General features: G+C 39.6%; 18 protein-coding genes and 4 long non-coding RNA genes across 47 annotated transcripts; 11 read left to right on the top strand and 11 right to left on the bottom strand.

Moving 5' to 3' along the window:
• The first annotated feature begins 73,845 nt into the window (after positions 1–73,845).
• DLX2 (distal-less homeobox 2) lies at positions 73,846–75,274 on the top strand. Its single transcript, XM_072342182.1, has 3 exons — positions 73,846–74,236; positions 74,332–74,516; positions 74,589–75,274. Exons 1-3 carry the CDS (start codon positions 73,939–73,941, stop codon positions 74,874–74,876), a joined length of 771 nt encoding a protein of 256 aa, XP_072198283.1. The 5' UTR covers positions 73,846–73,938; the 3' UTR covers positions 74,877–75,274.
• A 3,991-nt stretch (positions 75,275–79,265) lies between these two features.
• Positions 79,266–82,900, bottom strand: DLX1 (distal-less homeobox 1). 2 transcript variants are annotated; one of them, XM_072341977.1, is made up of 3 exons: positions 81,340–82,900; positions 80,725–80,924; positions 79,266–80,446 (listed from the first exon to the last, which is right to left on the bottom strand). In XM_072341977.1, exons 1-3 carry the CDS (start codon positions 81,650–81,652, stop codon positions 80,192–80,194), a joined length of 768 nt encoding a protein of 255 aa, XP_072198078.1. In that variant the 5' UTR covers positions 81,653–82,900; the 3' UTR covers positions 79,266–80,191. The 2 variants fall into 2 exon arrangements, with proteins under 2 accessions (XP_072198078.1, XP_072198079.1); XM_072341978.1 differs by lacking the exon at positions 80,725–80,924 and having other exon boundaries at positions 80,234–80,446.
• Positions 82,901–84,074: 1,174 nt separating this feature from the next.
• On the bottom strand, positions 84,075–127,235 carry METAP1D (methionyl aminopeptidase type 1D, mitochondrial). Of its 3 annotated transcripts, none has more exons than XM_072341389.1 (10): positions 127,096–127,235; positions 103,895–104,061; positions 101,290–101,439; positions 97,820–97,968; positions 97,068–97,110; positions 93,458–93,621; positions 85,861–85,958; positions 85,386–85,433; positions 84,474–84,552; positions 84,075–84,349 (listed from the first exon to the last, which is right to left on the bottom strand). In XM_072341389.1, exons 4-10 carry the CDS (start codon positions 97,960–97,962, stop codon positions 84,271–84,273), a joined length of 654 nt encoding a protein of 217 aa, XP_072197490.1. In that variant the 5' UTR covers positions 97,963–97,968; positions 101,290–101,439; positions 103,895–104,061; positions 127,096–127,235; the 3' UTR covers positions 84,075–84,270. The 3 variants fall into 3 exon arrangements, with proteins under 3 accessions (XP_072197490.1, XP_072197492.1, XP_072197489.1); XM_072341391.1 differs by lacking the exon at positions 127,096–127,235 and adding an exon at positions 126,388–126,622; XM_072341388.1 differs by lacking the exon at positions 127,096–127,235 and adding an exon at positions 107,063–107,221.
• Positions 127,236–130,588: 3,353 nt separating this feature from the next.
• Positions 130,589–147,860, bottom strand: HAT1 (histone acetyltransferase 1). The gene is given in 14 exon segments (XM_072341387.1): positions 130,589–130,991; positions 132,984–133,100; positions 133,909–134,060; positions 136,400–136,506; positions 136,844–136,948; positions 137,449–137,570; positions 137,838–138,017; positions 142,831–142,951; positions 143,285–143,360; positions 145,901–145,972; positions 147,472–147,555; positions 147,558–147,625; positions 147,627–147,737; positions 147,739–147,860. Coding segments are annotated over 14 exon segments (1,605 nt in total). The 3' UTR covers positions 130,589–130,823.
• Positions 147,099–192,393, top strand: SLC25A12 (solute carrier family 25 member 12). 4 transcript variants are annotated; one of them, XM_072341375.1, is made up of 19 exons: positions 147,099–147,284; positions 148,319–148,372; positions 154,551–154,693; positions 158,453–158,556; positions 159,237–159,352; positions 168,664–168,803; positions 169,508–169,654; positions 170,351–170,489; positions 171,818–171,911; positions 172,529–172,613; positions 174,668–174,752; positions 175,243–175,401; positions 178,593–178,645; positions 178,835–178,915; positions 186,712–186,852; positions 188,800–188,938; positions 190,715–190,873; positions 191,066–191,156; positions 191,547–192,172. In XM_072341375.1, exons 4-19 carry the CDS (start codon positions 158,528–158,530, stop codon positions 191,734–191,736), a joined length of 1,848 nt encoding a protein of 615 aa, XP_072197476.1. In that variant the 5' UTR covers positions 147,099–147,284; positions 148,319–148,372; positions 154,551–154,693; positions 158,453–158,527; the 3' UTR covers positions 191,737–192,172. The 4 variants fall into 4 exon arrangements, with proteins under 4 accessions (XP_072197476.1, XP_072197475.1, XP_072197474.1 ...); XM_072341376.1 differs by lacking the exon at positions 147,099–147,284 and adding an exon at positions 147,821–147,870; XM_072341374.1 differs by lacking the exon at positions 158,453–158,556.
• Positions 148,463–152,771, bottom strand: LOC140254637 (uncharacterized). Of its 2 annotated transcripts, none has more exons than XR_011904274.1 (3): positions 152,699–152,771; positions 150,040–150,143; positions 148,463–148,594 (listed from the first exon to the last, which is right to left on the bottom strand). It is a non-coding gene; the product is annotated as an uncharacterized lncRNA (long non-coding RNA). The 2 variants fall into 2 exon arrangements; XR_011904275.1 differs by lacking the exon at positions 148,463–148,594 and adding an exon at positions 148,805–148,875.
• Positions 192,394–192,508: 115 nt separating the features above from the next.
• DYNC1I2 (dynein cytoplasmic 1 intermediate chain 2) lies at positions 192,509–218,840 on the bottom strand. 8 transcript variants are annotated; one of them, XM_072341381.1, is made up of 17 exons: positions 218,668–218,840; positions 217,149–217,266; positions 215,594–215,708; positions 212,712–212,802; positions 210,126–210,185; positions 209,371–209,486; positions 202,863–202,952; positions 202,458–202,620; positions 202,266–202,365; positions 201,603–201,728; positions 200,521–200,667; positions 200,136–200,249; positions 199,678–199,811; positions 198,501–198,645; positions 197,564–197,704; positions 196,442–196,567; positions 192,509–195,780 (listed from the first exon to the last, which is right to left on the bottom strand). In XM_072341381.1, the coding sequence occupies exons 2-17, from the start codon at positions 217,254–217,256 to the stop codon at positions 195,667–195,669; spliced, it is 1,890 nt and encodes a 629-aa protein (XP_072197482.1). In that variant the 5' UTR covers positions 217,257–217,266; positions 218,668–218,840; the 3' UTR covers positions 192,509–195,666. The 8 variants fall into 8 exon arrangements, with proteins under 8 accessions (XP_072197482.1, XP_072197478.1, XP_072197479.1 ...); XM_072341377.1 differs by having other exon boundaries at positions 212,712–212,856; positions 218,668–218,825; XM_072341378.1 differs by lacking the exon at positions 218,668–218,840 and adding an exon at positions 218,506–218,644 and having other exon boundaries at positions 212,712–212,856.
• A 136-nt stretch (positions 218,841–218,976) lies between these two features.
• LOC140254745 (uncharacterized) lies at positions 218,977–248,979 on the top strand. The gene is made up of 3 exons (XR_011904298.1): positions 218,977–219,118; positions 226,499–226,555; positions 248,834–248,979. It is a non-coding gene; the product is annotated as an uncharacterized lncRNA (long non-coding RNA).
• CYBRD1 (cytochrome b reductase 1) lies at positions 239,490–247,835 on the bottom strand. Of its 2 annotated transcripts, none has more exons than XM_072341716.1 (4): positions 247,606–247,835; positions 241,997–242,205; positions 240,925–241,079; positions 239,490–240,736 (listed from the first exon to the last, which is right to left on the bottom strand). In XM_072341716.1, exons 1-4 carry the CDS (start codon positions 247,808–247,810, stop codon positions 240,436–240,438), a joined length of 870 nt encoding a protein of 289 aa, XP_072197817.1. In that variant the 5' UTR covers positions 247,811–247,835; the 3' UTR covers positions 239,490–240,435. The 2 variants fall into 2 exon arrangements, with proteins under 2 accessions (XP_072197817.1, XP_072197818.1); XM_072341717.1 differs by lacking the exon at positions 247,606–247,835 and adding an exon at positions 247,433–247,596.
• A 366-nt stretch (positions 248,980–249,345) lies between the features above and the next one.
• DCAF17 (DDB1 and CUL4 associated factor 17) lies at positions 249,346–266,570 on the bottom strand. 2 transcript variants are annotated; one of them, XM_072341711.1, is made up of 14 exons: positions 266,412–266,570; positions 265,465–265,568; positions 264,559–264,649; positions 263,234–263,373; positions 262,045–262,123; positions 261,789–261,878; positions 260,142–260,249; positions 259,547–259,652; positions 256,056–256,198; positions 254,627–254,736; positions 254,130–254,217; positions 252,109–252,192; positions 250,656–250,811; positions 249,346–250,043 (listed from the first exon to the last, which is right to left on the bottom strand). In XM_072341711.1, exons 1-14 carry the CDS (start codon positions 266,556–266,558, stop codon positions 249,861–249,863), a joined length of 1,629 nt encoding a protein of 542 aa, XP_072197812.1. In that variant the 5' UTR covers positions 266,559–266,570; the 3' UTR covers positions 249,346–249,860. The 2 variants fall into 2 exon arrangements, with proteins under 2 accessions (XP_072197812.1, XP_072197813.1); XM_072341712.1 differs by lacking the exon at positions 250,656–250,811 and having other exon boundaries at positions 249,352–250,043.
• Positions 252,199–266,391, top strand: LOC140254746 (uncharacterized). Of its 2 annotated transcripts, none has more exons than XR_011904299.1 (6): positions 252,199–253,208; positions 256,115–256,189; positions 261,807–261,917; positions 262,430–262,533; positions 264,606–264,743; positions 266,354–266,391. It is a non-coding gene; the product is annotated as an uncharacterized lncRNA (long non-coding RNA). The 2 variants fall into 2 exon arrangements; XR_011904300.1 differs by lacking the exon at positions 252,199–253,208 and adding an exon at positions 253,262–253,656.
• A 384-nt stretch (positions 266,571–266,954) lies between the features above and the next one.
• On the top strand, positions 266,955–291,319 carry METTL8 (methyltransferase 8, tRNA N3-cytidine). Of its 3 annotated transcripts, none has more exons than XM_072341713.1 (12): positions 266,955–267,085; positions 267,258–267,350; positions 273,612–273,770; positions 275,249–275,340; positions 279,849–280,237; positions 280,771–280,820; positions 283,236–283,299; positions 283,630–283,769; positions 286,873–286,979; positions 287,074–287,139; positions 287,742–287,968; positions 291,071–291,319. In XM_072341713.1, the coding sequence occupies exons 2-11, from the start codon at positions 267,346–267,348 to the stop codon at positions 287,930–287,932; spliced, it is 1,263 nt and encodes a 420-aa protein (XP_072197814.1). In that variant the 5' UTR covers positions 266,955–267,085; positions 267,258–267,345; the 3' UTR covers positions 287,933–287,968; positions 291,071–291,319. The 3 variants fall into 3 exon arrangements, with proteins under 3 accessions (XP_072197814.1, XP_072197815.1, XP_072197816.1); XM_072341714.1 differs by having other exon boundaries at positions 273,663–273,770; positions 291,071–291,310; XM_072341715.1 differs by lacking the exons at positions 286,873–286,979; positions 291,071–291,319 and having other exon boundaries at positions 287,742–287,908.
• Positions 291,320–291,972: 653 nt separating this feature from the next.
• TLK1 (tousled like kinase 1) lies at positions 291,973–375,592 on the top strand. 3 transcript variants are annotated; one of them, XM_072342094.1, is made up of 24 exons: positions 291,973–292,290; positions 292,744–292,868; positions 298,740–298,899; positions 299,126–299,263; positions 339,982–340,100; positions 343,301–343,372; positions 345,480–345,555; positions 347,971–348,017; positions 348,455–348,541; positions 349,912–350,001; positions 351,342–351,434; positions 352,152–352,262; positions 353,186–353,322; positions 354,509–354,697; positions 361,191–361,257; positions 364,246–364,343; positions 365,442–365,523; positions 365,812–365,903; positions 365,988–366,077; positions 366,571–366,740; positions 368,000–368,135; positions 370,561–370,672; positions 370,974–371,081; positions 373,833–375,592. In XM_072342094.1, exons 5-24 carry the CDS (start codon positions 339,987–339,989, stop codon positions 374,007–374,009), a joined length of 2,148 nt encoding a protein of 715 aa, XP_072198195.1. In that variant the 5' UTR covers positions 291,973–292,290; positions 292,744–292,868; positions 298,740–298,899; positions 299,126–299,263; positions 339,982–339,986; the 3' UTR covers positions 374,010–375,592. The 3 variants fall into 3 exon arrangements, with proteins under 3 accessions (XP_072198195.1, XP_072198193.1, XP_072198194.1); XM_072342092.1 differs by lacking the exons at positions 291,973–292,290; positions 292,744–292,868; positions 298,740–298,899; positions 299,126–299,263 and adding an exon at positions 316,032–316,512; XM_072342093.1 differs by lacking the exons at positions 291,973–292,290; positions 292,744–292,868; positions 298,740–298,899; positions 299,126–299,263 and adding an exon at positions 316,922–316,940.
• Positions 375,593–382,748: 7,156 nt separating this feature from the next.
• Positions 382,749–388,415, top strand: LOC140254757 (uncharacterized). The gene is made up of 5 exons (XR_011904306.1): positions 382,749–383,244; positions 384,788–384,868; positions 385,402–385,585; positions 385,728–385,903; positions 386,313–388,415. It is a non-coding gene; the product is annotated as an uncharacterized lncRNA (long non-coding RNA).
• On the bottom strand, positions 387,693–401,057 carry GORASP2 (golgi reassembly stacking protein 2). Of its 2 annotated transcripts, none has more exons than XM_072341738.1 (10): positions 400,891–401,057; positions 394,647–394,727; positions 393,663–393,866; positions 393,146–393,232; positions 392,576–392,706; positions 391,862–391,994; positions 391,613–391,736; positions 391,165–391,254; positions 389,459–389,554; positions 387,693–388,749 (listed from the first exon to the last, which is right to left on the bottom strand). In XM_072341738.1, exons 1-10 carry the CDS (start codon positions 400,951–400,953, stop codon positions 388,430–388,432), a joined length of 1,329 nt encoding a protein of 442 aa, XP_072197839.1. In that variant the 5' UTR covers positions 400,954–401,057; the 3' UTR covers positions 387,693–388,429. The 2 variants fall into 2 exon arrangements, with proteins under 2 accessions (XP_072197839.1, XP_072197840.1); XM_072341739.1 differs by having other exon boundaries at positions 391,165–391,251.
• A 9,935-nt stretch (positions 401,058–410,992) lies between these two features.
• On the bottom strand, positions 410,993–416,359 carry LOC140254844 (cilia- and flagella- associated protein 210-like). Its single transcript, XM_072341918.1, has 6 exons — positions 416,043–416,359; positions 415,301–415,457; positions 413,802–413,941; positions 413,038–413,230; positions 412,378–412,542; positions 410,993–411,806 (listed from the first exon to the last, which is right to left on the bottom strand). Exons 1-6 carry the CDS (start codon positions 416,138–416,140, stop codon positions 411,726–411,728), a joined length of 834 nt encoding a protein of 277 aa, XP_072198019.1. The 5' UTR covers positions 416,141–416,359; the 3' UTR covers positions 410,993–411,725.
• On the bottom strand, positions 416,359–424,527 carry CFAP210 (cilia and flagella associated protein 210). Its single transcript, XM_072341914.1, is given in 11 exon segments — positions 416,359–417,981; positions 418,695–418,859; positions 419,311–419,503; positions 420,297–420,436; positions 420,992–421,148; positions 422,033–422,226; positions 422,318–422,491; positions 423,066–423,292; positions 423,761–423,853; positions 423,856–424,045; positions 424,048–424,527. Coding segments are annotated over 11 exon segments (2,334 nt in total). The 3' UTR covers positions 416,359–417,660.
• Positions 424,526–425,800, top strand: PHOSPHO2 (phosphatase, orphan 2). Its single transcript, XM_072341917.1, has one exon. The coding sequence runs from the start codon at positions 424,526–424,528 to the stop codon at positions 425,258–425,260; it is 735 nt and encodes a 244-aa protein (XP_072198018.1). The 3' UTR covers positions 425,261–425,800.
• Positions 425,801–429,127: 3,327 nt separating this feature from the next.
• Positions 429,128–432,833, top strand: KLHL23 (kelch like family member 23). The gene is made up of 3 exons (XM_072341915.1): positions 429,128–430,340; positions 431,761–431,913; positions 432,441–432,833. The coding sequence occupies exons 1-3, from the start codon at positions 429,128–429,130 to the stop codon at positions 432,749–432,751; spliced, it is 1,677 nt and encodes a 558-aa protein (XP_072198016.1). The 3' UTR covers positions 432,752–432,833.
• A 1,360-nt stretch (positions 432,834–434,193) lies between these two features.
• SSB (small RNA binding exonuclease protection factor La) lies at positions 434,194–442,472 on the top strand. Its single transcript, XM_072341910.1, has 12 exons — positions 434,194–434,598; positions 437,312–437,386; positions 437,815–437,918; positions 438,090–438,264; positions 438,429–438,536; positions 438,633–438,733; positions 438,949–439,020; positions 439,106–439,148; positions 439,821–439,961; positions 440,349–440,532; positions 440,700–440,822; positions 442,024–442,472. Exons 2-12 carry the CDS (start codon positions 437,321–437,323, stop codon positions 442,119–442,121), a joined length of 1,215 nt encoding a protein of 404 aa, XP_072198011.1. The 5' UTR covers positions 434,194–434,598; positions 437,312–437,320; the 3' UTR covers positions 442,122–442,472.
• Positions 442,127–445,891, bottom strand: METTL5 (methyltransferase 5, N6-adenosine). 3 transcript variants are annotated; one of them, XM_072341913.1, is made up of 8 exons: positions 445,706–445,886; positions 445,336–445,499; positions 444,732–444,846; positions 444,107–444,288; positions 443,669–443,751; positions 443,326–443,377; positions 442,659–442,708; positions 442,127–442,236 (listed from the first exon to the last, which is right to left on the bottom strand). In XM_072341913.1, exons 2-8 carry the CDS (start codon positions 445,442–445,444, stop codon positions 442,189–442,191), a joined length of 639 nt encoding a protein of 212 aa, XP_072198014.1. In that variant the 5' UTR covers positions 445,445–445,499; positions 445,706–445,886; the 3' UTR covers positions 442,127–442,188. The 3 variants fall into 3 exon arrangements, with proteins under 3 accessions (XP_072198014.1, XP_072198013.1, XP_072198012.1); XM_072341912.1 differs by lacking the exon at positions 442,127–442,236 and having other exon boundaries at positions 442,593–442,708; positions 445,336–445,495; positions 445,706–445,891; XM_072341911.1 differs by lacking the exon at positions 442,127–442,236 and having other exon boundaries at positions 442,593–442,708; positions 445,706–445,888.
• Positions 445,892–445,910: 19 nt separating this feature from the next.
• On the top strand, positions 445,911–536,912 carry UBR3 (ubiquitin protein ligase E3 component n-recognin 3). Of its 2 annotated transcripts, none has more exons than XM_072341909.1 (40): positions 445,911–446,518; positions 459,057–459,196; positions 459,592–459,750; positions 461,422–461,565; positions 462,148–462,197; positions 465,329–465,395; positions 469,062–469,192; positions 473,878–474,106; positions 474,940–475,119; positions 475,783–475,916; positions 477,808–477,894; positions 478,186–478,251; positions 478,341–478,430; positions 479,150–479,278; positions 479,363–479,415; positions 480,054–480,187; positions 480,685–480,770; positions 482,001–482,142; positions 484,737–484,833; positions 485,492–485,633; positions 487,248–487,352; positions 487,908–488,081; positions 488,276–488,305; positions 489,416–489,876; positions 491,958–492,046; positions 496,464–496,613; positions 496,986–497,119; positions 500,067–500,177; positions 501,860–502,072; positions 502,836–502,972; positions 506,285–506,370; positions 515,305–515,410; positions 520,381–520,481; positions 525,490–525,614; positions 528,603–528,710; positions 529,199–529,309; positions 530,044–530,220; positions 531,346–531,555; positions 532,699–532,838; positions 533,167–536,912. In XM_072341909.1, exons 1-40 carry the CDS (start codon positions 445,911–445,913, stop codon positions 533,282–533,284), a joined length of 5,754 nt encoding a protein of 1,917 aa, XP_072198010.1. In that variant the 3' UTR covers positions 533,285–536,912. The 2 variants fall into 2 exon arrangements, with proteins under 2 accessions (XP_072198010.1, XP_072198008.1); XM_072341907.1 differs by having other exon boundaries at positions 487,248–487,355.
• The last annotated feature ends 402 nt before the right edge of the window (positions 536,913–537,314 follow it).

Genomic DNA, 537,314 nt, shown 5'->3' with positions numbered 1-537,314 from the left:
GAACAGAAGAGCTTCTCTTCACACAAAAGACTCCAGAAAAGGGGGATAAAAAAAAAAAAAAAAATTAAAAAAAAAAAAAAAGGCAATTAGAATTAGGCTCTCACATGCTGGTATTCCAAATAATTTCTGCTGGAACAATGCTCTGCTCCCTAGGAGTTAACCCATCTACTTTCTCCAGAGCAATTACTCTGGGTAACTCCATGTATAGACTAGTCTTTGGCTCAGGACCAAAACACACTTCATCAAAAGAGCAGAAAACACACCAGAAATGTGTATCTAATGTGTAAACAAAACATGCTGTTCATTGAGACTCCAGATAGTTACTGCTAACAGGAACAGTCCCTGCAGGCTCCTCATGCCTCACTCAGCCTTAATCCCACGTTCTATTGCTGTGTAGGCACAACTGTGGCAGAAGAACTGCCCCAGGTTTAGCTGCAGGCACACAGTAGGAAGGTCCCAGACTAATTACAACAAAGCAGGCTTACTGCAGTCCCTGCATTTCACAGTCATTAGCAAAGATCCGAGAACGAGTCTTTTAAAATGGTGTTGATATCTGTACCGAGATACTCCCAGCGTGCCCTTCAGGACCACTTAAGCGTGTGTGCTTTCGATACTTGTACGGGAGCTATAGTTACTTGTTCAATAGTACTTGTGCTCAGGAACTCGTGCTGTTAGGAGTCACCAAGTACTGCTATCCCCAACCGTGCACCACAGCACCACATGAACAATTCCGGCAGGAGCTGCTGACTGCTGCCTCTCCCCACCAACACTGCCTGGACATGTTTCACTGCTTCCTTACCCACTTACCCAGAGGGAGCACATGGTTACACTAAAGTCTGCCTCAAACTACCGCAAGAAGAACGGACTGCACACAAACAGCTTGGATGGTCTCTTGTCATTTTGTACTAATTAGGTGTTCTATGTAAGGAAAGGGTTAAAAAAAAAAAAAAAAAAGACTGAAACATAAAAGTCCATTTCCTTCTCTCACTCCTCCAAAAACCCCACACTATGTGTTACAGATAACTCTCATGTATCTCAGCAATTCCTCTTCTGCACCACCTATGGGTAAAGGGGCACCAAAGCTAGCTACAGCAGCCAGTTATGCAGCCCCTCTGCTACGCATAACTTGCTCTAAGAAAGGCAATGGACAGATCAAAGCAGTTTCTTTTAATCACAAATACTTTACCATAGCCTAGTTCAAGCTGGCTGCCTATTATTGACATGCTGTTACTCAGCCAGAAGTGTTCACCTGCTGTGTCCATGTATTGAGCAAGCCTTCGTGCCAGCAATACTTTCGTGCCAGCAATACCTTCCTCCTACGTACCACTGCACAATTAATTACAAAGGATTAAAAATAAATAAAAATCTGGAAAATAGAAGAGGTGAGATGGAAAAGCTACAGCTTGGCAAGATGTTTTAGGCTTCCCCTAGGAAAGGAACAATGCATTTCTGAGCTTTTATCATTTATATGAGCAAAACACATCATGCATAAAAGAACATAGAACTTGTGGTGCTCAGCTGTGCAGTCCTAACACAGCACATTGGCTAGTCTTGAAAATTTGAAATAGGCAAACATCCCCTTCACATTACATTGTTAAAAAACACTTGATTTTATCACTGATGTCATTCCAGATGAAGATTGATAGAGGCTAAAAAGGTGAGTTACTGTGCATGCTCTCACACTACAAAGTTGTTCCATTTCCAAAACTGAAACTAGCAGTAATGGTTATTAGCCTGCACCAACCTTGTGGATGGTTCCTGCCGAACGCAGTGCACACACAGTGCAGAACCGCTCCATCCTCCACATTGTTACTGAAAGGACACATCCCAACATCTACAACAAACAGTTGAATGTTTATGCAGCTAGGCTGCCAGGTTATTCACATGGTATATCCTTACAGCCACTGCGGGTCTGTGTCAATGAGGAGGTTAGGATGAGCAAACAGCGGTGCAGGAGATAAACCACTCAGTGTCATATAAACAAAAAGCTCCAGCAGTCCAGAAAACAGAGTTGGAGTTGTTACACTGACACAGCTGTGGTTCTGAATTATAACAATCAGTCCTGAATATCATTTGTAACTAAATGAAGGTTGTCTCAATCTTTTACCACCTTTTCAGAAAGATTCTTAAAAAGCTCTTTAAAAAAATAAATACATAAATAAAATCAGATGAACTTCAGTTCCTGATTAAAGAGTTACATTTTTACAACCTGTCTTATTCTGTTCAGAGCCTGAAACAGACGTAATTCTGCCACTGTGTGCATGTTTGCAAAAGTAAGAATGTGTTGCCTCTGCAGATAAATTGTTTAGAACTAGATATATGTAGATATATCTAGTATATCTATAAGTATAGATATACTTAAAGTCATTAAGTCAGACTTTCAGCATTTAGCATCATGCTTTTAACATTATATTTATAGGTAGTACAGCAATACTTTTTAGCTGAAAGAAAAATTCCTGTCCAGATTCAGAAGTTTGGCTGACACTACAACCCATGTTACACAGCAGGTCTTTAAGCTTTTTACCAGGAGAGAATGTTTCTTCCACTCACCCCAGCTGTCAGGTGCATTCCTTTAGCAGTTTCAGAATGACCAGCCCAGGCTGTTTGGAGTGTAAACATCTCTGTAAGCATTCCAGGAGGAACCTTCAGCACATAACTAGGCAGGGATCGAAGAATGCTGGTGACAAGTGTGACCTAGACACCATATCTTGGATTGCTGGGGAAAGAATAAAAGATGTTGACTCAAAATTCCTGGTGACTGAGGCACAAAACCACAGTAATTGTGAACAGACTCCAGTATTCTAATTCACTGGTCACATACTGGGGGTATCTTAACTAGCAATGCAAGGGTAGCCTAAGCATAGACCTTTTTATACACAGCATAGGCCCCTTTGAGGAGGAAAGGGGAAGTTTTACAAACAGGGTATTCTTGGGACCTTCCTGGAAACTCTCCCCAGGAGCTTGGGAAGACAACTAAGTCTTCATGGGACATGCTTCAACTCCATCAAGAAACAAATCAAAAAAACTCCACTGTTTAGGATAAAGCATGTGTTCTTCTAGCTTACACAGACTCTGACTAAAGAACCCACAGCCTTCCCCATAACACAGCTCCCTGCAACCTTGGCAGCCTCCAAGAGCTGCAATGGGCTGGATGCACAGGGCCCAGCCCTGCACAGCATCTGCAAAACATGAGACCAGGAATTTTCACAGGAGGAATCTGATCCAGATCTCTACCTCTCCTGTCATACAAACACAGTGGTATGAAACCCCTAGCCACAAACTTGTGGAAAGCAGCTCCTTGCTGCTGTCCACACTTACTACACCTGCTGCCATCAATGGTCCTGGATCAGACCCAGCTGAGAAAGCAGCCAGCTGGGGGGCAAGGTCCAGGCAGTTTGCACAGAGGTTTTCATGATTGATAAGAACCATGTAAAATAAATACTAATTTTTTAAATTGCTGAATGTCATCAGTTAGGGATATGAAGAAATCTGTTTTTGTTCCCTTAACAAAAATTGAAGTTTTTGGATACCCATGGGCTTTAACAGTTCTGCAGCCACCTCATTCACATGCCAACCAAACTGCCTGCCACTGATTCAGCAGAAGCTGTTCAAAGCAGATTCCAATAAAGCTTTTAGACACCTGGAGGCAAAGCCAGCAAAGGCTGCTTCTCTGATGAAGGCTGGGGCTAGCAGCCTCTACTTTCCTTACTAATAGAAGTATTTTTATTTCATTTTAAATAAAATCTAACAAATGTATTCACTTTCCTCTTTAGATTAACTTCTGAAGAACAAACTGGACAAGCTAGAGCTAAGCACCATCATCTTTTCTTACTTTTTTTTTGTTGTTGTTGTTAACTTTCTTTGTATCACCATTGTAAAAATACTTTACTGAACAGTTTCTAGTTTGTATTAATCTTAGTCTTTTAAATCAATACATAACAAACTCCATCTTTGATTGTCTTAAGCCTCATTTGGTAACACGCTCACTAATACAAATTTAAATCACACAGAGGTTGAAGAGAAAGCCCAAAAATCAAGTCTGTGAATCCTGTCAGGATTTGGGCTACTGACTGAATGACAGTCAAATTGTTCTGTCTCCCCGTTTTACTTGGGTGTGAGAAGAACTTGTGTGAGCCCAGAACACACTGTAGTTCTCCTGAGCTTCCTGCTGAGCAAAGCATCCTTCTGTTTCTGGAGCTTCCCATTATTAAACAGAAACAAAGGATTCTTTAAGCTAAGTGCCAATCTACTTGCAGTGTATTTTTTACTACATGCAGAAACTATCAGATACTTTCACTTTCTTTCTAATTTAGTCCAACAAATCAAGAAGTTAGGAAAAAAATAATCAAGAAAATCTGTTATCATAGAAGAATTTTTTTAAATGCCAGTTCTTTATCCAACTACTAAATGCATAAATCCAGAGAAAGAACTGATTGTCAACATATCATGTCCAATTAACATCACTGTTTAATAATTAAACAGGAGCTGTTACACTTAAGAAGCATAAAATAGTTTGTTCACATGGAGTTGATCAGGACCAATTTCATGTTTGAACAAGCACTACTGATGTCCTCATCCAAAAAAAATGTTCCTCTGTAATTCCCATTTTATTCAGTGAAAAAAAATTGATTGCATGACACAGCTATGACCAGGCAGGCTGAGCAAGCAAATTGCAAGTCTAATCAGTTTTGTGAAGGGTTATATATGGAAGTTGCTGTGTCGGTTTCACTAGCGTCAAGTGAATGGCTCCATTGCTGCAAACAACTAAAATCAGGGCCAAGAAGGAAGAAAAGGTCATTAAGTTTGACAGTGAAAAAGTGTGTGTTGTATTGAAAAGATTTCAAATGCATGGTGTTCAACAAACCTTTGCATATTCCATTTTCTCACTATATTTTCTCCCCATTCTTCTAAGTTATGGCACAAACATAATTCCTACACAGTAACTCCTCTGATGCTTATTTTCAGACCATCATTTTCTTGTCCAATCTCTCCAGGTTAATTTTTCCACAAGAAATTTTCAAGTTCTAAAAATCAGTTTTTGAACTTTCCACTGGCAATTTCATTTAAACAAACCCAGACGTATATGGTAAGAGGAACATTTCTAAGCTGCACATTGTAGTAACTACACACATTTTCTTACCCTCTAATTAACTGTCCCTGTGCAGGGCAGTGGGAGTTCTCTGCCTGTTTGTTTACACACTTCTAACAGCAGCAGCCTCAAAGAGAACACCAGAAATGTAGCATAGCTCATTACATGCATGAGTGCTCACAGATGAGAAAATGGAGATGGTACAGTCAGAGAGAGGTTCTCTCCATTTTCACTAGGGCTGTTCCTGTGATTTCTCACATAACACCCATAGGTAGCTTTATTTGTGGGTGTGAGATTTTGGTACATACCACACAAAACATATGTTTTTAACATAAAATTATATTGACTTCTGTGAATTTCTGGCCACATTCAGTGAGATACATGTATCAATATCTATTGCCCAACTCTTTCTAAAGTCTATGAGCATCTCCAAGGTCAAAGTCCACTGTTAAGTTTAATTCTGCAACCTAACTGGCAGTTAGATCAAGGCACAATTATGACCCTTGACTGCAAATAGATGTACACTCACCCATTTTACTGTGGATCTGTTCTTCATGTTAACCAAGCAAAGAGCAGTTATTTAACAGAAATGATGTTTTTCCTGTGTAGAACAAAAAAGGGCAATCTCATAGCATTTCCATTCTTTTGTCATGAGGTATAGCAGTATTGTAGTCTCCATTTCACAATCTTAATGACAAAAGAGCGATGCAGTATCACAGAGGGAAGCTGCAGCAGAACCCACTACCAGATCCCATTTCTCAATTCTCCGTCCCTCATGTAAGAATAAATCTGAAAACCAACAAGTTCTATTTCACACAACTATCAGCTGCTGAGCTGAGGTACCAGATATGCACAGTTGACTGGCATTACCCATCATTTGGGGAATGTGCTGAATTGGAGGGGGGCAGGGGAAAAGCAACATTATGTTGTAAGCAACCACTGTAATCACTGTAATGCCCCCTCAAGATGTTCCATCTCCTCATCTTCAGGAATTTTTGCAGTGCCTTATGGGTTACTGCTGTATTTATCAATGAGGAAGAGTTTGGAGCAGAAGGATTTTTTTGGACACCACTTTATATTCACATAATATTTGAAGAGCCCAGCAGTTTGTTCTGTCCCATTACAAGCTGCAATACATTAGTTTTCAGGCCCTTCTCTGTCAGCCCTGCAGCTGACTGACCATTGCTGGAAAAAGTAACTGATCTGTCTGTATTTGGGAAACTACAACCAGATCTACCAGGTGTGCAGCTGCTAGAAAAAAATAACTAAATGTGTGCAGATGCATGTCCTGCAGACCATAAATAGCAGTCAGCAGATGCTACAAGTACTTGCTGACCAGCTGCACATGGCAGGGCAATCACCATGCAGTGGGATCAGGTTGTGGTACAAGCCTGTGCCTGTCAGCACTGACTGCAAGCCCTTGGATCCTGTGTTCCCAAGGCTGTGTGCCAAGTTTATTTCAACCTCAGGATGCCAACATGACAGCTGCTCTGGGAGGAAAGAATCAGGATATCAATCTTAGGTGGAAAAGTTTGTATCATTCTTCAATCTGTATGATATCAGAAAATAAACTATTACTGGAGACAGTCAGTTCATAGGCATGTGTAGCCACTGACCTGCATGCAGAACCAGGTGCGAATAAAGCACAGAAATTAATGCTTAAGTCAGTGAAGAAATGTAGATATGTAGGTTACGTATTGGCCATACATAGAAGCCAAAACATTGTAAAATATGAAGATAAAAATAACCTGCTGTAGATAGGACATACATTTGAAATTAGTCCCACCACATTATGTGGCCTTCATATGAAGTCACCACATTGCTTAGCAGCAATTCTGCAACTTCTCCATGACTGGTAGGTACACTTAATTTCCAATTTTGTTTTCACTGTAACAGAAGACATTCGTGTTTTACTTCAGTTTCAGTGGTATCTTGTTCAGTGTTATGATATGGAATGCTGTGTATTCATGTTTAAGCACATGCATTCCATTTTGCAATTATTGCTGCATGCACATGATCTTCAAGTGATCTGCTACCTTTAACTAGCAGGTCCTGCTCCCTATCTCCATGTAGCCTGCTGCTATTTGAGATACAAAGGAGAAAAAATGGTTTGTCACAGTCCACTGGAAGAGTTATTTTAACATACACTTCATTTATGAGGTACTTGAACTCTTTCATCTTTTGTGGATAACATCACACAAAGCACTGAAATAATTTGGATACCTAAAAGCAGTCCAACCATGGCAATATGTAGACATAGATGACATGGTGAGCCTGCATTCCAGTATGTCAAGCTAGGCCACAAAGGTACGTGTTAGGTATCTCCATCCTAGGACAGACCTGCCACAGTACATCCCTCAGAAACCTTTCCCTATTCCACTGGCCAAAGGTGCTTTGCACAAGGAGCACAGGAACACACAGGCAGCTGCAGGTCGTTGGTGTGCCTCAGATAGCATGAGACTGAGACAACTGCCACAGCCTTTGCCCCATTTCCTGACATATTACTTTATCCAAATCTTCCTCATCCTTTCTGGAACACCTGCATTCCCGCAGACTGTATACCTGTGCATCCCATAGACCCACACTGAAATTCTCATAGCAGGGCACTTGCAAGAGACATATTTTCAAACACTGCAAAATCCAGAAGTCTAAACATTGTGACTCACAGGCTCCAGAGCTCCAAAATGTAGCCAGACTGGGCTATGCCAGTGGTGTTATAGGATTGTTGCTGGAGCGCTATTTGCAGTAATATTATAATGCTATAATAACACTGAGGTAATGGAGCAGAAACTCTTGAAGACTGAAAACATTGTTCTGTCATACCAACATAAGCTAAGAGGTGTATCAGCAGGACACAAAACAGCATGAATACATTCAAAGGGAATAAACATTTCTAGTAAGACTCCATTGTAGAACAGCCATAAGACTCCTTTCAAAAGGCATTTCAGTTCTTCCTAATATTTTTTAATAGAAATAGTATCATAAATATTTTCAATACATTTGCTATCAAGCCTCTGTTATTCTAACAACATGAAACATCAGATTTTCCATTCTCAGCACTAAGAGTGTTTCTGCCCTTGAAGTTAGTAACTGGCCAAGTCTTCTGCTTTTGTTCTTCTCATTATTATTAGTAAGTCAACAGCAGCTTTTAGTACCTTGCAAAACAAGTTTCAACAAAGGTACGATGTGATTTTCCCTGTGATTAGTAGATCAAGACTGGAAAACATGCCCATACACATCCTCCACAATCAATTTGAGAGAGGGAGAGATGGGGAGAGAAGGAGAGAGAGATAGAGATGTTTACAACTTTGGTTGCACCAATCTCTCATTATCTCTTATTTTCTCTTATAATATACTGCCCAGTGTATTATAAGACCATAAATGAATGAATATTCCTTAGTCATCTTATTCATGATTTTAAAAGTTTTGTCATATGCCATCTCAATCACCTGTTTTCATACAGAAAAATTCCTCTAAAATTAGTATCTCAGATAGCAATCAGTGTATGTTCCCAAACACTTGTGGCATTTTCTGTGCTTCAGTTATTTCACTCTACCCTTTTCTGAGACAGAACTGTCAGAACACCACACACTTTTCAAGATGCAACATAGACAGAGTCATAGCAGTAGTGTAATTATGTGCTCTGTTTCATATGGTATTCCATTCATAATTCCTCATTTTCCAATTCCCTTTGTGACTGCTGCTGAACACTGAGATGACAGCAAGCTCATCATAGCAAGACTAAGATATTGACTCACCTTTGAACCTGCAGGCTTACTGTCTGCTTTAAAGAATACCGAGAAGTATGATGGCCCTTAGCAAGCACCGTATTTTTCATGTATTCACCAACACTGATCTTATTGCAAATCCTATATTGTTGTGACTTCGAAGCCAGCTTAATTTCTGTAATTCTCCTGATCAACCTATTTCAAAACATCCTCAGATTTGAGCACTTTTATACCTCTGGTACCATGGTAACAAAACTGACAGTTAAAACTCCATTTCAGGGAGCTCAGCGAATTCATACATGCACTCCCTCCATTCTCTCAAGAGCAGCAAATCTAGCTAATATTGTACAAACTTATGATGTGCTGGGCAAACAGGATGAACACAAGCACAGGAATCCACACTTTAATGCTCATAACTATGTACTCATGTACTGTTGGAACACAAGCAATTGCCAAGCCGGAGCCTAAGAGATGCAAGTTGCTATCTCTTCCTGATCCTCAGTCTTATAAAGCTTTGACCTCAGGAAGAGACACATTATGAACCCAGAAGTCACTGCCCTTCAGAACGTTGCTAATATCTTCTTCCCAGCAACATCATGCCCCAGACTACCAGCCAGGCCGCATGCCTCCTTAGTACAAATAATGCCAAATGCACCTTCTCTTTTCAAGCAGGATGCTTATGGCAACTGCCTTGCTCTTACAATTTTATTGACACCATCAAAATTTTCTTTGAAAGCAAGAGCCTTTATCCCATTAATTTCCTTGGGCCCCTGTTCATTTTTCAGCAATGACATCACCACAAAGCAACATCAGTTCTTTGAATTCTTAATATTATTTCATTGTTCAGTGTTACTGACTTCTCATCTGCTATTTCATGAGCATTTGGACCACTGGTGTGCATTTGTTTCTTCCTTATTCATAAAGCACCCCAAGAAGAGCAGTTCTAAGATGCTTTATGAAAAGATGTGAATCTTTTATGTTTAAAAAGCTGCACAACTACAGTAAGCCAACACCAAAGTGCTTCCCTTGTCTTCACAAGCCTTCATTAAAGACACATAACCTCAGGTGTTATTTATATGAATGTACATTTATAGCTATAAAATTATCTGCAGTTCCATATTATCATAACTAGGAACTGCATGGATGGCTACAGATGCTCCTGGTTGAGCAATAACCTTCCAATAGATCAACCACAAAAAAGAGGGATCTCATGCAGGCTTGTTAACCTCTGTATGAACTGGTAGGGCTCTACACCTGTGCTGTGCTTAAGACTAGACAAATATTTCATTGTACAAAAAGGCATTTAGCCATTAGCATTTCAGTCCATTGTTATCTAGACAACCACTGTTCTACTACTAATCGCAGGATGAGTTAGGACAGAAAATAAAGGTCCTTTAAATTTATCAGAAAGGTTAATTTGGAAAGAATTAAACCAGTGATAGCACTGTTTTTGAACCAGCAGGTAAATTTCTCTCCCCCTCCTTTCACTTCCCCCCTCCTCTTCCTCCTGTATAAAGCATAAACTTACACAATTCTTGTTATACAACTATTTCTTGACTATTGTTTTCTACTCATCTACATTATTTAGCTATAATAATGAGAAAATAGTTGGGAAGACAAGTGCACAATTTAGTGAAATCTAAGCCCTAGTCCTGAAGATATATAGAATATCTACATATTCTAACTTTATAGAGTACTTCTACTTCCAATAATGTTAAAGAAAGTAATCACTGAAATATAATTAGGCATATGAATGAATATGTGGAAAACAGAGGGCCTACTCAGCTGCTTAATAGAGGAACTTACTCACTTTGTAATTTAAAACATGATTGGGATGAGATCTGCAGAACCCTCACTAAGGCCCACGGATGCCTGAAAATTGACTTTAGACAAAACGTTCCAAAATGTCATTTGCAGAGAAATAATTGGACATCATGAACCACAGAAAGAATTTACTCAAAAGAACAAGCTTCAAGACAAGTAACAATAGTTTTTTTTCCTGATGAATTGGATATACTAGAGCTTTGCTTACGGGCATATTAAAATGTATAGACTATTTTGTATCTACAGTTTTACTCTTAATGGGAGGACATATTCTTTTCTGCATATTGCCCTGTTTTCCTTCTTACTTTTCTGGTAACTCAGCTTTTGAGGTGGTAGTTGCAAATACTTATCAAGTTTTACCATCTTTATTTACTGCCTAATACTACTTTCATGTTCTACTTAACCTTAGAAAATTTTATATAAAAGAATGAAACTAAAGCCATAGTTTCAGAATGATACACGTAGCTTTAGTTCTACAATATTTCAGCTCTATTATGTTAGCTATTAGGTGCTTTCATAAGCTTTGAATTTCACATGCAGTGCAGAAAAAAAAAACTCATGACTTGTCTGATTTCTGAGCCCCACCACGTGATCCGTTAAAAGAATTAGCAGAAAGAAAGATTTGTTTCATCATTATGAGCCCACCCCCATCTGACTTAGAGAATACTGGCAAGTTTTGAATGAAAATATGTGGAGAATGTGCAGTACTCTTATGAAGGATATGGCATTTCAGTGATCTAATTTAAAAACCTCACTAAATGAAACCAAGAGAACAGAAGCCCTGAGGATTCCACTGAAGCACAATGTGAAAAGGAGAGCTCCACAGCTTACCAAGAAAAGAAATCCATTCTGGCACAATTTTCAACCCACTTTCCCTGTAATTCTCAGTTTGAATGAGAAGTTGCTGTGCTACAGTATTGTTTGAGAACATACCTATTCTGTGCTAGAAAAGCAAGGGAAAGTACACTGAAATTATTCACTGGAATTTGTCACAGCCTTCAAATCTCAATAACATACAAGGAGATACTCATGATCACAAACCCATTGGAACTGACAAAAAAAAATTGTCTATAAGTGTCCAACAAAGAAGTGGGATTGTGCCATTCTTAAGGCAGCACACAAGGACTTTGTTTCTAGATATCTCAAACAGCAGCATGAAAAGGCTTTTCATTGTCCTTGCACGTACTGCAAAAGCTTGGAATATTTGTTTCTAGTTCGGTCTGCATTTTAGTGCTAGAAATATCAGAGTACCAGTTCCAGATTCCTTGGTCAGAACTGCAAGATTTCTCAGGAATCCTTAGATATTTGCTGTGTCAACAAATTGTTTAAGTTACACATCTTTTTTCACCCTCCAGAAAGTGATTTTAATATACCAGAGGAGTTTATCTCATTCCTGTCCATTTTTAGACTTACTTAAAACTCTGAAAACAAGGTAAACAAAACACACAAACCCCCACCAGTCCATAAAAAACACACTGCCAACCTCAGATCTCCGCATAAATATGCTTGAAAAAGGAATGCTCCCCAGGCTTGGCTAAGAAAACCCATGAAATAAATTAAAGTGTGACAGATGAAAAACAACATCATGACACTTACTGGCACTCTGGAGAAGGCAGAAGATAAGGTGCAGCCACTCCTTTCCCATGGTCCTCCAGTCAGAGTGGGCTTACAGCCATCACCCCTACTCACAGTCAGTGGGAGGTTCCCACACTGCTCTTTTTTCACAGCAAATTAAGAAGACAGCAGGGCTGCCAGGTGTTTTCACCTCACTTATGCCAAACCATGCCCTGTCTCTCGTGAGAAGCCTCCTTCACGCCCTGCACATAAACACTCCTTACTAAATTGCTGTTTTTTTTCCCCTCACCTATGCCTCTGAGGGCAACAAAGTCAGTCCTGTGGCCACCTAATAAGTTGCCCTGAACAGGCCAGACCTGGGGGCTGAGTAGGGACTTCTCTGCATGGCTACAGGTGCAGAAGCCAAGTAGCACTCACATTCTCCTCTCAGCCCACACCTTGGCACTGTTAGCACATGCCAACAGCATGTTGCTGGCTTTACCCCAGCCTGTGCCTTTGGGTCAGGGCACCCAGTACATGCCTCTTCCTCCAAACAGAGAGCAGCACAAAAGAAAACCAAAATGCCAATATTCTACTCCTGACCCAGTATGAGATGTGAGGGGAGCACCTCCAGGCCTGTCAGCACTACAGCTGTTCTCCACAAACCTTGTAAGGTACAGAGGACAGGAACCAGTCCAGAGGGCAACTCCATGGTCTGCAAAGTCATCATGAGAGTGGGGGATACGGGAAAGGAGAGCAGTTCAGATCAGACCCAGTAGCCTGGAGGCCTAAGAAATCAAAGTCAATTAAGACAAGCTGTTTCTCAGTTCCCACCTCCCCACTGCTGAGGGCCCTGCCTGTGGGTAAAAGGCAAGGGCAGTCTTAACACAGAAACAGCTGCTCCAGACCCCCCAGCTACAGCAGCCGGGCAACGGGAAGGAACCCGCTGCTCTGGTCAAGATCCCACAGCTGCTGCGCTGACAGGTGGGAAAGGCACGCAGGACTGTTCAGCACCAGCTGGCCATTAATTAATGCATACAGGATTGAAACCCAATGCCCCTGCCTGGGCTTCTCTGAAAGCCCAAACAGCCTTCGAAGGGAGGCTGTATCTGGCTGCCCACCCAGCCCCCAGTGGCAGCACGGGAGCTCTCAATCTGGACATATATTTCCTGTTGGTTTAGCAACTAGGTCATACAGTCACAGTCAGGTGCAGAGTTAGGCAGCCTGAGAATTTAATGAGGTGGATTTTGTTGCTGTTTAAGCATTCACACAACACAAAAAGGGACTCTCTGTCCACCAAACTGAATAAGTATGGCTTCATACCTGATATTGGCTGACCCCTTTCTGCATTTCAGGCAGAGTACCTGGCCCGTTGACTTGAAAAGCACAGGACAGCAGACCTCCTCTCTGAGTTTACCCAGACCACCTCTAAGGTCAAGCAGGAGTTTGCATAGACACAGCAGCCCAGCTACACAAACCTGCACTAAACATGCAGCTAACACATGGGACCTTGTAAACCAAGGGACTGTATCATTTGATACAAGAGATACTCTTTAAAACGATTAGAAAGAGAACACTGAGCCTTTGTAATTGTTTCACTGTTTAGAGAGCTTGGAGTTGCCTTGTTTCCTTTCAAGTGCCCAATAACTATAGATGGGAAGCAGTTGTTTCCTGCATACCAAAATGCTTCGTCATTCAGTCAAGAAGACTGCCTGAAACAGTTGTCAACATTTGTTTTCCCCTCCTCCCCAAATACAGATGCAAAACAGTCAGCCTTCTCCATCCTTTCATCCATCTTTGATGCTGATGAATTCAGTTTTGTCAGCCAGCACTCTCCTGCTCTGCAGAAAGGGACATGTCTTGAATCTAAAATCATGTAGTAGTAAAGTCACTCCCTCCTCCCTGCATGGCATTAGCAGGATATTTATGGGCCCTTCCGCAAGCTGAATAGCCTCTGAGGAGTGGCTTAGGCTACAAGGACAGAAATACCACCGGCAGGAAACTTACGTTGCACAGATGGTGTGGTGGGATGTCCAATATGACATCCAGAGGCAATGAGCCAGAGGCATTTGAGAGACCAGAGAAATGGCTCAGCTTCTTTCTTCTCAGAAACTACTGATCTCTGAGTGGTGCCTTAGCAGACACACCTGCTTTTTGCAGAAATCAAGGATGTGATGAAAACGTCTGCCAAAGTTTCTCTGAACTCCCAAGGGCATCTCACACACAACCTACCCCCATGGACGGTGAGACAGCCTCTCTGCACAGCAACTTTACATTATCACGTCGTTACTTTGTCCCCACTACTATATATAACTGCTAATTCCAGGCTTGTTCATCCATCCACACACCTTTGCCCCATGAGGAAAGCAGATATAGCCCTTGGAGCTGCAGAGAAAACCCTGAGGAAAACACAGCAGAAATTGAGTAGAGAAACCAAAGCAGCAACAGCATCTACTGGTACCACAATATACCACAAAGACCCTAGTTGCCACTTTTCCACAGGCCTCGCTTCAGATACTCTGCTTTTTATTCCTCTGCTCTCTCTACATCCTCATTATATGCAACACTCATCCAGTTGCTCCCATCTCTCATACTAAGGAAAAAAAAAATTAAGTAAAATTTTAAAATACTGGAGCTGCAGTATCTGAAATCATGCAGCCACTTGGCCATGCAAGCACAGAAAAAAAACTTAGAATTTGGATCCTAGTACACACCTTTACTAGCATAGAAAGTATAACTTGTACAAATTGATGTTTTCCAACAGCTACTGAGAACTGCTGGCAGGCATTCTGGGACAACGACAAAGATAGCAGCATTCCTTGTGTGGCCACAGGCAGCACTGTGATGGGTGCTCGGGTGACTTCAGCACACTGACAGTGACCCCACAGCAGTGTGGATGCTCACACATGAATGAACATCCAATTACTCACCCTGTGGCAAGCAGCAGTAAAAGCAAAGACTATAGCCTTGTAGGCCTACGCAACTTCCATTTCATAATGCACCATTAAACCCCCATCAAATAATGACAGCTTTGTCCCAGGGGCTGGGTCTGAGCCTTGTCTCATTTCACAGAGCCCATGGGGACCCAGCTCAGTTGCTCTGCAGGCCTCTTGCTTGCCTGCCTGGGGGCATCAGTGCCTGCCCCAGGCAGGACCTGAAGCAATGACCGTTGTGACAGAGCACTCCTGCCCCACTCCCTGTACACAGACCCTGCCGACCAGACACAGGGACTGTAGCTTTGCAACCTCAGAATTAAGTAATTCCTCCTTAAGATCTGAAATACAAGTTTTATGATTACTTAAAGCTAAGCCCTATATTGTGTTACTGAGGAACAAAACTATTCCCAGTACTCCTTCCACAACCCATGAAGTTGTATTTGAAAGACCACATCTAGGAGACTCATGGTTAAAAACATACCATCAGCAACAGCTCCATTTCCTTTTACAGACAGGTTCTTAGGACAAAAGGTATTTTCAAGGATCCTTAAGTGCCTAAACAGGCAGATAAACTCGGCAGGGGAACAGGGAAAGCACTCAATTACTCTCTAGCAAGCTAAGCTTAAAATCGAAGCTAGAGGCTCAAACACACAGGCAGTTCGTGAAGCCTGCGTTGTACCCGTTGGCATCTTTAGAATCTGCGTATACTGACGATACATTGTCTCTACAACGTTACTATGTTACACTTGAGGCCTGGATTTTTAAAAGCAAGAACCAAAAAAAAAAAAAAAAAAGGGGGGGGGGGGAAGGTTTTCCCCCTTCCTTCCTCCCCTCCCTCCCACTCAGCTTGCAGCAAGACCCGTTTTCTTCGAGATGAGACGGTACTTTGCCAACTATCATTACTAAAAGGAAAACAAACAACAATCACCTTTAGCCATGAAGTTAAATCTGAGCTTCTCAAGTTTTGCTGGGCTTCTGACTGAGACCATCTCCACATATGCAATGTCATATAGAAAAAGAAACAAGTGTAAAAGGAACACAGGAGTCATACATATGACAATTGAAAATAGAACCAGCAGCTTTTTTTTTTTTGCTTTTTTTTTTTTTTTCCCACAGATTCATCATTAAAAAGAAACACACACACACACACACACACAAAAGGCAGCTTCGTCAATACATTGTGTATTTGGTGATACATCTCACCACTTTGCAGATACTAATAATACTGTCACACTGGTTGTAGAACAAATTTGCGACTAAACAGATAAACTGCACGTTCCTACGAAGGACCCAGCAGCAAGCATTTAGGGAATGGATTCCTTGGAACTGAGCATTCATAATCCAGTGCCTACTGTGCATTCATTCCTTTCAATGGCTATGGTAATTAGGCTGTCTCACGTTATTGTGACCCACAATCTGTCTGTGGGGACACTCCAGGGGAGCTTTGGGTCCTAAATCTACTAATTTCACATTTAGAAAGACCCAGGCATTACAACAATGCCGAATTGATATGCAGAACATTCAGATAATTTTAAACACTTGAATCATTGTCCCCAGATGTAAAAAGATCAGGGCTTCCTTCAAATGCACTTTGTGCAAATTCACTGGGTGTGTCACATTACACAGAAGGGATGTTTGCTGAAATGCAACTGGGCCATGGAAGTGGTAGCTGATTAAGTGGAAAATAAGGAGCCTTAGGCACAATGACCTTTATAAACCATGCACAAAATTTAAGCTGAGATTTACAGAATATTTTTCCACACTGATAGAAAATAGCGTAATATAAGAGGGAAGTTAGTTTCTTGGATGAATAACCTTGCTATACAACTTTAGTCAGTTATCCAGCTTCTGAGTTTAGCAATATAGCACCCTTTGATCCAATCCTAACAAACACTCCAAACAGCGACAGTGCAGTGATACAATCATGTGAAATAGTTCCTTGGTGCATTAGTAGTTGCAGTTCTGGATGATAGTCTCACTCCATACAATATGTTATAGCCAGATGGTAATCTTATGGAAGCTCTGTAAACAAGCTTCCAGTTTAGGGCAGAACACCAGCACAGATCAAACAAGTAACCCACAGGTCTAATTCTGCATGAGAAATGTTTTAGGAGCTTCTGACCACCTCCTTTACTCAGCTCTAACTTAAATGCGATCTCTTAGTGAGTGCAATTCAGGCAAACTGACAGGCAAGTTCAGGAGAAGCCTGCGGCAGCTGTACTTGAAGCTATTGGTCACCCCTCCTTCACAGCCCTCCATTGGCAGCTCACATAAGCACAGCAGCACAAGGACTGGGGGAGCAAGGCCGGAAAGTACGTGCTCCTCTTTTGCCCTTCCAGAGCATGGGAATAAAGGAGGGCAGGCACCTATGGAGAGATGTCAAACTGTCATAGCAAGATTCACCAGATCTTCCAGAACCCTTATTAATGCAGTAATTTCATTTTGGGGGAGGGTAAAAAACAAAAACAAAAACAAAAAACAAAAAAACAAAAACTAAATCACTGCCACAGTGAATGCTTAAATTGCATCCTATGGGTTAGATTAAATATAAGCTATGTACAGGTTCTCCACTGAGAATTCTGAATGTATTTATCTTTTTAATTGAATCTATCCATATAAAATGATCCTCTTAAGTAGATTAGAAATCTGATGTACAGGCCCCCATGTGGTTTACCTTTAATATTTGTGCACTCAATTACCGTTTTGAAAAACAGGAATTACTCACTGAAACATAAATGCTATATTTATTCAGGATTTAGGCCTATTTTAAGATTAAGCCTGACTTAATTGTACCAAACTATCAGCAATGTTGGAGCCGGCCTACTGAAACTCATTACCATATACATCTGCCTGAAATTTGCACTCACCAATCTATGAAGAAATACTTCTTGCTTCTGCTGGCACAAGATTAGAGGATGTGTAAGGAGCCTCAGAAGCCTTTTTATCCAGATAGTCCAGTAAAGTATTTACTTTTTAACAGAAAAAGTTAAAACACAAAAGCTGCTCTAACAAAAGAGAGGTATGACAGAGGTAAAACTCTTACTTGTATCTCAAAAATTGGAAAGAATAGCAAGGAGCTACTGCATACTGTATGGATCTGGGAGCACACAGGAGGTGAAAAGTGCATCATTACTAATCTTTTCCTTGCAGGAGACTCACTGATGTCTTGACTAGGCCCACAGAATGAAGAACTGCACTGCTCTTGATCAAGGCAGAGCTGCAGAAACTGCCCATCCCCAAGCTCGAGAACAGCCCTCTCCTTACCATGTAACGCCAGTCCTTGGCTTGTCACTCCTTCCCAACTGCACTGCTCTGCTCAGCTTCCAGAGGACAGAAGAAAACTCAAGAAGACTAATGGAAATATGGCCAGATATTCTATTACTACTACCATTAATGCATTCATGCCTTAAATATCAACAGCAAGTTACATGTACATACTTGATTTCCAAATATTTCTTATCAATGTTCTTTGGTTGACCATTAGCTAAAAAAGTAGACATATGGGCACACACACTTACAAACTACCACACTACCTCTTCCTCACTCACACTGCATGTCTTAGATTCTTATTGTGGTTTCAGAAAAAGCTTTCCTAAGCATCATGTTAAAGCTCTTGCAGAAATCTCGGCCTTGACCTCGCCCAAAGTGAAAGGTGCAGCAGGAGTTCAGCAGTTTCATGTGGTTCTAACTCTGGAGCTTTGTAGATTAAATTACTTGTCTAATGAAGCCCAAGTGTTACCTTCATTTGTCAAGAGATTAAAGAACAGAGGCAGCAGCTACAAGGACAGGAAAAGATAATGCCTGAAAAAAAAACATTTGCGTCTGTCTGTCAGTAAAATACTGCTGGTAGATCTGTACTATATTTGTACTTGAAAAGAAAACTGTACCTTATAATGTTTACTAAAAGTCTGGTTGCACTTCCTATACATAATGACCCTTAATAGTAAAATCAGTATAACACTAATTAGAACAGCGAACTAATGACAATCACTGTAGGTTTCAATGCAAGAAAATTCATGCTTCCACAAAAAAAATGAAGGCCTTAGACCCTACTAGAAATGCACTCATATGTATATAGCTACACAGACTTTAGACTTCTCTAGCAAGTAGGGCAGCCAGGTTCAGGACTTGCGATAAGCACAAAAAATAATGTACTCATTTTAATCAGCTAAAAAACACCACACATCAGGTTTCTAATTTAGAATGACTCTAACATGTATTTTTCTGAGGAATTATGTACTACACTTTGCAGTTAAGTCCTGTAAAAGGAAACTTCCCTTTATAACATACAGACAATACTAACAGACAGAGTACCTTAAAGTAACAACAGAGATGTCCCGTAATAAACAATGCCATGGAACTCCTCGGTTTCATCACATAAATATTGGCAATTTTCCACAAAATGTTTATAATGTAGTTCAAAAATGAAAACATTTCATCTATTATTTGGCTTAAAATAAATAAATAAATAAATAAATAAAACAGTAAATGTATTTTGTGTTGTTAATTTCCACCTTACACAGAACGGATCTGGACAGAGAGTCCAGGTACTCAGTTATAAGGTTGTCATTATCAGGAAGGAAACATACTAAAAATGTAGAGGCCTCAAAAGGTTTTGTTTTGATTTTGAAATAGACAATCTGTCTGAAATTCTAGCCAGACACTGAAGTACAGCTGAAAAACCTCGCCTTCGGGATTTATCTTATACATAAAATAAATGTTTATTGTGGAATAGTTCTGTAAGGTATACATGAGTCATTTTTAACCACAGTGTTTCCCAGATATACACAACTGCTATGTTTATAGTGAAAATTAATTTAGTTACGTAGATAGCTCACTTAACTCAGCCCACAAAACATCTGACAGAGTAAAAGAGGTATTTGACAAGCCCTAACTGGTACTCACTCTCTAATTTTTCAGGCAATTTCTGCCTGAGAAAGAAGCCTACTTGAAACAAAATCCCCCCAGATTTGGAGGGCCAAGGGAGGGAAGCAGGTTGAGAAAAACAAAAACAAAAAACAAACAACCACAACTGTTTGCTCCAATGATCAAACCAGCATGTAGCCAAGCCCCAGCTACAGATGTGCATTTTTTTCCCCATGTAAAGCACAAATTCTGTATGACTAAACAGAGGGTCGAATCACACAGGTGCTCACTTCCAGGTATTCTCATACCATCATTACCTAATTACTCATGCACCTCAACCAACAATGCTGTCAGAGTTAGAGCCAAGCACCCTTGACTTCTTCAAAAGCCGACCCTATCTCCAAGTGCAAGGGCAGTATGACAGGTCTGTGAGAGACAGCACCTTGCACAGAAGCAGTTGCCACCAGAGCTTCAATGCACTGAAAAGGACACTGTGCAAAAACCAAAACTGAAATGTTTTGAAACAAATTTGAATGCTTTCCTATAGCTGTTAAGCTTTAAAATATATCTGGATTTCTAATGAGAACTTTGAAGCAGAAGGAAGTAGGTAACATGTTAAGACAAAGAATGGCATTGCCGCTAATGACCTTGACTGACTCTTACTGCTTAGTAAGCTAATTATATTTTAAATAAATAAATAATTTTTAAAAAACAGCAGAGGAAATTAGAATGCATGTTGTTTCTATTCCTTCCAAATAGAAACAGCAGTCGTTGTGAAGAAGGAAAGCTCCTTCAGGCTACGGGCACTGAAAATGCTATTGTATATAACAACCAAAGTCAAACAAATGTGCTAAGTTTATTTTGTGTTTTTGTTGTGTTTTTTTTAGTAACCAAAGGCTATCCACACTAGGCTATGCCATGTGCATTATAAATATGCTCTGTAAAACAGAAACCTACCCTCCATGTCAGGCACTAAAAAAACATTATACCTAAATGCACAATCACAGAATCAGAATCACAGAATGGCCCAGGTTGGAAGGGACCTCAAGGATCATGAATTGCCAACCCCCCTGCCACAGGCAGGGCCACCAACCTCCACATTTAATACTAGACAAGGCTGCCCAAGGCCCCATCCAATTTGGCCTTGAACACCTTCAGGGACAGGGCATCCACAACCTCTCTGGGCAGCCTGTTCCAGCACCAGTGAAATGAAGTGAAAGAACAGAAACCATCTCCTGATGCCCAACAAGTTTCACAGCCTTGGCACAGATAATAAAATTTCTGCAACACACAGTTTTTTCGATGAGTGTTTAAGAAACCCTCTGGAAAGAGGAGTGCTGAATGTGTGTCACCAAGCTGACATGCAGCAGACACAACTCCAACAGCTCCTACACGCTGATGACATGCTGCTAGGATAACAACGTCCTGCCACATGCAGTGACCTGACCAGAGATCCTTGTGCATTCCAGGCTCTGCCTGCCTGCTACAGTTAATGCAATATCAGGGCCAATAATTTAATTGCACAAAGACTGGGAAATTAAGAGAGTAGCAGCCCCATGCTCATGCTCAGTGCTTACTTCACAGGCATAAAATCTCATCATGGAGTGTATGCACACAAGGAGATTTACTGCTGCAAACCCAAGTAAGGTATCTGAGCAGAGCACTAATGCAGCAGCATCCTGTGCTGAACACACTAACTGGTAGGTATGTAAAACACAATAGAAGCATCTCAGTTTCTTGACGCAAGTGTAAAAGCATATATCAGTGCTCCATCTGCCATGGGCTGGCTCTAGCTGCAGTGTCTCACAGGAGTACCACCCACTGGCCTGCACTTCCCTCACGTTTTGCTGCCATGCCCAGGTCTGCAGGTCTCCTCTGTGCCCTCCAGTGAACTCACTGCAGCCTGCCTGAGTAGCACTCTGAGCACATTTTTTCTACTACAAAAATTCATCCAAGTTTGCCAAAACTGGTGACCTATACTGAAGAATTGAAAGTGACCTTTACTGTTGGAAGGCATTTTGTTTTAATAAATATAACCCCTTCATAGTGCCACATACAAAGCAGCTGGTATGTCATAAAGACAACAGTGACCAGCAAATGGAGTAGGGACAATACAGATGGGAATACCTCCTTGATTTTACATTTATGGTGATAGTGAAAGAATGTTTTATTAAGCAGTTCCCCCACCCCCCAAGAATCTTTCCCTGTGGGAACACCACTGTACAGATGCTTTGTGAAATGCTGCTTTCCTGCCAGCCCCCCACCCCCAGTCCTTTTCCAGTTCACCAGGGCTTTTATGTAGCATTACAAATCAAGGATTAGTAGTTTCAACTTTTCACTATATCCAAACAGCTTAAGCCTCTTCTCACTGACCTCAACAACACTCAGCCCCTCCTTCTTCATCCCTCCCCCTCCAGCCCCGAAGAAGTAATCAAGAAGTTTGGCTTGATACCACAACAGGGAAAATGAACATTAGTTTTAAATTCTGCTCATGTAGTCCTGCACCTCCGAATGGCATTTTCTACATTTTAACCTCTAGACATAGAAACACAGGAGAATGTGCATTAAACACTAAGAAACAAAGCTCTGAAGCAGTTGTTTTTCCTCTTAGATTTACATGTGACATATTCTGCAATCTTAAACCATTCTGTTTGTATCTCAGCTTTTGTCTCTTTAAAATAGAAATAAAGCATGTTAAAGTGTCTGATAATACTGAAAACCTGAAAGACGTTTTGAGAATATTGGGTCTAAATAGCAACCACCATTTTTTACGGAACGCAGACTGGACATCTTGGGATAAAATTTTGACTGAGTAATCACATATAAGACAGTGGCTTATGTATGTGCATTAGAGTATTTTCAAAGAAACATCATGTTTTTAAGTGTGTCACAACTATATTTAATGGAAAGCCTTCACAAGTCTTTCAGTGCTATGAGTCTTTGTAATAAAAGCATTTGGTTTTGTTTTAGACTATAATGGCTCTGCAAGAGCTGTCAGGATATATCACATCAAAAAAATCCATGCACTAAGAGAGAAGCGGCTGTCCAAAGAGGGTATACTACTTTACAGGCATTAAAATCTATTTCTTTAAAGATAGCACACATTTACGCACTTGAGTTCTGAGGCTTATCTTGATCATATTGCAGCATTGCCTTTCCAAGAGGCTTTTGTTGTGACATTTCAGCAGCAGTTCCATAAACAATACAGGTAAGCATTTAGGAACTTCTCATGTGAGTGTTCAGGTACCAGGAGCCCTGGAAAGCCCCAGAGTTTCTGCGACATCCAGCTCTGCAGGGCATTACTCTCAGCACACCCATGTCTAGCTGAGTGTTTTGTGTACAGCCTAATTGAACAGCACGTTGATAGCAAAGTCATGCACTGTCCTGGGTTCAGAAGAACTGTTAACTGACAACAGGGCCGTCCTCCATGAGGTTGCCTGAGACACCAAAAAGTGACATTTCTTAAGTGTTTACTGACCCGTTCAGTTCCTGGAGACAAAGACACATGCAAAGGTGTTTGTGTCTCAGGAACCAGCAAAGCATAACACTTACCAGGGCAAGAACTATATTTCTCCATTGTTTTCCAATACCTCATTCATTTCTGCACTGCCCTGGTTGAATTAAAAATAAAGAGATACATCCCTTATCATGCCTTATGCTTTCTTCCATACGCCAAGAAACAGGACCTTGAGTTCAGCAGAAGGCTGTCTTGATGAAGAATTAAACTACCTTTTACTTACAGAAACTGAAAAAACCTAGATGACTGTTTCTCAAGAAAGAAATTCAGCTTCTGTCTTAAAATAAATAAATAAATTTAAAAAATCTTCTAGTGAAGATTTAGTGAAGATCTAGAAGATCTTCACAATCTTCTAGTGAGAGAATATATTACAAGTAGAAGAAAAAATGCTCAAAAGAAAACAGTCCACTCAACAGTTAGAGAAGGATCCTTATTCCCTCTGAAACTAGATGAAAATTATTAGACAATAACATGCTGTATGTGGAACTGTGATCCCTTTAACTGCATCAAAAGGTAGGGCAGATAACACAGACTCACTATATTCAAAGCAAATTATACTATCAGTAAATCATAACCATTTGTCACTGCCATGTATATGTGCAGCTTGAAGTTAGAAGCCTGAAAGTAATTTGCTCACAATAAATAAATAAATAAATAAATAAATAAGGCAACTGAGTGAGGATCTCTTTACTAAAAGCAGTGTCCTGAATTAGCTGAAGCACAAACAGGGAGAGATATGGCTAATTTTATGTGGAGTGCAAGACTAATGAAGTCTGCCTTAACCAGTAAAAGATGGATGGATTTCTGGGCAAGGAGTGGAAAGGAGAAAAACATCTATTGATTTGAAATTTAAAAAACTTTAAAAAAATAATCCATCCTGTTGTGTTAGGATAACAACTTTCTGTTGTCCTATAAGTTAGTACAAAGCATTGGCAGGAATTCCCAGCTACACAGGCCATTTTTCACTCTGACATTAAAACAAGACCAAGGCTCTCTTGCAAGGAAGATGCATTACTCTGAGAGACAAGAAGAGTTTCAGTTCAATCTCTGACAGGCACACCAGTCTGTAGTATCAGAAAATGGGAAGAGACATGGCTGTGTGCTGGTCACTCCATGGGGATATTCTCAAACAAGGGGCAACAACTTAATCCCTCTGAAAGTCAAGCATGACTTTAAAGAGCTGTGACCTTTGTTCCTTCTAACTAGTAGCAGCTTGAACTCAGTTATTAAAAAAATTTAAAAAAAATAAAATGAATCACACATGCCTGGTTATTTTTTATATACAAATCTGTTACAGCACTCTAACAGCACACTCTGGGTACACTTTCTGTCCATCTACAATGTCATAATCTTGAAATAGCGTTGCTTTAAAAGCTCTTTTCTCCTCTATTGGATTCCAGCTGCACAGCTTCTGGAGTCAGCTCTCACTTCTTCATGTGAGAATCTCTTCCTTTTCAGCTAGATAGTTTCCCTTTCTCAGTTACCAGCCTGTCCAACCTGAGTGTACGTCAGCAGTTCAGTAGCACTGCTGCCGTGCATTTGTGTTTTATTTCACAGTATTTCACAGCATTTTCACTGAGTTCGTTTTAAATCTAACAGGTGTTTTGTTGTTGTTTGTTGCTTTTTTGTTTTGTTTTGTTTTTGTTGTTTTTGTATAACACCACTGAAGTGACAGTTTCAAAGGAACTTGAGTTCAAATTTCAGTTCAGAAGACATATGTCATTGCTGATCTCTTTATCAAGTGCTGTTTGTTTCAAAAATATTTAGGCATTTTAAACAAGGCCACTTACCACTCACCTTTACTGAGAACAGGAGTAACTTGTACATCCTTCTATTTATCTCAAGGCTATATTGAATTTCAGCAAGGAAGCCGTCTGGCCCATGTTTAGCTGACTATTCTTTCCCATTGTGGTACTGAAAGCTTATAACAGGATTAGTGGACCAGGACAAGAGGACAAACATAGCAGAAATATTCTATTGTCATAGTCCATTAGCTGATCAAAACTAGAAAATTATTTGCTCCCCTCCACTCATGCCCTGTGCCTGCAATTGAAGGGTAGAGTAGGCAGGGGAAGGGTAAGAAAAATGTTACTACCTTTCCTCTTAGCTTGATTTTCAGCTTCAGCTATGAAAAAATGAGCTTTTTGAACAAGATTTTAAGTGACAAGACATAGGCAAAATGCAGTTCTAGAGAGAAACTCTAAGTTTGTTTGTCCTGCCAAGACAAGTGGCTGGTAAAGTAATTTAGGGGTGCACTCCTATGGGAGACAAAAGCTGATAATCAGCAGAGTTGAAAAATGACTCAGCTGAGCAATGAGTCATCTAAGAAGGAAAGAAGAGTGTCAAAGCACAGATAAAGTGCTTTATCAGAAATGCTGGTCACAGAGTTTTTTCCTTGTTTGAAAACTATCATTTTGCTGAACATGAATTCCCAGCTTCATTGCTAGGCAATTCAGCCCTCTGATCCCAACTATCCCCGATGTACCTGTTAACACATCAAGCTTTGTGCACTGTATGTATGTGACCCCAGCCTCCCTGCTCTGCACTGGCAGCCCAGCAGCTTCTCCAGGCCTGCTCCATCACTCCTCCTGCAAGTGCTTCTGTTCCCTTCTTGTGAGAAGTCAGAAAGGTGAGCTCAGTTTACACTACCTTTACCAGCTGCTTAAAAACACATTTCCTTACCTGTAAAGCATGCAGGAGTAGTGGATGTGCATAGGTGCATGACACACAGAGGTTCTACTGCAGACTTGAGTCTACCTGAAGTTGTTTATACAGGTGTACTGCAAAAATCATCTGTTGCTTGATATAAATCACCCATTGATAAATCTACTGACACCCAGGGCTGGTGAAGTTGTCTTGTGTGAATTCCAGGTGAGACATAGCCAAACAGTGTCATAATGAAGAATCTCAGCCATTTAATAAGCATGCTAGGCACTTAACTCTCACACTAACAGCATCTAATACGGTAACTTAGAGGCAGCCTAATTAAGAAAGTAAGCTTCACAGACTTGTGTCATGACTCACACAACCATAAGAGAAAAAAAGAATCCAAGTCATAGGAGCAAATTGATTTTAGCACTGAGAAAGTTCAAGAGTGGTGAAGAAAGGAATACAGAATGGCAAGAGTGATTTTGTTCCTCAAGCACAGGAAATGGAAGAGCAGCCCTGGGAAGCCTAACAGCCTAAGACAAACCCAGCAATGCATTGATCTAGTATAGGTCTCTCAAGAAGTACTTTATGAGAACTGTGACCAAGAAGTGCCTCTTAAAAAAAACAAAAACACAGTTGTATTTTTTTAAGCCGACCTTGTGATTTGAAAGCTTGACTCATACATTTGCCAGGAACTGGCAGAGTTTCATGTGTAGGCAACAGAGCAAACACAAGTTTTGTAAGACTGCTACACTTTCTTGATACAAATGATTTAAAGTATCTAGAATAATTAATGCAGACTTGAGTTTATTTTCACAAGCACATAGAAAAGAATAGACCCTGAAATACTGTGAGTTTCATGTTATTTACCACCACTACACCTTGTTCCAAAGCACTGGTTTTCATTACTGACATAAATTGAGGCAAGGAGGTAGCTTAGCAATTCTAGAAAGACAATGAAAACAACCATTGAAAGAAACTGGCAGATTGAGTTAGCAGAGAACATTCCATCCAGAAATACCAGGTGCTTTTACAAAAATAAGGTGTGTTTTGCTAAGCAGTGCCTGAAAAGTGTTTTGCAGCCAAATGAAGCTCGAGTATCAGAAGTCCTTATTTTTTAATTAAGCACTCATTTCAATCCACAATTATGTAAAAAGCCTGAAACTAAGTGATTTTGCTGCAAGGCAAGAAGGTGAAATGGAAAGGATCTATTCATATAAGCCTAGGAGCCATGAATGAGGCAATAATTTCACCATTCGCCGCTAAACAAGGAGTTACTGTGGAACATGGAGTGCAGACTAGCTAGTTTAACAAAATGGCTTTTGATTGGAAAACCATTCCTGCACTGCACTTACAGTGGGGCATTTCCCTCCTGTTTTGATTTGTGGCCACAAGTCCTCATTTGTATGGACAAATATGACATCCCTCTATCAGATATACATAACACAGCATATATACACCAACAACTCCTAGGCAACAGCTGTAAAGTCTGACTTTATCTGCTAGTGAAGCCTTGTACTACTCTGTTATTCCTTTCACTCATTTGACAGTTCCCTCTTCATTAAAAATATCCCAGCTTGCCCCTTTTCAAGCAATCATGTGCCTTCCATTCACACAAAAAACATTTTGCAGATAATGTGATTAAACAGCTGCCTTTTAGCCAGCTAGTGCATTTCCTCAAGTATGTACACTGTTGCTTTTAATGTCCAAGCCAAGCCTCTGAACTAGTGCCTAATCTTCCTGAAATCCCTCCTACTGCAGCTGAGCCCTGTTGCGTGCACCTCTGTACTGGAGGGGATCTATCCATATTTAGGGTGCTCTTCCTGCAGAGTCCCACACAACTGGACACACGTAGAAACCAGCACAATTCTGCTTTGGGTACAGACTAACGAGAAACTCCATGGATCATACAAAAAATGCCAGAAAGAGACATGATGTTCATACTGGAGCCTTTAATGAACACAATTTTATTAAGCATGCAAGACCTAATAAGCACAAAAAGGAAATAACCAGGCACTGCTACAGCAGGAAACATGCCGGAATCCTGCCTGAACTGGAGTTGGCTGGGAAATAACCTATTGTCAGGAGCTCAGAGCTGAAATGCTCTGATAATCCTAGCTAACTTCAACAAGTTGGTACATTAGCAAAAATAATTAAAGAATAAATAAACAAGGATACTGGGTGCTTACCTCAAGGGAAGCAGCTCAGAGAGAGTCTAAATCCTAAATGTTCAAAATCCTGCAAAGTGCTGTTGTTCCACTGAAGTGGACAGAAACAGTAACATGGACATATTCATTTACAAATACATATGAATACATACATCTCTAGATGCACCTGTTTCAAATCTCACTGAGGGGTTTGTATACTTTGATGAAGGTTTGTAACTTAATTCACACAGAATAAAAATTCAGCTTAATCTTTACATCTTTTATGGCCCTCTGTCAAAATACGACATTGCAAAATTACTGAAGATGTTCTTTCATGTTTGTGAGGAATTTGAGACTGGAGAATGGAGCTAGGAATCATTTCACTGACAGTTTAGAAGCTTCACTGATCTGAACAGGTCCCATTAACAGGTCAATTAAAACTGACCAGTTACACATAATTTTCCAAGTGTCACTGGCATTCATCTGACCTGGACATGCTCTGTACTAAGAAAGCCTTTATGAAAGTGTTTCCTCTCCTGCTAAAGTGGTACTGGTACTCTGATCCCAGCTATATTGTAACCCCACATGTTGCAGCACATAGCTTCATCCAGCTTCAAGTTGGAACCCGTGGGCACTCTGCCCTCACAAGTTCCTCTTTCTTCCAGCTCCATAGAAACTGATCCATCTCCCTTCAGAATGTCATGGAACAGCCTGGGAAGCTGAACAACTACAAATGCTACAAATCTGAGACCTCCCCTACAGGAGCAGCAGCTAAACATTTTTCTAAGAGAAAGCATAGGTAGCATACCAGTAAAAGGATGCTGCTTAACCTCCCCTTCCATTTACTTTGTTATATTCTACCTCACAACCTAGTGTTCCTATTCCATCCATGCCTCTTTATACTAGATGTGTTGTTTTATATTGTGTACCATAACACTAAAAAGTTAAACACACATGCATATCTATATCCGATAATATAAGAAGAAAAATAAAAATTCCTCAGTATAGATCAGTGTGAATGTGGAAATATTTAAGTAGTAACAAAGTAGTTAAACTAAAACCATATCTGCTGAGAACTGGTGCTGCAACTGGTAGCAACCAGAAAGGATATCTTTACCATTTAAAGATCATACCACTTCCATCATTTGGACCTGAAAACTTACTGTGCGGTCTATTGGACATACAGAGAAATCCAGACGTAGATACTTATTTCCTTCATCTTCCCAGTGTGAAATCACTAGGCTCAGTGTACCAGAGCTGCATACAGAAAGCTCATTAAGTAAGTGACAGCTATAATATTAAACTGAATGGAATGATAATATAATTCAAGAAATCTAATTACTACTATGCAGGAAATTCATTTTCTAACAATGCATAGAGAAAGCTGTCTTAATCACTAAACAAAAATCCACTCCCTTATAATTTTCTTTCATTTTCAATTTCACAAAAGCAGTCCCAACCCCTCCTATACACATCAGCACTTAACTAGTCAGTCAGTCATCAGAATCAAATCACCACACCTGCTGTCTCCATTGTTATTCCTTAAATAAAAACATAAGCACAGGAGAACATGCACTGACTAGAACCCACCAGGAACATATCAAAAAAAAAAAGAAAAAAGAAAAAAAAATATTCTTGTGACTGAAATTAAATACCTTTTAAAACTGTCAGAGAAAAAGAGATCTTTCAGAGAAGAAAGAAAAATTCCTAAATTTACCAGTAGAATATGTTAATTTTGTGACAAATAAAAATCATTTGAATGTGATATTTATCTGAAATTGAAAGCTCGACTCTTAATATCTCTTTCCACTCATTATCCTTACAACAACTTGCCAAGGAAATCAATGTCATTACTCTTTCCTTAGAAATGGCAAAACTGGGAGCATCTCGATGATGTCAGATATTTGCAGATCAGCAGGAAAGCCGGGAAATCTACTCATCTCTCTCATCTCTCTGTCACTGCAGGGCCAAGCTTTGATTTCCAGCCTGACTTCTGAGCAGCAGAAAATAGCTCAAAGACCTATTTTTAAGTATTTAGTAATAATATATAAATATAAATATAAAATGTTTGTATTCCCAATTGTATTATTTTATTTATTCTCATCCCTTAAAGTCAGACACACATGGAAAAAAAGTCTAAGATGGGGAAAGGAAACATAGGAAGTATTTAATAAATTTTCTACCAGTGTACAAGTTGAGCACTTTCCATATTCTCAGCACAAATGAGAAGAATCATGAACTGTGTTCCCCCTTCTTCTTGAGCTTTAGCACTTCCTTATACATAGGTCACACCAAGGGGAAGACTCAACTGGAAAATTAGAGAATTAACACATCAATCCCTGACAATGCAGGGTGATTTTCATAGGCAGAATTTTTCTGGGCAGGTGTGCTGTAATTCTCCCAGTGCTTCTGACAAGACTGAGGAGCCCACCTCCCACACAGCAGCTCATCTCCAAATGACATAATCAGAATTTAGAAATAAGGAGGAGATGCCCTCCTGTGTAGGTAGACCAAAAGCTAAGACATGAAGGAAAGATGCACATCATTTTGGTTTTGTGGGATACATTCATCAGACAATACCTTTTTTTAGCACTCACTGCGTTACCTAACCACATTGACTAGATTTTCTAGACAGTGATAGTTTTGCACAAGGATACATCCAGCTCCGTACCAGAGTGCCAGCAGCATGCTATGCTGCAATGCAGTGAGCATCGCACCAGTGCTGCCTTATGCCACTGAGCACAGCATTTGGCACTTCAACATCAGTGGGCTGCACAGCACCTGAACACCATTTTGCACTCATAGCCAAAAGCTGTGCAGAGAAACAACATACATGACACTTTTACAGCCAGTGGCACCTCAGTTTATGAGTCACAGATACAAAACAGGCTTTTACAATCACCTAAATCTGCTATTTCATTAAGGAAATCCTTATTGTATAACTACATAAGGAATCATCTTTTCAAAGTGTACTGTGTATTTTTTTCCACATCTGAAAAGGGTATTGCCAATTAAAATATCCTAACGTCTGTATTACTGAATTCTCAGTGCTTTAATGCGAAACACAGTCACTGGGTTGGCACAAGAAAGGGGTAATTATCTTCCCAAGAAAAAAGCAACATCTAAACATTCCAGAAGTCATCCCTTCAGCCAACACAGGTTTCCTAAAAGCACTGCATATTGAAAATGGGCTTAGTTCTCTTTACTATTTCAGTACAATGCAGAAATTTGAGATAAACATAATAAAATACCTTAACCTTCCTTGTATTTACTTCTTTAGGACTCAGAGTTGGACCATCAAATGCCATCCATCTGCTGATTATAGTTATGCAACGAGTCTTTTTTGATAGTCACAGAAATGTTAATGAACTAATTCATGTGCTATAAGAGTGGTAAAGCACTTTTACAGGTTGCCTAGATATGTGGTGGAAGTCTCTTCCTTGTAGACATTCAAGGTCAGACTGGACGGGCTCTGAGCAACCTGACTGAGTTGCAGGTGTTCCTGCCCATTGCAGGGGAGTTGGACTAGGTGACCTTTAAGGTCCCTTTCAACTCAGACAATTCTAGGATTCTATAAATACCACAGCAACATTAACAGGTACTATCTAACAATGAGTAGCATGGAGGTGTCTGTCTTCATGTGATTTCTTAGAAATAGTATGCTGTAGCTAAACCCAGGACCAACTGCACCTCCCTGTGACTACTCCATCCCAGTGGTAGTGTGTTAGATCAAAGGACTGCACATGCTGATTAACTAAAAAAAGAACAGCTCTTAGAAATGCGTCAGATCTGCCAATGGATGCACAAGGGTAGTTGGATTTAGATGCATTATTTTCTTCTCATAGCCATGAAGGCTCTTACTCAAAAAACAAATCCATGTATCACTTCCTGACCCTGCTGCTGGGCAGGGTATCCTGCTACAGGGTGGAGCATTAAATTGTTCAAGAAAAACACTGGCTAGCAGCCAGTGGAAATTTCATTTTTTTATGGATCAGGCAGCTATTCTACCATGATTCATCAGCTTCAGCAGCCACTCATGATGTTTGAATATGGCATATGCCACAAAATATATTTTCTGCTAAATCTTATGAAGTATTTATTCCAATGTGTTTAGCACCTGCTTCTTAGCTAGAGGATATAGGAGGATCTAACACCAGCACACAGTTATTTCAAGGGCAATTATGAAGACAAAGGAGCTCATCTCTTCAATTACCAGCAAGTGTTACATGGGGCATTTTCCAAGTAGAAACTGGAACACTCTATGACTCCAACTCCACAATTTTATTTATCCTCAGTGTTTCTGACTGGTCTGATTTCTCCACTCAGAATCAGAAGGTCATTCTCTTATTGGATCTAGACTCCAGACATGTTTAGACAGTTGCAAGTGCCACAAAACATTGCAGTAAGTATCCTCAGAGTTCAGCAGTGGTCAATAAAATAGAAAATGTCAAGGTCTCAGGAGTTAACTTGCAAAGTTTCCGAAACCTTGAACCAGATTAACAAAGACAAATGAGGTGCTGAAATAAGGATGATACACAATACTTTGTTCACCTGACACAATGGAAAAAAGATACAAACTTCCACAAGCACTATCCTGAATGTGCAAAAAAAATTTTCCTTTGGAAATCAGGGCAAACCTGGATACTTCTTGCTCCAGATTACAATGTAGATACTTCTCATATTCCCTAATAAATACCTGCACATTAAGTGAAGAAATCACCCTCAGAATGTGAAAGAATTTTATTTACTTTTCACACCAAAAAGGAAGCACAAGAATAGAAAGTGTCACCAGCACACAGAAAGTATTCTGATATTTGCATACTTTAACACAGGTTCTTATTTTTCTTTGCTTTTAAAATTCAAATATCTCCTCTTTTATCACACATTTGTTCATTCTCTGGGGCTGGATGGGGAATTCGAGTAGAACCACAACTAGAATATATCTAGTTCTGTATTTATACACATATGCAATTTAACATTATTTTAATCCTTGTAATCTTTATAACTACATGCCACTAAATGTGCTCTCTTCGGCTGAAAGAACTTCCCTCAAGTGTAGGAAGACAGACAGGCACTACGCTGTTCTGACTGAAGTCAACAGGAGTTGCCAATCAATTTTTTTTGAAGCTGGATTAGGACTTATGTGAAAAGCTTATGTAGAGAACCACACACTGCAAAAACGTAATCCTTTACAGAAAAAGTCATTTATAAAAATCTGCCGGAGAATAAAGAAAACACATAGTTTGCTTAAGTAAGCATTCAGTGAGCTGGGTAGCTGAAAGTAAATTCTTGTGCAAAGTTTCCAGGATGAAAGGCTTGCCCTGCACTTGAATCTAGGAGCAGCAAGATGATTGACCTTACAATACTGCAGTCTCATTTCAGGAGCTGCCTTCTTTATCTCCCTTTCCCCCTTCCCTCCCCTGGAATACTGTCTAGATAGACTTGTGGTAATCTGCACAACAGAAGTACCTTTGTTACCTTCTAGTGTTAGAGAAGATATAAAAATGCCTTCTGAAGCATCTTTACGGTTAAAGCAGAAGCATCAGTTCCCAGATACTGCTGCTGAGGAAGCTAACAAGTTAAGACTGGAAAAAAAATCTCCCAAGAAAGGAAATTGCACCACCAGATTTTGTTCTGAAGCATCCCTATCAGTCCACAAAAAAAACAGCTGAGGGCTGTCAGCAGCCACAGTAAGCGACAATTCTGACACAGCTCACATGGTATTTAAATTGTGGCTAAAAAAAGACAAAAGGTAAATAAGTAAAAGAACTAGGGAGTCCCAAAGTATTGTGGTTACTATAGGAAAAAATGAGATTATACACTAAAGAAGGAAGCAAACAATCCTGAAACTTTCTTCAAATATGAATGGGAAAGTAATGGTAAGATGCAGAGAAGAGCTGCAAGAGTGGTGGGTGTGCTAGCTCCAAGACAGATCAGAGACTAAAGAGCTTTCCATCTCATGCCTTACTTATTTTTTGAATGTGGACAGGTCATTTCACTTCTCCCATAGTTTTAAAATAAATTAATTAATATATCAGTATTATGGTATTATCTCTTGTTGTGTATTTCAAAGGCACAGCAGAATGAAAGCTGAAGGGAAGGAAGCCAATGAAAGAAGTCAGGCTGACCCACTCAGTAAATTTGTAAGGTGAGGGAGATAGAAAGTTATTTGTTCCTCTGCCAAACTGGTGCAGCCAGCTCGTAGATATTAACATGCCATGTGCCTCACCAAACCCACCTGAAATGGCAACACCTCAGCGATTAGTAAACACCTCCGAACACCGTAATCAATATCTAAAGGAGAGCAATTACTAAAACAAAATTAAGTAAACCCCCAGTTCCTAAATGTTAACTGCAAAGAGAAAAAACAATTACTACAGAACATCATCTGGAAGGAGACAAGTGGTTCTCTCTGCTTGGATATCAGACTTCTTAGACAAAATAACACAGGATTTTTCCTGGAGCAAACTCCTTCCTTGGACTGAGCAAGATCACAGTACTACAGTTCATACTTAGCAAACATAGAGCATGGCTAATTCAAAATCAGGCCATCCACCCTTCTCACTGGTTAGGACCAGTGGCATGAGCCGTAAGCAGCTCATGGTGCTCTGTGTGCTGTGGGTAGCTCCCACAAGTCAAGCAGCAGTTTTTCAAGCTTTCATTACTGCCATTTCACCTTTGCTTATTAATCCTTCCCTTCTTTCAAAAGCTACTAATTTTCATGGCTTCTGTAAGGAAACATTTGAGGAAATAACAAACAGTTCCTTCTTGTCCCCAAAAACTCTGAGCTTTTCTAGAGTTGTAATATTTGGCACTTCATCTTTGAAATGTGCTTACCAACATCTGCTCAATACCTGCTAGTCTAGCCTTACCTGTAGGAGCACATTCTTAAGCTAGACCTGCTTTCACTCTGCTACAGAAGTGCCTGAGTGTATGTACATTCAAGCAAAAGACAGCCACTCAGATTTAGTGCTTCTTGTTTCAATGTCATTCTCACAGAATCAAGCTCAGCAATGGAGTTGCTCCACAGCCAAGTCACAAAGAAGTTTCTATTATATCTCAATAAATCAGCAACTTAAACTACAACTCAAATCTTTGCTAAAAATAGAAATATTTCATTTTACAAATGAACCTACATCAGCTTCTAGCAGTGGTAGCAGTAACAGCAGCACCATGCCAACTATTAATTAATCTGAACACTTCAGTAATCTCCTTCTGGTGTCAGGCTCTGAGTATTCCAAAGCTGAACAGCAATCCCCTTCACAGGGCACAAAACTGAGGTGCTGTAGCACACTTATCTTTTCAATAAGGTGCACTTATAGGTCTTGGATATTTTGCTGTTATTCTTTCTTATTTTCTCTAATGAACCTAATTATACACACTATAAATAATTTGGAAGTTTGCTGTTGCTTCCAATTTCAGTTAATTTCAAAAGCTTCAAAAGATAACAGTCAGATACTGAGGGGACATTCTGTATCACAGACCTCAGGACAGGCTGAAGCTCAGCTCCTGCTGTTGAGAGGACATTAAAGTTCTATAGTATGTCAGCCAGGTATTTAAGAATAGTCCTCTGTAGATCTCAGGTGTCAGCAGCAAGAAGGCACTAATACATAACAGCAAAACACCTTGCTTGGGCATGCTTCCAAACCCTGCTCTAAAGAGCCTGGAGAACTACTAGAGAAAACTCCATATCTGGAGCATTCCAGCAAAGTGACCCAGACACTGTTTTCCTTTGATCGCTCTCACTTCTACTGTTGTGCAAATTAGATCGCTTCAATTTGCCTTTTATCTTCTATTTAACCTGCACTAATGTGGCTGCAATGTAGATGAAGCAAAATCATAGTCTACAAGTAGATTCTAGACCACGTTGAAATATTGGTCCTAAAGCATTAGAATTTCCAAAAGACCTTCATTGTTTAGGCAAACAGTAAACACATGGAATATATTTTCTAAGATCTTAAAAACTTTTGCAGCTCGGTTTCAGAGCAGAGATTTACCATAAGCATAAAGCCCCCTGCTCTCCATCCTTTACTTTTTCTCCCACCCTCACATTCTAGACTGGTACTGCTGGTGTTATTAACGCTGCATTTAAGTTACTTTCTGGAATAAGACTGCTGTCAATGTCTCTGCAATAGCAGAGTAGGAGGAAACAAAACATTTCCTGCAGTTGCATCAGACAATCTGCAGTTCTTTTAACAAACCTTTACAGTGTGAAGTGCACAAGTACTCACCTTCATTTCCATCATGTGGAGAAGGAACAGGCTGGTGAGGGCATACACTACTTTAAATCAATAAATGCACATCTGTAGCAATCTGGTGAGAAGTAGAACTCCAGTTTGACTCTGACATGCAAAGAAAGCATTAAGGAAGTTTTACATTATAGAGATTACTGCTTTGGATTTGAGATCATTGTTAGAATAACCACAGGTTGTGTCACTAATTGGTAATGTTCCCAAGATTTGGATCTCTACAAACAATGTTGTTCTTCTGGCAAAAGCAAAAAGACGCATCATGCTTAGCTGGGCACAACACTAAGCTATCTCAAGGTGGATCATGAAATGTCACAAACCATGCCAGTTTTTAGGTCTTAATCTCTCAGCACAAGTGCATAGCAACATACACAAGTCAGCATGAACTTACAGTTAAAAAAAATAAATAAATCCCAAATAGAATATTTCCCTACAAAAACCTCCTTTTAAGAGAAAAGAAGCAGAGCACCAGGCAGATACTTTTCCATTACACTTTGTTTACTACTGCAGGATGATCAGACAGAGCAAGAATGAACATAGAATAAGAGTCTATACAACAGCAAAGACAACTTGAGCATGTTGGTGCATTTCATAGCACTCAGAACAGCATCCTTATACACAGATAGCAATGTACAACCTTTCCAGTAGCTGATCTCAAATTTCGGTAATATTATAAGCATCATTTTCTTAAATGCATATTCTCCCCATTCATTCCCTGAGCTGTAGTCTGAAATTACCAGCTCTTTAAGTAGCACAGTGAGATTTTATTACTACACAAAAATGAAGGATGAGATTAAAATCATATTTCCTGCACATTCACCATATGGTTACATTCACTGAAGAAATGCAGCCTTAGCACTCAACAGAGGTGTCTTGTACTAAGAGTTTAACAGCTTTGTTACTTGAACTAATCATAGATTCATCGTGACACCCCCTTAAAGAAGGGCATCCTCAATTCCCTCCAGTAATTTCATTCATTACATTCAGAATGCCCATTTCCCCCAAAGACAGCCTTATGTCAAGACTGGAAGGCATAATGAAATCATTATGGTTAAGATGTTAGTACCAAGGCTTGCATCAGAAACTCACATCCTTTTAAATGCATACATTGTCAGTAAAACTCCACGCTTCTGTATATGAAAGGTGAACGAAAGGCACAACGACACTAAAGAACAAAGCACCTCATTAGCTCTCTGAGCACAGCGCACTGCAGTTTGTCATTATTTAATGTATTCCTTGCATGCCCCTGGGTGGTGGATACAGCAATCTCTGAGGCTGCATCACAGATAAATACTGCTGATATCCAAGCATTGCCAGAAAAGAGTATTGCTCAATATCACTCACCTTGGACAACTCCTATAATATTAGAGGTGGGGGGCAAAAGGGGACAACAAATAAATGGAAAATGCACTACTGAGATGTAGGAATATTATCATTGAGTGTATTTATTAATAAAAGACACTTATGAGAGATCTGTCTCCGTCTCACCTAGGACCCTGATCCAGAAACCAGTGCATCCTACACTGTCATGTACCAACATGTTACAATGCAGACTTCTCATTGTTAACAGGAAGTTCAACTAAATTGAATAGGTGGATAAAATAGAAATCGGTATTGTAGTTTATGAAACATTTTAATGACCTTTGTTGAATCATAGCTGTTTCAAAAACATTAACATTCTGCCTGTTATACAAGAGGGCTTTCTGAAATGAGGCCCACAGAGCCTTTATATATGGCAGCAAAGACCTGTTGATACTGCAGCACAGTCCTCAAGGCAATACAATTTCTTGCAGGTAAGCCAGGAACAGATTCACAAAACAGACATTTGTGGATTAAAACTACTAACCAGATGTCAGATGGCTGCTGTGCATTACAGACAATTCCTCTTCCCACCCCACCTGCTACTAAGGTCTGGAAACAAAACTCTTCAAGAGTTATTCTAAATGTGATGTTGTTTGACTCACTGAAAACTGGAAACGTGAAGCTGTTCTGTTGTTCATCAGCTGCTTAGGCATTGAGCATATAGAAGAATTCACTAACATCAAAACAGGAGATGAATTTTTGGAACAGAAGCACTGGAACTAACAGCCAGACTTCCTGGGTAGCCTCAAACAAGTTTAATTCCCCTGTTCCTCAGCTGTCTGTCCAGAGCAGTACATCCCCAGCCTGTGATGGCGTGGATCCATTAGTGTCTGTCCCTATACTGACAGAACCACATGGCCAGCCTGACAGTATAATTGTCATGGTACCACCACAGCATGCCCCAGTCCTGAGTGCACGGCATTATTTGCAAACTACCTTTCTTTCAAATATCACTATAACTATTTAACCAACTAGTCCCGTTTCTACCCATTTATTCTGCTAGTTTCTACTGTTAGAGAGGCTTTTGTATGTAATCAAGCTACGAACATGTTCTGCTTTGTTTTAAATTTTGTTTAATAATTGGTTCCTAACTAGTTTTAAACAAAGAGAAGTTTCACATATGCACGGATATGTACACACAAGGAAAATGGTGTTAATTATTTTTGTCCCCCAAAGGACTGTTCAGTTATTAGGTAGTGTAGAGTTGTTGTTTTTCCCCAACAAAAGAAATGCCATAACAGAGGTAAGTATCACAAGACACAAAGAAAATTGTACTGCTAAGGCACTGAAGATGCCCACCTTGGAACTGAATTTCCTGGAAAAAAAGAGAGTGCAAGCATTTTTCCTCCCTCACACAGCCAGCATATGAATTTCTCCAGCATCTCTGAAGTCCTGAGGTCTGTGGGTTGTCCCACTCGACTTTCCAGTTGCCAGCCCAGCTTCCCCGCTGCAGAAGGCTGGCACAGCAGTGTGGCATGGGCAGCATAAGGCTGAGGGCTGCTCCATGACACAGGGCAGCAGGCAAGCCTGTGAGGACACAGTTCATTCACTTATAGTCAAATCACCCATTGCAAAAATATAAAGGATTATTTCAGGACACATTTTAAAACATCTCACTGCCATACTGGTTCTTCCCTCTCCCTCTCTTTTTCAGACTAATGGAAGGTCAGCTCCTCACGTGGGCAGTGGGAGCAATTGGCTTTTTGCTGGTTGAAGCTAATGTTTTCAAAGACATTGGTGACCCCAGAATTACCCTGGTCCTGCTCTCCTGACTGTAAAGGCACAGGAAGAGATTTTCCTAGCACCGAGCCAGAAAAACTGTTGCAAGCAGAAGTTAAACAGTCCTCTTCCTTTTGTCTTCTAAATCTCCTCTAATTAGTAAGCACAGCTAAAATAAACCTCATCCTTGTTTTGATTTTCTTATTTGTTTCTTACACAAGAAATGCATCCTTCCTGCTGATGAACCTACCCCACTCCTCTATAAATAAAATTCACTTATGTAGATAGGCAGTCCTTTGAGAGGCTTCCTCATACAACCTGTTCTAAAATTAAGACAATGAGACACAGAAGTAAAACTTCACTTACAAAGCCACTGAGGAGGAAAGGCATTTCTTTTGGTAAGAACACTGCTGAAGCCACAACTTATTTTATGTAGAGTACAACAGTTGACAAGCACAGGGCTTGTCAGCAATCTACCAAAGCAAAGATACATTTGCTGAAGTGCACCATAAGACGTTAACATTGTTCTTTCCTAAAGAAACACTGACACACAAGTATACAACACCTATTGCTGTGCTATGTAAGCAAGCTTCAATACAGAACAGCCTGGTGATTCCCAGATGCCTAGGCTATAAAGACCACAGCTGGCTCCTGTCATGACAAATGTTTGTCAAAAGATCTTAGAAGTTGGAGGAACTGCTACGGATGAGCTGAATGCACTGGTGGCCATTTCATAGTATATACAAATAATGAACTACAGTTAAGAATTAGTCCAAATCCATGCAAGTTCTTGAATTTCACTGGAATTTTTAGTATCTTCACATTTTAGTTATGTAGCTTTGATCTCAAAATTTTAATTTAACTGGGAGGGAAAAGAACTGTTAATTTCTATTAATAACTATGCACTGAAAAAAATACTCAATACATGTTCATATTCTTCCTTTCTATACAGGACTTGATGTGGAAAAAATGTGACTGTCCTAAACTTCACAGAGGAAAAAATAGCAGAAAAAATAAAATAATAATAATTTTAAAAAGAAAAAAAAAATCAGTGTAATGCACAATTTCACAGTGAAACTAAAAGAAAACAAGTGTCCCTCAGTATATGAAGTGATGATAGGTTTGCCGTGATTGTTTTTCCCCCCTGGGAGATTACGTCTCTCAAGAGATGACATCCACTTAAGGGACAATGAACCACTATTTATATAAATGTCCATCAAGAAAACTAAACAATTGCAAATATTGACTGACATACAGCAGATAAATTTGGCTTCACTGTCATTGGGATATATTGTAGACAGCTCTTGTGGAGTGGCAGATCTTTTGCATTCATACTTGACACATCACAGCCGAACATGACATTTCCATCAACAACAGAATAAGTGTTTAGTCACTTTGTTTCCCTAACAGGGACTTATGCCTTTCTAATAACATAAAGAAAAGTACTTTCCTCTCTCTCCCCCCCCCCCCCCCCCCAACAAATACTAACAGATTATTATCATACTAAAGATTACATATGTAAACAGTACAATCATATGTTAACAAAACACATTTCTTTCTACATGGAGCATCTCCAGTACATCCAGAAACACAAGTCTGCATTCTGCTATGATCATTTAAATTGGGTGAAACATCAAAAATGCATCCATAATGCACAAAAGCATTTTTCTCAGTTGCAAGATCTACTTTTGTTTGGTTTTTTGTTTGTTTGTTTTTATTAACACCACAAGTCCTTTAACTCCACTGCAAAGCAATTAGGAGTCTCAGATCTAAGTGAAGAAAGAATCCGATGTCAATTGAAACAATGCAAAACACCACAGAGAGGAGCATAACGCATCCTGCTACAGCCTCTGAGCTCATGGTTGCTCAGCCCACATTTTCACACCTCTGCAGTTTTCCTTATAGAACTGCAGCTTTATAATCCTAGTTGGTATTTGCCAGCCTCATTACACAAGGAGTGCAGTTCCCATGACTTGGGGCAGGACAGCTTAACTCTCAGTAGGATGCAGCAGAATAATACTGGGCTTTTGGAAACATCTAGTTTGTACTACTTCTGTGACCTACATATAGGTTTTGAAAAACAATCAGACAGTGAGAGGAACTGAGAAAATAAAATTAGATGCGCACTTTGCCTTGCTTCCCACTTACCCACACAGTAGCAGTTTTAGCACTGTAGTCCTAATTGTCAACATAGTCATATTCCCATCTGAGATTTAAAGGAAGAGCATGTGTGTGCACATATAACAGGAGGATGTAGCCACAGGAAACTGATAATCAAAATATTTTTCTTCTGTAATGCATTTTAGTTTGCCATCAGGACTTCACTTTGAACAAACTTCAGAAACATAAATGCTTGTTCTACTCTACTCACTTCAGCCTTTCAATCACTCCAGCAGGAGAGAAGGAAAGTTGTTGTGAAGCAGGATAATTAGGGAGTCATGCTGTAATTGTAAAGAGCACTGAGCACAAACACAACACTAAGACAAGCTGCCCAAAGCTGCTTGGGCCATGAGAAGTGATGTTAACCAAAGTAATCACTGTCAAATTGTTCTGCAAGGCTGCTGGGGAATTCTGCATGGAGAGGGATGCGTAAGCCAAAGCACATTTCCTGAAAAGGAGAACATGGGCATTCACTGACGATTTGTAGGATTTCCATCTTTTGTCTTAATATGTATTTCTAGCTTGCTGCAAGTTGGAAAGCTGAGCTCATTGTGAACATTTCAGGTCTTTCCCTATCATATCCTGAATCTCACAGTTAATTTGAAAATCAGATGGGAGTAAAGGCCAGTAACATGAGAATCACTGAAACACCTTCCAGATTGGACAAAGAGACAAGTTAGGTATGGTCTATATATAAATGCTCAGGGTGAAAGTGCAAGGAAACATGCTTTTCCCACACAGTAGATTAATAATTTGCAGTACTCATGCTTTCCTGTGTCAGCCCCTTGCAGCAGCCCCATAGGTGCTAATGCTATTGTTTAAGCTCTGCAGGAAGACTGCCAGCACTTAGCATTCACAGGAGGATGCAAGCCTGAGAGCTCCTGAACTGAACTTGGGAGCAGCACAAAGGCAGTGCTTTTCAGTTCTGGAGATCCATAGTAAAGCCTCCTCTGGCCCTCATTGGGATGGCTGTGGGCCTTGTTCTCTAGTCGCTGCACCAACTGGTCACAGAGGGGCCAATTCCTGCCCCACAGGTCTCACTCTCCAGCTGTTATTCCCTTATTTAAGCCGACAAAGTCATGTCATTTGCAAATGGAAGGAGGGGACATTAGAGGAAGGGGGTAACAGGAGAAGGGCAGATGTAAGTTTCCTGACCAGTGGCAAGCAGAAAGAGACACAGTATTGTGGCAGCAGCACAGTGTGGCTCCTGCCTGCTGGACAGTGCTGGGGACACCAGAGCACAGGACTGACTACTGCTCAGCATCCCAAGGCTGCTTCCTAGGGACATATAGGAAGAGCATTCCCCAGACACAGTGGTAATGCAGCCCCTCTTCACTGTGTTTGCCATTCTCAGATAACCATCATGCTCCTTACCCCAGGTTACAAAAACAAAAACCCACAGAGGGAAGATGCAGTCTCACTTCAGATATTTACATTTGTCCATTTTACACAAACCAAGCCATGCCACAAAGCAATTCCTTAGTCACCTAAAAATTTTTCTGTTCATTAACAAAAGCAATCAGATCTCATTTGCACAGAGCCTATGGATAAGCTATGAAAAGGTGGAAGGATCTCCAGCATTGTTTCCTCCTAATGCCCTGCTTTCACAGCCAGAAGTAACTACCTTCATGTACAGAATTTTAACCACATTTCTGTGCTTGGGTTGTAGGCTTGAAAAAACATGCCCTGTACATGTGCTAGCCTCAAGTTATCCACCAAGCTTTCACTGAACTGCTAGAATATATCTAACCAGCAGTTTCCAGAGTTTTCTCATCACAGCAGACACAAAACCCCCAGGAAAGGGGGAAGTACGTTTTAAAACAAGAAGTCCATTAAGGAGATTAGCTACTAGATCCATCTCTTCCTAAATTTTTACACCTATGAATCCGGCATCTCACTTTATCTCAGCTGTCACTATTTCAATTTCTGCATACAGAGATACCCCTACACTTCTACCATTTATTTCACTTCAGTTTTTCGTAAGTCTACATTAAAAAGAAAACAACACTAGAATGTGATCAAGCCCTAAAAGCAGTCCAGAGATAATCAGATATTTTCCCATCTTTAAGATTTTGTTTCTGTTGATTTGTTTTATTAAGAACACAGTCTTCTTCAAACTTAAAGGTCCCAAGTCTACTGGATGTAAAGAATGGTAGAGATAAGCCAGTCTGCAAAACTGTACGTAGTCTTCATTGCTTATTCACATCTTTCTTGAAAAATGGTGATCCTTTAACCTTGGAACAACATTTCTGAGGGAGCTGATTAAATTAAAAGTCTGTTTTGGTCAATGCTAAATATAGCAGAAGACCTCACAGTAACCTTTAAGTGCATACGTTCTGCCTTGCACACTGTGCTAATTAAGAAGCTGAGCATCATTCTTTCAGTTCATCTAAAATTACATTCACATGTAGGGTAAGATACTGCCAATACAATTTACAATATGATCAGCATCTCTTTAAATTTGCTTAACTAATATTTATATCTTCCAGGTCAAAAGTAATTGGGAAGCAGCCACAACTTTACTTTGCAAAATACCTTTAAAACAGAATAATAGTTTGTTCCCCCATCTTTCCCCTTTGAAAAAGAGACTTTGGGTTACAGCATTTTTTAGGTCTGATGTTTTGGGATTGTTTGTTTTTCTGAGTTTCTTGTTTGTTTGTTCCTGTCATTTATCTCCCCTCTCCACTTCCACCCCACCTCAACATACACAAGGAAGCATCTGAATAACAGCCCAGGACATCATCTCACAGAGCATGAATTGACTGGACTCTGCCTCCCACACAGGAAAGTCTAAAAAGTTTGTGCTTCTATACTTGTACTTGCTGGTCTTAGACCAGTAAAGTAATGGAGGTCAATAAAGCACTTATTCTGTCTGTTTTTAATAAGAAAGCAAAAGTTAGGAACAGTTTTTCCTGTTTTCATTTCACAGTGGATGGAATACCAGTTTCTGGTTTCTAATTGAAAGTTTGTTCTTTACTATTTAGAAAACACATTTCTTGAAAGATAACACAGATTTTAAACAGTTTGTACATAATTTTGATAAGCTCTGCTCCACTGTTAGGTTTCTGTACCTTTACATTTTTACTCCATTCTCCACTATGCCAAAAGAAACCATGCTTTACAAAAGACAAATCTGTAAATAGAAACTGAAGTGAGAGCAAAGGGAACATCATTTCACAGCAGAGCCCATCTTCCAATGCCTTAACGCAAATATCAAATGTTCCAGTCCTGAATAGATTTTCTGTTGCACTTGGTTAAACATTTTACACCCCTTCCTAGCAATGCCCCTTGCTTAGATATTTGCCTGTTCCTGTTGCCAGTTTGGGTAATTACAGAGCAGGGCTGTCAGCTTGGACTAGTTGCTGTTTAGAATGTCTTTACTCACAGTTTTTTGTTTGCTTTTGTTTTTTGATGTTTTTTAAACCTCTCGTCATTACTATGACCTTATGTTTCAAGGTGTTTTAAAACCTGTGAAGTAGCAAGAGGTCACATAGCTGGATTTGGGGATGGGGATCATGACTCAAAAGGGAGATAAAAATAGCAGATTCATTCAATAACACAGATTCCATGCAAGTAAAAGGCATTTGCAATGTTGAGTGGCCAAATGTGAGCACAACTGTGAACATGAAGCTACCATTCCATTCCATGAAGACATGTTTACCTGAGTAACCCAAACAAACAAGAAAGTACTGTGATGCCACAAAGAGCAGTCACATGGAAAACTTAAATTTTCACCAGATTTTCTCCAAAACACTAGCCACATTTCTTACTGCTGTGATATTCTTGCTAGACAAATGCCTCTAAAACCGTCTTTGGATTATGCAACTGTGGTGCTCAATTCACAAGCAGACTGCTTGTTTTAAAACCCATTTATTGAGGTCTTATTCACCATCCAACCTATAAACTTGTGAGCCCCTGAGTTACATTAAAAGAAATACCTTTTTTTCCTTAATTTACCACATCCTAAAATACTCCACAGCATCCTGAAAGCTAACATCTGACATTACACTGATTATCTCCTTGTTTTACCAGTCCAAGGGAGAGGAAGGGACTGTGTATGCATGTCTAATGTTTTCGCAAGTTTTATTACCATGAGAAAGCTATCTATCACAGTGCTAGACAGCCATAAAGTGATTTAAAAGGGAGGCAAAACCAAATGGGAAAGATCATTAATCACCCTGAAAATGACACAAAACGGATGAAGAACAAACTAATTAAGCCTTCCCAGCTTTGAAATCCTGAAATACAGAAATATATCCAGCAAGTTAACATTTACCCACTGGATAAACACTGGCTCATATTCTAGGGGTTTTCAGTGCTGGTACCCATTTCAGGCCTTAGCTAATAAGATAGCATGCTGCCATTTTTTATCCCACAGTCACATCTTTTAGCTCTAACACACATTACTATGAATATCACAAAGCACTAACTCAGGGCTATAAAGAAACGAGCATTTGGCCAAGCAACCTGAAGCACAAAATAAATGGCTACAGATTTATATGGTAACTTAGATATTACATTATTCGCTGCAATGGTCTTTCTTCCCCTCCCCAGATTGAATTAAAAGGAATTACCATACGTTATGGAATTTCTCTACAATATTCTCAAAACTACATTTCCTAAAGCCTCTTTTTCTACAGACATATCCTGAGCTTCCTAGCCCACTTATCCCCTAGCACTTCCACTACTCTGTGAAGACAGACAAGTGACATCTGGGCAGTGATGTTTTTCTGGTTGACCAGTGGGTGCAAGAATGTGTGCTTACTGACCAGCTGTCTGATGCCTGGCAGAGCCACGATGTAGTTGCCATTTCTCAGTGGGAAGCACTAACTGTGTATTTTTCCTCTGCCCAGCTGCTGATTTTTCCATGAATATCATCATATATTCCTCCAAACAGGTGTAACTAGCATCATCACTAGAAAAAAACAAAACAAACAAAAAACCCACAGTTCATATAATCTTATTTCGGAAGAAAGTGCTTCTAACCACTACTTTTCAAAAACATAGCCAAGGGTTTTGATCAAGTCCTTGGAAACATCATCTCCATCATTGGCTGCCACCAAAAAACAATCATGTTATTAAAGACAGCAAACAATATTATTTTTCTGAACAAATCCATTCTTTGCCCAGGCCTAAAGTGCTATACACAGTCTGGCTCCCACATCCCAGCACATGAAAGTTTCAGAGAAAGGATGATTAGAGGCATGGGTAAAGCCAGGCAGGTTATTATTACCCTTCAGTCTGGGAAATGATAGCTTCAGGAGCAGGTGGCAAAAAATGTTTTGTTTTTGTTTTTGTTTTTTTTAAACTGATCACATGGAAAGAAGATGGAGAAGGGGGAAAACAACTTTTAAAGTCCCCTCTGATGTAGAAGACTGAGTCCAGTAAATGAAGTCATCAGGGGCCAGTTCAGAGTAAACAAGCAGAGTAGTTTCTCACACAAATGGTGGAGATCTAAGCCAAACCATGCCCTAGAGATGCTGGAAATGGATGCTGTGGGGAAGCAAATGTGGAGGAGAGGAGTCTGATGAGTACTGCTACAGACTACATACATCAAGGACAGGAAATCCCTTTGGTTTGGTTGGGGAAAAGAAAGTGGAGGAGGGAAGCTACTGGTAGAGAGGATAGGAGGTGAGAGGTAAAGCAAGTGCCATCTATATTCATCTCCTTGCCTACAAATTACAGATCCTGTTGGCCCAGAAAGACTGTGATAGCTGTTACAGCTTCCCTAAGCTTATACTCAGAAGCTGGCTTGCAGCTCAGGACTAAATTCACTACTAGTGCTTTGTAACTCAGGTGCAGCATTGTTACTTTCCCTGAAGTTTGAAATAGCCAGTAATAGAACACATAGAATACACTGTCCTAAAACAGAATTACCAAGACCTATTCTAGCAGCATTCTCAGTTCCTGCAACGAAGCAAGGCCACAGAGCCAAAAAACAAACAAACAAACCAAAAATACCACCACCTAACAACCAAAAACCAATGAAGGAGTAGTATTGCCCAGGGACCATGTTGGACCAGGGTGTAGTCAGTAAAATGGATTAACAGTTTGGTAGTCTGGTAAGCACACAAGCTACTATTCTTCAGAAGTAGTTTTGGAAAAGGTAGAAAGCCAGGTGGAGTCATTATGTGCAATGAATCCCAGTTCTCCATACCACTGCCCAAGCAAAGCCCATTTCTGCTTCACTTCATTCATTACTTATTGGGTAATGACTATCACAGCAGCTATGATGTCTGTGCAACATTCAGGCCACAGAAAAAAAAATGAAAGTCATTACTGCAGGAAGCCATTCAAATGAGAACTTTATTGACTTTGAAGGATGTATGTGACATTTCAAAAATGTATCAGCTGTTCCATTCAAACTCCTCCTGCAAGTTACAGTGCCTGCTACGTAGCTGACATCTTTGGAACGTAAGACATCTAACTAACAACTAAGACATCACACACCCAGTAGAAGCAAATTACTGCTGTGTCTTAAAATAATAATTTTAGCTGATATAGCATGATAGACCTCTTAGGAAATAGAATTACTGGTTTGAAATTAGAAGCCAGTTGTGGGTATTGCCTTTTGAATACAGGAGGTCATTTGACTCTTATCAAGACCAATAAGGAAGTTGTTTGACTGTAGGTCAACACAATACAGAAGGATGTTGGATTTCAGACTCCACTGCAGATAAAGTGCAAGTTCACATTGCCTGGAAGAAGAAAAAAAAAAAAAAAAAAAAAAAAAAGTTTTCCTTAGTTTCTGTTATTTTTAATGCCTCCTAAATCCACAATAAAATGACTTTTCCTGAAGCATTCCTAACACCACGAGTACTGCACACCAGCTGTAAGATAAGCACCTGCTTTTCCTCTTGCTGGCGTTGCTGCATCTTACTGGGCAGTACTGTGGCACCAGCCTTTACAGGTCACACAGCCTGCTGTAATCACCTCTCATTTCACAGCCCATTGCTACACTGCACTACCTCCCTAGCACACGGGACAGTAGAGGACAACCCATACAGTTGGTCTTGCAGACAAAAGAAGAAATAGACCAGGCCTGCAAAATCAATTTCCTGGCCAAAAGCAGCAAATGTACAGCATAAATTGCTACACAATATAGAAATCAATCCTACCCACACTAATTGCAAGAACCAAATGCTATTGCTTTATACACTGCCCATATTTCTTTTCCTTGCTCCTGTACAACTATCAAGTAAGCCTGACAAGCCTCAATACTCTTTGTATGGCATTTGATTGCCAAATTAACTACTTCCCAAGCCAATGAGTCAAGATCATGCTGATGGGACAATGATGCATGCCATGCACAAAACTTTTAAGTAAAATATTATAACAAAGTTCCATGATGGACTTCCCCCACATGCATTAGCAAAATGCTCAGCAATCCTGTGACAAAAAACAGTCTATGCTGCCAGAAGATTTGTTAGATACATGCCCAAATGTGGACAAATTTGAGGGCTAGCACAGATGTCCTGGATGGCCACAAAGTCATTAGCACAGTTCTGCCTCCACCACCAGTCAGCTCTAGGAGCATTCCTGAATTAGCTGCCATGCTTGAACTGAGGGTTGCCTACCCTTTGGATGGTAGTCTATACACCACTCCTACCCCTGCTTTTCCTTTATTCACAATTAAAATAAACAATGATTTTAAAAAGATATAACAAGGACAGAGAACCTACAAGCTGACCTGAATTTTGAACATTCTCACACCCTGGCTCTCCTGTAAAAAATAGCAGGCTTGAAAAAGAACAAAGTCAGCAGCAGTAAGACTATTCCCACTGCTCCATTGGTGCACCCAGGCCTGTGGCAGGCAAACCCCACAGCAGCCTCCTCTGCTGCCCACTGCCTCCAGCCTGGCTGACCCACATCAACCTGCAAAGTTGGTCTGTTTTCTGAACTACTGCTGCAGGAGTCATTAGACATAAGCACAGCATCTGTGTCAGATCTTTGGCAGCAGCAAGACAGCTCTTCATAATGTGTTCTTGGTATAGAAATCATACCACAGTGTTCATGAATTTGAAATTATGCACTATACATATAAACAGGAAAGAATGGGTGGTTTATAAGTCATCTATCATCATAATTATAGATAGGTGATTGTATTAGGCATATATATTGCATAAAGTACCTTCATATTTTGCAACATTTGCAATTACTATTGCAGTTCTCATGCTTCAACTTTAGGAAAAAAAGTGACTAAAATTAAACACTCAAGATCAAGGCACACAGTTGACAGAACTGCCCTCACCACTAGTTGGAACAAGATGATCTTCAAGGTCCCTCCCAACTCAAGCTGTTCTATGATTCTGTGATAGTAGAGAACATTAGGAAATACATGCCTGTATCATATTCACTGTTAGGAACTGCACACCTACAAATTTCTTCTGACATACAAAATTCTCTTGTTCTTGATCAGAAAGGTAGGCATGCTCTACTTAACTAAAAACAATGTTTGTTTGGTTATTTGTTGGTTTTTTTGTTTTTTTTTTGTTTTTGTTTTTTTTTAAGGTATTTTACTGTTGTTATGCCCTATGATATTCTTTATCCATTATAAAATATACAGCTGCACACAAACAAATATTCCTAGTTTAAACTGCAGAAAGAGATCACTTGCCTGTGGCCATTTTTTACAAGTGGTTTCTGTCACATTTCTATAATAATGACATTACTTTGTGTTACTAATCACTACAGAGAGACAAATTTTCTCAGGGCCAGATGGGAGAGAGGACAAATCATTCTCAAACTCCCAAACACAGTAAGGCTGATCAAAATATTTTAACAGTCAAGTTTGCTTAATCCTAAGAAGCCCTCCAAAACATGGGCAACTTTCCTAAGATAAACTCTCCTGCTAACCTCACTATATTCAAGCCGAACATGAAACTTTAGAGAGTCTTCTTTATGTTGTAAGACCTCAGCTCTGCAGAGGACACGTTGCTCTCATGCAAGGACAAAGATATCACCCCGATGTCCAGTAGTAACTTGCCAGAAGAGTAAGACAACCTGAGGCTCTATAGCAGCAACCCAGGTCTTCCTGTTCACTCAATACACAGACCCAGTGGCAAAATACAAAATATCATAATCATTAGTTTGCATAGCAAGGCAATTCAGATGTGGATTTACAATGACCAAAAACAATGGGTTGCACACAACAAGAACAAGACAAGGAACACATGCTCATACAGTGCACTGTGCCCAAAGAACATTTATTTCATGAAACAGCACCCACCATGCCCAGGAAGCTGGTTCATTAGTACTTGTGAGTCAGGTGCCTGTTAAAAGGAATCCTGAGTCACTTCTGGACTCCAGATCATGTTCACAATATGCACAGACAGCACAGGAAATGCATTCTTAGGCCGTGAGTAAAGTAAGCGTCTTCAGCCCAAAGTCAGTATTACATTCTTTATTTTTTAAAAAAGAAAAAGAGAGCCATGCAGAGAAGAGTTCCAAACAAACTCAGCAATTCTGAATCCTCTTTCTCAAAAACAGTGCTAGTACTGTGATATTTCTCATCAAACACAGAGTAGTTTTTCTGCAAGCTGGCTAGTTAGTCAACAAATGACACTGTGCTGGCCCAGTGACCCTGGTCTTTCCTCAAAGAGTTCCAGCTAAGCAGAGCTATGGACACCTCTCATTAGTCTCTAGAAGGCATACTAAAACATTTCCAGAACTCATTCAAATAAAACAGACAGCATCATACTCTGGGTACCTGAAGGCAGAAGAAATATAAACTAATAGTCTATCAATTTACCAAGCTATTAAGGTGAAAACTCAGAACCCTCCAAATTTGATAACAATCACATCCACAGAAGAGATTCAGCATTATCATATACTATATCCTGTTACAAGGCTTCAGTCGTCATATAGTTATCACATAAAATAATAATATAATTCAAAGTTGCTAACCAGCTACCCATTCCCCAGGTTTCAGAAGACACAAGTACAGCAAACAAGTACAGCATTACCTTCAACAAAAATTATGCTCTCATCTGACTCCAGAACAGTGTACTCTCAAACTATTCTGAATTACTACAACATGCACACAGCATGTCATTTTGCACTGAGCCCTTGCAGAAACTCTCTTAGCCTGTTGCCTTACGTATGGTTGGACAAATTGATCTTAGGGGTCTTTCTGAATCTTTGCAATTCCATGATTACAAGATGAAGCCCTAATACCCAGACCAAAGCACTAGAACTGCAGACTTCCACAGACTTCCTGAGCATACTGCACCTGGAAACACAAGATAAAAGTCTTACTCACAGCAGCACAGAGCAACAACCCAGGCCAACAAGGACTTTACAACCCCTGCAGCCTGTTTTCCCCCTTAAAATAAGGAAGATAGGCTTGGGTGGGTACTCCAACCAGTTTCCACAGTAACTACCCACAGGTAATACAGGGTTTAGAGGTACTGCTACAGCAGGTAGTTGGACAACTGTGTTTGGACAGGTGCGACAACAGGCCACTGCCTGGTAGACTGCATTTAGGCACCTTACTACAAGTCAGCTGCACTACATGATGTGGGATGAGTGCTTCTGCAGAAGAGAGGAACTAGGGAGTATAGCGTCACTGCTATTCTTAGGGGACTAAAAAGGTCATTATTTAAAAAAAGAAGTCTGACTCAGAAACTAAATAAAACTATGCGGAAGTTTGACTGTGTCTTAAGCAAAAATGATAAGAAAAAGCAATTTACAGAAAGGATTCCTTACACCAATTTGCCAGTGGTAAGCTAAGTTTGGAAGAAATGCTGTAGTAACTACTTTGAATTTGATTATCCTATGGAACTATTGTTAAAGCTACATATTAATGCCTGATTATGTTATGGAGTAGCATCAGATTTCCTTACAAAGGTGCCCACTCCTCCTTTCCACCTGAGGCTGCTATACCAGGAGAAAGCAGCAGTCATCTCCCTGCTCTGCAAAACTTGCCAAATGACTTTCTCCATCCCTGAGGGGAAGACATGGCCAGCATTTGCTAACTAATAACTTTGCTGAGTAATTAAGGAAGGGTTTCCACCAATAAACTGTCAAACTGCAAGGCATAGCTTGTGGCAAATCAAGTGTTCTGTATTTCAGCCTGCAGAAAGCAGGTTGCAGAACAGAGGTTGCTTTCTGGGAATAACACTGCTCAGCAAAACTATACTGTTTTCTTCAAACAAATGATGTAGTCAAGACTTTCTCTTGCAATGTGACCACCACTTCCTTCTCTGAATCATGAAGGGAAGCCAAAAGAAAATCTCATTTAAGCTCAAACAGTAAAAATAATGAATAAAAACCTCTTAATGAGTGTTCTTCTGCAACTCTCATTAGGAGCTCATGGTATCAAATTGAGGCTTGCTATTTTGTTTTTTCAGAGGGAAAAATTTTTGTAAATATAATCCAAAGTAAATGCAAATATTCTTGTTCCCAAACTGTGGGTACCTGATGGAATATTCTGTTTGCAGGAGTTATATTAATGAAGGGATCATAATGGTTAGGATGCAGATCCTGTAGGTCCTTTGCAGTTTCACCCTAACAGTAACCTAACTATGACCCTTACCACCATCTATGACTGTGAAACTGAAATTTTAGCATTTGGCATTATTTTGGATGAGAAAAGATGAGGCATCAGTAATACAGGGCATATCCTAAAATACAGAATAAGTTATCCCTAACAATGCTTATGCTCATCAATAAATAGCTGTTCTATGACTACCTTGTGTCATCTACCCCTTGGCCTTGCATCCTCTGCATACAGAGGATGTTCTTGGAGCTAAGTGAAATTGTTGGTATGCACCAACAGAAAATTTGTAGTTTTTTTTTAACACATAAGGAGCTTAGGGCTATCTTTCCTCATGTCACTGCCTGCAATACCATGAACAAAATTTGCCTCTTTTCTTCCAAAGGTAAACAATGGACATAATGGCAGTTTGTACAAATGAAGCTCCATGGGAAATAATTGCTTTGTCTCTTCATCAGTTTCATTCATTACTGCTACTTTTGATTAGGCAGCAGACCTTAAACAAACAGAAATATATTTCATGTAAAGAGCATTATACATCTGTAATCTTTTAAGCTTCCATGGTACCCTGTGTCAACTGTATAAACAGTTTCAAAACATATTCTTGGAGTACAAGTCAACCAGTGGCTGGTAAAATTTAGCAGCCAATGTGCCACATCTTACTCCACAAACCCTTTCTGCTGTCGTTTGCTTCAGGCTGGGAAACACAAAAGGAGCACTATGTAGTTTTCTTGCTCTGTGTTTACATCCCCTCCTTGATATCTTTTGCCAACCACTGCTGGAGAAAACATCTACATAAGCCTTTTCATCCTGTGGCCATTCCCATGTTACTATTCAGCCACTCTTTCAGCACATTTACTTTTCAGCATCAAACAGAAAACACACAGCTGCTGTTCATGCCCTGTGCTGATATAAGCACAGCAGCTGTGGTCTTCTTGAAGCTCTGCAGAGAAGGACCTGGGGATCCTGGAGGATGGCAGCTTGGTGATGAGCCAGCAGTGTGTCCTGGTGACCAAGAAGGCCAGTGGGAGCCTGGGGCGCATTAAAAGGAGCGTGGCCAGCAGGACAAGGGAGGAGATCCTCCCTCTCTACCCTGCCCTGGCCAGACCTCACCTAAAGCACTGTATCCAGTTCTGGGCTCCCCAGTACAAAATAGACAAGGATCCTGTGGAGAGAGTCCAGCTGAGGGTCACAAAGATGATAAAGGGCCTGGAGCACCTCCCCTATGAGGAAAGGCTGAGTGAATTGGGTCTGCTCAGCCCTGAGAGAAGAACACTCAGAGGTGATCTTATTAATGTTTATAAATATCTTAAGTGTGGGAGTCAAAAAAGACCATCCTCTTTTTAGCTGTCTGTGGGGACAGGACAAGGGGAAACAGCCATTAACATGGGTATAGGAAGTTCCACATCAATATGCAAAGGAACTTCTTCACAATAAGGGTGACAGAGCACTGGAACAGGCCGCCCTGGGAGGCTGTGGATTCCCCCTCTCTGGAGATATCCAAGAGCCACCTGGATACTTAGCTGTGCAGCCTGCTGTAGGGAGCCAGCTTTGCAGGGGAGTTGGGCTCAATGACCTCTGGAGGTCCTTTCCAACCCCTACAAATCTGTGATTCTGTGATTCAACCGCAGCATGCTTCATCAGAAACTCTACTGCTTTCTTGAGATATAGGTCAGTTGGGAACAAGGATTCCAGCCTGGCACCAGGACAGTATAAACATGCAAGACAAAATGAGCCAGAGAGAAAGGATCTAAAGAGAGCGTGTGCAGGAAGAGGTACTTTTAACCTCTGCAAAGCAGGGTCATACATACACTCACCAAGTGAGTGGACACAGAAAGCAGGACTGCCAATGTACATCAGCCTAGCTCACAGTACTGAGCTGGCTAATCATGAAAACTGCATCAAATACAGAGGGCCAAGAATGAAAGCTGAGCTTCCTGGGAAATGAGAATGAATGATGGCTCCCTTCAAGCTTGTCCAATCCAGCTTTCCTCCAGTCACTGTCTTTTGGATGGCATCAGACATAAATGCCTGCAGAAGTCCATCTGTTGCATTGCGTAAGCTGCATCTGAATGACCTCAGTGTCCATGCCAAAGTGGTTTCTAATTCCCCTCATTAAGCCAAAACCTCTCAGCTGCATTACAGAACAGGATGATAATCACGCTGATACCAGGTCAGAGTGCTCCACTCTGAACATATAAATGGTCAAGTATAAGAAAAGAAAAGGATATGTCACATTGAGCTTTGGAGATCTGAGGCACAGAAAAAGGAAACGTGTTTGTTCAGGTGATACTAAATAGTTGACTAACTCAGCTGCAAGATTCACAGTTCATCTACCCAGATCCTTAACATCTGAGCTGGAATTCCTGCATGAAGGACGTTTCTTACAGCATTCACTGTGGATCAGTGGCATGAATCCTATGCTACCTCAACTAAATTAAGCTATGCATTATGCATTCTTTAGTTACAAAAAAAAAAAAAAAAAAAAAAAAAAAAAAAAAAAAAAAAAAGTCTGTGTTCTAAATTTTCATTTTTAAGCAAGCATAGGTAAAGAAGAATGCATTACCTTAAATGGATTATGCTAGATACCATGCTAAATAGTTTTCACTTTGTTCATACCATGCAGAGATCTAGGAAGTATCTTTTTTTCCTTTTTCTAAACCACTGTCTCAAAGAATAAACAAACACAAAGGCCATCTCTTACACAGCTGGTGGTCTATTGCTATTATCCCTACATCAGTTTCCACCTTAAGTCTGTGCAGCAATTTTATTTTGGTCCAAAGGCTGCCTTGTCACCAGTCAGCAATACTGTTCTTTTAATGATTAACTGAATTAATTAGCGACAGTCACAGCCGAAAGCTGTGGAACAAGTCACTACCACAAAGGCTGTATTTTAAACAGCGAGAGCAAACAGTTACAGTTTATGTGAACACTGGTTGAGATACGAATGAGTAAAGTGCTTACTTGCTTTTTTTTTTTTTTTTTTTTTTTTTTTTTTTTTTTTTTTAATAAAGTAAAAAAGCTTTAATTGGCTTTGCTACTTAAAAATCAGTCTTTAGGGAAGACTAAGCAGGAGATCAAAGCATACTTAAAAACCCACATAACAACCCCAAGGATAAAAATTTGCCAATATACACTCCAGCGTTTTAAGGGCACCTTGTTACTATCACGAACATAGGTCCTAAATGGAACCAGACTGCACCAAAGGCATACCAAGCATCTTTTGAAAGAAGCATAGGTAAAGCTGACTTTTTAGTATGAGATCTCTGATACATTTTTGAAAAAATAAAAAAATAAAAAAATAAATCTAAACAGGCAACACTGCTTTTCAAATCTGTTAAAGTAACAATATTCATCAGCAGCTATTTACTGACGGCCTACATCTATGTGGCACCAAACACAACAGGACTGTGGTCCCTAACTTATCCCTAGATGTTAGAGTAATAAAATTTTTAAGAAATAAATCCAATAAAAAGGAAGCAGGCTTTCCTTGACATAGAAATTTTGTACTTCTGTCTTCAAAATAGACAAAATACACATTTCCTCGAACTACCTAGAGTTCATCTGCCATTCACTCATAGACAGCACTGTGGCTACATGAGCCTCGTTTGAGCTGCAGCTCACATGCTGCTGTGTGACACAGCATTCTGCTGCTTCTGTTTCTCATTTTCTAATTCAGCACAATGAGAGTGTGAGTAAACACTCTCACCCCTAGACAGAGTGATATAGCTTTGTTCAACCAGCTGCTGGTATTACAAGTCTGGAGGTGGTATATTACTGTGCCAATAGCTTGCAGGTTGTTCTATCTAGCATATGATGAAGACAGTGTACAGCTGAAGAGCAGCTTTCCTTTCTACATTTAAGCATGCCCAACCTGCACATCTTGCATTTTCTTTCATGTTGGTGCAGGGCTGGAAATGAGCGTTTAAACCAGAACTCTGTCAATCAGTTGAGCTCCAGATACACCCCAGGCAAGTTTCCATAGGCAAGTTGGACGCTTCACTCAGGAGTCAGCTCCCAGCTTCATGCACTAACATGGTCGGTGCTGCCTGGTGCCCGCCCAGCTTCACTGGACTCCAATACACGCTTCTGGGAGCACGTTGCCCTTCAGTGAGATGTTCTTGTGGCTGATGACACTAACTGCTAATTCCCTTTTCTCTCCTCTTCATGAATAGCATCAACATGGGCATTTTCTCTCCTCATCAGTTCTCTTAAGAGGCAGCCATCCTCTAGACTGATTATCATCACTGAATACCTGGCTGTACTATTTGGTATGCCTCACACACCACCCTCCCACCTGGCAATGGTCCTGAGTACAAGCTAATTTACACCTTCAGTATAATGGCTCCCTGAGCCCAGGACAGTCTCCTTGCTGTTAAGTATTTCTTTTCTGCATGCCACTGGAAGTAACCCAGGGAGGAGTAGAGGTGCAGCAGCTCACTTGCAAAATGTTTTTGTGAGATTTAAGACCTTTTTCCTCTTTCTATAGAGTTTGCATGTGTTTCACCAAAAGAAAAAATTATCCTCAGTTTGTCACTTCATAGCCATGCAGAGTGGGATTTAGCCTTGTGTTGAAATTCTCAAGTAGCTCTTACAGTTGAAACCTGCATACCCAAATTGCAGGGGAAAACACACCCATTATTCATTGTCCCCCACCTCCTGCTGAAAAAAATTGTAACACATTTCTCAAAGTCCTATGCCTGGGGTCACACAATTGCTTCACTCTGCTTCTTGGACACACCTTATGGTTTACATAAGGCCATGTGAGCCAACTGCACACAAAAATGTACTCCTTGAGGGCAGCCAGGCTGTCTTTGCACTACAGCATTGTACCACACTACCTGAGGCACAGCTCACTAAGCATGTTTGTGCCAGTACACATATGGGTCAGAATGGCGCGAGAGGACAGCAGTAGCAATGCCTCTGATCTGCAGCAGCAGCTGAAGAAACCACCAGGCCATAGTGTGAGCCTGTGAAGACAAACCATCCAGGAGAGGAATATAGCAGGATTACACATCTCCCTCACATGACTTTACTTCCTTTAGGGATTTGCCTAAGCAGTCCCTGCAGCCAGTGGTGCCAGCAAGCAGCTGGTCAGCATGTTGCACACCACAGAGAGCCATTACCCACACCCATCCACCTTTGCCTCCTCACCACACCTCATGCAGTCATGCTGCCAGCTCATGTCTGAATCAAGCAATCCAGATGAATACATGATTGCTAGGCCAGGTTTGCCTTTTTTAACACAGGGATCCCAGCCAGCTCTGGGTATGGGAAAGTTCTTTTGCACCGCTAAGCAGTGTCTCCATCCTTGCGAGCACCCTCCCACACAGCAGATTTGTGGGGTGCAATAACAGAGATCCTCAGCTATAAGTGCAACAGGCACATTTCTTCCTGCAGAGGGAACATTTTGCCCTCTCTTAGTTGCCAGCACCCCATCCTGCTTTACCTCATCTGAGCGGCACAGACAGGGTGTGTTTCTTGTGGCTTTTACATATCGTGCTCTGACAAATAGTACAACCACCTTCTAACAATGCGAACATGAAGAACTGTTTGCAACCAGCAAGCAGACCAAATCCGTACTGTGCTCAGTTCTACACACTTTACCCTGTTCTTGCCATCACTGCAACAGGGCATCCAGCTTGTACAAAAGTTTGATCCCCCTGGGCCAGCCATTCCTCTCTGCAAACTTCAGCAGACCAAACCCTGCTCACCAAAGTTAAGAGCTGCACAAAGATGCTGCAGTGAGACAAACCAAATTCACAGAGCTGTGAGATCTGCATGAAAGTACTTCCATTTTTTAATGCCATGCAGTCAGGTACTGTTAGGAGCCACGTAAGTGTCAGTGCTTAAATAACAACTAGATACGAAATAAATAGTTTCACTTTTCAGATAAAACACAGCAAGATGTGGGATGTAAAATTGGTGGCAGTGTTAGTGACCCAGCTTTCAACCCAAAAGGTGGACTGTTACTAACTGAAATAGTTTCCCAGTTACTAGGCTCTATTAAAGGCCTACAGCAATCAGGACTGTCAGAGGCAGCAGGCTCTGGACACGGCAATTGCAACAATCCAGAAAGAATTTCAGTCATTTTCTGGTAAATATTCTCTGCCTACTGACAACATAGGGAGATACCAAATCTTAACAGGAAACCTAGCTATGCTGTCATGCTCCTTTTTTAATAATGGGAAAGAACACAATTCCTAATTAGATAAATCTTTGGCAGTGATTTCAAAGGTAAACAGTTTTCCTTTATATATATATTTTTTATTTATATATATATTTTTAAATGGTAGCATTTTAGTATGTCCTCATTACAATATGCCTATCTAACTTTCCTATTTTTTATTAAATCTTGAGCTAGTTTCTGAATTCCTTCTAATTATAGTGTATTACACAATGTGTCAGTTTTGTTTGCTACATTGTTAACTATGCTATGTATCAAAGTATCAGATAGTCACCAGGGCAGATGATCTAATGGTTCCCTTTGTTTTTTATCTTCAAAAAAAAAAAAAAAAAAAGGAAAAAAGAAAAAAAAAAGAAAAATAAAGATGAAAGGTCACTGAACTGAACTGGCTCAAACATGTTTTGCAGCACAGCCCTTCCAGCCACTGATTCTTTCAAAAGATTTTAGCCCCTAGCTCTACAGTTACGCCTTTGTTTATCACATAGGTACACTGGGACTCTCCTTGTAGCTCCGTGCAAGTCCCAGCACTGTGAGGTGGGACAAGATAGAGCCTGCCAGAGTTTGAGCCTGAGAGGCAGGAGTGGGCCTGAGCCAGTCTGTCCTGGAGTCAGCCCCAGCGTGCTCCCACGCACCACTCCCATCCCGGTGATTCAGTGCTTCACCCACTGCCACAGGAGGCTCTCTGCACAGCACTGAGGGTCCTGTCCATACTGCAGATAGACCAGAAGGAGGGTATCAGCAACTCTTTCCAGAGAGTGAAGGCTGCATTCAGTGCAGTCACAGTTCTCACTGGGGATGTAGCACTGCTCCACTTGTGGTTGGTAGGCACTAACCAGCTAACTGGTAACCAAAGGCAAGAAAGCAACCACTGCATTACTAGACCCATAGGACTTAGGGGCTCTGCTAGATTAAAAACTTAACATGAGCCATCAGTGTACACTTGCAGCCCAGTAGGCCAATAGTATTCTGAGCTGCATCAGAAGAAGGGACATGTTTGTCCCTTTCTATTCTGCCCTCATGAGGCCCCATCTGGAGTATTGCATCCAGATTTGGAGCACCTAACATAGGAAAGATGTTGAGCTTTGGGAAGGGGTCCAGAGGAGGTCTTCAAAAATGATCAGAGGGCTAGAACACCTCTCCTATGAAGACAGGCTGAAGGAGCTAGGCTTGCTCAATCTCTACAAGAGAAGGCTGTGGGGAGACCTCATTGTGGCTTTCCAATATATAAAAAGAGATCATAAACAGGAAGAAAATATATATATATATATATATATACACACACATGGGTAGATAGCAATAGGATGAAGAGGAAAGATTTTAAACTAAAGGAGTGAAGAACTAGATTAGAAGGAAATTTCTCACTGAGGGTGGTGAAATGCTGGAGCAGGCTGCCCAGAGAGTTTGTGGATGCCCCATCACTGGAGGTGCTCAAGGCCAGGCTGGACGGGGCCCTAGCCAGCCTGGTACTTGATCTATCACTTGGCAATCCTGCCTGCAGCAGGGGGGCTAGAATTGATAATCCCTGAGGTTCCTTCTGACTCAAGCTATTCTATGATTCATATTCCAGATCCGTCAGAGGTAGTGGAATACAATAAAATCAAAGCTGAGAAAAGCCAGGCATTTCCTTAGAGCTAGGAAGGAGGTGACATGCTAACAAACACACAGGATAGCAGCTTTGAGTAACCAGGGCATAGAGCCATTTCCAAGTTCTTTTCTTTCACAGCCTAGGGAAAGAGGTCAGAGTTCCCTCTCTGGCTGCACTCCACCAACCAGAACAAGTCCAAAGACACTGCACTATTTCCAGTCTGCACACTGTGCTCCCAAATGTACAGCGATGCTCCTAATTGGCCACTGATACACTAAATAGCCAAGGTTTGGCCCACAAGATCAGAAGAGAAGGTAGTTGTACTTAGTAATCACTAAAAAACACTAAGGAGCAAATTGCATTACTTGTCCAAATGCCAAGGGAGAAAGGAAATGTTTCCTAAAAACTAAATAAGGGAATTCTTCTTTAAAAATACATCCAGCATCTCTTGGCTTGACCAAGAAGTCACACTTCTCTCTGACATGCTATTTATTTCAAGTTAGCTGAGTCTCCCACTAATGCCTCATGCAGAACACATCAACACCAGGGTTCTTCCAGGCAGACCGTTGCTGGGAGATGCAGCAAAAGCGTCCAAGTTTGATTATACTTGTAATACAGAACAACCCTGTGTGCCCAGAATTTTTCTACTATGATTGTTGCTGCTCCTCAGTCTCTCCCAGGAGATCTGCTCTCTAGCAACTCTACCTTGACAAACTGCCCTCTCCTCTCTGCTTAATGTGTTCTTCCCTTACCTTGTCTTGAGGCGTAACTACCCTTCTGAAAATAAATATATAAATAAAGGAATAGCTCTGTTTAAGTAAAAACAGTCAGGCCCTATTCACTTAATAATGGCTGTTTTGACTAACATACATTGTACAATGCAGACTGTTGCATTCTTGCAACATAAGCCACTTCTCTTGACTCTTCTGCACTGCATCCATATGTGGGATGATCAGTATAATGGCCTCATTGTAATTACACAGCTTTGGCCTTGTGTTGCAAAAAAATGAAGAGAGCTTCCAGAATTGCAGAGAGATCAAAGGTTGAAAGCAGGCACTAATGGCCTAAGAGGCAGAGGTCTAAAAGTCAGCAAACTCCCTTACCCTGGAGGAGAAGTCTCTGTAACCTTGCTGCTGTTTTTGGATTACTGCTGCACATGTATTTCTTCTTAGCTGGCAGCACACATTTTGGTGGCAGATCCCCAGGTTCCCTTATTTTTCTTATTATTTTTCTTATTATTTTTTGTATAATTTTCTTATTATTTTTTCTTATTATTTTTCTTCCAAGTGGAAAAAAAACAAGAATAAAAGGAAAATAAAAAGGAAAAAGAAAAAAGAGAAAAATTAAAGAAAGAAATGAAAAAAAGAGAGAGAGGGGGGGAAAAAAAAGAAAAAAAAAAAAAGGAGAGAAAAAAACAGAAAGAAAAAGGAAAAAAAGAGAAAAAGAAAAAAGAAAGGAAGGGGGGATGTCACGGGGGGAGAAAAGAGAAAAGGAATAAAAAGAAAGAAAGAGAAGAAAAGGAAAAGGAAGAGAAAAAGTGAGATTTTCCAGTAACAACTGAAGTGTTCCCATCACACATAACTAAACATACATACTTCCACTAAATATTTTTAAGCTGTTCAAGAAATGGCAAGCCATTACTTTTTGCTGTGGAGCTTTCCTTGTAGTATTAAGGTGTTAATGTTATGTTGTCATAGGTGCTACTTGCTCTCAGTGTATCACTGAAGTGTTTGGATGAATTCACCTGTGAGCTTCCTGAATTCTGTACACCATTTTGTAAAAGATTCCTGTTTTTTCCTGATTGAATAAATTGTTTCTGAAATGTTACTGTTTAAGTTTTACGGCTGAAGTTATTATTTTACTGTTGGCTTTAGGTCAAGCCCCTGTTTTACACAGAAGTAAACACACATGCTGGCTCAATTTTGCATTTGAAGTAAATGTCACTGATATTCATAAGAATATCAAAAAGGGGAAAATGCTATTAATCCATGTAATAGAGAGTAAGCCCGATAATTTTGTAACAGGAATGTTTCTTGATTAAAGTATCTCTAAAAGCCATCATTCTCATATCACGATCAAGCACATTTTGAAAACATAAATCCAGGTAATCCACATGCACTAGCTTTAAGATTTCCTTTAAGGGATTTGGCAGATGCATCCCATATAGCTAGGGAAGAACAAGTTTAGAAATTTGCTGCTCTTTGTTGAGACTGGTGTTGGTCAAAATTGGCAGTAGCTAACAGAGAAAGTATTGGTGAAAGTACTCAGGCTCAACAGCTAACACAATATTACACCAAGGAAGACAAGGAAGAAGTCAAACATGCAGCTATCCACCCTCATACACATCAATCTCAATCTCTTTGATGACTCAGCCAGCACTTAGCACTTCATCTATGATAAGCAACGTATAATCTTACTGCACAATACTGTAGCCTGTTATTTCTATAAGTCTTCCCCTCTCAGAAGTTTTACACAACCATGAAGCAGTGTTGTGGAAAACATGCTGGCAGCAATACAAAGATCCCACTGATGTGAAAGCCAAAGCCTTTTTTATAAGCTGGGTGGTCAGGCTGCCAAGTAATGCTGTTTGTTAACACTAAACACTGTTCTTCTGTGTGTGATTGTCAAAGCTAATGCAGTGTTTGATGAAGCAATATGGAACATAACAGGCAATGTCTGAATGAAGTAAATTATGTTCTGCTAGCCTGAAAAAGGATTCCACTAAAATACAATTCCCAGTTCACCATATGCAATGCTAGGGATATGGAACAAATAGAACTGTTTGCATCTATCAAATCAAAACAATTTTCAAATCAGATAGGGTTCAGATCTCTGCCTGGAAAGCCACAAGTAGGGATCATACTGGATATCAGTGAAGGCGATAGCTCCTGGTTTAGATTTCCCATACCTCAGAAGAGGTAGTAGTATTCTTACAAGGCCTTGCAAGATCAGCCACATCCCAGACAATGCAATAGCTTTTGCAGGAAAACTCCAAGGGGGAAGAAAAGTGTGGAGAGCAGGGGAAGTCTGAATACTTCACAAGACATTTCCTCACTTGCTTTAACCAACCCCTTCATGCCCCCATTCGGGCTGCATGAGTCACTTATCCTTTCCCGGGTCGCGCCAAAAGCCCAGTGCCCTAGCAGCATGCTGCAGGGCTCTGTGCTTCAGCTCTCCCCTGCTCCTGGCCAGCAGGACTGATGCCAGTCCTATGGCTGTGCCCAGCTCACACCAGCCCACCCTAGCTACAGAGCTGGGTTAGCACCAAAATAATGCTTTTGCCCAAAAACTAGGCTGAATATGGCACAGATTGAGCATCAAAACTTTCCAAAGTTTTGTTCTTACTAAATAACTGATGCCAAAACACTGGAAACGTCCCAAGAAATGAAAAGTTTTTCAAGCTCAGGTTAAGTACTATTTCCAGAAACAAGAACCAGGAGCAGTAGATTTTTAAAGTAACATTTATAAATCTACAGTGCAGCCAAGTGGACACATTTTGAAAGTACTTACTCATTAGTCAGATTGCCATGATAGTGTTGTTTGTTCAAGGGAAGATGTCATGCTCCAGCAGAGAGAAAATACAAACACAGCAGACGTATTTTGACATTTCAGTTTCACACAAAACAAAGCTCAGGCATTGCTCTTCTCATGAGAAGAATGCACCAATGCACATAGGCATTTATAGAAGGATGTTCTTTCTCAGTACTCACGAATGCTGGAGGCAGACGAAGCCTTCAGACAATCTTCACAACAGCGTTAGTCTGCAGCGCACCCACTATTCCTGCTGCAGGTTCTCCACAGGAGTGTCTGACATCTTCACTGCCTGGTAAGACAGTGATTTACTTTCACCTTCAAATGCCATCACCAGGAAGAATGCCCAGCTTTTCAGAATCTCCCATTAAAACTGTCAAAGCTATCCACACATTTGTGAATGTACCAAGTACTGCTAGATAGCATCAAGCAGTTAACCAATATATATGATCTATTTGTTTTTAAAAAGTAAAGCTATATTTAACTGTTTCTTTAATGACTCCCATGTGTGTGCAGCCCACCCTTCAGTTAAAAACTAACAGTATGAGAACAAATGGACACAGCAATGAAAATCTAATATTAAAGGGATTTCAATAAATTGTATATGACTGATTTACACTGGTCTTGTGCTAAGGACAGAATAGCAACTGTCAGGTGAGCTGCTGTCAATAAATAAAAGAAGAAAATTCCTGAGAGGCAGCAAGAAAACAGTTTGCTTTCACACATCGCATGAAGCAAATGCTCAAACAACTGCTGGGCAGCATATCAGGCATACAGGACAGCAGTTGATTCAGCAGCTTATTTATTTACTTTCTGTGATCAATCCATTAAGCAAATTAGCCTTTGTAATATATTGGTTGAAGCTTGGTATTTCTTTGCAGAACCACCAACTACAGCACAAGGTTATTATTAAGACTGCAGTGCTCTAAGAATCTGAAGGTTATGCAAGCCAGGGATCAGCAAAGAAACACTTCCATCTTAAAGACTCTTACAAACTGCTAAATGATCTCTACACTTCTCTCCACAAAACAGCAAGGTTGCTTTTTCAGAGTTAGCATTCAAAAATATTCTTCACAAAAATGAAATTTCACAACAGTAAAGCAAGTTCTCATTTTTGCTTTACATTAACATTTATTTTTTTTTTTAATAATAATTATAAGCAAATACCTGAACTGAAAAACACATTGTTTCCTTCCCCTTCCCACTACAACTCACTGATGGCTATTTTCTCCTTCCCATTTGTCAGCAGAGCCAGACAAGTTTGAAACTTCACCATATTCTCAGTGCATCCCCAGCTCCTCTGCTAATGAAGTAAGAAATTAACATTTATAGGTGTGCTAGATGAGGACCAGCTGGATTAATACTTCCTATTTCACTTTTCCAGAGTGTGTGCAGAGGCAGCCTGGCTTCATTGCTGAAAGATGAAACTGTTATTTTCTGCTCAGCCAAGGGGTTGGTGCTTCCCTGGCAATACAGCTGTGCACGAATGTGGCTGAAAAGTGCCAGCTCATGGGAAGAAGCTGACAATATGGCAATACATAATACAATATGGCTTCCTTTATGTGCTGGCTCTGGGACATCAAGACCAGGCCAGCATGCACAGTGGCCAACAACCTGGACAGAGCAGCATTCCCCAGTGTTATTATTCATGAGTCTGGATGACAACATGGCACACACCTCTTAGGCACAGAGACAGTAGCATCCAAATCACCACTCCTGCAGTGAACTGGGAGCAGCTACACTGAGCCACAGCAGCACTGAGCTCCTGCTCAACCCAGACACACACACAGGCTAAAGAGCTGTGACAAAGAAGCTGTGTGGTAGATAGAGAGCCTGAGAGCATGTTTCCTCTTGCTACTACACTGCCTTCTGTTTTAAGCATTTACACAGCCAGGCATGCAGTATAGGACGTGGTAACTAATCTGGAGTCTCCCAGACAGGAACACCATCTCCTGCTTCATTCCCTCCAGGAACAAAGAAAAGAGAATTCATAACCCCAGGGCAGCTGGCCCCCTCATTGAAAGACTGCACTAATTAGTCCCCATTCTAGAAAAGGAAGCAAAAAGGAAGGCAGCAGCCAACAGGACATAAAAAGTATTATGAAACATGCATGTGACCCATATACTGTATAGTTCATGTCTGAAGAGCAACTGTCCCTCTTATATATGCTGTCTCACATAGCTCAAGAGCAACTGTTCACAGTTCAATTAGTGCACAAAACTCCCTCGCTTGCAAGCTGGCCTTTCCCTTTGTATTTAGCAAAGCAATTACTCTTCCATAACTAAAATCCATACAACAGGGTTCTCAATTAGCAGCAGTACAGGTTCCTTGCAAACATGGACCATGAGCCACTTTCCCAGCATGCAGGGAACTTGTGCACACTGTAATGCAGCTCTGTCCTTTCAGTTCCAGAAGCACTGCAAAGACTTCTCTACTTGGTGGTCAGCTTTCATTGCCAGACCACATCAGATAGCATAATAATTGAGAGAGTGGGTCTGAGTCCAGATTTGCACATTTGAACCCCACTGTTTACAACTCTACTGTACTTTAGTATTTCATGCAAAGCATGAGAGCATTCTGATGTCAGTGAGCCCGCTGTCTGAGCAGCAGTGGCAGCAGTAGCATGAATCTAGTCCAGTAGGAATCTTGTGTGTACTATAGTAGCTGACAGCATATGCTGCCTTCCATAAAAAAAAACTTTTCATACTGGTCATGAAAATCATAGACACAAAAAGACACATAATTTCCACATGAAATGCCAAGCAGACGCAGCTTGTTGGAAAACACTAGTCCCTCTCCAAGTCCTTTCAGTACCAATTATAAAGATTTGGGTAGCATGTCCTCACAAAGACAGGCAGAGTTTGCATGCTAACTCAGTGCTGCACTCTGAACTTACTGGTTGAGCAGTCCCTCTTAAGACAACACACTCACTTTCACCAACTCCTAGGGAATCACTTCTAAATGAAATGTCAGTCATCTGTTGTCTGCAGTGTAATCTCTGTAGTTATTTAGACAGGTCTGGTGACAGAGCTACATAAAACAGGATACAAATCCAGCTCTGGAATCTGCCATGTCAACAAGACCACAGAATGCTGCAAGTATGGCACCAGTCAGTTCAGTAACAAAAGGCAAGTTGCCTCAGATACAAAAGTATAATTCACAGCTCCTGCACCAGAAAAGTGACAACTGAACTCGTCAAGTCTCTCGGGGAAAAAGCAGTTCTTCTACAAGCTGAAGAACCAAAATGCATGTACAGGAAGTATGAACATGGACATACTTTGTGATGTACCAGGCATACAAAGGGCAGCTGCATGAGTTTTCAGGCGGAACAGGCTACCCAAAACGTTGTTGTTCAGATATTAGCTGACTTCACAGATCTGGCTGTGATCTTCAGAGATGCTGGAAAACCAAAGCAACTGGATGGATATATTTGCTGTAGCTATAAGAAATTCCTAAGAAAAACATCACTACCACACCCTGCATATAACAGTGTGGTCTTGGACTTGGGAGCATTTTCACACGCAATCCCAACCCTAACAATGAGCTCATTATGCTCTACACTTGCACAGCATCAGCCACCATCTGGTCTTCTCACATGGCCCATACAGCATTTCAGGGCACATCTGTTATTTGGAAGTCAGGATGCACATTTTATCATTGTAGCTATTATATGCATAAGTTTCCTGTATGGACACATTAATTTTGCAGAATGTCTTCCTTTAGCTTAAAGCAAACTCCTCCCACAGTTAGTTGCCTTAAACTAACCTTAAACTAACTAGTTCCCAAACCATTGCCTCTATTTTCATACCGTAGTTTGTTCACAGCTACCTGCCTACCTGCCTCTAAACAAGCTATTAGAAAAGCACAGCCCCTCACTTTCCTAGTCAACATGTAATGGCTTCTGTAAAAGCAGAAAATTGCCTTTCTAAGTCCCTTTCTTGTTCTGATTGGAGGGACCAAACTGCATTCACATGGAATGAACACGTTGCCTCAAAAAAATCAAGATTTGTTCTTTCCCTGTCTTTGGAATTTAAAGGAGAACTCAGACAAAAAGCAAGTGAGGCAACCAACATGTTCCCCTTTTACTTTCTCCAGCTATTAGACCAGGTGTTAATTGATTTATCAATAAGAACTGGGAATATAAAAATGAATGCTAAACCTCCAGTGTAAAAAGCATCACATTGTTACTTAAGTGTCCAACTTGGTACTAAGCAATGAATGCCCTATCACATGTATTAGCATGGAACAGTGGAGACATCCTGTGGCCACATACTTAATTTACAGTTGAATGTTGCCATTACTATTTTTAATCGATTTTTCAACCAGTTCTGAGAATTGGATGCAAAGTCACTTAATAATGCAAGAAAGCCTGATGGCAATTGTATTTTCTTAGCCAACTTCCAATCTACCACCCCATGCAATCACTTAGTAGCAGTTGCTGTGCTCTACCTCTGCAGTCAATGCTTTCTCATGTCAATGCCCTTTCTCATTCTGGGCTATATGCTTCCAAGTCAATTAAAATAATAATAATAACAACAACAATGAGAAAAAAAATAATAAAAGAATGGTTAGGGAGCTTGAGATAGTCTACATGGCAAGCACGCATAAAAGTGAAAAACAACATTTGAATTTCATTGACTTAGATTTATAGCAGTGTTCACAATAGGTATGTCATTCCTAGATACTGGCATTCTGCCAAGGGGAAAAATACTATCAGGTGAGATATGGATGAAATGCATGTGTAAAGCACCTGACAATGGAGTAAGCTAAACAGCCACAAGAATCAAAAAGCCGGAAACGCGAATCTGAGCAGTGCTCCTTTCGTCCCCTTCCCTCCAAGGGAGAAACAATTTCAGGATAGATGTGTGTGCAGAATAGGAGGCTGAGTGCTCCTCATGGACAACTCACAGACTAACCCCCCCTCTGTTTTCATACTTTCAGCTACACAGTTTGAGGAAAGGGTCCCCCAACCAACTCATGGGACAACCATGGTTCTGTAAGCCAAGACCACCTTGACTTACACACTCCTGACCATGTTGACTTGATCACTTTTTAAAACAACAACAACAAAAGAAAGAAAATCTATTTAATTTTGAGGGCAATATTTTTTTGTGGTTTGTATGTGTGTATTTTCTCACCATAGGAAAGAAAAGTGCTTTAAGTTTTTATCTTTGAGCCATTCACCAGTTCTACCTAAACTGCTTAAGAAAGCTGGGGCAGACAGTGTCAAATCCCAGACCATGTGCTCAGGTGTTCCCACGAGGACCTCTACAGTTTGCCCACTATTTTAGTCCATTTAGTGTGTCACTCCAAATGCAAGTGCAGTACTTGCCTCAGGTGTGCCTAATCCACTCGGGAGGTACGTTGCTGAGCAGATCTCCCTTAAAGAACAGCGAACATTCTGTTCTACCAAGCAGTATATTCATGTTTGCCATCAGGGACAGACCTTGTTATTTGCCAGTCAGAGGCGGCATTAGCTCAAGAAATGGGCTGCAGCAGAAACTGCACTCCACACCTCAAACAGTCCACTGGCACTACAGTTCAGAACTCACCCAAGCACACCAAGTGAAGAAGCATTTCTCAGCTCCAAATAGCAGTGCCCATTAAATTGAACCTTGAAATAATCACACAAAACCAAAGCAGTTTAGGTTATTCTCCATGTTGAACACTTTGCTTAAACTCTGCTCAGACTGCAGATGTACGTAAGTTGCAAGCAAGGCAGAAAAATCTTTTTGCTACTACCTGTGACAAGTGGAATTCACAATGACACAAATGATCGACACAGCCTACATCTGCTCCCACAAAACACGCCTCTCATCTTCCCTCACACTTGTCATCTACAGCAGTGTTAGAAACTACTTAGTGATTCACATTGAGAGTGTTTTTCCTGCATGCTCTTACTAAAGATTTTTGCCATCTAAATATTCACACATAAAACACTTTGAACAAAGATTTACCTGTGAGTTGAGCCTGAATTTGCTTAAATCCACTAGAAAGTGAGCTTCAGACTGAAGAGCCTGAGAAACATTGCTGTATAACACTACAGAAAATACCATTTTATAGCCATTCTACCAAATCCCTTCTTACAGAGAAAAGCAGACTGTTTTATCAGTGCTATTACTTGTGATACAGTTGGCTATGAAAAAAGAATTTATGGAAACAGGAGGGCTGGTCCAAGCAGACAGAAGTACCACACTTCAGCACCAGGTAGGATTTCACAGCCATAAAAGAGGTAGGAGGCACTGCCCAGGAGCATTGCCTCATTCCCAAACCTGTGTGTGGGGATCACTGCACCAATGTCTTCATGTTCCACACACACACAGGACTTCCCAGTTTCCCCCCAACATGCACAAGCAAGCAGACCTATGAATATGATGATTACAGACACTCACCCCAATGGAGGCTGTGCATCTCCCCACCATGGAACAAGGAAACAAACATATGTGCTAAATAACACTGGGATAATGAAGTACTAAAAATCACAGGCTGTGTTCCAGCATGCAAAGGCTTCTGCTGAAGAAAGGTGTTGAGCAGCCAGTGAATCTCCACTTAGACAAGACAGCCTAACAAACAACTCTGAAAGGATTGTGCAGAGCCTGCTATCATGCTTGTATAGGCTATTCACAACAAGGGACAAAGAATTGGCAACCTGGGGAGCCAGGCAAGGGGTCATATCCTTCCCAGAAGAGTCTGTGATTTTTGGAATGAAGTAATCTGATTCACAGACAGATGAGACGATAAACAGTTTTTGGAGAGGAAAATGATAACGCTGGATTCTGAAACTAAGCACAGCGGGTAGCAAGCTTCCAGATGGGTGTTGAAAAGACTCATTCAGTTTCCTGAAAGCTGATAAGCTTAATTCCTCAGACTTGGAATTTTACCTGTTAACCATTACCATTACTTGGGAGCAACACCAGATCTCACAGATACAATGCTAACAAGAGCTCCCTCTGCAGCTCTCCATGGCATGAGAAGTGACCCTTCTGTTACCAAGACATGTGCTCAGGACTGGCCAGGCACTGTGTTACCATAAGTTCACCAGAAAGCATTTCATACAGCCACAAAAGAAACCTGTACTCACTGATGTGCCATTGTAGCTGAGAGTACTGTCCAATTACTTAAGTTTAACATCACCAAAAAAACAGTCTCATTTCCCAGGATTCATCACATTCATGCATAAATAAGTGAAATAAATTGTTCAGGGAGATGTAGATCATAACGGATCAAATGATAATAACAATTACAGGCGATTAAAAACTAATCTCTTTTAATGCTGAGTGTGGTTCCTTCCAAGTCAAACGTGAGAGAAAACACTGATGGGGCAGCTTGCTCTTCTGATCCCAGGTTAAATATTTAAAGACTGAGAACATCAGACTTTAAGCATTTTCACTTTTCTCAGATGAAGTTTGCTTTAGGAAAAGAACCACAACAGTAATAATTAATAAATATAGCACATACCAGGCAGGAGTTGCTGCAGACGTTCTGTGAGTCATATAAAATTGCCCTGCAAAAAATGAAAATTAAAATAAACAAACAAACAAAATGAACACATATGGATCATCTGGAGAGGTGACTTTGAAGAGCAATGGTACTTTTGTGTGTTGCACACAGATCGCTTGGTGTATCTGACTAACAGTGCCCACAGCGCTACCTTCTACATGGGGATACTTCCAACCAGAGAAGCCAACACCAACGAAGCCAGCCCACACGTTTGGCAGCCTCTGGTGATGAGAGACGCACTCAAACTTGATGCAAATAAAGCTTTGAATGCTTCCCTTTCCTGCACGGAAAAGGCAGCACCTACGTGCCGTGTGCTGAACTCTGTGCTGCCCAAGCACCAGCAACACGTCATCCATCGCACCAGAACCAAGCAGGACTGTCGGGCACTAACAGCACGCACCCAGAACGCACCTCACGCCCCACGTCCCTTCCAACTACATCTGGGAAACTTTCTTAGTTCCCAAAACAGAGACCAAAACTGCGGCGAAGAGCTCCACGTGAGAGCAGAGAGGCACGTAACCACGGGCCGGTCCGTGCCGCTGCTTTCCCGCAGCCCTCGCAGCGCCGAGGCAGAGCGCCGCGTGCTGCAGACCCGTGACCCCTTCCTGCCTCCTGCCGCCCGACGGTCCAGCGCCGGCACGGCCTGATAGCCGCGTCCTTCCCGAGACAAACCGTCTGGAACAACAGCAGCGAGCGTTAAGTAACTGAGGGACAATGAAAGCGGCTCTACGGGACGGCTCGTGCGGACATCTGCAGAAGCGGCACCCGGCGCTCGCTTCCGTGCAGCTGCCGCCCCGCGCGGGGACAGGCGGGGACGGGCGGCAGCTGCCCCGCGTCGGGCGGCCCCAGGGCGAGCTCGCGCAGCTCCGCGGGAAGCGGCGCGCTCGGGGGGGCCCTCCCGGCGCCGCGGCCCTGCCGGCCCCGCTCCCGCAGCTGCACAAAACGCGTTTCTTCGCCGAGCGCCCCGCCGCGCCCCCGTGACGGCCGCCGTCCCCCCCGCCCCGCTCCCGGCCACCCGCCGCCGGTCGGTCCCTCTCACCTCCGCCCGTCGGGAGAGCCGCAGCCGGATCCCGTAGAGAAGCAGCCCCGCGGGGCCGCCCGTCCCGTGTGGGGAGCGCGAGCGGAGACCGTTTGGGCACGCGGCGGGAGAGCGAAGGGGCGCGCGAGGAAAGGGGCGCGCGCGGGGCTGCACGGGCGGCGCTCGGGCGGAGGGAGCAAAGCGCCACGCGCGGCGCCGGGGGGCGGCCGAGGCCGGGGCCGGGCCTCTCGCCCCGACGGCGGGGCCGCGCGAGGGCGCCGGTTCCGCAGCTGCCGTACGGGACACGGCCTGGGGAAGGCCGTCAGCCACCGGGGCGTGCAGGAGGGAGTCCCAGGGGAGCCGCATCTCTGCGATGCTGTACCCTGGGATCGCCCCGTCGGTGCTCGCCGGCGACATGACGGTACAGTAGAGTAGGGCAGGGCAGAGTAGGGCAGTGCAGTGCAGGGCAGGGCAGTGCAGTGCAGGGCTCCGTGCTCCGACGGGGCGGCCGGAGCGGCCCCCAAGTCTCTCCCGTCTCGCGCCCCGCCGGGCCACGGAGATGCGGCGCGGGCGGGCTCCCCATTGGCCGTTGCTAGGTGACGTGCGCCGCGCCCACGTGACCGGAGTTAAATGCCGCCTCGGCGGCCCGCGGTGCCGCAGAGCCCGTCCCGCTGGCGGCGGCGGGAGCGCGGTGCCCGCCCGGCTCGGCCCGGCGGCGCAGCGCAGTTCGGGGGCAGCGGGATGGCGCCGCGACCCTGAGCGCCGCGCCCGGCGGGGAGGGTGCGGGACGGGGTTGCCCCGGGCGGGCGGGGGTCGAGGGATGACCGGCGTCCTGCCGAGCCCGGCGCCGGACATGCACTCCAGCCAGCTCTCGGCCGGCGGCTACCAGCAGCACAGCCTGCACAAGCCGCAGGAGTCCCCCACGCTGCCCGTTTCCACCGCCACCGACAGCAGCTACTACGCCAACCGGCCGCCCTACGGCCCGCCGGGGCCCTGCCCCTACGCGCCCGGCGCCGCCCCCTTCCCCGCCAAGCCGGGCTACGACCCGGGCTACGCGGCCGCGTACGGCTCCTACGGGCCCTACGGCGCCGGAGCCTCGCCGGCCGCCAACGACTCCGGTACGTCGCGGACAGGGGCCGGGGGGAGGTGGGCCGCCGTCGGGGCGGGCGGGGAGCGAGCGCGGCTCCTCACGGCGCCGCTTTCCGCCGAGCAGAGAAGGAGGAGTGCGAGCCCGAGGTGCGGATCGTCAACGGGAAGCCCAAGAAGGTCCGCAAGCCGCGCACCATCTACTCCAGCTTCCAGCTGGCGGCCCTGCAGCGCCGCTTCCAGAAGACGCAGTACCTGGCGCTGCCCGAGCGCGCCGAGCTGGCCGCCTCCCTCGGCCTCACCCAGACCCAGGTAGGGCTCGCCCGCCCGGCGCCGCTCGGCCCGACGGGGCGGCCGCGGGGCGCTGACGCCGCTCTCCCGCAGGTCAAGATCTGGTTCCAGAACCGCCGCTCCAAGTTCAAGAAGATGTGGAAGAGCGGCGAGCTGCCCGCCTCGCCGCCCCCGCGCCGCAGCGCCTCGCCGCCGCCCCCTGCCTCGCCGCCCGCGTGGGACTTCGCTCCTCACCCGCGCTCGGGGGGAGGCCCCGCCAGCCCCGGCCCCGCCGCGGCCTTCCTCGGCAGCTACTCGTGGTACCCGCACGGCCCCGCGCCGCCCGCCTCCCCCCTCCCTCAGCACCATCACGGCGGCGGTGGAGGCGGCGGCATCTTCTAGGGGACCGCGAGTCATTTCCCTTTTTATTTTTTTAAAGTCTATAGGTGCCTTTGCGGAAGACCTCATTGTGATGTTGGGGACTGAACACAACAGTAATAATAAAACGGTTAAAAAAAAAAAAAAAAAAAAAAGATAATTTTTATACGTAGGTTTAAAGCCGGAGCGTCCCGCCGCCCCGTTGCCCCCCGCGGCCGTGCACGGGAGTCTCTCTCCGGTGCCCCCGGGAGGGATCGAGCCCCGACGGAGCCCCCTCGGCACGTGGCTGCCAGCGCGGAGCTGAGAGCCGTGACACGAAACAAACAAACAAAGGGTATTTTGGTTATTTATTATGGAAAACTTCAGCTCTCTTTCGTGTTTCTTTTAGAGCAAGCAGAGATTATTTAAATAAATTATTGTTTCCACTGTGCCCGCTCTCCGTTTCTTTGGGGACGGGGGTGGTCTGGGGCGTCAGTCGGGGCCCGATGCTAACGTGGGGCAGATCCGCCTCCACATCTCATCGCCACCGCACGAACGGCCTCGGGGTTCCGTCCCCATCCCGTTCCCGGCTCCCGCCCGCTCAGCGCTCTCCTCCCGCAGCCCCGCGGTGCGGCTCTGAGTCGTTCCTCGCGGCACGGGCAGCGCGACGCCCCCCCGCCCGCTGGGACCGCGCACACCGCGCTCGGAGCGTCCCCGGCCGTGCGGCGCTCTGCTGGGAGCCTCGGGGAGGGCCCTTAGGGGTGTGAGCTCAGGGGGGCGGAGGAGCAGGAGAAAGGAGGGGGAGAGGGACGGCTGCGAGGGAGGGGAGAGCGGGAGAAACAAAGGGGCCGCTGTCCGGGAACGCTCCCGCGGGTGGCGGCGTGCAGGGAGGGAAGCGGCGGGAACCGGGCGGAGAGACCCCCCGGGACCCGGACCCGAATGGCGGGGATCACCCCGGTGACGGGCGGTGTTACACCGCGCGGTGGGAGGGCGGCGTGGGACTGGCAGAGCGGCCGGGGCCGCCTCCCTGCCCCGCGCTCTTCAGTTCCGTTCTCGGCCGCCAGCTCCGCCTGCGGCCGGGGCCGCCGTCGGGGGCCGGGAGACGCGCAGCGCTCCGCGGGAGTGGGGCATCCCGCGTTCCAACCTCCGCTCGTCCCTTCTCCCTCTCCCCACTCCACCACTTTGCCCTTTGTCGAGCAGCCCCCCGAGCACCCCCCGCACCCGGCTCGGAGCCCTCACGGGCCGGAGGTGTCCCTCGCACCCGCGTCCTTCGGCCGGAGGACACGGGGCGGGCTGCGCGGGGAAGCGGGGCCGCAGAGAACGGGACGAAGCGCCCCGTGCGGTCCCGCCGCGCCGCCCCGGGAAGGGTCCGTGGGACTCTTGGCGGCACCGCCCTCCCACCTCCCCCACCCCCCGCCGTCGGTCCCCTTCGAGGGGCTGCGGGTGTCGGCGGCGCTCGGCGGGTGGGCGCCGCGCTCGTGTGCCCCGGTGAAGAGCAGAGCCCGAGAAATTCAATTAGAGCGGCTCTGGCGAAAGGAGTTATTTGAGGCATGAATGTCTCCCCTAAAGCCGCAGCAATCATGTGGCATTAGGCACTTCCGGAATCCTATAGCCAACTTGAAAAATCCCAGACCCCTTTTTTCCCTAATTTTTGCTCTGATCTGTAATTTTATCCACATTTGCACCAGTTTGAGCATTCTGGCTCTCCCATCTGAAAGCCTGCAATTACTATATAATTCTTCGCAATTTCACATGTCCTAATATGGACTGTAATTTTTGCGCAAGACAATTTCCTGCTATTTCAAGCATCAACATTGTCAAAGTTGTATGTACATAATAAATGGGAATATCAATGCATAGTTTTTAGCATAACATCTTGACTCCTCGATAATTATATCCGTTCGGAGCCTACGCAGAATTAGCCTGAATTGCATGGTAACTGCCGCTGCTTTAAAATTTTTAAAAATTACTCATAATTTTCCCAAAGATTACCAAGATCTCGAGTGCACAATGTCATCAGCGTAATGAAGAGTAAACATTTATGCTAATAATCTGCAATTTTTTTCATCAGCTATAAAGACAGAGGCTATATAGCAGAAAATTTCAGTCATATTCTGCGAGAGCGGAGCCGCTAAAAGGCTCCGCGCCCGGAGCGCGTTCCGCTCCGCGGATCTCAGCCCACGCCGCGCTCCCAGGACTCCATCTCGGCCCTCGGCCGCTCCTTCCCCCCCTTCTCTCCCTCCGCAGCCCTCCGCCCGGCTCTCCCCTCCGCACCCCGCCGCCCGACCCGCGCTCGGCCGCCCGCCGGTGCCGCGGAGCGCCGCGCCCGGAGCTCGGAGAGCCGCAGCCCCGGGGCCAGGTGAGTGCGCGCGGCGCGGCGCGGGGACTCCGCCGCGGAAGGGCCGGGACCGAGCGGGGCTCCGAAGCGGGTTCGGGGGCTGCGCTCCCCGCCGCGCTCGGGGGCTGCGGGGCCGCGAAGCGCCCGGGCGGTGCCGCGGGGGGCGGGGGGAGGAGGGCGGCGGACACCGAGCCGTTCCCCCTGGGAGTCGCGGGGAGAGCTCGGGGCCGCTTTCCCTCCTCTTCTGCAGAGGGGTGCGGGGCTCGGACCCTCCGACCGTTCGCGGTTTCAGGGCCGCCCTGCGCTTTGCCGTCGGACTGACACCGCGGGCACTCGCGGGGCTTCGCGGAGACGCGAAGGGATTTATTATTATTATTATTTTTCTTTTCGCGTGGAAGATCTGAAAGAGGTATCCGTTGTTTGGCAGCGCCGCTCAGTCCGTCTTCATTACTTCAACATTGTGCATTTGCTAATTTGGAAGCCCCTTCCCATTGACAGCGCTGCTCCATACACCTGCAAGCAATTTGCAGCGCCGAATTGCGGGATGGCAGCTCGCACCTACCGCTTTTTTTTTTTTTTTTTCTTTTTTTCTTTTTTCTTTTTTTTTTTTTTTTTCCTTTCGCTTTTCTCAATGCGCAGCAAATTTGGCTTTCAGTGCGTTATCTCTTTTGTTAATGCAAAAAGATTCCCTGGGCGAAAAAATTGCTCATAATTACCAGAGAGATGGGGAAACTGCATTAGAATAAATAAACCTGAAATTACTGTAATTATGTTGTGTTTGATGGGCTCGGCTTGTAATCAAGAAGAGAATACAGTGAAATGATGCTGACCCTCTTGGGTTTGCAGCTGTACGCGCACTTTGGGGTCTTTTTTCGCAGCAAAGAGTCATTTTGATCATCATTAAGCTGTGTGGAACCTATTTCCCGAGTGTTCCAAAATGAGGGGCGCTTTTTTTTTTTTTCCTTTTCTTTTTTCTTTTTTTCCTTTTCTTTTTTCTTTTTTTTTTTTTTCTTTTTCTTTTTCTTTTCCCCCGACGAGAGAAAAAAGAGAAAAAACACATCCCCAAATTACGCTCCGCCACTCGCAGCCCCATCCGCGGGGCTGGGCGCGCGGGGCGACGGCCGTTAAAGGGACAATGGTGGAAACCGGGGCTTAATCATTGTAATGAGATATTGTCTCAATAGAAGCACCTTCGGATCATTCCGAGTTTAATTAATATCCTCATTATGAATATCTCCGAATCAGATATGTGACGAACCCCTCGTCAGAGACGAGGCAGAATTAATGAGGCCCGAGTTGAGATTCGCGTCTCTCTGCGTACAATGAGAATAGACTCTGTACTCGGGACCGCCTCGCTTGGGCTCCCCATTTCTGCGCTTGTGCCGTACACGCGGCGTTGGGCCGGCGCCCGGCGGACCCCCTCGCGCCGTTCCGGCCCCTCTCGGAGCGCTCCGCGGCCACGGGCTTCTGCCGCAGCTCCCGGTCCCGGTGCGCGGCGCTCGGGGGAAGGGCTCTTGGAGCCGGGCAGGGCCGCGCCTCGTGTGCGCTCTGTGAGTGGGCACGAGGCCGAAGCCCCGAAGTCCCGAAGCTCGGAGCAGCCCGTGGAGCGCTCTGTGGGCACCCGTCGGGCCCACGTTGTGCGAACGGAGCCCTTTCGGGCCGGCCAGCGAGACATGGACCACGCGGAGCTCTTTTTCCAAACCATAATTTTACTGTCTCAAAGAAACTTTATAACTTATGTACAAACGTTTGTGTGTTTGTTTTTTTTTTTTTGTTTGTTTGTTTTCGTTTTTCTTTTCCTTCCCCAAATACAAAGCAATAAGTTAACATTCTCAATATAAAACTAAACTTTGACATATAGACACGAAACACAGCTGAGCTCAGGTATCACATCTTCCGAGGGTCACAAGAAAATGGCAAATCTCCGTACACAAAGCGTCATGTCGTACAGCCACACGAAACGGAAAACAGAGTTTAAAAAGAAAAAGAAAAGAAAAAAAAAGAAAAAAGAAAAGAAAAAGAAAAGGAAGAAATAAGAAAAAGAAAAAAAAAAAAGAAAAGAGAAAGAAAAAAGAAAAGCTAAATTTTGTGCAACATGTTTACAGAACAATAAGGATTAAGAATCAAATATGTACAGCGGGAGCTCCCGCGCACCGGGACGGGCCCCGCGCTGCGCAGCGAGGGGTGCGCGGTCCCCCCGCAGCCTCCGTGCCGCGTCCGCACAGCGCTTCGCGGAGCCGCTCCGGGGCGGGGGGCGGTGCGCGGCCGTCCTTTGTTCGGCGCGGGGCGGTGCGCGGCGCTGGGGCCGGGGATCTCCACAGCAGCGAAGTAGAAAAGCGACGGGAAAAGTTACAAAGCGCGTCTTCCCGTGCGACGTTTCGGTTTTGTTTTTTGTTTTTGTTTTTTTGTTTTTTTTTTCTTTTTTCTTTTTTCTTTTTCTTTTTTTTTTTCTTTTTTTTTTTTCTTTTTTGACGGGGAAACGGCACCGGGCGCTTTTGTCGGAACTGCGCGCTCCGCGGCCGGCCGCACCCGGAGCTCCTCAGCGGTAATTCGGTCAATAAATAAAATCCCTTTCTTCCCCTTCGACAACGACAAAAAATATACAGATGGACGGGGAAAGAGACGGGAAACGCAGAGGGGAAGAAGCTCGGGACGCTGTACGGCCGCCGTCCCGCACCGCCGGGCCGCATCCGTGACCCCAATCCCACACGCACACAGACAGAGGGGCGGCCCCGATTGTCCCCCGGCCGCGCTCCGTCAGCTGCCGCCGGCGGGGACGCGCCGCGTCGCATCTGTGCCCGGAGCGGGAGGGCCCGGCCGGCTGCTGGCGCGTCTTTGTCCTCTTCTCCTTCCTCCTCCTCTCGGTTTTGTTTTTTGTTTTTCCTTTCTTTTTTTTATTTTTTTTTCCTTTCCTTTTATTTTACTTTTTTTTTCTTTTTTTTTTTTCTTTTTTTTCTGTCCGTGATAATTTGATTATTATTTTTTTTTTTTCGGCTCGCGGCGGGGCAAAACGTGCTCGTGCTCACATAAGCTGCGGCTGCTGCATAGCTTCTTGGTGGGCCGAGGGGTACCACGACGTGTAGCTGGGGATGTAGGTGCCGGCGCTGCCCGAGGACGCCTTCCCGGAGGCGGAGGAGGTGTTCCACACGGCGGGCACCGGGGGAGAGCCGCCGGACAGGGCCCGGCCGTTACTCAGGGCGCCGCTCTCCAGTGCCGCCCCTCCCTGCTTCATCAGCTTCTTGAATTTGGAACGCTTGTTCTGGAACCAGATCTTCACCTGCAACGACAGCGCGGCCCGGCTCAGCGCGGCCCGGATGGGTCCTCACCCCCTCCCCGCCCTCCCCGACGGCCCCCGGCCGCCTTCGCCCCGAGGTCCCCCCCTCGCCCCGGCCTCCCCCGCGCAGCGTCCCGCTCCCTCCGGCCTCGCCCTCCCCGCCTCCCGCAGCCCGGCCGGGACCGGCCCCGCGGACGGGACGAGCGCTCCGCTCCGCGCGGCTTCGGTACGCGTGGCTCCGCCGGGCCGGTCCCGGGTGCCCAGGGCGCGGAGGGCCGTACCTGAGTCTGGGTGAGTCCCAGAGAGGCCGCGAGCTCGGCTCTCTCGGGCAGGGCCAGGTACTGGGTTTGCTGGAACCTCCTGTTCAGAGCCTGCAGCTGCAAACTGGAATAAATAGTCCTGGGTTTGCGGATTTTTTTCCCTTTCCCATTAAAGCGAACTTCCCCTCCTTCTACCACAGTGCTTTTCTCCGATTCGGCCCCTACAACCACAAACGGTGCACAGTAAATAACAGTGATAGCAGCGAGACAACAGCAGTAACGGCGACGGCGACGGTAACGGCGCAGCGCTCACGGCGACGGGGCGGCGGAGCGCCGCAGCTCCAACAAAGGCTCCGCGCGGCGGTGGCAGCCCCGGCTCCATCCCAGCAAAGTTTGCTATTTTTACCGGCTGCAGTCGAGGTTTAATTACCCTTAATTGCGTACATTGTTTATAGCGCTACGCAATAAATAATGACGGGGACCGCTCCGCGCGCAGCTGGGCTGGGTCCGCTCCGCTCGGCGCCCGCTCCCCGCGGCCCCGGCCCCGCCCGGCTCACACACAGCGCTCCGCGATGCCGCCTCGCTCCCCCCCCGGCGGATCTGCTTCGCTCCGCGCCCCCCGCCCCCGGCACCTACCTGTCTCCTCCAGCCGGGGCTGGGCCAGGCCGGAGCTGTTGGGGTAGGGCTGCACTGAACTGATGTAGGGGTTGCCGGAGTGGCTGCTCACCGAGTTCACATAGGGGTAGCCCAGCGGTCGGGAGAAGGACGAAGCTGTGCTGTACGCGCTGTCGGGCTGCGAGTGGCCCGCGGAGTGTAAACAGTGCATGGAATAGTGTCCGTGGGACATGGGAGAAGGAGACATTTGCTGGCCGGGCGGCCCGAACTCCATAAAGACGGCCTTCCCCGAGACGGGGCTGTTTAGACTCTCAGGCATGGTGGTCATGGTCATTTCTCGCCGCTGGGTCTGTGTGTGTGCTCTCTCTTCAGCGTGCCTTTTGGGGGTCTGTTGTGTTTCTCAGGACGGGAAAGAACCCAATTTAAGCGGAACAGGGTTTTCACTTTCCATTCATAAGAAAATGGAGTTTGTCTCTTTGAAAAGTCTGAGCGTGATGCCGCTCATCTACACAAACTCGCCTAAAAGCTTTGACTCAGCCGAGCCGATGAATATTCATGAGCCGGCGGAGCTGATTGGTTCCCCGTCTTGCATAATCGCTTTGGATTGGTCCGAGCCGCTCGGGGCTCGCCCGGACCCCGGTGAGCGCGGAGATCCGCGCCGGCAGCGCCGCGCCTCCCGGCCGCACGCCCCGACGGCACCGCTGGACGGCCGGGAGCTGCCGCGGCCGAGGCCGGGACCGGGAGGCATCGCCCCTGGCCCAGAGAGGAGCGCGGGGACGGCCCCGAGGTGCTCCGGAGCCGCTCCGGCCGCGGGCAGAGCCGCGCACGCCGCGCCGTGCCCGCTCCCCGCCGGGGTCCCGCCCGCCCTCGGGCCGCGCCCGCCCGAGCACCGCTCCTAGCGCGGGGGGGAGGTGGGGGAGACAGGAGCCCAGCGCGGGGGAACGCGGCTCGCCCCGCTCGGCCCGACGCGCGATTGAGCTGAGCACGCAAACTTCCGCGTGCGTGAGCAGGGAGCGAGGTGGGACTTGGGAGATCCTCCCCAGAAAGCCCGCGATGAATCCCAAATTACTTTGTTGGATAATTAGAAAGTGTCGGTAATTATTTCTTTCATAATTCAGCGGTGTGACTGTAACAGGAAAATGATCCCGCGAAAGTTCACACGTGCAGATGTATTCGTTACCGACTCATTTGATTAAATGCTAGTCTCAAGTGCTCGGCTCCCAGCTGAAGGCGGCCCCATTAGCATAACACTGATGTTTAATTTTCATACGCATAATTAGCCGTATATTGAACGCTAATAGCAACACGCGGCCTCCCAGCGCCGAGCACCGGGGCTGCGAGCCGGCCCGGCTGAACCTCCCCGCGCTCCGGGGCCGTCGGGGCGCGCAGTGAGCGGGGCTCGGGTCCCCGCGGTCAGACACAGCCGGGCAAAGGGAGGCCCCGAGGAACGCTCCGTTCCCAGTGCACACGGTCGTGCCGAGGGCTGCGGTGTCCGTCAGCGGGGCAGGGCGGAAGCGGGGCCCGTGTCACAGCCCCGGCTCTGCTGGCGCTGGCTTCGCAGATCTGACACGAACGTGCCCTAATCTCTGCTCTTTTTTTTTTTTTTTTTTTTTTTTTTTTTTTTTTTCCCATTAGTCTCTCTGTCGGTTTTAATTGCCCATTTCCTAACGCCTCTTTTACTTCGTCCCCCCTCATTTGTTTTGTTTTGTTTTGTTTTGTTTTGCATGCGATGCGTACGGTTCATTCCCACCACCTCGCTGCGGACCGGTGCCCGGGGGCAGCAGCGCGGCCCCACGCGGACCCCCCCGGCCATGTAAGTGACCGCCCGGGCCGGGGCCGCGGATCCGCGCTGCGGGGGAGGCGGGATGGGAACGGATTGGGACGGGACCGACGTGACGGACGGGACGGTGCAGCGGCGGCATCGGGGGAGGCGGGCACGGTGGCCTTCGCCTTCCCGGGCAGAGAGCACGAGGTGGAATCTCGGTGCGACTGCGAAACGTGTTGGATGCATCGTTTATTTGTACAGGTTTTAAGGTCTTCCAAACTAATCTAAGAGGCGATCGAGCTGAAAGGCTGCCCTGTGGTATTGGGAACGGGATGGGGGCTGGTCCTGCTTCTTAAAAAGATGCTGTTAGAAACAATTAGAGCTGACAGCTCGCCGTACTCTAGTGAAAACAAACGGTTCAGGGAGCAAGAACCAGCGGCCGCCCCGCCCGGCCTGCCCCAGCAGCGGCTCCGCACCTCCGCCCGGGACTCCCTCGCCGCGCGGCCGCTCCGTCGGGCCGATTCCGAGAGGCGCAGAGCAAACCCTCCCCCCGGGCCGAACCCCTCCGTCTGTGACAAGAGCTCCCAGCTCGGAGTGCCCCGTTATGCACCGTGCGCGGCGCGGAGCTGCAGTTATCCGTCTCCAGAATAGTGCGCTCCGCGTCTCGTTTTTAATCCTTTCTCGTGCGGCGTAGAGAGAAACGGGCCGGGGAAGGAACGGGATTGCCGCTGCAGAACCGCAGGGAACGGGCCGCAGCCTGCGTCCCCTCCCGCCCCCCCGCCACGCCCGCAAACTTTTCGTCTCGGCAGAAGTTCCAGCCCCGTTCATCAGGGGCGCTGAGGGCAGAGCGGCCGCGCTTTCCCTGCGACGGGATCCCCGTGCTGCTCCACCGAGGAGCGCGGCCGCGTCCTCCGCGTGTCCCGCACGGCACTCTGCCCCTCTCCACCACAGCCGGACCCTTCCCCCAGCGGGCTGAGGCTGAGCCGCTGCTGCCAGAAAGCAAGAGGCTTTTATTCAACACTCACCGGGTACCGCGCAGAGCACCGCGCCGGAGCGAGCTCCCGGGCCCCATCCTGTGTCCCCTCAGACGGCACTCAGTGCCCCCAGAACCACCCGGAGCTCAGCACCGTCCCTGCGGAGCCGGGGACGCCCAAAACACAGCGAGCCCTTCACTCCCCGCTGCGTCCTTAGGCTTCTCCCGGCACCTTAGAGAGGATTTCTGCTCCCTCCGAGGTAATGACGACGGTGTGCTCGAACTGTGCTGATCTGCAACGCACAGCGAGCAGTTAGCGGGGGGGCAGCGCGGCCCCAACACGCCTGTAGGACTCACCCGAGGGTTTCGGCTGCCAGTGCTCAGCTCCGCCGCTCGGGAAACAACAAAATCGGGCACCTTTTATTGTCTACCGAAATTGCGGTCCATTTGTCCTTCAGAATCTTAAATTCGGGGGAGCCCTCCATTATTATTGGCTCTGGAACAAGAAAAAAAACGCCAGAAGTGAGCAGCGCTGCTGCGGGCGGGGGGGGGGCCCGGCGGCAGCTCTCACCCGAGCTCCGAACCACGCTGCCCCACCGGGGCCGCACCGGGAAAAGATGCAGCACTGCAGTGTGGGGAAGGTGCCCGCGCCGCTTTTGTAACAGCAGGGAATTTCGTTCGAGCTTTCATTAAAACTCCGTGGTAGTAATCAGAACACCAAACGCGCTTATAAGCAGCAGATAGTTCAACATATCTGATTTAAAACAAACAAACAGCAACAACAACAAAAAAAAGCAACACACAAAAACCCCAAACAATACAAGAACCCAACAAAAGCAGACTTAAAATGTTCAATTCAACTACCAAAACAACGATTTTCTGTTTCGGCTCTAATTGCAGCGCTGGGAGGAAGGGCAACCGGCACTGCACTGTGCGCGCTCGCGTTGTGGGGCGGCTCTCACGAACCTCGAGCCGCCGGCCCGGCCCGGAGCAGCCCAGCCGGCAGCGGGACATGGCCGCGCTCTGCGGTCTGCGCACGGCCACAGCCGCCGGCCGCAGCCGCACTGCCAAAACGACGCGTCAGGTCCGCCACTTAATAAGATTTACGTTCAGATTTTTCCTTCCCAAATTCGTGCCAGCCGGGAGCTGTGTCGCACTACTGATCCCTCAGTGCATTTTGTAGAATAACATTTGAATCTGTTTCCCAGGGGCCAGTGTCGCCGCTGTCCCCGTTGCTGAAGGGACATTTCTCTACTCAAAGAAACGGCACGGAGCTGGGTTGTTGTGTGTGCGCTTTTTTAAAGACAAACATAGAATACATTCACTAACCTATTGTGAACGCCATTCCCTCCTCCATTAACAAATCACTGTCATTGGCTAGAAAAGAAAATAAAAACGCTTTTATAGTTGTCTCTTTTCACCTTCTCTTTTTTTTTTCTTTTTTTTTTTTTTTTCCCCCCTTTTTCTTTTTTTCTTCTTTTTTTTGGTAGCAGCGCCCAGCACTCTGTTTCAGAACCCGTTCTGGCTCACAGGTGCCGCGCACACCGGCCCGGACCAAAGACCTGATCCAAGTGTCCGTTTTCATTGTCCCCGCGGCCCGCCCCGCCGCCCTCCGCCCCCACCAGGGCTTTCCCACTCCCGCCGCCGTTTTTTCCCCCAGCCCCGACGGCTCCTCGGATCCCGGGACACGTCCGGGAGGATCACCCGCGGAGATTCCCCCTGGGCTCGGATTGCACCTCCGCTGCCGGAGCCCTCTCCGGGAGGGCAACGGGAGGAGAAGGTGCCCAGGTCGGGGGCCGCTTACCGTGGTGCCACACCTCCGGGTGCCCGTGGAAGTACGACCCGATGCCGTGGCCGACGAAGAAGGGGCACACCTGGAAGCCATCCTGCTGTGCCACAGTGCTGCAGGGCAAAGAGGACACGGTTAGTGAGCGCAGCCCGACCCCACCACGTCTGTACCACCACCAGCAGCACCCAGTGCAGGGCCGCTGCTGGTTCTGAAAGAGAGCAGTCATCGCATAACCATCGTTAGGTTTCAGAGTGAACGGGCCCACCAGGGCAGAGCACAGTGCAGTGCAGTCCCAGCTGCCTGCAGAGCCCTGCTGCGTGCACCTGTGGCCTGCATTAGTGGGGATGGAAACATCGAGCTGTTCCCTTCCAAAATACTGCAAACATCCAGTACCAAAATGTACTGCAACTCCAGAAAATCAGTTCATGCTTTAACAAACAATGTATTTCTACTGAACCTGTCAGCAGTCTCCAAACCAAATCATCATAATTACAGCACTTCAGTTCTGCTGGGAAGATCTGTCTGGTCCTTCACAGACTCTCAAAAAGAGCATCTTCCAGAGTGACAGATGTCCTGTCCGCAGGAACAGAGCGTGACCCCCCAGGCCTCTTCCATGTCAGAAAACAAAAATACCACCCTGATGTCCAAAGCTGGGGACCCAGAGGTCTGGCAGTGCCCTGTGGTGCAGGCTAGGCTCTGCCAGCAGGCCTCTCCACAGCACCGACCCAGACAGCTCAGCCAGCAGAGCCAGCCTTATCCTAAAAGGAGATCTGGGGCACTTGAGGAGGAGCGCAAGTGACAGGGGAGCTGCTCCCGAGGACCATCCCACAGCATACCCAGAGCGAACAGGAGCACGGGAGTGGGACAGGAGGCACTCTGTCTGAAAAGATTTTGTCTACAAACCTAAAAGCTAAAAACCTAAAAACCTAAAAGATTTTGTCTACAAACCTTTGTTCATTTAAGATTAAGGTGGGCCCTTCACATTTCAGGTTTGCTTGTAGTGGCAGCTGAACAAATGTGCCTGCTGCCTCAATGCCATTACATTTCTATCTGAAGACTGGAAATTCATGTTTAGCTGTCCTAAAATTCCTAATTTCTAGCAAAGAGGGATACTAATCTGGTTAGAAATTGGGCTTCAATTTGTGGCATCCAAGGTCCAGAGCTTGATGTTATATATTGGTGATATGGAAAAAAAACAAAAAAACAAAAAAACAAACATGATGGTTTCTGCTTTGAGAGGTCCCAGCATTGCGGGAAGTCCATGCCTCCCACTGTGCAAGCCGGCCTGGGTCACAGCTGGGGCTAGCTGTGACACTGCTGAGGGCCAAAGAAGATCAGAGAGGAATCACAAAGTCCGACTACTCAAAAACATACACAAAATGAAATAGAAGGTCTCCGGTGACCCAGCCTACAGCAATGCAGATAATGGTTCCCAGACGGGGGAAGCGATTCCCTTAAGAGAGATGGGAGGCCTGACAAGCACCACACTGTGAGCTGTACCTTCTCCTTCACAGGGCTTCACAGAGTGCAAATGGCCCCACCAGCCGCTTTGAGGCTGTGCCCCATGCCCAGCCCTGCTGAGCAAGGGCACCTGGGGCACTGGTGTGGCAGTGTTCCCTCCTCTTGCACAGAAAGAAGTGGTTCTTGTGCACGGCAGTGGTGAATTCTGCCACTTCCTTGCCCAAGCGATTATAAACATCAGTACTTGGGTGGCTGGGATCAAAACAGGGGATGCTGCAATCAAGACAGGAGATGTGGAGCTCACAAGCCATGAGACCTGCACTGACAGGCATCTGCGCTCCCCTGCCTTCCCACTGGAACTTGTCTACAAGACAACTTGGTGTTCTTTACTTAAAAATGAAGTGTGACCAATGAACATGACATGACACACAGAAAATCTGTGGAGAAAATAAGCTACAGATATACGACTTGATCACATTCAGTCCAGTTCGTGCTTCAGAAGCTCTGTATGGGGAATTTCAAAGCACTCCACAACTACCGGCTTCACTTCAGAGTACTGAGAAAGCCCACTGTCACATCCACACGGGCACTGTGAAACCCATGCTCCCATCATGAATGCGGCTGCCAGCCCTGCTGCAGCCTGCTAGGGCTGTTCTATCAGCACCGGTGTGCTGCTCGCACAGGGAGGGCTGAGTGAACTGCCAGCCTCGGCCATCCCCCTGCCCACCAGCATCCGGGGCTGCATTACCTGGCTAAGAAGCCTGGATGGTACAGAACGGGGCATTCTGCCCCCCTTTGCCATTTGCAGCTGACAGGAGCTCAGTGTTTTGGCCTGGCTGTCTCACTCAGGATCTGCCATCAGTGGCCTTTCTCTCCAGCTCTCCCTGGAGGGCAGCCCCAGAGGATTACAGGCCCTGCGCTGTGTAGACACAGCTGGAGTGGCATCGGCTGCAGGTGGGACAGGAAAGCAGGAGAGAGGCAGGGCTGAGGGGAAGGAGAGTGGCAGAGTGGGGCTGAGGCACGGGGCTGCCTCCCCTCAGCCAGGGCACGGTCCAGTCCTGCCAGTGCCAGATAGCATGGACACACTGTGTTGGCAGCACAAAAGAAACATAGGGATTCTTCACAACAACCGTTGTTAAAAATACCCATTGATAATATTCACCATTATGCATTTTATTCTTGGAGCCATGTAGCACGCTTGGGCAGAGGTGAATTGGTCAGGATTAAAAGCATAATCATTTAATGAGCCCAGTACTTGATTTCATGTTTTGCTGCCGAGCAGTACAGCCCAGCGGCTGCAGTCGAGTAGCTGCAGGGCTGCCCCTCTGCGGCAGGTGGCAAAACGCCCGTGCTGGGATGGAACAGCAGTAGCCAAGCTCGAAGGGGAAGGTCAGTGAGGGCAGCTCATGGGCAGAGCCCTCGTGTGCTGCCATTGTGCTCCTGAGGGGACAGCAGAGCTGGGCATCAGCTCCTTCTCTACCAGACAGCATCTACCTAACCCCTGCAAGAGGAGGGATGAGTGCGGAGACATTCTGCAGCCCAACAAACTGCAACAGTGCAGCAACAGGCATGGCCACATTTCCGTGAGCTCTCCCTAGGGCTCTGCCCACCCTGAAAGGAGTTTTTGGGTGTATGGGGCAAATCTCTCCCACTGAGAGGCTGAAAAGCAAGTTGTCAGGATTTCATTATAGGGCTGGTCCTGTGCCTCCCACAGAGCCCCAGCAAGCATCCAGGAGTAAATAGGCATCCCAGCTCCACAGCAAACAACATCCACTCTCTCAGGACTGGGACTCTCATTCTGGGACCAAAACATCCCAAACCTACACTGTCTTTTCTTTCTACTGGCTTCTGTTCCTTTTTCTGCAAGTCAGGTCTGGTCTGCTACTCTAAGCCCTCACTAAGGAAACAAAGCAAATCAAACTCTGCTTTGGGCCTGGCCAGCATCCTGCACTGCAACCTGGGCTGAGCATCGCGGGGAAACCATTCACAGCTACAGGCATTTCTCCCAGTGCCTGCACCTCTCCCCAGAGCCAGAACTTCACCACCTGCAGCCTCGCAGAGCAGCATGACCAACCCTACACACAGAACAGCCTGTCCCACAGCAGCGGGCAGTGATCCTGCCTGGGAGACACTGGGAGATAACAGATCCGCGGGCACTGCTTTCTTATTTAGGGACATGCATGCACATATCTTTTTTAAAGTTAAAAGTAATCAGGCTTTTCTTACACATGTTGTTAGCAAAGTGCCCACCAATGGGCATCATTGCTTTCTTCCTTTTTTTTTTCTAAATCTTGAAATCAGTATCAGCCTAAATTAGATTTGCACATGGTAAAAGATGTTTACTTTCAATAGAACCATATTAACTAATTTGAGAAAATAACAAACTTTGACTGGAAAAATATTATAGTATTTTTCACTTAAATGGTAAACCTAGACTGAGGGAACTCACAAGTTCAGGGATTCCCCATAATGACAATAAATGTTGAGGTATAATTAGTAATATTTTTGAAAGCCAACAATTGTTTCTTGAAAGAAAGGTACATTTTAGTTTCAAACTGGAACACAAATTACTGTATTTTTCTTACAATAGTGTTGAACTTTTATTTGAGGTTCTCTGTTTCTGAAAGCAGACATGATGGATTGAAATAAAAGATAATTTATTGCAATGCTTACTTTCAAGTGCAGAGAGAAGCAGTGTAATTGTAATTTACTGTAGCTGTCAAGGAAAATCTATCACAGATGACATTAAAATGACTTATTTTGCCTGAGCCACTTATTGTTTAAATGTGCATAATCTGATAGAAACAGATTTTCTTTAAAATCTGCTTTATATTGTTCTAAATTAATATCAAAACATATACTTAGGAGTTAAACACTTTAAACCATTTATTAATACTTTCCTCACTACTGTTTTTTCCTAGGAGTTGGAAATTGGTTCATTTAACAATATCACGTTTGTGTTTTCTAGCTCCATACACCCACAACAGTTCCACATATCTAAGCTCAGTGGCTAAAAAGTAGACAGACTTCAAACCGGGTTTGTTTCTGTCTGAAAGAGAAATGCCACCAGTGGTAGAAGGAATACAGGGCCTAATTCTGTTCCCACTGGGGCTGACTGAGAGTTTTGCCACCATCTTCACTAGGAACATGTTAGCAAAGATTCCAATTCTTCCTGCTGGATTAACTCCTGAATCCATGTAACCTTGTTTTTGCAACTCCTAGGTGATGCGACACGGAACTGCTGCCTATGAAACACTGCTTCAGCTACTGAGTTTCTACAACAAAAAATATGTTATGATGCAAGCTGATTTCTGTAATACAATTGCTTCTAAACCATTTATAGGAAGCAAATAATCTGATTTTTGGTGCCTAAGATACATTCTTGAGCACCCTTACAGAAAATATGGATGAAAGACACCTAGACAAATCTCCATTCCAATGGGCCTAAACGTTCTCAGGTGTTCACAGTCTCTAAGACACCCAAAAAAGAAGAATTTGATAGATGGATACAAACGCAGAAAGCCGAGTAACCAGAAACACACAGCTTCACCCAGCGTCTTTCGGCAGAGGCGCTGTTAAAGGGGTTCTGAACAAACCAGCACATTTAAATCATCCACACTGCAAAATCTTGAAAAATAGAGTTAACGATCTGTTATTTCTTATGTAGGATTGGACATTTACTGGCTTTGATTCATCTGCTTTTAGAGGGAGCACTGACGATTATATTTACACTCTGCAAGTAAACTGACCTCCGTAACAGCACAGTAAAAATTCAATGTCACATTCAATTCTGTTCTTTTTTTCTTAATCATTCTTTTTTTTTTTTTTTTTTTTTTCTTCTTTTCTTCTTTCTTTTTTTTTAAATACAGCTAGAATTAATGTAGTGAATCTGTAATGAAATGCATTATCCTGCATGGAGATTTATCAGATTTTCCAATTGAATGCCATGCTTTGCTCACACTAGCTGGAGTTCACCTGCATGTTGGTGTGGCGTGTGGCTCCTTTTTGTAAAGAGTTAAGTTGAACACAAAAAAAGGGAACAAAGGTCAGCACCCAGCCGCCACTTGAATGTGAGATTTTTCTTTTTATTCCCCTTGATGTATACTAGGCTCTGTGTTATTAGTCTTAATGATGGAAAATTGTAGTGTTGATACAAATCTTTTTTTCAAAGTAGTAGGCGGGAGCTCCATTTGTTAGTAAGTTTTTTTGTGACTAAAAGCCATGGACAGTACATTTATGTAGCAGTAAAAGGCCTAGATGCTCTTTCCATAGCAGAGCTAATTATTCCTACTGTGACCTTACTGATCTACCCTGTTCCTAGTACATCTCATCTGCACGCCTGTTCCTCTGTGTAGATGGTGTCAGAGAATATGAAAAACCCTATAATGAAACCATTTTCATGATGGAGAAAGGCTACTGGAGTTGCACTTGCTACAAAGAGGCTCAATTATATGAGTAATTGTGATAATTTTCTACATTCATAGCCTTCAATGGGGAAAAAAGAATGAGAGCCACAAAGGAAAATTACTTTAACAAGAAAGTACAGAGAGTAAAAATGGAAGAAGAGACAAAAAGGGGGAAAAAATAACCAGAAAAAAAAAAAAAGTTTAAAAAATAGATCTGGAGGGAGGAATAGCAAGACAGGGAGAACAACAGAAATGCTCAAAAAGCCTATGTGCAGCTGTGTTGCACAATTAAATTGAATTTTTTTTTCTGCAGTTGATGAATGTGACTACTGCAAATGTGCCTCTGTAGTTAGCTATCATTTGTTGTTCCGTGACAGGAAAAGGATAATTACCTCTCAGAGAGAATCAAAGGCTGACATGCCCTTTAGACACAGCCATGAATGCAGAGCTCGATAGAATGCTTGAATAAGAATCTAGTGTTCTGTGCCCCCTTCTACTCAAGAATAAATTTTGTTAAAATGCAAGAGCACCACCAGTAAATTTGTTGAACCCTAGGTGTTCAAAAATATGAGGTGCATCTATCGACTCATCCCATTTGCAAAAATAAAACTACATTTTGAATTCACTTCTATTATATTCATGGACAGTAAGATAGTGAGATATGCATTAAATTTCTTTTCCCAGTAGGGGTCTGATTCAACATTTCCTATGAAAGAACAGAAAGACACTATCCTTTTTCTCCAGGCTAGTTAGCCTATAATTTAAAACTGTCAAAAACACAATTTTATACAAAGTCTTCAATAAAAGCTTCTCAGATATAACCCAAAGAGGTTTTACTAAAGTTTGATTCAGACTCTGTTACAATATTTTTAAAGCTATAAACACATCTGACTGATATTTTGCCGTTTGCTTTTTTCCTTAAAGTATCTGAAGATTTACAAAGAAAAATAAAGCAGCATCCTTTCAAGGTGACTAAGCCTTGCAGCTTTTAAGTAATCGCAACATATTCAATAGGATGCCAGGACCATTAACAGCCCAATGAAGTATTGCTTAATGAAATGTATAAAATATGTGTCTTTTTAATTAATTAATTTATTTATTTGCAAACATTTTAAAATGATCTATAGGCACCTAAAAAAATTGAGCACAATTTTATTCTAAACTGCTAGAAGAAGAGTCACGAGTGATGGCTAGAACAGATACAAAACAGGGATAAATCTCTTAATGTGAGCTTTCTTCCTTATGACGTTACTATGTGCTGCTCTTTGTAAGATAAGAAGCTCTCGAGTTAAATATTTTTGTGCTTTTTAAACAAAGAGACTTATTTATGTTGACTAACTCCTTTGTTCATTAATGCTATACAATGAAAACAATGGCTTCTAACTTTCTTACATCATTAGACAGATGAGATATAGTTTCACAAACAATTAAAAAAAAAAAAAAAACAACCAAAAACCCCACCACAGATTACATCTGTTAATATAAGTCTACCTTATGAATATCTTTGATTCTTTCCACAGTTATCTTTGCTGAGCCTGGTGTAACTCACTTAAAAAATAAATAAATAAAAAAATAAAAATCCCCCTTACCCAAGGAACAACATTATAGCTTGGCAGTTCACATACTGATATCAGACTGAAATGATGGTTTTGAATCATAAAACATGTCATCAGCTTTATACCAAACCTCCAATAACCTTTGTCCCACTTGCCAGCCCTCCCTTTACTTGTCAATATAAGGCTTACCTGATTGTGTTTCCGATTACAGAGAAGGGAGCCCCTGGTCTGCAAGCTGCAATTGCTTCATCTCTACATTTCCTGGCAACCTCCACTAACTTTTGACCAGATTTATCCACACTGCCCACCAAAAAGGTTTCAGAAGTGTCACCATGGTAGCCATTGTAATACACCTAAACACATGCAGAAATGTAAAGACAGTTTCTTGTTTTGCATCCAGAAACAGATCATCTAAACTAAATCTGTTCTTTCTAGGAATGAGCTACATTTTGCAACAGATAGGTCACCGATAGGCTGCATGTGCGAGAATGAGACTGGAAAAGCAAAACATCAGAGGGAGGAAAAAAAAAAAGCAAAAAAAAAAAAAAAGCAAGCATGAAAGACTGCAAGGTGCATAAGGGCTGCCAATTAAAAACTCGACAAATGCAGAAGTTGTGCATGACCGCCTAGCAGAGCACAGGAGGACACATGGATGATGGGTGCTGCTCAGCTATGGGACGGGAGCATGCCAGAAGCTAGGAGGGGGCCATGGGGTCACTCGGGGCCAAGGGGGTCCCTGGGATGGGATGGGGAGAGCTGCCAGCCCATCAGCAGTGGTTGGGAGACCTATCCCCATGTCCCCACACCAGTATGGTGGGGTTCTGCACAGGCAGAAGGCGCAGCAACCTATTGTACTAATGACCTGCTGACTTTCTGTTTGGTTGTTTGTTTGTTTGACATTTCATAGACTCAGACCTCAGCTCTCCTGAAGTCCCCTCTCAGGCAGAGTTCTGCAGCACAGTGTGGAAAGGGGTTCTGCAGCTCTGCAGTACAGCGGGAGGGACACAACTGTGGGAGCAAGCCAAATTTCCCTACCAAAAGACAAATTGTAATGCAGCACAGTTTTGATCTTCTAAAACATTTTTTTCCCCAAACAGTGGACAACTATCCTCCTGGGACTAATGACTCACCAAGACTGAAGCACTGAACTTTTGCCACTTGCAGGCTATTTGTGAAAGACACAGACTCACATTCCTTTTGGTCAATTGCAAATAGAAAAAAAAATAAATTGGCTACAGACGGTTTATCTCAGGGCCAGGTTTGTGTTGGGGGGAGATGTAAAGAAAATGCAGGCAGCTGCCGGCACACAGCACTGCACAGGACAGTGAATGGCAGCGAGGATCCAACTTTGTAGCCCTCCCGGCGCACACCTCCCTCTGCCAGCTGGAGCTGCTGCTAGATGTGCTTTTACAATTTAATGCCTGCTGGAGAGGTTTCACTCCAGCCAGTTCATACGTAAGCCAAATGAGTTCAGTTGTAGCTCTAGCAAGTACGGTGCTTAAAAACCAAACAAAAACATTACACTTCATCATCCCGGAGAAATGAATACAGACCTAAAACACTGCAGAGCTTAAAAATAATTGCATTTACAGCTGGCTATCAACTGCAATTATGTATTTTTAACATTAATAAACTACAACCACAGCAACTGTAACATACTAATTCCTTAAAAGTCAATGAAAGATTTGAGTTGTAAGAAGCTTTACCTGCCAATAGCTGGCTGGAAATTGTGCAGTGCTGACAGTTCACTGATGCATAATGCTTTTGTTTCTACACTTAAATACATTCTAAAGGCTACATGATGAAGCCAATAAAATTTGTATTTCACCTATGAAATTCTACCATCTTAATTGTGCAAAAATAGATTTTTTTTCTTCAAATAATTTGTATGTCGTGCAAAGTGTTTATAGTTAATAACCAGAATATTATTTAATCATTTTATAGAACCTGTATGCAATTATAAACAATTTGTTGTGGCATATTTACTTTGATTTTTACACCGTTCCCCTGTGAAACATCCCAATTTTGCTCATTAAAAATAAATTAAAAGATCAATTAGCAACACTGCAAAGTAATATTTCTTTCTTAAATTGTTTGGAACCGAACAGTTCTCAAACACAGCACAGTTTGGTTTCATACGGTATAAAATGTTTTCAAAGACAATTAGCAATTCCTGCCCTTGTGGGAATCTTCACAATCATGGGAAGTTTGAGTTTTATTTTGTTTTTTGAGGGTAAACAGAACACAGTAAGAATATATTTTCCAAAAGACCACTAATATTTGGTTGTACATCTGTTGTAAAGCAGGGTGGAAAAGATGCATACCCCGCATTAATATAAAAATATCTGGGTTAGTATATCATGGAAAGGATCTGTGATATGAATCTGAACAGTTGTGTTTCTTTCTAAATCTAAGGAGTTGTTATTATTATCCTGACAGATGAAATAACAGTAACAAAACTACCAAATGGACCTGAATGAATTATGAAGAAATGAGACGTTAAATCCTTGGCTGTTGTGAGCTGACTTGGTCTAGTAAAATGAGCAATGCTACACCAGTTCACCACAGTACAAAATTAGGACCAAAACATAATGTGAAAATGAAAGATCACACTGTGTGAAGCTGGCAGTCAGAATTCTACAATTAGAAAGTATGGAGATGGAGAAGAAATGACAAGGAAAAAAATCCCCAGAACAACACAGTTCTGGATCTGACGTGTACATGGGAAAAGGTCAGTGACCCTTAATGTTCATAGGAAAAGTGATTTAAAAGCTGGAATCTCATGCTCGGAGGTAAGTACAACTGAGATTTCTTCCCTTCTACTGGTATGAAATTTGGGCCCAAGAAAAACAGTATTAAGTTATCAAGAGTTTTTTAATGATTAAAAAAATCTCACTCCTATGGTGCTCCTTTGTATGTCACATATTGCAAAATAAAGGCAGAATTCAAAAGACATCTGCGTCCATATTAAAAATAAACACCACTTTGGGAAAGTAAAAACGTGCAGCGAAAAGACAAAAAGCTTCTGCAAGACACAAATACAGTGCGCTGCCTATATGAAACGAGAATTAAGTTCCAGTTTCCGTATTTTCCTGCTCCCACAAAAATCCAGACGGTGTTTATTTAAGTAGCTGTAATTGACCATTCTCTGGAAATATTAAGTCACGGTTATATCACACTATTTCTGTTTCTGTGCAAAAGGTTCAGGGCTTTTATACTAGAAATGGAACACAACACTACCTTCGGGGATTTTAATAAATGTAGGGAACACTGCTAGCAAAAGAGTTGCTGTCCAAATAGACTGACATACACAGGCCAATGTAGCCTCTAATGACAGAGTAAGATAATGACAGGCCCCACTCAAAATCAGCAGGAAGAGGAAGATCAATCTTGGCAGAGTGAAGGAAAAATGCTGGCTTTCTTCATGTTAGCTCATCTCATACATATCTATCTTCAGCTGCTGCCCAGTACTGCGGTGCTCTGCATTAACTACACAGTGGATCAATAACAATTACACCTTCTCAGAAACATGACACATAGCAGGATTGGGTTGACATTTCACTTAGGCCAACATTGATCTCAGTGCATCTGATTCCAGTCCTAAATTCAAGTCAGGCCTGGGTCTAGCTGGAATAAACACACAGTTAAAAACAAAAAAGGAAACCAGCTGCTTGTGCCTTGCCTTAGAAGTAAACAGCACATCCATCTGTGCGCTCCCCATCTCCCATCCACTATTCTTCCTGTTGCTACCAGGAACTCTAAAGTTGATCAAAGACTATTTTTTATATGAATTACTCACCGTGACATCAATGTTGATAATATCTCCATCCTCAAGAGGTCGACTGAAACAAAAACAGAAAGGAGAAAAATAACGGTGACAGACGGTTCCCAACAAAGGGAACATAAGAATAAACACCTAATGACACATACATAAAATCAGAGGGTAGAGATTTTGTGACGGAGGAAGGCAGAGGAAAACAGAATAACCATTTTTAACATTCATCTCTGACTACTTTGAGAACAAGTGTAGCTGAATATAAAATAATGAGAAACAACTAGCAGGAAAATATATCAACATCTGAAAAATCCACTATTATGTTTATTCTTTTTCTCTCACTAGGGTTTGTATTTTACTTTGTGAGTAGTTGAATGTGTTGCAAATGATGATAATAAAAGAACACATAGACTCAAATATATTTATTCCTTACCCTACACTTATTTCACTGGAGAAAAAAAATCAGAATTGTTCTCTGTACTGTTTTTTATTTATTTATTTTTATTTACCACGCACTGAACTCTAAAGGCACTATGCTGTTTCGTTTTGTTTTTTTTTCCCCAATATCTGGACAAATAGGATAACATTACTGCTGTTCTCCTTCAAATACACTTCTATAGCATCTATCAGCATTATGCAGTAAGATGATGCGCATCTGCAATACATCTACATGCGACATACAGTTAAGCTGAAATATGTTCAGTATTAAACAATTTATTAATTTCAGTTCAATATTTTCATTCCTGGTAGTAAAATATATATTACTGGGGAAATACCTGTCAGGAATACCATGACATACCACGTTGTTTACCGAAGTACAAACAGATTTTGGAAAACCTCCATAGCCCAGAGGTGAAGGGTAGGCATTCTGTCTGATTATTTCATGATGAACAATGGAATCTATTTCTTCAGTTGTCATGCCAACCTGAAATATCAAAAATAACATTCGGTTAAAAAAGCAAAGCTAGCTTCTCGTATTTACTGAACGTGATTGCAGCCAAACATTTCAATGAAATCTTGGGTGTTTCAAATTCACTGCTCTGATACAAGACATGAAACTCTGATACACTTTAGTGACATACTGGACTATTTTTTAAAGAGTACAAGGTTTTAGACCGAGGACGCAGTAGAAACAAGCACTCAAAGGCTCTTAAAAAACCTAAAATATGCTCTACTTCCTTCCAGTCCCTTTTTCCACATTTCCTCTCAGAGACACCAATTTTCCATGGCATCTGGTTTCAGTAGCTGCTACAGAAATGGTTTTCATGCTTCCAGTCCTTTGAAACATACTACTTTCCTCTTTTATTTGTAAAATAAAGGATATTAATTCTTTTTAACTGTCTAGTCCATATAATATTATGCACTTGCACATTTTATGAAATAGTTCTGAGCATTCCTTCATGTTGTAAAAGACCTAAATATTAGAGTTCATATATTGTATTTTACTTCAAATTGCCACAGGTTGGATGGCCACACTGAATCTACATGTACTTATCCATCATTTTTTGGATTGTTCACTTTTATGCTTGATGCTTTCTAGATTCATCTTTTACTCATGATTTTACATACTAAAAAACAACAACTCATAAATCATTTAGCTATTTTCTGGGAACCTGTGGAATGGAAAACAAACATGCTTAAAATACCATTCTTCTAGATTTTCTTTTGGATCAACTCTGTCTTGAAATGGTTAGAGCTGAAATTTGAGATTTGGTAGGGAAACCTCCCTCCTTAAGAAGAAGTGCCTTTGAGGGTTCCTGTGCAAATTGATTTTGATTTGAATGAGTTTTGAGCCTTTGAAAATCATACCTCATATGCACATGCTACAGCAGCTATGATTTCTGAGGACATTTTACTAACACATGGAACGCAGGTAGGCTGCAATGCAGAAGACATACATTGCCGTATGCTGAAATATACAGCAATCACATACAGAGAATACAACGGAGTACACTTGTGTCTTCTGCTGAGGATAAAACTGTGTCTATTTGCTCAGCTTGCATCTTGCTCAGCATGGAAGCATGGCTGGGTAGATGAAGAGTGATGGCAACATCCAGGATGCAATTTGGGGCTTCCGTGCAGCTTCCCTGCTCTGCAGCAGCTTCTTCACACTGTCTGAGCCCAGTGCTGCAGCCAGCAGTTCTGGTTCCATGCAGGTTTGTTGCTCCTGCCTTCGCTTACCCATATACCACCTGCAGCAAAAAGGCAGATGGAATCACAGTGCACCACATTAGGTGCTGTCCCTACCCATGGAATTCAGTGCAGATTCTGGATGCCCAGTGGACAATGTTGTGCTGCCTGCACGGGAGACTTAGGTGCTATAAAAAGTTCTGCTATTAGTAGTACCTGTTTTACTTGACGAGGCACCTACAGTGCACCACAGCCCTTACAGGTGACCAGGCAATATGACTATTTAAAAAAAAATAAAAAAAATCCATGTAATAGAACATGCTGTTCTATTCTCAAATCTCTTCCTCAAACCTAGGAAGTGCTATCATATATAACGCCACATGTTATTTTGAAGTCTAATGGGAAGCAAACGGCAACAGCAAAAACACATGCTCAGCCCAAGGTGCCTCTGTATCCAAATGTTGTGATGCCACTGTTGTCACACTGGGGACAAGTGGGCAGATCAAGGTGTGGACACAAGCCTGTGTGGAGGGTTGTGTGCAAGGCAGGTTCAGCAGGACAGCAGAAACAGGTGGAGAGATGGGGCTCTTCAGATAAAACAGTAATGCAGTCTCCTTTACAAGGGCAACCTAAAAGACCTTAGTTTGCTTTGTCCAGGTCCCTGAAAGCTGTAGTAGCTCTACTCACCGTATGACGGGAATGGACTCAAGGAAAGGCAGGAAGCAGCTTAAATTAAAGAGCAGGGCTGGCATGAGAACATCTAGATGGGTACAAGCTGGTTGCACAGACACGCTCCTTGCTGTTGAACTGAGGACCTGGGACATGATTTCATTCAGAGCAGCCTTGGAGAAATGCTTGTAGTACAAAGCAGAGCTGGCCTGGGCAGTGTCTCTGCTCTGAGTGCCACTTCCCTCCCTTTCAGCCCATCCCAGCTCCTGGTCATTGTTCCTCTCAAACCTTCTTCTCTCCTAGGATTGTCATGCGTATGTAGAAGCTTCTTGCTATTACATACTGTTTGCAGTATCAACTTCATAATAAACTATATTGTGCTCCCAATGAATGCATTTTATGCACAACAAAAAACGTGTATGACAAAACAGTATTACTGAAAATCTACTCTCATTCATAATTCCCACATTGCACTCTTGAGGTAGAGTCCTATTTCTTCAGATATGTGTATGTTCCCTAACTTTACAGAAGCAAGTTTTAATGTATAAGGAAATAACTGCATCAGGAAATAACTGCACGTAAAATGTTAAACCTGCATATTCGTAAAATAAAGCCTCCGGCAGTTTTGTTACTGGCCACCCCAGCTTCAGAACTAAATCTCTAGGACAGTGCAAGAAGAACAGAAAGAAAACTGCATGGTAAACTGATATATTTATCTCTTTTTAAGTGAATGACATAGATGGAGACTCTAAGTCAATCTCTGTATCTCATGGCTACTTGGCCTATCTTACCCTATTCAGTATGCTATTACATGAAATATCAAGGTAAGGTGAAAAATCACTCCATCTGTCAAAACTTGCAGCAGGCTCCTCCCAGCATAGTTATTCTTGAGAGGTATCTCAAAAAGCATACTGTACAAACATTACTGGAAACCTTGAGGCTTTATTACCAATGCACTCTGGAAAATAGTGTGGAGCGTGGCAGCTGTTTTTTCCAGCAGCAGTTCAAAGACTTGTGCTGTGCCAACCCTGTGGGACAGCAGAGGTTGAAGGATGAAAGGGAAGGGAGGCAGCAGCCTGGCCCCTTGGCCTTGCACACACACAAAGTCAAAGAGCAGAATATGTGAGGACCACAAAATTACAGGAAAAAAAAGGTATCACGGGCCTTCTGAGAAACTCATTTGATTTGGCACAATCCAAACAGAAGGAAGATTACAGAGACTGCACTCGAGCCAGCAGCTCAGACTGCATAGATTTAAAACATAGAAATAAGCAAGTAGGTACATCAGGAAGTGAATCAGAAATTAATAAGTCCTTTCTTCAGTGTCTGTGTTAAAGTTGGATGCACAATAAGGACAGCCAAAAAAAAAAAAAGAGACATAGGGAATAAAAAGCAAGTGAAAGCATAAAAGACATTCAAGCTGTTTGGGGACTTACGTAATCATTACCTTTAAGCCCTTTCCAGCCAGAAGCAGGACACGACGGGCCAATTGACAAGCCTGACGAAGCCCTTGAATCTGATCTTCATTCTTAATTTCTATGTCGTCTCCCCAGTCTGGTACAATGCCTGTCGTCACATAGTCTGGCTTCTTTATGTGCTTGGAGAAAAAGGATTGAAAATGAAGATCAGAAAACTGAGCATGACAATGGGATCATTTTCTCAGATACTGCCTCCTGCTTCATGGCAGCTTGCCCTTTCTGTCGTAGTATCGACCTTCCTAAGCCATCAGGGCAAACCCTCAAGGCTGCCTCAGTATTGCTTCCACTGCCCTTTTGAACTTAACATTGCCTGGTACTACTGACTTGTGCAGTCTGTTAACCTCCCTGTGCTGAAATCCTGAGGACTGCAGCCCACTTTTAGCACAGTCTCAAGTTTTAAAACTGTGAGAGAAAGACTTAGAACCTTTTATTTTCTTCTTCAGAGAGTGGTACATCGTACAGAAAAAGCATCTGAACGCTGCAATGACCTGGACAATGCAATTAGATCCTTAGTTTCTTGCTCACACAAAACTTGTGCTAATTTTCAGGAGACTGGTTGTTTCTTTTTTGTGTGTTTTTTGTTGTTGTTCTTGTTTGTTTGTTTTAAGCCTAGAACTCTAGGATTTAACTTATTTTAGTGTTTTCACTTTTTAATCTGGTTCTCAAACTACATGCAAACTTGTCCATCTACAATACTATGTGAGGATATCCCAATTTCTGTGAGGCAGAAATTGTAATAAACTTTTTTTTTCTGTTTGCATAGAAAGCTCTCGGTCTTCACAGAGGTAAAATTTAATTTCTGATTATTTTATTTTATTTTATTTTGAATCCACAATAATTTCACAACAAGATAACACCACACAGTGAGAAAAATGCACTTGGTTTCCACAGGCTCTGGTGATCTCACCAGTGGGGTGGGAGAGGTCTTCACCCACTAGAGTTGGGCTTTGCATCAGTTCACAAAACACAGAATCAGGCTGGCAGGGCAGGAGGCAAAATGACCAGTTTGGCTGAATACAAGACCACACAACATCCCAGTGTGGGGGTAAAGAAGAGCAGTGTAACCTATTCACTCCAGCAGGACTTCAAATAAGAAGGCCATTGTTGTTTCTACTGGTATTTCATCACTTTTTCTCTGGCTGAGTATAACTGTATCTTTACCGAATTCACATCAACAGAATTTCAAATGTGTATTTCATTTGAGATAAATGGCATATCAGCCTTTACAACATCCTGTTGAAACGTATACCATGAAACTTAAAAGGAAAAATTACATTTGCTGCATTACCCACTGCATACACTACAGCACCTCCACTACCTCCTTGGAAGGCACACTTTCTAACTGCTGAGACCTGAACCTGTTGACCCGTGAAATTTGCTAAAGGAAAAATCCAAAGCAGCATATGTATAAACATCTACACCTACAGTTTCACAACAAAATACTGGGGAAAAAGCAAATGTCATCTCAACCTGGTTTCTGACATACTCTGTGGCAAGTGATAACTTTATCCTCAAGTTTTCAGAGTTGAAAAATTTAGACTAATTTCAAACTGTGTAAGCACAGTGATCTGCGAAGAATACTTTTTAGTATGACTCTATATTTCTTCTTCTTTATCCTAAAAGAAGTAAGTGATGCAGTTTTTCACCCTTTGAAAACATATAAAGCATAAAACCATATGCTTCTCCCTGCACACAGAGCTTCCATAGCTCCTTAGGTGTCAGAGCCCTACATTCAGCATCCCCATCTGCTTTCCTAAATAACACTTTTTTTTTTTTATTTCTTGCCCATGGAAATATTTTGCACTTTGCACAAGAAATCTATAATCATGCAGAAAGTACTAACACTCATCCAGAAAAGCACTGCTTAGGAAGGACAATTTTTTGGCTGAATGAAAAATGCTTTGAATAAAAGAGATAGTTGAGCTGCATGCTGTAAATAAAGAAAAAAAGAAAAAAAAAAAAAAAAGGAAACCAGAAGTGGAACACATGTTAAAATTAAATGAGAAAACCTCTTTTGGCCCCAAAATAAATAAAGACAAAAATATATGTTGGAAGAAAAATAATATCTAGAGAGAGTCAAGATTAATTTGGAAGGAACAGTGGGGCTGTAGGGCAGCTACTAGCAGGTATTGTGTGCTCTCATCCTGAACCTGATTCAGCAATTAACAAAATGTTCAGGTAGATATAAACATTTTTATAATTAGCTTACTAGAGATGTATACAGAAAAGGACTCAGATGTTCATGAATGATTCCTAATGATTTTTAGTAGGACTGTCTATAGTTGTCCAAAAGGAGAACCTGGACTAGAAGCATTAAGTGCTGACAGACGACTATAGCATTCCATGTTTACATGAATGTAACTTAACGAGCCCCAGGTTTAAACTCTCTAATAACTACATATATCACTCTGTTTAATGTGGTAGGGAGCTGAAAACTTCTCTCACTAGCGCTGTTATTTCAAATACTAGACTGCGTCATAGGACTGTATCCAAACCTTTGAATGCACTTGATCAGCTGTGCAGTCAACTCCCACACTGACTGAAAAACAGATTAGATAATGACAATTGCAGTACCTCGGGAACTGGATGAGCTGGAGAAGCCGTTGCTGGCCAAACTACGCTATAAACAGCATTTCTTTGTCCCTGAAAAAAGAAGCATCTCCGTTGTTGATTGCTTGATTGCCTGTGCAGGTAGACACGATTGCATGAAGAAAAAATTCTGAGGCAGTCAGTCACGGAACCTGTTAGCAGATAAGTTGGAAATGGTTAACTTCTACTATCATGTTACAAATTGTAAAATGTGAAAAAAGAAAGGCACCATGTAACATGAACTGCAGAATTTGTGTGGTAGCCAAGAAATTCAAATCTTGTACCATTACACTATTAACATCAAGAAGCACTGAGAACAAAAAAAAAAAATAAATAAAAAAATCACAATGCATTCCGTCAGAGCTTTATAAAATATTATTATAATATATAGTATTATTATCTGTTTTGGTTTAATGCATTAAAATGTATCATAGTGAAATTCCTCACAGCCAGGATTGACACCCAAACTGTTTGTAGCAGTTTGTACAGCTAGAAGCTGCACTGTGCAAAGCCTGGGGAAAGGGTAAACAGCGGATAAACTGCAAGAAATTAAAGAGAGAGAGAGAAAAAAAATCCACATTGATTTCAGACATTTTCATCCAAAAATTCTCAACGAACTCATCACACATTTGAGCTCTCATCATTTGCCTCAAGATTCAATGTTTGGGTTCAGTCTTAGCCACCTCCTGCCTTAGCAGGAAGAGAACAAAACATGAATGATTTTTAGTCTTGGTCAAGGGCAATTGAGGCCACTGAGGCCTGTAACTGCCTTAGAGTATTTGAATGAGATTTCCCCTAGTTCACATGGGAAGTTGGGATGGCAGTTCCTGAGTAATCATTGCTCTCACTCACTTTTTGGGCAATGATACATTTTGCCAACAAAAATAGGCATGAAGGCCCAACTGTTGTCAGAAAGACAACAGAAACATAGTAAAGCATCACAAAAGATGACATTAACATCAAGACAGCAAAGTACACTAAATTTGAGAGGATTATTTACTGCCAAATTAAGCACTAGAAAACATTGTTTATTTCCTTTGCTAAAAAGTTCTATTATCTAAACTGCAGTTTCTTTTTTTTTTTTTTTCCCCATGACGAAACCACTCATGTAATAGTTAAATTGCCTTTGAAAGAAGTCATACGTGTATAAATAAAAAAGTAACTTTCCATGGCAAGTAACCAGTATGAATAACTAATACTCAGTGAAAAGAAAGCACTTTTGTTTAAGGAGAGGTTACCTGAACAGCTTTACATCACAGAAATGAAGAAATTTGTCTACTGCATATTTTTAACTATGTAAAATTTTTTTTTTTTTTTTTTCCAGGAGTTTTTTCAGTATCTTGTCTATTTACTGTGCATTCCTTCCTTTGGCTACACTTACCTTGTCCAGATGTCATATCTCTTCCCATGAACATCTGGCTTTATATATAGCCCTTTTACATCACCCCAGATACACAGAGGAGTTGAACTACAAACTTCTTGGGCCCCAAGATAATGAATGAAAAAGGTTTGCTTTAGGCTCGTTCCTGCGTGTCTCTGTACACTGGACAGTGCTAAACTTAGTTAACAATATCTGAATTTGTGTAACACCTGAAAAGCTGTAGAGAATTTTACTCAATGCAAGATTTTTGCTGTTTTAAACTGTTCTAAGTAATGAGGCAGAGTTGGAGGATGAGGTTCAGATCCCGCTTTCAGCATAATCTGGGTACCCTACTGACAGCCCCCTGCTTCCTGAGGGGACAGAGTACCTCTGTGGAAGTGAAGCTGCCCCATTAATAGGGAGCTGGCTTGGACTGATGTTCTGTAAGTTATCATCTCACCTCTAGCCTCATCTCTTACTACTTCCCCAGCACTCCCTTCACAAGGAAAAAATCTTGTCCAAATGAAAAACAAAACCCTGCAGAGTGCAGAAGTTCATACAAAGAGCCCGAAGCATCCTACAACTCCTTTGAACAGCTTGCATGCATTTTGGGAAGCTGAAAACACAGAATCTGCAGAGGTGACAACTTCTGGGTCTTCAGAGGCAGCATGTTACAAAGTGCAGCAGGAGAACCTCGCTCTCACCACAGCTGATGGCACTGCCCCACAGCTCTGCACCCATTATAGATAAAGGCACCGAAACCCACACACATGCCTGTGGGCAGCTGAAGTCCACATGGTCACCAATAGCCTAGGTTGTATTTCCAGTGCTGCCTTTTCACTGCTACACCACTGGGCATCTGTCCGGCTGGGAACATTGCTCACTGGCAAAATAAAGGTGTGTGCCTGTAAGTTATTAGTCATCGGAGCTCCGAATGTCCCAAATCAACACATCAATCTGATCCAGATCTGTGGGTTTAGGTCTATCAGCCATCCCATGTTCAGAAGGGATACCTTCTTATTGGGAATAATTTTTTTCCTCTCTGTTCCCCCAAAGCCACACCATGAGCCTTGTCACAAGTAACAGGATAATGAGGTACCGCGGTCTGTTGTTATCCCACTAACTGCTCATTATCAACCAGACGCGCACAAAAATACCCACCGCTCGAACAGGTGAAATGCGACAACCAAATAAATATCACCACAGTACGATCTGTCTCCTAGAGCACATCACAAGAGTTACAAACACTGAATAACTAAACCTTTGTTTGGAACAATACAAAATTATAAGAGAAAACATTCTCCTTCAAAGTAAAAATAAAATGGCATTAAAATATAACGACATTACTGTTTCATAATGAAAATCTGGCCTCCATCCACTTCCTTCCATAAGAAGGCCTTCCTCATGTCTCCACAGCTCCTTTTATTTTCAGGCTCCCATATTCACAGCTAATTTGATATAGCAACACCATCAATCACTGAGACAGCAGCAACTGGCCGTGTGCTCCGCATCACCCCAACTGCTGTGCTGCTGCCGGCCCCTCCACCCCAAGCAGCTCCTGGCATCCTCTGATGGACTTCTCCTGCACCGATGCCTGAGCACATCCTTTTTGTGAAGCTTTCTCTGTGCATTAATTGCTGTGAGATGGTTCATAAAGGCAGGATTTAGGCAGCTCCCAGCAGAACTGCAGGCATCAGAAAGCTGGGCAGCCTGGAACACTGCAGCACAGGCAGGATGAGAGCTGCCATCTGTGTCTGCCTTTTCTCCCCCAGCAGCAAGGTTGCGTCACTTACCACGAATAACAGAATATATTTACTATCAACTGCAATAATGAGAATTATTATCGGTGTTCCTGAAATCACATCAGCAGAGATGATGCTCCGTGCGCAGAAAATTACAGACAACTGCTCCCCCGGCTCCGTGGTGAATCCCACTGTGCAGGCTGTGTGAGTGCCTGCTGCTGGATTCCTCTGCGCACCTCAGACTTTAATTTGTATTAATCATATAAATACGTGCTGCGAGCTTTCGTGAATTACCAGATGGATTTATCTTTTGTGGAAATCACATTTTCTTTTCCTTTCAAATGAGTCAGCCAAAGGGGCTGAATACAGAATTCAAGTGTGATGATGGGTGGGAGCATTTTAAGTGACTGATTTTGCAGCACAAATGTGCCCTATATTTATTAGCCTTTTACTCTAGGTCTATTTTAATTGTTATCTGCTGCACTGTATAATGAAATGCTCCCATTTCACCCTCAGAGCAGAGAGTTTTTTATGTGCATCTCTATTAATGACCCTTAATTAAGTTGATTTTAGTCATTTAAATGTGATTTTCCTCTGGTCAAGAAGTATTTTTAAAGGGAGATGCTGGAAATGAACCCACGGTTAAGCGCTTCTCTAACACCTCTTCCCCAACAGTACCAGCAATCCCTCTGCTACATTTTCAACAAGGTGGGGAGAAGCCATGCTAAAAAAACTGTTTGTCCGTATGAACCATCGAATGAGGCTGCTAGTAAACAGTTTTTTGGTATTTATGAAAGATTTCAGGTTTCCCAACCATCAGCAACAACATTACCAAAGGCTAAACTTCATGACACTTGGACGCTACAACAAACACATGGGCACACAGCAAAAGGGAAAAGAACTAAAATTAGAACATATGAAATATCGCCATAAAGCCTGTCCTAACATCTACAGAAGCACAGTAGCAAAATCATTTAGATTTACAAGAATTTCCCATTAAACTGATTTAGGAAATAAAGCAACTTGAAAGCAAATTTTGTCTAGGATATATAAACACTGGGAACAGCAGGTAACTAATTTTTAAATATGTGATTTAATGTAGTTTATCATTAACAGAAAAAAACCCACCAACAAAAAACAACAAATTATAATAACCATGCAGATTTTCTGAGTATACAGGATTTTATCCTCAAATACCAAGAAATTTTTAATCTGGCTTGTCAGGACATCTATTATATCAATCATACCATTTTGCTTTTCATTTTTTTTTGAATCTTTAAAGCTTGCAGCAAAGTGTTAGAAAACATGATAGGTGGTAACACATGAAATCCAATCTATGCAACTAGATAAGGTTTGATACAGCTTTTTATCTTTAGTTAAAAAATGCTCAAATTTTTAAATTTGAACTAATGGTTGTGTCTTGATAGACCTTTATTTGTAGTTGTAATTACAACCGTCTTAATAAAACACTGACTTTGTAATCCCAGTATTGCAGAGGTAAATGTAAGCTTCAAAAACAGACTGAAAGATTAAAGGTTCTCTCCAACTCTGTGTAACCTGCATAACAGAAGAGCTGCTCACATTTCACAAGCAATAACCTGCGCATTTGCTAAGATAGAAAAAAAAATGTGAAAGAAAGAAGAAAAAAAGAACAACATAGGGAAATGCCTCAGGCACAAGTTGAAACTGATTGGGCAAAGTAGAAGGACAAGAGCCCTTGAAATTAAACAAAAGCAAATTCATTCTGTTGACAGATGTTGATTACATCAAAGCCACAAAATAAGATTTTTCTTTTCCTTTTTTTGTTTTTCCCCCCCTTTTTTTGCAACTAATACCTCTGCATTCTCCATACATTAAGGATATAACATGTCTTAATCAACACAATTCAACACATAACAGTTGCTACATTTGGCAAAAGTATATTGTAATGAGGCCTTAACGATAGGCTTCTCTAAACAAGAGTGTATTCACATGGTCATGTCTGCGCACCCGTGCTGGTCACGCCACCATCAGCCCCTTACTTCCAGGGGTTAACTGCTCTGGCAGCCAAATAAAATACAGAGAGAGCTGTGTAATTATGGAGACAGTCAAAGGGCAGACTCTATTTTGAAATCTATTTGCACAGACAAGGTCTTCCAATTTCGCTTACAGGAAACAAGCTGGTAAAGGGGTCTCCTCCTCTCCAGATGCTTTCCACACTTTTTTCCCACATCAGGAAATCATGGACATGGACACCATGCAGCACTGTTTCCTGGATTACAGGACTATGTCATTACACAGAAAAGAGCAAAGCCACGCTCGTGAGAAATATTTCCTCCTAATTGCCCATATTAGGGGAAAGCAAAACCTACTAGGACTACTGAAAATGTGACCAGCAGCAATTTGTAAACAGGACGCAGCCATTGTGATGGCACTGGAAAAGAGAAAACAGAAACAAAATGGTAAAAACATTCTGGTTTTAATAGTGTGACTAGGGAAATGAAATATTCATTAGGGTAGACGTGACTTCAGTTACAACAGCAACACACTGGTAAAAACCTTGACAGCAACACACTTATGACTGTACCCTGACAAGCCAAAATCAGGACCAGCATGTTTCAAAATCTGTATTCAGACTGGCATTGTTCAATTTAATTATTACAGTCAGTCAGATACTGATGACAGAAGTTGTTTGGTTAGGGAACCAAGGGGTTGCTGGTCTCATTGCCCCACAAGCCCCGCTCCCTGTTCCCCAGGCCTCCTGCAGCCTGTCAGGTCCTCAGCACCAGCAGCATTCCTGGCTGATAAAAGTGTTGCCTTTACTTCACAGAGAGAAGAGCCTAGTAATTTGTTTGCCATATACTAATACAAATAAATGTTTTAATTGGTTGGAAATTTACAGACTCCGTGGAAATGCATTCTTGTTTGGCTTTTCCTTATTATTACTCACTGTAGTCTGGCACGCTAAGATGATGAATCAGATCCTTCTGAATAATGCAGTTCTTCTAAATTATTATTCAATCAAACCTATGGCCAACAAAATAGCTGTTCTGCAAGTTGGTAAACTGGGAAGCCACAGAGAATCAGAACCTCTTCTATTTACAGGAAGGATGACAGCCTAAGGGTACTTCATCCCAATAATAACAACATTCAAGTAATAGTGTCCAGGTCATGACAAGCTGTGACCCTCCCGTAGCTCCGCCAGGAAGTTGGCTTGGTGCCACCTTCTATCAGCAGCAACCCAGAGTACAACTTTAACAAACAAGGCCAAAAGGAAAAATTAATTTTATATCCTCCAAAACCCCTTCAACCAATTCCCTGAGCTCTTGTGTATACAAACACGCACACAGTCACACCGAGGCAGTGACTGAGCACAATTCTGATGTCATTAAACAGCACTCTCATTTTATTATGGGGCTTAAAAAATGCAGAGTAGCATCTAGCTGTATCTGAATTATATTTATGCATATACCAAAGGAAATTAATCGCCTATTACTTGAAATGTGACTGGAATGGAATGCTTAACTTTGGAAACAGGGCACTGTAGCTCTCCTGCGCAATCTTCTCTCCCTGTGCTGTTTCTACTGAATCTTCCCTCTCCAACAGTGTAACACAAACAGAAAATAAACAGAAAGTGCTGCCTAGAATACCTCAGCAAATGAGTCAGATTGAAAAGCTGGACAAAGCAATATTAAGAGTTTCACACAGTTAATACCAGGGGAATTTAGGCTCCAAATTACAATGTCTGGTGAATTTCAACTTCTGTCACTAGCAGGAGAAACATTCCTCTTCTGTTACTACATTCCTATATTAAATAAATTAATTTATCATAAAGTCAGTAAATCAGAATGAGAAACATATCTGCTCAAGTCTGCATGTTAAAAACACCTCTCAAACACCTTCTATCTGTCTTTGGGTTCTGCAAAACATCAGAGGAATTACTTATGCTCGGCAGGTTAGTTATTGCACTCCCCACTTTGATGCCGTAGGGGAGTAACAGCTATTGGAACAAGTTAGTCAGTCTAAAAATAGCAGCCATTTCAGATTAAAAGAATAAGCCAGTCCAATAGCCCTCACACACACACGTACAACATAGGATCTTGTCGTTAATAATCACCAAATCCTACAGGTATAAAATCTGCTCCGGTGCTCTGGGAAACAAGATTCAGCTGGTATGCTTATGTGCTGCACTCATGCAGCATTAAATATTGCTTGCAGCAAGTTAATAATAAATCCTACCTTAATATTTTACTTTTCCATCAGAAATCGGAAAAATATGTCTGAACCACAGCAAAAACTGTTTTTTACAAACCCTTTCAGTGGGTGAGCAGGGCTGCTGAAAAATACATAATATTTGCTCAGAAAACATAGGACTGCTCTCAAACTCAGGATTTTCTGCATAGGTTGAGGTACATGGAGAAAACTGATGGTTAGCAAGGTTTTCTCCATGCAGAATACAAGACTCCTTGCAATAAACAACAGCTGCCCAATCTCTAAAGGATACAAGATAATACCTGCTTATTATTCAAGAATTATCTCAAAATGAGAAGAAAAAAAAAAAAAAAAAAAGAGAGCATATATCATAAGCAATTTAGGAAGGAACATCTTAATAAAATACATTACTACTCATTTGGTAAAAATAACAGTGTTTCTTGCCTTTTGCTGAATTTTGTTACTTGCATTACCCTGTTTCCACTTGAAGATGGAAGTTTTATTAGGACACTGAGTGTTGTACTAGAAAAAAGATGCACTTGTTCTTTGCTGGAATGGACAGTAAGGTTGGAGCACTACATCCTGTTCACTGCACTTCAAAATATACAAGCAAGTAGTTGTAAGAGCTGACAGCTGCCCCAACTGCACTGCTGTGGTGTTTGAGGAAACATGCTTTGATTTTTCCCCAAGAAGATGCTCTGCACAAGGGAGATGCTCCAATCAAGAGCTTGCTGCAGATAACTTCTAGCATCCTTGTTAAAGCATTTATTTTTAAACCTGTCAGTCATCAGGATGTGCTTTTAATGCATAGCTTGAAAGCTTATTCATAAATATGTGACACTGGGCCACTGAATGAATTATAATGATAGGATTATGGATCAAATTTGGAAGAGTATAACGTCTGAGAGCTGTTTTAATTTTTTTTTAAATACCTTTCACTTATCTCCTTGCTTAACATTTACAAAGACCTCTTTCTTATCATAAAAGTCCCTGTTTAACAAACAGCGATACAGAAAGAAGCTGTTTACCTTTTCAGAAGTACCAACATACATCACTTATGACAAAAAAAACAAGCACTCCATAAGAAATGCTCAATCACTGTCAATCATATGCACTAAAATATACATAAACCAAAGCATGTGGTGTGAACTATATTGGATTCAAACTGAACACAGAACTACAACTATAACAAACACGAAACAAATAATTACAAGTGACTCATAGGCCTATTTACACATCTCACAAAACCACTGGAAAGGTGGGTAACCATAGAAACCTGACAGCCTAAATTCAGTGTTTTAAAATTTGTATTTAGTTTAAAATGCTGAAAATGATGTCTCTATTTGATAAAATTCATATTTCAAAGGCTTCAGCTTTTGTTTTGATACTTAAATGCTTAAAATTATTTCCTCTGTTACAAACAATTTGCCTTTTGGATTTGGTTTTATTCAAGTGAAGATTACAATTTACTCTTTGTAACGTAAGATGTCAATACATTTGAATACTGCAAATTAATATTTCTAACACTTCTTTAATGGCTGAAATTAAATAATGATACCAAACAGTGCTGAACTCATTATTAAATGTTTTGCATACAGACTTTCCTGAGCCGCACACTAGCAAAAATAATAATAAAAAAAAAGATTACTCAAATTAACTGTTAAAGCTGAAATGCTAATAGCCTTTTCAACTTATAGCTCTTTTCCACTGACAATTACAATTTGCATGGCTTAAAACTTAATACTATGATTAGTACTACTGTCCTATATTTTACTTCATAATCTAAATGAGTAAAATATTATTTTTGTAGTTCACTGGCTCTTATACTTAGGCTGTAATGTTCAGTGTGTATTTCATTATGCAGATGAGCAATGGATGTCGTTTAACGTGATTTAAATGGGTCAACAGTATTTTCCTATTCACATTAATCATCCAGACAGCCACACACACACAAAAAAAAAAAAAAAGAAAAAAAAAAAGAAAAAAAGAAAAAAAGGACGCCTTGCAAAGGAATCTCCCTCTTCCCAACACAACCCTTCCCAGCAGCAGAGCTGCAGGGCTGAGGGAGCAGGGGCTGGGTGCTGGCCTCCTGATGGGGAGGCTGCCAGGCCCTGTAGGGTGCAGCTGGACATCCCTGTGCCAAGAATGATCCTCGTCTCACACAGCTCAGTGGGAGCCACGTGCTGACAAACAGAGCTGATCAGCATCAGCAGAACTCATTCTTGGCATGGGGACAGGCGGCCGCACTGCACACCCAGGCAGCCTGCCTGCTGACGTGGTGCTGGCAGCAAGGTATCCCTGCCTAAAGGCCGTTGTCAGGAAACTCCTGATGAAGGCATCGCAGACAGACCTGGCCACTTGTTGCCAGTAGATCTTCATCAGCATTACTGCATGGTGAGGTAGACCACAGGGCTGGGCAGGCAGCAACGCCAGAAAGCCTGAGCAAGCCCTGGGGAGCCAAAAAGCAGACCTAGCCAAGCAGAAAGCTTGAGATACAGAAACCTTGTGCTTCCTTGGTGATTCCTTCAACAGATACAGGCAAACCTCAGGGACAGCAATTTGGATGTGCTGACACTGTGCTCTTAGCAGCCTGGGGAATGCAGCCAGTCTGAATCAGGATGGCAGTGGTCTCCCCCACAGACACTGAGCTTTTATAAGCTTTATGTCAGACACAAAAAAGCTTTCTTCTGTGGTAGGGAAAGGGTAATAAGGTGTTTTGCATTTCCCACATAGTGGTTTCAAAGTGCGTTTTCTGGCTCCAGACACAACATGGCTCCTCCTGCACAGCACTGCTGCAGCCCAGGCCCCTCCCGTCCCAAGACACCAGCTATCCTTCCCAGCATGGGCAGGATGGCTTGCAGTTCTCTATGGTGCCACTCTTATTCTCTGCACAAACACTGGGATGTGTCCGCAATTGTCTGTCAGGAACAACAGGGAAATGGTCCAAGGAAACATCTGAAAAAACGTGCACAATTTTTTACAGAGTGAGGAGGAGGGGGCTGCAGCACCCTGGGCACACTGGCCCGTTGTGTTCTTTTGCCTGCCCCTGTCTTTAGTAGTTTGCAGCCACCGCTCTCCCAGACACACCTTCATTGCCTTTCCTCTTCCAGTTTGTGGATGGAGACAAATAGAAGGACCTGAGCTTCAGCTTTTAACATACACTAGTTGGCACACAACGAAGTACAAGGCTCAACTAGGCTCAACTACTTGGATTTCCCCCATACCTCATTTGCCATGCTCATGTTCCTAGACTAATGAATGTTCAACTGGGATCTAATAAATAGCTGAGTACAGCAGGCACCTTAACTGAGAAAGAGCTAAGGCATCCATTTGCACCAGCTTGGTGTCTGATTTACAGTAAATTAAACAATAATCACCACCGCAATGACTAAAGGTTCAGTTTCAACCATGACCTTTCCTATGTCTTGGGAAGATGAAGAATATCAGCACATTTCACAAGAGTGACAGTGTACATGAAAATCCAGATCTGACACACTCACTCCCTACACCCATCTAATGTAATGCAGAAGCAGTTAAGATGGATGACATCAATCATCTTTGAATTCCCAAAGCATGTCTTCAGGAGGGGTCCCAACGCTGATCCTTGGCCCCCTCGCCCTCCAGTGAACAAATGTCACATTCAGATCCCAAGAGCCAGGCAGTAAGGAAGGACTTCTGGGGTTTCACAACTACCCCATACCATACCATCAACACCCCAGCTACTGCTGCAAGAGACTTCCTGGAAGACCTACAAACAATACTTGCCTTGTCAGAACAAAGACAATTAAACACCAACTACAGCACCTAGTTAATCCCTTAAAACTGGATTATGAAGTCCAGCTGTACTTTAAGCAATGCTTCTCACCTCCAAAACCTTCACTGTGCTCCCATTCACTTCTGCTGCTACAACTTCACAGTAACAGCTACCACAAAAACCTCTGTTCTATCAGGTGTCCTGATGATGGACAAAGCAAGACCTATGACTGCTACTTTCCACACAAGCAAACTTAAATGAATTTCAAAACTGTCTTCATCTCTATTTGCTCTCTGTACATTTTACTGAACTATTCCACCATTTGAATTTCTAGAACAGATCAAGTAAGCAGTGAGTCTTTTCAAGAGATTAAGTTTCCAAATCCATTTCTGAACTGAAAAGGATTTGCTCAGATAGTAAATCTCTAAGCAGCAGTAAATGTTTTGCCTTCCCCAAGATGAAGATAATCAAACTTGCCAGCAAAATACGACTGGCATTTCTTCAGAGCAAGCTACTTTGTCTGCAAAGCTGGGCAGCGATCCACAGAAGTCTCTATGGGGACATCCCACTCAGCCAGTTACTAACTCACAAATTCAACTCAGAACTCCTAGATCCTCTTGCGTGATTTGACAAACGCTCACAACAACTCTCCTTCTGTTGTTGCTGTTGTAATAGGTTTGTGGTTTAAACATACAGCTTTGCAACAGCATTGCCCTGGAGATGCAGACCAATGTGGGCAGCAATCTGAGCCCACAGCTGGATCTCCCACTTGCTTGGACAAGACTCAGCTGCTTGCAATTAAAGAAGCTGCAGAACCCACTTCACTTTTATATATATTTGTTCAGAGCTTTGTTAGGATAGAAAACTTCAGAGGCAGAACTGACTGATCAGGTACAATCTGTAAAGACATTAATTGCATGAAAAAAGATTTTGCAAATTTTTCAAATTGATTAAAAAAAAAAAAAAAAAAGACTTATTTCACCCTTAAGTTAAAAGACAGGGGCACATATAACCTTAACACAGCTGAAACAGAAGGCTGCTTAGCTGCCCATCTGCCATGAGAGACACAGGCATGTACTGTATTGCATGGCGTGCATGGCGAAGTCAGAAGAAGGAAATAAAACCCAGGCTACTAGCAGAGCCGCACATGTGGCAAGCAGTACCCATCAGTGCTAGAAAGGAAGGTCAGCGATCCTGATAGATGCATTGACAGCATATGCCCATCTTGAGAGTGCTTTACTAGAAACACTGATCTGCAAGTGGAAATTCTGATGTCTCAATTTCAATAGTGCAATTACAGCTGAAATCACAACCTTTCAAATTAAAATTCAGGCCAGGCCAGTGAAGTTGTTCATTAAAACTCTACCCAGATGTGTTTTGTGGCGCATTACAAATTACTCTGAAAGCTGGACAGACAGCATCAAAGCCTCATCTCCAGAACTAGTGCTGGTGCTCTTGCAGCAGTCCGTCTGCTGGCATACTTTGGTGCAACACCTGGATAAGTTCCAGGTGAGGAGCTTTGGTGCTACAGCATATAAAGGATGCGATAACAGAAGCTATGTATATTGGCAGAATAGCACCTGAGACATGTACTGGAGGAGGTATCAATTCTTTCTGGCTCTCAAATCATCCTCAAATCAGCAAACTCAGGAAAGTACATGCTAAGACTCTGCCATATACTGAAATCATGAAAAAGTAAAATTAATTTCAATTAAAATTAATTTCAAATGACCTGCACAGCCTATTGCAAAATTATATAAATATGAATCAATTCTATGGTTCTGATCACAATTTAATTAATATCTGGGGTCCTGAATCCCACTCAGTGAGCAAATAGACACAGTGAAGACAGTTCTGATGCGTTTGCTACCACTGCAGTGGCACGGTCAGCAAAAGAGGTGTGCATCTGCTCCAGTTATGCCTGTTCACACCAGAATGAAGTTAGGAGCTCACTATTGCTTTTTTCCAACTCCAGTCAGAAAATCTGAGACTGAACAGCTGGATTTATGTGAGAAAAATAACTTCTTTGTCATTTTCTTTCAGTGTGATGTCAAGTGTGTTGGTTTTCATAATTCTAAATAAATACATAATGCAGGACCTAATTTAACTTCATGTACAGCTGAACATGAAACAGATAACCTGATAACATCTGATATGCTGTAAGTGCTAGTGTATAAGTTTAGATAACGTTCATTACCACAGTAGTCCTTCATGATTCAAAATACGCTTGATCTAAAACTGAACCATCACTTTAAACAGTGATTTTAAGTATAAATACATGAAAGTAAACATCCTTAAAATGTGAAAGTTGGAGACTTTACACAGCTGGTTATTTATCTTCTAAACCAGAGAGTGAACAGTATGACTTTCAAACACCCTCATGAAAGTTTTCTCAGGCTGCATACTACAGTGTAAAGCTGCCAAAAGACCTCTGAGGAGCTCTGAAGAGCCCTTTATTACCCTCAGGCTTCCTTCCATGCAGCATAGCAGCTCAACCAACACTTGCTTTCCAACCTTTTCTTCTTTTTTTCAAAAATTAAAACATATAGGGAAAGACATCTACTGATTTGGAAAGGACAACGGCTCTAAAAGAAAAACTCCCCAGGGAATCAGCTATTTAATGAGATAAGCTTTCCAGACTTTGTTTCTGGTATAAAATGTCATAAAATATTTCCAGGTTATTTTCCATTTACATAGTATGTTAATATGAACTATCTAAAAAGAACTATCTAAAAACTAACATCAAATTTCCTCTGCCCAGTAACCTCTGTAGTACTGGGTTATCATGTGATCGTGCCCTTTGCAAACAAATGGTTTAGTATGCAAACACTACCTTCAATGATTTCCCTTATATTCTTCTCCAAATATCCTTTTTTTATGCCCCTACTGAAAAGATTTTAAGTTAAAAAAAAAAAAGTTTCTTATGAATGTGTCCTAGTGGTTACAGCCACTCAGACAGAAGCGTAAGAAAGGACAGAAGGAACATCTAGTAAAATGAAAGAACGGATAAGATGCTGGCACTTGGCAAACAAAACCTGGGCCATACAGATAGGTTAAGATATGACTGAAAGAGAAGAAATCCTTACCAGATAACGACTTGAAAAGTTTGGAAAAGGCTCCTTTCAAAAAGATCTTCCAAATGTTTTTGTTCATTGTGGAACACAGAAGACAAGTGGTATGACTTGAACTACCAAACACAAAATAAGTGACTTTTCTTTAATGGAAACTAGAGCTTGACTTCATACAGTGCCTTTCATACTTAGTGTGTTATAAATTGCTTTAAATACTAGCAAGCAAACAGCCATTATGCACTCAAGAGCTCATACATAATTATACTTAACATTTTTACAGAGCTTTTCATCTTCAAAGTGCTTTACAAACAACTCATTAATCTCAACCAATGCACCTGCAAGGTAGGTAAATACCTGTATTGTAGGTGGAGAGACTCGCTGAGTGCAGCGGCTCATCCAAGAAGGTGCACCACCAAACTGTTTGCTCCCACCACAGTCATCAGCCTGGGGACAGTGAAGTCCCACACATGTCAGGGTGGAACTCACCACCCAACAGCAAGCTGGCAAAGCATCAGCCTCTCCCTTCACAAACTGCTGCACGTTCGCTGGAGTGTGAGGATTCTGGACAAGGCTAACTATAGAAATGTGAAGTCTGTGACCTCCAGATACAGCCGCAATGCAAGAAAACAACTTTAGCTTCAGTCCTCAGGTAATCCTTAATTATCCAAAACTTTGAATGAATGATGTCAAGCAAGGCCAATAACTTTCTCCCTTGCTGGAGATTGGAAAAAGATTCTTAATAAGATTATAATGCATGATTATGGCTACACTTTCTGATGCATAAAAAGATCTGATGTGATTTTTTAAACTGCTTTTTAAAAAAATATCAGAAACAGCAGAAATGTCAAACCTCGAGCAGAGAAGCCTGAGAGATGTGAACTGTAATACAATACATGCACTGTGCTGCAGCAGATCTTCTCTTCCCCTACCACAGAAACAGAATCACTGCATTTTTAGTGAAGACATCTTTATCTCAGATGCTTGTGAGCTACTAGATTTAATAGAACAGATAAGGATTCTCAGATTTGTTTTATCTGCACATTTGTGATGCCAGAGCTCTGTAAGTTCTCTTGTTACTGTAGTTCCTCCCAGGGTAAATAGGTCATGTTCAGAAAAATAGAGTTCACAAATCTTACAACGATAGAAAAAGAAGAATTAGCTGAAAGCCAGGTTTTCCACACACTTTCTTAGCATACCAGGAAAATAATTCTCTCTATGAGTAATGGTGTATAATAGTTAGATAGGTAACTCTGAGCAGCAAAAGATAAATAAACAAGGCAGAATTGTATGTATCAGGAAGAATAATTAACATGTTCTGCCTGTTTCTCCAGTCAATCTGGTCAAAAAGTCTGAAATAGGAAGAAGCAACTTTTAATAACTCTTCTCATACATACATATATATGTATATATGTATATATATATATAAAATTTTACAAAAGAAAAAGCAAGATAAAACATATCATAAACATAAAACAATGAGGGAATAAGTCTAGACAATTAAGAAATGACAAGTTTCCCCCCACATTTGAAATTATAAAGATTATAATTATAAGATTATAAACATTCATATATATTTTAAAGCAGGACAGGCATATGCCAACCTCAAGATAAAAAAACAAACAAACAACAAACAAGGACAACACCAAAGAGAAATTTGCAAGTCCTGATAAGGATAGAGGCATATAAGAGCAAAGTAAAACCAAAATATACAGGAAATGCAATTGAATTTAATTAGATTGACAACTAACACTCATTCTGTGATCATAAAAAAATAAAATAAAAATAATTCCACAAACGTTTTCTAAATAAAGGAATTCCAACTGCTGCTAAAATCATACGCAGTGTTAACAGAATGTAGGTCTTCTAACAGAATGAAACAGATTAAAGGAGATACATGGAAGAACAAAATCAATATACATTGTACTCACTCTGCACTGAAAGCACAGAAATGGCTATGTAATAAGAAACCAACACAGAGTAACACTAAGGCTGCAACATTTTTATTTTGTTTAACAACTTGTTGCTTTAGTTCTAAATAGCAATCAAGAGATGCCAAAGCAACCTCTTCACTATCTGTACTCTTAGCTGCTTCTGTTTCCATTCTATTTTAAAAAGAACCTATTCTTCTAGCCATCAACAAACTAGAGCCAGACCTTGCTGGTGGTGAGGTACATTGCCCATCAGCATAAGGTGCAGCTATGTTAAAACAGCAGAGAAAATAAAAGCAGGGAGCAGCATCTGAAGGCAGCTTTCTTCCAGTACCCCGGGAATCCTGGCACTACCAGGCTTGGGTTCCCGAGCAGAGGGGATAAGGTGCATCAGCTACAGCAGCTTGCCCACACCTGAATCCAGGTAGATCGCTTCTCTAAACATGAAATATCAGCACCACAAGGTAATGGCAGTGGACCTCCAGAAACATGTAGCTAAAAACTAGAACGTTAAATTGAAACACTGTAGTCAAACTGTCTCTTCCTGCAAGATGAGTAACTATAAGCCAGAGAGTGCACAAAGTACAGACCCCTCCTTTTATACTTTCACATCCTTTTTCCACATATGTAATATGAAAGTTAGATCCAGCACAGAGGAATATCTTCAAAAAACCCCACAACAAAACATAACAAACAACTTACATAAAAAATACTTAGGAAAGAAACCACCACAACAAAGCATACAGCTTGAAAAGATACAAAATCAAGAAGATCAAGAATGTATCAAGAATCAACAAACCCCACAATTGTACTGTAACTTACCCCCTCTCCCATTTGATTACATGGAAAAAAAAAGTTCCAATTACATTTTAATGCTAATAAATATAGCTAGGCCAACAGCACTGGGATGTGGGGTTCAGAAGCACTGCAAGCCACCACCCCAACCTGACGTGTAGAACAAGATGTACCAGAGTGCCTCACCAGATGCAAATTTCCAAGTGCTATCAAACTGTGCTGGTTTGGGAGTGGGCAAGAGGGAAGGAGGAAAAATTACATGATCCCAAATGGCAATTGAGATTACTGCAACTTGGAGTCTTACAGGCAGTTTTAGTACAGAGGCCTTTTTACAGAGTGTGTATACAACCAGTCTCTACTCTGAAATTATAGTCTGCAGCAGGACAGGAGAATTGCCTGTGAACATTGCTAAAAATTCCTACACTTCCACTTACATTTGCTCATGATTCACAACTGTCAAACTAGAGCATCATATCTAGTATGTCCAAATATGACAGAAGGGAAAAACAGCTTAGATTTCATGACACAGATCTCTGCTGCACTTTTAGCTGCAAATCCAAAACTAGGAGCAGCTGATTTGATTTCAGCAGAAGCCCAAACTTCAGAGTAAGAAACAAAAACACCATGTCATGGTATTAGGGTGATTCAGCCACTGAAAAGGACTTGCTTTTTGTTGTAACCTCAACCCTACCATCTGTATACATTGAAAATCATACAAGAAATAATGGAAAACATGTCAGGATGGAGAAGTTCAGTTTTCCCTACAGATCTGGAAACGACTTATAACAGAATTTTAGAACTTTCTAGCTATGAGATGTCATTTTCAAGTACATCTTACATTAATCTTCTAGTTTACTAAAGGAAATTCAGTGCAAAATTAGACTGCAAGGAATATATTACCTTATCTAGAAAGCCCACTCATATATGTCCACTTTGAAATGATGTGTTAACCTCACCTGATGTGCTTAGAAATAGCAAGTGTTAGCACAGGTTTCAGACTCCCTTTAATTCTTCTGATGCCATATTTCTACAAGATGCTTTGCAAATTACTCCCTTGTAGCTACATTTTCTCCATCCATCAACTGCTGTTAACAATTTCAGTCCCTATTGTCTCCTGTGGCTACCTGGGTGAGATCTGGCAGGCACAACCTGTTCTACTATATGGTCAGGTAACATCTCATCCTGTCACTTTGGTTAGAGGAACTACATGCACTAAAATACACTGTCATTCACAATCTCACATCCAGAATATAGCAAGTTCAGTTCTTCATTCTTACTCTTCAAATGCTACATACTGCATTAAACAAGCTCAGGAACCAGCCGAGATCTATCACACAGCATACCACCCTTCCTTCAGGGACCATAGCCAACGACAGAGCTGGGCATCAGTTTCACTGCAAACTACCACACCAGGGCACCCAGTTTGCACAGACTAGAGCTATGAAATGGAGAAAGGGGCTCCTTTCTGTCTAGGGAATGGTGACTTTTAAGAGAAGAGACTGCAAAATGGAAAAGTATACACACAAAAATGTAACAGTTCAGTTTTGCCAGAAGGATTATAGCTGGGTTTACCTCACATTTTCTGGCATCTAAAATGGACCCTGGGGAGGTGGTCAAAGCCACACAGCCTCCAGCATGGCAGCCAGCCCGCTGCTTGGTGAGGACACCTGCTAAGGAGCCTCCTTCCTAGGAACACAGCCTTGGCTGATGTCAATGGAGAGAACAAAGCTAATGGAGAAACCGTGCCCCACAAATGTCCCCCAGCTAGAAGGAATACATCCCCTCAGAACAAAGGCTCTGCATGCTGCCAACAACACATTATCTCTCAGCTGACAGAAGACAACAATTAAACACTTTATTGAAAGGGGAATATTTTTTCTCTCATGCCTCAAACCATGAAAGTGTATCCCCCAGAGTTACTCATTGCTGTGCTGTTGAAATGGGAATAATTCCTCGTCTGCCTGACGGTTTGCAAGACAGGGATGGAACTACCTCTGGATCGTTTGAAGATGTTAAAAGTGCACTGCGATCAAATGGTTTGAACTTCCACTGTGCATTATTTGCAGCTGATAATGCTAATGCTAAATTCTGGAGACACAAGTCTGCCTACAAATTAATGGAAAATGTGAATTAATGTTTGCTTCCAGCTAATTGCCCAGCTCACATATTGCACAGTGCAGCCAAGCATCATTTGATCTTAAACTCTCTGACAAAAGTTTTCAATCACTTTTCCCATCTGCCAAAAAACCTTTGGACTTATAGGACATACCCATTATCAGCCTGAAATACCAGGAAATGCTTCCCCTAGGACCGATATCTATGTGATACAATTTTATCTTATTATTATTTTTTAAAGCATTAGATGGCTTTAAAAAAATTTGGAAGTTTCTACATGTGAGGATCAAAAGTTCTTAATTTTTGAGGTGCGCATTTCTAAGATGAACAATGATAAAGATACAGGTGAAAAGATGCTCTTAGTATTTGACTATCAACAGTGCTAAGAAATTCTAATGGTTCATTCTTAACATGAGAATAGTCTTCTACATGCTGAGTTTATGGTCACACTCAGCAAAGAGCAAGCAACATCTGAAATAAATAAAAAAGTAACCCCCATTTCAAAGCACATTATCAAAAAGATGGAAACAGACTGGTTCCCCAGGGCAGCTCAGAAACTGCTCCCAGAGCAGGAAGATCCCTCTACCCTTGTAGGTGGTGGAAACTACAGAGGTTTTGGACAGATATTCTCAGTGAAGGAACAGTTTTGATCTTGATCACGTTTCCAAAATCAAAAAGACAAGAAAGAGAGATGTGAAGATATTTCCAGCAGGTACTTCATTTACCTATCTAATTAAGCACCTCCCAGCAGCTGGCTCTGGCACATTTCTGTATGCTAGTATGCAGAGTTCACCATAAAATGATATTCTGAAAGCTGACTGCCTGCTTTATTATCTTACATGTCAAGATCTAATGCCTAATCACAGAGAAAAAAACTATATAAAATCACACACACACATATATATATATATATACACACACACTTCATCTGAAGGACATAAAATGATTGCTTCATATTGCCTCAGTGATTTACCAATATCTTTTTTCCATTAATCTAGTCCCTGCCAGGTCTTCCCTAATGTTTCTAACTGCTGCAATACTTCAGAATAGACTCATGAGCAACCTTGCTGGAGGTTTTCATTCCTTTTCTTTGAAATACTCTGTTTTACTTAGACTAGCTCTGATGGATACACGACACTCAAGGACGTGTTACTACCAGACCTGCAAACAGACCTGATCTACACACCAAAAAAATGCTTTGTAACACACAAAATACTGCTAATAAATAAAGGTCTCTAATGAGACTCTGCACTTCTAGGCAAACTTGGAAGCATGAGGCTTCAAAACCATAGAGCTACAGTCTTAACCCAGCTATGCCTTCCCCCCTCCCCTTAATTTTGGAAAAGATTTATAAAGATGTATTATTCACACACTTCCTCTCTGTGTTGCTTAACTTAACTTGATGAAGTCTGGCAGCAATACACATCACAGATTGTTAAGGAATACTCATTCATTGGTAGAGATAGGGGAGCAAGGTAAGAAAACTGTAATACCAGTATTTAACAGTAAGAGACTTGTTTAACTAGGCATTCTTCTCATCAGCTATTTTCCTGTGGCTCCGAGTCCTGAAACTTCATTACCAGAAAGTAGGGGCTTCTACTCTACCATAATTTACTTGCCTAAAATTAATAGATCAATAAAGGATTATTATGCCTGAAATCATCTAAGTTGCATTTGGAGACATGCAGTTCTTTGATGTTGTCTTCTTGATTTTATTACCAATGAACATCACAGATGCAATTATTGCAATACCTGAAACTGTCATAATATGTAATTAGAGCATTTACAAGATGATAAAACATCATACAACCAGTATTATTTATAAGTACAAACCATGAAAGTCTAGCATGCCATCACTGGCAGTTCTGGCTGCTTCTTAGTTAGCTTTTACGAAATAATAAATACAGCTAGTGTTCCCGTGCATCACCTGTAAAATCCTTCACAAACACTGTACAAAATGAGTGGCAGCTAAATCCAGAGCACTCTGAAATGCAGGGCTGGAACCTACAGAATCTCAGAGGTTTGTGTAAACTACCCACACACTTAAAAAGCTGTACAGCTTCTCCTTGGGTTGACAGTATTGCAGTTCTGCCTCTAGCAAGACAGAAAATAATCAAGTAAATTCTCTGATGCATCTAACGAAAAAAATAACCTTTCTACCTGTTTGCAAGCATAATCATTCAACTTCTTCAAACACAATGAATACATATTTTTTGATAGCCTAATTCCTTCCAGTATACGGAGAAAGTATTTAACCAACACAGAAATTTTCAAGACCTCTGCTTTTCAAATGCGCTTATCTAGTAACAGTTCCATAATAGTGAAAACTTTCATCATTCATAGAAACATAACACCAGAAGTATGAAGAGATATCACATAAGAGGCTATCAAAAAGTAATTTTCCTTCAATTTAGGTAGAATAGATTCCCTTCTGCGGACTGAAATCTAATTAAAATTACTTCTGTCTTTCAGTATTTGCAAATTAAATTACACTGAGCTGTCCAATTCAGGGAAAATTGGATTCAGTTTAATCAGTCTTGTCTGAACTATGACATTTTTGCTTGTTCAACTTCTGGAAACATATCTACCAGGGGAAGTGAATAAAGTTTGACATCTGAAGGGAGAGCATGAAGGCTTAACAAATTTAAATGGCTTGGGGGATTTTAACTGAATGATAGACATGGGGTTTTTGGGCATGGAGGGGTGGAGGCAGTTGTTCCAGTCACACGTGGCTGCACAACACCCAGAACAAAGTTTGCAGACGTACCATCGCAGAAGCAAGAAATCAAGAATGAAGCTGCACTCTAAATTTCACTTCATTTGAGATTTAAAACAAAAAAATAGCCAATGCTGTATGTTACACATACTAACAAGTGATTCAGTTTCCAAAAGGCACATGCATAGGCACAGAGGATTTGACTGGTGTCTAAACTAAAACAAATAGGAGGCTCAGAAAGCCAGCGCTCAGCTGAAGCCTGGGTTCCAAGGATCTGAGTAAAATGGCATTTCCCACACTATGGACGTGAGCCATCATCAACAAAAAAACAACTGATGTGGCTCTTCTGCCATGCATGATGTAGGATTAATTGGCCTTCCAAAGGCTGCTCAAGTCTCTTCGGACAGAACAGAAAATAAAAGTACGGTAGAAGATCAGGATGATTACAGTGAAAAAGGGCTGTTATGTCAGTTGCATTGCAGTGTTGTGCCTGCAGTTTAACGTGCAAGATAAAATTAACATGGAATCAGTCTGCTCTCTATTACTAGTATAATTATTAAAGATACGAACAAAACCTATATTTAATCACACACAAAGCCTAGAGGGAAGCTCGGCTTTCCCCTCATACAGCGCCAGGCCCCGCGCCGCGGTGCTGCCGACGACCGTGAGGGAGTTCCACCTCCCGCGGGGCCCCCAGTCCCGTAGTCCTCGGGCTGGCGGAGCCGCTCCGCGGCCGCTGCCCCCTCCCCTTCCCGCCGAGGGAACGAGGCTGCGTTTCCCCCCGACCCGTGGCGGCGCACACTCACCTCCGCCCCGCAGCGCGTTGACAGCTCTGGGCGCCGCCATCTTGGCCACGCGGGGCGAGATCACGTGGCCGCGGGAGGCGGCCCGGTGCGTCCCGTCCGCCTCACGCCGCGGCCGTCGGTCCGTGACCGTCGCGCTCGTGTCGCCCGAAGCGAGTCCCGTCCGCGGCGCACGGCAGGTACGTGACGGGCCGTCCCCGCACCTCAGCGCTTGCCGCTGCCCTTGGGGTGAGGGCGAAGCGGGCGGCAGCCGTCAGGGCGCAGCTCGGCGGGCCGGGCCGGCAGCGCCCCCTTCCCGCCCTCCTGCTGCCGGTCCGCGCCGCGCCTCGCGCCTACGACCGCATCGGCTGCGGGACGACGCTTATGGCAGCGGGGCGGGCTGCAGCGCTGCGGCCTTGTTTGGCGAGCGCCGCAGTTAGGCGCGCTTTTTTGAACCCGGTGCTTTCCCACTCCGCTGTAGTAAAACAGCGTCTGTGCAGAAAGTTACGAGTTGCTCTTTCTGAACTTATGTTGCCTCTGCAGAATCTGGAGGGTGGGGCTTGGACTCAAACTCGCGTATTTCGTGTTATTTCCTCTGCGCGGCCAAATTTGGTCTGTTCGAAAAAGATCAGAAAGAGCAGAGCCGCCCGCGGGCGCTGATGGCATTTTATATCTTTATAGTTAGAAAAAATACCGCGGTGGAAAGGGACAATAAAAACATTAAACGCTCACCTGTGTCCTGGGCTCCCAGTAGAAAACTGCAAAGGGAGGGACCTTCAGAAAGAGAACCTTCCTCTGCGGCCGTCAGCCCTTAAATGGGGTCTAAGCGAGGCGCAGCCAGGCTGCACTGCTTCCAGTCACACAGCTGAATCGCCTTCACCTGTGCTCCCAGGGCTGACTCATGCTTGCCTCAGGTGATCAATCAGTGGCTCAGGCCGTGACTCAACAGCTCCCGTACAATGCAGTATTATCTTTCACAAGTTTGAACTTCATCAAACACCATTTTGTGTTATTTTTCATCTTGGTAAGGTTTTAGAATTGCAGATACCCAACCGCTGGTTCTATGAGCATGAAGTTCAGTGTAACGCAATCACGTGCTGTCACTGTTTGGAGTACATAATTACACATTGCTGGAATGAGTGTACTTCTCTGTGCCTCAGAGAACGGCGTACCTCACATGAAAGTAGTCACGGGTGAGAAGCAGTTCTCTATTCTATCATTTTTTCCTGAGGTGCTGCTAAAGGAGAAAAGCAGAATGGTCTAGGTGAACCTATTATCACCTGTCTTACTCAGGTCAATAAATATTTCCTATTCAGGGAAATTGAATGCCACCGAGAAAGAAAATAAAGTGAACATTTGGCTTTTGTCTGTTGCTATAAGACCGTAATTCCATATTGTAATGGCCTTAAAACTTGTTGATGGCATAAGAAAATGTGAGAACTGGAGACAGTATTAGAAACACATGGCTGACAGCTTTGTAATTAGCTTGTCCTTAAGTAGCAGGTTACTTCCCAAATACTTGTAGATACGTGTTAGCAGTTAGATTTCCCAGTTCCTTCTGCAGATCAGAAACCAAGAGGGGATCAATTACAGGAAGGCTGTTTTATGTTCCAAGAGAGCAACTATTCTGTAATGTTTATAATCTCTAGATGAATCTGAAACCTTAACAGTCATTATTCAGAAGTCTTTAATTTGTGGTTAGGTGAGGATTATCTCCTTTTTCTATTATAATGAACAGATTTAATCAGGAAATTTGTATTAACGAACCAAAGATGACTATCTCAGAAAAAAGAGAGATACTCTATATCCTAATACGGTATGCCCAAAGAGTCACTGACTGCTGCTTTCAAGTGCTGTTACCAAACAGAACCAAATGTACGCAACTGTCTTTTGTTGCTGTTTGGCAAATCCTCTGAGATGTTGAAGATGACCAGTGGTGATTTGAGTTGCCCTCTGCTTTGTGTTGAGATGCAGCTCTGGAGACATCCAAGTGAAACGTTTTAGCAGATAGAACCCATGGTTTGATTCAAATCTTTGTGGTCATTGAAGGAAGAACTAGCAATGTAAAATTAATACGAGGATCGATGGTGTAGGGAGTAATGTTCACAATGACTATTAGTTCATTTTTTTTTTTCTTGAGACTGAAATATCTACAACAGATACTTGCTTATCAAATTTTAATATTTTACCATGCTGTTTGTTGGCTTCAAGTTCAAATTATCCTAGCAAGCAATGTTTCACAAAGCAGTAGCACTAGAGAATAGTATTTTTTCAATTTGAAAGCTGAGATTCCAAGCTTCTAGGTAATAGGCTTATAAAAATAACATGTTTCTAGCTTTAACAGTTTGATACTGATGAAATCAGGTCTGAACTGACACTGCAAGAAAAGGTAAAATGGCAAAATATACAACGTAAGATTTTCAAGCCTTCTGTTGTCTGACAGCTATACAATATGATAAAGGACAAGCATAAAGAGCAACAAAGTCTCAGGGAGAGACAAAAAGGAATTGAAGAAATGATCTATATAAACAGACGTTATGGGTTGCTTACCCTTCTGCTAACATTGCAGAGAGAGACAATAGGTCAGTCTTGAATTGCCTAAACTGCCAGATAGCAACTTTGTGTGTTTGTTCATAGGAGGCATGGACATTTACTGCCTAAAGGTACTGCTTCAGCTGTATGGACCTTTATTCACACTACTGTAGTAGTTAAATTGTCTTTCAAACCTTGCAACTTCAAGTAGCTTGCTTCATCAGTTCTGAAACTATGGGGATTTTCACAGAATCACTGAATTGTAGCGGTTGGAAAGGACCTCCAGAGATGATCGAATCCAGCCTCTCTGCAAAGCTGGCCCCCTACAGCATGCTGCACAGGTAAGCATCCAGCTGGGTCTTAAATATCTCCAGAGGAGAATCCATCACCTCCCTGGGCAGCCTGTTCCAGTGTTCCCATTGTTGAATTTTGTTGCCTTTCTTTAGATTACTAGTTGTTGAGCTAGAAGTTGTTTCCTGGTTTCTGAAGTCAGTAAGATTTATCAAAAATACATGAAGAGTTTGACCCAGGTTTCCAAACATAATCTTTTTGTAGTACTTAATTTATCTCTTAGGATAGAAAGCTTGATGAACCAATCAATGCTATTTGTGTGGGCGAGAGTTGCTCGAAATCATTCTGTATCTCTGCTCTTTGAATGTGTTATATTTATGGGTGATGCATAGTTTTCTCCTGCCATAGGAATGACAATAGGGCAGTAGGTTTGTGGGAGGTGAAAGGAGCAGAGTTATGAACACCTTCTTAGTTGTGGTTACATCCCCCAAAAGTCTGCTGATTCTGTGTTCTCTTGAGGATTAGTAAGAGAAGAGAGAGATGCAAGCTGTGTATCAGTATAATGACACAGAAATACAAAATTCACCAGGACGTCTGAGTCCTAGATAGAACCAGAAGGTAAAAAACAGAAACTTAGTCAGTGCTGGGTTGTGAAGTAGTTTGAGCGGCTGGTTTTAGGGAAGGAAGGGCAGAACGACCACATAAAGACGTTAAAAGAGTTACCCAACATGGGAGAAGAGAAATGAATACCTCTTGGCTTTGCTTTGGCTAGACCCTAGTAAGGCCTTGCATACATGCAGCTGGCAGAAGGGCATGGGAATCACTTCTAGGAGGATGTCAAACGTACAAAAGAACATTCTGAAACAATACCTAGCGGTTTCAAAATTAAGGCATTTTGCAAAGAAATATGTTAATCTAATTTGATGATAACTGCTGGCCCAGAATGCTTCACTGTTGTTCTGCAAGCCAAGCATCTGCAGGCATCTGTCCCAGTGTGAAACCTGAGTTGGCCACTAGAGTAAAAATGCATCTCCTGACTACATTAGCAGGGAGCACTGTTGGAATATTGGGCATTGAATTAAAGCACTGTCATGTCCCCTCTTCCTAAATGTATTTACTATCCTTCCCTGTTCTGTTTTAGCCAGTTATGAAACCCTCCATTTTTGCAGAGGAAACAAACTGTGAACTTAGAAGTTAACTTCTCAGGTAATATATATCTATTAGTAGTTGTTCTAAGTATCTGTGAGTGTGTAACAACTCAAAAGAAGCTCAGTAGCTACTTGAGGTAAGAAACAGCTGCAATATAAATATATACATTCATGTATTAACTTGCTATTCAGTTACCTATTAAGACCTGAAGCAAAACAGTAAGATTAAAAATTCAAACAATTTATGTGTTTTTGTGTCTGAGAATCTACAGTTTATTTCAGCAGTAAGTGCTCCCAAACTTGAAGAACAACATTTGAAATCTACAACACAAAAATAGAAAATATTCAAAATGCACAGAAACACAATTCACCCTTAATGTGATTAAAACGTCACAAGGTTTTCTTTTGTTTTTGCAGCTAAGTGGCAATTAAGGATGTGCTTCATAACACTGTGTAGAAATCTGTAGGTTTCCTGTACAGGTCAGATCCTCATGCTTGCGCAAGTCGTTCTAGGACTCTTCGGTAATCTGAAACGAGCTGTTGGAAGCTCTCTTCTAACTGTTCGTGCTGCATGTTCAGGTCTATTTGGTTCAATTGATTTGTCAACTCCTCTGGTCTTAAGCACCTTCTCATCTTGGCAAGTTCTCTCTGCTTTTTCTAAGCAATTAAATAAAAAGTAATTTGAATGTAGCGAACAATGAAGAGTACAGTATTTTTACCAAACTTATTCCATTTCAATATCTAGGTTTTTAAGAAGTCCCAAGTCCTTTAAAAAAAATAAACAAACCCAAAAAAACACTAAGACTGTTTAAACAGGAAATCTCTTGTGTTAAAGCTCCACAGTTTCTGTATTACCAATTATCTGGCAAACTGAAAACTCATTCCAAATTGTTTCTGTATTTCTGCAACAGTTAGTCAGGAGGTAGCTCTAAGATACAGAACCACTAATAGTGGAAGATATTAAGAATTTACAATTCTTCTGCACCTGTACAATGCAACTCAATGAGTGCTTTATAAAGCAGCAGTATTTACATGACACAAGCATTAAGAATGTTGTAATATCGCCAGTTCTTTATAAAATGTTGCTTTCTCCTCCAAATTACTACATATTGGGAGTTGAGCTGCAGTTCTGACACGGTTTTTTATTCTATTTTTCTTTTTTTAAAACAGGATCATAACAAGATTTTTTTGGTGAAACTGTTAGAAATCATCACGTAAGCCATTCAGTAGGCACAACAACCATAAACAAGACGGCCATATTTTAGAACATGAAACATAAAGCCTAAAAATAAAAATAAAAGATCAGGGAGAGGGTGCTGGCTGTTCTGATCATTCTTTGCAAGAGAACTATAGTTGAAAAAGTGGAATATTTAAATCAGTAGAACATTCTAGAAGTTTAAAAGATAAATGTATATCCAGCAGTACAATATCTCTAAAGTTTTTACTCTTAATGTATTACATGCAAAGACTACAGTGAAAACAATTATTAGAAGCACTAGATCTGAAACCCCTTATGAAATCTGAGATTTCCTCCACATATTAAGCTGAATTACACACTGAGGACACGTGACAGTCCTGTTAGATGAAAAATCATGGCCTTAGTTGTAGTGGACAGTGAGTGAAATTTAGTAAATGAGACAAGACACTCTCGAAAGAGAATAGAAAGTGTTTTGATTAGGATCCTGTCACTCAGCATGACATGGTGTTATCTCCAGATCAGCCAAGTGTTTAATGCAGTGCTGAGTTCTCATTTCTGCTAACAGACCCCCTAAGTCCAACACGAGTATAATCAAAGTTCTGCTATTTTGGTATAACAGGATAAGTGCTGCTTTTGCAAGCTAATCAAGATACTTCTGATACTTTGTGAAACTTTTCCAACCAGGTTTTGGGTTGCTCGGTGATTACTTAATTGCGGAGTAGCTAACATGCTAGTTACAGCAATAAACTTAGGCTTGTGTTTTTTTTCAATCAATCCAGAAATGTCATTAGCAACTAGGAGATACATATATACTCACACACTATACACCCTCCCCTCCCCCCCCCCAAATCTTAGAGGATCAGTTAATGCAACATGTAGCAACTAGATTCTCAAAAGCATACTCAGCAGGAAATGAAAAAGTAACTCTGCACTAAGTTGGGTATTTGATTCAAATTCACTGTTGAAATTACATCCCATCTACAGGGAGTACTGTATTGACATGGCTAAATTACTGCTACCAAGCTGCTCTGTTAGACCTAGTTAATGAGCAGAACTGGAAACTAAACTATACCTACTTTTCTAGAGTAAATATATAGCACTTAACCCTCACCTCTAACTTTGTATTTAAGATACTCTCAATCTTTCCAAGAAAGCGACTTTCCTCCCCTCTCCCCTCCCTTTGCTCTAACCAGATTTAATGCCACTTGTAGCTAGGTACTGTAAGGCTAATAACTTTCTGCTGGAATTGAGCAAGTAACAGGAGTCAAACAAGATCTTTGGTACCGCCATGAATGAATGTTCTCTGCATCTGTGTATGTCAGCTGAATGCTGCATAACTAATAGTAGTTGATTGGCAACATAATTAGCATCAACTACGTTTATGGAAATGGAAGTAAAATCAGGTATAATTAGCCTTGAAATAAGTATTAAATGATACATAAGTCATATACCTTATAGGGGCCAATCAGCCTTCTTTTAACATCCAACCGGTAGCTTCTGGATTGTTCTGCATCACCCATATCTGTTGCACGCAATCGGAGGATTTCATAAACTCTCCTTGTGTGTTGCTAATGAACAGAAAGGAGAATAAAGAACATGCCTCAGTAAAGAGCTCGTCCAGCAGTAGTACTACAGTATTCCTCCACTTTGAATAACTCCTCAGCTTATCAGGAATCAGTCAGATACTGACAAAGCCTCAACCAGCCTCATCCTCCTTACCAGTGGGTTAAATGAATAAATGTTCTTGTTTATTAATTTATTACAATACAGATAGTGTATAAACTCTCAGAATGTTGCAGTGTCTATGGAGGTGCTTCAAGGACCTGCTGTAAATGAACAGCAGAAAGTCCAGAAGCCAGAGTCCAAAAGTAATCCAAAGAACTGAAGTACTGGAACTAGAGTACCTCCTGTACTGATTTTAATAATCTTCACATACTTACTGCTTTTTATGAGGTCCTCTGGAAATGCTAAGTATGAGAATGAAACAATATTTAAATGTTTCTGTTTACTAGTAAGATAACAAATGAATCAGTATATGGAAAATCAAAGTGATTCTGGAACGTCAGTGTTACTACTTCAGTGTTCTGTGTTCTCAGAACAACTGTGGCTATTTATATAGATATATATGAAGAGATGGAAACTGATACTTAAAATTGGAATATTTCAAGTTCTGTTACATCAACAGCATCAGATGGGAAAAAAAAAACAAACAAAAAACTTAAAATCTTAAGCAATTTCTTCCCTTTCAGATACATTGTAGAGATCTGTTGAAATATACCACCAGACGTAAACTCCAAGACTCCACCCCTACATTTGGACTGCTGTTATATTAGCTTGATAAGAATAGGTCCAACTACCACTGTTCCGATTTAATACCTTATTTATTTTCAGCTTCTGTTGAGCTTCTGTTACCATTTCTTGGCTGAAGCCTTGCATTAACTTTCCTGGGGAAAAGCAAAGCAAGTCTTGACAGAGCTTTACAAGAACAAAGTCTCTGAGCTTTATGTAGTTTTCAGATGGATCTTCAGCTAGGAAAAAAAATAAAAGAGTGCGTAGTTAATATAAGCATTATTTCTTTCTTCATTTCTGGTAAGCAATTACAGGAATTGTGTAGGACAAAACCAGACATAACATCCATCATATATAAATAGGTGCGCTTAATTATAAGTACTGCTATCAAATTTTAGATGTATGACAATATAAGTTGAAGTGTGCTGTGTACAGTATTATACACATTTCCAAGAGACAAGTTCAATCCAATTCAAAGAATAAACTTACATGTTCCCTCTATTATATAAGAGAGGAGAGCATTAGAACTACTGTAAGACAAACTAATTATGTGGAAAAAGATTGAAGCAAAAGCTGAAAGCAATTTGGAGTTACTTCTGTCTTGCTTGAAACAGTAGCACTGCTATCAAAACTGTAGCTATATAAAAAACAAAGTCAAGAACTAGCTTCAGTGATGGTCCTATTTGCAACTTTGTTCCCACCTATGAGCTACAGAGAAGGAAAACGCTACAGTGCTGCAAATGTAGTTAATCACTACTTCATAATTTGGACAGGTTTACTACCAGTGAGTACCAGAGTCACCTTCTACCCTACCTTAATTTTTCTATGGGCTAGCAACGTGAAATTTATTGTTGAACAGCTTAAATCCCAGCTGTGCTTTTTTGTTCATTTTCTCCCCCTTTCCCTCAAGATGAGGACTATTTTATGTAGTTGACATTTGTGGTTTAAAAATGATCTAAAGCCGATACTTTACTAAGAGGAACAAATAGCATGTAAGTTTTGGTCCTAATATATACAGCACTGCAAAACCAGCAATTTGTTTTTCGGGTTGCAGATTGCTTAGGACCATTGCATCAGTTAAAAAGATTTGCACATGAGTGGAATAATCGTGTATGGCAGAACTTACAGCACTTATTCTGCAAAAGAGTTGAAGAGGCTGTACTGAGATTCATTTATTCTGTTCCTTTTCATTCAAATTAGTTAGAAGAAAGATAAGGCAGTTTCTTTATGGTAAGCATTACCAACATATATTTCACTTGTGTCAACCAGGATGACAATTTACAGTTGGGACAAATATCCATTGCAAATGTGAAAGTCTGAAATATTTTATTTTTTTAGGCATTAAGTTTCTTTGAGTGAAATTCTGATCATTCTGAAAAGAGGAAAGGCTTTACTTAACAACTTTAGAGGATGTATGTTTTGTCCATTATCAAGGTTGCCAAGCCTTACTTTCTATCAAAGGGACAATAAATTATCTCGCAGAAGTGTAAGATTACATAACTTTAGAGCCCTGTAAAATACTGCAAGCTTCCTCCTGCTTCCTCCTTAATCCAAAAAGAAATTAAAAGTTACTCTAGTGCAAATTCGCTGCTTGCTACAAATCTGCATTAAAGCCACTGAGCCATGAATGTGTCATATGATTTATTTAGTACTATATTTAAGACTGTTTATTCTCAGCTATAAAAGCTACGTAAAGCTTTGTAGTATTAATGGGAAACAAAGATAAAAATCACACAATGAATAAGACTTCCTACTGCACATAAAGGAAGTTATGCTTCTTTAGGTTTCTATGAATTGGATTAAAATTACAAGGTAGATTACCCTGTGTTAGGATTATCCTGCAGTGATACCATGAAGAAAGCAAGTGTTGTAATGCATTTTAATTAGTTTTTTGGAGGGTAAAGGAATAGGAATGGGATTCTTGTTTTCTTTTGAGATGAGGTCTTAGATGACCTTAGGTTAGTCAATTCATGTGTTTAAACTGTATTTCTTCCTATATTGGACTTTAAACTACAGGACAGGTGTCATGATTCTTAGCACTTTTAATGCTATATTTTTAGATGTGTATATCCTCCCTTTCTCTTCCCCCATTCTTTCATTAAATTTTCACTTTAATGTATTTGTGGACACACCTCTAACATGACAAGTGCATTCAGCCAGTAACACAACTCCTGTGCAGATTTTTGTCTGTAGACTTTTGGCTCACATACATGTTAATATACTATTTTAGATTTTGAGTTTTGGCTAATAGGAATAAGTTGAACAAGGAATTTGACAAAGCTTGATCTCCTGGCAAACTCAGCTGTGTATCTCACAATAAAATGGCTAATTAGCTGGTAATCCGTGCATGCTAGGGATTGAATTTTCCTGGTGTGCTGTTCTTTAAGTAGAGGATTTAAGGAGCTACATTATATACAGTTCTTCTGTAAAATAGGGCACTGTTAATCCTGAACTGAGCTGAAGCTAAACCTTCAAAAGGCCATTTAATTCTAACAAGTGAACATGAAAGCCGGTTTGTGGGCTAGCAGTCTCTGAATGTGAACAAACAGGTGAAATGGGTTAGAAATTTAACATATACCTGTTATATCAAGTACTGTAGGAGAAGACATATAGTATCTATGAACTGTTTCAAGAAGCTGAGCACCATGGCCTTCTCCTTGGAACGGTGGCAAGATCAGCATCTGGCTACAGACAAAGGAATGTATTGATATTTCAGTTCAAATGCATGCTTTTGCAAACGCTGTAATATAAAGGCATAAAACCTAGGTTTTTCTTAAAATACATGCATCAGTGTTAATGTTAAAACATAATTCTTACAGAGTCTTAGAACTGCTAAATATTCAAAGCTTGTTTGTGATTCCCTCTGCTTCAAGAAGGGAACAATGAAATAAATCAGTGCGTAGCCAGCTAATAATGGGGATTTTTTTAAAACAAATCAACACCATTATAAACAAGTATTGGGAACTTCAGCAGTTCCCTCTTCTGAAATAAAAGGCAAGGCACGAGTTACACCGCCAATTACCTTACACGTGGCCGGGTTTTGTCTGGGTACACATAGTAATTATAGACTGTCATGTAGCCTACGGTCGCAAAGAGCGTAGCTCCATCCTTATTATACTTCTCAAATCTGCAGATAAAACAGAAAGCCAAGCAGGTCAATTACAGTCGCGCTCCCATGCAGTGTCCATTTTCTTTTCCATTCTCCAACTGAATTTTCAGTGTCAGCAAGCTACTCTGTGAGGGCCCAATGGGTACACCTGCTATGTTCTGAATGTACAATTCACTTAATTGGTGTGCAGCAACTTGGATAAATCAGACCTCTTTACAGCACTTCAGTGCACTTGCCTATTATAAAGATGAATAGGTGGCAAGTAAAAGAAAACACAGGCAAAGCTCATTTTACTGTTTAAGCCTACATTCAGGGCTCTAACGGACAACAGCATTTAATTCAGCTCTATTCTCAAGGTTTCCCAAAGTATAATGGAGGAAAACTCAAGCCTGATAAACAATGGTTTTTCTTTCCTGGGAAAAATATCATTATACTGCTCCAATAATTGGCCAGCCACAATTAAAATGCAGGCTTTGTGGAGGTAATAAGGTCCACTGTTGCTTTAGAACTGTACTTACACTATAAAGTAGTTCCATCTTTCATCATCTACATCAATAAAGCTAGCAGTTTCAATAAACCACATCAAGAATGTCTGAAGCCTTTCATGATATTCTCGAAAGCCTGGACACGTCATGTCAGCCTAGGGAAAAAGCCAGGAGAAGTCAGGTGAAACCTATCACAGATGCAAAAGGGAAAAAGAAAATAAAATCTGCAAAACCTCATTACGTTTCCCCCCCCACCCCCCCCCACAAAAAAGAAAAAGCATGCTTCCAATCAATAAATTGGTCAAACAGTAATATTTATATATATGTAGCATTATATATATATATAAATATAATGTTACAGAAGATGCCTCGCTGCAAAATAAACTTCAATTTGCTTAAGAAGTTTTGCTTATTTTTCATACCTTGTATATCTGATATGTAATGTCTTCACCAGCTTCCTCATTATGAACAGAATATGTGTGTAGCAGCATTCCAAAGGGCTTAAAGTTGACCTCCTTTTCCAACAGAGAGACAAAGTCGTCTGTGTTTGTACAAAAGCCAGGAGGAATAATTTCTCTAATTTTACTTTCAACATCATCTGCCTGGGGAATACAAAACAGGGCGGGATCAGCAGAAGATTAAAAAGACAGCATCAAAGTTATCATTTTACTATTAGAGATGAATATGAAAAGGAATGCTGTGGCCTATCAGTAACTTCAAATAAAAAAGACAAATATTCCTGTCGTTCAGTTGTGACCTCCAAGCAGATAAAGATAACTGAAGAGATACAGAAGGGTCAGTCCAGCCACTGTCCACATTCAAAAGCTAGTAGCTGCAACATGAGTAAGTTCCCGAACATTTTTATGTTTAGTGGCTGTTACGTTTGTCTAAGCAAAAATCGAAGAGGGCCGACAACTCTTCTAATGAAAACTCAGTGTCACAATGGCAGGACAAGGAAGGAAGCTGTGAATTCAGTCCAGCACAAGAAACAATATTCTTGTTTTCCTGGTTTGTTGGATGAATCATTAGTTTCTGAAAAACGCCATAAAACTGGTAGCTCAGGCTTTTCATCCAGCAAACCTCTGTGACCATGCTGCACATGGCCTTGTACAACTGGGGTTCCCAAACAAGAAGCTTAAGAGGTATTAGGTGGTACAGAACTGAGTGGAAGAAAAAAGGAACAAAGACTGAAAATGGTAGCTCCCAAACAAGAAAGTGACAGCTAGCACACTCTTGCATTCTTATGTCTCTGTGCTTGAAATGCTTGCTTGTAGTATATCAGCTGTGAGCTCTAATGAGAAACTCAGAGGACAAACGTTCTGCACCCTAATCAAAGAATGTTTTTAAAACAAAGCTGGCAAAGTAAAAATACAATTTAGAAATATGTTTAATAAATCTGACACGTAAAATCTAACTTAGCAGAGAGGGAAGAAATATTCCAACACCAAAATTAAATTCAAAATTACTCTTTTCAGTTAATCAAACTGAAAGTTACAGACTATCAGCTGAGCAGACTTTATAATCCTTTTCAGACCCCAAAAAGACCACTTGATTGAATACATGTACTACTTCTTTTTAACCATGAATATTTGATGAAGTTTCACAATAATGTATTACTGCTTCTCACCAGGCAATAAAACTTAATGAATTGGTCTCAACTTAACAAAACGGTGCTCCTCAATACAACCCCTAAAAGCCTGACATTACATTCAACAAAATGAGCTTACATTCAATTCAAACTTTCCTTTGGACAATGAATCCAGGTTTTTACTTAATGGAGTTTGCAGTGAGTTCAGCTGTAATGTTTGTATTGTATCTATTTCCACAAGGACTGACACAAGAACACTTTGTGTTAACTTACTAAGCAGCTCTTTCACACCGTTTACATGCATGATGGGTATTAGTTTGAAACCAAGACCCTCGCTACTTAGCATTCAAAACAGGGAAATTAAGACGCTTAGAACAAAATACACTACAAAAGGCTAATACAACATGCTACTAATTCCTGTCCTTTCAACCATCCTCCCTTAAGTAGAAGCAATGCACCTGCAAATGAATAGCACTTCATCATTCAGTTACATTTTTAGCATAGAGAAAGATGGATGTGGTTCAGCACAAACAAGTTTTACTCTTAATGGTTTGGTACTACCAACATTTATATTTATATTTGTAGAGAGCACTATAAAGCAATTCAGATATAGCTCTATAAGACTTGGTATAACAACGCAGTGAAAATGTGTACAGCCTTTACATCCATTTCGTTCTCAAAACAAAGGACCTTTTCTGTTCATCTTCGAGCAATGCTAGCTTAACGCATTTTCTTTACATTTCCTAATTTAACTGCATTACAGAAAATTAGCCATGCTTTACTGAGTTATATACATTAACAAGACTGAGTATTTGTAAGGAGCACAGCATTTCAGAAATGCTCTTCTTTTTTTCAGACTTCAAGTATATTTACACAGATCTTAATTCTTCCCTGGTGATAAAGTCATAGGAAACCACAGCTAGTGACTTTCATTTCACACATCTGCGGAAGATATGTAAAATAATCCACGATTAAAACAAGTCTTCCAAGCATCAGTTCAACAACAGATTACGTGGATACCTAAAAACAGTGAACATATAAGATGAAGTATATAATATAATTAAAAAAAAAAACACCTCCCCTCGTATTTTTAAGATTTTTCACCTTACAGCAACAGAAGACAAACTTTCACCTACTGAAAATACATAAGATAGCGTATTTCAGTTCTTTATGGCCACAACTTGCTGCCTCTCTAAGTTTCTACGTGAATTTCTTTGATGTTGGTGAGATGGCATAAGGTACTTGCTTATCAGTATCTTACCAGTTTGCAAGAGTTTACACAGAAAAAAATCTGTTCAGAAAATGCAATCAAGTTGACTACTGCAGCAGTGTTAAACAGGCAAATAATGAGTGCAGAATCACGAATGAAGCCAACCAAGACTTGAGCTTATAGATTATGCAGGTATTATCTTCAATGTATTACCTTCATAAGGAAATCACGTGAGATGAAGATAGGGAATACAGTAAGGACTTGTAACTTAACTTGTTTCACAGTAGGACTAGTTGAGCCATCGGGATCTCTTTGTAATTATACTAATAGACAGTTATCACATTTGTGTATATTTTCATACTATTTCAAAGTGGTTTCACTTAAAAATAATTACAGAAATATATTTGAAAGCAGAATTTCTCTACCAATTATGAATATTAACTCCAGTGAGGAGTAATGGGATGATCTGTAGTGTTAAAGTACAACCAATTTTAAAACTGCACTTTCATTAACTTGTGCTAAAGCAAATATATCAGATCAGCTGCAAAGCATGATAACACATAGATAGTTAGAGACTGGTTAGTGAAATACTTTCCCTCACTCCATCGTGGAAACTCGAAGAAAAGGAAACTACTTCAACAGCTGCAAAACTGAAAGCAGCTAGCCATTCAGAGGTCAGTGCTATTCAGATTTATACCAGAAGAAAGCAACCTCTCTTCAGATATTTAAAAGAATTGACGCCACCCAATGGATAAATTCTATTTTCATTAAATCAAGTGCCAAACAAGAACATACATCTGTTCAAAATACGATCAGACTTTGCTGAGCCTACCTCACTAGTGTGGCACAGAAGCTTCTTTAGAGAAAACATATTAAGGTGCATAAATATGCCTGGTACTCTGGCTGCTGACACTTCAAGATCTTCATCTGTTACCTCATGTCTAAGAGACCTTGGAAGAACAGCTAATGCTATGGGAGCAAATGGCCTGCATAGGATCTTAGATACAAAATGCCAGAGTATGAATAACTATAAACATCATTAAAACTCAATTCTCACTTGTAACCAGTTTGTTCAAAGAAGAGACTTATGTCCTTTCCTGAACACCATCTATTTACAGCACAAAGACTATGTTTCATGCACAGTATCTATAGTTAATGCATCAATACGATTAACTCAAATGAGCTAAGCAATGAAACAGTTAATTTAGATAAGTAAATAGTAATATGCATTTCAATTAACACCCTGCTTATTTTTATCTCTGCAAATATGTTAATATTTTAAGGCAGTTAAACAGCAAATATGAATGTCAGAACAATACTGGCTGCTGTATCTTTTTTTCCCCTATAGTGGTTCAGATATAGTCACATGAGCAGCTTATTAGGACACATAGTCTGTTAGTGATATCAAGGCAAGGACAGTGAAAGTCCTCCAGCCTCAGCCTGCAGATTAGAAACTATCCCAAGCGAATATCCTTTTTTGTACCTGTCTCAGTGCATTAAGCAACTGAAAAATAATTCAACAGAGGCAACACTGAACTTGAAAGAAAGTAAGATTCTGAGCAATGGGAATAGTTGCAGTGTGAGCTTAGCGCATGAGAGACCTCATTTACCCTGTTTATACTTCAAGAAAAGTGGCTTTATTTGTACAGAAAATAGACAGCATGTCAATACAAATGTGTTGCGGTGTGGTCTCCCACTGTGACGTGATTTTAAAATTATGTTGGTGAAAGGCTGGAAGGAGAGATGGTCTGTTTGATTTTAATATGGTTACTACTTAACCAAATGACTTTCCTTTTTTCTTCATTACTAAAAGCCTTTTAAAGATTGAAGAACAAGACCTTTCACTCCTAAGGTAGGCTGCCCTAGCCTCAAAAGTATTTCAGACACGTCCAGACACTTCACCTGTTGAACTAACTATATCCTAACGCAGATTCAGAGCACAGAAACAAAAACCTGTCAAACTAATTTAACAGTCATTTCAATTTTTCTTTAGAAAGCCTTTTCCTTGAAAGCATTTAAGAAAGCTCTGATGAACTTGAAATACAAACTTTAAATCATGAAGTTGTTAAATCTTGAAGAGAATATAAATCATGAAGTTGTTTAATCTTGAAGAGAATAGCCTTCTTGGGCAAAGTAATTTGAAGTCAGTGCAAATGTACAACCACTTTACACTACAGAATATTGTGAAGATTCACCAATCACCTTATTAACAACTCTTGTCAAAATAAATCATTTTTTCCTTCCCTATAACTAAGTAAATCTCAGATGATATTCAATTATGATATTCAATTTTCTTAATGCACCAGGATCCACTCCAAAAAATTCATTTTTCTTTCTTAATGTGGTCTCTTAAATACAAATTAAACCAGTAGCTCTCCCAGAGACAGCTAGCATGAAAATAGACTTTTTTGTTTGTTTGGTGTGATTGCAATGGCAGTATCAGAGTCAAAGGAAAGAACAATGAGAAACATACTGATAACATACCGTTTTTTTCAGGTTAGCGTAATAGGAAGCTTTGTTTTTAATGTAACACCTATTTGGAAGGGCAATAACTAACCCTAGAAGTTTTGTCCCCATTAAGCATTCCCAGTAAGTACAAGTCTGGCTCTGTCTTTACCTCCACACAGTCAAACTTCTCATTAACTTTAGACGTATATTCAATGCGGAAGAGAGTTGACAGGTTACCAGCGATGTAGTATAAGAGAATCTTCAGTCCCTTGTAGCCAAAGGCAACTTCACTGAGGAAGGAAAAAAGCACAGTCAGATCTCTGAGTTTCATTGCAAAATACTCAAAACACGGTACTTAAGATTTTAAATCTATATCTTCTTTCCCAGTGAGGTATACTAAACCTTTTAACAGTGAAAGAGAATCAAGCTGGGTGAATACTATGTAGAAAGAGAGCTCCAGAAGCTAGGATTCACAGCCATTATTTAACTATACAGGCACTTTACAATAGTTTGGTAGCATTATTACGTTTAAAAAAACAAAAACAAACACAAAAAAACCTCAAGCAATTAGGAAATAACAATCCCTTCAAGTTCTATGAATTTGACTGAATAATTTAACTTACTCATCACCAAAGACTTGATGGCTATACTCTGGATTAAAAGTTGTGTTGTCATCCTCCAAATCCTCGGGAAAGCGAACTGAGAAGAAAAATGAGCATGACCGGGTCATCAGCTTTGGTTTGTTCATACAGGGATTCTATGCTAGATGTCCATGCATTCTTTCACTATGAGCAATTTCAGTTATGAACCTGTTAGGCTGGCACAAAAACAAAATAAAGACATCCTGTACAAATTGGATGCATGTTATTTTCTCAAATCAAATCAGTAAGCACAACAAAACCGGGAAATTGACACAGATGTATATGATTTCATATGTACATTTTGAATGTGACTTTCACTCCACGGTGAACACTAAGGACACAGCCCAGCTGGATATTCTTACAGTAAGCAAGACCAATCATGTAATCAAAGCTTCCTTCTCATCTTGTCATCTTCTCTCATATGCAGTTCAGAACACACAGAACGCTTCATTGTAGGGAGTCTTCACAGAATGATGAACAGCAAAATGTTTATGAGCATTAATATTCGCATTACAATTTTGGAAAATTGGCATGGATACATACAAATCTACACTGATACAACATCAGTATTTCTACCAGTATTACTAAGGTAACCAGTAATTCTTCTCACACAACTTTTATTTTTCTTCAAACCTTGGTATTAGAGGTCTTTGCTGGCAACGTGAAAACATCTGCTCAAGTAGCATCTACTCACACTCAGTAATGTAGCAAACAAGTATTTTATTCCTGCTGACAGAGTTAACAGCAGCTACTGAACAGTAACTGCAACTGAAGTTCTTCTATCACAAAATTTATGATTAGTGAGTGAAATCAGAAGTTAAAGTAGGATTTTCTAGGATGACCTATAGAATACTGTAATACTCAATTCCAATCCTCTGCATTTGTAGTTAAAATAACTACCTAAAATTGGAAGGGATGTAGCTCTTCGCACAGGCATTAAAGTGATTGTTCAGCCCCATTAACGAGGCATAGGTAGCTCAAGAAAACAGTTACATACTAATTTTGAATGAGTTACAAGTGCATGCAATACTGTAGGTGTTAACAGTGCTATTAAATGTTCTTTTTTAATTAAAAAAAAGAGAGACTATGAAACTACAGTTTCATTGCTGTTTTACTCCAGTAAAACTGGAGACAAGTAAAAAGGATTTTCCATCAATAGGAGTTATTCAGAGAGAAAAGTGAACGAAGCGTTTCTTAATAACAGGATGAAACTCAGCCCTCTCAAAAACAATGATTGATAGTTTTTGTCTTCTTCAGCTTGATTCAGAGAACGACCCAGTTGAAGCAAAGTAGCAAGAGTAAAAACAACAAAAAAAACAAACCAGAAAAAAAAGGAAAACAGAGTAATCCTGAAACATCACCAAGGAACAAATTAGGACTCAGAAGAATACAGCTCGTGTCCACATTTATACTCCTGTGCTCATGGGAAAGGCATGTTTTTTTGTTTTTAATGGCATTAAATTTTATTTTTTTCTAACATTGTTTGTATGTGGAACATTTACGCTCTCACAAAGAAAAAAGTAAACTGAAGATCTTAGGTGACACGAGGCAATGGGAACAAGTGAAAAGCATCTCCTAAAACGGATACAGAATGATTCCTCATTTCTCAACAAAATTTACTCAGGTATATTCTATTACTTCTCATCCTTTCCTTTGGTTTTAGGGAGACAGAAGAGGAAAGTCAAAACATTATATATATAGATTATATATAAATAGTTGCAGAATGAGTATTTGAACTATTGTTCAAATGGAAGAGAAATGCTTCACAGGTTAGCAGCTCAAAGGCTTAAGTATTTTGGTTAGAATGACGTTTTGTCTCACAAGCCAATTGTGCATTTAAAAGTCTACTAAGTTTTGCAGAACAAACTGTTAATAGTAGTTCTTAAGAGTGCTTAAAGGTTAATTATTTTTACTTTCTTAATAAGTAACGCTGTTTGTACTGCTCAAGGAAACAAAATGCTGAAGGTCTGGAAAGATTAAAAAACACAGATGTATTACCTATTCTCTGATTAATTAACAATACAAGTAAGTTTCAGATATAAGTAAGACAGAATTCCGCTTGTATTCTGGATATGGTATTAAGTAAGTTAGCTATTTAAAACAATAAACAGTTCTGAAAAATAGAAAGTAGTAGTTTTTCTACACAGATTTTAAAGACTTTGTTGAAAATAGCTTGTGTTGTTTAGAGGTTGAGGGAAAGGTGGAAAAAACAAACCAAAAAACACTTCCCAGTTTTACTTATTGTGTTTATCATTTCCTCAGAAGAGCGACGATGCATACTTAGGAGTACATAGTAACAAAAGTTCTAGAGAAGAAACTAAGAGAACATAGTTAATAACTCAAGAACAAGGTGACGTAATCCCAATGCAGTTTAGTGACATGTTAATAGATTGCTGATGTTATTACACAGGTACAAGCCTGAGTTTCTGTAGCTGTACTTTACTGTACTATTCTCACTAAAATTACACTATGCATTCCTATTCTTGTGTTTGTATATTTATAAGTGCATATTATAAGCGAAGGAGATTTAATTACAAGGACTTTATTAAATAGATATTAAAATATTCCAAACACGTAATATTTAAAAATTGGCATTACCTAATTTTAGCTGTATTGCTTCATTTGTGTTACATTTGTATTCAGCCAGCTTCTTCTCCATAGGAGTAAGTCCTAAAGAAAAAGATTTTGGAAAGAGTTCAGATATGTACAGCCTGGGTCAGTGTAATTCAATGAAAGCATTAAGAAAAAGGTTCTCAAGAGCAGAAGGAACAACTTCATAATGCTGACTTCATTTCAAAACACACTACTCTTCCTGCAATTTCTGGTTTGTCATTCTGCTTACTTTTTAAGTAAATCTGTTTTCTCACTATGAAGTGCTTTCCAAAATATAGGCAGATGCTGCGTTTGAATGAGGGTTAAGGCACTTCAGGAGATCTTGAACTGTGGCAGGAATGCTACCAATGATACCAATATTTAGCTATGACCTTCTTTCCAGAGTGGATGAGGAAGGAAATTACAGCTAGCCTGTTTCACAAAGTCTAATCCAGCGCACAAAAGGCGTGTCATTTATCATGGCATTTTTCAAGTATGTTAAACCCACCCTGTCTCCCTATTCCAGCAGCACTGTCGGAAGTTCTTCCTCCCATTTCAAGTTATTCGGGGTAAGGTTACGCCAAAAGCGTTCTCAATAACCCGGCGGGCACAGAGCCGCACACGGCGTGCAAACACAGCTCAGCTGCAGAGCCGACCGACGGCAGCGGCCGCCCAGCCCACAGCCTGATACGCGGGGCCCGAGAGGGCCGCGGCCAGCCGCCGCCGCACTTCAGCCCTCAGCTCCTGCTCTGCTGCGGGGGGCGAGGCCATCAAAGGGCCCCTGCTCCCGTTCGTGGCCCGGCACAGACTCGGGCCCGGTCGAGGGGAGGAGCACCGTCCGCGCCCCGAGCGACCGCTCCCCTTAACAGGAGACCGACAACGACTCCCACACCTCCGCGGCTGCAGGCGGGCCGCCAACCGGCCGGCCCCGGCCTAGAACTCACCCGCCATTTCCCAGCGGCGGCGGCCGAGTCACCCGGGCAGAACGAATCAAGCCGCGCGCCCACTCGACGGAAGTGAGAATACGCGCACACGCTTCCGCTTCCGCCCGCGCAAAGGCGTCCGAAAACGGACAGCTGAGGCTCGGCACCCAGTGCGCATGCTCAGCTGCGTGCCGACGAGCGCGCAGTCCCGGCGCGAGCCCTTAGGAAGTGCCTTCGAGCAGCGGCTCATTTGCATAGCCCCGCCCTCAGCGAGCGGACGCGGAGCGGGGCCGCTTTGATGCGGCTGGCGCGCGAACAGCGCCGCTTCAGCCTCACACCTGCCGCCGTGCCGGGGCGGGCTGAGGGGGCCCGGGGCTCATTCGCCCGTGCTAAAGCGTTAGTGGCTTCGCCTCAGAGTCCACCCCCTGCGGAGCGCAGCAGCGGGGCGGCCGGCGCTCGCAGAGCAGGCAGGTTTCTTCAAACTCCTTTCTGCGAGCTCGCGTGTGGCGCACGACGCCGAGCTGCCCTCGGGCGGTCTGCATTGCCTGGCGGCCCACAGGGCTCCGCTCTGCTTTACGGTCAAACGAGCCGCTCCGACCCTCACGGCCGCGAGGCGCCGTACGGCCTCGTGCCCGGCCGCTCCCTCGCCCTTACCCCGCCGTGCTGAGGGCCGAGGCCGAAGCCCCCTCCTGTTTTCCTGGGCCGCGACGGACCCCGCCGGGAGTGCCCCGCTCACCGCGCGGGTCGTGCGCGAGCGCCTCTCGCCCTGAGGCGGCGGCCCCTCACACCGTCAGGCGGAGGCGGCTGGGCGTCCGCTGCAGCCCGCCGCGTCCCGGCCGGCACCGGTCGCTCCGCTGCGGGATCTCGAGTTGCTTTGCCGCCGCCCGCCGGAACGGTACGCCCGCCGCCGAGGGGAGCCCCGGGCGGGGCAGGGCGGGGCCGGGCGCTGCCTCCCACGGCGCTGCGCCGAGGCGGCGGCGCTGCGGCGGCGCGGCGGGTGGGTAGAGGCGCGCGGCTCCTCCTCCCGCTCGCCGGCGCAGCATGGCGGTCAAGGTGACTCCTCCGTCGTCGGGCGCAGGAGGAGGCGGGCGACCGCTCTGCCTGCCCGCGGGGCCCCGAGGGATGCGGGAGGAAGCCGGCGGTGGGGGGCCTGGGGGCGGCTGCGGGGAAGGGGCAGCGCGGTCGGCCCTGCCTCCGCCCGCCGAGGAGAAGCGGCACGGGCCGAGGCCGTTACTTGGCGCTTGCGGGAGGGAACGGTCGGGGCCCGGCGCTCCGCATCCCGAGGGACGGGCGCGGTGCGGGATCCCGCGCGCTGGGACAGCTGTCAGCGGCACGCGGGTGACCGGAGAGGCGGCGGTGACCCGGAATGTTGTGTTTGAGTCCGCTTATCGGTTAGATAAGAGAGCCGATACCGCTGCCCTTATCGGCACTAATTGCCTTTTTGTTCCTGAGTTGTATCTGTAGCTCAGCTGGTGAAGCATTAATTTACTTTTATTCGCAGGTGCCTTCGACCAAAAGAGCAGATCCTGCCGAACTACGAAGTATCTTTTTGCAGGTAAACAGACCTGTCTGATGCTCTTTGACTGTCAGACTTGTGCTTTCAGCTGTTTGTCACAGCACTGTGTGTTGGGCATGGGACAAAATTGGGGACAGAAGCTGATGTTGCACGCAGGGTAGTGAGCTTTCAGGCACTGAGGGGGAGCCGTTGCTGTGCAGATAGTGGTTAGCCGTCCCTCACCATAGCCTTAAAGCATTTTCTGAAGTCTTGTCTAAATTCCTGTAACAGAAATGATTGCAACTGTAACCAAGTATGGTTATTTTAAGAATACTCTTCTGCATGATCCTGAAGTCTATGGCTGTGTGACTTGTCTGTAAGGTTCATCCGTGATCCTCCTGCAAATGGATGAACTATTGGCAAAGTTTTTAGAATTCTGAATAATTATTATTAAGATCAATGTATTTCACAGTACTACCTTTTATGTAGGGAATTAGAATTACTCTATTTGAATAAAGGCGTTAAGTTTTATTCACTCCTCTTAGTTACAACGGACGGTCAACCTAAAAAGAAAAACCAATCAATCCTAAAACTTCTGAGAAGGTTTGAAATAGATGGCTAGAGTAGTAGCAGCTGTTTTAGGTCCTTAGCTGGGTTACTGATTTTTCTAAAATCACAGTGTCTCTTTTCTTTCCTGTTGAATATTATGCTCTATATTCAAGAAATTTTACTCTGTAAAAAAGGAAATAATATATAAACATTACTACTGTGTTCAGTTTTTTGGGTGAAAGATATTTAGGCCCTGGAACGTGTCCAGAGTAGGACAGTGAAACAGTGAAAGGTCTAGAGCATAAGTGTATGGGGAACAGCTGAGGGAATGGATTGTTCAGTCTGGAGAAGAGGAGGCTCAGGGGAAACCTTGTCACTCCCTACAGTGACCTGAAAGGAGGTTGTTGTGAGGTGGGGGTTCTTTTCCCAGCTAACAGCAATAGGAGCAGAGGGAATGGCCTTAAGTTGTGCCAGGGGAGTCTCAGGTTGGATATTAGGAAAGTCAGAAAGAGTAGTGAGACATTGGAACAGGCAGCCCAGGCAGGCAGCAGAGTCACCATCCCTGGAGCTATTCAAGAGGAAAGTAGATGTGACACTTGGAAATGTGGGTTAGTGGTCATGGTGGCAATTGGTTGATAGTTGGTCTAGATTATTTCAGTGGTCTTTTCCAGCTTTAATGACTTCATGATTCTTTAAATAACAAGATCTGTTATGGCATAGCTTTTGGTCATACCTTATTATCTAATTAGTAGATAAGAGACCTTTTTGCTCAAGAGAGACGTTATGTTTCAACCATCGTTTGGTGGGATCTTTGCTTCTGTAGAACAGATTATTCTCATAATGCTGTTTGAGTGCTAAAATTTAGAATTTTGTAGTCAAACCACAAGAGCCCAAACATTAGTTTCAAGTTAAAGTTACTCTATCATAGATACAGTTATTGTTGATAAGACATTTAGGGTTTTTTTTTTAATACACAAATTGTATAAAAATGTGTGCTTCTGGAACATCACATTGCTCTTTTAGTAAACTTTTTCAAAGAAGACAATTCTGCATGCTGGATTGCAATAAAAAACAAAAAAACAAACAAAAAAACCAACAAGAATTATGATGTGAAAATACTCTATTCAACTTGGATAAGTAGACTCAGTATGAATCTTCTAGTCAATAGATGTACTTACTTCAGGAAACAAGTATTTGAAGTCCTTGGTGTTGGTGATACATGAAAAAGTCGAGAGGAGCTTAATCTTGAAGTTGTTGATATGACAATGTCTGTTTTATCGACCTAAAAAGCAAAGAGTCAATAGGCTGATGCCCTGAGGAATCAAAAGTGCAAAAGCTCTCATTTCCCCTTGAGTACCTGAGGATTGTCATTAAAAAAAGACAAGTGAGTCAGACACAAAGTTGCATAGGAAGAGTTTGTATATTTCTGGGGGAGAGGAGCTATAGAATTGATTCTAATTGGTTATTATTTTCTTACTTTCATAGATAATAAGCAAACTTAGTTGCCTACTTTAACAAAATCTGAAAAGAATCCAGTCTTTCTAAGAATCAGTTGTAGAATCTGGTTATGAAATGCTGTTAGTGTTGCACGCTTCATGGGTCAGATACGTTGTGCTCTTTCCTGAGGGTGCAGGCCTGTTCTGTCAGCTTCAGTTAAAGGGCGTGCATTCCTTCTAAATTTGGCTTCCCTTGGAAATGATTGCAAGGGAAGATGGGAACTCTGGGTCCCTTCGTCATCAACCTTAATCTTAGAGAGTGTACTTAAATTTCCTCCTGTTCATACATATCCTCCAATAAGATAATGCCAACTCCTCTGCCAGAGTTTAAGGTATATCTTACTGGATGTTTGACTTCTACCTTTCTCTTAGAATTTCTGAAGCTTACTGTTTATTTTATTTTAAACCATTAAAAAAATGTAAAGCTGTACTTGTATGAGCTAGATGTCATGCTATTATTTCTGTATAATCCATTCCCCAGCTGTCGAATGCAGTTAAAATGCCATGTGCATACACCATCAAATAAATTACCTCTTAGGTGTTTGGTAACCACTGACTTCAGTGATAACCATAACATTAGAAAATCAGACCAGTGAAGGATCAAAGTCTTACATCAAATGACAGTTAACAGATATATTAGCAAGCCTTCATTCTTTTTCCTTAAGCAAGATCTTGTCAACCCTGAGGAAAGATTGCTGAATTGTTCTCCATCTGCTGAGTGTAAATGAAACCTGTTCAGCAAAGTGAATCCCCCTGTAGCGCAAGTGGCAGAAGTGCTGCTCTGCTACACAGAGGGCTCAAATCCCGGGAGTTGGACTCGATGATCTCTAAGGTCCCTTCCAACTCGCACGATACTATGATACTATGATGATGAAAGTGGAGAAATAAGCACGATAACATTTTCATATGGGAAACCTTCCCCCAACCTCCCTTAAAAATGTCCTGAAAACTAACCCATTTTTCAAACTGTGCATCACTGCTAGAAGCGTGGTGATACCTCATGCTGTGTGGTATAAATAGAGTTTTGGTGTTTGTATTTTGTGATGAGGTTTACAGAAAGGTCATGCAAATTCTCTGTGTGCCTGAGGCACTCTGTAAACGTACAGTAAGATTTTTTCTTTTTAATAAAGTGTAACCTAATTCAAGCCCGAGGAAAGGAAAAAATTAATCAGCATGTCATATTTTATATGCAAATTAAAGTTAACAATTACCTTGTCCAACTGCAAAGGATATGTAAGCTGTGTGGTGCAAGCGTCACTTGAGGACAGATTTTGTCAATACGTGCCAAAAGGGAATAGCCTAGCTACTTTGTCAGGCCTTCATTTATTGGCTTGTGGCCAGGCTCTTTCAAAATACCATGACCTTCTCATATGGAGCTGAATGTATCTATTAAAAATGTTGAGACTAAAATAATTAAAGGACAGAATTTCCCGTACATCTAACTAACAATTCATTGTGCATGATATACTTAGAAAAGTTTGTGCCTGAATTTTAGAAGGCAGTGGCATTTAGATTTATTATCTTTGTTGCACCCTCAATTGTCATGCAGTTGAATTCTGGTGTCCTTAAGGATGTGTTCAATGCTCATCATATTCTGTGATCCTTCATTTATAAAGCTTCATACAGATTATATGTGTACTGCAGCAAAGATGTGCTTCATAATGCATTTTTCAGTCATATCAGTATGAGGCTGATAAGAGAACCTTTCCATGCTGTTACAGTCAAGCCACACTTTCATCACATCATCATGTGGGCAGCAGCGCTGAGCTGCAGGATTCCTGTCCATTGCTCTGGGTTCCTGTTCCATGGAAATCATCCGCATTAATGATGGATGATTGAAATCATTTACTGTAGTCTTACAAAAAATCTGTTATCACAACTATATGGTGTAGTAAAGATGAGGAGTTGTGAGAAGCTAAGGGAGATACCTGAGGGGATGTTGATGCTCTGTGCTGAAAGAGCATCCTGACAGAACATAGTAAAAGGAGTGTAAGAGAGAAGTGATTTCTTTTATCCTAACTGAATATTACAGCTTAACAGGTATGTTGTATAGGTGGCACTGCTACTGTTATCATTCCTATGGATTCCTGGAAAGGGCCTATGTTACTCTTTCACAAAAATCTATCTCATCTGACTCAAGATAAAACAGTACATAGTGGAAATGTTACAAGTAATTATAGGCAAGGCCTGTAGATTGAAGTTGAGATTTCCTCACATAAATATTGCACTATAGCACAGGGGAATGGAGCAGTGTACAGTAGTTAATTTTACAGAGGTGTACAGTTGTAATTATACAAAGTAAAGTAGATGGATAGCCAGAGGTTATATAGGAAAGACTCACCAATGTTGAGGCTCATGGTCAAGATGCTCACCAATGTTAAGGCAGATCACTGCAGAAACTCCATACAGAGACAATCTCCAGAAAGAAATGCTGCTTTAGTGGTGGTCAGCCCTTAAATGAGATCTAGGAGAGGTGGAGTCAAGCTCTACCCCTTCCAGGAGCACAGCAGAATTACCTTCACCTGTGCTCCCACAGCTGACCCATCACTTGCCTCAAATGGTTAATCAGAGGTTCAGGCTGTGATTAACAGTTTCCCATACAAGCAGACATTGTCCTTTCTGCAGGGAACTCTTAGGTTGACATCTTTCAATGGTTGGAGCCTAGGAATGTGTACTGCATTTGTACAAATGAATTGAAAGCCAGGACTTCTGTTTCACATCAATATTCTCATGAAACAGCTGTGAAATTTTGTAACTTATTCCTTCTCAGAAGGAGCACGTTTCTATGTGTATGTGTAAGATTTGCATTCTGTCTATGAGTGGACTGACTGTACAGGAGAAGATGAAATTAAAGCTATTGAATAAGCTTGTTTACAGGTTTTTGAGCAAATATACTTAGTAAAATTCAGTCATCAAAATGGATTGGGTCGCAGTAGGTTAGTGAACTAGAAATTTGTTATGAGCTACTTTTCTGTGTTCCAGCATGTAGACATAGTTTAATCTTACAGTCTGAAAACAAGTATGTATCTAAGTTTATTGTTATATCATAAATAGAAAAAAATTTTTGCAGCTGTACTGCCATCTTGAATTAATTTTTATAGGTGATCATGACTTCAAATATCATACGCTATTTAATGTTTAGTGATGACAACAGATAGTGAGAATGTAAGTCATCAAGTAAGACTGGATAGCAAGCAAATAAGCCTTATGTTCTTCTGGATCAAAGCACATAAAAAGAGAGGTGACAGTATTGATTACCTACAAGAATAGCTAATTACTATTTGATTCTGGTAACTCAGTAGTGGGCCTGATTTGTAAAATGTATTTGTGATTGCTTCTGCCCCTACCTTCTCATGTTCTTTACTGAACATGGCTATTATCCAGCCTAACTGAACAGTTAAGGTTTGTGGAATTTATGCTGAAAAGTTCACTTTATGCTAAAACTGATAACAGCTGGTGATTATTTCAGACAGTAAAGTAGTCAAAATACAGATGAGTAGCTGTTGTCTTGGTGTACAAGTAATAAAGACATGTTTGATTATTTTATTATTGATTAGGATTATTAATATTTTAAAAAATTATGTAATTTTTCATCTTGTGTGTGCTTTTGACTTGAAATTCATTAGTAAAATCAATTCCCACCATCAAATTAAAACATTTCAGTTGACCTTTTAGATCGTTAGTGTGCATGAGAATTTTTTATTTAAGTGAGAAATGCCAAACCTTTTCATTTCTGGACAAACAGCAATCTGAAAAATAATTTCTTACAAAGGGAGAAAACAGGTAGTTTGATAAGTATGTACAGTAACTGTGAGTGATTAGGATCAGTTAATTAGAAGATGTCTTGTACTAGAAACTTTTGAGAAGACTTTTGTGCTGTGTTTTCACAGTGCAAATGTAAAGCTGTAGTTTAAATACGTACAATTACCTGAGCATTTATGAAAATGCATGATCGTCTTTTTTTTAGAAGATATTGATCCTGATGTGGATACATTATTCCACAGGGATAATACGGCCAACTAGTATTACAACACTATTGCATATTTTAACCGTATCCTTTAATTTCAGAGCAGTTGTATTTAGCTGCAGTATTTGAGTGATATTCAATAAAGAGGTTTATTTGGTAATTGCTGATAATTAATATCTAAGTGGATTAATTTTTATGTGGCTTTGTTTTCTTGTTATCTCTCTAGTATGCCAGCGTTGAGAAAGATGGAGAGCGTTACATGACCCCTGAAGATTTTGTGCAGAAATACCTAGGACTTTATACAGATCCATGTTACAATCCTAAAACAGTACAGCTGTTGGCCGGAGTGGCTGATCAAACTAAAGATGGGTGAGAATTTTGTTTTCCATTAGAAGCCTGTAATGCATTGGTAAATGAGTATTTCTTTGGTAATTTCATCTTCTAAAGTGCATTATTGATTTTATTATTCTTCAAGCCCAATTAGATAAGTTTTGTTTTTCTCCTCAAGTGCAGTAGTCTACATTTGTGGAACTTGAGGAAAAATAGACCATGATTAACAGTGTAGAGTTCACTTTTAAAGGAGATTTGGCAATTACTGCAAATGCAGAGGAAGATATACTGCAAATAAGTTTCATGCAGTGTGACTGCTTTGCAGAAGTTATTGTCTGTGTACTCACATCCACGACTAGATGACTCCTTAGTACACACAATTAAACATGGAAATGTGGAAAAGGAGCACAATTCATATCAAACAACTGGGGTCTCACCACATAAAGCTTTTTTGGCATTGCTTATAGGTGATACTACTTGCTTTTAGACTTCTTCCTGAAACTAAGATATTAAATGTCCATTCCAGTGAGGTAGTGCTCTCTAACCTATTTGACTTCAAAGAAGAATTTTCTTTTGCTGTGTGCAAGCATGGCCATTTTTTAAGTGAAGAGATCAAGACAAATCAGAGGTCAAAACTGCAGAAAGAAGTGGGTGCATTATAGACAAGAGATAGAAAGTTGCAGTTAAAATAGAATGTGTAAATATTCAATTGGAAGTCCCTTAACTTCCTTGGTTTTATGGGTCTGAACCTGACCCTTGACATTGCTTAAATGTTTTTGTTTTCCTTTATTTTAAGAACTTTTTATTAGTTTGCACAGCATCCTTGCACAGTGTCTGTGCTTTACAAACAGAATTTTATATGCTGCATACATTTTATAGTAAGTGACGAGTATGGAATCTGCTGTTTGACGTAATGTTACATGATAGCTTCCAAAAATAAATTTGCAGCATTTTGATAATAAATGAAATATGTACATACATATATATGTCTGATAAATCCGAATAACTTGTCTCACTGCTTGTAATACATGGCACCAGTTTGTTGTGTTGTTTCAATTTTAAACTGCACAATTTGAAAATGCACAGATGGAAAATGTACACATCTGTTGAAATAATAGTCTGTCTAGTGACTGCTAAATTAACATGTTGAGTACCTTGTTTCTCTGAAAGCTGTTGATTGTCTTTTAGGGTGTTCCTTTCTTCACAAAATGTTATATAAAAGGATCTTTCTTACAGTAAGAAGTCAGTAATTTGTTTTATTGCTACAACAAAACTCAACAATGAGACATCATTTTTTTTTTCTTGTTGTTCTCTCTGTGAATATAAGCTTTTCTTAGTTCTTTTTTAGTCTGGGTAATGTTGGAAGTGAGGTAATCAGATATGGGTAAGTGTGCTCCATCTACTTCTGTATGGAAACACTGAACGTATACCTGTTGATACTTGTCTGAAATGTATTCTCTTAAGTGTTTTAATTTGTATTTCTCTACTCATTAATTCACATGAGGAGTGCTATACCTATGTTGTCACTGGTTTACTTATTTCTGCATTTATATTACTCCTTTTAGAGCTAGCTGTAATATGCCAAAATCCTGCATCATCAGTACAGAGAATTTAATCTGCAGCATTAATAAATATTGTAGTCATCTGCTGAATTCCGGTAATACATCACATCTTTCCAAGGTCTTAGAAGTTAATTTATAAAGTCTAAAGAAGTATCACCAGTCTTACTCCATGCAGACATTTGTAAATCAAAAGACAGCCCAAGGTCACACAGCAAGTAATTGAGAAGCTTTGGTCCCGTTGTGAAATTTCATTCCTGTATCTGTTTTCAAAATCTACCAGGCTTGCTTGGTGAGGTCTAAATTAGAGTTGTCTGTTATATGTTAAATGCAGTGGAATTTCACTGATGCTGCTATTAAGCATTCCTGTATCACAGAATTGCTATTGTATTGCTGGCACTACTTTTTAAAATTAGGGTTAGGGTACATATTCTTTATTAATAATGGACTCATATATAAGTATGTGTCAAAACCACCTTCTCAGTTACATAAGTCCTATCTGATATCGTAGATACTCAAGTTTTAAAATACAAAAAAGTTGTTCTGCCTCCAAACCAGTAAAATTTCAATAGTCATTTCATATTCTACATTTTAATTGCTGGTTTCTGGCTACTCTGCCTGTCAGCATATCATTCTTAGAGATTGGAAGTGTGTTCTTCAGTGAACTCCTGAAGAAAGAACCAATGTTTCAGTTAATCTACAGTCACAGCAAGGTTATGTTATGTCCAGAAGCTGTGTTGTGTGGGTAAAGAGCAAAACGTTGTAGTAGGAAACAAGGAAAGGCAGAATAACTGTAAACATGTGGCTTACTTGGTGTGCTTTTGAAGAGTGACAGTACAGAAGAAATAATAGGAATGGAATTTTTTAAAATGGTACCAATAAAATGAGAGATGAGTGATTTGATATTGTTATGGACTCTTTAATAGAGCAGGTTCACAAAATGATGCTTGAATAGTGTTTGGATGGGAAGTTCCTTTGTTCCATTTAATCTAGCTTTTGTTATTTTCACCCTGATAACGATGGATTGCTGGAAATATTCCTGCTTTTAGACATTGCAAGCTGAATATATAGAAAAGAAGTTGGATGTGTCTATCTCCTTTTGCTGTAGGCACTGTTAAAGGGAGCCCTCTGGAGAATGATTTCTTTCAGGCTCAGGCTTCTACAAGAATGATTTCTATATGGATCATCACTTGATTTTGTCTGTTATAAATTTTCCTGGTTAGGAATTAACATTAGATTTGTGTTTGTATGTGAATGTGTTTGTAAATAAGAATATTCCCAATTATCTTGAAGAATATTCAATTTTTTTTATACTAGACCTTTATCTAACAGGCTCATCCTTTGCATGAAGTTGACTTTGCATCTGGAGACTTATGAGAAATTAATAATGTAGTTCTATATTTTCCATGTCTTAATTTGTTCCAAAGTCGTATTTATTTCTGTATTTTCTGTATACTGCATATATGCATGTATGTTAAAGTACATGGTCTTGTTTAAAGTATCTCAACTCTACTTTGCATATACTTTGACAGAGAAGGACTATGTAAACTAATGAATTGTTTGATTTTTTTCCCCCTAAGAGGATTTTATACGTGTTTAACAATAAACAATCTATGTATAAATAATTACAAGCTAATGATTTTCTATGAAAATTACTAAATGTACTATCAAATCTCCTATAGAGTTCCTCTTATAAATTCGTATCAATTTTGTACTTTTAATGAAAGAGATACCTACTTGTATCTACTTGTTTTAACAGCATCTAATGAAGTAGTAAATTTTTATTTAATTTTTAAGATGTTGAAAATTCTTATTCCCACTGATAATTTATTCAGTGTTAAAATAAATCATAGATATCCTGTCACTTATTGCTGTCCTCAAGAGCCTAAAACTGAGTGGAAAATTCTCATCAATCTAGCTGTGTTTTTAAAACTAGGGATTTTGCTTGCACTATTTTAAAGGCCATGGTATATGACCACACTATGTATCCCTACGGATACACAGTGCAGTTTTGTTCTTTTGTGCCATCAGGATCGTTTATCTTCTGACTTGAGGCTTGTTTTGCTGTAGCTTTTCTTATATAGGATCCCATCTATTTTTTTTTTTTTTTTTTTTTTTCTACTTGTCACAATAAACTAAGTTTCTCTAGAGGAATTATTTGTGATTGTCATATTATCTGTGCATCCATTCAAGTCTGAGTTTGTATGTGTTGAAAATGAGGACTTTGGTTTGTATGCAGCGTTCCAGAGATGTCGTGAGAGCCCTGTCTGGTGATACTGCTGCTTCCTCATCTCGACTAAAAACAGGTCTCCTGATGCATCCCGAGTTGCATTTTTCTATATGGTGAATGTCTCACATACACAGCTCATTGTCTTGTGATAGAATGTTACACTCAAATCCTTAGCTTCCTTGGTCATGTCTTAACTATCCAAACGTTCTTATTGTTTCTTTCTCTCTCGTCCTTTCTTTGCTTTATATGACCTCAAAGTTCATGTGATTTCTGAGGTGCAATTTTTTTTTTTTTAAATATATACATAGTAAAGTATAACTTTATTATGAGTATGTTGCTTTAAGAATATATATATTGTATAGTACCTTCCTATACTTCCATTAAATGCTTTTCTTTCTCATGAGAAATATAAAAATTAGTAACATAATGACAGACCTTTGAATTTCATACTGGTAGAACTTTTGTGGGTTTCTTATATATCAAGTACTGTCTGCTTAAATTTATGTGTTAGTAAATAGTAGGTACTCAGTGAGAATTGAATTATGTTTTGTTGTTGATGGATATGAAGAATTCCAGTCCTCTTCTGGTACAAGAAAGTGAGCCACATAAAGCTTAAGTAACTGCTCAAATATAACAAACACCTCTTTATTTCTAGTGTAGAGTCTTACTTTTTGAGTATTAGAATTTAATTTTATTAATTGGATCAGAATTTTTAGAGCATCAAACACAAAATGTCATTGATATTGTGTGTAATCTATCGAAATCTTCATAACTTCTGTATTTTCCTTTGTAGGTTGATTTCCTTTCAAGAATTTTTGGCATTTGAATCTGTTTTGTGCACGCCAGATGCAATATTCATTGTTGCTTTTCAGTTATTTGACAAGAGTGGAAATGGAGAAGTAACATTTGGTAAGAATGTCTAAAGAAAAACAAGTTAAGAAAGTGATAATGGTATAAATGCAAAAATAGCTCATCACAGCTAGAAACACATTTTGTGTAGAGTTTTACTCATTTCCTTAAACAGTTTGCATGAGTAATTTTTTTTCTTCCAAGTTTTACAAGCTTGAGAAATGCGTTGTAAAAATATATTTTGCTCTATCTTTTTGAATCAAGATTTTTCATCTTCTTGGAAGTACTTAATTCAGATGCTATTTTGTTCAGAATCATCCTAAGTGAAAGTCTTATGTGTCATGAATTTTGATCTCCTTCCTTTTGAAGAGATTTTAAAATTTGTTTGGATTCTCCTCATCTCTTTGAAGAATTGTCATTAAATATGGTAAGGGTTCAAAATAAAAATGGAGGAGATCTAATCTTTTGAGTTCTTAGTCTAATACTCCAGTTGAGCAGCAAGTCTTAATTTAATATAATGAATGTAACTTCTAACTGGATAATGTATTAGTAAATAATTAGGAAGAAATAAGGGTCTTTAAGTTTCTTTTTTTTTTTTTTTTTTTTTTTTTTTTTTTTCTCTTTTTCCTCTCAACATATATTAGTAATTGAACAAAATGATTGAGGCTAACAATTCCACTTTACCATGTCACTTAATAACACTGCAGTTTAAGGAGGACTAAGTTTTGTTTTTAAAAACTTTGTACTTTTATGAAAATTAGATAAATAAATGCTAAGAATTTTAATAAAGTTGTATGAAAATTACATGTTATTTCTATCCATAAGAGTGAACTGCTCAATAAAGAACATACCTACTGTGCTTGGATTTGTAACCACTTGCTGTTTGTACTACTTCGTTTTTATGGAATCTCTTTCAACTTTGAAAAGAAGTTGAAACAAATAATGCATGTGTCTTTGTATGGAAACAAACTGCTCGAGTCATGGCATCTATTAAGTTACATGATTAACTGAATTGTCAAATACTAATCAATTTGGACACACGACATCTTGGATTAAACTAAGGTGAAGTCAGTAAATATAGTCATTAGAAAGCAGACAAACTCACAATTGGTGTGACTATGTTAATGATGGTGTCTCTAATGATCTCACTAAATGGGGATATGTACTTTGTAGCTGATACAAACACACTTGAAATAGTTGGTTCTGTCAAACAACAGAAAACAATTTAGGTGGTAGACAGATTTCTCAATCAGACTGAATTATTACTTTCATTGTTCCATTATTATCTTAAAGCTAAAAGAACGATGCAAACAAGAGAAACTGTAGCAATTGCACATTCTTTTCTCCATGCTTTTCTCATATAACATATACCTTGAATAGCAAACTTGCTAGTGAGTTTAAGATTTACTATTGATCTCTTGTTTTAGCAAAATAAATTCTGTTGCAATTATGGCTGCATTTAATTATAAGTTGTAACGTATCAAAAGTACTTACTTTTGTAGCTCACTCTTCTGCTTTTTATTTGCATTTTATATGTTGTTGGTAAAATGGGCTACTTATTTTTACTTTGTAGGAGTATTATGCAAATTAATGTATGTAGGAAAAACACAAATAATGATAAATGACATTCGGTAATGCTGCAGTTTATAAATTGATCTCGTCTCCTTTAGAGACTGTTTCTTAATCGTGACCTGCCCTCTTTCATTTTCACACCAAATCAGCAGGAAGGTACAGAGTTTAGTTTCACGTGAAAACAGGAGAATATATAAAATTAGGATTTTCCCAGGTCTTTGGAGGAAGGTGGTCCAGGTGAAACATGACACTTGCACCACTCATTTTCTTCAAGGAATGTTTCCCAGTGGCTGAGAAGAAAGGAAAGACTTTATCTCTTCAGTTAGTAGATTTTGCATTTCATGCAGAAGTCTGAATAAGTAAGGATAATTATAGATAAATATTACTACACCGTGAAATGTAACATACTCACTGTATACATCTCTATAAGTTAAAAATTCTACATATTAACATCTGAAAGTCATAGCAAAATATTAGAAATATACTGTAATTCAGTTTAGCCAATTAGTGTGAAAATTACTATTAGAGAAGTCGTATTAGCAGGTAATTTATCCAGTCTACAGATAAATGATGTTGATTATGGGAACAAACATGAGTCAAGATTTTCTACCTCAGATGCAATGCTTTGGGAATGTGATTGTACTGATCCAGAAGCTAATTCAAATTTGTATGTCCTTCTATAACTGAGATGGGTTTATTGAAGTTTTTCCTCATTGTGCTTTTAGAACAAGAAGTGGAAATGTTAGAGAGTGGAACACAGGGTTGGGATGGGTCTGTTAAGTCAGTGACTTGAACCAACACTGGCCTTGTTGGACATGAGTTAATGTTGATGTTTTTAAATTGGGCTTAAACCACAACAATAGAGGAAAGCCATGCTGGCTCCAGTCCCACATTAGAAGCTACTTCTGCACCCAAGCTGACTGTATCCCCAAGTCATTTCAGTATGACTATATGGCATTTTCAAAAATTATCCTAATCTACTCATGCTTTTCACTTATCTGGTGGGAGTTAAGTGTTTATTGATTATTTAGACTTGGATGTATGTTTTTAAGTTGTTCAAGGGAGATTCCCATTTGCTTCTAGAACTTAGTTACTGACATGAACTCAGACCGTACATCAACACTTATTGCAGTTCTCTTTACCCTTGCTCTGTGATTTGTCTCTGCAAAAGTCTGCCTTCCAATACTCCAGTGGGGATCCATTATGTAATATGCATTACAAAATAGCCTCTGTGTTTTGACTTGAGAAATAGAAAAGGGCAAATAATTATGTATTCTTTAGAAAATGTTAGGTAGAAATACGTGTCAGCTATGCTGCACTAATCAATGTCTTTGTCAGTGCAATATTGTATTAATTCAATTCAAACTGCTGAATTGAGATGCTTTCTGTGTGCTAATTTTGATGCTTGGATGTCTTCTACTTTCTTATTGCCTTGGAATATTTCTCCAGGAGTTTTTTGACATCCTGAAATCTGTGACTAACTGCCACAGATGTGTCGGTAGTATGTTTTGTAGTTAAGGTTTGTTGCAAGAAAATTGAATTAGACCTACTTCATATGAGCAGACTGGTTGCACAGTGTTTTCAGTATTTTTTACATATTTCAGTGACACTGGTCAACTTATTGGCTTGCTGAATGGAAGGTGATAAAAGAACTATTTTAATAACCCATGGTGGTATAATTGAAATTGACTTTTTAATCATGAAGAAATAGGGAAAAAAGTCACGATTAAAAGTTTTCATGTAGTCATGAAAGATTCCTAGGTTAATATTTTATGGGAAATGTGTTGCTGATGATCCCTTACGGTATTGCTTTGATCATAAAATATTTAAAAGATGACAGCTAAGGCAGATAAAGTGTTAATTTTTTTCAACGTATTATCTTTCTAGTTTTGGGTTTCTGCCTGTGGCCAGAAAAGAAGAATCATTCTGTTGTTTTCTTCATGGGATGTAACCGACCAAGATACTTAACATGAGTGAAATATTTAAAAGCAGACCATGAAGTTAGTGCTATTCCACTAAGGAAGACCTGTAAAGGACTTTTGATCTGAATTTATGTTAGAGGAAATCTTCACATTAAATCTGTTCAAGTTACGTGGAGATGTTCTGTACTGAAATGGATGGTACTTGCTGCAATTAAAGACAAGTCTGACCATCTCAGAAATTTCTCCCCCAAAATGCTTTTTCTAACTAGAAATAAAAGAATTCTTTATATTTTGTCCCTTGGACAAACCATACATTGATCGGAACTGTATGACTTCTAATTGGAATATACAATTTTCATGATTTTTGCAGAGTAGAGTCACTTCATTCAGAAACTGGATAAACTGGAGCATTTCGGAGATCATTTTTTATTTAAATACCTGTGCTGATGTGGATGGATAGATAGAGCTAAAGCAGTGAGATTTGGGAACAATTTTACTTCCATCATGATTATTCCATATTCAGAGTTGTAAAATTATTTTTTTGAAAACTGGAAAGTATTTATGAAACCAAATACGAGGCTTTAAAAAATATCCTGCAGCCCAACATATTATTAAAAATATTATGTGGAGTATAATGGCTCTTCTTTGAAGAAACGGGGAGTAAAGGGACTGGATAACTATTAATGAAACTTTGTAAAAATTACAATGCTGATGAATTGAAATAAGTATCAATATAATGAAATTGCTTCAGGAGTTGAGTGTACTGTGCTACTGAAATCTCATCCATCTATTTTCTTAAAATAATCATTTGCCAACAAATTTTAATCTGGGAAAGAAAGATTCAGATTTGCTTTAAACAGGACATGGTAGACATGAAGAAGGTGAGTGAGAAGAATAAGAGAAAGGAGTTGAATGTACACTGTCATAAGTCTCTGTTTTGAGTGCTATTTTTTCAGGAAAGATACATCGCTCCTGGTACTTACTCTACCACTTCCAAAAGAGCTGCTAGATTGTCCCCAAATCCTACCATTTTCAATCTTAAGGGTTTGGCTCTGTGAAATATTATTTGCAGCCAAAAAGGCTGGTAATTTTTAAAAGTGTAGACAGAAAGATCACATGGCTGTGTATGTGAGGATGTAAGAAAAACACCGTGTTCTTACTAAGTGTGCAGTGATATAAAGCTGCAATTGATTTCTGTTTGCCATACATTAGTTTCCTGTTCTAAAGCTGCCTTTAGCTTATTTCATTCTACCTGTGTAGGATACAATGATGTGTTTCTTTTCTCTGTGGTGTCTTTTCGTTTGTTTGTTTATTTGGATTTTTTATGATATTTCCTGGTTTAAACCACAGTTTTAAACACTTTGGAGCAGTGTTTAATGGGAGACTTCCTTATTTTTTATAATAACAAAGGACTTATGAACACAAGGAGATCTCAAACGTTCTCCATAGTATTAAGTTCAAAATCAGAGTTCAGCAAGAGGGAACTGAAAATGAGAACTGTACATTAACATTATATATATAGACAATTCGTTATTATGGCTGTCATTAATCTTGATCAGAATTACTGTTGTAATCTTTTAAAATAATGGTAGAAATGCAAGGCAACTATTTCTAGTTTAGTTTTCTCATTTTTCTTGCCACTTGTCTTTTTCACTGCATTCATATTTGGATCACTGTTAATGCACATCTGCTGCAAAGCTTGTAATAGAAGTCCTTTTATCTGTGATTTTTTTACACTGAAAATGAAAAGTCATGAAATTTGCTGTTAGTAGAAATAGTGAAAAATAGCAGCATAGAAAACATTAAATGCACAGTGCACACTGAGGCTGAAATTCATACAAATGAGGCCATAGGTGACTGAGGAGATGTTTAAAAACACCGTAATCAACTAACTTCTGGCATATTTATGCTAGTGCTTAAAAGTATCTCATTTATGTGTGTGTGTCTAATGAGCATTAAGAACACTGTCTCAGTTGTGAGAGGGAATGGCAAAAATGCTGTTTGCATTGGAATTTTGAGATTTTCACTCTGAATTTTGGAGACTTCTCAGTAAAAATCATTAATTGATAACACCTCATGATGTACTTGAGGAAGCAAACTCATCCCCACCGTGAATGGGACCAAAAAATGTTATTCAGAGAGCATGAACTGTAGCAGTATTCTCTGTGCATTTAGATGTGTGATGCTCTGTTCAGTTGTGTTGGTGTTGTGTTATGGTCTTTATCTCAACCTAATCAACAGAATCTCTTGGTGTTTATATTTTAGAGTAATCTTTCTCCTTCTCTGAAATTCACTCTTGCCTAAGAATGTGTTTTTCTTATATCATCTTTCTGAGCCTGCAAGGTAATGGTATTGATGGGAACTGAGCCAGTCATGTGTATGCTGCCTGCAGATAGCTGCTTCAGGCATCTATAATTTGCTTAAAATGATTGGGTGGGGAAATTCTGAGGCAATCTTGAGAGAATGCATGTTGCCTTGGAGGTAATGTACTAGCGCACTAGAGTAGTGGGTTTATTGTTCCTGGGGCTGATAGTAATTTGACTGTGTTATCAGGAAACTGACTCAAATGCCTGTATGAGAAGAAAATGCTTTGCCGTAAGCTCAAAAATAAAGTTATCTGCTCAGTGAGAAAGCATTCCACTGCAGAAAGGTGAGGAGAGTATAGGAGAAGACATTAGTAAATGAGCAACATGCGTTGACAGGGACAGTGAGTGCGTTCTGTACAATGTCGTATTAAAATGAAAGGGGCTAAAATAATTTGTTTTTTTGCCCCCTGCAAATTAGCTGTGCTGGGAATTGGAAGGATTTGTAGTTTATCTTAATTTAGAAGCATTAGTGGGTTTTGACTGAAAAATAAAAAAAAAAAAAAAAAAAAAAAAAAAAAGAAGAAAAAGCAATAGCTATATCTTAATGTTATCTAGATATTTTCTTTGTTATCATTGCTTTGTAGTCTGCAAAAACATAGTTAAAAATCAGATATTTGAACATAATTGAAAGTGGTGAAAGTGTGGGTCATGATCACATTGTGTATAATCCCTGAAGTGTGATTGTCTGTTTGTAGCTTTTCTCCTCATAGAGTTGTTATTAATAGTGGTGACTATTTACTTTGAAATGTTAGAAAAGCCAACAGAATTGGATTAAAGGAGGTGTTCTTGATATGAAGAAAGCATTGCTTCCTTGGGTATAAAAGTAGTAAATCTTAGTGGTTAATTTGAGATGTTTGAGAATCCTGAACAGCTTTGGAAAATTTTATTTAGAGTTTCAATAGTTTTAATTCTGTCAGTTATTTACAACTGATTTATTTATAACTGATACATGCTTTTGATCCTGCTACTCAAATGTTTCATAAGCAAAGGTAACGTGAGGATAAGCATGAGATACAGTCCATGTATTTAAACTCACATTGCCATAACAACATGTACACGTTGCTGATTGTCAGTTATTGTTAACTGCTGAAAGGTGGATAAGGTGTCTCAGTTTTCAGAGAAGCCACAGTATAATCTGGATACCATTTTTTAAAGCTTGCTGGCTGCTGCTGAGATTCTTATGTGCCAATGTACTCAATTATTGAATATAGATTTATTAATCTATTTACCAGTGTTATTTTTATGTGGTGAAGAATCTCAGCCTGTGATATTTTGATGAGTAATTATAAAGGTTTTTGGAAGGAAAACCAATAGCGTTGAAAGCTAACCCTCAATTAAATGCTGGAGGGAGAGTAATGGAAAGACTAGCTGTTTCAGTCTCATTAAAAATCATTGGAAGTTTTGTCTGTGTGAACACATATGAATATTTTCATATAGGAAAAAAAAAAAAGAGACTTTTTTTTTTTTTTTTTTTTTTTTTTTTTTCCTAACCATCCTCTACCATTGTGAAATAATTGCTGGAAACTGGTGTTAAATAATACAATTTACATTTTCTGGCTGCCTCAGCGTGTTTCCCTTAGTGATTACTAGAAGACTTTATAAAGGCAGTCAATTTTACAGATGTTTAGTCTTTAGCAGATACCATGCTTATACACTAGAAGCCAAGCCAATAAATCCATTTTAGAGACCAGTCTTATGCTCCCCTTACAGTTCAGTGCCATTTTGCAGGTTTAACCATGAGTTACATCAATCTTATTTGTAGTACATGAAAACTCAAGTCAGTTTGGTCAGAAGCCGCAGTCAATTTAACTTTACCTCTCCTGGTTTCTGTAGCAGTGGCGAGTAAATCTACTACAGACAAAACTTTCAAAGGAAATGTGGCAAAATAATATAATTCAGTGGTACGAATGTGATGCTTTATCTTATTTTCTTAGCCCTCACTTAGCGTATCAGTGAATAGATATGAATGGGCAATTGAAAGTTGTCAGGTTTTTAAAGTTTCCTGCTTACCTGAACACCTCATTTAGCCTTGCTTGCATTGGAAACTGGTTTAAATTGCAGTTCTTCAACTATCGTCAGTGTTTGACCTTTAGGTAAGGGCTAAATTACAGTTAAATCACTCAATAGTCGTAGTCTGCCCTTTAAATAGGTAATCTCAAACTATCTGTGAAGCAAGTGATCCAGGCAAAGAATCCTACTGTGTGTTCTCATTCTGAAACATATTTGTTCTAAAGATTTCCTTTCCTGACTGAAAGTATAAAACCAATAGAGTGATTTGCCCACTACTACAGTAGATACAGATCTGAAAGAGTGAATGAATCAAGCAGTCCTTTAACACAGAGAAAGCAACACACTGCAAGTAAATCTGTCTTGACAGAAGGATAAAATGGCATTAAAGTTTTTCTGATTACATTTTGTCTTTTGACAGATCTGTTTCAAAGTAGTAGTTCAACAGTACGCCCTTAATATGTCTGATTAACAGATAAACCGATGGAGTATTGAGCAAATAATCTAAACTTATAAAAAAACAGAGGTGTTTTCAGCTAAAATGATGTGTGTTCTGTTTTAAATTTGGGCTATATGCCACATTTTATTTTGGCAGTTAGCAGGTTTGAGATTGGTGAATGAAAGCTAACAATCAATCCAGGTACTTTGAGGTAGAGTTTGAAAAGAGTTCACATGGCATGGATGGACATCCAGCTGCACTGTTTATTTGTTCAGATAATCTGCACAAAACCTACACTTGTATTGCAGCGTGGCGATGTTGCGTATGAATAAATGAAACATTTTTTTATTTAAATGAGGCTTTTGACTTTGGATATGCTAGGCACTGATATTTCAGTTGTACATATACATATAGAGAACTCCATATCTTGAAAGGAGAGCTTTGTTTTTCTTCATTTGTATGAGGACATCTCTGTCTTCACTTGTCTTAAAACATTTTAATAACAGAGACTACCAATTATGTTTTATAGGATTCGATTTTTTTGATAAGTCCTAATCAAAAGCTTTTAATAAGGTGCTTTCTGCTGAGCTAATAATATGTCTTAGATGGCATTTCTTATACCTATCTTCAACAGACATGTTCAGACTGTATGATTGTAATAATCAAGTTTCAATCAAACTATACTTAGTATGACAGATATCCTTTGAGATTGCAGTCCAGGTATGCGTGCCCTTAATAAAGTGTTTAGTTTGACTCCTGGCAGAGATGGAGAACCGCTATTGATTTTTTGTATCAGAATGTAAATTAGCTCTTATTTGTCATGTACAAGGGAAAAGGAAGACTGGCTGCTTAATTAAAGCAAAACACTCCAAAGTTTTATGCAATAATACAGTAAGTATTACACTGGATAGCAAATGTGTTCTTATGCAAGTCTGTAAAGGCTCAGTTAGTAATTGTAATGGCTAGTAACTATTCCCAACAAAACACTTTTTAAACAGCTCCTTAAAGCTTAATTTATACATTTCCTGGTATGTTTGTATTTACTGTACCTTCCTTTCCTTAAAGCAAATGTCAAAGAAGTATTTGAACAAACTACTGTTCATCATCAAATCCCCTTCAACTGGGACTGTGAATTCATCCGGCTGCATTTTGGACATAACAGAAAGAAGCATCTTAACTATACAGAGTTCACTCAGTTTCTTCAGGTTAGTTGTTAACCTTCTTTCAAAGTACAGCTGAAATCAATTTTTATCTCTAGAAGTAAATTAGTATCACTATACATTTTGATCTTAGCCTGGTAGTAGCCACAATTCTCTGATACTAATCCTAGCAGCAACGAACTGTTACTTTTCTATGTGAGTTCATTAAGGAGTGCTTACTTATTGTCCTTTAGCTTGAATATCATCCTATAAATATGTGGGATTAAATATTCTTTTTATGAAATTAACTGATTGTTGAAACCTTGTGCAGATACAACATTGAGTGAGCAGTCTCCTTTTTCTGTTGTAGGAATTTAATACAGAAACTAACCTCAACCTGAGATTATGTCCTTAATATAACCAGTTCTTGTTAACCATGTAACCCCAATCACTTTTAATCTTGGACTCTGAATCTTTAAGATCAATATCCATATTTTTTTAGCAGTTGAGTGATTAATAAAGGAATGTGTAGCAGCCAGCCTTAAGTATGCCAATATTGCTATTCAAATTATTTAGTAAAAGTGAATATTTCCTTTCAATTGAAGAGATTGAATAGGGGCTGTTCTATGATGGAGGAAGGAATCTGTGCATGGAATGAATTGATACTCAGAATTCTTATTTTATTTGGACTGACCTTAAACTAAGTCAAAATTTTGTGAACAGTGGGTTACAGAATTTGCTAAAACACTATTTCTGAATATTAATCGTAGGAGCTGCAGTCAGAACATGCAAGACAAGCCTTTGCTTTGAAGGACAAAAATAAAAGTGGCATGATTACTGGGCTGGACTTCAGTGATGTCATGGTTACCCTTCGCTCCCATATGCTGTCACCAATTGTGGAAGAAAATTTAGTTTCAGTAAGTGTGTAGAAAAACGTCTCGAGTTCAGGGTTTAATAGCTGTGAAGTTTTAAAACATTAGTGCTTCTATCCCACTTTTTCTTTTCCTATCTGTTTATTACCTTTGCAGTGCTAGAAATTATTACCTTTGTAGTAGAGTTGGCAGGATGAAACATGGCAACGCTTCTCAGTTATGTGGTAGAAAATATTGCAGTCTGGTTTACAGGCTTAAAGTGCAATTGCATGCAGTTTGAGTTAGTCTGCTGTGCTTTTGCCTAAAGCAGAGCAAGCTATATTTTACCCAGAAAGAATATAAATTTGAGGCTAAAGCATCTGATTTTTAGATTTCCATATAGAACAGACTAGAATGGGTGTAGACTCCTTACAGTTTTGCCCTTTTATGCACTCTTACATTGTTTCCAGTTCAGTGTTTGGAAAATAAGCATGTAGAGTTAGAATGGTTACAGCTGTGACTGGCAAGATCTGCAGGTAGTGTTTATAAGGTAAAGGATAACTTTATTACAGTTTATGCCAAAAAATATCCCATTTAATGGCTCTACTGTTGAATTTGTATTAAAAGGGGCGTAAAATTACAGAAGTAGAAAGATATCTTTAATTCTTTCCTTACTTGCCCAAATGAACATATCTGTAATTTGTAATAAGATGTTGGATAAAAGGACTTGAGGCACTTAGCGACATCATTTAATTTTTACAGGTAGCTGGTGGAACTGTTTCACATCAGGTCAGCTTCTCCTACTTCAATGCATTTAATGCCCTTTTGAATAACATGGATCTTGTTAGGAAGATATACAGTAATATAGCAGGTACAAGAAAAGATGTTGAAGTCACAAAAGGTAAAGTATATTTCCTACTTTTTATTAATGTTTTAGTTCTGTCCAATCTGTATGCTGATGTTGCATACAGGGTAAGGCAAGTCAGAGGCTGCATAGTATGCAACATCAGCAATATTGTAGAAATATTTTAAGGGTTATTTTCATCCTTGTTGGTTAGTAATGATTTTCAGGTAGCTCACTAAGAAGAAGAATTGGAACTCTGGCAGAAACATTGCTGGTCATATTAGTTTGTGTGGATATCTGCAAAACAATATTTCATTGGGGATGTTACCAGTCCTTGAAAGAGGTATATTATTGCTTTGAGATTGGAGGTGCCAAGGAAATACAAAATCAATAATCTCCATATTGCTTAAGCTCTAGTTATTTTATCTGCAATTAAATCTTTTCTAGAAAAATGGTAATATTTACTAATTTCTTTTGCTGGCCTGAGTGTTTTTATGTAGTTTATGTTGACATATAGAACATAGTTAATCTCTGTAAGGTAGAAATCAGTCTTGCTGCAAGCATCAGTGGATTTATTTTGTAAAGATTCTATGACAGATTTTATCACTGACTTTATTATCTGCATGAACAGGACCAGCCAAGTCTATGTGTGGTAAAAAGCATGCAGGGTTTTTTCTCTTTTCTTTTCTTTCTTTTTTTCTTTTTTTTTTTTTTTTTTTTCTTCTTTTTCTTTTATGTTTGCTTTATGTTCATATGCTGAGCATACTTTTCATCCCTAAAGAAAAGCATAAAATACCTGTCCTTGTTCCTTAGATAGTACTAACAAATTAGCTGGCATTTTTTTTTATCCTTGATGTAAATGCATAGACACGTCTTGTCTGGATTTGTGTTGTGAAAAAAAGCTACTGTATTATCATTGCTAAAACTTGCTTATTGTAGTTTGCCAATTATGTCATGTATGTGCAGTGTAATTTGGATAGATGAACACATAAGTTTGGGGTCACTGAGAGGTAACAGAGAAAAGAAACATGGACATGATGGTGATAAATGTGTTACTTGCCCTTAAAGCTATGGATAATGGATAAACATTCTGTTCATTTTGCAGAACTTGAGAAAAAAAATTCATACATTTTTTGTGTGTTGTTATTAACCTTGCTGGTCTGGTATGAGAATTTGTTTGAATCGTACTTGCTCTATGTTTCAAAGATCTCTTTCAAGACAGATGTCTTCCTAAAGTTATCCTTTCCTTTTACATTATGGATTTTGCTTCTTTATGATAGTTTTCATTCTTTTGTGATATTTACGTTACTTGCTAGAGTTGTCCATAAAGATGAAATTTGACAAATAACACAATTGCTTTATTTCTCCTTCCCTTTTAAATCCAGAGGAGTTTACCCAGTCTGCAATCCGATTTGGACAAGTTACACCGTTGGAAATAGATATTCTTTACCAACTTACAGGTTTATACAGTGTTACTGGGTAACTTATGATAATTAATTTTATCATTTTACAACCATATTGTTGTTTTCTGTGCAAAATCTCCTCATCTTAATTTTAAAATCTGTGTGTTTTGTTGTATTTCATTACAATTTATTCACCATTGCTGGTGTGTGCAGGTATTTTTAAAGTAAACTCTGTATATAAAGCACCATTGTTAATTGTTGTATCACAGATTTAAATATAAAATAGCAAAATTACATTATGGTAATCCCAGAAGTCTATAATTGTCCATTATTCTTAACTTTATTGATGTTTTATGTAGTTGTTTGCATGTGAACTCTGGGGGAGGGATACCTAGAAATGGTTTAAGGTGTGAATTACATCCTTTATTACTAGTAATCAATAACTCTCTTCTGAATAACCTGAGATCCCTTGACAGCTACAAGAAGGGAGTGCCCTTCTAACTCCAAGAATTCTTTATTGCAATATAGCAGAACTCTTAGGCATGCATTTAAATACAAGTAGTTTTTTGTTTTGTTATTGTTTTTGTTTTTTTAACTCAAGATGTATTCTGTGAGATGAGGCTAGGAATACTGCATTGAATATGTTTGATGTTTTAACTAACAGTAATTCACTTCCCTCTGCCTTGTGTTAAGGCGCTTAACTTTGGCAGATATTGAGAGAGTAGCACCACTGGCTGAGGGTGCATTACCTTACAACCTGGCAGAACTTCAGAGGCAGGTAGGTAGAAGTGGTATGTACAATCAAAATTGCTGAAATTAAGTAAGTGTACACATACATGAAAAGTAAAAAGAAAAAAAATCTCTTTAAACAGATTCCTAACAAATGGGTTATGTTGTATGTGCATTGCTATAAAGATAGAATTAGGATAGTATTTAGTAAGCAATTCACCAGTGCAACCTTGGGTTCACCCCTCCCTAACCACATTTAAGGGCTGACAGCCAAAAGAGAAGCATCTTTACTTGGAAAGGGACAAGCTATTCCTTCTTTGTTACTGAGTTGTGACCACAGCCTTTCTTGGGTGATCAGAAACTAGTTAAAAGGCAACTATATCTACTGGCCCCCCTGTTGTTACAATAAGTTTGTTTTTTTCCACTTCACTTTTTATACACGTTACAATGAAGTTCCTTTAAGCGATTGTATCCACTGGAATATCTAGGATCTGTATCAATGATAGGAAAATCGTAAGTTAGTTCAACTGTTATGGTTGAAAAATTCTCCTAAGTGGAATAAAACAAATCTTCATTATGTAAATGTTGCACTTTTTATTATTTTGTCAGGAGGATTTAGTCATTCAGTTGTGTTTCAAACAAACTGGTCTGAAACAGTGTCTGATTTGTTTATGATGTTGCTACTCTGTTGTCCCTGGGGAATTAGATGAGGTGAAAAAAGCGCTCAAAAACCTGCTTGATGTTATTAGTCTTCCTAGTCCGGTGATAGGAAAAGGGCAAAAGATGATAGATTTGGGTTAGTTGTAAGGAGAAACTTCTTTATTCATGGGGTAGTGAGGCCCTGGCACAGCTGCCCAGAAGAGCTTTGGGCACCCCATCCCTGGAGGTGCTCAAGGCCAGGCAACCAGGGGGCAACCAGCCTGCAGCAGGGCGTGGGACTGAGTGGGTTGCAAGGTCCCTTCCAAACCCATCCATTCTGTGTATTCCAAAAGACAAGAAGGGTGAAATGAGTTGATGCAGGAATGTGTATGCTATGTTTGTCCGGACTAATGAGAAGTATTTTTGCTGAAGTTTCGTAATTGTATTCGTAACTGCCATCTTTGGTTTTAATCAGTGTTTTCTGTAGCAGTCAGCTTTCTGAGACTATTATGAAACAAAATACTGAGCCTATTTTATTTACACCTCAGAATTACCTTTGTAGCTTAACGCTGTTATAAAATGAGCTCACTGAAAAAAAGCTTTACTAATCACTAGAACTCTTTTAATGCTCTTGGAGTAATACAGTGTGCATGAAACAAAGGAGGCTGCTTTTGGGAGATGGGCTTTGTTATCTGCTTTAGTGCAGATTTTAACTTCTAGTATTTTGACCACCTATTACATACATAGTATAAATTCTTTTCTAACACCCTTAGTTATGTTTGGAAGAAAACTTGCCATACTTTACTGTGCAAGTTTCTGAATCTTTACGTATCAGCTTATCTTTATTGCCTTATATGTAATAAACATCACATAATGTGATTTTGAACCTCTGCAAATATTTTGTGTAGTCTTGGTTTTTATTTAAAACACCAGCATGATTATAATAATGATGTAATTGAAGTGAGTGAGGTCATCGCTGTGTCTGCAAATCATCAACTGCCTGAAAAAGCTTTGTGGGGAATGCTCTGGGGAATAATTGACATTTTTTGCTTGTTTTGAAGGTAGTAAATGTCATGTTTATTCTATGTAGTAATGTGTATATATAATCTTAGCATCTGTCATCAGAGTATACATTTTATCTGTGAGATATTGAATTTTATTTAAGCTAACAAGGGGTCTTCATCCCTTGGAAGTCTGATGGCAATAGAATGAGAAGTTGATCTGTATTTCTATCTACTTTATCTTGAGCATAGATTGATGATTAGTTGTTTTTTTCTTTTTTTTTGGCAATACTAGGAAAATGTAAGAATATGGATATAAGGAGTATTTGACAAATGTGCTTTGTTCAGTGGACATTTGGAATCTTTCTTTAACTTCATAAAAGCAGATTTATAGTGTCTTTGTTCTCCCAGCAAGGTTTTGAAACGTTGTTTGTTTTTTTTTCTCTTTTATTTCCTTACACAGCAATCGTTTGGAGAGCTGGGCAGGCCTATCTGGCTCCAGATAGCTGAGTCAGCCTACAGGTTCACTTTGGGCTCAATTGCTGGAGGTGAGTGATTTGTCTGGGTTTCAGGCCTGGGTTAGCAGTCTTTCTTGCCAGACTTTTTGGGACCATCTAAGGTGCACGTTCTTGGCTATGTAGATGAGGCATTGGAGGGTGCAGCCACTTCTGGTTGTGCCACTATATCTTCCTATATCCCTTCTATTATAGTACCCTTTTAGGAACAACTGAAACTCTACTCCCTTGAGGGACACGTTTGCTTATTTATTTTATATAATCTAATTACTTATTGCTTCTTTTTCTGATTGTTTTTCTTTGTTCTGTATACCTTGTACTGTTTAATACATAATAAATCTGTTCTCCTGTAAAATTTTTCTAGATTTTCAGTATTGTTCTTTCTTACTTCCAACATACCAGAGCTCGTACCGGCTTGTATATATTTGTGTGTTTAAATTACTGTTAAAGAAATTCACCATAGTATTTATGTACTTCACCAACAGAGAAGTTGCAAACTAATGCTCCGAATGTTTCCTCACAGCTGTTGGTGCTACAGCAGTGTATCCCATAGACCTGGTGAAAACTCGTATGCAGAATCAGCGCTCCACTGGTTCAGTCGTAGGAGAGTTGATGTATAAAAACAGCTTCGACTGCTTTAAAAAGGTTTTGCGTTTTGAAGGCTTTTTTGGTCTTTACAGAGGTAAGTGAATAAAATGTATATATCGGCTTGAGGATTTTCTCCTTTTTTTTTTTTTATTTTTTTATATATATATTTTTTAATACCTCAAGAACATGTTTTATTGGAAAATGTGAAACTTGATATAATTTACATTTTTGCTTCTGTCTCATAGAGCTGAATATTTAACTTCCTTTGAGCACTGTTCATCATAATTGCTGGGAAAAAAACGAGGCCTTCTGTTGTTACTGATTGGCTTTTTGGTGCACAGATTTGTTTAAAGTCCTAATCTCTGTGGTGTGAGTGTTGTGGACAAGAATATCTCACAAACTGAGGTTTGTGATTTTTGGCTGGGGGCAAACATGAGGAATGGATTTTAGCCTGTGAAGAGTAAATATCTGTTTTATAGCAAATATTTTTTATTAAAAGAGAGAAAGTAGTCATTCTGAAAGGTACCTGTTAAACTGGATGCCAGATTGCTCATTCCTTGTACCTCTGCAGGCATTGGGACTACTGTGAGCAAGAAATTGCAGCCTGCAATTTATGTATCACTTTGTTCCAAAATACAGGTTAAGAATTCAAAGCAACTTCTTATCAGTTGCACCAGTTAGATAGAAAGTTATCTTGCTTATTTTTTTAGCTTAGGAGAAGGTTATGGAAGCATTTGGATCATATCAACGAGATAACTTATTTAAAGGGTACGTACATTAGTCAGTCTTCTGATATTTATATCTAGTTGAATTATCCATGTTTAATTGTTTTTTGTTTTTTTTTTTCTTTTTCATGCAATGAAACACAATTTTCCTAACAATCAGTACTTTTGAAAAATATTTATTTTATTTTCTAATGTGATGGTTACAGACTTGGTTTTCTTATATTACAATGTGTTCTGCCCATGAGGATGCTGGTCCTTGCTAGTGTTTGTAAAGAACAGTATCTGAGAAGTATGTGCATGTGAAAGACTCTTACTGAGTAGCTTCCTGTGATCTTACAGGATTTTGCAGTGACAAATAAAGAGAGGAATAAATAACTCAAAATGTTAATGAAATAGCTGTGAACTCAGTATTTTATTTTATTTTTTTTCTAGTAAATTTCTTCCATTTTTGTTTCCAGATCTTTCATTAAAACCAATACGCCTTGAGGTTACATTTATGACTCTATTTTAGACTTTGTGATTTCTGCAGTTCTTTTTATAGTACTGTTTTCTTTCTCAGCCCCTCACCTCAGCATGATTTTGCACAGTCGCTTCTAAAGCTACTCACTTTTTATTTTTGTTTTCTAACTTTTGGCAAATGCTTTCCATAGATGAGTTAAAAACTCTGCTTCACACTTGAGGGGGAAGGAGTGCATGTTGAAGGAGAGTCATGTCAACTTGTTAAACTTATAACGAATATGTTTAGTAATTGTCTTTAAGATTGTTTAGCATGAGAGGTTTGTGTAGCTGTTCTGAAAATGTTATCTTCAATGGTCAGCATGTACTCAGATGATCTGCAGATGAGTATTAAACAGAAATGGCAGAAATATTGCCAGAGTTGACTGTAACTGGAATCTTATATTTCTGAATGGGATTATCCTAAATTGTTTTCTAATATATAACGATACAATACTTCAGTTTGAAAAATAGACTTGAATGGATATTGCTAAGTTCGTATTTTTAAGTAAAAACTTCTAATTTTTCATCAGGAAAACTATGATGCTTATGCAACCTGACATCCAACTAATTATGAAGTATTTTCTAAGCTCTCCTGCTAGACTGTGCTGGTTCTCTAGAATACAGAGTGTGTGTGTGTCTGGGGTGTTTGGCTGCATATAAAGGAGGAGACACAGTGTGGGGAATTGTCTTGTGTTGTTTTGTCTGGTAGTTTTCTTTTTTTTTTTTCCCCCGAAGTACAAGCACTTCAGAGCTGGGTTTTCTTTTTGTGGTGGATCAGAGATTCAGGCTGGGAGGGCAATATTTCTTTTTGTTATTGTCAGCCTTTCTTTGTGTTTAATAACTACCTTTCCTCTGCATAGTAAGTCTGTACATCACACAGAGGGTACTGTGTTGGGAGAAAACACTGCACTGCATATATTAAGTGCTGCACTTTCTAATTCGGTACCTTTGCTCTGAGCTTCTTTTTAGGGAAATACTATAAAAAATTTACAGACTTAAGTACTTTGGGGAATTTTGAAGATTCTTTTATGGATCCCTGTCATTATTTTCACTTAAGAGAGAGTGGAAAGCTGCATCACCATAGTTTTGTTGATGTCATTTGACATTTGATATTATTAGTATGGGTTTCTTTATTTGTTAATTGGCAAGCATCTCTAACAAATTGATATTCTCTAAGTGTGGAAATGAGCACTTCTAATAAAAATAAGCCCTTTAAGTTTTATGATTTTATACATAATACCAGGATTACTATGGAGAAAATGAATTGAAAGATAACAGCTGCTATAATCTATGTTAGGAAGTTGAGACTGCCACCTATTGATTTTCTTTTCTTAAACCAATTAGTTCCTTGCAAGGTGTATGTACTTATATCAAAAGGCTGTTCATTTTGGTAGTAGATGTTTTCCAGGGGCGTGAGTCTTTCAAAAATGGTTTTCTGTCAACTGATAATTCCTCTTGACTAGATTAATAATAATAATAATAAATAATAAAATAATTAACTGTAAGAGAGTTTAAAGAAGTTAATGTTGGACTCAACTAATGAGAATCCTTTGCATCATTAGTTGACTGGAGCCTTGAGAAATGTCAGGTTGGTGGTAGAGGGTAGTTAATAATTTATCTTAGTTGTGTGTATCTCTCCTAATTAATCTCCTGTTTTAAGATTTATGGGAAAATCATATTAAGGGGCTAAAAAACTCTAATAAATTCAAATTAATTCTTATGTAAATAAATAGGCATGTGATGAGGTACATAATCTAGTCTTCTACCTTTTTGTTTGTTTCTGTATAGCAACTGTATCAAACTTGATTTGGTTGTGGAAGGTGGCTACATTCACACTTTTCATTCCATTTTCAACAGAGATCTTATTGTAAAATCCTATAGGTATGAATATCCAATGCTCTAGCAGCCGCACATACATAAATGCCATCCACCTCCTAGGGTAACTGCCATCCACTTCAAAGGAAACCCCATATGCAGAAAGACATTTCTGTAGAGCTCTTATAAAATAGTAGTTTCTTTATTAGGAAGATAATGTTGCCTTATGATGTCTTTGTTTCTATAGGCTTGTTACCACAGCTGATAGGTGTTGCTCCAGAAAAGGCTATTAAGCTAACTGTACGTATCTTTTTTTTTTTCCTGACATCTTTTTGTTTGTTAACAAACACAGGATTTGTTTCCTAAAATGTGTGAAAGATGACCACTTACAAGCACTCTAAATAAATATGGTTGCAGATGTACTTGATATAGGTTAGTTAAGAGGAAGGATACCTTTGAATCGTGTGTAACATATTGTATCTTCATTAGGTTAATGACTTTGTCAGAGACAAATTTACTAAGAAAGATGGTTCCATTCCACTCCCTGCAGAGATCCTTGCTGGAGGCTGTGTAAGTATCTACCCGGTACTCTTCATTGCTAGGAAAAATTGATTCTCGCTAATGTGCAGTACAGTTGGAATGACAGTAATATGTGTGCTTCGCTGACCTGAACAGAACTATTTTTTTTTTCCTCATTTACAAGAGCTGGGAAAGCACTTTTTCTCTTTGGGAAAGCTGCATAATTCTGGGTTCCCTTGGAATTATGTGCTTTAACAACTTTGGCCTAGAGCTTTCAGTTTAAATGGTGTTTGAATTCACAGAAGATTCTGTGTGACTACATTCTGTACTTCTGCTTGGGATGATGTTTGTGGTTAATGTGGAGAAAGATCATTAGTCCTCATGAATGGATTATAGGAATCATGTTTGCTTCTGGGGAAAAAAAAAAAAGACAAAAAAACCCAACTGTTTGTTCATGAAGTTTTCAAAAGGAAAAAAAATACACTCTTTATCCATGTGTGATTCATTTGTTTGTTTGTGAAAACGTGAGAAAACTGAATGATGTAGTCTTATCTTTCAGATTACAAGTTTGAGTGAATTTGCTGTTTAAGTTACTTCATATAAAACGTAGCTACATTGCTGCAGATGCTAACTACATCCCTCGTGTAAATATAGTTAAAAACAAACAATGTTTTCATTGAGATGGAGGATTCTAATTCAGCGGATCTCCAAGCAAGCTGTAAATGATTGAAATTGGTATTAATGATAGGGTTTTTTTTTTTGTTTTTGTACATTGGCTAATTTCATTTGTGGGATTCACCAAGAGCTGTTAACCCTGTAAAATGTTTAAGGCTTCATTTAGTTTTCTTTTGTAGCAGGGAACACTAATAACTTCCAGTTGAGTAGGCTGACAAGCTGGTAAAAAACCTCCTCAGCTTACAACAAACCTGGGGCAGAAAGGTTGTTGACCTCTGCAAACTTTTAATTCAAAGAAGCAGCCCTGAAGGGAGGCTGCTTATAGTTCTGCCTGATTGAATTTGGCAGCCTGGTACATGCTTGAGTCTTCACCTGTCAGTGTACAAAGTTTATTTTCTGAGAAATGTGAGAAAGCAGCTGTGATGTATAGCAAGCAAAAGACTAACCTTTCTTCTGGAAAGTGCATACAGATCATTTATAACAGAACTCATTAGTATTCTTCTCTCTGTTAAGGTTAAATTCACAGTTTAAACCAAGTTACTCAGTTACTATTTTTACATTGTTTTATACTAAAATGATAATATTAATTGTGATCTCCTTTTAGGATGTTTTCTGCTTTTTGATAGGTACTCCTTTAAAATACATTTTTATTGTCTTACTGTAGTGAACATACAAAAATAAGGGAGAATTTTTAGTTTCAGATAAGCTGTCCAGACACAACCCTTTGTACAAGCTGATTGTTGTAGCTGATATTATCTTCCAAAAGTATCACAGAACTGCAGGGGCTGGAAGGGGACCTCAACAGACTGAGTCCAACCCCTGCTAAAGCAGATGCCCTAGAGTAGGTCACACAGGTAGGCTTCCAGATGAGTCTTGAATATCTCCACAGATGGAGACTCCACAACCTCCCTGAGCAGCCTGTTCTAGTTCTCCATCACCCTTACCATAAAGAAATTCTTCTGCAGTTTGTATGGAACTTTCCAAGTTCAAATTTTAGGCCACTGCTCCTTGTCATATTGCTGTGTATCACCAAGAAGAGCCAGGCCTTGTCCGTTTGCCTCCCACAAACACAGATCAGGTCCCTCCCCGTCTTTTCTCCAGGCTCAACACACCCAGGTTACTCAGTTTTTCCTCATATGGGAGATGATCCAGGTCCTTCATTATCTTTGTGGCCCTCTGCTGGACTCAAAGTAGACAGGAATACTTGCTTGTTCCAATTGGGAGGATCTTAGATAAAGTTGGCCTCTGTAGGGCAGATGCTGGCCACAGTGTAGCAACCTCAGAGTTGTTTTAATTTCTTTGTAGCCTTGTTTGGATTATCCAATAATGTTACCAGCTGGTGACTTTCCTATCTGCACTGATTTTTTTTTTAATGTCATTTTAGCTATTTCACTTCTTCTAAATACTCAAATCATTATTACCAAGCACATAAAGTTTATTCTAAATGTCCGAAAGCTTTTTTTTTCCCCATGTTGACTTGCTTGGAAGTAGTGTTGATCTTCTCATTTACTGTATTCATTGTGTTCTGCCTTTTAACAAAATGTTATGAGATAACCAATAGTTACATCCAAGGAACTGCCACAAGCAACCTTAATCCCTTTCAATGTGTTGGGGCAGACAAGCGTTCTCTTCTTGAGATATTACTTCTCTTCCTCATCTTTCCACAATTCTATTCCTTCTCTTTCTGTCAGCCCCAAATTATGGGTTACTATGGCACTGTTTGCCTTTTATCTATCCCAGAATTGTTTTCATCATCTGCATTTAGGTAGCTTGTGGCTTCTTAAAAATGTCTTGAGAAATATTAATAAATCAACGGACTCTCAAGTAGATAGGAAGATAGGATATGTTGTTACGTTGATAGTACATCGTAAAAAGAATACATTCAAAATATGCTTTTCACCCCATCGTAATATCAGAAGAAACAGATTATACCTATGTGTAGCTCTTGGAAATGTTCTTCTTACCACCTCTGACCCTCACTTGTCTGTGTTTAGCACTGACTCTTCTCCTAATTGACAGCAATAATGCTCCTTTTCATCATTTCTATGTGTAATGGATGGGTAAGCTGGTTTTTAGGTGTTTTGTTTAGGGCAGAAGCCTTCCACACCATTGGAACCCTACCTTCTCGCAAACAGTGCAGAAATGCATTGTGTGCACTGCTGTCCATAGCCTGGAATCAACAAAATTGTGGGGAGGAGGCAGAAGCAGCAATAGAAGTAGTGCAGCAGACCTTGCACATTCTCCTCTCTGGATGGCACTGCTGTATCAAAGTCTATGTATGGTATTGTAATCCTGTGAGACCCACAAACAGGGACAGTTAAAACCTGTGATGTTAGGATGGTAGTGGTTCCAGGCAACCTGTGTGCGGCAGTCAGCATCGTCAGCTCTGTGAGAAGTGCTGTATCATCCCACAAAGGGGCAACCAACAGAATCAGGAACTGCATTAAAGATATTATATTTTTCTCAACTGCTGTAAGATTTTGGAATAAACTCCTATCCTCAGTAAAAAGACAAATCTCATAGCTGTTACCAGAGACATCCACCAAAGCACTGGCCTATTTGTACGGTCAGTTGCCTGCCAGTCTTCCTTCCTTACTGCAGGGCAGAGACCTCCCGCAGTCAGCAAGTGCCCTGTGTTTCTTGAAACGTACCTGCTAGCCTCTGGGCAATGTAAATGCCATTGGGGAGTGCAGGGTCTGCTCTGTCAAAGCCCAAATATTCCCAGCTGCTCTCAAGTTGTGGCTGTATTGGAAGTCTGCAAAACAACTGCATGGGGCAGCTCAGTTACATCGGTCAGGTCATACCTGTCAAGGAAAGGGTTCTGGTCATTGATGGATGAAACTGATATCCCATCTTCCTACCTTTCTGAGAGTTTGCTGGTTTGTTAATCAGCAGCAGCACTATCCACACTTCCACATGTTCAGATAAAACAATTTATTTCCTTACTGTTACTGTAATTAATTGAATTTTATTGTAATTTGGTGATTAGCATTTCTGCCTCTGGAGTTTTCAGCTACCATTAGGTAGTAGGGAGAATGTGTTAGGCTTTAGTGAAACAGAAAACTCATACCTAATGTGAACAGTGCTACTCAAAGGAACTCACCTACATGATATATGTTAGGTAGGTGCTGTAGGGTAACTTTTCATCCTCAGCTGAATCATATAAGTTGACATCAAATGTTGTGTAAGTGATTCATAAGTACTGTCATGGTAGATGAAAATGCTGTAATTTTGATCTAGGAACTAAATTTTTCCATCAATGGAGTGTGCAGGGGGCTTAGCATTTTAAGTGGATGAATTCCATTTCATGTGAAAGACATTTTCAATTCGTGCTGCAGGATGGTGGGTGCCAGAAGGAAAGGGTCTAAGAACTCCTCTTGAAGGTATAGGCAGTGCATATGTTGGTGATTAGGAGTGGGAGATGTGTGTATTTGCCTATATGTATACGAAGAGGTCCCAGAATTTACTTGTCAGGATACTGCTCTTCAAAGTCTTGAAGATAGATACCGTATATCTTTTCATATACTTTAGACAGGTAAAGTTAAGAGAAGAATTAAATGTTGCTGCTTTGCTTTGCTTTCTGTTGCAGACGTTTAAACTTATGAAGAAATGTACTGTTTAGTGAAAGAGACAATAAACTTGCTGTGGGTGCATGAGCAATGAAAGTTTGGCCTTGAGAAAGAAGTGTAAGTTCTTTTGATGTGTTTGAAGTAGGCTGTTTTAAGTAGCATCTTATTTTAGCTGCTTCTATGGGGTATGGTTGTGGTCCAGGATGTGGTGGTTTCAGAAAGGAAGGAAGGAAGGGCTCAAAATAGGCCTCTCCCCCTTTGTAGCATATGCCTCTGGGTGGAATTGGAAAGGGCAAGAGGTCTCATGTTGCAGGGTCATTTGTGTATTTCCTTCAGCCTTTGGCATGTCATGAGGCGTTTGCTCTGGGATCTCAAACTACATCTTTTCTCTCATAACCTTTGCTGTCAGATTTAGTTCCTTTATTTGCTCCTTGTAGAGTTATTTTACATGACATTAAGGTTAAGTAGAAGCTTTTATTACTGGTATTTTTGATGTGTATGAATAACCTCCATTCAGAAACAAATTTGTCAACCTTTTTTAAAGTGTCTGTTATAATTTATGTGCGAAGGAAGATTTTCTGGGGGAGGAAATCTAGATTTAGTGCACCTTCTGTGAAAGAAATTCCAGGACTGTAGTGTGTACCTCTGTGTGTGTATATGTGCGCACGTGTATTTAAAAAACATAGCTGACAGCTGAAATAAGGTACTTTGAGAAAGAATGATGGTGATTGCCAATGATTTGCACAGAAGCACGGAGATTTGTATTGCAACTCTGCACACTGCCAGTTTGTTTTTCTTTGGAGATCTCTTCTGCATCCCCTTCTGAGGCACTTCCTTTGCTGCTGGGAAACCCAGGCAGTGCCTTCCTTCCACCTCATTCTTCATCAGAAAACAAAACCAACGGCCCTCCCATTCAGTTCTTCAAAAGCACACAGTGAACAAGTGAGTTTTCTTGTGTTACATGTTACCTGTACATATAATGTGATAGGACATCATTTGTTCACAAAGCTGAATTCGATGTAGATCTTTATGTGAATTGAGTTATTCTTGTGCATAAAAGTTTGCTCCAGATGTAACTGTATGAAAGGGTGAGGCTTTTGCAGGAGCCTGTATTGCTGATAGGCAGCGTTTCACCGAGTGTCTTAGTTGCTACTGCTCTTTTTAAGAAACTGGGTGTATAAACAGTATTCAGAACAATTAAAGAGCTTCTAAGAGGTTTTCTACTGATAATACAAGTTGGGGTTTTTCTTTTGTTCTATTTTACTCAGTCATCTGCTTACTAAGTCATTTTACCACTAATATTGTTATATGCACTTCTCTATTAGCAGCATAAAATTGGTAACACTTTAGTACTGCTGCTAAATTATGAAAAAGTTCTGTTTAGAGTCTTATCTGTTCATTTGTGCATCAGAGCTGGGCTGAGAGCAGCAGAGGGAGGTAGTTGTGCACCTAGGGGAGGAGGAGGCTAATTGCAGGAAGATTGAATTCAGTGCAGAAAATAGAAATGTTTATGAATTGGCCTATTTGTGTTTCTTTGGTGGGTGTTAGGCAAATAGGAAGAGTTATTTTGGCTGCTCTGCGGGATGTGCTCATTTACAACAGATTAAAAATAAAAAATAATAAAAAATTGAATTTCATGTATGTAAACAAATAATGCATATTAAATATGCCTATTTAGCAGATAAATTTTATGATGCACTGTATTATGTAGTAAGAGTGTTCTGATTAATGTTTTATTCAGAGTATAAAAAAAAATGTAGGGAAACTATAAACACTGGAAATTGTTTTTCTGTTTAATGCAATATGGGAAAAAAAAATTGGTTGCTGTTTAACAGAATTTGCCAGGTGAGAATTATATAAGTTCTGTTTATTCTGAAACTTTTCCAAGCAGGACAGGTGTTTCTTCTTACATGCATAGGGCTGTACTAACTGGAAAGGAAAAGGTAACATGGGTAGTAAGTAAGGTCTGAAGAACAGTTTTGGATGTGAGTGGTGCCAGGGAACTGGGAAAAGTTTATGCATTAAGTCTGGGAAACGGAGAAGGTGGGGCCAGTTTGTCCAATCTAGGAATTCCCAACGGTCTTCCAGACAGCTTCAGTAAAGATAATCAGTCAAAAGCAGAGGTTGATAGGCCACTGTTTGGGTCAAGGATTTCAGATGTCTGTACTGACTGAGGTGTCTTTCTCTTGGTCAGTGAGGATTTTGAGACCCCTGTCAGACAGCCACTACTGGAGTGCTCAGAATGTTCCTTGTTTTCTGTAAGATCTATTGAGGTCCTTTTCTCAAATCTAAAATAAGTTTCCAACTTGTAAGATGTGCTCCCAGGATAACCTCAGTTTTGCCTGTTGCTAGAGAGGAGGCGATGTGCTATAGCAGAGACATAACAAAAAGGATTAGTGTTAATTAGTTCTGAATCAATTAGGAAACACCAGGAGGTGGGACTGTGAGCTGACCAGTGATTTTTATTTTTATCTTTTTTCTGCACACATCCTCAGTTTTACAAAGAGAGTTTCTTTCCTGGGCAACCTAGAAGTGGGGAAAAAAGCAGCTTTAATTACAGATGTTCTGCGTCTTTTTGTTCAGTCAAGTGTGATGGGTTGACTGAATAGATCAAGACTACGAGGGGCTTTCAGATTGGGGAAGAAGTACTTTTTGAAGTTGGTTGTATTCAGGTGGCTGCATGTCATACATTTTACAAAACTGTTTTTAAATGGTCAAAGACGGTTCAGAATGAAGGGAAGAAGAAAGGTTAGTAAAATTCAGCTGTTTTGTGCTGAACCTCACACTTTTCCAGAAGTAAACAGTAGTACCTACAGTGTACTGAAGAGAAGCCTAATTGTGCCATGTTAAATAGGTGCTCCTGAAACAAAACTGTCAGATGGAAACTGAAACGAACTTCTTTGGAAGTCATTGGTTGAAGTGCAGAATTTGAAGGTGCTCTGCAACTCTTCTTCTAGGAAGAAGGAAGCAAGGCAGTCCTTCAGCCCTGCTACCAGGACATTTCCAGCACATGGAATGCCGTGCTCAGCTCAGAGGAAGATAGGGCTCCTGTTTGTGTCTAGTATCTATCATATTTTGAAATGTTACTCTTCCTATTCAAAATTTGTTTTGTTTCCAATTAGGAGAATTACAGTCTACTAAACAAAACTCCAAACACCTTTTCTAATTATTTAAAATTACTCCATTAAATGCAAATTTACTTTTTAAAAAGCATCACCGCTAAATGCTAATAGCATGTCTACTCATTGGTGATGGATTACTATTAAATAAACATAAGGTCTTCTTAGTAAGCGTTTGATGCCCTAGCAGTACAAGTCTAATCATTGTTGTTGAGTAGTGTTTAGTGCACTAGCTGATAGACGTTTGTGCAGTCTCATGACTTGTAGAAAGTGATGTGACGGAGAATTGCAGAGGCAAACTAATTCAGTCCACTTCAGTGGAATATTAACAGATAAATGTAAGAATTTACTCTCACTTGTGGGTTTTTATTTGAGAATATGAGCCAGTGCAGTGAGAGGTGAAGGCACTCTGCACCTTGCAAAGTCAGCCTGTCACCACATGCCCCAGTAATGCGATTCGCTTTCTTTTTCTTTGGGTTTGCAGGCAGGAGCTTCCCAGGTCATCTTCACTAATCCACTGGAGATTGTTAAGATTCGGCTGCAGGTGGCGGGAGAAATTACTACAGGACCCAGAGTCAGTGCCCTCTCTGTTATGAAGGATTTAGGCCTTCTTGGTCTCTATAAGGTATGTGTTTCTGCTCTGAGTGGCTTCATTATAGCTCTGCTAACGCATTTTATGCTAAACTTTTACAGTGTTGAAACAAAGTCTGTGTTAAAAACAAAGAAACCTTTTGAATTTAGAACCAATTTCTTCCTGCAGGGCAGCCCCACAGTGGAAAACTGAAGAAAACCCACTTCTATATTAATGGCAGTGGGATACATAAAAGTACTCCCCCATTCTGTCCTCTGGGCTTTTATACCGAGCTACAGGGAGTCCTGCATTGCAGACCTGCTGGCTTCTAGTGCCGATAATTTCATTTGGTGGGGTTTTGTGAAAAGTTTCTATACCTTTCCTGCGTGTTTTTCTTACATTTATTTTGAATCTCTGTTATCTCTATTGTTATCTTTGCAGCAGGATATTCTCTTTGTCTTAATAATTTGATGGCAGCAAAACAGTGGTGTAGTTTAGTAGGATTCAGATTTTTAAGAAGTTAAATGGTGGGATTTGTCAATAACAAATTCCACTTTAAAAAAAGCCCATACTGTACTTCAGCAGAGTGCCAGTCAACAGATTCCTTCCCTGCAGGTACACTTACTACCATCATTACAGATCAGATGTAATGGAGCAGAAGCTATTAGTTTTCTTAAACAAGGAACGGTATTTCTTGCTGTATCTTCTGCCAGCGCGAGGGGTAATACGTAAATTCAGCACTTGCATTATCTGTGCACTTACAAAACATTGCTTTACCTGATTTGCCATAGACCTGTGATAATAGTATAGAAATGTGCAAATTTGTTTCTGAAGCTGAAGCTTTTGCTTGGAATTCAATAAATCAGATTAACAACCGTTAGATTTCCCAAAGATCACAGATGTTTTGGTACACGGGACAAAGTTACCATTTCTCTTTGCAGCAATTCAACAATTGAGCTTACTAAAAATTCTGCCGTTCTTTAGAATTGCATTATCTTTTGTGAGTAACTGCACAAATGCATAAACTGTATGTGTGGAAATGACTGAAGGCACGAGATTCTCTGTACTTGATGTCCTACTTCAGCCACACAGGGTTTGTTACAGGTGCTGTCTGTTCCACTACATCTCACCGCAGAGGGGGACAGATCTCAAGCTGGGCCCATTGTATGGAGGCTGCTGCCTGGAGTATGGGGTACCAGAGTTTGGAAAGGATGTTGTTTTTGTAACATGCGTGCTTTCAGGATATATGGATGAGATTGGTTGGTTAAGCTTTGTACTGAAGGAGTTATTTTTTAGTTAGCAAAAGACTGATGACTGAAGTTGCTACAAGAAAAATACTAAATATGTTTTGTTAGGAGCATTGCACTGCTTTTACAGCATGCAAACTTCTTTTAAGGCACCGTTTCATGCCAGGAGCTGCTTCTTACATTGTTATCATAGCCCTATAGGTTTGCCTCCCGGTAACTTCTCATTGAAAGCCTCCCGTTCTGCAGTGGTTTCCCTTTTTGGTAGACATTTGGTTCAGCTTCTTCAATCAGCTACGTGATCATCTGTGCAGAGCAGTATGAGGTGTTATAAACCTAGATGGTATTTTAGTGATGGTTTTGTGTTTGATGGAAAGAATTGACATGCAAGGACTTGTCTCACTGCTTCTTTGCTTGTGGTCATTTTGAGAAAGACATCAGGACAGACCTTGTTGCATTCTCTGTCATGTTTGGACACATCACATATAAAAGGTACTTCTCCTAGGTACTGATGTCAGAATTGTTGCTGCATAGTGCTTAATAAACCTAGATAAGAACCTTGAATCATCCTTACTCTAGAAGCCTGCTTTAGTTTTTTGTTTGAGTTCAATTCTACATCTTCTGTTTCCTGAATTAGTTTATTTTCTGTGTTGTTTACCTGGTAGATCAAGAGAGCTGATGCTTCCTGGGCTCTGGATATCAATTTTAACCTTATTTACAGAATGTATTTTTATTACGTCTCTTTTCTGCATGACAGGGTGCCAAAGCATGTTTCCTCAGAGACATTCCCTTTTCTGCCATCTACTTTCCTGTTTATGCTCATAGCAAGCTGATGCTCGCTGATGAACATGGCCATGTGGGAGGGCTTAATCTCCTTGCAGCTGGAGCCATTGCAGGTAATTTTTTTTTCTTTTAGTAAGTAATATTTAATATTCATTCGGTAGCCCCATATAAAGGAAGGGTATGGTACTATTGTGTCTGATTTAATCTAAATTTGATCACTGTTATCCTTAGTGGGAGGCGATGTAATTTTGATGAGAGCTAATTACATTTGCATAATGTGGATAAACAGTGTAATGCAGCTCAGCAACTTGTAGTCAAATTTGATCTGTCTGTCTCAATGGGGTTTTACTTGTTACTGTGCTCTCTGAGTTGAAGGCTAATTTGAATCTTTGATGAACATAAAATGAGCTACCATAAGAGCTAAGAAGAAAATGACTTACTTGGGTTTGGATTCCTGAATAACTGAGAGGAAACTTAGTTCAAAGGCAATTGCCAAAAAACTTCTTGTAAAGAAGCTGAGGCTGAAGAATCATACTGTGAAATGTAAAATATTTTAAAGGGTTCTCAAAAATGTTCAATATAAACAGAATGAGTGATAGTGATGGTAAGTTCATCTTTTAGTTTAGTGTCTTTTAGTTTTAGTTCAGTTAGTAAGTTCTATTCATCTTTTAGTTTGTTTGCAAACTTCACAGCTTCTCCTTGCTCAGCTGGTATTTCTGGATCATTCAGATACTAAGTAATGATCTCTATTAAAAATGTGTTTAAATCTCATAGGCCAGGTTTCTGTAGCTTTACAGGGTTCTGCCTTTCCAAATGGAAAGGCATTTCAAACTCCTGAGTGCTTCATCTATTCCTGCATGCGCAGCAGGGAAGAGCACACTTTGAACTTACCTGCTTGCAAGGGAAAATCTATGTATGGTTGCTATTACTGTATGCTTTGTGGGCTTAACTACATTGTTGCCATTCACTTTAACATCTTCTCAGTTATCAGTGACACTTGTGAGTGTATGATCCCCTATCAGAATTAGTGACTTATTACACCTTTATTTCAATATTCAATAGTGAAAGTTCAAATTAAAATTAATTGCAAAATTCCAACTCAGTCAGAAAACTGTTGTTCTTTTGGAGAGGCTAAATTTTTTACAGTATTCAGAAGTATTCAGAAATACCTTAAATAACACAGGTTTTTACTGTGGAGTACGTTTCTGACAACTGTGTCCTTTCCTTTGACTTGGAAAGCTGCGAATGGTGCCTTGGAAGTGGCTCTTCCATTGCAGTTGGCTAATACTGTGCTGCTGAGACAAACTAAGCTTATAAAGCACCTTCCTTGTACCAACTCTCCATGGCTTGCCTAATTGCAAGCAGCATCTATTCTCCTACAAAACAGCCCAAACAGCAGTAAGGAAATAATTCTTTAGAACAGGTATTTTAAGCAGTAATTTCCTTGCTAACACCTTTAACACGTGGATGGTTCAGACTTAAGTTCCCAGGTGAATTGTCTGTATAATTTGCAAAATGTTTTGTAGACTATGCAAATACTTTGAGGAGGCAGGGCTGAGTTTTGTCATAGATCTCCTTTCTGATTTCATAGATAACATACATGTGAGTTTAAAAATGCTTCATCTACCTGATGGGATGTTGAGAAAATCACTGTTAATGTTTCACCTGTTATTATTTTCTTTACTCTCAGCTATACCCTTTAAGCTTGGAAGAAATGGAAGGATAATACCAACAGTTATATTACCTTCAAGTATAAGAACTTGCATTTTTAGTAACATCCAGTTCTTGTGGAAAAAAATATTCAAGTTTGCCGTTGTATCTTTCAGTTAGAAGAGTTTCATCTTTTACAAGAATCTCTGTGCAAATTAAATGTGGTTTTCTTCTAAAAGGTGTGCCTGCTGCTTCTTTGGTAACCCCTGCTGATGTCATCAAGACAAGACTGCAAGTGGCAGCTCGCGCTGGTCAGACAACATACAGTGGAGTTATTGACTGTTTTGGAAAGATTCTAAGGGAAGAAGGCCCTTCGGCTTTTTGGAAGGGAGCCGCAGGTGAGAAATGCATACTGAATATCATGACTGACCCCACTTGTCCGAATTAGTACCTGCTGCTGTTCCAGAGCAGTATTTAAAAGATCTGATTCCAAGCAATGTAACTTCAACAAATATTTTGTTACAAAATGCTCAGCTTCTCTCCTAAGAAACTCCCTTTTGTTTGACACTGTAACTTGCAATATTCTACAGCTCGCGTGTTCAGATCTTCGCCCCAGTTCGGTGTTACTTTGGTCACTTACGAACTTCTGCAGAGGTGGTTTTATGTTGATTTTGGAGGCCTGTAAGTCAAACATTTACTTTTTAACTTGCAATAAATATCTGCTAATATAGTTCAAGAATAATCTTTTTCAAGCATGGGACCACTTAAACCTGGTGGTATAAACTACATACATGCATACTTAGTTATAGTATGAGCCAAACAAGCCCCCCATCCTTCGGTAATTAATAGAGTGGAGCTTAATTACATGCTACTTCTAAAAAGGTGAAGAGACTAAAAGTAAAATAATCAATATGTATTTTAATACATTACCTAAAATTTGTCTTTCCATTGAGCACGATATTTTGTCCTTCTTATCTGTCTCAGTTGCCCGTTAAGCAGTGCTATGAATCACCCCCACCCAACTATTCTTAAACAGTGGACAAGCTCTTTTCATTTTCTTCCTTCGAACAGCAAACCTTCTGGATCAGAACCCCCACCGAAAACTCGAATTTCAGATCTTCCTCCGGCTAATCCTGAACACATCGGCGGATACAGACTTGCTGCAGCCACATTTGCCGGTATAGAAAATAAATTTGGTTTGTATCTTCCCAAGTTTCGGTCTTCTGACACTGTCTCTGCTCCACCAAAAAGTAGCAGCTGAATCCCAAAGAGACATTTCAGCCTCTGGAAGTGATGCAGTGCTAGAAATCCATGAGAACAGTACTGTATTTTTTTCCAGTCAGCTGCATGTTGTTCTAGCTGAACTGAGATTGCAGATCAAATTACTCCTTTCTAATACTGATATATACACATTTATCTGTTTCTGAACTAGTTGTTGCACACAAACTGACTGAAGCTTTGGGTCTATGCCTTGTTTTTAACCAGTGGCATGAATGTGTAAGCCTAAGCTCTGCCTCGCACAGCTTGCATTTAATGTTACTGTACATATTGTACATCTTTGTACAGAGACATCATGGCATCTCTACACATACATTTATATAATGGATATTGCAGTTCAAAATAGTTTGAAATGTACAGAACGTTTTGAAGGCTTTTTGTTAAGACTCACGTGACAATAAAATATTTAAAACCAGTTCACTTCTTTGTGGCTATAGAGAAGTTGTCCAATATGATTTTTCTTCTCTGCAGATTTCAGACTAAAGGTTAAGGATTAGACGCAGCCCTTTAATGAAGGTATGGTGCAGTATATAGCCTCTGCAGGAATGCCATTTACTCTGCCCTAGTTACAGCAAACATATTAAGACGCAAGTTGTTGGCTTGTAAGTATAAAAGAACACAGTACTTAGATGAGCACATGCAGTGTGTTTTATTTTACAGCACTATTTTGCAACAAAGAATTCTCCCGAAGCACGTGATAATACTAATTCTGTAATAGATCTTGCCTCTATGGTAGCATATTTAAAATAAGAAATATTTGTCTGTTATTAAGACTCATGATATTTTTTTTAAACAGGGTTGATTATTTGGAGTGTTTGCCTTTGAGCAGCAAATTGCACTAAAGTAGTGCGATAGCTCTGGTACTACCACATTCCAGGGCATAGTACACGGGAACTAGGGACAGCTGTGGCCAACTCTTACTGCTGAAATGCACGTCTGGGCAGATCTACATGGTCTCGGACACCAACCTTTTAAGTGTTTGACAAATTAATATTGAATATTACTTAGTTCTGAGGTCTTTCTTAAGCGAAGTGACATCAGCTGTGCTTTTGATAGTGGAGAATGAAGTAAGAAACACCACCCCACCTGCCAAGCAGTTAGTATCTGATTTCGACCACTGTGTGTGAAATAAAGGAATGCATAACTGTCCCTATTAACAAAATTCCTTCATCTTCCACCCAGGAAGCTTCTAAAACTGTAGCAAAATAGAACTGTAGTCTACCTACCCAAGTGCCCAAATGCACAAAGTTTCACAGCAGGAGGACAAAGAACTCCAGAATGGAGAACTTGCTGTAACAGAAACTGAAGGCATTCACTATATTTCTAGATAGTTTTTACCACTGACAGACAAAGTGACAATGACTTATCTGTACTTTGTTATAGAAAGGCCAAAAAAACCCCACCAAACTCCAAACAACAACAAAACTCTTCTATTATGCAGAACTGACTTTCTAGACTGAGAATAAATTCCAGTTGAGTAGAATACACAGTAAAAGAGAAGCTTGAACTCTTCTGGTTTATTTTTAAACTTAGGATACAGAGAAAAATGTCTGCTAATGTAACTTTTAAATCCAAAACGACAGAGGAAATGGTGTACGTTTCTACAGTCCTAAAGGAAAAGAAGTTACACCACCATAAATGCAGGAAGAAGGTAAGTGGGCTTCCAGCTTCTCTTGTTAAAGTATGTCCACCTCCGGTCTTTAGTTTTACAGTTTCTTTCAGGATTAAACATCCTGGGAAACAGTGGGCCCCACCGGTAACAACTTGCTCAGCCAGTCGCCACTATGGAGAGTTTTAGTTGGCTTGCGAAAAAGCAGTTGCCTATAAACTGAACTTCAGTTCTAGCTTGTAATGAAGATACAGCATCTCTTCCACACTGAATAATATTTAGTGAGCTATACATTATAGTACACTGGGATCAGCTGTTTGATCTCTATGCTGCAACATGTATACAGCCCTATTAAGTGTTGTTTTTTTTTTTTTTAACTGTTTAAAAAAGTTACCTATTTGTGCAGTTCTGTGGATAGAGGCCTCCTGGGAACACTCTTTCCTTTATCTGTATATTTTGTTCTGCTTAGAGATACGGACGTGTAGTACCCACTGGCATTTAATCTCAGTCACAGCTTGTTGACTGACTGGATCAGCCCTGGAAGGCTTTCCAGTGTGAGAACTCTCACAGCTCTAAAACTGGACAGCGTGGCTCCCAGGATGGTCATTTATAGTAAGCGGCACCACTGTTGGTCTCTTAACTTTGCAAAGAGGGTTTTAAAACTTGCTTTGATCTGCATGTAACCATTTTCTGAGTAAGGAACACAAGCAGAAACACAGAAATATTGTTAAGTTACAGAAAGGTTAAAACTATATCTGTATGATCTATATGTATGTTTCAAGTCTGAAGGAAACATTACTAAAGGAGATGTGACAGTATTGAGGGAAGGAGGAAAACCTTCTGTTTGTAAGAATTATTGTGCCTAAGGGGTAGAAAATCACCACATGATGTGCCTGTTTTCTATGTAGTTCACGTATTTCTCAACCAAACAGCTGCTGTTGTAATACTGAAACAAAGATACAAGGCAAATTTCAAACTGAACAGCTTGACTCTGTACTGGCAATAAAGGGTGGACTTCTGACAAGCCAACACTGGGGAAGCCTACAGCCATTTCCCTTTCAAACCCACAGAAGAGAACCTCTTTAAGACAGCACTGCTGCTGCTAGCATCTCTGTGAACTGCTTGGAATGGAACTGAGAAACAAGAAGATAAACTCCAAAACTTAAGAATGAGAGAAACTAAACTTGCGTAGTTCTAACTTGGATTAAGAATCCTAAGCTAACAAAAATAACAAGGGGTAGGGCAGGATGTTTGATGGGAAGGTTTACAATATCCTAGGAGAGATATATTAAAAAAGTACAGCCTCTAACAGAGATTGTAACATTCCATTGCCCAGTTGTTGAGAGGTTTCTGATTCAAAAGAAACGTTAAAAAGCAACAAGAAAATTTTTCTTTATCTTCATATGGACAATCAGTAGCAAGTTTGATGCTGCGGAAATCAATTCAAAATGTAGCTCACCATGCTTTGGAAAGGAAAACATTGACAAGAGTGGCCTTCCTTGTTTTACCCAACTGCCATGATAGCAAGTGAAGGCCGGGAGTGCAAAACTGACGTGCAGTATAAGTGAAGGCAGGCAGCAGCTCCTGGGAACATTCTACTCTGATACTACTGAAGGGAGACAGACTGGGGCTCAGGGCAGCTCATACAATATTTATTTATGAATCAGTTTCACTCTCTAATGCACCAATTCAAAACAAAAGAACTTATTATTGTTATTAAATATGTATTTCATCAATTCTGGTTCAATTATCACATGGATACTAACTGCAGACAAATTTTATTCACTCGTATTACTCACTACCAGAGTCTGAGGCTTATCTCTATATAAGCAATGAAACTTAGTTGGAACAAACGCATGCACAGCCATTGGCAGTTTGAATTAAAGAACCCTTCAGAAACTTACTACCCCATGAAAGTCGATCTTTGTGATATAGAAAGTTTAGTTTAGAAACAGAACCTGTTTAGAAACACAATTTCTACTTTTCGGAAACATACCGTTTATAAAGTGAAGATTTCAGAAGCTTAACAGCGAATTTACACCACGTTAGTGTTTCAGCAAAAGAAGTTCCTTGCAAAGTCAAAGTTAACTGTATTAAAAGTTACAAGCACATTATTTGATTTGTGTAAGTTTTATATAAAAAGTCAACAATGCAAGATCTGATTTTCAGTGATCGTAACACGTTTTGCAAGTCCATGGTTGAATCCACATGTTCCTCCCTTAAGCTATTACTGACACTTGCTTATACTTCTAAGATTTCATCAAATCATTCACAAGTCTACCACCGCTGCCCATTTTCAGAGATCTATGCCGGGATGCGGGTTGCAGCTTCCTCTTCTGCATCAGCTCTGTTAGCATTTATTTCTGCCAGTGTTCGGCCAAACCGAGTCCACTCGTCACTGCGAGGAACTGCAATTTGCTGTGGACAAAGAAAACATCATTTAAGCCCACCAATATATACAAACAGAGCTCGTTTTGAGCAGCAGAATTCACAAATAACATTCAGAAGAGGTTCTGACAGAACAGCTTACCTTTCTTAGTGTAACTTTAAAGCAGTCGAAACATCAACAGCTCTAACTAATGAAAGCAGCAGAATTTGAGAGTGATATATCTAAGCAGGCAATGCTATTGTGTCAAGCTTGCATGAGACTGTCTACAAGGAGGAAAATTAATGCCACGTCTGCACCCAGTCAAAACACCATGTACTACTGCTATATGCACACTTATGAGAGCAACCACTTCCCTATGGAACGAAGTCAAGACTGCTCCATTTCAAAACTTTTTGTTCAATACTTCTCAAGCAATCGATGAAATTTACATGAGCCAGTTACAAAGAACATGAAATCCCTACAAACAAAGCTGCTAATGGTTTCATCAAGATTAGGTATTCAGTTTTTGACTGGCATAGCTGCCAGACGGTATGCTAAACAGTTATGACAGAATATGTGAAACAAACACAAAGGAAATGTTATTTCTTTCTCTAATCACAGAGAGGGAAAGTTAAAAGCAAGTTGCAAAATACAAGTCAAGTAAACTTGTCTGTCCTGCAATGCACTTTGCACAACACATGGTATACGTACCTCTCCCACATCATATATAACTATTTGTCCCTCTGAGTCACCGACAGCAATCTCTCTCCCAGTATGTGTCCATCTCACACGGTTCAGAGCAGGATTGCCCTCTACAGTAATGCTTGCAGTTGGCACCTGTATTCATTTGAAAGACAATGTTAAAAATGTATGAGGATTTCCTATTTGAAGATGACAGAAGATACCTCATCCATCAGTGCTGTATCCAACAAAATGCTGGACTTGCCAATTAAGGCAGTCTGTAAGTCTCAGATGGCTCTCAATGGCCATATGCTACCACTAGTGATGTGACCAGAACAACGCACTTCCTGCCCTCTGACTTTATCAAAACACACACCTGCACTCCAACCATGACACAGGAGGCATTCGCCTTGTAGCTCTGTAGGACAGCAAGGAAGAGCCCTGAGAATTTAGGTGATACAATGGATGCAGGCAGGGATGACAGCAGCTGTTTTGGTGGCTCAAAACCAGACTGGAGGCTAGCACTGGGTAACTCCAATTTATAAACCACACACTGGCATATACTTTTAAAGAAGCCCTCTTTCTTCTTTATGCATTTTGGTGAAGGTGAAATTTCTAATTGCAGAGTATGTCAGAATTCTCCTTTGTCTATCTCTAGCAAGTTTAGTCTTGGGAAGGGTTTATACTGTGGGTAGATTCATAGCTCACACCACAAAACCCAGACACTCCATCCTCTTAGTTTAGAAACAACTTACAATTTCACCGCTGTTATTACTGCAGCAATAGCAGCATGGCACTAAGAACAAAAGTGATGTCTTGGTGGCAGGTTGCTTCAGACTGCTAAGCTGTAGGCTGCTAAGGCCACACTGGGGAAGGTCTAAAAGTCACTTTCACAATCTGGGTTGGTATCAAACCAACAGATGTTTTACCTTCTTGTTATGCTTACAACAATTTAATTACTGCTGCCACTCATTATGACCAGTCATTTGAATTACTACCCTGCAATCAAAGTAAAATATTCATTAGGCAGAAACTACTGGAGTTTCAGAATATTTAAGGACAACAAAAATACTTTGGTGAACTCTTGTCACTTTTTTGCACGTGCACAAACAATTTTCCAGCTATATTTGGCTGCTAACTCAATTGCCTCACCTCAGTGTCATTGTTGAGATTCCATAGGTCAAGCCGGCCCATCCCATCCACACAGGCAAACAGGGCAGGGTGTGTAGGAGACCACATAACATCATAAACATAATCTGAGTTGTCTTCGAATGAGTAGAGAGGTTTGTTATTCTGAAAAGAACAGACATAATGCAATATCCCAAGCCTGCAATTCAAACTGTATGTTTGACAAGTAAGGCAAAACACAAAGCTCATCAATAACGTGAAGGAAAAAAACAACAAAAAAACAGCCTCTGCAAAAAGCAGCCAGAAACTAAGGGCATCAGCAAAGACATGCTTCCTGATGCACGCAGTCTTATCTTGGGATAAAGAAATCAGTAGCAAACCAATACTGTAAGAGATTTGAAACTTAATGCATTAAAAATGTTGTAAATCAAGAAAATGCAAATTCAGTGACAGCATTGTGCTCCTCAGGGAATCAGCACAACAGCAGGAGAGGTAATTCCAGCCATGAATGCTACTTGTGTCAACTGCCAGTCTCTAAATGCAGTTTGAGATTAGTTTCGGTGCTGTCTCCCAGTCCTCCACAAAATTGTAGCAAAACATTTGTCTTATGCATTAAATGGCGTAATTGAATTTAACAATGATTTGTATTACACTGTAATCATTGTTGATAACAAAGGGCAAAAGGATGAACAGAATGGATCAGAAGTACACAAATGATGTACAATCTGAAAGCAAAGACATCTTCATGCTGTCAACTAGTTTTGTTCATCAGTTGTCTTCTCTTTGCAGTAAACCAAAAACCAAGCACTAGGAATCAACTGGACTACTGCTAGGGATCTAGAGAGCTTCACACAGTTTGTCTTCAGTTTACCTAAGTTTCCTGAGTTGGGTAGCTTACATTATAGCACCACCTTGTGTCAAGGACTAAGAAGAAAACCACTGAACTATCTATTATAGTTACCTTCGTTGTCCAAAGCTTTACTGTCCAGTCAAAAGAAGAGGTGACAAAAAGATGTGAGAAGTCTACAGGTCCAACTGCTGCATGGCAGTGGATACCTGTGATTGGTCCCTGGTGTCCTTCAAACATCTCACTGATTCCAGCTTTGCTGTTTTAGAATATATAACCAAAGTTAATTTCTCTGGAAACCATACATCTGCAGACAGAGATAGCACTGAAATGCATTTTAAATATAACCTCAAGAAGATTTTGATGCTTTGAATGGATGTTAGCCCACTGCAGAGGCTTGAAAACTCAACGGGCTCACTGAAGACCAGGCTCGAATACTGACTTTAACTTCAACATCTCTTTCCTGCTCTCCTTAGGTGCCAAAAATAGACCATGGGGCACAGAGACCCATTCAGCAGGTACAGATCCTCTCTTATTTAACTGTATTGTTTCAAAGCAATAGCTAAAACTTGGAATCACACCAAGAACCAAATCCAGTCTCAGGAACGAGCATAAAATTCCCACTAACTTAAAAGAGGAACTGCAAGTACACCTTGTAGACGCACATGAGGATTCAGACATAAACCAGTAACAATATATCCCTAATAGCCTCCTATCAGAAGTGATGAAAAAAGAGGGAGGGGGGGGAGAGATGGAAAGAATGTTACACAGAAGTGATACAATTTCAGCTATTCTGGAACCAAAAAGCCGTGCAGCAAGGGTGATGTGTATTTGAGATGAAACCTGGACACTCAGTTATATTTAAGAAAGCAATTGATAAGATACAGTCAGACAATTTCAAAATAGATTGAACAGCAGGAGAAAAGCTAGCCAATTTAAGATTCGTGCGTGATGTTACTGTACAATTATCTACAGAACTGATACAAAGTTTGGAATGTTCTGCTACAATTCAAATGAATAAAACCTCAGTGACCTGCACTGCCCCCATCGCTGCAAACAACTCCTGGCCAACGCAGAGAGCGCAGGACCAGTTCTGTAATCAAAATCCTCCTGGTTTTAATGAAGCTCATGGAAAATAGCATGCACTCAAATTCAAACACTGCTGTTTCAAAGGTTGTCAAGAACAAAGACTAAGCGTGTACTAGAAACAATTTTAGCTGTGTAAGGCATACATGGGCTCATCATTTCACAGCTTTTATTTCCTTTGAATAATTAAAAAGCTTTTATTCACCTCCCATGACGGCATGCGGTATAGACTGAGCCTTCTTCACTTCCAACAACAAAGTTGTTGACATCTCCAATTGGGAAGGACATGCAAGTAACAGCCACAGCCTTGGACTGTTTGTGAACCAGCTCCATGCTATCCTGTAGTGAAAACATCAGTAACTTGCTTTAAAATATATAAAACAGACACTAACATTTCCAAAGTCATTTACATTTCTCTAGATTTGTTGTTGTTCTGCTTACATGGAACTGTGCAAGAATAAGAAGATTCTCTCTTGTTCTAATGGTGAATATAGTTTTTACAACATTGCACAGGGCAAAAAAGGCATTTTATCAAATACCTACTAAGCTTAAGTATAATTGTGCATTGTGAAAATGTTTATTAATTCTTCTTAGATTCATTAAGTTTTTATCAAGTATTTATCTAGCACAGATACTATACAAACCCAAACTTATCTATCTTACCTGTGGCTGGGAAAGCATGTCCAGGCTCCAAGAGCATATCTTCCCATCAGTTGAGATACTGATCAAGTTATGAGCATTCTGAGTCCCAACAACATTTACACAGTAGACTGGGTGCTAAGAATTACGAAATAGCGTCAGAAAAAGGAATTACCAATACCAACCAATTCTAGTGCAGTAAATACGCTACAACATATATAATGTCATTTAATGGAAGAGAAAATGTTGATCACAGTATGGCACAGAGAATACTCCCGTTCTTCAGTGATAGCTAAGGAAAACACAGACAAACATTTAAGCATTATCAATCAAGTGCACCGGACAGAGTTTCCTGGAGGTTAAATGCATCTTAACAAGAAACAGTCTTTGTAGATATTTCACCCCCTACCGTGTGAGCAGCAGCTGAAAGTGGAGTTCTCTGCACTGGAGTTCTCTTATTGCTGCGATTATCCCATAGCACGATCTGGCCAGAGTACGTGCCACCAACAACCAAATTGGGATGAAATTTTGCAAATGTAGCTGACATAACTGCTGACTGGAAGGGAAAAAAAACAACCAAAAATGCACAAAAATCACTGATGCTACATCTAAAACTAAAAGAAAACCTGACCAGTAAGCTCTTTGCTTTGCTTTGGTATACTATTTCATTGTCCTACCACATGTGGATTCAAAAACATTTTGTGAACATCAGTAAGCTCTTAATTTTAACTCGCATTCAGAAACTGAAGTTCTCTTTTTTTCCCCACCCCGTATGTATAAATTCATGTTGCTCCTACCATGGTTTGTTGGCAAGAGAAGGTCCGGGAACGCACAAGTTAGTTATTCATGTTTTGCCACAGTCTGTGGTCATTTTTTCATGAGCCCACAAACCTGTCTCAACACAATAAAGCTACTTTTGCAATCTGGGCTTCGACAGTAATCTGATAACACTGGATTACGTTTTGATTCAGCTATGTAATTTTTCATAAATACAACATTTTGAAAGTAAAGTGGCTATTTCAGGCTTGGGATAACGGAAGAAATTTGCAAGATTTTATCTTTCTGCATTTACTGAGAAACCTCCATCTGCCTTTTTCACTCGCAACATGTGTTTCTAGTTTTCATCCTTGCTCCATCTCCTCAGGCCATCTTCATTTTATTCAGTAAATTAAGCTCTAGTAGTATACAACTCCGCTCAGTCTCCTTACATACAAACCTTCTTTGTGGCTCAGCCATTACACAAGAAGGTTTTGGGCTTTCAAGTAAATTAAAGTGAGTTCTAAAACAAGACTGAATTCTGAATGATGTCAGAAATTCTATAACAGAAGAATGTTTCTAAGCTGCATCCTTTTGCTATCACCATCTGTTTGCAAATACATGTGGTTAAAGTGAATGCCAGCCCAATGAAATAATTACGTTGACGGTCATAAGGAAGGTAGATATCCAAGCTCATCAGCATAAAATCTTTATTCTCACGAGACAGAACTGTACCTGGCAGTGGAAGACGTACTCTGGGGTAGTTTTCTTATACTTCATATTCCACACAAGGGCCACTCCATCAGGCTCATGAGGTGCATCCTCGTTGTTGTTGTAAGAGGCAACAAGTAATTCTGGGTACTGAAAAATGAGCGAGAAAGATTCAAAATGAGGAAGATGATTAGCGAGGGGTCCAGGCAATCCTAGAATCTTTGTTCTGTGCTGCCGAAACAGGGATCAAAGAAAAAGAGAAACAAAAATCACCTTATATAATTCCTGTGAGAAATGGAATCAGTTAAAAGCGCAGTTGTTACAAATTGAGCTCATAACACATTATTAATGTGCACATTAAATTTTTGCTCTTTTATCATTATCTACTTTTATATATAAAACTTTTAAGTGAGCCCTGTTTTCTGAAGCTAACGCTTAACTTTGTAAAGTAGAGCAGAAGGAAGAACCAAATGTGCTGAAGACTTTTTCTTTGTAATTCAAAGTTTCTTCTGCTTTCCACGTAAGATGCAAATTCCTTTTACTGTTTGCAAACCACGGACAATTTAAGAACTGTTGTAAGGAATTCCTTTAGAAATACAGCCTATTTTAATTCTACGCTCAGAAGGTTCAAGTGGACAGAACTAAAGGAACTTACAAAGATGACTGCATAACGTTAGTATTTTTTACCTGAGAGGACCAGTCCAAACAACAGACAACACGATGCTTTGACCAGCGTTCATCAAAAAACTGCCTATTTAAGGACAGTTTTGCTCCCGCTTGAATCTCCCTGTGAAGGCAATTAAGAAATGTTAATCTCTGACCACTTTTTCAAGCAAAAACATAGTACATTCACAGCAAAGCATTCAGCGTTCACATTACCCTTCTTTGTCTTCTAAGTCTCTTCCACTGTAGTCAAAGAAAATATTGATTTGCTCAGAAAGGGCTCTTTCAACAATCCTTGTAGAGTGGTCAAAGAAACTTAAAAACTCTTCAGAATGCAAAATTTGTTGCTTTTCCTCTTCCGTAAGTTCATGAGGGGCAGCTGGAAAAGGATTACAGGCTTTCTATAAATGCATACTTCCACAAATTCTTTCCAAGGAAGGGAAAGAGCAAACAAACAGAAGTATTTATCACAATGCACAATGTCGGAAAATGTTTTTCTTAACATCCCTGTGCTTGATATTAAGTATTAAAACGTCACTCAATTTGATTTCAACTCAGTGGGAAGGCTAAGATGTATTAAATATTTTCATTTGCAGCACAACATGCTGAGGTGAGACGTACCTTCCTCCTCCTCTTCCTTTTTGAATGTTTTTACTTCCTCCGGTTCAACTAATGGCTTTGGGGCAACCACATCATCTTCTTCTTCCTCATCTAAGAAAAAAGCACGACGAGACTGTCAGTGTTTTTAGAGAGGAGCGATATCATTCCATAGGAATCTCAACAGATAGAGAGTGGTATAATTTAGCTTAAAATGCTTCTATTTCTAAGATGAACATCCCCGTATAACATCATCTCACACTGCCTGCAGCTGGATTTTACGTGCACAAAATTACGTACCTGTATAAACTGAAAGAAGACGCATTAAAAACTGTAAAGAACCCAAAGCAGAAATCTCTCTTCCAAGCATTTATGATTCCACACAAAACCATGTGGTTGATGCATGTTCTGTGGAACGTGCTGACACATTAATGCCACAGAATAAAGAAAAATCAAATGCCTAAAATAGTCTACAGCACAGCTGCTTACTGAGGATCTGAAACCATCAGTCTAATGGGTCTTTCTGTGGCACAAAGATGGCTTACATTAGCTTTCAGGTTGCTACTCTGAGAGGCAAATTTTGCTAAAGACAATAGCAGTGATATTACATTTTTTCTGTCATTCTAAAGGTGAGTCTCATTATCTGCACCATGTTTAGCAATGAGGACTTTATAGCGAAATGTGTTTTCCCTAATTGCAATGAATAACAAACAGTGTTAATGTTCAGGAACACTGACAGGGCTTACAGCATTTTCTGCATTTTGTTCTTTGAATATCGTAAACCAGAAATGAAGTTTAAATTACTCAGTGCTGTGGAATACAGGCTTCATGGCTTTTCTTCCGCTGCCCCCATATAAGCTTCCGAAAGACTGTTTTTATCAGTTAAACAGCTACATCACCTGCCTGTAAGGGAATGGCAGCAGGAGTCTGCTGCATGCCTCACCACAAGTAACAAGGCAGTATTCAACATGGACTAGGTCTGTTTGTTGCAGCCATCTCCCTGACCCATGTTCAGTTACCTACCAACAACAACAACAGAATCCACACACAAAAAAACGGGAGGAAAAAAAAAAAAGAAAAGAAAAAAGCGTGGTCAAGGGATGGGAACCAGCTGCCAAGCCACGGTCCCAGCAGCCAGCCAGCTGACTAGATAGCAACAACCAGATGGTACTGCTAGGATTGTCTCTCAGCTATGAGGTGGCAACGGGATGGCACAGCATTTTTCTGCCTGACTGCTTCCAATCATGTCTCTCCCCAATGGCAAGCCTGTGCAATTACCAGCACTCCAGGAGGTCTACAGACAAGCCTTTACCCTGCAAACAAAATACAGCTTGTAGGCCATACCAGCTGCCAAACCACACACATAGTGATAGGTTTAAAGAGGTCTGAAAATCTTTCTAACTCTATAGTGTAGGCAATAAAAATATAACTGTACCTGCAGGAAAGAAAGCTTTAAATGACACTGTATAATGCACACAATAATACAAACTCCAACTTAATCAAAATGATAATGACGTATGCCAATCCTACATTACTTGAAATTGAGCGATTTTTACGTTCTGACAAGTTTACAGAACTAGGATAAATGGCATGAATGATTTCAATATATGCTCATACTTTTGAACCAAATGGTGAAGGTTAAAATCTTTCCTTTCAAGGGCCTCAATCAGCCACAAAGGAAAACAGTAATCACTGTCTTTTCAGCCAGCCCAACCGCATTTGTCAGCCCTTTCTCCGTCAATGCAGCCAGAGCAATCAACCTGCCAAACATTCAGAATGGAAAAACAATCTGAAAATACAGGGTATAATGCACCTGCCAGTGAAAATGGCCATTTGAAGAAAAGCTAGTGATCTCAGTGACCCTGCTGAGGAGGCGGTGGTGCAAAGGGGAAAGAACGCGTAAAAGAATTCTTAGTGATCTCCACTCTCTTGCACATTGACACTTCCTTACAAAGCATGCCAATTACAGCTTTTGTGCTACTTAAAAAAAATGAAAGCTTTTTTGGGCAAAATAATCACGCAGAGAAACAGAAAGACACTGCTCCTTTTAGATGGATTCGCACGTACAGCGGACGAGTAATCTGCAAGCCGTACAACCTGCAGCAATTCCAAAGCATGTAATTCTTAGCACCAAATCACTATAGGTGCGAACGCTAATTAATCCAAAAGAACTGTAATACAAGTTAACAGACATTGTTTTGAGGACAACAAACACAGGACAACAAATTCACGTTATACTCCTATAAAAACGGCCCCCTCTCTCTCCCAGCCAATCAATACAGCAGACTGAAATGACGCCTTAAATCCAGAAATTTCGTCTGGGATCACCCTGGATACGTTATTCCAGCTTTCAAAGTCCCAGATGAGAAATTTCAACCCAACCCGGGTTAGCCATACTACACTGATTCTAAGTACCATTTTCAGTGACAGGAGTCAAATCCTTTTCAAATGCAGATGGTCAACCCCTTAGTGCTAAGTGACCTTCTAATCTACATATTTTATTCAAAAGATCATATAGTTGATTGCTCGTGCCTTTTAATGCTTGAAACATAAATGGCATATATTATACAGAGATCTAAATTCCTTCATAGTACTTGCACTGCATACAGCCAGCTGATATTACTGCAGTGAAATGCAGGATAAGCGCTTATTGTAATATTCTCCAAGTATCAGACCTGAAATTGAACGTGTCATCTCACTGCCATTTATCTGTGACTACAGAAATCTTGAAACCTCCTCTTCAAAGAAATAAAAGTCACATGCAAACTTCCTTGGATCTAGGGGGAAAAAAATTTCTTTCTCCCATTACCCAACACTAGGATGCCTGCTCACAAGCACTGACAGTCCAAAAAGGCACTACGATGTGGTCATGCAGTAAAAGAGCTAGGAAGTTTTTGTTGCACGTCTCTTTTCCCTCACATACCTGGATTTTATTACCTAGTTCAGGTGCTGGTGTCTCCAGGGCATCGGCTAAGCAGCAATACATTGCCCAGCAAACACTGGAAGATCAGGTATACAATTCCTAAAAAAGCTGCACGTCTAGCAAGTTGAAGATCCACAAGAACATCAGTATGCGGCATTTATTTCATGTCAGCTATATAAGAACGGAAATCTTAAAGGCACTGGATAATTTCATCCTCATTATTTTCTACTGACTGTACCTACTGGCACTTCAACTGTCTGCTACCACATTCGGTTCCTCAGTTTATAAAAACAGCTGATAGGAGTTATGGAAGTCACAGGGCTCGGCGCAGGAAATAGGGCTCTGTCACATTAACATACTGATGAACGTTCACTGTAACACACCAAGTGATTAAGACGGTGTGGTTTTTTTTCTGACAGGAAGCTGGGAATCTTACATTATCAAGTGAGCAGGAATGACAAATTTCTTGTCAGTGAGCACTAAAAGCAGGTGTAATGAACCACAGGATTTTGACTTTGAGTTTACATCAAAATTGTGATGTATTTTGGCAAGATGGAAAGAAAAGCAGTGCTGCATATTAGGTTGCACCCAGTGATAACACTTTGGAGTGAAGTTCCAGTTGCCTGAGTAATCTGTTGCTGCAGAGTAGGTTAATCAAAGTTAAATCATCTGTGAAATGGGTGGCTTTTGTTAAGCAGAGTATATCTTCATATCAAGTTTTCCCACCTACATTTCACTGTACATTTAAGACCTACACAGGGCAATACTTGAATATATAAGGCTCTGTTACTTCTTCTTCGAATATCAAAACATCAAAATGGCCCATTCGCTGTAACAAGTATCCAAGAGGCCAATAAATACCCCCAAATCATTGTCAGTCTGTTTAAGTGAGAAATAGAAGGACATAAGTACTCGGTATCTTCATTCTTACATGAAATTTTCAGACTGCTGAAGAAGTAAAGCGGATGGAGCAATACTGTGTGCAGTCAGTGCTGATTACATACAAACTGCATTGTACAGTGACACCAAGCAAACATCCTGTTTGCCTGGTAAAGCCTTGACTGAGATGAGCAGAAGCGTATTCAACTGTGCAGCTGTCTTTCCTTGGATTAACCACTTCAAGGACTCAAAATAATACACCTTTCCATTGGCTGAACTGATGACTTCTTCCCATGCAAATTCCAACGATATCTTAGCAAATAAAAAAGTAAGAGACCAAACAATAAGGAAGAGAGCCATGCAGCAAGAACAACAGATAAGAATGTTTTCACCAATGATTACTGCCCTCAGTAGCCAACACAGAACCTGCAGAATATGAAGACACATTCCAGAGTACACACACAAACTCTATGTGTCTCAGCATCTCTGTTGCTGAAACTGTTTCTGCTGCTGTCTGCTAGAAAGAAATGAGCGTATAAACTGAACACAATTTCAAATACATTTTCAAACAGTAGATCCAAAAGCCAGCTGCCTGATAGTGCATGTCAAGTAGAAGTCAAATAATAATCCTAATAATTAGTTGACCACACTAACAGAAAAGCACATCCACCAAAACTGGACAGTGAGAGAAGGAGGCAGGAGTGTTAGACACAGCATCATGGGAAGTGGGAAATGGAATTAGACAGCTAAAATTGGGATGCCAGAATAAGGATGCTGGAGAATGGAGCAGCATAACAGTATGTTCATGTTATAATGGTGACGAAGATTACTGAAGTGGTAGTAATGCCATAGAGACCTAGATGTTAAGGCTTATTAGTTATGAAATAAGGGAGAAGAGCACCAAGTATGGCACAACACTTAAGCCACAATAAATGTATTTGGTCCCCAATCCAAAAAACAGGTCATCATTACTGCACAGAATGACAAAAACAAAGAACAGAAGCACAGCATGTCAGAAGGGATGAAAAGACAACTGTATTGTCTCTGCTGCACTCCTTGGAACAACAAACTATTTCATGATTACATTCTGTTTCTTTCACGTGACAAATGCAGCTGCTGTAGTAAGATTAGAATAGTAAGGCTATTGAAAGATCTGGAAAAAAAGAGCAAAGATGTGAAAAAATTCAAATACCAAATACCATGTTTAGATCAAGAGGTTTTGAGTGCTAAGATCTCTACCCCAACACTATTTCTGCACTTCTCTTCTTCTATGTCATTAGTGACGGGCTTGTATAAATTGAAACCAGAGGAGAAAACAGCTGTGAGTTCCAGTCTTTGTATGATAAATCCCTAAACTAAATACTATATATCTACCTTCTAAGTCTACAGTGGACTTGAACATCCTCCTGCAAAAACTATGAAACACGCTTATTAACTTCAGCTTGGGGAAATGGAATATTCTGTATGGCACAGTACAGAAGATTTGCATTCTATAGCAAAAAACTTCCTACTCTAAAGAAAACTAAATCTCTAATCATAAACAAATTGATTTCTAGGAGAGGTCTTGATTTTATTATTTTACAAGGATATAGAAAAAAAGACCAACCCTCCCAAGACAAGCAGTTTCTCAAGCACTTTAGGGTCATAATAAGGCAACATATTAGTACTTAAGCTCTTTACATAAAGAGGCAATAGTGTCACTAGCACGTTCTAGCTCCACCACCAAGGGCTGCATGCAATCTTGTACTTTCACATCATTGGAGAGGATCACTGGCTCAAACTGGTTGCAGCTGAGAAGGTAGTGGGAAGAATTACTCCATATTTAATATTGCCTAGGATGGTACAGCAAGTCTGTACTACACAGAAGCACGATCCTATAAACCTGGACTACCTCCCTTCTCTAACTAGAAGCACGTGGAACTGGCCTGGTGCAGATTTTGGAACAACTGAATGCTGTCCGTTCTGTCAGCTTCTGAGGTGAGTGACTTCTGTGTTTTAAAACCTGAACCCATCAGGTGAAAGGTACTCATTGCTTGTATTCAGCTTTGTTACAGTGAACCCAAAATCGGTGTTTTTATGTCTACCCCTTATAGCTGACCCTTGAAGCCTCCCCTGTATAACAGTCACTACATTTGTTGTGCCACAACAGCTCCCACAATTATCAACTCTACCAGTTTTAAGTTAGTTTTCCCCTACTTCCTATTTGTCTCACCAGATTAGTTTTAGCTTGAATGTTTCTCAACTCATCACCCTTTGCACAAAAGCATGGCTCTAGCAGCCTTTCCAAGTCTCAAGATATAAGAGTTAAGGAGAGGTTCTGCCCATTTTATGGATATGCAGTTAGAGAATAAAAAACACCTGCAACCATTCTGTTCACTCAGTTTGTTGTAAGGATAAAAAGCCTCCAAGGAAGTTGTGGAGGAGTTCTCAATCCAAAACATTTCCTACTTTCATTTACTGGTTGACAGCTACTAAAAAACTGAATGTCTAAACATATACTGAGCAATAAATTGCCACATATAATCAGTAAGAGTAATGTTACAATTAAACAAGATGTAGAACGTCAGTAACACTCTTAAGGCAGACCTACAGGTAGGATTTATACAAATTATATCACAAATCAACAGTCATTCTAACACATTATGTTTTGAGATCAAAACTGTTGGCTCTAATTCAGCCCATCACTAAAATGAAAGAAAACACATTTGGTTGTAGTATGTTAACATTCACCTTCTTTCGGCTGAGTCATAACAGGTGTTTGTGTCTCCTTTGTATACGTAACAATTTCCCGAGGAGGAAAGTCAACTTGTGTGATTTTGGCCATTCCAAGTTTAACAGGTCCACGTCTACATAAAAATAATAGAAACATCAAGAAAAACAACAACAACAACAGAAAACAAACAGTTAACTTCATGAATTACTTTGTATTCTGTCTGCAGTAATACTCAAATCATCAAATCACAGCATAGCTTTGTGAAACTTAAGACAAGAGGAAACATCCCAGAAAAAGTCACAATATCACAACCAATACTTTAATATCACTATTATTTAACATCACCTATATCCACAGCTAAGACAAAAAGAAAGTTGTGCAAATATACAGAGGAAATGATATTGCTTTAAAGTTTTGCTCTTTGCAGCTACATGCAGTACTGCTACACAAGTGAAATACCCTTATTTTCAGTGGGACAGATCTGCCTGCATAAGCTGTATTTGTAGGGAAATGGTTTTAGGACTTCAAAACTTAAACAAACAAACAGATCTAATTACTCTGAATTAAAAACCTTACTTAACTTTGCCATCCTTTTTTATTTATCTTTAAGATGCTATTTAGAACTCAGAACTGCAGGCCTGAAGCTCACACATTGACAAGTGGCACATTAACAGTAACTCAAAGTCCAAAAAAAAACCAACAAAAAAGTAAGCTCTTATGCTCATTATTCACAAGTATATGAAAGAGGGAATAAAAGAAATCTATGCAATACCCCAGATCGGAATCAGAGTGGAGCTGAAGAACTGATGGATCAGTATCCCAGTGCAGCGTCCTGATACCACAGGTTGAACAAATCATGCAGCATTAGCAAAAAAGGCCAGAGATTAGTGAAGCAAATACACACTATGAAATCCTAGAGTTACAGTAAGCTTATAGTTATTTCACCGTTCACAAGAAACAAAGCAATGTAACATCAGTTAAGAGAAATTCAGCAAATATTCAGTGCAATGATACATGCAGTCAATACAAAAGTTAAAAAGCAAATGCAGACCCCAGAGCTATTAGAAAGGAATTAAATTCTTTTAAAGACTGAAAGTTAAAGACCTGCAAATGTAGCTTTTATGACAGGCTAATAAAGATATTTTAAACAGTGACCAGAACCACTAGGAACTTCCTTTCTAAATCTATTCAGATCTGTCCATGCCTTAAGATGACAGATTTGTTAATGTAATGCAATCTTGCCCAGAGCAGTAAATATGTGAAGGAAATGGTCATACTGGTAAAGGAAATGAGTCAACACACAAACCTTTTGGTAAAGGGGCAAAACGCATTTCCACTGGGAAAGAGAACTGCTAGAGTTTCCAAGATGTGACATTGCAGTAATTACGGGTTAAGCACTGCCTTGGGCTTTTAAGTGTCATCTGCGCTAGAGCCAACTCCACTGAAGATATTTAAATCCCGTGGAAACAGCAGACTTAATATTAGTAACACATTACAAAGTCCTGCTCAATAACAAACAGAATAGATCTACTTCAAGTCACTTTCATCTCAAAAGAAATATGAAGGGGAAGGAAAGATCTAGCTCCCACTTTGTGTTTTCATTTAGTCTACCTCCTGCTCTCAGGCAGAGTTCAAGAACAAGCACGTGAGAGATTAACAGACAAACATGCATGGATTACTAAAGCTTTTAGATGCTATTTTTTTTTTAATCATGTTTTACAGCAAATCAAAAACAAAGAACCCGTTATTTTACTACGGCAAGTCAATAAAACATAGGTTTCCATTTCTATCCCATGCATGGTAGCGTTCTTAGAAAGCAAGTGCAGAAATCTAAAGGTAAAGCTGATTGCCAAAATTTACAGGCCAAGTGACGAACACTCGAAATCGTGACTGCTCCATTTTTTACCTCGTTCTTGTAGAAAGTATACTAGAAGAATAGCTAGTTAAACTAATAGTTACAAATCCACTGTAATCATATTTACCAAATCATTCTACATAACTTACATTACATCCATTGCCATAGTTTAATAACTAGATCTCTAAAACCTTTCCATATGTTTTGTGCATAAAATCAATTGCTTTGAGCGTGCTCATTCTTTATACACCTATTGTTTGTATTGATGAAACACACTCAAGCTTGGACTTCACCTGATAACCAGCAATAACAGATCTCAAGTAATTTAAACTTGCTAGTAGCCCAGTTGAGAGCAACGCTACCGATTCTTCAGTTACATGACAAGTGATTTCCAATTGCACTATGAATAAGTTATGCACAAATCTGTACCTGAGCATGTAAAAAACATTGAGGTTCATATCTACTGCCTGTTGTATTCCTCTGTGCCTGTACTGACCTACTGGTTCCTGCAGCTCATTAAGAACTGTTTTCAGGCTAAGATCTCATACAGCCACTTACACGTAACCTGCGTGTGTACAAGGATTTACTACAGCCTTTTTAAAAGATGTTTCAAAGTGGCTTAAGTGTTCAGTCCTCCTCCAAAGCAAAGACTCATATAAGCACAAATGTAATTTGAGATAGCTGTGCTTTAACTAAACTTCATCCACAATGTATGTACAGGAAATTACAGTACATGATTAATGTATCAATATTAACAGGCAAATGTCGCTTGTGTTCACAGACTGGGCCTGAGAAACAGTAAAAATACTCTCTGGAAGTACTGTTTCCCACTCCGAGTTTGTAGTTCAACACAAGTATTTGATAGCAAAGCACTTCTCAAACTGTTATACACAGGGACAGGAAAAGCACTGGAATTGAAGGGAAAAACCACCACGGCTGCACTAATGCTATCCTTTGGCCAAACGACAGAGATCGTGAGTGGTACAGTCAAGTTCTGAAAACGGCTACAAGGTGGAAGATCTTGAGAAATACACTTCTGAGTATTAAAAAAAAAGAATAAAAGAAAAACAACCAAAAGTAGAAACAAGGGGAAATCTGTAGAAAGTGTCTTCTACTAGATCAAGCAGAATGGAGGGAAGGAGATAGCCTATATCCAAAGGCATGTTTCATTAGAAAGCTGAAAAGAGCTCAGAAGTTTGACCCCTTAGTTGTTTTACTGTCGGAGATATTCATGCTTACAAGACAATACCACAAGACATTCAGACTCTTTAAAGTTTAAGCTTTAAAACTGTAAGTTTAAAAACACTAAGATCATGTTAGCAATCTAAAATTCACTCTGTGTAGTTGCATTTCAAATTTTAAAGTAAAGCACTTCTGTAAGGCAGCCACTATTCACAGATTCAATATTATTGTAGGGTTATATTCAAATAACAAGCCTTGATTTCTTCTGTTCAATCATTCTGAATGTAAGCATGAAGCCCAAGAACAAGCAAGGTGACTTACCTGGATCCAACGGCGCCATCACCAGAGTCCTGGCTCCCAGCCTCGCTTGGCGTACTCACGGATTTGGAGGACGGAGAGGTAGGAGGAGGGACTAAATAGTGAAACAGACAGGTATCCGCTGTTACTACTCGCAGAGGTTGCACAGCTTAGGATGTTTCCAAAGTAATTCAACATGGAGTATTAAAAAAAAAAAAAAGTGATGGCAAACAAAAAAAAAATAAATACATGGATGAAAATGAATAGTAGAAAGAGAGGGGAAAAGACAATGTTAACATTTCATGCTGGATTTCATGCAATTGTTTGGTATTTCTGCATCTGGTGCATACAAGAAGACATGGAGAAAAAGGCATTAAAAAAAAAAAGGAAAATAATTTTTTAAAATCTGAACTTATAACAAAAGGTGGCATCAGTTTGCAGATGGTACTTTCCACCAAATCATGTTGCTTGTGCATCAAAGATAACTGTTAACACGGCTTCGATAGCAATGTCTAATTTTCCAGGAAACTGAGAGTATTGAGCTTATTATCTTTGCTTCTAATCAAATAATCACAGAAATGTAAACCAAAACAACATGGCCTTGTCACGGAGTCTATTTTTGCTGTCGCTGTAACCAAATTGACATAGTTCAGTGCACTACGGGAATGTCTGTTAGTGGTGTGTTTTACAGGGGAAACCTTCATGCTTCCTTTCTTTTCACATGACAAGCAGCCTGGTATTGATACATTGGAACTTGATGATAAAAGTCAGTTTGTTGTCATCTCTTAGATGAAGACTGCAATTGCATTTTAAGAAGCAACATGGTTTTTTTGGAACAGACACATAACAACAAATGATTACCATGCACTCATGCAATTTAAGCCACACAAACTACTATAAAACACCTTTCAACTTTTAGGATTTTTTTTTTCTTCCAAAGAAGTAGTGAAACTTATTAATGAACCTTAAATTTATGCCTAAGAACCAGGATGTGCATTGAAGTTTCTTTCATGCCTCACTTTCCAATAATGTGAAACATTCATTGCACAGATTCAATCCTTAGCAACACGAAAGAAGAAACTTCCAACAGACTGAAGACAAATTACAGCTATTAATTGGTATCCAACATGTCAGGGTGAGTACCGAGGGACAATTCTGAATTCAGATGTGCGACATTTCAGGAGAATTTCCTGAAGTCACCACTGTACTGGGAATTCTGAAGAGTGCCTCCATCCTATCCCAAAACAGAGACATGGTTCTGGTTGGCAGAAATTCCATCCTGAATGTGAAAAACAGTATTTTGACTGTTTTTAATTAATGGACTTGATTTATTAAAATTGCCCACCTACGAGGGGACTTTCATATTCATCTAAAAATCACAGTTATCCTTCATAAACACGTAAGTGTATATGCATGCGTATGAAGCTTTCATGTTCTGCAACTCACCATCACCATCCACTGAACAGTTTATACTAAAAGCAATGTCCTTAGACCTGTACATTCCAACGTTTCTGTGCATTAAAGTGTCATCATTTCCAGTAATGTCACCCTCTTGTAATTGAACAGGTGAAATAAGCAACTTATCATCTAAAACTGTACTGTCCTACCTCGGGGTAAGCAAGGCCAAAAGAATTCAGTAGTTTCGTTTGATGCTACAGTGCCCTCTGGCGGCATTATCCCAATAGAGCACGGCAACTTGAAAGTTTCATTCACAAATGAGGGGTTTCTTATAAGAAGGGTGTGTTTTTGATTCCTATCATACACTACGGGCTCTTTTCCTAGAACTAAGACACCTCTTGTTCGCAGTTATCAAGACTGTAACTGCCTTATGAGATTTTAAAACAATTTTCTATGAAGGAATCTAATCTCCAATTATCCACCCAGTGTCAGCAGGAGCTCACACAAGCTGCAGGCCATGCTGGTCAGATGGGAGATCGCCTCTGTTCAGGTGCATCACCAGTGTGTTGCCACGCCATGCCAGCACCCAGCCTGTGCCTCAGACAGGACTGAGAGCTACCAGTAGGCACAGTAGCTTGATTCGGATATCTTGAAAGGGATGAGCCTAAATTCTCCAAATATCCGTGTGCACACAAGGATGCAGTTAAGTAGGAGTCCAACAGAATCACACATAACACATGTTAAAATTAATGCTGTGGATGCGGCCATGAGAGCAACTTTAATGTTGCTTGCCGTGTATTTATAACGTGTGAGGACTGTCCAAAAACAATTATGAAGATGTAATCACACAGACCACAGACATAACCAATTACTTCTTGTTTGCAAACTCAGTTGAAACAGACCCTTGTCATCAATTAGACAAACTGAAAACTAAGTTTTAACTCCTCTTTGATTTCAGAACTAGAGACAAAAAGCAGAGTTGAAGTATCACCCTCGTCAACTTCATCTTCCAGAGGGAAGCAGCTAAGGGCACAAAGCAACAATACAATACACCAACTGGTGGAACAGCGGCACAGATAAAAATCATCATCTGTGACAGTTAAGTTTTATGCTTAGCTGTGCTATTTCTCCACCAAAGTCAATCAGATATTTGAGATAAGGAAAAAAGAGGAAGTAAGGGGCACAGCAAGAAAACGAGCCAATGCCACGAGAAAATACCAGATTTAAAGATTAAGCGTTATGGAAAGGGATAAACAAACAAACAAAAAACATCAGAAAAATAACGTGCAAGAGGAATAGAAAAGCAGAATAATTATAATGTTACAATACATGTTTTATAATACATAATATTTTGATCGAAACACTCCAAATAATCCACTAAGTTGAAAATATATCTTTGACAAGCATTACTAGTGATATGTACTGTGATATGTACAATATGTAATTGGCACAAATACTAACAACAACAATAAAACATTACTCTCATAAAATACTATGAATATTCCTACCAACAGGAGACTCCGGTGTCAAGCCCATGCTTTGAAGTAACGCTTCAGCTTCTCTTCTCTTCTTTTCAAGGTCAGATTCTTCTTGTATAGGAAGAGCATCCTTCTTCTGATCAGTCTAGAAATAATTCAATAATTGCATCATGGCATTTAAAAGGCATTAAGAACAGATTCATTTTATTTCTGAGATCAAACCACCTGCGCTTTCTGTGCTACTGAAACCCTCCATCAGACACATTAGACACCGCACTAATTCTGAAGGATCTTTCTGTAGATAAAGGACAAACAGACAGGAGGAATCACGAGGTTTTGGAGCTTTAGACAGTCTTCAAGTAGTTCTTTTAAGTTCATCAGTTTTGCTCAAGTTGTTTTATTATCTGCTGGATTTCAGACACACAAAAAAAGGCACAAAAATTTACTCACATGTAATTTAGAAATAATGTGGGCTCTTCAGTGAAAGATGCTGATCTTCCACGCTTTCCCACTTCCATTTAACTGCTCATACAACTACAGAGATGTAATTCCCAGCTCCAGACATCCACAAGTCAGACGCTGGCAAGCCCATGTTTTTAATTGTAATTATAGAAATACCAGACTTCAATAGAAGCAGCAAAATCCAGACCCAGTTAGAATAACCCTACAGTATGAAGAAAGATTCCTCCCATGACTGTATTATACCTTTGATCTACTGAACATCTTTGAAAAGGACCTTTTCCAAACTTGAGATCAAGTTCCAAACTGAGAAGGTACCGTAACACAGATGAAAGCACAAGCACAGGCAATACAGAATTACATCATCATCAGAGCACAAGGGTAGGATTTCCCTGAATCATTTTGCTGGCAGATACTCAGACTTCAGTCACGCTAACTGAGAACGTCTTCAAGATCATAACCAAAAGAGAGGACGTCATGCAGAGGTGACACAGCACACCAAAGCATTCCAGCAGACATTCTGTTTATGATGCATAATCCCCTTTCAGGAGAAGCTTAGTAATGCATCACAGATTGTCACATAATGTAGCAGAAAGAAATGTGGAAAACGGTTAACAAATCGAGCAAAACAAACAAGCAGCATTCGTGTCCCAAACGTCACTCTGACTTGAAAATCAGGCTAAACATGAATCAAGGAGCACAGCAAGTAGTTTGTATGCTAACAATACTGACAGCCAAACAGTCCACACAGACATCTCCGAAACTGTGTTTCAGAATGGAGTTCTCTAAAATACACCATCACATCTCATGAAGAGACACTTCTGAGTCAAACTTCAGCCACTCGTCACAGTAATTTCATTAATGATGATGCACACAAGACTATAGCTCTTATTTTTAAAAATGCAAGTGTTTTCAAAATCTCCCTTACCGTATGGATAATCCTAAAAACCAGCCTTTTGTCCTTCTCAGAAAATGAAAGCACTACACTTGCATAGACCATTAAATAGACGTTAAATAACAGGTAGCAAATGACGAAGTGAACCTGCTTTTTTCAGGCGTGTTACATATATCTGGGACAAGTTCCATAAGCAAACAGTCAAGTTTCAAAGAGAAAACAGTTTCTTACTTCTTTTTTCTTTCTTTCTTCCTCCTTTCTTTTCTTCTCCTCTCTGATCTGAGCCAGTCGCTGCTTCTTGCGCTCCAACTCCGCCTTCAGTTCGCTTTTGTCAGACATGACTGAAACGCTGATCAACACAGAGAGCACTCCAAGTGGTTTTGTTTGGTTAAGATTGTTAATTTACAGGAAAATTGCTATCGTTAATGCAACTATGCTAAGCGGATAAAGACAAAACAGTGAGAACTCCTAAAATTATAACTGAAGTTCCATTCCTATTTTCACACTTAGCAAATTCTCACCGCTAAGAAGATTTGTTTAAGGAAACAGAAGGATGAGAAGGTGACAGCACCTTTTCTCAATATATTCCTGAAGCTTTTCTGAGGCACTACTTTGAATGACATACGGAGCTCTGAAGATGAGTTTATATTATGTTGCACAGAATTCTGTACAGCCCCAGAGCCACCTATGGTATTTAAACACAGCAAACAGTAAGAAAGGTGCCCGTACTGCAACCCCTTAATTAATTATCACCATTTTATAACCTAGCAGGATGAATGTTATGTATCCTGTTAGATGCGCCAGCAGAAGCCAAAACACCAACCTAATCAAAGATGCAGCAGCATTACAGTAAATAGCAAGGAAAACAGGGAGTGAAGGGATGGCCAAAAATGCAATATGTGCAATGCTGATCTTTCTGCCTTTCGTTTATAGATCTTGTGTATGCTGCTAAGAAATGGGCGGGGCTTCCAATGACAGAAACTCTACCAAAGACGTGTTACATAAATCATTTGATTGAGCACACGTGGGAAAGCCGAGCACAAACAAGAGCAGTCAAAACCCGATCCGCTTCAGGAGGTGACAAGTAAGAAGACAGGCAGGAAAAGCCGTGTGAGCAGGCAGGGCCAACAGCAGCTGCGTCTTCCTGCTCAACAAACGCACTCCAGTAACCAAAGTGCAGGAGCGGAGCGGCTCTGGCCCGGCTGCGGGACCTACCAGGCTGTCAGACGCATCAGCGACACAATCACTTACATGTGCCAAACAAGATCAACCGCATGTGTCTGCGTAGCACATTTATGAGCAGAACACGACGCAAGCCTCCCGCGCTAATCCCAGCCGGCAGCTTTTCAGCTACGTTCTCTGCCAACATCTAAGCGTCAGTCAATAGACAATAACACACCGCCGGCACTGCACAGCGGCACCCGCCGGGCCGCGCAGTCCCCGCACGGCGGCCGCCGCCCAACGCCGCCTCCGGGCCGCGCTCCGCTCCCAGGCCCCACCCGCGGCCGCGTCCCTTTCGGCCCGGACGGGCCTGGTTGGGCGACACAGCGGGCAGAGCCGCAGCCCGGTGCCGTGGGACCCCGCGCACCTGCCGGCGGGACCCGCTCAGCTCCGCGCCCTCCTCCCTCGGCTCGACCCAGCGCCCGCTCCGCTTCCGCCCGCTCCACAAAGGCTGCTGACAGGCGGCGGCCTACGGCGGTCGCGGAGGCTCAATCCGGCTGCCAGGGCGCTGCGGGGCGCGGGGACTTACGGCAGCCGCGGAAAGACGCGGAGGCTTCAACGCGAGGCGGAGGGGGGCGATGGCAGGAACTCAGTCGGGAACGGGCGGGGGGCGCTTTGGGAAGCCTCTTCGCCGCGCCCCTCCTGCCTCAGCGCCGACTCGGCTCCGAGAACGACGACGCCCGGCGTGCAGCGCGCCGCGACGGGCGGGCCTCGCCGTACGGCGTGGGCGGGGCCGGGCGGGCGCGGTGCACCATGGGAGCTGTAGTCCTGCGGGGCCGCGAGGCGTGCGGAGGGCCGGCTGGCTCGTGCGCATGCGCGTCCCGCTCTGCTGCCCCTGGACGGCCGTGACGTGGCGGCGCGCGGGAAGCGCGCGTTGTGTGGCCGTTAGGGAGCATCGCGCCTTGTCCTGGCCGGGCTCTCGCGCCTGTGGAGCGCGCCGCGCTGAGGCGAGCGGGAGAAGCGGGACGGGCCGCTGCGAGGTGAGGGGGTTCTTCCTTTGCTCCAGTCCCAGCTGATAGTGAACTGACGTTTCTATTCCCCAGCGGTCTTAAGTTAACGAAAGATCATTGCCGCTTGTCCCCTTTGGAGACGTATATCATGGTGTTCGTTGTTTTTTTTTCCCCCTGAGCTGGTGATGCCGGCAGCTAACATCTCCAAGGGGTGCTCGATTCCTCACCACACTGCTCAGCAGAGCAGAAGTAACATGGGCAGCTCGTGTGCCTCGAGTTTGAGCTCACAGCAGTCTGTGAGAGGCAGTTGTCAGAGGCAACGACAGGCATCTCCAGAGATGGTTAAATTCTCTGCTATTGCAAACACCAGTAGTTTATTTTAAATCACCGGGTCTCCGAGCACTTAGGTCTGCCGAGGATGTGCTCTGCATCCCTGCTGGCTGTGTTTGCGTTGAGGCTCTATGAGTCACAAACTGAACGGGTCGGTTGGCGCTTTGCTGGGACGGCTCTGAGGCCGGGTTGCTGCAGGAGCCATTCTCTGCAGTCTCCGTGTGGCTCGGGGTTCATGCTGCACCTTGAGAAAAATGAGAAGAGCTGCCTGTCGTCTAGATGGCTTCTGCTGATTAGATAACCTCGGTGAGGGCATGGGCGGTACCATTCGGAGGAACCGTAAGTGCTTATCAGTGAAACTGTCAAAGGAAATTGTATGATGTGCCAGAAAGGGGATCCCATCTTTCTTCAGAGATGGAAATGTGAAAATAATGAACTTCCAGAAGCAGCTGTCATCTCTGAATTATTGTTTCTTTTTTGCCCGAGTTTTCTAATGTCACTTATGATAATGCGCACATCTCGGAGCAGAAATGCGTGTGTTTATTGCAGTGTGCCGTTGTTTGGCCATGTTTGGCCATGCAGTCAATCAATCTTACATATAAAGTTTTCTAGTAATATCTCTTTAATTTACCTTTAGGCTTTGTAGCACAGGAAGCAGACGTTTCACATTTGTGATTAATTTAGCCGATTGATTTTTGATTTGCTGAAGCATATTTCTTGATCGTGAACCTACACTGACCTGCTGAATGTCATATTGCTTCTTGTGCTGGTCTTTCATTTCAGAAAATACAGAAATCTAATAGGCAATTTTTGCAACTGTGACATCTCTTGTTTTTTATTTGTAAATGACAGCAATAGCTTTCAAGGAGCTCCGTCTCGGTCAGTGGCGCAGTGATAGAAACATGGATGGAATGATAACTGCAAAAGCACGTGTGGTTTTTTCCGCAGTCACTAATCTCACAAGTGGTTGCGGGATAAAGTGAAACATTCGGATCAATCTTCAGCTGTTAGTCTCACAGGGCGCGTGGTGGGAGGACAGGTTTGAGAACAATGCTGTTTGTGGGTGCTTTCAAGTGAGTACTTTCTCCTAGCCTCAGCTTCCTGGTGACAGCATCATTTGGAATAGCAAACCCCAGTTTCATCGTGTGATAGAATGAGTAGAAGCTACACAGTGAGGTGGCACCTTTCTATCTGTAGGACTGAGGAAACAGTAGCTTTTAAGGGTTTTATATGCCAGATCTTGGGTAAACGCAGCATAGGTAAGACCTGAGCGCCTGCCACTGCCTAACAGTTACCCACATGAACAGAATTAGTGTATTTCTGAAAAACTATTTTGATACATGCCAAGGAATGAGAAACAAATTTTGCCCCTGCTGCAGACAAGCAGGAATCTGTACTAAACACCGGAAGTCATCAGTCAATTCGGAAGAACCTTTACTTGGGTCTTTTGGAGAACATTTTTTCCATGCTGCCTAAACTGGGAGAAGGGTGGACAGCAAAGGTGAATGGGCCATCGATGCGCCCTGTCAGCCTGCTGGGCTGCTGGAGAGCAGCGCTGATATGCTGCACAGCGTGAGCCCGAAAGCTGCGCTGGAGAGGGTGGTGCCTTCCTAACTAACTGCTACTGCTGCAATGGCCTCTAGCAGTATGAGAGACTAGGAGAAGGCAGCTGGCCCACCTTCCATGGAGAAGGCTCCATTTTAATTATATCCATCTTACCGACTCCACAGGCTTAAAATAATCAGGAAGATCTCATCCCATAATGAAAAAAATGTAACTTTTCTATTATTATTATGGCACTCTGTGCTTTTCCCTTAGAAAATGTATGTCCGCGTTAATATGGGTTTCTCTCTGCCCTTCTCACTCTCATTCCTTCTAGAGGGACATATTTTGTTCCTGTTGTGTCAGCGAGGTGATGGTGAATGATGGGTTCTTTGGAAGATGTGAATGCTTTTGCAATTCGATAACCTTTGGCATAAAACACATACATGAGTGAATGGTCCAGCACTTAAGAGTGATTCACTACTAAGCATTATAGAAAATAGGTTTACTAGTTGAAAAATTTCAAGGCAAGTTTTCCTTTTTCAGTGTGGTCTGTGTACAGTGCTCTCATTTTTTTTTCTATTATGTGGTTAAGAAGAGAGGAGATAATGAGAGCTTCTTAAGGGATCCTGTAATGCACCAACAGCTGCACCAGTTCTAATGGTTTTCAGAGAGGGTATGAAAGCTGCCAGGAACTATTTTGGGATGTGTTATACGCCAGGCTGTATTCTGCCCTCAGGTCATACATCATACTGCCATTCATGGTTACACAAGTTTGGTGTGATCATCAAAGTGAGGATATGCTCACGTGTTTGTTTAGGTGATAACAGAGTTCTTTTCGTAAGCATTGCATTGGTGTTACTAACCAAAAAGATAGTAGGATAAATGAAGAAAGTGTTTGTTTCTTTTCAGGGACTTCTTTAAACTTTAAGAATACAATTGTTTTTCTTCATGTAAGCAAAAAACATTCCGTACATGATCCTAAAAGGCACACTGAAATATTTCAGTTTACAAAAAATGAACGCACTTTTCATCCATGAGCATCAACACACATAATTCTGGGATAATTCATAATCTACAGATGAAGTGAGAAAGGTGAAAAGGTCTGGTAACAAGACTGCAGGGTGTAGAATTCGGAGTTCCAAGCTGCTGGTGTTCTGTTCTTGTGAAGTGATATTTTGCTGTAACGGGCGTTGAAAAAAGGTGACTTGCAGTTAACTTTTTATAGCATCACATTCTTTTGGGGAGGAGTTAAGTAACTCAACGGCAGCATCACTAAGCTGTGTTTTGGTGCCACAGAGTACTGCTAACAGTAATATAAGTAGGGTTTGCTAGTTTTTAGGGGCATTTAGAATAAACCTGCTGATGTTTTGGAAGGTCTAAACAAATGACATGGAGGTAAACTACAGAGCTAAATGTGTAAGCAGCATTTTTAATATATTTCTCAGAACATCTGCTTTTTAACTGAAATAAACCTATTTTTAGGCAGGAGGTAGTTGGAGAACACAGCTTTATTAACAGAACCCAAACTGTTATACCTTATAAATAACATATGTGGGCAGAAAGGAGATGGTGTTGTAAAGCTCTTCTAATCACGGTTGCAACCACCTGCCGGTCCGTAAGCACCTGGCTGGGATGTATCACAGGTGGCAGATGGAGTGCAGTGAGAAGGGACCAATTACAGGGCTATGTTCTGTACCCTGAACCACGCTGCAAACACTTGGCCCAAACCAAAAGTAGCCCTTCTCTGGTTGGAAAGTGCACTTTACCTGAGTGTTCTAGAATTTAAACCTCCTTGTTCACAGAAAGAAGGTGCTAGCGGTGCTGTTTAGGCTTTATGTTACAGAATTTCCTGCAAGTCTGGCTGTGGCAGAAATGGTGAGTCATGGCCTGAAACCGTGATTGAGCACCTGGTGGTGCATGCAGTGTACCTGACTGATTGGAAGGGTTGCAGCCAGGATCCACCCCTTCCCAGCTATGAGCCTCTTGCTGGAGGTCTTTGCATCTGAGAGATTTCTAAATGGTTTTTCCCCCTTAGCTTTCCCCCTTGGTTTTTGTGCCCTCAGCAGTTGCATTTGGGTTTATCCTTGCTTGCTGCTGCCTCGGACTTTGCTACCCTACTGTCATTGCTCGGCTTTCCATTGCATTATAGTGTTGTATCTGGCATCGGTTTTTATTCTGGAAAGCTGGGTGACTGTCAGTTAATAATGCTGTAATTAAACTGTATTGGAAATGGATTCTTATTTTTGTTGCATTTAAGAAATATTAATATCAGTCACTGGGAATCGGTGCATCTGTTTGTGTTCCTCTGAACATAACTTAGAAAAAAAACAATCCAAATTCAAACCACTTATGTCAGGATAAAAGGGTTTAGAAAGCTCACCTGTCTGCTTGCTGTCTTAGGGCTAATGTTTGTTTTAAGGAAATAAATGGAACCAAACAAGTTTTCCTTTATTTATATTCTGGTTTCCTAGAAATCTGTATATCTTATCTCTTCCCCCCTTTTTTATTCTTTAAATCATTATAAGCTTGGACTTTCTACTTTAATTGAACACAACTTAGCCATGCTGCTAGCCTTTCACTTAATCTATTTACAAATGGTTTGGATAGACTCTTCTTGGGAAATGATCAGTGCAAGTAGTTTGGTTTTCTTTACTTTTCTTCCAAAAGCTTTAAAAAAAAAAATAAATATCTGGTTAGGTGTGAATGGCGCATCATTCAGTGCCCTTCAGTGCATTAGTGTGTCTGTATTAGGACAGAAAAAAGGGGGAAATTGACCTGCAAAAGGCTTCTGTGCATTTTCTGAATTGAAACCTTGTGTGAGGTTAATATGTTTGCATCTTCCCGTGACACTTGATTTTAACACTCCAAAAAGCTCTTCAGTGAGACGCTCTGTGTACAGATATAAGTAAATACCACTTCTAATTTTAGTTTGTATGTGTGTATGTGGATATGCTGCTGGCAAGTGTTTATCCAAGAACTGCTTTTAACCATAGGTGTCATCAGCACAGGTCTTGATGGCCCTTAGGTTTCAGTTTCCTGTGGAGTCAAAACTGACCTTTCCACTAGAAAAAGGTGTTAAGAAGGGTGAGCCCATTTGTGTCAGAGGAGTGGTCTGTGGCTCTGGTTAGTTAGTTTGCTGCTGGGATCTGTCTCAAGTTTTAAGGAAATCAGGTCTGTGCTGTGTGAATTGTGGTTCTGCTACAGCAGGTTGGACATCCTTTCTACATTGGGGTTTGTGTAATGCTGCGAGTACAGGAAATGCTGTCTCATGAATCAGCGGGTTGGGAACTTTTGTAGCATTAGTATTTTACAATCAAACTCTAAATAAATAATTTCTCCAGCAGTGTTAAACTTGCAGAAGAACATTTTTATGAAATTTAAATTTTGTTTAATTTTAATAAAATAAAGATAAGTTTTTGTTTGTGGGAAATCCACGAGTTTTGCTGGAAATAGAATATATTCATGTATTCTTTAAACGATCCTGTATCATACGGCAGCTTTTCTTCTGCATTACTTATACAGAGCAGAGTCTAACCTGGTAAATCGAAGTTTTATAGCAATGTGACTAATTATTTTTGTAAGTATGTTTTGTTTGTGCAAAGCACAGAATTAGTATTGTGTAGTAAATGTGTTTTAGAGCTTGCTAATGTTATAGGTATGTAGGGTAAAGTCCTTTTCATGCTGTTTTGAAAATCAGCAGGTGTGTGATCATTAAGCAATACTCTAATAAGGGAAACTTTTTGTTTCAGTGTAGTCATGCAGTGTTGTATCTTGTTATTGGTTATCCCAGTATGTGGCTGCCATTCAGAAGTTAGGAAGAATGTCCATTGAAGATGCTTTCTTACTCCATTGCCTGTGTCCACAGATAGTGAATGTCCAACTATTGCCATATATCTACAGTCATTTAGATTCCAAAACGAAGAAGTAAAAACAGATATTATCATTTTATGTCTATTGTGAAGTCAATCATCTTGTGGAATTCCTTCCTCATAAGAGGAACTGTCCTTCCAGCTCCTAGTTCTGTGATCAACTCAGCAAAAATATACTAGTGTCCTTAAATAAGAAACACAAGTAAACATTTTAAATGTTTAAATCTGTACATTTTTGTGGTTAAGAGGTAACCTTCCATGATGGAAATTTATACGGGCCAACGTTTGAACTCATGAAATGTGCTAAAGCAAATTTCATACTTATATCCATCGAAAAGGCAAATTACTTTTCATAGAAGAGGATCAAAAGCATCAGAATGGATATGCAATGTTAATAATAGGAGGTGGGATGGTGAGGATAGAAGAATTGATGGGACACTTACGGTTCAAGGAATTCAGCACTTTTCTTTTATGCTGCAAAAAATGTAAATGATGTCACCCTTTTCTCCTGGTGCAGTTATCAGACAGACATCGCTAAGTGCATCATATATCTGGCATTAAAGTGACTGAAATGTTATTTCCCTCTATTTCTCTTCTTTTGGAAGCCTTACAGTATCTTATTGCAAATGAAAAAAGATCTGGATGTAATGGTGCAAGAAGCAAAGATCTGGCTGTAGTCTTAATGCTGGATTTTTGCTGTTCTATCTCAAAGCTAATTGAAATCCAAGATGTAATAAGGCACTGACAAATACCTTTCTGCCCCACTGAAAATGTCATCTTTCTATTGAACACTCTCCTTGTAAATTCCATCTGCAGTAGGAGAAGATATTTTGCATTTGAATCAGGAAGGTCACTACTTTGGATCAGGCGATGTGGTGTACACTGCAGTTGTCTTTAAATGAAATTGATCCTTTACTGTGTACTGTTCAGTCTTGCTGAGATTAAGACTGAACTGTTACACCTAATTATTTCTTGTTTTATCTGGATGAAATTGCAACTCTTACACTGCTGTCACTCTTTGGTCTGTGGGTAATCAGTATGACTTAAAAGCCGGTTATTCCCTTGCTAGCAGTATGTTTTAAATATTGTTGCATTTCTTCAGTAACAACAGCGGGATTGCAGTGGTTTATTTATTGATAATATATCTCTAAATATATCTATACATGTCTAAATTACTGTTGGAAACCAATCTGTTAAGTGGTGGAGTTCATTTTATTTAAATAAATTTCACAATACTGTCAAAAATGAGAGGAGGTATCTTTAATTTACTGGCTTTTTTATTTATCTGAAAAGACTGAAGTTATAGCCAGGATTGTCAAATTGCCCGGTTTTATTTACTGAAACATGTAGGGCTCAGGTGCTGGCGTGGCTCTTTTGTGTATTTGGGTTGTTTCTGTGCTTTGAAGAGTAATGCCAGGAAGCTGTGAGATTAGAAATTGCTGTATTGAGCATTTGACTGAAATATATTAAAATCCTGTTTGCAATATAATACTGTATCAACTAAGAACTGATTGGAAAGTGTTGGAAATGCTTTAGAAGTTTCATAACCAATACTAACTTTGTGAGTCTAGTAACAGTGAATTACCTGAAATTTTATTATAAAGAAAGATTTAAGAATTTTGATTATAGAAGCTGTGACTTACTTTGCATTTTCTGTTCTTCACAGGAGGCTCAACGATGGCTGAGAGTGCGTGACGCAGGCTGGCAAGTGGCATAACATAAGGTTTGCACAGAACTTATTTTTCATTTTTACCATTCTGATCTTCAGGGTCAGTAATCTGTTTCCTTAAACTGCATTGTTGTTAGATGTTGTATTGTTGTGATACCTTGTGCTGTATTTACTTAGGACGTAGCATATTGTTTTGAAATACTGGCTGGTTTCCTAGCTTTTGTGGTTTCAAAAGTACAAGTATTAGCATCTATTTCAAGGACTTAAGATATCTTAACGTAATTGAGATAATCAATACATTTTTATTCCCTACATTGTAGAATTTTATTTAATACATCGATCCATGCATACAGTACGTAAAAATTACAAATAATGCAATGCAATGCAGATATTGATGTTATTTATTTTGCTTTAGAAGTTCAGATGGTAAGTGTAGTTCAAATATGCTCTAAATATCTTATAAGTTTAACCAGAGAAGAGCTTCATGAGGAATTTCCAAAGAAAAAAAAAAGTGTTATTTCAGTAGTTATCATAAGGAAGAGAAGAATAAAAAATGAGAATGGCAATAAGGAACTTCTGTAATTGGTGACAACTTAGAAAAACTATATCAGGATACATTTAACAGCCTAATCCTCAAAACTGTATACGTTATTTTCAAATCGAGAATGGTAAGATTAGACCTTTATTCTGAGAACAAGCATGAAAAATACTAACCTAGAAATAATTGTTTTGGAAGTTATTTTAAGCTAATGAAAAAGAGGTCATACAATGTAAGTGCTTCAACCATATAACACATATCTGCTAATGTAGAAGTGCATTCTGGCAAGAATAAATTTCTAGGCTTGAGATGGCCAGTACAAAATGCAGAAGTGTATCCAAGTGAGTAAACATTGAATCAAGGTTTATTTCTACTTGTGAAGAATCCATTCCAGCAAGAAATTGAACTGTGGACTATTGCATCTGAAATTATTAGGACTCACTAGAGAGCGAGAGGGGAGTCTGCAGGTTCTGTCATCAGTAGGGCAAAGATCTCTGCACTGTACTGTAACGCATACAAGGTATGTGCTCCTCAGATTCCCTGTGTACTCAAAGGACTTGTTTCAGAATATTTGGTGTTCTGAGTTTTCTGAAGTGTAGGGTATGTTTGAATATAGAATTTCTGATTTTCTAAATGTTTTAAAATAAGAACAAAATTACTGTTCTGAAGTGTCTTGATAGGAATATAGGAGGTTCTAAGCTGCGAGCAAGTGTGGAAGCTTGCAATAGTAACAATATTAGCTGAAAAAAGAGAGAGGATAAACATTCAAGGAAAAACATTTTATTTCATGTTTTGCTTGACGTGGAAGGAGGCTGCCTAAAGCAAAGAACAGGCAACCAGACTGGATGTCAGAAGGCTGGGCAGGTATGAAAGGAATTTTCTGAAGTCTCAGGATAGAGGTATTAGATACAAATCAGAATTGAAGATCTTTCTGTAAAACAAAATATGTTATTTTCATCCACTCAAATTGGTGTTTCATTAATTGAACCGATAGAGAACACACATGCACAGAGTTATGACTATTCTGTTAATTTGCAAGTTGGTTTATTATATACAAAACAATCCTTCAGCTTGAGGTTAATGTCAAAGAACTAGAGTTTTAATGGAAGAGCTCAAGAGAGCTGGCAAAATTGTATCCTAACAGCCTAGACAACTTTTTAGTGTGCTGTGGTTAGTCTATCACTAAGCAGTACTAAAATATAACAAATATTTATATCTCATGTGTAGATATTTTCCTTATGAATAGGCTATAAGGGTAAGTGCTCTCAAACTGACAGAAAACAACCCAAGCTTAAATGCATGCTAAAAACAACAAAAGGGCAGTTGTGCTGAGTAGTACTTCTGTATTTTCTCCTATTGTCTTGTTATGCAGATAAATCCTTCTAAGATTGTTAACTGAATTTTATAATGTTTCTGAAGCTGCAAAAATTAATTACTGCCTTGCATTTAGAAGGACAGTCAGTTCTATTAGTACGTATGAACAAAACGATGACAAAGCTACCTTAACATTACCAATCCTAGTTGTAGGTGGCACATATGAAGAAGTAGTTCAACTTTCAGTTCCTTAGACAAGAATGAGTCAAGGAGTTAAAGAAAAAATCATTTTATGGAGACAACAGCCATGCTGGATTTATGTCTTTGATATACTGACAGTATTTGTAGAATGCCTTTGTGCCTTTATTTCAGGGGAAGAATGCAGCTGTACTTTAATGTATTCAGAAATATTTCAGAGTAAAATGCATGTTGAAATTCAAACTATATCTTTTATAACTTTAGCACAAAGCAAAAAGAAAAAAAAACATAAATAATTGTGTTTTTGGGCCAACAATCATAAAATGTCCCTTCTTAATATATTTGAGCAAAAAAATCCATGACTGAATGTCCCATCAGCCAGAATGTCTTTTGTTTGTTAGCCAGCACTTCATAAAAGATGTAACAGTTATGTTCTGTGGCTGCAGCGTGACTTTGAATGTAAACTTTGAAGGTTCTGATAGTCCATTGCTTACACAGTGCTGCAGTTTTGTAAAATAGCTTAAATGTCAACAGGAAATGTGGATATACATGGAATGTTGCTGTGGATACAGATCTCAATGGCCTGTAATCTCCAAGACATTTTCACAAGATGTTACCATCTGAAGCACATCAATAGAACATGGTATTCTGAACTAATACCCTCTGTAATAAATCCACCTAGAAGTCAATTGCTTATACAGTTGAAGGTGATTTATTAGGCAGTAGTTATGCGTATTATTTAATAGTCCAGAATAAAGGGTTGTTTGACACTTGACAGCAATAACAATTCAGCATGTTTTATGTTTGTTAGAGAACATCTTAAGGTTTTAATGTTCGTCTGTACTTTTCTGGATTGTGAAAACTGTAGGCTCAGATGGTTGCTGGGATAAAATCTCCAATTTTACATACAACAGTGTGGTGCGTAGACTTTAAAAGATTTTTACTTACGCAGAATCAGAACTTGTTTCAAAATATTCAGTCTTCAGAGCAGATATCTATCTCCTAAATTTTTTGCTAGCATTAGCTGGCCATTCTTGTGTGTTCTAAGATGTCTTAACTCAAAGAGACAGAGTGTGCTTAGCCACTCTTCATTTAGCTACTCTTGCTCTGCATAGATGTATTAAAAATATTGTTACTGTTAAACATGACTCTTCTGAGGAAGTAATACAAATGTCAGTACAAAATATAAGGAGAGAAAAAGAACAAACATCATAAGGAATTATTTTCACTTTTTCAAAACTATTAGATTTTCTGCTTTCCCTTTTCATGTTTAGATAATGATTTCACTGACTTTAGAGTTCAAAGAGAATGAATAGGTTAAAAAAAAAAAGCCACTCATACCCAAATGTTGTGTATGACTCAAAGCAGTCCAATTTTCCATTTCAAATAACTATTGCTGCAGAATCCTTGCATCAGCAAAAAGGTGGGAAGTTTCTATGGCCAAAAGAGCTTCGTGAGCCAAGGGAAATATTGTGCTATACAGGGCTGTGAAAGCTAGCTCTGTATTTTAAGAACAACAAAAACAATAAAAACCAACATTCAAAATCCTCACAAAAACCAAAACCAAACAAGTAGATACATAGTGGGATATGTAATGACAAAATGAAAGTGCAGTATTTATCTGCGGTCAAAGAGCTGTTGAATTTTATGAATTCACTTAATTTTTTTCAATTAATAGGTTGGTTGCACGTTAAATACTGTCAGGTTTAAGGAACTTTTATCTATGAACTTGGAATAACTCAGTTTCTTGTAGTTAATATTTAGAGTACATAACTCCAGGAATCTTATTACTTGGAAATCTCAGTTTGAGAAGTAGTACCTATTTTGTATGTTTCCTCTGACCTTCTATAGTACATTTAACTTACTTTGTAAGACTTCTGCAATTACTGATCATCACTTGCTTGGGGATTATAAAGTGATCATGGCACTCCAATGTAGAAGTAAGCCCAGGCAGTACCATTTTTTGAAACAGAAAGCAACAATAGAAGTTACCTACCTGTTTATTTCCTTCACTTCATTGTCCTTCCAAATAACTTTCAATTGCCTGAGAATACCTACCTACATACAGATAGGGTTGGATGTTACAGTGGTACCTCTGCTGCGAGTCTTTTTCATTGTTAAACATTTCAACAAAAATCCATTTGAACAAAATGAGTAGGCAGGCTTTTTCTGTGGGAGTATCCATCCTTTGAGTCAAGCAGAAAGAAAAATACCATACATCAAGCATCTGTAACACATCTGTAGTGCAGAATGCTGGTAAGATGTCAGTGAACCTTCTGTTCTTCCCCTTGAAATTTAGTTAGCACATAGTTTTGACAACTTTCTTTCTCATATTAAGAGAACTCTATATTTCTAGCTAGTTTCTGCTGATGTGGTGTGTATAAGTTCTGTATAGTGTTTATTTTATTTTGGCACTCTTTCTTTTCAGCAGGCTCCCCTGGTAGTATTTCTAACTGTAATCATGGCTGCTTAGTTCCTTTTAAAAAATCTCATTGTAAAGGTTTCTGTGTTGGGTGGAAATAGGAGCTAATGATCTGATGAACTGGCTTTCATCTTCATAATGTCATCTGCCTGACTTTTGCTGCAAATGTATAAAAGAAATGAGGCGAGGAAGTGTTGTCAGCTGCTGGCAGTTTCATACTGGCTCTGCTCTGAAATGTATGAATGAGTGAAAATGACCAGAGCTACTGGAAATGAAATAACTTGTTATGCTATTACAAACGTTGATTTTATTCAAAATCATTACAAAACTAAAAAAGCTTTATTTATTTATTTTTTTAGATGAAATTATAAAAAAAATTCAGCCACTGTTGTTGTGTATTGAATGCTTTTATGTGGTATTTTGCAGGGGAAAAATGTGAGCTTGCTCTGTCTCTGTACCGAGTGTGCTGGATGCTGTTGGAACATAAAGAGAATATAGAAATAGCTTTAGGTAGCAATGATAAGCCCAAACTTGAGCTCTTAAGGGGTCTGGCTTGGTTATAGCTCTCTGTAAGGCTAGGTGTATAAAGTGATCCTCCTCTGTATTCAGTTTGGCAAGATAGGTTTTTTCGTTCTGAACAGAAGAACGAACACTTGTTCCTTACAATCTACTTTTTTGATATGTAGTTTTACATTTAGCTTCATAGAAAAGAAAATGAGCTTACTTGGTCACAAGTATAAATAATGATATAGAAGGAAAACAGCTGAGTAGCAGAAGATCCTTTAGTTATGGAAAAAAGTATAAAAAATCCAATGATCAAATGTGGAAAGTAGATAAATTCATATTATAAATGATGTGCTTTTACAAAATTGTTTAATTACCATTTGGATCAATGTATCTCCTGGAATATAGAATGAATATTCTATTGCCTAATTTTTTTTTCCTGACACAATTTCTGAACTGATACAGGAATTATTGTTTAAAAGCTAACCTGAACTTGCACTGAAGTTTGTCATTACAAATCTCATTAGCTGATCAGAGAAGGGAGAATTAAGGGTACTTGTTCCCCATAGTGTTCTCCTCTCCACTAAAAGGAAATTAATTTAAATGTGATGTAACAGGAGATTTTGTAACAGAAACTCATTTCTAAAAGAGGGGACGGGAGGTGTGGGGGGAGGAATATAACACTCCAAACCAGGTCTGAATTTACTGGTTTGAGAAGAAAAGAAAAGCTTCTGTGAGGTAAATTAATTCCATCTAATCTGCCCTAATCCTTGCAGTAATTTTGAAGTCTTTTATCATGTTACTGGGTTTCCCCTCAAAGTAATTCAGTGCTCTGGGAAGCCTCAGTAGGATGGAGAGTTCACAGAGCCTTTACGTAGTGTCAGTTCTTCAGATAAACATCCAAAGACCCAGAAGCTTGTCTGTATTGCATGAATGTAAAGATTTACTAAAATATCTATTAAAGAAACTGTGATACTAAAGATAATATGCAAAAATATCAAGCAATTATTATAAGTGGCCCAATGATAATGTTTTATTTCATGAGATTTACTTTGAAGCTTTTGCAGGTAGCTGAATATCAGAGATTTGATGTTAATATGTAGTGCAAAACCAGTACTGTAACAGGCACAACATAATTAAAGGGTCCATTATATTTAATAATTTTATGATATAATTGCAAATCTGTAGTCAACAAGAAGCAAAACCTAAAATCAGTTATTCCTTGTGATTTTACTTATAGCTTAAAATGTTGTCCACATAATTTAAAAAAGAAAAAGGAATGGTGGGATTTCCTATCCATTTTTTCTATAGGAACTCTAGAAAATTTGCTTAAGTTATATTATACTGTCTCTTCCTCTCATAATGAGACATAGTAGGTATTTCTCATCTCGTTTTACTTACAGTTAAATCACGTATTTATTATTTATTCAGTGTATTTTATTAGAAAAATTCTGAATGATTTGTTTAGTCTGTTAATTACATTTCAATGTCTCCTCCCTCTCAAAGCTAAACTGTCTCCAACTGCCTTCTGCTCTCAGAAGCAGTCCTTGATCTTTGGAGTCTTGCTTTGGCCATGAGGTTCCTTGTGCTGCAATATGGATATATTTCAGTATCTCAAAATATTGTAAAATTAATGAAAGAAAACAGCATTAAAAATATCTGTAAATGATTTGATGCTACACAATCTGCCTCATTAGCAAAGATCCTACCCATTGTTTTATCCTTCAGAGCACATAATCCAAAGTCAAAGAATGTGCAGAAGGTAATGATTGCTAAAGTAACTGTAATTATGCACAGTTCTACAATCACTCTTCTCTACTAAAAAGCCCTGTGGCAGATCTCCACATGGTGGAATTTAATGACAGTTTTCCTTGATTACACATATGTTACTAGATGCACCTTGAACAACTCTATACACAAACAGTATATTGTTACCATTGGACACCAGCATTAAAATAAAAATAGTCTATTTGCTTATCCGTGGTCATGTTTACCTGTGGTTGCTTATCTGTACTGGCTTGAGACCAACAGCTCTCCAGTCTTTTATTAGGTACAGCATAATCTGAAATAGAGGCTGAATAAAACAATTGACCGAGAATGTAGCTGCAGATGATATTGTCTGTGTGCTCCACTCTGTCTTTCCCTTTTCTGTCTCTCCCTAGGGAAAAAGCAGTTATCTTCCTTATGCTAAATCTAGCTCCTCTCCAAAGCAATCATGTAAATATGAGCATCAGTCTCACAGCAGAATAAAAAGTCGAATCAGCAGGAAAATTCCACATAAGAGCAACAGGCAGCCCCAGGAGAAAGGAAAAAAACCAAAACCACCCTCTCAAACTCTTCCATTTATTTTCTTTCAAAAGAAAGAGTTCCACTCATTAAAACACTCAGATTTTTGTGTAATTTTTAAGGTAATGTTCTTTCAAAGAGTAACAACTTATTATTCAGCAGGCTTCCAAAGCATTTCTCTTCAAAAACTTTTTCTGAATAAACACATCTGTGCAGAGAACAAATTGAAGTTACTGCTCTTCCTAGTGTTCTACACACCAGCTACACAAACTGTCTTCTCTCAGAATGGGCCAGATCTGGATTTATGGGTTTAAAGTGACAGGAAGTTGTTGGATGTAGCTGATAGGATGGATTTTCCATATCCAACTCTAAAACAAAAAATATTTTGAATTCAGATATTTAGCATATCAGGTAAAAAATCCAATGTGTTCTTTGTTATGACAGTTCTTCAAATTCGGAAATGTTACTAGTAGTTTGATTATGGATGCTCTGATTGTTATGTGTGGAGGTAAGGAAAAGAACACTAAAAGTAGTACAAATAACTGACCTAACATGTAAACATATTGGCAATGCGGTGAATCTAGAAGAATGGTTTGTAACTGAATTTGAACATGTTGGACTGATGTACAAAATGTCCTTGTATCCAGCTACTACATGCCACAAAAGGTTACTTTGTAGTAAATTAGTCCTTTTAAGGCATTAATGTCTTATTTGTACTAAATTGACGTGCCCTCATCAAAATGAGAGAATGATTTACAAGGACTGTAAAACACAGGAAGTGTACTTTGCAATAGTAAGGTTACACCTGGGTAGATCAGAGGTTAGAGTTAATAGAGTTAGGAATCAAATATCCTTGGAAGAACTAGAGATGAAAGTTTGGAATAAGAGGAATTTAATTTAGTGAACAGAGTATATGTAATTTGATTGAAAGATTAGTGATATTAAATATGAAATAATAACAGTTTGGGGGGAAAGTGTGAAATGTGTGAACCTTTCATAGGATTGTTATCTGTTATTTTAAGACTATGGCATTGCTGAGAAGAGGTGAAAGCATGTGCAGGTGTAGTCAGATCCCTTTATAGGGGTTCCTCTATTCATTTCTGTGTTGGTACCTGATGACAACTGAAATTTCCAGATGTAACATTAATAACAGTCATGTTCTGGAGAATCAGATCTATGCTGAATTTTGCCATCCAAACTGGAATACTTAGCATTGTGGAAGACTTTGTGCCCTAAATACGTGTTCCCACTGTTTAGCACTAGGAAATAGCTGCCATAGATCAGCACTGAGAGGCAAAGCATCTTTCAGTATAGGTGGCCTGAGAAGTAAGCAAGTCAAATCCACAAGTGCTGTCAGTGCAGTGTGTCCAAAATAGCTTTAGTGGCTTAAGATATTCAGTGAAATTTAACAGAAAGCACGCTTACAAGTCTGTTTACTCTATTTGGCTAAATTAAGCCCAGAAACTGTTAACGTAGATCTAGAGTTCACTTTTTTGGGGCCAACTTTTATGTAAGACTACAAGATCAAATGGCAGAAGTGCTTGTTCCTGTTTTTCTCCAATTCCTGCAAGTTTTGTATTTTGCATGTGACCTTTACCCTCCATTTTCATGCTGTTGTGTTCTTTGTTGTTTCTTTTAACTGTGCTTATACTGGTACAGATGTTATAACAAGCAGTTGAAAGAGTTGGTGTAGGGCACAACCGTTTCCAGCATCGAATGGATGAAGAAATATTATAGTTTAATTGGCTGCTTTAGAAGAGTATAAAACTAAATACTGTGACATAACTGTTTTATTTAGGCCAAACTTATTTTAAGACAGACAGTGTATCATCTGAAGCAGCAACAGAGTAGCATCTGACAGGCCAGTTTGGTAGTGCTTGCCATCTAGTGGATTAGTAGCTGTGCATACATGGAGTGAAAATCCAAGAGTCTGTTATAAGCATATACGAAAATTTACTTATTTAATAATGTCTTGCAAATGCTAGTGGAGCTGGGTGGAATTTTGAACAAAATACTGCTGAAAATTGAAATTTGAAAGCATTTTCTGACAGGTCTCTTTATACCTTTTGCTTGACTTCATTCATGCTGGGCAAAGTATGGACTCGGTGTTTTTTGTGGTTAATAGGTTTTTAAATAGCATACCAGTTGGGCTCGTAAGAGACTAAGGAGTCATGAACAGTGATTTTGGAGGAGAAGATGTACATACAGTAACTACAGTCTCAGCTTAATGCTCCATGTTTTTAATTGTTATTTGATGCTATGCCATAGCCTTTGATTTGATTAGATGTGATACATTACCCTCCAATCAAGAACAAACTGAAATGAGAAATTATATGTTTGTGTTAAAGGCATCAATATGCCACTTCTTACTACAAAATGCCTGTCCTAGTAGAAGGAATTTTACCCCCCTCTGAGGTAGCATATAGCAATTTTTCAGTTCAGTGTAACAAGAGTATATTTTAGGAGAAGTTGCATCTAATATTGCATCAAAATAAATCTATAATAGGAGAAAGCGAAATAGAATGAAAATGACCCATATGTAAAATTTGATAATTATGTAGGGGTTAATGTTTTTTCCTTCCTAGCAGAAAAGAATGGTCAAGTCTATAGCACATCTTAATCATCAGATTAGTTTTAAGATGACAGACTGTATAACAAACCTTAGTTACAAACCTTAGCCATTTTATTTAATGCAGTTTTTTGGCATTGCTACTATTCAGCTGAAGTAAGGGTGATTAATTAGATCCATTGTGCACTAATGATTCTGCTGGAATTACCCTTAGAGGCTGTTCAGAGCGGAATCATACAAATAACTCTTTAAAGTTCAAATACTAGATTATACAGTTTAAGGCAAATCCGTGCAGACCTTTATGGCATTGTCCTGGACCATTGGCCTGAATTTCTATGCCAGAAGAAACTGAAAAGACGTGCGTTATTTTACCAGAAAATCCAGCTTACCTGAGATGGTAAGAGAAGCTGTTATAAGCAACAAATAATTGGTCAGGATACAGCAAAATAATATTTGACTTAGCAAACGGTCTGCTATGGTGATGATTATATTTTTTTAAAACTCTTCCATGATAATGGTCATATTGAAAGGTTTTAGCAAACAATTGTACGATATTCAGGAGTAATCAGTGTATTCTCTACACGTCTAGGAGATTTTCCATTTAATCTTATTACAAAGCATAAGATTATAATTGGATTCTTACTTGGTTACGGATATGCTATAAATAGCAAAGAAATCTGTATGAGCATTTTATGGTCAATAACCTATCACTGAGTAACTTGGTAGATGACCTGTATATTAGTTCAGTTTGGGTTGGACTTTTCTATGATGTTATTTATCTAAGGGTATCTGGATCTTACAGCATGTTATGTGGCCATTTAACAGTTATATATCAGAAATGATAACCTTTTCTTATTTGCTGTGTTAATCTCATGACTGATGATGCTGTTGTTAACAGGTTTTTTAAAAAGTTAATGAGAAACTCCTGCCCTGATCAAATGTAATATAGATTCTTTCTTTATACAGTGAATTCCTTCACTTTTCATTATACTATGACTGTACTTTAGCCTTCTGATAATATGCAGTACATACATTTCTAGAGGAATACAGTCAGTAACACTTGTAATATCTTAAGAAATAATGAGAAATACTGTTTCTGTATGTAAAAAAAGAAAAAAAAAAAGAAAAAAAGCAATGATAAGAGTAATTCAATTTCTTGCTAATGGAAAGTTGTGTTTTGGTACCATAATATAGAACTATATTCAGTGGCATCATTAGCTTGAAAAATCTTTTATTAACATAAAAAAGAATAACGAAAACATACATTGTAATTGAACTTTAAATCTGCAAGTAAGTATGGCAGATACATTCAAAAAACCAATAAAATATTTCTTTAAGTTCTACTGTTCATATGAAACAGAAAAGAATTTTCTGAAATAGAAACAGATGGAAGTCTTCTGTATTAGAAAATATTTGGCAATATCTGTTAGTTTTTCAATACAATATCCATGTATACATGTAATACATATTTACAATATCATATGCCTTCTACATGTAGTAAAATGCGTGCACATAATCAGTGTACATTCTATTTTAATATCTTATTTGCACCATCTTTTTTTAATGTTGAGGAAAAAAACACACCACTTTTTCGATGCTCAGTACTGCAAGACAGCTACATCAAAAATGACTTTTCCAGATATCTTTAATGCTGTTAGGATGCTCCAAAACCTAACACGAAGTTTTTATAGGAATCCCAACTTGAAATGTAAGCTGTACAATCACATACAAAATTTTCAAATGTGCAGAAAAATCTTGATTTAAAAAAAAAAAAAATAGAATTTCAAGTTTCATTTATAACTTTGGAAGTACAACTTTCTTTCTTGTGCTGGTGCCACTACACATAATTATAAGTTTTAAAAAAATATCTGTATGAAAGAAAATGTGATGGGAAGCCACTTTAAGAAGCAGTTGTAGGAGTGTGTTTTTCCCAGAGAAAATTACTCTCTGAAGTTGGTAATTTTACTTAGCACTTGAATTAACCTTGTGTGTTGCAAGAGTCCCTCAAGATCTTTTTAATCAGTTTAGAACAGACAAAAGTCTGTAGTGTGTTCAGTCTGTTTTAAATTGCACTCAGTAAGGTAGAGCAAGATTTAGGAACTCAGGATTACTGCATCTCATGGGGACCTTTCAAAGTTCAAAGCAGCCAGAAACCTCATGCTTCATGCAAATGAGCTCACTTGTTATCTGCTTGTGATTGTAAGTTCTAGAATGATAGTATTATTACTCTTGAACAGTACATGAAAACAAAATGGAAATCAAAGAATGTATTAATTACTGTAGCTTAACTTCAAACCGTAGCTTAACTTCTAACAGCATATGGAACTCTGCATCCATGTCAATGTTGTAACAAAAGAAATGAGATATTAAGGGACTTTTTCCTTTGCAATATAGTGTACAGTTAAGTTTCTTCTAGGTCAGTCCTTGGACAAGGCTTTGCCTTGCACACCTTTTCTTACACAACTTAGTGCTGTGCAAGCATTGAATCATTTTCAAAGGTAGATGAGATGCAGCAACAGCATAGTACATATCAACTTAAAATAACCTGTTTTGAACTGCATACACTGACTCAGACTTTGAAAGACTTTCTTTTGTAATGCTGCTATCAGTAGCAGTTGGATTTTATGCTGAAACTGCCTAGGTTAGGGAAAGCAGACAAATGTGTAGAACTTGAAAAACAAGGAAAAAAACATCCAGTCCATTGTATACTAAGGGACTGGACGAGTGTTCACACAATAGGGTAGTATTTCCTTCTTGCGTTTCTGAATGCTGTAGTAAGGCATTTAAAAGCATGTGTTTTCTCAAGTGAAGCCAGTGCTCGAAGGGTCTCAGACACTCACACATATGGGAAGTGAAAAAGGGACTCACATATTAGAAAAAACTTGTTTGCTCTACTAATTTGCTATGCTAGTTTTCTGTACTGCACTCATCAAATAATTGAATGTTACAAATCAAATAGCAAGAAGTGATATACTGCTATAGATGCAAATTCATGTTGTTGTTAGGAAAAAAAATGATCTGTGGTCTAAAACAGTCTGTATCTAGTTCTTTGGAACAGATATTGCAGTCTACAAGGTGAATTTACAGAGATTATAATATGCTCATAATTTTGGAAGTGTGCAATCAAAATAATATGCTATAATTCTTCTATTTTTTTTTTTAAAAGGTATATTTATAGCTGTGAAAGAACTGAACGAGCCTAGCACATTAATAGTCTCATTACTAGAAAGAGCTATAAAAGTAAAGTGCCAGCAGAGACTTGAATTGCATTATGTAACACTTAAGTTACAAATAAGAGAAGTTGTTGAGTCCATATAGTTTTCTTGTAGACTGAAATATGCCTTCATTTTGGTGATGATGATGGCTGTGGCACCATTGCATAAGTACCACAACCAGCTTTCAATTAGCTGGTAGTATTTCAGTCAAATCAGCAAAGCTCAGTTGTTTCTTGGCAGAAAACATTTCTCAATTCAAGCTCCTTTCTTCTCTGAGTCTGCTACCAGTCTGCTCTGCTTTCTAACCTACTGATTTCCAATCTAGTGCCTAAGGACTGTGCAATCAAATCAGGAGAGTAAAACGTGGCCTTCTGGGATAGAAGGAAGACCTGATTTAAGTGATACTTTTTTTTTTTTTTTTTTGAGTATGTGTATCTATGCCTTTCAGAATAAGACAGATTATTGGATATTTTATGATTTCCAAAGATTTCAGTAATGATATGTTGTCAGCACGATATATTTGGTAGAGGGCAGAATAGAATTTAATCTCAATAACTCTTCATGACTCTTAGACGTATAAATATTAATTTAAAAAGTGATACGGAAAATGTTTTCCCAGTATGTGATGCCATCCATGCTCTCAATTTTTTGAGTGAGGACTGACTATTTAATAATACAATGTGTTTGGGACATGCTGGAATTTAAATTCATATGCTGAAAACTTTAAAGTCTTTGAACCAAACCATACTGAAAATGATACTGCAACCTATATATATATACATATATATATATCCATCTAACTAAATTGGAAGGAACAGAGGAACAGAGGTTTTTGGCTTTTTTTTTTTTTTTTTGGCAGTATAGTAGTACTGTTATTGCGTGTTTTCTTTACATAGTTGATCGTTGCCCTGCTTCATCAAGTTTGAAGTTTCGTTTTCTGGCTGCCTCACTGTTGAACCCCACATCAGATTTGTCTGCATTACTGCCATCTGTCATTGTGGATTCTGCTTCCATGCCTCCAGGAGCCCCTCCATTGGGCCGATGAACTTTATCATTCTCTTCTGGTGGGCGTTTCCAATGGGGTCTGCTTGCCATCCACAAAATAAGTGCACCAAATATGACAATCAGGAGACCAAGACAGTTGACAAAAATTGCCTCTGGTGGGGATGTACTATACACAGTACTGTTCCTTTGGAAGGAGAGGGGGGAAAAAAAGACAATTAAACACAATTCTAATCTAAACCAATAGTGTCCTAATAGGTAAGAGGGCTTTTTAAAACAAAACTCTATATCAATACCAGATTGGGCAGAATAATAACAGAGAATTATAGTATGCAATGAATTAACTTAATAAACAAGTGAAAAATGAATGCTTACAGTGCAAATAAAAGTTTCTCTGTGATTCCCATGAGAGCTGCTGCGATCACTGTTACAAAGATGAGGAGACCTGAATAAACGTGTATTGGCATGAGAGCTGCTCGGAGAGGTGCTGGAGCAAATGGGAGTAGGAAGACAGCAAAACCTAAGAAAAGCTAAACAGAATAGATTCATAGTTAAAGCTATGTGGGAAATAAGCCGTACTTCTGAAGCAAAATTGAAATCATCAAAAATTCAGTTTCGATATGCTTTCAGTTAAAATATTCACAGGAATTGTTGTAAGATGTTTTTACATCTTACAAAACCAAATCAATCATTCTGGATCATCATCTAGAAAGCAGGCATAAAATATTTTATAAGTAATTCCACCTCATACCAGTGTCTAAACTTCTTGCTAATGCTAAAATTGCTACCAATCTGAGTACTGTAAACACAAGCTTTCTCTGTCAGTAGTATAATTAAGATAATAAATAAGTGATTAACTACATTTTCAGAGTCCCTTCAGTTTTAAGTCCATTTCTCCCCTTCTGTTAAGGTGAAGATCAGAATGGAGTTTAATGTTTTTACTTGAGTGGTCTAAAGAATTTCACCCTTTTGGAGCGTTGACTTAAACTGCTCTTCTCTAGAAGGGTGGAGGTCTGTTAGCATTTAGAGTGAAGATGTATGTGGGTGGTGTCAAGTTGTTCAAGGGCCAGAAGTTCTCCTATCAGTCTTAATTCTGTGATGGAAGAGAACACCATATCTTATGGTTTCAGCCACAGGCACTCAAATTAATCTCCAGATTTTCTTTTTTGTTGTCTGTTTTGCATTTAAAAAAGGTATAAAAAAGGTGCTGCAATATGCCTTCTTTTTTTTCCTAGGTGTTAAAACACTATTATTTCAAAACAATTCCTTGTACCTCCTTGCCTGAGCAGTGAAGGATAGAAATCCAGAACCCAAATCCCTCAGCTGAGTACATTCTGAGCTTGATAACTGGATCATTATGATTTTTTTTTTCTTTTCTATTGTACTTGAATTACTCAGCACGTTATTTAACTTTACAACTGATATATAAACACAGTTAAATTCTGACCTGAAGAGAATAAAATATAACAGCAGTCAGCCCAATCCAGCTGTGCAGACTGTACATGTTGGGGATGCTCCTGGCATTGTGGAAGTCAAACACAGCTACCATAGAAACAATTGCAAGAATCATAGCTATGGTATTTAATCCAGCATGTATCAACTTCATCAGGAGTTTGCTGCACTTCCAGGTCCATGGCAATCTGTACACAATAATGGCTGAAAAAAGAACAGAATGAAGTTTTTATTCCTTACAGTATAAATTCTCTAAGATTTTAACAATTATGCATCATTCATACATTTCCATTGTAAATTAGAGAAAATTGGACCTTCTATCTTCCCTTAGAAGATTATGAATGATTATTGAAACTGTATGAATGTTTTTTAAAAGCTTTTTCTCCTTCCCTGACTAACATTCCAAATACCTGACTGAGGCCTAAGTATTGCCTTTAGGAAAGTTTATTCCTCTATTTTTTGAAAAATTCAATTGTGTTTCAAAAAAATAACAGTAAACAGCTTGGTGTCATTTCTCTCTTGCTTCTTAAATTGATGTAACAGAGTCTGTGCAAGGTTTTATTTTTATTTTTTTAAGTTTATTCTCTTTGCAGATTTGGTTAATGCTGTTTACATCCAACCTAAGCCATTGTGTGATTTTGTGAGTTGAGGGACACTGGCACAGCTGCTCAGAGTACCTGTGGGTGTCCCATCCTGGAGGTGTCCAAAGCCAACTTGGATGAGGCCCCGGACAGCCTGAAGTAGTTGCTTGCAAACCTGCCTGTGGCAGCCTTAACTAGGTGATCTGTAAAGCCCCTTCCAGCCATCCTCAGCCATTCTATGTTTCTTTGATATTTATATAGCTGTGTCTACTACATTAGTATTGGCAGGACTATTCTAAGTGGGAAAAGACTACTCAGCATCAGGGAATCATAATCCAACTCAAGAAACAAAAAGATTTGGCAGCTGCAACTCCTGAAGTGCTGTTAGAAAAGTGCAAGTTTTTTGCCTGTGTTTGCATATGTGACACTAACATACCATGTTTTGACCGGTGTGAACAAAACAACAATTTCTAGTGATCTGACTCCAGATGGTCTGTAAGAATTGTAACAGCATAGAGTGCTTCTTGCCAAGCTCTTTCCTCAGGGTCCTTGCTGTTCCTTCCCTGCCACTACTGACTTCTTGCTTTTTGTGTAAGCACATGGATTAGACCAGGTCACTGAAGCCCTGCAGCCCTGCATAATTGTGAATACAAACCTATACAATTTGTGAATGTGTGGGAGCACATAAGTGCATTAAGATGACAGGGGACAAATACTTACGACCATGCCTTGACCAGTTAAGGCTGTTGTTCTCATCTATAATGCCTCGAGTGGGCAAGAATGATCTCCGTTCATCTGATTAATCAAATCCTTATTTAAGATTTCTGCTTATAAAATGGCATCTAAATACTATGTAATTAGCAATACTAAAACAAATGAATAAGAATATATTTCAGATTTAAAAAGAAGTTCTTGCTCCAAACGTTCACTTGTAAATAACGTATTTTACCTGGTAAGTGTAGATTAGGTATTTACTTAAATTCTCATGTACCTTTCCCATTACTTCTCTGTAACTCTAGCTTTTTATGCAAAAGAAAAATAAAAGGATATTAATTCTGTACGTTGCAATGAATAATAATAAAAAATGACCAATTGATTTTGAAGTTCTATTTAGATATACATATTTTGACTTGAATGTATGCCAGGAAACATAGCACTCCATTAAATAGTTCACACAGAAAACACTGTTCACAAGTGGAATTTTCAGTCCACAAGTAGATTTTAAATCAATATATGCTTTTACATGCTGTGTGAAAATATAATACTGGAATGAAAGCTCCCTTAGAATATTTAAATACATAAACATTTAGGTAGTTCTCAGTTTTCTACTTTTAAAAAGTGGAAACAGTACAGCTTAAAAAAATTAGGAAGATAGCCTTGTTTTAAGACAGTACTTGGTCTGTATGACATAATTTGATGTCTGTGATTCAGCATGAGCTTAAGACCACCTCCAACAGTTGCACAAAATGTATTTGATAATTCTGTATCTTCTTAATATTGAATTTACTGCATCGGGCAATTAACCTAGTGCTAATGATTATGATTTCTAATCTTGCATTGCTGGTATGCCAAAAGGTCCCAACCAGGCTTCAACGTTCTATGAGGATATTACATACCAGTAAATCTTCCTTCCTCATTTGTTGTAAGTTATGGCCCAGAGTGTTGTCAATAGCTTATTTCAAGTGGAATGGAGTACTGCACTCTATGTATCTTGAAGTTAAATTGACCTGAACAGATCTTGGTCTCATTTTACAGTTTTGGCTCTCAAAAGATCATGTCCATGCAACAATTTTTATCTAATATTTTTTCTTTGGTGCATAAGATTCCATCATAATTTGGTTTAACTTCTAAAATCACTATCAAACTTCACAGCCCGTCTTATGGACCGTGAAATTTTTTTGTCTGTTTCTCTTTTGGGCACAGTATGACAAAAAAAACAAGGAATGGCTTGGGGGCTTGTTAGCAATACCATGCATTAACATGTTGCATGCTGTAGCCCAGGACAAATACATGATAGTACATTTTGCTGTAATCCCTTCTCAGTAAGGCCTGTGCGTAAAGTTATACATCCTAACTTGAGCAGATCTGACTATTTACTATTGCCAAAAGACAAGGTCCCATTTCCCCATCACCACTTTCACTTTCTTTCTGACTGCATGCTTCCCACAACCCACTTGGTCACAACTGGTGACCAAATACTAGCTTCTCTAGTATGATTTTAATAGGTTAGTGATGAATTGAAAATCATTTATTCCACGTTACATCATGATCGCATTAATCCTTTAAGAGGAAACCAAACCATTATCATTTGCAGGCCAAACATGAAGAGGCATGCAGATGTTGCTTTAGAGTCCCGTGTCTATGAAGAACCTATACAACTGAAAAAGAAAGCAAAATTCTTAATTTACTAATTTACTTCATTCTGTCACACTAATACCGTTTCTTTAAGCCCTTCTTAAAATCAATATATTTTTTTTTTCACTTTTTTTCCTATCTTAATCTTTAAAATTCGGTACAAATATGCACAGACTTTTACTGCCTGTATTTTCACCACTTTGGAAGACTATCCAGACTATTAGTGTGCACTGGCAGGGTTTTATCAGATATAATTTACTTATAGGTACTCATCTGTAAATAGTTAATGCTCACATTGTCGTGCATACAGCTTTTCCATCTGGTTGACACGATGCATACAATAATTTTGTTAGGGCATATGTAATTCCCCTTAGCCATGTTATTTCAATCACCTCTTTTACTTCCCACAGACCAACTGTCCAGTTCTATCCTTAGTGCAGACTTTAATGACCTGAAGAAACAGGTGATTTGGTTGCTATTTCATGTGTTGCACACAAATTTAACCAAAATATTTATTCAGCTATTCCTTCCTACTTTTAGCTACTTCTAGACTTCTTTATCTTGTGTGTGTGCAAAGAGGTGTGTGGTCCCTCAGCCTCATCCAAATTACTTTGAATTCAATGGTAGACTTCTCCATCAGTCTCCAGCTTTGCTTTTCATGTTACCTAATTGGATTTCCTACTCCAAATAGTTCTCTTCTATCAATGAGTTCCTGGTTTGATTTGTTTGTTTGAGCCATGATAAACTTTCCCTTATGTTACAAATACCTACACAAGGCTTGAGGCAACAGCCTTAATTCTGAAGCAGGGTAAAGAGTTTCAGAGGAAATAAAAGCATATGAGCAGGGGAAAGTTCTGCAAAAAACCTCCCCCTGTTGTCTGCCAAATATAAAAAATAAAAATGTAAATAATTAAATAAAAATGAAAAAAGAAACCTGTGTTTATGAAAAGAAAAAGCTCAGTAGTTTGATCATGAGAGGTTGTATTTAGTGAAGTCAACAGGTGTTTCTCATTGCTTATTTATAACTAGAAGTTAGACTTTACGTGACCTATTGAGCAATATTATATAAACCAGCTTCAAAATGTTGTTTATTGCTTAAAACTTCTTCGTAACTTGAAGCTGTGGAGCTCAGAACATACCTCACTGCCACTGAAAATATTGCATTTGCGGTGTGTGCTCAAATGGCCAAATTCCCTGCATAGCCAGAGCTCAGCAGCCACCCGCTCTGCTCCTTCCAGTCCTGGCGGGGCTCCTGCTGCAGAGCCAGCGGCCGTATGCATGATCCAAACAACGCGCTTGCTGGAATGAATGTCCAGATGTGCTGGACACATTTCCTGGCTGGATGAGTGCAAAATGTTGTTCAGCAGTGAAGCAAATGTAAATAAGATTGCTAACAATGAAATTCTAAGTTAATTCCTCACTTTACACAGAAAAGAATGCTTCAGATCTCTAGAGGTTCTTTATTACTTAAGAAAAGTAAAATCATCTCCTTACTCCACCTCCCCAGAGAAGTCAGTGGTGAAGCTGTGAAGGAATTTCCACCATTCTCAGCAACTTTCATTTGCCTTTCTTTGAGAAATTGGTGCTGTTTCTTCACGTGTTCTCTTATCAGTGAAACTAGCAAGAGTGCTAGTGACTTTATCAGAAAGCACCATTGGAAGCTATTATGTGTGCCAAAGTTCCCCATTAGTTTTCATGCAATTTGTGTAACTACTAACTCTCCAATTTCAGGATTAGCACTTCTGGGGCACTACCATTATCTGCTTTTTAAACTTTACTGGGAATACTGTCTGCTTTCTTTCCTAACCTCTTACCATTAATCAGTGGTACTGTGTGTAAGTCATTTTCTTGGATTTAACTGCTTATACTAAAAGCCAAAGCATGTCGTTCAAACTCCAACATTCCTGTCGGCCTCAAAGAACAACCCTTGCCCTTAAGACCTAACATGTGAAGGGCGTGAGATGGAAAAACGACAGTGAGCACATAGCACATGGAGTGGGAAACACTGTCAGTCCAAGGCTGAGCACTGCAATCAAAAGTTCATACACTCTATAAAAACGTCCCCCTACCTCATCATAAGCACTTTATATTACTCAGGCAACAGAATTAAGTACGAATTGTAAATATATATTTCACAAAAGAATTTATGCAGCATCTGGGCTGATGAAATGCATTGCAGCGTTGTTCTTGGTGCTGCATTTCCCCTGGCACAAACCCTGCTCCTGGGTCTGGCTGCGGTGGTGCTGAACTGAGACGGGGGAGCGAGCCAGAAGGGACGGAGCCAAACGAGTGAAACTTTCCTAGGGCAGCACTGCTGGCGTTTCGATTCCCAGCTCGCATAAATTCAGGCTGACTAGGAAAACACAGCTCGCAAGCCTTTCTCAAAGTGCAAGGAAATCCCAGGCCAGGGTAAACAAGTGCTTGAAGGGAGGAAGAAGAAAGAAAGAAAAAAAAAAAAAAAAAAAAAAGCCCAATCAACCCAAAGCACCGCATACGTAGCTCACGACAAGGGACTCTTTGTCCCATCTCGCTGCGAGCTCTGGCTCTCCTGAACGGCAGCGCCGCGCAGCTCTCCGGCCCCGACCCGGTCCCGCCGCTCCCGTCCCGCACAGCGCTTCGACCTCACGCGGCCCCGGCTCCTCTGCCGCCCCGCCGGGCCCTCACGCACCGATGCCCTGGATGAAGATGAAGCCCGTGACGATGAGGACGGGATGCCAGTTGAACTCCGCCGAGCCCCCGTCCCAGCCGAGCCCTTCGCGGTAGTTGAAGACCCAGACGAGGGAGAAAATGACCGAAACGAAGCCGACCAGCAGCGCCGAGCCCAGCAGCGCCAGGAAGAGCCCGTAGTCCTCCATGTTCCGAGCCCCGCGCATCGCCGCCAGCGCCGCGCGGGAGGGGCAGGGCGGCCGGCCTCGCTGACGCCCTCCTTCGGCCCCGTGCCCGGGCGGCGCCGCCCCGCTTCGGCTGCGCCCCGGCACAGCTCCGCGCCGCTTGTTGTGAGCCGGCTGTCGCCACACTGCTTTGTAGAAGTATTTAGTACAGGTTTGCCTAGTCCTCCGCGTTCAGAACGGCGGCTGGAAGTGGACTCTCTCTCTGCCCGCTCCTTCTTCGTGCCCGAGGCGTTGTGCACATGGCTGTGTCGGTGAGCCGGGGCGCTGAGCTGCTGCTGAGATAACGCAGCGCGGCCGTAAGCACCGAGAGATAAACCAGAAGCACTGCTGCAATGAGTACACGCAACACAGAAAGTGCAGCAGCTGAGCGTGCTTAAAGGCATTGATATACTGTTTTCGGAGCATGGTTTTTGTCACGGTCATCCCCTTCAACTCATTCACTGTTGGATTCCTCGACTGCTGTAAATGTAGCCAACAGCTATTAACCTAGTTTCTTACATAGACGCTGGGCTAAGTTTGTAGGAGTGTATGGGCATTGTTCTGTTCAGACCTGCCAAATTTAGGCGATTTAGACACATCCAAGACCAGAAGCTGGAAGATGACTTTCAGCATTAAAAAAAAAACACAACAGAACACCTCCATATAAAATGTTCTGTGCTAAAGGAAACAGGAGAGATTGTGAAAGAAAAGTGCTTAGCAATGGTGAAGAGTCAGAGACAAGAATTGTTTGTGGCTGTACTTGTTGTGCTTGGGATCAGAGTAGTAGCCTGGGCTGAAGGGAGCTCTGTCATGGCCATATGGCACATTTCATGTTATAGAGTCATCAGTGCCAATGGGTCATAGCACCTAAAACTGGATAATGACAGTTCTCAAGTTATTAGGTAGTAACGCTGTCATGACTGCCTTGTGCAATGTAATATGACCCAGATTAGGATAGCCTGGGTATGGGTCTCCCACTGTGTTCCCATTTCTGATTTTCACCTGTCTTTACTCCCTTCCAAACAGAGGCCATTGCTACCACTGGCAGAGCACATTGACTGCAAGCAGACAAGGCATCCCCGCGCTCCCCATCATTGTGTGAAGCTCTGTATTGAAAGGTCGTGGTATGTAGATCCCCGGAGAAGGATGGGTGAAGAAAGTGTTGCTCAAGGGTGGGTATTTTGCACCTTTACAGGAGAGATCCTAACACCCCTGTTGCTGCTTCTTACTGCAGCCTCTGTTATAGGGTGTTTCACCCCAGACAATATTGGAGGTGCCTTTGGCTTGCATTTGGTCATTTGCATGGTTACTCTTTATGATCATGAAGTGGGATGGGTTGTGAGTTGTTTTTTGTTTGTTCATTTACATTTTTAATTAATATACCACATGGAATTCCCACGTATGTGACAGGCGGCACACAGTGATCAGACTGAGTATCTGGTGGCTTTGACTCAGACTGAACAGTTTGTGAAATCTGGCATGGGGATACTCAGAAGTGCCTATTTCATATATATGTATAAAATAAATAAATAATTATATAAGTCTGTAAATATACAGAATTTATTAATGCTTTTCTTCAAACCAAAACAAACACAACTAGAAAACCCAACTGGTTTTGTATATCAGAAAAAATCCTCTTGGTTTTGTGTAACAATAACTGCCGTTTTTATCTACATAGACATTTTTTTCTATACAGCTTTTCACATTTCGTTTAATTAACAGCCTGTATTAAAGTTGCATAGGTAAAACAACATAGAATAGAATGCAGCAGATGGTAGATGATCAAGAAGTTTACATCTTTCTCCTTAATGTTCAGTATTTCAATGCAGTTGCTGAAGAGAACCAAGAAATGCTGTATCCAGCATTAATGGACTGGTGAATACATGAAAAACCATTATGGTCTACACACAAGAGTACAGTATTAGAGAGAAAAATAAAACCTTGAATAATGGTACAGAATATTAAACACTGACTGGAAAACAGTAGTTGACTAATTGATACATATTAAGTCCTTAAATAACATCAGAGTTGAAGTTTCTGTAGTTGTTACGTCTTAAGTATATTCAAAAATTTTCCCTCCTTTTTTACAAGACACTCTTTCTGTTCTTTCACGTCTTGAACATTCATCTGCAGTATCACAGACCATTTGGTAAACATAACAACTGAACCTCCTGTTAGGCTTCTGTTCTATGTGTAATACGGTATCTCTGTCAAAGTAAACTTCATGACTGTAAGTCTGAAATGAAAAAGATAATTCTGATTGCAGTCTCAATTTCCACAGCTTGATAACAGTATCATAGCTCGATATATCATTTAGTACAGTGTAGTTGCTATACAGACAATTATAAGAGGCACCAAAGGTGCTGAGTAACTTAGACCACCTAAGTTAGGTACCTAAACTTGGGCTATATGAATTGCCCATTGCATCTTTCCAAATATACACACAGCAGGGTCCAAGCTTATTTCTATGCATGAATAGTTGCTGTCCAGTTAAGGAGACTATTTACAAGGTGTAAAGTTAAGCTGATGATAACTAGCCAGACAGTGAGTATTCAAGTTGATAAATACTTCAGAAAGAACTAAAGAAAAACAAAGATACAAATAGCCAAAAAACGTTGATTTAAAATAATTATTCCTTTCTGATAAATTAACTACTGTCTGATGGAATACTTACATTTTTCAAGTCACAACTATTATTTAGTACAAATCTCATCCATAACACTTGGCAAAACAGTTTATCTATCTATTTCAAATCTGAATGAAAAAAATAATGCATTTAATAGTAGGTAAATAGGAAAGGGAAGATGTTAGTGTCAACAACCAATCAAAAAAAAGGAATGCTCCTCACCACATCCCAGGATTCCAGTAATGGAATACTCTTAAGTAGAATCCCATGTTCATTACAGCATAAATCAAGGTGAGCTCTTCCATCAGCTCCTATTTCAGTAACTGCCACAGTGGATAACAAATCCAGTTCATCTTCATAGTCTACAATTTTGAATGTCTTAGGAAAAACAAAGTCTTAAGTTACATATGAAACAACTTCACATTCCCTGAAGAACTAGAAAGTATTCTGGCATCACTAGCATCTTCCCCAGCACAAGGTGTCTAACTTAGGTCAGCAATATTCCTTAAAACAGGAAGGGAAGAAGGTGATGTTCTGAACAATGTGCAAGTAGATGCATTTTAGATATGATAGGATAAATGGAAAAATTACTTTGAAAATTACTGAAGAAATGTACAATTTGAACTTCATGCCCCATGTTGAAGTAGTTATGTTAGAGACAGTATTGCTCAAAATCATTACTGGTTTTGAGAGAATGGATGTATTAGGGTAATTCCATTCATGTGAACACCTTTATGCTCTGTTCAGAGCTCTCTCTCTCTCCACAGACAATGTGACGGTGAATAACTGAGAACAAAAGGTGAAGAACGTGAGCTGCCATAATTATTTCTATCTCACTACCACGGACTGGCTAACATACTTCTTTTACTGATTAAACTGTATGATTTTTCTCTTCTTTAAATTCCAGCCAGTTTTTTTCTTCTACAGTGGAGGAATATCTAATGCCACCACAAATGTAGTGAGAGAAAATAGAGTGTGCACTCTAATTTTTACTGTTAAAAAAGCTGAATAGAAATGAACTGCAGACCAGAAGGATTATGTACAAAAGGACCGTCCTGTGTTTTTATCATAGTAAAATCAATTTCCTCAGAAAAAACAAACAAACCAAACAGAAACGACTTCCAGAAACTGATGATTTTTAATTATTGTACTTATGTCAATTTTAGCTCCAGCTGTGTTCTTCATAAGCCTCTTGGAGGACAGGCTATGTGGTACTTTCACTCTAAAGAAGCAGTAACTTTAAAGCATTACTTTCCCCTGCAGTTTAATCAAAGTGGCAGGTGGAGAAAATATAGTTCAGATATTTCTAATAGGTTCCTCTAGAACCTAGAAATATAGAAATTAAATAGAAATATTTAAAGGGAATGTTTGAGTGGAGAGAAGAGTAATGATTTTTCACAGTAACACTGAATTTCTGTGCCACTGTAGTCACATTGAGTTATGACAGTGTCATTGGATGTTCTTAAAAAATAAAGGCTATCCAGAGAACAAACACCAACCATGATGAAGAGTAGAAGTTAGAGGTACTAACAAGAAATTAAGACAAAGACAGCCACAGAAGATAGATAAAGAATTAAAAGATTAACACAGCTAACAGTTACAGGCACTGCACCTGTAACATGAATGACTTCCATCTTGCTAAACTTTTTTAATCCATACTCAATACATCAGTTACCTCTTGTTCTGGGTCATCATCTAGCAAGTTAAGACGTTTTTTCACCACTCGACCAGAAGATGTTACAGTAACAGAGCTGTTCGCCTTTGGAGAAAAAGAATGGCCCTGGACTTAGAGCATTATAGTTACATTATATCTTTGACAATATATCTAATTCACATCTTCTGCTTTCTGACCTTGCTCTTATTTGTGGAATCTTGTCATGCCTTCTGCTTTCTGACCTTGCTTCAATCTCTGGAATCTCATTTATTTATTAGCTTATTGCTGCCATCTGTTCTTTATGAGGGCTTACGTACTTGGTGGCTTTAGGTGAAGTACAACTGATGTTAGTCATTTACAGGTTCTCATTGCTATGGAGATGGCAAAGTTTCCCCACTACTATTTTTTTTTTTTTTTTTAGAACAGAAGTTACTGGAGCCAAGATGTTGGAATGAGAATGATGACAGCTAAGTCAACACCAATTTGCTTCTTCATCTTAATTCCAGGAGACAAAGTAGCACCTTAAACCACCACAGTTGCTTTCACTGGGTATCATTAATGCCAAAAACATTCAAAATTGGTGTTATCAATACTTTAATGGAGGTCAGAAGTAAAAAGCAGATTACAGACAGGATTCAACAACTCTATTTTCTTAGCTTTTGTTCCAACAGAAAGCTGTCTACTCAACTCTTAAATAATTAAGGCAATCCATTAGATGACAAAGCTTATCCTTTCTGAATTTAATAAAAATTTTACTCCTGAGTATAGATTTTTAATATACAAACTTTTCTCCTAAGAAAGTTTCATAATTAGTATCACTGACTACTGGAGACTTTACAGTACTCATAAATGATGAAAAAATGCCTTTGCTTTCTATAAACTAAATACGCTGAAGGAAAATGACATGGCCTTACCAAAAACTATTCTTCCTAATTGTTTTCTTCCAAGTTTTTTTACATTTGTGATAGAAAAGCCACAAAAGCACTCTAAAAGATTTCATGAAACACTGGAGGTGATTTAACAGCTCATTTCTGTAGAGGCTCAGATCATCCCTGAGCCATGTGGTTCTGCTGTTCTCTACTTTTCTAGCCCTGTGTTTCAGCTCCAGTTCACTTCACCAGGTAAGCAAAATGAAGAGTCATCCTTTTTATCTTTTTTTTTTTTTTTTCTCCAGAGCTGTTTTTACTGTGTTATTGCACTGAATTGGTTCACCAAAGGTTACATGAACACTAAACTTGTGCAAGTTTACACAGCAGGGAAGAGTCAGACTTTTTGAAGGGATGTACTATCTCTGTTGTCTTATAAAGTGTAAGGGAAACTGTTGATCACAGCCTGAACCTCTGATTAACCATCTGAGGCAAGCAACGAGTCAGCTGCATGAGCACAGATGAAGATAATGCAGCTGTGCTCCTGGAAGGGGTAGAGCTTGACTCCACCTCTCCTAGATTCCATTTATGGACTGACCAACACTAAGGTAGCCTCACTTTCTGGAGATTGTTCCTGTGTGGAGTTCTTGTGGTGAGCCTCAACACTGATGAGCTTCCATCTTGACTGAACGCCTCAGCACTGGTGAGTCTTTTCTTAGATACCCTCTGGCTATCCATTTACTCTGTAATTACAACTATGCATGAAGACAGAACATACCTGTAAGTTCTGACACTTGATACATTTCTAGCATTTGTACGATCAATTTAGAAGAGTATAGACAAAATTGTCCTTGGTGACACCTTCATTCAAATGAAATCTGCCATCATCTTTTAAGTACGTTTAACATAACTGATACCATTATACTGAACACCTTAAACACTGCAGAGAACTTAAGAAAAAGCTTGAGGATTTGGAAACGTATTCTGAAAATGTAACTTGTTTTCAAAATTTCTTTCATGTAGTTTTAAAATGACCAATGAAAACAAGGAGTGTCGAAGAACTTTGTTATACCTATTAAACACAGTGACTGCTCACATACATTCTCAGAACACCTCCTAAATGCTCAAAATTACGCACTGTCATTTCAGATATTCGAAATTCCTGTTAAAACTCACACAGTTTTCTCTGTTGGCCATGATTATAAAGTCTTCTGCAATTTCTATTTGATCTGTATTATTTTCCACTTCTTTAAGTTTCAAGACTCTATCAAAGAGACAAAAATCACAAGATGAGTATATGTTCATATCCATTTACTACAACAATTCTATATATTTAATCTAAAAGATCAGCTACCATCAGAAATAACTGAAATTGTAATAAATTATTCTTATAATTTATGAGTACCACTGAAATTAACATGGTTGTCCTGAATTTTTTTAATATCAAATTCTACTTTTGCCTGCAAATGCACACACTCACTACCTAGAAATTTGCAGATGTTTTGACCAGGGCTCCTGATTCTGACAAAAATCATAATTTTTCCAGTTTCAAAGAACTGATGACAGTGTTTTGGCCCACAAATCATCAAACCACTAAATTTATGCAGTTATGCAACATTCTGCCTAATGAAAACAGGACTTGAGAGAGAGAGGGGGAAAAAAAAGTGCCTTACTTTATCAAATTTGGTCCCACATGGATTATTCTGCCTGACATATCTGGATGGAAATATATCCAATCAGGCTCCAGTGAACAGCATTTCATATCTTGTATGCCATTTTTTGCCTGAAGAAGGAAGGGAAAAGCTTAGAATATTAGTATCCTTAAAGCCTCACAGATCTAAGTAGAGAGGAAATACACAGCTCTTCTCCATGTACCTCTGAAAGTTCATAAATATTACTCTGATAAACATGACCAGAAAAGACTGCAGAGGAACAGAGTAACAAATGAATAAATAAAGTCTCCAATAGTTCTAATTCTCAAGGATACTCCATGGAACTGTTTCAGGTTTTCCTTTAATTTGCAATAAGCGCTGACTTTGTACCATGTCTGCATGTGCAGCATACATACAGTCTAAAACTATGCAAAATGAAGGTTTAATCTACATTCTGCAAACCCTTGAACAATTCTAGTAATATGAGAAGACATGAGAAATGTAGCACAAACTTCAACTTGTGCTTCAAGCCTCAGGCCCAGCCTTTTTTGTGCACAAATATTTGTGGAGTGTGTAAGCCTACAGTAACTTGTGATTTCGGATGCAAATGATGCAAACTGATCAAAATCTTGAAGTTTTGACAGGTGCTTTCTGTTGTTAAATTTAGCTGGATAATCATTCAAATCTTCAAATGCATGAACCCACATAGAAAAAACTAGATGGGAAAGGTTTGCACGAGTCCCTTTGAATCTAAATTGATCTTCAGCTATGGTTGTGAAAGATGTCTGAAGCTAAAAGAGATAGGAGGAGGAGGAGGATCACCGATTTGATCAGGCTAATAAAAGAGATATGAAAATTCATATATGAGAAGTTGTTTCGTAAAGAATCTGCAAGTGAGAGGCCAAAAACTGTTTATATAAATATCTTTAAGTCAAATGCAGATCCAAAATAAAATTTGAGACAGTCATATCATATAAAAGATATAAGATCAATAGTACATAAGAAAAAAATAAATAAGGATGCTGGATTAAGCTGAGTAATAAAATCTTTCTTGAGACAGAAAATGTACAAACCACAAACACTAAGGAAGCTTATTCTGCAACTTCTTAAGATGCCAACTGGTAGGCTGATCAGTTGGAAGTGCTTTAAGGTATTATCACACAAGGAACTAGGTCTGAGAGTCTGGACTCTTTACTTTTAAGTTGTGAATACAATGATATGTAGCACTGGCAGTGCTATGATTATATTGCACTGAAAGAAATATCAGAAGCAATAGTAATACAGAAGAAAATGACTTCACTGGATGGCAAATAGAATGCTGTAGGTCTATCCCTGTGAAAGCACCATACTGTAAAACAAATACTTTGTTACCTCCAGAAATACTCAGAAGGAGAGATGAGGACATATGTGATACATTTATTTCAGAGAAGCTACTATCTGAATATATTACCAAAGCATTGTCTTTCAGAGAACAAATATAGAAGACTCCTCTATGTTTTTTCTTGTTAGGTGTGATGATATAATGCCAAGGAAAGCCTCCAATTTGAAATGCATTCTCCAGAGAAGATGCTTCAAATAGCAAAGGTGGGGTATCTGCAAACATGGGGTAATGTTAAGACCATTAGTAGAAAAACAGTCATCATTCTGTTGATCCTTATAAGTCTAAATTACAATAAACCTGTTAATTCTTCAGAACTTCTGAAGACAAGTGGAAATATGCTGGCTGTTATAATTCTTCTAGCACCAGCAACAGTTCCTCACCTAGCATCCAGGCACATATACCTATCTGCAATTCCACGTGGAAGGTTACTGAGTTCTCACTGATATCATCTCCTGATATCTTTGACTTGCTTCATTCCAAATGAGCTGGATACATGAAGGCTTAGCAGAGAGTTAAAATTAGTCCCACCCATCTGAATGAGAGTGGATGGACACATGAATGAATCAAATGGCAGTCAAATCTTGTATCAAAAAGATCACTAGTCTCTTGAGAAAAATAGTACTCAACAGCTAAATGTCCTTTTGTGTAATGCAACAAAATAGCGTGGACCACAATGAATTCAATCTGTAGCTGAGTTCTTAAAAAACAAAACAGAAATCAAAGAATTCTTCTAATTAATGGCAAAAGGAGTTTAGTTCTATCTTGAGTTCAGTTGGGATAAATTAGACATGTAACACGCCATTCATACAAATATTCTGTGTACTAAATGAGAAAAGTTTCTTGGAAAGAACTGGGCTCTACAGAACTTTATAACTAAATAAAAGCAATTTCTACAGCTGCTTTGACTCCATTAGTTTTAAAAAGAAATAACAGTTCTTTTTAACAGTATGGAGAAATGCTTATTTAAAAAAAAAAAAAAAAACAACAAAAAGACATGGAGGAAATCTGCAGTTACCAAAGAAATTCAGGCTGAATTATTGTGAGGAGAGCAAGGTTCTTATACAGATTTTCTTTTTCCCAACAGTCTGATCCAAATTTTCACTTGTCTTTGCCCTGCTTAGTCTAGATAATTAACCAGACCATAGCTGATGGTACCAAGATTTTGCAGGACATCAGCAATTATGGTTATACAGCGCTTCCTGCTTTTTCTGTTGTGTTTCTCAGGAGATAGCCCTTTATACTGAATCACTTTACTATCCATGAAAATGAAGTCTTTCCTGAAGTTGGAGAAAGGCTCTCTTCTTAGATATCTTTTGGACTAACACATAGGAAATGGGAGACTGTGCAAGATAAACAAAGCATACGGTCTATGAAAACTGAGCTAGAAAGTATGGAGAATGTTGAGGATGGAGGCATAGGCAGAAGACCTGCAATTATTAACATCTGTCAGAAAATAAAAAGTAGGGCAAGAAAAATTGTAACATTTCACTTCGTAGATTTTTCTATTTTACATAACAAATATATAATTAGGCCCATCAGAAAATCTACTGGATGGACCAAATGATTGGTTTAAATGTTTTTTCCAATAATACAGGCATCCAAAGCAGTACAGGCTGCTGCTAAGATATGTTTTTCTTTTTTATGTTCATTTGCCAAAATACTCTAAGGCTGCTGCCACCTCTGCAGCAGTGTGACTCTGCTGCCTCAGCTCCCCATCACTGTTACGTTACTTGCTCTTGTTGCTCAATATTTTGTTTTCGTTATTCCTGAGTACTTCCCCTAGCAATGTGAGTTTTCAGTCTCTAGTTTGAGCCTCTTTGTTCATTTCCTTAAAACTCTCAAATCTCACCGAAACATAAGCCATAAAGTTGTTCCTGGCAGCACTGTTGTGTAATTTGTTCTAATCTGTTGCGGAAAAGAAAAATGAGCTTCTGGTTTTTTTTGTTTGGTTGGTTTTAAATTGAAATTACTGAATCCTATGATAATCAAATTATAATTTTACATTCTGGTCCTTCAGAAGGTGACATAATGGAGATTTATAGTCACCTTTTCTTATCTTTCAACCGTGACCACAATTAAATTTCTTATCAGTCCATAGCTATACAAGTTATGGTAGGTACAAAGTAACCCATGTGTTTTTATCTCTTTACACCTCTTGGGTACCTCATACATCATAAAAATAGCATCATATTTGAAGGGACTGCCATTCCTTCTGGCCCTTTCTGTAGGGACACTAGGACTAAATAAGCAGGAAAATTCTGAACACTTAAATTACAGTGAATACAAGTTTAAACTCTGAAACTGTTAAAATCTCACTCACTGAAGTACTGCATTACAGTACATTGAAGGTTCAGTCAGCCATTTCACTCTTACTAGAGAAACAGCCCCAAAACCACAGGAATGCAACTATCCGCAAACAGCAGCCACAGCAAATGTTCATCTAAGTTCAAACCTTCCTTACCACAAATTTTTAAATAGAGTTCAAAACCATTTCTCCCCCAGCACATGGGTTTTGAATATCAAAAACTATAGTGATTCATAAGACATGAGAACATATCAACTATAGAATTCCTTTATAAGCTTCCACAGTGTTCTCCACAGGGCCTATAGCATTACATTCTGGTTTAGCAGACAGAGAGGAAAACAAGGAGAAATGAGGAGACATCAGCTATAGTAGCCTATCACTGTTTTGATAAAACATTTCATTATACCTGAAAGCTTTAACTATTAATTCTGCATTTTGTCTTTCTGCATTTCCTCAAGTTTATGTGAATCAGTTTTGGTTTGTATGCTTTTATCTAATGTTGTTTGTAAACATGAAGATGAAAGACAGCTTATGGGAACAGCCTCCTGTAAAATATTTACTACAGAAACCTTCAAAAATTAAAGGAAAATAGCATGCATTATTTGAATTTGGTGAAACTTAGTCCCACCTCAGGTGTCTCACTTGAACTTTTTAGAGCTTCTAAAGGGAAAAAATAAGTTTCACAGGCTTTGGTCATTTATTAAGATTCTTATTGTCAAATTCTAATGTCAAAGGCACCAGTAGAGGTGAATGTTAGGTTTCAAAGAAATTAAAGTCATTACTTAAAGCAGAACATTTGTAAGTTAGTGATTTGAAGCACGAGGATTGTTTTTAAGATATCATTTCTTATTTCCTTGGGAATTAACCTTACTGAAACTGGCACATTTCCAATAATTAGAAACATCAAAATGCAATTTGGACATCACTGAATTCTCTCTGCAGGTTGGATTAAATTTTTCCTCATCTTTTGCTTATGTGCTATAAACAGTTTCTAAGTATCAGTAACAGCTGTTGTAGCCCTTCCTCTTTCCCTGAGCAGTTGTCTCTCAAAAATAAGGAAGCTGTTTCCATTTCGTGCATTACTTGTGAAGTTTTAAAAATAGATTATGTGCTGTATTAATTTGCTTTAATGATTTAACTATAATAAACCCAGAAATAAAGTAACAGCACTTTAGGACAGTAACTTTCATGTTCCTGGTGCTAAAAATTCACAAATAAACCACACAGGCCAAGATAATACACAGATCATAAATACCTGTTATTTTAATGTTACATGGAAGACCAAATGGATACTTTCCCACAATTCCGACTTGACCATTCCAATTGAATTCACATCCCAAGTCAAATGGCTGCTCCATGAACTAAAATAATACAGAACAATTCAGCTTTACTGATGCATATTTACTTTTTTGTTTCAGTGCTCCATTACTACTGCATTCTTTATCTTGTTAGATGCTGCTCAAAGCCTTTTTTTGAATCAACATCCAGTTTTTTTATTGGAAGAAGGTAAACTTAAAAGGTTCACTGTAGTTCAGGTTCAGATCAAAGAAACTTCCATGCCCATCATTTTCTAACTGTAACATTTTCTTTTGTAACTGCAGACTGTGCACAAAAAGCAGCACACTCTGGTCTAGCATGTGTTGAAATGCCTGTCCACTCCTGTTTCTCATGTTTTGCCACCTCTACTGGCATAGCTAGAATTTTCTGTTAGTGCATCCATTCATATCTTCAGACTGTAGGCAAAAATTCTTTCCTTTCACACAATCCCCATGTACCTATGTTTCATTACAAGTGCATTAATGGTTTGTTGCCACAAAATAGCATGGATTATATGAAAAATTTCATGTTACCTTTTCAGAGATGGCCTGGAAGTTATAGAGCCTGACCAAACCCACACTGTACATTACAATCAGGATTCCATTAGAAATAGCAACATCTGTCACATTGTTACCAAATATCTGTAAAAAGAAAAATATTCTATTAAAGAAGAAATAATTGAGAGAATAAAAACTGTGAAATTAAGAATAGAATCTTAGTAATTAGATTCCTTTTTGACTCTGACTGAAATCTATAGCCAAAGTTTTAGTTTAAGAAGGTTTCTGTAGCTCGTCTGTTCTGCTGAGTTTCCATAATACTTTGCATTGCAGGAACATCTGTGTCAGGTAAGTCATATTCTACAAGAACATTTATTCTCTAATTAATTCTCAGTATGTCTTCATATCATGTTAACCAGTTATTACAAGACATAAATAGATTTTATTGCCCAGCATCCCACAGGAAGTCAATAGGAAAGCTCACAGTTCAATATAAAAGTACTGATTGCAGAACCTCTCCATCACCAGGGTAAAATACTAGTCTAATCATGCCTCTGTGACTGTGTACAGCTGTACTAAAACTATCCAGCTGTCAGAGTACAGATCCTCTCTGAATTCAAATTAGACACATACATGAAAAGCCTATTACCCCTTCAGAGATTATGCAGTATTCATTTATGCTACTCTTTAGAACATCTCCTCTGGAAAAACAACAACAAAAACAAAACAAAAAAACAAACAAAAAAACAATGAACAAACTAGTTCTTAATATTTAATGACAACATGTGAAGTTGGTAATTTTCTTATACTGAGATGTTTGGAAGACCAGAGGTTTTTGTTGTTGTTGTTGTTTGTTTTTAAACAATTTGCCTGCTATGACCATGATGAATCCAGCAAGCCATCCATAAACTGATGGAAAATACCCTTGATACTGGTAAAATTTGTGCTTTCCAGTTATAAATGCTAATTTTAAACAGAACAGTGCCCCTAAATTTTCACAGGCCCAAATAAAAAAATGGTTAAAACTCCTCTTCCACTTCCTAGCCTTAGCCAAACCCAGCATGAGCTAAAACCTGCTGGTAGCTCTGGACCCCAGATGAAAGTGCAGCTCAGAGAATTTTGAAGACAGACCCAGCACATTCAGACTGTTCCACTTGTAAGATTTATCTAGAGCACCTATGACTTAAAATATCTTTTTAACCTGAACACCAGAATTTTCATCAGCTTGACCATCTAAGTATATGCTTATGCAGAAGGTCACAACCCAACCTCAGGAAGGTTGTTTCCTCTTGTTTGATAAAGACATATATTTATACTTTACCATTCGGTATCTACAATAATACAATTTTCAATCTTTTGTAACTGTAGAAGTGGGTCAGAAGTGTAACTATATGTGAAGATGTGAAAAGAACACTACATTCTACACTTCTCTAGCCTTTATTACAGCAATTGTAAGAACTGAAGTTCAACACATCAAGAAGTAACCCAGTAACAATTCATTAACAGTGTCTCTTCTGGAATTAAGATTCTTTCCCCAATGCTTCCAACTGTCAGACACTTAAAGAACACCACTACTCATTTTAAAAAAAGTTGTGTCTTGAAACATTAGGTATGACTTCTGAAATGGTGGGACAGTTGCCTAAAGCATGTCTCTCATACAGCTACAGTGCAGATAAAACCTACCTTTTTGTTTATTTCTAGCATTCCAATAAATGACAGAGGCAAAACTTGGAACACAGCAAGATGGAACAGTACAGACTGTTGGATACCTGCCTGGGAAAGAAAAAGCATTGAACACGCATTATACTTGAGGTATTTACTGGCAGTAGGATGTCTTTATCTTTTACCATAGTAGCAAAGCATAATGTCTCCATATCTGTCCTTGTAAATTTGTGACTGATCTTGTAAAAATTTAAGAACAGTTTTTCAGCAAACTTACCTGCCGTGCTTCTGCAGGGAGTTTATTCTGAGCTGACTTCACAACCATGACTTCTTGAGGAGCATCCCAACTTAGGTACCTATTTGTGATAAGGAAGACCTATCTTAATCGTTGTACAATCATTTAATAATAAATACACTATTTAATGCAAAATATAAACCTATTGCAATTAGGCAGATCCCCGTGTCCAGGCAAACTGCTCAGTATCTGACTGGGGAAAGGCACCTGAACTGTTTGCTCTTTTCAATAATGCAAACGCCACTGGACTAGATGCCAAGAAGAGTTTATTCCTCATAAAGTTGTGTGAAAATGTCTGAAAGTATGAACATTCACTGTCTTATTTTTATTCCTTCCCTTCACAAATCACTGCTTTCTTATCCTTCAGTCTAAAGAAGACTTCCAGGAACTCAAAAAACCATGCACCTTGCCAGAAGCAGTAACTGCTGTGCTTTTAAGAATAAAATGGATACCCTATGGAGAAGAATGTTTGTAAGTTGAAAACTGCTTACTTTAACCTTTAAACATATTTTTCTTATGTTTTATGAAGTTTGCTTTGCAGTTCTTAGAAGTTTTCTGCTGGTATGTTGCTATTGCACTATCAAAGGGTATAAAATCAGAGAAAAGCCAACAGTAGTCCCTTTGTGAGCTTCTTTTTTTGTGTGCAGCTTTTGTGTAACTTGATCTCAAATTTGAGACCGCAATACTTAAGTTGCTGAAGTGATTCTAAAGAAAACAGAGAGCAGGAGAAATACTCCAGGAAAACTGCTAGACAAACAGACCTGTGTATGACTGTGTTCCTAAGGTTTTATAAGCTGTCTTTCACTCTAATACATACAAAAACTATGCATTCTCTGATCTGCAGGGAGCATTTTAAGGTAATCTGTTTACATCACATTCAATCACCAGCAGCAATGAAAAATCTGGGAAAAAGTTTGATGAGGAACTCGGGGCTTCACTCTTTTCCCCCCTCTCTGTGTTTGCAGCAAATTTCCTCCAATTAAAAACTATTTTTTGTAGTCCTTTGGCTAGTTGTTGTAGAGGTTACCCTCCCAAAGGAATCATCAAAATGAGATTTTCTGAATGCACAGAAATTGGACAGCTTACTGTACTGCACGATAACCATGGTTCCTGTTCTCCAGTTTAATACTAATGACTGTTAGCTACATAAACCCTAGACAATGTTTAATACCTGAATTTGCAGCAGGAACCCGCAAGGTATACTTTTTCCAGTATTTCCCCACTATCAGCAGAGAGACGTAGAAGCCAGTTCTGTACTGTTAAGACTATAAGGGAAGGCTTATAGTCTGATGGATTTGGTAGCATTTCCCCCTGAGTAACAAAAAGGTTATCATAAAGAAGTCTGTACCAGAACATTACATAACAACAAGGCAGAAATAAATACACATTTCTCAAAAACTAAGCTCTTATAGCTTAGAACTGAGCTAAATCAGTACACAGAGGAGCACCCATAAAGGTTTTTTTCCTATGAAACGGTCAAATTCCAATAGAACTATTACTTGCTTCAGAAAAAATAACACAAAAATGTATCCCATGAAGACAAAGGATTAGAAGTCTGTGTGGCATCAAATGTGTCAAGATTTGGAAAATATTATCAGTTTGAAGTCAAATGGAAAAATCCATTTGTAATAGCAACAAACAGAGTTTTGATTTTGAACTAAAAGATATTCAAATTGCATGAAATTACTGTACCATAGGAACTAAGGAGAACAATAGAGAAACACTCATTGCATTTTTCATTTCTCTTTCCTTGCATGTTCCAGATTATATCTCAGCAGGGTGCTCCCAAGTACAAATTATTATAGTTTAAAATGCCACCAGGTGAATCAGACATTTCAAACCAAGCAAAATAACCCATGAATGAAGAAATACTTTTCCTTCTCTTTACACTGCTCAGTGAAGGATGGCTAATTGAATTGACTGACTTCTCTTAAATTTTACCTTTTTTGAGAGAAAACAGAACAAGCTTCAGTCTAAATACTGCAGCAAGGCTATCTATGTATGAGTATCTATGAATGTAAAGGAAGAAAGGAGGAAAATTAATTAAAATAAAGTTAATGAACTAGAAGGAGTAGAGTAGCTTTTGGACAGAATTACTTCAATAGCCCTTTTTTATATATAGAATGTTAACATCTAGTAAAAGAAAAGAAACAAAACTCCCATCTACTGCCCTTGATAACTCAAAAATAAGTAAACAAAACAGAATTTATGTTGTAAGGAATTAGAATTGAGTTGTATAAGCATAAAGGCATAGTTTAAAATCTTCCACAGATGTTCATGTAATAGCACTTAAATGCACTGGTGAAAAATTCAGAGTACACCCCCAAGCATACATTCTGTCCAAATAAGCATATGATGCAAACCTTGAATGACTTAACTCAAAAAAAATGTTGAGACAAAAACAGTTAACAGGGAAAGAACGCTGCATTCTAGATCTGTTCTTAAAGATATCAATTTGTTTGTGCAAAACAACGCACTAGTAAAAAGTAATCTTACCAGTGGGCATTCCAATAATAAAGCATCTTCTATTTTTTCTGACTTAGAACACTTTGGCTTCTGATAACGTATTCTTGGCTCTTGTGCAATGCTGGAGGAAAATGATTGCTAATCATTAGTCTACTTTATAAACTGCTTTCTATCATAAGTAATTTCATACATTTATATAAATTCTACCTCTTTAGGTAAGTCAGAAATCTGCATGCTTTTATTTTCCTTTGTAAATGCTATCTGAAATTGCTCTCAAAGTAAGGCCTATAAGCAAATGTAGTATAAAGTAACACCTAAAACCAAACCTTTTCTACGTTTTTGTTAAAGCAATCAAAACAAGATATACTTAATAGTAACGTTTTTACTTTAGTAATACCCATTAACAAGAAAGCATATTCCATAAACTAAGAATCATATTGAAGCCTTCCTCTAATGCACTTCCAGTGTTCCCTTTCCTAATATAAAGGCATGGCATAATGTACAAATATTTTTATAAAGCTGATACTAGCATAAAATTGTCATAGCATGTGGAGTTCTCCCCTTAGGGAGAAGCTGAGACAAAGATAAACCTTCAAAGACATTTCTCTTTTATGTTTCATATTGCACCATCTCAATAGTGTTCTGACCATGGCTTAAAACAGTTATTCTAGTCCCTGCTCCTTCTTTCCCATGTGGGATGGGCGAGGACTGATGTGAATGGGACCTCTCAGCCCCTACTCTGCCCTGTGCTGCTTCTGAGCTGTGCCTCTGCAGCATTCATGGAGCAGGAAAGCATGTCTGAGAAGTGATCTGCTCAAAAGTAAATTCCACTCGACTCACAGGGGCAGTTGAGACGTGTAAAGTTTGCTATATGTTTCAAACAGCTGTGATGTTAGAATTGCAAGCCAGGTCAACTTTTAGTTGTAAATGTGTTACCTGCTGATACAGCATCTGTAGTTGTCTAAGTAAATTCTTCCTCTTTCATAAGCAATAGGAGATGCAGAATGAGTTGTCCAAACGTTCTTGAATTTGGTACTTTCCTGAAACAGACAAAGGTTATAACAGTGATGGACTTGTGGAAAAACTGCATATGGAAAATCCTTGCTCCTGCAGCTTGATAACTGAATTTAATGGAACCTTTCCTGTTGTATGATTGTTTGGGTTTTGTTTGTTTTTTTAAACAAAGGATTTTTTAGAGAAGACTTCTCTCTTAAAAACTAAATTAAAGTAACTGTTCACTAGCTTACAGGTGCAATTAACATTTTGTTGTTAACTGTCTCCATTAGAACTGGCAATTTTCATGATAAAATACTAAATCAAGGATAAAATGCATCTGTCCTCACATGCCCGTATATCTGGCTGCATTACAGGCCGCTGTTTCAGACAGTGCATTTACTCCAAGTCAGCTGTAACACAGCTGCCTGCTGGCTGCCACATACTGGCTGTCAGTGCGAGGCTGTCAGCTACTGCACAGCAGCAGTCATCATTCTTAAATGAAACATGTTTAGTCTACAACTAATTTCTCCGTTTCTGTAACAGAAATGTCACTGACATGTTAAGGTATGTTCGCTTACCTACAGACCTCTGCTGATTTTATTTGCTTTGAGAGCTCCCCAGAATGTTACACGTTTAATATTAGTCATCTTAAGGGATGAAAGAAGCAATATAAAATCTCATAAGAGGCAATTTCTAACGTGAACATGAGATTTACAAGTGCTTTTGCTGTTTCTTCAGCACAGAACTCCGTAGGTTTCTAGGTCTGAGTTTCATGAAATACATGTAACCATTTCTAACTCTCTGAGCTACACTCTTGCATTCCCCCCAGCCTTGCTAGCCCGACCCAGCGACTTCCGAAACGTGCGTCCCGCCCGCGCTGCCTTTACCTGGCAGAGGATGGTTCTCAGGAGCCCCATGTTCTTCCGGAGGGCCACGCCGGCGTCCCGGGCGTAAAACCCGCAGGCCCTGCGACCGAGCAGGCGGCACACGTTGGGCGACCGCGGCGCGGCCCTCCCAGCGACGGAGGGGCACATCGTCGGCGCTCGGGCAGCGCGGGCCTTGCCCGGAGCCGCACGTTGAAGCCACCGACGTCACGGGCCCGAGCCCACGGCCGACTCGGAGTGGGGAAAGGCCGGAGCGGCCCCTCCAGGCCGGGGAACGCACACCGGAACCACCCGGCCGGTACGGGGAGCTGAGAGTCCGGAGCGCATCGCCATTCGCGGCGAGGACGCGTTACCCAGCACGCCGCTGTCCGCCCCGCGGCCCGCCGGGTACTGTAGTTCTCCGGGGCGGAATTCGCCGGAGCACCCGCACCGCGCCTGAAGGGCCGGGGCTGCCCGCGGGGGACCCGCAGGGAGAGGCTTCGGGGTTCCGAGTCCGCCGGCGGCTGCCGCTGTGATCTCTGGTCGCCGCGCTGAGGGACTGAATTTAATGCAACGTGCACGGGCATACAGAGGTGCAAAGGGAGGAATTCCATCCTAGGCTGTAAAAGGCAGGAGAGTTTTGTGAGAGATAATTGAGTCAAAGGAAGAAATTACAGCCGAAGCTCCTGTTTTCTCAGGTGAGTACCGGGGTGTGGGTCGAGCTGGGCTGCGCTGCTGGGTGTGTGGCACTGCCCCAAGCAATTGAGCAACATGTGTCCTGCTGTGGGTGGGGATTGGAGGAGGGTGTTTAAAACTGTATTTCTGGGCTCTGCAACACCTCCCTGAGTTGTGTGATACTTATTTTTTTAGAGCTGCTTCCTAAAAGTTGTCACCATCAACAGCATTTGGCAGAAGAGAAACTGGACTTCTGGAGACAAGCTTTCCTCCAAAGGCCCAAATGGGGTAATGTTCAAGCTGTTGGTCTTCGTGTTTCTGTGTCTGTTCTCCAGGATCCCTGAGCGGGACCTGGCACATTTGCTGGTACTGTAACAGCAATGAGAGTCCAGTGCTGTGATGCTGTGGTGCATCACCAGCATTTAGGAGCAGCAAGAGAAGGTGCAGGTGGGGCAGTTGCTGTTGCCCCAGTGGTGCTCATGTGGCTCTGCACACTGGTGGTCACCTCAAGGGTGGCAAAGTCCACCCATCCAGGAAAATTATGTGTTTTGTGTTCAGACCAGTGATCTTTGGTTTGTTGATAAAGTTACGTGCTCGGTATTTCATAGAAAGTAGGGTTGAAAAACAACTGTAGTGATTGAAAAATGAGCTTGTACTTACGTGCATAGTAAGGATGTAGTTATAAACATGTGCACTTTCTTTTTCACTTACCTAAGCGTCAGCCAGCAGAGGGTGCACAGGTTAACTGGGAGGCCTTCGTTTTGAGTTCTGTTTGTCACTGATGGCTTCCTCTTGATGTTAAGCTTGCAAACAGATGAGTTCAATAAATCAGTTTTCTGTTACATTCTGATGGATAAGTAAGAAAACATGTTGAATTATCTCAGGAAAAAATGGGAAAAACAGAATTTTCAGCAGGGAAGAGGACAGTAAAGGATTGTGCAGAATACTTACATATTTAAATGCCATGTAAAAAGTCCCCACAAATATTCTGATATGTGGGAAAACAACTTGTCTGTAAAGTTAAACTAATGCATGGGTTTTTGCAGGATTGTAACCTAAAGAATCATGTGTACATTTGTGTCTTCATTTCAGTGTTTAAGAAATTTGTGCTGAGTGAACAGAATCTTCCTAACTTCAAGTTTATAGTTGTGTGATCTCTGAGCATGCCTTTAGTAGGTGAAGTAGTAAAATCTGAAAATCACATTATAAATAGATTTATCATAAAATGGAAATTCCTTTCAAAAAATTATTCTAGGATATAATAATATATTTTTAACTTCAGTTAGAATTAAAGTATTTTTCACAAATTGAGGTATATTCAGTTCGAATTCCTTACTGAAGCTTCATTTTAAAGTCAAAATAGTGTTTGATGGTGAAGCCAGCACATCTACATTATAAACTGAAATGAAACAGTTTCAACAAAACGTCCTGGTAAAAACAAAAGCTTCCATATACATATATACATAGAAAGTGTTAACAGAATCATTACATTTGGGGTCAAGCTTCTGTAAGAATTTTTTATCCCCTGCCAAGTCAAGTAAAAGAAGAAACAGGAGCTCAAGTTTAGGATAGGGCCGATTACATTAGTCACTTACAGCAATTTAGGAATTGAATTCCATACATTTATACATAGAATTAATTCAGATAAAACACTTGTGTTAGTTGTTTTATGTTCATGGCACTCACATTGATTAAAGATTTAGAAAATAAAATACATCTCTGTTTCTGAAGTAACCATTCCTTTCCTTGTTGCTGGCTGTTCACGTCTCTGATCTTGCAGTTGCCATTATTTTGTCTTCATCTGCATTTTTAAAGTGTTTTCAATACCTTAAAAACATATTAAAGATTGCAGTCAATTCCCTCAGTACTGGAGATAAGGCTTCCTTTGCTTCCACTGTCTTCCAGGCAATCAGATGCATATGCCAGTGTGAACTAGTGCAGTTCATAGTCTCAATTGAAAAACGTTTTCCCTTTCTTTGTGGGAATGGTGCAGTGATTGCTTCTTTAAAATAAAAGAATAAAGATAATTCAGCCTGGAGTTTTGTAAGATATTGCAAAAATGGTTTATGTTGCAGAATAATTTTTACAGGAATATCAAGGGAAAATAGTGGCTATTCTCCAAATTAGGAAATTAAGTAATAGTAATATTTTTAAACCCTCAAGGATTTTTAGCTGTCTGCTTGTACCTAATAATAGTCCATTATATAGTACTTACATACATTATTTTATCCCAAATAAAATACCTTCAAGCTATGTTGCTGTTTTTTCTGGATATGTAATGGTCTGAGTAATTTTTTTGCAGGCAAAGAATAACATCATCCTTCCTCATCTCTGTCTCCCATTGCCCTCATACAGTCTATTCTTTTCTTAACCTATTTGCACAGACTACCTGAAAGGTAGTGTAGGAGCAGTCTTTTCTTTCTTAACACTTTTGTATATGTGGTTAAAAATACATCTGCTTGCTGGTTAGTTGTCTGAGTCTTGTTTGTTTGCATCTGCTGTTGCTTTTTAACCAATGTAAACTGTTGCCCCGCAGGAGTCAGTGTAGTATTTTGTTTCTCCTTATTAATCAAAATATTTTTTGCTTTTCTTTTCCCCTTGATGTGTAGCCAGTGCTCTTCAGTATTTTCTGAAAGTTGCTGTGCGCCCACAGGGATGGCTGCATCATCCCAGTGATGATGGGAAGGAAAAATACTTGAGAGTTTTAGATCTGCTGAGTTTGAGAAATTTGGAAATATCTTTGTGTTTCAACTGGGCACTTCTTGTAAAGCGAGTCATTGAAGGACTAATTGTGAAGCCTCAGAAGGGCATGTTTTGTCACTTTGTAGAATAGAATAGCGCTATGTATTCACTTCATGAATGAATTTGGTTGATAGCAAAATCTCTTTGTTCCTTGCTTCCATCCTTTCTTCCTCCCCTCTTCATTTGACCTGTTGGGTGGTACCTGGATCTCAGAAATACCAAACATGTATTTAAAAAAAAAAAAGACTACTGATAATTTGTAGTTATACCTTCAGTGCTACCATCGTCATAAGGAGTTTTTCACTTTGTGTTCGTGATCCCTTTTACTACTCGCATTGTACAGCTAAGCTGTTTGATGGTGATAAAATATGCTAGCATATGCTTTATAGGAGGGCATTTGGATTTGATTATCAAGTGTCTTGTAGATAAGTTTCTAGGTTCCAAGTAGAACGAATGATATGAAAATCACTGTTTCCATGATATCTTTCTGAACAGAAATGTAATGGAAGCTATACATAGTCTTCCTAGTACAGGCTCATGTTTTTCCTTGTAATGGTGACTCTGCGTACAGGTAGGCTCAGCAATTGCAAATGGAAGGACTTGTTAGCTCTGCAGCAAGAAATCAGTTGTGTGTCACAAGGTTTTCATCATTAGCTTAACTGAAACTAGTTTCTCAGACAAAAATGGGGAGATATTCTTTTTTTTTCTGTCTTTTTTCTTGACACCTATTTCAGAATTCATGCTTCTTAAGTATATTATTCATCAGTGAAGTAGTTTACATATGTTTTGGTGTGAACTTCGCTGTTTAAAACAAGATTAGAACAGTTTTCTCTCCTACATCTCTAATTTTATCTGTGTGGATGTAACTGCTTTGAGATTTTAATGCCAACATCCATCATAAATGCTTGTTGTCTACCTGGCAGATGACATGTTCACCTTCACCACGCTTTTCTAAAGGTGCTGTGTTAAAGTGTTTGGGAGGGGAGGATTTTCTTAAGGTTATTCCTTCTTTGTAGCAGCAATTTTAAAGGCTGAAATGTGAAGCTCCACGGGGGAAAATATATCTTCTGTTTCCTTTTGAGCACGGTTACTGAGTGTGTAGTTGCTTTAAAGCTTTTTCTCCCCCTGAAAACCAGCTAAAGCTTCTACAAAAAAGGCATTTTCAATGTATTGCAGTGTCATGATAAGATCCTTAAAGGTAAAGGTTGGATTGCTTGGATTAATAGTCAAGCTTTCCTGACTGTAGCTCTGAACAAGGAAATAATTCCTGATTCTTTCAGACATTTTTTGCTGACATTGCTTCAGGATATGATCATATCTGACAAAGAGAAAGGCTGGTTGCCTATTTCATTAACAAAATCAGTTAGAGAAATAATCAAGGAATGACTCACTTCTGAAAATGAGAATTAGTCTTCCAAGCAACATAAATGCTCTTAGACCTTCTAGTAGCCAGATTGCCTATTGATCTCACGATCTGTGGGTCATTCTATCTCTTAGATAAGTGCACACCTCCAAGGAACTTCTTGATATTTAACACTGGATGAACAGTGAACTTAACTTCCCTGCCTTCCTCCCTATCCTTGCATTTTCTTGATATTTCAGAATTTATCAGCTAAACTTGTGTAATTATCGCTCAGAAGATCATATTCTCATAAAAAAGAGCTGCATCTCTGGATTTTTACTGGTGCCGGATCATCTTAGTCATCTGACTATAATTTCCATCTGTGCATCTTTTCATGTTCTTACTGAGATATTTAGAAAGCCAAGAAAAATTATGTGACTAGCCTCCCAGCTGAATCATTGTATTTTATGCTGAATATAAATGCTGTCACAGGAAATGCGAGATACTAACTCAGGTCTTTTTGAATGATTGAAGGAGGAAGGGGATTTGTAAACAGTTTGCAGTGTAATCACGGAATCTTTATCCAGACACTTTTATTATTTAATGATGATAATTTTTAATCAAAAATTTGTGATAATTTTTGTGGTTTTGTTTTGTGTTTCTTTTCTACTTGGTTTTGTGACCAAGAAGACTGCCTTAATGTAAATTACATTTTGCAGAATTTGTCAAGGTGTGGTAGTTTTTATGCCTCATTGTTACTATTTCATAATGTTCCATATGTGTTAATAATGACGCATCTTGTTATGAAAAATGGTTCATACATATTTTCAGGGAAAAAGTAAAATGGGTTGTATTAACTTAAGTGTAAACTGGACTTGTTTTAGTTGATCAGCTACATCAAAAACAAAAAGCCATCATGAAATCATGGAAATTTGAAGAGGTTTTAATATTTCTTTAATAGGATTAAATGCTGCATTTTCCCTGGTGATGCCCCATATCCCGATAGAACATTGCAGGCCTGGTAGCCAAAATGTAACAGTGTATATATTTGGTATTGGCAGCCAAAAGGTTAAAAAACCATTTTGTTTAATCTTAGACAAATAGAGAGAAATTTTAATCTTATTTTTTCCTCTTGTTTTTCTGTAGGCTTAAAATGAATAAATAATGCCCTTTAAAAAGTATGACTCATTCCAAAGTACACCTTAAATGAGGAGTTGTTCATTTAATTGAAGTAACTTCTTTGCCCAGCTTTGTATTGATGTGCACAAATTAATCTGTTTTTATTCATGGTACAAGACTTGTGATCGAATAGTAGGATTTTCCTCAAGATGGAAATCTTCCTTTTGTTACCAATTTACACGGAGTGTTTTCTAATAATGCCTGTACTTAAACTGCGCCTGTTCTTTTGTAACTACATTTTGTATTTCCAGTGTGCTAAATTTGTATGCGTGGCATATACAGCAGAAGCACTCAAAAAAAAAAAAAAAAAAAAAAAGAGTCATTTTTAAAGTCACATACAGAACAGCTGAAGGGAAAAAGAACTAAAGCACATCAGAGTAAATCTAGGAGGAGGAATAATTCATTTTACTTATCTTCAAGAAAGCCTACATTAACAAGAATATGCCAAAAAAAAAACCCACAAACAAAATCCCAACAAGACAAAATTCTGGTACTAGCTACACACATTTGTTATCTTTTGTTATTTATATGGTATGAAGAGATTCCATCTGAAGTAAAATACAATAACAGATGACAGCTGTACATGTAATAGAAAAACATAGAAACAAGCATTTTGTAATTAGCGTGACAGAAGAGCTGGAACTGGGATCATCTGGAAGGTCTCTTCTGACCCAAGCCATTTTATGAGTAATTCTATGAAATTTAACATCCAAAACCATTGATTTCTAAGGGGGCACTGAGTGGGGTTCAGCAGAATACAAAGCAGAAATTTTGGAAGCATTTCTGGTGCATAATGTTGACAGTTTTTGAATCTTTCATTTCTTGAGTAAAAGAACAAAACCACAATCACAATTCTAGAATTGAATATTTGAAGACTGTTTCCTGGTGAATGGGGTGAAAAATGTGAAGCCCAATGACAATGTGTACCCTTTTGAACAAGTGGTTTAATTACTGATCACTCTTTGCTTCTCTTTTATTAAGAATGCAATGTCCAACTTGATTTGTTGTTTTTCTGTGTTCATTTCCACTGGCAGTTAGGACTTTAAAATTACACCAAAAAATTTACCTTTCCAGTTTTGTTGCAGTAGCCTGCTTTGGGACTGCTTGGACTTTCAGCACATTCAGGGGATATTGCTGCTCTTTAAAAAGCATTTAAATTGATATTATAGTACAAGATTATTACTAAGGTTGATATTGGTTCTTGATTATTTGACCAGTTTCTCTTCTAAGTGACATAAAAAACTAAATTACGGCAAAACTGTAATTTGAGTTAATTGTATTTTCAGATCTCTGAACAAAATGAATTTCATTACAAGGCTTTCTGCTTTGTGTCTCAGCAAAAAAAGCAATATGCAGCAAAGGCACCAGAGTAGTCGGCGGCCAGCTGTTCCACTTGGATCACGGATTTTAACTGACCCTTCCAAAGTTTTTGAGCATAACATGTGGTAAGATATCTATTTAAGGATGATTTTCATATTTGTCTATATTATTTACTATAATGAATAATGTATATTTATACATATGTATTACATGCCAATGCATGTGTGTATGTTTGTATACATATGAATAAAACAATAGACTAAGAATTGGTTCTGAAAGGTGTTGCTTAAGAGGAATTCATACTGTCATAAATAGCCTTGACACTATGAGTTTTCAGTGGCTTGTGTAAAAAGTGGAGTATGTAGTCATATGATGAAAGGCAAAATAATTCTGCAATGAATTAGGAAACAGTGCAGAGGACCGGTAGTATATGTTTTAATGGCAGAAATGTACTTTTTAGGCACAAAAATACTGCATAATGTATTGGCATTGTGTTCTACAACTGATACCACATCAAAAGCAAACTGTGTTCTGCATACTGAAGTTCTTACAAGTATTTCATCAGAGATTGCATGCAGTGCTTAATGGTTAAAAAACCCAACAAGATGAACTCAAAACACCAGAAAAACACAAATCATAATGTAAATAATCAATATAGTAGCAGAGAAAACAATTACTTATGTTTATAAGAGTAATAATTGCTCTGATAAGCAGCTAGGCATCTCTACTTCTAAAAGGTATTTTTATGATTAATGGGGGGCCAGCAAACAGTGAGAATCCTGCTGAACACTGTTGGAAAGCTGTCTTAGGAAATAAGATTGATAAGACTAGGAGTTTACTCTGTGGAATGGAGATGAACAAGTTGAAACTATACAGTAAGTGGAAAATAATTGTTAGAAGAATCTATCTAGAAAGTAGGAAAACATCTTCCTATGCTATCAGGAAGACCAGGAATTTTTAATTCTGTAGTGCATGATTTAAGAAGAAGGAATATTTGACAAAAGGAGAAACAGGGCATTTAAAGAATGAACAAGAAATCATTTACTGCATAGTTTTAAAGTATATTTTGAACTCTGCCACATGATTTTTGAGAGCAAATATTTAGCTATTTCTGAAAACAGACAGAATGTGACTAATAATAATAAAAAGCTAATGGATAACATAATACTGGGATAACAGACCAGAAACTTCAGGGATAAATTTAAGGCATACGAGAATTAAAAATTAAGTTACTTGTATATCGCTGATTACAGAACAGGAAGATTGGTTTTAGAGACAGTGAACTCTTTTCAGGAGAAATGTTAGTCCTATTCTTAATAAAAAATGCATATTCCTCAGCCCAGATGCAGCTTGAAGCTTTTTCTTAATCATTTCATTTGACTTTTACCTGACTAATAATTTTTGCCTGTAACACGCTGAAGCTTTTTTGTTTGTTTGTTTTTGTTTTTTTTTTCAACTCTGTCCATCTCTTTTTGGTCATTTGCCTGTATTTTAAAAGCAAATGAATTTGAGACATTGCAGCTAATTTGTGATTGTTTTCCCCAGAAAATGATTATGAAAAATCATATTTAAAGGCTGATTCTTCATTTGCCTTTTTTTTCAGGGACCACATGCAATGGTCACAGGAAGAGGAGGAGCGTGCCAAGGAAAAAGCAGCAGAGAACTCACTTGTGAAAGTCCAATTGGAAGATCAAGGTAAGAAATCCGTAATTACTTTTAAAAAAATCTCATTTTAACACCAATTATTGAAGCACTTAACGAAGTTTTGAAATCCAATAGTACTCCTTTTATTTTTGTGTTCTCTGATCAAAGGGGATTGTCCTAAGGTGTGTTTTTCTAGTAATTAATTTACTTAATTAAGTGATTTTGCTTTTTGGAGGAGCAACAGGATGTATGAAAAACAAATCAGTTTGGTGCAGTTGTGAGGAAAGACTTCTTTAGTAAAAGTTCTTTAGGATAAAATTCCTACTAAACAGACTGTTAGCTTGACCAAAGGAGGAGTGACTTTGTAGCCAGCTGAGGTGCTGGGAATGAAAATTCCCATGTGCAGTATTCAAATCCTCTTAAATGATTTGTTAAGTGTTTAGAGAGTTAATATTTGTACGTGGCACTATATTTCTGTTAAGTGCCATGAAAGTTACAGTGATCCGAGCTCACCCCAGCTTGCTGCATCGGTCAAACTGAAGTACTTCACTTTGTGTGGAAGGTGGTCCAAAATATGGAGCCTGTCCTACAAATGATTAGGGAATCCTATACCTGTCTTTAGAGGCAAAACTTAACATGATGTGCATTTCTGAAGAACCACTGCTCTAGGCTCAAACTGGTAAACTAAATCTTAGACTGAATTTGCTAGTAGTTATGTATGCTAAAGGTGGAGTATTAATTTGGTAGTAACCTAGAAGAATGAATTCTTAATTTGCTCCTTTATTATAAAGATATTCTGAAAACAATTACTTGGATGGGCAAGAGTTTACCTAGCATGTTTTGAACATGTAGAATTAGATAGTGTCGTTATGACCCTGTACTCAGTTTTATTGATATAACCAGTGCAAATGTTTGAGTGTATGTGAATTAGCTGTGAGTGCATTTTGGTGTGTGTGCTCTCCACCACTTTGTCATCTGCCCTTTTCTTTTCTTGTGTCTCTCATTCTTTATCTCAATCCAGGAGTAAAATGTTTGCTTTTCAAAACTGACATCTGGTATTTTCATTATTTTTGTATGAATAGTTGAAAAAGAGATCGTGATTAAAAAGTAAATATGTAACCATGTAACTCATGGAATCTTTCATTCTTAACCTACAGTCAATTAGACCTTAGTTTGAGCTGGTGAGAAATGAAATAATCAAACATTTGTCAAGAAATAAAAGAATCCAAGATGATTCCCCATGAATGCCTCTCTGTTTAGAAGCTGAATAGGTTTCTGAAACTGTTCGTTCAGAAAGCTTAAGCTTAATTCTGCAAATGGAAGTATGTTTTGGCCTATTTGTGTTAACAATGAACTAGATGGAAGTTAATGAGCAGGTTGTTTTGAAGCCTTGGAAACTGCAGTAAGGGAAAAAGAAAAGATAGATTTCAGCTATCTTGAAATCACTAAAATAGAATAGTTCTGGTGAGCCTTAGTAAAACGAGATGTTAAAGTGAATGAGTGAGTGAACCCGTGATCCTAGTTTTAGGAATTTGATTTAGGTATTAGCTTGTTTGATGTGTTTGATTTCTTCTTAGGTCTGATTGTCAGTGCATGAAATACATGTCAGAATAGATTTTGTTTTGGAGAAAAATCAAATGGACTAAGAAAGAGACTTTTTTGGTTGTAGCTGTCTCAAAAGTTTGTATCTTAATTTCATTATAGATTTTATGGGCTTTGGAAAAAGTAGTAGTCAGGCTTCTTAAATATTCAAAAGGACACAATGTGGAGGAAGCAACAACAAAATAAGCCAATGTGGTGACTGTAGTTATCAGTAAAGATATTGAACAGTAAATGCACCAGTACCAACCCCTGGGGAACACCTCTCATGACCGATCACCAGACGGATTTAACTCATTCATGACCACTCTCTGGGCCCTGCCGTACAGACAGTTCTTTACCCAGGAAAGAGTGTATCTGTCCAAGCCATGGGCTGCCAGCTGCTCCAAGAGGATACTGTGGGAGACAGTATCAAATGCTTTTCTGAAGCCTAGGGAGACTACATCAACAGTCTTTCCCTCATCCGTCAAGTCAGTCGATCAGAGAAGGAGATCAGGTTGGTTAAGCAGGACCTGCCTTTCATGAACCCATGCTCACTAGGCCTGATCCCCCAGTAGTCCCTGGAGGTGTTCAAGAAATGTTTAAATGATGTACTGAGGGACATGGTTTAGTGGGAAATACTGGTGATAGGTGGACGGTTGGACTGGTTCAACTTAGAAGTCTTTTCCAACTTTGGTGATTCCGTGATTCTATGTCAGAAAAATTTATTAGTAATAATACTATGTGTGGCTATTACTCAGTGGTGCAGGTGTGACCATTGAAAGAATGGGAAGAGTTCTTGCACTTGAATCTGTCTGATATTAAACTAATAAAGTTTGAAAGGTGAACTTTAGAAATTGCTTTGCTTCCATTTTGAAATGGGCATTTAAGTCCAAGGGTTCTGAAGAATACTGCAGAAAAATACTCAGTATGAAAAAAGAGTAGTAATGAATTAAGAATCTTTGTAGTAGATGATTTGATTTTTGTATTGGAGCTGAGCAATCTTCACGAATGTGTAACGTACATTATTGAAATCTGGTATATACGACCTCAATCAACTGTGCATTTGAGATTATAAAACACATCTGTACAGTTGCTGTGCATAGCTGGGTCTTGCCCTTTAATAATACGTTTAGATGTATTAAATTATAAATTCTAAAAATTATTCATATTTCTAGGACAAGGCATTCTGCCACCTCCTTGCCACTTCCCACTGCCTGTCTGTGCCTCTAGTGATAATTCTCAGCCTTGTTTATTTCTGAAAAGCTGTAGTGATCCAGGAAATGGTATATTAAGATTTAAATGAGAGTAGAAGAAATGCACCATGTATTTACTGTATGCATTTCTATTAAAAGATCTGATTACTGTCAATGAATGAGGAAGAAGTCAAAAAGGCAACATAATTTGATGTTCGCTTCACAAGAGGTGTCAAGGGTAACAAGAAACAATTCAGTAAATGCTTTGGGAATAAGGAGAGAAACAGGATAAAGATTTGGTTTGGTATTTGGCAGGAGCAGTGAGGAAGGAAAAATAATCAACCAAAGAGGTATTGAAAGAGCTCAAATTGTTATCTTTTTATCAGCCTTCCTGTAGGGTTAGCTGCAGTACAGTTGCTAGTGCAATTACTGCTAGCCAGAAGATCTACCTCTGAAGAAGAACAGGTTACAAAATATATCCATAGAGTACATGGATGATCAGGAAAGCAGAAAACAGAGCTGGCTGGGGTTATGTTTGTTTGTTTGTTTAGTAAGTGGAGGTAGGAAGAAAGACATGTCAGGAATTCCTGTCTCAGCTCCTGGAAAAAAATCTGGAAAAGATAATCTACAGGTAGCATGCACTGCATTTGAAAGAACAAAGGAGATACTGGCCAACAATATTTTTTATGAGTTAAACACTTAAAATCATGCTAATTTCATTCTTGGAGAAGGTTGTGAGTCCTGGAGATGAGGAATAAACAGCAGATGTCATATAATTTATTCTTAGTCAGGCTTTTGACTATACTTTCCTTGACATTTTAACAAGCAGGTTAGGCTAGCGAAAGGTAATGAAGCTGTTTTGGGGTGAATGAATGCTTAGAGTTCCTTTCAGATTGGAAGGCTATGCTGGGCACAGTATCATTTTGTTCTTTGTCTAGTACTGCTCGGTGATTTCATTAGTGACTTCAAGAATGGGAGACTTGAAGGTGGTATTTATTGAAGAGGTCTTTCAAGTATGGCAAAGAAGAGGATTAGAATTTAGAAATATCTTGAGAAATTATAATCAAAAAAATGATCTGGAAAATATAGAGTTACATCTGATAAAAATAAGTACAGAATACTTTGCTTAGGAGTAACCAAGGAGAGGGGGCAGATAAGTTCTGGAACAATTGGCAAGGTAGTCATTTTGCAGATCTGCGGGTTGTGGTGAATCACCTGCTGAATCAGCAGTGTCGTGCTGTTGCAAAATGGCAAGCTGGAGTTTATAAACAGGGTTACAGCTTGTAAGACTCATAAAATATTCCTTTTCCTTTGTGTTGTTAATGTCTTTAGCAGAATACAGCACCAAAAAGTAGAAAAATCAAAATGATAAGTCTAAAAATCTTCACTTCTGTAGAGAAAAAAGGAGACGTTTAAATAATTTAGAAATTACTATGTTCTACATTAAAAAAAAAAAAAATCAAAAAAAAAAATCACATGAATAAAGAGATGTTGTAAAGAGTAGTGAGTAATCTTTTCTCTGTCTGCTTGAAGAGATGCAGAAAGCCTCTATGTCCCAAGTCCACTAAGTGAGGTGAAATCTAATTAAAACCTCATGGAGTATTTTTCAGCACAAATCAAGTTGAGGCTCCAAATTCATGTATTTTTATTTAGGTATATACACTATGGGAAACAAAAAAACCCAAAACTTTTAATAGTAAATTTGAGATTCAGATTTCATGTTGCTTTATTGTATCTTGCAGCTAAGCTTGTGGTCACCAAGTTCTTGCTTTGTTTTGATTTCAGATAAGTATGAGAGAGAAGCCAGTAAATATTGGAATGAATTTTACAAGACTCACAAAAATAACTTCTTCAAGGATCGCAATTGGTTGTTTTTGGAATTTCCAGAAATTCTTCCAGAAAAACTGAGAGAACAGTTGAAAATAGAGGAAAGACCTTCTGAACATGCAAAAATAAATATTACCAACAGTTTTTCACAAAAGAAAGAGATTGAGGAAGGAGAAAGATATTGGAAGAAAAATATTGGAGATGATTCCACTTCTGAAAAAGGATACGTATCTAATAAAAAACAATCAATATCTATTGCTGACAGCCTTCGGGGTAAAAAAAATGAGGAAGAAGTTAATATGCTGGAATCCTTCCCTGGTAGCCATGCCACGTACAGAATATTAGAGGTAACGCACTGCAAATGCTCTGTCCATTGTATACAGCTCCACATACTTACTCAAATGCTTGATAAAGATGCTTATTAACTATCAAGAAAGTAAACAGTTAGAATTTGAACTACTGTGTTCACTTAAGGCAGAAACGTTCAGAGCAACCCAGGACCTGAGCACTGCTTCCCCTTTAAAATTTCTTCCAAATCAGAATTGTGTGGTCAGATTCCATTTTCAGTTGTGTTCCTAATTTTCCTATAGGAGATTCTGTCACGAAGTGCTCTGTTATCCATACTTGGTAAATTCTTGCCAAATGGTTGGATAAAGCTATCACATTTTCCTATGCAGTTTGAGTGCTGGAGTCTTTCTTAACTTTGGAAAGATATTGAAGAGAAATGTGATCTTAAGAGAAGTGATCGCAGAACTGTGGTGAGAGCTATTTATACCTTTTCTGCCTTCAAGTCTAATGGGTCCTACCTACTAACTAATTTAAGACAAAAATGAATATGTTTTATTTGCTCATTCAGCTTTTTTGTGTCTTCTGATCCTAGGTTGGTTGTGGTGCTGGAAATAGTGTATTTCCTATCTTGAAAGTTCTGTGGTATGTAGTGCTGTATTTTCAAATATGAAAGTTCTGTTTTTCTCCATTTCCTTCAAATGTTGGTGCTGGGCTAGTGCAGCAGGAAGTGCTAACGGCTATGCTTTACAGCCCTGAAATTCTTAGTGCACGGAGACCACAGACAATATTGCTAACACGAGTACCAGATACCCTGGCACTGCTCAGCCCCTAGTCTTGAAGGTGTCATATCTGTTGACAAGTTTTTTTCTTCAGAAGCATTCATGCTGACATATTGTAGTTAATCACAGACAAGTTAAATATTCTCCTGTACTTTATCTTATACGTTACTGATACTGCTTTAAAGATACTACCTGATACTGCTTTAAAGAGCCAATTTCAGACAGTAAATAATGGCTTGGTCTTCTGGCAATAAGTTCTGTTAGTTTTTTTAATTTGGTTGACGTACTTTATCAAATTGCTTCAGGTTTTAGTGGCAAGGAAGTGACAAGTCCTGTACTGCAGTACTTAATTCCCTGAAATGTTTAAAGCACTTAGCTTCTGGTTTTAGAAAGCACTGTTATGACAGCCTGTGCTCCCTTCCATGTATGCAGGAAGGTTTTATTGGAAATAAATTTACTGGATATATATCATGGATTAAAATAGAATTCATGCCTCCAGGAGGTCATGTACAGCATAGTTCATTATTCTGTAAATGAATTCTGATTGCTAGTATCACAACAATGCAAAAATCCTCTATTTTGTAGATATGGAAACAGAGAGCAGGAGGAATCAGGTGATACACTGGGGTCATAAATGAAACCTATTAGTGTCAGCAATGCATTTTCATCACAAAACAAATAGTTTGCTTTAGATAGCATAGCCTGAAAGGGAAGCCCTGTATCATATGAGTATTTGTATTAAAAAGATGAGACAAACTTCTGTGTTTTTTTCACAGGAGGCATTAGTCATAGGTTGGCATTTCTGATTGTTAATTAATCCTGGAGATCTCTATTCTTATGCAAATCCTTCAGTCAGCCAGATTAGTTGGTACATTGAACAACTTATACATTTATCTTATGTATTACCTGATGGAAACATTTTTTGCCTCTTTGCAGGTTTGGCTTTAAAGCACAGTTGATTTTTTTATTTATTTTTATTTTTTTAATTTAATAATGTAAAAATTGTCTTTTGTATAAATAAAAAAAAAAAGAAAGCTGAAGTCAAATATGTACCTTAGCTACAAAAATATTCCACTTAAGTTTGTAACATAACTTTTATGCAGGTTTTTCATGCTCCCATAAAATTTTAGTTGCTTTTTAATACGAAGCAACATGAAATAGCTATCCACATTGACTTGTGTCTTTGTTTTAAGCTTACTTTTCACACAGCTACTATTCTGCTTTCTAAAAAGTAATATAAAAGTAATAACATTTTAGCAAGTCAATAAGTCAATTAGGTAACCAACTGGACCTTTGTCAGGGGACTGTCTGGGTCCAAAGCCTGGCTGTTTGTCTTCATCCATGATGAAAACCTTAACTTACCAAATGTCATTGTGATTGCAGAGCTCATAAAAGTTCTGTTCTGCAACAGAGAATATATTTGGTCCGTAAGGTTTCTCCTGAAGGGACTTAAAACAGAGATCACTAATTCCCTTTCTAAAGAAACAGTCTGTCCAAAATCTCAAATAATTTTTAAGAGGGATGAACTGGTCATGAGTTGATGATGAGATCATCCTTCAGTAGGTTTGGTGGGGAGGCTTTACTCAGTTACTTCTAAATGAGTTTTTTGGAGGTGAAAAAAAAAACATCTCCCTCAATTTACTAGTATCTGGTGAATTGTACAAGGAAATTTGCAGCTGGCTTAGTTGTGGATGGGAAAGGAAGGCAAAAAAATTCTACAGGAAATTCTCATTCATCGTTACTTACAAAACAAATCAGATAATGGAAGGAAACAATCAATACAATTTAATGGAATCTAAACGACAACAAGGTGGTATATGGGAATCCAAACATCTACAGAACTGTGGATGACTTTTGCAAACCTATCCACCTCAACATTATTTTACCAATTAGACTGCATACATGAGTTAATGATAAAGATTTAGTCCAATGCTTCTTGGAAGAAAATGTGACCTCTTATGTGCCTTTTATGTGATATAACACTGTGATGTTGTCTTTGCCCCTGGCAGCCCTCTGTGACCTTCTTTCTTTTCCTTTTCACTTCCTATCCCTGACAAGGCTGTAATCCTCCTTTTTAGACTAACTCTGTTGGTATTCTTATGAATTCATCTGCCCTATTGGCTCATTACAACCTATACAGCTTTCCATGTCCATCAAGATGTGCTGAATCAAACCAATGGAAAGTCCCAAAGGGCCCTCTGTAGTTCCAAGAGCACTGATGCAGACTTTCATCTTTTACACTAATAATTTTTCAACTGATGGTGGTTTGTTTTTCTAGCAATACACCTGGAACCTTTCTGTACTGTTGTGATTTTGCTTCAGGAGCAGTGGAGCTCGTAAAGGTAATTCATGTGCTTGCTTTAGAGTACTTTATAAGCTTGTAATTCAGGAGGCTGCCAGGCAGCCATCTTCATGAAAAAGAATGTGATAGCTTTGACAACTTTTAACTGAAGTTTTCAATATTCCAAAGAACAAAGTCTTACTTTGTACAAGAGGAATGAATACCATCAGTAAGCTTGCTTCTCAGCTTGAGTAAGATACCAGACAGAATAGGCTTTTATGAGAGATGTTTTACAATGCTGAATAATTGAAGAAAAAAGTTTCTTGAGTCATAGTAAACGTATTAACTACTACTGTTCTCTCTGTGCCTCTTTTCATCTTTTTCCCGACAGTCACATTCGTCCTACAATTCAGCCCGGTGTTCTGCCTTTGTTCATGATGTGTGTGATGATGCTTTACCCTATCCTTTTCCAGATGAGATCCTGGATGTCATTCTCCTTGTCTTTGTGCTCTCAACTATTCATCCTGACAGGTAAATGAGGACTAAAGGGCAAAGCAAATAGGTTAAATCTCTTTTATCCCTAGAGGTTTTCAAGAATATCAAAGGAAAATGATGAATCTTTAATTTATTATTTAGCAGGCTACAATATTTACAAAAAAAACCCAAGGTATTTTAAATGATGTTTTCCAGAGAGAAAAGCTGGTCAGTCTATTTGATTAGTGAACCTCCTGCCTCCATCAAATAAAAGGGGCATACTGTAACTAAATACATCCCTATTAAATGTGGCAGTGCTTCAAGAAAATTGCATGTTCGGAAACAGACCACTAGTCTTCCAGAAGGAAATTATTCTCAGTGATCAAAGACAAGCACTCACGATTTAACACCTTACAGTATGTTGATGAAGGTTTAGTTTGCTGGTTTTCCACACACAGCTGCATACATGCAGGTCTTTTAAATTGAAATGCATTCAGAAATTTGTAATGTGTTTGGATTTGAAGAAGTTAATCTAATTTTCATGCACAGTGTTGAGAGCTGTTAACCTCGTCATTAATAGCTCTGAATGTGTTAATGAACCGAATTTTATAACCGTTAAAGCTGGTTGTTTTTGTGTTGTTTTTTGTTTTTTTTTTTTTTTTTTTTTTTAAATGAGAAAAGTTCAAAAGAGTGCATGCAAGTTAAACTACTTGACTCTTCCTTTAGCCAGATCACTTAGAAGGAAATACACACTCTCTGTGTGGTAATGCATTTGCTGCTTTCAGAATGCCATTAAGATGGGCTTGACAAACAGGATAGTATTTGCCTAAGTCTCAAAACTGTTTCCCCGTCTACGTTACTAACGATTAGCTTCACAGAAAAATCTTTCCTATATAGGATATTGCTTCTTCCTGTTTGTTCGGAGATGAGCACATGAGTCATACAAAGCCTGGATCCAGATTTCAGAGACAATTCAAGCAGTAGAATTCAGATCTCTGTAACTGCAGTGATGCTGCCAGGAAAAAATTGGACAATAGAGGCTCATTCATTCAAACACTTAGTCTGTAAAAGCAGCAATGAGATGTTCTCTCAGAATTTCAGTGTTTTCCTGCTCATCATTTGAGTGCAAATGTGTTTATCTTTTCTTCCCATGTCTCTATCCACAGGCTGACATGGATGTTTTTTCATACATATGTACACATACTCAAATATATGTGCCCATAAAAATTTCCATGTAATTATCTGTCTGATAAGATCGACTTTCCAAACACTTGTTAGGCATCTCATTCTCAAAGAGCTGAAGTTACTGCATGCAGATTAATATAATCCAAATCTTTTTTGTTTAGTTTCCATTTTTCCTGGAAATGTTGGAAGTAGGAGGAAAAAAGGAAAACCAAGAGAATGATGCTGCAGAACTTAGGTTCTTTGGGGATGTGAAAAACATGCATGAGAGACACATTTGTGTTCAGCACAATTGTTAATTAGAGACTCCTCTACAGCTCATCTATTTAGTTTTTGGTAGTTGCTGCTTTCATAACTCATAGTTATACACTTGAATTCTGCTACAAGTCACCACTAAAAGTTGGTCATAAAATTTGAAAAAATGTTTTTGAAAGAATGTGAATCAGTGCGATCCAGTCCTACTAGATCAGATCTGATTTCTCAGAGTGCTTTCACTTTTTATGTATGTACAAATTTTTGTGTGTGCACGAAACTTATGCTTACATGGGCAGTCTGTTGTTCTGGGCACAGAGTCCTGTCTTGAATGGTCATATTTTTTTGGCTGTGCTGCCTGTTCTGTCCATTGTGGCATACATGACTGCCTGGGTTGAGCATTAGCAAAGAGGAGAACTATTAAAGCATCTGACTTCCTCTGAGGAAATTATGTGCTCAAAAAGTGTATGCTTATTTTATTTATTGAGATATGCTGCTGTTTTATGTTGAATTACTTCCTAATCAAGGCAGGATAACTGCACATGGCAGTTGTATAAGGACCAAACTGTGCTAATGGTTGTGTTTTGAAGGGGTAGGCCATCTGAGAGACATACATAGTACAAGGATTTTCTATTAGTAGACAGTAATAGTATGTTGATTTTGCATAGTTAAGGATGATTAGCTCTTCTTTAGTTCTTTTAAGATGTGAATAGAAAAGCACCATGCTTTTCTTGTCCATTCATTTACTATTCTCTCTGGCTCCATGTCTTGTTTGTGATCTGTGTGCATCCATGTGGAAAGAAGGGTTGAGTTAGGCACATGGACTTCTCTACCTTGCAGCCTGCAAAGTGAAAACTGCCTTTTTTGGTCTTTCATAAATGTGGAAAACATGATTTCCACATTCATGAAATGTTCTAAAAGAGTAAGGCAAACTCAAGGCATTATTCATTAGTAATATATTTTGCAGAGTAATGCAAATATAAAGAAGTGCCAATGAAAACACCTTTGTCTAGCGAAAGAACACTATGTGTGGTACTTACTCCTGTTGTACATATGGCTAGTGGATGTGATCTTGGTAAGGAAGAGCTGATCTTAGACATGATCAAGACTCACAAATGTGCCAACATTCTGGAGGATGCAGGCTTTCTCCTCTAATTTACAAGAACTCTGGATGGAGTCCTACAGAATTCCTCTCCTGTGCTACTATTCATGTTTGTCATTACATTCTCTGTCACTACTATTCAAATACTGTGTGCATGATCAGTATCTCAATAGAGAAATCAATGTTTATCAGCCTTTCATGCCCTTGTTTTTACTGCATACTATAAAGAGGCTTAGTCTAGTTCACTGATGCCCATATCTAACTGTTTGCTGTTGTATGTATATGCCTGACTCATATGACATATATTCGGAAACTATTGAAGCAAAGGCAAGGGATTCCATTTTTTCATTTGAGTTTGTATCCTCTATATTTTTATGTAAATGTTTTTTCTTGGTAGTTGGTGGTTTTTGTTTTTTTTTTTTGTTTTGTTTTGCTTGTTTGTTTGTTTTTCCTCCTCATTATTTTTGTAAAGAGTTCTTCCTGTTTGCTAATGTTTGGCCTTTTTGTATTAAATATACTCCTTGGTGTAGCATCAGAATCTGTGCATTTTCCAAGTATCCAGGAAAAAAAAAAATCCAACAGTGACGTTGGCAGATTTCTCTGATATCTCATCTATTTTCTAAGGATGCAACAGGTTGTAAATAGATTGGTTAAACTATTGAAACCTGGAGGGATGTTGTTATTTCGAGACTATGGAAGATACGATACAGCTCAACTTCGTTTTAAAAAAGGTAATTCTTAAATGGTTTTGGAGCTTACTGGGTTTTTTTTTTTTTTGTTTTGGAAAACCCCCACAAACATCACTTTTCTGTTCTAATGTCTTAGGTCATTGCTTGTCAGAAAATTTTTATGTACGAGGAGACGGAACCAGAGTATATTTCTTTACCAAAGGTATGAAATAACTTATTTGTATAGCAAATGTTGAGTGTCTCTCACGATGATTTGGGTTATAAAAGCTCATCTTTAAACATAAATTTAAAAGCAGGCTTTCATGAACATCTTTTCTAATCCTTTGCTTTTTCAAAAGCCAAAGCTAAAAGTTGTGAGGAAGTAATTCCTTTTACATGATATATTTGTTGCATCTGAGGTTCTACAAAATTCATTGCAGACATCACTGAAATTTCTCTTGGAATAAGCATCTTGTGTCTAATGATATTCTCAAGTTCTGCTATTGAAAGAATTGGAAATATATTTAATAATATATCAATATATTTTAAATATTATTTTTAAAGTTGAGAAGCATCCTTGGAAGGATAGCTGGTAGCAATGCTCAGATTTCTTGTTCTGCTGTGTTGATCTGTCTGAGTTCTTGAACTGCTCTCTCTGCAGTAACTAAACTTAAATTGCTTGTTATGGATACTACTGCTCATTGCCTTTCCATTCATTCAGTTTTGTTGGCAATCAGTTTAGACTTGTGCATTATACCCCGCCTGCTGACAATTAATTTTATTTTGTTTTTATTTATTACAACATTTCTTCCTCTGAAAAAACAGAAGAGGTACAGAACATGTTCAACTTGGCTGGATTAACTGAAGTACAGAATTTACTTGATCGTCGATTACAAGTAAATAGGAAGAAAAAAGTGAAAATGCAGCGAGTTTGGGTACAAGGCAAGTTCCAAAAACCATTGCTGCTATCTATTAATAGTCCTGAAGAAACCACCAAGAGGCATCCTTATGGATAACTGTACTGTTAACAAAAGAAACTGAAACAAATCTGAGTAAGTATGTTTCATATAAATATTGTGTTAGCCTCTGAGAAGGAGAATTGCATTGTATTGAAAACCTTTCCCTGATATTTACTAAGAGTGTGTATTTGAAAATGTTCTGAAAAATATATGCTTTTCTAACTTCTTTATATGCGCAATGGAAGGCGATGCATTCATCTAGTCATAACTGTGTTTTTAAGTTTTAATGAAGCAGAATTATTTCTGAGATTTTTTCAGAATGTCTGCTCTCACTCTCTCATTACAAGCTGTGCTATGTTAATTTCTTCTAACCACTGTGTGTCTTGCAACTGTATTTCCTCTTTTGGGGGACATTCCTTGTTGCATAAACAGTGAAGAAAAGATCTCTTTCTAATTTGCATGAAAGTTACTTCATACTAACTGCATGTGTTATGCATAGGTATCAGATAGGTATCCTTTACTGTGACTGGCTTATTCCTCTGAAGTCTCCACTTTCAATCCACATACTTATTAGAGATATGCCAAATTCTATGTAACAGCTAAGTGACATGTTATATTTCAAGTATTACATGTAGTAAGCTGAAAATCATGTAGAAAAGAATGACCACAATGCCTAAATAGTGCTGGCCACACCTCTTTTCATGCAGTTCAGGATATAGTTGGCCTCTGTGGCTGCAAGCATGCACTATTGTGGGCATGGTGGTGCTGAGTTAGCGGTTGGACTTGATGAAGTTGGAGGTCTTTTCCAACCTTAACAATTCTATGTTTCTTTCAGCTCACATCTAGCAGAACACCCATGTCCTTCTTTACAGGGCTGCTCTCAGTGAGTTCTTCTCCCGGTCTGTACACGTACATGGGATTGCCCAGGCCTAAGTGCAATACCTTGCACTTGGCCTTGTTGAACCTCATTAGGTCCACACGGACTCACTTTCTGAGCTTGTTCAGGTTCCTTCAGATGGCATCCTTTTCTTCTATTGTATCAACTACACTACTCAGTGTTATCAGCAAACTTACTGAGGATGCTCTCAATCTCACTGTCATCGATCAAGATATTGAAATGCTTTTTATAGGTCCTGTGGAGAAACAGGACTACTCTGGTATATCAAGTGCTTCTAAGGTGAAAACCAAAATGAAGTCAGAGGAACACCATGGTGCTGAGGCAGTTGAGCTACTATTAAAATATACGATTTCTGCTGTTTAAATGAAATTGTATAGTAACTTACTCAGAAGGAGGAGTGGGTTAGGGTTAGGAGAGGATAAGAAATGGGTGAATGAATAAAATAACTGTGTTAATTCAACGAGGATATAGAATTTATATAATCTATAACATGCGTGCAGTTTTGAGTCCCATTAATACAGTTACATTCTCAAAGTCTCTTGTCTTGCTTTTGTCTGAAGGGTAAACATGTCACACCTAACAACCTGTTGTTTTGGAAGTTGCTAGCTGCTGTACTAAGTAAAGCTCATTGCCTTCTGGAAAGAAAGAAATTGTCTACATTTACATGCTAGGTATCTTCATCGCCTTTGAAAAGATGAAGGACCTGCATAATTTCCACATATTTCAAGAATGAGGTGCAATAACAGGTTTCAAGAGTAGAATCTCATCCTGCATTTCTTGTGTATTCTAAAATCCCTTTAGAGTAAGATACTTGTCTATGAATGAAGTAAGTTAGGAAGCTTGAGTTAGAAAAGATTTTAGTTAGCTTTCGCATACTGTAACTTGGAATAACGGCTTTGTGGTGTAGGTCAGATGAAATTTTAAAATACAGCTGTGTTTCTTCAAACTACCAGTCTTAGGATTCTGCAGCATGTAAATCAAAATCTGCTTATATTTTAATGAAAATGTTATCCTGTTCAGCTTTTATTTTTAATTGTGACTTTTGCCTGTGCTTAGCTCCGAGTCCTGTATGAAGCATTTTCAGTTGCAGAATTTGCCAGGAGGTGATGGTGATGATAAGCTCCTGAGCATTATATGGTATTATTCATGGTATGATGTAGATTTTCCATATGTAGAAGCTAATGAAATGTTTGCTTCGTCTCTCACACTGATATGTTGATTCTGGCAAGATTTTATTATCCTATGTTGTTATTTCAACAAAAATATTACATCAGTAGAAACCAAACCCTAAATTCTTGTATGACCTTGAGCAAAATTTACTGTTTCTCTTCCATGTCTTGCCGCTCAAATATTGGCAGTCAGTTCTAGAAGAATGGTGTAGTGTTACATGTTCTAGAAGCAATAAGATCAGCTACTATTTGTGAGAGTGTAGAATATCTGCTGCAGAGAGAATTTTAACTATGCTGAACTATTGTCAGACAGATGCAAGAGGAAATGGACAGTATTTTTCCTGATAAGTCCTACTGCCAGTGCAAGTGTTTTTCTGTATTTTGGTTTGTGAAATTTCAGCTTTCAAAAGGGGTATATTTTTAAAGTATTTTCAAAACATCTGTGTTATTTTTTAGCTGGGAGAGCCAATACTATAATATTTCCAAGAGAAAGGCCAGTAGAATTATTGAAATGAATAAAAGAACTGCAGACAACTATATGAAACATAAGGTTATGGGAGAAAGAAAAACGAGGGCATTGCTAAGAAAAAGTGCCCAGTGTAGAATAAAGTTGTAGATTTCACTTTTGAAATCTGAAATTACTCCTTTAATCAGATATATGCCTGGATTCTCTAGTTACATAAATTTATGTAAGTATATATTATAGGAATAGTAAACATTTTTATTGCAAATGATTGTGGATATGCTTTTGGTGGTTGGTTCACTCTGTTTTGTTTTTCATTTTCCTGTTTAGTAAGGCTTCTTGTGGTGGTAAGGCAGACTTGTGGTTATATGTAAATATCAGTTACAGAAAGCTGATCTTGAGCTTTGGCTTCATGGACTTCGGCTTCCTTTATTAACAGGGTGTAACTTTTGCCCACCTCCACTGATATGCATTACATTTATGTACAGAGATATATGAGAATAGCACTTACCATTTTAGACTAGGTGTTCTTTTATGTCACATAGTTTTCAAGCAAGTACAAGATACTGTTTAAAAAAAAAAAAAAAAAAAGCCGGATTTCTTTGCTGTGCTTTTTCTGAGGTGTCTAGTCAGCAGCAATTCATGTAATCTCTTTTTTCCCTCAGCAAAACCGAGGCAGGTGGTTGTGCAGTATCTACAAATCTGAAGAGGACAAAGAATATGCAAAGCAGGCAAGGAGACAGCAGGAGTTCTAGACACAAGTTTCTTCTTGTATTGGAAACCATTTTGTTTCTGTTGTGTGTCTAGATTGCATCTCTGCTAATCTGCAAATTCTACTGTTTTATGATGACAAAAAAAAATTGTAACAAACTGTCCTGAAATTCATATTAAAAACCAACAGAGTTTATTAACATAAATTTTGCTACTTCGTTTTGATTTGTGATGTGGTTTTCATTCACTTCTCTGGTGTGCTCTGTGTTATATTGACATATCCTTCATTTCCTCTTTTTCCTCGTTGTGTCAGGCAGTTGTTTCCACGGGAGAGTTTTATCTCCTGTGCAGAACAGTGTTTTTTCTTTCTGTATGAATGCAATGAGTAGTGTAGTTGTTCAGCTGGTGCTACAGTACTGGTTCTTTTTTAGATAAACAGCAAAGTCTCATGGTTGTTGAGTAGCACTTAACCAAAGGGATACCCTGCTACTATACAGGTAAGGAATCATAATGTTCATAAGGTTAAGTGATCAATGGGTAATTAAAAGCCACTTACATTAGATCTTCTGTTTTGTTTTATATTTAGTCTAAACTAAAATACACCTTAGTCGATGCCAGCAATTGTAGTAGATGGTTCCTGCATCAACCATTTTTCCAGCTAATGGGTAGTGGAACAGCCTTAAGAATAAACTCTGTATATTATTAAAAATATTTAACATTTCAATTGTCAGTAATGTGGGTCACTTTAATTTTCAGTGCCTAAACTTTTTTTACATGTTTATAACAAAGACATCATATGTATAGAGTTTCTTGTTTTGTTTTGCTTTGCTTTACATTTAGGATATGCCAGTTGCCCTCCTCTGACAGAAACTGGAAAAGATTGTCTTCTAAACACAATTCTCATTAATATATGCTCAGTAAGAATTACCTTGGTTGCCATGGGCATCTCTAGCAGGTTCTCTGCTGTACCTGCTCATTTGGGCATGTCAGTCATGCCTGGACTTGATACCTGAACTGAGAAGGAACCATTGTCCACCCTTTGCTGATGGAGAGCTATTAAAAGAAGAGCTTGACTGCCTGGAAAAGAAGAGTCAGGCAGGAGGGTAGGAAGATGAGGATGGGGCTCAAAAGCACACAAGAAAAGGAATCTTTCCTCTGAGGAGTGGAATAACAAGTAAGCTTGGGTGAACTAACAAAACAAGAAGAATGAGATGTAGAACTGAATAGGGAAATAAGCAAGAGAACATCATGGGCAACAACACAGGAAAATATGTAACAAGGCAGTGAGGACACGGCCTAGGAAGTAGACAAATAAAATGAAGGATGTGAGGAGAAAAAAGGGACTGATCTGTCACATAAACAGTGAAAGCTGAGTAAAAAAAGAAATTTGGATAAGAATGTTAGGTGGAAAAACCGATCTTCAAGATCTGTATCTCTCAAATGCTACTATATTTCCATATCTGCGTGGAATATTATAGGCTTTGTCTTTCACCCAGACGTGCACAGTGCATTTCAGTTTATTCCAAAGATGGAATGCTTTATTTGTTATACTTTATATGTGCTATGCACATGTGCTTGCAGCAGCACATGCAGGTTTATGATACACCTGCTTTTGCTTTTTTCTTAGGGAACAATGTTTTTACCTTCTTTCAAGTAGAACTCTAAAGTGACAGAAGACACAGTCCTAACCTCCTGGGAAGCAAATACAAAAGAATAACAGAAGTCTGCGCGCCCTGACTGTGCTCAATCAAGGTAGGACAATTTAAATTTACTCCATATGTTCTGAAGTTGTCCCATTTAAATCAGGACCATATCTGCAGATTATCACCTTGAAGTGCCTCCCAATCTCAGTTTCTGTTACACTTGCATCTGTTCAACAGAACTTAATTGAATTTGTAAGAACTAGAAATACAGCCTAAAAGAAAAACAGCAGAATAGTTTTTAGGCTTTACCTGAGATTGCAACAGTTTAAGGAACAAATCTGTGTTATTTTAAAATGCTAGGTAAACAGCAAAGTCTCATGGTTGTTGAGTAGCACTTATCCAAAGGGATACCCTGCTACTATACAGGTAAGGAATCATAATGTTCATAAGGTTAAGTGATCAATGGGTAATTAAAAGCCACTTTCATTCGATCATCTGTTTTGTTTTATATTGTGCGAGTAAAAGGGAAAATATACATTTAATGTTTGAGACTTCAAAAAAAACCCAAACATTAAACAAGAAAACAAAATGAACAATCAAACATACTTAAAGCTTTCTTTTTACCTTTTGTGACACCCTAATATTGCTCAGCAACAGAATTGAAGAATAAACCTGAGTCCTAAATTGGCTGAGTAAGCACACTCTATTGAATCAAGAGAAGACAGAGGGAGAGAAATACGTAGGATTAAAAAAAAAAAAAAAGGAAGATGCTAATTGGCATGACAACATAGCTGCTGTGTGATTGTTACAGCACTATACTATTTTATATAGGATGACACATTCAGTGCAGTGTCTGAGAAACATCACTCTTAATATACTTTACTTAATATACTTTACTTTCACTTATTTTCTCTTTAAATTGATATTTAGGCTAGGCAGAAGCCAAGTAAAAGTAACTGGTTTTCTGAAAGAACATATGATTGAATACTTATGCTTGGATCAGATTGGCTGTATTGGAGGGCTTCAGTGCTGAGCCAACATTGTGCTTTTTTTTCTTTAACATCAGGCACACGTTGTCCTCCATTTCCTCCCAACTGTTCCTCAAATGGAGGAACATACCAGTAGTCTTTCATTCTACATTAAGAAGAGCTTTGCCATTTGAAATGGTTCTATTTGCTGCATATCCTATTAAGCACAGTAGTCAGATGTCATTCTGAAGAATCGGGCAGCTTAGGTTCCACTGACATTGATTACATTCAGCAGTGAGAGGATAAGAGAATGGTGGGTGGAGAAGCGAAAAGACAGTATGGAGGCATTTCGAGGAGGAGGTCTGCATTCCAACACTCACGTGTGGGTGACAGTCCCTCTGAGATACAGTTTTGACTCTGAAGTAGAGCAGAGATGAATTCTCTATACTCTCTTCAGGTTTAATCTCCATTCTCACAAACGAGCAGCACAGCCTTTAGTTACACATGCATTTTTTTAAAATGAAGAGAAAATGACAGTAGCAAGAAGCTGCATCTTTAGAATGGATTTTACAGAGAGAGACCCTGGCATGTTAATCCCTGGCATAAATGGTGTAATTCTCAATGACAATGCTAAGCTTGTTTGCACAGAGGCTGAGCTAAACCCAAAGATGATAAACAATGCTGTTTAAGATCAATCATTTAATGCTTTTAAAATTTTTGTGATTTAACAACCAAAGATGATTGTGTTAATAAAAGATGGTGTGACAAAGCTATGATCATCACCAAGCTTGTTTTGCTTTGTGATTAAGAAAAAAAAACACAACAAAACATGATGAATACATTGATAATCTTATTCTAGATCAGTGTTTCATCTTGTTATTCAAGAGCGAATATTAGTGAGTTGAGTAAATAGTTGGCAGTAGTTACCAAACTGTGAAGTAAGGCCTGTTTTTTAAACTGAAAAAATATAGCCTTGCTTGCACAAGGAGAGAACAATAAAATCACACTGGCAATACGTCTACATTTTATTTTACTGAATATCACAAGGAACCAATACATTCAGCAAAAACCTCATTTTTAGTTGTTTGGTTTTTTTTTAATTTTATTTTTCATGTACTCATTTTAATAACAAATGAAAACAGATGAAAAAAGCCGCAGCATGGCACACAGTCTGAAAAGCATTTAAGTATTATTATATAATTTAAGATTTTTAATCAACTACTAAATCACACTCTTTTCTTGCATCAACTCGCTTGAGGCAAAGTATCAAAGGCAGTAAATATTTATTTTATTTTGAGGCAATTAATATTTAGTAAAAGGCCTCAAGGTTAAATCTGAACCTTTGACCCAGATTCCTAACGTCATTTTTGTCACTGTAAAACCAGAAGACACTGAGTCTGTGGAGTTGCTTCAAGACGGAGATTAGTTGTTTCCAATTAGAATCCAGGTTAACTGGTGCCTAGTTTTCCTCATAAAAATAAAATGCAAATATTGTAGTACAAGAATGTTCCATCAGTAAGAACATCTACGTTAATCATTAAAAATTCAAGATCAATTGTGCAGAGACAATAGCTTTTGTTCAGTGCTCGTTATTTTGCTCTCAGGGCTGAAATCTGTGTGCTCATGTTTGTGTTTATATTTTAGCATAAGATATTCAGATTTTTTTCATTCTACAACATTTTCTAATGGGCAGTAAGTACTATGAAACCTGGCAACCAACTGAATAAATGTATTGATTAAGAGAAGTTACTTATAATAGAATTGTTTAGGGGATGTTCATTTCTGCTGTCTCTCAGATATTTGAGAAAGCTCCTGTTTAGAAACATGCCTATTCTTAAACATAACGGTCCTTTTAAGACTAAAACAACAAAACTTGTGAAGATCTGATTTTAAAAAATGAGAGGGAAAAAAATGGCTTTTAAAATGCATTTTTGAAATGAAAATGTGTCATTATGTTACCCCATCTTTTTAGATTTCAGAGAAATCTGTTATTCTGTGACCAGAAAACTTTGTGTATCGCTATGTTTTTTTTTTAAGGAAATAGCAGTAAAGCATTTTAATTCAAATTTACACTATAGATGGGATCTGATTTTTTCACAGATCCTTATTCTCCTTTTCTGAAGCCAGTCCACTGGATTTAAACAGAAAACAAAAACAATAACACTATTTGAAAGTCACAAATTCTTGATGATAATAGAAGCAAACATTAACAACTGTGTTGTTTCCAGTGGATTTTCCTGCCATCTATAATATCAAAGCAGGGACAATTCAATTTGATAAGTTGCCACCATTTTTCCTTTTTTTTTTCAGTGGAGATACACCCTATGTATGTTTGTGGTACTTCACATCACTCTCATATTCTTGTTTCCAGCTACTCAACATTAATCAATTTTTGGAGAGTACTACTATTTCTATTCATAAAGTGAGTAAACAGAAAGTTTACCATAAATCTCCACAAGTAGCTGTGAGAACAGTGACAGCTTCAGGCTTCTTGGTTTTCATTCTCAGCTTACTAGGCAAAATCAGCAATGAACTTTCCTCACGGGATCCTAGAGTGACCTCTTTTATCTTAGGAGAGTGCTGCTAAGTATTTCAGTGCCCCCGAACTAAAAAACAAAAACAAAGCCAGCAGTTATTGCCAATGAGAAGCCTAAACAGCTTAGATTATATAGTTGCTTATGCATACATATGCATATATATGTATGCATATGTATTATGAAATGAGAGTGTAGGGAACATCAGCAGTCCAGGAGGTAGAGACCTGTAAATTGGCAGGTATGCAATTAAAGAGAAGGCCAGGCATGAGAAAACAAATGAAGAAATACTTTAAAGAGGCATTTAACAGGGAAAAGAGAAGGCTTGCACGTGCACAAATTTTCCTAAAACCCACGGTAGGCTGAAGTGAAAGGATTGTTATTAATGGACTTCCAGTTTTTTGTTTAAAAAGTATAAGCTGTAACTCATGTCTGGACTTTCTAAGCGCTTTTATAAAATGGGCCTACTAGTGATCTGGGTTCTTCTGCAGTCAACATGGGTGCTGTCTCATCAGGAAAGTTCATCAGTTGGTTTTAGGTTTCTCAGTGGAGAGGTGAAGATTAACATTTTGGGAATGGTGGAATCTTGTGTGTGGCTTTGGCAACCTGAATGATTTTGTTCTTACCAGTGCTCGTACCAGAGCATCAGCTGTGCCTTCTTTTTACATACTCTTGAAAATTGTCGCTTCTGTGACAAACATTATTTAATTAAAATAAAAGATGAAGAAAGGGTGAAATGCAGAAGAAGGGCAAGTTTTACTCTCACAACAAGCATGAAAACTCTCTCAGAATAGCTTGTGCCCTCTTTATGCAGAGAAGGTGGAGCAAGTACACCTTGTGGGAGGTGACAGAATAACCAAATGTAACAAACATAGCTCCAGTGAAGCCTCAGGAGGGGTGAATTTCAGCTGTGCAATTGGGCTGGTGGATTTTTAACCTCTAAGGAACTGCTGCACCTGGTTGGAAATTTTGCTAAAATGGGACCATAGGACCTTAACTGACACTTAAAGTACTGTCACAGAGGATCAGAGTTACAGAACAGCATTTTCACTGTAGGTAAATATGAATAATCCAGCATCATGTAGGACAGTAGGATGAGCTCCTTCCTGAAGCAAGGTTTTACATAGGTGAGTCAGTGCTTTCTTATGACAGCATTCCATGACTTCTTTAACAGTTCTACCTGAAGAAATGCTTTCTCTGCATGTTCCTGCTTGCACATGCAGGGTAGGGAAGGTAGGGAAGAAGTCCTGCCTGACAACAGCAATGTCAGGTGGGCTGAACGCATATGGTGCCAGTGGGCAGCCTCTCTGGATGGGCAGGCCTCCTGGTGCACGGGGCTGGGGCACAGCACATGCTGTGGAAGTGTCATTTCTCCACCTACATGCTGAGATCTTCTAGGAGTGGAAGCCCTGAGCAAACTGAGCTCTGAGGGGTATGGTTGTGGCACCAATTCCCGATTGCTTTATATTGAGCAGATGTGTCATTATTTACATTGATTACAGTCCAGGTAAGCAAAACACTCAGTGATTTCGAATTAAGGGAAGAATATCTAGCAAGCCAAGGAAAGCCTGTTCTGAAGGAAAATATTACTTTCTGTAAAGTTTGTATCAAACTTTAATCCTCACTACTGCACAGTGCAGACAGAGCTAATGGGTTTCAAAACATCTGTAGCTGCATCAAGCTTTGAAGGAATAGCCATTGCATCCAGCATGCAGTGCTGTTGTGCATAGCAGTTCACATGCAGCTCATTGGTTAGTAAAAAAGAAAAATCATTACCCCTACTATAAGATGTGAGCTTCAAAATGAGGCTGTGCCCTCATTTTCCATGAGAACTTAAAACATGCAAAGCTTGAGGTTCTAAGAGTTAGTCAGCCATGTGTAGCTTACAAAACCACAATGCGTTGGAAACTTGTGTTGAAATTTGAAATGAATATAATTTATTTGCTTCCAACTCAACACCAGTTTGATCAGTTTCGTTCTATCTGGTGTAAGAGTAAGAAAGATTTTTTTACAGAAGGAGGGGATTTCTTCATGATATCACAGCAGGGTGTAAACAAGAATCTGTTTCTGGATAAACCAAGGTGGGCGACCAGACCAGCACTTATCTTAGAACGTACCGTTATAGGTCTGCCGCCAGCTGTAGGCTGCTTGGCTCATGCTATGTGACACCTGCTGAACCCTAGTTTCAGTCTTCTCTCTCTTCAGGCCCTGAGGTTTCGGTCATCCCTGCTAACTCTCAAGATGCTGCTGAGTGAGGTGAAACTAAATTTGCATAGCGCATGCAAATTCAATGCATGAGATATATTTGCAGAGTTCTTTATTGAAGATTCCCAGCACTAAAAAGGACCCACAACAGCTCCCTAGTCAGTGACCACTATTATGCAGTGTTGAAATTATGCACAAATGCAGTGCCTCTTATATATATATATATATATGTATGTATATCTGTAATACAACATTTTTAATGTGACATTGCAGTTTTCTTTCCTGTGATTCCTGACTCAAAACTGATACAGCAAATCCTGATCTGTCCCCTGGGAAACAAGGAAAAATTTTGCCACCAGCTTCACTCAAGACAAGAACTCATCATAAAGAAATTTCGCAATCAGATCTGCAGCTATTGTGCATCCTCATGCAGGTAGATCTCTTAACACTTTGATCAGTTTAATATGGAGGGAGTATTGTTGGTCTGCATTTTGTGAACCTTACTGATATTTGTGGTTTTTACTCTTTGAGATAGGAAAACGTGGAATCTTTTGACAAAATGACAAGGAAAGAGAAAATCCTGCAGCTTGAGTATGTCTGTGCATTGCTGCATTGTTGGACTCGCTTTTTAAAATTAGTTTTTTGGTTCTCCTTGACAGTGCTGTAGTAAAAGATGAATGTCGGTGTTCAGCAGTCACGTGACAGAAGCAGTCCAGAGCCTGTGCCTGCTCCCTGCTGACAAGGCCTGTAATGGGAGCACTATGATGGCTTCGTACAAAGAATTTCACAGAAGGAAAGTAAGCTGTTCTATGTTCTCATTTATTAGACAGACAGAGAGGACTGAATAGTAACCTTTATGGAACTCACATGGCACCTGAATAATTTGCATTTAGAAAGGATGTTCCTTTCGTGTTCAATTGGTTTATTGAATCTGTGTTAGACTCCTGTAAATGCTGCACAGCTTTTGCATCTCCAGTACTTTTCCTAAATGAAAGACTAACCTTTGGAGTCTGGCTTGGTATATTACATTTATGTTTAGTCTGAAAGAGATAATGAAAGTCATTGAACTGAATGGCACAAATTCCTTTTGTCCTTTAGAAGCAGCTTTAACAACAGCCTCACTTGGATGTTCAGAGTGACAGGAATTAACATCATTCCTGTCCATAGGAACATACTTCTGCTTGAAGCAACCCTCACAAACTCACATTTCAGCAATTCTGTGAGGGCAGACTGTAGTACCAAAGGAGGAAAAATTGAGTATGCTTCTCATTCCCAAGAGAAATTAAAAAGGAGGCAAGTGCTTTGAGTGGTTAGCAATTCTCTTTGTGCTGATAATAGTGATCTGCCATAAAGAATCTTGAAACAAAACTCATGTTACCAAGCAAAGATATTTTGAAAATGAGTGTGCTAAGGAGCTATGGGGTTGGTGTGACTATGCTCTGGGCTTGTTTTTTTCCCCTCTAGTGTGTGGGTTATGTTTACAGTAAATTCTTCTGGCAGATAGTGGTTGTGAGAAGTTTTGCTCTGCAGGTCAGACAGAAAGCTGTACCAGAAGTATTGGAGATACCTAGCTAGGTGGGAGGAGCTTCTGTAACACATCTAGCTCAGCCCCTTTCCATTTCAGTGATGTGTAGATCTCTTGGTATCTTATGTGACAATTTTGTGGATGAGATAGTATTTGACAAGATATTTGAGATATGTAATACTTGGGGTTTGGTTTGAGATTTTTGTACAAGAGCACCATCTCTTTCAAATCATATATAAATCTATTTTGTGAATTACATGTGGAAAGTGCTATCTGGAAAAACACCCGTAATCACTAATAGGTATTCTAGCTTTAATATTCTACTTAGTATTCCCAGCATTAGATGCACTAAGTAGCATTTTTGAGTTTACCCATAACTACCTGTTTGTACTCAGGCAGGGTAGCAGTTTAGCTGTGACTCTGCAAAGCGGAAAAAAAGCTGATGTCTGTGAACTCTGCACCCACACTCTCTTTATGGGAACTTTGCAATATCTGTGCAATTGTTTTCTTGAGCCAGGGTCTAGAATCTCCTGAGTTACTCTGAACATACGTATACATCAATTATTGGTGTCCCGGTCCACAGCTGGATTGTTTTCTACCCTGCCCTGCAAATCTCCTTGCCAAACAATCTGGACAGTTTGTAAATGCTGTATCATCAGAAAGGTTATGGATGCAATCCTGTGTTCTGTGCAGCTGCTTAACTGTTTTGGATGTAAGACTGAGTAATTGTCCCATCACACTGAATAATAATCTTATCTCAGTCATTGTCAGCTCATGGTTGGGTTGGGGCAAGAGTATTATGACAACACGCACAGCAGTAACTTTGGCTTTTAAGACTCAAGAAGCATCAAACAGTGCTATGTACTCTGAGAGACAAAGGATTCTGCTTCTTTGCCTTCTGTTCCTTGTTGTGCTTTTCCAAAGAATAACAAATCATACTCAGTATCCTGCTCTATTTTCTGTAGGGGCTCAAAAAATGAGACTTGGGGTGCTTAAGGGATCTTGTAAAGCTCAGAAATTAAACACAGATCATCTAGAATAATGGGTCTTTCTATTGTTCCCATTTTTCTTCTGTTCCAAGCTGCAGAAAAGGAATGTTACTGTTGTGTGCTCCACTATAAGGACCCATACTTATGTACACGCTTATGTAAAGCAAAGTAAAAATTCCAAAAGAAAGCGAGCTGACTTCTTCCTTCCCAGCTCCACACAGACAAAATCTTAGAAGGGCATAAATAGCAATGGTGGTGCTTTATGCGTGCCTGGGACATGGTCAGGAAACAATATAGAAACACATAAAAAATAGCATAAAATTAGAAACTAATGTGCAGAAATGTCTTGCTGCTATTTTGCTTCTCCCTAAATAATGCTATAAATAAATGAATATGTGCAACTGACATTTCCCCCTGATGACCTAGAAACTTTATTTGGAACAAGGCTTGCAGGGTATTTTATAACTTCTTTGGGATTTCTCTTTACTTTTTAGTAACTTGGCATATGAATTTCTGAGTGTAATATGGCACTGTCATCAAAAAGAAGATCAAAATAGTGACTAGAATAAGCGAAAAGGAGATAGAACCGGCACAAATCTGTATGGAACAAAGAAGTTACATTTATTATCCAAAGTACATCTCCCAATGGGAGCTTGGGTAGCTATCATACAAATCATGATGGAAGATGTCATCTAATGAAGGGCCATTGTTATGGGAAGCAGGTAGTCTCCATTTCAAATAAAAATCTAGGCACAATGATATTAGATTTTAGCATGCAAGGAGCCAAAGGAGCTCTGTCTGTTATTAGGCACTTAATCTTACTACCTGATGTGAAATTGTGTAATAGGAAGATCAGGTATGAATTTCTGTGGAAAAAATGCAAATTGTATACAGAGTTGTCTCTATGAGTCTTATGATTGGTTTTAGCGCTTGAAGGTTAAGGTCTGGTTTCAGTGAAACAGATCTTTTGGCTGTTCTTGGAGTCTGTGAGCTTTATTAAGTGTATGAATATCAAATAACACCATACACTTGATCAATCTGATAGCAAGATGTGTTCTCTCTGCTTCCCTAGGATCCTCAGACCTTCACTGAATCTCATCAACTGAGACAGGCATTTCTTTCTCTGTTTCTGTGACATCTGAATGTGAATGGTGAATCTATCTTTGGAAGGCATAAATGAGATTTCTTGTCTTTTAGTGGTCAGCTCTGGTAGATACTCTCTTTTATCTGTCTACATAGCCCTATGTAAGATTTTGCAAAAGTGAGAATAAGTTTTACCTAGGGAGACAGATGAGAGATAAAGGATTAGTAGATCTCCCCATACAAATGTGAAATTCTAGCCCTATAACAATGACAGTTTTGCTACTGTCTTGGGATCACAGTTGTACCCCTATGGTGCAGTTCTGCTTTCCTAGGAGAACTAATGTATAAAATACAGCTTCTGCCAGCACATTATGAGTGTAATGGCGTAGAAAGAGAGTAACATTGAATGACATCATAGCCAATAATAGCCGCTGTGAGCATTTTGTTGAGCAGTATACTAATGTTAATCACCAGCTTCCTGGGTTTGCATAATACTGTTTTCTTCATACCTGGATGAGGTAGATTCAGTGTGAGTTGGGGTTCTTAGTGGAACTGTGGTTAGCTTCTATTTTGTTTTGTTTACTTTTTTTCCTTTTTTGAAACTCACCGAAAGATGTCTGATGTAGCTTCTTTGATTATTGTTAATAAATCACACCATTTATAACTAAGCAAGTTTTTGAAGCCCTTCAAAGCATGATTTTATTTTTCACCTCTTAGTCTGGTTCTGTCCATCTCCTTGTTAGCTTCCTGTCTTCAGGCCTTGCCTTTTGTAAAGCAGATATGATCATGCATGCATTTCTGTGAGGTGTCTTGCACTTCATGGAGGAAGGAAAAAAATGTTGATTGGGATCAGAAACTGCCCTGACCCCTCTGCTCAGTAGGTAGTGTGCTGTGGACATTAATAATGTTATAGATGGTCTTTGGCCAGTGTATTGCCCACATATCATGGGTTGAAAACTATTGCTAGATTTCTTCCATGTCAGATTAATATACTTCGTCTGACAGGACTGTTTAGATATCAGATAGGAAGATCACTCTTTTATGTGTTTGTGTGAGAGTTAATCCTGTAGATAATGTTGCATAATTTCCTGTGGTTCTACAGAAACTTGTTAGAGTAGTCCAAAATTGAATTCAGCATCTCCCTATGAAATTGTATCTCTACTTTGTATTTCTGATTGCTTCTCTGAGGTCAGCTGATGACATGGCAGCACTTGGTCTTTTTCTGAATAGTGCCTTGGTGCCTCCTACTGAAGCAGTGGAAATCATCTTCTGCTGAGCTTATATGTATATGCAGCAATAGCAGCCATAATGAGTGCTTCAGTGCACTGCGTAATATCTTTCCAGTTAAGGGGGCTCTGACAGATCAGTCAGTTTTTGTTTGCCTGTATGTAACTGCACACTTAAAATCAGCTGGCCCAGATCAAGTGGTACCTTATTGTTTCAAACTCAGCAGTGACTGTTGTCTAGGGGAATTTTTCTGTTCCTGTAAATGAGAAAAAAACATTCATGCTAATGCCGGCCCTGGAATTTCTTTGTATTAATCCTCTCTGAGAAACTCAAGCTTTCTTCATTGCAAATAGGGAAACACTTGGAGGAGAATGTGCACATGACTGAGAGAACTTAAGAAGGAAAGAAAAAAGAATTCATCAATTTACTTCCAGAAATGAAGTGAGAAAGAAAAATGTATATCAAAACAAAAAGAAGTGAAACAGAAGTGTGAGTTGACACAATGCTTTAGATTCTGAAAGGAAACAGGATTTTACTTAAGGTTGGTCAAAGTTCTACACTGAGATAATAGAAGACACCATCCTGAGATACTCAGCTTGGTAATTTGACAGCACTTCATTAACTCTTTTTATCCTAGTGTGTTTCAGACCGAGTATGTCCAATGTTTGGCTTTTTATACTACATGCAATATATTCATTTTTGCTTTCTTATAGGCACTATCTTCATCAGTTTGCTCTGAAAAGCCTTATGGACTCAAGCTGTCCCTTAATCAGTGTTGTGAAGGATGCAGTTTTGATCTTTTTCTCTAACATATGAACTATGATACATCCTGGCATACATCTGTCAGACCAGACTGAAAGCATTCACTTGTAGTCACATATTACCAGAACTGGGCCAACAAATTGGTGTCAATCTAAAAAAGGGGATAGAAATGTAACATAGATGGGAAACAGAATACCTCAAAGTAAGGTCATAACAAAAGATTTAAACTGCACATTTAAACAGACAGCAACAAGATATCCTTAAAATATGCTGCAGTATCTACATACAGATACTGACTTTTACAAATGTGCAACAAATGTGGATTGTTTGTGAAAAGAACAGCAATAGGTCAAGATGTAACATAACAGAGAAATCAACTCTGCAAAGATAAATATTTATTATTGTGGACAGTAATTGTTTTCTACTAATACTGACAAGAATGACGATTCCAACCCTCTTTAATGTTTACTGAAGAATTAGGAAGCTAATGGGAGAATGCAGCAAAAATCCCCCCTTCTGTGTACTAGAGAAATAAGCAAGACTAGCATTGCTGGGCCATACTGAAGAATACTCCGGTGTACTGAAAGTTGCGGGTCTGCAGATCCACCTACTAAAGAACACCAGCGCTTGCTACTGAACAAAGCAGAAGCAAATATAAAATGAAAAATCCCATTTCAACTGAAGGATGTGTAGAATTCTTTCTTATCAGAGTTTTTATGATTTTTAGTACTTTGATGAAACACTGCTGTATTGCAGATTAAAAGCAAGAGGTGGATGCATCTGGTTTGGTCTTAGAGCCTCTTTCTAATGACAGGTAAGCATCAGTGTCATCTCTGCATATTGTAGCATTTTAATATCTTCTCTTATTCTTTGGGTTGATTTCCATTTTCAGTCCTTAACTTATGACCTCTTTTTGATTTAGACTTTGATTACACTCCAGAAGAGTGGATTCACTTAACTACAAAATCCATTTGTTATGGTACTAATAAACATTGTACCTACTGAAAACTGCAGTGGAAGAGAAAGGGAGGAAACCTAACAGGCTTGACACCTGTTGTAGCAAGGGGAGAGGGAAAGATATCTAGGAATCGTCTTATCATCATATCACATACATGAGCATTTTTATTTTTATCATCTCTTGGTTTTTTCAGTGACTCTCTTAACCCTTTGTTCTTGAAGCAAGTAAGGAAAACAATATTACAAGTATTCAATTTTGTTCTTTCTCAAGAGCAGCTAGTATCCCTTGGGTTGAGAAGGAAATGGGACCATGTGGAAAGCTAGATTTCAATTAAAATATCTAAGGGCAGTTTGTGGGGTTTTGCCTGGAACTGAGGTTTAACTGAGTTGCAGATAAAGTATATTTTAGCAGAGTGCAGATTCTGCATTTTCTTACACTCATGTACTACTTTCTTACGTCTCCTATTTTTCTGCTTTTCTTCCTTTTTCTCTGAAGGGGCCAAATGGAAAGCTGTATAATATTTTTGAATACATTCAGTGGTTCTTGCTGATGAATTAGCTGAACAGCTGCTTGGAACAGCCTGGGAATACAATTTGGTGGAAAAAAAGAGATGAGATACAAACAGATTCCCTTATGATGCCATTCATTCCATATGCAATATTATCCCAGAGGGGTGGAAACGTGGCAAGGCCTAAAATTCAATTTGAATTTGAGCTGTTTTTTGCATAAGCAGTTCTACATACACTGTACCCACAAAACCATGTGCAAATAGGCACAAACTTTCACTTTTTAGGTAAGAACAGCATAGTTGGTTGTATGCATTTTTCTCTCTGTGCAGAAGAACTTTTACAGGGACAACCACTGTAATTTCTGTTCAGCATTTCCCAGAATTATGCTAATTCTTACATTATGTGATTCTCATCACTTCTATGTGCTTTAAGCAAGGTGTGAACAAAAAAATGGCTCACATTTTGGCATGCAAGATGATCAAAAATCCATTCCAGTAAATGAAAAGGAACTCATTGATATGTGTCAGTGTTCCTGTAATATCCTCCTGATCACATTCTGCATTGCAATTTTGTGTTAAGACTGGAAATTAAAGCTGATCTCCTTTTCAGTCACCTTACAAATGTTGTACTCCAACTAAGCAATGGGCATTTTGCTTTCTTGTCTTGCTGCTTCAGTAAATTCCTTCCCAAGTTCTCTGCAGCAAGCAGCCTCTTGGGAAACATACACAGTATTAAACATGCCTGTCTACAGAGACGGGAGAGCAAGGAATTCCATTGATTTTGGATAAAATATCATTTAGTTCTGATCGTTCACACTACTTTAGAAAGGTTGATGAGGTTTTTTTTTTTGTGATGGGGAACTTGCATCAGTACAGGTTATTAGGGGCTGTCCTGCTGGGGAGGAGCTCTGCAGACAAGGACCTGGGGGTCCTAGTGAACAACAGGTTGGCTGTGAGCCAGCAGTGTGCCCTTGTGGCGGTGAAGGCCAGTGGTATCCTGGGGTGCATTTAAACGAGCATGGCCAGCAGTTTAAGGAATGTTATCTTCCCCCCCCTATTCTGCCCTGGTGAGGCTGCATTTAGACGACTGTGTCCGGTTCTGTGTTCCATAGTTCAAAAAAGAGAGGAATCTCCTAGAAGGAGTCCAGCATAGGGCCACAAAGATGATGAAGGCCCTAGAGCATCTCCCATATGAGGAAAGACTGAGTAACCTGGGTCTGTTCAGCCTAGGGAAAAGAAGACTGAGTGTGGATCTGATAAATGTTTATTGATATCTGAAGGGAGATGGGAGGCAGATGGATGATGCCAGGCTGCTCTCAGTGATGTGTAACAATAGAACAAGCAGTAATGGCCTAAAACTTGAACACAGGAAGCTCCATAGTAACGTGCAGAATTTCTGTATGGTAAAGGTAATGGAGCACTGGAACAGGTTGCCCAGACAGGTTGAGGAGTCTCCTTCTGTGGAGATATTCAGGACCCAGCTGGACATCTACCTTTGTGGCCAATTGTATGGTACCTGCTTTAGCAGTGAGGAAAAACTTGTCTCACATTTTGAGCCACATCACTTGAGTTCTCTTTCAACCCCTGCAATTCTGTGGTTCTGTGATTCTGTGATCTTGACAATGTGGAACATATTACAGCATGTGGCCACATGTTCCATATTTTGAACTAGATGACTCTGTTTTTACTAACTTGTTTCCTTTTACCCCACTGCATATCAATGTAGTATAAAGCCAAGGAATAGGAACTGGATTTCTTTTTTTTTTTTCTTTTTTTTTTTTTTAATTGATTGGTTGGAACACATGGCAAACCTATGCTGTGTTTGTTCTGTAAACTGCAAACTTGATCTGCAAACACAACAACTTAAGAGTTCTAGGAAAATAAATAATTTTATATAAATAAGTTAAAGTTTATTCTGGAACAGAATTGTTTTCATGCTTGGATAATAGGGAGAGGCCTTCTTGGTAGTTATGTAAAAGTGGGGAAGGAAAGTCTATATTTTTAAATTAACTCTTAGGAATCATCTGATAGCTTAGTATTAATCACGAAGGCTGCAATACAGATGATGTTTTTGTTTCCTTAAAATGGATTGTGTTAGCTCCTAGGATGAAAGCATCATCAGCTCAACTGTAACTATAGCTTGACACTTTGTGCTTCTGTGCATGTGCATAGCTTGATATTATCTATGTACCGGTAACAGTGATACCTAAGGCTACCATGGGTAAACATTGAAGGTTTCTGATGACAGCATCTTAAGCACAGGAGAAAAGCTCTAGTGTGGTTTGTGATACCATCATAACCTGAGGTGCTGACAGAGCTTCATTCACAGTTTCCCTGTGAGTTGCTTTTCTCTATTTCATGTACCATTTTTGTTTCTTGTTGAAATTCATAGATATTTCTTTTCTCTTAAAATGTGCCCAGACTAAAATTAAGAATTAAAATCAAAGCAACTTTGACTGTCCTGATTATTTTACAAGAATTCTAAATCTCAATTGGACATCTTAAAGTTTATAAAATGAGTATTGTGGAAAATAGAACTGTATTTTAAGAAGTACTGTAATTAATCAAGAATAATATTTACTTAGTTAAATTCAGCACAACACTGATATTCTGCCATGTACTTGATCCTATCTCTCAACATGACAACTCTATCATCATTATTAAAAAATAATTATTAAAAAATGTTAAAAAACATGAACACTATTTGCCATTATAAGAATGTGGATTGTATTTTTCTGTTTTTATTTGTTGTTTGGAGTGGGTTGTTTTTTTCGTCATGTTATGTTTTCAAGTTGCTAAAATGAGTCATCTTTATTTTTTTCATTATTCTAATAATTTCTTACTTTACTGAGAGGTTTTAGAGAGAGGCTTTATTTTACTAAGGCCTTGGCTGCAGCTGTACTGCCCAACATATTCCAGCCAAGGTAAAGGGAATGAATTCTCTGCAACTGAAATCATTGCAGGGAAAAAAGAAAAGAAAAAGGAGAGGGGCAGGAAAAGACCTTAAAAGGTCATCCAGTGCATCCCTGTTCTGAGGCAGGAAGTGGGTAACTAGGTCATTCCTGACAGATGTTTGTATAGGCTACTGTTAAAAACCACAAATGAAGGGGATTCCACAGCCTATAAACCTATTCCATCTAATCTAGACTTTAGTTTGAAAGGGGGGGGGGGGTAGTTGGCTTTTTTGTTTTGTTTTCTTTTCATCTAGTCTACTCTTCCTTGCTGCAAATTAAGCAATTATTGTTATATTTCAGGTAGGAACAAAGAACTGTTGATTTTGACTTTCTGTACAATACATTTTAAAATATGCATTTTCCCTCCAGTCTTCTTTTCCTAAACTAACCAAGCCTTATTCCTTCAACCTTTCCTTGTAAGTCCTACTTTCAAAACAACTTATCATTATTGTTGATTTCATTTCAACTCCATCCAAATTGTTTAAGTTGTTCTCGGAGTGCACTGCTCAGGATTGTACAGAATGCTCCAGCTGAGGCCTCAGCAGCACTGAAGATCGCAAAATAATTAGGCCCTGCATCTCACATACTGTGCACTTCCCAATGCATCCTGGAATTCGAAGTGCTTTTCTGCAGCATTGTCATCATATTGACTCTCTTTTATCTTCAAATCCACTCTAACCCTCCTATCATTTTCTGCAATCCTGTTGCCCTGCTGAAGAGTCATTATATTATATTGATATATTCTGTTTTATCCTTGTCATCAGTAGTACCATCTCTTAGTACCTCTCTCTCTAATTTGAGCTTGTTTCAGTCAGATTATTGCCCAGGGTACCTAGATATTTTGAATTCTGTTCTGTTTCTCAGCGTGTTTGCAACCCTGTTCCAGATTTCCTGCAAATCTTACAAGTTTACTCTCTGTTCCATTATCCAAGATGTGAAATGAAAAATTGAATAGAATAGGTCCAATGAGGAATCCCTGAAGGATGTTGTTGCAGGAAACTGTTGATAAATAAATACTGTTAGGGAGAAATATTTAACTGCTTGTGTGTCAACTGTTACTTGATTTCACCTATACTATTGTTGTAGGTAAAAATTAAAGAGAACCGAACTAAAGCTTTTTGCTAAAGCACAGATACCACATTTGATGATTCCTTCTTATTCGACAAGGTTGTCACCCTGCCTAAGAAGCAAACTGAAGTAGTTGATACAGTAATGATCTTAAGATTACATTTTAATCTCTTATTGCATAATTATTTTCTCTCATGTGTTACCCTCATGCCTGTACACTAACTGTCTAATAAACTGTGATAGTATCCTTCAGTGATGGATAATGTATTAATGAAGGTCAGGTCAAATGAACTCGAATTCCTAAGAGAGGCACTATTTTCATAATTTCCAGTCTTCTAGAACCCCCCCTCACAACTCCATCCATTCTCAAAAGAAAAAGAATCATCAAGCAAGGGCTGTTTTAGCTTTCTAAGTGTTCTGGAATATTTTAGCACATTTTTCTGTGGAAATGTTTATATGATTAGCCAGGCCATACCATGACTTCTGAACTTGTTACTTTCTTTCCAACCAAATCAGACTGAATAGTAGTGACCTTAGTGTTACTGTACTTCTGTAAGTTTTGTGAAAATTACCAGGTAAATAGGGACCTCCACATCAGCAAAGAATTCGGTGTAAATGAAACCATGATGTCAGGCATTGGAAATCTCACAGAGGAACACTGTTATCTGAGGTCAATATTATACAGTCTTCCACATTTGTCTCATCAGTTAATAGATCCTGATGAAGTAACACACAAGGCGGCCTTTTTCCTCTCATCTCCTGAACTCTTGCAAACCACAAGTTGTTCTCAGTGCCTTTCAGGAATCTGATAGCTGGCTTATCTCCTGCACTATTATTTTCCTGAACATTCTGTGTATGGTGCTGAGAGATGGTGAGGAAGAAGGTTGGCCCAGGTTTCCTATGGAGACAGTATCCTTTTTTTTTTTTTTTTTTTTTTTTTTTTTTTAGGGAGGATGTGCATGAAATATGACTGAAATACAACTTTTCTGGACAGAACCAGGGAGAGGACACTGGACTAAGTGGGTGTCAGATCTGATCAAGCAAAGCAGCTCCTTTGTTCCCAGCACAGCGTCATCGCAGAGTGAAGCAGCAGTTCAGCAGAGCTAAAGCTGAAAGGGAGAAAAGGCAAGAAATTACAGTATGTCCTTTGAATATCTAATATTTAATATTTCATTATCTGTCAGGTTTATTGTTGATGTTGTATAGCCAGAATTTGAAGGCCTTATTCACAATTACATTAAAAAAAAACCCACTGGCCTCAATTTGGTATGACTTTTGTCTGAACAAAGCATCAAGATGTGCCCCATTGCTATTACAAACCATATACAGACATGACTGTCTGCAAATATTGTCCATCTCTAATGGCTTAAAATCAAAGGCAACAAAATAAGCTCAAGGCAAGGTGGGTACTTCGTGAAAGAAGATACAAGGTGTAAACAGTGAAACGCAAGTATGAAAGATGTATGGAAAAGCACAAGCTCAAAAAAATGTGGATAGGAAGGCTGACACATAAGAGGAGACTGTTTACCAGAGAACAGTATTATAAAAGGAATAGTCTGAGTGTAGGAAAAATTGCAGGGAGCAGCAGACAAGTAGATTGCAAGGGATACAGGAAGAAGAGCAGTAGAAGAAAATGAAAATAGACAGGTGGGAGAGAAGAAAGTGAATGCAGCATCCATCAGCGTTGGGTTTTTCATTTCTTCACCAGGGAACATTTAAATCCCAATTATTTTTGATAAAGATGACAAATAGAAAAGGATTGTAAAAGTGTCCTTCATTCTAACTGGAATGTAACTAATCATCTTAGTCTGGTGTTGAGAGGAACAGTTGTAGCATAAGAGCACAGTTTAATTTTTGGTTGTGGTTTGAAGGGAAGTTGTTTGCAGGCTTCTTAGAGATTTGAGTACAAGTAATCACAGCAGAGGTTGATCACTGGGTCTGACTACTGGTGACGATAGCAAAGGTATCTGATAAATGCAATTTATGACAATTACACGGACGATAAAAATAGATCAGTGCTTACATGGTGCTTGTGTTCTCAAGTGTAGGCTTTATGTGATACCATTTTTTCATTTTGGCTTCTCTTCATTTTGATATGCTGGTATATTTAGGGAGGATATTTTTGCTTGTACATTATTTATGTATGTTTTTGTTACCTTGCAACTCACAGTTGCTAGCAAGTGCTATATTAAAAAAATTATAAAGCATGTAGTGTGGTATGTGGCTCAGGGAGACAGCTCTAATTCAGTGAGCTTCGAAATTGATTTAATCAAGATCTGAGTAACGTTTTCCTATAAAAATATCATTGCTTTAAATCAATTTTAGAAAAGTTTAACTACACTTGAAAATTAATGTTAGTGTAATTACAGCATTCATTTTTGCTTTTAAGTAGAAATGCTACATAAGGATCAGGTACAAAAGCTGTTAAATCTGCAGGCGTGTTGTACCACAGTAATGCACTTGCTGTCACAGTCACTTGGCATTTTACCTTGTACTCACGCCAAAGCTGCAGTTTGAGTCTCCTGAGCTACAGGATGCAGCCTGGAAGATTCTAGTCAGCACTGCAGTTCTGGTGGTGGGAGAGCATCAGTGTGGCATGGGGAGGGTCTGCAGTGCACGCAGCTCTGTTGGGTGTGGGAAGGTCAGTGTGTGAGCTGTGAACCTCCACCATTCACTGTGACACAGAACAGTAGTTTTGGTTATATTTTTCTAGAATACTACATTCCATTTAACCTAAAAATGTCATAAATACATCATTTTAATGATTAAGTAATCAATGTGCCAGTATGTCCACTTTAGTTAGGAGAATATTATTTTCTACCACAATAATCAAATCAGATTGGTGGCTGGTGTTGCTTATAGGGTGTGTGTGTCCTCCTGTATATGGGATAGGAGAGAGATGTACATTTCTGTAGATAGATGGATGTATCAAATTAGTATATGCTGGCAAACATACTGCTACATCAGCATACAGCACTGCAACTGCTTATGTTTCTCCTTTAAGGAAGTACGTCTGCAGCTATAAAAACACCTTCCTAACGGCATCAAATGCTATAGTCTGAAAAACTGTGTAAAGGTCACAGAAAAGTAGGGAGAAGCAAATGAGGCTGCCAGTTAGCATGTCTGATACATCCGTGATCCAGAAGTGCCAGGATTACAGGAAACTGACAAAGAGTTTGTGATTTTCATAACAAACAGAAACTTGTTTTTACTGGCAACACAAATAACTGATGGCCCAAATTGAAAGTTGGTTAGCAAAGAGAATTGCTTGTTTGAGAAAGACAGAAAGAAGGCTGGGCTGCTTTGCTTTCTATTGAGGAACTTGCTCAAAGACCAAGAAGATGGAAGAAGGCCATATACTGAATATCTGGTTAAAGATGTATATGAGAAGATAAAAAGACCTAATGCAATTGTTGAGCATATTACAGAACTCTTAAAAGAAGCAAGTGAAGGAAGTAAATATTAGAAGTGCCCAAAGTAAAGACCCTAATGATCTCTGATTCCTGACAAGTCCCTGATCTCAGGGACATAGAGATCAATATAAGTTTGGAAGCATCTCCTTTAATAATTCTTTAGGGATGTTATCCATACTCGTAATTATGGAAGCTCTTGTCTTTCAGTCCTAGAAGAAGCACATACCTGCTAAATCAGGCTTCCCTTCTATCCCAACTTTTTCTGATTGTTCCATGAATTTAAGGCCTTCCTTCTAATTACTGCCATAATTTAAGTACAGTCTTATTTACAGCTCATATGTAAATGTACATTATTCACATAATCGGTCACATGACTTGGTCAGTCACCACTCCCACATATCGCAGTATCTGTTACTGGCATGAAACTTCAGCCACTTGATTGAAAACTGATAGTGCATTGCTGGTAGAGAGATAGGAGACCCTAATACTGGGAACGTGTACTTTATGATTGTAAGAGTACCTATTTCTTACAAAGACACCAAAGCACATTTGGTGCCTGTGAACAGCAAAGGCAAAGGTCATGGAATAAGGAAAAACTGAAATCTCTGAAATTGTAGCACAATCGTAGCATATTTTTCCCCAAGAACATCTGCAGTAAGCTTTGGATTTGATATATACTGCCTGAAATTGTCTCTTTGTTCTGTAATGGATGTTTGTAAGAGTTTAGAGATGGACATTAGATCTGAGTACACAACTATCTTCGTAGGTGCGGTGCAAATGCCTATAGAAGGTCGCTTCTACTGCAGTCTCTTATTTTGCTATGCAGCTCATCAGTCCTTTTCTTTAGCTCCTTCCTTATCTCCCAGTTAACTCTTCTTACTGTTCTAAAGATTTTGGGGTAGAGCGTGAGTTTATTTGTGCAAGCAGCTTTCGTCACAGTAATTCCATCAGCAAAGCTGAAAGCTCTCACATTTTTGTTGTTTCAGATTTTTGTTGCTCGGCTTTTTTTATCTTTGGAATAATGACATTTCAGAATGTTTTCTTTTTCTTCAAGAGTCCTTGATTTGAGGGTTGCTGCTGTGATAAACCTTTGCTAGCTAACATTTGACTTACTTTCATGGGAGAAATAGCACATAAGCATTTCACTCCCTTCTGTTCTGATCTGAATTTCAAGGTCCTTTCTTAGCATGTAGTGAAATCCAATGAGCTTACTGAGGACTAGGTGGGAATCAAGCCTTCCCTTCTGTGCAGATATGAAGCACCATCTCTGTTTCTATCCAGTGCAATCCTGCTGAGTGGGTGTTTCCCCATTTCTCCCACCCTGAGTCACGCCTGATGTCAATAGGTGCTGTGCACCCAGCCAACAGTGAGAGCAGACTATTCCGCTCCTGAAAACTTGAAGGTAAAGAAAACTATCTAGTATACAAATATTTTTAATATTTTTAACAAGATATAAAATAATGAGTAACAATTATTTGGTACTGCTTGGGCTAGATTTCATTTTTGACATTTGGGGTGCGTGGCACAGAGCCCACTGCTCACTGCTATGAGGGGTCACCCATTTGCCCACCAGTGATGTTTGATTGCAGGTATTGCCAGTGACTGAAGAGAATTGTGCAAATTTACAGTGCTACAGAATGAGTCTTAGCATGTCTTTGGATAATTCTAAAAGGTACGCACCTAAGCCATTCTGTGATTCTGTGATTGAAATGGTAGCACCAAAGCAATGCGGTTTACAAGGACACCTTAAAGTCAGTACTAGCTCTGGCACATTAAGAAAGGTTTTCAATGAAAACCTTAGTAACGAATGGCATCTTCCTTGTCTTTCACTATTCCCTGCATGGTGGGAAATAGTGTCCCACTGAACTGGGAATCCTACAGCAGCGCTGCAGTGACCTGTGGGCAGGCAGGAAGGATGCATTTCTGTAGGTTTTTCTAAAGGTAGCAGGGCTCTGGTTTGCCTTAAGGTGGATACATGTGGGCCACCAAGTTTCTGAACATGCTGCTTCTCCCTGGGGGTGGCACCAACCCTCCATCAGTCCACCAGCCACTGTCTCTCCGGCAACAAGGCACAGTTCTGCTCTGTGGATTGTGGGCATGGCTCAGTTTTAACCTTGCAGGAAGTTTAGGAGCTGTAGCAGCCCCCCAATATCAATACTGCACTGCCTCATTACATATCAAAGTACCCAATTCCTGTCACAAGTTCTTTAGTAAAGCCTGAATAGTTTTTTCTGTGGTAAGTCCTTAAAGGCAAGGAGGTCCTGGTTAGAGAACATTTCTCCACGCCAAACACGTGTAGAGCTGTTCTGAGCCAGATTTACTTAGGAAGTAAACCAACTGATATTTTACTTAAGGTTAATGCCGAATTGCTAAGATGCTTGCAGTGATGCTGTATTCTTGTGGGCGGTGAGGATCTCAGATAATTTGACGTGTCGCTTGGAGAGACAGAGGGGGAATCGGCGAAGGCTGCTTCATGCACAGTCTGCCGCCGGCCTGAGCCAGAGGGGAGGGCAGTGAACGCGGGGCCGGGGGTCTTCTCTGCGTACCGGAGTGCCATGCTCAGCACGTGGGGATCCTTATTCCCGCATGCAACTGCGTTCAATTCGTAAGCCACGGCTTCCAAGTAAACGAAACCATTAAGTTACGCTCGCAACTGGAAAGGCTTTGTTTCAGACCTGACTTTTCCCCGTCTCTCACGTTCTCGGCAGAGACCGCGTTGGCGGTAGGGAAAAGAAGAGCAGCCGGGCGTTGGACGCGGCCATGCCGCGCTCCGGCCCGAGGGCGCGCAGGCGGAGGAGGCGCCCGGCACATGGCACACGGCTCGGCCCTGCCGCGCCTCGGCGCTCCCCGCGGCCCCGGCCCCCGCCCCCGGCACCGTGTCCGGCACGGGGCCCGCGGCGCGCTCCCCCCGAGAGCATCGCACGCAGGGTTCGGCCGCGGCTCAGCGAGGGGCGTGGGTAGTGGGCCGGCCGGGGCAGGTGCGTGCACGGGGGCCGCCGCTCCCGCCCGCCGCCCCTGGGCGGCTCCGGCTCGGAGCTGCTCGGCTCGGCTGGGCGCCGGCGGAGCGCGGCGCTCGCTCTGCTCGCGATCGTGTTTGCGCATGACCCCTCCCCGCCTGCGCCCTCCCCTCCCCGGCGGCGGCGACGGCGGTGGGGAAGGTTAGCCTCAGCCTCAGACGCGGGCGGCTGCTCGGCGGCGGCCGCGGCGACGCAGTGCAGAGGTGCGGGCGGGTCGCGCCGGCCCCGCGCCCCGTCCCTCCCGCGCCCCGCCTGCCTCCGGAGCCCTCCGCCCGCCGGCGGCCTCCCCGCGCCGGTGTCGGGCCGGCCCCCCGGCCATGAGCGCGGCGTTGGGTGTCCCCCCGCCGCGCCGCCTCCCCCGCCGCCCCCGGCGGCTGCCAGGCTCCAGGAAAGTAGCTTGATGAGTGTCCAAAGTAGCAGTGGAAGTTTGGAGGGGCCGCCATCTTGGTCCCGGCTCTCCACGTCCCCACCGAGCCTGCAGGGCTGCTCCGCGGCGGCCTCCCAGCTGCACGGCGCGCCGCCCGGCAAGCCGCCCAAGGAAGGTAACCGGCGCGCCGCGGGGCTACGCGGGGGGGGCCCGGCCCTCGGGGAGGGGCCCGGCCGCCGCCGCCGGAGGCCGGTCCCGGGCTGGCGGGGAGCGGTGGCGGAGAGGCGGGTGCCCCTCGCGGCGGCGGTGGCGGCGCGGGGTCAGCGCCGGGCCCGGCGGCGCCTAGCGGAGCCTCCGGCGCCGGGCGAGGGGCTCGGCCCCGCCGCTTCTCGGCGCCTCCTCGTGCCCCCCTCCCGCCGGGCCGCGGCGGTCCGCTCCGGCCGTCCTTCCGCTCGCGTCTGCTCTCGGCGGGGCCGCTGCCCGCGTCCTCCCCGGGGAGCCGTGCCCTCCTCCGGCGGCGGAGTAACGGCGGTGCGCGGTGTGCGGGTGGACGCGGCCGTTGTTTCTGGATGGAAGGAGTCGGGCACTTTTGGCATCGTGGAGGTGGGGCAGGGACGGAGCGGAACCGCGGGGCTCGTCCCTATCGCGAAGGCGCCCAGGGAGCGGCCGGCCCCGCGGCGGCGGTGACAGGGCGCCTCACGGCCACCGCCGCGCTATGACTGCAACTTTCTGCTTTCCTCCATCACGCCTCGGATGATAATATTTTCCTCCTCCCTCCTCTGCTCCTCCCCTCTTGTGTTACACCGACAGGCAGAGCGGGGTGTTGTGGGTGTTTGCGGGGAATAGCTGTATGAAGGTTATGAGCAAACAAGTCCCTTCTCTGTTCCGTTCGGGTTATTGTCTGCTTTTTCTCCTTGCGTTGAGATGCACTGCCACAAGATGTAGCAGTTATACAGCTGGAGAGCGGCTCGCGGCTTTCTGCTGGGAGAACTACTTGTGGCGGGGGAGAACTTTTGTGCACGCACACCCGCGTGCTGAACAGTTGTGTAATTTCGCTCCATTTGCCCCACTTTGATCAATTCCACGTAGATTGCCTTCCGATGTCTGCAAAATGTCGCTGGCCAGGCAGGAAACTTGAGAAGTTGAAATAGAAATTAAAGCAAGAAGAGCGGTCTTTGTTTTTCAAGTCTTCCTGTGGCTTTTTTTGTTGTTGTTGTTGCCGTTGTTGATAAGCAGTTGGAGGGCTCAGTGCCGGGGATTTGCTCTCTCAAAACGCAGGAGGTGCTTCTCCATTTTCTGTGCCAGCAGTTGTCAGACTTGTATCGCTCCCGTCACTCCGCACGCGCTCCGCCAGGCAGGCTGACACAAAATGCTCTAGAAAATACCTGGAGAGGGATTACGGTATATGTTAAAGATGCTGAGTAAAGTGGCAGGCATTTTGTGCTCCTGCGCTCCTGGAAGCCGACTGGCAGCAGAACGGCCGCCCCCAGCTGAACGTGCAGCTGATTTTAACTTTATTAGGAGTAGGTTTCAGCAGTGTTGCAACACTTGTTATGGATGCGTGCATGTAATATTCATATTGAGTGCCTGTGTGGGATATTTTGGGATGTATTTCAGACACCGGGTGCACAAGCCTGAAATGATGGTTGCAGCACAACGTACGGATAACGTGTGTATATATATATATGTGTGTGTGTGTATACACACATATATGTATATATATGATATATGTATTTATTTGTTATTTAAAGAAGACTGGTTTAAGCATGGCATCTAGGCATGGAAAAGCAGTTTTGTGATGTTAATTTTTAAAGCAGCAATGATGATGATGGTGTTTTTTACATCCCTTCTCACGACTCCTGTGGTTGGCTTGTTCTAAGTGCTGTAATTTGCACTATGCAGATAAGGGGTTTCAGAGCAGTGAAAGCCCAGCTCTGTGCATGGTGCCGTGATTGGCCTTATGTGTGCAGTGTTCCCATGTTGTGATGGCTGCATGGCATCTCCGGGCAGTTCTCTTTGGGAGGCAGTGTGAGCTATTGGTTGTGTCCATATCTCTGCTTTTGGCATAAGCTGGCAGGATGGTAGCAGTGCACCTTGCTTCGTAAATGTGTATTTTGAAATGGTGCATCTTGTGTGGAAGCAGTAGGCCGCCAGACACTGATAGGTCGGTGTGCTCATAGGCATTGGCTTGTACATAGAAGAACTATGTCAGATCAAACTAACAAGTTTAAAATAACCCAAAACATGTTGTGTTAAAAGGAGCTTGTGCGCATGCTGGTTCTTGACTGGTGAGCCCAGGCAGTGCTGCCAGACATCATCTGTGTGAGAGTGTGGGCCTGGGCGAGACTCGTACACTAGCACCAGCGCTGGGTGTCCAGGTATGGGCCTGCTGTGCTTGTGCTGAACCTTTGCCTTGGGCCTGCCACATTTTGTTATGAGACACCTGACCCCTCTCTTCAGTTCCTGCCATCACCAGGCCGGCTTCCCTGTCAGATGTGCAGGCCTTGCGAGGTGCCTCACTGTGCAGCAGCTCACACAGCCTTACCTGCAACCTGCTGGGACAGCCTGGCAGCTGCCTGCATGATGCTCACCGTGTGAAGATTCCTGCCTTTGGGAACAGGAACCCCTGGTGCTCTCTTTTTGCAAGTCCAAAAAGTACTCTCCAAAGCCTTAATATGGAGAAACCAAATAACCAAATTCTACCAGTCAAGTGAATTAAAAAAACAACCAATCAAACTCTGACATATGTAGTTGTTGTTCAAAAGTTCTTTTGTTTTGCTTTTCAAATGTTAGGTTTCATAGTCAGTCTTGAAATGGGACTGCTTGGGAAATACAGGGTGAAGTTAAAGGAAATAGTCCTTTTTTTTGGAAATGTGTTTCAAGGTTGTAGCAGTGCTTCATGAGTGTTGTCTTCTCCTATCTCTTGACTTGCAGGGGCATCATTGCCCAGCTGAGTAGATGTGAATATGTGTTTTAGAGCTTTGAAGTGAAAACATTGGCATGGACTTAAGTAAAATTGTATCTGTACGCTTCTCTTGTATCAGAACTGTCTCGTGTTTCCAGTTCCATGTAGTATCAAACATTCCTTATATCCGTTGTTTTATCTGCAGTAACTGATGTTTATTTGGTCGGTCATTTATTCAAGAACCATGCGACTTTGGCTATGAGGAATTTAGGAAAACTGTTTAGTAGTGCTACTGTAAACACTGCATTTACTGAATCTTGTGCCATAGCTCATGTAAATGCAGTCATGCAGCTTTGTGTTTGAAGTTTCTTTACTGTTCATGTGTGGCACTGAAGAGATCACATTGCACAGCTGCAGGGTGCTGTTTTGGAAATGGGAGACAACCAGGCTATTGCAGACAGGACAGGGAGGTTCTGGGACATGTACGCGAGTACCTTGAAATATTTCCTCCTTTGAGGTTGGAGGCAGGTTGTCAGTGTCTGGCAGTGTGGCATGGTGCTTTGCAGGCTGTTGTTTTTGGGGTTTTTCTATGGCTTTGCAGACTTTGCTAGGTGCAAAGCAGAGTGCTAAATACAGCTCTGAATCACTAAAAGAGGAATGGGAAGGTTCACATCTAGAATTTGATCTTACGTTAAAGGTGATTAAAATGTGGTAAATAAATCCATGACATTTCTCTAATGCTGTTTGAAGAACTATTGTTGTAGATGTAGCAAACTTTGTTTTTTTAATTTGATGAATGTTTATTATTCGTAGTTCTCATTACCTAAAATGTGATGGTAGTTGTCCACCTGAGAATGAAGGTAGTGTTTTTTCTTCCCTAAGTTTCCAGCCTAGCAAATGTTTGTAGCTGCTGGTTTGTCCCCTATCTTCTTCCTATGATGCATTGGCACATGCATAAGTAAAAGCTGCCTGGTTGTATTCAGACTTCCAGGTTCTTCTCTGGTGTTTTGCTTCCAGTGTAGCTACCCAACCGTTCTATTTTCGTAACCACTAAGTTCTCAGTAAGTTGTCTTATTGCAGTTTCTTACAATTTAGTTACAGAGCTTTGAGAATTTCGAGTGTGTAACCAGTTCGTGTGAGAGCAATGAATAAAGGGAACACTTGGAAGGTGATGGTACATTTTTACTGAGAATGAGCACAATCATAAATGATTGTTTAGGCCAACGATGACAGGTGTTGTGTAAAACTTGATGTTGTGCCACTGGTATGCACAGATTCTACCTTGTGATATTGCTATCTCTGTTGCAGGTGTTTCCCATAGTGAGCTAATATGGTGCCAGATTCTTACATGAGATTTTTTAGTGTGCCCAAGTCAGAAGTGGGAAAAGAATGCCTTTCTTAATGCAGACCCTTGTTTGAACCTGATTGTCTAAAAAGCAAGTACTGTGGAGAACAGAGCAGATTAATGCTTGGGTGATTGTTTTGTTTTATTTCTATTTTCCTTGCCTAGAATGGAATTTACCATTATCTTACTCAATTTTAAAAGGAGAGAGAATCAATATCCGTAAGGACAGGCTGTATTTATTTATTATTACCTCCCTTCAAATAGCAAGTATATTCTTTAATATTCTTTTTTCTTCCCTTCAGCAAGTAAAGTTCTTCTTCAGCAATGTGAAATAAGCTTGCTTCTTTGTAATAACTTGGTTTTGTGGTAGGTAGTGATATTGCCTTGGATTTTCCTCTAAATGATTGCAAAATGCCAGGAAAGACTAGTCTATGTACGTCTATCATGGCCAAAGTGAGGTCTGTGGAATTTTGCTACCTGGAGAAAGGAGATCATGAAAATATGGCTGGTTTAAATAACCCTCTGTGCTTTCTGTGTTCTTCATATAAGGTAGTGCTTTTTATTAATAATTGTTTCCAGCCCAGTTCACTCCAGTACTAAATATCTCACCTCCACGTGAAATCTTTACATGTGTAAGAGTTGAACTTTGTAAACATAGACTGTCTTGTAGAATATTTCCTGAATTGCAGCTCCACTAAAATCTAAAAACATAAGAGGGAAAAAGAAAACTTCTGTCTTTGTGAACTTCTTTCTGTTTGGCTTGGTGTATTTTAGCTGTGAATGAGGAAAAAGGAAATTTGGTTTGGTTAAAGTTGTATAGGGGAAGAAAGAGCACCTTTCTGTGTTCAGAAGGTGAACATGGGAGGGCAGTCCCACTGAGCTCCTACTTGTGACTAAGGGTAGCCATTAAACAGAAACTGGCCTCTGAAATACAGTCTGGTTTTCCAGGTGGACTTAAAACTAGAAAATTTCTCCTAAAGATGGCAGGGGACAGGTACTGCATGCAGTGTTTAAGGATTGAGTTCTGCTGCAGCAGAGGATAGTGAGCATCAGGAATTATTTTGGATCTTGCAGTTCCCTATATCTGAATTTAGTCCTTTCTGTGATGCTCTGTTTGGGATAGAAACTCAGGGTCTGCATCCTTCCTAAGCACCCTCTCTCTGCAGGTCTAGTTCCTTCCATTCTTTCCTGAGCAGAGCACCAGAAGGTGCCAGCAGGAGGATCCTGGTAACCGGTCTCTCCCAGGGGTGGCCATGGTAGGGTGGTGCAATATGGGAGCTTGCAGGCTTTGACAGAGCTCGCTCATACTGGGCCGCAGCAGAGTGGCTACAGGGCTGGGATGTCGGACATGCTTGGGGCTGCACTGAGAGCCACGGGGAGGGTCTGTGCTGGGAGGGGGACTGGAGGTAGCGATTATCCCACCGATTTTAATCATGGCTTAAATCAGTGAGCAGGAAATCCTGATTAAATAATTGTTTTTAATTTTATTTGCGATTGTGCTTAATTATTTTTCCTAAAGAAAAGTTGATTCTAATTGGTCTAATTTTATCGTGCTTCTTACTAGATGGGGGGGACAGACGCATCTATATGCATTTATTTAAGTAATTACACAGCTTAGATTCTTTGTGTTTAAGAAACGTAATTCCTGGTGCTTTTAGCTAATAAAGTTAGCTGAAAGCCAAATAAAATGAATACTAATTGTGCTGGGTAAGAAGAAACAAATATATCCAAGTGTGTTTTTGCATTTAAACCAGCTCAAACAGAAGTGAAATGTCTGCAGTTTGTGAAATGCATCAGTTATTTCTGGTCACAAGTGCAGTGGCCGCTTTTTTTTGCCCATTGGCAGGGAGGGAAAGTGACTTTCCCTGCCTTGAGTTGACGATTGCCATGCAGTGAGGGGCACCACTCGCTGCCCTGAGCTGCTAGGCAGCAGGTCTTGGGTGCTTCCAGGCTGCAGTCGGTTGAGCCCACGACTCCAGTCCTGACTGTGTTGTGCTGCTGCCTTGCAGTGCCAAGGCTTGAGTCATTGGAGCCTGGTTGGGTCTGGTAGCTTTAGGATATGGAACTTCACCTCCGGATGTTTTTACTTGAATTTTTACATTGTGGGAGGGAAGCAGTTCCCCTGTACCACCACCATGTGCCAAGGGGTAGCAGCGGGAGCATTATGAAATGGGCCTTGCCTTACCATATCTGCACAGCTCAAAGTGGGTGGAAACTTAAAGGCCACTGTGCTTTGCAGTGTCCTTATGAACAAAGCAGCCTCTACTTCAGGGTTTGAGATGGGGTTAAGAAATTCCAGAACACCTTTTACAGGAAATGAAGCCTGACCATAACTGCTTGTAAAGTTTAAAGTACTGGATTTCTTTTTTCAGATTTCTAATACAGCTATACCTTTAAGAGAAAAGGAAGGAAAATGTGTTTTTTTGAGGAATAACAGGAAGTCTTGATGTGTGACATCACATATGCCTGGCCTTTTAGGGAGTTGGCCTGCAGCACAAGAAGGATGTGGGGCTGTTAGAGCAGGTCTGGGAAAGCCATGGGTGTGCTCAGAGGGCTGGAGCACTTCTCCTTCAAAGACAGGCTGAGGTGGCTGGGTTTGTTAAGTCCAGAGAAGAGAAGGCTCTGGGGAGACCTCAATGAGGTTTTCCAGTACTTAAAGTGAGCTTATAATCAGGAGGGAGACAGCCTTTTTACATGGGCAGATAGGACAAGGGGGAGTGTTTTTAAACTAAAAAAAAGGAAGGTGTAGATCAGATGTTGTGAGGAAATGTTTCACTTGAGAGGATGGAGAGGCTCTGGCACGGAGAGGTTGGGGATGCCTTGTCCCTGGTGGCATTTAGGGCTAGGCTGCGTGGAGCCCTGGGCAGCCTTCCAACCAAAGCTGTTCTGTGACACTTAGTTAGCTTTACGTCAGTATCCTGAACTCATAGCATATAGATGCTTCAAGCACAGTGTCCTGCTGCTGTGGCTTCTGGTGGTGTAAGAATTTTTTTTGCTGTTTTTATTTTTTTTTTATAAGAAAAAATTCAGAACAATATGTTTAAGAGTAACAAATTGGAAAATAATGATGAACATAAACGTCTTTTCTGAAAAAATATATTTTAGGTCGTAGTCCTGAACTTCATCCAGTGAGTTTCTGATGCCCAGAACATTAGCTAAGTTGAACAACAGAGGCATTTCCTTATTCTTAATCTACCACTGAACATTGGGAGGTCTTGGTTTTAGGGAGACCAGCTCAGATGATGTTAAAAATAGAATTTCTATAGCATCTTTCTTTCCTTCTTTCTGAGACTTGTCAGGCCAGTGCACTGCATATAACTGTATTTGTTAAGTGCAGTTGTTGTTTTTTTTTCTGGTTAATGATGCGTTCCAGTTGGTTCCACACTTTTGTCCTACATTTTGCATCTGTCTTTTGGCCAGTATTGGTTTCTTGTTTGTTTTTTGTTACTCCCTAATACGCTCTTTTTAGCTCCTTGGGTCCTCAGAGGAATCACTGTCTTTATTTCTTAACTTACTCTTAGTAAGAGTGGTGGGAGAGGGCATGTCCTTTAATAAGTCACTATGCTCATTATAAAGCAATTGTAAACAAAATCTCCATGCTATTAATAATATGCTCTTCATTAGTTAGAAAAACAAAAACAAGCAACAGCAACAAAAATCTCATACCTATTATCATTGGTATGTAGCGAGAATTCTAAACATGTTGTGATTTTTGGTTGCTGGAGGTGTTTTTTAGCAGATTCTTCCAGTCTACACAGTAACAAGCAGTTATATTAAGAGTTCCACAAGTTCTGAGATTTCTCACAGTAAAAAGCCTTTGTGTTATTTTTCATGTTTTTTGCTGTGCTTTGAACTAGAATATGTGACTTGTTAGAAAATAATCATGCTTCGTCTTAGTACACATATAGTATTGAGAAGATTCTGTGTCCAACTTCCTGTACTGTCCAATGAAGAAACATGTTTTGGGTAACCTCTTTATTTACGTTTATTGTTGTGTGTGTTACATTATGATGTCCATTCTTCACGATAACTTTTTATTGAAAAAATCATGTCAATATTCATTTCATTAATATAATGAGATTCACAGCTTATGTGTAACACCTTGTTTTCTGTCAGGATTGATCTATTGAAGGTCATCCTCAGTGACCATAAACTCTCAGCTTGGATCTTGTGATCACGCGGTCCCTTCTGTTCTTTGGTCACTGGGAATTAATTGAATAAGAACACTTAAAAATTCCAAGTTTATCTTTGGTGCGTGGAAGAGTTCTGGCATTTAAAGAGAAAATTCATTGGTTATATAGAGGTGTAAAATGTGTTTAAGTCAATTGGAAATCCTCTAATGCATTTGTCACACAACGCTCTCATTATTAGCGTATTGTTTGAATTAATGTTATAGCTGGTGCACATTGATCTCCTACTCATATATATATGTTTTGTTTTGTTTTTTTATCAGCTTGTTCTTCATCATAGTATCATAGTATCATAGTATCGTGCGAGTTGGAAGGGACCTTAGAGATCATCGAGTCCAACTCCCGGGATTCGAGCCCTCTGTGTAGCAGAGCAGCACTTCTGCCACTTGCGCTACAGGGGGATTCGAACCCCGGGCCTCTGGTGTTGCAAGCGGCAATTCTACCACTGCGCCACCGCAGTCAAAGAATGTAAATTTTTCTGTCTTCAGTTTTACTCATTTCTATGTTTTTTTGTTCTTTGTAAATTTTTTCTTTTTCTTTTTGAAAACAAGCTCCAAACTTCAGCCTTTTGTAAAAGATAAACGCAGGAAAGTGTGGGAGAAGTTCAGCATGATGAAATACCAGCTCAGCTTTTTCATGTGTGAAGCTTAAAAAAAAAGTGTACATAGCAGAAGGTGTTGATAGTGTCAGAACAGTGCTCCTTAAGCTGAAACGGCTGTTTGGGGTAGCTCAGAAACTCAGCAAAAGCTTACTTTTCTCAGTATTATCACAAGGCGTTCTGGTCTGCATGCTGTCACATCCTGAGCATCCAAGTGGTTAACATTAACAAACAGTCAGTTTTATATATTGTATAGGGACACACTCGCTTTTTTGCATATATGAAGTGTATGTGAAGTCGTGATGGTTTGGTCATTAGGTAACTGCTGTTGGTAGGATCCTCCATTCCCCACATTGCTCTCTTAGGCACTAAGCTTACACAAAAAGTTTGGTTGCATTATAGTAAAAATGGTCTGAAATCATGGATCTTCTTATGTACTTCTTCAAAACTTGCTTCTTAGTTTCAGGTGCATCATTTTGCTAAACCTGTTGATAAATACTGCAGATAATACAAAATAGTCACTAGGTTCTTACTGCTGATTTTCCCATACCTTGAGTGCCAGCTTTTTCTGTTGCTGTTCACTTTCAAACAGAGGAATGGAAACACATCAAGTTCACAAAAAAGCATAATCTGGTTGTGTATTGCATTGGTATTTTCTTGTGTGTTTTTCTCCTATTTTGTATCCTTGCAACATATAACTTAACTTGGAAATGAGGTACTGGAGCTGTGATGGCAAAACAGTTTCCAGTAAGTGACCTTAATAGTGATTTATTTATTTATTTTTCCCCACTCTTCGTGTGGTGTGATTGAAAGCTGACCTGATTTGTTCTCCTGGCTAAATCTCACAGTGTGTTGTTCTCTGAGCCCTTCGCTTCTTTGGCTTTTCTAGAGAAGTGCAAACAACAGCCACCGCTCGCTGTTGGTGTCTGACTCCACCTTATTGGCTCCCTCCTTAAATCTTCCTTCTTTGTTATTTCGTTTTCTGTTGGTTTTGTTTGTTTGTTTGTTTTTAAGAAAGGATGTAAGTCACTTTGTTGTTGCTGTTGATCTTGCACCTTTGCCTTCCCTGCTTTGTAAGGGATGCTGCTGTGGGACAGCAGTGCCAGTTGCTGTGTGGGGTCCCCATCTCGCTCCTGGGGCTGGCTGTGCGCTTTCTGAGTCATGTCCCCAGGACTGCCTTCCCACTGCAGGTTCCCCTTCTGACTGATGCCTGTCTGCAGGCATGACCTCCCTTGCCATCCTGCTCCTCTGCTTCTTCTCTGCTTCTCTAACTTCATTTTTCCTCTTCCTGCTCAGAGCCCGTTGCTCAGCCTTTGCCTGCCCCATAGCTGGGTGGCTGAGAAGTGGGCGCTGCCCACAGTTGGTTTGCTGGGGGAATGCCACCTTTGGAGTGGCACCCAGTGTTGGGCTGTGACCAAACAGAGTGCTGGGGGCGTGCTGCTGTGAGGCTGTGCTGCCAATTTTTCTTCACCCTGACAGCAAGCAAAAGGTGGAATCCAGTCTAAGGATTATATAGAGGTCCAAATGAAGGTTTGTTTTTTGGCAGTAACAGATTCTGTTAGTATTTCAGTCTTTAGTAATGGGAATTCCTCATGTTTTTTAGACTTCAAGTTATGGTGGGTCAGTGCAGTTGCTGTTTGTTACATCTACTGAGTCACTGAATCTGTTTTGTTGCAGCCAAAGATGCAACAAAATAGTTATCTGTCAAAAACAAAACATTTATAGTATGATTTCTCTCATTTGATAAATAATCGTCAGCATGATGAATAATGTTAGCTTTTCAAACTCAGGAAAATATTTTGTTATGTGAAAGTAGGAAATGAAAGCAGTGTATTAGTGACTCAGGTAACTAGATGAATATGTAGTGTGACTAACTGTTAAAGATTTAAGTTCATTTCACAGGAGACTAAGAGGACTTGTTTGAAATTATGCTGAAACCTACGTAGTACAGTCAGTCATTCATGTCAGCATGTGCCACCACGTATGTAGAAATTTGCCTGTGTGTGGATTTGTTATGTGCATGCCCTGTGCTTAGGCAAGCAGCGTGTCATGCCCAGCCCCACTGCTGGGGCTTGCCACTCACTCATGTACAGCTGGCAGAACATTCTTGTTCCTGGTGTGTTTTGATTGAGTTACTTTCATTAGATCTGACATTTCAGTTGTCTTTTTGCACCGAGGTAGCCTGCTAAGGCAGACACACCTAGGCGAGGGGCACCCCCTGCTGCCTGCCTGCACCTCTGCCTACTTGCACAGGCTCTGGGCTTGCTTGGGATGGAGAGTGAACCTGGTATGGTTCTGAGGCTTCTCTCCAAGCCCACTGCAGATTTAGTAACACGAATAGTTTGCTTTTTAAAACATCCTCAATGCATTTAACTTGGTGTTTGGCTATATCCAAGGGGTTGTGGAACCAGTAAGATTAACCGTATGCTGGGCAGAAAGCATCCAAATTTGCCACCAGGAATAAATGGTTGACACTTAGTGGTTGATCACTATCAAGTCATTTGTAAGCAGTAAGGCTCTGCAAAACTTACTTCTGCCATACAAGGGGTTCTGTGGTCCTCCCTTACCTGTTGCCTGAGCTCTGTGAAGGAAAACTCCTACTTTATCTCTTGTTTGGGAATGAGAGCTTAGATCACAGTTGTTCCTGCTGAAGTTGTGGCAGTGGTTTGCAGGAGCCAGCATGACAGTCTTATCCTTTAAAGTAACTGTGGTTAGTTCTGTAGTGCTACAGATACCATGCAGCTGTGTTTCCTGGTCTTTCTACAATATAGGTGTTAATTGCATTTGTTTTTACTGATATACTGAACATATGTACGTGTATGTATACATTTGTATATTGTTTGCAGTATCTAAGACATAGGGCTGCTGTTTTCTCATTCCTGGTTGTTCTGAGGGATTTAACTGTAATGATTTTACAAAGCCTAATCCAGGTGATCACAGGCTTTGTCCATTCTGTGTTCAGTGAGCAGGATGGGCTGTCCTCAGGAAAGGACTGCACTGAAAAGAATGAGAGTTTATTCTAAAACTTAAATGAATGAAAGCAATAGAATAGCAGAAAAGGAAGCTGGTTTAAAATTAGGCAGCGAGGAGTGGATAGGAGAAACAGCTGTAGCACAGATTTCTTTAATGATGATGCTGAGCAAGTCCAAAGCCAGATCTTTGATGGGTGATTACTTATGATATTTCTTTGTGAACTGGATGGGTACTGAATAAAAAATTAAAATGTATTTTTTTTTCCTTTTGATTTTTCACCCAATTTATGTATGATTTCATACAAGTCTCACTTTTCTTCCTATCTCTAGGGTGGGAGAACGCTGCATAGGAAAATGTAGATGTAGTCAGTACATCAGGTGTATGTGTATAACAGAATTTACTTGGATCTGCATTCTGAGACACTCATCCTCCAAGAAGCTGTGGGGAAGTGAGTGTCTTACGCGGCAAAGCTTGTATTCGTATATCAGCTAGTGGCTGCTGGTTGGGTATCGGCTCCGGAAGAGCAGATGTAGTTGCCTGATTCCTCGAGCACCACCTAGCCTCCAGACAGGGTGCCTACAAGAGGCAAGCGGAGATCAGTCACGCAATTAGCGTGGCCTTACCCTGCACGGGGACGGGATCATGGCTGCATGGGCTGCCCGGTGTCGTGCTGTTTTCTCAGCGAGCTTCTGAAAACTCTCAGTGTAAAGTTTGTTTCCGTTTCTGGTGTTTTATATGCTGTGTGTGCTGGATGGCTTTTTTGAGAAGGGAAAAAAAATAGGCGGTGTTGATGTTTTGAGGTCAATACCTTTTTACTTAAAATGGTGTAGCTGGAAAGCCAAAATGGTTGATGAGCCTTGTGGTTACAGTCTGAGACAAGCTGACTGTCTCCCTTCAGTTTTAGAGGTGTGAATATATATATATATATATGTATGTATATATACATGTTGGGTTTTTTTTTTGCATGTGTGATGTGAAATTGTAGTCTCTTTTATAAGTATGTACAGATTGAAGTTACAGCTGATCTGCACGTTCGGAAAGAAATGGAGGAAATAGATTGCTAACAATAGGAAAGACTCAAGGCTTCCTTTTCATTCTTCCTTATCAGCGTGTTACTTGCCGTACTGCGTAGTTGGTCTGTGATGGTGCAGGCCAGGTCTGGGCGCTGCAAGGGGCACCTGGGCACCGCGAGCTGTGGTTACCCCCACCCCACAGCGAGCTGGGCTCTGCTTCTGAGTGGCCTGGGAGATTGGACAGGCAGGGGTGGTGGTGGGAGCTGCAGAAGTAAGGCGATTAGGAAGTTGGGGGAATTAACAACTGCAGTGTGCTCCTATGGCCGCAGGTATGGCTTTCAAATACCAAATGATCAGTGTTGTAACTGAGCGAAATAAGATGTGTTTATTTCATGAAGGTTTTGTTTTGTTTTTTTAATGAATTTTCTACTTTCTACTTGTCTACTTTGGGACAGATCTGTTTTGGAAAAGGTACACAGCTTGTTTGTTCCTTCATGGCTTACTTTTTCTGAGTGAGAGAAGCAGAAAAACCCAGTGGGTGGGGGGCACTGCTCTCCCTTCCTGCTTGGTAGGTGACCTCTGCTTTTAACTTCCTATTCACTCTTTCCTTAGATAGCAGAAGCTGCTGTTTGCTTTTGATATTTACAAAAGGCCTCTGCCATTTTAAATTCTTGCAGAACAGCCATTTCGTGGGCTCGGGCATATAGGGCTCCTGATTTCCTTATAACTGAGTGCAGCAAATGAAATTTGCTGTACTTTCTGGTGTTTCTCTAGGTGGATGTTTCTTCTTCATGATTGCTCTAGGCTTTTAGTGCTTTTCAGCGCAGAAATAGAGAGGGATGGAAAAGAGAGCTTTTGTTAAGAGTGTGGTGCACTTTTTTAGAGTATCACAAAACTCATGTTATCCTGTGACCTGTTAGTCAGTGTTGCCAAGAAGTGACCCATAAACTTAGGGCATGCTTCTCCCTACTTGCTGCCTGCACCCCAGAGGGGATAGGGAGCATCTGTTTTTGCAGTGAATAAAGCTGAAAAGGGCAAATTCTGCTTCTCTCTTTCTCTCTGCATGCCTTTTATAGAGCTGTCTGGGAGCAGCAGTAATTGCTGCAGATTCCTCTGCAGAGATGAAAAGGGTAGAGATAGGCAGGCAGTTTGTCACCTGCATGTGTGTGGCCCAGGCAGTGTTATTTTTTCTCTCACTTGACATGACGTTGTGTTGAAGGCAGATGTGTGCTACCTAGGAATAGTCTTGTAGTGTTTCTGTCTCAGATGCCTTACCGTAACTTTGGCCAAGATGTTAGTTGCTTTCTGTAAAATGCAAATAGGCTTTCCCTTTTAGAGGAACTGTGTGCATAAACTTAGTTTATGTATTATATATTTGTTTACTGATATACTGTAAAATGCAATAGAGTAACACTGCTTTATTGTCATTCAGGGCATTAAGTGGACCTTTTTTTTCCTACTTGATTCACTATGCATCTCCAGGAGACTTAAAAACTAACAAATGAAAAAACCACTGCAAAACCCAAGGAGCGCTGTCATATTCTTTCTATTAACTTGATAGAATACAGTCATAGAAACAGTGCATTTAATGCAGCTTTTCCTTAACCAGAATGTCGGTGTCAAGAAAAGTTACTGCTCTTGACCTTACAGTTATGATGTGTGTCTAGGTTTCAGGCAGCTTTCTTCCAAAAATGGAAGAAATGATGGTTTAAGGCTTTATAGATCTCAGCATTACGTTTGTGTAGTCACTGGTTATAGTGATCAGAGATGACAAGAAACAACAGGAGGGTGTACTGATTGGCTACCCAGTCTCTGTCAATCCTATCAGTGGTCTTGAATGAAACTTTATTAAGAGCACTTTAAATGAGTACTTTGTTCTTCCGATTATTCTGTCACAAAAGCAGATGTTCAGATCAGATGCTGTAATTAAAAAGACTTTATTGAAGATACGTGTCCTTATTGGTATTTCACCGTTGTTCTAAATGAACTAAATGCTTACAGTAGTGGTTTAGATAGCAAGAATAGGTAGTCACTTATGCTCTCAAGTATGGCTTTCTTAAGATGTTAGCAATGGAGAATTATCAGTGAAGAGTGTTAACAAACCTACTTGTTTCTTTGCTACACACTGGCTCTGCCGGTTTGCTATTAAATGCTGTAAGTTGATGGTGTTGTAAAGCCATTGAAATCTTTCTGCCAAATCAGAACATGCTCTTTGATGACTTTTGGTAATTTAGAATAATCCAAAGAACAATTGCAGATGAGTAACCTAGATTTAAAAAAACAAAACAAACAGTAACAGGTTTTAAAGGAGTAAATATCATTCCCTTTAAATAATGTGCTCAGGATATCACCAGTCAAGCCTGCAGATGTACAGGGTTCTTTGTCAGACTCTTTCTGCATACAGCTTTGTAGCCGGCAACTCAGGAAATCTGTTTTTAGCAAATGTTTTATTATTTAAATTCTTAATGGTGTGAGTTCAGTAAGTTTTTGTAAGTAGTATATACTCAGAAGGGTTATTATTCGCTGTTAATACTTTTCCTGCAGAGTATATTCTGTAGTGGCTGTTTTGATTGATAGAGGAGGGCCTTCGTGTTGGGAAAAGGCCCTGCAATTCTAGATTTTAGCACAGGAAGTACATTCATCTCTTCCCTAGCTCAGTATGGGGATCTTGGACATGAGGGATTCTTTGTTCAGGTGAGCTGTTAGGCGGTTTTGTCATGGTAGGTATTTCTGTTGCTGTGACTTTGACCTGATCTGTTGAACTTGGTTTTCCTCTAGTTAAGGAGTGTAGAAGAGAGGAGAAGGTACAGCAGTACCAATTTTCAAAATGTAGCCTCCTTACTGCTGCTGTGGGGTGACTGTTCCAAGGTAAAGGATCTCAAAATTCTCATAATACACTGTACATTTCTTCAGCTGCCTTCTTTTTCCCCTTTGCCCACTGAGCTAAACATTATTCAGAGGACTCAAGACCTTGTAGTGGTTGTTGCTCATAGCATTACTTGCTATGGTCGTGCTGCCTGTATGTGGTGCTCATGGAGTTCTGTTAGATGCTTGGTAAATGGATAGGTAGGTACAGTCTTGAATGTTCAGTGCTGTATCTTACCTTTACTAATTATTTTATACTTGACAACTGCTATCATTAAGATGGGGAGAAACACTGTGAATATAATAACAGTAATTTCAGGGGCAAAATGGGAAAAACCTGTTCTGAGAGGAATTACTGTAAGAAAAGTTAGAAAGAAAAAGTGTGGCTGAAAACTTACCAGTTAGAAGGACTCATGCCAAATTAAATGTTGAATCTTGTCTTCAGAATAGTGAACAGGACTGGAATGAGATGTGGCATGTGGTTGTTTCAGTAAATATTACAAAAAGATTCAGTATCTTTCAAACCCATCAGCACCATCAATTATTAGGCAGACTCCAGTCTTGAAAGATGTCACAGATGTACTCGTTTCTTCTCAGGTCTGGAATGTGATTTTTGAAGGTGCTCAATCAGTTGTTTTTCTTCTTTCAAGTATTTCTGCTGGCTGCATTTGTCCTTACCTTTTGTAGGTACTGTGCTGTACCTTGAGTAGATTCTGATTATTGAAAGTGCAGTAGATAGTTGCCTGTGTCACTGAAGAGAAGCACAGTTATGTCTATACAGTATGTAGGGAATATGTCACTTAGAAATAAGTGATTACTTCAGGAAGCCAGTGTGTTGCTCGTGAGCTTTTGGTCATTTCTGTAGTACTTCCAGGAGACAGAACCAGCGGGGCTTGTCAGAAATGAAGAGTCCTTGACTTGCCTTGGACGTGGTTGCATGCCCAGTTTAGCCCCACTGACTGAATAGACCCTTGGGGAGCTATTGTCCTCTCAAGTATAGGAATCATTCCCTGAGATTTGCATGAGCCGTTCGGAGTTTCCGTCCCCGTGGCACATACCCACGCACATGAATATGTTTTGTTGGTTTATGTCCAAAATGAATGCTTTGGTAGGCAACTTGTAAATCCATCTCTGCTTCAGCTGCCTACAGCCATCTGATGAGGCACATAATAGCCAAGAGATCTCTAGGATAAATTACCTAGTTGAGAATGACAAAATCTCAGATCGTTACCTGCCTAAGCTTTCTTGCTGAGTTGGAATTGGGTTAACTGGCTCGTTCATAATTCCTTGAGACACTAGTGGAGGTTCACTCAGGAGCATATTTCTCTCTAGTTCACTTTTTCTTTCTGAGTTGTTGGCCAGGCAGTTGAAATCTAAAACTGTCTATAGATGGAGTCTGACAATCATTAGAATATTTTTCAGCATTAAAAAATTGATTTCTGTTGTAGAATAATTTGCAGAAAATGACTTATCAATCCACCAGGCAGGCTCTTCTCTGTTTTGGATCACATTTCTGGACTGTTGAGTTGTTGGAAAAAGTGAAATGAACAATCTTCAGGCAGCATTAAAAAAAAAAAAAGAAAGAAAGAAATCTACAGTCATTTGAAAAAAAGACTGCGAGGAGCTCCCAAAAATAGACTGCATTTAATGGGGAGGAGAAAGACACCAAATATTTTCTCATTGCTTCAGCATGAGGAGAAATAGCATTGAACTTCAGAATGCAGGTAACCCAGCAGCCTGACCATCTCTTCCTCTTCAACTCGTTATTTTGTGGGAAATCAGTCAGAAGTTTCAGCAGGTTTTTTTTTCCTCCCCATCAGAAAAGCATGGTTTTCTTTACACTGTATTTTAGTAAGGATGCACCAGCGATCAGCAACTGTGATCTTTTGTAAAAGTTCTTTAGAAATGAATTTTTCAAATCACATTTGCCACGTTCCCAAAATTTGCCCATTGTTTTTTGTTATTTTTTTTCTTACCTGCAGGTTTTACATAGGCAGAGCAGATCTGTTTGCCAGCTAATTCTGCAGCATTTACCAAAGCAAAATATAATCCCTCCTTTCTTTACCACCCCTACCCCACCAGCAGCAGCAGCAGTTGTCTTTCACTTATGTGTGTTCTGTTGTCCATTCTTTTGGACATTATCCCAATTGTAAAATACCTGGGTAGTTCAAAAACTTTATAGCTCAGTGAAGGGCTAGGCTATAAAGGAAGGGGTCTGAAATTTGTTTCAAGTTTACTGTAAATGCATAAAGGAATGTGAAGGGGGAAGAAATAACAACAAATGTGTGAATTTGAATTTTAGTTGCATTTCCAAGCAGTGCCTCTTAAGAATACTATAAAAAACATATAAAAATAATTTACAGTCAGTGTTGTGGCTTTATCTTCTTGTATCAAAACAGGGAATTCAGTAGTATCTTCTGGTTGTTATTCTTTGGAGTCTGTATGGTAAAATTAGCAGATGGAATGGTGGTATGAAACAAATTGAGGTTGAGATAAGTTGAAGCTGTCTTTCAGAAGTCATGTTTTGCTTGTTAGCCTATTTAGGTTGTTCTTTTAAAAGCAGGGTCTTCCTCATTTCAAGAAGACCACTTTGTGGTATTAAAGGTCTCCACAGAATGTTAAGAAAAGCATTTTAAGTTCACCTAGATGCCTAGTGGTCAGGTGTGTTTGAGAAACAGAACTGCCAATATTGAGGCACTAACGAGTAAAACATACTGTTATCGTGCTTTTCCCTGTTGCGTCCCTTGATATTACCAGCTTAGGGACAGAGAAATGCTGTGTTTTCACTACTCATTTAAAATTACTCTTGATTAATGAAATGGGTTCTGTTTTTTCCTGACCTTGGGCTTAAGATACGTCTCTCATTAGGAATTTCCTATCACTTGCAATCTTTTCAAACAGCTGTTTTCCTTGAACATTAGGATGTATTTTTTCCCTTTCCTACTTCATGTACTGCTACCATTTGACTTCACCTATGGTCAAGGTTTTCAAGTCAGATGTAGTACTCTAGTTTTTCATGTCACCTGTATGGAGATTATAGTAGTAGTTACTGTAAAAGAAGCTAGTCCTCGCTATTGAAAAGCCAGGTTATACGTGGTCATGGGTAATCTGTTCTTGTTAAGTATTTTGAACTAGCTGCAAGCCTGGAGTCTTGGTAATGGTGTCTATAGATTTTTGAATATGTAGCTATTTGTATGTAATGTATATGTATATTGTTTAGGTATATATAGTTGGGGATTGTTTTGTTTTAAATCTCAGATTGAATTCTGCAGTTTGTCCTGTTAACTTCTGATTTAACTTGGGAGGGAGCATTTTGTCTCCTGCAGCCTCAGTGGTGATGCACTTCAGATCTCATCAAAGGGTGGACTGTGCTTTTGTTGGTATCTTGGAATTGAGTTCTTCCTTCCCAGATTACTGCTGGTTGGCTTAATGCCATCATGCTAACATTGCAACTTGTTTTCTTAGCATGTTTTCAAGGCTGTTTCTGGTACTGTTTTCTTTGATTTCCTCATAAATTGCTGCTGAAGAAAGGGTTAGCAATACAGGTCAGCTTTGTGGTTTTTTGGATTCATTCCTCAATTACACAACCCAAATCTTATCTTTTAATTGGTACAGGTATTTTTCTAATGTGAAAATGAAGAAATTTGCATTCATTCCATACAGTTTAATGCTTTTACTGTATTCTGATTTGCCTTGTTTTTTCACATGCTTAGACTTGTATTTTAAAGCCACGTTCCTTCACTGACTGCTTGTAATGAGTAGCTTTGTTCCCCATTGGTTTAATAGGGTACTGAGGCATAAAGCATAAGCTGTAATAAATAGGAAGTTTTATTATTAAGAAGAGAATTTGATCAATGTGACTGTTGACTTGCCTCTGTATCAAATACTTCATTATACTATCTCTGCTCTATAGTCTAGCACTGTTCAAGGTAGAGGTCACAGCACACTCGTGTCCCAAAAGGTCCTGTTCACAGGTGGCTAAGGCAGCAGCCAGCCTTTTGCTGCATGAGGCCCAGCTTACAAGTGTTGTTGCACTTCATTGTTTTCTGGTCACCAAAACAATTCAAGTGACTGTGGAGAATCCTGATACACACCTGTTTTGATAAGGTAGAAGTACAATATGACCGAAGATACTGAATGCCATGAGAAAAACCTTATAAGTTACTTCTCTGAGTTTATAACTGACTTTTGATATAACCCATTGCAAAATGAATTCTCAGAAGTTTGTGCTCCTGGTAAACAAGCATCCTTTGCAAGATAATATGCTGGGACTTCTGTGTTAGAGATTGTGTGCAGTCCTGAAAGATAAACACAGAACACTATTATCACCCCAAAAATAAAATGCAATAGAGCAGATATGTAGTGTTGGTTATTTTAATTTTTCATAGTGACTAACAGAGGCTTTATAGAATCTGTAGTGGTTACAAGAAAAGAAGAAAAGTTTTAGGGCTCATTGTGAGGATTGGGTAGCCTCAGGGATGTTTCTGTGGAAGGTAGTGGATGTTTGAATGGCAGCGGGTGGTAGCAAAGCCACTTCTTCATTTAGCATCATTAATATGCCTCAGTAAGGTACTTCTGTGATGCAATTGTTTGTCCTTTGAATTGGTTAATTGAATTTCTGAAGTAGGAATGAATGTAGCTCAACTAGTCTGTGAATGTATTTTTAAAACTATAGATGTAGTTTATCATGTGAAGAGCAGTTCAGTTTATAAAAATCTGGTGTTTATTAAAAAAAAAAATAAATAGTCTTTGTCCTGTACCCTTAACACTTTGAAGTTACCTTTAAAAGCAGGTAGCTTAGTGTAGCAATTGGACAGATCAGTATGATGGAAAAAGGTGTTTCACCAGAGGTGTAATGATGGAAGGATTGGCATGATAGAAAGGTGCTATAAGGGAAGGAAAACAGATTGCTTACCTGTATCAAAAGATTCTAGGTTCATAGGGAAAGCTCCAGCAAGGAGGGTTCTCTAACCGGAGTTCGTTCCTCAGTGGCAGTCAGCCCTTAAATGGGGTCCATAAGAGTTACACCAGGCTCTACCTCTTCTGGTTGTGCAGCTGAATTGCCTTCACCTGTGCTCCCAGGACTGACCCAGTCCTTTCCCCAGGTGCTCAATCAGTGCTTGATGCATGGATGGTGAAGTGTGTGCGTTCATTGTATGGTGCTCCATGGTTCTGGACACTTAAATACAAAAGAAAAGTGAAACTCTATCAGAGATAATGAAGAGAATATAGTGCATTCATTAGCATGTGTAGACTCTAAAAGCTGAACAGGAAAAGTGAAAAGTCATACTTCATCTGTGCGGTGAAATACCCATCTGCCTGCTCAGTTACCCTCCTGAATGGCAGAATAACCCAGGAGTGCTGATCTCTTCAGTGCAGTAGTGTTTAGGCACATAATAAATAAACCAGTACCAAAACCTGCAGTAGCAATTCTGCCCTGTGCCATTTCCAGTGAGCCTTAGCTATCCATGGGGATTCTTGCTTCCCCATGTTTCCTAAAATAAGCAATACCAGGTATTGTAGTATCTGTTTCTGCAATGTGCATGTGCTTTGTTAGAGTTATATCAGTAATTTTAGGTAAGCTCTGAATTGTTATGGGCAGTGGCTAGCAGGTAGGCTAGTAAATCAGAATATTGCTAGTCTTGCTTCAGTAAGTGGGCTGCTTTGGTATACTAAAATTGGTCGTTTCAGAATGGCCAATACTTGAACACTTCAACTGTTCTGAAGCGAGACAATGACCATTTGAACTTGATTACGCTCTTACTAAAGAATATTTTCCCATTGAGGTATAGATTATGTAAGTAATAGCAGGAATATTTTTTACATATCTGCTTAAAAAAAGGCCTAATTGCACAATGTGTAAGTTTGAGGAGTATTTTTGTATGAACGAGCAAGTGTGCCCTTTGTTTCTGAAACCAGTGGGATCAGTACACAAGATCTCGGGATGCAAGAGTTTAAAGTGTATTCCTGAGTGTTTGGCACTGTGTATGCACATAATAAGGCAGTCTTTTCCCCTGAGAGTTTAGTCTAAAACACATGGAAATTAGAAGAACTTCTGCTGGTGCAGTTCAGGAGCAGCGTTATGACTGCTGATGATAAGCCAGCTGCAATTTCAAACCAGTTCTGCATTCTTGCATCACTGGAAAAGGCCGCTAGCTCCCTATGGGGCTTCTCGTTTGGTGAACCAGAACCTGGTGTGCTGTGCCAGCCACTCAAGCCTTAGTTGACAAAGGAAGGTTCTACCAGCACGTTTCCCAGATGTCTCCTTTCTGGCTGTTCTTTGCCTGATGTGAAGGAGTGCTGGTGCCCTGATCCCTGCTGCTGGCCTTGCCACTGGAGCAAGGCAGACTCTGCTGCTAAGACCCTTGAATTAACAAAGTGACTGAGCCAGGGCTTTCCCTGGCAGGAGGCTGAGCCTCGTGGCTTGGGATGTCCAGCGTGTACAGGATGGAAGGGTCTATGTGGTTTTTGAATGTTAAAGTTTGCTGAGATAGCCAGAAGTTGTAAAAATGTGCCTCTTCTGTTAACAGTGAGTAGAGCTGTGCTGATGCCTTGCTTGTCAGGATACTTGGCAAAAGGTACTTGGTGAAAATCCATAGGAGCACTCAAATGTTGCAAACTGTAGTTTTCTTGAAAAGAAATTTTCAACTTTATTTATTATTATTATTTTTTAAATAATATCATCTGAATATGCATCAGTGTTACTTCCTGTCCTTTCGGAACTACTTTTCTCACAGTGTATGTTGTCCTGTGTGACTGAAAAGTGCAAGGTTGCTAAGCTGTATCTTAGCTGAAAAAATAAAGCTTTATCATTTTGCACAGTGCTTGAGGAATATATCTTTTAAATAGTGCATAAGGACTTTGGCATTAAGTAAGATAAAGCAACTGAACTGTTTCCAATTTGAAGATAAACTAAATGTTCAAGTAGTTGGAAAGATAAAAACAAAGAACATAGTTTGTTTAAATACAGAAGGGTATTTGTCTAGATGATCTTTCTTAAGTGATCTAGACACAAATTAGAAGGCTACGCATCAGACTGCAGCCTACTTGCGTAGCTGAGCTGCTGAGCTCATCTGGGTGCATCAGAAACTCCTTTTGTTCATCCATTCCCCTCCACCTTCTTTCCTCTGCTGATGCTGGGGTGCTGCTTTAGCCCCTTCTCACAGCATCTGTAGGAGGCACCACCTGCGCAAAGGGCTGCTACTTCAGGCTCCTTGTGTACATAGCCATCCTACTTGATTCCTCGCTGTCCAAGTAACACTGCATTCCCTTTTACATGATGGTTACTACGGTCCATGTCCTCATTTTCATTTTTCTTGCGATTTTTACTTGTCTTGCACATCAATATGTTTATATCCTAAATAATTGAAATAATACTGAGAACAGGACCATTGCTGAATTGAAGGTTTCATGCTGAAGAGTATTTTGCTCCCATTGCTTGTTTTTTTCATCTATTAATAATCAGCTGGTTGGCGTATCACACACTATAGGCTCCATGACTCTTACACGCCTCTAATAGATTTTAGTTTCCACCTCAATTGACAGGAGTATTCTGATACAGGGAAGTTTCCTCAAATTTCTAGAATTAGTGTTAATTTGTTATTAAATAACAGATGGTGAAATGTTGACAGTTTGGGAGTGCAGACCTTTTTTGTTTGTTTTTGTATAGGTCAGTGGCATATTTGGTTTACTTGTAAAATATTCTACTGTAAGCGAGCTTTTTAGAGATTGTAACAAATTTATTTGTTTGTTTAGGAGCAATGGATGAGCTTCATAGCCTGGACCCAAGAAGACAAGAATTGTTAGAGGCAAGATTTACAGGAGTAGTAAGTGGCAGCACTGGGAGTACTGGAAGTTGCAGTGTTGGAGCTAAAGTAAGTACTAAGAACAGATAGTTTGTTTTATCTATATTAGCAAAACTTAATTACTTCAACTTTTTGAGACACATCAATTTTATGTACGTATGTTGTGTATGTTGTTGTATTTGTGCAGTCTGTCCTTTAGGGTCAAAACCAAGATGCAACACTTCAGGGAAAACCTTATGAACACTGAATATCATGGCTTAATTACCTTCTAGGTATTGTATTAACCAAAGGATAATATACATCTTCAAAATAAATTTGCTTTTATTACAAATCCCAGCAAATTTACTTTGATTTCCAAGGCTGATTTCTGCAGTACTGTTGCCTAGATGATACTTCATTTTGGTTTTGAGTTTTTGGATGTACTTAACCAAGTATTGCACTTACAATTTAGTTATTCTTAACATCTTTACTGATTTTTAAGCTAATTTCACCCGTTGTTAAAATATTTGGATATTCTGATTCCAAAGTGTATGTAATGCTCTAATATTTTAAAATTTCTGTGCAAGCTTTATTAGCAATTTCCACTTAGTACTTGATGTTTTTATTAACATTCTGTATTACACAGCAAGATACTACCTGATAGCAGAGGTTGATGAAAGAAATCAGATTGAATTGATGCAGTGTGACTGATGCACTGCTGTTTTCTCTTCTTATTTAATTGTATTCAAAGTGTGCCTACAAAAGATGTATATTTACCCTTGTGATTAAAAGTACATTGAGGGAAAAGTCAGTAATTCTGGTTCATTTTTGTTATTTTCGTCCTTTGGATCCTTTAGTATTACTTACTAAATTACTTCCCCTAATTTATTAACTCATTATAATTGCTCAAGTAATTACTTAAAATTCAGATGACTTTTTGTCCTTTTTAATGACTCCCTTCTTTTGAGTTCATTTAATTTCTAGTATATTTATAGACTCTTCCATTATGTTTTGATACAGCTTTGTTGGTCCCTTGTATTGCCAGTCTTTCTTCCTCAGAATCTGTCTACCACTGTGTTTAACATTTTATTTGAAATTAATTATCAAGTTTATTGGGGTTCTCATTCTTTAAACTTAACTCTCTGTTAGTTGCTTCTCATCAATCCAATAAATCTCTCCCAGACTTTTTTTGTTGCTTGTTATTAATTTCATTTCATTTTTACCCAAATTACATTCCACTTTCTGAGATTGTTCATCCAAATTAGCCAGGAAAATAAAAAATAAAAATAAAAAACCCAACAAAATGAAAAAAGCCAGCTAATTCCCTTTTTTTCTCTACTATATGAAACACAAATTTCTTGTCTTTGGTACAGTCCTCGAACTATTTGAAAAGATAGTTGAATCACGTCCAGCTGTTTTGCAAATGGATAGCTAGCTAAAGTTTTTTAATTCTTCTAAATGCTTTGATAGTTGCTTGCAGAAGATAGTACTATCATTGTAGTCTTTCGATGGATACAAATCCTTACCTACTGGATTTTGTTCTTCTTAACTTTGGCTAGAAATGCTCTACAAATGATCTGCAACGTACCTTGCAATATATGTTCTTTTTCTGCTTACAGGAATATGGAGGAGAATACCAGTATCAACTGCAGTTTATCCCACCATTATTGAATTGGCAATTCTGTCAGTTTTGCTTGTATTTCTTTTATACGTTGAACTCATTTCTGACCAGTCGATGTATCTGGGCTGTTTAGAAATTTTATTTTATTTTCATTATGGTCTGTAGTCTTGTTGATAGACATTATGAGAAGCTTATCTGATTTTTATTTAAAAAAGTGATACAAGCTTTTTGATCTGACATGCAGAGATAACTGGGAGAAGGAGATGTACTTTGAAGGCAAAAATGAGAACACCTCCTCTTAGCATACATATGTGATTCTGCACATCAAATTCTCATTTTCATAACCTAGCAGGACAGTGCAGAGGCTGCAGCAGATAGGTGCATGCAGGTTATTTTTGGAAAACACGCTAGAAGTTTATTCATCTAGTAACTAAATTGAGATGGAGTCTTGTTTATTGAGATTATTATTTGGAAGGGCTATCTGCTGAACTGTTCTTCAGCTGTGGAGGTAAATTCCAGCATCTTCAAGCTTTCTCAATAAGCAGTAGTCAGTACATGACTGTACATTACTGAGATTATTGTCCTGACTCCAATGATCACCTATTGATGAATCACAAGGCATATCTAGACATTTGTAAACTAGGGACTATTCTGGGGGCAAACACGCATGGAAGTTTTGTGGGTTTAATTGCATTACTTTAGAAATCTTAATTCAGTTGTAATCTAGTTATTCCAGATGTCACAGGTCTGTATTGTAAGCTCATGCGGTGCTGGAATTAAATGTTATGAAGCAAGTATTTGCCTTAAGTAGTTGCTTTACTTCAGAGTATTTGTTCTGCCTTCCTGTATTTGCCTTAAGTAGTTAAGTAGTTGCTTTATTTCGGAGTGTTTGTTCTGCCTTCCTATTGGTGAATAATCCAGCAGTATAACCATTCTCTTTTAATTAAAAAAAAACAAAACAAAACACAAAAAACCTCCTGTTAGCATTTCTTGTGTGAATGGAGCAGACTCTTTCAATAAAATGTTCTTGTTGCCATTCTCTGTTCAAGAGATCTCTGAAAAAATCAGCTGTAGAACATTTCTATAGAAATATTGTAATTTGAAACTAATTTTTTTTCCCCCTCTCCAGTACTCTAAATCTGTTGTACCGGAGGATGTGATTTGTTGTAAGAATATACATTAATGTTGTCAATAAGTTGTTCTTCTGTTGAATGAATTTTAAAAATAGCTGCAATAGCCTGGTGCCTGACTTAGAGAAAATTAGAGCCTCTTTCCTTTTGAAAATGGTTCAGTCTCTAACACTTTGAGCAACATTGGATGTATAAGCCCATTCTGTGGAATCACTTTATAGGGTTCTTCCTTGGATGTTTTGTTATCCCCAAATAAGATTTTGAATGTTCCAAAGTTTTACTTGTCTCAAAAGAAATTAAAATACAGAGTCGGCTGCACTACATCAAAACATATAACCATCAAATGTCTTATCCCCACTGCAAATCACAGGGACTCTGTAGTTCATCCGTTTTTCCATTCGGGCATAAAATTTGATTGCTGTTACTAGTTACCACTGTGATAGTAATGCCCTGATATCTCTATGCAATACTTAACAACAATGAAGTTCTTACTTAACAAGTCTGTTTGTAATACATAACTTTTGTATTTGTCTTGCTAGGCCTCAACAAATAATGAAAGTTCGAACCACAGTTTTGGAAGCTTGGGATCTTTAAGTGATAAAGAATCAGAGGTAAGTATGCTAGGCAGATTATGGAAAGCAGCAACATCACTTGATGTTGTGAGAAAAACTGCTGTATTATAAACAGATACCGAAAGAAGTTGTTTATTTGGTATGTAATTTTTTGTTTTATAGTTCATTTTTGTTTTCACAGTGTACCTCAGCAAATACAGCTATAAGCATTGTAGTATTTTCTTTTTCCTCTGCTGTATGCATCAAGAAAAGGGCAGCATAATTGAATAATAGTTTGAAGAGATACTTTACAAAGAAAACTTGGATCTTCAAAATAACCAAGCATTGCAAGCAATAAATTTTAACTGGCAATTTGAACTTAATATCCAGACCTGTGTTTCAGCTTCTTTTTAAGTTTATATGTCATTACTATTTTATGAAATGCGTTATTGCTGCAGTATGTAATTTGAGTATCTATTAGCTGCTTGTAGTTAAGCTAAATTGGCTACCTCAGAGTGTGAATAGCTGCTTCTGATAGGCTTTCAGTATTTTGGCTGTCCTCCACCATCCCTTGTTAAAGTGGATTACTCCTCCTTGTTTTGGTTACAAATATATTCTTTTAATTACAACTAGTATTTTCTATTCTCTGTGGATAATGAATTATTTAAAGGAGAAAAGCTTTGTCTGTGGCTTGATTTGTCCGGTTTGATTAGCTACTTAAATGTTTTGCTCTGCTTGCTTGTAGCTGTTCAGTTGCTTCAGTTCCCATTAATACAAAACCCTCATTATAAATGTAATTTCAGAAGTAACTAAAGGTTTGATCTAATTGGAATTTATAATGCACTGCAGAGGAAAACAGCATTGCTGTATTTGTTTGCTGTAGCTGTAAAGCTTTGGAGGGGATAGGATTTAGAGAAAAGCACTTATGCAAAACTATCAACTCATTCATTGTGCAAATGAAAAACATTAACAGCTAAAAAAGCGTACTGGAGGTTTAAGTGTTGAGACAAAACAAAACACATTTTATTACTTTTTTTTTTTCCCCTACAAAAATTACTTCCTAAATTCTAGTATTAACAGTTCTACAGTAATGGTAGAAATTGTTTAACTACACGTAAAGTATATAGAAATATTTATCCAAGTATCATTAAAAGGAGATTAATTGGTTGAGAGTTGGTACATACAGATGTTTATTTCATTGAAGAGCATGTTAAAATCCAAGAATTAAAACTATGAATATGAGGAGAAAGCTCAGAGGATCCTCATTAAAATTGGAAGAGTAAACTAGGATCAAGGCTGTGATGTACAGAGCTCTGCTGATACACCAGGCTGTAGGTGACTTTAACATAGCTTTAAAAGCTAACTTTGGATAACTTCAGAACTGTTTCATCTTGCTTATGAAATGACAGGATTTTAATCTAAATCTTGGCTATAGGTAAAATCTTCTGAAGTGTCTCAAAGTAGCTTCAGTCTTTACTAGGAGGGTACTCCTCAGCCCCATTAGTCTTCAGCTTATTTAAATTACTATGGTTCCATTCATTAGAAAGGATTTTGGAGAACATTTGCTAGCAACTAAATACTGTACACAGCCATGTGAGAAAAGGTGAGTGTGACCCTGTTGGGTAACATCATTAGTGTTTTCAGCTTGGAAAGTTAAATCAGATACTGGAAGAAATCAGAACAGTTTGATGAAATAATGGTTTTTTTTTGATTATTTGAGTTTTAGTTTTAAAAGTATAAATGTCTTTAAATGTCCTTGAATGGAATGCATGAGTCACTGGAGTTGGAAACTAATTTTCTTGTGGCAGTGTGTAGTAAGCTCAATCAAAAGTCAGATTATCTTGTTAATGATAAAAGAGAGTTGTAAAATACCCACAGCTATAACCTGAAGATTTCTTGAGTGAAATACAGCCTGGGTCAAATAAATTTGGATGTTCATAAACATTTAAGAACTATGTCTTAATTCCTTCAGTATCTACTCTGGTTCATATTTGTTTGATTGACCAAGAGTATTATCTACTTCAACAAAGATCTGAAATAACAGCATTCCTGTTGATTTGTGAGGTTATATTTTATGAATGAAAATTACAGCTTATTCCATAATACTGTTGCTATGAGAGAAGTAAATAGAGCTGTTGTTGGATTACGTTCTTTCTGTTCTTCATAGACTCCAGAGAAGAAACAGTCAGAACCTTCCAGAGGAAGAAAAAGAAAAGCAGACACTCAGAGTGAAAGCAGCCAAGGTAAATTGTAAATGAATTATATGGTTATTACATACATTTGATTAAATGATGATGTACAAATTTTGTGAATGCTAGGCTTAAAAATTCTTTTAATGCTACCTCAAATTTATCCATCGGTCAGAGGGACAGGCAAGTAAAGCCTGGGCTGTGTTGGTACTTGACCATAAGAGTTGTGCATCGCTCTCTGCATAAGTCGCAGCAGCAGTGGCATTCTGTGCAGCACTTTTGTGGTTTGTATTTATTTTCAGCAGGTAAGGGGAAAAGTGGCTTTAATATTATATTCTTAATATATATACTGGTTATAATATACGATTGCTTGTTTTACAGTTATACTTAAAAATAACTGAATTTCATACTTTCTTACTATGGATACAGTGTAGTGCTCTGGAGCTGTGGGAGACTTGGGATGAGACAGACTTTCAGTGTTTACAAATGTTTACAAAGCCTGTTTTTTCATGTTTCTCTCTTTAATGTGACTTTTTGAGAGAGCAGAAATTTCAAGGCAAAAATTCATGAAAAGGGAGGATAAACTGGTTTTGGTGACATCTTCTTTAGATTCTTTTTGTTTCTAAATGCCACTTCAGATGCTGTCAGTGGGCTCCATATCCAGAAGTCTTTGTGATATAATAAAATATTGAAGTTTTATATGGTTTTACTAGAGTGGGCTTCTTTGTGTTACTTCAGAGACCTGGCTTGTTCAGAGAGCTTGAATGAAGTTTCCTATTTCCATTGGTCTGGTAGCTTGTCCTTTCTACTACAAGAAGGAGTTGCAGTTAGAGAAAATACAGATAATTAAGAACTTTTTGGCTTACCCAGTATGATTATAATGTCTAATAATTAATGTTTTACTGTCAGTAGCAGTAAAACTGAATAGTCTGCACTACAACATTCTTAAAGAACAGGTGTAGAAAACTACAGCATATTGCAGTTGTACATTTGAAGCACAGCAAATACTGCTCTTGAAAAATGAGGAACAAGGGATCCAGCTGTTGTATACAACATATCTAGCATTTTATCTACCATAGCATGCAGAATCATCCAGAAAGGTTGGGCCAAAATATTTTTAGGACATGGAGCTAATTAATTAGAATGTGGGATCAAATCAGTGCAAATCTACTTCTAACTGACTGTGCCAAAATAAGTTGATGTAGTCAGTCCAACAGTGCAGAGTCACGTAACGGGACATAGAATAGAATTTCTATTTAAAAGAAAAACCTTTCTAGTTTACCTGGATAAAAGCTGTTTTAATTTGATAAAGTGAGATTGTGGGAATCAAGCACAAAGAAGGCAAGTCTAACAGAATCACACGGTATGTAAAGACCTGGCTGGAGGGCAGCAGTAGTGATGTACACAAATGGGGTAGGTAGTGGAGGAATTAGCTGTGTGCTCTTCTGTGTCTTTCAGTTATCTAAATATTTCTTTTCAAAGTCTTTGGCACACAAGGGACTGTTATATGTCTTTTTTCTTCATGGTGATTGTTGGTGTCAAAATACTATGCAGCAACTCCAATATAGAGATATGCTTAACTAGAAAGAGTTCTTGAGAGTTGAAGCAATAGGAAAGCTTGATGCAGGCTTCGCTGAAAAGAGCAAAGAGACTTGTGGTTATAATATCCTAACTTAGTACAAAAAATTATTCCTTTGAAGAGGTTATGATGTTTTGAGCAGTGGTCCTCTTTCAAGGTGTCTCCTGAAAGGTAGTTTGTCTTAAAGCTGAATAGAATATCTATGCCACTGGATAAGGCATTGGTGAGATTTTTGGAATGCAGCATATGGATTGGGTCACTCATGTCAAAGAAGGGTGAATTCAAGTTGGTGCTCCTGTCTTGTTACTGGTTAAGATAAAAGAAATTCTGTTATCTTGTTCTACTCTATTTATCTCCCCTAGTGGATGCTGCGACTTGAAATCTGATTATTACTCACACTGGAAGGAATGGGAGTACACATTATCTTCCACACCCACTATATTAACTGGTATTTAGAGAAGTCCTTGGGCTGAACATCTGGGCAAAATAACTCACCTGGAATGTATAATATTCATAGGTTAATTTGGTATTTCAGATGTGAGTGAACTTGGATATAATGCTAAAAAAAGGGAGACACTGCTAAAGGTTTCATCTATAGGATGAAGGACGAACTTCCTGTTATCTAGAAGAGGTCTTTCTTACTGTTAAGCCTGTACTAAATCTGATTTAAAAGTATGGGTTGATTCCTGAGTTCTGAATGAAAGGAACAAGCAGATTTCTTTGTTGTAACCAATTCCTTCAAGTATCTAACACTGGGAGATGGTATATTATCATATCAAAGAAAACCAACTAACAAGTGTTAAGATTTTGCAATAATTATTGTAAAAATGTAAGACATCTAAAAGTGGTCTATTTTATCTGTTATATCTATTATAATGTATTTGTTTCAGGAAAGAGTATCGGGGGACGTGGCCACAAGATTAGTGACTATTTTGAGGTAAGGTTTTTGACTTCAAATTTACTTCTTTTTTGGCAAGCAGCTTTATGTGGTATTTTTGTCAATTGTCAAATTCTGCAGTGACAACATAGCCGTGCTTTGTTCTCAGAAGGCTACTCTTCTTCCAGTTATATATGAAAATACTAATTATAATAAAGTATAGCTTTTCTTCATATGATATACTTTTTTCTTTTTTTTCCTTTTTTTTTTTTTAATTGTAAATTTAAGTGTTAAACCTCTAAGCGGGGATGCAGTTTCTTGGTGCATCCTGAGCTAAAAGACAGAAAACAGTTTCTTCTGCACTTTTCTTTAGGTGACCCAAGGCTTCAGTAATCCAAGTAATGCAATCTAGATTACGTATTCATTGTACAGATGAGCTGTGTCATTCGGTGTTTGTATAATATATTTTAATTAAAGAGGTCATATCTTTTCTTCAGTACCAAGGTGGAAACGGCTCTAGTCCAGTTCGAGGTGTACCTCCTGCAATCCGATCTCCTCAGAATTCACATTCCGCCCCTTCTTCTGTAAGTTTGTGAACTTCATGACTGCTAGAGATAGTTTCCTTCTCTGAAAGTAGCATGGCTTAAGAATATCTGTATACAGGGAATGTTTTTTCAAAGGAAGGAATGGTAGGAAGGAATTCATTTTTAAACAGCATGGGGAAAAAAAGGATCAACCTGAATGTTAAAACTAAAGTTTTCTAGAAGTAAATTCGTAACATTATTGTATTGGGATTTTTTATAAAATGATTTTTGAACACAAAGTAATGTGAAATGATCTATAAATGTTAAAATGTTCTTTTGGTGTTTATTCCTAAGCTTTGCACAAAGTAAGTAGGTATTTTATTACTTTCAAGGAAGACGAACCTGTGACATAGGACTTGAAAGCTAAGTTTTTGATAAATCATAAGGTTTTAAATAATAACTTGCCTGTTATTGTTTTTGTTAGTCACAAATTCATTTTTTTCCCTCTCGTGCTCACTTTTGTGTTAGGTATACACATGTGATTCTTAATAGCTACACAGATTCCGACAATTGCAGATATGACTTTCAACCATATTGCTAACTGTATGGAGGGTTATAAATGTTGTGGAAGTTGGCTTGAATATACTGTCTCATAGAATTGTTAAGGTTGGAAATGACCTCTGAGCCCAACCATCCCAAAATTCAACCATCAGTGTATCAACCCTATGCCCATTAAAGCACCATGATGTCTACTAAACCATCATCCTTTGGATGACGCCCAGTCTGGAGAAGCCTGGCCCCATTATGGGGTACCAGCACTCCTCTGTCCCAGGTTAACCCAGCTGAGCCCTCTTCATTTGCTACTTGGGTTTTTCTTAGTAGAAAATCAAGCCTTTCACAAGTCAGCACTAAAGCCAAGCCCTTTCTGGCCCTCACGCAAGGGCTTAAATGAAATTTATGGACTGCAATGCCTAACACACAAATTAGTGTTTCTGGGAAGTTTCAGTAACAGAATTTGTGTTCTGATCAGCACTAGCTTCCCCTTTCAAGTTATCCCAAGGGAAATAAACTCTCCAAAAATAACTCACATTATTTTTGGAGTTACAAAATCTTAGAATCAGAAAAATAAGTCTTTATAAGACAGGCATTGCCTTGTGTCAGTCTTGTATTGTCTTAAATCTTTCCATCTGTTTCCCAGGAGTGACAGTCCTAGTTTTCTCAGAGAATATATTGCATCCTTTATAGAGTACAGGTGATGTGTAACAGCATAGCAATAATTCTCAATGCAGTGTACCATATAGTACCTCGTGTAATAAAGACACCATGTTTCTATGTTCTCTATCATTTTCCCACCAAGAATGTAAACAAAGTTTTGTTCATAATTGAATATTACAGTTACATCTAAAATCCTTTGTTTTCATGCATTCCAGGTTCGGCAGAATAGTCCTTCTCCTACTTCATTAGCTTTTGGGGACCACCCTACCACGCAACCAAAGCAGTTATCTTTTAAAATTACTCAGGTAAGCGCTTTTCACAATATAAATTCAAACGATAGGAAGACTGGTAGGTATGTTATTTCTTGGCTTTTCAGCTATTAAACTCTCACAGGATTTCAGAAGCTTTGCTTTATAGTCTTCAAAAGAATTTTTGTTTTTAAGTTCAGCAGCTCGTAATTGCAGCCTCTTGAATTAGTTTTGTATTTTGCACTCTGCTTCCAATTTTGTGCTTTGTGAGCAGTTAGACAATGTGCTTGGTATGTTTCTACAAAAGATTTTAACTGTTGTATGAACTTAGAATGAGAGACTTCTCTTTTGGGTAATACTTGAGATGGCAGCTGCTGTTGTCATATAACTGCATAAACAAAACAGAGGAAGAAAGTGAGATGATAGTCAAAATGCAGTATAGTTCCTGTCATGACATTAAAAGCCAATAGCACACATTTCATCATCTTTGCCATTTCTAATGCATTTTGTTCTGATTTTCACAAGTTAGTTAAAACAAGACTGCCGTGGCTGTTGGCAGGATACACAGGATTTAAAGTAATTATGTAGGTCACTGAGAAAGTAATGCTTCCTGTTTATTTCCATGGAAAATACAACAGATACAAAGAGAACAATAACACTAGTTGGTAGAGTGAATTCTCAGCTACCAAACACTGTCAACATAGTCAGCACCATTGGCTCTGCATTTTTGTCAACCATGAACAAGAGCCTGTATGTCAACCTCATCAAAATCTGCCTGGCAGTCTAGGACATGGCTTGTCTTTCCCATCACTGTCACAGCTAATGCTAGTGGTACCAGCCACTGTTTCACTGTGCTCGCATCCACTGTTTGGTCTCCATAAATGTTCAGGAAGTGTCAGTGAATGTCAACAGGTATGATTTTATTTTTATTTTTTTTCTGCACATTGAAATTCAGTGACACATTTTTACTTCATACGCAGTTCCATGTCTGATGCCATTTTTGCCTGAGTGCCCTTCTGCTGCATTCTGTCATGTGGCAACAAAATGTAACAGACTATTGTTGGGAAGGTTCAACTTCCACTCCATACCACCAACATCTACCTCTGATGTCATGGGCCAACATAATAAAATAGGAGGCACTACTTTTGGAGCAGACTTGCCATCCATGTTCTTGCCCTGCTTTATATGCCTATTTGTGAACAAGAACTTTTCAGTGAGTGATGAAGTCTTCTCACACTGTTAGTGGTTTGTTCCAGCTGTTTCCAGCTCTTCCTAGTGAAGGGAAAAAGCAGTTTTGAATATGAATCTTCCAAATCTCTATCAAAATACATGAAAGTAATGACAGAAATAATGCTGTTATTGTTAAAGTATTAAATACTTTAAAATGTTCTTTTCAGACTGATCTCACAATGCTGAAATTAGCTGCACTAGAAAGTAATAAAAATCAAGACTTGGAAAAGAAAGAAGGTCGTATAGATGACTTACTCAGGGTAAGTATTAGATCTGTGATAAAACTATTCAGAAAAACAGGCAATGGATTCTCAGCAAATATTTTAAATGCTTGAATCATCAGTGTTGTTCAGTGTTACCCTGGAATTACGTAAGTGAAAAGTTGGAAAGCGTTCTTAATTTTTTTTTTTCCTGGGGCAAACTGAGTCAAACAATTAAAAAAGCGTAAGGCTTTTTTTTTTTCTTCTCCATGTTATTACTTGTTAATAACTAAATATGTATTCCTATACTTTCTGTGTTTCAAAAAATGTTGGTGTTGTTTTTCAAACAGTTGGTTAATTCCTTATGTCCTTAATGTAACTTCACACTACAGATTTTTGTTTTGTTTTAATTGTGAATAAGAGTCATCAGTGGGACTGCTGCAGTTTCAGAATGAAGGTGATTGTAGCAAACTGTCATGGGCAAGAACTACTTTTAATAAGAACCTACCCCATGCTATACAGTTGTTGGTTTTTTTAGTACTTATTTTCGGATAATGGAGTCTTAGTGCCTGTATCCCTGAATGCAGTATTGGAGAGGTGATATTTTGGAATCTGAAGTAAACTTCACGCTGCAGAAACAAAAAGCACTGTGCGTCAGCTGTGTGAAAAATGCGTGTGTTGAAGGTCGATGCCTTCATTTTCAGTGGCATCTGATTTAAAAAAAACAACACAAAAAAGTGTTTCAATATTTCTTTCAATACTTTTTGTGTTTATTAGGCTAACTGTGATCTTAGAAGACAAATAGATGAACAACAAAAGCTACTTGAAAAATATAAGGAAAGGTTAAACAAATGTATTTCAATGAGCAAGAAGCTTCTAATTGAAAAGGTAAGTTTCCTTTTAAAATATTTGTGATAAAAACTCTTCAGTCATTTTTTTTTTCCCTGTTCTGAGTAATTCAGATATAACACAGCATAAAATATAAGGATTTAGGATGTTACCAGTTCTGTGGGTAAAATTTAAGTTTCTAAGTGGATGAAAAGAAAATCTGCACTTAATGCGTTGTGTAAAGGAACCAGATAATAATCTCTGTGAGACACTTAATTGGCTGAGATAATTTTTGATGTAGAATGATGAAATGCTATGCTAGTTCAGAATTCATGGAAACAAGAACATGAAGGTGACCATTTGACCTCACACTTTTTCAGAAGAAGTGTTTATTTCAAATTTAATGTCAGTTATATTTAAGCTTGCAGCATTCTTCTGTAAAAGACAAGGATACCTTATTTCCCTTCCTCTTCATTAAAATAGCCTTGTTAGAAGAATAGCAAAGAAAAAATGAATAGAAAATCACCTCATTACAAATAAAACAGTTTAAGGTAAAATGCCATATCTGTTCCATAAACTTCCAGCATGAGGGGAATACAAGGAAAAAGTGCCTCAGGTGTGTTCCATATGATGCTAAGTGAACAGCTTCAGGCTGAGAATATCACATAGGAAATTTGTGTAGTATAATAATGTGTACAAACATAATCTTCATTATACACTTATGATGCCGATAGCTTTTTGATTCTGCTCTATTTACAAATGTTCTTTTAATTATGAACATAAATGAACTTTGTAGGGAAACTGAGTCAAACTCACTTTCATGCATAAATCAGCAGCAGCACTGATTCTGACAAGCACAGATATTTCAGTTCTGCAGAAGTTAGAATAAAAGCAGTAAGGTAATAAAAGGTTCTTTTTGGGTTTTTTATTTTAGTACTAACACTTTAGTATTACTTAAATATGAATGTATTTTGTTTTCTTAGAGCACACAAGAAAAGCTGGCAAGCAGAGAGAAGAGCATGCAAGACAGATTACGCCTGGGGCATTTTACAACAGTTCGTCATGGTGCTTCATTTACCGAACAGTGGACAGATGGCTTTGCATTTCAGAATCTTGTAAAGTTAGTCAATGCAATGTTCTTAAATTCTCACTTAGTTCCCTCTAGTGGATTTTTTTATTTATTTCTGAGATGCCAAGTTTGGAGCAGCTTTTCATACATTGTATGTTGCTTTACCTTTTGAAGACAGAGGGTACAGCACAAGGCACTTTAATCAGCTGAAGGAGCATTGAGGCTGAATGTCCTTGAAAAATGAAAAATGATTTGGTTTTACTTGATTTTAACCATCCTTGCAGACATATGTGAATGTACTAAATGAGTAGCTTTTGTTTATTCAGATCAGCTTGTAGAAAGAGCAGTGAAATTATAAATCAATTATATTTTCAAGCAGCTAACCAAGTATCAATGTTGATAATCAGGACAGATAAAGTCTGTGACACTCTCATTGGCCATGTCATATAGGTGCTCCCTGCACATCCATGTTTGTAGCAGGTTTTTAAGGCATCCAGCTCCTCAGTGCCATGAAAGATGAGGAACAAATCTGGCACCTTCAGATAGTGTAGTCCAAAGGGATGAGAGAGAGTGGCCAGCTGGAAAAGAGCTGCTGCAGTGGGTGTTTCAGCACTGCAGAATTGGGGCCAACATAGAGCAGACAATCGGGGATGGTGGTAAAGTAATTATGCAGTGCATCTTTAAGATGTACTTTGTTAATGAGTCTGAATCAGTCTGTGGTGTTATATATATGACTTACCAAAACATTGGTTTATGAAGGGAATTGTGTTGTCTTAACATCTTACATGATTGCCTAGGAGGTTAAGATTGTCTAAAAAAAATCTGTGTGTGCACGTTGTAATTGTTTGCCCTGCAGCCAAACTGATGATTTACTTGAGAGTGGTCAGATCAAATTGTGCATTTGTCCTATAGAAATCTGATATTCCCTTAGTGCTTTTCTTAAATTTCTTTTGATGGTATAAAACAACGTATCCATCAGCTCAGATATGTATGTATTATTTCTTCCAGTACAGAAATAAATTTGGAAAAGGGGGGAGAAAATGAAAAAGGAAACAAAAAAAAGAAAGTGTTTATCCACCTATGAAGAATCATATGGTTGTCTTTCATAAGCAACATTTTCATATGTACAGTAAATTTGTTTAAAAAAAAATCTAAACTTATTGCTTCATCTGCTTAAATGATAGTTATTTTAAAATGCAAAATGATGAAACTTTAATACTTTTTGGGGGTTTTACAGGCAGCAAGAATGGGTGAATCAACAAAGGGAAGACATTGAAAGGCAAAGAAAGCTCCTGGCCAAGCGAAAGCCACCAACTACAAATAATTCTCAGGCACCATCTGCCAATTCTGAACCCAAGCAGAGGAAAAATAAAGCTGTGAATGGGGCAGAAAACGATCCCTTTGTTAGACCCAATTTGCCACAGCTGTAAGTTTAACATTTCAATCAGTCTTTTACATAAATTCTCTGATATTGTCTATGTGAGTTCCATTCAAATAACAGCATAAAAAGACACTCAGTATATTCAGTAGCTGTGTTCTCACTGAGGACTTGCTGATGTTAAGGAAATTTGCACCACTGCCTATGAAGATCCTGTACAATTGCCCAGGTTATTTTGGGTAGAGTCACTAGAGAAAGGTCTGTACTGTCTTTGTGCAGCGTTCCTTCTGTTTTCATAATCTAGAGGAGTTCTTATTCTGGTTTCTTATTCTTGTAATGCTACTGATTTCTGTTCAACTGTTATTCATCTTATTTAGCATGGGAACCTCTTCAGTTAATTTCTTTTTTGTTATTGTTGTTTTTTTGTTTAACAGTTGTTATCTGGCAAGAAGAGTGTTAGTATTTGGTGACATGAATTTTAAAAAAAAAAAAAGAAAAAAAAGGAAAAAATCTTTTTTTTCCTGTTCTGAACGCAGATCCCAAGAGCAACCATTAGGAGATACTGGTCCCATTTCACATACTGACACTTGAAATCTTTCATCATTTACACATCAAATTAAGGGCTGTCAACAAATTCTCAGTTTTTCCAGTGACACTATTTTCTTGTGGACAGAAATGGTATAATCCAGGGCACAGACAAATGTGTTCTTGACATTTAGTTGAGCATTTTAAGAAGTTGCTGCTTGCATATGGTAGTTACTGCCCTTGTTGCTGAGAGACTGTAGCTGATGGTCTGTCTGTTCCTAGTTTAAGTGAAAAGTAAGTAGGTTTAAAAAGACTAGCAAGTTGATACCTTTTCTTTGCAGAAGTAGGCTAGGTTTGTTGCACATTGTCACATATCACCTCTCACTTGTGTGGGTAGTTTATCCCCTGGGAGAAGGGAACTTCTAAATTCCTTTAGTTATGTCTATGAAATTATTTGTTTGGAGCATCAGTTCAAAGAGAGGTGCATATGTTTTACATAGTGTGTCATTCCTAAAGACTGCATTGTGAAATTGCTTGGCTGTGACACAAGTATCATGAAAACACAGTAGTAAGGCTGACAGTGTAAGCAAGTCTTGATTAGTGTTACTTGTGTCCTTTGGCAGAGCTCAAGAACAATCACTCAAATCGATTCTTTAGCAACACTTAGTGCCTACGCTGCTTCTCAGAGAGCGTAACTAATACTTCTGAATAGCAATAGATTACTGTCATGTTAAAAATACCTTTTTTGTTTCAATTTAATACCTCATATTAGTAACATCTAAGGGATGAAAAAAATCTGAAAAGTTAGTGAACTTTTAATTCACCAGTATGTTGTATTTGCAAATGTGTAACCATTGCTGTCTTTTTCAATCTCCTCTTTTAATGGAAATGTCTATATTCCACAGTAAAAGAAGACAAAGCCTTTTTTTCAGTTGATACTAAGAATTAATAGAATAGGCATCCAAACAGTATTTCAGAGCATTTGAATCCATATAACTCTAGTCAGTTCTTAGCCTGTGACCAGTGATCAGGAAGACAGAGATCTTCATTTTGAATGTTAGCCACGTCATTGAGAGAGGTTAGTATTTCTGTAGTTGGTGGGCCGGTGTTAACGCTACAGACTCTATTTGGGAGATATTTTCTGCTATAGAGGCTACCATTAAGTTTCCACATTAACAGCAAAAGTTCATATAGTATTTTTTGCTTTTTGGGAATTGAACATTTTTAAAATTTCAGATTTGCATGCCAATTTTATTTTAGAATCCTTCCATACATATTCCTGTATGTTATTTAACAGTATATAGCTTTGAATTAACTGTGAAATAGAAATAAACATAAATAATGACATTGTGGCAGTAGGAAGTTTGTATTTCTAGTTTATTTTCTTTATTTAGGGAATTCTGTTCTTCTTTTTCTGCTTCTTATTGGCACAGATAGATTTATTTTTTTTAAATAGATTTTGAAAACCCAGCAAGTACTGCTGTTTAATGCTGTTTATTAGTACACCTGACAGGTGCATAACTATCAGTTCTTCATTTAATTCAGCTTAACCAGTGTGTTGAATGGCACAAGAAAATGCCTACTGATAACAGAATTGCCAAGAGAACAATCAGAATTGCCCTTTTGTGTCTAATAAACTGTTACCAAGTAGCAACTACTTTCACTTAATTTGATCATATTACCATCTAGATGCAAGATTTCTTGTCTTTGTGACAAGCTTATTAATGTTGTTTCAAACCTCTTTGAAGGTTTCCAGTATGCCCTGATATTACAGAATCATTAAGCTGTGACATGCTCTTAAGCCTTCGCTTGAAGGGCATTAAAAATGTTTACATTTGGGATTTGTTGCAATGTTATACCGGAGTGCTGTGTGTTAACTCCACTTCTTAATGCTGTTTTGCATACCTCGGTGAAACAATTACTAATTGTGCTCTTTCATTTTTGTGTAAATTTGTCATCTGCTGTATGTGATCCCCTCCTATTACATTGTGCTTATCAGCGTTCCTGTGTTACGTCAAAAGTAATGATCTTAATTAGTACAGTCAAATGGAAGATGTTCTGTTTATATTAGGCCAGGGAAAATGCAGAGCTGCCAAAATTAATGAACTATAACAGTAGTAAATCAACACAACATACATGAAAGTGATTAGGCAAATCTTTTTTAAGCAAATGAACAGCTTGCTGCTGGTTATTAGCAACAAGTGTCTCCATGTTGCTAACATTATTTGCTTTAGAAGATATCTCTAGTTCTGCTACTGACAAGAGAAAATGATGTATAGCTTTGTGAACAAGCAGTGTTATTGAAACTGTTTCTGAAAACAGTGGTTAACTGTTTATAAATCAATTCAAGGTGTTGCCTGGGGCATTCTTTAGTAAGAGCATTGCTTTGGTTTAGTAGGATATGTTCTCTGATATTAATTTAAAAGCAAAGTCTTGGCACTGAAGTTATCAATACATAAGTAGCTATCTGTCATTGCTCAGTGAGTGGAAGGTGATTTTGGTGTTTTGGCTCATCCTGGATGTGTTTTAAACACTGTCCTGATTTTCCAGTATGCATTCAGTTGTTCTTTTTTTTTTTTTTTGTCCCCAACCAAAACTATAAAGTAGTTTTAGTTTTGAGAGATCCCTTTTTACTGAATGAAATAACTTTATTAATCTTAGGTAAAAGTAGTGTATTGAAATGTATTTGAAGAAGAAACAGTTATTTAAAATAGAGTCAACTTTCACAGCCCTGGGAAAAAGTGTTCCAAAAGTTCATTCCAGATTCTTGGGGTGACTTTAGAGAGCTTTGAAAGTGTTTTTGTTTGTTTGTTTTAAACAGACCTTTATTTCTGGAGGCAAAACTTGCTGTAATTTGGGTGGCTCCCATACACCTTCAGGTATATTTAACACCCAGTTGATGATTTCTCTCCTTTCCCAATTACTCCATCAGTCTGCATGCATCCTCATTCTGTACGTAATTTGAAATAGGAGAGCAGAGAGAGCTGGCAGAGTTTGTTAATGTAGCTGAACAAATGCATCATTTAGAGAGAGCATTCTGTTCTGCATGGAACAAACAAAAATATTTTCAGAAACTTTCAGATTGAAGTGCCAACAATGTGTCTGGGCTTTACAGGATGAGTGACAACAGCTCTTTTCCTGAGGCTGTCTCTTTCTAAGGCAGACATGGAAACAATGGAAGAAATGGGACATGGTGAAAAGACCTCAGGGAAAGCTTGAATTGGTCAGCGGTTGCTGCCCATCTTTGTAGAAATTCTAGGAACTTGAATAAGTTTGATCCCCCCCAGAAAAAAAACAAAACACTTCACAAATGGTAACCAAGTGCTTCTATTGGATGTGCGAATTGCTGTTCTGGGGCATGGCAGCATTCTGCCATGTGTATGTATCCATGATGATTTTTCATCTGGGAAACAGTGGGGGAAAGAGATTGTTGTTCATGTCCCAGGTTTAATTGTCACAACAACCAAGGAGCGTGTGGCCATTAGGATTTTTTTTGTCTTGTTAGTGACCACTAGTAGATATGTTTATCACAGATGAAGGTTTTGTTGTAACTTGTGAGGATGAAGTGCAGAGGTTGGTAAAGTCTATCTATGCATACCGTGTCAAAGTCTTAGAAATTTAGCTATAAACATCATTAAACTATTGAAAGGCTCTAAATTATGACACCAGACTTTTCAGGCTAGGAAGGCTGTCTGCTTTCTTATAGCAACAAATAAATATGGCGTACAAAGGCTCTAAATGTCACAGATGTCTAAATATGCATGCATAGAATATATGCATTACTTTTTTGGAATTTCAGGCATTTATTGCATGTATGTGTATGATGTTAATTCGGTTGCAGACTGTTAAAACACAGCATTTATTACATGGTAGTTTTGAGTGGAAGAGGTCATAGTCAGGACCAGAATGTTACCGTATTCATTCACACAGCCCGCCCCCAGCTACACTCTTTCCCCAGTGCTCCTCCTGTCAAACAAAAGCTCAGCTTTCCAACTGCTGTGCCATTAGTGGATGGTGGCAACCTGTCACCAACCACCATCCCTCCCATTTGCTCCTTGGTCTTTCTTCTTCCACATCTGATGAGACCTGCATTGGTCTTGGATGACAGAAGAGCAGCCTTTTCTGCAGGAAGTTATGGTGTCTTGTAGGTGACTTGTGCTGTCAGAAGTGGACATCCAGTGATGACTGTAGGTGGGGAGGTGATGGAAGCACTCTATAGGCTGGATGGTTTTGGCCTTTGCAATGGGATGGTGACCTGTAGCCAGAAAGCAGGCAGTATGCACATTGTCCTTCATTTGCTATTTGTTATATACTGTTTCAAGAGCATTAATTTAAAGTGTATTAACAAATTAAGAAAGTACAACAGCACTTCACTTATGTGCTTTTTAAATAATTATGTTTCTGAATGTAAGTGGGGGAAAAAAAGTTTTTCAAAACTAAGCTGACAAAATCCAAAGCAACTTCTGCTTACAGTTCAGAATTTTACATGCTTTCTTCTGAAACACAGTGGTCAGTAACAACAGATTTAAATTGCTGTTAATCGTGCTGTGTCTCTAATAGAAGTAGATTTGTAAGGAAATAGAAACATGAAAATGTTGATTTATTGGTATATAATGTAGACATATGGAAAGAGTGACTTCAAATTGTAATGTTTTCAATATGACCATGAATTTGTGCTCTGCATTGAAGAGAGCTATTTAAGTACTTCTTGGAAGACAATACTTATTAGAGCCATCTAAGCGCTTTGTTGTGACTGGGTAGATAGCTGAGATTTAATTAAAATTAAAGAAGACCATATATGGTTCTATTATTATGACACTATGTTCTTAATATCCTGTATTATGTTAGATTTTCAGAGCATCTCTGGTTTTAGGGCTTTTAGTGTTCAATGAAAATTCTGGGATATCTCGTGTTATAGACAATATTTTCAGCGTGTTTTACTTGTGATTCAGCTTTGCTAATCTACCTAAAGATATTTCTGCTTGAAAAGTTCACATAATCTGCATTTCTGGAAATAGATACACAAACCTGCAATTCATACTGGAGACAAGAACCTGGAAGGAAATAACACTTAACCTTATTCACGTTGGTTTTCTGTGCATTTTTTTGAGTGCTTAATCCATGATAGAGCAGTTAGCTGGTCAAGAAGAAATACTGAAAAAAACATCAGGGATGCTGCTGTGAGTTGTTGAACTTGGCCTTAGTGCTATCTTTGATGGATCTTTCATTAGAGCAGGAATTAGAGCACTGTTTTAGGTTTCTTGCTGTCATTTTGGAAATGCAATGCCAGTGTTCTTAGTCTATTGAGATATTCCATTTCACATCTGCTTTAATGCCTCTCCTTCCTTTCCAAGAGGAGGTTCTGTCAGGAAAAGAATGTAAAAGCTTAGTGCCAAAATGTGTCTCTAAGGGAACCTTCTCTTTCTTGAAGAGAGGTGAGTTTTCCTCCTTCAGAATGTTTGTGTGGATTTCTGATAGCCGCTGTTCATTATGGTAAGAAAACGGATGTAGAATAAGTTTGTGTAATGCTTCCTTCTACCATTGACAGGGATATGGTCATGAGTGTTGTTTGGGTTTGTTATTTTGTTTCCACTTGAAGTGTTTTCTGTTACACTGTATAGCTTCCCTTCCCAGGACTGTTAATAATTGAACACAGTATATTATGGACTTCTTAAAAAGATGTAATGCTCTTAGCTTTGCATAATGCAAATAACAGATCTAAGCAAGACAGTAAAATGTATATGCCATCCAGCATTTGTTTTTTTACCACTTCAGTGTGTTTTTAGTGTTTTTTGTGGAGGCCGTATGTTTTTTTATTATTTTGTCCCTGTTCATCATATATGTATGGTTTCTTCTCTAGAAACCATGATTTTACCCTAAAATTACAAAAGTGAAAGCTCAGGTGGCTCAAAAAGGCACGCTCAATATTGTGATTTTAAGTAAGTAACGTAAGATAATACGTGTATGCTAGCATTTAAATAAGAGTACTAAATGAGATATATATTTTTTTTAACAGTTTGACCCTAGCAGAGTATCACGAACAGGAAGAAATCTTCAAACTTCGGTTAGGACATCTCAAGAAGGTATGTGTGTGCTCCATTCTTCCGACATTTTTGGGCTGTGTCCCAAACAGTCAAAACTAGTACTAGTACTAGTTGACAGAACAAGGAGTGGGTTTGCTTACCATGGACACTGAAAGTAAAAGAGAGCAATAATGAATCCTAGTAACAGTGATGTAAGTCTTGTTTTAGAGCTGAGAAAGTGGAGTCGAACGATGTGACTTCTTACACTGATACTGGACCTTTAAAAATGTCCAGTGTATGGGCTGTTGCAGTTCTGAATGAATACTATGTTTTGATAACCTGTCATATCCATTTCAGTTGTATACTGTCAATAGCAAGAGAGAGAAAATATTTCCTAGCAATCTGGTCTCTTAAATTATGTGTGCTTTATTTCAGTTTTTGGCTTCTGAAAAAATCTTGAGGCCAGCCAGGCCCTTTGAGAGCACTGGTCCTGTTTTTGAAGAGTATGCCTACAAAATACTTGAACATATAGTAGGAAATCTGAATAGGTCTTGCTGTCTCTGTGAGGTAGACTCTGCCCATTTAGTTCACACTTTGTGGCAGTAGAAATAGCAACAGCTTCATTTGAAGCTGTGTTATGAAATTCTGTAGGTTGCGTTATTTATTTTTCTTATATCTATTGGAAATTGTGAGTGATGTATGAAAGGAAGCTTTTAAAACTTCTTTAGTATCTAGATTTGGTTTATACCTTGAGCATCATTACTGAGGTTCTCTGTGCAAGAACAAACTTGACTAAATGTCAGAGGGGAAAAAATATTATTTCTTAGCAATTCATGCTTGAATAAACACGAAAGTAACAATAAGCATACATTCTTGTATTTTAATTCCTATATGTGATGTAGATTTTGTTGGTAACTGAGAAAAATAATTTTGTTACCTTTTATGTTACTGTATTTCTTCCCTAGTGCTTCACTGCTGATTACATTTATTCTTCTTTCTGCATATGCTTTTTTGCTGTCTGGTGCTTTTCACTATCCAGATGCTTTCCTGGTGCTCTTTTTTTTTGATGCCCTGTACATTCTGCCACTTCTAGTTCTCTTTTTCCTTCTGCTCCCCAGGAAATTCTTTTCCGACTAGCTGCTTTAGTCCTGGAGAGAGGCTCTTGTTTTCTCACTTCCTTTTATATAGCAGCGGCCTAAGGCAGCTAAGCTGATTCATTCTTGCTTAAAGGTATTCACAGTCTGAGTGTCCTAAATAACAGCTGGAAACAATGCAACCAGCCATTTCTCTTTGGACTAACATTGACCTATGAACCACATTTTTAGAACAACTGAATTGCATAATATATGAATAAAAAGGTCCAAAAGAGGCATAACTGATGTGTTGGGTTTTTGTCAGCCTTTAGGAAGAACATAGACGGCAGTGTGTGTATAAGTATGTGGCTTTTTTGAGGAAGAAAGAAGGACTTTAGAATTCTTCACTGAGGAACAATGGGTTATGAGAAACTGCATATAATTTCAGAGTATTTAATGGAGATCTACAAGTGTTAATCTAAATATGAAAAAGTTTCAAATTTTGTAAACGGAAAAAAAACCCAATGCAAATGAACCAGTTAACACTGCATGTTAGGAAAAACAGATGATGCATCATTTGATCTGGATTCCTAAACTTGTTTGATAGTTTTCTAGATTATATAAATACAGATGTTGTGTCAGAGTGAGGTTTTGTGGTGTACAGTATTCTGAAACAGTGACTTTAAAGCATTTTTCTCTCCCCCGTGATGATGTCAACTTCTACCCCTTGTACCATGACTTGTTGCCTGTACCAGCACCACTAGATTGTGCAGTTACAGTATCAGTTGGATCAGAAAACTGGTCTTTTATCAAAAAACAAATGTGCAGATATTAGGAAGACTTGGTTTGTTTTTGGTTTTTTTTTTGTTTTTTTTTTTTTGTTTTTTTTTTTTTTTTGGTTTTTTGTTTTGTTTTTTTCCCTTTTAAAGAAAAGGTTGATCAGTTTTCAAGTCTGGTTCGCCATGTAGCTGTACAAACAGCTTATGCCAAAATAACTCTAAGATATGGGGCACTGCTGGGGGGAGGGGGGGGGGGGGGAACCCACACACAAAAGAAACTCAAAAAACAAAAAAATGCGTATCAGATGCCAGGCTTTCTTTCTCTTTTTCAGCTAGAATAATTTTGTAATTATTAGATTTCTTGTATGGACTAATTTTGGCTTTCAAGTTTTAGAGGTGCTTATTCTGAAATAGATGCAGCTCTTTTGACAGTCTTTCAATGAGCCTACCACGTGGATATTTGTGCTGGTTTCCATAAATTAGGTTCTATGCATTCTTTTCCTTTTGTTGTTGAGATTCTGAATAGATAACTATTTAAATGTTCTCTTACATGGAGAATAAAGATGACATAGTTCTAAGTGCCAAGATTAGTTTGAGAATATCCTCTTAGCTAATGTAGAATTTTTGAAATTTCATTGAGGTTTTAGATAGTACATAATATTCTGTTTGTAAGTTTAGTAAGATAGAAATGGATAAATATCTTGAAATGAGCTTTGTTTTGGTGTCTTGTATCCGCACTTTTAGGAGCAGTTTTACTGTAATGATTTGTTACATTTTTTCTTTCTCCTTCAACCTTGTTTCCTAATCTTCCAGTTTGTACAAATCCTGTAACTGTGCATATCTCAGTTTTTCCTTCATCGTGCCTCAATTTTAGTCTGCTTCCCAGATAATTTCTCTCCTTGGCTGAGGTACAAAACCCAGCTGCTTCTCATTTTGAATAGCATCCCTACAGTGCAGAACAACACTGTGAGCATCCCGTTACCTGCCGATTCATGGACAGGAGTTCCTTGAAACATACTTTTTGCCTTACCTCTGAGTTTTTCAGGCTTTAAAAGAAAAGCAGTGCTTTCTTCTAGTTCAGTATGGTTTTGTAATGTAATGTTCCTCCATCATCACTGGTATTGATGCAGGGGTAAAAATATCCTTTTCAAGTGAGGAGTAAATGAGCTTTTATACTTGATTCTTTTCATTTGCAGGAGGAAGCTGAAATACAAGCAGAACTTGAACGTTTGGAAAGAGTTAGGAATCTTCACATCAGAGAACTGAAAAGAATAAATAATGAAGATAATTCACAGTAAGATTTACTGTCTTGATTTTGCATGTCCACTTTTAAAATAATGCTCTAAAGTCAAATTTTGTTTGTAGGATATAAGCAGGTTTGTGGTTTTTTCTTTGGTTCCTTGTTTGTTTGTGTATATTTTTAAAAACAGCTTATTTAAATTTTGCCATACAAGAAGTAATTTTTTTAAAGCTTAGTAGTTCACGGAATATGCAGGAAATAATATACATGCAGAGGTTTTAATGCAGGAGTGCTAGAATTTGCAATACCACGTCACTAGGAAAAGAAATCTTGGAACCTTGTGCTGACAGTAAAGCAAGGTAATGGTGGGGAAGTTTGGTGCAGGAAGAATTATTTCATAGTAGAGTTAGGTCAGTTAGTTTTATTGCATCGTAATTTCCATTACAGGTACCTGATAGGAAAAAAAGAAACACAGAATCTTCTGTGTTACATTAAATTTAGTTTGTACTTCAGCTTACATGGCAGTAAGTCCTAATGTTAAATTGGCACTTATAGTTTTGTTTAACTATGTCGATTCCAAAGTTGTAATTATGTAATGAATAAATAAGTGTGTTTTCCATTGTGGGGAATACAAGCATTGGAGAGATGAAGAACATACTGAAATTCTGTGCTTACTTCTGGTTGTTCAGACAGTATAGAAGCAGACCACATGCTATGGAGTGGAAGCAGGTCCTACTGTTGATGATATTGATGATCATTACTATTGTTGATAACAGTTTTGTTTCAAAACCAAGTAATCATAATGCAGAATAGTATTTTTCTTATTGAGATATCATGAGCATAGCATTCATAGAGTGGGTTAAAGGTGTTTTTTTCTTATCTTCAGAAAAAGAAAAATGGCAAAAAGTTTGCCAGAATTAGCGCATTTGATAGTAAAGTTGTGATAGGAGTTTTACGCTAAATAATCGAAAGATGCTGAAATGTACTGTGTTGTATAACTGTGCCATAAAGTTGCACATGGATAAATACTCTTATGTTATGTGTCACTGGTAGAAAGAAAAGTTCTGTTTCAGAAGTAATACTCAGATATTTACATTTCAGTCTGTGTTTGTATGCCTTAAACAATAATGAATTAAATCTTCTTTTTTCAAGGTTTAAAGATCACCCCACATTGAATGAACGGTATTTGTTACTCCATTTACTTGGCCGAGGTGGCTTCAGTGAAGTATACAAGGTAGAGTGTGTTGAGTCTACTTAATCTAGTATTTGAGGCATGTACTCTTGTACATTTGGTTTCTGGGACTGGAGTGAAGATAGTGAGAGATCTAAAATAAGCAGCAGGATTTTAATGTGTATACTCGCTGAACAGTGATTAAGCAAAACCTCCTTGATTAATCTATGGAGGGGAGGTAGCATTACAATAGACACATGAATTACATGCCAGTTTTGTTTCTTTCTGTTGTGTGTTATTTTTATCATCATCTTTGGTTATAACTCCTATATTTGTGGGTTTCTTTTTTAGGCTTTTGATCTTTATGAACAAAGATACGCTGCTGTGAAGATTCACCAGCTTAACAAAAGCTGGAGGGATGAAAAGAAAGAAAACTACCACAAGTAAATTAATGACTTATGCTTCATATGTTAAATTGAATAGCATTTTATTGATTATGGAAGATTAATGTATCAATCTTCTTCTAGACATGCCTGCAGAGAGTATAGAATACACAAAGAACTGGATCACCCCCGGATAGTTAAATTATATGACTACTTCTCCTTGGATACAGATACGTAAGTACATGAAATTATATGTTTTCTATAACGTGACAAGGGCTTTAGTGTTGTGTGTTGGATAAGCAGAAATGAAGAATATTTGACTTTCAGGCAAAATACTTAGGGTTTTATTAGGGATGTATTTTGGAAAAAAGAGGGGGAAAAAAAAAAAGGACAACAGCAGAAAAAAACCCCAACCACTAGTTTGCCACAGAAAGATATGAGTGTGTGTGCATGTGTTTAGGAGATCTTCTATAGAGTGATGAAAACACTGTTTTGTAACGCCTCTTCAGTGTGTGTAAGTTTTCTTTTTTGGTGTGTTGTTAGTGTTCTGATTGATGTCAGATTTCATAATCTAATCATTTTGCTCCATGTTTTATTAGCAGTTTCATTCATGTAATTTAATATTCAGGCAGCTGTTGTTAAAGTTATTGGTATTAAACTAGATTGTCATAACTTTTATCTTGCGGTTGGATATGTCATTTAATTATGTCTCTAAATTCTGCTGTAGGTTTTGCACGGTGTTAGAATACTGTGAAGGCAATGACTTGGATTTCTATCTCAAGCAACATAAATTGATGTCAGAGAAGGAAGCTAGGTCCATTGTAATGCAAATAGTAAATGCACTACGGTATCTCAATGAGATCAAGCCCCCTATTATACACTATGATCTTAAACCAGGTAAATGAGAAATAACAAAATTGAAAATGTCATCACATTTTTACCCTCATTTTGTTTGTAATTCATGCCTCAAATAGCAAAATTATCTTTGGCTTGTCAGATTGATTTTAATCTGACAGGTAGATACTTTTTTTTCCTAGTTTTACAGTTAAAATAATCTGTCTCTAAAAAAATACTTGTTATAACTTTTCTCCTTTTTGTTATTTTGGTCTGTATTTGTAGAAAAGTGTCATAGAGCCTGTAGATGCATTAGTATTTAAGAGTATAAGCATGTAAGATCTTTATTTGGCTCTATCCTGTCTGATCATTATAGAATGTTGATTTGTAAATAATTTTTCCCTTATATATTTCTTAGCCTACAAAGGGTTGAAATAATGACTTTCTGCATCCAAGGATAAACATTTTCAACATGGACTTTGCACAACTATTTACTGATTCTGAATCTATTTTTTTTCCTTGTGCATCCTTGCATGTTTATAGTCTTCTTTTTACTACCTCTTTATCTGAAACAGGTTAGCTTTTCTCAGGAAGCCAGTCTAAATTCCACTATTAAGTGGATCTCTTCCGTAAGTCCTGGTCAAGTTTTCTAGTAATAACAATGAATACTGTCTTTTACAGTGTACTTTGGATGTATTCTGTCTTTTACATTTTTTGTGTATTTTAATCTGCTAGACTTCCAAGTCTAGTGTTTGTAGTGAAGCCATTAGTGCCAGGCTGTTTGCTTGCTGAATTTTTCATACAGATTTCTATTAAAGAATAACAGATTTAATATTATGAAGTTGTACAGAATGTAGTCTTAGTATCATTAGTTTTTGCTCTGTTTTTAGAGGAAACTCATCAAATGATTTTTTAAAATCAAATTATTGCACAACTTTAACTTGTGGAACTGAATTTTATTGAACTGCAGCAGTGCCTTGGCACTATTTCCTGGCATGTGTAGACCCTGAAATGTGTAGTTTAGAATTCTTTCTGGACAGAAAAATACAAAATTTCATTATGGCTGGTATACTGTTTTATATTACTGTCCTGACAGCTCCAAGTTGAGGAAGGCATGTAAGATGATAGGAGCTCTCTCTGTTATCACTACTGAGACAGTGCTGAAATGTCATAGTCCAGATAGTCAAGGTCATAAAAATGATGTAAAGATGTCATTGACCCCTCATTAACGTGAATGTTCCTGAAAATTTTGTCTTGTTTTGAAAACGAAGCATTTTGGTGGTATTTTTTGAAGTTAAAAATGTATTTTCCCCTCTGTTTAGGTAATATTCTTCTTGTAGACGGAACAGCATGTGGAGAAATAAAAATTACTGATTTTGGCTTGTCCAAAATTATGGATGATGATAGCTATGGTGTGGATGGAATGGATTTAACTTCACAGGGAGCAGGAACTTACTGGTAATGTCTGGTTTGATTCTCTTCTTTAGGCCATTTTTGAGGCTTCTGAAATGCTTTCATAAAGCTAATTCCTAGAGATAGCTTGGATTAAAAATAGTAACACGAATGACAAACAAAGATTTTTGTGCAGTATTGTGGCTCTTGATCTTCACGAAATTTCCAGAATAGTGCCACAACAGAAGTAAGTTAAGAATATAAACGTATAAAATGTGGAGCAAATCTCTGTGATTTATAAACATTGTTTCCCAGAAGAAGCAGGTGTTTAATCTTTGGCTGCAGGTAGTTAAAGATGTTTGACAGAGCTGTGATGATTAAGTGAGGGTGCTTAGTCCTTGGAAATCTTAGAGCAGGGATTACCAGAAGGTAATGTCCTTAGGATAAAAGAGTATTTACTCTTCCATCCTAAAGGTTAATGACAGCTGAGCAGCTGTAACTTGTTTTCTGTGTGTACCCACATACTTGTCCAAAAACCTGAAATCTTAGAGCTGCCTAAAGAGTGAGGGTGACAAAAAAACCCCAATTGATTGCTAACAGAAAAGCTGTTTCTAGAATTTGTTCCCTAAAGTTGCAAGTTGATATAAGAAATCTTTGAGCCTGTGTGCACAGTACCTGTGTCAGGGTGAGTGGAATAGAAAACCTATATTGACCAGACTTTGTGAATTCATTTGTTCGTTTTTCTCCTCGATCTGCCTATACAAGATAGAACTCAGCTTTTGGTTCTTAATTCTAAATGGAGAAGCCAGTGTCCTTCCTGTTTCTTCTTCAACTTTTCACGTATTTGGAAGTTGCATTTAATAGATTTTGTCTTTTCCTTGAGAATTTCTGGGAAAAAAAGCCTCACACATACTCTTGAGTGAATGGAAAATGTGCATATCCTGTGAAAGGCGGTCATCCAAGTTGAAGCATTTTAGAAATGTTAGACTGTTGCTGCTTTCTTTAATGCTCCAATTTAAACATGAGTTTAAATATATAATTGTAGGAACACTATTCAAAAAGTTTGGGCCTTTGGCTTTCATCTGAAGCACCACATGCACTAGTTGTGGTGTGAACTGAGAGATCTAAAGTTGTTTGTGACCATTAGACACTGAGGATAAATCTCCGTGTTTCTAATTTATGCTTTCTCTGAGGGAAAGTATTGAGTTAGTTTGAGATGAGCATAAGTCAGTGTAAGGCAAATTGCATAAACTCAGCAATGTAGTACTGGGAGCGATTTTTTCAGTCAGTGGGTCAAGTTACCTGTCCTTCCAAGCATTCAGGTCATGTAATCTGTTCTGTAAACTTAGAGCCATTTGTATTAGATTTGGTGTTTTGTCCCCAGCCATCTCTGATTTGAAGTTTGTTTCATAACCTCAGTTCTATAATCATTAGAAACATAATCTTCTAATTTACGGAACTGTTTACTTGTAGCCAGTTTGTACTTGTTTGTTCCTATACCAACAGTGGTCTCCTTTGAAATTGGTTGTTTCCCTTCCTGATGCTTGCTCCCTTGTGTTTTTATAGTGTTTGGCTTTTTTCTGAATTGTGGCTTTCTCTTTATGTCATCTCAGTAGTTTTTCTGTGTGTTTGCATTAGTTCAAGCCCATCTTTCTTGTATGTTGCCATCAGAATTGTGCACAAGTATTCTAGAAGAATTTTTTTTGTGTTGTATGAAATTCATAGTTGTGTTGCATTCTTATTTCTCTTTTTCTTTTGCTTATTTTGATTTTCACAGGCATTTATTTAAATTATTTTTAAAGCCTTGATAAAAGAATATCTGATACATCATTGCTCTGAAGGATTTTTTACCCATTTTTTAGATTTTTATTACAATCCATATTAATTAACTGCCTTCTTAGTGATACTTTTCAGTGTTTGGGGCATTACTTATTTATTTATGTATTTATTTTGAAGGAGATTGCATTGCATGAGTTCGTCTCTAATTCAGGGATGCCATAAGAATTTAATCAGCTTTCAGCTTTTCAAGTATGGCTTCCATGGAAATCATAGGCATAAAAATACGATCACATTTATCTATGTTATAACTGTCATATTCTTACAGAAAACTTTAAAATCATGTATATGTTTCATTTGATTCCTAATGAGACCTAGCTTTAAATGTCCTGTATGGCTTCCATCTTTGCACATTGAAACAGAGACAGAAGGTATATAATTACACTAATAGGATCCCAGTGCTTGAATAATTAGTGATAATTAATGGTTTAAGTAAAGAATAGGTTCCCTTTTCAACTGCCTGACTATACAAAAAATTGTATTTCCAGTTTTGGTCAGTGTTCTAAGTGTTGGAATAAGGATCATAAGATAACTCTACAGCTGTTCAAATAGAAACTTGCACCGATTTTTTTGTATACCATCTCTGATCTTTGAACAAGTTGTAGTGGTTCATACATCTGCTTGCTGACACTGAGGCACGTGTTTTCCTTTTCAGGTACTTGCCTCCAGAGTGTTTTGTAGTTGGCAAAGAGCCACCAAAGATTTCTAATAAGGTTGATGTATGGTCAGTTGGAGTAATCTTTTTCCAGTGTCTTTATGGTAGAAAGGTAAGTAAAATATTGTCTGCCTATCTAAAATTGTTAGTATAAATGTTTACCTGTTTTCAGTAGAATGTGAACAATAGCTGTAAAGACGTGAATCCATATGGAAATGACTTGTGTTAGTTTTTGCAAGTTTGCACTGATACTGTGAGAAATGTGAGAGGCTTTGACTAAAACATTTTCTTAATTGAAAGAATGGTTAGAAACATATATTAACACTGTATTCAATTTACTTTTGTGTTAAGTATCTATGAAATCATAGCAGTTAGATTACTGTCATGAAGAAAGTCCTGTCTTTGTTTTTCAGCCATTTGGCCACAATCAATCACAGCAAGATATCTTGCAAGAAAATACAATATTAAAAGCCACAGAAGTCCAGTTCCCTGTTAAGCCTGTTGTTAGCAATGAAGCCAAGGTAATGTTTTATATGAGCTCAGAGCAGTGGTTAAAACCTGTTTCATTCATTTTTAAGGATTCAACTGTGAAATTGCTGTTAAGAATGCTGTGGGGTGTAGTAACTTAACATGTAGGAAAACATAATGAAGATACTAATATTTTCATGTCTTTGTTTCAGCAAATTTATTTTGGGGCTTTTTAAAGTCATGTGTTTGAAAGCAAGACCATATAATGGAGAAATCTGCAATTTTAAACTAGACTCTCTCAAAAATAATCTCTTTCCTTTTTTTTTTTTTTTTCAGAAGACCTTAACAGTCTCACTAAAAATTTTCATGAAATACTTCTACAAACAGTGGAAGCTTTCTCTGAAAATAGTGTATGTTTATTCTCTCCAGCCTTATTGGCTTTAAGGACTGTTTGACTACTGAATACCTGGAGAGTGTTCCTGCCAACATTCTTCCCCTTCAGAAGTCATACTATGTGTGCATTAATTTGACTGTGAGCTTAGAAGCACACATTCTTAAGATTAATATTTGTTGATGCTGTTTCAGGAAAGAAGACAGCTAAAATAGTTGATCAGATATAGAGGTGTGGATTGCGATGATTTTTGGGGTTTTGGTAATTTTATTTTGAAACTTGTAGCATCAAACACATGTGCACGGACTGACCATTAAGAGAACAGATTAAACGGGTTTTCTAAGTTGTTGCTGATGTGAGCATCTATGACAAATCCAGTTCTGTGAATCTGGAAGAAAACATTCCAAGTTACTTGTTTGTAAAAGTAAAAGGCTGCTAAAAGTTTAAATATGCGAAGACAGTTGAGCTTCTTATGATAAAAATGTGAGGCAACATAGTTTTAGAGGATGTAGCTTCCCAAGAAAACAGTTATGTCAGGGACCTAAACAATAGTGGTGTGTTTGTGTTGGCTATATTTTCTAGAACTAATTTTAGTGAATGAGCTGCAGTTAGAATTATGACTGTTTGGTTAAATGTTATAGTATGCCCTGTTTCCTTGGAGGAGGTGGTGGTGGCGGGTTTTTTTTGTTGTTGATTGGTTTCATTTGGGGGAGGTTCATCTCAGTTTGGAAAAATCATCTCCTTTGAATGCAGTTGACAAATACACATCACGTAACTTACAGCTGGTAATGTTATGTACTAGCAGTTTGTATTTCTGTCTTTTAACTCTGCATTTCTTTGTGATAAGTAGTGTTTTTCTGAAGGGCGTTGGAAGAGAGCGAATAATTCAGCGTGGTTCTGATGTAGGTAGTTATTTTATATTCTCTGTTCCTTGTTCTGTTTGAAAAAACAGGAATGGAGAATAGTGGAAGATTATTAACAACATCGTGGTAGCTGTAAAAGAGGGAGAAATTATTCTCTGGTGGAAGCACTATAAAACAATTTCAGACTAACTTGTAAATTTGGACAGTTTATGATGACTGTGTAGATATACAGGCCTGGTAGTTGGAAAAGAACAGCAATAAACTGAAGTTTTGATTTGGAAAACATGGGGATGAAGTAAAAACGGAACCTGAAATGACACCGTTAGTTTCCAGACTGTAATTGTTCTTTGATCCTTTCTGCTTTTTCCGGTTTTGTGAAGCATTCTGTGCATTATGATAATATTTGCACTACCACAAAAGCACAAAGTATTCTGCAAACATTTTAGAAACAAACTGTTACTCTGAGAACCTTGCAAACTACACTTAGCAGCTCATTTCTTAGGGATTCATTATGAAGAATTCAATTAAATCCCCAGATGTCCAAGAATGTGTGAATTTATGTTAAGATGTGCGTGCTTTTATTTTGAGACTAGTTCCTGCTGGATATCTATATGTTAGAAGGAAATTTTAGCAGGATTCTTTAGGACTTACATCACAGATTAAATTTTCCTCTAATCTCCAGTTTTTAATTGGAGCCAAGGACAAACAATTGAAAAGATTTATCAAGAAAAGATATTTAATTCTTTTAAGTTCTGGATTAAGTAATGATGTGCTAATGAGTTCTGTAGCAGTAATAAGGATTTTCTGTCATTAAATGTTGAAGCCCAAGTTCCCAGGAGACTCCCAGGAGTGTTCAGTATATGCTTGACATAAGACTTAACAGAAATACACATCACACAATAATTGACAGATATCATGTGGACCTTGATGAAGGACAGTACAATGTCTCAAAAGCTGCCCTGGAGATAAACAGAGATTTTTTTTCCCTGGTTTTTAAGATATTTTAAATCAGTTGTGATTTACTCGTTTTTGAGATAGAAGTTCAAGCTAGGTGGTGATTTCTTAAATGATCTGTTGGTTAGTGCGTGTTGGAAGTGGCAACTATCTCTGCATCCTCTCCTCTTCATCTAGTGCACTTCTGGATGGTTGTAGAAGCTCCTTGTAGCTCCTCTCTACTTCCTCAGTCCTCTGACATTTGCTTTTAGCTTTTACTATGCTGCTAAGGGATAACACAAGCAGAATTCTCCCTGTGTGAAATGCTAATGTTTTGCTTGTAAATATAGTTCACACATCTTTTTGTCTGAAGTATGTGTTTGAAGCGTGATTACTCTTAAGCCAATTAGGCTTGCTGATTTAATTTTTTTTCTACTGTAACATACTCTGTTTTTCATTGAAATCTGCAGTAGAATGTTAGGCTGTCTTTGAATGGAATTATATGAGAACAAGAGTCTGTTTAGAAGCTGGTTTATCTTGGGAGGACATGCTTATTTGCTTGTAAGCAGATGGAATTATTTGGAATGGTATTGTGACTTTTTGCATTCCTCTTCTAGGCCTTTATCAGACGCTGTTTAGCATACCGAAAAGAGGATAGATTTGATGTCCATCAACTGGCTAATGATCCTTACCTTCTTCCTCATATGAGGAGATCAAATTCTTCAGGAAACTTACACATGACTGGGCTAGCAGCATCCCCTACACCACCTACTTCAAGCATTATTTCATACTGAAATTTCTCCAACTGAGGAATGGCATGATACCTTTGTGTAGTTTCCTGATGCAGACTTGAGCTTGACAACATTTGGGTGTTTTTACACAGGACGAGTTTGATAACTGTGTTTTCAGGCTGAAGTCCTCCTACATAGTGTTGTTTGTATGATTGGAATGGGTCATGGACTGTGAATAAATATACACTTCAGAGAACAACCTTAAAACGCTGAAGGATGACGCTGCCTGTTGCACACTAGCAGGTATACTGTCTTTAAGACTGAAGAAAAGGTTTTTAGTTTTTTTCTGGGGAACATTGTAAATAATCTTTTTAATACTTAAAATACATTTGGTTGATACTGGAAAGTTCTAACATGAAGGGTAGTTTTTCATTATTTAAAATTTTTAAGAAAGGTAGTGAGCAAATTTGAGAACAAGAAAAATTCTGTGTCTGGTTAATAAACTAAATGAACTGCCGTGTTTCCAAGACATTGATCATCTGAAACCAAAGTAAGAAGTGCAAGACAGTCGAAGCTATGTTCTACATCAGATTCCTCGATGAAATTATAGTATTTTATTTGGCACTCAGGCTTATACCTCCAAACATGTGGTGTTCTTTCACGGAGTTTAGGTTGATAGGGAATTCCTGGTACTTATTTCTCAAATAGGTTGCTGATTTTGAAATAAGCTTAATTTTCTAAATATACCGTACTTGCTGTGGTATTGAAACTTGTGAAAATTTCCAGGCCTCTGATAAAAGCAAACAACAGTATGAAACCAAATGCAGACAGGTCATGTATAATATTCTATGCAGGAATAATGATAAATTCCCTTCTAGCTCTATTGTAAATTGTTGTACAGATGTCACATTTTCAGTTAAATTTCAGCAACTTATTCCTGTACAAATGTTTAAAGTATGGCTTTTTCTAATTGGATATTGTTTTGTTTTGTTTTTTTTTTTAAGTCTCCCTCAAGGCGCTTTTAATTGCTGCTAAACAATGTTGCTTTTACTTCAGCAAAAGAATCAGATGACCTCCTTAAGGTGCAAGTTAACTGTACGTTACAGAGAGACTGAGTAGGAAAATCATTAACAATCAAGGCATGTAAAACTGAGCTGTGTTGGCCGTATACAGTACAGTTCCGTAAGTCAATTTATTGCACTCTCAACCTGTAGAGTGCACCAGTACTAGATGTAGAAGTTGCTCATGGCTATTCTCTATTTCTGGAAGTTCCTATCAACAAGGAAATGTTTCTTGTGGCTTGTACAGGTATTTTAAAATGTGAAACATTTTCTAACTGCCTTGTATGGTAGAAACTTATTTTTCAAAACAGCGTATCTCTCTCCAGTTCACTGTTCTTTTTACTGTCCCATTCTGGATGCTGAATACTATCTGTAATTTTGTCCATGTTTCAGAAAAAGGAGGCTGTTCTTACCACAGGTTTTCATTTAATATTGTACAGTTAAACTGTTGCTCTTGTTTCTGATGTTGCAAGCCATTTTGTTTTCATTGTATATAAAGAAACATTAACTGTCTCTTTAAGATGCTGCTGAAATTGTAGAGAATGTAGCCAAAACAGTAATAAACAATGACAGTTGAAATTTCAAGGTTTTCATTGTGTGTTTTTGCATTTTAACAAAGGACAAATTTGCTTTCCTTATCACTGAGCTACATTCACCTATCAAAACAAGTTCACTTTGATGGCAAACAGAAGTAATAGAATAATACGTTCAAGCAACATTAGGGCTGAAAGGGGAGACTTCCATAAAATTTGAAGCATCTGTCACAGTGAAATAACCTAAGCATTATTTCAAGTAGGCCTCGCAGATACAGTTCCAATTATTTCAGTAGGTTTCTCTAGAATTTGTTAGCCATAAAAATAGACTGATATTTTCTGCCTTTCTGTTATGCCAGAGTACTGGGACTGTTTCCTTTTCTCATCGTCTGCCAGTGTGAAACCAAGGTCTGGGGTTCAAGAATTATGCCATGGCTGCATACTCACATTAGATTTCATTATATCCAGTTCTGTGTCTTGGAAGTTATAGACTGTTTTGCCTAAGGAAAAGAGGTAAGACTGCGTTAACCGTTTTTGTGTATCCAGAATGTGTTGTGGTAACCTCTAGTACTTTGAAGCTTAGTAATATGTTAGAGAACTGTTAAAGTAACCAAAAATTGCAGAGCTACCTAATGAAAAGGGCGGTTAGGCATCGTACTGATTACATGAGTGCTTGTTTTCCTTGTTGTTAGAATCTGGGAGTACAGGTGGTTGTGGCTGACTACATGACAGTTACTCCACCATGGCAGATGTTTACTTCTGAAATCTAAACACTTCTTTTTAATGCATTTTCATACAGAAGCAAATGAAGTATCACTGTCTCATCTTTCAGATCGAAATTGCAAGACCTTAACACAAGTGCAACCCTGTATACCGGAGGTAAGCATCTTACAGTACTGTCAGTAGAAGCTTTGTATCCCCATGTGGATTCATTCTGTGTTCACAGCACGTCCAAGTTGGTGTCTGATGGCTGATGCTCAGCAATTTGTGCTTGGGATAGAAGTACCCTTGAGACTGAATCCAGAAGCCTGAATTACTGCGACTTGTCAAGAAATGCTGATCATTTCTAGGTAATTCATACATCCATTGCTTAGGCTGTATTTTGCACACAGTTTACTAGATTCATCACATCATCCTGCGCTGTATTTTCCATGTTTTTTCTGCTGATTTAGTTGCAGGTAGACAAAAGAAATGAAGTTAAACTTCATCAATTTTTAATGAACCTTGCAAGTGAAAGTCTTACTTTACACACATAAATACTTACCAATTTCTGTGTTTACTGAAAGATGCTAGAATTCTACTTTACTGTGTGATATAAACACCTATGTGCAAGTTAGAAGCAAGTGCAAGATGAATTCTTCATTTTTAACTGTGATTATAGTGCCATTGCAGCTACAGTTAACAGTTCCTGGCTTGTTTCTTTACAACAGCCATGTTTTAGCACTGTTTTATTTGTTTGTACTGAAGGTGTTAAATCGGTGGAGTGTTTTTCACTCTTAACTTGGTTTGTGCTGGATGATAGATGGGGATTTTGGACAGACTAGTTAGTGCTAATTTTCTGAAGAGTGCTTTGAAAGCCAGCAAGGAGATGGGAAGAGCATTGTGTTGCTGGCCAGCTGCCCAAGTGCTATTGACTGCACACACCGCAGCTATGAGCAAACTGCTGCATAATTAGAGAAGCTTTCAATAGCCCACAAAGCCGACAGCCTCTTGGTATGCAAGTCACGGGTGCGCGAGGCACAGCACCGCTGTCTGCACCCCTCAGCTTTCTGAGGTGCTGGGTGTTGCTGGGACTCTGCACAGGAACTGGGGACCTAGGCAGGTGGCTGGATGGGGTGTGTGAAAGCCATGGAAGGGGAAACATCCAGAGGTTTCTGCTTCTCCATCTTTCTGATCCTGGGGAAGCATAGATCCAAAACAGGTTTGTAACCAGCAACCAGCCCACGTTGATGGCTCCTGAGCTTACATCTCGTTTCTCCCCTCCACCAAAAAACACAAGCTGGGAAATATGGTATTAATCACTGTTGTGCTGTGAGCTGTTAGGTACCCTGAGCAGGGTGGTGAGGACAGACCTGTGTGTGCCCTCAGGCTGTGCGGCTGCCAGGAAGGCGAGCAGCTTTGGGATGGTGTCTCTGGGACATTTCAGAGGTGCTCCTGGAACCTGCTGTGCTACTCCAAAAGCGGCAGATTTCTGTGGGGAGGCCTGGGTGGGTGTTGGGGGCAAAGGCAGACTCAAATTTGAGGGCAACTGCAAGAGAGGCTCCAGATTCCAGTGCCTGAAACCCTTCAAGTGGAGTGACTGGTTTCACAAGCCAGTGGTGTCTCGTGGCACAGTGCTGCGGCCCTGCTCTCTGTGTGCCCACAAGACCGCCGTGTTTGCTGGGTTCTAAATAGCCCTCCTGAGGGTTGGTGCTAGCGGCAGAGTTGTAAGTGCTGAATTGGTAGGGAAGGCAAGACTGCAAACAGCCCACAGGCATTGCCTGCTGTCCAGCCCAGCTGTACCGCCTCCATGTGACCAACAGAACAGTGGAAGGGCCTGACTCAGCAGCTGGGCTGGGTGCAGAAGTCTTTTTGTATTTGACTTGTGTTTTCCAGTCCTATGCGCTATGCTGTGAGGATCAGTTCCCTGCCATTCCACTGGTGTGTATGAAGCTGAGCAGGTTTCTCTGTCTTGGTTTCCTTTTGTGCTGGTTTGTATGTGAGGCTGCAAAGCCAGCGTTAGTTTGTTACTAAATTTGTCTGACTGCAGGCCAGGCTGGGCCTCATGCCCTTGGTTGGGCATGCCTGGCTCATGGTGTTCAAAGAAGTAGAATGTCCCCCAGTGCTGCCACACCTCTGCCTCGTCTGCCCTTGGGCTGAGCATGATGGAGGCACGGGGCCTGCCAAGTGGCAACACATGTGGGCCTGGCTTAGTGGGAAGGTGCAGCATCCTCTGTTGTCCTAGGCTAGGTTGTCCCTCTAAGCAGCTACATGAGGAGTTACTGGGCAGCTTTGTATATTTGCATAATGGAGAACTTTCTTGCTGACAAAAATAACCTAATTAGTGCAGAAATGATTCTTTTCAGGCTTACAGCTGTGGCTCAGCGGCAGCTGGTAGAGCTGGTTTGAGTGCTGGAATACCTTCCTTGCTTGTCTTTCTATTGAAAAGCCAGGTAGATCACACATTATTGGCAAACTACACTATAGCACTTGTCCATAATGAGTTTAGAGCAGTTTATTCCTTTTGTTCAATGACAATTCACAGTCATTGATGTGATACCATTAAATCCTCATGTTGCTTGTAGAGTTGCATGAGACTATACCAAATGCTGAGGCTGATTTCATAAATTGCATTCTTTGGGCTGCCACAAGTTGGAACAGTTTTATTACTGAGCCTAAGATGGTTTTATTAGTCAGCCTTTAGACAGCCTAAAGACATTCTGATCTAACAGATTAACATATCATGAAGGTTATTGTCACACCATGCAATTGGCAGAACCCAACTACACAGAGGAGTTATTCTTCTTTCATCCTTTATTTTCTGTCCCAACTGTTGTATTTTTAGTGAAATTCATCCTTTCTGCTTTATGTTAATGTCTTCACTTACAGTTTAAATGAACACACATATATGATTAGCAAGTTAAACTAAACCTGTTGTTAATAGTGAAAAGTATGATGAAAGTTGTTTTGCTCAGAGACCACTGGGAGGAAATCGGAGGAATTACACTGATGGCCTTTTTTGGGTTGTGCTCTGATATCCTTTGTTAACATCAGGCAGTGCTATGAAGTCCTGTGTATTTTTGCAGATGATGATCTAGGTTGCAGGGATTTTACCAGGTTTGTGCTGGGGAGCAGTACAGACAGGGTGCAGAGAAAAGCCAATGTAAACCATTCCCACCTGAAGCAGCAGTGGCTGCAGCACAGAGTTTGGGCATGGTGACAGTCAGAGTGCCTGCTGCAGTCAGCACTGCTTGCTCCTTTGGGATGTTGCACCAAAGCCTCCTACCCTCTGGCAGGCAGTAGATTTATGTGTCACCAACACTGTTGTTCCTAGACACTGGCATGCTGTTTCAGTGTTTACTAGATTGTGACTGAGCATGGCTATCTGTTGATTCAACAGATACTAAGAGTACACTGCTTCTCTTGCAGCTTGTGTGAAGCAGGGAAGAATGTCTGGAGCAGAAGATGGAGAAGAATGTGCTGGTTTATTTAATCCCTCTGACTGGAGCAGCAGTTTGTAAGTAAGGATCAAGACTTCGGGACGGACACGTGGCTGCTGTCAGGGCTTTAATGCAGCATTTAAAAGCAGTTGATATTTAGCTGCAACTACTCTGAAGCTTGTCTTCTCATTTTGCTGTTAAGCGGTAGCCTGTTATTTAAAAAAAAATGAAAATTTGGGAATTCAGGTGTTCTGTTACCATAATGATGAATCCACAAAATTCATTTATGAGCGCCAAATAGTTTGAAGCAAGATTCAGTGGATACATTTGCAATTGAAAATGGCTGGAAATGTTGAGGTTCTCACCACCGACTGCCATTCCTGTCCTTCAAAATGATGCAGTCACAGCTCAGAGGCCTTTGAAAGTATCACTTCTATCACCTGTCACACATCCCCATGTCAGGGTCACTGCTTAAGGTTTCCCACATGGTATTTGTAGGATACTGTGGATGTAAAAGTTTACTAGCGATGAGATGATGGTTGTAAATTAATTTAAAATAAGGTAAAAATATAGTGATAGTATGTACTGTATATGATATGCGAGAGTTCTCACTTAAAAATTATAATGTATACCAGTTATTAGTCTTAGTAGCATGTCAGTTGTGTTTTAGGGCAATGAAATACCCTTGTAATTCACCCTTATGAAAACAGCTACTGGTCCCAGTGGCAAAGGGTATAGGGGCTGCAATGCCCACAGTCCTTTTGTGCTCTGCAGTAAGGTTACCTCATCTGGAGCTGTATGGGTGTATGTGTGCTGGTGGCCATGAGAAGCTGGGTGCCCTTCTGGAGCCAGGGAAGGCATTGCCCACATGACAGCTGTAGGCAGCAGTCTCCAGTGTTTGTGCTGCACCGACATCTTGGCAGTGAGTTTCTCCTGTGGTCGCTTGCTTCCCTCTGCAGTTGTGCCCATAACTTCCTCCTCCAGTTGTGTTCCCCCAGCACTTTATCCAGTTGAAATGGCAGAGGGGAAATTCAGACACAATGCAATAAAACCACTGGAATTTCTTTGTCATCATCCCTGAGGGCATGTTCTCATTAGAACCACGAGTTGTACCCAGCATTAGGCTCTTTCATGTTTGCATGGTTTCCCTCTGAACTGCAGAGATTAGAGCCTGCTGTTAGCACTGTCTCTCGGTCCCTGCTTGGTTTGACAAGGAGGAAACTCTTTAGCTGGAACTGAACGAAGTGGCTTCTTCCCCACAGCAGCTCCGAGTCCTGCCTGCAGCATACCCTTAATAATGCCATTTCATGTGGCGTTACAAAGATCGTGCTGGAGAGGAACCTCTTACTTCTGGTGAGGCAAACAAAGCCTGGGAAGACCGAGGGGCATGGTGGTGGGTTGATGGACGGACCAAATGATCTTGGTGGTATTTTCCAGCTTTAACAATTTCATTAACTCCAGGTGCCACTTTGTGACCCCTTCTGCTTCTCAGCTGCATCTCTGGTTTGCTTCAGGCTCCTTTTCACTCAAGTGCACACCATTATTTTTATTTTTATTGAGGGTTTGGTCTGTTTTACAGCTGTTGCTGCAAACTGCAGCAGTATCTGCTCTTTCCTGTGAGATGGCACATTCGTGACTACATCTCCATACATTCCAGTGGCAGTGTGTGGCAGGGTGCTCGTGCCCACCTGCCAGCGGGGTGAGCTGAGCTGAAGCAGCTAGAAGAGCATTGCGGTGCCTGTGAGCACTCTACTGGGTGGGAGGAGGGGAGTGAGAGTATTCCATAAAACAGAATATTTCTCGTCTTGCTCCAGTAATTCAGCACAGGCCTGTGCTTTGGATTGCTGAACTGAAGACTTTATTTCACCCTTTTTGAAAGGGGATTTGATCACTTTCCTGTTACGATAGTCATACTGATTTGTCTGAGGCATAGGAATTATTGTGTGTTAACCAGAAGGCCATCTGGCTTTCCTGTCCTTTAACAGATCTCTTTCAGCCTCTCACTTCCTATACATTAAAAAAAAATAAATAAAAAAAATCCCTGACTTTTATTTTTAGCAAGCCTGTGCTAGCTTTTCAGAATGACAGTGCAAGGCACCATCCAGCAATGACGTGGGATTCCTTTGGGTGAGTAAGGAGAGAAGAAAATGGGGGCAGAAGATGCAATAGAGGTCAGGAATCTGAGAATCTGAGATGCCCTCAGGCCTTAGCCTGAAATATTTCCTCTGTAGCAGAGGATATGGTGGCAGTTGTTGCCGCAGTAGGTCCTTTGTGGCAGGGGCTGTTCATGGTTCGTTATGAGACAGCGCCCAGCACCCAGCAGGGTTAAGGTGGGCGCAGTGAGGATGGGACCCAGGGCCAAAGCAAGCTGTGCTGTCAGCTGGGGCGTCCCGGGGCAGCCAGGTAAGGATGTGCTGCTATGCCTCCCTGCGAGCTGCGTAGGGCAGTGCCCAAGAAGCATTTAAAAAGCATTTGGCTCAGTACCTCAGGGTTCTGGCTGCTTCACCCCAGATCCCTTAAAGCCTTCCTACTCCTTTATGACATGCAGTTTTGGGCTAAAAATAATCAAAAGTATAATGCAATCCAGAAGGATGTTATTTTTATTCTTTTTTTTTTTCCTATTCTTTTTTTTTTTTCCTTTTCTTTTTTTTCTTTTTTTTCTTTTTTTTCTTTTTCTTCTTTCTTTTTTTTTTTTTTTTGGCTGCTGGGAATGAAAACGGACAAGAAATGTGTTAGGAACAGTGCGTTCCTTTCCATTGTCACACAAGGCGTGCCCAGAGAGCAAGTGCGGTTTGTTCCTTTCTCTGACCAGGTGTTGCTTATAAGATGCACAAGAAATATGTTTCAAATAAAAACCATAACCCTTAAACAAAAGGTAATTGTTCTACAAATTCAGCCACTTCCAGTGCCCAGCATGCTCTTTGGCAATATGCAGGCTTCCAGTTGCTTTCCATTTTCTTGGCAGTTGCATTCCAGCAGGATTTTATCCAAGCACTGTTTATATGTACAGAAACGTCTCCTGATGTCTGAGGGCTGAGCCTTAGGAAGCCGCTGTCACTGCCTGGGACCACATTTGTTCCATTCCCTGGTTTGTGAGAACTCCAACCCACCTGAGGGCACAAACTGCACTGGGAAATGACTTCTCACATCTTTTCTTACAATTCCAGCCATACCGTCATGGAGGATCAGACCTGAGCAGTGCCTGCTGACTGCTACAATGAGCCACGGTCTGTAGAATTTTCAACATTTTCTTGCAAATTCTGATGTTGTGTAAGTAAGTTGTGCTGTTTCTCCCTTTGCTTGATTTTTCCAGATCTTGAAGCCGTGCAACCAGCGTGCCATCTCCAGGCCCATACAGTGGGAGGTCCGAGGCCTTTGGTTTGTTTTTAAGGAGGACTGTTGTGAAGATTCAGAAAACTCTATTTTCTGGGGAAATGAGCTTGGAGAATAAGGCACAGATGGTGGCAGAGCGGACACTGCTGATTGTTAGCTACTGCCTGAGCTGTGTGACACAGCACACGCATACTGCAGTGAGAAGAAATGGAAGCTATTTCTCTAACACCAGGTGAGAACGCAGTGGAGTTTGTTGAAGTTGCTTGGTTGTTTGTGGCTAACATTCATTTAGGATCAGGACCTCTGGAACGAGCTGTTTATTCCAGACAGTGCCGTAATGCCCTCACAGAACAACAGAAGGTCCAGATGAACCAATGCTGGGACCCCATTATGTTCAGCACTCCTTACCAAATATTCAAGTATCAAATATCAAGTACAGCTCAGAGATCTGCATTGCTTTTACTAATAACTATTACTGGAGGAAGGCCCTTTAATTAAAGTGACATTTTGGTTTATCTTCCAGCATCTTCTTACCTTACTAGGAAGCCTGTGTCAAGTACAGGCTCTGCAGCTTGTGTTCACCTCTCCTGTTTTGTTTCTCAGTCTCTGTTGGGCTTTCATAGTTCACTTAAGCTGCAAATTCCATGAACCAGGCATGTAAATTTGCAGTAACTTGCTTCTGCGAAGAGTAAACAGCTCTCAGCCATGAGAACTGCTATTAAAGTGAGCTGTTTTGCTGGCAGAAGTGGCTTTCCCTGTTGCCATGGGTTGCCCAAGGTGATCCTGACCTCTGTGGTCTCTCTGAAGTTCTGTTGTGGTTGAACTGAGCAACAGCTTTTATAAAGGATTAGCTGAGCGTAACAAATACAGGACACGGTGCTGAGAAACTTGTACAACATTGCACAACTGAGGAGGAGCCCTGTCTTCTGATCCCATAGGATCAGAGGCCAAGAACTCGATTATTCAGTAGAGCTGTACTCAGCTTGTAAGCACAGCGCAGTCACATTTGCAGTCTTAGGGGCAGAAATTCTGCCTTTGCAGGTGCACGAGTGTGCAGCAGAGGAGGGTGTGTGACCGATGGGCAGACAGGGCTGCACTCACCTGCTGGTACTCAGGAGAAGGAGCATTCCTGAGGAGGAGGTAACAAACTGGTGAACCCCACTTAACCCTTCTCAGCCTGAGCAGGTCTCTGCATGCCTGTCCTGGCTGGGTCTGTGGCCTTTGAATGATGAGTCTTGATGGGATCACTCACGCCAAGTATAACGTGTCACATAAACTGTGGCTTGGTACTAATGTGCAACTGCCCTAATGTGCAAAGGGCGTTCCTAAGGACTGATCAGCTCCCAGAGTGAAATTCTGATCTGTTGGTTGCACACTGGCACCACAGTGCATCTGTGCACTATGCATAGTGGCACCTAAGGATTAACAGTTGAGGCTTCAGGAGAAGGGCACATGTTCCTTACTAAACTTACTGAATCCTGCAGCAGTCTGATGTCTAACAAAATATCTGTGCTTTAGTTGTCGTGGAGCTTTAATTCCTCAGTTGGGGTAGGTGACGGGGTGGGCAGAACTGATGAAGAATCACCTGAGCTGAATGCAGTTTTGTTTGACTTGGGGAGCTGTTTTATGAGATCATTCTTGCACCTTAAATAATGAATTTAAAAAACCCCAGTGTGCAGTGGTGAGTATTGGCTCTCCCTTTTATGGCTCCTAAAACCCAGAGTTTCTACCACAGGTGGTATAGGCAAATCACATTAAGAATTTTTGCTTTGCAGCAGGATGCCCAGCACAGCTCTGCCCAGACATGTAGCGAATCCTTGGCACCGTCCTGAAGAATGCACAGAAGACTACAAAGTGTGAGTTGCTTATACACTGTTTACGAATGCAGAAATATTTTGCAATGTGATCTTTTTGCCTACATCCACTACAGAATTCAAACCTAAAATGAGGGAGATTCTAGGTGCCCAACCCCAATTGATGAGCCAAACCCTCAGCTTGATGGCAGCAAGGCCTCCGTGGCAGGGGAGGGGAGGGATTGTGAGCACATTTGACTAGTACAGATGAGGCGCGGTGTGTAATTGAGGAAGCCATCACAATCGAACATCTCTGATCCTTATCCTGCCCCCTTCCGCTTGATTCCTTCATCAGCATTCACTCACATCTCTGAGAGGCTGGAAATATTACCCAGAGCTCTCCTTCAGCATTGTACTATCTAAAACAAGTCCCTGCCTGTAAAGAGCTGTTTTCTTCAAAACAGTCTTTGCCCCTGCCCCCATGGTTAGCTTGGAAAGCTGGCAGCAAAACTCTGCATCTTTGAAATAGCTTAAGCTCAGCCCATTGCTGCTCTCAGTCAGTTGGTTTCACAGTTACCTCTTTGTGATTCTTCAAGGTAATATCTGGCATAGCAGCCAGCCTGGCAACCATTTGAATACAGTGTCTGCTGGAGAAAAAAAGAAGAGGGAATATCATCACTGCAAAGCCCAGTCTTCTGAATTCAGCCAAGAAGAACTATTGCATGCCATCTCGTGGCACCACGCTGCTATTTCCCAGAAACACACTGGAGCTCTAGCCTTGTGAGTGAAGTTCAACATTAATGGGTTTGCGTAAAAAAAATGGCTGCCAGGGTCCTAGAAAGAGCCTATTGTATGGCCAGACTGAAGTGATGAAGCATTCCTCACTGTTAACACTTCACCCATGTTTGTGCTCTGACTGTAGCCTCAGCAGCCGTCTCCTGGCTCTGCAGCAGAGACTCAGTCTGCAGATTCCACCCCTTCAGTGTGCGTGAGTGATTCTCAAGCAGAACTGTAGCTGCACTCGCAACAAGCATCTCAACCACTGAACAGCACTGGCCCCAGAGCAGCCTTCTGCAGAACACGACACTCCACCTTACAGTAAGTCACGTGCACATTCTTCATTCTGATTTACTGTCTCTGGGACGGTGGCCTTGTCTTCTGTCAGCACAGGAAGAATTCCATGTGTCGGTGTATAAAATAAAGCTGATACACCTATTCCTAACTGCATTAACAGCTGAATACATAAATTCATGGAAACATGGTAATGTTAGCTGTCAGCCCCTTGGCGTACCCTAAGTACCTCTGTAAATGACCCTCTCTTCTAAGGGGAGAAGAGTCATTGCAGAACTCTCATCAAGAAGTGATGTAGGTACAGTGTCACTAAATTGAGCTAAGGAAATGTGAAACACCAGGACAGAGTACAACAGCACAACTTTAGGTCCTTGCTTATGTTTTAAATGCCCAGATTTTCACTCTTTTTCTTCCTTTCTTTTTTTCTTTTTTTTAGCATCTTCTTAGCTGGGAGGTACAGCTGAAGTTCTGCACCACCAAATCACGTCCACATATGAAGCTGTGTTATCTTCAGCAGAACCGCTTCTAGCTACACTGAAACACCGCTTTGTTTCCATTACTCTCATAATCATCACAACGTGGATATATAAAGCAGTCAGGAAAGGACCTTAAAATACCTAACAGAAATGCATGACTTCAGCCTAAGCATTCTGTTCTTTTTTGGCTACTAGAGACAACTATGCAACTATAGAAGTCCACAGCTTGCAGTTGGAAAGCATAAAACAGGCCAGCTAACTTCAGATGGTACTGCAAAGAACATCATACCACACTAACAACAGAGAAGGCACTGAGTTATGATCAGCATCCTGGTAACAAGTGCTCTACATTGGGTATGTTACAAAACTTGTATTTCTGCTGCTCTTGGATTAGAGAAGGAGAGCAGCTTTGTTGAGGACTCTGACTGGGGCAGCATGTAAAGAAGTTCCAGGAAAGGCTGTTAGGCCAGTGAGGCTTTATGAAGCTCAGGAGTAGCAGATGTTCTTTGTATGCAGCAAAGAAAAGAGGGAACATCATCTTATTCCAGAGTTTAATTTTGCTGTATGTGACGCTGGAGTTAGAAAATGAAATAAATGAAGAGAGAGATACATTGTGAGAAGCACTGAACCCTGCACTTAACAAGGAAGGACTTCAAATGCCAAGCATTCGAGAAAATAAATTTGCTAGCAATGTGAAAAAGGATTTGGGGTCTTCAACGGATCTCTAAATAGATAATAGGTGATGAGGAAACATGCACTGGAGGGCCAGAGGAAAGACAAATGCTTAAGGGATAAAGATAAGACAGGACAACAAGTATATTAGATAAGGCTGCCACTTGAACTAATTTGAAACATTGGGATCAGCAATCAAATGCAGCTACTGGTTCCATACAGTGACCAGGCACACTGCACCACCAAAAGGAGACAAGCTCCAGATAGCTGATGACAGCTAGAAATCAGACTTCACGTGTAAGTGAAATTCCAGTGGTACAGAAGGACTGGAGTAGTGTGGAAGCATCTGATCCCAGGAGCTGAGGCTGTCAGCTGGAATACAGCACACATACCAGGCTACACAAAGCGTATCATCTGCTCTAATTCCACAGTGTTCATCCCAGCATCGGTTCCAAAAAACCAGGAATCACTTGCAGGCAGATTTTGTGACTCATTGCTACAGCGGATCTAACCAGTGCAGACCCTGCCTGCATGCCGAAGTCTGGCATTCCTTCTTGGATCCATTCCTCAGGAGAAGAGCCTATTTACTGAGTTGTAGCAGAGAGCTGAGGTAAAACCAGAAAAACTTAGAGTATTAAAGAAATAAATGTGCCATTTCGTCACACAGGATGAAATTCCAGGAATTTATTGCTGTACGTTTGCTTAATCCATTAATTTGTCTTACAGAAGTCATGAAGTGCCGAATTGTGTGCTACATGTAACATAGATCCTGTTATTCCCTTCCGAATGCCATTTTACAGTGGGTGTGTGAAGCAACACAGCAGCAGTCACAAAACATGGCTCGAGCTTCTCTCAAGAGCGTAAAAATAAAGATCTGTATACAAGCTGAATACCGACATGTTACTTAACAGGTCACCCAGCAGTTCTAATAGGAATATCTTCAGGTGGAAGTTTGCGCTGTTAAAATTTACGACTCAGACCAAACATCCTCATCCTCACTGCGGTAACAAGATACTTGCAAAGACAAGAACTATGGTATGTAAATGTCACACGCAGGAACTGCTTCATTTCTATCAGAAGCAAAAACTGCTACTTAGAAGCAAGGAGAGGCCTAGCTAAGGCGATCAGCCTGTGTTAAAAACGTACGCGTCCAAGTTTGGCAGTGGAATTCTGTTGACCACCTTGAATGTTTCTTTATTGTGTTTTTTTTTTGGTTACGTACAAGTACTCTTCCCCTCCCACCAAGAACACTTTATAAATCCCCTTATTTTCATTATACCTCCATATTATTTACAGGACTCCTAAAGATTAAGTACAAACTTATGAAATTAATGATAGCTTGCTCTTCAAATATGTATCCCATGGCTAAATAAATACCAAGCCATTCTGACAGAGTGATCTGGAGTTACGATTCAGAAGCATGTGTATCTGTGATGCCAGATGCCTTCTCATTCACAGCAGAGGATTCACTTGATCTGTCAACAATAGTCGCCTTAGAAGTTGGGGTAGCACTATCCAAGGTGAGCGGAGAGGTCTGTTCTACATTTACAGTAGTGCCAGGGTCAACAGAAAAGCTTCCAGCTTGAGTCATGGTGGGAAGCAAATCTGTAGGCACTGTGGATACCTCTGTGACCAAAGGAAGCAGAGGAACGCATTTTGGTGGCATCAGTGGAGGTGTTATTCCCATTAGATTCAAAGGCGGCAAAGAAGGAAGGGTTGGCATACCTAAGAATAAAAAAAGAACAGTCAGCTGCTATATACCACACACAGATCTAGACAGATTCTGTGTTAGATTAACAGTTTTCCCTCCTCTAAGCCCCTGTATAATCCTTGGAGAGAACTCAGCAAGTTTGTTTCAAAGCCTGATGCATTTATTTCAGAATCAAAGAATCAGAATAAACTCCAGTTTGCTTCTAGTCCTCTAGGGAGATGGGACTAAAATACCAATACTGGTTATTAGATGTTTCCAGCCAGCAACAAGAAATTAGTAAGAACTTACTCCATATAAGTGTCTAATTTCTTCTTGCTTACTCCACGTGCATCTTCAGCACTTTGATTCAAAACTATGTATCTCATATTAGTTGGACCCTCTGGCATTTACTCGAGGTTCTTTGATCTCCTTGTCTAGCAAACAAGGAAACACTGTGTCTTTTTCTACCTGTACAGCTGTGTACTTTCTTTCTCGGCACAGGACAATCCCTTCGGAGATCATAAATTGGGTAATATAAGATGCAACTAAGCGCGCAGGCTTAGTGCTAGTTTCTCTCAAAACACAATCCTTGTCTACCCAATCTGGGCACTGATGTCAGCTCCCATTTCCAGCAAACGCTTCATTTATCCTCTTCAGGACTCCACCAGATGGTTCTAAATGAGCGTCAAAGATCGTCACGGAGAGACCTGCTATTACAGCATTTCAATTTGCAGGAGCACTTACCAGGCTGTACCATTTCTGGAACGATGTGTGGTGCCGGTAAATTAAGTTTGGACAGATCAGGCAGGTTGGGAAGCCCTGCTGGTAATGGCATCAGACCTGAGAGAAGAGTGGAAAAATGGCAGTTCAAAGCTTGGAGTTGTTCTTTATCTCTGATTGTTTCTGAGATCTTATAAAGTTAAGCTGTATGATACTGCTTTACGTCTTACCATCCTTACACACAAAAATGCCAGTTCACCTAAGTTTTATCTGCGAGGCTGTGAATGAACATTTGCCTGCAAAATACAGAAATCCCAGCGCTTTTCTTATTTCAAGGAATGAACAGGAGCTTTTTCCAAAGCTTGGTTTTCAACAAAGATAGCTGTCTGACTGCAGCCCTGTACAGGAAGCCCTCTGTTCTTCATAAGTGCAGAAAATTACAATAGGATGAAATTAAGAAGAAAACAGCATTAAAGGTCGAAAATGTTGATATTAGTACTCATTTTATAGCTAAGGTTAAACATAAAAATATATAGAGAAGGCACACACAACAGATGCCCTCCCATGGTTGTGTTTGCTGTAGAACATCTCTCCCCTTCTGAATTTCCTGTCTTAGCAGAGCTGCATTTCTGGCACAGTGGCTCTCTTCCTATTTTGCCGTTAGTTCAGGGAAGTTCAGCTCTGATTCTCATTGTTGATATTATGGTAACAAAGGGGAGGAGAGGGCAAACATCTTAAAAGCAGACCACAGTGCACAGATTTCAATTAAAAGCAGCCTTCCTGGCCTACCTGGAAATTTATTAGCCATGAAGGCTGACATCATGTAAGTCAAAGAGCTTTCAGTTCAGTTACAAGCAGCTTTGGTTTGATTCTCTGCAACCCCCAGTGTGAAAAATAAGGAACTTCTTCATATAGATTCACTCAAGTTTTAAACCTCGATGTATTCAAGACCTACAATTTCACTGTTACACACATGCAAATGGTAAGCAATATCCTGGTAGTTCTCCAAGAGGCAACCATACTATTCAGAGAACAAAGCATATGACAAATCTGTACTTTCAGACTTTGGGAGTAATATGCAACAGGAAACGGAAAGCCATTAACAGAAGCTAAGCTTAGTGGCCTGCCATTTTACCTACTCACTACAGGACTGAAGTTCCCTGCCTTGTATGCAGAAACAGTTGACAGCAAGGTGCAGCTGTATGCTGCTAGCCATCTAGTTATACGAAGAACGACCTCAGCATTAAAAAGGAGGCCACTAAAACAGTTTTTAGAGGTGAAAGGAATGCAGCAACAAAAAATGCCATCCCCATCTTCTTTTCTGCCCTGATGTCTGAGGAAAAAATACAAAGTAGCATGCAGCTTCACAGTTTCCAAAGCATTTTGCAACATACAGTGTATGAAGTGTAAGAAATAACAATGTATCAACGACCATTGCAAATAGCACAGCTAACACCTGGAGAAATCCTCAATGCTGTGTCTATTGTGCAGGGGCCTAACAGGTCAAAGATTATCAGCTTTATTGCCAACTCAGCCCTCTGTGCCACAGACGTGCTGTGCATATGGCTCTTCAAAAACAATTCATAACATTCCAGAGGATATATCAAAGTGATTTCATATGAAATGCCTACATTGTGTGAAGCTGTAGTCCCCGGGCCCCCAAAAAACAGTGGAAGAAACCAGCCTTTTCCTTTTTTCTTGTAATGTCTCAAGCCATGTTACCTACTCACCAGGTAGTGTTGTTGCTGGGTTAACTGGTGGCACGGAGGTAAGGGACTGACTGACTTGTGGTGGTAACAACGGGACTGTTGGAACTCCTGCTGGAGCACAAGGAAAACAAATGTCAGTTTTAAGAGTACTACAGCAACCATAGTCTTCAGGAGAGTATCTATGAATAATTGCTCACAGAAGATTTGTTATTTGCCTTAGATAACCATAAAACACCGATGAAGAAAAACAGTATTCTATAATGTGTGTTATTCAGAAGTTATCTAATCTCTCCTGAGCAAGTAAAGCACATTCAGAGTGAAATACGTTATTACAGCACTCCAGCCTTTGTTGTTAAGAAAAGTTTGGAAAAGACAAAGAGAGAAATTTCTTTTCCCTCTTCCCTCTATAAAACCAATGGAAACACGTGTCAATTCACCCAAGCATTTTGGAAGTGACTTCCATACTGACCTGTACTGAGAACATTACTGACAGTAGTCGAGGGCGAGCTAATAGAAAGTCCTGACAGACTCTGCTCAAGTCCTGCTGGCCCAGGGGGTAACGCCGGTGAGGGGTTAACTGATGACAGCTGAACCTTTTCAGGAGGAAAAATAGAAGGTTACATGATCATGGTTTGTTTTCATAAGAGCCAATAAAAACAGAAAAGCGATGCAACCCCATAATCCACATTACAGAGCCAAAGAGGTGACTACAACTTACCTCTGTAAAGCCATCTTTGAGAGGACTGAGAGATGCACTGGGCAGCTGTCCTGGGAGAGAGATTTTCTTTCCCTCTTCAAATGGGCGGGTAGGTATCCTATGCAAATACCCATAGCCAATGCCACACCCTAGGCTTTTAAAATATGAACACACAGAAATCAGTAAAATGATTAAATTATAATAACGATAATTAAAATTATTGAAACTCCCCAGCAAGCAATGCACAAAGGACTGAAGGTGACAGCAAGTTTCAAGATCAGTTCTGTACTATCATTTGTGCTTACAGAAAAGAAGGCCAAGTATCTGCTATGGCAAAATAACACCATGAGACAACAGAACCAGGAACTCTGTAACTTTCAGCAATAAACATTTAGCACAGCAGTTTTACTGTTATTTAAACCAACCAGCTGTATCAGCTGTATCACCATGGAATTCAACTCGTTCCTGTTGTTTGCAGCTGCCCGTTCAAGGTATGTGCAATAATGCAAGAATATACTACAGCCTCTTTAGTATTTGAAGTCTAATGCAGAAAGCATTACTAACTAAAACTGAATTTCAAGAAAATGTGTAATTGACTTCAGCAGAAATCCCCTGGATCTGAGGCCAGTCTTTTCTGGGTACTGCAAAGAATTGAAGCAAGCAGCTTCTAGACTAGGGCTGTAAGGAAGTTGTCCCACCCCTCCTCGCTCCCAGTAATGTACTCTTTTCCCTTACCTGCCTTCTCCACCCCAGGCAGAATTTGGAGTTATCACCACTTCCCGGCAGTTATCTGTGTCTGTGTTATATACATACAGTTTTAATGGCTTTGCTTCATGCGTTTCAATAAGGGAGAAGAGATCTTCAGTCTGCAAAAGGATAATAATGAGCTTATTTATCATGCAGTTATTATAATTCGATATGAGACCAGCTTCCTAGTCCTAACTTTGTGCCACAAAACCTAATAACTGCTACCCAGTGCAGCTGTGGTGCTGCTGCTTTATCGTAAGGACAACTGTGCTTCGCCAGCACAACTCAGAAGACATATGAAACAACCTCAGATTTGAAATCTGCTATTTGAACTTCTTAACATGAGTGTTTTGTAGTCTAATATCTACCTCCATAAAGATTTAGGAGCAGTTCTTAATTTCCATAGTTGCATTTAAGCACAATGAAGAGGCAATGAGTGAGAATTTCTTCCTTTTTGTATTAAGTTACTTCAGTTAGCACTGATGGGAACAGCCCTAGTATACTTTCTACTTAAGAATAAAAACAAATGAATGTGAAGAAACTTAAGCACGCACATACCTCGTTCATGACAGTATCTGCTCCAATGATATAGTCACTGTGAGGTCTGAGCCCAGCTAATGCAGCAGGAGAGTTTGGTTCCACTTCCTGGTTTAAAGAAGGAAAGTTACAAACAGAACAGCCAGGGAGCTGCACAACAGCTTACGTGCACACTTCACACAAGTCTGGAGTCAAGCAGACAAACTTCTTCAACTCTGATCAAGTTTTCAACCCAGGGACTAAAACAGACCTGAGCCTGTAAAACAATGGCTGGATGACAGTCTCATTAGTTACTGTTACAAGGGGTTCTGAATACTGTGCAGGAAAACTGATACAAATACAAGACTTGCTAATGCTCTCAAACACTGTTTTACTTCAAAAGCCTTTCAAAAAACAAAGCCAATGGACAAAGAACAGAGCAATTTCAGCTCATGCCTTGCATGCTCCCTTGCAAGTTACTTTCCAGTAAAGAGACAGAAAGTTTAACAGCAAACAACAAATTTTGGAGAAAGAAAAATACCTGGAGGTCTGTACGTACCAGTACGTGCCACACGTTTTCGTTGGCCCCATCGAAGCTACAGAAACGAATGCTCACCCCCAGCAGGCCCTGCCCACCCCACATGTTGCTGGGGGTGACGGATGTTTCCCTCAGTTCCAGTGTCTTGCTGCTGTACACCAGCATTTTTACAGGTTTTTCAACATTTGCTTTCAGCAGGTCCTTGAGGGTGTCATTGTCTTTATTCTGTGAACGTTCAAACAAAAGTGTGGTTTAGTGCTGAGCACAGAAAGCATCCCATTCCACAGCAACTTTTGTATTTCAGAGGCCCGATGAATGCAGGCATTCTTAACTCTGCAATTAAATTCTTATTACAGAAATGCCAGAAGACCAATTCCAAACTGCGAGTTTGGAGAACTACAGGGCCTACTTCTTATGCCTCCAAAGAACAAAATCCTTTCAAGTAGAGCAGATATGCCCAGAACAGAGATTAGGATAATTCACCATAGGCTGAGCTCTTTCCATATGCTCTCAGACGTGCCCTGCAGCTCTGCAGATACTTTCATGAAGAGCTTACCTACGGCTTCTTCCTACTGCTCTGATGGTTTGCTCTGCTTGGAAACTTCCTCACATGATTCCTGCCCAGCTAACAGCTTTGACAACAGTTCTTTCAACATTCCTGTTTTGACTGAAATGAGTTCAGAGGTTCTCACACTGGCAGCTTTATGGATGCGCGGTGGGCACCAGCACGAGCAGCGAGAGGTACAGCAGCAGGCAGTGTTCTCTCCTGCCAGTGCAGATACTTGCAGAGCTCTGCGTCCCCACTCCTCTGCTTCATTTCTGATAGAATTCTAACTCTAACGTGAAAGAAATCAATCTCTGAAGCAGTCAGGCTTTCCTAACTTAAGCCAAGAATATATTTCAACATATATATATTTTAATAAAAGAAACAGAATTCTCTCTAGCAGTAAGATTCCCAGCACGCTGCTTGTTTCAGTCAATAGTGCATAGCAGCAGCATACTTACCAATCTCGAACCATTAATAGACACAATAAAATCAAAGAACGGCTCCAATCCAGCCCTGTGACCTGGGGAGTTTTCTTGTACCTGAGAAAATTAAACAAGAGTTCAGCAAAAGTGTGCCAGTGCTGATTTACAGATCAGAGTTATATTTCCAGCTGGACAAACCGCAGCTTTAGAAGGTACTGATAATGGACATACTTCTCATTTGGTCACACTTAATCTTCTGCGCCAAAGAAACCTCTCAGTTCTGACTGGAGGCAAAGCAGAGCTGCAGCTGTGTGAGCACAGGTTGCCATCCCATGGTCACACATCACCTGCCCACATCCTTGCCACCACATCCTTGCCACTGCTCTGTGAGAGCACCCGCACAACCTGCAATCCGCTGCCACACCAGCACAATAATTTATGTGCTGTGCTCACACAGGGCCTAACGACTGGCCACACTGCTCTCAGAATGTGAGAGGATGCTTCTAATTCCAAAGGGAACAGCTGAGAGATGTACTTTTGCATGTTGTTTAGTCAAGATGACATGCATTGACAATAGACAAAAGAAACCCCAACACAGCTATCAGATTTCTCCTGCAGCCTCTGGAGCAAAGTGTACCTTTCCTGCTCTGTAAGCCGACTCCTCTTACTCCACAGCTTTTTCTTCTACAAGCTACAGTCACCTTCTGAAAGTTCTGCGAAGTGTCAGCCATGTGGTTTGTCACACGTTAATCCACCTGACAGAGCTGGTACAAATCCAGACACTCATTCAGTGCCCGTCTGCTTCTGCAGGAATTGAACTTTCTTAATATGACTCATCCAGAAAAAAATACTGTAATATGAGAAAAAAAACCCACACTTGCTAGCTACTAAAATTGGCCTGTATGAATGTTTACCTCCTCCTGACACATTCACAAAGTCAGAGGTTGGAAAAAGCTCAGATGACTCACAGGGAGCCTGCTGTAGCAGATGCCAGAAGCCTAGGACATCAGTGTCCCATAGTCTCAACATTCATTAAAGAAAAAATAATCCGGAATCAGTAGTTCCACTAATTGCTTTCAAAACTTGGTAAAACAGCCAAGTACAAATTCGACATTATCCCAGTCACAGCAATAAAAACAACTGAGGTAGAAATCACATCACAGAAGCCCACAATTCCAGGCAGAAGCGTCTCTGCAAGGTGCCTGCCTACAGTGCTCTGCACTGGGGTGCTGGCTGTCGGCTCGGCAGCCATGTGGCAGCTGTGGGAGCACAGCTCTGCACCAGACAAGCAGCCTGCGGCTCTGCCAGCCGCACCTCGTGGAGATGCTTCTGTAGGAGCACCTACAATAGATGAGGACTACAAATGCATCAGCATCCATCAGGAAATCACAGCCTTGCAGCTGCATAAATCACACAGAAGTACACAGCCAGACATCTCCTATCTGCCACCACACTGCCCGTGATGTACAGGTTCAGGTACAGTTCTGTACTTTCCAGCCTTGTTTGGGCCCAGTGACACTGATGGAAAAGTATTTTTATACCTGACAGTCCCAGAAAACAACGCAGAAGCACTGAGTTCATTCCACTAAGGAGGCGACACCTTCAGCCACCCACAACATCACCACGGCCCCCAGCTTTCAGCGGCACCCCACTTCCAGCCTCTAGCAGCCAGCACACAGCACAGCTCGCTGCAGGGAGCTCTGAGGTCAGGGTGCTTCTGGGAGGTGCAGCAGTAAAGGATAACCAGCGTTCTGGGAAACAAGAAGGCACAAAGACCTTCCTGTTACCAACAGAAATAATAACAATCCCATTTATCCATACATAAGTTCTCAGCCCTCGGTGCATCTTTGTACTTCCCAAGTATTGAGTCACTTATCTTTGTAACTGAGTAAGGATTGAGGAGAAGAAAAACGATCAAGTGATATCACTCACAACATTGCTAAAGCAGGCAAGATCCCTCGTGTGGCCGCTTGGGAAGCCTCGTTCTCTAAAAGCCAGCTGTTATTTCAGACATATAAGTTACAGACACCTGCGGGTAAATGCCACAACTGTCTTTCAGTGAACAAAACCAGAGGCAGAGCTGTGGAACTGCCACCCCAGGAGGCTTTTAAGAGCAAGTGAAGAAAATCCATGGAATGCTGAATGCCAGGAGGAAGAGGAAGGTTTTGGGACCCCTTCAGCCCCATCTAACTGTGTAGGACTTCAGCTGCTCGGCCTTGCTGTCAGGGAACAGGTTTCAAGGTGAAAGCAACTGTATCACTAAGAAAACTTCTTCAGTAAGTACAAAGTTGCACTTTGCTGAACATGTTTCCAAACACTGTAACTCTATATCCATGTGTAGGTGTTACATTGTACATGTTATAATAAGGCTGTGGTCACAATTTTAGGCCCTGACCTACAGCATGTACAGCTATGTGGAAAACATGATTTCTGGAAGCAGATGAGGGCTCTCATCACTCGGCATTGGTGAGGCCTCACCTCGAGTACTGTGTTCAGTTTGGGGCACCTCAGCACAGGAAAGACGTGGAGGTACTGGAGCAGGTCCAGAGAAGGGCAACAAGGCTTGTGAGGGGCTTGGAGAATCAGCCCTATGAGGAGAGGCTAAGGAAGCTGGGGCTGTTTAGTCTGAGGAAAAGGAGGCTGAGGGGAGACCTTATTGCCGTCTTCCAGTATCTGAAGGGTGCTTACAGTGAGAGGGGGGCAAGTCTCTTCTCACTGGTGACAAATGACAGGACGAGGGGAAATGGCCTCAAGTTGAGCCAGGGTAAGTTTCGGTTGGACGTTAGGAAACACTTCTTTACAGAAAGGGTAGCTAAACACTGGAATAGGCTCCCCAGGGAGGTGGTTGAGTCACCATCCCTGGATGTGTTTAAGAGCCATTTGGATGTGGTGCTCAGGGATATGATTTAGCAGAGGGTTATTAGAGTTAGGGTACTATGGTTAGGCTGTGGTTGGACTTGATGATCTTCAAGGTCTTTTCCAACCTGGGAATTCTATGATTCTATGATCACCTCTGAAAGTAGCTTATCTTCTACAAGCACCACTTCAACCTCATAGAAGCCTAGCTTCAGCACTACACACACAGCTTGTAGGGAGCAGGAGCTCTAAAGCTTCCCCTCCCAAAATAAGAAACCCTTTCTAAATAGTATTTACTTTATTAGAAACAAAATGCTGCATAAGCAGATTTGCTTGGTACTTCTTTTACACACTCCATAAAGGGCAATAAAAGTTCATGACATACAGTCTGTAAGCCATTCCTGTTAGGTCTCAGAGAACTACTTTGATTCCATCAGCTATTTCAAACATGTGACATGGCATAACTGTATTGAATTTCTTTACAAAACAGCCTGCATTGGAGACAAAAGGCTTCATAAGCTTTTTTAAGAAATAGATTCTCCCCCCTTTAGAAGAGAAAAACCCTCTTTATGGCTGCATGTTCGTAACCCCACCACAGCAAACGGAGGCACTCCAGTTAAGTTAGAAATCTCAACTCCGGGCGCTGTTGGTGAGAGCAGCACAAAACACAACATCATCTCCAGCATCCTGGATCATTTATTTCAGGATGAACTGACCGATTGCTCCAAGTGTGTGCAAATTACAGCAGTTTTCCATTTGCGCTGCTGAAGAAATAAGTTATATATAACAAAGCTGGTGAGGGGTCTGGAGCACAGGCCTTATGAGGAATGGCTGAGGGAGCTGGGGACGTTCAGCCTGGAGAAGAGGAGTCTCAGGGGAGATCTTATAGCTCTCTATAACTTCCTGAAGGGAGGTTGTGGTGAGCTGGGGGTCGGCCTCTTCTCTTGTGTCATTAGTGATAGGACCAGAGGGAATGGTTTCAAGCTACAGCAGGGGAGATTCAGGCTGGACATTAGGAGGTATTACTTCTCAGAAAGGGTGGTCAGACATTGGAATGCACTGCCCAGGGAGGTGGTGGAGTCACCGACCCTGGGGGTGTTCAAGGAAAGACTGGATGTTGTGTTGAGGGACATGGTTTAGCAGGAGCTATTAGTAATAGGTGAATGTTTGAACTGGATGATCTTCTAAGTCTTTTCCAACCTTGGTGATTCTATGATTCTATATAAATTCTGTTTCCACCTAGTCTGAAGAGCAGAAACATGCGTATGGAGCATGCACGGAGACAGGCTGCTGCTCTACTCTGCCACATCACTTATGCTAAAGGACACGCATCTGTTTCCAAAAGAAGGACAACCAGCAGTAACATCTCCTAGCAGGAGCTCAGGGCTCGTGCAGTTGGCCTGGAGGCATTAGTGACAAACTTAGCAGCTTGTTACAGGAATGATGAAAGAAAAGTCTTCAGCAAAAGCTTGTGTGACAAATTAAGCTGTTCCAAAATATTGTTTCAAGCACGTGACAGATCACTGGGTCTGCCTATGAAGAGACTACGGCAACAAAACACTCTGTAACTTTTGCCCCCTCTTCAAGAAAAACCAGTTGTGTTTCAGTGTCTATGAAGCCCAGCAGGACAATCCCCAGCAACTCTTCCCATCATATACACGTGTGATGAAATTGCTTTCTTTCCACAGTGTATTCATCCTTCCTGTTATATGTGCATGATTAAAAAAAAAGCCAACTTCTAATGAGAGCAATACTGCTCAAATGCAGCACAGGATTGCCAAAAGGCTCAAGCAATCTGCAGAAAATATGTGAAAAATTAACAATTAGAGCCTTCATATTATTCGCTCGCTCTGTGTTTCCAGTCCCACTCCAAGTGACCAACACAGCACCTCCCACCAGCTCAGCAGAGAGGTGGTCTGTGCTGTCTCGATGTCTCACTGTAGGAAACCTGGGCCTTGTGGCTCTCACTTTGTTTATCCTTGCTGGAAACTTCTATAGGGCTCCAGGGTCCTTCTGAAAAACAGACCCCATTTGTTCCATGGCTTCCTAACACGCAGTTCTCATGATGCAACTTCAACGTCTACCAACAGAAAGTTGTTCATGGTTGCGGCATCTGAAGACATCAGCAGGAAGGTAGGGCAGTGACAGAGACCCACAGTGTGCTCTAATCAAGCAGCACGAGCTGATGAGTACGACAGAACTAACTGCAGACTGCTTATTCTACAGCCCTCAAAAGTAAAAAGCAGTCAATGTTAACACCATCCCATGCTGAAAGAACAAGTCTCTTTCAGAGCACACCTTTCACCTGTCAAACCACCAGCACATATTTTGAGGTGGAAAAGAAAAATCAAAATGGATTATTACATATTACTTAAATAAAAATGAATAAGCAAGGACTGCCTTGGCTTTAGCTTACATGGAAGTGTCAGCACGTGACTGTTTGGATCTGCTCAGAATGTCACCGTTTGCTTTTCAACAGCATCACACGAGATTTTAATGCCTGGAGACCATCCCTGTTCATTCTCTACACACAGAAACCAAACAAGCCAAAGCAGCACTAATTCACAAGAGCAGTCCCTGTACCCCTTCATGTGCCCAGAGGGTGGCACCGGCTGGAGACAGAGAGCTGATGTGGAAGGCTGGATGCCAACAGCCCCCCAGAGCAGCACTCACCATAGTGGTGCTGCTGCTCTCACTATGGCACGCGGCAAACGCAGTGATGTGCACACAACTGTCAGAACACTGCTGGCAAAGTTCCTGCGCTGCCCCGTGCACCAGATCCAAGGGCAGAACCCACCTACTGCTCGAGTGCGAGCCCTGTGCTACAGCCAGGACCCTCAGAATTGGCTGCTCACAGATCTCCGGCGCAGCCAACCACATCATTACTGCGCACGGAACTGCGGCGCAGCAGGGCCGCACGGTTACCGCCGGCAGCAGCAAGGCCTTCCTGGGTCTCGAGACACGGCCCGGCAATGCGCAGCGCTGTCCCGCAGCACCCCGACGTGCCACCCCGGCAGCGCCGAGACGCCACAGCTCCGGTCAGCTGCCGCGACGGAGCGACTGACAGCAGCCCGCCGCCACGAGCGCGCCGCCCGCGCTCAGCGCGTTACGATCGCCTTTTGGGGAGAGAAGCGGGAGAAGCGACCCCCGCCCGTCACCCCTCCGGCCCGGCAGCAGCCCAGGCGCAGCCCGTAGCAGGCCGGGCCGGGGCCCCTCGGCGCGGCCGAGACTCAGGAGCGGCCCCGGGAGCGGCAGCGCGATCCGATCTTGCTGTTGGGGTGTCCGGGGCTCCCCGGACGGGGCCCCCACCGCGCCGCCCTCAGCCCCGGCCCGGGGGGGGCCGCTCGGGGCGCGGAGCCGGGGCAGAGGCCCATCGGCGGCCGCCGGCCTACCGGCCCCCAGGGCCCGCGCCCGCCGCCCTCACCCGCAGGACGTGGTAGCCCTCGGTGCCCCCCCCGGGGATCTCCACGCTCTGCGAGGCGCCCATGGCGGCGGCGGCCGCACAAAGCCCGGCGGCACGGACGTGGCACTCGCTCCCGCCCGCCTCGGCAGGGGCGGGGCAGGCCGCGCGCAGGGCACGCCGGGACGCCGCTACAGCGCCCCCTGCCGGACGCGGGCCGTCGCCGGCCGTGATGCCGTACGGCGGCCGGCTGAGGCCACAGTGCTGAGAGGAACGGCCGCGAAGGCGGCGCAGCGACACCGTGAGCTCCGCCCCTCTCGCTCGTTTCCGGCGCGGTGTCGCCTCCTGGCGGCCCGGAGTTGAAATGCAGAGCGAAGGCGCCTGTTCAGCTCCGCCTGGCTCAGGAGCAGCGGAGGGACGACGGCGGGTGGTAACGGAGCTTTTGGGACTTCGTCAGTCCGCCCGGGCGCTGTCAGTCCTGTTGTCAGTTCGTTCTCACACAACCAAAGAAGTTCTGTTTCCCTTTTCTTCTGGAGATCTGGACATTGAGGCCCTGGAACGCGTTCAGAGGAGGGCTACGAAGCTGGTGAGGGGTCTGGAGCACAGGCCTCATGAGGAGCGGCTGAGGGAGCTGGGAATGTTCAGCCTGGAGAAGAGGAGGCTCAGGGGAGACCTTATAACTTCCTGAAGGGAGGTTGTAGTGAGCTGGGGGTTGGCCTTTTCTCTTGTGTCATTAGTGATAGGACCAGAGGGAATGTTTTCAAGCTGTGCCAGGGGAGATTCAGGCTGGACATTAGGAGGTATTAGTTCTCAGAAAGGGTAGTCAGGCACTGGAATGCACTGCCCAGGGAGGTGGTGGAGTCACTGACCAAGGTGGTGTTCAAGGAAAGACTGGATGTTGTGTTGAGGGACATGATTTAGCTGGGAAGTATTGGAAATGGTTGGACTGGATGATCTTCTAAGTCTTTTCCAACCTTGATAATTCTGTGATTCTGTGATCTGTAAATGTCTCATGCCAGCATGCAGTGATCCCAGAAATGGGCAAGCATGCTTCGTTCTTCTGCACCTTTCAGATCAGCCCCTTTGGAGAGTTACTAACCGGCCCCTTTTTGGAGATGCGAGCTGCAAGGCTCACCTCCTTAGGGCAGCTGCCTTACCACAGCGCCTCAGCCCGCAGTCAGTGCCACTGCTCTTCTGGGGCTCATTCCGCTTGGGTAAAGGAGGATGCTCTCTGTGGATGCCCAGCAATCCCATGAAAGACTGAACTAAAACACCAGATTTATCTGATGAAATATCTGTGAACTCAGTCCAGTGTTCTATAGGGAAGGCCAGTCTGTAACAACAAAGAAAAACAGAAGACCCTTTTAAGGGAAAAGGATGCAAAGCCTATGTAGGAAATACAGAACACAATACCTTGTATGGGAAATTGGCAATCACAGCCTGAACCTCTGATTAATCAGCTGAGGCAAGTGTTGGGTCAGCTGTGGGAGCACAGGTGAGAGTAATTTAGCTGTGCTCCTGGAAGGGGTGGAGCTTGATTTCACCTCCTCTAGACCTCATTTAAGGGCTGACCACCACTAAGGCAGCGTCTCTTGGAGATTGTTCCCTGGTGGAGATTGCCTCAGCATTTCCCAGCGAAGGAATCCATATTGGTGAGTTTTCCTTATAAATAACCTTTTGAATATTTGTTGTTGTTTTTGTTACCATGTCTGTATCATTCCACCTTACAACCTGAAAGTATAGCTTAAGAGTTGATGAGAATAAACTCCATTTGCGTTAATTAGCCAATGCTATAACCTACCTGTTCCTTTCCATACGTATCTCAGCAGCTGCATTTCAAAAGTGATTAAAGTTAATGAGCTGTGCTTTGTGGTAGGACCATGAAAACTCAATTGACATAATTACTTATGAGATAGCAAGTGCATCTTCCTGGGTAACAACATGTCATTGTCTGATATGAATAATAATGCACTTAACAAATAAATCAAGGCCCTTCTAATGTGTTAGTAAAATAATGAAGTAGATGTGGCACATATGTGCAAATGATGAATTATTAGTCTGGAGACTGCACACCACGTTGTGTGAATAAGATGGATGTGGAAGTGGCCTTTCTGAAACTGCCAGCTAGGGCTAAAATCCTGTTTCCAGCAGGCAAAACAGCCACACTGCTCTTCAGAGAGGGCTTGCTCCAAACCTTTCCAGCACAGGCCATCCATCCTGCACAGAGCAGGAAATGCAGTGGCTGAAGAAAAGCAGCTTACTTTCCTCCTTAATCCCTCCGCATTATGGGCGCTAGGCAAGCAAGAATGAAGATGGATGGAGAAACCAATGTGTGTGTGGCAGGAAGGGAGCTGCTGTATGCAGCACTCAAAGCATTGTTTGATCAAAGCATTCAGAAGCTAAGACAGGCAAAAAATGATGATTTATTGCAGAAATGGCCTTAAAGTCAAATATACACAAATGTACCAGAACAAAAGATTATGAAGCATAGTTAAGAATCAGCACATAATTTTAACCAATGTGTGCCTTTAAAATTAAGTGATCAACACCAGAGCTATGGGGAGGCTGCATCTCTATAGGTAGGGTAATAAAACGCTCAGAGGGGAGAGTTTAAGGCAACAGAGCAACAGTGCCCAGTGACTGAGAAGAGAATAGGTCACAAGGCAGCTGCTGATCATAACAACTTTTATCCCTTAATCAATCTCAGTTGTTCCTGCTGTTAGTATATTGTTTGGCACAAAGAATTGCAGGACAAAACATCTGCTTGCTGAGTCCAGTCACAGCATAACAGGACTAGGCTTGGAGGGAGCCATCAGCAGTCTGATGGATGTCTGCAAACAATTCATCTGTTAGCAGTGCTCAAGGAGATCCTGTCTCCTTTGGAAACAGTCAGGGAACAAACTATGGCTACTTGGAAGGCATCCACCTGGCTGTGCACTTTAGTACCTAGTATTTCACTTTACTACAGGGCATAAAATGTAGGTCCTTCAGCTCCACAAAAGAGTAGCTTTAGCTTGCACAAATGGCCCCTAAAAGCCTGCTGACACAGAGAAGCCTTACACCTATCCATTAGACTGCAGCAGCACTCAGATACTGCTTTATCTTAGTTCAGGAGCAGTAGGTGTTTTGAGGCTGAGCTTATCTAATAATAAAAGTAAGACAGAGGAGGTCAGAATGTGTGCAAATGTGAGAGGTGTGAGGATGAAGGACCCGCGTTTGACCTGCTACAGAAGACAGCTGCAAAAAGACCAGCATGTGTGCAAAATGCAAAGACAAGCAGTAGTGAATCGCTTCCGATGGAAGCCAAGCACCAGTGAGCCTCAGATCAAGCAATCCCTGAAACTAGGCAGGTTGTGATTAAATACTATGGTCTGATGCTCTAAAAGTTAATTAAATACAGGAATAATGTGGGGCTTTTAAGAGCTGTTTTTATGGTCATTAGTTGCTATGCAGCTGAAAAGGGAATGAAAAGCAAGTTTGGTTAGCTGAGCAGGGAGCTCTCAGCACAGTCTTTCCAATGACAGTGCTGCAGGGCTCGCTCTCCCTTGTGCTCAGCAAGGCACAAAGACACTACTCTTTCTTGACCTCCAAGTCTTAACTTCCAGACATTTTTTACCACTATAAAATATCCAACAATTCTCATTGCATTGATTTACACCATTGCACAAAAGAGGGGAAGCAGTTAGTGTGAGATAGTGAGGAGTGACTTGTCCCCACCCAGAGGGGCTGGAGCTAGTAGGCCATCAGCTAAAAACACAAACTTGCAAATACTGTAGTGTGCAGCATCTTCCTTTCGTCAGTGGGAGGAAGGGCCACACTATCAGCAGGATCAGACCTTGCACACTGCATCTTTGTAGGGCTGCAGGTAGCTGGAAGAACTGCTCTCTGCTCTCCCTTCCAAGCTTCTGGCAGGAGGACACATGAGAGATGTAGTCAGTATTGTCATGCTCTGGTTATTATCAGGAACAGTTCCTCTGGCTGCTTTAATTTGCACTGAGCACTGCAGATGCCATCAACAGATCAGAGGGAGATGGACTGTAAAATTACTTTACAGCCTTCTTCCTCAAGTGAGCTGAAACCAGAATTTAGGCTTTTATTTCAGAAATCAGAAACTCCACAAAACTAATTTTGTAGAGGTTCTATTAGGAGGACACAGAAAATGAACTGAAACTGTAATTACATTGACTTGTGGAAGTGATTGGCTGTAATGTGGGCTACCTGTGCTTGTTTCCCAAAGCCACTGAAGCCCTGGCAGTTTTCTCTGAATTAGAAAATGGTAAATGGTTTTCGAACAAATTTGACAAGTAAGGTGTGATAGCAGTAGGTTTCTGACAGAATACTTCTTCATCATTTGACAACCTCTGCTTGCTTTCTGTGGCCACAGTGGTTTCACCTGAGACTAGAAGACTGTAAATGAAACCCCAAAATACACACCTTCTGATTCTACGAAACTTTGCAAATGTGCACCTGAATATCGCAGTGGGTGTTGCAAAATGGATGTCCTCAGTCCCCTGACTTCAGAATTTATTGTTCTACACTCCTTATCACAGAATCATAGAATTATAAAGGTTGGAAATGACCTCTGAGATCATTTAGTCCAACCACCCACCTACATCTAGTACGGCCCACTAAACCATGTCCCTAAATACAATATCTATGCATTTCCAGAACTCCTCTGGGGACAATTTCAAGTAGTCAAGTCATTGCTCATTTCTGGCCTGAAGGGCAACGCTAAATATTTTTAAGGGAATGTATGGGAAATTTGCAATCACAGCCTGAGCCTCTGCTTAATCAGCTGAGGCAAGTGTCGGGTCAGCTGTGGGAGCACAGGTGAGAGTAATTGAGCTGTGCTCCTGGAAGGGGTGGAGCTTGACTCCATCTCCTCTAGACCTCATTTAAGGACTGACCACCACTAAAGCAGCATCTCTTGGGGATTGTTCCTTGGTGAAGATTGCCTCAGCATTTTCCAGCAAAGGCATCCATATTGGTGAGTTTTTCCTTATAAATAACCTTTTGAATATCTGTCGTCATCTTTGTTACCGTTTTTGTATCATTCCACCTTACAGGGGTGTATGACTAAAAGCAGGCATCTCAGAGAAGAATAACCTTTAAGTACATGTACCCACAATAGAAGATGCATTGATGAATTGTTAGGAGAGGGCACAGAGTTAATGAAAAATGTCAGAATGTTTCAAAGAGTTGCCTGATTATTAACTAGGAACTAGCACAATGTACATGAAATCATGGACAATAGGTTGGCTTCACTGTTAAGACAGAAAAGAAGTCTCCTTAATATATTGGGCTGAAAAGAGGGTTCATAATAGAAACACCGATAGGATCTTAATTATAGAAGTAAATTGCACAGACTAAGGCTCTGACCACCCAATTTAGGAATTTGAATGCGAGTATTTAAGAGGCTTAATAGGCCTGCTACTATTCAGCTGTAGATAGCAGCTGGCTTTGGGGGTACTTTAGCCAGAGATGTTGCATAAGAGGGGATCATAATGGAGCATAAATTAAGTAATTTTCAACCACTCCATTACATGATGCTTACATGTGTTGTCAATCATTTTCGACCCAAGAGGTTAGCCAAAAATTTGGAGTTTTAGAAATTGCTTACAAGATTGCTGGGTGGTAGTCAGGGATTTGCTGCTACAATCCTTTTTACCAATAGCACATTAAATTCTGTTTGTTTGCTTGACATAGTCAATTCAACAAAAGAGTATGTCTGGGTGCATGTACAGTGATGTGTACCACCTCTGTTTTGGATCTATAAAGGGCTCTAAGATCTTGTATCTTAAATAAAGGTCAGCTACATTTTGCTTCTAGCTGCTATTATTGAGAGCTGGCATTGAAACAGAAATGACAGGTTTCAGTAAATGCAAAAAATACCTCAAATCCTGCTCTAAGTTTTCCAGCTCAAGTTTTATGCTTCAAGATAAAACAGCAGGAGAACGGGAAAGCAAATGTATAGCTTGACCTTATTATCAGTGGACGGGTTCTGCTGAGAGATGTTAAGACTCTACTGGATGTGAGCAGCACAGGGAAAGCCTTATGCTAAAGAGGCCTGAATTTAAAAATGAGTCATGGGTTAAATCTTTCTGCGTCCCATCCTGAATGATGCTCCATTTGTTATACTTGCCACAAAGGCTGAACACATGGACCTTCCTGGCAGAAAGTCCAGACCTTTTCGGTAGGTCTTACAGAGTTATTGCAAACATACTAAACATTAAGGAAATAAATTGCACTTGGCTTGACAGACTTGACCAGGAGTGCCAAATATAATTCTTGAGTATCAGGGACAAAAGAAATCCTTGGGATTGTTTCATCCCCAGTATCTCATTTTTTGGATTTGGCCTTCACAGATTTGGCTCTCAGACCACAAGGGCAGCTCTAAGAGGAACAGGAAATGCACAGGTACCACGAGAGTACCTGGAGAGTACCCAGAGATTACTGGACAGTTGCCCCTCTGGGAAACCATGGCATTTTCTTCTGTTTCTATGAATACAAAATAGTGATTTTTTTTAAAACTGGCATAATTTACAACAGCCACTATATAAACTCCCGCTTATTATACAGATTGCTGCTGTCGGGTGCCTTGCAACTTAGGGATATGATTAGATCCTATGAACACAGCCATAGTGTAGTGTCATTCTAGTGCTGTATCCTACCTTTCTCCTCAGAAATGTGACTGTGTTCTCCCACATGTATTAATGAGAGTGGCTGGAGGCTGAAGTTGAAGTTAATTCTTCCTTCACTGGCTTTCTGTATGTTCCTGGCTTCAAAAGAGGAAATGCTACAGGAGTTGTTAAAGGAATTAGCAAAGATAGTTTGTTTTAGAAAGAGCAAACATGCCAGAAAATACTTCCACAGCCATCCAGGTATGTTACACTAGGTTAAAATATAACTCACAGCAAGATTCAATATCCCCGTATAGGCGTTTATTCCACGGGGTTTTCCAGGTCACTGCCGGCAGATGGCGCTCAGTCTACATTCTACAGTGCCCCAAAGGCAGCAGCAGAGGGTGTCATCCATGTGTTGAGCTTAATCATCAGATGAACTGTTTGTCATCTGAAATCACCACAGTGAAAGCCAGATGACACAGAGCAATAGTACTTTTCCATGCTGCTGACAAGAATGATTCAATGGTCCTCACTAACGCCACCTGTTCAAATGCTTCTCTCAGCAAGGACCAAGTTTGGAGATGGGAGCTGGTGAGCCCAGCTGGCTCCCACTGGGATGTGCTAGAATATGTTCTGTTTATTTTGAGATGAGATTTTCAGATTCTGACTTAATCAACAGAACTGGTTATTTAGTGCAATGTGCCAGCTGGAAATATTGGTGCTGCCCCTTTACTAAACCTGCTGTCTCTGGCTCTCGCTGTTCATGACAGACCACTGTTAGAGCCAAGGTGCCTGAGTCCTGCAGGGAGCAGAGTGCCTCTGTGAATGCAGTGACCAGCTTTTAAGCCACAGCACACTGTGAAGATAATTCAATAAAGATTGAATCTTAACAGTAGAAATCCTCCTCCTTCCTACTTCCAGCAGAAGCTTATTGTCATGTTCAAACTGATGAACAAGGAAAGCACTTTTAAGGACTTTCAAAGATGTTTCTGGAAGATCTTACATCTATCTTCAGGGACAGGGGTACCATTTATGAAGTCCTTTTTCTTTTCCTTTTTTTTTTTTTTTTTTTTCTTTGAGATACTTAAAACTAAAATGAAGATTTTCTACCAGAGAAAGAGATGCACTGCCAGAACAAGAATGAAGATTCAGCAGAGACAAGGATGTATTTCCAGACAAAGGAGGAAGATTACATGTCTTGAAATGGGTAAGTGTTATAAGCGTGAAAAATGTATAAGAAAATAACAAATCTATAAGAATTAAAACAACAAATTCATTGACCTAAAACCACTGTTAAGTTTTGGAGAAAAAAAATAAGTAAATTAGAAGCGTTATATATAGCCAGTCCACACTGGCATGTGAAAGCGTCCATCCATAAGTGTGGTGCCAACTCTTCAGTAAAAGTTTGTTTCCAGTTAAGTGTCATCTTCATCTCTGAGTTGAGCAGTAGCAGCCTGTAAGATTAGAACTAGTAAACTCCAGCCCAGATCAGCACTTGACAGTGAAGAACTGCACAGATGGTTAACTTAAATCTACCTGGGACAAGGTATCTAAAAAGCTACTCTGTTCCATTTTCTGTGTTAGAATTTAATCTGAGAAGACTACTGCTATACTCATACAGGCATCAGACTTGTGGTATCGTTCTTACAAATCACATTTGACCCTGGAGGTAAGCACTTAAATTGCCGGTTCATTTCCACAGAGTTGAGGACACATTGGAAAAAACAGTGATTTAAGTTTTCTGTTTCAGTCTCTCTAGGATTGTGCTGCAGTTCTTAGGTCCTGGCCTTCTTATAAGACCAATATCTGTTATGTGCATGTATCCTATGACTTCCTGAAGCAAGGCAGCACACCAGCTGAGAGGGGGCTCTGTTGAGCAAAATCAGTAATTTGTGTTTAGTAGTCAAGTTATTTCTCAAAGCATATTCTGATTTGCTAACTATAAATTGCATCTTTAGCTAATAAACATATGCAGTGACATTTGGCATTAGACTAGAGATACCTCTCAGCAGATTTTTCAAGATCAATTATATGTCTCTGCTTACCAGCTGTACTTTCGCTTCCCGTACTTTGTTGCCATCATTTAAGTTGTTGAAAAGGACCACTGGTGGTCACATAGACCAAACCTCCTGCTTTAATGCAACCATTTTCAAAGCCTAATCTGCTATACTCAATCATCTGACGGTACCAAGAAGAGCTTGGCTCTGCTTTAGCTGAACTACCCTTCCAACAGCTGCAGTCTGCTCCTAGCTCTCTCCTTAGCTTCTTCCTTGCCAGACTGAGTGAGCTCAACTTTCTCAGTTTCATGTATTTATCATCTCAGACTGTTCAGTAGCTTTCATCTGCTTCTACTTGCACAGGGAATTGTTCTTTTAACTTCTTCCCAGTCTTTTCTTCTTCCTTCTTCATCAACATTTCAAACATATAAATCACTTTAGTCTTCTGTATTATTCTTGCAAGATTTCCATTCTTGCCTATCATGTAGGACAACTGCAGAGAACAATTAAATGTTACCATAATGTTTTGTCACTAAAAATTCTAGAACCTCAACTATTTACTTCTTTGTGTTGCTAAAACAATTTCTTTGCTCTTTTATAGGGATCACTAACTAGAGTAAATCATTTAAAGCAAGCACACATAGCATACGCATCTCTGGAAGTCAATGCAATATCACTGATTAATGTTTTTTTTAATGCTGAAATAAGCAACTGAATCCACACTTAGCCAGTGTGTTTAAAAACTACTCTCTATGCTTAATTCACTCTAGGTAAACTGAAGGGATGAATTGCTTTCTGGTAGTTGAATTTGGTATTTCTGTAGACATTCCAAGAAAAAAGGGGTATAAACCCCATGGAAATATGGTGGATTTCAAATGCACGCAATGTACAGAACAAGGCTTTTGATTTCTTTTTTTTTAAAGCTAAGTAGGAAATGAGGCTGCAATCCACTTTGCTTCTTGTTGCTGCAGAAGTAGACTAAAATCCACTTAACTCACCAGTTGTGCATGGTATTGAGCACGTGTAAATGTGCACTTGGGTGTGCATTTGGAGCATTATATCAAGCTCTGTCGACTTCAGAACAACTCTTACTGTAGTCAGTGCTTCTTCTCAAGGTTTCAGCTTCTGCCATCAAAAGTCTATTAAAAGTTTCCATTCATTGCTGAAAAAAGCTTGGAGTAATAAAAAGAGCAATAGCTCAGAGAGGGGAAATAAATTTTTCATTTGTGAACTTAAAAAAAAGTGGGGGGGGAGCATAAAAGGACTTAGACTATTTCAGAAGCTAATTGCCATGCCTCATTTTCCCCCAACAGAAGTTTATTTCCAAACAAGTCAGTTATTCCAAGATAATTGAAAAGAACTCTGTTTAACTTAGCTGACAGTTCAGCAATATTAGCATTTTTCTGTGGATAGATCTCTTGGTTGTTCTGGTTGTTCCTATTTACTGTGCTTTTCACGTTCCAGAGTGACGACAAACTAGAGCCTTTTAGATGAATACTTAAGAAGGGAGGTATGCTCCAAACAGTGATGAGTATTGAGCCATGACCCCAGACTACTGCTATTTTGGGCAAATTCCCCCAAAAATACATATATTGTGAATGTTATGTTCTCAGCAGCAGCTTCATTCCACAACCAGCCCCTTTTGGGCTGCACTGACTAAAGTGGATACATAGAATCAGCTGTATTTAGTCATGTCCTGCTGTCCAGAAAGAGCTCAGCAGCCCACAGCAATACCTGGGACTGTGCTCTGAGTCTTGGTGGTGTTCTAGGACAGGGATTTGAGGGGAACACAAGTCGCAACATTCCTGCCCATTTCCAAGAATTTGCTCAGTGTTTGACAGCAGCTCACATACATTAACCAAGGAAGAATGTGGATAGTGCTACACAAGCCTTTTATTTATTTAGTATATTAAAAAAAACAGACACTTGTTTACTTTTACAGTCAGCAGAAACTAATTTTGCTAATCTTCAGCTGATATTTTATGAATTCTTGCTGGATATCCTCCATGTTTATTTGTAATTTTCTGAAGAAGTAGCTCAGTCACACTGAGGTAGCTGAGTTCCAGCAGTATCCCATACTAATTTGGATTTAGAATAAAATAAAACTTACTTAGGAGGCTTAAATCTGAGCCTTGTTGGATGCTTGGAGCATCCTGGATGCTTACAGGGTAGAATAAAAGTTACATGCATTTGTGACACATTAAGTTACTCACTATCTTCATCTCTGGAATTTTCTCTCTTAATGAAAAGTGGCTTCTCTCTGAGCATTGTAGTCCAAGTCCGCTTGTTTTTCCTGCTGTTTTTTTGCCTGTTTCTCTGCCTGTGAAACAGAGAATAACACAGCTTAATATTTATTTTATAATGTAATCAGCTTGAAAACTTTTGCACCTATATTCAGAATTCTTATCGCGTTCAGTCTTCAGAAGTTATGGAAAAAAAAGTACAATAGTGAATTTTTAGAAAAAAAGACTTGCACAATATTCTTTGAGAAGAGAAGCTTTGGGTGAGTGGCTCCCATGCTGGGGCACTGAGATCACAAGGAACTGAATAATAAGGTCATGAGCTCAAGGGAAATTCAGTAGCAAAAAGGGGATCTCCATTCCTAAGCGGTGTCTCTTGAGGCCATAGCTGCAGCACTGATCTCTTCCCTATCACTAGCTCTTCCTAGTAATTCTCCTTGACCAATATGGGCTGAAAAAGAAATTTCTGTTCCGCTCCTCTGAGATGTGGCTGGTTCCCCAATGCCAACATCTGCAGTGCATACAGATCACAAACAAAACATACACACGATACACCTCCTGTTCCTGCCCTACAGACAATATCCAGTGTTATTGGTATAGATGCATGCTTCTTTCTGAAAGGGGCTGGAAGGGTACCATGCTTCTATTTACCATTTGCTGGATTCGAAACTTCTGTAATTCTACATTTGCATCGTGCTGTTTGTCTTTCTTAGCTTTTTCCATTTCCAGGTAGATACGATCATTGGTCATCCACTGACTGCGGTCCTTTTCACCCTCTGCTTTTTCTTCTTTCTCCTTCTGCAATTTCATCTTTGCCTGCATTTTATAAAATAGAGGAGATTAACCAGATAGTCACCTTGCTAGTTTGTGGGGCCACATCTTGCAATCAGCCACTCTCCAGACCAGATCCAAAAGTAATAATGATGCACTCTGGCCAGGCCCACAGTTTCCAGCAGCACCAAAAGATGATGTCCAACTCCAGGTGTGAGAGAGGACCCAGAAAGATGGCACCAGCCCCAGCAGTTGTGATCTGTGCCAGGTTCCTCAGCTGCAGTAAGCACAGCTGAGACCACAAAGTGTTTGCACAAATTACCAACAATTGCAGAGCTTTCAGACTCAAAGGGATGAATCCACATGCCTCTTGCATCTTGCTTAAGGTGTTAGATGTATAACTGCAGATTGTGAATATGATGAAAACTGCCGAGAATGCATATATATGTTTCACTAACAGCACACTAAAAATCACGGTTTTCTGTAATTTTTCCTAAGAACACACCAGAAATAGAGACAAGAACAGATTAGGTTTCTTACGTCAGTGGCTCTGTATTCAGCAATAGATTCAATGGCAGCCTTTTTTTTAGCTTCTTTCTCTTTGTTTTTCACTTGGTACTTATCTTCTGCCTCTGCAGCTGCTCGATCAAGACGATCATTTTCCATCCTCAATGCCTTGTTCATCTGTGCAGTTAGTTTTTTACAAGCTTTGTCCTGATGCTCCTCAATTAGCCTGAAGCACAACAAAAGCTACCATATCATGACAGAATATTTGATATGGCAAATAACTGATCCCTATATATATGTGTGTATATATATGTATGTATGTATGTATTGTCATGCTAACTTTCTGTTGCAGTAATGAGATGGATCATACAGCAATCACACAGTTCACCTAGCACACTGCCAAAAGAGGCCAATACTGGGAGTACTGGCTGGAAGCAGGAAGCAAACGGAACTTGTTGCACTGGCTCAGAAACGTTATATCCTCACAATTAAGCAGGTAAACAATTTCCTTTGTTACTGTAATAAGCATGTTTCTTTATGCGTCTTAGAGGAAGAGGCAACATGCTGATGCAGAGACCTGCAGTCTAGGCAATTTGAAGACTTGAGACCGCAGAGCACCAATTACTAATGAAACCAATAAGCATTTCTTCTGAATTTTCCACCTTTATCCAAGTTTTAATTACTGAAAAGTTGCTTGTTTTGCACACTTGATTTTGGCGGCATATGAATTCACAATAACGTTTGTCACAAAATTAAGTTGGAACTCTGAATCTTAACACCAAGAACTCTCAACCTACCTGCAAGTCTCTGCATCTTTCTCTCTTCTCAGATCAGCCATCAGTTCTTTTTCTTTAACATAAGCCCTAATTTGATCATCCTCTTTGTCTTCTTTTTCTTTCTCTTCATTTTTAACTTTTTCCTGTTCAGCTGCATGCTCCTGTTTAAATGGAAAAGAACTTTTATTCTAATGTAGAATGAAACTTCTGAAATATTTAATAGGAAAAGAAAAATCCAGTACAACCTTCACATTTAGTCTATAATTAGAGCTCTTTGCTTGTAACTGTGGAGAAGGTATAGAACCTAGGAATGGATGGAAGAGAACACAGAACCTAACTATCACAAACTACCACAAAAGTAAAGTTAGTGTGCAGTCACAGTCCCCAGCACAATATCCTTCAGTTACATTTTCCTCTGCTTCCCTACTGCCCACAAATAATCTCCCCTTCCAATTGTCATTCACATGGTACAGGCTCTGAAGGATACAAACAGTAACTCTGTAGAAGTGTGAAAGTGTGAGGCACAAGGCATTCTGTAGTCACCTAGAAATGGCAATTAGTATATAATGCTTTTCTCACACATGCAAGGCTGAAGACTAATGGAGTAAGAGGAAGAAATTCTTTACTGTGAAGGTGGTGAGACACTGGAACACATTGCCCAGAGAGGTTGTGGATGCCCCCTTGTATGGGAAATTGGTAATCACAGCCCCTGATTAATCAGCTGAGGCAAGTGTAGGATCAGCTGTGGGAGCACAGGTGAGAGTAGTTTAGCTGTGCTCCCGGAAGGGGTGGAGCTTGACTCCAACTCCTCTAGACCTCATTTAAGGGCTGACCACCACTAAGGCAGCATCTCTTGGAGACTGCTCTCTGGTGAAGATTGCCTCAGCATTTCCCAGCGAAGGCATCCATATTGGTGAGTTTTTCCTCATAAATAATCTCTTGAATATCTGTTACCACCTTTGTTACCATCTTTGTGTCATTCTACCATACACCCTTCCCTGGAAGCATTCAAGGCCAGGCTGGATGGGACTTGGAGCAACCTGGTCTAGAGGGAGGCGTCCCTGCCTATAGTAGGGTGGCTGGACCGAGATGATCTTCAGGGTCCTTTCCAACCATTCTATGATTTCCTAAACAACTCTAGTCACAAGTGCAAAGACAATTTATAAAGTTATTTTCATGTTCACAGACTCAGACTACTCTCCTCTTCCTAAGAAAGAAAAATGGGTTTAAAACAGTCTTAAATCCAGTTTTCAGGTCAAGGCTTTTCTTTGATGCCTACAGAAGTGTTTTTCATTACAGACCAGTAAAAGCTCTGGGTGTCACATCACAACTTTCAAGGGGCCCTTCTCAAAAGAGGACAGGAACAACACTGCCTACGGCTGGCAAGGCAGGGGGCTATGACCCAGCATTACTGAATCTACCAGCAAACCTTCTGCTGCCAAGAGACCCATTTATTCACAGTCCCAATGCATGTGCTTCATGGTGAAGCAAATAATGAACTTTCTCCCTCTGTTACTTACATGATACTGCCTCTGGCGTTCAAGTTTCTCCTCCCGTTCCTCTTCTTTTCCTCTCTGAATTTCCATTTGGTACAACTGGCTCAGCATTTGTATTTTTTCACCTTCTCTTTTGTTTTCCTGCTTGGCCAGGTCTGCCAGATGCTTGTGCTCCTCTATTCTGAAACAGAAAAGGAAGAAAGTAAATGGCCTGGGGACTTCGTGACATAGGGGAACAGATTGGAACGCTTCACATCTACAGGTACTTGAACATTGAAAATCTGATACTTTGAAGTGAAAGCAGAACATCAGATCAAAATAGAATCATGTTTTTTAAAACAGTAGCTACAAATCCATTGCCAAAGCTGAGCTCCAGCACAAAAAGTGTTGGAATTTCCTGATTAAGTTAATCCTAGCAAAAGCAAACTTGAGCAGCAAACGGATTTGAATGACAGCCTGCATTCGATTCACTTGCTTAACAGCTGGCCCGCTCCCTGCACAAGTTCAGCTTTAGTCGAGCACAGCCTTCCGAGCAGTGCTACAGCGCGGGCCGAGGCACAGGAGCAGTCATCAGCCCATTCCCGTCAGACTGCTGTATGAATCGCTGTGGGGAAACGGCAAGAACGACAAGTTTTGCCCCAGGGAGACAAACCACTTGCTCTCAGCACCAGAACGCAGCTCCCCTTCTTTAGCTGACTTGTGCAGACGTTGCCACCGCCAGCAAAAGGCGAGCCCCGCCCCGGGAGCCATCGAGGTTCCGACTCACTGCGCCAGCTGCTCTCTGGCCACCGCCCGGCGCTCCATGTAGCGGCAGCGCTCCCGCTCCACCTCCCGCTGCTCGGCGCCCGGCTGCTCGTGCTCCATCGGTCGCTTCCGCCGAGAGAAAGAAAATCGGGTTCCCGGCTCTCCACCAGCGGCGACCGCCGCCCCGACACGGATGCACTCTTCTCCCTGTTTCCACAGCGGGAGCGCCTCGGCCCCGCACGGCTCTGAGGCGGCGAGCAGCACTACCGGGCAGCGCCAGCAGCAGCAGGGAAGAGATGGGAACGCCGTGGCTCCGATGGTGGCACGGCACGGCCCGCCCCGACGCGCTGTTGGCGGGCCCTAGGGCTGCGTAAGGCGGGAGCCGCCCTGCCGGGCCTGACCGGCCTTGGCTGCGCGGGAGCGTAGCGACAGGGTTCGTCCTCTCGTTCCTGAGTTCTCCCTTTTCTCCTGCCTGGAAGACGCCCATCGAGGAGGCGACTGCTGGCGTTAGGAAGGAGCACGTCCATTCACTACACGGCAGAGAGATAAGGGGAGCTGTGATCGTGCGGGGGGGGGCACCCTCTGGCTCCAGATCCCGTGCTGTATGTCAGAGCCTTTTGCCGTCAGAAGCCAGGCTCAGCACTTTGATGGCACACAAAGACCCGTTTTCCAAATACTGTCAATTATCTTTTTTGTAAAACTTCCTTTCTTAGAACTTGTGTCAACTAATGCCCTGCCTAAGAGAGATGGACAGTTCAGGGCTGGAACAGAAGGATCTGTGCAAGGCTGAGCTTCACGTTCCTTGGGCTGTATTTCTGATGGACCCTGAAATGGAAATGTCTTGCTCAGAGCCCAGGATAATGCAGAAGTTGTTACATGAAATCCTAACTCTGTCCACGTCACACAATAGAAATGTTTCAGCAAAGAAACAAATCTCAAGCAGTGTGCAGCAGAGTAAGCTCCAAAGAGTTCTGTGGTCCCTGAGAAACAGTTTTAGATCTGAATTTGCCTCCTGCAGACTGCATGTTATTCTTTTTGCAAGAACCATCAAACTGTGTTGTTTATTATTGCCATGGGACTTACATTGGGACTTACTTGTTTTCTGGATAACCAAATTTGTCTCTGACCAGCTTACATCCTTACTTCTACATGACTTATTTGCAGCAAAACATTGATTTTACAGAGACAGTTGCAAAGAGCTACAGAAACTGCAGTAATGTAAGTATTCTGACTTTTGTGTGCATTCTTGCCCTGCAGATTCTGAGAGGGCCTTTGGCTGGAATGGGTAATGTTGATGGTCAAAATTATATGTAATGCATTCCTATTATTATTTGTTATTATATGAATCCATAACTCTGTTCACATCACGTAAAATGTGATGGAAGCATTTCAGCAAAGAAACAGCTTGCAACTTCTATAAAATACAAGTTGGTGGTTTTTTTAGAACATACTTAATTCTATGGAATTTATTTTTTCAAAGGGACTTTCAGATTCATAGCACAAATTTAACGTAGATCCATTTTTAGTTTTGACTGAAGATTCAAGGTTCCAGAAGTTGGTTGGTTGTGTTTTTGTTTTGGTTTGTTGTTTTTTTTTTTAACCACATAAAAACTACTTTTGCCTTTCCTTGCTGGATAGTCTCAGTGTTCTTTCATAGTTTTAACTTCTTCAGCAGTAGTATTGCTACAGCAAGGTAACTGAGTCTCAGCAACATCCTGTGCTTGAAAACCAGGATTTGTTCCTTCACTTCCTCTGGAAAATGGGCTACCTCCAAATCCTCTTATTTCTTTGGAAGCTTTCAGGAGAGGATAGAGATGATGTGTAGTCATAGACTCTGATTCAATTACTTGCTTTGCATACTTCTGAAATTCATGCTCTTTATAGAGCGCAATAAGCTCTTTCTGAGCATTGTAGTCCAAGTCTGTTTGCTTTTCCTGCTGTCTTTTTGCCTTCTTTTCTGCCTGAGGAAGAAAAGTCTCATGTCATTAGTGATAGGACCAGAGGGAATGGTTTCAAGCTACAGCAGGGGAGATTCAGGCTGGACATTAGGAGGTATTACTTCTCAGAAAGGGTAGTCAGGCACTGGAATGGACTGCCCAGGGAGGTGGTGGAGTCACCGACCCTGGGGATGTTCAAGGAAAAACTGGATGTTGTGTTGAGGGATATGGTTTAGTGGGAGCTATTAGTAATAGGTGAACGGTTGGACTGGATGATCTTTTAGGTCTTTTCCAACCTTGGTGATTCTATGATTCTGTGAAAAGGAAATAAAAAGGGAATAACAAAACTTAGTATTTCTTTTACAACAGAATTGTCAGTTAAAAATTAGAGAGGGTAAGCTTACAGGAGATTGGAGGTGATGTTACCATGCTTGTCAGATATCATTCTTCCCCAGTTCATTCCTGGCTCACCTCACCACAGGAAAGTGTACACTGAATAGCTGAATAAACATCAGCATTCACTGCTGTTCCTTGGGGATCTGCCCAGAAGACACCAGGGGACAGCAGCCATATATAATGACACAGGACGGGATGTGATGTGTCATTGCAAACCGGCCTTCACTAGTGCAACACTCCTTGACAGGAAGGGGTTTGCATGGGTGACTCCCACACTGACTAACACTGTCAGGTTCATGCTCCTTTTTAAGGCTCTGGGAGGGTATGGCACTTCCATTTACCATTTGCTGGATCTGAAATTTCTGTACTTCTAGCTTTGCATCACGTTGTCTTTGTTTCTTGGCATTTTCTGTTTCTAGATAGATCTGGCTCTTTTCCACTAATGATTGAAGTTCTTTTTTACTTTCTGCTTTTTCCTTTCTCTCCTTCTCCAATTTCATCTTCACCTGCATTTTATAAAATAGAGGGGGTTAACCAGATAGTTACCCTGCTAGTTTGAGGAGCCATGCCTCCAGACTAGATCCAGGTGCAATAACAATGCAGTCCCACACCACTGCTCTGATGTGCTGGGTCATGGCAGCTACAATCCGTCTAAGCCCAGTTTCTGGCAGCACTGACAGACTCCTTGGCTTCAGGAAGCAGAGCTGAGACTGAGAAGTGTTTGCACAAATTACTAACGATTACAGAACTTTCAGACTCAAACGGATGAACCCAGGTAACTTGTGGCTTGCTTAAGGTGTTAGATGTATAACTGTAAATGGTAAATATGAGAGACAGCTACTGATAACTTGTGGGTATGTCTCACTAACAGTTAGCATGCTAAAAACCACAGTGTTCCTAGAAGGTATTCCTAAGTACATGCCAGAGAGAGGGATGAGAACGAGTTAGCTTTCTTACCACAGCGGCTCTATGTTCAGCAATAGATTCAATGGCAGCCTTCTTTTTTGCTTCTTTCTCTTTCTGTTCTTTTTCATATGCAGCTTCTTTTTTTGCAATGTCTCTAGCTAAACGCTCATCTTCCATCTTCAGTGCTTCACTCATTTGGTCAGCTAATTGCCTAACAATTTTATCCTGGCGTTCCTGTGTTATTCTGCAGAAGAACATGAGTATTCATAACACATGCACCTAGTCTACATGAAGCCCAGCCATCTGGCTGCCTCTCATCTCTTCCTGCCAAAATCAGGCCCACCCACTCCACTTCTTCATCTCCCTGTATTGCTCCTGTTTTCATTTTTTAATTATCTGATTTAGCAAATAAGTGTTCCCTATATTTTTTGTTGCAGTGAAGTGCTGTATCATTCAGAGACTGCCTAGAATCTTGCTATTAGGAGGAACATGTAGGAAGTATTGGCCAAAAATAGGAATGGTTAGATAAACTCATTGGCATATTCATGCTGTACTTTCAGTGTTCAATAGGTAGACTTTACTAAAGGTATTATTAATAAAGTAATTTAGTTACTTAATATAGGCACCTTGTTAAGAAGTAGAATTATTTTTCAGAGAAAAATACCATAATATTATCTCAGAGAAGTATAGCTTATGCCCCAGAATACTTTTAACTATAATTCTAGTTGTCTTTAATTGCTGAGAGTGTTTGGTAGACTGTATAGAAAATCACTGTTTCCAACACACTGGAGTAGAACTTTGTACTTATATAAATCTGTGCTTTGACGAGTAAGGAGAGCTATTACTAACCCACAGATCTATTACTAATGATGCTGTGAAAGAACTTCCTTTTTGTCTTGAATTCTCTATGTCCCACTGAGTAGAGTTTATTTACAGAATAACTGTGGGTTTTGTTATGTCAGCAGTCTGAAATATTTGAATAAGAAAAGTGTGTAATTCTTAATTTAGATACATTGATAAGTTAGCTTTGAACCTACCTACGCAATTCAGCTTCTTTCTCTTTCATCAGCTTGGCAATAGTTTGCTTGGCTTTAAAATGAGCTCTAATCCGATCATCTTCTTCCATTTGTTTTTGTTCCTCCACTGCTTTGATTATTTTCTGGTTATCTACGTGTTCCTGTATAGGCAAAATGATCCTGATATAACAGATGAAATTTAGAAAATCTAGGCCTGGATTAGCAAATGAAAAGAATCGCTTCCTACTCCCTCTCTTCACGTTTCTTTCAAAGACGATGGAGAGGAAAAGGATTCTTATTGCTTCCTCATCTATTTTGAATGTGCGTGAAGGGGAGGTGGTAGAAAAGAGAAAGAAGGGGAATCAAGCATCAGATATAGGTTGGAGCTTCTTCTGCTAACCCATTACTGTGCGATGCAGGGGGCATTATCCCTTGCTCCCATCCACCCACATTGGAGAAGGGAATGCTGAGAGGAATGGGACTGTGCAAACCCCTCCAATAATTTTCATATTCATAGTCTCTAATTATTCCCTTTTCCTATCAAAGAAAAATGGGCATAAAACTGGGCAAGTACGTGGTACCTGGCATACTGAAGCTATCAGCAAACCTTCTGTTGCCAGTAGGCCCGTTAAGCTACATTAATTAACACTATTATTTCACTCCAGACAGCCAAAACAAAGTGAGCATTTTGAACTCTTTGCTTTCCTGATACTTACATGATACAGCCTCTGGCGTTCAGCTCTTTTCTCCTGCTCCTTTTCCATCTTTCTTAGAAGTTCTAATTGGTATAATTGGCTCTGTCTCTGTATTTCTTCTCCTTCTCTTTTGTCTTCCAGCTTGGCAAGATCTGCTTGATGCTTGCGCTCCTCTATCCTGAAACAAAAAAGGAGCGGAATTCATGGGTTAGGGGCCATATGAAGTAATGAACAGATAGGGATTCCACTGTCTACAGGTACTTTAACACTAAAATATCTGGTATTTTGAAGAGAAGGTGGGTGGAATGTCTGAGGTAAAAAACAGCATAATTGTAGTGGTAACCCTTCAGCAATCTGAACAGAAATTAGCTACATGGTATATACAGACAGACTGCAGATGATTGGTAACAAGATTGAGCTGAACAACCCACGAGCACCTCTGCATCCATTACATTTTGGCCTATCTCTGCAGCAGCTTCAGTGAGCAAGATTTCCCCAGTAAGTCCCACCATGCAGACCCTTCTCTGGAACCAGTAGTGTTCTTCCAGACCAGAAGATACTTGAGACCAGACTTTAAACCTGCTATCTGCATCAGGGAATTTGATTCCTTCTGTTGGCCCACCAGTCCTGTAAATAGCATTGGTGACTCCCCCATAAGTTCTTGGGAAAAGCTGAAAGAGTGGAGATAGCAGTGATGAGTTCTCTAGATGCATTCTCTGGCAGCTGATTATGGCCAAAACAACAGTCTGACTTAAACTTTTCCTTTTCTGGAACCAAAATCAATTTAAAATACATTGTCGGGAACAAAATGGAATAGTGATGTGACTGAAACCTACTGCTGCCTACTGGAAGTGATTTCACATGCAGACTGTTGGCAACTTTACCACACTGCCTATGACAGCTTCTTTTTGTGCAAGGTCTTTTGTCAGGATCATTCTTTTTATAATGTCACATTTCTGAGACAAATGATTATTAACTCTCTGTAGAAACATTATAGAGTGTATTTGTGAGGAAAGAGCCTAAATAATTAATCACAAGTAGCCCTACTTTACTGTTACTTACTGTTGCAGCTGATCTCTGCATAGTGCCAGTCGATTCATATGACGTTGATGTTCCTTTTCTTCCTCTCTGAGAATAGCTTCTTTACGTTTACGTTCTATTTCTTCTTCCTTCTTTTTGTCAACATTTGTCTTCAACTTTTTAAATTCAATTTGAGCATCCCTTTCCTTTAGGACCTCAGCAAGTAGAAGCGCACTCTGCAAGAGAACAGGTTTAGTAATTTGCATGTCCAAAGTGCTTAAAGAAACTGTATGATTTGAATGTAAAAATCATAAATTGTCAACAAACATGCAACCCTTTCACTCTTTCATTCTGGTGGTACAGATAAGTTTTTGCTCTTTCGATGGCCTCCTTCCATTTTGCTGCTTGGAATTTTGCTTCTTCCAAATCAATTAACTTTCTTTCTTCTTCTTGCTTTTCTTCACGTAGCTTTTTGGCTTTCAGTTTCCTTTGTGCCTGGCCCTACAATGCAGATAAAAATTCACCTTCTTGTAAACCGCATCTTTTGCATTTCAGGTTTGGCAATTAAACTGCTTATGTGGAGCTTAGTTAAAATACACATTTAAAAGCAAATATTAAACAGATTACACCTGGAAATAGTATTGTGTTTTAGAGCCATAGAGTTATGCTGCACAGAGCAGAGGTGCAGATCACCTCCCTTGCCCTGCTGGCCACGCTTCTCTTGATGCAGCCTAGGATACAGTTGGCTTTCTGGGCCATGATGGCACATTGCTGGTCTGTGCCTTGCTTGCCATCCAGCAGAACCCTCAAGTCCTTTTCAGCAGAGCTGTGCTCTGTCCTTATGTCCCCTACCTTGCATTGTTAGTGGGGGCTTCTACAATCCCTGTGTGACACCTTGCACTTGGGTTTGCTGAATCTCATGAGGTCCATCCGGGCCCTCTGCTTGAGCCTGTCTATGTGTCTCTGGATGGCATCCTGTCCCCTAGGTGTGTTGATCACATCACACAGCTTGGCTCTTCCCTTTTTGCACACATGAAAACAAATCCCCTAGTTTAGAAGTGCACACAGTGCTTACCATAATGGTGTTGGTCCAATCTTTGACAGCCGCTTTGGAGCGTAAGTGCATTTCTTGTTGTTCTTTCCTCTCAGCGAGGATACATGCTACCTCTTTGTTCATGCGGGCAAGGCTGTCCTGCATCCTTTCCCACTCTGCTCTTGGCAATACAACTACCTGACGGAGATCTACGTCACTTGGAAGAAAAAATCCATCTGGGATGTTATTTTCTTCAAACCTGTGTGATGCTGCATAGAGGGGGAAAAAAAGTACTGATGTTACTTGGAGTCAGAAAACCCTGAATTCGAGCCCGTGTCAGCATTTGAATTTGTGCATAGCAGTAACAGCAAGCGCTCCTTATAGTTGCTCAGCCCACCTCGGCACCCCAGAACCAGGACAGAGCACCTGCGCCCACGTTCTGACCGCAGAGGTGTTGGTGCTGTGGTGCTGCTCATATATCCCACGGCCGCACCTGACAGCTTGGGAGGGCCCCTGGACGTGAGTCTGAGATCAGCCGGGACCGGGCAGCGCTCTCGGGAAGGACAGCAGGGAGGCCGTAACGCGCGGTGCGGCTGTGCCTAGCCGCCCTCGTGCCGTGCGCTCGTACGTCTTAAGTACGTGGGCGGAAGCCACCCGCCGGGGGATACCGCCACGGTCACGGGGAGCGGCTTTGGTACGTGGCTCCCGCCTGCCCGCACCCGCGAGGCTCCACTCACACGCCAGCCGCCGCCTCCGACGCGGCAGCCCGAGCCCCGCCGCCATGGCCGGTGGCCGCCCCGCTGCGTGTACGCCTCGTTGCCGGGCAACCACGCCGGGCCACGTGACGGCGCGGACCGGAGGTGAGCGGCGCGAGCCGGAAGTGGCGGTTGTTGCGGCTGGTGGTGTCGCTCCCCGCTCTCGGTGCGCTGCCGTCTCGCCGCTCCCCGGCTGCCGCCGTCCCGCTCGGCTCGGCCACGGCGGCGAGCGGGGGCCCGGTGAGGGCTGTGAGGTGCGCCCTGCGCTGCCGGGCCACGGAGCTGTCGCGGGGGCTGCGCGGTCCGAGGTAGTGCTCTGCAGCATGGACCCGCAGGCGGCAGTGGTTTTCGCTGGCCGCGTTTCCTTGCGTTTGGCGCGTCCTCGCCTCCCGCTGCTCGGTATTTCGCTCTCCAAATGTCTCTGAGGCCTGTGGCACCTTCCAGGTGTCCGTCCAGGTGCTGGGAAACCCCGGATTGTTTGCGCTGGGAGCGGTGGCGGGGAAGTGTGGAACCGCTGCTCCGGTGCGAGGCCCGCGGCTGGAGCTGCAGCGGGAGGTGGGCGCTGTCCGGGGCTGCGGCAGGCAGAGGGTTGGCACGGGCTGCAGCTCCGACCTTCCCACACTGCTGTTTTTAGTCTCAGCATTACTTTTCCCATAGCTGTGGTGACCAGAAATAGCTGGGTAACAACTCATTATGTGAATCTTTTTTTCTCTGTTTGTTTGTTTTGGGAACCATTCATGGACAGCCATGAAATTTCTGTTGGTTTTTGACTTTGACCATACAATCGTAGATGAAAATAGTGACACCTGGATTGTGAGATGTGCCCCTGACAAAAAGCTTCCCAATGGGTTACAGAACTCCTACCGGCCGGGACACTGGACAGAGTACATGGGCAGAGTCTTTGTCTACCTGGGGGACAGCGGCGTCCAAGAAGATGACATGAAAAGAACCATGACAGCAATTCCCTTCACTGCAGGCATGGTCGATCTTCTGGGGTTTATTGGCAAGAACAAAGAGTTTTTTGACTGCATCATTGTTTCAGATTCTAACACGGTATTTATTGACTGGATTTTAAAAGCTGCTGACTTCCATGAGGTGTTTGATGAAGTGTTTACAAACCCTGCAGCTTTCAGCAGTACCGGCTACCTGACCGTGCAGAACTTTCATGCCCACCATTGTCCCAAGTGCCCTAAAAACCTTTGCAAAAGGAAAGTTTTAAAAGAGTTTCTAGATAAACAGTCGGAGAGAGGAGTGAGTTATACACAGATTGCCTATATAGGTGATGGTGGGAATGACTTGTGCCCAGTGACGTTTCTGAAGAAGGGTGATGTTGCTATGCCCAGACATGGGTATACCCTAGAGAAAAAGATTTCTCAGCTCTCTCAAGATTTCTGTCCCATAGAGTGTTCTGTTCTGGTTTGGTCATCTGCTGTTGAAATTATGTCTTATCTGAAGCTGCTTATAAAAGAACAATTGAAGTGATAGAAGGAAACTGGTATATATATTTTATTTCCTTGGTGAGAAATGCTGAATGCTCGTGGAAACACATTATAGAACTGGGATATTCGCTGAACCTGTGTTGTTTAAACTTAATATAAAATCGTATTTTCAGTTTTGTCAGTAGTGGGAAAGTGATGTTCAAATGGCTTTCAGGCATGGTGTGCATTCCAACATTTGTGGAGAAATGGGGTCTGGGGGGGAGGAGGGGCAGAGGGGGCTGCATGAGGAATCGCCATTTCCTTTTGTCTTCTCTGTCCTGAGCCTTTACCAACTGCCAAAGTGATGTTCCATGTGCTGTGGGGAAGGAGTAAGATCAGTGCACAAAAGAATAATTATAAAGAATGTATATGCTTTACTTACCAGGAATGTGATTCTGGAACTTTTGGCTTTGAATACTTTTTAAAATCAGGATAAATGTTTAATTTGTAAATGATTTGTTATGTCTCTAATCCTGTTTGATCTGAAGATGCACTTATATTTTTAATATGCTGAATATTTTACTGAAATAAATTCCTTTTTAAAAGTTTGTATTAAGGACAATAACAGTTACTGTCGCTGAGAACAGCAGTGCCTGATTTTGTAAGGTATTCTGTAATGCATTCTGTTCTTGTAAGGGCCTGGAGTGGCTTAACACAAGTGTAGGTGTCAGTCTGCAGAACACCATTCCTTTTGTTGGCTCTCTCTTGAAGCACAGGAAGAATGTTGCCGCTGCACTGTTGCTGCTCTGTACATAGCCTGTGCTGTCAATTGCTTTTTCTGCTGCCCACAGAATGCTGTGTGTGTCCCTATGCATTCTTACACCAGTTTCACTCTTGTCTATGTGCATCCTGTAATCCTCTCCTACAGGCTGAAAGGGAACATCTGTGTCCACTTTAACTTTGTAACAAAATTTGCCTGTGTTTGAATAAGGAATCATTTGTGAGCGTGTGGCTAGCATGCTTCTCCTTCCTACTATGCACACAGAGGCACTTCAGTCTCATTAAAGTTGAATGATCTGTTTTCATGCCAGATGTTTTCTTTCTTACAGCCTCCCCAAAGGTCCCAAATTGTGCTATAGTCTATTGTCTGTTTTAGTCTTATATGCCTTAGTAGCTGAGAATTCTGCCTAACCTGCAGCAATGTGTCTGCAAATGTCAGAGATGTGTCTCGGAAGCCTGCAGTTGATGTAGATGTCTTCTGCATTGTCTTTGGGTGTTGTTTTCATTCTCTAACTGACATTTAATGTTGTTACTACCCTTTCTTTTTTTTTTTAAGTTGAGGGTTTCTAGGAGTGGTCTCCCCTGTTTTGGGGCCAATAACGTATAAATGAAGATTTAATTTGAATACTGCCTTGTAAATAGTCTAGCTTTTCATCAATTTAACTAATTACAGAAGGTTGCTTTGAACAGTTTGCTGTCTGACGTGTCCCAAATGATACATATGGGTTCTCAGGAGTGTAGCTTTAATGATGGATAGTTGATAGCTGTTGGAGTTGTTTGTACTGGGAAGCTTACCCTGCTGTCTTGTGCACGGGCACACAGACAGCGTCTGACTACCTGAAAGCTTTCAGGCTGTTTCAGTTTGCCGATTTGTGGCCTGTACAAGAACGTGGTGATGATTGTTGTTTGGTATTGCATGTTGTTTGTTTTTCACCTCCAAAGTTGTGCATCTCCTTCATTCTAGGTATGCTGCTAAGGGTTGCAGATATTGTGCTTTCCATATCATGGTTGTAAAGCAGCTTGCTTTTTGCTTGTCTCACTGCTTATTAAAAAAAAGGAAAAAAAGAAAAAGAAAAAAAAGTGCGAAGCCAATCACCCGGTATATAAATAAGTACTCATTTTTCACTTCCACTTATATTTTCTGTTCTTTTAGCCATAGGAACCTCATGTTCTAGTTTGCTCTGTTGCTGATTCCTTGAGCAAGAAATTAATCCTCACACTGAAAGAGATTTTTTGGTTGTTTTTAAGCATAGAGAAGCAGGAGATGAGAAGAGATGAAGCAACTAAGTGGAAAGATTTACAATTATGATCCAATCGCTTTAAGCAGAGCATAAAGCTGATGCTATTTTCCAGACAAAGTGCATGTTGGAGACAGAAAGAACTTCTCCATTCCGGTAGAAGTAGCCATTAAGCATTTAATGAGGTCTTCCCCCTCTGCCCTCCCCACTCCCATCTTGATGAGACAGATCACTTTTCTGAAGCACCACAGTTATCAAACTTTTCTACTTTTGAGTATAAGGGGAGAGTATCTCCAGACTGTGTGGTCAGCTTCAGCTGGTAGCAGCAAGGCAAGGAGAGGGCATAGTAGGTCCCTGAAAGGGCACTGGTGGTTGTTGCTGATCTGACTGCTGGGTGCTTAAAGAATGTGCCATGTGGGAGGAACATGTCAAGCTTCTGGGGAAGTGCGGTGGCTTAGATTTTACAGAACATGTATCATAGTATCATAGGAGGTTCTTATATATATGGAAATTTTCTGTATGGTAACAGGCCTGCTACCACACACCAGCTAGCATGGGGAGTACTGAGCTGAAATCCTATGCCCTGACCTTATATGCTAGGAGGCTGGCCAAGAGCTGGGAGAAGCTCCTGCTTATCCGTAGGCAGCTGATGAAATGGAAAGTGGAAAGCAGCAGCAAAACAAAGTTGTTGGCATGGGGATGTATAAACAGAATCAGGACCCTACATGGGAATGCTCCAGAGAAAGAAGGGGAGTAAGCAGTGTAGCTGTGGGACAGCTGCTGGTGAGAGCAACTGGGCTGCAGTAATTTCTGGGCTGCACTGCACCACATAACTCTGATTTCTTGGGCTGACAATACATTGAAAGTGACAGGAAAAAAAAAGAAGAAAAAGATATGTGAAGAATTTGCTAGGTATTTTTGAATCAGCTTGTTCACGTCTTGTGCTGTTACATAAAGGCCAGTGGAAAGTGAGTGCTATTGCACTGTGTGTGAGGAGATGTGGAGTGGGATGTCCGTATACACCTTCTCACTCAGATTTCTTCTTTAATTCGTGTTTCAGTGGGAACTAGGGAGGAAGTACAACCGGTAATTAAAAGAAAAAAGAAGAAAAAGAAAAAAAAAAAAAAAAAGAAAGAAAAAGATAATTAATCTGTGCAGAGCAGGAGCTCTCCTTTTAGGGTGTGCAGGCACTTAGCTAAACCTAGCATATACCTTCCTCCCTTTGGTGAAGGAGCCCGGGACAGCCCTTTCAGTCCAGGAGTGCGCTGGCAAGGCAGGCAGAGCCCGGCTGTGGGTCCATAGATCTGAATCGCGCTGGGGGGAGCACAGCCACTTCAATCCTGCTGTGTGCTTCACTTACACACAGGGATCCCTGCCTCTCTGGGAAATGTGCCAGCAGAGAAGAAAAGCTGTGAACCTCATTTTCAGAAGTAGTAATAGCCATATAAACTAATTCCTGAGCAATTTTACTGTAAGTTGTAGTGAGCACAGTCTTTACAGTGCATTAGCCAACGCAGTTTGTGACTGTCACTTATGCTCTGCAAACACTCAGGTGCCTGAGGAGGGCTCAGCCCTCCCCCTCCTTATCTCCCCTTTAGGGGATCCCTTCTCCACGCTGCTCCTCACAGGCTGTTAGAGGCACTCTCAGGCTTTGTTGTGTGGCCGTGTGCCACACCGGCTTGGTGACGCTCCCAGAGCATCTGTCCCTAATAGGGCTGACAGCCGCGGGGCCGTATGTCATCGCTGCCATAAGCCTTCCCCCCTCTCCCTGGGGGCTGGGGAGCTCCGGGGCAGCGGCCGCAGCCACTCGGGCCGGCGTCTCCCCGCCCTGCAGCCGGGGGCTGCTGACCCTGTAAGAGGGGCCCCCACCGGGTGAGTACCAGGGCTACGGGTGGCTTTGTGCAGTGGTGACGATGGCCCTGCTTGGGCAGGAGGACTACGTGTTCGCCTACCGCGATTCATCGCACCCTGCTTGCCTGCTGGACGCGTTCCGGGCGTTCTACTTAGACGGGCTATTCACTGACATCGCGCTTCAGGCCGCCTCGGGGGTCCTGCTGCATTGCCACAGAGCCGTCCTGGCGGCTTGCAGCAGTTATTTCAGAGCCATGTTCACAGCCGATATGAAAGAGAAATCTAAAAACCAGATCAGGCTTCCAGAGCTCAGCCACGCCGTGCTGGAAGCTCTCGTGAATTATGCGTACACCTCCCAGATCCAAATAACAAAGAGAAATGTGCAAAGCCTGCTGCAGGCGGCTGATCGCCTCCAGTTTGTCTCAGTCAAGAGAGCTTGTGAGCAGTTTCTGGTCAGGCACCTGGATGCTGACAACTGCCTCGGGATGCATGCCTTTGCTGAGCACCACAATTGCCTGGAACTGGAAAAGGAGTCCCGAAGGATGTTGCTGTGGCAGTTTGAAGAAGTGTGGAAGCAGGAGGAGTTCCTGGATGTTAGCAAGGAGAAGCTGGCTTTCATCCTTTCCAGAGAGAACCTCAATGTATGGAAAGAAGAAGCAGCTGTCGGAGCTGTTGTTAGGTGGGTTGCACACAATGTAGAGGAAAGAATTGAAGACATCTATGAACTGCTGAGCTGCATTAAACTAGACCTAGATAATGTGTTTTTGAGGTCAGCTTTAAGCCTGCAAAAAAGATGTCGACTTAATGATAATAAGATAAGGTCCCTCGTGTGTAGTGCCCTGAACCCCAGTCCCAAAGGCCTTTCCAAAAGACCAACGGCCACCATGTGTGTGGTTGGAGGATATTATTGGCATCCCTTATCAGAAGTGCACGTTTGGGATCCTTTAACTAACACGTGGCTCCAGGGAGCAGAAATGCCAGATCATACCCGGGAGAGCTATGGGGTCACAAGCCTGGGGCCAGACATATATGTGACAGGAGGCTACAGGACAGAGAGCATCGAAGCCCTGGATACCGTGTGGATATATAACAGTGAGCGGGATGAGTGGGCAGAGGGCTGCCCCATGCTTGATGCGAGGTACTACCACTGTGCAGTGTCCCTGAGCGGCTGCATCTACGCACTGGGTGGCTACCGGAAGGGAGCTCCAGTGCAAGAAGCTGAGTTCTATGATCCTTTGAAAAAGAAATGGGTTCCTATTGCAAACATGATCAAAGGTATGTAAACTTTTATGTGGCATCAGCTTCAATGTCAGTCTTCTCATGTTTGCCACTGAGAAGTAACATGGATCATCCCATTGATGTTGGGAGGCTTTGGTTCAAGTCTGTGTGGGCCAAACTGCTACAAATACCCAATGGCTGCACTGGGCTGTGCTGTTGGGCACAGAGTGAACAAGCAATGGCAGTGTCATTTAAGTCTGCTTTCCTTCAGGAGATAAATTTCTATTTGAATTGGAAAGAAGTTAGAAAACTACCTGGGATCAGAGTCTGTTCAGTAGGTCCTGAAAAGGTGGGCTCCAGTAAAGGGATTGTGTTATTTTGGTATAAGGCCTGATTGTTTTCTGTACCATTTATTTATAAGTGTTTCTTCATTTAAGACATCTTGCACGCAGCTTTCTCAGATTCCAGTGTATCATCTGTTCAGGATCCTTAGTTAAATCTTTGGAGTAATGAAAAGCACAGATACCTATTTTTAGCAGCCAGAATAGTGACCTACTGAAAATACATGTGCTTGGAGAGCAACCTAACTATAGGATATTATTTTGTTATAAAGCTTATCTTATTATACATTTTTACAACTTAATGTAATTACTTACTATTAGTTATAAAATATTTTAAAAGATTTTATTGTAAATTGTTGCAAAGTAACTTTTTTTAGAGATTGTGAGGTATTTAACAGGAGGAAAAACACTAATTGTGCTCATGCCACTGTTTCTTCAATGTTCACATATTTCCTACAAATACTACCATGAGTCATTTTTAACTAAAAAATATGAATCCTATGCTAATACTGCAAGCAGATATTTGGGCCCATTATCTGTGTGAAACTTTTTAGAGCCTTAAAAATGCAGCAACATGCTAGATTTTTTGTCCATGTTATCTTGTAGAGATGTTGTTTTATTTTTGTTTTGTTCTCCCAGAGACAGAACTATCACAGCTACATTCCATCTGTGTCCTTCTTTGTACGACAGCATTCCTAATAATACAAGAAAGACTAAAAATATCAGGAAAAATACCGTGAGACACTGTGTAATCTCAGCTTCCACTGACTTTGTCCTTGCCACATATGTGACGCTTGAAAATGAGTTAAACATACTGGAAGTAATTCCCTGTTCCAAAGCCAGTGTTACGTTGCTCTTAATGACTGCATAAAAATTGTGGTGTTTTTTGTTTTTTTTGTGTGGCCATGTTACACACAATACATGTCAGTTACTGTAATTTTATCTATTTGTTCATGACTTATCCTGCTAAAATAAGGTGTCTTGACAGTTTATTTAATTTCACGTTAGTTTAAATACTTGCAAACATCATTTCATCCTGAAACACTAACAAGCTATTTAAATTGGGGTTATTGATGGAAGTGCTGTTGGGTGCTATGTGTGGTCTGAAGGTGCGTTGTGACTGTTGTACTGTGCAGGTGTTGGGAATGCCACCGCCTGTGTCCTGCACGAAGTCATCTACGTAACTGGCGGTCACTACGGCTACAGGGGAAGCTGCACCTATGATAAGATCCAGAGATACCATTCGGGTAACAATGAGTGGAGCATCGTCACCACAAGTCCACATCCAGGTAAACAACAAGCTCTGTAATGCGATGTCTTTTTTCCAGTCTGGGGGCCTTTAAATGTCCTTGAGTGTTCTGACTGGAAGGAAGATATCTGGTAGGGCAGTGAGGTCCAGGGTGGATGCTTGACCATGTACCAGGCTCTGAGAAGGGAAAGCCCTTCTCACAGGCATGTGTTGTATGCAAATCGCTCCATAAATATTTGGCTAAGGAGTGGCTACAAAGTATGATAGCAAACTAACTTTCCATAAAATGTCTGTTCGTGGCCATTTGGCAAAGATCTTCTGTATGCTTTTAGAAAGGATTTTCTCTACTTCCTACATTTGGTAACAGAAAGTTTCTAAAGAGATTATCACTGCGTACTGGTGTTTTCCCATGTGTGCACTGCAGCACCTTGGGTTTGCTCTGACTGTGGGTAGCAGAAATCCTTGAGGTGTCCTCTCAGCTCAGTAAGGAACTTCTGTGTGCCCCGTGTTTGTCATGTCAGTTAATGTTACCATGCTGAGTTGAACACTGTTCCTTTCTTCCTAAAGAATATGGACTGTGTTCAATCACATTACAAAACAAGATCTATTTTGTGGGTGGACAGACCACGATCACAGACTGCTACGACCCAGAGCAGGACGAGTGGAAGCAGATGGCTCACATGTTAGAACGGAGAATGGAGTGCGGCGCGGTGGTGATGAACGGGTGCATCTATGTGACAGGAGGATATTCCTATTCCAAAGGAACGTATCTGCAGAGTATCGAGAAATACAACCCTGAACTAAACACGTGGGAAGCAGTAGGCAACCTTCCCAGTGCCATGCGTTCACATGGCTGCGTCTGCGTGTATAATGTGTAAGCATTAGATTTTCATAGTGCTGACAAAGAAAACATGCACTATTCCTAATGGTACTGATTACCTCATGAATGAGATACCTAGTACAATCTCTTAGTGCACATTCATTAAGGACTGTTCAATTTGTTTTAAACAATTCAGAAAGGTAAATAAGGAAAAAAAAAATACTTCGATATGTTTTCTCTGTCATGAAAACTTTCAAATGACTCTAATAATACTTTCTGTAACTGTATCTGAATGTGAAAAACAGATTTATTTTCACCAGTGACTGGGTAGAACTGTAACTTGGTGCTAAGTTAAACCAAAGTATTTTGCCTTTCTGTGGAGAAGCGGGGCCAGGACGTAATCTTTGATATGCTGAAGACAGCTGTAGGAATGGTTCATTGCCACGGATCTGGTGTGTGGGACATACACAGTGATGTCACTTGGACAGTAGTGATACCGCATCCAGGAACTGCAGGCAGCTGCAGGGCATCTCTAAATCCATCCTCAGATGTCAGAGTGAAGAAGAGAGCACACAGAGAAAGGGGAAAGAAATATCACCTGGTAGCCCAGTTATGCAAACAGAAACTGCCTCATGGTGCTGTAGTGGGATTTTGGACTGATTTGCAGCTGTTGTTGATCGATATTTATTTGGAGAAAAGCCTTCCTATGATAACTGTTTTTTAAATTTAACATGTGTCCTCCTGGAATGGAAGGTGGAGCAGGACTGAGTGGTCCAGAGTCCCCCCGCTGCTGTGGGGCTGCATGCGGTCTGACAGAAGCAATCCTAACACAGAGTGAGGCTGGGTTAGCTTGCATGGGCCCTGCAGTCTTGCCTACAGAATGACAGCAGGAACAGGCTGCTGGTAAAGGAAGGAGGGCAGCGTGGGGCTGTGACATGCTGTGGTGGGAAATCCCTGCCCCAGCACTTTATTGGAAAGAAGCTTGGGTTTTGTTGGCTTTGTCAGGTGTGATCCAAGGAGGTGAACCTTGGGCTCATTGTATATGTGTTTTTTTCCTCATCATGAACATTTTCAATGTTTTTATTATTTCACATTTGTTTACTATCTCTCCCCTGCATTTGCTCGTAGCAGTTTGCACGCAGCTCTGAGCCTTGTCATGGAACCCTGTGATGTGAGCATAGCTCTTGGTTTGGTGCTGTGTCAGAAGCTCACAAGCAGGGTTCAGTGTTCTGTTTTGTTTGCTGCCCAGCTACCGAAGGGTCCAGATTAATTTATTTACAGACTGTAAAATGTAAAGTTGTTTGAGGAACTGAGCTCTCCTGTTACTCAAAGCACACAGGCCAAGTAAGATAGCAGAAGAGCTAAAGGCATTTTGTTTCCCCTGGAAATGGCCGCAGCAGAGCGTCATTAACAGTCTGGATTAGGGGTTTCTGAATGCGTTAGACAGAGTGTGAAAGCTCAAGGACCTTATTGTTACTGGTGCTATTTTCTGTACGGTAACCCGCGCTGCTTGTTAGATGGATTCCTCCGCCCGTGGTCCCGTTTTAGCGACGAGCTGAACGCAGGCGGCGATCTTTTTATCGTTCCTTGAACCGGAAGGAACGGCACAAAAGCTGAATCGATGAACTCTCTACGATTTATTAAAGCTTTTATTAACGTGACACCCGCATTTATAGCGCCGTTAGCATCTTCAACGCAATCGTATCTGAATGAACGCTTACACCGTCTAACATCCGTGCCAGTGACGGACCGCCGACGCCGCGACGCCATTTCCGGCAGCGGCCCCGCCCCGGAAGAGGCGCCCACGTGAGGGCTGCGGTGGCTGCTGGGCACGCGGCGCAGCCTGTAGCCTTTCGAGCGGCGGAGCGGTGCCGCGCGCGGTCTGAGCCGGGCCGAGCGGCGCAGGTGGGTGTGCGGGCGGCGAGGCGGGCGGGGATGGGGTCGGGCGGGAGACGGGGGCTGCGCGAGGGGACCGGGGCCGCCGGTTGTTCCGGGCCGCGCTTCCCGCGCTTCTCGCTGTCGGGCCGTCCGGGAAAGGAGGCCAGAAGCGTGCGGCCGGGAGGATGGTGTCGCTGCCTGCGGCCGCCGCGCCAGATGCGGGGCAGCGCTTCCCGCGGAGGTGGGTGCGCGGCGTCCCGCGCCGCGCCCTGCGTGCCCGCGGGTGGCAGCACGTGGCGGACGGCGCTGCCGTGCCCCATGGAACTGCCGCTGCGAAGCCGCCCGGGGACTCCGGCGGGGGGACTGGCGGCTCGGGGGCGAACCGGCGGGCTCGTCGTGCAGTCGCTGCTTCTCGCATCTAAGTGTTCGGCACGAGGAATTCGTTCTTACCTCGCGCCCGTTCTGCTCTAGTGCGCTACTGCGGCAGTCCTTGCGTGCGGCGGGTGGAGCCGCCTCCGGCGCTGCCCGGCTCAGCGCTGTCGGCCTGGATGCCGGGCCCGGGAGAACTTTCCCGGTTGTGAGACTTCATCTCGGGGGCTTGCCGTAGGCCTCCGTTGCTTTAGACTTCCTTACGGAATGCCTTTCTGACTTGAAGCGCTATCTAGGAAGTAGGATTTGCTCTGTCCCGCTTAGCGCAGCGGGGCCTTCGTGCGAGGCGCGCTGCGGGCGCTGGGTTCCCGGAGTGGGCGGCGGGGCTCCGGAGGGGCCGTGAAGGACGGGAGGGGCCCCGTGAGTGTGAAGGCCTGCTTTTCCACAGCGCTGCACGGCAGTGTTTCCTAATGGCCTCTGCGGTACCCAGTGGTGAATACAGGAGTGTCTGCGTTGGTCGGATGGGGGGTGTTTCTTGGGGGGTTACAAGAGCCAGGCTGCCCCCAGCAGACTGAACGGGAGTTCTCTTTGAATGACAAAACCAAAGCATAACCGCTGGTTTCGCTGAGTGCTTCTCCTGTCACCCTGTCACCTCAGATGCTGCCTCTGCTCACTCTTCACCTGGGCGGCACTACTGAGCATCCTAAAGGAGCCCCAGGCTTATTTTAACAGAGAATCGTAAGAAGAGTGAGTACCATTTGGTACCATAGAACAAAGCAAGAGCAGCCGAAGGGGAAGGGGCAGGGCGGTACAGCCTGGCTGCATCCCACCCCAGAGAGTTCATAGCAGCTGCCTCTTGCCTGGCCCTTTTGTGCTGCCTTGCTGGACTCTGCTGGCCATGAGGTGGTGGGGCACAGTTCCTGTCCTCAGTTCAGTGCAGGTGCACATTGTCTTTTTGTGCTGGGCTTCTTTAAAAACATACATTATCAAAATCCATCCAATTTAAAAATTTCTTTTCCCCTCAGAATGTGCAAGACAGCAACATTTTCCACAGCTCCTAGTAAGCTAGCGTGTCTTCAATAATTGAGCTACATTGTGAAAACTACCTATAGGACAGTGGTTCACTTAGAAGATTGCGAACCGCTTAACAAAATCTGCCATGCTCTGGGAAGAGCCATAGCAATGTGAGATGTCACCTTGCCCAGACAGAAAGGCGTTCCTGGTTTTCAAGGTCTCTTGTTCTCCCAGCCCTACCTGCTCCATCACAGTGTCTCCAAGAATCTGAAACAAGTTAGTGATAAAATGAATCAAGTGGAACAGTTCTTCAGTAGGTTGGCTTTCCCTGGATAAGGTGCTACAGAGGCACACAGTGTGTGGTTAATTACTTGATCCGGGGGAAAAAGCTGGTACTATTCTGTAGGCTGACAATAAATTCAACAAAATTAGGTCACATCAAACATTGTTTTTTTAGTGAGTCAGGTGCCAGGGACAGCAGCATGGGGGAGTGCAGTGATGATGGCAGCACCTGAGTCCTCACTGAACTGATTGCGTTGCAGGAATCAGGATGGCTGTGTAGGGACGTCTCTGAAGTGACTGCAACTGTAAGCCGTCAGGCTGTGGCCCAAGTTTCTGCAGTGCTTTATAGACAAATGGGTTGTGCTTTGAGCATGGCTTTCAATTAACACTTAGTAAAATCATGCTTTTGAAAGTGTCCCGGTGTTTAGGTACAGATGGAAGCACAGTAACGGAGACTAGGATGTGCAAGGCTGGAAGGCAAACCCATCTTCACCTGTAGTCCTGATGTTCACTGACTGAACTGGGAAAACTGAAGGCCATAAATCTGCTTCATCTTCTGCAGCTGGGTTGATGAGTGTAATAAGAGCCCAAAGGGAGAAATTCAAAATCTGTGCTTCTGTGCTGAAACCTGGATTCAGACTGATTTGTGACATGTTTACAAACCTGTGTTTTTCCTTGTTCTTTCCTTCAGAAAGTTCCTAGTTACACTTACTAACGAGATTTGTTTGATATTCCTAGTGATGTTTTGCTTAGCAGTGAGGTCTTGGGTTTGATTTGACAAATGTTAGTTATTATTGGTTTAAATCTATTGCTGTGGATCTGTGTCTAGAAAAAAAGGCAAATAAATGCTGTCAATCTTGAATGTGGAATGCTGAAAAGGGAAATATGGAACTGTTTTACTTGTTTGTTAATTGTTCCAGTTTCCGCTTGGAAGTTCTGCAGTCACATTTAGAGCTGATTCACAAAAATGAAGGTGGCTTGTAGGGGCTGCAATTAAATGCAGCACTACAGGAAAGCTCTGTAGAAGTTGGTTATTAGTATTTAGTGACTTTGCTCTGATTTTTCTTCAACACAGCTGGTGAAAATGGCTGAAAATGGAGATGGTGAAAACATGTCTATCTTGGAAAGCAAAATCTGCCAGCAAATTGAGGTAAGTTCAATTTATCATCTGGGACCTGAACTGAGATGTAGTTTTTGGAGACCTTAATTGGTAGGGACTTGGCTAATGTGAAGTTGTGCATCAGTAAACAATTTATTACTGTTTGTCGGAGTTATTCTTTGCATGCAAACAGAAGGATGCATTTTAATTCAGTATGGCTTAATTTCTGGGGGAGAAATCCTGTCTGGGAATCTGTGCTGTTCAAAACATTAGCATGCTGCATAATTTGCTATTATAATTTACTTTTGGAAGTGTCACGTTGAAGCAGGAAGTATTAATATGAGAATTCCAATAAAAATAACAACTAGAATTTTGAACATTTCCATCCACTGCTGTCATCTGCCAAATGGAAAAGAGCTTTTAAAGTCTGAACATTCCAAAACAAGTCTGTTTTTGTTGTGTTTTGTTTTTTTTTTCAGTACTATTTTGGCGATCACAACCTACCAAGGGACAAGTTCCTAAAGGAACAGATCAAATTAGATGATGGTTGGGTGCCTTTGGAAGTAATGATCAAATTCAACAGGTAAAGCAAAGTACATCTAATCTGGATAGAAGGGTAATTTTCGGCTACTGAAATTTTGTTTTGGTAGCCAAATGTGTCTGTTCTGCACAGGCATTTCCACTTGCTGTTTTAACATTGGGCTTCAGCTTTGCCCTGTGTATTTTTCATAACCTGTCTCTCCTTACTCAATAGGTTAAGTCGCCTTTCAAAAGATTTTGGTGTTATAGTAGAAGCACTGAGAAAATCCAAGACGGGTCTAATGGAAATAAATGAAGACAAAACTAAAATCAGAAGATCTCCAAACAAACCCCTTCCTGAAGTAAATGACCAATACAAGGCTGCAATTAAAAACAGATCTGTATATGTTGTAAGTAAGCTTCTTCCTTTGCTCTGAGCTATTGTCTGGCTTTGACTGAAAAGCATCTAACCAAAGTCAACTTGAGTTATCTCACAGTAGATAGTCGGGGGGGTTATTTCTCATGAGGTATTACACTTTGTTGCATACAATTGAAGCTTTGTGCTGTTTCACAGAAAGGCTTTCCAGTAGATGCTACTCTCGATGATATCAAAGAATGGCTGGAGGATAAAGGTCCAGTTGAAAACATTCAAATGAGGAGAACGCTGCAGAAAACATTTAAGGTAGCTCTTGTAATGAACAATTAGATCTGGGGCAGGGATGCCTAGTGAGTATGTTTTGTTAAATTGTTCTAAAATTGAATCTATCTTACTCAACAGGGGTCAATATTTGCAGTTTTTGATAGTGTTGAATCTGCCAAGAAGTTCACAGAAATCCCCAACCAAAAGTACAAAGACACAGAGCTGATAGTGCTTTTCAAGTAAGTCCACTTACCTGATGCGTGAGCAAATAAGAGTGGTCAAGGGTGGATTGAAGTTTCTATATTGCTTTACAGATATCAATAGCACAGACCTTTGGAGATGAGCATTTTGACTGCTAAAGACAGTAGTAGCCAATTAACAGTTGAGACTGTCGTATAAAGTAATTACAGTGGAATAATCAAGTAGTATTAACCAAGTTTACATTCTATTGAAGGGAAGAGTACTGTATAAAGAAGAGTGAAGAAAGGAAACAAAACAAAGTAGAGGCCAAAGCAAGAGCTAAACAGTAAGTCCTTATCAGCAGAAATGCCTGGTTTTGATCACCTGACCGCAAGAGGACCACCTCTTAACTAATCTTAACTTCTCTACAGGGAAAAAGAAGAAAAACAGAAACAAGCAGCAGATGCTGAGATGGTATGAATTTCTTATCTGTCTATACTTGAAAACTTTCATGGATTTCCAATAACAATCCTGTTGCAGCTGCACGTTGTAAAGCTAAGGTGGGGGATATTCACACCTTTAAATTCTATAATAGATCACTTTCTTAAAAGCTGAAGTGACTTTCACAACTAACTTACTGCAAGACCTCCTTCTGTCATGGTATTGCATCTTATTTTCAAGAGGCTGATTTTGCTTAAGGGAGCATATCCTGGATTTGAATTAGTAGGTATGTTTACCTGTTCAGACAGGATCCTAAATGCACCGATTAGATGATCGTTTTCTTCCATTTTCTTCTCTTACTTAGAGACTCTTGTAGGGACATAATCTGTTACGTGTTTTCAACCTGAGTTCAGCCCTCAGAACTGTTTCAAGAGCATAAATATCTTATGGAAAGGATTCCCAGCTTACACATAAATGGATCAGTAAGCAAAGAAAGTGTTTTTAAAAAACAGTCTGAGTAGAACTATATAAGACTTGGACATCAGCATAAATAAGTAGCAAGGATGCTTTGCTTACTAGTGGTATTAAGAAGGCTGACTTCAGTTGCTTATTTATTGTTAGCGTGTTTTAGTATTACAATAGAGGGATGGAAAAGAATACTCAAAGCTTGGCTTTTTCAGTAAAACTTTTTTTTTTTCCTTTAAGAAATCTCTAGAAGAAAAGACAGGGTGTCTTTTGAAGTTTTCTGGTGATCTAGATGATCAAACGTGCAGAGAAGATCTCCATGCGGTATTTTCAGATCACGGAGAAATCAAATGGATACACTTTGTAAGAGGTGCAAAGGAGGTCAGTGTAACTATGGACACAGAGTTAAGATCTTCATATTAGTTTGAAACTGAAGCATTAAATGCATATGCTTTTATATCAAGTTTTTGTTTGTTTGTTTTTTTTTTTTCTCTTTGACTTGTGCAACTGCAGAATATTTAGAGAATCAAATGATATACTTAAATTCTGTCAGAAGCATAAGTAGAGAATTCATCCTCTTCAGCTGATGAGTTGAAGCCTGGGAGTGAAAGTATTTGTTATAACTGCTTGAGGGTTTTGCTCCAGTCTAGATATTTCACACCATGCAAACACTGAACTTGCTGAGGTACCCAGCAGGACATGCTCATCATTCCAGTTGAGTGTTTTCATGATAAAATTCAAATGTGGATGCTATTTTTTCTTTTTAAGGGAATCATCCTATTTAAGGATGCTGCAAAAGAAGCTCTGGAAAAAGCTAAGGAAGCACATAGTGGAAACTTACAGCTTCGGAACAAAGATGTTACTTGGGAATTGCTAGAAGGAGATGCAGAGAAAGAAGCTCTGAAAAAAATACTAGAAGATCAGCAGGAATTGCTGAAACAGAAAGGAAAAGGTCCTCTCTGACTGGTTGAAGCATTTACAGTGTTCTAGGAGTGGTGTTATGTATTCACAATTTTATTTTCACAAAATAATCACTAACTGTACTACTGTAAAGCAGTATTTTAAGCTTATCAATTAAAAGACAATCTATATCAAGTTCCTGTCATCTTATCCCAACAGGACGCAAACTTAAAGGAAGAGGGGGGAAGATACCTCAAGGTGCACACAAAGGGAAGGTACAGTTTCAGGGCAAGAAAATAAAGTTTGACAATGAGGAAGAAGGTGAAGATGATACTAAAACAGGTATACTGTTCTGCATGGGATGCACCTTCTTTATTTTAAGGGGCTACTTAATGGGCAGTTTTGTTCTCCAAATTTTTTTCTGCTTTGGCCCTATACTGTAGTATTTCAGTTGTTACTACTAAAGTAACTGTCAGGGTCCTCTGCTCAACTGTTTTCAAAAGTTAAAACTGCCCAAAACACATTTAAAAAAAAAAAAAAAAAGTGTTAAAACATTTACTGGATGCTGAGGTTGCACTGCAAGACTATTCAAGGCATTCTGCACTAAGGATGGTGGTTATCAACTGCTGCCATCCTCCCCATCCCCACCCCAGCACCTTGAGGCGTATCAAGTCCTGAAGTTCTGGATAGTGGTATGCGGCTCAGAGAAGATGAACAGCTAAGTTTTTTGTTGTTTAGCTGTGATCTGCTTTAAAAAGGAAAAACAACAAAGCACAGACATTCAACCCTGCACCTCTTAGATTTGGTTAAATCATCTTTTTACTGCTGGAACTTTATAGGTGTTGAGATTTAACCTTGCAGACAGCTAAGCACCACACAGCTGTTTGCTAATTCCACTGCAGGATGCAGGAGGGAATTTGGGGGGGGGGGGAGGCGAGGCACAACTTGATTGAGATTTAAAAATAAAGAAGTTAGTTACTGAGACAGAAATAGTAATGGTAACAATATGTACATATTTACAAAACAAGTGATATGGAATATGCTTGCTCACCACCTGTGGCCTGATGCCCAGCCAGTCCCTGAGCATCCCTTTGGATAGTTTAGGTCAGCTGTTCTGGTTCTGTACCCTCCCAGCTCCCGTACTGCTCCAGCCCCCTCACTGGCAGGGCAGTACAAGAAGCTGAAATGACCTTGACTTGCAGTGCTGCTCAACAGCAACTATAATGTGTTATAAACATTGTTCTCCTAAAGCCAAAACAGATTCATACCGGATACTATCAGTGTAATCAACTCTGTCCTAGATGAAACCAGGACAACAAGGAATTCTTTCAGTATTTGAGGATATGTAGTAATTCGAAGACATAATAAGCAAACCATCTATCATAGCCACAGGGCTGTGGATCAGTCTAGGACTAATGCTTGGGCAAACAGGGTATGAATGTTTAAGAGTAACATAAAGTTGTTTTTTGTTTTTTTTTCAGAAGATTAGGGGTAATGGAAAGGCTTTCCTTTACTATAAATGACTGTATATTCAATTTTGCAGAACCAGTAACTCCTAAGAAGAGACCACTAGAAGAAACAGAAAAAGAAGAATCCGCACCAAAACAACTGAAAACAGAAAATGGAGATGGAGCTCAGTAATACTAAAGTAAAAATACCATTGTTTTTATTAGTTCATTTTAAATAGGTTTTAAAGACGTGCTTCAGTTCAGGAGTTTCTGGTAGAAAATCTAATGAAATCCACTTCAATGTCAACCTGTAATGAGAAGAGACCTTCATTTCGTTGGGTTACAACTTTTTGTTGTTAAAGCAGCATGCTTATTCTTAAGATGCCACTCTGGAAAACTCTTTTGTATGTATAGTTTTGTTTATACTGTCAATGCTCTCAAATCCTCTGGCATCTCATTCAAATGTAAAAGGTTCCTGACTTCATAACCTCAAAGTGATATTACATAGTAGCTACCAATAAATTCAGAACTGAAAAGTGCTCATTACTGGCCCCTCTGTTCAACTGCTTAGTATTAATGGCAATGGAACTTAATACTGTCATAAGAAACTCTTCTCAAATGCTATGAATCATCCAATAGATACGACCCTAGAACTTAGGTTCTTTCAGTGGAATTCAGTTGCCCTAATACAAACCACTTTCTTTTCAGTTATCTTAGGTTTTATACTTACTGATTTCTTCTTATGGAACTTGTATGATGCTGGTAGGTCATATCTAAGTTCTGTGAACAGTATGAAAAAAATGACACTGTACTTAAAATAATCATTGTAGATTGTTTCTCTTGCCCACTTTTGAGCCTTGACTGGATAATGCTTGACTTTTATGCTAGATTTCTTCACTAATTAGAACTGAAAATTTAAACTGCCTATATCAGATATAAGCTGACAGCTGAGAAGCAACAGTGCATCTTAAGCACTTGTGCAACTTCCATGTCTTAAGTAAGTTGCATGACTATAAACCATATAGCTGATTGATACTTAAGAATCAGGAAGATAACTGAACTGCCCAAAAGACATGATTGACTGCAATGGCAGGATGCTTTCTCATTTGAGAACTGACCTTTAGGTTTGTTATTCCTTCTGAAGCAGGAAGACAAAAGCTAGTCCAGGAAGAAATCAAATTCTGAACAGAATACGTATTTTTTTGAGTTTTATCGAGTGCCTACTTGTGTTCTAGGCAGATAGCAAGATTTTTTTCTTTTTTTAATAAAAGGTTAAAAAACACCTGTGTCATTTTTAGTCTGAAATCATACATGAATTTCCCTCTAGATGTTAAGTTTGTATCATCTTACAGCTGTTAGCTCCCAAGAAAATATTTCTAATAAGAAATTAATCTTACCTGCTATGACTTCCATCTTCACTTTCCATTCATCTGCTTTCTTTTGAACATGCTGCAGTATTAAACAGAGCTGCCTTTAAAGGCTGGTTTTTACAGAGTTCTATGAATATCAACACACCTGTACGAATTTAGGAAGTCTCTGATGCCTCTGTTTCTCAACCTAAAATGTTAGATGTACTTATCTCCATATATTCAAAACTACAGGTAGTCCTTGATATCAGTATTCACCCACTACACGAACCATTGAAATGTGAACAAATCAATGAAGCTAAAGACAATGTGACAAATTAGCAGCTACTTCATTGTTTATTGAATGTTCACCCTACTAACAGGAAGGACCTACCTGCCGTGTTGAAGTCTTGTGAAGGGAATAGACAGCTGTTCTTGCCATTTGTAAAGCAGTTTTCAGAAAGATCATATCCATCCCTAAAAGAGTGCTGAAATCAGAATTGCTGCGTGCAAGCTTAAATAAGAGAATTTAAAGAACTGCTTCATGCTTCAGTTTTTCTGAAGCAATAGCTATTTGAGAAACAACAGTGAGCGTGTTACAGAAAGTATTTCTGCAACTTTGCAGAAACTGCTTTCAATAAAAAAGGGATATGAAGTAGTGGTGTGTGTTTGAAACCCAGTGAATTTTAGCTGTAGCACTGGACCTCTACTTAGAAAACTGATTTCAGGTCAGCAAAACATTGTCCCACATTGCAACAGAAAAATTTCATTAAATTATCTCCCCTGATACTTTGTTCCTAATTGCATCTGATTGACTTTCAGAATTACTAACCTTTATTATGTTTGGTACCAAAAGGAGGGTTCATGATAACCGTGTCAAAAGTCTCTGACATGCTGTCTGGTAAAGAGGAGACATCGCACTGAACCACGTCGACATTTGTGAGCTCAAAGTCTTCCAGGTTGCTGTTGAATATTTCCAATGCTCTTGCATCTATGTCAAACCCCACACACAACCTATTTTTAAAACAAAACAAAAATAACCACATTAATCTGCAAAATAAGAAACTGTTCAAATTCTATAGCAAAGATTTGGAAAGGAGTGGCATGAACTTGTTTTAACTCAGAAAGAAACATGCAATTACATACATACAAATTCAGTGCTTATAGAAATGAGAGTAGCTGTTGCTTTTTCCAGCTATCTTTATAAGTTTTGTGAAAGAACTTCCGTGTGTTCATTCAGAGCTACAGGAGAAAACAAAATGTTATTGTTTCTTTCACAGCAACTGTCCATCTCTCCCACTGTTTGAGAGGTTACTGACCACAGAAAGATGTTAAATAGCACAGATATGCACCAGATGAGGTGCCTAAGATTAGTTCAGCACTGCTATGTTCTGATTTCACTTTCTCCTGTTCCATACTAGAAAAAAAAGACCGGAACTTAGTATTGAAATACTCACCCTGCTCCCAACATTGCACTTCCAATGCTCAGCATGCCACAGCCACATCCTAAGTCTGCAACTGTTTTGTTTTCAATATCATCGAAGGTATTGTGAATTGTGTACAGCATACACGCTGATGGGAGAAAGAAACACCATCAGTAATGTCCAAATGTACATCCAATGTTTCTTATCATGCAAAATTAACCCCATGTTTTCACTTTCTGTAATCTCTGTTTTCATTTTCATGTGAAAATGAGACAGCTTTTCCCCCCAGGTAAGAAAAAAGCCCCAAACAATATTTTTGGTCTAGTGGGTATAATAGAACCCTTACATTTGTGGAAAATATAAGCCCCTGGTTTTCTATCCAGCTTTCATTTGCAGGCTAAGATGCTCCTATCACAACATATCTTTTAAATCCACTTTCCCTAATTTGGGATTGTAAATTATCTGTTTTATTTTTAATTAGTTATTAAAAAGCAATGGATCCACCTTCCTGCTAGATAAAATTGCTCAACTACTGCTGTGGTGAAAGCTGTAAATGAATACTGTGGGAGGTGCAACGAACATTCTTAGGAAGAAGCAGTAAATGGGACATGCTACGGCAGCACGGAGTGAGCCTTACCCGCGATGTGGGGTCTTGTCGGGTACTGCTCAAGGAGCACTTTTGGACTTTCAAAGGTATCAACCTGCTGTAGGCAGCTTTCCAGTTCTTTGAGCTTTAATTTCTTCATGTTTCCAGTGGGACTCGATGCTCATGTGTCCTTTCCCACCCTCCTATGATTCTAGCTAAGGAGAAAAAAGCTGCCATAAGCTGCAGTAAACAAAGCATCACTTTATTGAGCGGTTCTACCCTTAAAGCCCCCCCGCACCCTGCAGCAGCTGTCAGGTGGCAGCCGGGACCCTGCGGGCGGACAGCGCAGGGCCGGACAGCGCCAGGCGACCCCCAACTCCCTCCCCTCTCCGGGACCGGGCTCCAGCCACGCGCCGCCCACCTCAGCTCCGGGCTCCGGCCCCTCTCCTGCCCGTCGTGCCGCCTTCCCGGCGAACTCGCGGCCTACAGGTACAGCCGTGCTCCCTCCCTGGCTCTCTCGTTCGTGGGGCCGCCCCGAGGAAGCCCGAGCCCGGCGGGGCGGGCCGCGCACCTGCGCGCTGCCGGGTCCGCGTCAGGCAGGGAAGGCAGAGGAAGAGGAGGGGCGGATGCCAAGGGAGGGGAGAGGCGTCCCGGCGTCCGTGCCGCGGTATCGCGAGAGGGAGGCGCCGCCGGGAGGGAGGGGAGGAAAGGAAAGGAGAAGAGGGCGGCGAGGGGAGCCCCAGAGCCGGGAACCCGGCGCGGCCGTAACGGCCCCTCGGTTCCGCATCATGGCGGGGACCGGTGCCAGCAGCCGGGATAAGCGAGCGACGGCGACGCGTCTGAAAGCGGCACTGGGCGGCGAGAACGGCGCGGCGGCGGCCGGCGAGTTACGGGCTCTGCTGGACAGGGTGCTGGCCCCGGCGGCGGGCTCGGGCGGCGGCGAGGCGGCGAGCGAGGCGCTGGAGTGGTGCCGCTGCCTGCTGTCGGGCGGAGAGCCCTGGGACGGCTTCGTGCAAGCCGTGCGGGCCTATGACCCGGCCACGCTGTGCGGCCTGGTGTGGACGGCCAACTTCGTGGCCTACCGCTGCCGGACCTGCGGGATCTCGCCCTGCATGAGCCTGTGCGCGGAGTGCTTCCACCAGGGCGAGCACGCCGGGCACGACTACAACATGTTCCGGAGCCAGGCTGGAGGCGCCTGTGACTGCGGCGACAGCAACGTCATGCGGGAGGCCGGGTGAGCGGCGGGCGGGCACCTGCGGGAGCGGCGGGCGGCCGCCCTCCTGCGGGCCGGGGCGGCGGGTGGGCACTTGCTGCCGCCGGGCTGCCTCGCGGTGCGAGCGGCGGCCTTCGCCCGGGCCGGGCCCTCCCGCTGGTTCGGGCGCCGCGCGGCTCGGAGAGGGCCGCACTCGGTGGCCTTGCTTTGAGGGGCGGCCCTCGGGGCGCCGCTGGGGCAGGAGCTGCCGCGGCCGGCTTCGTCTTCCTCCGCCGGCCTCGGGGTGGGCCCTGGCAGCGCTGCGCTTCACCTGGGCGCACGGCGCAGACGGGCAGATCGGGGTGCAGGAGCCGTTTTCGGGTGTTCTCCCGACCCGCGGGTGGCATTGCCTCCCCTTGGCTGCTCCCAGCTTTAACGGGGGAGCTCGGTACCGCTGGGGAGGGTGCGGTACGGCAGGGTTCAGGGAAGTGAGGCATCCTCAGCGCCCTGTCAGCTTGCAGACCTGCTGTGGGCAGGACAGTGCCCGGCATAACAAGAAGACTTAGGTTTCTTGCTATATCTGCCTTTGTTCTCATTGTACTCGGTAGGAAGAAGACAGATCAGCCGACCTGCTGTTGAGTTGGGTGGTACCTGGTTCGTACATCTCACACCCAGCTGTCTGTTTGGAGCTCACTGTATTCCTGTTAGTTCACTGTGGGGCCACGGGTTTGCCAGAAGACAGCTTGGAATACCTGAGCGGGGCTTCTGACCAATCACTGTAGAGCTGTCTGGGTTGCCTTAGCCTTGCTAGCATGGTGCGCTTTAGAAGATCTCCTCCCAGTAAATCCTTCCTTGTGGTAGAAGGAAAAGCTATGGAAGTGTGGAAATATGAAAATGCATTCCTTAGTTTCCATGTTTTTAATGCCTCATGTTTTTATGTGTATGTTTCTGCTTAGAGATTATATTTTGGTTTTGTCTCTCGATGTCTGTGGTGATGGTTCTCCTGCTGTAGGCCTTGAAGTGCTTTTTCTTTGTTTCTTGTCATGTATTTTTGCCCCCACCTCCCCATTCGTGTTAACACTCTGCCTTCACTATTTCTTCATCCTTGTTTTCTTATGGAGCCTCTTCCACTTGACTCCCTCCAATGGAAGAGGTTTTTTTTTTGTTGTTGTTCTTTTGTTTTTATAGGTCTTAATTGGCTAAAACCAATTAAAGGGCCACTCCTGAAGTGATTCTTTCTCTGTCAGTTTTTGTTCAACTTCTGCTTTTTCCTCTTTCTTCAGGATCAGTGAAGTAACAATTCCCCTTGATCTTGAGAGGACAGAAATACATGTCACTTCTTCCAGTGTAGGCTAGATTGAGGGCTCCTCATAGTGGTAGGATTTTAAAAGAGCATGGATAAATTGAACTACTTCAGATAAACATTAAAATGATTTCCAATATTCCTCTCATCTCCGAGTTTATGGCTTCAGTGATTGTCTTTTCCTATTTTAAACAGTTTTCTTCTTGAAGAAAGCTGATTTAATAAAGAAGTTAAATTGATAAATTTGCAGTGTAAACTGATGCAAACCCTCAGGGCATTTCTCTTGTACTTATTCTAGCTAATACTTTTAATAGTGCAATTCAGGAGTAAATTGTCTGGCATAAGCTAGGTCTCATTGCAGGGTTTAACCTTTCCTGCTACAGGATTTCATGGTCTAGGAGCAGCATTCTTGGCTTAGCAGTCTTGTCCAGCCCTAGGCATACAAAACAAAACCTGCTGGTGTGTGGGAAACCTGCCCGTCATGTGGGATAGTTAAATTTAAACCAATGTAAAAACATGAACAAGTGCAAACATACTTGTGCACATACACACAAACACACAGCTTTACCTGTTGACTTGAATTACTTCAACACAGCATGTTTAGATAAATTGCTCTACCTTTGTGTGTACCAATCAGCTGCACAATGGCAAAGGTAATACTTTACATGTGACTTGAGAGGCTTTCATTGTCGATTCAGGAAACAGGAGTGTGACTAGCCTGGTGTAACCTTGCCCACCCCAACCAGGGTTCCTATTAATAGCAGAGAAATCTAATGTGGAACCTTCTTGCAAGCTCAGTAGGCAGTTGGTAGATACAATTCTTTGTAGGTACTGTAAATGAGCATATAGTAGCAGTATTTTGTTTCTTGTGATTGCTGTTAACTGGTCCATGTGTTTAATGTTGGTTGTTTTTGTTTTTGTTTTTGTTTTTTTTTCCCATTTGAAAAATAGTTTTAATGGAGTGTTACCTAACAGATCTGCTGTATAGGAGATCCCTCTAGCTCACCATCTGGAGTATCCATTTTCTCTAGAGGTGGCTTTGTCTGCAACATGAGAGTAGATATGTTTGTTAATCTTTTGACACTAATCAAAACTGCAATTTTTGAGTTAAGTAATATGTTGTTTGTTGTTTTGTGTTTTTTTTTTTGTTGTTTTTGTTTTGTTTTGTTTTTTGTATCTGATGTCTTTTTATGTAGAAGCCAGGATATACTGTGATAGCTGCCTGCTAATTTGGTTTAGTTATCTTGCACGTTTCTCAGTTATTTCAGAAAAAACAGATTGTCCTGCTCTCAAACCTTGTGATTCTCATGCAGGGCTTAGTGACTTTGGTGGTTAAATTAACTTCAGTTGATCTAATCTACTAGGAGGTAATTCAGACTTCAGAAAATAACTGAGTTTATAAACGTTAAGGATGTAGCTGCTTGTCCAAGTACAAAAAGCACTAGCTTTAACAAAGTTTTCTAGATTTTCAGCATTACTGATATATCAGTGGGTGAAAATAATTTGCAGTCCTCTCCCGTGTGGCGCTGAGCCTTAGACAGATGAAATTTGCAGCTCTGTTGGAGGTACTCAATAATGTTTTGGAGGCGATTCTTCAGCTGTAAAGTGGTGATGGTAGACATGCTTGTAGTTCAGCAGATGGGCTTATTTGTTTGGAACAAACATGCAGTTCTACAGGAGGAAATTGAGACTGAAATGTCTTTTTGGTTGGTGGATGGTCTTGTGTAAGAAAGAAACTTTGTAGTTTATAAAAACAAGCTTGAGGGAAGCAATATGCCATGTGGTTATAATAAGAGTAAAACTGATCAGTGATGTGTTATTGATGAGTTCTGTCTTGCTTTTGTGGTTATCTTGTTCTGATTCCCCTTTCCGTCTGTAGGTAATAACCTGATATACCAGAGCCTCTACTCTTTGGCTGTTTTTTTTTCCCCCGTGTCCTGTTTCTGAGTATGCCTCGCTGTGTGTTGGCTTATTTGTTAAATTAATCATGTGGGAAGCAGATGTTTTAGTGCTGCATTGTAGTACAAAGAGAATAATATCTCCATCAAAAGTTGCATATCCTGAAAGGCAAAGAGCCAGGTTAAGAATTTCATTAAACAGGCTTTTGCATTGATGTTTGCTGTGTATTTGATGGTAGTTATGGCAACTGGTGGCTCTATTGACATAGAACATTGCCTTCTCTTATGACTTATTAAAAAAAAGCCTAAGAAATTATCAGTCTCTACATGCGACAGTGGGCCATTTCTTTATTAGTAGGCTTGTATGAAGTAAAATAATAATAATAATAATAATTTTTAAAAAATCTAGTTATGAACAAGGTGACTGATACAGGTTAATGCTATATGTTGATACAGGTTAATGCTATATGTTGTGTGTCCAGCAGCACCTTCATGTAACTAGCTATAGGTGTTCCACAGCCTTGTCTCTCATTATCCATACTTTTCCTTTTAGCTCTGCTGTCTGAGAGGGCATGGCACTGTAGGCTTTGGAGATCCCATCTGATTTGCATGCTAGGTCAGATCCATCTTGATGTCTGTGGTCATCTATTGGTTCTACTGTCATCCCGCACAAAAAGACTGGAGAATTCTGCTTCTAATGAGTATGAGAATTACACTCACGGTTTTCAACCTGCTGCTTTCTCCTGGTTTAATTTAGTTTGAATCAGTTCTGTGGGTTCAGTCCTTTTTTCAGGACATGAAAGTGTTTGCACCCAGGAAGCACTTAGTAGTTTCAGATACATTTAAATTATCAGCAGCAGATACTTAGTATTGATAACCTTTGCTACTTCATCCCCACATTTTTCTTTCCCTCTTTAAAATTCCCTATTTTATCTGTCTTCAGAGACACTGCTATACAGGATCTCTTTTCAATAGAAATGGCCTTTCTATTCTATGTGGGAGCTATAGCAGAATATTATTTCTATTACTTTGTTTTGCCAAGTAAAAATGTATGAGATGTTTCTCCTACACTTGAAAGATCTTTTAAGAAATAGACAAGCAAGCGAAAAAAACAAACTTGCTGTTGAGAAAGCTGCTATATCAGTTACCTTGGGATGTGTTCATAGTGCAAGATATCATCTTCGGTTGTAGCAGCTGTGATCCACTTAAGCTCAGAAAAGTCAGTTTGAGACTTAGTTGTGAGAAATACAGGCAATGACTGTGCTACTGGTGGTAAGTAGATTATGTGGTTACTTTGTCAAATGTTTTGCAACAGCAAATAGTATCTAGCGTGGGCAGGGTGTTGCTGCTTCAAGGCTGTCCCTTCCAGCGTAGCTCTGTCAATTCTGTACTTGGGGGAGCCAGAAGGTGCCAGTTCTCCAGGACCTGTGGCTTGGTGATGCAGCTTCCAAGAGGGGAAGAGTACCTGTTTGGGCCTTTCTCCAGAAGGCTGGATGCTTCAATAGCAGGCTGAGTCTGTACTTGTTGTCAAGGAGTTTGGACTAAGACCATTTTGAAACTATTGTTGGGCTGTTATGTGCGGCATTCTGCTGGGTTGCTATCAATGCCATGTAGCTTCTCTGCTTTGAAGCCTTCTGGGCTCCTGAGGACTTTTGGCTGAAGGGACTTAGAGGTTAAGTCTGGGTTGTACCGCATGAGAGTCTCAATAAACGCTGTCCTGTCCTTCAGCTCTGGGTGTGACTTCAAAACACAGCTCAGCAGCCTGACCCTCCACTAACAAGCTGTAGGAATTCATGTTGCACTGTACTCATCACAACAGTTTGAAGAAATGTAGTTACTGTGCAGCGAATAACTGAATCCCTCTGCCTTCCTCACCTTCCCCCCAAAGCTTGGCATTTTGTATTGCTGCTTAGGGTTCCACAGTGATATTCAGGAGGTTTTGTAGGGCCTCAAGTGTGGTCTTATCCTTGGAAAGCAAAAGAGATTTTGGATCCCCAGTAATTAGGTCCATCATGACTTACAGCCAACTCACAAACCTGTCTGTCTTGATTGCTCATAAGAATGTATCCAGTGAGAGCTGCATCAGCCTCTAAAGTAGAAGCTGCAGTGTTTTCCAAATGGTTGGCAGCCAAGTGATAATTTTGGCTTATTACTTTCCAAGCCGTAGCCTGACTAGACACCATGTGCTCTATACACGCCCCAGGAAAACTCAGTTGTTTCACAGACATCGGTAAGAGCATGAACAACTGTCCCCAGCTTGGATTCAAATGCATCAACATACACAACTTAGAAGCCTCAATTCTTGCTGTGTTACCCCCCGGGGAAAAAAGCTAAGTGATAGTCCTAACTCCATGGTTCTTGTTAGTAGGGTCATCTTGGCTTGAAGAACAAACCAGTACTGTTGTATACCATTCCTTGTCTGAAATTTGATTTATTTATTGTGTGACTTAGTTATCACTTTGTAATGTACCTTGACAGGTACTCAATTTAAGAATAGCTGGTGTTTTAGAAGTCTGTGTAGACTTGTTTGGATTTGGGCTAATAAACATTGGCTTTCAGTTCCTCTGCTTTGATCTTCTCAAGTTCCCTATATCCCTTTTGTGAAACTATCAGATCTCCAGGGTTGTAAGGTTGCCATGTCAGGGTGGAGCGTCACGTGTCTGGACATATCTGGTCTACATAGAACCGTAATGGATCTGCTGGCAGCAGGGTAGCTGGGATTTGGAGTGTATGTTCTGTCTTTTACATTTTCTTAATGACAATCAATGTAAGTTCTTTTAGGAGTTGGGACATTCTTCCTTAGAACTTGCAGAATGTCAGGAATTCTGTATTTAAAAGAAGTTTGCAGTGGTATCAGGCAACTGCAAGTGGTCTAAATAACAGTCTCATAGGTGCCCTCCTCTATGGAGGATTCTGGTAGCTAGCCTTGAAAATAATGTTCTTTATGTTTGAGTAGCAGAGCAGCTGTTTGAATCCTACAATAACGAGGACTGTGTAATTAACTGTTGCCTTTGTTAGGACCCATCTCTCTTTCTGCACACTGCCTGCAGCAGTAATAGCTTTGGCATGGAACTCACAGGCACTTACCTTTCCAAGAAATCTGTAAACTACATATATTGCCCTTTGTTGGGGGCTAAAATAGTATCTTCAACTTAAGTAGACAACTTTTAATAAAAATCCATGCATCTGACTCAAATCCAAAAGAAATGAAAGTTGTTTTTACGTGTGGTACTATGCAATCACTTAGAACTTTGTCAGACTAAATCTTCAGGACAAAGTGCTACTGGCTGGGTGTTTGACCTGCTTACATTTTCTTGGAAAAACTTAGTTGTTTCCTTAGCAGGAGAAGTATTTGTTAACTCTGATTTGAACCTTTTGTTTTTTGTTCTTTAAATAGAAGGTGTACTGTCTTTAGGGTAGGTAGTCGATGGGATGCTGAAAGCAACTGGGTGGGGAAGCTGTGTGTGAACTAATGGCTTGGGATGATGCATTTGGACCATATTTTGTACTTGCTGATGCACTCGTCTTTCAGATGTCAGCTGGGAATTCTGTTTTTGTGAATGCTCTGCAAGGCTAAGAACTCTGACAGAGTCTTTTTGCATGTGCATTATCTTAATTTCTCTATTTTTAGCTTCAAATATGGAAAAAAATATATAATACCTGTAGCCTCCGTGTTGTGAAATACTTTTGGACACAAATAATTCCCTCACGGGCTTTCTTTAATGTTAATTTTCAAGATATTTGCTTTTTAGAGTTGAGTCTGAAGAGTGTTCTCTTCACTGCCTTCTTCAGTCCAACGAAATAGTAAATGAACTACTTGTTCAGGTAGTGCCATAGCTTTCCTCAACTGGAAGAGCTGTTTTTCCTGTTGGAAAATGTGAGTAGAGGCTATGTGCATGCATGCAAATGGCTGAATTAAGGTGATGCTAATGATCTGTGCAGCCATAAGCAGAGTAACTGACACTCCTTCAATGTGCAAGAGCTACGCTTTGTAGTCACTGTTCTTCTCTTAGCTGTAGGTTTTTCAGAGGGGTATCATTATTTGTAAGTCATCTTGCAGTGTGTCTGTTATTGTATAAATATATTTTAAATAGTGTGAGTTGAGGCTTTTCAGTCAAATGAAGTAAATGTAACCTGTACTTATGTGTAATTATGGTGATGTAATTATATCTGAAAGCATTCACCCTTTTCAGACACACAATATTTTTGTGTCAGAAGATTGGTTGTTCTTTTGAATTACTCATTTTTCTCTTAAAATGCTCAGTTTGTGTGTCTGTTTGAACATAAACTCAGTTCCAGCTCTCTTCAAAAATCCAATTCTCCTCATTCTTGCTGTGTTTTTAAGGTCCTGCAATAAAAACTGCCATACCTACAAACTGCCATAACTGCTGTCTGGTTGATGGTAGGTGCTTGTGCATTAGTGAAACTCATTGTAGTTTTATCTACTATATGAGATGCTCGTGTCTGAAAACTAAATGGGAATAATAGAAGCGTTCTTCTGCAGAGCCTCTTTGTCTGCTTTGTGTTCTCACTGGGGAGCTGCAGCACTCAGCAATGCATGTCTGCTGGGGACTCCTGCCTGTCCTGCAGGGATCAGGATATCTCCCAAATACCTAATCCAGGATTTCTAGCTTCCTAGAATGGCTAAACAGCTTTGTTGCAAGCACTTATGTCCTGGAAGGATGTCTGTTAAATCTGCTTGTGGGCCTCCTTGCACATTTCACAGATCCTTTCTTGATTCCAGAGTCTTTACTTTGGAGCCTTCCTGGTTAGGAGGGTTACACAACATCCTTCTGGTTGGATTTGTTCCTTGCCAGCGCGTCTGTAGTGGTAGAAGTGCAAATGCTCAGTTCTGTCACTGCTTTTTGTTGGTTGTAGGTAGCTTCCTTACAGAGCAGAAGCTGTCAGCTCTTGGGCCTTTAAGTCAGCACCACACCAATTCATTTTTGGAAACCTGTTTTGCAGGTGAAAGGAATAAATTTAGCTATTGAAATATTGAATTCAACTATTGAATTAATGTGGGGAGGAAACCTGAACCTAAATTAACAAGTGGGTTAATTGGCTTATTTTTCAATTAACGTGTTTGATGTTGGCTAGGGAAAGTGGATTTCCATAAAGCAAGGCTGCAGTATATCAAAGGCCTTTTTCATTAAGATAAATCTGTAATTCTGTTTATAGAAGTTATATTTTATTCTGAATTAACGTTTGCTTTCATACGTGAATAGCAAAGGAAGGGAAAACTTGCAAACACTCTTTACCAGCGTGTGAAGAATGAAAAATCAGCTTGTAAGGAGACAATTGTAGCCCTTAAAATATTTTGTATCTTGCAGTTATTGTGTAGAAACAACGTAGCATTTGCCTGTTGGTTTTAGCTGGGACAAAGTGCATGTTCTTCTTGAAGTGTTTGTTGGGTTCTTATGTGTGAAATCTATTCATTTTGTTTGAATACTTTATGAAACATTATATGACATTCTGTTATGCAATATATGATATGAAATTTGTGTATGTTGTCCTAGGTAAAACCTCAGTTTTATGAATAGATGAGTTGGGTACAGATTTATTTTTATTGCTTTGGAAATGAGTTGTTTAGGAGTTGAGATCCATAGAGATTTCCTGGAGCCCTTTTGTTGAGTATAGTAATTTTGTCCGGACAGGAATTCCTAAAAGCTTCTATGGGAGTTAAGTGCTCATTCTGAGAATGGGATTCCTTCTTTGGGCAGCATTATCATTCAACTTATAATGAATGGCTTCTAAACACGGGAAGACAGGGAACAAAACAGAAAAAGGTGAGGGTAAAAATAGTCTCTGTGTGTACGCCTGGACTTATGTCAAGTTTCTGGAATGTGACTGAAATTTGAGATGCAGGGGGATGCAGCGTAAGGCACCGCAAATGTTCAGAAGCTGTAAAGGTGTGGTCTGGCTGGTGCTAGAGGCACTCATCAGCTGCTATAATAACTGGGGAAGCTTAAAAATCTTCCTTTGAAGTGGAGGAGTTGGCCTCATAGTGAGCCTTGTATCTGCTTGATCTACCAGTTGTGAGACTTTATGCACATTCAAATTTCATCTGGCCCTCCTGCGTTCTTGGTTTTCTTTCTTTGTTCTGTGTGTTTTATACATTTTATATATTTGTGTGTGTATCTATTTTAGAGAAGTAAGTAATTTTCTGCTTGCTTAGTTCCCTGAGCTTACCCTAGCACAGGATCAATCAGGTGGCAGTGCTGGAAGAAGCAGAGGCAGAAGACAATGGGGGGGCTGACCTAGTTCAACCGAAGCCTTTGTGAAACTGTAGCCTAAAGGAGAGGAGTTATTTTACCTTTAATATACGTTTTAGAAATTCCAGTGGTAAACACTAGAGGCTTAAATGGGATGGAGAGTAAGGTGAATCTGTGAAGTCTAAAGTGAAGGTTGCTCAGAAGATGTTAATGCTGCTTATATTAAAAAATAGTCAGTATTCCATAGTCTTACATAAATGGTAACAGTGCTCTTCTACACCTTACAAATAAGATTTCAGTGCAGTATAATCAATTTCAATAATTTCATTTGAAGTCATGTGGACAAGGTTGTTAATCCTCTATTTAATTATTGGTTACTCTGCTATTCCCTCCTTTTACTGAAATTAGATTTTATTATTATTATTATTATTTTGTGTGTGTGTGTGTGAAAAAAGCAATTTTGAGGATAGGAAACTAGAAAAAGCAAAAAACCCCAAACCAAAACAACAACAACAACAAAAAAAAACACCAAAACATCAAAACTCAAAGTGTATTTTTGAATTAGAGAAAAGTATTATGGAAGAATACGATCTTGTCTGCTTGTAGGTTTGTGTTTTGATGCTTCTGTGTTTTCCTTCTTTTTGGCAGTTTCTGGAGCATTTTGAAACATACTTATGAAGACAAACAATTAGTTAACTGATGCTATGGTTAAGAAGCTCTTTCACAAGTATAGGGGACTGATTAAGGAATAGGTGTGCTTGCTGTCTGTCCAGTGACTGGATAATCTATTGGTGAAGGTTATCACAAATGTCCCTTCCTGACTATATGAGAAGCTTCAGTTTGTTTCTTCCTTGTCTGAGCTTGATATTTTAGCTTTTCTTTAGTTAAAACAGCTGTTGTTTCTAAACTCTGAGGATTTTGGAAGCCTTTGTCTGGTATTTTGGTCAATATCTGTAGAAGAACTGTGTAGGCAATAGACCTATGAGTAGAATAGAGAGTATTTCCATTATGTGCTTTTTAAAGCTTAGGATAAAGCAGAGTCTCATAAGCAGTTATTACAAAGTTGGACTCAGTGAGATTTCTTTACTCTTGTTTTTAGATTGTAAAACCTAAGCATTGGCTTTCTGGGTCATTGTGGCCTAAGGTTAATTGTTGCCCTTGATATTCAGTATGGCCAATAGGTTGTCCAGCAACAATAAGGATGTGTAAGGATCCCAGAACTATGTATACTTCTCTAGCTGCTAGTTTTGACTCTTACATTGATTTCTGACAGCATGCAGACTTTGAACTATAGATATTGAGAATGGCTTGTCTTATAAAATGTCTTTAGCATTCCTACTTTGGGGTTTAGGATTTGGTATCTAGATATTGTTCCCTATTTGAAACTGCTGTAACTTGTGTGTATGACAGTGATAGGAGTTAATAATCTTGCTTTTGTTACCATGATTTCCTTAGCTTGTGATTAGAAGCCACAAAAAAGCATCTTTTAGCTGAATGCAAAATATATGGAGAAGACCAGTAGAAGACTTATAAACACAATGTGTAGTATCTTTTTTTCTCCTTGTGTGTCTCTAAGTCCTTTTATTGTTTTTACTTTTAATCCCTTCTTATAAGGGTAGTGGTGAAAGTGAAACCAAATAGCTTTAAGACTGTCCTGTGTTGCAGCACCGTTCAGATTTCTGTGTATGCTGAGTCAAATGTGGATCACAGAAGTGAAAGTGAATAGCTTTTCATGACTTTGAGTGTTCACTTTTGTGAATGACTGTAGTGAAAATCTTCCTTTTATGCAAACTGACTATGGAAGTTGTCAGTTATCACTGAGCTCTTTCTCTTGGGCACAGTTTTTTCCCCATGTATGGATACACTGTATTTACAAACTGCACGTTGACTAATGTTATCTTTGCATTCCTTTTCTTAATAAAAAAGTGTAATCTGGAATGTGTCATAGCAAAGGAGAAACTTAGTTTTTGGTGTTGTGAAGATGCTAGCTGCACTTCAGTCAAAATGGGCTGGAGAAGATACTGTCATAATCACTAGATTTGTATCTGCCTTGGAGTTGGTTTTTTTTTTTTTGGTTTTGTTTTGTTTTTTTTTTTTTTTGTCCTGAATTCTTTTCCTTTTATTTCATTGCCCTGTTGAAGGTGGCACTGGAACAGTCAGAGTACCAGGCTTCTTCTGGAAGGTACAGCGTAGCAAATGTAGTGAAGATGTGGATAAATTTAGAAAATGATTTTCATATTTAGGCAGAACTCTGTATGTCATTGATACTGAATTGTTTTCTGAATCTTTGTGTTGAAAAATTACCTGTAAGCGGTAGCAAATCTTTCTAGTCAGATGTACTCTTTCATGCTGTGATCTTAGATCTCCTTATTCTTTCTTAGATACTTCTTTGGCATGGATAAATAAACTCTGTTCTAAACGCAGTTTCTGAAAAGAGATCGGGAGCAGGAAAGTGGCTCTTCAGTCAGATGTACATTTAGTCAGTGGGAATTCATTCTGTCTGCTTTAATGGGGTTTGGCTCAACCTCTTGTCTTTGTGTATTAGTTAAGCCTCAGATACCACCATACAGGAATTATTCAGTGAAGAAATGCTTTCTTATTTTTAAGTGAAGCAATTAGCATAGTTTTCATAGGGTTTTCTGTCATCCTTTGGTAAGTAAATGTTAATTGCTACATTGAAATACTAATCCTGCAAACTCGTTCACTTTTAGAAGTTTTAAGTGTCTTTTGATTTGGGTAATATCATCCTCTGAATGAGAGCTGAAGCATCAGGCCCGGTCTCTTGCTGTTTCAGGAAATAGGAGGGAAACAGTGTTAGTTGGATGTTTTAATTAGATTGCTTGGAAAGTAGGAGGCATGTTTAGATAGAGAAAAATGCTTTGTTATTTTAACTGTTAAATGTAAGATGTCTGTAACATGTAATGGATGAAAACAGGTTGTCAGGTATGTGAAGTTTGGAGGGGAAATAAAACGGACAACTTTATAATTCCTTGGATTTAGGAAACAAGATGGACTTGGAATTTCAGAATACTATTTCCGTGCTGACTTCGAGTATATGCTGTCTTGACAAGTGGAAAAAAAATAAAAGTAACGTTTTCTTAGTGTATGCTGAATCTGTGCAACTATGCTTAGCTAATGTTTTTCTTTTCTTTTCTTGTCTTTTGTAGGTTTTGTAAAAGACACCGGATTAAGTCAAATTCAAATGTTCCATGTGTTCCAAAAGACTTGTTGATGATGTCAGAATTGGTTCTTCCACAATTTATTTTTAGTCTTATTCAGCACTTACGAGAGGGATATAACGAGCCAGGTATGTTTTAAATTTACATGCATCCAGTGTGTCATACTGTACTGCTGTCTCTTGCTTTGCAGCCTGTGAAGACACAGTACATGAATACCTGCATGCTATCTGTAGTTGACATCACTGAATTTCATGCATCTTTTCCTAACAAAGTTGCTAACAGGCAAGACTATTTGATTTGCTTCTCTGTTGAAGAGCTTCTTAAATAGGTTTTAAGAGTTATTTAGTGTTGTGTGGAGCTCTTCCAGAAAATGAAGTCAGGATCAATTTAAAATACGTGCAGATGAATTTTGAGCATTATATGCTAGTTCATTTTATAGTAGTCGTAACTGTCCTGCCCTGTATAGGTCTTGGCCAGTTTATATTATGTTTATACTAAAAGTTCTTGTTTATGTGGCTTTCAGCTCTTGATCTGCCATCAGAGAAAGACCTTCATAAAATCCTCCAGATTTTGGAGCCTCACGTTTCCTTTCTAGAAGACTTGACCAAAATGGGAGGAGCAATGCGATCAGTTCTTACCCAGGTTTTGACTAGCCAGCAGTTCTACAAAGATCTCAGCTCTGGTATGTTTGTGTTATTTCTAGTATTTATATGTCCAAATTTTGAAGACCTTAAGTGTCTTCTTAAGTTTTATCACTTCATTTTCTGCAAGTTTTTATCTAACTTCTCAAAACTCAGAGAAATTTGTGTTCTTAAGAACACTGCCACTGTTGTTAGAAGGGGTTTGGTAGAAGACCTATAGAGCACACATCTTTTATCTTCCATGTCCCAGATAAATGTATGAAGATGAGTAATTTCAAGATTTTTGCAATAAATCCATTCTCGTGAAAGAGAAGTGAATGTGGCAGATTACAACTGCCAAAAAGGATGCATCCCACTTATTGGAAGTGGAACATGTTCAGTGTACTTCAGGAGAATGGCTGCTCATGTAGATGCTACTTGAAGCGTCCTTTAAACAGCAAGAGGCCGTTGTATGTACTGAAGTTCTGTGAAGTTTTTTTCTTTAAAAACAAATAATCCTGCCCACACAATTATTTATTCTATCCTGTTTCAAGTTGCAATGAATCTGAACATGTTGTTTAATCACTCTTGGCACTCTCCTCATCCCCCAGTCCCAAGCTCCATCTTGTCTTCTTGTGATTAGAAGGTATTGTTTTTGAGTCCTTTCCATACTTCCTTTGCATAGGTAGGGAACAAATAGTGATTCTTATAGCTATAAATTGTCCTAGTTGGCTTGGGCAGAAGCTAGCTGAGAAACAGGCAATGCTCAAATCTTTAAAGGACTTGTGAAAAGGAGAATACATGTCTGAAGTGGATTCAGTTTCCTTCTGAGTAGGGAAAGCAAAGAAGAAGATGGCAGAGCAAAACCTGAACTTCTGACTTTGAATGTGAAAGTTGCATAGCTAAAAGGTTGCTGTCATCTCCTTCATGTTTTCTTTTCCTTAAGCATCTAATAGTTTGCTCCTCTAATGTTTCTTTTCCTTATAGGACAAATGTGTGTTTAAAATTCATTTCATAGAGTCATAGAATTGTTTGAATTGGAATGGGCCCTTAAAGGTCATCTAGTCCAACTCTCCTGCAATGAACAGAGACACCTCTAGCTAGATCAGGTTGCTCAGAGCCCCATCCAGCCTGACCTTGAATGCCTCCAAAGATGGGACTTCCACCTCCCTGGGTAACCTATTCCAGTACCTCACTACACTTACTGCAGAAAACTTATTTATATCGAGTCTAAATCACCCCTCTTTTAGTTTGAAACCATTACTTCTTGTCTTACCATGCAGACCCAGCTGAAGAGTCAGTTCTCTTCTTTCTTATAGCCCCCTTTGGTGTAAATTTTGTGTCCAGAGCATGTACTGTGACTTGTCTTCATTAGACTGAAGTGATGATATCTTTTGGAGTAATTTCTGTTGATTGCAGCTGCAGTTCTTGAACTTTGGAAGAGGAACTTCAAATACTAGAATTTATCTGTAGAGTATTACCATTGTGTCATTGTCTTCCTTTCTATGGGTACTTTATATCTATTTAACACCAAATTAGAGGATGAAAAAACTGGGAAGGTCTCTGGTCTCTTAGATTTCAGTTCATTATGTGTAAAATTCCTTAGCGTCTACTTCTCAAAATTGTGCAGCTTTTTGATATGTGGACCATTTTTAGATGCTTGTATAGACTATCACAGCAACAGCTGCCTCATTTGTGTATGTTCTGTAATGCTGGTTTCATGCTTATTCAAGGTGTTGGAGAGAATGCATGTGCCAAGAAAAGTCATGAAAAGTACCTCATTGCTTTGAAAGGCTCAGGACTGGCATTTCCTGAGGATAAACTTGCATGTGGTATGGAGGAACAAGGAGCTGGTACTAGCACGCTAGCCGTTCAAGGTTTGTGCAGAAATATATTTTAAGAGACATGTTGTTTATTGCTGTTAATTTTAAAAGCTATATTTTTAAAAGGCAAATCTCAGTAAATCTTAATGAAACTTGTTGTTTAGTGCAGCACCAAATTGCAGGATTCAATTCTATCAGCAACTATGAGCTTGTTCTCTTTTTGCTGCTAAAATACTTAGCATCGTTTTCCTGTCATAGAATTAATAGCATTTGTGCAGGCAAGATGAAGTTGATTGTGGTGGAATTTTATCATTGCAACTAAGTTAATTCACGTGATCACAGCACTTCAGTAAGAGCATTGTTCATCAGTAAGGACTGTTGTAGATTTTTTGCCATTTCTGAAAGAGCTCATCTCTGAGCAGTACAGTACAATGAACTTGTGCAATGTATTTGGAAATCCAAAGTTCTGTATTCTACGTATTGCTTGGAAATCTTACTTCATCTTCTCTGTGGAGTGCATTGCATTCTTTTTAGAAAGTTAATGTAGTTTATTCATTTCATACTGGTTCATTAAATATCATATTCTTTCATTATAAGACTTATGAAGGGAATCTCTAAATTTTCTTATTTCAAAAGGTTTAGCAGGTGCTACTGCAACATCAGGACAAGCGGATTCTTCAGATGAGGTAAGACTGATTTTAATGACTGTAAGGAACTGCAACAGTATTAAATGGAGAGATTGCTTGCATCCAAATCCTGCAAGCATTTACTCATCTACCATGTATTTTTCTGACATCTTACGCCCTCAATTTGCTAAGAACCTCTTGGAAAAACTCTTATTATTTCTTACAACATTTCAGTTCAATTTATGTAAGTAATGTAGAAGAAACTGTGTGGGTAGTTCAAAAGTTCAAGTAATTTGGACTTGATTAAAGCAAACTTAAATCACAGAGTGTTCAGAATGGTGCTAGCAGCTTTGGGCACCTGAGAATCTGGCTGGACTTGTGATAAGTGGCAGTGAGAATTTCTCTGAATATCAATTCCCATGTGCAGTCTTGACCTTGTTTACCAAACATGTTGAGAAGGAGTAAAAAGGAGGGAATCTCTTCAATACCGAGCTAGAATAAACAAGCAGAACTTAACAAGAGAAGCTGAGTTACTTTTTCAATTTATTCTTTTTATTTTTTTCCTTATTATTTAAAATCTATTATCAACTAGTGAGTCTTAGTAGCAATTCAAATTGATTCTTAGACACCTGGCAGAGCTAGCATAACTAACTTCAAACCATGCAAAATAGAATTTAAAACTCCAATGAGAATTTATATGTGAACAAGTATTGAAGTAAAAATGTTTGTGTATGTCTAAAGCAGTTGTGTGATATGTGTGGCTCTGTCACAAGCACAACAGCATCTCTTGTGCTTTCAGCAGTGATTATAATCTGGCATTTTCAGGATATTACTTGTAGTTGTTTTTTACCATAACTTGACAAAAAACAACACAAACAAAAACCTGCAAATAACTGCTAACAGTATCACTTTTAAAGCCTGGCAACGGGGAAAGCAGTGCAAGTTAACGCTAGTAAACAGATAGTATTTTCAGTTCAACTTAAAATGGCTCAGTATGCTTTGTGGTGTTATACCTATCAAAAACAGAACAGGGGAATAAAGTAAACTTGTAGAAGTCTGGTGAGAGATCAGATGATCAGATGTCAGTGGCACTTCTATTGGGAAAGATGTCCAAGATGGAGATAGAGACAGGTGTATATTGTGGGAGATTTATTTTATTTTATTTTATTTTATTTTTTTTACTGGGGTAAATTTCAAGGTGAAAGTATTTTTATAAATAAGTAAGGAGGGAGATACAGTAATCGTACTGTAGCTTGTGGATTAGAGATGTCTCTTATCTGGAAAGGTTTTTCTTTCTGATCTTCAGGATAGAAATATAAATAGGCATTTATTGTATGTAGATATTTCATTACATTACTGCAGATACATCTTGAATTGTAAATTACATAACATTTATTATTTGAATTTAGGACAGAAGTGAGACACCTTAGCTGTATTATTAAATATTCTGTTATGTAAAGCAAATCTGCATGTATCTCTGTTGTTGTTTGGGTGTATTTACAGATATTATCAAGTGGGTAAAACCAAGATGTTTTACCTTTGTTTTATTATCTGCTTGTTATCCCTTGGCCTGGGAGGTGTGATGTGACCTAGCACTCACTGTCTCAAGACTGTTAAAATTAATGCATTTGACATTAAGATTTAATGCATCTTTACTGTAGCAATGGAAACCAACCATCTGATTTTGTTAAAGGGGGAAAATAAAACAACAAAAAATCCCACATTTCTCAGGAAAGTATTTCTCATTGAGTTGCTGATAATTTCATTTTCTTCACAGTGAAATGACTGTAAAGTTGCAATGAAGACTTCAACTTTTTCTCGTATTTCAGAATGGGAAATGCCAGAGCAGTAGTGTTGGAGGTCAAAATCCAACACGTTAATTAAAATTTTCATGCCCAAATACATTATTTTCTGACAACTGTCTGACTTCACTGAGGCTGCAGATGAGTTTGTTAGACATGAATCTATCACCTTTCTAGCAATAGGTGCTCAGAATCCTTGTCTTTAGGACAGGACTCTAAAATTGCAGATTTTTCCAGTTCAAAGTAATGTTTTATCAAGCCAGATTTTTGATTTGGAGACTTTAGCCTCAGTGGGGTAGGGGATGTGATCAGAGACAGCCTGCTGAGATCTGACTGGCTGCTGAGTGTGGAAGTGATGTGTTTATGAACTCCTAGGTCTCTTGTGGTCTGTAATTGTGTGTCCATCCTTAGAAGTTGGCTAGAGGATTTTCAGATGAAGGTACTGAAAGGATGAGAAAAAATTCAGACTTTTCATTAGCACAATACTTTTGGTCAGTACTTGTATCTAACATTTGAATGATCTTTCTCCCCAGGGAAGAACAGTTACTACTTCAGTTCCACGTTCTCTATCATTCCTCTTGAAGTTTGGAACTGAAGTAGGGCATTTGTGTAATGAAGAATAGTATTGTTCATGTATTTGCAGCATACATATTGATTATGTATCATAAAACCATGACACATGCAGTAGATATTTGCATTAGTAATCTTTCCTTTTATTAGCACCTGCAGGAATTATTCTTCATTTCAGTGTTTCATTAGGACTACCATTGTTGCATTTTGGAACCTTTGCTGTTTTGTTTGCAGAGTACACTGAGAGCTTCAGATGGCAAGTGCCTGCATGAAGGGTTTCTTTGATTCTGTAGGGGAACAAGCAAATTGAATTTGCCTCTTGGAGATGTCAACAGAACTTGAATCAAAACCTTCTGTTGATTAGAAAATGCTCAGCTAATTGTCAGCAACTTTATTAGTTAGTGTGTTGAATGGTGCTTCGTCAGGAATCAAACAAATCCTTACAGATGAGTATAGTGAAACCTTGGATATGCAACATGCAGAACATTTGTGACTCTAAACATTTTTGTAGCAATCATTTTCAGAAATCAAAGCAGCTTGCTGACAAAATTAATTAAATAGATGTTGTTGTCTGAACTGATGATAAGATCCCCGGGGGGGGGGAAAAGGAGTGATTTAAAAAATTATGTTATTCCTAAAGCAATATTGCCCAGACTCTTTGTTTCCTGTAAGCAGCAAAAGTATTTTGTGATGAGAGTGTATTCAGGACACTTCTGATTTAAACTGATAGTTAAACCACGATTTTGAGTGCATGCAGTCTCTTGGTGATAACATTCTATATATGCCATTGTAACTTTTTAAACTCTTTTGCTATCCCAGGAGGACCAGGATGGCAGCCAAGGTGTGGGCAAGCGCAAAAGGGTGAAACTAAGCAGCACCACCAAAGGTATTTATGTAAAAAGTCCTGATCTCAGTGTATTTTATCTGCTTTCTGTTTATTTAAAAAAAAAATATCTAGGAATACTATTGTTCATTTTCCTTCCCAAGGGCTGTGATGCTGCATGTGGCAGGTATTAAACATGTCAAAGACTGAAAAGCACAAGTGAGATAGTACTAATTAGCAGCTTTGATTTCTTTTGGGAGTGAATACAACTTTCTGTATTGGAACTTTGACCAGTCATTTTGTCACTTTCATGTCATAAGACCTCTAACAGTCAATTTTATTTTCACTCTGTGGCTGACAAGGCTGCAACACATCTCGGTAAACAGGTTTTTGATATGTTTATTCTTGGCAACTTTTTTTCATTCTGCCACTACACAATGTGATTGTGTTCTCAGTCAAGCAAGAATGGTTCTCTCTGGATAGTCTTTCTGTAATATTCTTCTAGTAATGCTTGAGGAAAGATATGTGGGTGAAGTCTCCTTTTTTACCACACCATTATTTCCCTAGAGTGAAATTAATCTTCTGTGCAGTTTCTAGCCCGAGATGAGTATCGCTCATTAGTGTGAGTTTTAATTCAAGAATGACCATAAGCTAAAGATAAGGTAGTTCTTTCCTGTGCTTTTCCTGAGGTTTTTTTGTTTAAAGAAAAGAATGTTTGAGTGAAAAGCAGTAGTGAAGGTTGAAATAAAATTCCTGTAAAGGCTTTTGAGTGAAGGTTTGGAGTTTGAATCTGTAATGTGCAAGATCATGAAATCAGTAAAAAGGAATGAAAGTATCATGAGGGTTATGGAAAAAGCGAACTGCTTATTTCTGATGTTTTCAGATGTAATGAAAAAAGATAGGAAAGCCAGAAAAGCAGAGAACTGAGTGTTTTGGCATTTGTATTATTAGGAGATGATCTTAGCAATGATACAGAAGATCATGAATTGTCTGAAGATGGGTGGCTTGATTTCTGTATGCTATAGCAGTAGATGTTTGTATGTGCAGTGATAAGAGGAGCTGAGTGGAAGTTGGAACAAATCAGAATTAACAGAACAGTATGTTGTGGAAGCGGTGGTAATGCTGGAGAAATGCAAGAAATGTACTGTCACCTCTTGGTGGAGGGCTCTCTTGAAGACTGCTTACTTGCTGAAAATGTAGTTAGTCAGCTAATGCAAGAGAAAATTGGCCTTTCTGATGCGTAATAACTGATTTCAGGAAATAGGCAGGGAGGAAGCTCAGAGATCTAGAACCTGCGAGGTCTGAAAACTGGTGTCAGCAGTGGCATTTCAGGAAAAGTGGTTCTTTAATTCAACATCTGGTTTCCCCTCAGGATTGTAGTCTTCCCCCCCACTGAGGTATCCCAACATGGACTGTGCTCATGATGTTGATAGCTCCTAATATCAGTCCCACAGGAGGGAGTCTGCCGGTGGGGGAAAGGGTAAGTATCTGTTTTTATTAAATATTGAATAGTTTTCTGAAGTTTTCAGTATTCATATTTTATGTCCAAATTGGTATAAAATAAGAGTATGAAAAGAAAATTTTAGAAAACTGAGTATTGAATAAAAACAGATTTACCTTTTCCATACAAGCAGACTCCCTCTCCTGTCCCAGGTCTGTAGTGGTACTGGCTTTGTATTGGAATTGTTTGTGGGCTGGGGATATAGAACGCTAAGCATCATATTTCAGGAAGGTGTTTTGAAACAAGTTGTGACTCTGTGGTTTCTTTAAAAAATGTTACTGTTTTTATACTGAAATGTTGCTGGTACAGGTGTGCAACTGAGTATCGAGAGACATTTTTGTTGTTACTCTGTTTTACAACTCACATCCATCTGAAATATGGAGTGCTTAGGACAGTTTTGAACCCACGGGTGTTATTTTTTTCTTTTCTTTTAGCTTGTTGAAAGAAATTTAATCATGCAGTGCTTTTCACAAGCATGGAAACATTTGTCCAAGTGTTATTAACAAACTTTCCAAGTTGGGTAAGAGCATTCAGCCTACTTAAATTCTGTAGCAGGTGTAAGTGGAAACTGACTGAACTAACTAAACAGTTAATATGTGCTGTCAGAGAAACTGCACACCTGTATCAGATAAGGAATTGTGTTACTTGTCTTCATGCTTGGTGTTTTCACTAGGGCACTTGAAATGTACTTAAATGTGTGATATCTGGATGGAGGACTTCAGTCTGTGTGACTTCCAAGCTTTCAGGGCCAGCAAATTCAAATACATAATGTAAATGATCCATCACTTATTTGCTGCAGTAGGTGATGTGTGACACTCTACAAAATATTTTGTGAAAATTAAAATATCTTTCATGGACCTATGAAGGCAATTTTTTACTTCAGCACTTGCAAAATATATTGAGTGAAATATTCTCTTCTTTGTGTGACTTGCTAGAGTCCCTAAAACTTAAAATATTCATTATTTCTTATGATCTTTCACAATTCCTGTGATATTTTGGACTGATCGATCACTTGACAGTGGAACTCTGGCCTTTGGTAATAGTAGATGAGGATCCCTGCTTCACAAGTAGGTGCTAAGCAATTCAGTGCAGTCCCTAAAGCTGTCATACATACCTTACTGAAGTGGTGAGTCTCTAAGGCTAGAACATGTCGTGATTCAGTGCTTCTGGATCTGTGCTGATGGAAGCATTTCATACAGTCCCATCTGTATGGCATTCTTGTGCAGTGGGTTTGTCCCCAAGTCGATTTCTGATTACAAAGAAGCAATATTACAATTTTCTGTAGTCTGTATGTGCTGTGGGAGTAAACAGTACCTGTTGTACTTTCAAAAAAGGATGGAAAAGAGGCTTTGCTTTTTAGCATTTCTTTTAAATAAAGTTAATTAATGCTGTTATCAAGCACTTCATGAACAGTTTATTCTAGCAGAGGTCAGTGTTTGTGTAGCGTTGCAGTGAACTGTTTCATAAAGCTAATCTCCTTGAAAACTTGACTGACAGACTGGAAAGGTTATTTGATTTCTTTATAGGTACTCTCCAGGGATGTACAAGTGAGTGGTCAGCATGAATGAGATAAGAGTGAGCAGCCAGGAGTTTGCTGAGGATGTATGAGACTTGTCTCTTACACCTTCTCATTAGGTGATAAGGGCATTATGGTAGCTTTATATATAAAGGAAACAATAGCTTTGGGAAAGGAGATCCATCTGACTTGAGATATGTGTAACTCTTGAAAACTAAGTACATATATTGCATTAAAAATAGGAATAGCTAATGCACTTGTTTCTGCTAAGTTTTAGTGTTTTGAAATGGAACATAAGTGTTCTTATGGGGTAAAACTCACAGTTAAACGTAAATGTTGTTTTCTGTTTTCAATTCAGCAAAGTGCTGCTGTACGTTAACTGCTTCCTTCAATTAAGAGGCTGTGTAAATTGCTGAGGTTCATCAGAATGGGTGGAGCTATGGCAGTAAGGTGATACAATTCAATGCCATCAGTGAAGACTGGACTCTGGCAGAATTGTGTTGAAAACTTCATTGACTTCTCTGGGAGGATCTTTTTATATTTGTTAGTAGTGGCTATTTGTGTTTTTCCTGTGTTTTTGAAAAAATGCGGAGTGCACTAAGATTTTCTTAAATTTTGTTAGTTTTATGTCACTGCAGCTGCATTATAGTTGTTATTGATTAAAAATTACAATGTAATTGTTACACATCCCCTCCTCCAAACTTTTATGCAGATCAGTCTATCATGGATGTTTTGAAGCATAAATGTTTTCTAGAAGAATTATTGTTTTGGACAATAAAATATGAATTTCCACAGAAGATGGTGACTTTCTTACTCAACATGCTGCCAGATCAAGATTATAAGGTACTTATCTTGTGTCATTCACATTGAAGTATCTTTTTCTGATTCTCATATTTAGCATGTGTTATATCTTAGGAAAGACTGTCTATCTTTATATCTTAATTATAGCAGTCAAATAGTGCAGATCATTTACTTGATTTTGATTATTTTCTTCAAGTCTGAAGCACGTGGTATTTGAAGAGAGAACTGGACAAAACAAGGTTGATAATGTCTGGAGCAGCAGTATTAATTTTGTTCTCACATTTTGTATGTTTTGTTCTTTGCCTTTTTTTCCTCTCATCTGGCTATTAGTTCATGTTTGCACGTGTTGGATTTTCAGTTTTATTTTACTTTGTAACGTGGATTTTTATCGGTTAGAAATGTGGATCAAAACTAAACAATCCTGCAGTGTAACATGTCTGGTAAATTATTGTTCCTATTGAAACTGATGTAGTAGATTAATTTCTCCATCTAGGCCTTTATGGTGTGAGTGTTCTTGCTGCAGCTATGCCCTGTGTAGCTTTGGCAGCCTTCCAGCTGTTTCCTTACAGAGCTTTGCAGTTGTCCATACCAAGTGTCTCCTGGCTTGGAGTCATGGAGGCTGGATATCATCTTCCTGTTTTAAATCTTGGTGTGCAGCCAGGTTTGGTTGTTTGCTCTACATGTTCCAAGACCTAATATACATAGCAGTCAGGCTTAACATTTTGCTCTGATTGAGTCATATCTTTGAGCCATGCTAAAGTTTTGGATCTTCTCAATTCCTGATGGGAGGCAAAGATCAAGAAATCCTTAATTCCAAGCATGCAGATTTCTTCAGAAATGCCCCTTTATAAAGGGGCTGTTCTTCGTTCATGCCCTTTAAAACCTTTCTGCATTGGAGCAAAGGATATGAAGATAACCTGCAAAAAAGGGAAGGATAGTACATGATTCTTCATCTATGCTTCATCCACGTCGAGGCAGTATTTTGATTTGGGATACCAGCTTAGATCCATCTTGGTCCTGGATTCAGCTAACATGAAAAGAGACATGAGGACTTTGAAACTGATCACCTCTTACCCTAAAGGCTTGAGTTCTTCTTGATATTTGGACATTCAGTTCTCCTGATCATTTGCCAGCTTAACACCTGCCTGTGAGAACACTCGAGCACTAGCAGCAAACAGAAGAATCTGGTAAGTGTTGCTGTGTTTACCTACATATTGTACCATGTAATAACCACAGTTTTTAATGAGCTTAGGATCATTTTTCATTGGCGAGAAGCCTTAGTCTTCAGTGGATTTCTTCATTGTCATCATAAAAAGCTCCTATGTACAGGCTTAGTATTAGCACAGCTCCTAGGTATTTGAAATCTTTTGGAATCTTTTTTTTTTAATTGCTGTGATTATCTAAAGGGGATTTTTCAACAGTGAGCAAACTCGGAGCAGGAAATACCTGTAGGGACGTAAACTTTCTAGGATGGTCTCTCAGTTTTCTGCTGCTTTCTCCCACTTAATCTATACCAGTGTTCTGTCCTCTTAATTTTTTTTGCTGTTGCTCTTGTGGCGATTTGTTTGATTTTTCTTGAGCTCATTAAAACATCAGAATTCTTTTGTGAGGTTGGTTTTTTTGATAAATTGAGCTCACTAGCCAGACAGGTGGGCATGGAGCTGGCAGTGTCTGTGCATGTGTGGAATTTGCTGAAATCTCTGATCTCCAGCATAAATGTAGTACAGCTGACTACCTCCACCATAGCCTACACAGGAGTCAGTGAACCGCCAGCAATCTGCACAGATTTTTTAAAGCAGGAGAACAAGTATTTCTTCTAGGGTTTGAGTACTGGGAAGAGATGCTGAAAGTGGTAGGCTGAAATGATGTTAACTAGCTTTATAATCTTTTCTTTACAGCACTTATGCCTGAGGCACTCTGACATTTGAAGTTTAGAAGACTTACAAGTGAAGAAAGGGAAAACAGTGGAGAAGATTACTGGAACTTCCAAGAAATTACAGGGGCTGACCTTGATGGAACCAAGGAGAAAGCAAAGCAGTGGGTTGGCTTTAATCAGAAGTCTGGTCTGGAATCGTAAAAATCATCAAGAGTGGTGCTCTACTGTGATCTGGAATAACCAAAGTGATGAAATGCAAAAGCATCTGATAATGAATCAACAAAAATGTTTATTAGAAGTTTTCTGCATCTTCAGACATCTCCCATAGTGAGGGTTGAGGTAGTTAGAGCAATAGGACTTCACTGATTCCCAGCTGCACTGTTCAAATGTACAAATTCTGTAAAATAGTTTGTCTATTGGAAACTAAACTTTAGCACAACTTCCACCTGGCAACCTGGGAGATGAAAGTTCTCTCTGACTAAACCAGGGTGTTGATGTTAGAATCCTAGAAAGGTGAAATGAAAAAAAGTAACATCTTTTTTTACATAGGCTAGAAATTCAGGTACTGTGCAATATCATGCAGAGTCAGTGAAGGTAATTAAATATACAGAAAAATGTGTCTGTCTTAGGAAGCCACTTCTTGCAAATGGTTGGAAGCTGAGTGTGTACTTGGAAAAATGTCTTATTTTCATTATTTTGTTATTCTATTTTTTTTTTCTTGTAGTTGTCCATACAGTGTTAGCCACTCAAAGACAGGATGCTGAGCTGAATGGACTGATTAAACTCTCTTCAGCATTTCAGCTTCTGAAACTGAGTTTGTTTCCTCTCTCAAAATTGGAAAGGGCTGTGTTCGTTCAAATTACAAATGAATGTATGCCTAAAGCTTTTCTTTAAGTGTCTTATGGAATCCCTGTCATTACACTATAGAGGTGATGACTCTACAGTACTTTCAGAAATTGATTATTGTACGTGTGAGGTACAGAAAGCACTGATGTGTGCTCATTTAAATAAATCTGAAAATTGACTGTAGAAGAGGACCGTGTACTTGCAACTAACTTGTTTTACCAAATTCTGTTATTTCAAGAGGAACATTATTCCTATAGGACAGAGACTTGGAATACTATTCAAACTTGATACAGTGTGGAAAAAGTAGCAGGCTGAAAATGAGAACTGTGAAATTGTTTGCTAAATTGCATGTCATGTTTTAACATTGCTGGAGCATAGTATTTAAGTATCTTCTTAAAATTACACTACTAGCATTAATGTGCTAACTTAAGGTACCAAATACCTCAGTTGTGTCTGAGGCTTAACATTAGTAGTGCTTGTTATAGATGTCATTGCTAATGATTTTTGTGGTGTCATACTTTATTTTAAAGCAATTTGTACAGTAGGTTGTTCAAGCCTGGAATATGGAATGCTACTGTAGTAACTCTGAACAAGTTAGGTAGTATATAAATATGCTGGAATGTGGTTGCTTCAAGAAGCTGTGTTGAGAGACTGCAAATAATCACCATTGTGCTGTGGATGCTGTGCACAGAAGATATTTTCTATTACTATATGGGCTACCATTGCTTTGGACTAATTAAAGCAGGACAAGTTAAACTGTGTAGTAATGTTTCCTGGTGTAGTAATGTTTCCTGCAGTGACATACTCACCCTAGTTTGTTTGGTTGCATATTTATTTTGTATTAGCAACTTGATCTTCAGTTTTAAGGATATTTGCTGGAAGAAGCCATCTCTGTGCCTAACAGGAGTGTGTTATGTTGTGATATTTTTGGGAATGTCCCCTAAATGAGAATAACATGGTAGTGCTACAGTAGAAATATGAGAGTACAAAGTTTGAGGAAGGTAAAATGATCAGTGATTTGTGTATTTGTCTAGTGAAAGCACATCTGACATAGAGTGATTTTAGAGTTCCTTCTTTTATGTTTATGAAAGATTAATACCAAGAAGGAATAGACATGGAGTTTTAGGCTTTAAACTGAAAACTGTCATCACTCTGCAACTCATATTTTCTTTTCCTATAAAGCAAAGCAAGTGCAGATGGTGTTAATTCAGAACTTAAAGTGCTGAATGAGAAGAGTTTTCAAAGCAGGCAGATATACCCAAGTGTATGTGCATAAAGTTGGTTTACAGTCAACTGAAGACAAATAAGGTGTACTAAGACTCATGTTTATCAATATATTTAAGTACTGACCTGATTTTAGAAAAACAGTTGAGTCATTAACAAACTTTGCTACTCGTTACACAATTATTTAAAAGAAAGCTCTAAGTATTTATTAAAAAGAAATAGGAAACTATGATAGTAGGTGAAATTCAGTGTTGCAGCATCATCCTTGACTGATGAATCAAGATGTTTCTCAATAGACTGATAATCTCAACTGTTCAAGTTACTGCTGTTTTATTAGCTGCCACTGATTTCATTGTTTATGGTGTATCATTCTGGGACATCACACCCAGTTCTAGGTTGTGTGTGTGGGGGGGGGGGGGGGGAAGGTTAATGTTCTAACACTACTGTTCTCACATGCATGCTGTGACCTTATGTTCCATGTTTCAACATCTCTGTGTTCATGGATTCTATTTTTTCTCACTGAAGAATGTAAAGAATAAGATGATTTAATTTTGAGATTATGTAGTAAAGTTGGAGGTGTAAGCTACTCCTTCCTATGAGTAGGTATTTTCACGTGAACTACTTCTAGAAACTAGACACAAGACCATCCGTTTTGATTTGTCATGGCAATTTGATGTTCCAATGATGTACTGATCATGCTTCCGTAAAGGAAGAATGAAAGAAAGAAGACAGTAATTTTTGTGTGGCACTTGTTAACGTCAAATATCTTAATAATTTGCAGGTTGCTTTTACCAAAACTTTTGTTCAGCATTATGCTTTTATTATGAAAACGCTGAAGAAAAGCCACGAGTCAGACACAATGTCAAACAGAATTGTGCATATCAGTGTTCAGTTGTTCAGCAATGAAGAGCTAGCACGCCAAGTAACAGAAGAATGTCAGCTGCTGGATATTATGGTCACAGTTCTGTTATATATGATGGAAAGTTGCCTTATTAAAAGCGAATTGCAAGGTAGGCTTTGATCACTGAATTTGTGTTTGCGTGCTGTAGGGTAGCTTGATTAATGGGAACTATACCAAGTTCAAATGTTTAAGAAGTTCACAAGAGAAATTGAATTGTTTGGTCTTTTTGTGCATCTTGGCAGTATTCATAAAAGGTGTGCCTCTGAATTTGATGTATCCATCTGTTATCATGTGTCACTTGAGTATCACCACTTCATCCACTAGGACATGAACTGCCAGTTTTGTTTTGTTTCATAAGAAAGCTTTCTTATGATATTAAATTTGCCACACCTTTCTTGAGGAAAACAAAACAGGCTTGCTGTCAAGTGGCTATTGACAGGTGAGCACAGAGGGGAGAAGAATTTGCACACCTTTTTGCATGCATCTTATGACAAAAGCCAGGGATGCTGGAGATCAAGTTTCTTTGCTTGGCCAGGCTTTGTGATTTCAGGAAGACTTTGAACTATGTTAAATGCTCCCAAGAAAACAAGTTACCTTCCCCTCAGTGGCATGAGAATCTGTGAATACTAGAAGTTTTGATGCAGCTACAGTTCAAATGGCACTTCAGAGATTGTGAACATGTTCAATCTGAGTATATCTCCCACTGAAGTGGCATCTGTGTTGATGAGTCCATGATAAAACAACTTCAGCTATTGAAAATATTCTTTTTTTTTTTTTTTGCAGTTTGTAGGTTGTCACTGCAAGAGTACAATAAAACCAAGTTGCTGTTTCTGAATTATTCTGTAACTTCTGTAACTAAAGCATCAACTTAGAAAATAGTTATTATTTCCTCTTTTTTAGTTTCTCTCTCTCTCTCTCTCTCTCTTTTTTTTTTAAATCTAGATGAAGAAAATAGTTTACATGTTGTGGTGAATTGTGGTGAAGCACTACTGAAGAATAATACATACTGGCCCCTTGTTAGTGATTTTATAAACATACTTTCACACCAAAGTGTGGCAAAGAAGTTTTTGGAAGATCATGGTCTTTTGGTAACGTGGATGAATTTTGTATCATTCTTTCAAGGTATGTGCTGATACTTAAAGTTGGTTTTAATACAAGGACAGCTTAATATTCACAGTAGCAAAGTCTTTATACTTCTGTAAGCAAATATTTCTCTAGTATTTTTCTTACTGCATTTCTAGAGGGTAACAGTATTGTCTGAAGAACACAGGTAGATTAGAAAAAGATCTAATTGATATTTATTTTGTGTGAACTGGTTAAAAAGCAATTGCATCATAGCTGAGGAAGATTCACAGTGTCATGATTCTTAGATTGCAGGTATTGTAAATTGTAGCTTGTGCCAGAAGCATTTTATTTGATGTAGTTTGGAAGTTAAATATTGAGTGAATAAACTTTGATCTTTTTTCTGCATGTTGCTGTGAAGAAATGTGTGTGTGTATATAAAATAACACTAGGAATTTTAAGAAAATGATAAATGTTATGTCTAGAAAGAGGCCTAAGAGTTTCCTTCCAAAAGTTCTAGTTGAGTTACTGACATTCAAAGTAGACGGGCTGCTGTCTCTGTCAATGTTCTTTTAAAGGCAAGAGCTGCGGAGCCCAGTCTAGAGACTTTGTTCTTTGTAGATCATTTTATATTTAAATTTCTTTGCATTACACTACAAATACTGCATTCCACTTAGCCGTGGTTAGATACTTCATTTTATAACTCTGCTTAAATCTTTGAAGGTATGAATTTGAATAAACGAGAATTAAATGAGCATGTGGAGTTTGAATCACAGACCTACTATGCTGCCTTTGCTGCTGAGTTGGAAGCCTGCGCCCAGCCAATGTGGGGTCTTCTGTCACACTGCAAAGTTAGGGTAAGACTAACATTTCTATAATTATTCATGCTTCTTTCATGACTTATTTCAGAGTTCTAAAATCTGAAAAGTCTGTTTTATATTTGTATAGTCTCTCTTCTCTCTGTCTTTGCCTACCAAGTGTGTAACACAATGATCGACTTGCGTACTCTGTGCAATGAACACAGAACTCATGCTTGTATCTAATTAGTTGTCTGCAGAACTGTGACTCCAGGTCTGGGATGTGTACTGATTGTATATATGGGGTAACTTCTCATCTGATGAAGAACTTGGTAGATGGTCTGAGCCATTTTGTCTTTGTTCAGTGGGAAAGGAGATAAATAAGTCATCCTTAATGGGATTATAATGTAGACTATGTCTGCGTATAGACAGTTCATTATGATGGATAGCGGAGTTATTATGTTTTTGTGTTGTTTTACTAATAACATGAGGTAAAAATGTTTTAGGTAATGATGTCTGGGAATATTAAATTATATAAAAATGCAATTAAAATGAAATCCATCAGTGTATATGAATACATAATACGTGTGTGGAGGAAAAATCTTCTTATTGGGATCTTATGGTTTATTTTTTAATTTAATGATAAGCTTATTTCAAAGGTAAGTATTTAAGATGTGTGTATAATGATGTTCGTGAGACAGCATACCTGAAATGAACAGTATTTTGAAAAAATGTGCATGAGTTTTCTGTGCCTTTTTTAAAGCAGTTTTTATCAGGCAGTTGCAAAAACCTTCCCATGATGTACATGATAATAATATATTGTGAATATATTAGTATATCTTTTCAACACTGTGTTACTTTTTTTTTTTTTTTCTTTTGAAAGTACTTCTTTTTACCATAATGACAGCTTCTAGATTAAAACCTGTACAATTTCTTGTCCCATCTGATTGCATGTCAGATGTTTTCACCCCCTGTTTGAAATCTTTGGTAGTTCTCAGTAAATCTATGAGAGAACTAGAAGTCTTGGAGTTCCATTATTGTATATGTTTAGTGAAACCTAATGGGTGGGAAAAGATCTTAGCTTGTGTCTCACGCCTGAAGGAAAGCTGGCTGAGCTTTGTCACCAGAAAGGGTGGAGCAGCAGGATAGTTATGTGGCTGATGCATTTTCTGATGAGAAAAGGTGGCTGAGCAAGTCAACACTTGCACAGCTTCTGCCTGGCTGAAGCACTCTTGGCTTTTGCATGAGAAGTGTGTTATTGATATCCTGAGAGTGTGAGGCAGGTCTGGAGTCTGCATTTAGGGGGAAGAGCAGATTAAAGGAAAAAAAAGACCCCAAGAAATGAGGGGTTTGTAGGTTCCATTGTTGGGAGAGTGGTTCACTTAACCTCCTCTCTCCTGCCATGCTTGCATGTCAGTTCTTCGGCCCTGGAGGGCAGTGTACAGTTCTAGTATTGAAGTTCATGGTTTAATTTGAGAAAAATTTTAGTATTAGGGAATTATTGTGCAGTTGCATTTTATTACACGATCATGATAAATCTTTTCATTGTTTTTAAAATCTGTGTAGCATTGTTTTGTCACTACAGTTTGCTAGTACAAAATGTATGTGAAATGAAAGATCTTTCAATAGATAAATCTAACAGGATACAGGAATTCCTTTAGATTGCATGTGAAAACACTTTTTCTAATGTTAACACATTTTTATGTAAAATTAAATGGATAAATGAAACAGTGAGCGCTAAGAGCAGCTGATTATTCTGAAAGTGCCTCAGTTTTCACTTTTAAAATATTTGCCATTTAGAGTAAGAGTGAAACTATCCTAATGCTTATGATCCTAATGTTTCATTTGATGAGGACATACATATCTTGAAATAAGCCTTTATTCATGTTGGGAAAAGAGTGGCCTCTGCGCTGTTCTGAGTTCTGTAGTACAGTGGTTTCTCTTCCTGCAGGAAACACAAGAATACACACGGAATGTTGTTAGATATTGCCTTGAAGCGCTTCAGGACTGGTTTGATGCTATAAATTTTGTAGATGAGGTATGTATCACTGGATTTAAACGAAATGCTATGAAAGCCTTGTTAAAATTGCAAGGTAGTGCTCTTCTGTGTCTGAACCAAACTGTTCTATTTGTTGTTGATTGAAAAAGGGTTTCTTTTCTGAATCTTCATGAAGGAATATATGAGGTTGGTGGAAAGTAAGTCCCTTTAATTAGGACATGCGAGGTAACTGTTCTTAATGGTTGAGAAAAAGATATTTGTAGATGAGGGTTTTGTTGTTGTTGTTGTTTTTGTAATATATTATGCTAAAATATCTCTTTTTATTTTTAGCCAGCCCCTAACCAGGTTACTTTTCATTTGCCACTGCACCGTTATTTTGCCATGTTTTTAAGTAAGGTAAGCATGCGTTGTCACTTGCACAGAAGATGGAAATTCCCTGTTGAGTGTGATTGTTTGGTACAATGTGTGCTTGTTTCTGTTTCTAGGCTGTCAAGTGCCAAGAACTAGATCTGGATACTATCTTGCCAGATCAGGAGATGCTGATGAAACTAATGATTCATCCACTTCAGATCCAGGTATGTATCCAGACTTCTGTATTTGATGCAGAGGCAGAAATGCACAGTAAAAACTTGTCTGATTGTTTTAGCTCCAGTAATTTGAATATACATAGGTATTTTACAAGGAAGAATATGATTTGTAGAATACCAGAATAATATAATAAATAGGACATATTGAATAGTGAGGATGAATTTTTTTCCCCTCCTGTTTCCAAAATCAGACGTGTCATTCGTTTCTTAATTAGCAATACAGCTTTGTTAAGTATGATAGTGATAGTCACTGTAGCACTATCAAAAAGAATAGCAGGAAGGCCGGATTTGAATATAGAAGTTTCTTTGTGAAGTAATTACTAATGGTGTGCAAGTTGAAAAAGGAAACAAAATCAAAAAATTCAAAATTTTAAATTGAGAATGAATTCAAAGATGGATGCAGCTTCAGAAATATTTTTATTTATAGGGTTGTGTTTTTATGTAAATAGAAGTAAGCAGTATTTTATAATCGTTGCTTTTATACCTAACATTTTAAACACTGATTACTTTAAGTTTGCAGTACTCCTCAAGATTTAAATAAGTCACTGCTTTGCCTTTGATCAAGTGCGTTGTATGAAATGAGTGCTCTTTTGTAAAAGAGTCTGTTTCATAGACTTGCAGTCATTCCTGATGATCTGCTAGTGTGGAATTCAATAGCTGTAAAGTCTTTCTTGTTTGTAAATTTGTATTTTATTTTCCCTGAACAGGCAAGCCTTTCTGAAATTCACAGCAACATGTGGGTTAGAAATGGCCTGCAAATTAAAGGACAGGCCATGACTTATGTGCAGTCTCATTTCTGCAATTCAATGATTGATCCTGACATTTACCTGCTGCAAGTAAGTTAAGTTTTTTGAAAAGATAAGTCAGTGTCTGAAAATACACAAACTACTGAATAAAATGAATTTGTTCTCTTTCCACAGGTCTGTGCCTCCAGGCTTGACCCGGATTATTTTATTTCATCAGTTTTTGAAAGGTAGGATAGAAAGACAAAAGACTCTTGCTGAATATTTTGCTAACTGTTAACTAACTTATTTTATGTGAGAGAAAAAATATATATCTGATGTTGTGGATCAACTTTGCCTAACCAAAGCTAATACTTATGTAAGGCCCCTGGAGAAAGGGTTACCTCACTTATTTGTTTTTTGTTTTTTTTACGTGGTTGGCTTTTGATTTACAATGGTGTAATGAAACTGCAGGTATTTTATTTTGGAGCATCTTCAAGGTGTGAGGGTTTTTTTGGTGGTGATGTGCGGCTTTTTTTTTTTTTTTTTTTTTTCTTTCACACATTTACATGGAAGCTTTCAGGTTTTGCTAACTCAAAGTAGACAAATAACACTGCAATAGTTGGAGTCACAGAAAGGATGCCCACTACTTTTCTGGATGTAGAATAAAATGATTGTTGTTAACTCTAAGCTCTTAGTAAACAAAGTATTTTCTTGTGGAGTAAATGTCACATTCTACAAGTAAGAGGGTTCTATATTCCTTCATTACGTACATTTTATTTTGTATTATTTTAAAGCAATTTGAATGGTGTCCTGAGTTAATTGTACATCTAACATTAAACACAAATGTTGGATAATAATGTTTCTGACTTTCTTCTTTGCTGCATAGATTCAAGGTGGTAGATCTACTAACAATGGCATCACAGCATCAAAATACTGTTCTTGATTCAGAGCATGAAAGATCCATGTTGGAAGGAGCTTTAACATTTTTGGTACTTCTGTTAAGTCTTCGTTTACATTTAGGTAAGAATCACTACTGTATGGATACTTGTATGTAAGTAATGTAGCTGTTTGACTTAAAATCTCCCAATCTTTAGTTGCTGTGATAAAGCTGGTTAGACAAATAGATGTGAAGAGTGTTGAACACTTGGTTTCAGTTTCACCACTTGCTGAATTTTAATCTCTTACAATTTGGAAATAGACAAAATATGTGGAAATGGAGGAAAAAGAAGTTTTACTGGAAGTAAGTGGCTGAGTTGTATTACGTGATCATATAAAGATTTGGTTTGTTTTTCAGAAAGAAAATAATTTGTACTCTTCTCTTCTGGTTGAGGTTGTGTCCATTTCATAACTTCTTAGTGCGGCTTCTCATGGGCGATGCTCCTCATCTTTTGTTGCATTTTTTTATAACACTGTCTTATTATTTAACATTGCATCAAATTTAAGTTGTGTTAATTGCAAAGTTGTGTTATTTGCAGGATGTGCTTTACTGTTTTAATGGCTTTTTTATTTTGTTCTAGGAATGACAGATGATGAGATCCTCAGAGCAGAGATGGTAGCCCAACTCTGTATGAATGACAGGACACACAGTTCATTGTTGGACCTTATATCCTTGGGATATGTTAGCTAATATGAGGGAATGAAAACTGCAGGTACTGGGAGAGTAGTGGGATTTTGGAGCTTGAACAACATTTTGGCTTACATAACTGTAACAAATTGTGTAGAGATGTTTGCATGTACATATTGTCAGCAAAAGCATTTGATCCATCTTTTGTCTTTCTTAAAAAATAAGCAAGGCTTAATAGCTTTAAAAAACTTTTAACATTAAGTGTTGAACGGCTGTTTTGGTTTATATTGTTGTTTTAATACTACAAAAGTCAAGTATAAGGTGAAAAGTCTGTTTTCCAATCATATTCTACAAAGTGTAGTTGGTGTCACCTTTATCTGCTTCTTAGCCTTTGATCATAGCTAACTATATGCCAATGTGAAAAGAGCCCACTCATGTTGCATAGGCTTTACTTTAGGTATCAGAACCTTAAAATGCAAGTAATAGGAATTCTGAATGCTGCTTTGAAATCAGTGAAATGTCTCTGTTCTGGGTGAAAGTATCTAACTTTGCTGATAGCAAATTCTATATTTCCCTGCGCAGTGATAACATTCATGTCCCAAAACAGTTCTGTAACAGTTCATTTGCATATCATATATAATTTTTCTTTCATCTATGCTCATTATGTTTTTTTAATTCAGTTTCCGTTTGAGTTCTTTCCATCTGACTTATGACGTTCCTAATATTTCAAATTCCCATTCTTAATTATTTTTAACTGAATTGTGTTTAAAAAAAAAAAAAAAGTGATTGTTTTGAGCAGTCACTTCTCACTAAGCAGAAGCTGCCTTATTATAAACACTGCCTGTGATTTGAGATATTGTTATTGAAGTATTGCTACCAAAAGGAAAAGTTGCCAGTCCAAGGTGGAGATTTGTTTGCTACATGTAAGGATCCCAAGCTATTTGCTTGCATCCATAAATGGTTGCAAACACAGAAACATAGTTGTATACCCCATAGGTAGCAGTTCTTACTTAATACTGTACTTTTGAGTAAGTGTGCAGATGCAGCAATTGGTATTGCTTAAAAGAATGTCATCTCCTAGCCTGGAGACCTTGGTTCACTCCAGTAATTGTTATTGTTCTATAGCAGCTGAAGCATACAGACCTCTTGTGGTAAGCACAGAGCATTGCTCAAATGTAGCCTTTGGAATGAGTGTCAACATCAATACGGAAGTAAAATGCTATGTCCTGCAATTAAATTTACTTTTGCTTTTCTTAACACAAACGTTACATTCCAGAAAATCCCAATCCCAAAAGTGGTATTATTCCTGGAAGCTTAAGCTTTGAATCAGTCTTGTCAGCAGTTGCTGATTTTAAAGCTCCTGTTTTTGAACCGGGAGGTTCCATGCAGCAAGGAATGTATACACCTAAAGGTACAGTAATTAATCAGTGTCGTCATACCATAAATTCAGTAGTGAGGTGTTTAACCAGAGGGGTTTTGTTTTCTTTTTGTTTTAAACTAACAACAACAAAGCAACAATAAAAAGCTCTGTTTTTCATTATTATATACTGCATATAATTACTAACATTTCTAAGGACTGTTAATGGATTTTAGCTGTAGGTTTTGTTATAAGTCAAAGTCAGCTTCAAATATTAACCAGGTATTTTTAGATAGCATGGGAATAATGGAGGACTGAACAAGTATGTCATTTATATTTCAGTTATCTGCGTACTAATCATATATATGGTTACTGGACATAAATCAGATTTCTTGCTTAGAATTTAGGACTGTTTACACAAGTGTCAGTTCCAAGACTAGGTCTCCAAATTTGCTCACATTTTGATAATTAAAAATAAAATGGTGCAAAATTCCTTTTAATATTGCTTTAAATATCTTGATAGTTTACGTTTTTCACATTTTTCCCAGTCAATAGCGAGAATCTAGAACAAAGTTGAAGCTAGACCAATTGTTCTGTAATTCATAAAATGCAAAAATGAGTTGTCTTCCCCTGACCAGCTTGCCATCTAAATTGGATTCAACACTGTGTTGGTATATCAAAGGAGAGGAAGAATTCAGGACACAGTGTTCTGTTACTGTTTCCTGTCACTGAGCAGATAAGCTTCCTAAGAATCTGAAATGCTCTGCATACTCTGGTTGTGCTTCAGCTCAGAGCAAAGCTGATGGTGGATTAGCTTCGTCCTGTGGGGTGTTTGAGTCTGACACTTTGAAACCTTTTGTTTTGTAGGCAGTGTTATTTTGTGTGTGTGTGTGTGTGTGTGTGTGTGTGTGTGTGTGTGTGTGACTATTCTTAAGTCACTTGTATTTCTGTGTGGAATCCTCCCCCCACTTTTGTTTTTCTTTAAAGCAGTAACAATTTGTTGGAGTTCCTGCAAGGATAAAAACTGGTGTGCTTTTCTTGTGTACAGCCATCTGAATGCTTAAAAATTTTGTAACACTATGTGTTCTCAAAATGAATAGTGATATTTTTATTTGTTGTTATTAATTGGGGCTTACAGCTTGTCATAAGTCATGTTGAGATCACTTCCACCTAATGCCTTGTTCCCCTGTAATTGGGGGGGGGGGAAATCTACTTGGTGATCTGTGGAAGCTCTGCATTTTCAGTAACTGCTGATTTAGATGGGGGGGGGGGGGGAGGGAAAAAGCAAGTTTGGTCTGTGTTGTAGACCGTAATAGTAAACTCTCTACCCAGGAGGGAAAAAAACAAAACTTGGGAAGCAGGCTGTGCTTTTTTTGATCTTCTTTCACACCAAGTAAAAACTATGCCAAGTGTTCCCTCTCAGTAGCACATGAGGATATCAGCAGAACCATGAACATTAGTAGAGGTTAATAAGAGTACAGATCATTTGTCTTCCCAGCTGTGGGAAGTTAATCTCAGAATGGGATGAAATTACCTGCTTTTGCCTTTGAAGTATGTTGTAAATGTATATTATGTCATGCCTGCTGGTGGAGCTAAACTTCTGTTATTGTTTTTCCCCTTGTATTCTTTCTTACGTTGACTCTTGAATTCATCTTGCTGTCACAGGAACTACAAAACAATGTATAAAGGGGAACATTTTTGTTTGCTTTTAGACTGGGAACTCTAGTTGTTTTTTTTTTATTGACTTTCAAGTGTGGGGAAAAAAGTTCAATGAGTTTATTAGTATTCTGCTCAGACTTGTGATCACTCTGTGCAGCATTTTACTTCAAAGCTACAAAATTAAATGGGGATAATTAAAACTTAATGCCAAAATAACGCATATATGCGTTATAAAGGTGTGTATCTAAATGGTTGATCATAGAATTTGAGAAGTAAGTTGGCCACTGATAACACTGAACAAAATATTGTGTAAAGTTACAGTCATTTGGCTCACTGCACTTGATGCTTAATTATCATCTGCTGGCTAACTGCTTTGCAGTCTTTGCTTCCTATTTTCGAGAATATATGTGCTTATCAAATAATGAAACATAAATGATTATAACCTTTTCTAGAAGTGCTCAGAAATTAAAAAGAGCAAGGCAAGATTCATACAGGAATCTGCAGATAAGGTATTTTGGGTTTGCCTAAATGTGCTTAGAGTCAAGTATATGTACTTAGATTTTGAAGTGCTATTCATATGTTTATGTGTTTCAACTGTGTTTTTTAAGCAGGAATGCATGGCCCTTCCCACCTATAGTAAAGTGTTATATTAAAAAAACAACAAAAACAACAACAACAAAAACCCCAAAGCAACGGTGGAAGACACTAAAATACAGCTGCTTAATAGAAAACCCTTAATGAACAGGGTATTTTCTGTTTTGTAATCCTAAAAAAATATTTTTGGTGAGACCATGATGTCTTGATAAGTAATAATAATTATTAATATAGAAAGTAGTAAGTACTATTAGTATGAATTAGAAAAAGATGTACTGTGCTGCAAAAATGTTTATATAATGGGAAATGATATAAAGCTAATTAAGAAGAAACTCTGGAATAAGCTGTAATGTCTGTAAAGAGAATTGTAACATGTGACTTCTTTTAAACAACAGCTGAAGTTTGGGATAAGGAATTTGACCCTGTAATGGTAATACTTCGAACAGTTTACCGTAGAGATGTACAGTCTGCAATGGACAGATACACAGCCTTGTAAGTTGAATCAGTTTTAGAAATGTAACGTCTTGTTGTTTATTGCACAACAGGATTTGTTTTTTATTATTTATTTATATATTTATTTATTTGGTTTTGCTCTCTGGAAATGTTAAAAATAACTGAAAGGAGGATGAGCCAGGCTCTTTCCAGTGGTGGCAGGACAAGAGGCAGTGGCACTAACAGGAACAAAAAGGCTCTGTGTGGACATCAGGAAGTACTTTTGTGTTGTGTGGCTGATGGAGCCACTGGCACAGGTTGCCCATGGAGCCTGTGGAGTTTCCCCCTTAGAGATCCTCTTTGGGGTCTGCTCTGATCATCCCAACTTGATGTAGGCTGTAGGACCAGATAACCTGCCAACCTTACCCATGACAGAAACTGGAAAAATGCAATGAGTTCTGATTTAAATACAGGAAAATTAACAATTCATATGGCTTTACAAGTGTCATTTTGACCAGTAGTAATCCAGAGAAAAATAGAACTGTGTGCTGTTTGTGATACTTGGAATGTTGCTTAGAGAAATTAAACTGAGAAATGGTCATCAATTCTGATGTTGCTCTGAACAAAGTGTAGTTGTAGAACTACAGTGCAGTTGTTCATAACAGACAGTTGACTGGATCATTGTCATGTTTAACACAGATCTAACATGTTTCAACAGTTTAAAGCAGAGTGGTAAATTTCCTGGGAACCCGTGGCCTCCTTACAAGAAGAGAACACCGCTACATCCGAGTTACAAAGGTCTCATAAAACTTTTACACTGTAAAACCTTACACATTGTGCTGTTCACACTTCTTTACAAGGTACAGTCATAATTCTTAAGTCCAATATTTTTTTTACTTTCATTAGAAAGCTTAGAACCATAGTTTTGTTGGTGTTCTAGAATAATAAGTTTCAAATTTATATAACACTTACTTTGTTCTCATGATGAAATACTTTGTTAGAATTCTTTTTGCTCGCTGAGCTAAAAAACTTTAAAACATCGAAATGGTGGTTAAAATTTCCTTTGTACTGTATGAAATTCTTTTTATTAACTGGTTCTATGACTGCAGGCAGATTTTATTTCACATTTATTTTGTAGGTTTAGCATGGCGATTATTTCATGAGTGACTAATTCATATTACATACTCCTAAGTTAGGTATCCAAAGTATGTGGGCAGTACTACTTTAAGGAATACACTCTTAATGATCAGAGTTGCTATTTGTTTCTTGTTGGTTTTAGATAGAATACTGGTTTGTATGGTGTTCTTTTGGCTCCTGCTGAAGAGCTGGAAGGCTGCAGCAGCAGCCTTTTAAAATGTGTGCAGCCTTGATGGCCTTCCATCCGAAGTGGCAAATCAGTCTCAAATCTGTAGTTAGTTCTAATGTCACTTTCTGGATATGTTCTGTCTCTGATAACATTATAGTACTTGTTTTTCAGGGTTAATTCATGCCTTTAAAATTTCTTTTGATAGTTAGCTGTCCTCTTTAAGATAAATGCATTGATTTCAAGAGCATGTGAATCTTTGAGTCTTTCCTTGTACTTGGAAAGTGCTCTCAGGGCAGTGTGCTGCAGATGCAGATGAGGGACTATTGAAAAATGGTTTGATTGAGGCACATCAGTGATTTTCCTGCTCCCCTTAAGCTCTTTCATTGTTTCACTGTTAAGCTTATGTCAAACAGAAAATCTTTTAAATACCACAGTAAGTGTGTGGCATAAACAAGTTTCTTATTTCTACGTCTTGTTTTACCCAATTTCTTTCTGTAATGAGGTTACTCATAAATTGACAGTATATCATTAGGATGAATGAAAATTGAAGAATTTATCTGAATTCATTCAATAGATTTCACCTTTATGATAGAAAAGTATTTTTTCTCAAAAGCTGGCAGATTAGTAGCTTCACTAAACAATAGCATTTACTGTTATGAGTGCAGTTTCAAAAATCTATGTGGGAAAATAAAACATCATGAGTGTGATAAGATTTATAAAGTATTATGATGGAACAAAAAGAAAACTAACTATGAAGTTGGAGCTTAGTGTCTACCAAAAATACATTAGGGTTGCAAGTGATGTTCATATTTTTCTGCCTGTCTAATGTTTTCCTGGTAATTAATACTTGTATCTCATGACACAACTCTTTGAAAGCACAGTGATTTTTATTAAAAGTAAAGAAAATCACATAGGTAGCTCAAACCCTTTTGTAGTCTAAGTAACCTGAAAGGTTGTGCTGAAAGAGTAGTACTTTGTGTTTGTTCATGTGAGACTTCAGCTTTCTTTACCTCCCAATGTAAGTTACAGATATCTGTCATTCTTTTGGCAATTTCTTTTTTTGTTGTTGGTTTTTTTTTTTTTGTTTTGTTTTTTTTTGGTAGTTGAGATCGTAAGAATATGAAAGATAAAAGCCTGTTAAGATGTGGTTATCTGTTTTTCTGCCTAGATATTAATGGATCATCAAAATCTGTCAGAACACGTCCTTTGTATGGTTTTGTATTTGATTGAACTGGGGTTGGAAAATTCTCCAGAACGAGAATCAGATGAAGAGGTGGTAAGATGTTTTATTTTAAAAACAAACAAACTCATTGAAAAGTTTTCATTGAAAAAGGTATTGTCTGGTGATTCAACATAGAAAAGTTATACATACTTATTACTATTTTGTAAATTAGTACTGGTAGCTTGTTGGGGAAAGAAAGACTTAAACCTAAAACTCAGATTCCTAGATTTTCAAATGAAACCATGATCAACATTGTCATTAGCAGTCATCTTTTTTTGTACAGGAATTGCCTTTTTTTTCATTTACCTGTGTAAAATTTGGGTTCTTTGTTGTGTTATGCTTAGATTTCACAGCTTATTAACCTGTTTCTTTTGCTTTTGTTAGATAGTAATGGTAACATGGTATATGTTTGTTTATCAGAGTTATGGTCTTCAAAGTAGACATCAGTCATTACAATTAAAGTTATATCATCTTTAGTACTTCTAGTACTTTTACCATAATGGTGATATCTTGTAGAGAGCTGAAAGTTTTTGCAGTACAGTGTAAGTTGTAGTAATCTGTGTAGCCTTTATGAGGAAATATATACAGTTTTATTTTTTTCTTCAGGAATCTACAGGTGGACAAGAGCGTTGCCATGACAGTTGGTTTCCAGGTAGTAACTTGGTTTCTAACATGCGACATTTCATTAATTATGTCCGAGTAAGAGTACCAGAAACGGCTCCGGAAGTGAAGAAAGAACCACCTGCAAGTACGAGTTCAGATGGTTTAGCTTCATCACAAGTAAGTGTATACAAATATTGTGTCTTTCCTGTTGGCTGATGGTTTTGTTTGGTTGGTTTTGGGGTGGGGGGAAGGGGCTAGTAAGATTTCTTACTATTTTTATAAATTTCTTAGGGTAATATTTTATATCAGATTTCAACTATCTCCTTCTAAATGTTACAGTTGATTAATCTTTTTTGTCCTCAATCTACCAGAGTTCAAGGCGGAAGAGCCTTCAGAGAGAGGTAGATCTGTGTGCAGTTTGTTCTCCTAAGCAATTAACTAGCAATATGGCTTTAATCATGCTCACCTTAACATTTAGTGACATCATCTAATTTTCCTCAGTTTCCTTTTAATTTATATTGCTTTTTTCATATTCTTGATTTGTAATCTTAGGTTATGGTCTTGTAGCAAAGAACAGTCCTTAAATTTTTAATACATGTTTTGAGATTAAAACTTTATATCAAATGTAGAACATCTTTATTAGCTTATTGCTTGAGCTTTGTGTTTAGGACTGTGTTTTTGTTGGTTTTTTTGGGGGGTTGTTTTTTTTTTGTTTGTTTGTCTTGCCAAGATACTACTAACATTTAATAACTTAGAGTAGTTTTAGCTTTCTCAAATTTAGGTTAGTTTAAACTTAATTTGAAAGTGCATTTGAAGCCAAGTAGTTTTGGCAGTTTTTTATTTGTTTTTTCCTTCTTCTTTTCTTTTGGTGAGGGGGGCAGGGGTGAACCAAAATGAATATTCAGGAAAAAATTTGCTATGCCATTTAGTATATGCAGTTTGTTTCCATGTTTCCTTAATTTGGGACTGACTGAGTGGTCTCATTCATTAGTATAACTGCACTTGTTGGTACCGGATAATGAACTCTGCTTGCAAATATGGATTTGTGTCTTCTGGATCTCAGCTAATTCAAACAGGATGGACCCTGCCTGTAGGGGTGTTTTGGGGTCACCTGCTTGGGATTGAGCTACATTGTGTGACAGTGCTCAGTAGACTTGTAGTAAAGAAATAGCTCAAAGATATGAAAATGACAGATATTCCTGAAAGATCAGAAAATGTTGTTTGGAGAACAGAATTCTAAGTTTAGCTAGAGCAAAGTTAGGTATGGACAAAATTTCTTCTTGTATTTGGCTTTTTATGCAGCTGCATGTATCAGGTTTGTATAAAAGTATGACATGCAGGGTTAATATTTTGGGTACCAAACTTGAATTTACAGTTTGGAAGAGAGAATCTTAAATAAAAGTTTTGTAGATTTCTTCCTAATTGAAAAGATTTCTATAGCTTTATAAATATATGTTGTTTATCCTTTATTTCTGAAAATTAAACATTGCAATTTGTTTTATTTCCACAAGAACTCGGGGACGGCTCAAGTGTTCAGTTTGGTTGCAGAACGTAGAAAAAAATTTCAGGAGATCATCAATCGGAACACCAGTGAAGCAAATCAAGTGGTTCGGCCCAAAGCATCAATGAAATGGTCAGCACCTGGTGCAACTCCACAGCTAACCACAGCCATTCTAGAAGTTAAAGAAAGTATGCTATCCTTGCTGATTAAATTACACCACAAACTCTCAGGAAAGCAAAACTCATATTATCCTCCATGGTTGGATGATGTGGATGTTTTAATCCACCCAGAAATTCCAAGATACTCTCATGGTGATGGAATGACAGCAGTAGAAAGAATTTTATTGAAAGCTGCTGTACAGAGCAGACTGAATAAACGTATAATAGAAGAGATATGCAGAAAGGTGACGCCTCCTGTACCACCAAAAAAAATTAGTTCTGCAGAGAAGAAAACATTGGATAAAGAAGAAAGGTAACATTAATAACACCGCAACAGGGTGGCAGAAGGGCAGTATGTGTTTTGCATCTACTGATTGATCTGGTTCTCAGTAGTGCTAGATTTATTTACAGAATGATGGGGATCAATGAGTCAAGTAACTTTCCTTACAGAAAAGGGTAAGGTTATTTCCTTCCCTTCAGAAAACATAATGTTTGCAATGATATATTAATATGAATGAAATACATTGAAAATGAATGTTTTGTCATTCTTTGTTTCTGAGTGACTATCTTCCTGTTCTCAAATCCATAAAGGCTTCTGGGGACCTGTGTTACATTTATTGACAATGTGATAACTAAAATGACTTGATCTCATAGGCTGCTATTGCTTTTACATGGCCAGGTTGTAATTTTTACTTTTTCCTAAATTTTTCAGTGAATCCAGTTTTCTACTAATGAAAATCAAGCAGACGTAGCATTCAGTGGTGATCCTCTTTATGGGTACTTTGATGTATAATGACAATTTTGGCCTTGCTTATACAAGCAGTTGTCACCATAGAAACCAAAATACAGAACTAGAGGAGAACTTGAGCTGCTTGCAGTATTTTTTCAGTTGCAGTGTCATACCCCCATGGGCCATCATGGAAAATTACTGAGCTGTACTGAATCTGTCAGAGTTTGTTTATGTCTTCTTATTAAAGGCCTCTATTTACAGTCACTCTGCTTTCAGCTGAGACGTATATTGAGAAATTCCCAGGGGGAAATAAATAAAAGCAGGCTTAGTGAATGCCCTGATATGATCCTCAAAATAATGAATCTTAGGATTGTTGTAAATAGAAGTTATTTTGAGAAACGGTAGCTCTGCAGTGTGACAGATAAATGGGCAGAGATGCTTGGATTTTTAAGGTGCCTTTAGGAAAACAGGTTAGAAGCTTTGACATACAGGGCACCTTAGGATAACAAGTTGCCTTAAATTTGCTGTTTTGAGCCCATACGTGTCTGTTCCTGCACTAGGCCAGTGAGTGTCAGGCAGTACTGTAGACTGAAGAGGATTCATATTAGATGTTGAGTGATGTTTGCAAATTCCTCATTGGTTATCCTAATCATCTCTATCTAGGTGGGGAAAAAAAATTGTTGTTAATGCTAACAAACAGAGTTTGTAGTTCTGATTGAGTTTCCCTACTTGCACTGGCTGTTGCTATGTAAAGCACTCACCATGTGTTCCATCTGGCGAGCAGCTATAGTGTGAATTTGGTTTGGTTTTTTTCCACTTGAACTCTCCAACTTACGTTATTTTGAACTCTTGTCAAACTGAAGGATTTCTTCCTCAGACTTAACGAAGAGGAAAATTGGTAAATATGCATGGTATAGTGGGTAAAGGAATAGTGATGGATGTGAATGGATAATGAAAACAGACATTGGTGAGCTCAGGAATTATGAGATTATAGGGAAATAACTGAATCAAAAGTGATACTTTAAGAGTGAAGTGTTTCTGTAACAAGTGCTTTCAAAATGAAGTCAAGAGTAAAAGCTGTTGGTGGCTGGTATCTTGGGTAGAGGTTGGTGAAAGGATGCTAATATGAGGAGTCTCAAATGGAGAAAGGTTATTCATAATCATTTCTCTTGTCATCAGGCCAGATATCAAAAACTTACCCTATTTGTAAGTTGATTGGTTGTTCATGAGCATTTGGATTTTTGTGATGCCAGGCATTTCACTCTGTTACTTTGACTGCGTATAGTAGAAAGATAACTTTCAAGAATAAGGTCCTGGGTGGTGGAAGTGTTTTCTTTCATTTTGCTTGTTTTTAGTGATAGCAAGGATCCTCCAGAAGTTTTTTAGGACAGAATTTAATGACTTCTTTTCGGAATTATGAGTTTTTGTTTGTTTATTCCTCAACAGAGTCTACTTTTAGAGCAATAAATTCTTTTTTATTTTTATTTTTATTTTTATTTTTTTATTTTTATTATTATTTTTTTTATTATTATTTATTTATTTATGAAGTTTGAAAGATATTTGAAGTGGTAGTTCTAATCTGCCTGACTTTTTTTTCCCCCACTCTATTTGACACACTCTTCCTTTCCATTTTTCCCCCTACTCTCCCTTTTTCTTTCACCCAGACGACAGAAGGCCAGGGAAAGGCAACAGAAATTGTTGGCTGAATTTGCCTCGAGGCAGAAGAGCTTCATGGAAACTGCCATGGATGTTGGTAAGTTTTTCTGTGATTAACTGCACTTATTATTATTATTTTATTTTTAATTTTGATGTTACAGTTTGAAAGAAGCATTCAGTGAACATGCATTTTCTGTTACCTTCTGTTTATATTCTGTGGCATCTGTACCGCTACATTGCCATTCAAGCTCGCCTGGATATAATTAAGTGAAATTTAGGAAGAGTTGTGTTAATGAACTAGCATGGAACAGAATCCACTGTGCTGTCTGTAGGTGTTTACAGGATAAATATGAAAAATAGGCAAGTACATCCTGAAATGTCTTGCTAAGGGCAGCACATAGAAATACTTGAGAATGTCCAGTGAGTCAAAAATGTGTTATTGAAGGCACAATAGACCACCTTGTCTGCTGGTATAGCTGCTTTTACATTTTTGTTTTGGGAGTGTTTGTCTTGCTGCGAAGCTGTGGTTTGCTTATTATCACGTGGAACTTCATACGAGAGATTTTGGAAACTGTGCTGTCCTTCAGGCCAAGCTCGCTAAGAACAAAAATAAATCCCTATGCCTCAGGCTAATAGTAGCCTTTAAAAAATGCAGTGATATTTGTAGCAATCCGTGTAAGTTTCATAAATATGAAATACAGTGATTCAAACCCGTGAAATTGTTTAATCAACTGTAACTTTGTGAAATATCTGTACACTGGTCTATTTCTGAGGTGGCTGATGTGATTTTGTGTTTCTTTCCTGTGATGTTGAGTCTCAGCAGGACCTCATTTTGTCCTTCAAGCTAATGCTCCTTAGCTACTTTATAAAAAGAAGTGCAGAGTTTTAATGCAAGGTGACATATATTTCCTAACACTCAATCTTCTGAACCCAGATAGAAAAATAAATTAAGTACTGATCTCTAGAGAATAGATGTGCTGGGTCAGTACAGATGATATTAGCATGCTAATGGTTGCTTTGATGCCCTGAGGGCCACTTTGGCGCACAGCGTATACAGCAGGAAATATGTTGACTGAAGTCAGAGGTCGTAAATTTTACATATCGTCTTTAGACACTTTTACACAACCCTTTGGGTTTTGGGATTTGGCTGGGTAGGGGAAAAGAGGGGAAATGAACTAAGGAAAGTGCAAAATGGAGGGGGGCGTGGGGGGCAAAATCAGGCAGCACTGTCTTCTGTGATGAGACTGAGGTTGTAGGAGGCTAATGGGTACTGGCTAGGAGGTGGGTAATGCTGAGATTTTGTAACTTTGGGTCTCTTGCTCCTATTGGCACAGAAACTAAACCAAGAACTAAAGAACTTTTTTTAAAACATGGGAACATTAGAGTGCTTGGCACCACCCTGGGTTTCTGTCACAGTATAAATATTTTTGTCCTTCAGTGATTTTTATCTTTTTTTGTATTTCTTCTGATTTTTGTATTAATTCACAGGGACAAAGAAAAGTTCTGAAACTCTAAAGCTGTGGGGTTTGTTACGACATAGGATGAACCTTGGGAGAACAGGGTGAATGGATGTCAGTGCCACATGCCATTATCGTGCATTTCCCATTTGATTCCCTTCATGTGCATTGCCGTCATTAGAACAAGTGTGGGCACAATGAATTGGATTAAAACTCTGTCTCTTCAGAGGGTTTAAGCTATGAGCATCCTTGGTTGCTTTCCAAAGCATGATTAACATAAAATACACTCGCTGTCTCGCATGGCTGCTGCCCAGCTGGCAGGCTCAGGCCTTGCCCTGGTGGTGTGCTGGCCCTCCTCTCTCTCCCATCATGGATATCTGCCTCCTGAATCTTCAGAGGGGTGCTGAGCTGTCCTGGTTTGGCTGCTAGCAGCTTATGCTAAAATGGTCCTGGTTTGGCTGCAGGCTTCTGCAAAAATGGTTTGAAAGATGGTGGGGTAACACCCCCAAATGTGTGGCTTTGCAAAATAGCTGTTAGAGTATTCCTTCAGCGCTTAGTAAGGTGGCATTGTTCTGGGACATAACATACAAGTGCTGTATTCGTGGGAATACCTTCTCAGTGTTGGGGAAAAAATGGTGAGGGTTTGAGCTTCAGTGGAAGCAAAAGGAGGAGGTGCTGATTATTCTTCACCTCTCAGTGGCACCTGGTACAATCAAGGTAGTAATGGTGGTACTAGTTTTGTTTCAAAGCTAAACTAGAAGGAATTTAGTCATATTGCATTCAAAGTTCAAATATAAATATACAAGGACACTTAATAGAGTAATTGTTTTATTAAGCAGTCTAGAATTGCATTCTAGGAGCTTGGAGATTTTTAAATTAGATTTATTGTTTTTATTCTGGGCTTTCTATATCTAATGGATAAAATAGCACTGCACCTTTGCTTTCTTTCATTATCTATCAAGGAAACTGCTTGATCAGGAAGTCCTCCATGGTGCTAGAAATGTAGTTTCCATGGAATTCTTTTGTTTGCTGGAGTGGCCTAGCGCTGGGTCTGAGCAGCTGGAAGGAAACGTGCGTTTGGACACTGAGTTGTGAAATTAAATTGACCTGATTTTTGATGTGCCTGTTGCATGTAGGAAATAGAAGTGTAGATCATGCATACTGAATTGGTTTAAAATTTCTTTTATTTTTGATGGTCTGTATTTCTTCAGGTTTAAAATGATGAATGGAACTTATGAATGAATGGGTTGTTATCAGTAAAATGTCAGCTTGTTTTAAGGGCTTCTCAATTGTTCAAAATCAGATTGTAGGAAAAGAATACAGTGTGGCACTTAGTAAAATATTGTATATATCTGTATTATATGTTTCATTTATGACGTTTTAGGAAAAGATAAAAAATAAAAGGCGGCATTTCTAGGGTCATTTTCATGTCATGTAACTCTGACATACAGGTATGTGTGAGTTTGCTTTACACAATCATGAGGTGATGTTAAATGTGAAAAATAGCTTTGATGTTTCCTTTCTCCTGTGTTTCAGTTGCTGATAGCTTTTCTGGTTGTTTGGACTTGAGCAACAAAAAATGCTTCAGTTGATGTTCTGCTTTTTTTGTTCAGTGTCATTTGACTGCCACTAGATGGTGATAGATGTGTGTACAATGTTAACAGCTGTAGGTCAAGGAAGATTGCAGTTCATTTTCATTCATATGGCCCTCAATAACTGAGAAATCCAAACATGCTAAAACAGTGTAATTTTGTTGCTGCCCTGTGAATGAGAACATTGGAGTCTTTCATAGCAAAAAAAGAAAAAAGAAAAAAAAAAAAAAGATGCTTGCCTTTTCTACCGTGGGTTTTCAGAAGAGAGCATTCCTAAAAGCTGTTCTGCATGAGAACTGTTGATAGACTGAAGGTTTCTGGGTTCTTTGTCCAGCACCTTGGCCTGTTTAGGGAGATGGAGCACATGGCTGAAGGTTAGCAGGAACTGTTCTTCTTTGGGAGGCTTACAGGGCAAGAACAGAAGGCATGTACCCTCATATTCTAGATCAAGAGTCTTGATAGCATGTGTTTCCTGAGCAGTAAGGAGAGTATCATTTAGTCCTAACGTGCTTTTCTTCCTAACAAAAAAAATAATGCTTGGTGTTATTTCTGTATGTTTTCAGTGGAATCCAACTCAAGCAGATTTGGGCACATCCTATTTGTATGCAGTCTGCAGAAATGACTTTTGTGCTTTTCTCTGGCAATGCATGACATTTCACTCGAACTAAGCTTAAGAAATTAGGAACGTGTGAGAACTGTTAAGAATTTTCATTGTGTATTCAAATAAAAGCTACCTCCACTTAACGTTGGTTGCATAATCCAATGGAATGCAGCAAGACCTGTGGTAACTGACCCTGCTTTGATTGGGGCAGTTGAACTAGAGGACCCTGAGAGGTCTGTGCCAAACTTGGCCCTTCTGTGATATTAAACCAGCTATACAAATGTCATAAAATTCCTTCTGTTTTGGTTAACGGTGCCCCATCATCCATCACCATTGTTTGTCATGTGTGCTAAGTTCCATCACTTGGGATTGCTCTGAAGCTGATCTTTAGCCTTGTATTTTTGTCTGTGCCCTTAGGAGAAATTACAGTGTAGATCACTGGAAAAACACATGAGTTTTAGATAGCAAATCTTAAAATATCCAATATCTGATACAGTATAACAACATATTGCTTTGTTAATGCATCCCAAATTTTTGAAGACTGTCCAGGTTTCATTTAAAAAGATAATTTTATTGTGTTTTATTCTGACAATAATTAGAAGGAAATAGTTACAAGGATTTCTAGCTTCAGCAGAGATTCAGCAGAGAAGTATTTAATTTCACTGGAAATAGTTTTGAATATGGGAAAATGTATACTTGGCTCTGTGTAGGTCTTTTTCTACTTGAAAGAACAAGGTTTGTTTCAAGTAACCTTCAATATTTTTGTTCTAGATTTAACTAAGGTAATCTTTTTGGTATGTTCTTCACTACATCAGTGCAAGTGCAATTGGATATTTTTCCCTTGGTTTTCTTATCCCTTTTTAGAGTCACCAGATGCTGACATTGCCATGGAGATAGCTACATCAGAACAGCATGTTTCTGAGGCAATATATGATTGTGTTATTTGTGGACAAAGTGGGCCTTCTACTGAAGACAGACCTACAGGGCTAGTTGTGCTATTGCAAGCATCTTCAGGTATGAACATTTGACTTATTAGACAAGCAGTGTTTCTGCAGATTTTGTAATGAATGCATAAATATTGTTGAATATCATGACATGTGGAAAGGCAGTTATGTTTGGAAGAGTTGAACAGTTTTAATTCCTTTGTAATTTCTACAAACCCAGCAGTATATATAGAAAATAAGTTGTAGAAGAAAGAGAAAATAGCTGTGTGTGTATACACAATTCTGGTGCAAGAGCACTGCTTTCAATACTTAGTTTTTTAGTAATTTTTTTTACTGTCTTATTTTGACAGAACACATTGTAGCTGTAAGCTGGAATATTCCTGCTTGTTTCTTCATGTATTGTTATTCATTACATTCTTTATTGCTTTTATTCTGCATACAGTGTTGGGTCAGTGCCGCAATAGCACTGAGCCAAAGAAACTGCCAACTACTGAGGAGGAGCAGATATACCCTTGGGATACCTGTGCAGCACTGCATGATGTGAGGCTTACAACTTTACAACGATACTTTAAAGATGTAAGTATTTCACTTGACTGAAACTACCAATTAAGAAATGAGTTGTGTGAAAAGTGAAAATACACGATTTTTCCTTGTAGCTTCGTTTATACACGTAGTGAACACTTCTTAGCAATAGTTCGTGTTTACATTTGATAGGGTCCTTTTTTTCATGATGCCTAGTTTTCCCCTAGCTATGTTTTTGGCATGGGCAACTACCATATCTACAAATATGTATTTATTAAATATCCCAGCAGTTACTGTCTAGAAAAGAATATTTTACATTTTATTGTGACCACATAATTGAGATGTGTTTTTGCTGTCTTAAGTATTCTTTTCAAAACACCAGCTTTCTTGTGGCCATTCTGTGAACCCAGTTGATAATAAGTAGTTCAGCAGAAGAGAGAAAATGGAAAGAGCTGTTTTGACTGTTAAAGGCTTTCTGAACCACCATAGAGAAAGTGAAGATGAGTGAATGGAAAGGAGGGGCCAGCAGAAGAAAATCCTGTTCTTCTGTATCCTGAATGTTGGACAAAATTACTGAAGTTCAGATGTGCATTCATTGATACGTTATTGTCTGTTTTGAAGTCTATCAGCTGTTCCAAAGAGAGTTCTACTTTGCTTCATGAAGCAAAAAGCCATACATTACAATTTCTCATACTTAATTTTGGGAGCCAATTCTTGTTACTTAACTGGACTTGTTCACTGTTAGACCTTTGTGGAAGTGCTGACTGTTACTTTCCTTGTTACTGTATAAAACAGCTGTGTAAGACAATATCATTCATTTCTGAGATTTCATTCTGGAGGAGGAGATGTATCCTATGATGTGCTAGCTCTTGGGCATGTCAAACCAAATAACCAGCATTTTGAAGCTTAGATACTGGCTTTAAAGAGGAAAAAAAAAATGCATTTTTTTAGGCGTGTTAGCAGCTTTCTCATAGTCTGTGATCCACACATAAATGAAACATGACAATTTTTCCTTTTCGTGTTGGTAGCATTAGTGTTTCTATAAGTCTGTCCTTCAGTTAATCATGGATATTTCCCTTGAAAGAAAGACGTGAAGTAGCACACTTTGTGTAACATCTCTGTTTCTCATGCTGAGAAAGATTGTCAAGCTTCTCTGTGTCAGTAGTGCACACCTGTTTATTTCACATTGTTAATGTAAATTACTTCCTACTGCAGTAATCATAATTATTGAATTAATAATATAGCCTTATTTTTATATTTGCCTACTGCAAAGGGAAGACATTCCAGGCAAACTGTTATGCAGAAGTTTCATTTCACTGAAGTGTGTTTTTCCACTTCTGTGCAGTGATGTTACCAACAGACTAGTCTAAAACACGCTTTAATGCAGTGAGCAAATGTATCCTGCTTTCAAAAACTTCAGTCATTTAAATTATTTGAATTAAGTTATTTCTGATTTCAAGTTTCTAGGTCAGTACAGTGCTAAAATATGCCTCTGTGTGAAAGAACTAATCCTTAAATTACTTTTGGCATAAAAATGGAAACATCTGATAGTGTCTTGAGTGGCTTGTTCAGCTGAGCTAAGCTTTAAAAGTCCTTTGTTTATCAACTGTGTCCTTCCCAGTGAGTGTCACTTTCCTCTATCAACAGACTTCAGGAGGCAAGAACATTTTGGTCAGATAGGAACAATTTTAGTTATGAAACATGTTATAGTTTATTCTACTTACAAAGGGAAATAATAGGAAAAAGCTGTATTCTATATACAGACTAGGTAATTTCATTTAGGATCAGGCAATCCAGGTTTCACTAATGTTGAAGTGTCTGCTGTTTCCTACTAAGTATGAATCTTAGAAATGGGAAAAGGCACAGTAGACTTTAAGTTGTCTAAATGTGTCCTTACATAAACTAATGCCACCAAGCAGCCTCATTAATTCCCTGTGATGATGCTTGCCCTGCTTGCAGCATGTGTCCTGTGGGGCTTTATCTGGGTATGTCTGATGGCTATGCCTTGCTCATAGTACTGTCTGCCTACTAGCAGACAGTATGAGCTCATATACTGGAAAAATGATGCTAGGAGATGGTAGGACATCCTTAGAAAACACGCGTTGGTTATTTGTTGTATGTGATTTTCTATTATATATTAAAGAACATTTTAGGGTGAGCCTGTGCTTTGAATTGTTTTGCAATACCAGTAGCTGTAAATCTTTTTCTGTTGTTTAAATGTGTAATTAGAATGTGAATTTCAGTCTGTCAATGAAATTACTTATTGGGAAATCAGAGATTATAGATACAGTCAACCTAATTATTGACTATAATTAAAGTCTGCAAGCATATTTTCAAGAATTCCTTATTGTAAGTTTGCCAATGGTGACTGTTTTTTCAGTTCATTACTTTTTTTAGAGCTTCCAATTGTTAAGTTGGAAATGTGGGCTGTTAAGTGCAATATTTGAGTAAGGTCCATGTTTTCAAAACATTTCTAGTATAAAAATTAATTCGCTGAAGTGAGTAATTATGATGTATTTATTATTGACTGTGTTACTCAGTAACTCATTTTTAAAAAGAGGACACTGAATTTTAATAACAGGTTGGTGTTTAATTATATAACTGATTTAGTTATTAAATCTGTAATATAAAAAAACTAAATAAAATGCTAGGAAAAGCTAAGCTTGTATTGTTGGAATAGATGATATAAGTGTAGAGCTGTTCTCATACTGCAAGACATTTTGTGTAGAGATCATTGTCTTAAGTGGTAAGAACTATAGACATTTAACTGAAGCAGTGAGCTCTGTTGGAAAGAATACCATAATGGCAGATAAGTAAGTTGCTAGTATAAGTCAATACCTTATAAAAATATATATTTTTTTATTTCCATAATATGTATCTTTTAAATTATATGGGTTTTTATTTGCATGCAATGTTGTTTTTTAATCGTAAAATATGCTGTGTTTGATACCTTTTATAGCCTTTATATCTGTTTATTTCATTTATTTATTTATTCATTTAGAGTTCCTGCTTGCAAGCAGTGTCGATAGGCTGGGAGGGAGGTGTTTATGTACAAACCTGTGGTCACACTTTGCACATTGATTGTCATAAATCTTACATGGAGTCTTTACGGGTAAGTAAAACTGCAGATTGTCTTTTTCGCTTGGATCTGTACAGTTCTCAATACATTCAGTTGGATTTATGCTGTCTGATTTGGAGAAAAACAATGTGGTACTTAAGTTTTGCATCAATGGACAAATTGTTTTTATTACCATACCAAACCATAGATTCTTTATTACACCTTGAAGTTACTAACAAAAGTACTTTATTTTATAACTTATTTAGATATAACAGGAAAAAATAGTTGATGAAAGTAACATTGTCATTAAAAAGTGAAATCCATTGTGTTTCTTTTTTTCTGGCATGCATGTTCACTTAGTGCAATCCTCACGTTTTCTCTCTTTTCTGTTGAATAGATTTTTATTTTGCTATTTAATGTGTAGTAGAAATTACCCAGGAATTCTAGAAAAAAGATGTGTTTCAAAAGCATGGATTTAGTTTATGTCAAAACTGAATTTTCATATCAGAGAAGTTAGGTTTTTACCTCACATTATACATATCATTTATATGCATGGAGGAATGAGATAAAACAGCTTAACTCTTAGAATTATTTTTTTTTCTCTCATTGAATGCCAGTAGGAAATTACCCCTATTTGTATGGCATTAAAATATTTTGTTTGTCAAACCTCAGAAGCTGTTGTTTGGAACAGGCATCCATATTTTTATATGGTCTGAGAAAATGGGATGGTTTTTCTATTAATGTTAGTGGCCTATTTGTGGCCCAGTTGTAGATCTTAGTGGCACTCTAGAATGCTACTAAAAGCAGAGCAGTGGTAGGACATCATCAGTTTAAGCAATTATTTATTTCTTTATTATCTAGTGCAATAAAATAAAGCCAATATATTTTGTTTTATAAACAACACTTTAAGTTGTTGTTTTTTTTTTTCCAACATGGAACTGTTTTTTTATTGAAATTAATTTCTGTGGTAAGTCCTTAGTTTTATTTTGTCCATAGCTTTTCTCAAAATAGAAAGAAACAAAAGTTTATGACAGTGTTCTGTAGTTAACAATCAGCATTGGTCATCATGTGAAATACAACTTTTGAGGAGCTGGAGCCTGAGCCACCTTTGGATTCAATGAATTGTTCTTTCCCATTTAACTCTAAAGATATGTCTGGGGTAATTGTGTCTTCAAGGTAATTAAGTAAAATTTGAACTTTCACTGTAGGATCTCATTTCACAGAATTTTAGAAAAGTAACATTTTTCATCATATAGATGCTGAATTTCCTTTCCTGGTAGCTTCTTACCTCAACACCAAATAAAATTTTACTGCATCTCTTTCTATTGTTCGAGATTTATAGATTAGTTAAGTGAACTTTTGCCTTAGTCTCTATCACTGCTAACTGGATTAGAGCATAATAATTTTGATGATTTGTTGATCAACATCCAGAAAAGTATATGTAAGTTTACCAGAGTGCCTTGGCATTGGGGCCAATTGATTGATATTTAAGTTGTAGTTGGACTTGATCTAGCAGTTCACTTCTGCTTTTTTTTTTTTTTTTTTTGTCATGCTGCTCTCCAGTGACTACAAAGTTTCTTGGTCTGCATCTACTCAAACATATTTAAGTACTTGATGGAGTGAGAATAGTTCTTTCTTTGCAGTTTTTGGTTCAAGTCCTTATTAATCAATACAGCCAGAGCTACAAAGTCCTGTCTTGAGCAAATTTCAGCTACATCTTCTTTATTTTCTTTTAGAATGACCAAGTCCTCCAGGGTTTCTCAGTCGACAAAGGAGAATTTACTTGTCCTCTCTGTAGGCAGTTCGCTAACAGCGTTCTTCCTTGTTATCCTGGAAACAATGTGGAAAGAAGCCTTTGGCAAAGTCATAGTAACAAGTGCATGCAAGAGCTTGTACAGGAAGTGGAAGATCTTCAAGAACAGCTGGGAACTTTCCCAGTAAGCATCAGTGTAAGGCAGAAAGATCCTTGTTAATTTGCCTCTACGTATCAGTTTTTACCTTAGATTGTGTTTGTGACCTTTTAGAAATGCAACAACGTGAGAAGCTTCATTTTCTATTGACATGGAAGATAACATTATTTCACTGTTTAATCAAAGTGTTTCAAACACTTGCAGCATTTATTGGATTGCCTGCTAGAATAGGCCATAAAAGAAAAGCAAAAATGTGATTTGTAATTTTTTTATGGATTACATTTTCACTTATCTCTATAGTAATTTACATGGAACTGAGTCATATAATATTTAATTCATTTATCATTTCTTTACAATATAAAAATATCAATATCCTTCTGACTGGAAGCTGTTAAGAGTGTCTGTTAAGAACAATTTAAGATATGGATTATTTGTTGTACTTGGAATGTAGTTTACCAGATGTTTGCATATTATAAAGCTTCATAGGCTTTTTTTTTTTCTTTTTTTAAGTCTTCCAGTCTTGATGGAGACGTGTTACTTTCATGTCCTTGTGCAATGCAGATACTGTTAGAAATAATGCAATTTGAAGAATCTCACTGCTTGCACTGTCTTCAGAGAGTCAAAAAAAAAAAAACAACAAAAACAACCCTGTAATGTTCTGTGAGACAGAATGTTGTCTTTTAATTCCTGTTATTTTGTAACTGCGAATGTATTCATATAAGCATGAAAGTCCTAAACTTCATGATCAGCTGTTGGACTTCTTTGGGTAAAACTAAGTAAATTTTTGTTTCCTTGTTCATAGTCTGAAACAAACCTCAGTAAAGAAATGGAATCTGTAATGAAAGACATAAAAAGTACCACACAGAAGAAGTATACAGATTACAGCAAGAGTCCTGGATCCCCTGACAATGACTTTCTGTTTATGTATTCAGTAGCCCGGTGAGTATGGTTTTGTTTTTTTTTATTTTGTGTTCATCACTAATGGTGTCACCAAACAAGTTTTCTTCCTGCGTGTAAGTAAATTTTAACAAGTATAGCACTCTCTCCTCAAAGCACATTGTGAACACTTAGTAGATCAAGATTTTGTTTTCTGATTTTCATATGCCGACATGCAAGGTGGAATGATGCATCTCTGTTCATTTTTTGTATATGCAGCAGAGGCACAAAACATGGAGAGCATCTTGTCTGCTGCTCATCTCATTTGTTTTTTTTTATTGAGGATTTGCTCCTGTTTTTTTGTTAAATTTATTTTCTTCCCTTCTAAACTATTAAATCTTCTTTGCTGTTATTCAGAGATTATTTCTGTATCACTGCTGTATAGATGCTTTTTAAATCATGAGGCAATTTTAATCACTCCATCAGACATTAGTTTTCTTTACTTAATTGGAGATTGCAGAAGGAGCCTTTCCTACATCAGCAGTTGGAGTCCTTTTTGTGTGATTAACATTTTTTTCTAGAAAGTTTCAAAACTACCAGTGTTTTTCAGGGCTATGTGATACCACACACATTGCTGTCAGTATCACAGCCAGGAGAGCCAAGAGGTGGAAATGGTTCCCACTCTGGCTGTGTTGTTAATGTTAAGATGCGCTGAACAGTTAAACATTTTGGACTTATTATAATAAAAGGCTTTCTTAGAAGATGATGCTGAAATCAACCAAATAATTTTCTAGACCCTGACTTCCCTCCTTCCTGCGGTGAAGCTGCTGACTGCAGAGAATATGCAAGAATGCATGTGATATAATCCAGTAGTATTTTTTTTATTTTTTTTTAAGTTCTTTGTACTCTTCCTGATACAAGGTAAAAAAACAGGCAGTATCTGCACACCTCTTGTTTCCTTGTTTCATTCATGAAAGCCCACAGAGTTGTGAAGGTGAGCTATTTTTTTCATTGGCTGTCTGCACAACCAAGCAAAATCTGTCTTCTGTTTTTTTTCTTTTTTTTTTCTTTCTATGGGTAAGAAGGTAAAGCTGCTGTTCTGCAAAATTCTTTACTCCAGTGCAGTATGCGAAGATTATTTTAGATAGAGGAAACTGACACTTGTATAAATTTTTATCCTTCTGTTTTCTTCATGTTGAGGGAGCTAAGGTGGGATAGTGGAACGTGGATGTCTCTGCAATACCCTTTGTTATCAGATACCAGATATCTATGACTGATAGCAGATATCAGTTTTTCTTCTTTGGGAGACTAGACAGTGAGAGCTCTGTATCTTTTCAGTAGAGAGCAGATGGTACACAAGTTTTTATTATCGGATCCTGAAGGCAAAAGGAAGCTTGAATAGGCAGAAGATATGCAAGTTCTTCTCAAAAATGATTAGGGCTATGTCTGATGTAGACCATCTTACAAGGAGATGTGTTTCAGTTTAACAGAAGATGCTTTTCCTGTTGTGTGCTGTTCCATCAAGACTTTGGTGTGTCTCAAAGGAGCTGTCTTATAGGAAAGGCTAATATTTAGCTTTTTATGAAAGCTGAACTATAAGCTCCTCTCTCTGAGGAGCTTGGGGCAGTGGAGGAAGTGTGTGGAATAGGGAGAATTAGTACATCATGTGTGAGGAAGTATGTGATTCCAGTATTCTCTTATGTAGAGTGAAGAGTGCATCAAGAAGATTTTTTACAGAATGGTCATAGAGTTTTGTTTTGTCAAAGAGTACATATGTCTTGGTGAAAGGGAAATTGAACATACTGGATCTAAAAGTGTTCTTAGACATTGAGGTAGTGCCTTTTGACTTAATTTTTTAGAATCCTTTTAATGAGAGGCTGCCATTAGTTTTGTTCTCCAAATTAGTTATCAAAAGATTAATAGAAATCAAACATACTTGTTTCATTTATATTCCCATGATGAACCATCACATTCTGATGTACAGTTGCTATTTTGTCCACTAATATGAAATCCCTGCTTTCTTGCTGGTAGATTTTTAGAAGTTCAGTGAGCACTGCAAATCGCCTGAAGAGTGGAAAATTCCCCTGTCACACAGATGCCCTTATCAGCAGCAACCAGATGGAGCTCTGAGCAGGCACATTATCAATGTTAAATTGCCTTTTTTCTGAGTAGGGAGGATTAAAGCATTCCTTCAGAAATGGGTGGCATAAGCTGCAAACTTAGGCACAGTAATATTCTGAAATGTTACTATTTTTGAAACATATGAAAGTGTCTTAATAAACACTGCATATCAAAAATACGTTATTCTTTCAAACTGATGGAGCTGAAATTTTAAAGAAATATTTTAAATAAATAGTCATCCGTTGGTTTCTTCATAAATGTATGTGTGTGTGCATGTGGGGGATGTTCTAAGTTAAATATATTATGCATATAATTTTTGAATAGATTTTAATGTGTATTCAGTCACCTTGTATTGAAAATTAAGTTGTTCAGCTTTATTTAAAGGACTAAAATTGAGCTCTGCATTTTGGATTAAATAAGCATAATAACATTTCAGAAATACAGACTTATTCCTTCCTTCTAATTAAAGGAATGTATGTTGATTTGTTAAAACAGCCTGTAAGAGAGCGTAATGCAAATTGCTTGTTCCAAATCAGTGAGGGTAAAAGATAATGTAGTACCGAAACATCCAATTCCAAAATCAAGCAGAGCTATTGAATAAGGCTTAAACAATTGATGCCTAAGTATCAGATTACAATAATACAGAGAAAGCAAGCATCAATGTGGCATGCAGAGATTTAGTGACAGCTCCTGTGTCATACTAATGAGCTGCATGAATACCAGTGTTTCATTCAGAATTAACCTCTAATGCTTTTATTAACTAACTTATCAGCAAAGATCAGTACTTCTATTATAATCTAAACTACTTTCATATTTAGAGACTTGATGGCATGCTTATTGTACTGGTTGTTTGTTTAAAGCAAAACGAAAGCTCAGCCTTTGAAGAGAGCACTTTTCAGGCATATCTGATTGACTGAAATTTAACAAAGCTGTTCATTTTCTTTTTAAAATTGCACATAAATTCCCTTATTTTCAAGGAGTTCTGTGGGCAGAAGCTTCCATTTTAAGAGAATGGTGATTAAGAAATAAACAAAAATTAATATGGAAGTTATTTATTGAACCATTTTAGATTATGTATGGCAGTGTCTTGATAATGTTTGCTTTATTCTGAGTCATATTTTGACAGCATCCAAAACTAAAGATAGGTTCACAGCATTCTAGAAATGACTATATATGCTGGGAGTTTGTGGTGACTCTTGTGTCCCTAGAGGCCTGTCAAATACTATTCCAACATTGTTAACATTTTTCATGCAGAACAAACCTGGAACTTGAGCTCGTCCATCGGGGAGGCAATCTGTGCTCAGGAGGTGCAAGCACAGCTGGAAAAAGATCATGTTTAAGTAAGTCTTGTTTTTTTGAAGTACAATACTGGTTGTGAGAACACTGAATGAAATGTCTGTTTCTTTTTTAAAGTTTTTAAGTAACATTAACTTTCTTCTTCAAAGAACCTTTCTTCTTCTACTACACCAGGTCTTTATTTTTGTTACAATTTGAGAAATCTGAAGTCTAATTTTCACAAGTTTTTGTTAGGGCCATTCATGTATTGCAAATGTAATCTATTTAGAAAGCAGTTGTCACATTGTCCATGTAGTACTTTCTAAATATTTCATGTTTTTGTGAATTAATGTATTAAGTATTTTAAGGATGAAGCAGAACTTGTCTATGAAGCAGGAAAGCTTTGTTTCCCTCTTTCTGTTGCTAATAGTAGTTATCTTTACGTAACTCATTGTAGCAACAGTTTCTAAAGATGGTGCCCCTGTTTTAGTTTCTGTAGCTCTTTAACTGATGGGAGAGTTTTGCAACCATTTTTAGTAGAATCTCTCAAATCTTTATTGTTCTTAAAACTTCAGTAAGCAGAAAATAAAGCATTTGTAGTTGACAGAAGTAATTTATTTTCTTAACATAAACTTTTTTTTTTTTTGGGTCAGGAAAAATTGGAAAGCCTGTCAGAATAACTACTGCTAATAGTACTTAGTTGAATTGAGATTATGTAGGAGATTCAGTACTAAATGCCAGAGAACTTGGGTCCGTCTCTTTCTTTTGATACGTTATCTCTGGTCAGTGCTTTCCTCACCATTTGAGGTGATGAGCCATCAAATAAATCCTATCATGCGCTGTGTTGCCAGTGTCAGCACTAGACTAGGAGCCTTCTGTTACCTCTAGAAGAGGAAGTTCAGTTTATTTCTTTTGGTGAAATCAATAGGATAATGTTTTTCTCAGTGCTTTAGCACCAAATAATGTCATCAGGTTTTGAAAGGGCACTACTTTGCAGAAAGTGGTGAAACTATCAGAGGGCTGGACAGCTTCCTCAGTGTATGTCTATATTGCTCCATCGGTTCTGTTTGAACTGTATCAGTTCATGCCGAGGGGGGAACTGCCTCAAAGTAATAAATTCCACCGAGCTGAAGGTGTGGTAGCTGACTGTAATGTGTTGCATAAACCACTTATTTAATTCTTATACTTTCTGCACCATTCCTTCAAACTCATCTCCCATAAAGAAGGGCTTTTAAGTACTTCTGTGCTATTTTAAAGGGAGCGTGCTATTTGTTGACAATTAGTGAAAAGATCAGTCAGGATTTTTTAAATATATATCTAAAGTCTTGAAATGCACGGACAGTGTGTTTGTTTGTAATTGGGGATGTTTATTTTTGGAGAATTACAAATTGGAAATTGTATGTGGAGGATGCAACTTCGCTGCGGAGTTGCATTATGCTGGATAATGACTTAGAGGGGACAAGTCATGTCTACATACATATCACACTTCCCCGTTTTCCAGCACTTCCAGTATTTTGCCAGTAACACCATGTCTTAAAGAATGAATCTCTGCCTGTTCATTAGAATAGGTCACTTCCTATAACTTTTGTTTAGCCCAGTAAAATATGTATGTTCCTTGCAACTGAACTATATGGAAATAGTCTTCTTAATGATGATTTAAGTAAGATTACGTAAACTATTGGTTTTAGAAGTATGTATTTATGAAATAGTAAATGTTATGAAATACATAATTTTTCAGCATCACAGTGTCATTTCAGTTGGAAGTGACGCTTAAATGTCATCTAGTTCATCTCCCCTGCAAATGGAAGCATGAAATTTTTGTGTAGGGTGCCTCTCTTCTGTAAAAGAACAGAACCTGAGGGGATGTTATTGATTATTGTTTTGATCTTATTATTTATTGATAAAACTTACAACTCTTTACTAGCTAGGTTTTAATACTTTCAGTTGTGATAATTTTTTGATAGCAGCATTTCCAGTATTGTTAAGTGTGCATTAGTTGTCTCTGTAAAGAATAAAATAATATAATAAAAAACTTCAAAACTTGTGAATCTTCATCTTTAGAATTTTTGTATGTAGACAAGGGAATATTTTCCCCCTGTGATCCAATTCAAGTATCTTCATACACTGAGATGCTTTATTATAATCTTTTTTTTGTTTCTTTCTTGAGTTGTATACTTCTGTTGGCCAAGTGTTCTAGGCAAATACTCTGCTTTTTCCTTCCAGGCTTTATTATTTTAAGGGTTCTAGTGTGTACCTTCTGCTGAAGAGGTAGGGACAGTATTTAAAAACAATGCATTTGCTTTTTGCACACTTCTGGCTATAGTGTGATAAATTTTTAATACGTAGGTCTGTATCAAATGTTGGTGTAAATATCTCAGAAAACTGAAGACCATGAAAGTGTTTGGGTGAAAGGCACATTAAATGAACGTGATGTTGTTTTAAACAGCATGGAGACAGATATCATCTGGTTGTTGTTAAAACATTCACATGCTGCTTTTTATGTACTGGATTAGTACTTTTTAAAATTGTCATGTAGTATACTAATCATAATCAATCTTGCAATAAAATTGACATTTTTAATGTAAGGTTATGGGGTCCATTTAGAGCAGAACTGTACTCTTCTTCTGTTTAGTGCTAGTAATTTAGTTTTGGGCAGTAATCTAAATATGACTAATGGCAGTGGAATTACTTTTCCATATATACAGAAGGGTTTGTTTCAGCAAAGCAATTATGTAATTATGTGTTTTGTTCATTGCCTCTTCCATACAGTTGCATTTATGGGGAAAAAGATGTAACTCTTCAGATATATACAATGTATAATAAGATTTTCTTTCCGTCTTCATTTTTTCCAAGAGATATTCCAGATTGGCTGGTTGGTTTCACTTTTCACTTGGAGTGCATCTTCAGCTTCTTCATTACCTTGTGTGGCAAGCTAAGAATGATTGAAAAGAGTCCCACTCTCTGTAGGATGCATATGCTGTTTCCTTCATCTTGCTTGTACAGCATTGAAGCTGCTTTTGGTTTTATTTTTAAACGTGGTTCATTGTATGACAAAAGTAACTTAAAATATAACCAGTTCTTCTTTTCTTACGAGGTAATGAGGTGTCTCTCCTGTGATTAAGCACACCGCTCCATGTTGCTCTTGTAACAACTGTAAAGTTTGGTGATTAGAGATAGCAGAACAGAGCGTGTTGTCCCAGGTGAGCTTCTACAGCAGCAGGCGTCAGCAGAGGCAGTGGGAACAAATAGGTCACGAGCTGCTTTAGTGATTGCGCTGTGAGGGCAGCTGCTCTTGGGAAGTAAAATTAAGAATGATTAATGTAGCTGCTTGAGTCGGTGATCGAGTTTCTGTGATGAGAATGCTGAAGAAAATGTGACTGTAACATTTCCAATTTCAAGTGTATGTGTGGTGTGTGTGTGTGTGTGTGCATGCACGAGTGTGTTACTGCACAGCAGTCGTAAAGGCAGAAAGCAGAGGACTTAAGGATCCTTAATCTTAAGGACTTCGCTGATTTTCAAGTCTACAGCCTTATTCTCTGTTAGTTTTAGGAAATGATTATGATGTATAATTATTGTCCAGGCCTTTCTTTTCTGTCTTGTAATGATTGAGATTCCGATGGCTTTAATTTTTGGTTCTGTTGTTTTGTATTTATGGAGCATCTTCAGAACACAATATTGAGTCTGAGCAATTAGTACTTCTTACCACTAATGTATATTACTCTTTAATTTATGTAGAAATATTTCTATGTGATTTTTACTCTAGTAATCTTGCAACAGTTAGTGAAAGCTTACAGAAAATTCTAACTAGATCTTTCTGTTTTTTGGTAACTGCTATTATTCCTTCTTCTCTTTGCCATAAGAATAGGCTTGGGGATATTGTTTGATTGTTTTGGGTTTTTTTTTTGTTTGTTTGTTTTTTTACAGGAAGGATTAAGAGGACAGGAAGGATTCTCCTGTCTTATTACTCCAGCTTCCCTATGTGGAGCTCCTCCTCCACACACTCCCTATAGCTCATGGAATCTGGCGTTTTGGCATCAAATGCACTAATTAGAAGAGGCATTTATTTACAAGAGTGCATCAAAAACATATTTGGGACTCATGTAATCTGGCCTTAAATAAAGCATCCAGGATCATTATACCTTCTGTGATGGTTCTAACCATTGAGGAGCTACAGTTTTACTGATTTTTATTATTATGATTACTATTATTTTCTTTTTCTACTCATTCAGTGTCTATATTTCATGTTTGTATGTGAATTAGGTAGTATTGTTTGTCTTGATGATGATGTTAGTATCAGTCTAATCAGTGCTTGTGTTTTTTCTGAGCAATTCTCTTGATGTGTTGAGCATTTTCTAAGGTGTTCATGATGATGCTTCTGTACGTATCTGCTCGCTATGTTTCAACATTTTCAACCACCTCAACTGTAAAACCTGTCTCCATTTTAACAGTGTGGCCAGTTCATGTGAATATGGTTTGTTCTTCTAGGAATTAAAATCCAATGCCATAATGAATTGCTCAGTGCAACAATCTTATTCCTGTGATCTAATACGGATATGTTTGCAGATAGTTCACTGAAAGAAAAAGCAGAATATATATATATATATATATATATATATATAAATTATTATTTTTTAATATATTTTTAGATTTTTTTAAAACTTCTAAAGTCAGAAGCAGACAGTTTAGATGCATCCATTCCTTCTGACTTTGAAACAGTTTTGCACAAATGAATGATCCCAATTATTTCTGAAAAAAGCTTATATGTGGTAGTCATATCTGGTAAGAGAGAGGTAAAGAGTGAAGTCCCTTCTATAAGGAAAAAAGCATTCCATTGCCAAGTTGATTTCATATGCTGACAAGTTTAACACAGAATAATTAGTTGCTTCATCCGCAATTACGACTTCAGATTTATGCTCTTCTTAACTTTCATCTCTCTTTTCTTCACTGATTCCAATCTACTGGATCGCTGGAGAATGGAAAGATGCTGTCAGCAGGTCTTTGCAGCTGCTGTTGCTAAGTGGACCACACAAAAACTTTACAAGGAGAAAAAATTTTTTGGTTTCCATATTAGCAGTCAATTCCCATCTGCTTCTGTCACATGTTTTTTGTTGTGACCTTGACAGTTGCAGTGGGATTGTGGATGAAGAAGTGCTCTGAGTCTGTTAAGATCTTCACACAGCAGTTTGACACAAGGCTGATTTCTGTATCCCTTGTGGTGAACTACTGCTTTACTGTTGCATTTCAAATACAAACACTCATTTCTGAAAATAAAAGATAAAGGATTTGGACCTAAATAGCAAAGCTGAGATCTTCATGTAGCCAGGATTTGTTATTTAGTTCCCTCTAAAACACAATTACAGAGATGGGGAATGAAAGTGACATCTAGGCTTCTGCAACCAAAACAAGGTAATACTTAACTTTCATGATTAGTACAGCACACTGTGATACTGTTAATGACAGATAAAAATCTGATAATTTCAACTTTGTTCATGAGAGATTTTACTTTATGGTCAAGAGAATGGAAAAAAGAGAAGAAAATAAATTACAGCAAAAAACAAATAGAAATTTGAGATCGCTTTGGCAAAGACCAAACCAAGATTACTAGTGAGCCCAGGACTTGCAGCTGCATTCATCTTAGTGAATGACTCCTGTTCTCAGCTTTGCATGGCATTGTTATAAATTCTGCCATTCATCTGTCAAATCCACATCTGGTCATCTCTGAATTTAACTTTGTCTTGTGTTGTGCATGCCAAGATTGACATGAAACGAGCTATGAAATCCCCCCTTTTTTTTTGTGGACTCCTGCTTGCAGAGCATTTTTAAGAGCTCTGTCAACATCTGTGAAGTCAGCATGCTTAAATATTGAAAACAGTAAACAAAGCGGCTACAGGTGCTAGTGCAGGCAGTGTGGATATGTAGACAAAATACTCATTATCTTTTTTTATGAGAAGGGGAATGTTTGAACGCTTTCCCTAATAAATTCAACCCCAGTGCAAAGATAGTGTCTCTTATTAAAGTACCTATTCCAATTCATTTCATTGCTTTTCTTTCACAACGCTTATAAGTCTGGGAAGTAGAGCTGATAAAGGAAGAGATAAAAAAAATGTACCAAGAGCAGTGGCATATGGAACAATAGCTTTATTTTTCTGTTTTTAGAAATGGAATTAGGAAAGGCTAACATGAATCAGAGCTAACACTCATGTCTAACTGAATATTCTTCTCTTTCAATGAGACTGTTCTTTGGAAGATGGAGCCAGTCCTTCACACTTACGAAGGTCTTTTAGAGAATCAGCCATGATGTGTTTGGAATGCCAGGAGGGAGAGATGTTGTGTGGGTTGTGAGCTTACTTTCCATTCCCCCAAAGGCTAGGCAGGGTTGTTTGGGGGTCCTTGTCACTTTCCTGCTGTGCTAATATTTATTGTGGGTGTTTTTGTTTTTGTTTTTTTTTTTTTTTGTTTTGCTCTTAAAGAGAGAAAATGTAAGTGTATTTTAAAAGTTCTCAGCAGCATATCAGAAAAAAGGAGGATGTTCTGTTATTTTATGCTTACATTTCAGAATGAAATATTTACATGACTGCGCGTTAAGAAAACCTCTGGTGTTTGTGTGGCCTATGGCAGATTTCTGTCAGTCTCATAAGCACAAGAGCACTTACCAGGTACCTTGAGCATAAAGAAGTTGCTTCTAAATTCTCAGTGCTCTGGTGATGTCCTTTTGCTTTCCACTACTGTGCTGTAGGTGCTGGCAAATCTTAGGTGAAGCAGAGGATTCAATCAGTTAGTAAGTAAATAAAATAAATAAAAGACTGTGGCAAAATGAGAGTATGTAATTAAGCACTTAACATGAACTGAAAATCATAGCATGAGCTTAAAACATGCTGTAACTTCTCTGTCAAATATCACTCAATTTGCCCTCGTGCTGTGACATAAAATAGAAGTTTGTGAAGGAATAAACCTTTGCATATTCTTCTGGACAATCCTTAGCTCCAAGTACTTATTACAGATCTTCTCAGGAGTGTGAATGCTGGAGCAGCAGACAGATGGGAGCATGGTTGTGCAGGTGCACGGAGGCAGGCTCTCTGGCAGTGCTGCCATGGGTGAAAGCAGAGTTCCTTCAGTACCTGAAGGCCAGAACTGGCTGAGTTACGTTGTACTGACTTGGGCAGTACTGTGATATTTTTTAACCTATTTCATATGAAATACTTTGTGAAAGGTCACCATATCTTGCTACTTACTTTCCAGTTTTACAGTTACATGCTATGAGATGCATAGTAAAGCAGTGGTGGCTGCCTCCGTCTCATATGAAAAATACCATCTTTCAAGCTTGCTAACCTGAATGTTTCTGTTCAGATTCAGTTGGTGTTTTAGCGTGTCTTGACTCTGTAATTTTACCTGCTTGGAGGTTGCATTCTCTTTTCATAGCATTTAATACTTGCCTGCTTCATTTTGTTTTAGTGAAGTCTCAGGAAGGTAGCTATTAAAGGAAGAGGGGGTCAATTAATTATGCTAAGTATTTTATTTTTTGTGTAGTGTTGTCCCTTTTTGCCTGAAGCCAGGAACATTTTGGAAAAAGCTGACATTCATTTTCATAGCACAGAGGCAAGAGGGTAGGGATGAATGCTTTCATGGCTCTCATTCTAAACAAAAATAAATGAACCATTTGTAGATTTATGAAACATCAGTATAATTTCAGGGTTTTGAAGTCTGTCAGCAAAGCAGTGTTTTGCAAAAATCTCTTGCCAGGAGAAAAGATGACTTATTTTGTCCTCATTGACTGTTTTGATTCAGAAAGCAGGTGACAGCAATCAATTTCAATGCCATCTACATCTCCAATTATTTTCCAAACCCCAGGAGCTAATTACAGCCCTCAGGCTCTGACAGTCAGCTGACTTCATCATGCGACGTTTTTGGCAATTGCATACCTCTGAGTAATTGTCTATTTGTGGAAAATAAATTAATAGCTACTATTTCTACTTAAAAGAGTGGACCCGTGAGAGAGTGCGTAGGTTGGGCAAGTGAGTTGTAGAGAAGGGAGAGAGATTAAGAGAGTGGGAGGCAAAGTGATTAGCTGAAAGAATAAGTCTTGGGGTGTGTGTGGAGGAGAATGTGTCGAGATACTATGGCAAAAATGTTAAAGATACAGAGAGAAAGGAAACTGTCTCCATGAAAAGTGAACAGGAGAAACAGGGAGCAAGTCGTGGGGTGGTGGGAGGAAACACTTGAGCAAAATTGTGGAAAATAATATTTTGAGATATGATTTTGCTTACATATTGCCTGGATTGTGACTCAATAGCAAGCACAGAGAAAGAGTTGACGTCTGACATTCTTATTGTACATAGCTCTCTGAAAATGCTGTCTGCAAAAACTGTGCTTGCCTTCTTGGTTTTAGAAGAGTGGATTGGATTTAGTCTGTAGCTGTGTTGATCATGTGAGGAATAAGAAGAGAATTTTGATTTTTGCCTTCTGTCTGTAGAGACTTGAAAGCTGTGCACTTTAATACATGGTACTGCGATAGCGTGTATGAATAATAAAGTACACTTCCTTTTTTCAAAAGGATCTCGGATTGCTTTGCAGATAATATTTTTTACACAATGGCTGTACAGATGTTTTTGAATTGATAACTCTCAACAAACTTTGCCTGCAGGTTATATCCATATCTCCTCCATTGTGAAGGCTGTTGCTGTTTTAGTGTCACTGCGGTGTGCAGATGATCTGTTTGTGTTCCAAAAGTTATCTACGAAACAGTCTAATGAAGGCTGGAGGAATAATAACCTTTTAAGAATGAAGGACTAGAGCAATGCTGCTACAAGGCAGCATTTCCAGAAACGTTTTAGGTTAATTTCAGATATGTTGAACACAGTAATTCTGTATGAGAGAAAAGAATAAAAGCCTTTTGTGTTAGAAGTGTATTTGTTTTTAGAATGTAAATGATGGCAGCTTCATGTGAAATACTTCATATTATTACATGTAATAATCAGGAGTTTGTCTTTTCCACCCCTCAGATCAGCTGTTCCATGTGTTGGCCATGCACATGCGCCTCTACAGTATTGACTCTGCATACAATCCCTGGAGGAAACTAACCCAGACGATGCAAGATAAAAATTCAGAGCAAGTATTTTAATTTACCAAATACCAAATTATTAATAAAGCATTCCTACGGTGGAATTTTCAGTAACTTTCAGTCTTAGTTTAAATTCTTTGTGAAGTAGGCTTCTGAATTTAATGTCTGAAATTGCAGGCGTATCTTTGTAAAAATAAATTTTAAAATTTCTTGTACGTAAAATCAGACATGTTCCAGTTTTTACTTAAAACTTAAATATGCCATTTTCAAGCTTATATATATGCAGATTTCTTGGTGTTGGGTAAGTGACCTGATTAATTACTTGTTATGGATGCTAGACACAACTTAAGTTAATAGTAAATTCATAAAGCTGTTACAGAAATAACATAAGTAGGCCTAATACAAGTGAGAAATAATTCTAGTTTCATCGTGCTTTTTATTTTAAACAAGTTATTCACCTGAGTTTGATTTTGTAGCATTAACCTTGCAAAGCATATAGAGCTGTACAAGGATTAACAGTACAGTACATAAAGCAGTATATATCTGTCTTATATAAGGTCTGGTCATAACTTTACTTTAGACCCTTTGCTTTTCAGATTCTGCCTTGATAGGGAGAAGAAAAGCTGTGTATTGCAACCTTCCTTCTTTCCTAAAATGAGACTTTTTAGTTCTTCAGAGCTATGATCTCCACTTCATAGCTTGAAACAAAGTTGAAAGGAGTCTTTTTAGTTTCTGTCTGATTGCATATTCATTGGTGTGTTTCTAGGATCCTGAAGTAAAGAGCATCATGAGATTTCAAAATTTAATCTAGGATAGCAGTGCTGCAATTCTATTGTACAAATGAGGGAGAAAATCCTGATACGTTGTGCTTGCTTCTAATTTGAGATTTTACTGTTGGGTGTCTTGTTCCCAGGCCGCCTTTGCCATCAGTGTTAGATCATTGCAGTAATTAGATTTGATAACAGATTAATTCTTAATCTATTAATAAAACAATGAGAATCTGAAAACATCAGCTGTTAGAAGGAAGAAGAGGGGAATAAAAATGTAAAACTAAATCTGATGAACTGTGAAACTCTTGAGAATAGATGGAGTTAGTGCTGGATTTTTCACACCATGGTATAATGGATTCTTTCTCTTATGTGGTTCATTCAGAGAAATGTAACATATACTTGGTCCCACAGGCTGTGCTTTAGCAAATTGTTGGATTAGGGAAGGATTTGGTTTCAATGGTGATCAAATAACCCAACTATTGTGCTGTGGGGAATAATAGCTTCTGGCAGGGGACGAAGGAGGAGCAGCTGGAGGCAATAATTACTAGACCCAGATGTGAATTTAATGGACTAGTCCAAATAGCCAGAATATCAGGAATGGCAAACTTGAAATAAAAGGATATGGATTTAAATTTACATCTCAATGAGGAATTTTCTTTTTTGTTTGTGTTGACATGTACCAGCAGGAGTGATTTGGTAAAGTATTAAGAGTCTTTGCAGTAGAAGTCATTGGGAAGTGGGTGGGAACTTCACAATGAACTGAAATTCAGAAATATACTAAGTTGTTTTTACCAAAGTGTTTTGTTGTTCTAAGCTTGATTACTTCAGTGATTGCTTATAATGTACCAGGGCAATGAAGTGCAGCACTGAGATGAGACTGAACAACTATGCATTGGGAAGTAACATTGCCATCACAGAAGCTGTTGTGAAATGGAAAAAGTAACTGTGAAGATAGAGGGTAGGATGATGAGGCAGTAGGGTTCAGTAAAGTTTTGTGCAAGAGATGGTAATACACTGCCTGTTCATTATTGTCTGCGACAGACTTCAGTAAACAGACAATTCTGCCTCAAACCTCAGTGTCTCAGTTCATGTTAAGGCAGTTTTAGCAGTAGCTCACCATCTTCAGCTGGTGCTGATGCAACTTGAGCAGGCTGTGTCATGAACCAAGTCAACAAATTTATCTGTTTTTAGAAAGGTTATTTTTGATATGTTTGGCAGTGGATGGCAGAGGAGTGCCAGGGGCACAGTGGTGAAAGGGAGAATGGGAAATGCCTGATTCGCTACTGTCAGTGAAATCCTGTGTTCTGTAATGAGAAAAACTGACCTGTTCAAAAATCTGCTGTGACACAGCAACAGCTAAGAATTGTGATCATATCCTGGAGTCTAGCCAGAGTAAATATTAGAATTCTACCTTCCAATTATTAACATCAGTAGCTATGTATTACTCTGACCTTTCTGCAGGCTGGGATTTGCAGACTGCATCTCACATTATACAAATACAAAAAAATATACATTTGACTTCATCGCTGAAGCCTTTGTTCAGCTGTGTCCTTATCCCTCTGTCACAGGCTTTCTGTTTCTATCAGTTGTGAGGCCTGAGGTCCATTCAAAGCTTCCACTTTATTTATTGAATTTTTAACTTTGTAATATTCTGTGTTAGTATCAAACAAAACTGAAGTCTCTCTAGCTCAGAGAGGAGGGAAAGGAGAGGTTATACATAAGGAAAAGCATGCTTGTTTAGACATAGAGGTAAGATGCTGCTTGTTTCACAGTGGAACAGAGTTTTTTCTTCCTCTTCTTCTTCCCAAAGAAGTGACTATTGCTGTGCTGTCAGCTTATAGACAGCTCTGATATTGGCTCAGAAGAATGTGTAGCCCAGTTACCTCGGACTGGAGCAGAGGTCAATTCCAGAGAAAATCAAGCAATGCATTTTTTTATTTTGGTGCATTTGTATTTGATCGTGCAGTTCATTTTCCTACCTCGTCATATTTTCAATAGGACACAGAATACAACAGCAACTGGATTCAATTTACATTACTTTTGTCCCATCTGAAGTTGTACTTCATTTCATTTTATTCACTGCTTCTGTGGCAGAAGTTTTTATACAGTCAAATTTATCTAGGTTTTCCATGTGCACTGGGGATTATAAGCAGATGAGTAATTTCCATACTCTAAATACATTCCACAAATTCAGTTTGTGTCATAATGAAGAAGTTGCATGGTCTCTTAAATGAACGACAGAACAGTTTCTAAACGCTTAATGTGGTGCTGTGCTTGACATAAAATGAAGCAGCTTATGTAAAATTTTGACATTTAATGTGACTTAACTTCTCCAATTTATATGAAATGAATAAATTAGGCAACCTGTTTTTTCCTGCATGTAAAAATAAGTTCATTTATTTTTAATGTTAATACTCAGTCACATTATTATGTACATACAGGAGTTTTGCCTAATTTGGCAGAGTAGGTATTTGACCTGATTGTTATGTGACTGTTAAATAATACTGATGCTCTTTATTACAGGGATATCAGTTATTCAATTAAATGTGACCAGAAGGTTGATATCTTAACCATATTTCAAGTTAAATGCTGGGGGAAAACTATATATAAATTAAAAAAAAAAAAAGTAAGGTTAGAAATAGTTTAAGAGGTTGTCTTTGTTTTTTTCAGTCATCACATAATGAGAGCAAGTTTAAAAATTGATTATAGACTATAGCTGTTTGAGGCTGTACTTTTTTGAGATTTAATATTGGAATAAGGATATTCTTTCAATACAAGTACATAGCACTTCATGAGTTGTAATGTACCTGCATGACACATAGCTTCTCTCTTTTTTTCAGCAATCCTTGCAGCTGTAGCAGGTTGGATGTATTTTGGCTTGCTGATTTTTCTCAGATGGTTTTTATAAAGGGCCAAGAGAAGTTGCTATGTTGTGTGGAGGTTTATAGCTCTCTTAAATAAGTGATGTTCCCACCAAGAGAGGGAGATGTTTTCCTGCTGTTTCTGGTGAGAAGAATAACAGAGGAGGAAAAAGGATGGGAAAAGCCAAAAAGGCTAAGAGAAGAGATTTTCAAAAGAAAATCTGGATGTATGAGGGCAACATTTAAATTTCCAGGCAATTAAAAGAAACTCAGTAGTTGGGTGTTTTCCTTTCCAACATTTATATCTGTTAGCCTGAGACTGGTTTTCATGGGGGACTCAGTCAGTTATACTCATTCCTCACAATGAAACTTCTGTGGTAGCAGCAGAGATAATCGTCTCAAACGTCTCCATCTCAGTTATTCCACTGGCATTTAAACAGCCAGCCAACTAGCACCTGTGTTCTTTGGCTAAGGGAGTAAGACTCCAAACAGCTGTGAGTGTTGCAGAAGAAGGAAGGAGACAATGGAGGATGTGTCGGGGCATTGCCGTACATCTCTGCTTGAGATCTTGCTCGTGCTTCCCTGTCAATTTAAGAGGGGAGAATTCTTTTTGCCATTTTGACTTCTGGCATTTTGGCTCAGCTGTTGAACCTTGTGAGTTGTGTTCTGCAACCAGATGCTGGCTGGAATATTTGTCTGAACATTGTTAGAGCAAGACACTGATTCTCATCTACTAACATACTCTGCTTTTAAGTATGTGGCAATAAGGTAATGCTATTGAATGAATCTGGCTAGTTCAGGAGTTTGCACTCTCTGTGCTCATTTGCTGTTCTTAAAGCTATGTGGAATTTTGAGTGAAGTTTGTAAAACTGGATAATTCCACCTGTGATGGCTTTTTGAATTTTCATATCCTTGCGTGAAGGAAGGCAAATCTTTTTCTGAGGTCTCAGCATTTGCCAGTAGGAGCATTCCTTGTAGCATCAGTGCATTTTGAAAGGTAGTTGGTGTTATACCATACTTGTGAAATCCCATACTTTGAAAAACAAACAAATAATTGCATTACTATGTGACTATGCATTGTATTTTGTTAGATTAGGACCAGAACTTTTAAATGGAAATACTGAATGTTGATCAAATTGGTAGATAAAAGTAACTGGTTCACACAGGTCTTGCAAGTTTCAGAATAATAACAGTTAGGTACTTTATGAGTTGCTCCAGTCTGTTAGTAACATTAAATGAATTTAATGTCATATGACAATTTGCCAGGTGATTGGCTTCTAAAAGCTTGATATAAAAATGTAGTACTATTTAACACTCAGTACAAAATAAAATATTTTTCATTCTACTATATCATTCTTCATAATTTTCATTGGGTTTTCTTTCCAGGCTGATAAGTGAAGAGCTACCAGAAGTTCCTGTACTTTACAGAGATGTCTCATCCCTTTTGCTTATCCAGATTTTAACCATGCCTCAACCACTGCGCAAAGGTATGTTGCAAGAATATGTGTATTTATAAGCATGCATTCATGGTGACTTCCAGAATGGTAAATTGTAGCTTGTCTACTGTGCATTCTAAAATAATGTTTCTCCCTTATCTACAGAAGGTGGCACTGAACAGAAATTTTTGCTGTAGTTTGACAGGCTTATCTGTGTCCCTTGTCTTCTCACCTTATCAGTCAGCCTATTCAGTAAAGATACAAGAGTTGAACAAAAACTGTTTCTTTTCCTGAAGGAGAGGTGTCCTTTGTTTGACCTTCATCTCTTTTCTTAGAGGGGCAGCTCAATACTTCAAGTTGAACTGAGTGCCTCAGGCTGAAAGGTTGTAATTTAGTTTGAAATTCAGAGTTTAAATTGCAGCACTTGTGTATAGCAGGTCATACATAAGGATGGTGAGTGCTGTGATGTGGCAACCCCAGTAGAGATAGCATATAAAAAGATTTGGAATAAATATTAATTCAAGAACCATATTTTTCTTTGCTAAGATCATAACCATTTTAAAATATCATTTTCTTTTTCTGTGTAAAAGGACCAGATGAAACTTGTCCATTTTGCTAGTGGTGTATGTTCCATGTTATGGTGGCTTAGCCCCTCTGCTCTCTGCTTTGATTATTTGTAGCTACACCTTGATTTTAAAGAGAGAATAAACCATTTTTTTAAATCTGCTTTGGGATCGATGTGGCTATTTTCATGCCTACTGGCTTTTGCTAGTTTCTGAATAGGTTAAGTATGGAGACTTTTTTTTACATACACCTAACTTCCTGTTGAAGTTCAGTTGTCAGTCCTGATTGTTCAAATTCAGTTAAAACTTGAGCTCAAACAACTTTGTGTGAGTTTTTTGTGGTTCATTGTACATGTTTATGGGTTAAACGTGTCCAAATGATTATTAGATAAAAAAAACTGGAGTAGGAAGCATACTGTTGAAAACACAAACCTTTTTGGTTTTTTAAATCAGTTTTAACATAAACTGACTTTATCAGATGGACTTAAGAGCAGCAAAATATAGCCTAAACAGAGAAACTTCAGGGAGGGAAGTGGTCAAGCCAAAGTACAAACAGTATTCTTTTTGTGGCTTGCATTTGTGCGTTGTAGAATACTGTTTATGAAAGTCTATCTTTATCCTAGGAAAGGCAATGTTCAGTTAATGATAGTAAGGCGTCCCGTGGAGAAGACTGTAAAATGCCGCACATCAGCAGCACATTTTGGTTTTGTTCTTAGCTGTAGTATTGTAGCATTTGAAAGGATAAAGGCAGGTGGCAGGAAGATGATGAATGTAACCACTTCACATCTGCAAGACAGTAAGTTGGAAATAAATTACTATTTATCTTTCTAAATTTTGCTTTATCAAAACAGGCAAAATGAAGTCTTTCATAATACTTTGTCATGAGGTGTAGAAAGCAGTTAAGAAAAATAGATAATAACATATTTATTTAGAACTTTTGTAATAGTCTTATAGGTCGAGAGCTGATTGCAGATATCATTAGTTCTTGGTAGAGAGCCTAGGCATGAAAAGGTAAAAATGAATTTTGCTGGATCACATGCCAGGCTAGTGACAGATGGAAATATCCGAGTTTGACCCTGCTGCTTCCTAAATGTTCCTTGCTGCTTTGAATTGATTGCAGGTGCAGGAGTTGTGGGTCTTGCTGATGCCAGCATTCAGACAGGACAGATGCTGGTGTGCTGAGTTTATTCTTTTAACAAAAGACTTAACGCCACCTCTTCTGCAGTGTAGTTGCAGTATGGTGCAGAACCTCATGGTAATGATGGTGAAGAATATTTAGGGCTTAGAGTCAATGCAAGATTTCCTTTTTTAGCACGAATGCTGTCTTGTAATGGGACTGGTTTTGCAGGTTGTTTTGTTGTTGTTGTTGCTTTAAGGCATATTGATGTGTTCATAGAAACAATATTTGTATCTGAAAATATATATATGAAATAAATGAAATTATTCAAGTATTAAATCATCTTTCTGGTCATACTCAAAATACTTTTCATTAAAACTGCTTTTAGAATAGGCAAACATGAGGGTTGTGTAAGGAAGGACCCAAACTTCATCTTTTGCCCTTCAGATGCAGCACTAAGAGTTGTGTTAACTATCCTATTAACTCTTGGATGGCTGTCAGTATCTTTTACAAGCTGACATCAATTAAGTAATAAAACTGTCATTACTGTTCAGCATTTTCCCTCAGAGAAGAAAATTGATCTCACCGCATCACAAAGAACACAACAAATTAAATATTTTCTACAGGAGAAACTTTGTGGTGGAGGTCAGAGCATTTACAAGCACTTACCAAATTTGTCAAGAAGAGAATGAAAAAGATCCAGTATACCTCTTTTGTGGTGTAATCAGCAAAATAGCCTCTGTGTTCAATAAATGAAAATAGTTTGATGTTTTTTAATCTTTTTTTTTTTCTTTCTTTCTTTATTTTAAGTATTTATCATTAGAACGTGGGTGCAGCTTTTGTAGTTTTACATGCTCAGCTTCTTGAAATGTGCACAAGACTAAACACATAATCCACAAAGGAGGTTCTGGTTTAATTCTATTTGCAGCTGTAGTGCAGAGGATGGGCAGTTCACAGTTGGGACTCACCAACAGTGAGTAACAGTAAATGGGGATTTTGTTTCTAACACCTCTAGTTCCTTTCTTACGGAAGTACAAAATGGTATTCTGTATGAGGGAAGGTAGTACAGAAATGGAGACAGCAGCTTGATGGTTAATAAAAACTTAAGTGTGTCCTGTCCTTGTAAACCAAATTGACACCCTTTTGGTGACACAATTCCTATATGTTGAACAAATTAATTAAAAATAAACTATTCTTTACAATTGCGATTAGATGTGAAAATTTTTATTGTTCAAGGACCTGACTGGAGACCGCTGCAAACAGGTTTGTAATTGCACAGAGTGTTTGTAGCATCCACTGGTTTCAAATTCTGCTTTGCTTTGAAAGTTAAAAAATAAAATTAAAAAAAAATAATAATAATAAAATATCACTGTTGCAAAGTACTTTAAAAAAAAAAAAAAAAAAAGAAACTGATCCTGGGTATGGGTGTAGCTGGCGATCTGAACTTCTCTAAGAGGCTCTTTGAGTCAGCAAAGCCTAGAATTTCCAAGGAAAACAAAGGGCAAAGAGGGCAGCATTTATAGTACAGATGTCACTGGTCCATGCCTCCAGATTGTGCTTGTCTTGTTAGAGAGTATCTTAGATGGTATATTCCAAATCTCCTTTAATGCTTCAAGAGTGCTGTCAATTTATTGCTGTCAATTTTTGAGTTCAATTTAAGTTTTTGCTTCTGTCTGAGTCAGATGTGTCTGCAGAAAAAAAACATTTTATTATTGTTTTCACAGATCTCTACTGCTTGTAGAGTACTGCTTATTGGCTGAGATGGAGCTCTATGCTTGAGGTCATTTGTAGCTGCAGTTGAAGACTGTAGCTGAGGCTGAAGATTCAATTTTAAGTTCTATCAGTGCTCATAGTTGAATTTTGTGCATCTCAACCCAAAGAATTTACTGTGTGGCCTAGAGTATTAATGGGATATGATGGATTCCCATTCTGGGGAAGCGTGGAGAGGAAAACCAATTATAATGTTATCTGCTGAAGAATAGGTTGGGTGAAGTATAGCAGAGTTCATTGTCATGTTTGATGTAAACTCCTTAGATAGATAATGCAAAAAAGGTAGTTGTAATTACATCATTAGAAATAATCATTTTAGGTTCTTAAATTATGCTTGTTTTATACAATTACTGACATTAAAAGTGTCAGAATCTATCTCTGCATTCATTTATAAACATTTGTTAAATGCAAGGACGGTTGTTAATTCATAAACTTCATTATATACATAAGTCTTAGGTGTGTTCATTTCAGAAATCAGTACTGTTTTTTGATTCCAGGTAGCAGAAAGGAGAAGGAAGGCATTTCATCTTCCTTACTTCTTTTTCATCTTCATGTAAGAAGCTTGTTTAAATCCTTTGGGAAGAAAAAATGAGTTTAACCCAATTTTTGTAAGGTGTTTACATAAATAACATTATTTTGCTTGACTTCAAAGCTTGAGTAGACTTTTTTGAAATAAAATCTTCATTTTTGTATACATTGTTGTAGATTTAAAATATGGCTGTTGTACTTAAGGAGTAGTGAAAGTAATGATAGGAATTTCTTTGATCTACCTAGATTGTTAAGAAACCAGATCATTTGCAGAGAGAAACAGCCCGAAGTAAAAAGAGACAGAGATTGTTGCTGTATTTTCTTTTCAGAGATGATTGCATCCACCTTTTTCCTGTTCTGGGACACTGCATATTGACTCTGTTAGCTTCCCAGAAAAGATTTAAAAGCCTTTTTCCTGCAGCTTTTATGTAGGATATAAGCCCTTTAAATGCTATGAAGAAGCGTAAGCAAATAAAGATATTCTTTAAAGTAAGTTCTAAAACAATGGTCTATCCTTTATGCAAGTTTTGTATTCACATGAAGTTTGGTAAATAATTACTCAAAGAGTGATTTGCAGCATGTCTGATATGACTGGATCCATATCTGGAAGCAGAGAGAAAGAAACTGAAGTAGGGTAAATGTCCTTTGTGCTGTGATTACTTTGCCAAATTAACTCTTGCAGAATTTGTATGGCCTTGACTTAACTCAAATGGTCTAGTTAGGTGGTATGGTAGGGTGCTAGCTTATATCTACAGGACCTGATTAGTTGTAGGTAATCACCATTTGGACAAAACAGAATTTTGTAACATCACCAAGTCCTTAGGAGGGATTAATTCTGATCAGGATTAAGATGAACATATGGAGCAGTGGAAAATTACTTGCCCTGTACTTGTTCAGTTCACCAGGGCTACCGAGGTTGGTATTGAATGTTAGTAAATATAATGATTCTGTTTTATGTCTTTGGTTTTCTTTATACTTGTTTTGTTTGCTTTTCATTTGAAGAACATCATATCCTTATCTACCGCCTCTGTAGTCAGCTAAAAATACAAAGTGTTTGTAAATGACTTCCTTTGTTTTACAGAACACTTCACATGCATTGTAAAGGTGCTGTTTACTTTATTGTACACTCAAGCCTTGGCAGCACTTTCTGTTAAATGCAGCGCTGAAGATAGGATGGCATGGAAGGAGTCAGGAGAACTCAAAAAGGTTGGTTAGTTTATTAAACTATTTATGAACTTTTGCATATGTATTTCTGGTAGAATTGTATCAAGATACCTCTGCTTCACATACAATAATTTGCTTCTTAACAGAAATCCACTATTTTGTTTCTGCATGTGCAATTTTTGCAGGCTTTGCAGGTTTTAGGGAAACCTTCCATTTCCAGAATGGAATTTCAGATTTGAGACTATAACTATGTAGTATCACTTCTGAGTTTGTTACAATAGTAAAAAGGTAGTTTTCCTTCCTAGGTAAACCGTGCATTGGTCATCTGCACCACCTTTACCGGACATACAGGCAGACATACTTACTGCTGGGAAAAGTCTTATTCATGCTGGTCTTGGCTAGCTATCCTTGTATCTCTCAATCTGCATTCTAAAATGTTCACATCAAGAAGAGACAAAGAAGGAATTTTAAGAAATGTGTGAACTAAATAGGGGAAATATTTTCTTATCATTTCCGTGTCTTTTGATGGCATTTACAAGTTAAAGGAAAGCTCAGCTGATTGAATGCCAGTTCTTACCAAGGGACACAGTTTCCTTAGCCAGCCTTCCCCACCTTCTTCCTGCTTTGGCACAATCATTCATTTAATCCTTTGGTTAGACTTCTGCTCGATGGATTGATTCGTCAGAAGGCTGCCAGTGCATATCAATGGAAAAGATGGAAGTATAGGGGCCAGGAGAGGAAATAGAAACAGGAGTATTCCTCTACAGACAACATTATCAGGTGTTGTGTAAAGTGAAAGGCATACTGAGAAACATGACCTGCTTTTCATGTGTGGGTTAAATTTATTGTTCTGATCTGTCACTGCTCCAGGGTACCAAAGACAAATTATATCTTGGCCAATACTGAATAATACTGCAATTCATTAAATCTTCCTTCTTTTAATTCTTTCAATGTATTGTCATGGTATTACAGTTTCAAGAACATTTGCTTAAGAATGTTACTGCATTGGTGGAAGACATTAAAACATATGAAGTGTTACCAGTTCATATTCATTTTTAGTCCATATGGTAAACATGGGCTGCTTTTTTGTTGATAGAAGTTTGGGTTTATCTTAACATACACTTACAATGCTCGTTTTGCTGTCTACAATGAAAAATTTGATTGTGTAAAAACATACTTAGGTCGTGTTTTAGGTAACCTTGCTACCTCTATTACTAAGATGTTTTCTTATAGAAGCGTAAAAGCATTTGCAGCACATAAAGGAATTTGTGCTTTAGGCTTGCAAATAATGATAATATCTCAGATAATGGATTTCTAAAGTAGCTGTTTCTTTTGATATTAAAGACCTTTCCATTTTACTGAAATTTTCACTTGTATGCTTATCTTCGGATGTTAAGACTGAGTGGGAAATTGTAGTATATTAAACAGTATGTGAGTGGATGCTGTTATCTAATGTGGTTAAAATAGCCCAACAGATTAACTCCTGTCAGGTTGAGAATTTTTGCTTTTCTCCTGTGATAAACCCATTGGAAGTTGATAGTTTTCTGAGTGGAAGAGCAAAGAGGTAGGAGGTATATAGGAACACTGCTCCCTGCTGCATATGTGCCGCACTGAGAATATCTTTCACTCCCTCTTGAAAACATCCTCCTCCTTCCTTTTGTCTTGTTTGTAGATCACCTGTGTGCAGAAGTTCAGGTTCTGACAGAAGCTTGGCTGTACGTGCTTAGTTTGATCGCTAAATTATCTTTGTGTTTTCCTTCTTGACTTTGAGCCTAAGAGCAATAGTTTTGCAAAAGGCCCACAGATGAGCTTGTACTTCCCAAATGTACTTCTAGATTTTCTTTCTCCTCTTCATCCTGCATAATGTCGCTGCATGGACCCGACATGTGTTAAAGAGATCTGAGTGCTGAGGGCTAGCTGGTCGTTCCCTCTTCCTCTCTCCCAGCTCTGCTGCAGCCCATCTCTTCTCTCATCAGCCACATTCCTGCTAGCGTCTAGTAGCAAACATGATCCTAGCTGTAGTCCTCAGATTAATTATTTTGCTTTGCGTGTGATGAAGGAAATTGTCTTTATTTAGGGAACACAGCTTTTCTTCAGTTTCTGAAGGTCCAATGGTTGTAAAGTTATGGTTCAGGCTGGCTTTTTCTTACATGCTGACAATGCTTGATATTTTGATCCTATGATGCCTACATGGATCATACTTTACTTTTGTGGATAATGCCAAGTGAATATTTGTTCAGTATTCTGGATGCCATACCTGAGCTGAAATCTTTCTCCTGTGTTGACACCAAGTGATCTAAGTGATCTGTGTTGACACTAAGGAAGCTTAAAGTTCTTACTGTGCTTTCCCTGGAGACAATTTGTTATGGCTTGGAAGAAGAGTAATTATGGGAACACTGCTTTCTGCTTCTGATGGCTTGTGTAAATGTAGCCTTTAAATGGTGTGATACAAAGTTAAGTGGCTATTTGTTCTTCCTAATAAACATGTTTTTTTTCCCATCTGCAGTAGATGCTGTTCATTTCAAACACAACTCTCCTTTTTTTCCCCATAATCTCATTTTAATTTACACATGGCAAGAATTTGTAACTTACTCTGAGGCATTTTAGGAAAAAATCTTTTCCTAAATTAATTTTGTCAAAATTCACGTTGTGCCAAAACACAATCTATCTGTAAGGCAATTATTCCTAACTTAAAATAAGCATTTTTTAGATTCTCTCTCTCACTCACACACACACACACACACACACACACACACACACACACACACACACAAAAAGAGAAATGCACAAAAAGTGTTTTCATAGAATGCAGTTTAGAATATATGTAATTGAGGCAGTAAATCACATTTCATTCTGTGGGCTAAATGCATTTCCTTTGTGTAAAATTATGCCTTCAATTGTTTTAAACAGCACTCAGCTTTATGAGTCAAAATGCATGTGCTGATGAAAAGAAAATGTATTTTATTACTATTTCTTTTACAGGAAATTCTCCTTTTTGTGATCAGGCAATTTTTATTTATTTCTTTTCAGAATACATGCAATGGAGAAAAATCTTGGGAAGTATTGCTGGGTCATGTGGTGAGCGAGCTGTCTATGGGGAAAATATATGAAGAACGAGAGACTGAAGAATTAACAGCGGTATTGGCAAATCTCTTGAGAATTTATATAACATGCCCCTTTTCTATCTCTCATTTAAGTATTTCAGCTTGGTTGTTGTAATGAGTTTTCTCTGATCTTGCTAAAGACTGCAGTACTACTCTATTTTCTAGATCAAAGCATTTCCCCATTGGGAGAGTTTGTCCATGCAAACCTTTCTTTTAGTGTCAGTACTGTGTTGAGAAAGTTATTGACAAATATTTCTTATAATGGTGTGTTCTAATCATATGCACAAAAAGCCTTTTGGAAACTTGGGAAACTGAATGTTTAAGTATCTGTCTGTGGAAGCTCTGTGGAGAGGGCAGGGGGTTGGAAGCAGAGGAGTTCTTTCAGATTATTAGTGGAATGCCAGCCTTTGGAACATGTGTTTGATACACTGTATCTTAATGTGAGTGCCCACAGATAATATTGGAGTTTCTTACATTGGTGACAGCTTATTTAGGATTTGTAATTTCTTCCGTCCCCTGTAGGTAAATCCTGATTCTGTAGAGTGCTATCTGCAGCAGTTCTGCCTACCTTTCCTCAGGATCACCAGCCTACTTCAACACCATCTTTTTGGAGGGGATTTACCGAGTTGCCAGGTATAGACTGGGAGGGGCACGCTCAAATGTGTTTAAAAAAACTGTTTTGTTTAAAAGCTGTTTTGGTTTTGGTGTTTTTTTTTTCTTCTCAACACGTTATAGCATTCCTTTGTAACATATTCCATATTTTTTTCCAGGGCATTTTCCATGATAAATGTTATATTTAAAACAAAACAACAACAAAAAAACCCCACAGCAAATACATGCTTATTTTAACGGGTCTTACCTATCTGTCTCATAGATTATGGCAGAGCTTTAAGACTTACAGTGCATTTGCAGGGATGACAGTCTGCACACAGACTAGACTTCAGTCCTGAGTTTGCTTAATGTCTGTTCATATTTGGGCTTTTTTCTTAGAGACACTGCATCAGCAGACAATCATGTTTAAGCTCCATGAGATATTAAGCTGACTTAAATAGTTTGCCGCTTCCCCATTTCATGGCATCAAAATTCTCACCTACAGCTACAAACTATTTTGGGGTTTTTTTGTTTGTTCTGTTTTTCTTATTCTGACTAGTTTTATTTTGAGAATCAAGTTTGAGATCATTTGAAAGAAGAAATTAAGAAATGGAGCCTTTTCTGTTTTTGTGAGTATATCCTAGTATGATAATGCCAATGCATTTACTGTTGCTGTTGGAATATAGACATTTTTAAATAAACTGTGTATAGTCTAATTAACTATAAAATTTTAAGGCATGGGCACTAATCTAAAATCTCTGGTTTTGTATCAAAAGGAAGATGAAGAATTCACAGTTCTTGCAAGCTGTCTGGGTCTGTTACCATCTTTTCAGTCATCTGATGAATTCACCAGTGCCTCTTGTCTCGATTGGCCAGTGCCAGCATTTGACATGATATCACAATGGTGCTCTGAGTTGGCTTCATTTGCAGACAAACATCCAGATCAAGTAAAGGTATGTACCAAAATTACTTGTGCTACAAAAGCAGCTGATGTGGAAGCAGCTGCTTATTGTTAAACTGTGTACATGCCCTCTTATGTAGGATTGGAGAACCCGACTTGAATATGAAAAAGTGGTTGGGATCAGAAATTTTAGTTAGTGGATATGGATTTGATTGGTTACAAAGAGGAGTAAGGAAACCTAACTGTTCAATATGATTACTGGAGGCAGTATCATCTAAAGATAGTGTTTCTATTTTTGAAGTGTGCCCATATTTTCTGCACCTAAAGCCTACTCAGGTCATGTAACAGAAGCTTTCTTCGAAGAAAATATTTAGCAGAAGTTTATCATGCCAATTAGATGTTAGTGATATTTCTGAGCATCAAGTAATTGTTTGAGGTAGAAGGGTCCTTTAAATGTCATCTAGTCCAATCCCCTGCAGTGAGCAGGGATATCCACACTTAGATTAGGTTGCTCAAAACCTGGTCCAGCCGTGTCTTCAATATCTCCAAGGTCAGGGCATCTACCATGTTCCAATGCTTTGCTACCCTTATTGTAAGAAAAACAATAACCTTTTTCCTTATACCCAATCTAAGTCATCAGCAATATTGAAAAGGATCAAAATGATAAAAGCTATTTAACAGTTTACTTGTAACAGATTGTGCATCTTCTGCCAAAGATGGAAAAAAAAACCTACCCCGAGAACAAAACCAAACAAAAAAACATCCAAGATTTGAATAAGCAGCGTTAGGAAGTTAGTTGTGAAACAGAAGTTAGAAATGTTTCAACACTTGTTTTTTTTTTTTCCTTCAGTGGAGATGGTGAGCAGCAGTCTTCTCTTTACAGTCATCTCAGTCCTCTTTATTTTAACCAAAAAGGTTATTGCACTTAAGTGGTGTCACATTTAGAAAACATCCATGGGAAATGGCTAGCACACATTTTGTACCTGTTAGAAAAGACAAAATGTGACCCACAGGAAGGGTGTTCAGGCAGAAGCAAGTGACTGTTGCAAGATGCTTCCTAATATGTGAAACAGAGAACAATTGAGAGAATGGTATTCTTCCATTCTTCAATAACCTTGTCTTAGTTTTATATGAGTAAATGTGCAGAACTAGTATGTTGTTCTTACTTTCTTTCTAGGCTTTGCTTATCCAGGAGCCTAAGTGGGACTTGCCGCGTCTTCTTCAGTTGCCTGAGAATTATAATACCATTTTTCAGTATTATCACAGAAAGACTTGCACTGTTTGTACCAAGGTTCCTAAAGATCCAGCTGTTTGTCTGGTTTGTGGTACTTTTGTATGCTTGAAAGGACTATGCTGCAAACAACAGAGTTACTGTGAATGTGTACTGGTAAGAGATATAATTCCAGTTATGTACTTGGTTCTCATTCTGACAGGCATTTTTAACTCCATTGCTCAGTCTTGATGTTTATCTCGTGTGAATGTTGGTATCATGTTTAGCATTTATTTCTAACAGTTAGACCTGGATTGGATTCTGAAAAACAATTTTATTAATCTTTTTAAGCCTCTGGCCTAATTCCCCCTTGTGGGAAAAACTCTGAAAAAGCTGTTGTGGGCAGTGCTGACACATTGTTTTCATTTGTAACCTATTGCAATTTGCTGCCTTCAGAATGCTCATTTCACTGAACAGTTACTAGAAGTCTGGAAATATGGGGGCTTCACAAAACTGGAGGAATTATTTGGGGAGCTATTTACAACAAGGGCATAAAATCAGAACTCGGATAAATTCCATAATTCCTTGCACTTTCTCTCTTATTCTGCTGTTACAGTGGAAGAAGGGAGTAGGCAAGATTTAAAATGCAATTACCAGTTACGTTTAAGGTGCATGCTTCATGCAAACAGTTGAAGAGAATTAAGAATCTATGTAACTAATTACATTTTATTTTAGTCAGTGGAGCCATACTCTCTACTTGTAATAAAGCTATATAGAAAAAAGTACATACTTAATTGCCAAAATGACATAGTTATAAATATCACAATCTGTATTAACTAGAAGTAAGTGACATATTGAAGCAAACAGGAACTTATTTAAAAAAATTAATTTGTATGACTGTAGAATAGATCTATGAGCATGGATGGAGAAGGCAAGATTTTTTTTTATTTTTTATTTTTGCCACCTGTGCAGAATATTTGGTGGTGCTAAATGGTTTGCTATATTACAAATTGTAAATATTGTAGAGAGTGTTTCTGTTCATTTTTCTTATGTAACTTTTAACGGAATATGAGTACTTTCACTTTTGCCATCAGAACCATTTTTGTATTTAAATTTAAGGCAGCATAAGATATGGACTTCTAGTTTGCCTGGAGAACTTTGGGGCAGGCTATACCTTGTCAGACTGTTCCCTAGTAAATAATGTGTGTATGTTGTTTCAAAAAAAAAACTAGTTTATGTTTTGAAAGTCCTTTTTATTATAAAGTTAGCAGAGACTAACAATCTTTGTACTCTTCCCTTTCTGCACTCAAAATTTTATAGCATTCACAAAACTGTGGAGCTGGGACAGGAATATTTCTTTTGATTAATGCATCTGTAATCATCATCATAAGAGGCCATCGCTTCTGCCTTTGGGGCTCTGTTTATCTAGATGCACATGGTGAAGAAGACAGAGATCTTAGGTAATGATTTAATTACAGATATGCTTTATTGTTGTTGCTCTGTCAGCTATATGTAATGCCAGTAACAGATAAAAATCTCTACCTTCCTTGAAGGGAAAACTCCCATTTTCTGCAAGTTTCTCCAAGAGGGAGAAGGAATGCAGCTGCTTTATTTAAAAACAAAAGCAAAAGCCCCGTACTAATACATGCTTCCCTGAGGGAGGGGAGGGATGAAATATGAGCATTTGATATATTAGATTATATTGACAATGTTTATATTAACAATGAAGTTGTTTTTCATCTTATGTGACATATTAACCATTAGTATGTTTTGTTTTTTCTTAAACAGGCGTGGCAAGCCTCTCTACATATGCAAGGAAAGATACAAAGTGCTTGAACAGCAGTGGGTGTCTCATACTTTTGATCATATCAATAAAAGATGGGGGCCACATTATAATGGCTTGTAAATCATCATCATCTTCATACCATATCATCGCTGTTACCATGAATGAATGCATCTTGACTGACCATAGCTTTAAATGATTGGGAGTTCAACTCTTTGCCTCGGGGTAGAGTGGGGAATGGGCATAAAAGGGAAATGGAACTTGGTCAACACATGAAATTTTTGCATAATATGCTGCTGTTGCTATTAAATAGTGATATAATAATTTGAAATTAAATCCTCAAAATGGTGTGAGCAATGATTGCACTCAGTCCTACTTTTTTGTCTGATATTGTTAAGAAGCACAAGTTTTACTGACAGTTGTTTAGAGGCTCCAGGGATAGCTGTCAAGTTTTTATTTTTCTCTGCGTGGAATTGAGTTTTTAGCAATTTTTGCTGAAACTGTCTATGTGTACTATGTGTACTACATCTTCTATGGTGGAGATTTTTTTTTAATTTTATTTTATTTTTTTTGCCTCTCTTGTGTTGGTTTGAGGTTTTTTGCTTGGTATGCATTTGTAATTAGACATGAATTGTACAATGATTGTGAGACTGCATGGTAACAATTGGTCTGAAAGCTGAATTTTAGAGATTATTTCACTTGCCACAAGAGGTCTATTGAAATATTTCAGGCATTACTGAAAACGTATTCTTTCTCAGGAATTTCATAGATTTATTTTTTTTTCCTCCACGAAATACATGAAATAATTGTAAATTAGGTAGCTCACTGCTCTTAACGTAACCTAGAAAACACTTTTTTTTCCTTTTCCTGACTTTTTTTCCATACCAATTGAATAAACCATTAGTGATATCACACACAGAGGTTGCTGTATATAGGGAATTAGTATGGCACCTGACATGGCAGATCCCAATTATAATAACCATAAGCCTGTCTCTCATTACAGACCAGACGTATGTTTCAGAATGATTGGTTTAGAAATGTGCAGGCTGTTCGACAAAGGAAACATAATTTTGTATCTTTCCTGTCATTTCAGGAGGTTCTCCTATATTACATTTGTTCAGAATAATCACTATTCTTTCTGCTTGGTTTTCTGAAGGAAAGAAAAAAGCAAAAAACTCGAGGGGTAGCCTATGTGAACACACAATGCATATGCAGCCTCACTGGAAGATCAGTTCATGTTTAGAGGGCTAAAACAATTCAAGAGAACAGGCCAGACTGGACTAAACCCTGCTCTGTGTACACTGGCAGGAAAGATTACAGTTAAAATGCTGGTATGTAATATATCACTACTGATGTTTTTCCACAGGTGTTGGACATGTTGGCTATTTCATACAGCACTACCAAGCAGTTCCTGGTATTTTTACTTTCGTAGCTTGTGTGTAAAATAAAATTTGTATGTGTAAAATAAAAACATCTTATGATAAAACCATGTATACAATGAAAACAGTTCCCCAGTGGAAGTCATTACTTAGTGAAAAGTGTATAGGGAAAATAAAATGACTGTGTAGTAATCAAGGAGAATTGACAGAAGGAAAAGTGACTAAATACAATGAATTTTTCTGGATAACTGCAACTCAAAACCCCCCATGATAATGGATGCTGGTTTTTATACATACGTATAAATATATATATATATTTCAAAAGTATTACAGTACTTCCTGTAAGTTTAAAATTACTGTTTCACCAACTAAACAGCAATGTCTTTTCCAAAATATTACTTTTTTGATACTGTATTATAAGTTCTGCCTGTAATATTTTTGCATTGCTCATTATGAGTATCAGGCCATTTTGTATGTGTGGTTGAGAAGCAAAAAGTTTCTTTACATCTCCAGCATAACATTATTACAGGGCTCAAGAACTTGAGCAATCCATAGTTTGAAACACCGATGCTATATTCACAAGAGATAACGTATCCAGAATTTGATTACTGTGTTCTATTTGAAATGGAACGTTCTCTGGTTGTGCATATGGATGTGAATTGAACTATTAGCCTTAACTTTAACATTGGGGTATTTCATAGTGTTTATTTTAGTACTGGTGAATTAGTCACCAGTCGATTTAAAAACACAAAAAATTACTATGTTGAAAATTGTACTTGAATATCCTTGCATGCTGCTAAACCAGAATTTTGATTTTCCCCCATTACTTTTTTCTTTTTTCTTTTTCTTTTTTTTTTTCTTTTTCTTTTTCTTTTTTTCTTTTTTTTTAAATCCTGTTTTACAAAGCTAACCTTGAAAAAATAACAGGTCCAAACTAGAGTGGCGTGTGTGTGCATTACTCAAATGTTCTGGTGTGATATCCTGTAGGAATGATCATTTAAGTACAGTACATTACTGTAGAATATAAATCTATCTTTAAAATGCATCAGAGAACTACAAAACTAGGAATACAGTAATCAGCATTGTAAGATATGTTAATAAAAGTCTGCTGTCAATCTGTGTGTTGGTGAAATTTTTTCTTTCCACCTCAGACATCCAAAATGCAGTTGTTATTGAATTCCACACAATAGCCAGGCAGTTATTTGAGTGTCAGAACTTTAAGCAAAGTACCTTGCATAGAGGGTAATTGTGATTTGTTTTATCCTTTGATACTTGCATGCAGATGTTTGATGAATAATTTGGATTATTTCATTTTATGCATACCTGCACCACTTAAGGCTGTGCTTACTTTTATGCCTGCTATTACAATGTTGCTGCTGCAAAGCGCTAACATTAAAATACTGAGTTAAGAAACTGTCTTTCTGGGAAAGCGGTTCTTGATCGTTTCTTCTGTCAGATCTGCTTCTGGAATAACAGTCACTGCAAGTTTTTGAATGTATATATTTCTGTATTAAATTTTGCGCTTTTTTTTTTTTTTTTTTTTTTTTTTTTTTTTTTTTACCTTTGAGAAATTTGGTGAAACAGTTGTGATTGTTGCTACCTTTGCATAACAGCCATAATAACACCTTTTCTTTTAGAGACAGCCTGAAATCTTTAAGTGAATATTTTCATCACCTCTCCAATAGAAATCTCGCTTATCTCACAGCATTGCACAAGCATGTGACATTTTGCTTTCAGAAAGTGCTTGTTTTGCTCCAGCATAAAAAAAAAAATATATATTTTTTCTTTTGGAATCCCTTGAGATCAGTTTGTGCTGTCACACAACTCCAGAAGATACAGTAAATTAGTATGCAGGTCTTGGTATGTTTTACAAGTGATTTTCATCTAAACCAGATTCTGTTAATCTTGCTTTGTGCTTCCTTGTTTTCAGAGGTGAGGATAGTGATGCATGGAGAGTGAGCAGTGAGTTAGATAAGAATGAAATGTTGCTGTCTGCAACATAAGAATATCAAGGGATGGGCTGACAAAATGTATGAAGGTTCCTGGCTCTCTATTAAATCAACTCCTGGATACGATGGATGCATGTAATAGGAGAAAGTTGGCTGTGTGGCAGTTCTCTGTTATGTGGATTATTCGCTGCAGTCAGTGAGATTATACCCATGTTAGAGTAACGTTATCTTTTGGTAGGGTATTGTGCCCTGAGCACCCCTGCTTTTTCTCAGATGGGCAGTTTGCCTGCAAGTGCTCTTAGATTGAACTTGCAGCAGTTGGGGCTGCTCTCAGACCTCAGACTTGGTTCTTCTGCCAATATACTGTCATATCACTGCAGCTATGATTCCTGATCGGTTATATTAGCCATTAGTTCCTGCAAATGAACGTGCTTAAGTAGGAAACATATTCTCAGTGAAGTTGAACAACTTTTTAAAATAATAATACTGTAAATGGGCTCTATTAGAACAATGAGTTTCACTGTCTGGGACTCTTTAAATTGTGGGCAGAATTGGTGAATGTTAATCAGATTACTATATGTAATTTTACAATTAGTAATTGTAATTTACGATCATTGTAGAGGTAAGAAATACAAAAGTATCTCAAGCTGAGGTATTTCAGTAATGCTGTTCTGTGCAGATGTATTTCCAAGGATGCTGCACATCTGTTGTATCTGGTCCCCTGAAATGCACATCATAAGAAGTGTTGCATTGGTGAATACCAACGAACTGTTTCCCCTGGCAACAATAAATAGAAGAAAGCTAAGCCCATTCAAATGATTTACC

The sequence above is a fragment of the Excalfactoria chinensis genome, chromosome 7 (genome assembly GCF_039878825.1).
Source record: "Excalfactoria chinensis isolate bCotChi1 chromosome 7, bCotChi1.hap2, whole genome shotgun sequence".
Lineage (NCBI taxonomy): Eukaryota > Metazoa > Chordata > Aves > Galliformes > Phasianidae > Excalfactoria > Excalfactoria chinensis.
The sequence above is the reverse complement of the archived record's forward strand: the minus strand, read 5'-3'. Positions and strand labels throughout refer to the sequence as shown.

Excerpts from the sequence above, each read along its gene's own strand:
- DLX2 (XM_072342182.1), top strand. The coding sequence starts at position 73,939 with ATGACCGGCGTCCTGCCGAGCCCGGCGCCGGACATGCACTCCAGCCAG. Across the intron at positions 74,237-74,331 it reads GCCGGCCGCCAACGACTCCG|AGAAGGAGGAGTGCGAGCCC; the intron begins GTACGTCGCGGA and ends TCCGCCGAGCAG. Across the intron at positions 74,517-74,588 it reads TCGGCCTCACCCAGACCCAG|GTCAAGATCTGGTTCCAGAA; the intron begins GTAGGGCTCGCC and ends GCTCTCCCGCAG.
- DLX1 (XM_072341977.1), bottom strand. The coding sequence starts at position 81,652 with ATGACCATGACCACCATGCCTGAGAGTCTAAACAGCCCCGTCTCGGGG. Across the intron at positions 80,925-81,339 it reads GCCCCGGCTGGAGGAGACAG|GGGCCGAATCGGAGAAAAGC; the intron begins GTAGGTGCCGGG and ends TTGTGGTTGTAG. Across the intron at positions 80,447-80,724 it reads TGGGACTCACCCAGACTCAG|GTGAAGATCTGGTTCCAGAA; the intron begins GTACGGCCCTCC and ends CTGTCGTTGCAG.
- METAP1D (XM_072341391.1), bottom strand. The coding sequence starts at position 126,427 with ATGGCGGCGCCCAGAGCTGTCAACGCGCTGCGGGGCGGAG. Across the intron at positions 85,959-93,457 it reads GTAATCGGAAACACAATCAG|CACTGTGGCACAGCAGGATG; the intron begins GTAAGCCTTATA and ends TTTGCCCTGCAG. Across the intron at positions 85,434-85,860 it reads CCCGGAGGTGTGGCACCACG|CCAATGACAGTGATTTGTTA; the intron begins GTAAGCGGCCCC and ends TTTCTTTTCTAG.
- SLC25A12 (XM_072341373.1), top strand. Across the intron at positions 159,353-168,663 it reads AAATGGAGAAGTAACATTTG|CAAATGTCAAAGAAGTATTT; the intron begins GTAAGAATGTCT and ends CTTTCCTTAAAG. Across the intron at positions 178,646-178,834 it reads AAAAGGCTATTAAGCTAACT|GTTAATGACTTTGTCAGAGA; the intron begins GTACGTATCTTT and ends TATCTTCATTAG.
- DYNC1I2 (XM_072341377.1), bottom strand. The coding sequence starts at position 217,256 with ATGTCTGACAAAAGCGAACTGAAGGCGGAGTTGGAGCGCAAGAAGCAG. Across the intron at positions 202,366-202,457 it reads GACTTAGAAGACAAAGAAGG|GGAGATTCAAGCGGGAGCAA; the intron begins GTAATGTGAACG and ends TTGCCTTCACAG. Across the intron at positions 201,729-202,265 it reads GTTTGGACTGGTCCTCTCAG|TACCCAGAATTACTTGTTGC; the intron begins GTAAAAAATACT and ends CTCATTTTTCAG.
- CYBRD1 (XM_072341716.1), bottom strand. The coding sequence starts at position 247,810 with ATGCGCGGGGCTCGGAACATGGAGGACTACGGGCTCTTCCTGGCGCTG. Across the intron at positions 242,206-247,605 it reads CATCTTCATCCAGGGCATCG|CCATTATTGTGTACAGATTG; the intron begins GTGCGTGAGGGC and ends TTCTTTTTTCAG. Across the intron at positions 240,737-240,924 it reads GAGAAACTTTTATTTGCACT|GAACAGTACTGTGTATAGTA; the intron begins GTAAGCATTCAT and ends CTCCTTCCAAAG.
- DCAF17 (XM_072341711.1), bottom strand. The coding sequence starts at position 266,558 with ATGTGCCCCTCCGTCGCTGGGAGGGCCGCGCCGCGGTCGCCCAACGTG. Across the intron at positions 252,193-254,129 it reads TGGCCAACAGAGAAAACTGT|GCGAACAGCTCTGTTACTGT; the intron begins GTGAGTTTTAAC and ends TTTTCTCCAAAG. Across the intron at positions 250,044-250,655 it reads TACTGGAATCCTGGGATGTG|ACTTACAGTCATGAAGTTTA; the intron begins GTGAGGAGCATT and ends TTTTCATTTCAG.
- METTL8 (XM_072341713.1), top strand. Across the intron at positions 273,771-275,248 it reads GTTTTTGAGCATAACATGTG|GGACCACATGCAATGGTCAC; the intron begins GTAAGATATCTA and ends CTTTTTTTTCAG. Across the intron at positions 280,821-283,235 it reads CCTATCTTGAAAGTTCTGTG|CAATACACCTGGAACCTTTC; the intron begins GTATGTAGTGCT and ends TTGTTTTTCTAG.
- TLK1 (XM_072342092.1), top strand. The coding sequence starts at position 316,371 with ATGAGTGTCCAAAGTAGCAGTGGAAGTTTGGAGGGGCCGCCATCTTGG. Across the intron at positions 351,435-352,151 it reads GTATAGATGACTTACTCAGG|GCTAACTGTGATCTTAGAAG; the intron begins GTAAGTATTAGA and ends TGTGTTTATTAG. Across the intron at positions 361,258-364,245 it reads GGTTAGGACATCTCAAGAAG|GAGGAAGCTGAAATACAAGC; the intron begins GTATGTGTGTGC and ends TTTCATTTGCAG.
- GORASP2 (XM_072341738.1), bottom strand. The coding sequence starts at position 400,953 with ATGGGCGCCTCGCAGAGCGTGGAGATCCCCGGGGGGGGCACCGAGGGC. Across the intron at positions 394,728-400,890 it reads AGGGCTACCACGTCCTGCGG|GTACAAGAAAACTCCCCAGG; the intron begins GTGAGGGCGGCG and ends TAATTTTCTCAG. Across the intron at positions 388,750-389,458 it reads TCCAGAAATGGTACAGCCTG|GTATGCCAACCCTTCCTTCT; the intron begins GTAAGTGCTCCT and ends TTTTATTCTTAG.
- LOC140254844 (XM_072341918.1), bottom strand. The coding sequence starts at position 416,140 with ATGGAGCACGAGCAGCCGGGCGCCGAGCAGCGGGAGGTGGAGCGGGAG. Across the intron at positions 415,458-416,042 it reads GCCAGAGAGCAGCTGGCGCA|AATAGAGGAGCACAAGCATC; the intron begins GTGAGTCGGAAC and ends TTTCTGTTTCAG. Across the intron at positions 413,942-415,300 it reads AACGCCAGAGGCAGTATCAT|GAGCATGCAGCTGAACAGGA; the intron begins GTAAGTAACAGA and ends CCATTTAAACAG.
- PHOSPHO2 (XM_072341917.1), top strand. The coding sequence starts at position 424,526 with ATGAAATTTCTGTTGGTTTTTGACTTTGACCATACAATCGTAGATGAA.
- KLHL23 (XM_072341915.1), top strand. The coding sequence starts at position 429,128 with ATGGCCCTGCTTGGGCAGGAGGACTACGTGTTCGCCTACCGCGATTCA. Across the intron at positions 430,341-431,760 it reads TATTGCAAACATGATCAAAG|GTGTTGGGAATGCCACCGCC; the intron begins GTATGTAAACTT and ends TGTACTGTGCAG. Across the intron at positions 431,914-432,440 it reads CACCACAAGTCCACATCCAG|AATATGGACTGTGTTCAATC; the intron begins GTAAACAACAAG and ends TTCTTCCTAAAG.
- SSB (XM_072341910.1), top strand. The coding sequence starts at position 437,321 with ATGGCTGAAAATGGAGATGGTGAAAACATGTCTATCTTGGAAAGCAAA. Across the intron at positions 437,387-437,814 it reads AAATCTGCCAGCAAATTGAG|TACTATTTTGGCGATCACAA; the intron begins GTAAGTTCAATT and ends TTTTTTTTTCAG. Across the intron at positions 438,734-438,948 it reads GAGCTGATAGTGCTTTTCAA|GGAAGAGTACTGTATAAAGA; the intron begins GTAAGTCCACTT and ends ATTCTATTGAAG.
- METTL5 (XM_072341912.1), bottom strand. The coding sequence starts at position 445,444 with ATGAAGAAATTAAAGCTCAAAGAACTGGAAAGCTGCCTACAGCAGGTT. Across the intron at positions 443,752-444,106 it reads TGGTACCAAACATAATAAAG|GGATGGATATGATCTTTCTG; the intron begins GTTAGTAATTCT and ends GCACTCTTTTAG. Across the intron at positions 442,709-443,325 it reads GAAGATGGAAGTCATAGCAG|AACTTAGATATGACCTACCA; the intron begins GTAAGATTAATT and ends TACTGTTCACAG.
- UBR3 (XM_072341907.1), top strand. The coding sequence starts at position 445,911 with ATGCCAAGGGAGGGGAGAGGCGTCCCGGCGTCCGTGCCGCGGTATCGC. Across the intron at positions 477,895-478,185 it reads CTATAAATTTTGTAGATGAG|CCAGCCCCTAACCAGGTTAC; the intron begins GTATGTATCACT and ends TTTTATTTTTAG. Across the intron at positions 488,306-489,415 it reads GGAAGAGCCTTCAGAGAGAG|AACTCGGGGACGGCTCAAGT; the intron begins GTAGATCTGTGT and ends TATTTCCACAAG.